Below are 566922 nucleotides of genomic sequence, written 5' to 3'. Positions count from 1 at the left end.
TATCTCTCATTCTCTCTCTCTCAAATAAATAAATAAAATCTTAAAAAAAAAAGAAAAGGAAGAGCAGATGATAGCAGAATCAGATAGGCATTCATGAGTTGATTTGTTCTTTGTTTATCAGAAGTTTAAGATCCAGGAAGGATTTCTGCAGAGTACAACTCTAGATGTACAACAAGTTCTACTTTTTGGAAAGGAGGATTTCAGATAGTGACTTCAAAGACAAAAACAGTAAAACACCTAAAAGACAGCTTCCCTAATGTATAATTTTTCTTTAGATTGTTCCCATATTTATGCATTTATTTCTAACTCTCTAACTCATATGTCAAGTGTCTTTGAAGACTCAGGTTAGAGGAAATTTTTAAAAAATTCTCTACCTTCCTCATTTGCAAAGTAAAACTCAAGTGAACACATTTCTTTTTCTCCCTTTAATTTGAATTGGAATAAATGAATTTTTAAACTTCCAACTCACAACTCCATTTTATTGTATTATGTGGCTTTCCTGAATTTGTAGGCAGGTGGCATGAGGTTAGCAATTCCATTTATGCAAGGCAGTGATGGTCCTCTGTTCTAGAAGCTATTCCTAACTAGTTGCAAAGAACATCTGTTTCTGGGGCCATAAGTGGTATTTGAGGAAGAGGTGCTGACTCTAGAGACTGGTCCAAAAAACCTGGAAAGTGATAGATCATAGGTCACTTCTTCCTTCCAGAATCAAGAAGAAAGAAATGATGCAAAAAAGAAGATAAGACATTAATGCATTTAGCATCCAAGTCTGGAGTTGATGATTCAAGCAACTCCAGAGACTGGGGACTTTCTAGACTCATGGGACACTGGCAAGCCCTTCAACCAGGGCTGATTATTCACTCTTGGATAAGAGAGTTCATCCACCCATACCTAAAATTTGTTTTTCTTGTCCGTGTATTCTAAAGCAGATTCACATTCTCTATAAATAATCTGTGGAGTATTTTCCATGGAAATTTAGGAGGGGAATTAAGAAAACCAAACTCTGTAAAGATTAAGAATTCAGATGTTATCCATTGAGGAATATGAATTCTGCTTTAGATTATTTATAGACATGTGTACAGCATTTTTTATACTTCTCCATATACATTTCATTTCAGTTGATCTCAAAAGAATTCATTGTGTAAATAAACGGTGGCAAGCCTGAGATCTTATACCACATTAAACACTAAGTGTTAATGGTTTAAAGTGTGTGAGCTCATTTATGATTGCTAATTGGGAACTTGTGCCTAATTAAATGTGGAGTACTATCAGATTGTGTCAATGTCCATATTTCATGTTGAACTTAGGAGATTTTTACACATCTGACAGGTTAGCAGGTATGTCAAGAGCCCTAGTGAAGACATCAAAAGAAAATCATGTAATTTAACTCCTAGAGAATAGGGAAATGACAATAAAAACTTGATGTGTCATTTGCCCTGTGGTCCTGAAAGCTGCATAAATCCCAACTGCAAGAGAATTAAAAAATAGTTTAGCCTTCCACACTCTGGCTAGATTTTCCTCTCAAGCCATATCATGGTCAAGATGGAAAGTACCTTTACTTTTACATTATATAAGCTTAAGGTGTACAACATAATGATTTTATATGTGTGTATTGTAAAATAATTGCCATAAGTTTAGTTAACATTCATCACCTCATCTAGTTACAATTTTTTCCCTTGTGATGAGCTTTTTAAAAAAAAGATTTTACTTATTTTTTTGAGAGAGAATGAAGGAGGTGGGGAGAGGGAGAGGGAGAAGCAGGCTCCCTGGGACCCTGGGACCCTGGGACCCTGGGATCATGACCTGAGCCTAAGGCAGACGTGTAACCAAATGAGCCACCCAGGCGCCCCCTTGTGATGAAAAATTTTAAGATCTACTCTCTTAGAAAATTTCAAATATACATTATTAATTATAGTCATCATATCACACATTTCCTCCCCAGAACTTAATTATCTTATAACTAGAAATTTGTGCCTTTTGCCACCTTACCAAATTCCTCCACCCTTATACCCCTCCACCCCTTTGTATCACTTAGCATAATTCCCTCAAGGTCCATCCACGTTGTCACAAATGACAAGATTTTGATTCAGGGGTCTCTTTGGCTCAGTGGTCAGGATAGAGACACTTCAAAGCCTCTGTGATTTCCCATAGACTTCTAATATTCTTTGGCATCTCAGAATGCCGAAATCAGGTTGCCATATACAATTCCCCACACAGAGTCTCTTGCAGAAATACCACTGAATTTCTTTCTTATAAGGTATTTTCCAGGTACTTAGGCAAGAAATGCAAATGATAGAGGAAAAATGTTTAAAATGAGCTTAAGAATCTTCAATATATGGAATGCAGTCACCAACGACTCTTAACATCCATGGAACACTACATAAGAGAAGAGCTTAATAATTAGGAAAGGATGTTTTAGTTAACGTTGTATCAGTTTACATATGCATCTTTCAAGAACTTTCAAATATAACATCTTATAAGATTCATCCCTACATCAGAGTAGGATGGAAGATCTTTATCATTCTGTATTTACAGCCAGTGAATATGGTGTTCAGGAAGACTGGATCTTGCATCACACAGCTTGTACACAGCAGATCCATGACAAGACCAAACTACTGATTCTTGTCCTGGGGCTCCCTATGTTCCACCAAAAACTGCCTTTCCACATTAGGAAATACATTTTTTTATTATGTTATGTTAATCACCATACATTACATCATTAGTTTTGGATGTAGCGTTCCATGACTCATTGTTTGCGTATAACACCCAGTGCTCCATGCAGAACGTGCCCTCCTTAATACCCATCACCAGGCTAACCCATCCCCCCTCCCCCTCCCCTCTAGAACCCTCAGTTTGTTTTTCCGAGTCCATAGTCTCTCATGGTTCATCTCCCTCTCCGATTTGGGAAATACATTTTTTAAAAATAAAGGCTATTATGAAGAAGATATACAAATGACAAATAAGCACATGAAAAGATGCTCCACACCATATGTCACCGAGGAAATGCAAATGAAAACAATAATGAGATACCACACAACTATCAGAATGGCCAAAATCCAGAACATTGATGATACCAAGTGCTAGCAAGGATGTAGAGCAATAGGAACTCTCCTTTACTGCTGGTGGGAATGCAAAATGGCACAGCTTTGCAGTTTCTTACAAAACTTAACATACCTTATGATCCAGCAATCACACTCCTTGGTATTTATCCAAAGGAATTAAAAGTTATATTCACAGAAAAACCTGCACAAGGATGTTTACACTAACTTCATTCATAATTGCCAAAACTTGGAAGCAATCAAGATGTCCTTCAGTAGTTGAGTGGATAAATAAACTGTGGTACATCTAGACAGCGTGTATTATTATGTATTATGTATTATTCAGCACTGACAAGAAATGAGCTATCAGGCCATTAAAAGGCATGGGGGAACCTTAATGCACATTATGAAGTGAAAGGAACCAAACTAAAAAGGCTACGTACTGTATGGTTCCATCTATATGACATTCCGAAAAACACAAAACCATGAAGAAAATAAAAAAGATCAGTGGTTGCCAATGAGGAGTGGGGGTGGTGGCATAAAGAGGCAAAGCACAGAGGATTTTTAGGGCACTGAAAATACTTTGTATGATATTATAATGATAGAGACACATCATTATACATTTGTCCAAACCCATATAATTTACAACACCAAGAGTGAACCTTATGGTAAACTATGGACTTTGGGTGATTATGATATGTCGATGTAGGTTCTTCCTTGGTTATAAAAAATGTGCCACTCTGATGAGTGATGTTGCTAATGGGAGAGGCTATGCATATGTGGGGACAGGTAGTATGTGGGGAATCTCTCTACCTTCCTCTCGATTTTTTTTTTTTGTAAACCTAATACTCTAAAAAGCTGAAGTCTTTTTTAATTTTTTTAATATTTTATTTTTTTAAAGATTTTATTTATTTATTTGACAGAGAGAGAGACAGCGAGAGCAGGAACACAAGCAGGGGGAGTGGGAGAGGGAGAAGCAGGCTTCCTGCTGAGCAGGGAGCCCGATGTGGGACTCGATCCCAGGACTCTGGGATCATGACCTGAGCCAAAGACAGACGCTTAACGACTGAGCCACCCAGGCGCCCTGAAGTCTTTTTTTTTAAATGAAGGCTACTAAAAACTGAAATCACTCCCAAAGATAACTATTAGAAATTCCTTTAGTTGAGTACTTTAAATGCAGCTGATTGCTGAAGGCAGAGAACTAAATTAGATACCACATAGTACTAATACCCTAGAATCCTAATGCTATTGCTACAAGAAAAATCTATGTTCTCTATGGAAAGTCATCCAGTTAATGGATTAGTTGGGTTAAAAGAAACTTAAAAGGGCCGCATGGCGCAATGGAAAGTGCTAACTAAACCAAAAGTTCTGGCATATATAGTCCTGGATTATTCACTAAATAGGTGTGTAAACCTAAACACATCATGTTATTTTTGTAGTCACAGTTTTCCTGAGCTACAAAATTCATAAGAAATGGTGGCATAATCTGTAGGATCCCTTCTGGCTCTAAGAAGCTATGATTCTTCCTCCTGTTTCTATTAATTCAACAAATATTGGCCTTCAATAGCCTCAACTAATCTGAACTCAGCATTCAAGGAAGGAAAAAGAAAGAAAAGAAGCAGACCTTATTTCTATGTGTTTTTTCTATTCGTATTTGTGCTTATACTTTCTACCTCATTCAATTGATCATTTAAAAAAATCATTTAATGACAATCAGACCCCAGTAACTCAAAATATGTATTCTTCACTGAACTCAGGTCTCAACAGAAATCAACCAGATTTTTTTCAGATGGTCAGGGAATTAAGATCCACGGTCATTTCATTCCCAAGAACCAATGTTTCAACTAACTTCGAATCCTTGTGGATGAGATCCAAATGCAAAGTCTCTTCCAATGTTAAAGAAGACTCTGTGCTTGGATCAGCTCCACTGAAAGCATGGGGATGATGAGAAACCAGCCCAATTTCAGAATACAACAGAATAAATCAAATTAAGGAACATTCTGTAATATTTAGCCCATTATAGAACACTTTTAATAGGTTCTTTTGGCCACAGAAGAAATTTTTTTTTCAAAGTCAGTGTTCCTTTTAAATTCTAAGTTTCCATTCTAATTGATCTCCATGGTCTTGCCATAGTAATTGCAATATGTCCAAATATATGAAAGACCTAATTTAAAGGATATAGTCTGGGAATGTTTGAAAAACATTTATTGCATATATCAGCACAATATTTGCTTTCAATCATTCAAAATATTCATATTGCAATATGCAACGAAAACCATTTTAATTAGCATATAACAAAAGTATCATTAAAACCTTTTCAGAGTAACCCAACAGATCAGTCTACAATGTAAATATGGAAAAGGAAATGCCATTATAAAGCAAGAAAATTAAACATTAGAAACTGGTGTTGACACTATTTAATAGAGTTCTATTTCTATCTTTCATTTTTAACAGAAAGCGATCCTTTCTAGCTTTTGAGTTAATGCTATGCTTGGCCTTATTCCATTTCCTCTTACTCTCCGACCTCCCATGCCACATTTCATTGTGGCCTTTGGTTATGTTGCTCCCCATCCTGAGTCACACCCACATCCACTCAATCTTCCAGAAAGCTGGAAATTGTGCCATGTATTTATTAATTTGTAAGCTCACAGGGTCCTCGTGGTTTAAGTTTCCCCATAATCATGTTGTCTCTTGCTTCCACAGGCTGTTTTCAGAATTCTACCCCTCTGATTATCTTCACTTCTTTCCATAAATGGAACTCTACCTTCCTTTTTATTCCTTGCTACCTCTGCATGACTCAGAGCCACAGCTTTTACACAGTCTCAGAGCACATATTCATAGCTTGCTGGACCTCTTGTTCTTCCATCGTATCTCAGAGAAAAAGCTGCACCTCCTCCTTCACAAGGCTCGTCCTTGTGGTAGTCATCCCTGTCCTGCCTGTAAGTCCTGGTATCCTCCTGAACTTTCTGCTGCTCTAATGCACATTATTTCCTGTTGCATCTTTAATCTTTTACTCCCTACTGATTTCTTACCTTGTCAATCTGCTCAAAGATCCTAATGGGCTCGCTGCACACACACACACACACACACACACACACACACACACACACACACACACACCCTTCTGGCTCCACCCCACAACGCATGAGATCAAGACCTGAGCCAAAACCAAGAGCCAGATGCTTAACTGACTGAGCCACCCAGGTGCCCCTGGATCTTTTTCCCAATGGTTACCAGTGACCTTTTAAATACCAGCTCCAAAGGTCTTTCTTTCAGTCATTATTTTCCTCGGTTACTTTTATCTTCTTCTAAAATTACTTTCCTCCCTTAGTTTCTGTGATTCCTCATGGACCTAGTTCTTATTTTACCTTTAAAGTTTTCTTTTAGGGGCACCTGGGTGGCTAGGTCATTAAGCGTCTGCCTTCGGCTCGGGTCATGATCCCAGGGTCCTGGGATCGAGCCCCGCATCGGGCTCCCTGCTCCGCGGGAAGCCTGCTTCTCCCTCTCCCACTCCCCCTGCTTGTGTTCCCTCTCTCACTGTGTCCCTCTCTGTCAAATAAATAAATAAAATCTTTAAAAAAAAAGTTTTCTTTTAAATGAAAGTCAGTGGCTTCTCTACTTCTCTTTATTCCCTCCTTGAACATGGCATTCATTTTGTACAACCTTTTCGCTTTTCTCTCAGGAATCTCATCCATTCTCATGACTTAATAGGACACCTCTGCCAAATCTTCGGTCTTAAATTCACTCTATATCTTTGTCTATCAATTAGATACTTCTTACTGAAAGTCTACAATTACTTTGAACTCTCAATATCTTAAACTAGATCTATATTTTTTTTGGCAAAACCAGTTTATTCTTTATATATGTGTTATTGGAAACATTATTTTCCTATCAACCGAAGGCCAAAGCTTTTGAAGATTTTTTAAAAAGATTTTATTGACTTATTTGAGACACAGAGAGAGAGCATGAGCAGGGGGAGGGGCAGAGGGAGAGGGAGAAGTAGACTACCCACTGAGCAGGGAGCCTGATGTGGGACTCGATCCCAGGACCTTGAGATCATGACCTGAGCCGAAGGCAGATGCTTAATTGACTGAGCGACCCAGGCACCCCAAAAGCTTTTGAATCTTGTTCAAAAAAATAATACAATATAGACTAAACTATAAGAGCTTTAAGAGAACTAGATGCAAAGTTCTAAGGATTATGACTGAGAAATTAAATCTGAGCAATTGGGGAAGATTTGGAAGTTTCAGAAGAAAATCTTAGATATTTTATAAGATTGAAGAGCCTAAATCCTATTTCTATGTTTTTTACATAAACAAAAATCCATATAATCTTCTTCCTTTTTAAACAAAAGCAAGTATTTGGGCGCCTGGGTGGCTCAGTTGGTTAAGCGACTGCCTTTGGCTCAGGTCATGATCCTGGAGTCCCGGGATCGAGTCCCACATCAGGCTCCCTGCTCGGCAGGGAGTCTGCTTCTCCCTCTGACCCTCTTCCCTCTCGTGCTCTCTCTCTCTCTCATTTTCTCTCTCTCAAATAAATAAATAAAATCTTTTAAAAAAATAAAAAAATAAAAATAAAAAAGCAAGTATTTATTGCTAAATCCTATTATCTTCCTTTACAATGATTTAGCATTCCCTTCTCTTTCTCTATCAGATAACATATTTGTGATTCTCACATCTGCTTACTCATTTATTCAATAACTTGTCAGTCAGCATTTACTGTGCTGGAGCCTGACTTCTTCTTGGTGCTTTTTTAATATAATAAGTAGATAATTATAATTTTCTCCCAAAGACTTCTGTTCCCAGAGTTTTCCTTTAAGTGCCATATTAATCCTCAGAAGACACCTCTTCATGCATTCACTACTTTGTTAAAGAGCTTTTTAGTTGGGGGCCTGGGTGGCTCAGTATTAAGCATCTGCCTTCAGCTCAGGTCATGGTCCCAGGGTCCTGGGATCGAGCCCCACATCGGGCTCTCTGCTCAGCGGGAAGCCTGCTTCTTCCTCTCCCACTCTCCCTGCTTGTGTTCCCTCTCTCACTGTGTCTCTCTCTGTCAAATAAATAAAATCTTTAAAAAAAAAAAAGCTTTTTAGTTATCAAGACCAGTCTGACTTCCTTTGTTTCACATCTGACATTCTTAATCTGAATGCTCCACTCTGTCTGCTCAGAGGCCCCTTCCTAACCTTTTCTTTTCCTTCTGAATTTTTATTTAAATTCTAATAGTTAACACATAGTATAATATTGGTTTTGGTGCTCATCATAACAAGTACTTACCTTAACACCTGTCATCCGTTTAGCCCATCCCCCATCCACCTCCGTCCATCAAGCCTTAGTTTATTCTCTATTGTTTAGAGTCTTATAGTTTGCTTCTCTTTTTGCCCCTTACCATCTGTTTTGTTTCCTAAATTCCACATATGAGTGAAATCATATGGTATTTGTCTTTGTCTGATTGACTTATTTCATTTAGCATAATACATTCTAGCTCCATCCATGTCATTGCAAATGGCAAGATTTCATTCTTTTTGATGGCTGAGTAGTATTCCAGTGTGTGTGTGTGTGTGTGTGTGTGTGTGTGTGTGTGTGTGTGTGTGTACACATACAACATCTTCTTTATCCATTCTCCAGTTGATGGACATTTGGGCTCTTTCCATAGTTTGGTTATTGTTGATAATGCTGCTAAAAACATCGAGGTGCCTATACCCCTTTGAATCTGTATTGTTGTATCCTTTGGGGTAAATACCTACTAGTGCAATTGCTGGATTGTGGGGGTAGTTCTGTATTTAACTTTTTGAGGTGGCTGTACCAGTTAGCATTCCCACCAACAGTGTAGGAGGATTCCCCTTTCTCCACATCCCCGCCAACATCTGTCGTTTCCTGTGTTGTTAATTTTAGCCATTCTGACCAGTGTGAGGTGGTATCTCATTGAGGTTTTGATTTGGATTTCCCTGATGATGAGTGATGTGGAGCATCTTTTTATGTGACTGCTAGCCCTCTGGATGTCTTCTTTGGAAAAATGTTTATTCATGTCTTCTGCCCATTTCTTAACTGGATTATTTATTTTGGGGGTGTTGAGTTTGATAAGTACGTTATAGATTTTGGATGCTAGTCCTTTATCAGATATGTCATTTGCAAATATCTTCTCCCATTCCGTAGGCTGCCTTTTAGTTTTGTTGTTGTTTCCTTCACTGCGCAGAAATGTTTTATCTTGATGAAGTCCCGATAGTTCGTTTTTGCTTTTGTTTCCCTTGTCTCCAGCAATGTGCCTAACCTTTCACATCAAAATACTCCTCTCCCATCTCTCTGTTGTAACCATGCCATATACATTCCAGCATCCAAGACATTTCTTCATACTTCTTGCCAAGAATACCCTTCATCATCGCCTCCCCTTTAAATCTTTCTCTTCTTTTTAAGGTCAGGCCAATTTCCACCTCCCCCATTAGGCCATCAACAGGCACCTCAGTCTTCAGTGTCTTCTTTCTCATCTGAACTCTGGTGGCACTATTTCCTTCCTTCCATCAGCAATTTCTACACGATATCCTATATCACTATGTATTTTTTTCACATGTATGAATGCAGTCTACCTTCCTAATTATATTATAAGGCCACAAAGGACAAGTTACTTTTTTGTGTTCCTGACATCTAAAATGGAACTTAAAAACGTCAAGCGAACAAAGCAAGGGATTAATACTTCTAAGTTAACAACCACTTTTTCAATGAAATAAAAATTTTATTTTCTCTCTCTCTCTTTTAAGATTTTACTTATTTATTTAATTGATAGAGAGAGACACCGTGAGAGAGGGAACACAAGCAGGGGGAGTGGGAGAGGGAGAAGCAGGCATCCTGCCGAACAGAAAGCCTGATGCGGGGCTCGATCCTAGGACCCTGGGATCATGACCTGAGCCAAAGGTGGTCTCTTAACCAACTGAGCCACCCAGGCATCCCTTTATTTTCTCTCTTATTCCCAAAAGATACCATGGACAGGGTCAACACATTGCAGTATATTTTACAAATCTCTGAAAAGGAAGCATACCTTTGAAGCACAAATGTTGTGCAAGGAGTATTATTTGTAAGCTTCTCGTAGTGCATACCTCCACTGAATTTAGTGAGTTATGTGCAAAACTCTGTGGTAGGTACTGTGGGAAGGCAAGATAAATGTGACAACCTTCCCCTTAAGGAGCTACAATCTTAGAAAGACATGTGCATATGTCCCTACCTTTTAGATCTGGCAGTGAGTGGTCTGGTGAGACATACACAGAGTGGCCAAATGATGAAAGTGAAAAAGTCTTCCTAGAGAAATTGGAGACACCTGTGAAGAAATTGGGTAGAAGTTGGGAGTTGTTAATTAATTAGTTTTGTTTTAAACATTATTTATTTGGGCTTAAATGATAACTAATTAATAAGTTACTTGGTTAATTAAATAACTACCAAAGGTTTTTTGTTTAGTTTTATGCAAAACATTCATGTTCTGGATGTTTTATATTTTAGTAACATATAATACTTAGTCTAATCTTTATGAAATGAATTGGTGTGGGTAATGTTAAGTTTTGAACTTTGAGAATTGTATAACTTTTCATGGGCTGGAGGAATGAGAAGATCCAGAAAGTTCTGATAGTTTAGTTCCTTACAACATGTACACAAACCACAGATAAAACAACACTGGCAGTTGAGATAGGAAAAGGGAATAGAGTATTGCATTCAGGATATCAAAAACACATATTTCAAACTATAAAAATCATAAAATGAAGTAAAAGGGATCTTTGAAGGGGTATAGATGAACTTGAAAGTGCTTTAAAAACTAGGAGTGGAATCACTTTTCTTATAATAATAGAAAACACAAAGGCATAATTGATATAATGAGTTCTTTGAGTCACAGTTGGAATATTTTGAATATATGAGCCACCTTAGTTCTACTCTTGTTTCCATAAGAAAGCATATAATATGCTTTTTAAATTATAATAGTCTCATATTATACATGGTATTTCTCTTAACGTATCAAATTTCAGAAATAGTGTTAGGCTTATGTATCAACCCCTTTTGAAATGTAATTACTTAGTTATTCCTATGAAAGATCAATGTCAAGGTAGGTTTAGTTTTATAGCAAGTTACCTTTGATGACATATTTTGTGTTTATATCAAATATTTTTTAAAGGTGTACTTTGTTTCTAAAATAGACATGAAATATTTGCGATAATTTCTGGACTCATTATCTGACACATTTTACAGAGCACTTTCTCTGCTTACTCTGCTGGGCTGTACAGTCATCCTAACATGAAGCAAGCTTGGCCCCAACCTTAGGTAATTCACAATCTGATGGGGGAGATAAAATTGCAGACAAATAACCAAAATATAGTGATCTAAAAAATTCAGCCTAGGGCATTTAGGGATGTTTCACAGAGGAATTAATATTTTAATGAGATCTTGAGAATATGTAAGAAGGAAAGTGGAAGGCTTCAAAAAGAAGGTGAATTTTGGGTGGGATTTCATAGAATTTGTGTAAGTGGAAGGAGTTTTTTTCCCTCAGAGATGGTGAATAATTTTGCAAGAACTTCGATTTACTAGGAAAAAAAAATCTAGATACAAATCTACTAAGCACAAAAAATTATGACATATTTGTCCCAAATCAGAAGCATAAGCAAAGTTTTATGTCAGATTTGCTCGGCTTTAATCTTATGCCACAGTTTCATAGGATTCCAGTTCTTTAAAACTGAGTGGAAAAATCCAAAGAGTTATCCAGCATTATAAGAAAAATGTATCAGCTCCTAAGAAAGTAAAATGCTGAATCAGTTTCCATAGAGTGAATAGAGATAGCTCTGAATTCCATCACATCTGTAGAGATGCGATAGAGCAGCAAATTGTCAATCTAATTCATTTCTCAGTCTTGATGCAATTGACATCAAGGACAAGATAATTCTTTCTTGTGGAAGATTGTCCTGAGCACTGCAGGATGTTTAGCATTATCCCTGGCCTCTACCCTCTAGATTCCAGTAACACTCCACTCCCCAGTAGTGACAACCAAAAATGACTCCAGACATTGACAGATATCCCTTGGGGAACAAAGTCATGCCTGGCTGAAAATCACTGATCTAATCAATGTATAATTATGTCTCCCAGAAATGGGGCTTGGAGTAATGACATGGATAAATGAGTGATGAAGATAGCAACAGCACTACTCACTTCCAAGTGTGTACCTGCCCAGTCCAGATTATTTACACCCATCCTGGGGCCAGTGACACAAGACACATTTTGGGACCTTCACAATCTTTGCCTCAATGGTTCCCTCGGATTTAGAAATAGAAACCCAATATTTAATCCAGGAAAATATCTTTATAATGCACAATTTATGAAGAGGCCAAAAAAAAAAAAAAAGTCCTGAATTTTTGGCCCACTGAGAATTAATTTAACCAAATTCAAAAGTCGATCAATCAAGGGGAACAATTGAAACACAAGATAGCAGTAAAATGAAACCCATCATTATATCCTAGGAAACCAATAAGTCTTTGAATATGGCAAATGGAAATAAATGTAATGTTCCCAACAGAAGAGAGGTGGGAAGTGAGTTCACCAGCAGGGGCTTGAGAATTTGGCTAAAGAGACTGTCCCACAGGAAAGGAGCTTCTAGGGCTCCCAGCCAGGACCAGTGTTCCCATGGCCTTGGCCTGCTGGCAACCAAAGGGACAGCTGCAGCCCAGGAGGGGCCAGCCTTGCCCTTTGGTCGTTCAATCCACCGTGACAATCTATGAGCACCTTTGGTGCTCCTCTCCCTAGCCTTAAAGCCATACAGTCTGTAAATATCAACATTTGTTGAAAAGCTAGAGGTGCTGGCTTTTAAGAACAGTGAAAATGCAGCCTGCTATTATGTGAGCTGATCCAACTGCTTTATCCAAGGAAAAAGTTTTCAAAATGGCTTATAGCTGAGATACTACCTTTCTCTTAGTGTTCACCACAAGCATGAGCCACAGAAGCCAGGTTATTCCAAACAAGCCCCCCCTTTTTTTTTCAATCAGAAAAGACAAACTAGGAAAATGTCATGAAAGCAGAAGAACAAAACGGAAGAGTTTTCATTACTGCTGGTGATGTACGGAATACACTGATGAGTGTTATTTCCCTGCTTAGTGAGGGTCTTCTCTTATGAAACACCTTTCTTCTTTGGGTTTATATATTGCTTAATGTGTTTTCTGCTGTTAAGGGTAGAGATTCTAGTCTTACTAGATCACAACCTCCCAGATCAATTTTAAGCCAGCATGTGCTCTAGGAAACAGCCCACTCAAGGGCTAATCTTGTTCTGTTTTATTTGTTTTCTTGGTTCTATTCATGTTTTTCTCTCCTCTTTACTTGGCAGGAATTGAAGGACTAACGATGTCCCTTTTACCCCCACCCCCACCCCTTTAGAAAAGGAGCTCTTCGATGCAATAAGTTAGTCTAGACAAAGAAAATTAAGGTAATTAGTAGAAAGCTTGCAAATGTGCTGTGTAGGAGGCCCTGTCATTACAGACCCTCACCCAGACTCCTGTGGTTTGGTGTGTGTACAGAGTAATAGTTCTGGGTTTCCTCTCTGTAGAGAGGAATAAAATAATTTTGGCTTTCAATTAGAGACATAACTGCAGTTTAGTCAGGGGCATGGAACAGGGTAGCTGACAGCTATGCCAAGCTAATGTCATAAGACATGAAATCCCAGCACATAGCAAGGGATCCTGAGGCATCTGAGTTACCACAGGCCTCATACACAATAAGACACCAAGACTAGCAATTAGGATGCAGACAGAACAAATATTTACATTTTGCGAAAACAAAAGAGGAGGTATCAACAACAGAATGAATCAAAAGCCACAAGATCTCTGATGTGGGCAAGCAAAGTGTCGCTGTCAGTGTGAAGCAGGAAGGCAGAACTGGTTTCCAGTATTTGCAATTCAGAAATCTAGATTACTGGAAAATTTACAATAACATTGCAGTTCAAGCTCTCCACTTCATCCGTGTTACACAGAGTTTAACATGACGAGTCAACTGCCCCTTTCCTCCTTCTACCCTCTAAAGCCTACTGTTAGCCCCAAGTCATTTCTTCACCATGTGTGTATGGATTATGTGTTCCAGGGAGTCTGAATACATTATTTCAAGAGGTCTTTCAAAGTCCTGGAAGTACTCAAGTATGTTTTAAAGCCACGTATCAATTCATAAATTTATTTTGTTAAAGAGACTGGTGTTCTAAGTGACCGGAGAATGTGGTAAGATCTAATAGAAGAAAATTAGGGCTTTGGGTGGGGGTCCAGGAAAGGAGAGAGATGTTTGGATCCTCCCTCCTCTAGAATTAGGAGACAATTTTTTTTTTCTAAGTACTTTTAGATGGTTCACTCATGCACGCTCATCTGGAGAGGGGGAAAAATTCTGGCTTGCCAGGCAAATACAGAGACTTGTCACCAACAGGAAGACCCTAAGTCAGCCTTTGTTGTAACTGGAGTGAGGCATTTAGTTTTGACTAATTCTGCATGCATCGGCTATTATAAGAAATCCAGAGGGGGTGGTAAATAAGGATGGAATGACTGGGGCCTGGCTAGTGAGGAAAAGCAGCTCAGTGCACATGGCTTGGCTTTGACATGGCAAATGATGCTAACTTTTCCCTTCCAAATGTCTCTAATTCTGAAATTCTATAAGCATGAGATGGTGTCTCAGCCCCTTTTGATCTACATCAACCCATAATGGATGTCTGCCATGTGCTTGGCATCAGTACTTGGGAAAATGACTTTGCTGCCAATTATCTGATACTGTTATTTCATTTCTAAAATGTAATATCTAAAAATTGTTCATTTGAGAGATGTTTCAAAGCATTTTTCTCCAGTGTGCCAAGTTTTTCAGATTCATTTTGGGAGAGACACACATACACATAGTATTTCACTGAATTTAATATTTTATAAATAGGTAATATTAATTGAGTATATGCTAGCTACGAAACTCTGTTCTAAAAAGTCTTTATGTGTCCTTAATACAGATGTAGATGGAAGAATAATTCAATGATTCCATACTCTTATAAACTTTCTCCCAGGTTACCAAAGCTAAGGAAGTTACTTTATGTTAGTTCTAATTTAATGGATTGACATTGTTAGGGGAATAATAAATCAAGAAAGAGCTAAGAAAAAGCATTCTCAAGAGGATAAAAAATCTCTTTTTATCAAGAGGGTCAGGACAGAGCCACAGACCTTGCCATTTGGGGACACATGAAGCCTGAACCCCCAAACATTTTATGTTAGTGTATAGGTAATAAGAATAACTAAATTTAAGGTCAGTGCAGCCAAGAAATTTTACTTTCTAGACAATCCTACTTCAACTTTTTCCTCTATTTATTGACTTTTATTAGTTTTAAGTTCTATTGTTTCAAATAAATGAAATCTATTGAGGTTTAATGTTTCTTTAGTTTTAATAAAAGAGATTTCAGTCTTTTTATTGGAGAAGGTACAGTCTGTCAATCATTTCCGGACTTAATGTCTGACACAAAGTTCTATAGAACATTATGGAAGTTATTGCATGAATCATGGGTGTTTTGCAGAACTTATATTGTTGATGCTTTTCCATTTTTATAATAGAGTAATACACCCTCACTTTTTGTAGAGGTTACTGAACTCTTTCTGTTGTTTCCTTGGACATTAGCTCCCTTCTTCCTGTCCTGCAGTACTGTTTCCTGAATTTAGCATGCTTCTTAAGCTTTCATCTCATGTCCACAGCCATGTTCACTTATTGACAGCTTCAGAGAATGGAGAGGGCACCAGACATGAATCTCCTCGTCTTTAGGACTTACCTCCCTCCACTACTCACCATTCTTTTCTCCTTACTTCCCATCTTAGAGAATGCATCTAATCTTGTCCAGTATTCTCTTTCTTTCCTCTATTTTCCCACTCCATTTTTTGTTCTCAATTTAAAATATATTCAAATAGCTTTCATTTAAAATTTAACTCTAAAAAAGAGCAAAGAAGGAAAAGAGGAAGGAAGGAGGGAGGAAGGCTATAATTTCTAAGGTCTGTTCTAGTTTCTAGAAAAAAGAATCTATATTTATTTTCTCTCCCACAGCATAACCAAAACTGCTTTAACTAAGATATCTACTTTGTTAGGAATTAACTGGTCATTTCCATCGTATTTTCTCTAATATGCTGTGGCAGTACACTGTGCTCAGCACTCAGCTGTTTGGGACTCTTGCCTTTCTTGGATTCTGAGCCCTCCTCCTTCCAAACTTCTCCATCGCCCCCTTGAAGGAATGGTACCCTCTGCTCATCCCAGATATTTTTCTCCAAGGTTCAACATTTATCTCTTTTAACCCTAACATTACTCCTGGAAGATCTTATCCTCATGCACATAACTACAGATGGCTTCCGGATCTACAACCCCAGCTGGACTTTTCGCTTCTACTTGAAACCCATCTTTTCAATTTCATACTAGGAAAAATTCCCGTAACCCCCTCCTGGATTGAGAAAATTAAATTGCTCAAGCACAAGCATCAACTTCTTACCCTTCTTCATACCAATGTACCAATTTACTCTTCCATCTAATATTTTCTCTGGTGTCAAAGGCAAATTACCCATTGATCAATTCAAGGCCAGCACATCTACTGTGCACTTGGCTGAATGCCCCTTTCTTCTCATCTCATTACAGACCTTGCTCCAGGATTCATTATAGTCTCTTACTATATGATTTGACTATGACTATTATGATTTAAACCTCATGCTTCCTGCTACTTTTTACCTTTCAGCTTTAAAAATACATGCACTTATAATCTAGCCAAATAAATAAATGGGTAAATAATAAATTACCTCTCTGGAGCTGCCTTTCTTTTCACCACTCTAATTGAGATTTGATCTTTTGCCTTCTCTTCTTTCTGTTTTTGTTTTAAAATCAATAAATTTTCATTCGAGGAATTTCACATATGATTCCTTCTAGCACCTTAGTTCTTTAAAAGTCTAAGTCATAATCTTCAAGATAGCCCTTTTAAAAAGAACTTTTACTCAATCCCCAGTTGCCATAGTAAGTCAGCCCACAGTTCTTTTGGTGGTTGGGCTTCTTTGATCTCTACTTGAATATGGATATACTTCAAAAATTCTCCATTTGTAATCTTTAAGATCCAGTTTCTTCAAGCAATTTACTTTAGCGCCCCAGAAGTCAAATTATAGGAAGTATATTGTTTGCTATTTTGGCAAATAATCTAAAATATATTATTCCTTAATCGTTTCTAATATTGAAAATCTTGTTACATCCACTCTTTACTCATGAGCCTAGCCAAAAAATGTTACAGGGCTCATTGTCACCACTGCAATAAACTTACTATGATGGAAGCATAACCTGTGTCTCAGTGTAGCCACTTTTGCCTTCCCCTTCTTGATCATTTTTCTTGAAGGACTAGCATGTACTGGCAGCCAGGCTAGGCAGCAGCCCCACCCACCCTTGTACCATGGATGTGACTCCAAGATAGCGAATGCATGTGTGCAGCCCACACAGGGATGACCCTTGAGAACTAGCTCTATTAGTCAGAGGGAATTGTGTTTTGGGCTCCACATGACATTTCCTACAAAAGGCCACTCCTTCAAACTGGGAGAGGTAGTTGATTTGCCTAATACAGAGAGTCAGGCAAAGTGAGGAGATGAGGAATACATTCCAAACAAAAGAGCAAAGCAAAACATCAGAATAAAAGACATTAATGAAATTGGAATAAGCAATCTATGATAAAGTTCAAAGCAATGGTCGTAAAGATACTCATCAAACTCAGGAGAGAGTTGGATGGATGCATAGATGAATACAATGAGACAGAAAATATAAGAAAGATCCAAACAGAAGTTACAGAGCTGAAGAATACATCAACTGAACTGAAAAATACAGTAAAGGGTTCAACAGCAGACTGGATAAAGCTGAAAATCAGATTAGTGACCTGGAAAACAAAGTAATAGAACTCACCCAACAGAACTCAGAGCAACGAAAGGAAAAAAAAATTAAAGAATGAAGATAAGTTAAAGGATTCTCTGGGACAACATCAAGTGGAATAGCATTTGCATTAGGGTCCCAGAAAGAGAACAGAAAGAGAAAAAGCTAGAAAACTTATTTGAAGAAATAATGACTGAAAAATTCCCTAATCTTGGGGAGGAAACAGACATAGTGATCCAGGAAGCACAGAGGGTCCAAAATAAAATGAACCCAAAGAGAGCCACACCGAGACACATTGTAATTAAAAAGGTAAAAGGTAAAGATAAAGAGAGAATCTTAAAAGCAGTAAGATAAAAACAACAAAATCATACAAGAAAAACCCCACCAGGCTATCAGCAGATTTCTCAGCAGAAATCTTTCTTTGCAAGCCAAAAAAGAGTGACACAATATATGTAAAGTGCTGAAAGAAAAAAAATTCCAACCAAGAATTTTCTACCCACTAAGATTATATTTCATAATTGAAGGTGAGATTAAGAGGTTTTTAGATAAGCAAAAGCTAAAGCAGTTCATGAACACTAAATCTCCTTATAAGAAATATTAAAGGGACCTCTCTAAACTGAAAAGAAATGACACTAATTAATAACAGAAAACATACAAAAGTAAAAATCTCACTGGAAAAGGTAAATAGATAATAAAGGTAGTGGATCAATCACTTTTTTTTAGATGTACATGTATTGATTCTCCCTATTCTTTTTTTTATTATGTTATGTTAATCACCATACATCACATCATTTGTTTTTGATGTAGTGTTCCATGATTCATTGTTTGTGTATAACACCCAGTGCTCCATTCAGTATGTGCCCTCTTTAATACCCATCACTGGACTAACCCATCCCCCCACCCCTCTCCCCTCTAGAAGCCTCAGTTTGTTTCTCAGAGTCCATAGTCTCTCATGGTTCGTCTCCCCCTCTGATAAACACTGGGGAGGGTATGTGCTATGGTGAGCACTGTGAATTGTGTAAGACTGTTGAATCACAGACCTGTATCTCTGAAACAAATAATACATTATATGTTAAAAAAAAAAGAAGAAGATAGCAGGAAGGGAAAAGTGGATCAATCACTTTTAAAGCAACTAGTTTAATCTTCATAGTAAAATAGTAAGAATAGTAAAATTAAAACTACAATAATAAATTGAAAGATGAATAAAATAAGAAAATGTGAAGTGTGACATCGAAAATGCAAAACATGCATTCATTTATCTGGACACTTGCTTCCACATCTTCGCTATTATAAATAATGCTGCAATAAACATAAGGGTGCATATATCTTTTTGAATTAGTGTTTTTATTTTCTTTGGGTAAATACCCACTAGTAGAATTACTGGATCAGATGGTAATTCTATTTTTAATTTTTTGAGAAAACTCCATATTTTTTTCCACAGTTGTTGCACAAATTTGCATTCCCACCAACAGTGCAGGAGGGTTCCTGGTGAAATTTAAGAAACAAAGAAAAAAAGAGACAAACAACAACACAAAAACCCAGACTGAGGTTTGGGTTTTTAATAGAGAGAACAAACATAGTTGCCAGAGCAGAGGTAGGTAGGGGGATGGGTGAAATAGATAAAGGGGGGGTAAGAGTACATTTACCTTAATGAGTACTGACAAGTGTACAGTATTGTTGAATCATTATATTGTACACTTGAAACTTATGAAACATTGTACATTAATTACACTTGAATTAAAAATTATAAAAAATTTTAAAAGGAAAAAATTCTGAGGGGGTGGAAAAAAATGTAAATTTTGGAATATGTTCAAATTTAAGTAACTATCAACTTAGTCATATATGTAGGAAGTTATATGCAGACCTCAGGGTAGTCACAAAGCAAAAACTTACACTAAATACACAAAAGAAAATGAGAAAGGAATCTAAACCTATCACTAAAGAAAGCCAGCAAACCACAAGGAAAGAGAAAAAGAGAAGAAAGGAACAGAGAGGAACTATGAAAACAGCCATAAAGGAATTAACAAAATGGCAGGAAGCACATACATATCAATAGTTACTTAAGGAAGGAAATAATGAAAATAAGAGTGGAAATGAAATAGAGATTAAAAAATAGAAAAGAACAATGAAACCAAGAGGTAATTCTTTGTAAAAATAAACAAAACGAGCCCGGTGATGGGTATTAAGGAGGGCATGTATAGCATGGAGCACTGGATGTTATACACAAACAATGAATCATGGAACATTACATCAAAAACTAATGATGTACTGTATAGTGACTAACATTACATAATAAAATAATAATAATAATAATAATAATAAAAAGAAAAACCTTAACTAGACTAACCAAGAAAAAAGAGGGCTCTAATGAAAAAAATCTTGGAAATAGAAATTACAACTGACACCACAGAAATACAAAGACCATAAGAGACTGCTATGAACAATTATACACCCAACAAATTGGACAAACTAGAAGAAATAGATAAATTCCTAGAAACATAAAACATTCCTAGATTGAATCATGAATACATAGACAATCTAAATAGACCAATTGCTAGTAAGGATATTAAATCAGTAATCTGAAACCTCTCAACAAACAAAAAGTCAGGGGCAGATGGCTTCACTGGTGAATTCCACAAAACATACAAAGATTTAATACCTATCCTCAAACTCTTCCCAAAAATTTAAGATGATGGGATACTTCCAAACTCATTTTATGAGACCAGCATTACCCTGATACCAAAACAGGACACAGAAAAGAAAATTTCAGCCAATATCACTGATAAACATTGATGCAAAATCCTCAGTAAAATATTAGCAAGCTGAATTCTACAATACATTAAAAGGATGTCTCTCAAAAAAAATAAAATAAAATAAAAATAAAAGGATCATATACCATGACCAAGTGGGATTTATTCTAGGGATGCAAGGATGGTTCAACATCCACGAATCATTCAACATGATACACATTAACAAAATCAAAGATAAAAATCACATTAGTGATCATCTCAATAGATGCAGAAAAAACATTTGAAAAAATTCAACATCCATTTATGATAAAAGCTCTGAACAAAGTGGCTATAGAGGGAAAGTACCTAAACATAATAAAAGCCATATGTAACAAACCCACAGGTAACATCATACTCAATGGTAAAAAGGTGAAAAGTTTCTCTCTAAGATAAGGACAAGATAAATATGTCCACTTTCACCACTTTTATTCAACACAATAATGGAAATCCTAGCCTCAGCATTTAGGCAAGAAAAAGAAATAAAGTGCATCTCCATCAGAAATGAAGAAAAGAAAAGAAACTGTCACTATTTGCAGATGACTTGATACCATATATAGGAAACCCAAAGACTCCACCAAAAACTGTTAGAACTAATTAATGAATTCAGCAAAGTAGCCGCATGCAAAATTAACATACAGAAATCTGTGGCATTTCTATACACTAATGAGTTATCAGAAAGACAAATTAAGGAAACAGTCTCATTTAAAATTGCATCAAAAGAATAAAATACCTAGGAATAAATTTAATCAAGGAAGGAAAGATCTGTACACTGAAAACTATGACATTGATGAAAGGAATTAAAGGAGATACAAATAAATGGAAAGATATTCCATGCTCAGGGATTGGAAGAATTAATATTATTAAAACGTCCATACTACCCAAAGAAATGTACAGATTTAATGAAATCCCTATTGAAATTCCAATGACATTTTTCACAGAACTAAAGCAAATAATTCTAAAATTTGTACGGAGCCACAAAATATCCTGAATCGCCAAAGCAATCTTGAGAAAGAATAACAGAGCTGGAAGTATCATGTGCCCTGATTTCAAACTATACTACAAAGCTGTAGTAATCAAAACAGTATGGCATTGGCATAACAATAAATAGATACATATCAATGGGATAAAAATGATAGCCCAGAGTTAAAAGCACACAAATATGGACAATTAATTTATAACAAAGGAACCAAGAACAGACAAAGGACAGTCTCTCAATAAAAGGTGATAGTGAAAGTGGACAGCCACATGCAAAGGAATGAAACTAGACCACTATCTTATACTATACACAAAAACTAACTCTAAGGGGATTAAAGACTTGAATGTAAAACCTGAAACTATAAAATTCTAGAAGAAAATGTAGGTAGTAAGCTCCTTGACATTGGTCTTGACAATACTTTTATGGATCTGACTCCAAAGGTAAGGGTAACAAAAGCAAAAATAAACGAGGATTACATCAAACTAAAAAGCTTCTGCACGGTGAAAGAAACCATCACTAAAACGAAAAGGAGACCTATTGAATGGGAAAAGTGTTTTGTGAATCATATACCTGACAAGGGATTAATATCCAAAACTTATGAACAATTCATACCACTCAACAACAAAAAAACCCAATTAAAAATGGGCAAAAGATCTGGATAGACAGTTTTCCAAAGACATACAGATGGCCAACAGGCAGATGAAAAGATGCTCAACACCACCAATTATGGAAATGCAAATCAAAACCACAATAAGATATCACCTCACACCTGTTAGAATGGCTATTATCAAAAGACAAGAAATAACCAGCGTCGGAGAGGATGTGGAGAAAAGGAAAACCTGCACACTGTTGGTGAGAATGTAAATTGGTTAAGGCAGTATGGAAAACAGGTACGAAAATTCCTCAAAAAAATTAAAAATAAAACTACCATATGACCTAGCTCTTTCACTTCTGGGTATATATCCAAAGAATACAAAAATGCTAATTCAAAAAGATATATGCATTCCTATGTTTATTGCAGTATTATTTACAGTATACATACAATGGAATACTACTCAGCCATAAAAAAGGATGAAATCTTGTCATTTGCAACATGGATGTACCCTGAAGGTATTATGCTAAGTGAAATAAGTCAGATTGAGAAAGACTAATACTGTGTAATTTTACTTATATGTGGAATCTAAAAACAAATAAACAAAACAAAACAAAAACAAACCCATGGATACAGAGAATAGATTGGTGGTTACCAGAGGGAAGGGGTAGGAAGTGGGCAAAATGGATGAAGGGGTCAATTTTATGGTGATGGATGTAACTAGATTTTAATGGTGATCACTTTGTAGTGCACACAAATATTGCATTATAATATTGTACACCTGAAACTTACATGATGTTATATAAGAATTTTAGCTAAAAGAGAGAGAGAGAGAGCGAGAGAGAGAGAGAGAGGTCTGTACTGTGGTGCCAATTTCTCATATCTTTGCCAATCTTCAGCCTTGTGCAATTTGGGCTCTGTGCCACCTGCCACAGTAAAATTGCTCTGACAACAGTCACTCACATCCTACCTATTCCCAACTCAAAGGACTCACTTGAGTCCTTATCTTTCTCCTCCTGGCCACAGTTAATAGGGTAGATCACTCCCTACTTCCTGACATCATCTTTCTCTTGGTTTACATGAAAGCCTTTGCTGAGATTTGCCCTCTATCTTTTCACCCAAAATCTCCTGTACAAGTGCATCTTTTCTTTAGAATTGTCACTCTTGGCCCTTTGTGCTTTTTACGCTCTCTCCTTTTTATAATCTTCCCTCTTTATGAACTCAAAGAAGTGTTGTGGCTAAGAAACAAATAAACAAACAGAACACTGGTTTTGAAGACCTAGACAAACCTGAATTTGAATGTCAGCTCTTACACTTACTTTCACTAACAGCACAATGCTGGGTAAATTATACAATCTCGTTATTATTTATCATCTCCATAAAAAGGATTCATAACCAGATGTTTATATCCAGATTGTTATCAGGGTAATGTATGCATTAATATAAAGTATACATTACTCAATTCCTGCACATAGTAATTTAAATTCTTTTATAGTTTTTTAATATTATTGCTATTATAATTATGTTTAAATAATACCTATGTCCAATACACATTTGACACTGTTATTTGTTTACAAATCTGTCCTTCTCTCAAATATGTATTATCCAAGGGTAGCACCATGTCTCTTTTGACTTGTGATAGGAACACTTATCTACCTGAATGAAACTTCACAGGCAACTCAAGATTGTCATTCTGTGGGCTGAACTTTTTTCTCTTCAAGTCTTTCCTCCTTCTATTGACTAGTTTCCCAAGAACAGAGCCAGCTACCACCCATTTTGTTATCCCAACCAGAAACTTTGGAGACACGGCCAATAGTATCTCTTCTACCTCCAATATCTGTTCCACCACCAAAATCCCTGCTCACCCACCTCCAAACATCACTCAAATTCACCTGCTTCTCTATATTTCAATAGTTGATTTCTTTGTTGGATTTTGGGAGGCGGCTGCAGATCCTGCAAGAGATTCCAATCTCTTCTTTGTGCCCCTAAATAGGGCCACCGACACACTCCATCCCACTCGTGCCCCTTCACTGCTTCCAAAGGGACTTCCCTATTACATAAATATATCATGTTTAAAATTCTAGAGGGACTCCCTAATGTCTTCAGGATAGAGTTCCATACCTTTAGCATGAGATACCAAGGTCTTCTCAGTCATAGTTTTTCAGATTCATCTCCCAGTATTTATCATGCACACTGTACCTCATTAATGGAGACCTACTCTCAGTTCTCAGAAAATGTGATACCCTCACAAACTTCTGAACTCATCTGCTCTCTTTGCTGGAATGCCTTTCAGCTAGCACATTTCTACTGGTTCTTGAAGTGCCTTCCACTTCTTATTCTCTGAGGAACTGATTTTTATTTTTCCGATCTCTACTCCCAGGTCCTCTTTCTCCATGTGCCATGCACACGTATCTCATACATCTCATAGTACCTATGACATTATATTGTACGTGCCACCTCTCTTGCCCAACTCCTTAATAAAACTGCGAGTTCTTCCTAGATAGGTTTAAGGTCATAGTCACCTCCGTATCATAATATCAATCATAGCACCTATGGTACTATGCTGCTGATTGAATGAATGAATGGACCGATACAAATAAAGTGCAGAAAAGTTAAACAACTTGAAAAGTATGAGGGACACAGTGTACACTTCAAAGCAGAAGGCTAGGGGCAGCAAACCACATTGGTTCTGAGTGAGCATGACTTTGGAGGATAAAGAAACTGGGTTTGAATTCCACCTTGGCTAACCACTAGCTATTCATATTTAGATAGGCACTTAACCTCTCAAAGAACTATTCCTTATCTGTAAAATGGTAATGATGAGGTTGTGGCAAGGATCAATTCATATAACTTCTATGATATGGTTATTATACTACCTGACATAGATTGGCCCTTAGTAAATGTCACTTACCATTTTTACTACCTTGTATCTGGCAGGTTGCTTTAAATTGCACAGTTTAATTTATTAGTCTTTTAATTAAAATTTGTTATAAGAATGAAAATAAACTGTATAACTATTGGTTAATTTTGGAAAACTGCCATTAAGTTCAAGATTTAAGTGTTTGGAATGGAAGGGATGATAAAGATCTTTTAGTTCAAAACTCTCACTTTCTATAACAGGAAATAGGGACTAAGAAGATTAAGATCTAATAGATCATAGAGCTTATTAGAGGCTAGTTAGTGAAGATCCAGGACTAGAACCAAAGCATATATCAATGACTATTATTCCCAGTTGCTTGAATTGATGAAATTCATGTGACTCTGAGATTTGAAGAACAATGAGAGCACCTTGAGGCTCTTGAGTCCATGTCAGGGAAGAGGAAGATGCCAAATGGGTGGAGAACTGACTGTCCTCGCCACATAACCACATACCAACTATACTATTCTGTTGCTTTATTTCCTTTGTTTGGGAGGTTTTTCTTTCCTGAAGAAAGGATAAAGAGCTCTGTGGAAAATTATGAAATACTATTACATACAAATCTGATTAAAAGTCCAGTGACTGTAAACCGTGAGTTGAGATGGACACATTCCCCAGGGCTGGCATGCAGATCTGATAGGTTTAATCTCACCACTTCTGTCTAGCTTTAACTATGTTGCCTTCCCCTATGAAGTTATCTCCCAGAAAAATCAAATTTTTATTCATATTGTCAATTTGTTTGAGGCACCCCAGAAGAGTAGGGTAAAGAAAGAGAATCTCTATAAATGGAGATAGAGAGAACATGCAAGAAAAATATCATTTTGTGCCAGAAAGAGAAAAAAAATGCTAAATAGCTGGGAATATTTCTTCCTCTTGCAGAAATCTAAATGGGGGCTTCTAAATGAGTTATCCTTGGTTAAGGGAGTTTCCTAATCCCACGAACTTTTTGATAATAAATTCAGTCATCCCAATTATTTGTCAACAAATCTGATTGAAAACTTAATAGAATTAAATAAAGCCCTTAATATTAAGCACAGGCTTCTAGATATCTGTCTGCATTTCAAAGTTTGTAGGGTAGTCTTTTTTTGCTCTGAAATTTCTTTAAAACGGCAGAAGTTAGCTCTAGAAAGCATTGTGTTTTTCCATTCAGTTTATTGGTTCACTTTGTACTACTGTTCACAAGCATTTGGTTGCTAGACAAAATGAATGATTCAAAGTGTGAGGCCCAATTTTTGTAATTTATATTCAAGGAAAAATATGACAGAAAGAACAGCATTCAACTTGAGTTTTTTTATACATGTCCACTGCAGAAAGACTATTTGGGCTTTTTGGTAGTAGCTGCTCTCCATAGAGTTTATCATTGCATTGCCTTGGATTGATGCAATTCATGTGACTCTGAGATTTGAAGAACAATGAGAGCACCTTGAGGCTCTTGAGTCCATGTCAGGGAAGAGGAAGATGCCAAATGGGTGGAGAACTGACTGCCCTCGCCACATAACCACATACCAACTATACTATTCTGTTGCTTTATTTTGATCTTTTCATTTTTTAAAAGTGTGATTTCATTTGGGATTGTTCCATGTCAGAATGGTTAGTGATAACATTATCTAAGACTGTGTGTAAAGTTCCCCCTGAATTGTATATTTTTTATGCACTACAATTTCAAAATACCTTTCTTTTCACGGAAGCCACATGTGATCCTTTTGATCCTTACAATCGTAAAGGAGTCATATATTTTAGAAAGGAATGTTGAGAGCTAGGTGTATAGGAAATATCTGGAGAATAGCTTGGCTTTTCGCGTGAACCAAAGATTATCAGAGAATTTAGAGCAGGAAAAACTCTTAGAAATCATCTTGTCTGGAACGTCCCAAAGTATATCCCTAGCTTGTAACACTAGTCCAGTGAGATACTTCTCCAGTTTCCATTGTCTGACAAGTCAGGAAATCCTGCACACTATAACTCTCTTTTAGAGACTCACATATCACATTAGTCACATTTAAGTCTTTCAGAAAACGACGCTCTATAGCCACGTTAACCCTAGTCATCATAATTTATTTGGTCACAGAACTCTCTTATTCCATGGAACTATCATTCTGAGATTTGTGTTTTGGGAAACATTGAGCTACTCCCTTTTCTTGAGAAATTTGGGGCCCAACAAGGTTGTCAAGTGGTCCGTTAGTATCTAAAACCAGAATCTTGGAATTGAAACATTAGCATTTAGGGACGACCTGTGTCCTAAGATTAACTTGTGAAAGTCCTTGGGTAGTAAATGTCAGGGCTGGCTCTTTGCTTATTAAATACATTGTTTTTATCTAAGCAGCAACAGTATTATGTCTTATAGGTTGTGCAAATGAACCTAGGGAAGCCCAACGCAAGAGAGATTAATAGTTCACTGACATCACTTGGGAGGTATATCCCAAAGCATCTACCCTCTAGGAGCTTGGGGAAATTTATACAACTAGTGTACTCCACTACCACTTTTCTAAGTTATGAAATATATTTGTAGGACTTTTTGATAATCCTGGAATTTAGTGAATAAAACAGAGTTGTGAGCAGATTTAAGTTGTTTCTGTTTTTTTTGTTATATTTTGTTTTCTATTCATCTGATACATTCATTACTAATCATTTTGTATAATAGAGGTGTCAGGTAGATATTTACACTAGCTTGCTGTAGGGTTGAAGCCCACATGAGTTAGTCTGCTGGGAAGTCATTTCAAGATGAGACAGTTCTTTAGCCCTGGGCCATGAGATCAGCAATATGGGAGGATCTGCTATTTTGCTAAATGAGCTGTCATTTTTCTATGTTCATTCTGGTCCTGACTTTCCATGTCTTGTTTGTCATTTCCTAAATTCTTTGATGTAAGTATGCAATCACTAGCTTAAACTTTGTAAGAAAAACCGTAGTCATGGACAATTTTTAAATAGAGCAGTCTATCCAATGGTTCACATGAGTCAATCAAAAAGGCACAATATAGATTACCATGCCATCTCTGTCTGGGACACAACTTGGTAAGAACCCATCCATTTGACTCCCCTTACCTCACCAGAAAGTCCTGTAGGAAAAAAACAAAACAAAACAAAACAAAAAACATTTTCCCCAACACCCTCACATACCTACTGAAATAAGGCTAAAAGTTTCACGTCATCATAAGTGGTCAGATACTAAAGGAAACTGAATTCAAACAGTTTGATCCTGTTTCACCTTAGGGCAAGTCTGGCTGCTGATATAGGGATTCATCAAAGGCTCCCTTTAAGAAAGCTCCCAGAGCCCATTCACTAGGATGCAGGAGTCAGAGATGGAAAACAATTCAAGTTAAATGATTCTCCTTGATGTGCCTTTGGCAAAACTTGATGCTAAATCTAAAGCTCTACTTGGATATAAAGGGCTGTTCTAAGACTAGAAAGTCATAAAACCCCAGCAGGCAGGCTGTTTATCATTTCCCTGGCAAGGCCCTGGGTAATGTTGGAACTGAGGAGCCAGAACACTTGGACATGCACAGAGTGGGGCCAGTGAGATGTGTTTTCAAGTCAGACTTATCTAAGGAAATTCACGGAACATACTGAGAATGGGCTTGGTACTAATTAATTAATTTATTTAATTATCTTGATGTAGTTGTTTTGTGGCTCTTAGGTTTATTCAGAGAAAACTATTCTTACCATTCCTAAAATATTCCTTTTTCAATCCAGGTACAACTTTCTCCTTATGGCCAGTGATGTTTCTGAAATTTTAAGGATTGGAGACAGGTGAATAAAGAGTGAGCGACCAATGAGAACCATGATCATTTGGGACTTAGAATTACTAATGCAACAAATATTATTGAGCATCTACTTCTCTAGATTCACATAGGAGGTCTAATCTCAGAAATTTCAAAATCCCATAGGAAATCTCATAATTTAAAAGGCAATTGTGTAAGACTAATGAATCACAGACCTGTAACCCTGAAAAAAATAATACATTATGTGTTAATAAAAAAAATTTTTTTAAATAAATAAAAATAAAGGCAATTGTATCCCTCTGGGCAAAATTTGATATTCAAATGAATATTTAAATACAGTTCAAACTTCTAGGCACCTCTGTTTCCTCAAATATAACAGAGGGGTAAGGAGTGACCTTACTGTACTTCTAAAGGTCCCTGTAAGGACTAAACGAGATGTGTGTTCAGTACCTAGCACATAGCATCAAGGATTAGCTATAATAAGTGCATTTTTGTATACCTAAATTTTGGGTATCTGTCTGAAAATTATTTGGGGGCATTTCCCCATTAACCCATTTTTCTTTCTATAATTTCATATTCCTCTGCTAAGAAAGGAGAACAAGTCCATGGGTGATTTCAGTAATTTTACATATTCCATGATGGGATAAGCAAAGACTTAGAATTCAGACACTCGGATTTGACGTTTGTCTCCACATCTTAGTGGCTGTGTGATCTTGGACAAGTAATCAAAGCCTTAGTTCGTGTATCTGTGAGGTTGGGAAAACAGTATCACACGTGGGTGTCTGTGGTAAGGATGAGAGATTACAAACATTTATTCCCATTTACAGTAAGCACCAAATAAATGACAGTTTAGAGACTCCTTCCTCTCTTTACTCCTCCCTTCTGAACGGCTCGTGCAAACCCACCAACACACATATTCAAAACACTTTCTGCTGTCAATAGCAGAAATGGCATTTTAAAATATTTTTGTTTTCTCTCTAGTTCTAGTGGGTTGTCCTAAACAAGTATTTTCTGCAAAATCTGAGTATACCCTAAGAAGTTGGCCCAAAAAGCAAAGACACTAAAATTAATTCTAATCTTCTTTAATGATATAAAATTGCTGTGATTACTTTTAGGTAGGATTTTTTTAAAGACTCTCAGTGAGAACTACAAATGGTTTCAAGTAACAAATAGTGAATGATACATGAAGATAAACAACTGTGCGTCTTATTAAACCTATCAAGATTAAATTTCACTTTTTTTTAATAAAAATTAATGTCATTTCATATCTGGGCTCCTGAACAAGTAGAAGAAAATGACAACAAATTTAGAACAAAATTAATCAACAGGCCATGGATACAAATGAGTGACATCAAAGAGGTACCCTCTCCCCGAAGCAGATTTAATTCATGTTTCCTGTCCACCAGCTCCCTGTCTTGTTTCCCTTCCTTGAATTCTCAAACCATCTCACCATCTCACTAGTCTGAGCTTTGAAGATCACTCTTCATAAGTACTGCTTAGCTAGTGGAACATCAGCTAACAGGGTTAAAAGGTAACAAGATAACTGACCCCATCCTCGGGGCTCAAGTTTCTCTCCAGCCAATGCACTTAGGCCATCTCTTCCTATGCCCAGAAAAGCAGTTTAGACATGCAGTTTTTAACCTGGCAACATTCACTTTTTCTGCTGTGTGTCAACATTGAGAGACTTACATTTGAGCCTGGATTTTTTTTGAAGCAGTGGAAGAACAGTGTGCATCTGTCCAGTAGATTCTCCTAAAGACACGTTCACATAAGCATGGAGATTTGGAATTGCCTCAGAGATGGACGGGGGTCAGAGAGTGCCTGGTAGATCAGTAATAGAATATTTAAATCAAAGTACTTCTTGGGAGAGAGCCAAGTTAGAGAAGAAGGCCAAAGTAACCTGATCCAGGCCATGGCACTGAGGATAGCTAGAGCAGCTGTACCCAGGGCCCTTTTGGACTGCTTGCCTGGATGGCCAAGCAAGCCAGGGAGAACACGGGTTTAAATGCTTGCTGGATTAGTGATAAAGGCAAAGAGGAGATTGAGTTGCTTTGATTTCTACAGAAACCAGCATGTTAAACTCACGTACTGGTTATACAAAGGGCCTTAATTCTGATAAAATTATCACCCCAAACCACCCAGCCAATGTACTTACCATGATGACACAATTATAAAATATGACCCCTAATGTCTCAGGGATGATTTGCCCTCTACCCAAACCCTGGAATCATTATAAAGGTGTAGTAAACCAAATACTGTCCTCCTAAGGCTGTCTAGATCCTAATTGCTGGAATCTGTGAATATGTTACCTCACATGGAAAAAGGGGCTTTGCAGTGGTAATTAAGTTAATGATCTTGAGTTGGGGAGATTACGCTGGATAATCTAGTTGGACCTAATATAAACACAAGAGGAGAATTTAGAGGAGAACCTTTCCGGGTTGTGGTCAGAGGGAGGAGTTGTGAGTACAAAACAATGGTCAAAGAGATGCAACCTTGTTGTCTTTCAAGATGGCGAAAGGGAACCATGAGCCAATGAATGTAGGCAGCCTCTGGAACCTGCAAAGAGCAAGAATCCAGAAAGGAACGCAGCCCTGTAGACACCTCTATTTCAGTCCCCTGAGGCCCATGTCAGACTTCTACCGAAGTGTAGGGTCATAAATCTGTGTTGATTTATGCCACTCAATGTTTGGTGAGTTGCTATGAGAACAATAGAAAATGAATACAGGAGGATTGCAGGTTTCAGAGGCAGGGTCCTTATCCTGGCCCTTCACTCTCAAAAAGTCCCTCTTAGCCCCAGGCTGAGAGCCAGGGGAGCCTTAAGTGACACACTTGGGGCTTGCTGCTCATCGATTAGGGATTTCAGAGAGAAGACAAGGAAACATAGTCCTCCCTGTAACATTGTCCCAAAATGGAGACTTGGCACCAGGATATAGCTAAGCAGTCTTGAGCTAAGAAATCATGACATTACCTGCCCAATAAGTGTGCAGTTGGAGACGATGTGGGGAACAGGAGGAAGCTTGTGTAGAATCCGATGTGACGGGGAGGAGGGAAAGGAGGGGATGGAGCCCCGGTCATTTAGCACCGACAACCTCTCAGTGCTTCACATGGCTTTATCACGTTTACTTCAGCTGAGGTTATGAGAAAGTGAAGAAAACTAAGACTCAGAGCAGCTGTGTGAACTGCCCAAGGCTATATAGAGTCTCAGTAGCTGAAACACAAGGTGAAAACCAGGTGTGCCGGGTCCGAAAGCCCACAGGCTCTCCGCAACTCTGAGCTGCTCCCGGTGTGGCTTCAACATCATTATCAGGAGGTCGTTTTTGGCTTGTGCTGAAGGGGCTGAGACCCAGCTGATATGTCTGTTTTGGTCTTGGAACTAGTTCAGAAAATTATGGTAGGAAAAAAGGGTACAGAAGAAAGGTCATCAAAAAGTAAACATATTTCACCTAGCATGGTTTTTTTTCTTTTTGTTTTGTGATATTTGGGAACACCTTCTCTGTATCCAGATTATTAAAAAATACTTCTATGGCTTCTTCTGATACTTCACCCTTTTAGTTAAATCTTTGATCCATGGGAATTTATACTGCTGAGTTGTGAGCTATTGACTCAACTATATATTTCACAGATGACTTTTCAGTTGTCCCAACACTATTTATTGTGTAACCTATAATTCCTCATTTATTCAAAATACCAGTATAATCACTTTCTAAATATTCATGTGTATCTGAGTCTCTTTTCAAAACCCATATTCTGTCCCATAGGCCAATCAAAGAACCATGAACTGGATAAAAAAATAAATGCAACACCCATCATAGATGAAGGGCATCATATTGAGGAACTTCTAAAAATCAATCAAAATGAGCAAAGGATATGAACAGATACTTCTTAAAAGGGGGTATATAAATAATAGATCTTACATAAATGAAAAGTGGCTTTACATCTCTCAATGTGGTAATGACAACTAAAAGAACAGTGAAACACCATTCTTAACTATGCGATTGGCAACAATCTAAATGTTAATAACAGACTATGTTGGCAGAAATATCTTGTTACCAAGAATATAAATTGATATGGCCTCTAAAAGGGGCTGTTTAGAAATACCAATCAAAATTACAAACACACATAACCTTTGACCCAGCAATTTACTTCTAAGAATTTATATCAAAGGTGAAAGTACATATATTGAAAAAAACCCATGTGTGAGATTTTTTTTTTATTGCCAGTGCATATAACTGCAAATAATACAGAAAAAAAATCTAAAATCTAAAGGATTATGATAAATTACTAATTAAATAAGGTCTCGTAATGTATTTAATGAATTTTGATGTGGCTTCCCCAAATAATGAGAACTCTCTTTATGGAGATTTACTGTTATGGAGATTTTTTTTCTAGATATATTGTTAAATGTCTCCCCAAAGAACATTTGGGACTATTTGGGGGACATTTTCGGTGTCATGTCTGAGAGGCAGAGAAGGGCTGCTACTGGTATCCAATGGGTAAGAGCCAGGGATGCTACTAAATATCTTACAATATATAGGATAGCCTCCCCCAGCATAGAATTATCCAGTATAAAATGTCAATAGCGCCAAGAAAGAGAAACCCTGCTCTAGGATAATGATCAGAAACTGATTATATTACATGACTATTAGGCTAAGGGACAGGGATGGATAGAAACTTTCCATTGTATTCCATTTTGTAATTGTTAAATCATGTACCTGCATGTACATGTACTATTGATTCAAAAATAAATAAATAGTACTCCTTTAAAAAAATTCATTGTTGAATCTTTAAAAAAATATCTGTAGGGATTCTGAAGAAAAATCTTTGATTTTACTCATTTGATGTTTTTCCCTGTGGCCTCTTGTCCTTTTGAAAAATTCAAGGACATATATATTGATCGTTTCGACACAGATGGAGTGTTCTCTCCTGGAAAGGTACTTCAAACAATAGAGTAAAATAGGAGAATGAAGTTACAGTGTATTGTATCTGACCAAACAGGCTTTGGTCTTAGCAAACACCAGAGAAAACTGTAACCTAAATTAGTAGAAGTTACAAATGTATAAGTCAATGTTTTCTCAGGGGCAGGACAAACACTCCTATACAAGGGAACTGATAGGGCAGAGGTGCCTTTTGATTAGAACTCCTGACAACATGCCTTTAGAGGTCAAAGGATCTCTAAAAATTTCTCTGGAATCATTTCATAAATCTACTGTAAATTTTCATTATTAGTCTTCCTGCTCCATGTCGCCACTAGATGTTGACAGAAGGGTGGTAAGATTGTATTTACCATTAAATTTCTACCCTCCCACTTAATTACCACTGTTCTGAAGCTGCTTTATCAAGGTAAAGCATTCAACAAAGGCCTTGAATGTGTCAGAAGCCAAATTCATTGTGATCAAGGTAGGACGCTGCCCAGAGTATATTCATGGCTTTCCTTGACAAAGATGTTCTCTAGATATATATATCTCCTTAAGGGTAGAAAGAGTTGGCCATCTTAAGCACAATATGAGAGAACTGAAGAAAGCTCTCCACTGTGAATAAATATTATCCTAACAGATGTCATTAATATCCTGCCGTTTGTGCTTCCTTTGGTATACTTACTGTCTTTTCCTGTTTCATATTTAAAATATATAAAAATAAGAAACCATAAGCAAGAGCATACTAATGACATTTATAAGCTGTTACATCACTCACAAGACAGAATCAGGAAAATATGAAGCCTTTGTAACTCAGAGCAGAGAAACCAGAAGAGAGTAAGGGACTCAATGATAGAATTTAATGGGATCAAAAAAACAAAGTTTACCCAAACTCTACTTATATTAGGAGTTTATTTTGGTACTTTAGTCTACTTTTTCTGCTTTCCAAAAAATATGAAAGACAGGATGCTGAACCAGATTGTTGGCTCAAATTGGCCAAAAAAAAAAAAAAAAGTTTTCTTTTTTTTGTCCACTAATACAAAATATTATACAAAAAAACTTTAACTATATAAATATATGTGAAAAAAATTCCTGCTGTCAATGAATTTATAATCTAGATGGAAAAAAAAGACACTCTATGAAACATCTCCTTCATAGAGGTCCCTTGAAGCAGCCTATCTGCAAGCAGAGCCTACATTCCACTCTGTCCCAGAGTCTCATCCAGCGTCACTGTTTTGTGAAAACAGAGTCAAGAGCATGGTGTGTATTCCACAACTTGGGTTCCTGTGTTTGAAGAATGAACAAGAAGACCACTAGGGCCCATTCCAATTTAAGACATGACACCTACACTCAAAGGCATTAAGAACAAATTAGAAAAATTGAACATCAGGAAAATGCAAAAATAGTGATAAGTTGCCCCCCTATTCCCCCTGCCAAGAAAAGGAGAGAGGAAGAACCATGAGCTTGGGATATACACAAAAAATGTTTTCTGAAGTAAGTGAGTTTCAGGTAGCTTTTTTACGTGAGAGAGCAACTTCTGACTACCTGTTGATGACCTTTCCATATAGCATTTTTAAATCTTTTTCATTTTGCTTTAAACTTATTTCCATATATTGATTATATTATTGAGAAAAAGAAGTGTGTCTTTCTGTTCCCAAAACATACTAGACAAACACTAAAGATTAATTTTAGGAGATCAAGAGAAATAAAAAGGTAAAGAAAGAAAGAACACTTCATCTCTATCGATACAAATATGGCTTCAGATATTTTAAAAAATAAGTCTTACATGAATACCATATATGCTAATATTCAGCTTTTCTTGACCTAGAGTCTAAAAATAAATATAGAAATTTAGTATGATTGGTTGGTTTACCAATGAGAATAAAGCAATTTTATTTTTGGAAATGGTCATAAAAGCTAGGTCCTGTTACCAGGAAAAATAAGAAAGTGAGAAAATTAAGATGATAACTAAGAAAGAAAAGAAAGGAAAAGAAAAAAATGAAGAAGCTAGAAGAGAGTCATGATAGAAATATCAGTCCAAACAGCAACACTAGCAAAAAGCTATTATTATGGGCAGGGAGAGAAAAAAATACCAATTACAATTATATCCCCATTCTAAGAGCATTGAGTGTATGAGCAAACGACCTCATACACATCATTAACCTCCGTTTTTTCATGTAAACTAATATGTGAAATGTACATTTGGAAAACTTAAGGAGTGATCCTTCAATTTCCAAAAATACCTGCTTTTTAAAAGAATACATTGCAAGAATCTTTCCTGTAGTTACAAGCTCTTAGCCTAATACGTTTAAAATGAATCAATTTCTAAAATTTGGTTTCCACCAAGAGTATTACCCCTTGAAGCTGACAGTCAGCTTTCTTCCTCCCCAAAACTCAGGAAACTTGAACAACAGCAATTTAATGCACTCTGAAAACCCTCAAGAACACTGACTGGTCTTTAGAATTAACTGACATTCTTTCAAGAAATAAATTAATCAAGAAATAAAAACGTGCTGTCCTTAACGTAAAGACAATATGTACTTTAAGAGGTTTTGTTTTCCAATTAGTGCCCAGTAATGCCAAGCCATCCATGCAGCTTTTTCATCCAAAGCCTCTTTTGACCAAAAACACAACTTTGTGGGCAGGATCAGAGTGAAACATGTTGCTACGCAGAAGGATGTTTCTTTTTGTGAGGTGGATGTTTCTGAATGAGATATACTTCTCTGATCAAAACAATCTTCAAATGGAGTTAGCTTTTCTTATGAATTCATCTAGCAGCAAATCCAGAAACTTTTAGGCTTCAATAGTCCACTTTGACTTTCAGACATGAAGAATTAACAGTTAAAAAGTAGAAAAAGGCGAGGACACATTCCTCTCCACATAATATAGACTAACAAGGGCGTAATTTCTGTTCAGAATTGTTGCCCATCGTTTAGAGAAAAAGCAAGTACATTTAGCAAGGAAATTATTGATTTTTTTTTTTTTACCATGAGTTAATTAGCCCTGCCCTTCTAACTGACAGCAGAATTGGATAGATAACATTTCAGAACTGCAATTTTCACTTCTGCACCAGAATCTCACTACTCTCTTGTCTTCCAAGAATATATATTCCTTGGAAAAACACAAGCAGGTCATTTAAAGCCTGAATTAATTGGGAAAAACTGACATCTTTTCTTTTTTAATTTTTTTGTTATGTTAATCACCGTATATTACATAATTTGTTTTGGTGTAGTGTTCCGTGATTCATTGTTTGTTCATAACACCCAGTGCTCCACGCAGAACGTGCCCTCCTCAATACCCATCACCAGGCTAACCCATCCCCCCACCCTCCTCCCCTCCAGAAAAAAAACTGACATCTTTAGATACATGATGACCAACTCTTTGGCTTACATGAAAGGAGTTTGACAGGCATGATTTGCAAGAACTATGATATTTTGTTCTTAAGACTGTGAAAGTTGGGGTGCCCAGTTGGCTCAGTCAGTTAAGCAGCTGCCTTCGGCTCAGGTCATGGTCCCAAGGTCCTGGGATAGAGCCCCACATCGGGCTCCCTGCTCAGCGGGAAGCCTGCTTCTCCCTCTGCCTCCGCGGTCGGTGTCTTTCTCTCTCTCAAATAAATAAATAAAATCTTTAAAAAATATTTGAAAAAAAAGCAAAAAGACTGTGAAAGTGAACAGAAATAACATTGGTAACAGTGAACAGAAACAACAAAATCTGCTGCTTCATAAGGTACCACCTTCACTATCTTGGCATCTCTAAAATGTCTTTGAGGGTTGCTACATAGGATTTGGGTTTTTGAAAGGTAAGGGTTTCCATAGTGGGTCTATGTCACAGAACTCCTATTTTCTGCTGACACGATGGATTTCCTTAGCTATAATGTGGTATTTCCAATTTTAAAAAATTTTTTCAACAAATTCATAATTAAAGAGAAATCAAAGTACTTATCTTGAAGAAGTGTTGTTATCCAGTGTTAACCAAGGGCACAAGAATGGGCACGACAGTGATATCATCAGCAGATGATAAATGTGCTGGAATAATCAATCCCCTCAGAAATACAGGATGGCCAGAAGAGGCCTGGAGTAGATGGTCCCTGAATTCTGTGCCTCTAAGTGTGAACACCTAGAGAAAATAAAAGATATGGGGCTCTTTGTACAAAATTTACTAAGAATTTCAAATTGGCATGATAGATTGTTTCCATTATTAAATATCACTTTATGGTTTCCTTTGGATATTCAAGTGATGTAATTAGAAAGGCTATTAAATTATAAAAAAGTAAGGAGGTTTTAATTTTTGAATAAAAGGAACTTTTTGTCAGATATAAACTTGAATCCTGGCTCTTAATAATGATGGAGTTTCAGTTTTCTTATCATGGTTACAGATGAGGAAACCACAGTACAAGGACAGTTCAAAACTTGCTCCCGTTTTTGCCAGTAGAAAGTGTTGGACATGGGGTTACAACCCAGGCAATTTGGTTCAAGGACCACTCCAATCACTGCTTAACCATCACCTTCCCATGTATGCATCACTGGATCATACTGGACACTAATCATTATTAAGAATAAAAATAAAACCCACAATTCAAGCACAGATTTGAGGCTCAGTCACTATATGATGACTCTTCCATTCCTATAGTTTTCTAGCTCTCTGACATTAAAACCTTGAAACTTTTGCATAATTGGAAAGTAATATAAACCAGGAGATAGGCAATTGTTTTTATTGTTATAAGTCAAAATAAATCTTTTGGAGACACAGTATATGGTACTATATTTAATGGAAATCCCTATGAAAAGTATTTCTTCCCAGATGACCCCAAATGTATTTTTTCAGTTTCTTCATAAATGCTCTTCTGATATTACCATTTAAAAAATATAAATAGGGCGCCTGGGTGGCTCAGTTGGTTAAGCGACTGCCTTCGGCTCGGGTCATGATCCTGGAGTCCCAGGATGGAGTCCCGCATCCGGCTCCCCGCTCAGCAGGGAGTCTGCTTCTCCCTCTGACCCTACCCCCTCTGATGTGCTCTCTCTCTCTCATTCCTCTCACAAATGAATAAATAAAATCTTTAAAAAATAAAAAATATAAATAAAAATAAAGTCTAATGAAATCCCTAAGAAAGATAAGTAAATTTAGGGAACAACAGAATAAAAGTAAAACCACCACTGTCCATTTAATGCCTCATTTTGACAAAGAGAAAACAGATTGGATTTTCATTATCAAACATATTGACTGATTATACAATTGCTGATAATTGTGAATTTGCAGATTTGACTTGGAAATACTTCGCAGTTTCCAAAGAATTGCTATTAAGAGTCAGGGTTGGAGAGAACTCAATGACCTTGATTCTAAACCAAACTTCTCAGAAGTCCATGGAGCACACTGGGGGCAGGAGTGGGGAGACTGCATGGGAGGTCTACCATAAAGGCTCAGATCTTTCTCATTAGAAGAAAGATCCATGATTTCAGTGACTGAGATCTAGAAACCTTTAGGAGCCAGAAGAGTCATCACCTAGTAATTTAGCATCAACTCTGTGGTTTAGTGGTGGTCTTTTTCATGTTTAAGAGGGGGAATTGTTCAAACAATATAGTTGGTTTGAAATACATCCAGGACCAATGCAAACACCAAGTGGGCTGCCCAGAAACCACACATTGTTTCCTTCAGACAAAAGATAATGATGCACTAATGAGTTTTACCCTTTACTGCCCTCTCTGGAACACAGCCTCAGGAAGAAAACCCACAAAACAAAATTGTTAGTCCCAAAATTTACAATATTATGCAATGACCCTTATCCCTTTTTCTTTAAGTGCTAGTACTTGTGTTGTTAAGTATTTGTGTTGTTTAACTCATAAATCCCAACCTCGTATAATCTCAAAAGTGCCCTCCCAGAGAGAGAAAGGAAATGAGTAAATGAGGAAAAATAATAAAAGCCTTACTGATATAGAGTACCTCCAAGAGGCTTAAAGCACTTCTGAGATATTATCTTATTCTAATGTCTTTTGACTTCATCAAAGGGGTGGGGAGTAACAAATTAATATTTTAAATTATGGAGAGGGAAAGTGAGGCAAAAAGACATTGGACTAATAGGTCCCCCTAAAAAAAGCTTTAATAAATAAAACTGTGAGTGGAGAAAAAGTTAAAATTCAATCAATTGGACTTGTAAGAGTATGATATATGTTGAGGATTTATAGGATTTGTTGTTGTTTCAGTGAAGAACAAGCTTAATGGCACCACTGCACATCACATACACTGAAATAATCCACAACCTTTCTGTAACCTTACAATCGGCCTCCTCCCCATTCCAGCCACCATCTCCTGCCTATGTGCTCATGCATAGCAAAATTCTGTTTCTACTTCCTTATCCCTCATTCTAACCTCATCCCTACTGAAGGTGGCTTCCTTTGAAAGCATCTGCATTGAAATTGCTCTCGTTCAGTGGACAGTGGCCTCCAAATTGCCAAATCCATGGGCCAGGCTTGTTTATTTGTTTATTTGTTTTTCTGAAATTTCACCTACTTGATCTCAGTAGCACTCCAAAGACTTAACCATTCCTTCGTGAAACATCTTCTCTTGGCTTGCGTAACATTTACTCCTCATTTACTTTATTCACCTCTGGCTGCTCCATTTCAATCTTCTTTGCTGGTTCCTCCTTCTTCTGTATAACGTTTTTAAGGCAGGAGGGCCCCAGAGCTGTTCTGGGCACTCACTCTTCTCTAGTGTCTGCCCAAATATGCTCATCTGTGTCCCTGGCTTTAAACACCATCTTTCCCCCACTGTCACCTCACACCTCTCACTGTCACCTTTAGACTCATATTAACAACTTAACTGATCCTTTCTGCTTGGATAGCTAATTAGACATCTCACTTCACATGGCCAAAATCAAATCCTTGATTTCTGTCCTAAAGCTGCTCTTCCCTGTCTTTCTGATTTCAAAAAATTTGCTTCACTCTCAAATCTAACCAAATATATGTTATGTTGTTTTTATCCTTGAAACAGGTCTTAAAGCCATTTCCTTCTCTTTTTCTCCACCACCATTATTTCTTATCTAGATTATCCCAATAGCCTCTATATGGTCTTCCACTTGCTTTCTCCCCACCAATGTATTCCCTTTTCTTCACAGAGCGGTAAGAGTGCTAAGGTTTTTAAGACGTGAAATTAGATCATATACCACTTTGCTACACTAAACCTTGTGCTGCCTTCTCATTGGACGTAGAATAAAGTCCAAACATTCTAGTCCACAAGACCATATATGATCTGGTCCCTGCCTGCCTCCCCCCCATGTCTTGAGACTGTGCCCAAGCTCACTAATCACTGGCCACCCTGGCCTTTTTCTTGCAAGAACATGACAACTTGTCCTCACCACCGGTCATTCGGGTGCTACGCTCTTGCCTCTTCCCAGAAAGAAGACCATCACCTCTTCTTGGTATTGAGGTCTTAGGTTGTATGTCCTCCTCAGAAAGGCCTTCCCTAACTAACTACTCAACCTAATGACACCCCAGCCAGATCATTTTTCCTCCCATCATCCTGGATCTTTGTTCTTCATAGTACCTCCTGCTATCGGAAAATATCTTAGTTTTATAACACTTACTGGTTTATTACCTGTGCACCCTCACTAAAATGTAACTTCCAGGAAAAGTGGGACTATGAAACAACAAATGAACTATGAATTTTAGATGAATATCTCAGTATTTTCACTAACTATTTTAGATGAAAACTTTATAAGGAATGACTAAGTACTTTTTATATACAGAGCTTATGTTGGTTTTTTTTTAATTTTTTATTGTTATGTTAATCACCATATATTACATCATTTGTTTTGGTGTAGTGTTCAATGATTCATTGTTTGTTCATAACACCCAGTGCTCCATGCAGAATGTGCCCTCTTTAATACCCATCACCAGGCTAACCCATCCCCCTCCCCTCCTCCCCTCTAGAACCCTCAGTTTGTTTTTCAGAGTCCATCATCTCTCCTGGTTCGTCTCCCCCTCTGACTTACTCCCCTTCATTCTTCCTCTCCTGCTATCTTCTTCTTTTTCTTTTTTCTTAAAATATGTTGCGTTATTTGTTTCAGAAGTACAGATCTGTGATTCAACAGTCTTGCACAATTCACAGCGCTCACCGTAGCACATACCCTCCCCAATGTCTATCACCCAGCCACCCCATGCCTCCCACCCCCAACCACTCCAGTAACACTCAGTTTGTTCCTGAGATTAAGAATTCCTCATATCAGTGCGGTCATATGATACATGTCTTTCTCTGATTGACTTATTTCACTCAGCATAACACCCTCCAGTTCCATCCACGTCATTGCAAATGGCAAGATCTCATTCCTTTTGATGGCTGCATAATATTCCATTGTGTATATATACCACCTCTTCTTTATCCATTCATCTGTCGATGGACATCTTGGCTCTTTCCACAGTTTGGCTATGGTGGACATTGCTGCTATAAACACTGGGGTGCACGTACCCCTTCGGGTCCCTACATTTGTATCTTTGGGGTAAATACCCAGTAGTGCAATTGCTGGATCGAATGGTAGCTCTAATTTCAACTGTTTGAGGAACCTCCATACTGTTTTCCAGAGTGGTTGCACCAGCTTGCATTCCCACCAACAGTGTAGGAGGGTTCCCCTTTCTCCACATCCCCGCCAACATCTGTCGTTCCCTGACTTGTTAATTTTAGCCATTCTGACTGGTGTGAGGTGGTATCTCATTGAGGTTATTTGGATTTCCCTGATGCCGAGCGATGTTGAACACTTTTTTATGTGCCTGTTGGCCACTTGGATGTCTTCTTTGGAAAAATGTCTGTTCATGTTTTCTGCCCATTTCTTGATTGGATTATTTGTTCTTTGGGTGTTGAGTTTGATAAGTTCTTTATAGATTTCGGATACTAGCCCTTTATCTGATATGTCATTTGCAAATATTTTCTCCCATTCTGTCGGTTGTCTTTTGGTTTTGTGGACTGTTTCTTTTGCTGTGCAAAAGCTTTTTATCTTGATGAAATCCCAATAGTTCATTTTTGCCCTGGCTTCCCGTGCCTTTGGCGATGTTTCTAGGAAGAAGTTGCTGCGGCTGAGGTCGAAGAGGTTGCTACCTGTGTTCTCCTTTAGGATTTTGATGGACTCCTGTCTCACGTTTAGGTCTTTCAACCATTTGGAGTCTATTTTTGTGTGTGGTGTAAGGAAATGGTCCAGTTTCATTCTTCTGCATGTGGCTTATGTTGTTTTTTAAATCAATATGTCAGGGAAGTAAGAAATGTACTGTAATTAGCATAGACCAAAGTAATTATATCAATTGTTAAAAATTCTTACCATTAAAGCCCTCTACCTGTAAGTTTTGTAACAGAAAGCCCATGTACAAAAAACAAGAATCATCAGGAAGCCTTGTTAAAATGCAGATTGTTGGAGCCCCAAAACATCCCACCTCCTCTTCAGAGTTTCCGATTCAGTAGATCTGGGGGGTGAGGGTGAGGGGCAATCTCTAAAACATTCCCAGGTGATATAGATGTTACTAATCAGGGAACCACACTTTAAGATCAAAATTCATCTGTAATTAATTGTGAAAAGAGGAAAAGGGCCCTAATAGGAAAAAAATAGGAGGAAATTTTATCCATAACTTCCAGAATTATTCTACCTACCTGTCATTGAGCTATCCAGAGAAATCATTTTTAAATACTTTATATTTATTTTAATATAGGATATTGTCTCATTTGATGTCAAGACTCCTTTTCTTACCTGATATTTATTAAACACACATATAGATGTTTCATACTGATGCTCTACTCACATGTTTCCTTTTTTTTTCACCAGCAAATTCTTCTCCTGTATTTATTTAAAGACAATCCACCCCAAATAATGTTTGTCTCTCACCATTCCCTTGTATTGGAACTTCAAAATTTTCTATTATATTTAAAATCACTTCACATGGTATACTGAGGAGAAAGACAACCAATCAAAAGTCATTCTTCTGCTTCTACTCAGCCCCTATCTCTTCTGGGTTCTTTGGCTTGTCAGGAGTTCTAAACTCTCAGTTTCCATGCTCATTCTTTTTTTTTTTAAATTAATGTATAATATATTATTTGTATCTGGGGTACAGGTCTGTGATTCATCAGTCTTACAAAATTCACAGTCCATGCTCATTCTTATTAGGGCCTGCAGCAGCTACCTCATCCATTTGTCCCTGGACCAGACACTTGATTTCCTAAACAAATATTCAAACCCTTAAATCTTAGAATCCAGAGGTCTCTTTGTGATAAAGTAATGGTATTTCTAGAGAGCTATGTTAATGTGATAGTCCAAAATTCACATACACAGGTATTTATTATTGTATTACTTGTAAAGTTGAAAATCGGGACACCAGCTAAATGGAAGAATAAGTACACTGAACACTCATATGTGTTAGAAGATTATATAGTCATTGAAACTTATTTATACATCTCTTTAATGTTTTCTGAATTCTCCAAATGTTCTACAAATAGCAAACAGAAGTTTTGCAACCAAATGAAATTATTATTTTAAAGACAAAAAGATTAAGCTTTTAAAAAGAAAAGCAAGTTAACTTGGATCATACATATTGCCACTGTTCACCCAACAATGTCCTTGAAGGATAATCACAGAACTTTCATTACATATGTTCTCAGAGGTAAAGCATTTAATGCGCTATGAATCGATCCGTGTACTTTTTTGTTTTTGTTTTTGAGAACAATGGTCAATTTTTACTAATTTAGATTTTAACCATAAACAGAATTTTGCTCAAAAAATAGTTTTATGTTAATTTCTCTGCTTTTTTTTAAATTAAGACAAAATTCACATACCATAAAATTAACCATTTTAAAGTGCACAATTCAATGACATTTTAGTACATTCACAAAGTTGTGCAAACACAAGTTCAATCTAGTTTCAAAACATTTTCATTACCCCAAAAGGAAATCTCGTGCCCATTCCCCACTCCACTCCAGCCTCTGGAAACCACCAATCTGTGCTCTGTCTCTATGGATTTATGTATTCTTGACACCAGTCACTTTTTTTTTAAGTAATTTTTATTTTTTTTAAGATTTTATTTATTCATTTGAGAGAGAAAGAGAGAGAGAGAGAGAGTGAGTACAAGCAGAGGGAGGGGCCGAGGGAGAGGGAGAAGCAGACTCCCAGCTGAGCAAAGAGCCCAATGTAGGACTCAATCCCAGGACTCTGGGATCATGACCTGAGCTTAAGGCTGACACTTAACTGACTAAGCCACCCTGGGACCCCGACACCAGTCACTTTTTAAAGAGCTATGGTTATCTTTTTAAAAATGTACACATTCAGTAAGAATACTTGGCCCTGGCCTGCTTGCTTGTTGGCCCTTGCCTGCTCTGGAGTAGCCGGGCGAGGCCTGGTGTCTTCCACATGACAGCCCCTCAAATACTGACTACAGCTCTGAGGGATCTCTTTCCCTCATCACCCAACACTACCATTGCCGGTGCCTCTACCAAATCCTTATGATTTTCTTCATATTAAACATACAGATTTCTTTATGTGGCTCCTTTCCCCATAATTGATACCTGCTATGGATTCTCTTTAGCTCTTCAAGCTCCCACTCCATGTGTGTTGCCTGAAAGAGCCCCAAACTCCACGGAAAAGTCGGAGGAGAGATGGGGACGCAGGTCATGAAAATCAGACAAATTGGTCCCTGTGCTGCAGGCCTCTGAGTGTTCTGCAGCTGCCAACCTCCACTACATCCGAGTTGCAGTGGCCAGGTCCCTGGTGCAGCCCCTCTCCCCCAGGCCCCGTGCAGGGATCTCTCCCAACCTTGAGATCCACGGAGCTGCAGAAGCCACAGCAGCTCACAGGCTTGAGAAGAAAGGCATCCTAAGTGGAAACATACATCACAATTACTTGCAAATCATCTCCCTCACATCTTCCTGTCACAAACCATGAAAGAAGTCCTCTACTCTAAACATGGGGAAATTGCTCACAGAAAGAAGAGATGTTAGATCTAAATTTCAATTAACTTTAACACTGATTGCTACATATCACTGGATTAGTCTCTGGTCCTTATTAATGAGGATATAATTAATGAAGTTTGCCCTGGGCAGTGGACCAGAGCCCAGATGATTTTATTTTAGACAAATAATTTAGGCTGTGTTTTTCAGAATATGGAATGCTTATTATAAATGCCATTTCTCAGGTTCCAGCCTAAATCTTGGGAATCAGAACTCCTGCAGTATGTGGTCCTGGGATCTACATTTTTAACAAGTTCCCATATGTGTCATAAGGAAGTTTGAGGACCACTTATTAAAGAAAAATGTGTCCTATATTGAATTTGTATTGAATGCAAACAGTAGATATTGTTAATAGTACTTGCTCTATAGAAAAATGTGCCAATCCGTGTGTTTGGAAACAATATGCTCGAAAATACTCGATAAGCTTCGCTTAAGGTATAACTGGCTCCATTTGATGTTAACGAGAAACATTCCTTAGAATTACTTCAAAAGTTCAGTAAGGGTCCTTTTTATTTACATTATTTATAATTAGGCTGATCCAAGGAAAGATCTAAACAGAGAGTTATAAAAAGCAGAATGGACACCAAACATATCATGAGCACATGTGCATTCAGTAAATATTTGCTGCATGAATGGTACACTTATAGTTACTTTATTTCCCAAATAAAAGGCAAAAGACTGATTCTTAATCTCTCAGGTTTTTCCTTTTTCTCAAATATCAGGTGTATTCTGGCTATTTGAATACTAGCAATTATGCCATCTGTAATTTCTCTAAAATATTAGATATCTGTTCATTTATTCAATAAATATTTATTGGTCATTTTCTATATGCTGGGACCTGGGCTAGGGACCAGGGATATGATTGTGATTAAAACAGACTTGATCTCTATTCTGATGGAGTTTTCCATTGAAGAGGACTAGTAGCTTAGGTGTTGGGGGGAGAAGATTAATTATTTGAAAATCAAGGTAAATCTCAGAAAGAGTATCAGGAACTTCAAACCCAGGCATCAGGTTGGCCCTTGCTTCATTTTGCTCAGCTTTTCAGGGTGATATTGCTTGGGTTACTGATGTTGTGGTTCAGAAAGTACTTTCTGTCCTTTCCACTTGGCCCTTTGACTTCACTCAGAGTAAATTGTTAAATATTTGGAAGGCTAGATAATTATGGCTTACCAACATTTTAAAGTATGAAAATCAGAATCCATTACATATTATCTTCACTTTCTCCCCTCTACAATCTTGCTCTCACCCCACTATGTCTCTAAAACTCCTCCGCCCAAGACTGGTGCACCATCAATCCAAGGAACACATGTCAGTCTTCCCTCATCTGACTTCTCAGAGCCTGACTATCTCTGCCCTCCTTCGGCCTCCTTTGTAGGTTTCCTTTTCCTCAGTTCCTGGAAGAACGTGTCCCCAGAGTTCCACCCACAGCCCACTTCTCCTCTCGCTCTACCCCTGACTGATCTTATTACCCCCACATAATGACATCCCTTCAGATCGACCCTGTGAGGCCCATCTTGCACCAGACAGCTTTCCCGTGCGTGGAGACTGCCCTGTCTCCTCCAGCCAGCTCTCCTGTTCTTGATCATGAGAAAGCTAGCCTGGTCCCCAGTTTCCCGTTGCCTGAGGCAGATACCAGGCTTCCCAGTAGGAGACTAGTCAGCTGTTGGGAGCAATCCATGAAAGAAACAATGCGGGATGTAACTAAGGGGCAATGGGAATAAAAGAGAAGAAAACATTTTAGGTACTTGAGCTTTGCCATGTTGAAGTGATTGAATGGAGTCAGACACATAAGGGCTGTGCCACCCAGGCACCCCATCCCTTCTTATACTCTCAATTAAAGTTTTGAAAATCTTGTTGATTTAAATTTTTTGAGATTCTCTCCCTCTCCTTATCCCTCCCCCTCTGCCCCTCTGCCCACATGTGCACTCGCAAGCGCTCACTCTCTCTCTCTCTCAAATAAATAAATAAATAAAATCTTTAAAAATAAAAATACTTTGAAACGCAAAACCTGTCAAGTTAAGATCAAGAGGAGAAGGGGCTCCTGGGTGGCTCAGTCAGCTGAATGCCGGACTCTTGGTTTCAGCTCAGGTCGTGATCTCAGGGTTGTGAGACTGAGCCCCACCTTGGGCTCCCAGCTCAGCCTGGAGTCTGTTTGAGATTCTTCCCCTCTCCTTCCCCTCCCCTCCTCCCCTCCCCCATTATCCCCAGCCCCCAAACACACACTAACACTCACGCATGCATGCTCACGCTCTCTCTGTCCCTAAAATAATAAATAAATAAATAAATAAATAAATAAATAAATAAATAAATAAATAAATCTTTAAAAAGAAAAAAGCCTTTCAAACCCAAAACCTGTCATAATAGGATAAATTCTGTGGGGGAGAACTAGAGAGAAACATGAAATCAAGGAAAAATATAACATACCATTTCCTTTCGGGAAGTGTTTCTACATGTATTTTTTTAAAATGTGTAATAGTGGGCATAAAATATAGCTATGGTATTTAGCTGATATGGTATTTAGATTCCTATGGAGACATTAACAAGAGTTGGATGCTTAACCGATTGAGCCACAGAGGTGCCCCTGAAAGCCTTTTTTTTTTAGCCTCGTCACCCTTTTCTGTGACCAAAAGTCTATATGCAAATTTTAATTCTGTTGCTATAAGCTTTAAATATTTAATGTTTCTTGCTGATTGATTACTCCTTAGAGTTTAGAATAGTATTTGATCAAAATAGCATTAATAGGTCACAAATTTAGTGAGGAATTATTAAATACAAAAAGGTAAATTTTAATTATTTACCTCTCTTAAAAAGATGCCCCATACATGGAGATTTACCGTTGTTTATATTTTCATGAATAAATGCTAGCTATTGCCAGGAGGAAACAAGACTCAGCAGAAAATTTCTACCATGTAGTATATGTGTGTATATGTGTATGATTATATTCTGTATATAATATACACTAAGTAAATGTGTTCCCCAAAATAGGTTGTAATAGAAATGTGTTTTCTAATAGCAATGTCTCAATTTCTTAAAACTTTTCAGACTTACTTGCATGTAAATAATCACATAATACTCATCACCAAAAAATTATTTTTGGTGATAGATCACCTGACCATTTAGATCGTCTTTCAGTGTTGATTAAAAGCAAATTACTGGAAACAATCTGACATGAAAAAGAATTTATTAAAATTTACTTTTTGGTGAGAGTTCCAATATTTAGAATTGTTCTTTCACTTGGTGCCCTGGAACCTTCCTTATACCCCAGGCAAGACAGCACAATAGAAGTAGGGTGTATGAGAACTGTCCCTTCCTTTTGTCAAGTGGGGGAAGGGATACCTATAGAGGCAGGAAGGGAGGACTTGCCTGGCCTATTGCAGAGCCCTTTAGTGTAAGGACAATTTCTTGGGCAGGTCTCTCAGAAAAGAAGGAACAAATGGAGGTTGAGGATTCAAATATTGCTTCATCTAAAACTACCCTTGAACAATACCCCTTGGAAAGCCTTTCAGTCACCCCCAGGACTGTACCTATGCCAGCTGGAAGATGAAAGATTGACCAAGAACTTCAGGTCAGTGGCAGAAAGAGCAGAGAGGTGGACAACAGTTTGAAATAAAAGGAGGATAAGGACCTGCAAAAATATTACTAGTGAATCATAGGCAAGTCTATTAGACTGTAAAAAAAGTTATTCCACTTTGAATAGTTATGTTGACTTCTGATTTTGATAGCTTGATATGTATTAAATCATTATGATGAAAGGCTAGCATCATTGCTACTGAAAAGTTAACCCAGTTTCAAGTTCTTCTTTATAGTTTTAACAAAAACATTCTCATCTATACTAGTGTAGCTAACACCTATGTAATCATTCAATCTTTCATTCATGCATGCATAAATAAGCATTTAGAACTATTCTGCAGACCAACCACAAGTCCGTATGGAAACAAAGATTAAATATCACGTCTTCCAACAACATACACTCCGGTGGGAGAATGCGCAGCCCATAGCCGCGTAGCGGCCTGTTGGTTGTGATGAGGCAGGTATGATAATGGCAGAAATGAAGAACACGGGAAGCACAGATTCTGTCACAAAGGAAGTGGAATTTGAGTGAAACTTAAATACCCACCAGTAGTCGAAGAAACAGTATTTCAGGCAAAAGAAATAACTGTGCAAATGATTGCAGGTGGAAAACAACCTTGCATGCGGTAGGACACATAGCTTTGTGTCTTACAAGTGTAACATGGTATTGTGAGGGGATAACATGATGAGACTAGAGGGGACAAAGATCACAGAAGGCTTGTACACTGTGCCAAAGACTTTGAACTTGTTCATGATGGGAAATCTGAAAAGGGAAAACAGAAAGGGATAACAGAGACAGGTCTGCATGTTAAGATGTTCACTGTGATAGGAGCCTGGAAGGTGGATGGGAGTGTGAGTCTCAAGGCAGGGAGGCCAAGGAGGAGACTGGTGTAATGTTCAGGTGATGAGGACCCAAACCAAAGTAGTAACAGTGGGGTTTAGAAGTCAGGCAAGAAAACTATGGAAAGAGCCAAGATGTCCATCAACAGATGAATGGATAAAGAAGATGTCATACACACACACACACACACACACACACACACACACACACACACACACACTGGAATATTATGCAGCCATCAAAAGGAATGAGATCTTGCCATTCACAACAACGTGGATGGAACTGGAGGGTGTTATGCTGAGCGAAATAAGTCAATCAGAGAAAGACATGTATCATATGACCGCACTGATATGAGGAATTCTTAATCTCAGGAAACAAACTGAGGGTTGCTGGAGTGGTGGGGGGTGGGAGGGATGGGGTGGCTGGGTCACAGACATTGGGGAGGGTATGTGCTATGGTGAGTGCTGTGAATTGCGCAAGACTGTTGAATCACAGATCTGTACTTCTGAAACAAATAACGCAACATATTTTAAGAAAAAAGAGAAAGAAGAAGATAGCAGGAGAGGAAGAATGAAGGGGGGGAAATCGGAGGGGGAGACGAACCATGAGAGACGATGGACTCTGAAAAACAAACTGAGGGTTCTAGAGGGGAGGAGGTGGGAGGATGGGTTAGCCTGGTGATGGGTATTAAAGAGGGCACATTCTGCATGGAGCACTGGGTGTTATGCACAAACAATGAATCATGGAACACTACATCACAAACTAATGATGTAATGTATGGTGATTAACATAACAATAAAAAATTTAAAAAAAAAGAAGTGAGGCAAGAAAGACAATAAGGTCTTGTTAACAGATTTAACATGTGGGAAGATAAGCTTGGATATTCTCCATACCCAAATAAAAACGATTTAAATACTGACGAGTTTTTTAACTGACAACATTGAAGCCCGAGATAAGCAGTTGTAGGGATGGTTAATTCAGTGGTTTGCCGATGTAATCAAGAATCCAGTGGCTTTCCATTTTGTGCTTTATATTGCAAAGGTTTGACTTTCATCCCATGCTGTACCCTCCTGGAGGCTGCTGTGGCCTCAGCAAGGACCAGATCCTTGCACAAACACAACCCAGACCAGAACAATAACTTCTTCTGGCATGTCTCTTTCTATCAGGGAGTAAAAATCTTTCCCAGGAGGCTATTTCTTACATCTTGTTAGTCACTGACTTGGACCTATCAACTCTGTACTCCATGGTATGCAGAAGTGCCCATGAAGAACCTGGGCTCCAGGATCTGAACAACATTGTGCTTCTATTAGCAAGAAGAATGAGGACATTGGCTCTCAGGTAGTAAATCAACTAAGGCCTGCCCGGACTCTCAGCTTTTTGGCCTGGGGGAAATGGATAAATGTTGTGCTCTTTTATGGAGATAGTAAGTTTCAGAAGAGGAGCTGAGTGAAAAACCAGGATGAGATTTGGAACATATAAAATTTGGGGTGCCTATAGGGCATCCAGGGAATGTTTGGTAAGCAGTTGGGCATAGAGTCTGGGAGTCATGAGGAGGTAGCAACTGGTGGCTAAAGTCTTGGCATGGATGAAATTCTTAGTAGGAATGTGAGGCGGGAGAAAACAGGGTTATGGAAAAATCCTTGGGGAACACTAACCTCTAAGAGGAAGCCAAGGAGAGAAAAATCCGTAAAAGACATCAAAAGACTAAAGAAAAAGAATAAAAATACTTTTGTCGTGAATTCCAGAGGAAGTGAAACCGGAGTACACGGTTTTGTCGGGCTTTCCTACATGCCTTGTCCCATTGCTATCCACTGTCACACAAGTGAAACAGAGTAGCCTGAAGTAGAGAGTGTTGATGGGGTGCATGGGCAGGATGCTTTTGATTTTGCTCACGCAATTCAGACAGACCCCTCTGATTTTTATGTGTACACAGACAGAAAAATCTATACCCTGCTGTCAGAGAAGTGGAAGCCTTTTGTTTTAGAAGCTTGCCGTGAACACACAAGGCTGTCCTAGGAAGACTTGAGGAAAGAGGTTGAGCGCAGAATCACTGAAGTATGAAGTAAGGGACTCTAGTCCCTTGAGCCACAGCCTAAAATCTTCATCTGAAAATCATCATCATCATCATCATCATCATAAGGTTCTGCCTAATGGCGGCAGAGAATAATGTCACTGCCTATAAAATCCTTAATGGATCACTCGTAATTCCTTCCTTCCTTTCAAATAAAACTCATGGTTCTTTTCGCTCAGAGAGTACTTGGATGATGACTGGATCTCAGTGTCACATTCCTCATAACAGCAACATGGAATGGGGATGGCAAGTACCATTAACACCATTTTACAGAGGGGAAACTAGGGAAGCTTAGGAGTGAGTCACACAGGATCACGAGATGGGCAACTCCAGGCCCAGAAACCATATTCTCACTCTCATTCCCAAGTGGCTCTGCTCTTGAGAAAAGCAACCATATGTGTATAAGCTTACAGCGTTCAAAGAGCTTTCCCATCCATTTTCTCATTTAACTTAATGCTTTGCTGCCATCTTGCCTCAGCATTATATTTCCCAGACTGAGTCTACCCCAACAATTGTTTCAAAGATTAAGAACTCTGATTACAAATTTCTAAATGATACACTTGCTATCCAGAAGTCAAAGTAAATAATGACAGTATCATTTCTTCTTTGGTAGAAAACCTTTTTTTAAAAACATAATATAATTTTTCCAGATGAAATTAAACTTCTCCTGGAACAAAGTGATAGTCAGTGTTCCACTCAGGCAATGTCACTTGGAAAAGTAAATGAATCCATTTGGATTTCAAACTTCTGAGTCATGTGGGATGTCCTGATCATTCTGCTTTTAAATTGCAAGCTACTTCCTATTCTTCTCATGACAGTTCAGAAGACTGATAGTTAGTACTTCTTATTTTTCCTTCCCTGATGTTTTAATTTCTCTCCTTTACTTATAATAAGTTGCAATCACTCCCTTTCAATGTACAACTACAGTATTTGAGCTTGGTGATCAACTCCCTTGTAATCAGAAGGATGCAAATTAAAATAATACTAATAATAATATGATGCCATTTCAAATTTTTCAGATAGGCAAAACATAATAAATCTTGGTAGATTTATTATCTATCTACCAAGTAACACCAAGGGCTAGCAAGTGTGTGCATCTGCAGGGACTCACATATTACTCTGGGGGGAGAATACTGGTACAAGCCCTTGGAAAGTAACTTAGCAAAACTTTGTCAAGCTCAAGTTGTACATATCTTGTGATGTAGCATTTCCACTTCTTGGTGTCTCCTCTAGTAAACCTATAACAGATAGGTATCAATAAACACACACACAAAACTGTTCAGTACTGTTGGTAACAGTGACAAAGTAGAAGCAACTTCACTGTCCCCCAGTAGGGCGAATGTATAAACTGTGCTTTAAGATTCAGCAGTGGAGATGAATAGACTCCTTCTAAAAACATCCACATGTATAAAATCTCAAACATCTATTGTTGATTTTAAAAGTTGCTCAAAAAATAAAACAAATAAAATAAAATAAAAGTTGCTCAACAAGGGTATAGTACTATATGCATGTGAAGGTCAAATGCGTGCACACAAACATGCCCTCATATGCAAAACACAGCAGTAAACATGGAAAAGCACCAGCAGGAATGATATAGTCAACTTCAGGATGCCGGTCATCTCAGTGACAGGAGAAGGATCGGAGAGCAAAAGTGTGGTTTTACCTATATTATTTTATTTCTTTCAAAATTGAAATAGATTGTAAAATATATAGGAACTATTAGTATCGTTTGAATCTTGGTGGTGGGCAGATAGGGTTTATTATGTGTTCTAGCTTGCTCTATGTTTGAAATGTCTCATAGGTAGAAATTCTAAAATTCAAAGCTTCCTTTCTAGCAAAAGAGCACAAAGGGAAAAGGAAAGCAATGACTGAATGGGAGAGGAAAAGTTAGGAATAAGATTTGGCCAACTTTTTCTGGGCAAGGCCAGATAGTAAATAATTTTGACGTCGTCGGCTGTGTCTCTGTCCCCACTACTCACTCGGTCTTTGTAACACAAAAGCAGCCATAAAAAAAAATGTAGCTGAACAGGCATGGCTGTGTTCAATATAACCTTACTTATAGAAACACAGAGTGCAGGTTGGGATCTGCCCATGGGCTATGGCGTGCTGCAGATTACAGTTGCTGAAAGTAAGTGGCTTCAGCAGACAAGTGATTTTAGGCTAAGAAGATGATCCCAGAGCCAAGGAATACCCACCTCAGTTGGAGGGCTCAGCCACAGCCTCCCGAACTAAGAATCTATGTCACGGATGAAGTACCTTTGGCTGCTGAGGTTCTAGTAGTAAAATTCATAAAAATAATCGTTGAATTCTAACACCGTTGGGGGTTTTGTTTGGAGTTTTCTGTTTGATTTGGATTCTGTTTTCACCTGGGCCGTGGGAGCAAGTTTATCCCAGATGTACCTGCCCATATTCAGCCCTGGGTGCTTCCCTTCAACCTCCCAAGGAGGTCTAGAATTCTTACTTCGGTCACAGAAAATGTTTGAGCCTCATTCCATTCACCACTCATGCACAACCCTGTACTGCTTTGACCTGACCTCTAAAACTCAACAAGGTCACTCTGGGAGTGAGTTAATCAGCTTAGCTGAACCCTTGGCCTTTGGTCACTTACACCTTTTGGCAGGGAGGATTCAGCACTGCAGCAGGCTTTCCTAGAAATCAGGAAGCATTACTGCTCAAGCTCCTATTGCAGAACCCCTTGAGACTTCTAGAAAAGGCTGATAGAAGGGGCCAGTTATTTCTTAGCTGCCTAGATACTATCCTGGCCTGTGCAGCCTTTGTTCTGATACCAAGAAAGGCCAGGCCCCAGGGCATTACTTAGGAAGAAAGTGCTTTTGCCGTCTCTCTCTGTACACAACCCACGTTGACGGACCCAGACTGCTTAGCATATCAGCATTGGCGGTCCTCACACCCCTTGCAAACTGACATTGTCAGGCCGCAAGGATGGTTAATAAAACCGAAAGGATTTATTTACGAGTTTCTTCTTGAGACAAGCCAAACACAAGATGTGAGGGTAAAATGAAGGATGTTTGTGCGGTGGTACCAGCGATTATGGCAACATTCCTGAGAGGTTAATTGTATGCGAACCATTTCTCTGAGTAGCAAAGTGATTCAAGGCCAAGCAGGACTCTGAGTGCTAACTTCAGGTCCTGCTGGGGCCACTGACATGTGTGTGCAAGTGTGTGTGTGTGTGTGTGTGTGTGTGTGTGTGATAGTGAACTGAAGAAAGAGGCATACATGTTCTCTCCTCTGAGGACCCCCACATACTAAAGGGCTCGTGGAGAATGTGCCCTGAGCAAAAACTGACTCAGTCACTTTAGTGTCCTTGATTGAAGTGAAAAGCCTAACAGTCACTGAAGCAAAATACCTCTTGCCTACTTACCTGTCCTGACATCGAGATTCCAGATCCTTGGCAATGTTCCTGTTGCTACATGTGAGGGAATAAAGAAACGAGATGGAAGGAAGGAAAGAGAAGAGCCTGGGTTGGCCCCAGTTCCCTAGCTGTATCATCAGCTTTTTTTTTTCCTGGTCTTGTAAAATGAGAGGTTTGCTTTCCTTCTCAGGTTCTTGTGAAGCGTAACTTCGAAGGGTGATTGCCAGATGTTGTGAAAAATATTTCAAAGAGTTCAAAGAATGCATGTTGTTAATCAGCACATCTAATACTGCGAATCTAAGAGTTTTTACCCCAAGTTGATCAGAATATGTTTTAGTTCTGTTCTCCCTGACAGCAGCTAGGACCTGTTGAGTGAAAGCATGCAACTTTGAGCCTATCAAAGATGCAAAGCTGTTCCTGGAACTAGGGGTTGAGGACCAGGCTGACTCTGTAAATCTTTCCATGGCTGGGACTTACAAACTTTTGGTTGTGTTTATTCAGAATGTTAATAGTTTGGGAAATTATTAAAATGGAACCAACATACTTTCTTTTTAAGAGACTATTGAGATCACAAATCATTCTGCAAATATAATAAGCTGTGTAAGTTGAATGAGTCCAATACTCAGTGCTTGCCATGAATCTGCTGGAAGCGTGGCCATTTTCATGTGACAATTCATGTGTGGAACTAAGGAGGCATGAGGAAAGTGCTTCAAAAATTCAGCCTCAAAATTTCAGTAATTGTATTGCACAAAAATGCTTTTATAAAAAAAAGAAAATCTTTCCCTTTTTCCCCTCTCTGTTCTCAACGTTTTTACTTTCCTTGTCTCTTATCATTACATTTACCTAACTCTGCACTCTTGGCAGTGTCCCTGCCTGCAAGAATCCTATTTGGAGTTTAAGACACTCATTAGCTGTTACTTCCTGGGCCTCCCCTGTTCCCTGTCCAGGACGAACTGATGCTTTTTCTTTGTGTCCCCCCTACCCCCTGGGGCACTGGCCCATGGAAATCACTGGAAGGAGTTCTTTAAAATACAGATCTCAAACTCCACCTCAACTCTACTGATTCAGATACAGATTCAGGGGTGGAGCTGAGGAATCTACATTTAAGAGCATCCCAGTGATTCAGATGTTCTTGGCTGTGCAAACCTATGCCATTCATTGTGCCTCCACAACTATAGCACCGTCATCTGGTCATCTGCATGCCAAAATGCATGGTATTCGTATTTCCTTCAACACATATTTATTGAGTACCTACTATGTACCAGGCACTGTTCTGAGTGCAGGATAAACAGGTGGTCCTTCTTTCTTGGACCTCACATTCCAGTTGGGGAAGTCAGACAATGCAAAATTTAATAAGATCCTTCAGTACTATCTTCTAAGATGCTAAGTGCCATGGACAAAAACAAAGCAAGGATGAAGGAGACAGTGAATGGCAGGGTTGTGATGAAGTTACCCATGAAGGCTTCACTAAGGTGGTGATAACTGAGCAGAGATCTGAAGACTGTAGTAGAAGGCCATGCCGATATCTGGGAGAAAGGCAAACGTAAGGCCCTAGAGCAGAAAAATGCCACATAAATTCTGGAAACAGAAAGGTGGTCAGTGTTGCTTGAGCAGAGCAAGTAGGAGAATGTAGATGAGGAGGTCCATGAGATGAGAACAGGGAGAGCAGATCTTGTCAGGGCTCATCTGACACTGGAAGAACTTTCTCCTTGTCTCTGAGGGAGGTACTGGAATTCACAAGGCTTATCACAGTTTGTTCCAGAATAAATACTCAACAAAACTTGATAAATGAAGGAATTCTCTGCTATGTGGTTTCCAAAAGCCTCTTGTGGTTTACACTTAGACTAATAATGACATATAGAAATATTTTAGCCTAGATATTTTAACACAGATTTTTTTAAAAAATTTTATCTATTTGTTTGAGAGACAGTGAGGGAGTGAGTGAGATCACAAGCAGGCGCAGAGGGTGAGGGAGAAGCAGACTCCCCAGTGAGCAAGGAGCCCAACGTAGGGCTCGATCCCAGGACCCTGGGATCATGACCTGAGCGGAAGGCAGGTGCTTAACTGAGCCACCCAGGCGCCCGTTAACACAAATAGTTTTAGCAACAAAATAGCTATACTCACCTGGAGCCAGGATGCATGGAGCCAGGATTCAAATATTTCACATACTGGCCATATGATCTTGGTAAGTTGTGAAGGCTCTCCGTGCCTCAGTTTCCTAATCCATAAAATGCGAGAAATAATATTACCTATTTCATAGAATTTTGATATGTTTACACATGACAGGAAACCATAAGAGGGATGGGTTTGGAACACCAATAAATGTAAACTATTATTATTAGCAGAAATATATGTAAGACATTGATAATATTTCAGGGAGTTAATATATTTAATATTAAATTTGTAGTATGCATTAAAGAACCATATAAGGTTATATATATATATATATATATATATATATATATATATATAATTTCTACCTGCCATTTTGGTGTGTACATGTTAAAGGAATGAGAGTCTCATGCAGTTCTAGAGGTGGTAAAATACCCAGGGAGGCAATGAATAAACATGAATATGATGGTGAAGATGCCAAGGATAATGAAGGAGCTACAGTCATCAGGAGATAAGGATCATCTCTACCGAGGGGTATTGCTGTCCCTCGAGGGTATTAATGGAAATATAACAATGGAAACTATGAATTAAACTTCAAAGAAGTCCATCTTTCAGTCAGACTTGGTTTGCTTCGTACAGGACATGATTCAAAGTAAGTTTCTCTCTAGCTCTAGCTCCCTGCACACTTGGGTCACGAGGCCCTATAACACAGAAGAACTATTCTATTCATGTGGGTTACCACTGCATTGTCTAAGGCAGTTTTAATACAACCTTGGCAATTCTTTGGCAATTCCTTCCACGACTGGACCGTGGTTTCCACTACAAGAATCTAATTCATGACTCACTTGAATTAACTTGAATATCTTTGCGCAGATGTTAAATGTAATTTTGGATTCCTAACAATTACCAGAGGTGTAAATATTACTTTCCCTGATCTGTGTCCATTCCTAAATTTAGTACTCATTTTGAAGAAACTTGTGAACCACGCCCACCTTTCCTTTACTTGTTGCTAATATTCCTGATCAGATCCACCTCTCGTAGTTATTTTTGGTGGCTCCGGAGGGAGATGGCTGGCTCCTGGACATTTCTCAGTTATTGTGCAACCTTGGGCAAATTACTAACGTCTGTGGGCCTCAGTTTCCTTCACTGTAATGTAGTTATAATAACGTCCAACTTAAAACTCTTTTGAGGATCAAATGAGGTATACACGTCCTGTGCATAGGACAGCACTGCTCAGGTACTGCATGAAAATGCAGTAAACTTTGTTAACTCTTACTGGCACTGCGGCAAACCGGCGTGGGCTAGTTTTGGCGACCTTTGCTTTGTAATTCTTCCGTAGCTGTTCAACATGTGTACGTGTTCTGTCTTCTTTTCTACTTACCCTTGCGTCCCTCGCCTTGCCCTCGGGAAGCATTTCGGAGAGCATCCTTGCTGTCCGCAGGTGGCCTCTAAGCCCTCTCACTTCCCAGCTGCCCCACCGGACTGCAGCTCCTCCTAATGAAACCAGCAAACCCAGCACCCGCCCCAGCCAAACGCTCTCGCTCTTCTTTCGTTGCAGGATGTTCTGGAAGCTCTCCCTGTCCTTGTGCCTGGTGGCCGTGCTGGTGAAGGTGGCGGAGGCCCGCAAGAACCGGCCTGCGGGCGCCATCCCCTCGCCCTACAAGGACGGCAGCAGCAACCACTCGGAGCGATGGCAGCACCAGATCAAGGAGGTGTTGGCCTCCAGCCAGGAGGCCTTGGTGGTCACCGAACGCAAGTACCTCAAGAGTGACTGGTGCAAGACGCAGCCGCTGCGGCAGACGGTGAGCGAGGAAGGCTGCCGCAGCCGCACCATCCTCAACCGCTTCTGCTACGGCCAGTGCAACTCCTTCTACATCCCGCGCCACGTCCGCAAGGAGGAGGAGTCCTTCCAGTCGTGCGCCTTCTGCAAGCCCCAGCGCGTCACCTCCGTCCTCGTGGAGCTCGAATGCCCTGGGATGGACCCTCCCTTCCGACTCAAGAAGATCCAGAAGGTGAAGCAGTGTCGGTGCATGTCGGTGAACCTGAGCGACTCGGATAAGCAGTGAAGCCCCCGCGGCGGGACGCAGCCCGCTCTGCGCGCCGCCGCCGCCGCCCCCGTCCTCTGAGCCCACGCACGCGCTGCCCGGTGGCCCCCTCCGCCGCAAGCACGTTTCCCGGGGCCGGCGGCGCCCTTGTCACACGCGCACGCCGCAAGGGGAGCTTCGCTGGTGTGTTCCCGGCCGACCGCGGGCCCCTCCTGGGCGTCCCCAACAGGCTGCGTTTCAGGCCTGCGGGCCGCGGCTGAAAACCCACTGCCCACCAGCCAGGGGTCGGAGAGGGGCCTTTCTGGGGCTGCGCTGCCGATGTGGCATTGATGTTTCCACCATGTGGAAAAGCGAGTCTTTCCCGGGCCTCACCCTACACTCCAGCTCCCCTTTTCCCAGGAAGTGAAGGATGCGGCCCTCACCCCTCTCCCGCCGGGCCCGGGGCCCTCCGGCTGCGAGGTTCCCCGGTGAAGGGAGGGCTGCCCTCGCGCTGCTGTGATGCGGATCTGGACGACGTCCGTACACAGGGAGGTTCTCCTAACAAACCCGATAGCCGAGAAGACGACTTGAGCCACTGGGATCATGAAATGGGCTTCCCTGGGGACCTTGCTCACAGCAGGCCATACTCTCCCCACTCCCAGCCACCACCACCTCTTCTTGCTCACGTCCCGCCCCCCCACATCCGTGGACTCAGATGAACTCTGGTGTGCATGCTATTATCGCTGCAATTAGAATATTATTACACACAAGGTCTTCATATTAACGCTGGTTTTGTAATTGACCTGTATTGTAAAGAGCTGTTCAAAAGCACTATAGACCTATCCATGTATTGTTTCACGAGTTTGGACTCTGGCTTTGCAGCACCATTCTGAGTAAGGCTCACAGGGGGGTTCACTCAGTAATAATGCTTGGTCAGCAGTTCACTGTCATGCACCTATTCTTAGATTGGGCAGGGAGAAGGCAGGTGATTTTACATTGTGATTTTACAATGAATAATATTTCACTGAAGGTACTGAAGCATTGCAGCACAAGGTAGGAAGTGGGTTGGGATGGATGGGTGTAGGGAGGGGACTCACTGGGAAGTCATCAACAGGGAACTCAAAAGCCCTGTGATGTTTAATATGCATATGTGGTGTGAGAAGGTCTACTATTTTACTACCATGACACTAAACGAAAAAGAATATTTCCTGGTAAAAGAGAAATATTTAAATATATAAGGAGTCAGGTCACTTTGTGGTGTAGGAAAAAGTAAAAGATAAAATATATAGAATAGAAATCTAGTTAAGCTATCCTACAGAAGCTTCCTTTTCAAAGAATGGACTTTTTTTTTAAAGGATGATCAAACATCAGCTTACCTTTTATTTTTATAAGGAATCAATAAGGTTTTTATGTTGTAGTCTCTTGGCATAACAAAGCTGACATAATTTATTTTCTTGCAAAATTATACTTAGTTTCGGTCCCTTTGCTAAATTGCCCCACAGAGGCTTCCCTGTGAGTAATGTTTATGGAATCTGATAAATGTGAATGAGATGTTGGTGGGAATCAGCATACTTTGAAAACCTTTCATTGGTAATTTCTGAGCACCGAGTCTCAAGTACTGCTGCCAAGGGCACTCAGAAAGGCCCATTTCCAGGTTTGTGGGACCCTCTACAAACTGCTTGAGGGACTGAGGCTTCCTGACATTAGACAGTGATGGGGGCGGGTCTAGGCGCATTCACCTGGAGATCAAGGTGTGTGTCCCTGACTCCATTTCCTGCCTCTACACTGCAGGTTTCATTTCTGTCTCTTCTGTACCTCCATGAGCCCTGAGCAGAATGTGCTGTTGTAAAAAGGGGTATTGGTGGTTTTAGAAATGGGTATATACAGCCCTAAATCAGGAGGCAGAACTCAACAGAAATCCTTGAAGGCTGGAACCTTGGGATGGAAAGAAAGAGTGGAGAGTGTGTCCAAGTTCAGAAATTAATTTTGCATTGAATAGAAAACCTCAAGTCAGATTCAGTGCAGAACACACAGCAGAAAAGCTGTAAAGGAAGGAGGTCCACATGACCCTAACAGAGGCCAATGGAGTAGAGTAGGGTGGGAGTGGATGGGAGTCTCTGGCTGACTGCAAAGCCAACCCTGTCATTTTATTAACACATAACCCGCACAGATAGAGGAAGGATTAAGCTATGAACTCACAGAATACAAACATGAGCACACTCTCTTTGAACCCAATTTTGGGTGTAGCAATAGAAGCAATATGATATGCTGCAGTGTGAAGCTCCTTCTGGGGGTTCTTATATGTACAAAGTTTACCTTATAATGGCTCAAATTGTATTTAATTGTTTTTTTGTTTATAAATGAAGAAAAGCTCTAAGTATAATGTAATTATTTTATAGGTGTACTATTAAATTATAGAACAAATAAAGATACTCTAGGATTATATGTGATCCTGGTGTGATGTGCCATAAAAATGGAATTCAGAATTTGTTTCAGTGGGCAATGAAGAAAGCACTGTGTGTTCAGAGTGCTTTTGTCCCGTCATGGTGAGTTCAACCCTTAGCCTACATCCTGCAACCTCCTTTGGGACCTGGCATCTTCAAAGAGAATCAGAATCAGGCATTCAAGGAGCAGAGGTGATGGGGATGGCTCTCAATCCTGGTCTTGGGGAGTTTCCAAGCCTCTTACAGATTGCTCAGCAGCTGAAGACAGAATTCTTAAGCTCTTCTCATTGTGCTCTTTGAATAAGAAATACTGAATGAGGAAGTGTTGAGAAACTGCTGCAAATAGAAGTTCATCTTACTTGTAATGCCCAGGGCACCACAGTTATCTCTTCAACAAGCCAGAACTTGTCCTGAGTTTTGTCCATTTTCACATTCACTTTTCACATGTTTCAACATTTCTTAATTTAAATACTTTTTAGTTTCACAGTGTCTCTATTTTTCAACTAATTGACTTATATCCCATTCAAGTAATTCAATTACCAATAAAACAATAAACACTATAATAAAATTGCATATGATTGATTTACTGTATGGACTTCAAAGGAATTAAATTTAACTTAATAATAATTTATCTTAGTTTATTAAATGGGACAGAATATTCCACTTAAATGAGGCTAAGGTATTTTCAGTTCACTTGTTTCTGAAGTCGGCCAATAGATTTTTAAGTTATAAAGTCAATGAAAATGAATTTGTGCTATTGAGTGAACAACTTAGAATGTATGTATTCCTAGAAAGCTCATGTGATGATTGACTTATCACCACTGATGATTAGCTCTACATACAAGATAACCAATATGACCAAATCATAAAATACAGTTAAAATTTGTTGATCATCAGGTTATCATTTGAATCCTTCTTAACCTCCACCCACCCTTGCTACCCTCTTCACCCAATTCCACTGCCACTACTTCTCAAACACAGCAGGCCATTTACCAAGAGGGAAAAATGGGAAACCAAGTAGTTTTTGTGGTGGGGGTGATGATTGTATCCTTTGGCATTTCTGAGTTGCTGATTTCTCTACCACTCAGTCTGGGATACATAAGGGGAGTTGGGGGTAGGGGAAGCCAGGGAAATCGCTTTAATGTCATTCCTTGGATCCCAAGGTTCCTACCTGATCTACCTCTTTTCCCCCAACTTTTAGAGCCTTATTATGTTTGATATATATATATATTCCAGAGTCTTTAGTGGGAGGCATAGGCAGAATGTGTCTACTCCATCTTGTCTGGAGTCAGAAATCTTATGAATCTTTGTAAGATTTACTGCCTATTCTCTAAGGTTTATAATGTATAAACCTTAGAGTTTGGTGTATATATTATGTATAAACCAAGACCTCCAATATACTGGCCCCATATCTCTTATCTGGTCCTATTACATGATGCCAATCATATGGTGAATCAATATGACATTTTACAGAATGTCCATAAAATCCAGGTTATTTCAGATTACATCTTGATAAAGGGTGTAAGAAACTTGCATAGACTTGAGGGCAAGACCATAAACCATCGTTTATCCCAAGGGAATGCCAATGGCATCCACTTCTTGTTCCTGATAAGTGTGGCTAGAAACACATTTGCTAGATCAAGTGCTGGAGGCTATTTTAACCTGTTCTAGCAAAACAAAACCAAAAACAAACAAACAAAAAATACATTGAGCACAGTAGCTGCAACTGGGGCTACTGTCTTATCACCTGCCTTGTTCTATTTGATTTTTGCAAGAGCTTGCCTGGGGTATGGTAGGAGTTATCATAATATTCAACTCTTTGAAAGTTTCATTAGTTTACTTCATCCCCTTTGGAATTCAGCATTGTTTTTCATTTACTCTTTTTTCTGGGGTAGGAAGTTTCAGAAACTTCTACTTGCCCCTCCCCACTACAATAGTTCTTATTCAAGAAATCAAGGAATCATTGTGAGGGTTCTTCAAACTACCAAGGGTGTCCCTTTCAATTGTGCATTTGGAGATTAGGAGAAGGACCACCAAATTGGTCAATAGAGTAGAGGCCCTCTGAGAATCAGACGGGCTAGGACTCTGATAGCCTTTATATACCCCTCATTTTAATATGCAGTGGTGTTGGTTTACTGGGTCTCCGGATATTTGTGAATTCAAAACCAGTGTTCAATAACCTTCAAAAGTTCTGAGTATTCCTCTTTTGTCCGCATAGCACATTTACCTGAGTAACTAGTCTTAACTCCCCTGGTTAAGTACCAGAGGAATAACAAATAAATATATCTGCCCTGGTATTAAAGGGTCCTGACTTCTAAAGAATCAGCCCCTCCTTCAGTCAATGGGTTCCAATCTGATCTGGAAACTGAGCAAGGAATTGTGATTTTTTTTACTGAGATACTGCCCTCTGTCTCTGATAATCCATCATTGATTTCTTTTGACTATATAAATTAAGCAATACCCTTGTTGACAGCCCATCTATCTCATATCCAGGAATACCATGTTCTGTTAATCAACTCCCAGTTGGGACTCTCTGGATGCCACTCCAATCCCATAACTCCTTGCAACAGTTGTGCCCACAATACTCCTGAAAGTTAAGCACTGGCACCTGGCTTATATTATCTTGAGATCTTGTTATTCTCAGGTACATCAGGGAGCCTAGTTTTTTAACAGCATCTCTTCCTACTGTTAGCCCTGGGCTACAGACAACTGAACTTCTCAGTACCGTGCTGCTCCTAAAACAAGTACATTGCTTTGCTGAACACAGACTTTCCTGGGACTGTCATTGGCTGGTGGGTTTTTTAGCTTTACATAACAGATGTACCTTAGCATGCCCACTTCTCTGAGCCTGAGGATCATTTCCTCCACCATCCATCATAGAAGCTCTTGCATTTTTATTTCATTGAATATGGATCAGTTTTTGTGATACTCTAAGAATCATGATAGTACCCTATCACGTCCCTGGGGTATTTGCCACAGTGGTAAATCTTGAATCATGGGAGACTGCTCCCATGGTGATACCTAGCTTAACCCTCTGCTCCCCCTCCTTGATCCAGCACCTTCAGAACACAATCCCATACTTACTTAACCTGGCTCCTGCAGTGACTTTGCTCTTATCCTTTAGCTAACCCAGCACATCACGAGTAGGGGTGGGTGTCTAACAACAGGCCTATCAAGTTCAGAGGAATAGAGGAGTTTGAGATTCTTGACAACATTTATCAAGGTATTCTCATCCCATTTTTAGGATTTCAATCCTTCCTTATTAGGATCTTAACCTTGGCACAGAAGTCTTGCTGGAACTAAGAATCCAAACTTTTCTGAAATAGCACTACTTCTACAATTGAGTCTGCCTGACTGTAGGAGACTAGGGCTTAATTAAACTCTGCCAGAGACCACATTGTTTTCATATTCTGAATGAACTGGTATTCAATCACCCTAAGTCTTTTTTTTAATCTCTTCAATAAATCTATGCCACTTGGAAGTTGTTACCCAATTCCAAAGTCTGTAATAGTCACACTATACCTTGTAATTCTTTTTTTTTTTATGTGGTGTACCTTATAATTCTTGAGCACCACAAGTACTGCACCAGACAGGAGTCCCCTCACAAACAACCCACCTCACTTTATTCCCGGGAAAAATATTAACAGTGCATGCTACAGTATGCCAGGGGATATCTCTGGCAATTTACTGGCAAGTGATCCATCTCCAAATCCTGTTTTAGAGTACACTTTCTGGACCACTCCTGGAACTGCCTATCTTAGACTGGTCTCTCAAACTCTGAGACAAACTGTTTAGGCAGAAGGTTTATTGGGGAGTAATTTCAGAACACAGACCTATAAGGGAATGAGGAAATAGGATTGTGTAGCAGAAAAATTAATCTGGTTGCAATTGAGGCTCCATCTGATCCTATGCAGAGTTCTGGTGCTGGGATGGTGATTAGAGTGGTCCCAAATTGCAGCAAGGAGGACAGGGATTTGGATCCCACATCAGCCAGTCACGGGCTTCAGGGAATCCCCTGGAGGAAGAATGCATTCTCTTGCACTAAGGACAACTCTTAGTAAGGGATAGAGTTTTGAGCCATCAGCAGGTGACTAATTCATTGGGGTCAGGAGGTGATGTGGGTTGGGATGGGTGCATCAGCCCTGAAGAGGGTATCTGAGTGGATCTCATAATATTCACCTTAGCATGTGTGTTGGCAGGGGCGGGGGTGGGGGTGGGAAGAGAGTTGATTTTGGGAGGAAGGGGAAACAGAGAGTAAAGAATGTGGATGACCTTGAAAGAGAAGCAAAGGAGGTTCCACTTGATTTTACGCGAAATAGAAAATTGTTGACAAATTTGACTGAGGATCATTCTAGTCACAATATGCAAGATGACTGGAGGGAGCAGAATCCATATCCAGACAGCCCAGCTCAGCTCTTACAAGAACTTAGATGGAAGATTAGGGCCAGACAGGGCCAGATTCAGAATTGAATCTGAAAGAAAGAGACAAATATATGAAATATTTGCAGAATTTGGTGACTAAAGAGGAGTATGGGGAACCCATACAAGTCAGGTGATGACATGGGTTTTTGGAGATGTTAGGTCTGCAGTGATAGTGAAATAATCTAAATAAAACTATCCCATTTGAAGAAATAAGACTCCAATCAAGTGACAAGCTAGAAGCAAAAAAACCATGACTAAATTCATGAACAGAGTTGAGACTTCCAAAAGAGAGAGAGAGAATAAGGGAATAAAAGACAAAGTTACCTTTGGAAATACAGATGACCTTTGAAAACAACACAGGTTTGAACTGTGCAGGCCCACTTATACATGGACTTCTTTTTCAATAAATACAGGACAGTACTGCAAAATACATTTTCTCTTTCTCATGATTTACTTAATAACATTTTCTTTTCTCTGGCTTACTTTATTGTAAGAAAACAGTATATAATACAGATAACATTAAAAATATGTGTTGACTCCCTTGGGTGGATGGCAGAGTAGGAGGACCCCAAGCTCACCTCATTCCACGTTTACAACTAGGTAACTCTCACTTCCAAGTAAATAAACTGGAGAGCTATCCAAAGACTGGCAGAACACACTCCACAAACAAATGTAGAGACAAAGCTGCATCTGAGAGGTTAGGAAGGGCAGAGAGGGTGGGCTGGAGCTGCCCGCAGGAGGAGGGCACTGTGGGTACAGGGAGGGGAAAGCACCAGGGAGACCACACAGGGAAAACAAATCCCTATAACTTCTGGCCTTGAAATCCAGAGGGGCTGGATTCCAGAGCTTGTATAACCAGCGGGACTTGGAGCCTGGAGCTTTGAAAGTCAGCTGACTCAGCAGCACTGGGTGAGCCTGGAGGGCTAGTGAGAGCCTGGTCCCTGCCCTTAAAGAGACCACACAGCCCATGGAGAGGAAACATAGAAGTGACAGTTTGCACAATGGGAGGGAGATATGTTTATACTGATTTTGGAGTGTGCTGGGGGACTTCTCCAGGAAAAAAGGAGCTGGCAGTTTCCATTTTCCTCCCCTGTCCCCCAGCAGAAACACAGAGCCGTCTGCAGGAGGTGATGCTGCACAGCATTTGCTACCTAATGGGCTAGCAGTGTACCCTGCCCACAAATTCTCCTGAGGACTTGCCCACTCCAAGCCTCTGGCCTCAGCCCTGGGCTCATCACAAATTTTGTTAATGCTGCGCATGCACCCTGCCCAGCCACTGCCTCAACACACCATGCACTGTGCTTTAAGGGATCCAGCCTAGGACTAACAGCTCAGTGCAAATTTGGTAATGCCACACACACGCTCTGCCCAGCTGCCCCGCACACAGACACAGCACGCGCCACCACCACTCACTCCCTAGGCTGTGTAGGATATGGCCTAGGACTAGCAGCTTAGTGCGAAGTTTCTAATACCTGATGGTCATGGGCGGTGGGGGGGGGGGGGCACTGGTGGGGCGCCGGGTAAGATAGGTGCTGGGGATGAAGGAGTGTACTAGTGATGAGCACCAGGTGTGGTATGGAAGTGTTGAATCACTATCTTGTATACCTGAAACTAATATTACACTGTATGTTAACTAACTGGAATTTAAATAAAAAACATTACAAATTTTTTCTAATACTGCTGCCTCACCCCCAGCCCTTCTGCAATCATGCCCCCATAGATGCCTGGGTCTCCCTAACATCACAGAGAGCAAGCACAGCCCACAATAGGCAGAGTCAGTGCAGACATCTGGACTGAAAGGAAAAGCTACCCAGACACAATAGTAGGATGCAAGCAAAACACATAGGAGACTCCTCTGAAGTGCCAGGTTCTGGTGAATAGGGAACACTACACTGCAGGACATTACAGAACCTCTTCTTCATAAAGCCACTACTTTTAAAAGCAGAAGACATAGCTGACTTTCCTAACACACAGAAACAGACACAGAGAGGTAGACAAAATGAGGAGACAGAGAAACATGTCCCAAATGAAAGAACAAGACAAAATCACAATATGAGATCTAAGCAAAACAGAAATAAGTAATATGCCTGATAGAGAATTTGAAGTAATGATTATAAAGATACACACTGGACTTCAGAAAAGGGTGGAGGACATCAGTGAGACCCTTGACAAAGAGATAAAAAAATAACATATCAGAGATGAAGAACTCAATCAGTGAAATTAAAAATATGATAGATGGAATAAATAGTAGGCTATAGGAATGTATCAGGGACCTGGAGGATAGAGTAATGGTCAAGCTGAACAGGTGAGAAACCAATACCACATAATGAGACTAGACTTAGAGAGCTCAGTGACTCCATCAAGCATAACAGCACTTGCATTATAGGGATCTGAGAATGAGAACAGAGAGAAAGGGGGACAGAAAAGGTATTTGAAGAAATAATAGCTGAAAAATTCCCAAACATGGGGAGGGGAACAGAATCCAGATTCAGGAGGCACAGAGAGCCCCCAACAAATTCAATCCAAGGAGGTCCACCCCAAGACACATAGTAATTAAAATTGAAAAAAAAAGTAACAAGGAAAGAATTTTAAAGATTGCAAGAGAAAAAAAGACACATATACAAAGGAAACTCTATAAGGCTATAAGCTGTGACAGAGTGGATAAAAAAAAAATAAGACCCATCTATATGCTACCTACAAGAAATTCTTTTTAGACCTAAAGACAACTGCAGATTGAAAGTGAGGGGATGGAGAAATATATCATGCCAATGGATGTCAAAAGAAAGCCAGAGTAGCAATACTTATATCAGTAAGCAATACTTATATTTAAACAGACTTTAAAACAAAGTCTGTAAAAAGAGACAAACAAGGACATTATATAATCATAAAGGGAACAAACCAACAAGAAGATATAACAATTGTAAATATATATGCACCCAACACAGAAGCATCCAAACAACATAAAACAGTTAAGGAACTAATCAATAGTAATACAATAACAGTAGGGGACTTTAACACCCCACTTACATTGATGGACACATCATCCAAACAGAAGATCAAGAAGGAAACAGTGGCTTTGAATGACACACTGGGTGGATGGATTTAACAGATATATTCAGAACATTCCATCCTAAAACAGCAGCATATGTATATATTCTTTTCAAGGACGCATAGAACATTCTCCAGAATAGATCACATATTAAGCCACAAAACAGGCCCCAACAAACTCAAAAATATCAAAGTTAGGGGCATCTGGGTGTCTCAGGTGGTTAATCATCTGCCTTGGGCTCAGGTCATGATCTCAGGGTCCTAGGATGGAACCCCATGTCAGGCTCTCCACTCAGCGGGCAGTCTGCTTCTCTCTCTCACTCTCTCTTTGTGTGTGCTCTCTCTTTCAAATAAATAAATAAAATCTTTAAAAAAATATTGAAGTCATACCATGCATCTTTTCTATACACAATGCTATGAAACTAGAAATCAACCACAAGACAAAACCTGGAAAGGCCACAAATACATGGACATTAAATAACATGCTACTGAACAATGAATGGATCAACCAAGAAATCAAAGAAAAAATAAAAAAGTACATGGAAACAAATGCAAATGAAAGAAAACACAATGGTCCAAAAACCTGTGAGATGCAGCAAAAGTAGTTTTAAGAGGGAAGTTTATAGCAATACAGGCCTACCTCAAAAACAAGAAAAATCTCAAACAGTCTAACCTTACACCTATAGGAGCTGGAAAAAGAAAAACATAAAACTCCAAATCAGAAGGAAGGAAATAATAACACTTAGAGCAGAAATAAATGACGTACAAACTAAAACAAAACAAAACAAACAAGAAACCAATAGAACAGATCAATGAAACTAGGAGCTGGTTCTTTGAAAAGATCAACAAAGTTGATAAACCTCTAGCCAGAATCACCATCAAAAGAGAAGAGAGAAAGAGAGAAAGGACTCAAATAAACAAAATCAGAAATGAAAGAGAAGAAATAATAACAAACACCACAGAAATACAAACAATTATAAGAGAATGTTATGAGAAACTACAGACCAACAAATTAGACAACTGACAAGAAACAGATAAATTCCTAGAAACATATAGCCTACCAAAACTGAAGCAAAAAAAAATAGAAAATTTGAACAGACCAATTGCCAGCAAGGAAATCGAATCCCCAACAAACACAAGTCCAGGACCAGACAGCTTCCCATGAAAATTCTATCAAACATTTAAAGAAGACTTAATACCTTTTCTACTTAAACTATTCCAAAAAATAGAAGAACAAAGAAATATCGAAATTCATTCTATGAGGACAGTATCACCTGGATAACAAAACCAAAGACACTATAAAAAAGAGAATTACAGGCCAATATCTCTGATGAACATAGATGCAAAAATCCTCAATAAAATACTAACAAACCAAATCCAACAATACATTAAAGAAATCATTCACCAAAATCAAGTGGGATTTATTTCCAGGATGCAAAGGTAGTTCAATATTCACAAAGCAATCAGCATGATACATCACATCAATAAGAGAAAGGCTAAAACCATATGATCATTTCAATAGACACAGAAAAAGCCTTTGACAAAGTACAACAACCCATTCATGATAAAAGCCCTCAACAAAGTAGGTTTCTACAGAACATGCCTCAACATAATAAAGGCAGCATATTGAAAATCCACAACAAGCATCAAACTCAATGGGGAAAAACTGAGAGCTTTCCCCCTAAGGTCAGAGATAAGACGAGGACATCCACTATCGCCACTTTTATTCAACATAGTACTGAAAGTCCTAGCTACAGCAATCAAACGAGAAGAAGAAATAAAAAGGCATCTAAATTGGTAAGGAAGAAGCAATACTTTCACTGTGTACAGATGGCATGATACTATATATTAAAAAATCCTAAAGACCCCATCAAAAAATTGCTAGAACTGATAAATGAATTCAGTACAGTCACAGGATACAAAATCAACACGCAGAAATCTGTTGCACTTCTATACACTAACAATGAAACAGCAGAAAGAGACATTGAGAAATCAATCCCATTTACAACTGCACCCCAAATAATAAGATACCTAGAAATAAACCTAAACAAAGATGTGAAAGACCTGTACTCTGAAAAATATGCAACACTGGTGAAAGAAACTGAAGACAAGGCAAAGAAATGGAAAGACATTCCATGCTCATGGATTGGAAGAACAAGTATCGTTAAAATGTTTGTACTACCCAAAGAAATCTACAGATTTAATGCAATCCCTATCAAAATACCATTAGCATTTTCACAGAACTAGAACAAACCATCCTAAAATTTATATAGACGCACAAGAAACCCAGACTAGCCAAAGCAATTTTGAAAAAGAAAAGCAAAGCTGGAGGTATCACAATTCCAGGCTTCAAGTTATTTTACAAGGCTGTAGTAATCAAAAGAGTATGGTACGGGCCCAAAAATAGACACACAGATCAACGGAACAGAATAGAGAACCCAGAAATAAATCCACCATTATATGGCCAGTTAATCTTTGACAAAAGAGAACAGAATATCCAATGGGAAAGAGAAAGTCTCTTCAACAAATGGTGTTGGGAAAACTGGATAGCTACATGCAAAAGAATGTAACTGGACCACTTCCTTATACCATACACAAAAATAAATTCAAAATGGACTAAAGACCTAAATGTGAATCCTGAAACCATAAAAATCCTCGAAGGGAGCCCAGGCAGTAATTTCTCTGACATTGGCCATAGCAACATTTGTCTAATATGTTTCCTGAGGCAAGGGAAATAAAAACAAAAATAAACTATTTGGACCACATCAAAATAAAAAGATTCTGCACAGCAGAGTAACAATTAACAAAACCAAAAATCAGCCTACTGAATGGGAGAAGATATTTGCAAATGACATATCTGATAAAGAGTTAGTATCCAAAATAGATAAAGAACTTACACAACTCAACACCCAAGAAACGAACAATCCAATTAAAATGGGCACAAGACATGAACAGACATTTCTCCAAAGAAGACATCTAGATGGCCAATAAACACATGAAAAAATGCTCAACATCACTGATCATCAGGGAAATACAAATCAAAACTACAACGAGACTATCACCTCACACCTGTCAGAATGGCTAAAATGAAAAACACAAGAAACAAAAAATGTTGGAGAGGATGTGGAGCAAAAGGAAACCCTCTTACACTGTTGGTGGGGATGCAAACTGATGCAGCCATTCTGGAAAACAGTATGAAGGTTTCTCAAAAAGTTAAAAATAGAATCCAACAATCAAACTACTAGGTATTTACCCAAAGAATACAAAAATATTAATTCAAAGGAATGTATGCACCCCAAAGTTTATAGCAGCATTATCTATTATAGTCAAAATATGGAAGCAGCCCAAGTGTCCATTGACAGATGAATGAATAGAGTGATACACACACACACACACACACACACACACACACACACACACACATTGAATATTATTCAGCCATAAAAAAAGAATGAAATCTTGCCAGTTGCAATGACAAGGGTGGAGCTAGAGTATAATGTTAAGCAAAATTAGTCAATCAGAGAAAGACAAATACCATACCATTTTCACTCATACGTGGAATTTAAGAAACAAAACAAATGAGCAAAGGAAAACAAAAAGGGAGAGAAAAACCAAGAAACAGAGTCTTAACTCTAGAGAACACACTGCTGGTGATCAGAGGGGAGGTGGTGGGGGGATGGGTGAACTAGGTGATGGGGATTAAGGAGCGCACCCGTTGTAATGAGCACTGGGTGATGCATGGAAGTGTTGAATTACAATATTGTATACCTGAAATTAATATAACACTGTATGTTAACTATACTAAAATTAAATTAAATTAAATTAAATCAAATAAAAAATAAGTGTTAATCAACTGTTTATGTTATCAGTCAGGCTTCCAGTACAGCAGGCTAACAAAAGTTAAGTTTTGGGGGAGTCAGAAGTTAAGTTATATGTGGACTTTTGACTGTGCAAGGTTGATACCCCTAACCCTTACGTTGCTCAAGGATCAACTGTACTTAGAAAGAATAGGAATAAAGGACACGAGTGACATTTCCTCGGGCAATGTCTGCTCACTACCTAATACAAAAAGTGGGGCCTCTATCATTTCACTGAGCCACTCTTGTCCTACACAATGCTTCTACCCTTCCCTTGTCCTGTGCATCTCTCTGCTATTTGAGCAGTGCCACTCCTTCCTGATGAAGCACTGTTGGCTTGAGTCCCAACTCCAACTCCAATCCTGAAGGAAAGAAGTGTGTTTAAAAACCTGGCACACATAAAGAGTGCCTAACCACTACCTCCATACATAAAATTCTGCTGCCAGGACATTCTTCATCTAGGCCATACGAGGGATGCAATTGCTAATGTCTGGGGAGTAGGTACTGGATCCCAAATTATGAATTGGGTGTCTAATCAAGGCTGGAAACTTTAAATTTTATGTTTGAAAGTTCAGCAAAAAGGTTTAAGAGTTATTCAAATATTTACATCTTGTAGTTTTTTGCTTTCTGTTTTTGTTTTGTGGTGGTGTATATTTTTTCTAATTTTTGTTTTATTTGAGGAGCCAACCAATATACAACTTGTGTTCCCATAAGCACCACACGTCTGTTTTTCCATGTGCTAGAAGGCACTCTATTGATGGGGTCTATTTCTGGATTTATCCTGGAATTCTGTAAACTAAATATTAAAATTCTTGATTCTCACCCTTTGCTTGAAAAAATGAGCTCCCTAATTTAAGGATATACTGACAAGTTACAGATAGCATTTACCAAGTGAAATATATGGATATGAAATAACCAGTATTATGGAGCCCAATTTAGATTAATTGAATTCTATTGTGATATGGCTTACTATAACATGGCTTAAGCATATTGCCAGTTTCGGAACCCCAAAGCCCAAAACCAACAGAAAAATCTCACTGTTGATTAGCCTGTAAGGAGCGGGTTGGTCCTGGGATCCATTGCATGGATTAGAAAGTGATGTTAATTTCTGGAAAATTTACCATATATGATAGGATTTTAGCCATAAATTAGAACCATTTACATAAAGTCAATGAGGGCTGCATGAAGTAACTCCACAATTGAAGTGAATGGGGTTTTGCATAAGAATTACCAAAATGGGCCATTGTGAAATAAAAAGCCCAATGTTACTGTAACAATCAGACCACCATAGGAGAAAATGTGTCCAGTGGCCTACAGACCACCCTGACTTCTTTTTTTTTCTTTTTTCATTCCTGCAACAGACAAGCAAGGTTGGCTTCCCACCCTTACAAATCTCCATAGTGGTCTAGTGTGAGAATTTTCCTTATCTTCCCTGTGGACAGTATCTGAGAGAGTTGCTAAAGTGATGTGTAAACATCAGAAATTACCTAAAGCATATTGTCTGCTTGATTCCACAGAATTGACCATATAGGTGTGTCATCTGATAATTGAAATGAGACACATCCCCAAAATTATAAAATATTTCTATATTGACTTATTTTTCAAAATTATACAAAATCCAAAACAACCAAAGGAAATAACAGTGGAGAGATCCCATGGCCCACCAGTTTCCCTTCTCCAGAAGCAGCTCATATTAGCAGTTCCTCATGAATGCCTCCTGAGATCATCTATGTATGCTAGTTTCTGGATTCAGTAATCACATTGCCCCCATTTTGACATAAAGGGGAGTGCACTGTACAGTGTTGCTTCTTAGTTTTTTTCCACACAAAAATGACAAAGATATTAGCTTTTTCATGATTTTTTTTCTCTTAACAAAATGTTGTACGTCTTTTATAACAGTACAGAAAGTGCCCCACATTCATTCTTTTTTAAAGCCTGCACGTTACCTCTTTATTTAGAAATTTCCACTATTTTGCTGTTACAAATACTTATTGTCACTTTCTAATATGTTTAATATATATAGCTGGGCCAGTTCCTCCTTCTACTGCTCTTCCCCCCCCCAAAACCTTCATGACTGTTCCTGTTTATTTATTTTTATATATAAATTTTAAAATCAGCTTCTTCAGTTCTTGCCATCCCACACCCCAAAATATTCTGTTGATATTTTTATTTGGATTTCATTAAATTTAAAGATTCATTTAGGGAGTACAGACATTACCAATCATATGCTTTTCTATTTTTTGTGTGTTTCTCAGTTATTTTCATGTAGATCTCACACATTATTTATTAAATTTATTCCATGCTATTCACCTTTTTTGGCTGCTATTTTAAGTGGGGAATTTTCCCAATTATAACTTCCAACTGGACATTGAATACATGAAAGTTCTTGATTTCTGTATGTTAATTTTTTGCCTAGTCAATTTACCACATTCTGTTATGGTTTCCAATAAATTTTTGGCTGATTATTTTGTTTTCTGAGTATATAATCTGATAAAGAGCAAATAAAAATTATTTTAACTCCACCTTTTCAATTTTATCCTTTTAATTTTTTTCTCTCATCAGAAGAGTGATAAATAGAAATGGTGAAAGTAGACATCTGGTCTTGTTGCGAACTCTTAATGGGAACATTCCTAATGCTCCCATTATGGTCAAAGCTGACTTTGCCTTCAGATATTTGATCTTTTAAGGAGGTATTTACATCATCCAGGCTTTTTTCATCAAAAATTATGTTGAATGCAAAAATGATTTTTTAGCAGTTGGAGGAACTCACATAATTTTTCACCACATATAAATATTTTAAAATACATAATAACATGCAAAGTCATATACATATGATCATTCTGGTATTCCAGAAATAAACCCCACTTCTTTGTGGTTTTTCTTTGTGTCTGCTAGTATTTTGCTTGGTATTTTTGTAGTACTCTTCATAAATGTGTTTGTCTGTAGTATTTTCGAATAATCTTTAGCAGGGTTAAACTCACCAGCTCTTGGTGAGAGATGTGTGTTGGGGAGAGGATTGGGCTTTGTTTCAAGCTAGCAAATATTTCATTATGAAGTAATGTGGAGAGCATGACTTATTCTTGCACTTATTACTCCAATTCAGAGTAACTTTCTCCGCCTTATTGTATTGGTAGACATCTTCCTGCAAATCTTACTTGTCTGTCTCATTGCACATTTAGGCCTCCTCCCTGCTTTAAGGAAAAGTAAACCATATACCGGGAAGCTTCTAAAGCCAAAGTACCAACATCCATTATAGCAAAGACAGGATTCTGAGGTGGCACCTAAGGGTGTGACCTCATCTTGGAGAAGACTTTCCTGGCTTTTTCTGAGATCTGCCTCCATGAGCATCTCTTCTCTGCCTCTTTCCATACCCATACATTTGGAAGATCTTCCATGTAATTTGTGGTTTGGGTTTTCAATACCTCTAATTTTAATCAAAGATGAAGTTTGTGCTTTTGCTCCTTATTGCTTTGGGATGATTTCTGAGAAAAGACGGGGGTAAATATTCCCTTTATCACACCGTTTTAAAACTTAAACCTCTTCCTATTGTTTTTGATTACATAATGCATAAGATGCATTTCATGGAAAACAAAAATTAAAAAATACAGCCTCTCAAGGTCTGAGTTCACTGATTGGGAAGTGAAAAGGACCATGACTGACAGATTTAACACAAGGAAGGGTTGCACAGGATTCCAGAGCATGGTCCTGACAATTGCTTTTCTTCCCTAGTCCTCCTACCTGGCATCCAAATCACTCTCTTCTTACCATACTTTGTTTTGCTTTGTTTTTTCTTGCTTTTCTGGCCTTTAGTTGAATGGATAGTTTAATTCCCTCTGTGTTTTTAATTATTTCCATTATTTTAAGGAATACCCTAAAACTTTCACTTATATTTAATTTCATATTTTTGTAGCAGAGTGTAAACATATTCAGTGTTGCTATCTTCTGCCTTTTCTTCATCATAGCACTTAAAGCTTACATAGCACATTCACAGGGTGGCCAGAGTTGGTATGGGATGCTGTTAGTTTATGGAGGTTTTCTTGACATAAGAGTACATCCCTGTACCCTCAAGGGTATTCTGGTTTGAAGAAAAATTATTGGTCACCCTACTAAATTATCATAGCACCTGACATTATTTTTCATGATATTTTTTGTTTGCCCCCACCCCGCCCCTGCTCCCGCCCCAGATAGGACCTTTTACTGTTGCTCCATTACTCCCAAAGCCAACAATAGTTTCTGGCACATATCAGCCACTTTATAAACATTTTCTGAATGATATGAATGAAGAGACTAAGGTAAGATCCTTAGCATGCTTGAATTGTTTCCTCAATTTCTCCTATTCATTTTATCAATAAAATTCTAGTCCCCTTTATAAACATACTCGTTATAGTTACTGTTTACAATCTAGAGTTGATTTATTTCACCAATTTCTCTGCTCTCTGTGATTTCTTATATCCCAACTTTTCACTGTCTTTAACTTTTGTCTTTGCTGAAGTGTGCCCTTTAGCAGCTCTTCCAGTGAGGTTTTTGGGTAGTAAACCCTTAGTTTTCATATGTCTGAAAATATCTATGTCCTCTTCCATGTGAATGATACTTAAACTGGATATAATGGTCTTGATTCATTGTTTTCATTACATAATTTGAAGGTACTATTACCCTTTGTTAATATTTATTGTTGCTGAAGACAAACCTGCTTTCAGTACAATTATTATTCCATTGTAGGTGATGTATATTTTGGGGGGGGGGATCTTGAAATTTTGTCTTTATGTGGCTGGAGACTTTGACTTTGACTTTTCTAGGTGCAAATTTATCAGTATTTATCCTGCCTGGAATTTGTTACACATTTTCAAGCAGAGAATTCATGTCTCTCTTTAATTCAAATTCTCAGCCATCCCTCAAGCCATTATCTGGCTTCTCTACCATTTCCTTTAATTTCTCCTTATAGGATGCCTCTCTGATTGGTTTCTCAGTCTATCTTGTATCTAACTTCTCTTACACATTTAAAAATGTTTTATCTCTCTGTGATATGATTTCAGTGAATTCCTTGGTACTATCTTCCAAATCACTAATGATCTCTTGAGTCCATCTAGAATTATTTGTTTACATATGTACTTTTATTTCAATGATTATATATTTCAAATTCTTTGCAGGTGCTAAACATAGTTATTATTAACTCACATAAATTTTGCCCTATTTGCATTTTTGAAAGCGAATTCGTCTTCATTTATTGAATTGATTTGTTTTTTATTATTGACAATTTTCTTTAAGTGTTTTGGGAAGTGTGTTTTGCAGACTCGTCTTGAGGGGATATTCATGCTCCTTCTCCCCTTAGCTCTTTATATCAAGTCATTTTCTATCATTTCCATCCATTCCCAGTTCAGAACAAAATTTGGGGCGGGGGGGCTCTTGGCTTCCGTGTACCAGTGACATTGGAGATATTGCAGGTGTAGATATGGGCCAACAAGTTAACTGGCCCAGTTTGCTCTTTGGGGCTTTCTCTGCTTTCTCCTGCTATGACATACCTCCTGCTTTGTTTGCCATATTGTGTGGCATCCACTGTAATTATTTTTGATTGACTCTCACTGGTGGGTAAGTCCCACTCTAGTCCCATATCCCTGGTGGGAAGCTTCATTTGGTTTCCCTCCATAAATGGGGCTTGATTAGCTCCCATTACCCTATAGAGATTCCTTGCTCACTCACTTGCACTCTTTCCTTCCCTGTTTATAGCCCCTTCTCCCCTTCCCTTACTGATCGGTTGTCTAGTTCTACTAGTTGGTGGGAAAGGAGTAGTAAAACCCCCAACTATGATTATGGAATGGTTTGTTTCTTAATTCTGTCAATTTGTACTTCATTTTATTCTAAGGCTGTTATCAGCGCATACATATTTATGACTATATCTATTTGTATCTTTCTAATTTGTGTTTTTGGAGGCAGCATAATGCTGCCTTTCAAAAAAAAAAGTACATTGTGATAATCTCTGCCTTCTACAGTGTTTACACATAAATTTACACACAAAATAACTGTCGATAAGCTGGTGTTTAAGGCTGTCATCTTGTTGTTTGTCCTTTGTTCTAATTCTGTTGTTCCTAGTCCTTTTTTGTCCCCAAGTATTCAAATATATTTTGAATTCCATTTTAATGTAGGTATTGGCTCTTTACCTATAATTCTTCCCCTTGTGTTTTAGCGGCTGCACTAAGGGTTATACTATACATTTTGAGAGTATATATCCTTAAGTTTTCAGTTTATTTGGAATTAATATTTTACTACATCATGTAAAATGTAGAAATCTTGCAACTTATTCCCTCATCCTGTGCCATCTTTGGAAATTGCCTTATGCATTACATTTACATACATTATGAACTCTCCAACGAAATGTTATGTATTTTTTGCTTTAAACTGTCAGTGCTTAAAATAAATTAAAAGCAAAACTTGTCTTTTATATTTTCCTAGATATTTACCATTTCCAATGTTTGCTGTTCCTTCTTGAAGATGCACATTCTCTTTTGGTACCATTTCTCTTCAACTTGAACTTTCTTTAGCATTCTTATAGTACAGGTGTCCTTGTAACAAATATGAGTAGTTTTCTTATAAATGCAAGCATATTTTCATGGGATATGGAATTCTGGTTGACAGGGGCTCTCCTCCCCCACCCTCCCACCCCCAGGACTTTAAAGATGATGTCATCTGGCCAAAAAGACTGCTGGTTTGGGACTCTGGCTGCTGAGTGCTGTACCATTACTAAAGCCTGTCCTCAGGCCATTATCTTTTCTTTTTTATTGTGTTATGTTCATCACCATACATTACATCATTAGTTTTTGATGTAGTGTTCCATGATTCGTTGTTTGTGTATAACACCCAGTGCTCCACGCAGAACGTGCCCTCTTTAATACCCATCACCAGGCTAACCCATCCTCCCACCCCCCTCCCCTCTAGAACCCTCAGTTTGTTTCTCAGAGCCCATCATCTCTCATGGTTCGTCTCCCCCTCCAATTTCCCCCCCTTCATTCTTCCCCTCCTGCTATCTTCTTTTTTTTTTTTTAACATATAATGTATTATTTGTTTCAGAGATACAGATCTGTGATTCAACAGTCTTGCACAATTCACAGCGCTCACCATAGGACGTACCCTCCCCAATGTCTATCACGCAGCCACCCCATCCCTCCCACCCCCACCACTCCAGCAACCCTCAGTTTGTTTCCTGAGATTAAGAATTCCTCATATCAGTGAGATCATATGATACATGTCTTTCTCTGATTGACTTATTTCGCTCAGCATAACACCCTCCAGTCCCATCCATGTCGTTGCAAATGGCAAGATTTCATTCGTTTTGATGGCTGCATAATATTCCATTGTGTGTATATACCACTTCTTCTTTATCCATTCGCCTGTCAATGGACATCTTGGCTCTTTCCACAGTTTGGCTATTGTGGACATTGCTGCTATAAACATTGGGGTACGTGTACCCCTTCAGATCCTTACATTTGTATCTTTGGGGTAAATACCCAGTAGTGCAATTGCTGGGTCATAGGGTGGCTCTATTTTCAACTTTTTGAGGAATCCCCATACTGTTTTCCAAAGTGGTTGCACCAGCTTGCATTCCCACCAACAGTGTAGGAGGGTTCCCCTTTCCCCGCATCCCCGCCAACATCTGTCGTTTCCTGACTTGTTAATTTTAGCCATTCTGACTGGTGTGAGGTGATATCTCACTGAGGTTTTGATTTGGATTTCCCTGATCCTGAGCGACGTTGAGCACTTTTTCATGTGTCTGTTGGCCATTTGGATGTCTTCTTTGGAAAAATGTCTGTTCCTGTCTTCTGCCCATTTCTTGATTGGATCATTTGTTCTTTGGGTGTTGACTTTAAGAAGTTCTTTATAGATTTTGGATACTAGCCCTTTATCTAATATGTCATTTGTAAATATCTTCTCCCAATCTGTCGGTTGTCTTTTGGTTCCATCCTCCCTGAGGCCCCATAACCTGCCTCCTTTGTTCACTAACCAGGGCCTCCAAGTGGTTTTTATATTTTGTTCAGAATTTATAGTTATTATCTGGGGAGGACTGGTCTCTTAGAAGCTTAGTCATATCAGGAGTAGACCTCGAGAACTCATGTGTCTTGTTTTTTTAAAATCTCTTTTCTACACTGCTTCTCTAAAAGTTTTAAACAGAATATTGAATAAGTCAATCCATTATATATATTTTTTATTACATTTGTTATTTACAATAGTAGTATGTTTGAAGGGCAAAAGGATGGTGACAGTGGAGTGTTTCTTTTTGAAGTGCTGTTTACTCTGACCTCGTCAATACTACTTCTTCATGGTTCTCTGCTTTTAATTCCCTGGTTAATCTTCCTGAGGTTCCTTTTGTGACCTCTTTATTTCTGTTTGTCTTTTCAACACTAGTTTCAACACCTTCTCAGTGATTTTTTAAAAAATAATCTGTTCCCAATTTCCCAGGCAGTTTCAACAATCTACCTGATTTCAACTATCACCCCGAATATAGATGGCTCTTACCTCAAAATCAGAATTAAACCTATCTCATGAGTTCCTCATCAGTATTTTCCAGCTACTAGAAATACCAACTGCATGTCCAGCACACATTATGGATTCTTCATTCCCTTTCAACCCTGAACGTTTCCCTTCTCTTCCTCTAATTTATTTATTCATTAAATCAGTACATCTTTATTGAGTGCTGCAATACTGCTTTTAATGTTACAGATTTAGTCCTGAAGGAAAAAGTCTGTCTTTCTGGATTTAAACTTGAGTGGGTGACAGATTATATACTAATAACTATATAATATCAGGTATTCTGAAGAAAATGAAGCAGATTTGGGAAGATAAAGACTTGGGAGCTGCTTTTCTTGATAGACTTACCAGGTTTCTCTAAGACAGACATTTTTGAAGAAACTTGACTGAAGCATTCCTCTTATCACCTTTGTTGATGCACAGAGACACACTTTGTCAGATAACCCAGACAAGAAACCAGATTGTCATCTTAAATTCAACATGCTTTCTTGTTTTTCACATGTAAAGATTTCAGAAGTTCTCATATATATTTTACCTCCTTCACATATCTTTTCTTCAGCGCCAAGTTTCCATCTCTACTATTATCAAGTCCTATTTCTTTGAATTGAAATAGTTTATTTTTATTTTTTTTATTATGTTATGTTAGTCACCATACAGTACATCATTAGTTTTTGAGGTAGTGTTCCATAATTCATTGTTGCAATAGTTTCTTTAAAGGTGTTCTGGCCTCCAGGCTTATACTTCTCAACACTGGTACCAGAATGGGCTTTATTAAACCCAAACCAGTTCACGTTACTACCTTAAAATAACTTACTGGCTCCACAGTGTACTACATACTGTTTCCTCTTATTAAAGACTTCCATGATCTAGCCCCTGATCCTACCCCTAGCCCCTTACCACTTACCCTGCCTTACACCCTATCTCTTCTTCTTGATGTAGAACTAATTCTTCCGCAGGTGTGCCAGACTATTTTGCATCTGTTTTCCATGCCTTTTTCCCCTCAGTTTGTTACCTCTCTCAGAAGTGCATCATCATCCCCTCCTCACCAATCATTTGGAAAACTTTTAAGACTGCCTTTCAAACAAGCTCTCAGGTGCTGTCTGGGCTGCTGATGTACTGCCCTACTATGAGTAGGAAGGGCCTAGATGATTCTCAGATCCTCTTGACCCCAAACTGTCATAAAATTACACTGTTTCTACCATAAAATTCTTTTCTATGTCTCTAGCAACATCTTTCACCATTTTCTCTTGAACTTTATGCTCTGCTCCCTCCATCTAACCTGAACTAGATAAAACTCCTAAAAGAAATGATGTTTTTGATGTGTCTTTGAGCACTGTCTTTGCATCTGCAGATTTCTCTTCTCCCCCTTCACTTGCCTAATACCCACTCATCCCTCTAGAGTTAGCTTTCTGTGCTCTCTGTTCGTAATTTTTTTCAGGTACACTCCACTACCAACGGTGGGGCTTGAACTCATGACCTTGAGATCAAGGGTCACATGCTCTACCAACTGAGCCAGCCAGGTTCCCCAGCTTTCTGTGCTCTCTGAATTGGACATTACAATGATCCGTAATTGTTGCTTTATATTCTATCCCCCCCCAACTTGATGAAGATCTTTGAGACATGCAGTTAGCACCATGCCTTGACACCAAGTAGATGATAAGTCAATGTACAGGGGATAAAAGAGTTAATATTGAAAAATTATCAGACCCAAATGCAAAGCTTACTTATGGAGTAAGAAAACTCTTGTCACGCTTCTCCAGTAGTGGAGTGCTTAGTTTTCATTCCTTATTTCCTTTTCTACATACATCCCATCTCCACCATTATTTTCCCTTTGGCCTTATCATCTTCCAATAGCCCTTAAATAACCACTTAATCTGTATCCAACGAATTTTTGCATCTAACTTTTAACTTTTGGAAAAAGGATTTCTCAAATATTGATATATCTCTGTTCATATATGGGAATTACCTCTTCCTTAAGATTGCATAAGAAGCATTTCAATTTTTTTTCAAATACTCAACTACTAACAATTGTTAAACTTGAAATAAGAACTTTTTAAAAATCTTCAAACACAGAGTCTAACTTATTTTCCCCCTGTGTTAAATATGATGACTGCATTTTGCAAGTTTCCTTAGGCAATATATACACAATAGGTACAGAACTCTTTTATTATTCATTTTATTTTCATATAAATTAACATCCTAGAAAAATTGAAATAGAAACACTAAATACAGTATTGCACATAGCGATCTTTGTTAAATGCCCTATTATTTCAGTGAAGAATGGTAATATACACACTGGAGGGACTGAAGGAGACAGGAAGACTACAAAACAACAACCAAAATCCACTACTGTTTCTTTGCACTTAAATTACAAACTAAAAGGTAAGAGACCATACTTTACATAAACGCAAACATAGTTATGATTCGGAACATTTTCTTTTTTAAGTTGCTTTCCAAGATTGGTTTCCAATAGCAAGAAATATCAACAACCATAACCCCAACAAATATCATCAAAAGAATTTTAAAAACCCTACCTATTAGTGTTAGACAAAACCATCACAATGCATCATGAGATGACTTTAATATACTCTCACAAAGAATGGGAGATTTACTTTTTTTACTCCTCAAAGTGAAATAAAAGAAAATCCTTTCCTAAGCTCCTTCAGATAACCAATCATTATATATTCATTTGACAGCTTTTAATCACCTGCTATAACACATAAAGACAATCCCAATCATGTAAAAATACTCAGGCTGGTACGTTTAATTAACAGATGCCAATTCATCCAAAAACCTACTACCCACCCCCCTTTTTTGGCCAACAATTAGTCACGGTTGGCAATTTTATGAGCATCATTTATTTAAATTCATTCAAAATATTAAGTCATGTTTTCTTTGTGAAGGCCAATGGTAAAGTTATAGAGAGGCACACCTTTAGTTTAGTTTATTTTAGCTGAAGATTAGCTTTATGTAGGGTCTCAAAGAACACAGGCTGATAAAAGCCCTCATTAAACTTAAAACTCTGATTCCTGCCTATATTAGATGATTTATAGGAAAGGGTTTACCTTTTGCTATATTTCTTCTATTCATTATCTGACTTGTGTAAAAAATGATAATCTTCTTTCACAAATATATAGTTAGGGAGAGCAACCCACGAATTGGGAAAGCCTTGATCATGATATATAAATGGTACTTAAATTTTAAAATAGAAAATTTATATGTAGACATGTAACTGATACAAACAATTCACTAGAAATAACATTTTAACCATAAATCTAAATGCAGTGACATGGAGTACTGGTTGTCAGTAGAAAGGAAAGTGTTTTGCTGGGATAAGGAATATTCTCACGAAAGTAAATTTTAGGTTAACATTTAGCATGTTCAGCATTAATGCAAATATTGCCTCTTATACATGCTGTTTTGGTCTATCAATATAATACCATAAACTTTACAAAAAGAAAAGGTGTCAAATTCTCCACTGGTCTACTGCTTTTGCATTTTTATGAATGTACAGTAAAATTCAACAATCAGTGAACTGTCTAGAAAACACAAAGATTATGCAAGAGGTCAAGAGGAAAAATGAACAAAATGATGTAGTTTTCTTCCCACCCTCAGGTCAGCTGAATTTTGTGGAAGTGGTTACAGTGACTCATGTTCATTCTGCTTTTCATTGTTCAGGTTTTCATGCTTATTTTTGCTTTCTGAAAATAAATGCACCAGATAAGAGTTATAGTTAGAAAGAAGAACTTTAAAAAATGTACGGAGTTTAGAATAGCTCAAACAAGATCTTTTCATTTGGATCAAGTTCTCTGGGAAAAGGTTAAAGATCCACCAGCCCATAAAGGAAAAAGATATAAGTAAACTCTGTTTTATCTTTAAGAATTTTCAACAGCCAAGGGGCACCTGGGTGGCTCAGTCGGTTAAGTAGCTGCCTTCAGCTCAGGTCATGATCCCAGGGTCCTGGGATCGAGCCCCGCTTTAGGCTCCTGCTCAGTGGGGCCTGCTTCTCCCTCTCCCCTCTGCTCATGCTCTCTCTCTCGCTATCTCTCCCTCTCTCAAGTAAATAAATAAAATCTTTAAAAAAAAAAAAGAATTTTCACCAGCCAAATCACCAAATATTTTTGAGAAAAAAAAAAAAGCTTTAAAATTTTAGCGTCTAACCAACATGAAAAAGTGCCAACTCACCTTTCTCATTTTCAATTCTATGCACAAATACATAAATATGAAGATTGCATTGGCTGCTTCGTTTCATGGTTAATATGATTTAATTCTCTTCTATCCTTATAATGGCATGATTGAGGTTAATTAATAATTATTCCTCCTCATTCAATGCAACTTTAAGGTTGTACTTTAATCAAAAAAGAAAATAAACTAAACCATAATATAATACCTGTCATTAGAGAAGATTAATTTTGATGTAGAGAAACTAAAGGGAAAATATCTTTTAAATGAAGATATACTTCCTAACTTTTTCTAAATAGGGTTTAATCAGTTTAATCATATCCCAACTTGGGTTATTTTGATCTTTTCCACTTAGACCACATTAGATTAATCCAATTCAAAATGTTCCTATTTTAAGGCCTAACCCAACTTTTCATTTAAAACAGCATCATTTACTTGTCCCTGTGGTACCAAGTGATACAACCTCAAAATATTCAAAACAATACTGACAGCATCACAAGGGTAAACTCGTCATTTGTACCAAGTCCTGCCTTCCAGGATGCACAGCATGGCATTTTAAAGAAAGAAGTGGGCAAGGAGGAAGCTTAAATTAGCTTGTTAAACTCAGACTACTGGCTGACAACTGTTAAATAGCCACATACGGGTACAAACCAGGTCTGAGCCCCCCAATCTGAGCAAAGGACAATACTACACTTGGCATTTCCCATCATGTTTTAGATCCCAATGGTGCTAATCCAATGACAACAGCCACTCGGGCTTCAAATGCAGCCTTGTACTGGTGATGTTTGTGTAATGGAGAAAGTGAGAAACTGCCCCCCAACTCCTGCCAACACACACATATTTAGGTATATGCATTCCCTTAGTAGATTTGTCTTAATTCTTAAGCTTCGGATGCTAGATCCTGAGATTCTCTTAGCTTTTTGGGCCTGATTAAAGGCATAAAGAAAAGGAGAGAGAGAATCTCTCTCACAGTGAAGAGGAAAATAATTAAAATGTTGTTATGTGAGTTGGTATATATTGTGAAAACAGTGTTTAAAAGCCAAAGCAAATCACAAGTTAAAAAGAGAAGAGTTAAATACTTACAATTCCAGAGTCATGTCTTGGTTTTATTTTATAAAGTGATTTTCCCTTTTTCTGCCTGCACACCTCTTCGGCTTCTTTTACTCTGGGTGGAGAGAAGACACGTGTATTTCAACAAAGACCTATACAGATCACTGCAATCCACCTTATGATAGGTGAGCAAATATCAACTCATTGAGGAGTTGAGTTATCGGAGAAAATAATACCACACGCACAGGAACATTATCTGACATTTGATTCAAAAACACTGAACGTTAGAGCGAGAGGTTAATTCATCCAGGGGTTCTCATCTTGGAATCAAAGGATGTCGAATGGAATGATCTACAAACACATTAAAAATGTCATATCTACATTTTATCCTATGTTAAGGGAGTCTTATGTAGAAGAAATTAAGGAAATATCCCTCATTTTCAGGTGAGGGTACTGAGAGTGGTTCCATTAAAAAAATAAATCTGAAGCGTTAAAATAGTTAAATAAACAGTATCATACAAAAACTCATATGCTTATTTTAAAATCATAAAATCTCAGATTCACTTTCCATGTCACACTCACCAAAAAAAGTGAATACTTGGGCAGGTTTTAAAAAACAGCTTCATTAAGCAAGAGAACCAACCATTTATTTGAAAACAGAAACTAGAACATGTGCGATAATAATGTTCTGATACTTCTGGGAGTTCTTTTTCAAAACACATCCCAAGGAAAACAGCATTGAATTTACCAGAGGTACAGTTAGGAGAGGGTGTTATTTGGAGGTAAGATCTTCACTGAGTTCTGGATCTGCTAGTTGATACTGGGTAATGTCCTGATACCACTGACTCTTGCATTCCCTCAAATAGTAAAAGGGCTTAATAATATATAATAGCATTATTATTACTACTAGACAGAATTGTTGCAAAGATCAAAAAAATTTTATTGAAAAAGTTCTTTATAGGGGCGCCTGGGTGGCTCAGTCGGTTGAGCAACTGCCTTCGGCTCAGGTCGTGATCCCAGGGTCCTAGGATCGAGCCCCGCATCGGGCTCCCTGCTCCTTGGGGCGCCTGCTTCTCCCTCTCCCTCTGCCTGCCGCTCCCCCTGCTTGTGCTCTCTCTTTCTCTGTCAAACAAATAAAATCTTTAAAATTAAAAAATTAAAAAATAAAGTTCTTTATAAATTGTAAAATGCTATAAAAAGTATATGCGATTGTTTTAATTAAACAACTGGTAAGAAATCTGTGAAGTAGGACTATACTAATAAAAAGGCGTCCCATAAAAAGGAAAATAACCTATTAGGTTAATTTATTCATTATTATGATTTCCCTTGGGAATTAAAAATGGAGTATTCCTGGAGAAACTAAAAAAGCTGTGACTTATCTTAATAAAAGACTTTTTATGCAGATCTTGAAGTTTATTTCCTGAAAGAAATGAATTATAAATATATTTCTTGAGCCCTGTGGTAAAAGATCTGATGGCAGGATTCCTCTGCCGTACAACTGAATGAATACTGTTTTTAAACAGTGGAATGAAGGAAATGATCCAGCACAGCAGCTACAAGACTGATATTAGAGTTTACATTAAAGCATGACAAATGAAAGTAATTCCTTTTGGACGTAAAATGCCTGCTGAGTTGATATTGTTATTAATTCCAGAAAATGATGACAATTTAGAAGACACTCCATTGTTACTACTTTTATTACTTTCTAACCAAGTCATAAATTGCCTTTAATCCTTCCTCCAAACATTTGAAGACAAAAGCATTTCCTTTATAACAAACAAAGGATTGCAGAGTTCCCATCTTTCCTCTGAAAGAGCTACCAGTAAATTTAAGTTGAAATATTTGGACAGGGAATTAAAAACTTTTTTTTCTTTTTGTTTAGCACTTAGCCAAAATCCAGTAGATCCCCTCTTAACTTTACTTGGAACTCTTTAAAGTATTTTGTAACATTTAATAAAAAAAAAAAGTGTACTTCACAAGTATTTAGATCACCAAAGCATCTTAATTTTCTCACTATCATATTTTATTTTTAAAACACATTTTTCTAAGGATCACAGGAAGACAAATCTAATTCAAACATATTTAATTTTACACAAAAACAAATTCAGCCATTCCTTGCAGCAGAGATAACAAAAACTAAAGAGAACGTGCGTCAAGGAACCCTCACAAGATCTAGCTCACCCCTTCATTTGACAATCATTTATGGGGCAGTAACTCCAGGTCAGGCACTGGGCTCAGCTCAATTTTATAAGGACAATTAACTTCAATGTCTAATAGAAGAGCTACACACATAAGCAAGTCCAAAGGTGCCTTAAGCACCACCACCTAGGTTTGTAGAGGTCCAGCCATGTCCCAGGAGGGTAGGGGTTGTGGAAATCTTTCTGGCGCAGGTTGACAGTGGAGCCTTGCTTCAAAGAGAAATCCTAACTGCTCATACTTTTCTTGGAAGGGGAAATGGGATGGAGGATAAAAGAAGAATACATACAGAAGAATATGTACAAAGGCCAAATGAGCCAAGGATACCACAGTGAGCTTCGAGAACATACACCCTGCTCCCCCGTGCTGCTATAGGATCTCCACAACCCCACAGGCCGGTGTTGGGGCTGGCTGTCTATGATCCGGTTTCTGATGCACATGGCTGGAGTGAGTCAGTCACTGCATCCTAGGCACCTCAAGACCAGGCACAAATAAATGAGGTGGGGAGCTGAGAAACTAAGCACCAGGACCTCAAGTAGTTGTTCTTCGGATTTAGAAGCACAAGCATGGAGCATATGTTAAAATGCAGTTTTCCGGACCTATTTTACTCTGGGGCAGTGCCCAGTGGGGGGTAGGGTAGGGAAAGGGGGGTGTGCTTCTGAGCAGCACCAGAGAACAGGATGAAGACGGTCTCTGGGCCACACTATTCGCCCTGGCACGGAGGTACTCCCCTGAAGCGTGGACTGGGCAGCCGCAGAGCCCCCAACCACCGTGCTTTCACCCCCTCTCTTCCCAGGGCACACCGGGTCCCAGTCCACACCCCGAGAACTTGCTCACTTCAGCGCTTTGTGAGTAGTGCCCCTCCTAAGCTTCCCAGCAAATGTGGCGTCTTCCAAATGCCAATTTTATTTCAACAAAACTCTGACAACAAGAAATTTTTTCCACACTTTAGGCAGGAAAAAAGAATGTGTCCCCAGAGGTGAGATACAATGCCAGAGTTGGCAGAAATAAGGAGCATAAGGAGGGAGAAAGCCGGGAAGGAGAGGGCTGAGGCAGCAGTCCATATGAGCGGTTCCTGCTCGCTCTCCATCTGGGCGAGTGTGGCGGGCCCGTCAGCTGCTCAGCCAAGTTCAGCCTATTGAGTAACTCCTTGTACATGGTCCATGCTCTTTCCCTCCTGCCTCACCCCTCATTCAGTCATGCCGAAAATTTCTTAGGCTGAGTAGGAAAAAGATCTATATCTCGCAACAAGACAGGCTTTAAGTGAAAAAGCATGGTGGTGATAACATTTCAAACAATAAATAAGAATGACCACTACGTCCTGTTTGGAAAGGAGGTGGGGAGTCAAAAGAGGGATGATATATCCTTTATAGAGAAGGGGAGAGAGGAAGCCAAGGCTAGGTGGAAGAAGACAGTCATTGGCTTCCAAATATTGCCTGCACTTGAGTTTGAACTCCGAGTAGGGTGAGGGCTGTGGATGGTGTGGAGACAAAACTCTAATGCTTGATTCACGAAGACATGTTCTTTTGAATCTGGCTCTCTTCGCAACAAATGGGACTGCCAGGGCATCTGTTAATCAAGATTTCACCCTACCAGAGAACTAAAAAGGCAAGTAAAAACTAAAAAATTTCAGATGACATCTTTGATAGGCTTATTTAACAGCTGCACCTTCCAATCAGCAATCTAGATTACAGAAAGAAAATATGAGCAAAACCAAATCATACGATAATGAAAACTCTTCACTCATCACCTTCAGTGATCTTGGAAAAACAACACAGAAAAGCAGAGACTGGAAAACAGGAAATATAGCATTACTTTTTAGACAGAAGAGAAGGATACTGAGTGGTATATAATGGCTATAAAATTTGATGTTTATGTTAATATTTTGCTGTAATAGCTTTTATTGCCTATAGAAGTTCAGAAACAAAACTATGCCGAATAAATATCAAAAGTATGTACTTATTCCTTAAATGGAGGACCAAAAGTAATCAGAATATGAGGTATTCTTTATTTTTTTAAGGGAGAATTTAATTATAGGAAATAACCGGGAGACATATATGGAATCAGGTTCAGCAAACAGAGTAGGCGACCAATTTGAACAAAACAATTTTTGTCATAAGCAAAGTTTGGTTCGGACAATGATGGGGAAGAGTGATGTGAATCAGTGTGTGATTCCCAGGAAACAGAAACTTGGTTCTGTCAAGGACCAACTCTATATAACGAATTTAGAATAAAGTCTTTCTGAAAAAAATCAAACTTTTCTCTTAAATGGAACGATTTAACTTTTACCTGATGGCCCATCTTTGTCACCATTGTAATATGCTGATACAGGGCTACGCTCAAGGCCTCCTAAGAGATACCTATGTGGTGGCTCGCCCATGTATGGATCGAACATTCACACTTTGCTTTCCTTTGTCCACTTGTTCAGGTTTCTGTTTCTTGCTAAGATGGCAGGCTGTGATCACATCTTGCTGGTGCCAGCATGCCTGCCTTGAGTAGAGACTCTATCTTCTTCCAATAATTTCTATCTTCTCTAGAGGGGAAACCCAGATAACCAAGCTAATTTAAATAGGCTTCAAATTAGAGCTGTAAGACTGAGTTCAATTCTGGCTTAACGAATAGAGTTCCTGGACCTGGAGGTAGGTGCCACAGGGCTTCTCCCTCATGAGCCCCATGCCTCCCACATACTTCCGGGGTCCCAGCTGTGTCTGGAAGGCTGGGGAGGCCCAAAGTCTGACTTACAGATAGGCAGGGCTTTACTGCTCTAAATGTCTATGAGTATAAGGTTCTAAGACACTATACACCTCGTCATATTGCACCACCCCACCTGCTTACCCAGCAGCTTGTCCACAAAGATGGAAAGTAATGCTGGAATGAATGTAAAACCTGAAATTCAAGCTTATCAAGTTAAAGAAGCGTGACACCCTTAATTGGTAATGACAGATTTTGTGATGCTTCAGAGAACCATCTACAGGATAAGAAGGCAAGTATTTTGTGAAGAATAGGACTCTGAGATGATCGCTCAGTTGAAGCTGTTTTCTAGGTCCAGGGCAAAGTGACCAGAGAAAAACAAAACACCTTTAAGTATTAAAGCTTATATTTAAATTTACTTTAAAAAAATTTTTTTTGTATTAAATTTATTTTCTAAAAAATAAAGCTGTACATGTAACCTGAAAAAGAAAATACATGGATCTTAATATATCTATAGGATTTTTTATTCCTTATATGCAAATATCCCAAGTTGTAAAAAACTTCATTTGGTTTTAAGGAGTTATGAATTTAGAAGTTGTGAAGCATAGAAAATTTGAGCTCAGGAGAATGAAAATGTTTTTAAGGTCTATATTAGAGACAAGACAGAGGTAGGTGGTAGAATGAAAGAATACTTTTTATCACAGAATTTGCTAAAACTAATTCGCATTCCAGTTATTATTTTTATTTTGGTATTTTTCAAAAAAAATGAAAACTTTCTCAAATTTTGTCCTTAATATAACTGGGCACATTGAACCTAAGGGTTATTCTAAACAAAGAGAGTGGTTTCTTATTTCTCTCCTAATAAAGATGTATTTTTCTCTGCACTGTCCCCCCCATCCCCAGACCCATTTATTGTCAGGCAAACATATACAAAAAGTTCAGCATGATTAAGTTTAAAGACAGTTTGTGAGATGAATAAGGGAGATACACTCTGGCACAGAAACAGAGAAAAGAAACCAGACATCCCCGAGGCCTGCCGGCAGAATAATTTTTATCTACCTTCTAAAGCAAGAGCCAGGCTGGCCACAATCTTATCAAGAAAACAGATATGCTCTCATCATTCAATGGAAGGAGAAAGGGAGTCACTTTTCTGCCACTAAACATTAATAATTTGGTCTAAATAAGAAACTGTGGCAGACAGATTCATTTCCTGCTGGCTCCAACGAGGCTTGCTGGGAGTAGCCTGATTCCTCACTGGAGTCTACGGCCTTTGAGAGAAGTAAGTGCGGCCCGGCGCGGGCATGTCACAAGCTGGAGGTCCTGATACACAGAATAATAAGCTAAGAGTAGACATAATTATCATTATTACCCGTTCACAATGTACTGCACTGAAATACAACACCATCATGTCTGCCAACAAATTTACAACTTTTTTAAGAGAAAGGGAAAAAAAACCACACATATATACACACAGAGAAGGGGGACAGTGGGAGACTGTAGACAAAGGCTGGTTAGGCATGCCAGCTTTAAAGTTGTGGGTTTCTCTCTCCAGGTCAAGCTAGAAGTAGGTGTTAGATGCCTTCTGGAGTTAAAGGTGATCTGAGGGAGGTTACTCCTGGCTCTGTCTTTCTCGCCTTTATAACCTCCATGATTTAAAATACATACACAAGAAATACCACAAAACCCCTGACAATATAATGGGAACAATCAACCAAAATGTCACTTATCATTACCCTCAAGTAAAAAGAATTTCAGTTTTGTCAGGCCCATGTGAATTTCTGAATTTCATCACTGACAATCTCTGACTTTTCAGAGAGAACATTGCATTTGTTACCTCGAATGGTTATGGAGAACAATTAGAATGAACACAAAAGTGCCCTTGACTCAAGGAAACCAAGCTTTAAGAATACCTTTCAGTTTCTTTGATGCAACAACAGGAGCATGGCTCAGTGTGAGCTGAAGAAGGACTTGCACAGTGCAGAGGGGTTGGCATGGAGGCCTCACACAGCATACTGCACTCACGTCATGGTAACACGTGGTGTGTGCTGGCCTCTTCTATCAACGACAGTAGCTGAATTTTGAGAAATATTCATAGTCTAAAATCTAGGATTCCATGACAGATACATATGTTCTATGTTTGTGTTCTAAAAACTGCAAATATATATTAAACATAAAGCCAATAAGCAGATATAACGTACATTAGTGTTTCCTAGAGGGTATAGGTGGGTGAAGCGATGAATCATTTATTCAGAAGAAAACACATTCAACCAATCAAACTGATCCCTACAGTCTGAATCTCTTTGGTGGCTGCCTGAGATTCTATAAATGCAGAACATTACAATTCATGGATGAGCTACCTCAGGAAAAAACTTTTCCTATAGTGTTGGAATAATTATAGATCACAAAAGATGGGTATGGATATATGCCACGATGCTCTCATTTCAAAGCAAACACCCCCTCCCCGCAACACACACAAATCATCATTCACATCAGCCCCTCTGTGGAATAAAAGTTGTCAATCCTTTCCTAACTGGTAAACCCACCAGCACTTTCTAGTTCTTACCCTCCTCCACCACAGTAATCACTCTGAACTGGTTAACTAGTCCCTAATTTTTAAATTCTCTTATCTGTTGGTCCTCGGAGAATTTCTGAGTTTTCCAACTATTTTTCAGAACAAGCTTCCTCGATCTCTTTTGCTGCTAAACTTCTCCCCCATACCCAGGGTCTAATCTTGACTCTGTAGTATCTACAGGCAATCTCTACTTTATCATTCCAACTACAATGGAGACTTTCAGATCCACACCTCTAGTTCTGATCTTTGCCCTGAGCTTCAGATCCCAGTGGACATTTTTCTTTCCTCCCCCACCTGGGCCTTGGTTACGAATATAACTACCCGTAACCATTCAGTCTCTAAATCCTTTCCCTCCCTCCTCACCAGCCCTCCATATATATGCAAATGGTTAACAAGTTCTGTTATCAATGATTCCTCAGTAATGATTTTTAATCTGTCCCAACCTAAATTCCACTGTCCCTGATTGTTTTTCAAAGCTTCTCCTTATGTCATTTAGACCACTGCCACACCCCGCAGAATGGCCTCCACACTGGGCTAATCCAACTTTCACAAGTATCCAAAACATGGGAATCATCGGAGCCTCTTATTCATGGGATTCAAGGCCATTTACAACTAACCTAATTAATTTCTCCTTAGTTTCTACAGTGTTCCTTGGGCTTTAACCATGCAGAACCACTCCCTACCCCTTGGGAGGTCTTTGCTAAATCTGTTCCTCTGGGTTCTACCCATTCTCTTCTTCTCTTCCTTCCATGGCTCCTTCAAATTAAGCTCAAAAATAGCTTCCCATATAGAAAGTATATCTGACCCTCTAGGAAGGTTTATTTTAAAGACTTAAGGCTATTCGGGCGCCTGGGTGGCTCAGTCGTTAAGTGTCTGCCTTCGGCTCAGGTCATGATGCCACGCATCGGACTCCCTGCTCAGCGGGAAGCCTGCTTCTCCCTCTCCCACTCCCCCTGCTTGTGTTCCTGCTTTCCCTGTCTCTCTCTGTCGGATAAATAAATAAAACCTTAAAAAAAAAAAAAAGACTTAAGGCTATTCATGTATCTTTTGCCTTGTTGAACTGCAAGTTCCTTGAGATTAGGGGACCATGTACATTCATTTTTACATTCCCAGGGATAATAATAAAGCTGACACAGGTAAGTATTTACTAGATATTTGAAAAATAACTAAATGAAAAAAAAACAACTAAATGAATGAGTGATGAACAGGGAAATTAAAGACAAGCTAAAAAATTCACAGGGATAAATTTTGAGAAATAACTAGGACTTTGATTTAAATCTCTTGTTTTTGTCTCCTTCCAGTAAACTCTTCAGCAATGAGTCTGGATGTTCAATTTACATTTTGAGTAAACTGTGCAGGGTTCTATCTGACCTGACCTTTGAGTTTACTGATTTACTATTGTAATTCCATCCATAAATAACAATGTAGTCGAATGAATATACATAAAATTTATGAAATAGTTTAGTGTATCATATTCACTTTCTCCCATCTTAAAGAAAAACTAAATTTTCATATGAATTGAATTATTATATGAATACATTATATGAATCATTAGGAGCCTGTAAGGATTCCACATGAAATCATGTCACTAACTCTTATTAGCTCCTAGGTTAGTAGAAAAGATAAATGACATAGATGTGATAAATCTTCTTTTCAACAAAGCATTTAAAGAATCTCTAATGGGATGTCTGCAGACTAGAAAGAGAAATGATAGTTGGGGGAGAGGATACTTAGATGAATTTAAAATGGTCAAATATACTACAAAAAGATAACAGGGTGTCATTACATATGGTTACACTCCTGTTTTAAAAAGCATCCCACTGAAGAGGATCAAGCACAATTAAGTGGTAAAATTTATATAGAGACTGTTTTAATCTGAGAATGGAGAAAACTGTCCTAGCAATCACAGATGTCCAAAAAAATGACAGAGAATCTTTTTTAATTGAAGAAAGTGAACATTTACAGTAAGCCAGTGGTGTATCAGACACAGTGAGTGAGCGCTTCATGTTCACCACCTCATCCAACCATCTGGCAACCAAGCATGAGAGATGCCATCATGCTCTTCTGAAAAGGAGCAGCCTGGACTCTGAGAGGTTCTTGAGGTCATACAACAATGGAATGAATAATCTGGTCAACTTCAGAGTCTGCACTCTTTCCCTATCAATCCCACTAGAAAGTAGGTACAAAATCATGGGCTTAATGTCTACCTATTAGTACTGTAAAAATGGTATTCCTATAATGGGAAGTAAATTGGGATAGATGATCTTCATTTACGTCCCAAGTTCAGTATCTCTTTCTTTTTAGAGAGCTTCCACAGAATGAGCGTCTTAAAAGACACTATGAAGTAAGCTCCTTAAAGGCAGAGAATGGAATGTCCTTCTTCTCCACATCCCATGCCCAGCACAGCACCTGGCTCATCACAGTAGCTCTAACAGACTTACTAAGGACTTGTTATGTGCCAGGCACTGGGCTAAAAGGGTTTCACGGATGTTATCTCCTTTAAATCTTGTAAAGTAACCCCATGGAGTAGCTACTATTGTTACCCAACTTCTACAATGAGGAAACTGAAACCTAAAATGGTCAAATTACTTGCTCGGGGTCATACACCAATTCATGGCAGATCTGTGGTTCAAATCCAGTCAAACAGAAAAATCAACTTCCACAGTTCTGGTTTTAACCACTGAACTACATTGCCTTTCACTACAGAAATATACGGGAAAGATGAAATACACAACCATTGATATCTTCTACTTATTTCCATGTATATATTTATCATATATTTATATATTTCCATGCACTATATTAATTTATATTTATTATTTATTTATTTAGAAGCATTTGATTCTTAAAGACTGAATCTTTTATTTTTTTCTATTTTTTAAGTTTTTATTTATTTATTTGACAGAGAGAGACACGACGAGAGAGGGAACACAAGCAGGGGGAGTGGGAGAGGGAGAAGCAGGCTCCCCACTGAGCAGGAAGCCTGATGCAGGGCTCGATCCCAGGACCCTGGGATCATGACCTGAGCCGAAGGCAGACACTTCGCTTAACGACTGAGCAACCTAGGCTCCCAAGACTGAATCTTTTAAAACCCTGAACATATAAAGTGTGGCAGTTTAAAATGATTTTTGAGAAGAGAAACCACTTAGAAAAAATGGGTACATGTGTTTTATTAGATACTAGGGAGAAGTAGTATAATTGCACAAATTTTGAACTTTATTCAAGGAAAAGCAGGAATGGAAACACAACAGGCTATAGTGTTCATCTTTGAAAAAGGAAAGCATGTAAGACCGTCTGGAGAAAACAAAGCTACCACCACATTTTCTTAAATCTAATTTCTAGGAGAAATTTTTGATGTGGTTTTCTGAATAAGGCATGTGAATTGCAATCAGTACAAATCTAAAAATACAGAAGAAAGAGAAACTTTTCCAATGGCTTCTTTTTTTACACAAATCCTCAATATAAATTTTAAACTATAATTCAGTGAAGGCATTTCTGAAGACAGGGAAGTCAACACACTCAAGTATGCCCTGGTGCTTGTTGGTGATCTAATCTGATACAGACATAAAAGTCTGAAAAATCCAGGACAGTCAGCATATTTCCTTAATTGTAGCACATTGCAATGCTCTGAACTGAATAGGAGTAGGTGGCAAGTGCTGGATATGCTGACACTCTATGCTGCTGAAGAAGGAAAATACAGTTGCTTCATGGAATCAACAACAAGGTTCACATTCCAACTGTGTAAATAAAGAACCTGAACTAAACCCTGTCAAACCAAGAGTATCCTCTTTTCATGTTCTTCTACAAGGAATTTAACATGGCATGAGAAAAAGCTGAGAAATCTGGAAGGTACTATTTAGAACTTTTTAAAATGTTTAGACAATAAGATTTTAATAGTCATTGAAAATAGGAATATTTGCGTTCATATACATGCTAGGATTTTTAAACTCCTGATCACATATTTTTCACCACTAGTTTAAAATCTCTGATTTATAAAAGAAAAAGACGTTTGTTTTTCTCATGTATCTTGTAGTAGAGACTATTTTAATTCTATATTAGATGTGGATTTACATGGAATTTACAAAAGTAGCTCAGCTGATACACCCTTTATCTAAGTCCCATAAGAGTGACCATGTTCTTTCTGTACAAATTGAAGGTTTTTAGATTTCCTTAATAAAATGGTCATGTGACAATCCCTGGTTCTACAAATTTATGGTAACAAATAAAACAAATTTCTGTCATACATGATGGCCAAAACTATTACAAAATCACATGTGACAGCAAAATTAATCTTTTATTACAGGAGAATAATGTTCACTACATTTGACATTTTTCATGCAAACATCGTTTTACTACTTCCACATGCTAAGATATTTTCTTAACGTCAGTGATTTTTTTTTGCATATGGTTCAGAAACATGTTTTACTATAGCTAGTGAGATATAAACTTAAGCTGTTGGTATATATACCATGGCTTTTGTTTTGACACTTCTCTAGCAAAAGATGACATGTACGAATATCTTGGATCCTATTTTTTAAAGACTTTTTTTTTTTTGGCTGCAGGGAGGAATTCAAGGGCTATTAGACATGGAAATTAGTTTATAGAAAGTTTATCACATTTCCTCCCTGTAAAACTCATAAAAGAGTACAAGAAAGCTATTTATATCATGATGCTTTAGGATTATGCAAGAGGAAGTAAGGCTTAATTGAGGGGAAGATGTGGGAGATACAAGGCAGGAATGGGATCAAGGAAACACACATATTAAGGGAGAACAAGAACAAGGGTCATGATATTTACTCTCCTGGATTATTCCTATCTGGCTAAAAATATGCTGTTTATCCCATCATCATCAAAAAACAAAAAAAACCCTAATTCACCTTCCTCTCCAGCTGGACCTTCTTTTCTCTTTGACCCTTTCTATGCACAAACTCCTGTGGTCACTCTCCACTTTTCTGCTCCCATCAGACATCTGTACCCACGCACTGGACAGAGACAGCTCTCGTGGATGTCATCAGTTCTTTCCCCTTCCAATTCCAAGGTCAATTCTTGGTTCTCACCTCCCTCATGTGAACACCAGCAGCATTTCACATGGTTCTTCTTCCTTTAAGCTCTCCTTCTTGAAGCCCCTCCTGCACCCTGCCTGCCAGGCATACCCCCTTTCCACACCCACTTTCCACTTTTCTCTCCTTGCTCACTCTGTTCCAGCAACTTCAGCCTCCTCCCTACACATGCTCCTTCCTCACGCTTTGTACTTGCCTTTCCCCACTGCCTGAAATGTTCTGTCTCCAGGTATCCACTGGTTTACTCCCTCACTTTCCTCAAATCTCTATAGTCAGACCATCACCTCCTACAACTCACTTTTCCCTTCACCTTACTTTACTTTTTGTCAGAGCCTCTATCAGTCCTGGTGTTTATTAATTTAGATTCAGAAGGTCAGGATTTGGTTTGGTTTACAACTCCAGTGTCTGGCATATAGTAGCCACTTAATAAATACTTGTTGAATGACCTCAGTAACACACGCGGACAAGTCAGAAGTTCACAGTGAAGAACGCAGAAATGGTGTTCAGAGTTGGAAGAAAGTAGAAGAAGGCACCGCAGGGGACAATTATAAAGGACAGTTAAAAGTTGCAATAAAAGCATTCTTGACTTCTCATCCCCCTCATATTTCCCAGGATTTATCTCAGGATCTCCATTCCTTAGAGAATCTACCTTAGGTTGGAGAACACAGATTTTTAAATAGTCCAGCTAGGAAATTTCTCCTAGAGCAAGAAAGGTGAAGGGTATGGCCTTGCTGATACTGGGAGTGTTAAGAAGTGTAATTGGTTGTGTGAATCATGGTGCCAGTAAGGGCACAGCTGTAATAAGAGACGATGGGGCCTAGGCTGGGCAAGAAGCTCTATGAATGAATGGATGAATGAATCGGAAAAATCCAAAGAGATTCTAGAACAATTAAAAGAACCAGGAATGTTATATCAGGGCAATGGAGAACTTGATAGCATCTTCATAGCTAACCTTAAATATGTGAAGACCCACTACATGGACAAGGGATTGGATTTATTTGTGTGGTTCTAGAAGGAGTAGAATCAGGACCGGTGAGTACAGTGTTCAGTCAGCCAGATATCTGTTCATTCTGTGATCCTTTACAACAAACCCCTGGGGCCAGATGGATTACAGAATTCAGAACCCTTCTAATTTCAGACAGAAAGATGGTACATAACACTACCAAATGGGTCTGACATAGCATGGAGTAATCAAACATGTTAACATTTCTGCAGTAAACATATGAACATTCATACTAAGTGGAATGAATAAAGACTACATAAACAGTCTCATGTAAGTTGAGTTTGCCACAAACTTATAAAAAAATGTTTGGTTTCAGAGGTGTTTTGGACCTCCAAACTGTAGATAAGGGATTATGGTTCTGGACTATTAAACTACAAATAAAACTGTATCTGTTATAATACTTGTTCCCAGCATTTGTGAACTCTATTATCCTTGTTAGGGAATTTGTTAAACCCTCAGGTGAAAAAAAAATAGGGAATGGCCACTGATAATTAAGAATTTGGATGTGAACACTTAATTCTTAATTTTTCTTTAATCAGCATTACTAGGAAATTTGTTTTTAGTTAACTAGTCGTGAATGGTAAAAATATATATTTTATGGGAGTCAGCACAACTTTTCTCTTTTTTACTATGATCCACCAGCTTTCTGATGGTCATGTTCTTGCCTCTCTTAAGCTAAGAGGTTGTGCATGGTCTTTGAGTCTCACGTGAATCTTCAAGACACAGTAACAGACCATAACTAGTGGTAAAGTATGCTGTGAGTTCTTTTTCTTTATTAACGATAGATGAAGTAGAGAAATTTAAAAAATAGGCGCCAATTTAAGCTTTCTTCATAAAAACATCATTTTCACTTACTTGGATTTGTATTTTTTTCCTGAGTGCTTTTATGTGTGACTTCCAATAACTCCCCATCCATCCATCTGCCTGTCTGCCCATCCATCTGTTCAGCCATCCAGCCATTTATCCATGATATTAAAGCAAAACAATTGCCTTTCTACCTTTTTCTCTAATTAGTCCATCAACATTACCTAGCTTCAAGTTCATGCTCTAGTACTCTGTGCAATGAGTCTTTCATTTTACCTTTGTAAAATGAAAACATTAAAAAAATAATCAGAGCTATAAGAAATAAACCCATGTATAAACTCAATACAGAATTGAGTGCTTCTGCCCTAAAAACAGCACATGAATTTAAGAATACATCAATATCTACATCTAGACTTTTAAAATGAAAGCTTTTAAGTTGTCTGTGAGCATCCGAAATTCTCTCAACTGCTGAAATATACTTTTATCAACTATTCTTCATCTTATTTACCTCCCCCATATGTTTGGAAAACTTTAATGTGGCCAAACGGAATTTTATCAAAACTTCCAAAAATGTTCACCCATAGGCCAAAGGAATTTGAACCAAAGAGCTTAATTTTTAAAAATAATTGTATCTCATAAAGTTAAGAAAGACTATGAATATGCTTTTATTCTGATGTTTTATCCTTGCAAAATATATATTACCTAAATGTATAATGATAATTAGAATAGACTGCTACTCCTTCCCTTTTCCTCACCCAACAAATTTTTGAGGCTGATCTTCACACATTGTATAACAAATTAAAGTTTAGAGGACTAAGGATTCTCACAGGCAAACTTCTACTTCTGGCTACTTTAAATTCTAAATGAAGGTCTCTGATGTGGATACCGATTCTGATCCATGGGTTTTTCCCATACCACCAAAATATTTATTCAATTCTGACCTAGAATAACATCAGATCCCACAGATTAAGGGCTCAGCCCCACAAGACTGCCCCCCCCTTCAGATGCCAATGGCAAGTCCAGGTTGTCACTGTGCTAGAGATGAAAGGTTAGAACAACCCCCTCCTTGGGTTCAACTAGTTGGCTAGAACAGCTCATAAAACTCAGAGAAACATTTTACTTACTAGATCACCAGTTTATTATAAAAGGTTTTAACTCAGGAAAGCCCAGTGGAAGAGAAGCATAGAGTAAGAAGTGTGGGTCCTTTTGGGATTTTACAGAGGCTTTATTACATAGGCACGATTAATTAAATCATTGGCCATTGGTGATTGATTCAGTCCCTCTTCCCTCTCCAGTAGTTAGGGGATAGAACAGAGAGTTCCAACCCTCTAATTACAGGCTTGGTTCCCTGGTCATCCTTAGAGACCTAAGGGCTTTCTAAAAGTCACCCCATAACATAACAGAAGACATCTTTATAACTCTCATCACTTAGGAAATCCCAAAGATTTTAGGAGCTCTGTGTCAGAAACTTAGCTGAAGATCAAATAAATATTTCTTATTATAAACCACATATTAAAATGCCTAAAAGACATGAATATTCAATATATTCTTTTAAAACAGAGTGAATGTCTATATAATCTGGTATAATTTTGAGTGTTATCATTTTTCAAAGTGATGGTAAATGCAGCCCACCTGAGATGCCCATATTATAAAACAATAGAGAAATATTAATAAGGCTTAAATATATGGTTAAGAGTACTAATTCATTAATATGACTATAGATTATTCTGTTTATTAAAAAAATAAAATAGCTGGGGGTGCCTGGGTGGCTCAGTCAGTTAGGCATCCAACTCTTGGTTTTCAGCCCGGGTCATGAGATAGAGCCCGGGGTCAGGCTCTGCACTCAGCAGGGAGTCTGCTTCTCTCCCTCTGCCCCTCCCCGACATGTTCGCCCTCTTTCTCTCTCTCTCTCTCTCTAGACAGATAGATAGATAGATAGATAGATATCTAAGATAAGTGAATCTTTAAAAAAATTTTAAAGATATTTTTAAAAATATAAAAAATAAAAAAGCCACACTTATGTCTTATTATTGGGTTCTGCTACACATGACTATGACACAAGATCACCCTGATGGAATACTAAGTCAAGAACACTTCCACTGCCCCAGTTCTCCTAATTTGGTGGAGATGAGGGTCAGTCATCTTTGGGTTAATGGAACTTGGGGGATCAAGCCCTCTCTAATGTGACTGCCACCTTTCCCTCCAGGGCATTCTCCCATCACCTCATCTCCCATCTCCTCTCCAGAAGCACCCCAAGGCAGAACAACTTGGGAAGCCCAGGAAGAGATGGTAGTGACCTCCTGACTCTGTCCACTCTGCTTGTAATGAAACAGCTACAGCCTCCACCAACACACTCTGAATTCTGTCCTCATTGAGACTGCTACTTTCTGAAAATTACGATTTCCTTATAAAAAGCCAGCAAGCTTGAATCTGCCTAAGTCTCCAAAGGACAGGGTAGGCCTACTTCCTGACTGTGCACGGGATATTCTGATTCTCCTCTGAGCCTGAGTTTTCACTTTGCCAAGTGCAACCATCAGCTAATTCTGCACAATGCAATGAGGGGTGCAGCTCATGGTAGGAGAGGACTGTGTGCCCTTTCTGTAAATGCAGAAGTGGCATGACCCTCATTCTGTAAGGCACAGCTATCCAAACAGGACTTTATATAGCTCAGCATCAAGTTTTAAATCATTCAGAGAAGGAATCTGTAAGGACACATACCAGCCTTTCTCCAGAGAGAGATCAATGAGCTGTGGAGACATGTTGGGCAGGAACACTTTCTTTCATCTAGATATAGAGTGTGACACATGGGTGCCAGTCTAACTGTTATTCCTAAAGGAAAGGGCAACCTTGATAATCAACTGGAGGTGGAACATGGCCAGGGCTGCGTGGGAGAGGATGGAGACAAAGCCGATGGATTATTCAGAGAATGTTTAACATTATTCCACAAGATAAAATGACAGATGAAGTTGATTAAATAAAGTTTTCAAACTTAGAAAGACATCCAAGGCATCAAGGATCCTAAGTATTTTATTATAGTTCTTACTCGGGAGACAAAAGCAAAATAAATCCAAATGGAATGAAGTAAAATAATAAAATAAAATAAAATAAATGCTCATAGGTGTCACGTAACACAACATTCAAAAGGAGTGAGCAGACAAACCTCCGTGTAGCTATATATTGATAATATTATAATTAGAAAACCTGAATTGCAAAAATTTTACCATTTTAGGAATTATATGATGCAATTTTCTTTTTTTTGGTTCTGCAACATTATTAGTCTTAAAAATTGCAAAATCATAGCTCCTAAAACTCTAAGAGCATTAGAATTTGAATTGGACATGAAATTATAATATGCATAAAATATTATGTATATATAATAACTTGATGATGATGATGATGACACTGATTTGAAGGTTCTTTTGAGAAGGAACAAATTGTAAACAATAACTTTCTACATAAACCAAAGAACCCAGGCTTATGTGATATCAATTTGCCATGATGGTTGTTCAACTGATAGACACTTGAATTGATTGGAAATGCCAATCTCCAAGACCACATTGTTAGTTCTTCAGCATCAACATGGTTAGTCTTCACTGAGTGCCCACTGGCTAGGATGCACCACATAAAGGGTCTGTTCCTATTATTGTCTGTCTCAAAAAAGTGTCTTCTTTCCACTGGCTCAAAATTCCACTCATGACCTAGCAGCTGCCCATTGGCTGAAACTGCTAAGCCCAACTGTTTATGACAAGCAGAAGCAAAAACCCTGAGCAGCACGTTGGCCAGAAGGCCTGTGGAGTGGGGTCCTGAATGAGCACCCAAAAGGCCAGGGAAGGGCTGGAGACATTACAGTGAGAAGATGAAGTGTTGACTAGACAGAAGGGAAAGGCTTTACCCCATAGCAAATGCAGACAAATTTCTTTCCCTTTTATTTTAACAATTTATTTTATCCACTATTATCACGTCTTCATTCAGAAATATAGGTTAAGAAAACTGACAATCTCCTCCTATGGAGATAAGATTTGAAAAAAAAAATGTTTATTTGCAATAGATGAATAATTTCAAAATACATACACACATATCTATTATGTTGTGTGTATTTTTAACATGACTTGTGATTTCCTGAAATGGGTTTACACAGAGAAAGCACTGGCTAATTTCATCACTATAGAGTCAAGCTATTATAAATTACTAATCATCTAAATTGATGGGGACTTTTTTTTTAATTTTATTATGTTATATTAATCACCATTCATTATATCATTAGTTTTTGATGTAGTGTTCCATGATTCATTGTTTGCGTATAACACCCAGCGCTCCATTCAATACATACCCTCTTTAATACCCATCACCAGGCTAACCCATCCCCCTCCCCCCCTCCCCTCTAGAACCCTGTTTGTTTCTCAGAGTCCACAGTCTCTCATGGTTCGTCTCCCCCTCCGACTCCCCCCTTCATATCTTTTTTTTTTTAACATATAATGTATTATTTGTTTCAGAGGTATAGGTCTGTGATTCAACAGTCTTACACAATTCACGGCACTCACCATAGCACATATCCCTCCCCAATGTCTATCACCCAGCCACCCCATCCCTCCCACCCCCCACCACTCCAGCAACCCTCAGTTTGTGTCCTGAGATTAAGAATTCCTCATATCAGTGAGATCATATGATACATGTCTTTCTCTGATTGACTTATTTCACTCAGCATTAACACCCTCCAGTTCCATCCATGTCATTGCAAATGGCAAGATTTCATTCCTTTTGATGGCTGCATAATATTCCAATACACACACACACACACACACACACACACACACACACACACACACCCCACATCTTCTTTATCCATTCATCTGTCGAAGGACATCTTGAATCTTTCCACAGTTTGGCTATTGTGGACATTGCTGCTATAAAGATCGGGGTGCAAGTACCCTTTCGGATCACTACATTTGTATCTTTGGGGTAAATACCCAGTAGTGCAATTGCTGGGTCATAGGGTAGCTCTCTTTTCAACTTTTTGAGGAACTCCACACTGTTTTCCAGAGTGGCTGCACCAGCTTGCATTCCCACCAACAGTGTAGGAGGGTTCCCCTTTCTCCACATCCCTGCCAACATCTGTCGTTTCCTGATTTGTTAATTTTAGCCATTCTGACTGGCATGAGGTGGTATCTCATTGAGGTTTTGGTTTGGATTTCCCTGATGCCGAGCAATGTTGAGCACTTTTTCATGTTTGATGCGGACTTTTTGATTTTGGAATGAGCTATGCAATTTCTTTTTTTATAGTTTTTGCCAGCAGATTTATTTATTTTTTTTAAGAGGGGGACATTTCTTTTTTTTTTTTTAAGATTTTATTTATTTACTGACAGAGAGAAAGAGAGCACAAGCAGGGGGAGCAGCAGGAAGTGGGAGAGAAGCAGGCTCCCCGCTGAGCAGGGATCCTAATGTGAGGCTCGATCCCAGGACCCTGAGATCATGACCTGAGCCGAAGGCAGATGCTTAACTGACTGAGCCACCCAGGCGCCCTGCCAGCAGATTTATTTCTCAACTTTTGATCTAGCTAATATTCATGTGAGTACTTAATAGATTTGCCCTTCATGAGTACATACGAAACTCTAAGGGCACAGGGGAAAGCCTGAGAGTGTGCCAAGAAGGAAGACACAAGAACCAATATAGGACTTCAAAACCATCAGCCATCTAAACAGATCATCACAGGCGGTCAGCATGTCCAACTGTGGTCTGCGTTTATGCTTAGAACTCTGATGTGAGAAATCTCCTTACTTAAAAAAAAAAAAAAAGCTTTATTGAGATATCATTAACGTACTATAAAATTTGCCCATTTAAAGTGGACAATTCAATGTTTCTTTTAGTATATTCACAGGGTTGTGTAGAACATTTCATAACCCCCAAAAGAAACTTCACTAGCCATCCTTCCCCATACCTCTCCCCTCAACCCCAGACACAGCTAATCTACTTTCAGATCCTATATATTTGCCAATTCTAGACATTTCCTATAAATCAAATCATACAATATATAGCCTTTTGTGACTGTCTTCTTTCACTTAGCATAATATTTTCAAGGTTCATCCATGGTACAGCATATATCAGCGCTTCATTTCTTTTAACTGTCAAATAATATCCCGTTGTAATATTCACCTTTTACTTATCCACTCAGCTGATGGATATTTGAGTTGTTTCCATCTTTTGGATATTATTAATAGTGCTGCCATGACCACATGTGTACAAGTGTTTGTGTGGGTCCACACTTTTACTTCTCTTCGGTATAAAGCTAGGAAGGAGTTCCTGGGTCCCATGGTAACTCTAGGTTTAACCTTGGGAGGAGATACCTGTTTTCCAAAGTGGTTGCACTATTCCACATTCCCACCAGCAGTGTGACAGTTTCACAAGTTCTCCTCATCTCCTCCAACACTTGTTATATTATCTGGTTTTTCTTCTAAAGCCATCCTAGTGTGCATGTCTCTTTGTGGTTTTGATTTACATTTCCATGATCGTTCATCATGCAGAGCATCTTTTCAGATGTTTATTGGCCATTCTGCTTACTTTCTTAAGACCATTCTCCATTTCCTCCCCACAAAGACACAGCAATATTACCTAATTTCTTCTGTATGTCCTATATTAAAATACATATTTTTAAATTTCTTCAGTACTGATCTCCATTCTTGGTTCCCTCCACACATACCCCGTCCCCCTCCAGTACACATACATACACACTCAGCACATGCTTTCACAAATGATTCCTTTTAAAATTGAGTTTGATGCCTTACCACAATTGCTTCTAAATCTTAACCAGACTTCAGCAGCAAAACCAAGTAAGTTAATTGTTATTTGTCAAATATAATAATTCCCGACATGTCTTGGTCTAAACTTTGCCATCAGCTTCAAATCTGTTGTAGAGACGATCTCTTCCATCTTTACTTCTCATGACTAGGTTCTGATTATCCATTATTTACTTTAGAATTCCAAACTTTTAAGAAGCATTTCTCATTTCTCTAAAGCTTCACTCCCACTAATGGGAATAGGGGTGGTGTCTGAGAGTGGAATCCTGAGGCTGAGCAGGTGGAATTCCTTTGCTCGAAGAGGTCAGAGTTAGCATGGAGACTATCACAGTGGGAATGAACTCTGGGGAGCCTCTGACTTCTTAAATTTTTCACTATCTTAAAAATCCAGGTTCTAGCAGAAGCCTACACAAACCTAAGAATTGGTTAATTTGACATTATTCAAATCTAACAGATCTAGACCTCCTCCTCTAGCAGATTATAATCATCACGTTGTTTGAGAATATCCTAACGAAACTTAAAGTGACCCGTTCAAAATACTATCTTTCTTGTAAAGGAACAGCTTGTATTTCAGCCCATATAAGCTTTGTGATGTTTTTTAATAGGTAATTTAAAATATCTATTCCATGAAGTTTATTTTGATCCAAAATAGTTTTATACAAACTTTGCTAAGACATCAAAAAACATTTTTAGCAAATGCTTAAGAGAACCTAGTAACTGCTCAGATAACTTTACAAGCCTCTACAAATCTACTGGAAGGTACCACAATGTCTAAATCCTTTTCAAAGCAAAAAATATCTTTGGACAAGCTACTTTCTTGGCTCTTGGTCCTGATTCTCTGATGGGGAGTTGGAACCAGAAACCCTGAGGGTGAGTTTCTTCCATTTTTGAACATGAGGCTTTTGAGAAAGGATTTTCCAAGATTTAAAAAACATGTCTTGGAACATGGCAAGATCAAGAAAAATGCAAAGATCTTTTCCATCTAATGTTCACCTTATGATTTTACATCATTCTTGGAGAACTAAGTTCTGGAAAGTGAATTTCCTGATAGCCAAGGATTCACAGCTTTCCCCAACCTTGGCTTTGTACATCATTTTAGGAGAGAAAGGGAAAGTTTGCATTCTTGATCTCTAACATCCTGGCTAACAGGAGCTTGTCAGTATCTGAGGTGACAGGAGCTTGTCAGTATCTGAGGTGAGATGTAGCATTTTCTGATCCTCTACAACTGGTACAGGCTGCAACATGCAAATAGCAAGTTTGTATAGGTATACCTCCAAAGTATATATTCAACACCTCCACTTCCTGTCATCTCTGTTGCCTTCCCCCTGGTCCACAGCATCAAATCTTTCACCTGGGCCACTATGCTAACTTCCTAAATTGTTTCTCAATACCATTTCCAATCTACTACCCATTTGAGTCAACAATCTTTTCATTACATAAATCACATCAAGTTATTCCCTTTTTAAAAATCCCTTTGATGATTTTTCAATTGCATGTGCAAAGAAGTCAATCTCTTACTATGATCTACAAGAGCCTGAATGATCAGGCCCCTGTCTATTTCATCATATTCATCTCAACACCTTCATCTTTCTTGGAGTGCACCCCATCTTTTCTGCCACATTGTCTTGAACTTCCTACATCTCTGCCTGGCAGACTCACATATATGTTGCCCCTTAACATAGCTGCTCCTTCAAATTCTTTAAGTGTCAGCATAAATGTTGCTTCTTCAGAAAGGCCTCCTCTGACCATGCTTTCTAAGTGAAACTCTTCTGTTTTTTGCTTTGCAAAAATCGTTCACTATTTTCCTCACAGTACTAATTTCAACCTATAATTTAAAATTGTGTTTATTTTTTTATTGTCTACTTCTCTCACTAAAGGGTAATAACCGTATGGCCCGAAAATATGGCCAGCACAACAGTAGGACATAAGTAATTTTGAATAAATTAATAAATAAATGAATTATCTATTATGTCTTAATGCATATTAATTACTCCTTTGGTGAATGCAGATCACATTCCCTACACATTCTCAGGTTCCATTCGCCACAGTCATTTGTTGTGCCAAAGCTTCTGCTATAGAAAATCAGAAGTAGGAAGAGAATTTCTTTATGTGTTGTTTCTCTAGACATTGATGCCTCAATTAAAGGGGTAAATGGTTGGCTAAATTCATTTAATGCTGCAATGCAACAATGCAGTCCAAGAGGCAATTTCATCTAGGTATCCAACAAATACATTATTACAGAACAATAAAGCTTCCTTCTTTATCTCCATTTTTTAGATTTATTTTCAATCCCTTTGAAAATGGTCACTTCCTTCTACCCTAATAACATCCTACTTAAATCTGAACATACAGCTCACTCAAATATAAATTATGGAAACAGGAATGTTAACATGGCATGATGTGCTTTCCAATTTAATGCATAATCTTCTAAAGCCAAGCATTCAAATCCTTTTCCCCTAATTGCAGATTTCAGCTGGGCAGAAACTAGACTTGATTGCCACATGCTTGCGCAATTAGAGGAGTAGTTATCCTTTCTCCTGGGTCATCAAAGACTACCTGTCTCAAAATAAAATAAACCAGTAAATTAAGTTAGACAACACTTTAAACATAACTCTTACTAATGTCACAACTGATTTATTAAATTAAAATGTCTTAAGTCAACTAAAAATAAAATTCTGATAGGCCACACTGTGCACTATGAGGTTGCCAGAGCCACATCATCTTGCCTAGAATGCCCTTACCTCCCTGGACCGCCTGCGAAAATCCTACTCCCAACTCCAATCTCCTCGTCAAAGGTCCTCCGGACAGAATTAATCTTTCACTCCTGCCCCAGGGCTCTCCCATTGCATATAACACCATACTTGGGCTAGGCTGTTAGCTCAACGAAGACAGGACCTTCACCAAGTAGGCTTGAATGTCTCCTGTGCATAGTAAAAATTCCATATGGAAGGTGAGAATAGTTACAAATAACCTCACATAATCATACAGCTGAAGACTGCTGAAAAACTGAAGTCTGCTTACAACAGAGCAAAAGTAAGAAGTGGAGTTGTTTTGGGCCCCCCTGTCTTCTCCCAGGACCACAGGCCCACCAGGGTCAAAAAGCACATGCATTCCCAATCAATCCATACTTCTTTCCCCTAATTAATATAGCTCTTATTGTCCAAGCTCCACAGTGTTCATTGGTGGCTAGGTGATACTGATGCTCCTACTGTCTTCCTGAAAATAAAAGAGCTGAGGACTGCCCACTTCCCAACGTATTAACACTGGTGCTCTGCGAGCCCTTTGGGGAGATGTTTGGCAGACTAAATGTTGGTTTATGCCCCCATCTTCTGGATATAGCCAAGCTCATTTTTTTAAACGATTTTTCATATGTTTTGTGTTGCTCAGTGATAACAAGTCTAGATTTCTTTTTTGAGAAAGGTTTCTTATTAACAATTGTGTATGCCTAGTTGCAAGTACATGAAAAAACACTTTTTCTGACTCATGACAAAACCAATGGGTCAGTTGTTTAAAGCATCAAAACGGGAATTCCTTTGTATGTCATTATGTAAATAATAGAGGGATGGACCGTGTGAAACTTCTCAAACAAAAGTTTGCCCTTGGCTTCATAATCAAGACATCTTACCTACCCACAAAGTAATTGAGTCGCAGAAATGCCTTGTATCCACTGAATATGTTAAGATGTTTAACATGCCTTATCGATATGTTACATTTGTAGGTAGCATGAACAGGATATCATTTATATTAAATGAGGGATGAAGAGCCATTGAGCATTTGGCATGTAGACACTGTTATATACTCTAAATATATTATCTCATTTAGTCTACACAGTAACGCTGCAAGAGAGGTATTACTATCTCCATTTTGCAGTTTAGAATGCCTTATCGATATGTTACATTTGTAGGTAACATGATCAGGATATCATTTATATTAAATGAGGGATGAAGAGCCATTGAGCATGTGGCATGTAGACACTGTTATATACTCTAAATATATTATCTCATTTAGTCTACACAATAACGCTGCAAGAGAGGTATTACTATCTCCATTTTGCAGTTTAGAAAACTATGACTTTCTATGACTAGGCTGGTAAATGGAAGAGCTAACTCAAAAATCCTCATGTTTTCCAAACCACATCAATGAGAAAGAGAGCAGACCTTTTTAATTCCTTTCACGGATGTGTAGGAATTCACCAATTCAAGAAATATATGTACTCAATCATAGGAGTCATCAGGACAAAGCCAGAAAACACAAAGTTACCGTGACTTTATAATCAGAACCAAATAGAAATGATGGGATAAGAAATACTTTTACAGGATTTGCAACCTTAAAGATAGTCAATCTGTGAATTCCAAATTAGACCAGGGAACATCATGAAACCATCGTTCAGGTTTTTACTACCATGCTAAGACATTCTGCTAATTACGCAGGTTATTTTTAAAGGCTTAATAAATTTGGGGTAGTAATATTATTATTTACTTTTGTTGGAAATTTTTTCCCTATCTCCAGTGACTGCTACGAAGGGGACTGCCAATTATGGCTGCCCTCCTTTCTGGCTGCACAACTGGGTTTGTGAACTGCTGAACTAACTGTGGTACCCCACACCTCTGGCCCCAGTGCCTGATCCAGAACTGGGCACAACTCATCCAGAGTTCTTCCTCGGAATGTTTCTAGATGGTGGAGAGTGCTCTCTCCTACTGGGTTGTGAGAATGGGAGCCATGGCTGTGACCAATGGCCATGGGTCCACCCTTAAAGGAACAGCCTGACTTGGAAACGAGACAAAACCACAGAGGAGAGTGGTGGTAGGGAGATGAGAGGGGGAGAGAGTGAGAGAATGAGAATAGAGTGAGAGAAAGAGAGAGGGGGAGAAGAAGAGGAAGGAGGAGGAAGTGGAGGAGAAAGGAGGACATTTAGAAAGACAGACAGTGAGAGACAGCATGGAAGCACCTGACTAACCCCCGCAGACTGCAGTTAGAATTTCTGTATTCAGGCAATCCACATGCAAGTTCCATCCCTGCCCTTCTGTGCTTTTACTGTCTAAATAATGCCTTTCTTTTTGCTTAAGGTATTTGTAATTTTTTTATTATTATTATTCCTTACAATGATAAGCTTAAGCTATGTAGGAAAGCATGTTCATTACTTCATAAGCGAAGTTCTTATTCCCATGTCTGTGTCAAATGCAGTGATGTAACAAGTCAAATCAGCAAATATTTATGGAGACCAGAAGGATGAAAAGGCACTGTGGCTTAGTGACAGTGAGAGCTACATCAGAAATGAAGACGCAAAACATCTCACTGGGAAATAAAGACTAAAATGCAAATATCAAAAGAGTTATGGTATAAAATAAAAACAGACACATTATGAGGCATCATCATAGTATAAAACTGACTAAACAAAATATGCAGATAATAAATACAGGGTACAGAGGAAGGAACAATCAGGTTGGGGATGCAGATACCCATTTTAGGTATCTGTGGTGCTATGTGAAGTTCTCCTCAGATCATCACAGATTGTACCAGAAGTTTAACACATTTAACTGACCACATTCCGCTTCCTATCAATGTCTGAGTGTACGAAGCATTCCTAAAATACCCTTCCATTTACCTACAGAAAATATGATACAAAGCTTACACTAGGGCAAGGCTGGCTTGTGGGTGTTGTTTGTGCACTTTTGGAAGGGCTCTGTACTTGCTGCCTTGAAATTGTTTAATAATTTTTTAACAAGGGGCCCCATATTTTCATTTTGCACTGCTTCCTGGAAATGGTGTCACTGGTCCTACACTAAGGAAAGGGACAAAGTTTTTCTACAAATGAGCCAGACCGATGGTCTTGCTTATCAAAGCAGCCTATCTGCCAGGAGGTGTAACAAATTTCAGACGTTAAAGGGCAGAGAAGCACTGGCTCACCTGCCACACAGTCCTCCTTAGCCCTTTGTTAAAAGCAAATGATTCTGAGCGATGAGAAGTCTGCAGTGAAGAGCACTTGTAATCTGCGAATTCACACCACCACCACCAACGGGTGAGCAAAGTCACCAAAGGTTGTGTCAAAAAGCGGAATCACCAAGGGTTGAGTCAAAAAAGCCACAGTATAGTCCTAAAACATGACAAACACAGGATGAAGTATAAAAGAAGCATCTAGTTGATTTTATGAGATACCCAGGGAAGAAAAGCTAGTTTTGGTCATGTTAAATGCATAAAATATCACGGAATAGTGGCTTGGTATCAAAGTGTTATCTAGGGACACAACTCTACTCATGGAGCACAGGCTGGATGAGACTGAGTATCATTGGGGAGCTGTGCAACTGAATTAGTCAGTCTCAACAGCTCCCCTGTGATGACATCTCACCAGCACATGTACAGATGTACAGAGTAAAGGCAAACTACAAGAAAAGTGTCCACCCACCTTCTTGTCCCAGGACCTCCCAAGAAACCGCCACAGGAACATGCCAGCCTTCTGCTGTGATTTACGTACTTCCCTGATGTGCTATCAGAACAGTTACTCCAAAACTACAGCACCAGCAGTTCTGTCTTGTTCACGCCTGTCTCTCCTCACTTCCGCTCTCATTTAGGACTCTAGCCCCTGCAACCAAGCAAATGGCTGTACGTGGTGAAATACTCATCTGTCAGCGGAACCTGGATGGCTCGAGTCGGTTGAGCATCTGACTCTTGATTTCGGCTCAGGTCATGATCTCAGGGTGGTGAGATCGAGCCCCGTGTCAGGCTCTGGGCTCAGGGTGGAGTCTGCTTATCCTTCTCCCTCTGCTCTTCCCCCTGCTCTCTCTCTCAATTAAATGAATGAATGAATGAATGAATGAATGAACGAATATCTTAGAAGAAAAAGAAATACTCATCTGTCAGATTTGTACATTTGTGTGACTGAGTTGTCGGCCCTTTTCAAGGGGAATAAGTTGAGATTAGAGATGAAAAAGGCCTGTGGGGACCAGTGAGGGACATAAAGGGACGTTGTAGGTAATGTGCTGAAGTCGAAAAAAGGTTCCTCTTCACGATTTTCCAAACTGACAGCCCTTGCTCGGTAAAAAAAAATTTTTTTAAAGGGAATATACAGTTAAGTTTGAAGGACATGAATGACAATGTAAGTGTGCTTCTATTTCAGTAATTATCTCTCCTATCTCACCTGCATAGACTTTTGACGAAAATTGCATCTTTTAGGTTAACCCATAATGAGGCACTTTGGAGTAGAATACTCTCATTATCTTTAGAGTGGATATTTAAAGTATTTTCCCTTCTGTTCAGACCACTCTCTTTTTCCATATACTATTCATTGAGGTATACAGAAGAAACTTTGAAAACACCATGGAATCTAACTAATTAATTATATGAGTTAGCACTCATAGCACAGTCTATGTGCTCCAAAAGTGCCAGCAATTAATTTCAACTGAATTAAGGATGTATCCTATCAGAATCTAGTTACAAATGAAAACTAGGTGGATAATCATGGTTTTGTACGTAAGGAAGACAATAAGCAGAAACTGTGGAAATCTGTGGTATGACAAACAAAGTCCCTTTGGAGGCAAGTGTTCTAAAGAGCTAAAGCAAAGTCACTGTTAGTGCAAGGATGTTGGAAAGTAAACTAATTGGTTCAGTTTTAGCATGTGGTTTATAGTGCTGATAGTGTTTCTTTTTCATTCTCCCAGTAGACCCAGCTATTTGGGGCTGCTGTCCTGGGAGGGCTAGCTTTCCTCCTGAATTAATATTTAATACGCCTCTATGGAATTTCATAATCAGTGACAAATTTCATATACTTAAGAGAAAAAATTTCCCTTCATTCCTGAAAAAGATTTACTTTAGGAAATGTGGTGTAATTCTACAAGAGTCCTGAAAGATCTTTTAAAAAATATCGATCATCTGTTTCTTGGTGACATCTGCCAGAAACTTTAATACAAATGGTGAAATTTGGACAATATCTCATGAATTGAGCAAAAACAAGACAAAACACAAGTGATTTATCTTACCTTTATATAGTCTTTGCTATTGGCCTTTGGAGGTGTGTAGGTTTATCATCTCAGCCGGGTTGTTCCACTCGACTTACATACTCTGCTTTTTTGCAGTTTCCTCATCACAGAAGTTGTTTTACCAGACGGTGGTCCTGGCAAACCATTTTCCCAGCTATTCTCTGTGGCATCATAGCCTCTGTGCCAACCCTTCTTATTCAAACTCCAAATTTTGTCAGTTCTCAGCACCCTGTTAGACTTGATATCCCAGGTTGAGGGCCATCTAATTTTTCATTCAGGCTATAAAAGTTGGCAACCCCAGTGGTGTCACACCTAATAAAATACCAGTTTTAAAATGCCATTGTGCAAATGAAAAAAACCTACCTTTCTTGTAGAATGAGTTTGTTCTCTTTCTTCCAAAAGTCTTTAAAGTCAGAGCTGAATTCATGCCAGATACTGAAGAAAACATTTGGGGACACCTCCTTCTCTCCAATTTTTGGTTTCATGAAGAAATAGGCTGTGGTCTCCAAAAAGCTGTCAAAGCACACACACACATGAGCATAAAAGCTATGATGACTTTCCAGTATGGGATATTCTTTCTCCATCCAAACGGTGATTTCATTTATACACAGTTATTATTGCTAAGAAGACTCAAACCTTCAAGCATCAACAGTAGTCGCTTATGGTCTCATGTTAGAGTTTTGGATACAGACAGTAGCAGCTGATAAGAATCCTCCATATACTGATAACTATCCTTGGTCCAATTCCATTTTCAAAGTTAATCCCTAAGTGACTGACATATTTCGGAAATAAACCTGAGTTAAGTTGGAACATATTGTAAGTAGCAGGTCTATAACTTTTTTCTATACTCTAAAGAAATGAAATATTAGCCATTTGTCCCCAAACTTCTACGTATTCTCTATGTATTTCATATTGCTTACATACAGTTTGGTTTCCTACATTGCTGAGGAAAAAAGAAAAAAGCGAGTCCCAGGACATGGTGACAAAGTCGCTCATCAGATCATGGCAACATCACTGAGTAGATACCAATATGGCAGCCAGCCCTGTGACAGTAGACTGATCGTGTCAGTCTTTAGAAGGTGCTGCTTCATACTACAACTACATGAAGCTCAGGAGAGTTTCAGAAGGCCTAGTTGACAAAGAACATACAACTGGTAAATGGTAGCTTTATGACTCAACAAAAGTCTTCCATTCCCATAAAAAATGCCCTGAAAAGGACCTAGGCCAATAAAACTGGTAATGTCATAGTGAGGACACCTGGGCTGCTAGTCAGCGTATGGCCAGAGTTGCTGCAAAAAGGAGTGACATTCCAATAAACTTTGCCCCCCCTTCCCTTTTTTTCCCACCCTGGCAGGGGGCCAGCACTTTTGCTGCTACACAAAGCTCAAGTTTGATTGACTCTGAAGTAAAAATTTCTAAGGCAACTTGATTTTGCCATATTGCATTGTTTGATTAAAAATATGTGTCACACATACGTACATTAACACACATCTGTGTATGTATTCAGTTTGTCATATAGCTGATTTCAAATCCTTATCCTGAAAAATATATGAACAATATCTCATTGAAATGAGCATTAATAAAATGAGATATGTAGGGTGAACATGCTCAGAAGGTAAAGGAGACTGAGCATCACACACAAAATAAAGAATTCACAGCCACCCTGACTATGACCAATGGGCTAGTCTGTTCTGGTTTTTAAACTCGCCTCATGGTAGTCTCTAAGCAGTAAGATTCCCAGGACGACCATCTTTTAGATTCTGGGGAGAGATGACAGCACGTATTTGACCAAATGTGTAGCTCCCGAGAATTATGTATTTCTCCCTAGTTAGCCTAGTAGGAAAAATGACACAGTAAAGTCAGTCAATCCTGAGAGAGAGTCAGGCTGTTAAGTGGATATGGTATGTGAGAATCTGGCTGCCCTGAGCTATCGTAAGGACATCAGAATGCATCCGCAGAAAGTGTTGATGGGGTGAGGACTGCCAGGAGAGTAGATGTCAGGGAGCATGAATTGTCTAAGACATATCTAGGTCATATTTTATTAAAACTGATAAAGCATACACATACTTACCTCCTGAGAAAACCGGTCATTCTCCTTATAAGCCTAAAGACAATTTATGACCTGTATGGCAGAAATCAGGTCTCAAATCCTTGACTACCCATTCATTCTTTTCCATCATTTCCTGGTATTTATGCTTCATAAATGATCATTACAGACCAAGCCAGTTTGTTTGGGCAGACATATCTAAGTTGTAATAATTGGTTCATCTCTTTAGCCACTTACAACATTTTGAAAGTTCTATCATGAGACAGCATGGTTGAAAGGAGAGAATATAGGATTTAAAATCATAAACAATTGAATTCCAAAAAACTAACTTCCAAAGTGTTTGTTAAATGCTTCAACACAAAACAAATTTATTTTGTATTGCATATTATTTTCCATTACATATACTGTGTATTCTATATTATGAAATATGAATATATACTTACTAAAAATTTTCTCTAAACTGTAACTAATTCAATTGAGGCTGATTTATTAAAAATCATTCATGTGACCTTGTTCCCTGCAGATATTTTTGAATTATTGGCATACATAGAGGTTTCTGATACTGGTGGTAATTATTCTAATTATTGAATAATTTCCCCTTGGCTCTGTCATAAATTGCCTACAGAGCTTTAAGAAGGCAGTGACTTTTGAGTTCCAGTTTTGAGCTTTTCAGTTTCTTCATCTATAAAGTGGAGGATATGTCTGCTTTTCAAGGTTATCATAAAGATTCAATGAAAAGTACTTGCATGTGATAAACTAAAACAGCAATATATGTATTAACTTTATAAGAAGCAAGCATTTTTCACTAAAAAATGCTCTCTGTGCAAAACTTAGTGAATTTGTGAGACATACAAGTATTCTACAAGTGAAGTGAAGACAATGTGTGAAACTGCTGAACAGCACAATTTTCAATGATGACGAGCTGTGCATATAGCCATTTCTTTGGAAGTGGCCATGGGGAAAGAATGTGTCTCCTAAGTATGACACAGAGAGTGAAGAATTATCTGAGGATCACAAATGCTGTCCCAACTGTATTCAACCACCCCACTCCCTAGAATAAAGCATAAGCACTTTTCAAAGATAACCAAATAAATGACAGGTAATAATTTCTACAAGTTATCACGGCACCTTGTATGCCAGAGGCATTTTTGGTTATACAATCCCGTCTGGTATTCGGTGGCATTCAGCTAATGAAAGATACCCATTTGCATGGGGGGGTGGAAGGGATAGGTTCCATTCTTTCTGAATTATCCTTTTTTTTTTTTTCCCCTAAGTCGGAATCCAGGAGGGCCCCATCCACCAAACAGCAACACAGGAACACAAAAGAGGGCAGGCATTTTATCGGGGACCTTCCTCACTGTTGGCTGTTCTGTGAGACTCTTGAAATGACCTTGACACACTAGGAGCCAGTAGTGAAAAGAACTGCAGTTCTAACACAAAGAAAATGCAGCCATCATAGTAAGAGGCAAATCCAGAGGTCACCAAATAATCAAGACCCTGTAATCAGGATTCCTAAGTAGACCTCTCTGGAAAAGATCAGCCGTACACTTCTTTTACTACAAACATGAAATAGTACACATATACTGCTCGGCAACACAATCAAGGTGGCCCCAGAGTTCTGAAAAGGTAGCTCCAGCAGAATTGTTTTGAAATCTCTCTGAATCCCCACATAAAAACAGAGAGAACAACTGAGATATTAAAAATCAAAGCTAATAGAAAAATAGCTGCAGAAACACCATGTCCAGTATCACCACACACCTCAAAACGCAAACAGGGGAGACAAATCAATGACAACACAAAACCCAAGTAGTAATATTGTATGCACAGGAGGAGGCAGAGGAAAGCAACAGGGGGGGCTTCCCTAAAAACAGAGAGCCCCTGAATCACAAAAGGCACTCCTGAAAATTGTGTAAGGGATATCTGAGAAGCGCAGCTGAAACTGGACGGGGTTTTATACACTCTAACGCATGGAAGAGGAGAAAAGATCTGCGGTAAGTTCTGAAAAGGCTGGGAGCAGTCTAAATATATGAAGTGTTAGTAGTAACCAAATGTGCAGGCGGTATGAGGTCATTTTTGTTTTTTTCTTTTTTATCATTGTGCACAAGCAACAAAAGAGAAAGCTCTAGAGCAGTAAAGCTTCAAACAGACTAAAAGCGAAAACATAAGATATCAATGTATGTGGGAGGAGATAAAGCAGTGCTTAGACATTTAGAACTTTAAAATACCTATAATTAAAAAAATAAAGGTGTAAAATGAATAATGTAGGCATCTAACTCAAGAAACTAAAGAGGAGCAAACTGAACTTGACTAAACAGAAGAATGGAAATAATACAAAGAACACAAAACAAAGAAATGGAAAACAAACCTTACAGAAAATTAGCAAGATCATAAACTGGCTTACTGAAAAGTTTAAAAAAGTTGATAACCACCTACCATAGCTGATAAAGAAAAAAAGAGAAAATACAAATTACCCAATACCGTAGATGAAAGTAGGGTTATCATGATAGATCATACAGGCCTTAAAAGTATAATATGAGACATTATCAATGTTTTTTACTCCAAGATATATTAAAAAAATTGAAAGTACTTTCTTTCAGTTATTTCAATAACTGAAACTAATTTCAATAAATAAGAAATTAATTTTTTATAAACTTGTAATCAAAAATACCCCTTTGCAAATACTTGTAGTCCAAATTGTTTCCCAGGTGCATTTACAAACATTTAATGGAGACATAATGCCAATTTAACACTAACTCTTTCAGAAAACACAGAGTGAGAGCACATTCTCAACTCATTTTATGAGGCCGGCATTACTCTAATGTTGATACCAAAAAATAAAAACATATGAAAGAAAAATAGAAAGGTTTATAGACCAATATCCCTTGTGAACATAAGTAGAAAAACCTTCATAAAATATTAACAAATTGAATGCAGCAATTTCAAAAATGGATATTACATCATATACACCTGGAGTTTATGCCAATACAAAGTTGTTTTATCATCTGAAAAGCAATCAGTGTAACCTGTCACATGACTGGAGTAAAGAAGAAAAGCCATATTATTATTTCAATAAATGAAGAAAAAAATTTGAAAAAATTCAACACGAATTCATTATTATAAAAAAAGGAAAAATTCTTTGTAAGATAGGAACAGAAGTAAACTTACACAATTAGATAAATGACATCTGTGAAAAGCCTATAGCTAACATCATACTCAAAATTATGCATGCCATACAATTCCATTTACATGAACTCCAAGTATATACAAAATTAATCTATGTTGATAGAAATCAAAATAATGATCGTCTCTTCAGAGAGGTGTGGGGTAAACAGATTGAGACAACAGAGCTGTTTTGAATCATGTTTGAGTGGTAGTTACTCATTAAACTTGTTTTATTGTATAAATTATGCCTCGATTAACAAAGAAAGAATGATAGTAAGAAAAACAAACAAAAAAGAGATGGAAGGAGAGTGAGAAAGAAGGAACTGAAAGGAGATTGTGATTAAGTCCTATGTTTAGTAGTTATTAAAAGAAAAAAGAAAGCAGGGATAAAATAATGGCTCTACAGACCAATGAGAACATGCCAGAAACAGGCCTATAAACAGAAGAAAACTGTTGGCTAATATTTTAAGACAAGCTAGAAGAAATTAATAAAATGACAGAGGCTATAATAAACACAATTCAGAGTAGAAAAACTCAGAAATGAGGTGGTAGAATTTAGTAAAGAACCATGAAATTTAAAATATTTCACACATGAAGTCTGAACTGGAAACTCACAAGAGTTACCAAGAACAATGTATCATTTATTAATAGAAATAGAAGATAAAATGAAAGAAAAAACTTAAAGAGAAGTGAAGAAAGTAAAGTTACAAATATAGAAGATAAGACATTACCCCAGGTGTGTTATAAAAGCCCCAAAAGATAACCAAAGCAATGGAAGAGAACACATATTTTTAAAAATGTGATTCAGGAACATTTTTTTGAAATAAATAAAAATATTTGAAGCTGCATGTTAAAATGGCATGCCAATAATCAACCCTGAGACATATTCTAGTAAAACTACTATAGTTAAAAGATAAGGAAAAAAGATCCTTTGGTCATCATGCAAAAAAACCCATTCCTTACAAAGGAAAAAAACCCTTACTATCATCATATATTTAGATAATATGCTATGTCAGAAGACAGTGGAATAACATATTTAAGATACTAAAGACAGAAAGAGTGAACCAAATATTTTATATCTAAGCAAACTGACTTTCGAATATAAAAGGCACAGGAGAACTGCTTTCATTATGAACAAATTGAAGAAATATTGTCCTAATGTCCAATTATTGAAGAATCTACTAGAAAATGAGATTCAGAAAGTCAAGATGACAGAAGAGACTCTGATGTAAGGATTGGCAGCTCAGGTTTCTCAACATGGGAAAGGATACAGGATGGTGGGCCCTACAGTTAAGAATTCTGCCTTGAATTTGAACTCGAAGTATGAACTAACAATGTGCTTTAATTCTAGCTCTGTCTACTAACAAGTCTAGTCACAGTACTAATTCAATAGCAATAAAAGTAGAACCCAGGTTTGTGATCTCCAAAGACCATTCTAAATATTGATCCCAGTGCTGCTTGAAGAAATAGCTCAATCCAGGACAGGGGGGAAAAAATGTAGAAAATGAACCTGGAACATCCTATCAAAGAAGATAGTAAGGAAGGTCCTATCAAAAATAACTCAGAAGTGAACTTAAAGATGGAACATTTTGTATTAGTAAGAATAATAACTGCAAAGGACTGAAATACCTAAAAATATGTTTGCTTCAATGAGCTCATCATAATGCTTAAAACTTTAAAAAAATATATTTACTTAATGTTGGAAGATGCTAGATAACCACCTCATTATTTTGAAAACTGGAAAACTAAGGAAAAAAGACCATTCATTTCCTATATGAACCATTCCACTGAATAGCTCTATGCCAAGCGAGGAAATGTTTTTCTTTTATAACTGAGAAAAATGACAAAACTGTCACCATTTTACAATTCCTTATAAATTAATGCATCTAGACACTGATTGTCAAAGACTGGTAATATCACCAAAAAAGACAACCAAATATGATATACTTCCACTTGGTAGAACATACCACAACTTACAAAATAATTCTGCCAAAATACTCACACCTGAAACTAAGCCTCTAGAGCTATTTACTACCCTGCAAGAAATATAGGACAGAGGATCATGTTTACCTGCATTAATAGGATAAAATCAGGAAAATCCAGACTTTGGAGAAACAGCAAAGGACTGCTATGGACTGAATGTTTGTGTCCAAAAATTTCATATGCTGAAGACCTAATCCTCAATGTAATGGTATTTGGAGATGGGACCTTTTGGGGATAATTAGGTTTAGATGAGGTTTAGATTGAGAGTATAACTGCAATGATGAGATTAGTGCTCTTAAGAGAAGAAGAAGAACCAGCGCTTCTCCTACCCGTCCCTGACATATGAGAACACAACAAGGTGACTGCTGTCTGCAAGCCAGGAGGAGGACCCTCACCAGATACCAAATCTGCTGGCACCCTGATCTGGGACATTCCAGGCTCCAGAACTGTGAGAAATAAATGTGTATTGTTTAAGCCCCCCAATATAGGGTATTTTGTTATAAAAGTGAGAACTAAGACAAGAAAAAATGATCTAGTTTCCTCAATAAATAAACTTAAAGGGGAAAAGAAGTGTTGGAAGAGAAACTCTTAAACAGACTTAAAAGATATTACCTAATTATAAGGGCTGGGATTGCTTTATATCCCGTTTCAAACATACTGTAACAAATTAAAACCATTTATACTATACATGAGCTGATTAGACTTTTGAAAAGAGACTGGGTATTTTGTAACATTAGGGATTCTTCTTAGTTTTAGGGGTAAAAGTGGTTGTGTTCTTTAAAGGGGATCTTTCAGAGATACATACCAAAATGTACATGGATGAAATTACATCCGTTGGGGATTTGCTTCAGAAATACTATGGGAGGGGTAAGTTGGTAGGGGTTTAGAGGGAACCAGATTGGTGATTGTTGCAGTTGGGGGATGGCTACATGGTAGACCACTGTACGTTCTTTACCTTTGCACATGTCTTAACTTTTCCATAATGACGAATTTTCTTTCAAAGATCTTTTCTATTTTTTTTTTATTTTTTTTTTAAGATTTTATTTATTTATTTGAGAGAGAGAATGAGCGACAGAGAGCACGAGAGGGAAGAGGGTCAGAGGGAGAAGCAGACTCCCTGCTGAGCAGGGAGCCCGACGCGGGACTCGATCCCGGGACTCCAGGATCATGACCTGAGCCGAAGGCAGTCGCTCAACCGACTGAGCCACCCAGGCGCCCTCAAAGATCTTTTTTAAATTTATTTGACAGAAAGAGAGCTCAAGCAAGGGGAGCGGCCGGCAGAGGGAGCGGGAGAAGCAGCCTCCCCGCTGAGCAAGGAGCCTGATGCAGGACTCGATTCCAGGACCCTGGGATCATGACCTGAGCCAAAGGCAGATGCTCAACTGACTGAGCCACCCAGGCGCCCCTGAAGAATTTTTAATTACAAATGCACACACACAAGGCTAATACAAAGAAGTAATAGCTATAAGCATCTTTTAAAATGGCATTCTAGAAATATTTTTAAAAGGCTAGAACATTGCTTGAAAGACCTCTACTGGATATTGTTTTTGACTGTGAGTTATGTTCCACAGATAATCAAAACAGACAGCTTTGATTTCCTTATTTGAAGAGGGGCCATACCACAAAATGAGAATTATATTCTTTTAAACTCCTCATCTGTTTTTAAGGCAGTTCTCTTTCTGGGAACTGTGTGCCTAAAGAATGACTCAAAACTTGGTTCTTATTACAACTAAAAGGTGCTAGTAACTATCCTAAAAGAGTATTTTCTTGCCACAGGTTATGATCTATATGGAGAAGCAAATGAAATCTTTAAAACTAATATATTGTCTGTCCTTGCTATCAGTTATTTCCCATCTAAGAACAGGATTTACCCCTAGCCAAGCACTAGATAAAACCCTGCCTTTAAGCCCAACAGTTTTGGCAGCACCTACTCTGTAGAAGTCTGAGAAAAGGGCACTATTGCTTTCATTTAATTCATCAGTGAGTTAGGTAGTAACTATGTGCCAGATATCACAAATGGCAAGGCAAAGATATTAAAGAAGAATACAATCTCGATTCAATTACTTCCTTGAAGAATATTTCTATCAGGTTAACAAATAAACAAGTCAAGCTATTGGACAAAGCAATTAGCCGTGCTATGCCTCAGGTTTGGTGGCTCCCAGACATTTACTGGTGCTCTCAGACTTAGATCACCCTCTGAACAGCTGCTCTGTTATCAAATATATGCTTTGAAGGGTAAACTCTTCTGAGATAATGTTTAGAAAATGTTCAAATAATTATTCTTCAACAACCTGAAAGCATGTCTAAAACAACACAAGAGAGGACTTTTTGGTATGTGGCTGGGTGCTCCCGGAAATAATTCCGGTTATAGAAAAAAGGCTGGGTGCTCCCAGAAATAATCCCGGTTATAGAAAAAAGGATGCATCCACAAGAGCAATCCGGGATGAGTAATCTAAAGATGGGTTGATTTTCAGGGCGCCTGGGTGGCTCAGTCAGTTAAGCGTCCACCTCTTGATTTTGACTCAGGTCGTGATCTCAGGGTCGTGAGATTGAGCCCTGTAGAGGGCTCCCTGCTGGCCGTGGAGCCTGCTTAAGATTCTCTCTCTATATGTATTGCTCTGCTCCTCCCCAGACTCCATGACGCATGCATGCAAGTGCTCTTGATCTCTCTCTCTCTAAAAATTAAAAAAAAAAGGGGGGGGGGTTGATTTTCAGAGTCATCAGTATCTTTACTTCCGATGTCAAAGAGACTTTCCACCCCAGTTAACATACTAGTACCACTGCATCTTTACCCACTGGCTTCTTGCTCCCAGCAATCTGGACTCACAGGCCCTGGCATTCATTTCTGCATTTTCTCATCTGCCTATAATGCTCTTCACCCAAAATCCACATGGCTGCCTCTCACCTCTTTGAGATCTTTGCTCAATCCTTACCTCCTCAAGTGAGATCGTACATGAAAAGCCACAGAAAGATTGCAAAGCTGGACTCCTCTAATATTCCTGCTTTAGTTTTCCCTAAGGTACTCACTGTCATCAGAGATAGGAGATAATTTGTCTACTTGTTTACTGTTGGTCTTCCCTCTCTAGAATTTATCCTCTATGAGGGATTTTTGTCTTTTATGTTCACTGCTTTATCCCTAGCATCTGAACAATGTCTAGCACATAGGAGTTGTTTAGTAAATACTTGATTTACTAAAGATTCTCTGCTCAACAACTGGTGTAGATAGTTCTGGGGGAATAACCCCTGATTTTTAGAAACTCAGTAGTAGAAAAAAATCTGTTAGGCCTGACATTAAAAAACAAGGGTTTTGAATTGGAAGGACCAAGATTTAGTTCTGACTCCACCCAAAGTGGACCTTTGCTGACTTAATTAACTTCTCTAAGCTCTGTCACCTCATTTGTAATAGGAGAATGGGGGTGCCTCCTGCCTAATCAGATCCTTATGAGGATTAATGAGATCAAGTAGGCAATATGCTTCATGGAATTGCCAGGAACACAGTAAGATCTGTAAGTGATAGTTCTATTATCACTGCCCACCGCTGCTTCTTCAGCCTTCCTGGTATGTTGACAGAGTTTGAAAAGACCTGGTACCTGTTCCTTGTACAGAGAAGTGAAGGAGAATGATTCCTTTCTTTCCTATACCCTTGCATAATTATGAGACAACACAGGACCCATTTATAAACTAAAACTAATATCATTATGTCAGTCTCCCAGGACAGTAGACCAGTGCCCAATGGGGTGACCACGTTACCCATTCTTTCTTACTCATCTGTGCAGTTGATCTCACTTGGCTTAGGAGGAAGTTTGCAGTAACCCCCGCCAAGAGAAGTCCTCTTGCTTCATTTATGTAGAGAGAAAAACATCCTTTTACCCTGGCACCATGTAAGAGATGAACAGTAAAGGATTTCATCCTTCATTCTTGAGTCTATTTCATGTGACTACTTCATATTCCACGACATGTATTTCATGTATATGTATACACACACATACACACACACACACACAGAGGCATGCATGCAGGCACACATCTTCCTGGCATCTAGTTAACAGACATATCACAGTCCCCAGCTAAGCAAAGAGGTCTGCTGAAAATAATAAATCCATTTAATTCAACTTCCCCTTCTTCCAACTACAAATAAAGCTGGAGTTATCAGTAAAGCTAATACCACAATTCACGTCTGAGTTGTTGTTCTAATGTTCTGTTGCATCTCCAAGGTCTGTGCAGACAGGAACAGGTCATTTATTAATTTCCTCTCTCTCTAATGCTAATGCCAACAAGCTTTGGGACCAAAGTCCTCCCTCCCTGGCTCAATTGCCAACGTGGCAGTTCAGGTTATTTTGAGACACCGCTAGGTTTGGACTTGTGGGGGGAAGTGAAGGGTCTGATGAGGTCATTCCTTATGCACATTCTATGATCAGAACGGCCTTTCAGTGAGTCAGCAATTGAGACCTGGCCCCATCTGAGGTGGGCCTGGGGGGCCTTTCTCTCAGTTGCCTCTATGACCATTGCTTCTTTCTTCTCTTAATACCATTGTCCTTTTGGAGTATAGCAAAAAGGTCACATGCTAAATGACAGTCTATACACAGAATAAGAATTGCACATTTATGACTTAATTTAGTTCATATAGGCAGAGTCAAGAACATAAAGCATCTCAGTATTAAATACGAGGCCAAGAGAGCATACCAGCTTAAATGAACTGCCAAGGATCATCATCATAAATCTTCTCTTGCTTTTGCCTTTTTATTGTGCAATGTTGGATTTTGTAACATTAGTCTCCAGAACAAACTAAAATCTCAAGAGAAAGATCTATTTTCAGTTAAAACCTTCCACAAGTAATTGCAGTTTTTGGAATCCAAATCATCCTCTTCACTTCTACCTCCTTCCTCCACCCCCACTGGAACTTATGTGAAGTGTAACAAATTTTATTACCCCAATAAGGAAGAATAAATCCCCTTCGTTCATCATTAAAAGGCCTTTGAGGGGTCTTCCATCCCTTCTAAAAAGCACAAAGAATACTCCCATGCCAATGACTTTGCTCCAGGCAATGGAAAGTCAGAGGAATTCAGAATGGTAAGAGGACAAACTGGTATTTTTTTTCTCTTAAAACTAAGAACTGTGGTATTTCCACCTTCAGGGTAATTGTGTTGTCAAAGCAGCCAACTGCTCTTAGAAAAAGGTAATTCAACACAAGAACAAGTATCAGCTCATACAAAACATGGAAGAGAAGCTTAGAAATACAAATGACACATTTTCAGGCACTGATGGGCTCTGAGAAGACAATGTAAGTCCCAAATTCATGCTGATCCCTAAGATCAAGCTACTAGGAAGTCCCTAAAACTAGGGACCAGACAGTAACTATGGTCAAAAATGTGAAGACAGTTCTTTTTCTCTCATCTCCTGTAGCTTATATATACACTCCAGATTTGTTTTTAAATTGATCTCTATTCTTACTATGTCCTGAATTCTCTCTCATGACAACCTCACTTTACTAATTTACATAATTTTTCACCACTCTAATTTTTTTCTCTATATATCATTGCACTTTCATTTCTAAAGGCAGGGGGATTTTCGGCACCTCTCAATCAAGACTAAGTTCTTTACCTGCATGGTTTTTATCCTATTTACAACTATTTCCTTTAGGAAGATATCAACTCCATTGTTTCCTATTTCCAGCATTTAATATCTCTCTTATTATTATAATCAGCTTTTACTCCTAAAAGCACATACAGATTTTTCCATTAAAAAATACTCCTCTCAGTCATGTAGACTCATTGAGAGACACCGTAATTTATGTATAATTGCTTTATAATTTCATGTTTCTGTGTCCTCTTTCATTTTGAAATCTGGCTTCATAGGCTACCCTTCCATCTTTTTTCTCTCAGGGGTCCCCAGTAAAAACCTATGACTTTTAACAATTTTCATCCTTATGTCCTTAAATAATGGGGACCATTACTATCTTGCCTATTTGAATTCAAAAATAAGAAGTCATTAACAGAGCTTTTCTTTTACTCCTTACAGTGACCTATACAAATGGAATAAAATACATTATTTCCATTTTCCCCTTCATGAATCTGAATTATAGAAGCTTTGGATCACCTATTTCATCACCTTACCTTGAATTAATTTTAGATTTATGAAAAGTTGGAAAGAAAATATAGAGTCCACAAAAGCCTTCAACCAGCCTCTTCTAATATTAACTTCCTATACAATCACAATATATTTGTCAAAGCTAAGAAATTAACATAAGTAACATGAAAGTGAGAGGAATTCTCTTGGTAGGAGCTCCTGCAAAGTTTCTTCTGAGTGAAGGGAGATAAACTGCATAGATGAATAGGGAGGAATGGGTAAGGGTAGTCACCCCACTCCGGTATTGGCCCCTGTCCTTACAATACTGACATACTGACATCACTTTTAACTTATATAAAGGTCCTATATGTTGTCTCATAATTATTTGTGGTAAAAAAAAAGAGGGACGGGAATTGAAATCATACAAAGTCCTCTGACCATACTGGAACTAAATTAAAAGTCAATAACAGAGTAATAGGGAAATCTTCAGATCATTTCTAAATAATTAATAAAGAGAATGTTTCAAGGGAAATTAGAAAATGTTTTGAACTTAAATTACACATATCAAAATTTGTGGAATGCAGTTAAAGTAGAACTTAGATGAAAATTTATAGCATCACATGTTCATATTAGAAAAGATCAACAATCTAAGATCAATGACATAAGATTCCACCTTAAAAAACTAGAGTAGAAAGTGTAATTTAAGCCTAAAGCAAGCAAAATAAAATAATAAAAATTAGAGCACAGACCAATGAAATTGAAAATAAGAAAACAATACAGAAAATAAACATATCCAAAAGTTGTTCTTTTTTCCCCCTTTCTTCTTTTTTAAAGATCAATGAAATTGATTAACCTCTAGTCAGATTAAGGAAAAAAAGAGAAAAGACACAAATCAGTAATATAAAAACAATGAAAGAAGAGTTATCACTACCATTCCTATGGACACTTAAAGGAATATTATGAACAATTCTATGCCGACAAATTTGATAACTTAGATAAAATGGATCAATTGTTTGAAAGACACAAACTACCAAAACTCTTATAAGGAGAAACATATAATCTAAGGGCACATATATCTACTAAAGAAATTAAATTAATATTCAATAGCTTTCTAAAAAAGGAACCACCAGGCCTGGGTGGTTCCCCTGGTAAATTCTATCAAACCTTTAAAGAAAAAAAATGATAGCAATTCTCTGCAATCTCTTCCCAAAAGTAGAACCAATTCCTAACTCATTCTATGAAGCCAGCATTACTCTAATACCAAAACAAGATGCAGACACTAAAGAAACAAATACTATAAGCCAATAACTCTCTTGAACACAAATGCAAAAATCCTTAATACGATATTATCAAATAGAGTTCAACATGAATAAAAAGAATTATACACCATGACCAGGTGAGATTTATTCCAGTTATGCAAGGTGAGTTCAAGACTCAAACTGAATCATGTAGTCTATCACATCAACAAGCTAAAAAAAAAAAAATCATATGATATCAATTGGTGTAGAGAAAACATTTGACAAATATCTAACACCATTCATAATAAAAACCTCAGCAAACCAGAAATAGAGAACTTCCTCAAATTTATAAGGAACATCTACAGAAAATTTTACAACTAACATCATACCTAAAGTGAAAAGACTGAATGCCTTCCTAAGATTAGGAATAAAGCAAGGGTATCCTCTTTATCACTCCTATTTAAAATTGTAATGGAAGTCCTAACTAACGCAATAAGATAAGAAAAGGAAATAAAATGTATACACATAGGGAAGGAAGACATAAAACTATCTTTATTTGGGGCACCTGGGTGGTTCAGTCAGTTAAGTATCTGCTTTTGGCTCAGGTCATGATTCCAGCGATCTGGTATCCAGCCCCACATCGGGCTCAGCATGGAGTCTGCTTCTCCCTCTCCCTCTGCCTGCTGCTTCCCCTGCTTGTGCACCCCACCCCCATCAAATAAATAAATAAAATCTTTAAAAAAAAAAAAAACCTATCTTTATTTGCAGATGAATATGTCCATGCAGAAAATGCCAATGAATTTACAAAATAACTTCATGAAATTAATAAACAAGTATAGCAAGATTGAAGGATGTAAGTCAATATGTAAAACTCAATTGTTTTCCTATTGTTTTCATTGCTACGAGCACTGAACAGTTAAACTTTGAAAGGAAAAATAAATAAATAAAATATATACAAAAATATATACATATATATATATACATACATATATACATACATATGTATATATAATTTACTATATCACCTAAAATGGAATACAAAGGTATAACATTAAATACACAAACATACACACATGATCTGTACAAGAAAAACTATAAAACCATGATGAAAGAAATCAAAGAAGATCCAAATAAATGGAAAGATATTCTATGCACATGGATAGGAAGAGTCAATATTGTAAAGATGCCAGTTCTTCCTAATTTGATCTGATCCATGCAATTCCAATCAAAATCCTAATAAGTTTTTTTTTTTTTTTTTGCAAATTTTGACTGATTCTAAAGTTTATATGGATAGGTAAAAGACCTGGAATCACCATTACAAACACTGAAGACAAAAAAATGTTGAAGACCTCATACTACCTAATTTTAGGACTTACTGTAAGGTTACTATAACCAAGACAGCCTGGTATCAGCCAAAGAGTAGGCACATACATCAGGGAAATAGAATAGAGCACCCAGAAATAGACTCACACAAATATAATTGACTGATTTTTGACGAAGAAACAAAGTCAACTCAGTAGAGGAAATCTAGTCCTTTCAACAAATGGCACTGGAACAACTGGACATCTATATACCAAAAAACTCAAAAAACAAAGAATTTTAGCACAGATGTGACATCTCATACATACACACAAACACACGAAAGATCTAAAATAATTGATCAACAACTTGTGGAATGATGGTAAGAAAAGTTAAATAATTTGAAGATTGTATGTTATTTTGGAAAGAGGTAACAATATTAAATAAATTGTTAATTTAAAGGTAATCATTAAAAGTAAGAGAAATAAGATGTATTGCTTATATGGCTGCCATGAGTATACATTTTTCAGATCTCCCAGATTTCTAATTGTGGAAAATGAAAATGACCAAGGGCCCTCAGATGCATACTCTGAAGGCAATCACTTTACTTGCTCAGAGGTCCAACCGTGGCTCCCAGCTAGTGAGTGGACATGGCAGAGATACTGATCAGGTGCAATCCCAGGGGAAACAAGACTTTTCTAAAGGGCAACTTTGGCTCAAGAACTTCCTATTGGCTTTGCCAAAACTTTCTTGTAACTGCACTGCAGCTTAAGACTTTTCTGATCCATGTTTCCTTCCTTCCCTCTCCTCCATGGGGGCTAGATCTGAATCCAGGTCTAACAGCTGTCCCAGCTTTCTCTCACTCCCTTTCTAGTTTTTCCAATAAATCCAGTCTTAGTACCTGTTTCTTGGAGAACCAGAAATAACATAAGTAGGGCTACAAGTGGCCCAAGAAAACAAGCAGTGAGGTGGGGTTCTAGAATAGGCTCACTCACCATGCCACTGTCCTGAGTGGTATGTGGGGCACAGAGAGATCCCAATACAGTGAAGGCCATGAACTGCAAAGATATCACCACAGTTAGTGTAAGAAAATGTCTTGGTCTGGGAATGTCCTCACAGGTGTGATGATTCAGGCTACTGGTTATATGGTGAGAACAATGCCACACAGACAGTAGAGTTGGCTGACTACTGCTAAGTTGGATAGACACCCTGCAGAGCCAGGACATTAGTACGCAGTTAAAGACGCCTAGAGGACCTCCTGGGTAGCTTGGAAAGAGGCAGCTATCTCCTGCAATGAAATGATAGGCACAGCTGAGCAACAAGTAGAAAATCCAAGAATTAGAGTTGCAGAGCTCCAGAGACATTTCAATGCCCAGAGAAAATAGGTCTGCTAAACTAGAGCCCTGATTGGGAAAACCTGCATCCTGAAACAAGGGATGGAGACATCTGATGGTCACCCCTACAGATTCCTGAAGCTCTTCAAAGTTTGAACAGGTAGCCCACTCTTCCCTAGTACTTCCCCTGTGCTAGAAGACACTACAAGAAGCAAAAACTGGTGCCCTCAGGAGCTGCCCTCGCTCTTCTCTTGGCTGCAAGATCAATAATTAAGGTGACATCCCAGCATTACCCAGCTAGGGAAGTGCTAGACTTGAGAAGAGAAAACAGAGAATAAACACCCAAGGAGCTGTAAGAAATTAGCATTCATGTTGTGGCAGGAGTCAGGGAGGGGCTCTTATAGGCCTAGAGTAAGTGATGGTCAATGCAGAGAAAAGCAGACATGGTGAGTGGCCCTGGCAAAAGGCAGAGGAAGAAAGAAAGAGGCTGAGAGCAGTAACCATGCCCACCTATATTACATGAGTCTAGAAAACTAAGCAAAGGATTTTTCCATGGGAGGACAAGGCCCTAGTAACAGAAGCACTGGCATCACTGAACAGTGCAGATGGGGCCCTTCTCTTGTAGGTCCGGAAAGACAGAAGGAGAGAGGGTCAGAGCTTGAACTCATTAAAATCCACAAAGATAACAGACCCCTTTTAAGTAACAGGGGCCAAATGGTGAGGCTCAACGGCCAGAAGCCTGGGGACTGTAATTATCATAGTAACAGGCAAGGCAAGGGGCAGATAGGAAGCTTGACCTGCATGGAGGGTGGAGATGGTTAATAGATCATGGCATCCTTAGAAGAAAAACAAGGGCACTGCTTAACATCTACAGCAAAGACAAAGGGCAAGGATAGAGAAACAGGAGAATAAAGGTAGTTGCTGCCGTAAAAAGTCAAGATCCCTCATGCAGTTCCTGGAATTGAACCAATTTGGGGGCCAGAACCCAAAGAGGTGATTGGGCCCTGTCAGGAAGAACCCTGAAACACTTTGGCAAGTATATACTATAATGATTCCCTCAGTCCTTCCCCAAAGGAACCTGCATCTATCACTCAGCTGACTGTACACTAGGTAAAGGGAAATATGCAGACATTATGAGGACTATAAAACACAGCGCCTAAGCAGACACCCAAGCTTCTTCATGGCCACCTCCACTAAGGCAGGGGCTCACAGGGCCAGGTCATAATAGAATCCTGCTAAATTATAAAGTTCAATCACACACTGTCCCTGAGCACACAATTGGGATGATTATATTAGAGCAGTAGGAATAATCTGTAAATTGGGTTTTTTGTCCATAAGGATATGGACAAGATTTAAATTTGTATGTACATAACAAAAACATACGCAAAATAATACATAGAGCAAATATGGCAGTACTATAAGAAGAAACTGATATATCTACCATGTCTTTACTATCCAGTCTCAGGAATTGACAGATTGAAGCAGGAAAAAAACAGTAAAGGTACTGCATATTTGAAAAAAATTTTTTTAAAGATTTTATTTATTTATTTGAGAGAGAGAGAGACAGAGCACAAGCAGGGGGAGGAGCAGAGGGAGAGGGAGAAGCAGACTCCCTGCTGAGCAGGGAGCCCAATGTGGGGCTTGCTTCTGGGACTCTGGGATCATGACCTGAGCCAAAGGCAGATGCTTAACTGACTGAACCCCCTAGGCGCCCCCAGTTTGAACAATTTTTGAGTCAGTTTAAAACAATAAATGAATCTAAGACACCGTGTTTAACCCTGAAACACTGTGTTCAAACTCAGCTGATATATTTGTACATGTTGGTCTCCTTTGGACCATAAAGCATGTCTCAAAAAATTCAAAGAATTAACCTCATGCAAATAAATCTAACCAAAGAGGCAAAGGATCTGTACTCAGAAAACTATGGAACACTCATGAAAGAACTTGAGGAAGACATGAAGAAATGGAAAAATGTTCCATGCTCATGGACTGGAAAAACAAATATTGTAAAAATGTCAATGCTACCTAGAGCAATCTACACATTTAAAGCAATCCCTATCAAAATACCACCAATTTTTTTTCAAAGAAATGGAACAGATAATCCTAAAATTTGTCTAGAACCAGAAAAGACCCTGAATAGCCAGACGAATGTTGAAAAAGAAAAGCAAAGCCGGTGGCATCACAATTCCGGACTTCAAGCTCTATTACAAAGCTGTCATCATCAAGACAGTATGGTACTGGCACAAAAACAGACACATAGATCAATGGAACACAATAGAGAGCCCAGAAATGGACCCTCAACTCTTTGGTCAACTAATCTTCGACAAAGCAGGAAAGAATGCCCAACGGAAAAAAGACAGTCTCTTCAACAGATGGTATTGGGAAAATTGGACAGCCACGTGCAGAAGAATGACACTGGACCATTTCCTTACACCACACACAAAAATAGACTCAAAATGGATGAAAGACCTAAATGTGAGACAGGAATCCACCAAAATCCTTGAGGAGAACACAGGCAGCAACCTCCTCGACCTCAGCTGCAGCAACTTCTTCCTAGACACATCGCCAAAGGCAAGGGAAACAAGGGCAAAAATGAACTATTGGGATTTCATCAAAATAAAAAGCTTTTGCACAGGAAAGGAAAGAGTCAACAAAAGACAAGACCAAAAGACAACTGACAGAATGCGAGAAGATATTTGCAAATGACATCTCAGATAAAGGGCTAGTATCCAAAATCTATAAAGAACTTCTTAAAGTCAACACCCAAAGAACAAATAATCCAATCATGAAATGGGCAGAAGACAGGAACAGACATTTTTCCAAAGAAGACATCCAAATGGCCAACAGACACATGAAAAAGTGCTCCACATCGCTCGGCATCAGGGAAATCCAAATCAAAACTTCAATGAGATACCACCTCACACCAGTCAGAATGGCTAAAATTAACAAGTCAGGGAATGACAGATGTTGGCGAGGATGCAGAGAAAGGGGAACTCTCCTACACTGCTGGTGGGAATGCAAGCTGGTGCAACCACTCTGGAAAACAGTATGAAGGTTCCTCAGAAAGTTGAAAATAGAAGTACCCTAGGACCCAGCAATTGCACTACTGTGTATTTACCCCAGAGACACAAATGTAGTGATCCGAAGGGGTACGTGCACCCCAATGTTTATAGCAGCAATGTCCACAATAGCCAAACTGTGGAAAGAGCCAAGATGTCCATCGACAGATGAATGGATAAAGATGTGGTATATATATACAATGGAATATTATGCAGCCATCAAAAGGAATGAGATCTTGCCATTTGCAATGACGTGGATGGAACTGGAGGGTGTTATGCTGAGCGAAATAAGTCAATCAGAGAAAGACATGTATCATATGACCTCACTGATATGAGGAATTCTTAATGGCAGGAAACAAACTGAGGGTTGCTGGAGTGGTGGGGGGTGAGAGGGAAGGGGTGGCTGAGTGATAAACATTGGGAAGGGTATGTGCCATGGTGAGCGCTGTGAATTGTGTAAGACTGATGAATCACAGACCTGTACCTCTGAAACAAATAATACACTATATGTCTAAAAAAAAAGAAAAGAAGAAGAGAGTAGGAAGGGAAAATGAAGTGGGGGGGATCGGAGAGGGAGATGAACTATGAGAGACTATGGACTCTGAGAAACAAACTGAGGGTTTTAGAGGGGAGAGGGGTTGGGGGATGGGTTATCCTGGTGATGGGTATTAAGGAAGGCACATATTGAATGGAGCACTGGGTGTTATACACAAACAATGAATCATGGAACACTACATCAAAAACTAATGATGTACTGTATGGTGACTAACATAACATAATAAAATAAAATTTAAAAAAAAAGAATTAATCCCATACAGATAGTCTTCCTTTATGTAATCTTTATGTAATTAAGGCAGAAAAAAAGACAAACTTTGAAAATCCCTTGCGTTTGGAAATTTAAAATACACTCCTGGGACTAGGAAGTCCTAAAAAGACCTTCACTGGAAGAACCAGTAAGGAAAGTTCTTCAGAAAGAAGAAAAGCTAGGGGTGCCTGGGTGGCTCAGTGATTAAGCGTCTGCCTTCAGCTCAGGTCATGATCCCAGGGTCCTGGGATTGAGCCCCACCTCGGACTCCTTGCTTAGTGGGGAATCTGCTTCTCCCTCTCCCACCCCCGCTGCCCGTGTTCCCTCTCTCGCCATGTCTCTCTCTGTAAAATAAATAAAATCTTTAAAAAAAAAAAAGAAAAGTTAATCCAGAAGAGGGAAACAGATTAAGAAGAGTCATTAAATATAGTTATTTGCTCAATAAAGTAGTAATTCTTAAATGATATTTTGTGTGTTTGTGTGCCTAAAAATTGTTGACTAAAACTTGAAACAACAAGAAGAAAATGAGAACAAACTATTTGTTGAATTGTTTGGGAGTCTCAACTCCCAATATCCCAAATAAAAGACCCCACTATTTGCTAGAAAACTTATATTTTAAAGGTAACCATCAAAATACTAGAAATAAAATCCACAAATTCTAATCCAGCAAAGGATCAAAAGGCAGAATAGGAAAAAACAGGAAAAAAGAAAAAAAAGGAAAAAGTCCCAAAACACTTAACCATATACTAAGTTGGTAGCAATAAATCAAAATATATCAACAATATAACACACATAAAATAATTTAAATTACCCATTGAAGAAAGTCTTTCAGAATGGATATTAAAATAAAATTTCAGATAAATGTTTACAAAAGACATGTCTAAACCAAAATACCCCAGAAAAATAAAAATAAAGATGAAAAAATTGATACCAAGGAAATATTAAAAGAAAACTGGTGAAGAAATGTTAATATTAAGCAATATAAAATGTAAGGCAAATAACATTAGTAGCAATAAAGATGGACGACATTGTGTGACGATTAAAAAAAAAATCCAAACATTCCACCAAGATAATAAAAACAATATAGTTTCAAAATATATAGTTTAAAAACATTATAGAATTAAAAGATGAAACTGAAAAAGGCACAATTATAATGGGAGGTTATAAGGCAGCCTTCTAAAAATTAGTAATGATGTAGATTTAATAAATATAATCAATTTTTATTTTAAAATGCTATATTTCACTAATTTAATATGCCATGGATTTGAAAACACTAACATTATTTTATGTACCACTAATAAAGAAAAATAGACCTATACGAGAGTCTTTATAGAAGAGTCCCTCTCTACCGCCCTGACGCATCACGAATCAAGATAGCAAAGGGTTCCTGTAAAAGAGAATGAGAAAGAAGCCCCAATGCAGAAAGGCACAGTAAGGAAACTTATTGTCTCTACTCAAGCACTAGGTAAACAGATAAAACAAAAACAAAACAAAACAAAAACAACCCCTTTGAAAAATCTGAATCATAAGCCAGACAAAATTAATGCAAGTTTTCTGTGTGAATTCACACTACCAGGTCTCATCAAACAAACAACCTCAAACAAAAGCCAAGAATTTATTTTAAAGTGGTTTGGGGTTGACAATGCCCTCAGTTGGCTGGTGAAAACAAATTCAAACCTCCTCTGGAAGAAGCTGACAGGCCCACACCAATCACAAAATGCAGTCAACTGTAAGATGTATCCCCACTTTCTGAGATTTAAAGTGTGAAAAAGATGTGCATCTGAGAATGGATAAATTACCGATTCACACACATAACACACTGATTTTGTACAGGAAATATGAGTATTTACTAAAAAGGACTGCACACTAGATCAAAAAGGAAGTCTTAATGGAGTTTTAAAGAGCATCATACAGACTAGATTTTGACTGCAATGCAATTAACTGGAAATCAATAGGAAAATGACTGCAAACAAAGCAAGTGAAACCCATATATTTGAAACAAACACAATGAGTATACACATAAAAAACTCATTACCTGAAAAAGAAATGACAAACAACTTCTAACCTAACAGCAATAAAATATATTTTATTTCAAAACGAATGGGATTTAGTTAAAGTAGAACTTAAAGGCAAAGTTATAGCTCTAAGTATATGGTTTAATAACAAGGAAAATTTAAAATAAATGAATGGTTCATTCAAATGACAAATCCAGGAAAAACAAACAAACAAACAAACACAGGCTTGTAGAAAGAAGGGATAATTAAGGAGTAGAAATGTGTGAAATAGGAAGAAAACCACCCACCCAATAAAAGGGGGAGCAGGAAAGGAGAAACTCAATAAACCAAAATATCTGGTTCTTTTTGACAGAATGGTAAACAGACAACCTTTCTAAAGGACTGGCCATGAAATTCTAAAAGAAGACAGGAAGAAACAATATTAGTTACAAAACGGAACATAAATACAGTGAGGTGGAGAATGGTAATAGAGAGATGCAGAGACAAGAGACCACTTTTTGTTTCATTGTTTCTAAACAGCTATTTCATGATAATGATGAAATATGGGCATGGATGTCTATATGGGAGAAGGTGAAATCAGGTGGGAAAAGGATCCAGAGGAGCTGTCTGATGGGAAAAGACACTTCCTCTACGTAGAAGAAAAGGAGAAGACAGTGGAAGAGCCGAAAGAGGGAGGGGTTCTGGCCTGGAAGATTTACTCTATGAAATTGAGAGTGGGTAGAAAAACTGGGGCAGAGCCGCAAAGAGGAGAAGTTTAAGGAGGCTGGATAAACTGTGAAACAAGAGTGTTTTGTTTTGAAAGACTGATGGGTGTATAGAGATATACATACAGAGAGAGGGACAGAGAGCCAGGGCAGAGGGAGAAGGAGAGAGAATCCTAAGCCGACTTCACGCTGAGTGAGGCCACTGCAGGGCGTGATCTCACGACACTGAGATCATGACCTAGTCAAAATCAAGAGTCCACGCTTAACCGTCTGAGCCGCCCAGGTACCCCTGAAACAAGAGTGTTTTGAGGAAACTTTTCTTGCATGGCGGTGTTTTGAGGACAGGCATGTATGTACCTTAATAAACTTCATAGTTCTTACAGCAGTTATTACAGTCCTCACCTGTTGTAATCACTCCATATGTATTGACTGCATTGCACTGCAAACTTCAAGCCTACTTCTCATGAAATGTTTATCATCCCTGTCTTCTAGGTGTATCACACCTAACTCTCCACTTAGAAGCTCAGGTATCTAATACATTCACAGTTTCGACTTCACACATACAGTGCAGATACTGGATAGCATGAATACTATAGAAGCATTATACACCTAAGACAGATTTCCCCAGTCAGGTGGAGATCTTCAGTATTAATTTTTTTTCCAGCTATTTCTTCAGAACAGGGTGTTTTGTGGTCAAGAGTACAAAAATCTTACTATGCTGCATCACTGTTAATGCTGTCTCTCAGAATGAGGACGACAGTTCTAATTGCAGACATTTGCTTTTATTTTTTTATTTTATTTATTTATTTTTATTTATTTTTTTTAAAGATTTTATTTATTCATTTGCGAAAGAGACAGAGAGAACAAGCAGGGGGAGAGGCCGAGGGAGAGGGAGAAGCAGACTCCCTGCTGAGCAAGGAGCCCGTTGCGGGACTCGATCCCAGGACCCCGGGATCATGACCTGAGCCGAAGGCAGACGCTTAACCATCTGAGCCACCCAGGCGCCTGCAGACATTTGTTTTTAGATGAAATTTTCAGAAGAGACATATAGAATACACATATAGACAACAGAGTTCTTCTGAAATAGAACAGATCTCCCAACAGTCTTAAAAGTCTACTACTATCTGTGGGTTCCACTTTTAGATGCAAGGCCTTCCTAACACAAAGTAATAGACTTACATGAGCATTACAAATGCTGTTTATTTTGTCTGTTTGAATTCTCACTGACATAATTAAAGACAAGAGCCCATACACTCGTAAATAAAGGAATATCACCATAAATATCTCATAGTTATATTTCATCATACAATTCACAAGGTGGTCTTTTTAAGAGCTTTTATTTATTTATTTTAGGGGGCAAGAGGCAGAGGGAGAGGGAGAAAGAGTCTTAAGCAGACTCTGCCCTGAGTCCGTAGCCTGATGCAAGGTTCAATCTCTCAGGACCCTGAGGTCACAACCTGAGACCAAACATCAGACGCTTAACCAAAGGTGCCACCCAGCTGCCCTGTAATTCACAAAGTGTTGTAACATATATTACTAGTTTTATCTTTACATTTCTGTCAGCAAGGCAGGAACAAGACAAGAAATGAGTTACAGGCTATTATTTGGCAGAATTAAATAGCAGCAAAAATCCTCACAAACACCAGTTCACTTTGGCTTGAAAATGTCATAACTGAATGCTGCAATTGCATAACAGACTACTTGTAACATTTAACATTCAACTTTTAAAGTGGCCTGAATTCCATTCTTGGCTCTGTGCTACTTCCCTCCTTGATATGGGGAAAATAATTTAACAGAAATAAAATTCTCTCCGTTTCCTCATCTGCAAAATGGGCATTATTATTCCCCTGCCCTTTCTTTGTAAGAATAGTGTGAGAGGTGGTGGGTGAAGGTCCCCAAGCCCTCCCATCCTTGGTCTCAGGTAGAGAAAATATCACCTCCGTTTCTGTGACAATAGTAATTAGACATGTCGCAAAGCTCCCTTCACCGGCAGTAGTGACTAATCACAACCAGGTCCACGGAAACCTAGATTTCATGGAGGTAAATCAGAAATCGGAGGCTGGGGAAAGAAAATAATAATAATCAAACAATATCTGGCACTTAAAAAATGTACTTTCAGTGCTCAGATAAATCTCTGCTTCACTAGCCCAACAATATTTGTAAGATATTCATGGCATGTGGAAAACTGCATAGCATTGTCACACTGAGTGGAATACCTTTTTTTATAAGAGTGAGCAAGGAGCCTCATGGCAATTGTCAAGGTGAAAAACAAGCACTATGACAGAAGTATTTGCAAGCTAATTAGATTCTTTGGCCTCCTGACATTTTTGAAGACACTAATGCAGCTTGAAACATATATATTATCCCATCTCTAGTTCATTTCTATAGGGCCTATCTCCTATGATTTCTGAACATACCAGAAAAAAAGAAGTGCCATCAAGGAGACAGCATTGTAAGGTAATATAAGCCATTAAGTAACTTTGACAGCCTTCCTCTATTGTGTTGTCCAGCTTGAAGATACCCCCCCATGTCTTTAACTCTTTGTTCTCCCATTCTTATTCATCTATAGGAAACATGCCCTTCTTCTCCCAATAATGCCAGTCAGGACCTACTTCTATTGGCCATTCCTAGGTCCATCTTAAGCCCAACAAATCCAGAGGTCAAGTTGCCGTGAATATGCTACCATATTCCATGATGAATCAGTGAACCATCGTCAACCTATTAGCGCTCACCACTAAAATAATTTGGCCAAAGAAGCTCTCAGTTCTTGTGCTACTATTATGAACCTCCAGTCTACCCTTCCTCACTGACAGACAAGGTGGTCTTCCTAAGTATAAGCCCCTCCAACCTCACCTCCCTTTCTTCTTCTTGGACGAATGTCCCCATGGATTAGAGTTCTGTAACACCCACCACTGACTGGTTCTACCAGCTCTATTCTCAAGCCCTCTGGATTCCTGCTTGTTTGGGGGGTGGGAGATGTATTTATAGCTGCACAATTTTTTTTTCCCCAATATGTTTAGTTGCCATTTTTTTCTTAATAAAAGTACAGCTTTCAGGGAGTCAAGAAGGGGAGTCTCCTTATTTCTTGTCCTCCAGTGCCCTTCCCAACCACTGTTTCACCATACTGAGCCACACCTTTTTTGAAGTTCATGACATCACTCGTAGTTACTCAACTCCTTTCATGATTCTAAGTCTCTCACACCCACCAGCAATTAGATCACAGCTTTCTTCTGTTTTGTGGCTTTTGTAATAGTTGTCTATCCAAAAATACAGATTATAGAGATACATCTGTATCTTTAGGTGCAGCAATCGAAAGTTATTTGAAAAAATATATTCCATCCAGTCTCTTTCTGTTCTTTTGCAAACTTGATAAAAGCAATCCACTCTCAATTTCCAGTGCCTTATTCTCTTTAGCCCACTGCAATACAGCTTCTGACCCAATTACTTAACCTGGGTCAGGATTCAAATACAACTATTTTTGATAAGGGTACAAATTGCTTTCCCATCACTAAAACAAACAGATATTTTGTTGTTCGCTGTACATTGTAATTGTTGTTGGGCTTTCTTGCCACCTTTGGTTTACCAAGACCTCTAACACAACGCTCTCCTATCTTTCTTCTCACTGTTTTGAATTGACTTCTCTCTCCATTATGTGCTCCCTTTCCTCTAGTAGCACCTCAGATATAGTATTTGTGGGGGGGATTTTGGTCATATTTTTTGTGGCTCTGATCATTTGGGGACACCATCTCCTTGGGTGGTTTCTGCTTCTGTTGGATTATACTGATGACATACAAAGTGCAATCACCAGCCATCCTACATTGCTGAGCTGCAGACTCAAATACTGAACCAAATACTTAATAATTTCTACCGGTTGACTTATGCACACCTCAAGTTTTATCCTATCCCCATCTCAGTTTAAAAACACCATCTCTAGTGCCCCACATCAGAAATGTAAGGATCATTCCAGAGCAACCCCAGAACATCGCGAGACAACAAACAGAAAAAACTCAACAACTTTCCAGCAGAGTAAAAAAGGCACACACCAGGTCCTAAGATGTATACTTTCACACCACAACAGAGAGAAACCTAAGTGTTCCTGTGAGAAAAACTACAGGACAAACACAAAGGGACTGCCTGTCAATAAGAATATTGTTTAGACTCCTGAAAAGTAGAAGACAAAGAAATGATGTCTTTGGGTTTCCAAGAAAAAATGATTTTCAAATTAGGATTCTATGTCTAGACAAACTATCAATAAGAGTGAGGGAAGAATACATTTCTTGAGAAATTGCATGTCTGAAAACATCATCTTGCAGACAACTTTCCCAAGAAGTACATACTCTAGAATGTACTCCCTCTTCCAAAAAAAAGGCGGGGGTGGGATGCCCAAGAGAAAGAAAAACACAAAATTTCAGAAAGAGATGCCTAACAAAGGAGAGTAGCTGACAGCAGTCTCAGGATGAATCTGAGCAGAAGGTTCAAAGAGGGAAATAAAAATAAATGTCATAGATTACCAAACACGTTTGACCATGTGGAAAATAATACTATTGGGAAGGCCTTTTGCACATATGGTTGACTATTTGAGAATTAAGGATGGGCTCAGAGAAAACTAAGCAAATGAAAAAAAAAAGCTAATTCTAAACCTCAAGAAAAAAAAATAAATCATATAAGAGAGAAACAACTATACCACACAATCTGATAGGCCAGTGCATAATACTGAAATAGTTGATATTAAGCACACACTAAAACATTTAACTAAAAATTGCAATATGAAGGTTAGAAGAATAAAGAAATGCGGTGGAGATAAGAGTGAACCAAAATCTCACTAACATTATTGTAAATTAATAGATAAAGGCTAAATTAATAAATAATGACATAGCAGTATAGGATATGATTGAGAAATACGGCAGAAAATATCAGAGGAGACAGCTAAGAGAAATGCAAGAGGCAGGAGAGGGCAAGGCAGGAGGCTGTTGTTTTTTGTTATAAGCCTTGTGTTACTGAGTTTTTTCAACTGTGTCCACCCTGAAAACTGAGAGAAATAAAAATTAACAAAAAGTGAAATGAACTAGAGAGGAAGTATATACTTGGAAAAAAATATGAGGATAACAATAGCTGGAAACACTTTCCTTAACTAACTTGACTACTGTGTATCCTCTACACTTTGTTACTTGGTAGAACACCAACAAACAATGATTCACTTAGAAATAAGTACAAAAATAGAAATAAACATTGATATTCTGAGGGTAGGATGCTTACAAACTTCTCTCCATTCTAAACCCTATAAATATTTCCCAATATTTTCTTCTCGTTAAAGTTTCAATTTTAATGTTTATTTCCTTAATCCTTTTGCAATTTATTTGGGTCTTCATTTTGCTGCTCTGTCATTGACTGTCAATTTTTCAGGTTGCTAGATTTATCCATTGAAAAACTGCAAACAAAACTTTAATGGTAGTGTTTGGTTTCTAAGCTGGAACCTAAATATGTCTTTTTTAGAATGGAATTAAATAATTATTTTTAAAATGCTGGTATCTTTCTAAACCTTTATCTATATTTTTTATATCAGCTAGCTGCAAACTTTCTCTTTTTTTCCCCCTAAATTATAAACTACTATTGGGGAGGGGAGGCAGGATATCTCATCCTTGACTCACTGTCTTTTAAATCTTATAATTAACATCACTCAATTTATTCTGCGTCAAATGCTAAACATTATACTTGAAATAAACTATCAAAGTTATGGATTTCAACGTGTAGTTTTCTTTAAAATAGTTTTTTAAATTTTTTGTCAAAATAGTACTAGAGTAGGTAGTTACTGCTTTAAAAAAATTACATAAAAATTACATAGGTATGCATTTCCTCATACTGTTAGTACATTTTGAGCTTGAATTACATGTCAGATTTGAGGGGGGGGGATGCCACTGTCTTAAATCAATATAATATTTAACAACTGCCGATTTAGCAAACCAATAGAGACATTCATCACTATTTAACCTCCTATATGTCTTCCTTATTATCTGGGCATTTCCATTAAAATACTGCAATGTAAGATAATTTAATTTATGGAGTTTACACAATTATTACAATGCTGAATAACTGTGTGTACACGTTATCGGGGAGGACAGGGAAGGGACGCTCCCCTACCTCCAACTATTTATATTAGGAACTTAAATCTCATAATCCATTAAAATAGAACCTCACATTTCCTATAGGCACTGTGTATGAAAAGCCTTTAACCAGTATGAAAATGTAAAATGCCCTATGCAAATACATACCCAAACTATAGAGTTGTTTTTAAAATGGGGTTGAAATACTGTAAGACTATATCTGAGAACATGGGTTAGCCACTTAAAATAGCAGAGCTGATAAACCACATATTTCAAATAAAGTTGAGAGGTTTGGAATATTATCTTAATTTATTCCTATCTAACCAGGAACATATGGGATGTAACTAAATGGAAGAAAAGAAAGATAAGTTGCATGAGTTTTGAAAAAAAAAATGAAACCTACATTTTATATTTGTAAGTAAGACTGGAAATTAAAAGGTCTTTAACACAGATTTTAAAAATACGTATGTCAACCTACAAGGTCCTGTTTCTCCAGAGACATGACTGAAGGATCTGAGAGCCTTCAGAAGCAAAAGCAGCTCAGTTTTGGAGGGCAGGCTTGGAGGTACAAAGGAGTTTTGATCTTTTTTTCTTTTGGTTATACCAGATAGGTGATTCACAGTTTTCTGGTTCTTATTTTTAATGGGCCAATATTTTAAGTTCTCTAAATAACTGACTACAAAATACCTCTATTACCATTATGCAGCCTGGCTTTCAACTGTCATTGAATACTTGAAATGAAAATCAACCTTAAAAAAGTCAAGTCTACATTTCAGGTCTTTAAAAAATAACATGGCTATGACACTCGACTAGATACGACACCTCAGTATAAAAAAAGAAAAAAATACAATAGTTGTCGCAATGTCTTTATCATCTCCATCTTCTGGTTTTCTCCTTTTTTCTGTTTATTAAACTTATTTTCTGATTTTTTATTGCCTTTTTCATCCTATGCTCTCTTCCTGGTGGATTCTTGACTGTGAGTAACTCCAAGTCAAGAATCTTCTGGCCTAGTTTCTCATATAGTTTTTTAGATCAATCTTGAAAACCATGCCACATATTCTCATTTTCTTTAACTTGATTTCAATATCCTCAAATCAAAGAATTCATGAATTTTTTCCCCAAAATACTCATGATTTTATTGCTAAGCAATGTAAAGACTACAAACAAAAATAAAAAGGACTTGATGAATTACTTTGTAAGGATGTATTTTCGTAACACCTAAATATAATCCCCAGTCACTTTGGGAACTGTTTTAGTGGGTTAAATAATATACAATAAGGTTTGGCAACTTTCTGGAAGTAGAATGCAGAATCTACATCTATTCACACTAATCTAGGGTTTTATTATGAGCCAATAATAGTCTTACTCTTTCAAAAATTGGTATAGATGGAAATTTCCACACCACAGTATTACCAGAGGGATTAAATATATTTTCATTGCAAATATGCAAATGTTTCTGTTTAGGAGACTGTGTGACCAGGAGTAGGAGTGTGACCTTGTGGTCTCAACCCAGATGGGCTGATGTTATTTGGGGGAGGAAGTAGAGAAGCTGTGGAAAACCGTGCACCATTAAAAGCAATTGCTGTTTGAAAAGCAGAAAAATGCAGACTCTTGGAAAAAGCAGTGTTTATTGTACACATACTGCATGTTTAGCTACTGTGTTAAATACAATATTTATATGATCACACTACTTCTCACAACAAATGGAGACCAAGATCAGAAAGACTAATTAGCATGCCATGGGCCTGAAAGGTTAACTTCCTCCTTTTTTTTTTTTTTTTAAGATTTTATTTATTTGACAGAGAGAGACACAGAGAGAAAGGGAACACAAGCAGGGGGAGTGGGAGAGGGAGAAGCAGGCTTCCCGCCAAGCAGGGAGCCTGATGCAGGGCTCGATCCCAGGACCCTGGGACCATGACCTGAGCCAAAGGCAGACGCCTAACGACTGAGCCACCCAGGCGTTATCTTCCTCCTTGACACTTTCTGCAGATACACAACTTCAGTGGGGCCAGAATATATACTTATGTCCCTCCTCCACCTCTGATTAAAAATCCTCCAGGTAAATGGAGCTGTAATTCCTACTGGCTTCAGTCTATAATTATGTCGCCTTTCAGAGCAAGTGGTGTGCAAACCAGTCAAAAAAGTTCTTAATGCTATTGTTCATATAAGTTTATCCACATCTGATGCAAGCAAAAATAGGCAACAAAAAGTGAGAGGATATGTGTTTTATGATGTAGTTCTCACACACACACAAAATCAGTTTAGAAAAGCTCATTCACCATTCATGAAATTATCTCTTTCAACCTTTATTTTCTTTTTCGTTTTTTTTAAGATTTATTTATTTATTTTGAGAGAGTGAGAATGAGAGAGAGAGAGTACATGAGAGCGGGGAGGGTTAGAGGGAGAAGCAGGCCCCTCGCCGAGCAGGGAGCCTGATGCAGGACTCGATCCCGAGACTCCAGGATCATGACCTGAGCTGAAGGCAGTCGTTTAACCAACTGAGCCACCCAGGCGCCCCCCAACCTTTATTTTCTTATATTGCTGGTTGTTAACTTTAGAAAACTTGCCTCATCCAGAGCCCATGCTGGGGCAGCCCATATCACCTGTCTAGGAGTCAATCAGATTCACCCTTTTGAGAATTTGCAATAATCACAACAGTGAAAATTTAAACTTGAGCCATTATTGGCAAGTCAGCATGATAAACATCATAAACTAAAAATAATATCAAGTAATTATATCACGCTTATTCTGTGTTAGGCACTGTTCTATTATTCTCTTCATTTTAGAAATATTTCCTTAGAAATAAGGAAATTCTAGAAATAAGGAAATGGAGGTAGAGAGAGTTTCAGTAACTTTCCCCAAATTAAACAACTTTGTAAAAAAAAAAAAGGGCGGTAAATCTGGATTTGTTAACCATTCCACTATACACCTGGCCAGGGATGGGACCCTCTGCTTTTACCTGCTTCATTCCCACCCCTCCTGAGGCTGCTTACTTTACCCTGGACTCCAGAGGGCTCTGAGAAGCTCTTTGGAGGTATGACTTAATTTAAGGCAGTTCTCTGTAATGTGTAACCAAATGAGCCCTCTAATATCTATTTTTAAAGCAGATTTGTAATTGGCCTAATGAAATGTGTGTATAAAGTCACCTAGAACAATTTTGTTTTCTTAGATTCATTCCCCCAGAAAAAATCTTGTCCTCCCTCTGAAAGTGATTTTAGACTACTTTTGTTCAACTGTTTTTCTAGAATCTACCGTCCTAGAAGCATAGTTTCTCAAACCACACAGCCCTAATGGATTTGAGTCATGATACTACAGTCAAACACACCTGCTAACTTGAATTAACGCCTACCATTTCTACTTTCTATTTTCTAAAATATAAAAATCAGTGGTCAAAATAGCATAATCTGTCTTTCTTGCATTATCTTCACCCTCCCCACCCCCTGTAAGAACATAGCTGCCAGTATCCCCAATGAGAATATGGTGATTTCATCACTCTTCTTGGTTAGGATAAGACTTTAGGAGTTTTAACTTCTATCAAGTTGGAGAACATAGCTTCTGGACAGACTTTAGTCTATACAAGGCCCAAATAGATTTTTGAACACTGGAATGGAGAAGATCTCAACTCTACACAACAAGGTAAGTTTCTATTTTGAAAACAACTTTTCAAAAGGGCAGTAATTCTGTGATATACTTTTTCCCCTTTATAATTAGCAATGAAAATTGAAAGGAAACATGCCAAACTCTGAGGGAGACGGTCCTGAAGTTCTTCTATTCGGAATACACAAAAGCTAACAAAAACTTTCAAGAGAGACCAACACAAATACTTTTTATAAGTGACAAAGGCCAGCAAATCGGCACCAGGTGTCATAGGCTCCTGCATTATTAATAATCAATGGATTTTATAAAATTTAAATAACACAGCCACAGAAGAAAATCCCTTTGTACAAAGAAAAGTGCCATCGCTAAACTCTACCACCTGGACTGAAAGTAAAAAGTATGGAACACAGCGTCTACCACTGATCCTAGGAAGACGTCCTCTTATGGGCCTCCAAATGGTAAACCTCCTGGTGGGATTTGAAGTAGTTAACCAGAAATCCAAATTGGAAAATAACAAACTCCAACTTTGTTTTACTTTATCAATATTGTTAAGAGAATGATGTAATTGTTTGGGGGTTTTGCAAAGACGTTCCATGTCACTTCAGTTTTAATACCAGGCTGGAGCCTGCCTGGTCTGCCAGCAGAAGCCAGATAAACACAGACCTGTAGTCTTTCTATTCATCTCCGGGTAGTTACTCAGAAAGATTCTGGAAAATATGCCTATTATGAACTAAACATTTCACTTTTCATTTTATCCATGCGCCAGAAGTCCATTCCTTGGATAAACACTTTACAAACTGACACTCTAAAAGTCACTAAACATGATAAAGTATGTGTGCATCATTTCAGGACTGATTAAATATTTTCTCTCCCATGACAAATGAACAGTTACATACTATATGAAATGATTGGAACCAACATTCCTTTTCTTTCTTTCCTTTACTTTGTCTCTATTTTGCACGAAAGATTAATTTTCCATTTCAACTCATTCGTTATGCAATCTTGGCTTTGGTAAAATACCACTCAAGCAATGTTACACGCAGAAATAGTATTTATTTTTTTAAACATGTGATTGAAAATTCTTTCACAAATGTGTTTTCTTCCCCTACTATTTCTCGCCTTTTATTACTGGTTGTTTCCAATTGCCTGTGTTATTATTTGTATTAAATGGGGGAGGGTGGAGAACTAGTGTATTCTATTTAAAAATTAAAAAAAAAAAAGACTGGTAGCATGAGGTACATTAAGCGTATGTTAAAACTATACAGTTATTCTTCATTACATCCCCATGCCAAAATAAAGCACATTGATTTGTTAGTTCTATAAGTACGATTATAATAATTGCTAATCTACTTAACAAATCTGTTGTCTCACTTATGATTAGATTAATTACATTTTACTCTTTCTCTTGTCTTTAGCTCCTGGGTGGGGGTGGGGACTTCCATTCTGAAACACATTTTAAAAACAGAACTTTACATAAAAATTTCAGTAGGATATATGTCCTGTTGAAAAATAGAAACATCTTTGAAACGAATGTTTTAATCTATAAGAAAAATCACAAGCTTCCTAGAAAAATGAAATAGTCCTTTTAAAATGAAGAAGTGGTACAAACAAATTATTTTGTTTTCCATTACCACATAAGGTACCCCAAGTTAATTATACCTTTCTCACCCTTTTTTCCTTTATCTGGAACATCATGTAAATTAACTGACAAAGGTAAGTTATCTAATGTAATAGTTATAATTCAAATCTTACTTTTAGTCATTTCCACCTGCTTTATTGATGCCAGAATAATAAATTTAGTGTAACTAAAGGAACTGATAGCTGAAACAAACTGTTTCTAAAATCTGCTTTTTTTCTATTCCAAAAGCCAGTTTCACCATAAAATATGTATTTTAGCAGTGGAATTTAATAAAAAAAAAAATCCTAAGAAAAATTTTAAGTTAGCCACAACTTACAAATAAGGATCTCTGAGTATCAGAAGCCAATTTTATAACTCCCACTCTCATTATTCTTTAAATAGAGATATAAAGGAATGGCCATTTATTAGACAAATCCAGAATCCCTACGTTCCCTCCTTGTGAGCTGAGACAGACACTGAGTAATTCTGTGGGAAAATAAAAACAACATATTTGGTCTGGTGATATTTTTCCACAATTGAAGAGAGCCGCTTATGTTAATTAAAAATAAAATAAAAGCAGAAGCTGAAATAAACACATACAGTGTGTATGCAGCCAACCTTAACAAGATTCTGCTGAAATCCATCTTGTAATACAATGATAGTTTGGCTTGCCCAGTGAAATCATCTGAAGATGAGAGTATGTTCATCCGATTTATATTTGGGTTTTGGGTAAGGTACAAGAATCATCTGCTCAGTTGTCTTACTTTCTGGGAGAATTGAAGAGTTCAGTCAAACTATTTTTTCAAAAGCTATATATTTTTGTTGATGTGAAATAGGAACACAGTCCCACTTCTCAGGTTAATAGCAAAAATGTATGAGTAAACAGACAAACTTGGCATATAAAACTATCATGCTAACAAACGGAACATGAAAAAAAGTTTGATTTGCTTTAAAAAAATATACTAACCTAAATATTCTTTTGAATATTTTTATTTTGTAAGGAAATCATAAGATGACCTAAAAAACCCATAATATTCCATTATAGAAAAAAAATTCTAATTAGTACCTAGATAAAAGTTCACTTATCCATTTTATTTATTTATTTTTATTTTTTTATCATGTTCAGTTAGCCAACATATAGTACATCATTAGTTTTTGATGTAGTGTTCAATGATTCATTAGTTGCATATAACACCAATAACTAGTATATAATTCCTTTCAAAGCATGCTGATTGAGTTTGTGTAGTTTACAAAACATTTTTATGAACACACTTTCCTAGTAAAGGTCTCTTACTAGCCTCACTTGAGGGAACTTGAGGAAACTTTGTATCTTGCAAAGAACAAGCAAGGTATTCTGTTCCTAGAAGATGGAAAGAAGGAGAGGTTATATGCCTTTTACACACAAGGAAGCTGAGGCCCAGGCACTTTCTGTGGTTTTTCCAACTGCAATTCTGAGGTAGAGCTCTCAGGGCCCTGTCTGCCACACTGGCTTGCTTTCTTTCGTAACAACCGTAGTGAGTGTGTGGAATGCTAAATTGCCTCAAAAACTTTGACAAACAGGAAAGTTCCATCACAATATGATCCTCAAGACACTTAGAGCCCAATTCAGCTATCACAATGACCTGTAAATGACTCTCAACTAGTCCTAAAAATGAAAGAACATAATTTGTCACTGATTGTCACTGGGCCTCTTGTGACAGGGTACAAAGTAAAACTAAAATGTCTTGTGTTGGGACGCCTGGGTGGCTCAGTCAGTTAAGCGTATGCTTTCGGCTCAGGTCATGATCTCGGGGTCCTGGGATTGAGTCCCGCATCGGGCTCCCTGCTCAGTGGGGAGTCTACTTCTCCCTCTGCCTGCTGCTCCCCCGGCTTGTGCTCTCTCTCTCTCTCTGACAAATAAATCTTAAAAAATAAATAAATAAAAATAAAGCATCTTGTGCTGTAACAGCATCGTTGAGATAAAAACAGAACCTTACAAAGAAATTCCTTTGATTAAGATGCTTTCAATATATTCATACAACCAAAACTTCCCTGTGTATTTGCTGCCTCAAAGTCAGGAAAGTGAAAAAGTTCAGCTTTGCTGGTACTTAAACATGCAGACCAAGTAGAATCAGTGTGTTTATATACCATCTTACCTTCAAAATGGATTGCAGCTGGCTTAATAATATGACACATAGAACATAATAATAACCCATAATAAACAGAAAATAAAGGAGGGACTAGAGACTGAGAAGCTATCTGCCCAAATACACATTCCTGGCTCAGCTCTCCTCTCCTTCAGGGTCTTGCCTAGGCAACTCCCAGAGATCAAACAGAGAGTAGAGAGTTGGCATTTTGTTTTAAATTTGGGGGGGTTTTGGAGGGGGTGATGGGAAGGTTAGGTAAAGGGGTTTCTGCACAAAGAAACACAAGCCCCAGAAACTGTAAAAGCCTGAGGCCTTGGGTTCCCAAGAAGTTTACACTGGTAGAGAGAACACTTGGTGATCTACTGCTAGGGGTGAGAATGGGATGGTTTACAAAAATGGCCAAGGAGGGAGAACCAAGACTCCAGAATCTGGGTTAAATCCACCAATCCCTCAGCTGCAGGGGAGGAACCAGCCGGCCTGGCTGAGTGAAACCCCTTCAGCACGTCAGGAAGAAACACTTCTGCCTGCTTGTATACACAGCTCTAGCTAAAGCAGTGAATTCAGCTGAGGCTGATGTACTTCCAGACTGCCAGGTGTGTGTGTGATTTTATTTTAAACCTACCTTCCTAAAAGCTGCCCTGGGTCAGAATAAATATTGTTCAGCAAATGATTGGTCAGAGGTTACACTGAAGCCCCTAGGGCCAGGGAGGCCTCTATCATTGGCTGATGGATCTGTACGCATCCTGGGGACTGTCGGCAAGTCTGCTCCACATCCTGGTCTCATGGCTCCTGAGTAGGTGCAGCCTTGTAAACTTACGCACAGCCCTCCCCACCCCTAGGGTGGGCTCTGATCCCAGGAGGATCCCTTCTTGGCTATCTCCTTCCCTGGTTCTTTCTGTTAAACTTCTGACTGCTTAACCATTTTGCTTGTTGCCCCTTACATCCTGGAGCTGTGCATGCCCTCTTAATTGCTTTACACTAAGACCACCATTGTTTCAACATTTAGGCATGGAATTCTCCTCTGTTCCAAATAAAGTCAGTCCTCTCAGACAGAGCTGCAGACCTCTGGGCAGGATCTCTGTGTCTCTGCACAAGAGCTAAAGTTAGAGGTGAGACAGTGGCCCACTTGTCCCAAAGTGAGACTTCTGCTCAACAAGCAGGAGCTGAGGTGGGTAGCCCCTAGTTTTCTTGGCTTGCACTTCTTGGTATATAAAGATCCCTCATTCTAATAGTCAGCTGGGGTGGAAAATTTGGGGCCCAATATTCTTGGTCTGCCACCCCAGGGGGAGAGCTTACATCTTGCAAATGGAGGCTGGGTTAAGGAAAGGAGCCCCTCCTCTCTACATATTTCGTTTAGGATAGAACTTCTGCAGTAAGCTGCAGCTGATGGGATGCAGTCTGCTGACCCAGGGTGAATGACAGACCGGGAGCCAGGGAGAGGGCACCTGCAGTTTCCATAAGATCGAACTAGAAAGAATGGGTTGTGGCTCCAATGCCACAGACTCCCACTGTTCTTGCCAAGATTAAGTAGATTGTCTTGAATGAATGATTCTCCATTTGCTGGATACCCTTAGAATATTCTCTAGAGATGTTAAATGATTGTTTTACATAATTTTCTCCAGTTAGATGTTCGTTTTTGGGGATGAGAGTCATTCTGGAAGTCAGTCTCCTAAGTTCTATGTATATAAATATAGGTAGATGATAGATAGATAGATAGAGAGAGAGAGAGATAGATAGATACAACTCATCTAATTATTTTGAATTGATCTCCACCCAACTTACAATCTAGGTATTGCTTCTCTTATTTCACAGATAAGGACAAAGATTCAAAAGTTATGGTAAATCCTTGAAGCCACAGTGTCAGCCCTTTGGAGCAAGTGCAGATATACAGATGTGATACCAAAATCTATGTTCCATGACCATGCAAGGCTGTCCAGTGTGTGACCCAATGGAGACAGTGAAGAACATGAATCAAACAAATAAATACATGGCCTGAATCTGAAATCTGTCTGTGGTTTCTATTATTACTACCAAATGTTTTCTAATCTCTAGTTAAGATAATAATGTGAATATAATATAGCAATTAACATCCACAAACTAAGCATCTGGCAAATATTCACTAACTTAATTCTTACTTCCAGAGTCGGTACTATTATCCTGGAGTTACAGTATTGGCCCAAAATCACAGAGCTAACACATGAAGAGCAGGATTTGAACTCCACGGCCATCAGACCAGGGTTACACTGCCTTCCTGAATAGAATTACTATTGATCGCTGATCTGGTCATGTATGATTGCTACAAACATGGAACAAAGATTTATTTCTTTGAGAAATGTTTCTTATGATTCATTATTCTTATTTTTATTTTTATTTTTTTTGAAGATTTACTTATCAATTTGAGAGAGATAGGGAGCAAGCAAGCAGGGGGAGGGGCAGAGGGAGAGAATCCTCAAGCAGACTCCCTGCTGAGCTTGGAGCCCAACACTGGGCTCAATCCCATGACCCATGAGATCGTGACCTGAGCTGAAACCAAGCACTGGACACTTAATGGACTGAGCCACCCAGGCACCCCTTTATTTTTATTTTTGAATTTCAGGATTGTTTAATTATAAAAGAAGGCTCTTTCACTAACAGTTTGGTCATTAGGCAGATTTTCTTTCATGTAACTAACTGAAATTTCTGTTTGTCATAATTTAAGGACTTTCTTTTTTTATTCCAGTATAGTTGATGTACAATGCTGTATTGGTTTCAGGTGTACAATATAGTGATTCAGCAATTCCTTACTCAGGGCTCATTGTGGTAAGTGTACTGTTAATCCCCTTCACATATTTCATCCATCTACTGACCCACGTCCTTCTGGAAACCATCTGTTTGTTTTCTATAGTTAAGGGTCTGTTTTTTGGTTAGTCTCTTTTTTCTTTGTTTCGTTTCATCATTCTACATATGAGTAAAATCTTATAGTATTTGTCTTTGACTGATATATTTCACTATGCGTTATACTCTCTAGATACATCCATGTTGTTGCAAATGGCAAGATTTCATTCTTTCTTATGGTTGAGTAATATTCTATTGTATATATACCATATCTTCTTTATTCATCTATCAATGGACATGTTGGCTGTTTCCATAATGTGGCTATTATAAATAATGCTGCAATAGACATAAGGGTGCATATATCTTTTCAAATTAGTATTTTCATATTCTTTGGGTAATTACCCAGAAGTGGAATTATTGGATCATATAGTAATTAAATTTTTATTTGTTTGATGAACCTCCCTAGTAGTTGCACCAGTTAGCATTCCCACCAACAGTGCATGAGGGTTCCTTTTTTCTCAGTATCCTTACCAACATTTGTTTGTTGTGTTTTTTATTTTGGCCACTGTGACAATTGTAAAGTGATATCTCACTGTAGTTTGGATTTGCATTTCTTTGATGATAAGTGATGTTGAGCATCTTTTCACATGTCTGTTGGCCATCTGGATGTCTTCTTTGGAGAAATGTATGTTGAGGTCTTCTGTTCATTTTTAATTGGATTATTTTATGATTGTGTGGGTTGAGTTGTAGGACTTTTTTTAAGATTTTATATATTTACTTGAGATAGAGAGAGCATGAGTGGGGGGGCAGTAGGGATGGAGGGAGAGTGAGAAGCAGACCCCCCCACTGGGCAGGGAGCCAGATGTGGGGCTCAATTCCAGAACCCTGAGATCATGACCTGAACTGAAGGCTTAACCAACTGAGCCACCTAGGCACTGCATATGAGTTCTTTATATGTTTTGATACTAACCCTTTATTGGATAGGTCATTTGCAAATATTTTCTCCCATTCATTAGGTTGTCTTTTAGTTTTGTTGAATCTTTCCTTTGCTGGGCAGGTTTTTATTTTGATGTAGTCTCAATAATTTTTATTTGCTTTTAACTCCTTTGCCTCAGGGGACATATCTAGAAAAATGTTGCTGTGGCTAATGTCAGAAAATTACTGCCTGTGTTCTCTTCTAGGATTTTTATGGTTTCAGGTCTCACACTGAGGTTCATAATCCATTTTGAGCTTATTTTTGTATATGGGGTAAGAAAGTGCTCCAGTTCCATTCTTTTCCACGTAGCTTTCCAGTTCTCCAAACACCCATTTGCTGAAGAGATTGCGTTTTTCCCATTACATAATCTTGACTCCTTTGTCAAAGATTAATTGACCATATAGTCATGGGCTTATTTCTGGGCTCTCTTTTCTGTTCCATTCATCTATGTGTCTATTTTTGTGCCAGTACCATACTGCTTTGATTTCTACAGCTTTGTGATATATCTCGAAATCTAGGATTGTGATACCTCCAGTTTGTTCTTTTTCAAGACTGCTTTGGCTATTCATGGTCTTTTGGCATTCCACAAAAATTTTAGGATTATTTGTTCTCATTCTATGAAAAATTCTGTTAGTATTTTGATAGACATCGCATTAAATCTGTACATTGCTCTGGGTGGTATAGATATTTTAGCAATATTTGTTCTTCCAATCCATGAGCATGGGATATCCTTATATTTGTTTCTGTTGTCTTTAATTTCTCTCATCAATGTTTCATAGTTTTCAGAGTACAGGATTTCACCTCCTTGATTAAGTTTATTCCTAGGTATTTTATTATTTTGGGTGCAATTGCAAATGGGATTGTTTTCTTAATTTCTCTTTCTGCTGCTTTGTTATTAGTGTATAGAAATGAAACAGATTTCTGTACATTGATTTTGTGTCCTGCAACGTTACTGAATTCATTTATCAATTTTAGTATTAGACTCCAGTGGTGGAGCCTTTCAGGTTTTCTACATACAGTACCATGTCACTGCAAATAGTGAAAGCTTTATTTCTTCCTTACTGATTCAGATCACTTTTATTAATTTTTCTTGACTTATCTCTGTGGCTAGAACCTCCAGTATTATGTTGAATAAAAGTGGTAAGGGTGAACATCCTTGTTTTGTTCCTGATCTTAGGGGAAAAGCTCTTAGTTTTTCACCATTGAGTATGATGTTTGCTGTGGGTTTTTCATTAATGGCCTTTATTATTCTGAGGAATGTTCCTTCTAAACCTACTTTGTGGAGGGTCTTATCATGATTTGGATGTTGTACTTTGTCAAATGTTCTTTCTGAGTCTATTGAAAAGATCATATGCTTTTTATACTTTCTCTTGTTGATATGATGTATCATGTTGATTGATTTGTGAATATTGAACCACTCTTGTACCCCAGCAATAAATCCCACTTGATTGTGAATGATTTTTAAACATATTATGAGATTCAATTTGCTGAAACTTTGTTCCGGATTTTTGCATCTATGTTCATCAGAGATACTGGCCTGTCTCTTTTTTCTGTAATGTCTTTATGTGGTTTTGGTATCAGGGTAATGCTGGCCTCATAGAGTGAATTTGAAAGCTTTTCTTCCTCTTCAATTTTTGGAATAGTTTGAGAACAGGTATTAACTCTTCTTTAAATGTTCAGTAGAATTTGCCTGTGATGCCATCTGGTCCTGGACTTTTGTTTGTTGGGAGTTATTTGATTACTGATTCAATTTCATGCCTAGTAATCAGTCTGTTCAGATTTTCTGTTTTTTCCTGGTTCAGTTTGGTTATATATGTTTCTAGCAATTTATCCATTTCTTCTAGGTTGTCCAATTTGTTGGCATATCATTTTTCATAATATTCTCTTAAAATCCTTTGTATTTCTGTGGTGCCGGTTGTTATTTCTCCTCTTTCATTTCTGATTTTGTTGTTTTGAATCTTCTCCCTCTCTCTCTCTCTCGTTGATGAGTCTAACTAAAGGTTTATAAATTTTGTTTATCTTTTCAAAGAGAGCTCCTGGTTTCATTGAACTGTTCTATTATTTTGTTTTTACTTTCTAGGTAATATATTTCTAATCTTTATTATTTCCTTCCTTCTACTGGTTTGGAGTTTTGTTTGTTCTTTTTTCTATCTTCTTTAGGTGTAAGGTTAGGTTTTTTATTTGAGATTTTTCTTGCTTTTTGAGTTAGGCCTGTCTTGCTCTAAACTTCCCTCTTAGAATAGCTTTTGCTACATCCTAAAGATTTTGTACTGTTGTGTTTTCTTTTCTTTTTTTTAAAGATTTTATTTATTTATTTGTCAGAGAGAGAGCACACAAGCAGAGGGAGCAGCAGGGAGAGGGGGAAGCAGACTCCCTGCTGAGCAAGGAGCCCGATGCAGGACTCGATCCCAGGACTCTGGGATCATGATCTGATCCAAAGGCAGATGCTTAACCGAATGGAGCCACCCAGGCGTCCCTGTACTGTTGTGTTTTCATGTATTTTTTATTTCTTCTTTTATTTCCTGGTTGACCCATTCATTGTTTAGTAGCACATTATTTAACCTCCATGTATTTGTGGTTTTTCCAGAATTTTTCTTGTGGTTGATTTCTACTTTCATAGCATTGTAGTCAGAAAATATGCCTGGTATGACTTTGATGTTTTTGAATTTGTTGAGACTTGTTTTGTGGCCTAATATGTGATCTGTTCTGGAGAATGTTCCATGTGCACTTGAAAACAATATGTATTCTGCTGTTTTAGGATGGAATATTCTGAATATACCTGTTAGACCCTTCTGGTCCAATATGTCATTCAAAGCTATTACTGTTTCCTCGTTGATTTTCTATTTGAATGATCTGTCCATTGCTGTGAGTGGATGTTATGTCCCCTACTACTATTGTTATTACTATCAATTATTTCCTTTATGTTTGTTATTGGCTGCTTTACATATTTGGGTGCTCCCGTGTTGGGTGCATACTTACAATTGTTACATTTTCTTGTTGGAGTTTCCATTTATTATTACATAGTGTCCTTTTTTCTCTCCTGTTAACAGTCTTTGTTTTAAAGTTTATTTTGTCCAGTAGAAGTATTGCTACCCTGGCTGTCTTTTCACTTCCATTTGCATGATACAGGCTTTTCTATCCCTTCACTTTCTTTCTTTTTTTTTTTAGTGTTCCATGATTCATTGTTTGCATATAACACCCAATGCTCCATGCAGAACATGCCCTCCTTAATACCCATCACCAGGCTAACCCATCCCCCACCCCCTCCCCTCTAGAATGCTCAGTTTGTTTTTCAGAGTCCATAGTCTCTCATGGTTCGTCTCCCCCTCCGATTTCCCCCCCTTCCTTCTTCCCCTCCTGCTATCTTCTTCTTCTTCTTCTTCTTCTTTTTTTTTAACATATAATGTATTATTTCTTTCAGAGGTACAGGTCTGTGATTCAACAGTCTTACACAATTCACAGCGCTCACCATAGCACATACCCTTCCCAATGTCTATTGGGACCCCATCCCTCCCAACCCCCACTACTCTAGCAACCCTCAGTTTCTTTCCTGAGATTAAGAATTCCTCATATAGGGCGCCTGGGTGGCTCAGTTGGTTAAGCGACTGCCTTCGGCTCAGGTCATGATCCTGGAGTCCCTGGATCGAGTCCCGCATCGGGTTCCCTGCTCAGGAGGGAGTCTGCTTCTCTCTCTGACCCTCCCCCCATCTCATGTGCTTTCTCTCTCTCTCTCATTCTCTCTCTCTCAAATAAATAAATAAAATCTTAAAAAAAAAAAGAATTCCTCATATACCCCTTCACTTTCAATCTGTATGTGTCTTTAGGTCTGAAATGAGTCTCTTGCAGGCAGCATAGAGATGGGTCTTGCTTTGCCATCCATTCTGTCATCCTCTGCCTTTTGATTGGAGCATCAGTCCATTTACATTCAGAGTAATTGTTGATAGATATGTACTTATTGCCATTTTGTTACTTGTTTTTATGTTTTTTGTAGTTCTTCTCTGCTCCTTTCTTCTCTTGCTTTCTTCTCTCATGGTTTGCTGGTTTTCTTTAGTGAAATCCTTGGATTCCTTTCTACTTTTTTTGCATATTTATTACTGGTTTTTCATTTGCGGTCACCATTAGGTTTGTATATAACACCTTTTGCATATAGCAGTCTATATTAACTTGTTGGTCCCTTAAGTTTGGGTCCATTCTTTACTCTTAACCCCCTCACATTTTAGGTATATGGTGTCATACTTTACATCCTCTTATTTTGTTAATACCTTGATTGACATTTACAGATATACTTATTTTTACTGCTTTTTTGTTTCCTGCATTTGTTACTCCTCTCTATGGTCTTTCCTTTTTACTCAAAGAGTCCTCTTTAACATTTCTTGTAGGGCTGGTTTAGTGGTCATGAATTTTTTTTTTTTTTTTGACATTAAGAGGATGTGTATTTATTTACAAACATATAGTAGGAAAAAAGATCTAAGTCACTAGATGTAAGGACGCAGGTTCTCTTTTTTTTATTGCTGCTTTTTTTTTTACTCTGAAATATAGTTGACATAATATTATGTTAGTTTCAGGTGTACAACATAGGGATTCAACAGTTATATACATTACAAAATGCTCACCACAATCAATGTAGTCACCATCTGTCACCATACATTATTACAATATTATTGACTATATTCCCTTATGCTCTGCCTATCATCACCATGATTTATTTACTTTATAACTGGAAGTTTGTGCCTCTTAATTCCCTTTAGTGGTCATGAATTTAACTTTTTTTTTTTTTTTTTTTTTGGTCAGGGAAGCTCTTTATCTTTCTTTCTATTCTTAATGATAGCCTTGCTGCATAGAGTATTCTTGGCTGCACATTTCTTTCTTTGAATATATCATGCCACTCCTTTCTTGCCTGCAAAATTTCTACTAAAAAACAACAAAAAAAAAAACAAACAATGCTGAATGCCTTATGTGGTTTCCCTTGTATGTAGCTGTTTTCTTTTGCTGCTTTAAAAATTCTCTATCACTACTTTTTGCCATTTTATTTGCTGTGTCTTGGTGTGGACCTCTTTGGGTTGACTTTGTTGGGGGATCTCTGTGCATCCTGGATCTGGATTTCTGTTTCCTTTCCCAGATTCAGGAAGTTTTCAGCTATTATTTCTTCAAACAAATTTTCTGCCCCTTTTTCTCTCTCTTCTCCTTCTGGGATCCCTATAATGAGAATGTTATTATATTTGATGGTATCACTGAGGTCCCTTAGTCTATTTTCATTTTTTATTATTTCTTTTCTCTCTCCTCTTCAGCTTGATTATTTTCCATTACTCTGTCATCCATGTCATTGATCGGTTCTGCTTCCTCTAGCCTACTATTTATTCCTTCTAGTGTATTTTTAATTTCACTTACTGAGTTCTTCATCTCTGATTTGTTCTTTTTTATGTTTTCTATCTCTTTGTTAAGAGTGTTAAGAGTCTCACTGAGGTCCTCCACTCTTTCTTCAAGTCCAGTGACTATCTTTATGACCATTACTTTAAATTCTCTATCAGGCATATTACTTATCTCTGTTCTGTATAGCTCTTTTGCTGTGATTTTGTCCTGTTCTTTCACTCAGGACTTACTCCTCTGTCTCCTCATTTTGTCTAACTCTGTGCCTGTTTCTACATGCTAGAAAGGTCAGTTACATCTTCTGCTCTTGACAGGTCTTATAAAGAAGAGGTCCTGTAGCGTCCTGAAGTGAAATATCCTCTGTGTACCAGAACCTGATCCTTCAGGGGTATCTCCTATGTGTGCTGCATGCACACTTCTGTTGTGGCTGAGCCATTTTTGTCTTTAGTCCAGTTCTCTGCAATGGTTCTCTTTGCTTGTTGTGGGCAAGGTTTGGTCCCTGTGGTGTTAGTGGGTCAGTCTAGGGCCATGTTGGGCTTAAGTTGAGTCTTATCAAGTGTCTGTCAGATTTGCAGTAGCACTGAACTTCAGGACACAGTGAAAATGGGGAGAGAGGTGTCAGCAAGGTCCACTTAGGCAGGAGGGGACCTGCAGCTCCTGGGGAATGAAGCAGGCAAGGTTGGAGGGGGTGTACACGCAGAAGCATGCATGGGCAGGATGCTCAGTGTTAGCCAGGTTTGCATGGATCTACTGTGGAGGGGAACCTGGAGCTGAGGCCTGGCTGGATGGAGTGTGTCCACAGAATGCTAGGGCTGGGCATGCTCTTATCAGGTTAGGTAGCAGGTATCGTGTAATGCAGGCTCCCAAAGTTGTCATGGGTCTAGGCTATGGGTTGGGGGAGTGAAATGGTGCTCACCAGTTCCTTTGTTCCTGAAGAAATCTCCCAAGGATCCCTGCTCCCTCCAGCATATACTCTGACATTAGTAAACAAATCTCCCTCCCATATACTGCAGGAGTTTTTCAAACTGCTGCTTCTCTGCTGTATCTCAATAGGGCTTTTGGTTTTGCTGTCTCTTTAAGGGCGGGGATTCAATTTCCTCTCTGTTTGCCCTACTGGCTCTTGCAGGACCCTGATGATTTTTGATGTTCCAAGGTTTAAGCCCTGCTGATTTTAAGACCTCTTGAAATTCGGCCCCTCTGGTTTTCAAAGCCAGATCTTATGGGGATTCGTCTTTCCCATGTAGGATCTTTGGTGTGAGAATCTGTTTCTCTCCCCTTTCCATGCCTATGCCAGCAGGGTCTCGCCCTCCTGTGGATGGTCCCATGGGTCTCCCTAGCTCCCAACTGTGTTTCCACACTTCCTACTCTCTTCAGTGTGGCCTCTTCTCTTCTCTACATTTAGTTATCAAGAGTCTGTCCTGCCAATCTTTGGGTCATTTTCTGATTTATTTACACTGATGTGGCTGTTATCTAGTTGTTTCCATGGGACCAGATGAGCTTAGGGTCCTCCTACTCTGCCATCTTCCCCGGAAGCTGTTGGTCTTCACCCGTTTTTGCTTTTCATTGAAACTGAATAATTCTCTTTACCAATTTGTCTAGCACAATATGTCATAGTAAATAAACAACTAAAAACATGGTATCTGTTCACAGAATATACAGGATCTTGCCTAATAAAGTAATGGTAAAGAACTTCTTTAATCAGAATTCTCCTTCAAGAGTAATCAGATTTCTTTAGAGAGTGTGGTGGTTAATTTGATATGTCAGCTTGGCTAGGTATGGCAACCAGTTTTGTGTCAAACATCAATGTAGATGTTGTGAAAATATTTTTAAGATGTGTTTCATATTTAAATCAGTAGACTTTGAAGAAAGCACATTACCCTCCATAATGTAGATGGGCCTCATCCAAGCAGTTGAGGGTCTTAAAAAAAAAAGACTGTGGTTACCCTAATAGGAAGAAATTCTGGAATTCTGTCTTTAGAATGCTTTCAGACTCAAGATTGTTCACATTAACTCCTTTTAGGACTTTCCAGCCCGCTATATGCCAATTCCCTAATCTCTCTCAGTCTCTCTGTAAACACACACACACACACACACACACACACACGTACATCCTATTGGTTCTGTTTTCTGGAGAACACTGACTAATACAGAGAGAAAGGAGAAAACTTGAGGCAGAGAAACCAAGAGATTTGTGAGATACTCTTCTATGCTCACTCACTCATGACTGCAAATCTCCATTCTGAAAGCAAAAGTTTATGCAACAGAAGCTCCTGGCTTCCTACTTAAACTCAATAGTTCCCTATAACCAAACTCTTCACCCTTCTTTCTTGAAATAGGTTCCTGCTATCTTCCCTTCTCTTGTACTTCCACAGTCCTAAATCTCATCCAAAAAAGAAGGTACTAAGGTATTCACAATAATTTGGTACATCATCCAGAGTCATAAAAATAAAATTCAGAAATTCAATATATTAAAGTAAACTATTATTTTCTTTTTCTTTTATGCTTGAAAATAAAAACTGAGCTAATATTTGGGTCCTTGAGATATACTAATAAGTACTTTATAAACCTATTCTGAGAATAAATTTTTATATTAAAGGAAAGTAATTTCTCACCATTTATGAGTCTCTGACAGTGAGTTTTCCTCTGCCTCTTGATCAATTTTAGCTGAAAATACAAAAAAAGAAAAAGAAATGAGATACATGATAGTTATACTATCTTAAGCAAAATATGATCCAAATAATGATATATATTTTTATTCATTATTAATTCTAATGCATTCCAGAGTTTATTTTAAATCTATAAATAAATATGATTAAACAGATTATAGTTCATTTTCATTAAGTTAATAATAGGTACCAACACACATAAGATATATAATGAATTACAAATTTAAAATTCTAAGTAATTTTTTTCTGAGTAATTTCTTTAAGTCATTAACCTGAGAAAACAAAACAGTAGTTAATTTAATATTCACAGCAAATGTGTTTGTCAAGGATTTAAATGCTAATAACTAGTTAAAAATAATTCTCTCAAGCAAAGGTACAGAAACTAAGTCAAGAAACTCAATAGAAATGGTATGTGACCTTGACCAGTGCTCTCTGCACCAGACCACAAATGAACAGATCCAAAGGTTATTTCTACAGAGGTACAAGACACTAACATTTTCTACTAATTAAAAGTAGGGAGGAAATAGTATACTCATTTATTTGCTATCATTTTATTTATTTATTTATTTATTTATTCTATTATGTTATGTTAATCACCATACATCATTAGTTTTTGATGTAGTGATCCATGATTCATTGTTTGTGTATAACACCCAGTGCTCCATGCAGAACATGCCCTCCTTAATACCCATCACCAGGCTAACCCGTCCCTCCACCCCCTCCCCTCTAGAGCCCTCAGTTTGTTTCTCAGAGTCCATAGTCTCTCATGGTTCGTCTCCCCCTCCGATTTCCCCCCTTCGTTTTTCCCTTCCTGCTATCTTCTTCTTCTTTTTTTTTTTTTTTTAATATATAATGTATTATTTGTTTCAGAGGTACAGGTCTGTGATTCAAAAGTCTTACACAATTCACAGTGCTCACCATGGCACATACCCTCTCCAACGTCCATCACCCAGCCACCCCATCCCTTCCACCCCCCACCACTCCAGCAACCCTCAGTTTGTTTCCTGAGATTAAGAATTCCTCATATCAGTGAGGTCATACGATACTTGTCTTTCTCTGATTGACTTATTTCGCTCAGCATAATACCCTCCAGTTCTAGCCACGTCATTTTTGTTTAAAAATAAATGGTAGCCTGACACAAACTCAAAGATTAAATTTGAGAAAGCCATTATATCACTATTTGAAATGATTTAAAATAACATAAGAACTCCATCACATAAAATAGGTGTGGCAGTGACTTTTACATTTTTTGACCAGCAAGCATTCTAGGAATTTATGTATTACTCGACACACACAAACACACACACACACACACGTAACTGACACAAAAGTTTCAAAAATACTCTTACTTCATGCAATGCTCTCTCATATTTTTAGTCAATTCTATTAGATTTCAAAGTGTATTTGTGACCTACTAAATTGATTTCATGTTTCACCATTGCTTTGTCACACACACTTTGAAAATCACTGAGCAACAGGACAAAAAGTTAAAAAAAACTCAAAGAAAACCTAGAACTCGTAAAAGAAGAAGTTGCCTTTTTATAATCACTCTCTTTTAGGTCACACTTGTGACCATTTGGAGAAATGAAGAGACAAAGTGGAGTAGGGCAAGTTGATTATAAAAAATTGGAACTGTGCATGAAATCAAACCCATGGTCATTTGAGAATTGTCAAAGTGTCTCTATCACTACTTAAAACACAATAGTCCAGCTTGGGCTGGTTAATGTTTTACAACCTCAAGATAGTGTTTGTTCAAAGTCTGTATAGTATCTGCAAAGCCATAATCGAGGGTCACACTGCCACTCTTGGCCAGGACTGTCGAATTTAGCAGGGATCCTTTGAGCTGGGAGCAGAGAGTGCTGTTTTACCCTTTCCATTTTTGTACTTTAGATTGTTCACAAGAACTTACAGGTCAATTGTTAGCCATATTAAAAAACAGAATAAATGCTCCATGATTTTACTTTGGAAAGGCTCCAACATGAACATATTGTCTTATAAATCTGCTCTGGGTTGCCTGGCTTGATAATGGTTTGCTTCAAGAAGCAATTCTAGAACTATACAAAGTGTGTTTAAGGGAAAACAATGAAGCACCACAATGCATGCCATTTTCAAGAAGGACATTCTTCCAACTGGCCTCACGTGTATATTTTTTTCCTTTTTTAAAATACAGAGATTAAGACTGAGATCGGAAGAAAATTTCTGGATTACATTAGAAGAATCAAGTAAATGATTTACGAAATTTAAAACGCACTAGAATGAGATGCTAGAGATCTGTGTTCTGTTCCTGATTCTGCCACTAAAATTAGCTATGTAATTTTAGGCAAATAATCTGTTAACGTGTATAAACTATTTAGCATAGTGCCTCCAATAATTAGCAGAGACTAAATAAATGTTCTTTGAAAATGTTAAACTTTAAGCTCTTGAAATTTATAAAGTGATATAATATATAATTATCTTTAATTGAATACATCACCTGCTATTTTATTATGTTTCAATTTATATGCAGATAAAGAAAGCACATACTTACAGGCTTCTCAAAAAGTGGAAGCCCCTAAATTGTGGTGAGTGGAATGAAGTGAGTTTCATATGTTCATAATGATTCCTTTTGATGTGTACTAAAACAGCTTTTGCTTCACTGCATGAGCAAGTTTGGCTGAAAAAAACATTCTAATCCAATGTGGCAAAAGACTGGATCTTACCAAGGGAACTAAACATAAAAACAGACCCTCTTCCCCAACCTAATAGCCATATTACAATCATAAAACCAAACTGGGATAGCAGAGAATACTTAAAAATGCTCTATTATCCATTATTTTTACATGATTTTGAAGCTAAGAGGATTTGTGTATTCAGAGTGTAATCAGCTTTGATAAACAGTCAAATGAGAGATCAAAGCAAGTGCATTAGAGTACACATTTCAACTCTTGATGTAGAGTCAACAATTCAATGAACTAGACAGATTTTCCTTTGTATGGCAATCTTAGAAACAAAAACTTTCTGAAAAGTTGGGGTGCAATTCAGTTTTCTGGGAACACTGAAATACCATTTTCCAACATGCTGCTTGTATAAACACTCCATCAACATTTTGCTGTCATGATTCTTTTAAACACACTTATTATGTTAACTTAGTGACAAATGCAGGATTTGGTTTCTTTAGTTAATGAGGATGAACTCTACCAAAGTAAAATAAAATGTAATTAAGTTAGTGAAAAGTAAGATATCTTTTAGAAACAAAATAAGAATAACACTGCCACTCCTTTAGGGAGTATTCAAGCTAGCCACATGTAGAGACCAAAATCTTAGACTGTATTTTTTAGTCTGAGTAAAGGCTTCTGAAAGGCTGTGGCCATCTGTGTTATACACACAGCTTTTCAAGTAAAAGCTGAAGGTGACATGGCAATAAGATTATTTTCTATAAACCATGTCAACATCTTACTGCTAATTCTTTTATTCCCTGACCTACTTTTTCAAAAATATAAATATTGTTCTCAGGTCATTTCTAATGGCACAGAGGACTTTGCAACTAGTTCTGAATGCTGGTGTTACTTTTAGCAGCAGTTTCCTAACTGTCAATAAACTATTATAATAAAGTACGCAAAATTTGCTAGGTAAGACATATAAAAGGTTCCACTTTTCTATTTAAAGTAAGATGAATTTTCCCATTCTTTATAGTACATAGCTCATTTCTTTTTTGACCCATCAAATGAGGATGGTGGACTTCTAGTCGTTCATGATAACGGTAACTAGAGAAAAGTTTTAAAAAGCATTTGAAATAGACAAATAGGTCCGAGGTTTGGTGTGGAGTGATCTTCATGTTGTCATCCGATCATCCAAGGCTCCCTACCCCCAGCTGCCCAGGGAGTCTGGACTACCTCTGACAGAGAAATTGTTGTGAATCCTAATGGACACCACTGTCCAAGGGCCTCCCTGGCCTCAGATCTCTGGGAACTGATTCTACCGCATCACATATGAAAAAGCTACACTTCCTCGTCAAGGTTCTTACCGCTCAAACTCTTGTTTTCAGATCCCATCAGGGTCAGTGTTTGGGATTAGAACGTGAAACTCAGTTAGGCAGACCTATGTATAAATTCTAGATCAGCCACGAAGTTGTGTTAGATTTTTATAACCTTACTAATCACGTTGATTTAATAACTTTTCTTTATCATTAAAACAGGGTAATAATTTCTTTTTCAATGAGTTTCCTAATTAAATAAGGTATAGCATAGGTAGTAATTGTTCTGTCTTTCTTTTCCTCTCCACATCACCATGACTATAAAAAGGGACTGGGATATGTTACTTTCAAAAATGCAAAAATTTCTCCATTGTAGGATCACCAAACACTTCTTCTTAATGCTTCTACAGATAGAACCCAGATTCAGAATGAGACTTATATATTGTTAAAATAAGAGTACCTCCTTATAACAACATAAAGAAGTTATGGGCCAAGAAATATCATAGGAGACTCAAAAACCTTCACAAAAATCAAGGGATAACTCTGTATTTAATATCTTTTGTTTTTTATTTCTACTTAATCTGTATATGTGTTGTGGTTTTCATAGCCCTATAATGGAGAACTCCCAAGCAGAGGCTAACAGTTTTTTGGGTTTTTTTAAAGATTTATTTATTTATTTATTTGAAAGAGAGAGAGAGAGAAGGAGGGAGCATGAGAGGGGGGAGGGTCAGAGGGAGAAGCAGACTCCCTGCTGAGCGGGGAGCCCGATACGGGACTCGATCCCGGGACTCCAGGATCATGACCTGAGCCAAAGGCAGTCGCTTAACCAACTGAGCCACCCAGGCGCCCCAGAGGCTAACAGTTTTTCAGTCCTATCTTTGGAGGCACAGCAGTAAAAAATGAAATTGCTGTATGGAAGAGGACAATACCTTTTGTAGATTTAGGAAGAAACTACAGAAATCCAATTTTCAAAGGCTGCAATGTTCCTCTAGGGCATACATTTCTTACTCCATATCTACTATGGTTAACCATTCCTATCTTGATATCTGAGTTCCACTGTCAAGAAAATGTTCTGAGACTGGATATACTGAAAACAGAGTTTGAAGTGCGAAGAGAATCGAAATGGTGAAATAAAGCAATCAATCCTGTCCCAATATTAGAGGGAAGAAAAGTGCAATGTAGTGAAAATAACGAGTGGTTTGTACTGACAAACAATCTCCAGAGAATATTAGGAACTCACACCAACAGACCTAAAATCTAAATGTGTGGAAATAAATGGACCTTACAGAATTAACTGCTGCACTTCAGGGGCAAACTGGGTCTTAGATATTAATAAAAATATTGCAATTGTCATAGTGATGGTTTCCCTCTGCTCCCCAAATCTCAAAAGCTAGCGATCTGCAATTTGAGGCAGAGGAAGCTTGTGGTTAAAACTATATAATAAAAGAAACACTGAACTTTCTAGGAGGCAACCTTTATTTATTTGGCTAGTTCCCCCCCCCCCACCTTCTATTTATTTATTTTAGGGCTAGGGCATAAGATTACCTTTCAGATCCAATTCTAGCAAAGAGACCGTTGGCATGGACATTCCTACGTCCCTAAACATGCAACTGGTTAAAAAGTGTTTTAATGATTCTGTTTCAGCACTTTGGCATTCAGAGATAGCTTCTCCAACAGCACTAAGACTTCCTCCCCAAAATCTCTGCTTCCACAAATATTTTCTGGCAGTTGTTGTCCTACTAAGTTACTATTTCGACCCAGTGATTAGCGTCTGTAGTCGCTTGTCTGGCTCCAGACTCTTTTGCAATGTTAAATATTTCTGCTGAACTTGTTCCAAAATGACTGTGAGTAAGCAGAGGCACGGAACGGACGCACTTTCTGATCTGGAGCTTTCATGAGGGAATACCACATATTCCCAGGTAATTGGAGACAGAGTTGCATTTGAGTAATATCAGATGGAAGGCAACTTAGAACCCTTTCATCTGCTTGTCTAGGCTCTAAATCTTTTTTTGCTATTTTTCCTTTTATTTAAAGTGTTAACTAGTTTTTGTTCATAATTAGCTATGAATGTGCATTTCAGTTGCTTTTAAGTGCAGCCAGGATGGGTTATTTTTCAGACAGATGCAGTGCTTTTCTTCTGAGTCATTTAAAGTTGTCATTTAATTGCAGATATATTGTTTTGGTTGTGAGATTTTTGAGACACTGCTCCCTTTGACAATGAACTGAAAGTCAAGTAAATTTAGGCGGTTTATATGTTGGACAGTGAATGACTATCAGAATTTCTTTCCTTAGATAGCAAAAGAAATAACTAACTCTCAGTGCGTTCCTTCCTTGATGCTGCAAACGTTCTTAGGACAATAAAACAAATGCTGTGGGATATTTGTGGGAAGAAGAAAAACAGTATCTACAGAGTATAAAATTGCAACTTGGCCTTTGCAATAATTCACAGCCAACTTTGAGTTAATATTGAGGGTTATTCCTACTTTGTGCATAAAAATACATACCATTTGTGTCCCTAGAAATATAGGTGTGCATAAACATAATGAATAGGGGCTCACTATAAACACTCAAGAAACATACACACTATAGTAAATGATGCATACTTCAAAAATTTCATATATGTGGCTTCTGGCCAACCCTAAAATACAAGAAAGCCATGTGCTATTATCACCCAGCCAGATATAGCTATTGAAGTGGTCCTCAGTGAAATTCCTTTCTAAACCTTCATTTTAAACCCAAAGTGAAAACGACATGGGAAAACATAATGTGCCTGCATGAGTTTCACATTCTGTGAACAATACAGTATAAAAGAGCTATTGATTTCCAACTGAAACATTGTTTATACCACCTAATTTTTCAAATAAAATCATAGACAAAGACAAAGCCTACATACTATTCTACCCATATTCTACATAAATCTCTAAATCTGCCATAAACTTTCACTAATCAGCATTAAAGAAAAGACACATCTGCGGCAAATTTCTTTCTTTTTTCTTTATCAAGTAAAAACTACCTTATTGAAGAAGATGAACTAAGCACATCCTCTTACTAATTCCAAGCTGAACTTAAATTAGGATCCTCAGACAACACAAAAATTTCTAGGAACCTTTAACTAAAAATATGCAAATGAATGTTTTAAGACTGAACTTTCCATATTAAATGCAATACCAATTAATTCTATCAAAATATCAAAATGCAAAATTGCTTAAACGAAAACTTGGAAAACCAGAAAATCGTTCCTGATGTATTTTCTCTTCCTCCCAACTTTACTGGCCAACACAATGCATGAGTTACAATAGGAAGGCTAGGGCATTCCAATCCTAGAAACAAAAGCCACATGATTCAATGTTACAATATTTCAACCAAACTTTGAGCATGGTATGATTTGGATACTTTGTTAGGAGCAATACATGGATAACTATTTTGGAGTCTTTCAAGAAAATGGTAGATGAGGAGAGAGACAAATCATCATGCAAATAAGTATTACAGAGATAGCTCAATGAGAATGTTAATATAGATATTGCCATTACTATTCTAATTTTTTACATATAATGACCCACAATAATGAAAGGCACTGGGCGCCTGGGTGGCTCAGTTGGTTGAGCAACTGCCTTCAGCTCGGGTCATGATCCTGGAGTCCTGGGATCGAGTCCCACATTGGGTTCCCTGCTCAGCGGGGAGTCTGCTTCTCCCTCTGACCCTCCTCCCTCTCATGCTCTCTGTCTCTCATTCTCTCTCTCGCAAATAAATAAAATCTTAAAAAAAAAATAATGAAAGGCACTATAATCATTCCCATTTACAAGAAAGAAATTAGTAGTTAAATAACTTGCCCAACATACCAGAAATCCAGAAATATTAAGAGAAAGAGACAGGATTCAAACTCATACAGTCTGACCCCTGAGCCATACGGTCAAGTCAGTCACGAGCACAAGTAAAACATTTATGTATTGAGAGGAAAAGAGAAAGGCAAATGCTGAGCTGGGACTAAAATGATGAACAAGCATCAGTCAAATGAAAAAGGAAGAGACTAGAGAAGACATTTAACAACAAACAGCAAGAAAAAATGTGCAAAGTCGTAAGTGCCACATGGTACAGGATATCGAGATGGAAGGATATAATGTAGACAAGATGGGAAATAGTTGGCCCAAATAGTTGGCCCAAAAGCTGTGGACAGAGGCAGGTTCAGCCTCTTATGGTGTGATATAACAAACGAGGCAAAGGAGACTGAACTTCATTCACTTTAAACCAATGGAAAGAGATTTCCCTTCTGGACGTGATTAACAAGAACCAAACTTACCTCCTGCTGTAATCAACAAGAAAACTGGATAAAATATATGAAACAACAGTCTTCATATACTGGACAACTGGTAGCACAAGGCTCTCCTTTTTGAAAGAAGGTAAACAAACTAGTTGAACCCTAAAATCTTCCTGGATTTCTGTCTAAAGGCAATTTCCAGACTGTGGGCCCAGGAAGGGGAACCCAAATAAGCCAGTCAGTCTTGCTGAGTTGAGGAAATACAGATAAGAGTTTGGGGAGTCTGAAATAGCTGAAAGTTGAGGGGCTGAGAGCCAGAGAGGAAAGAGCCTTGCAGAAAAGAAGGCCAGAAATCTGCATTGAGGTCTCTGAATTTTTACTGAATATTAGGTGGCACATATATAGAGTGAAGAAAAGTCTTTGTTAGTCAAAGCAAAGAATCAAGAAGCTATAAACTGAATAATTCCCAGAGCTCATACAGGGCCAAGAGGTGTTTGAAATCTGGGGTGGAGAGCTGTTTGTGACCACCGGGAACAGGATAGCTACTGGAGACCCCAGTGCGTGTGCTTGGGAGGTCGTGTGGGGGGATAGCACCTTATTAGGACTGAATTATTACTGATGTGAAGGATACTCTAGACTAGCCCCAGCAAAGTTTACAAACATGCCTTAAAGGATCAAAACTCACAAACAAGTAATTAAAATTGTCTACACAAACAAAGCCAAATATTCTTTAGAGTAAGACACAAAATCCACACAGTCAACCACAGTAACAGTGCCCAGGATTTAATAAAAAATTACTAGACCAACCAACTGTTGGGAAATGTAATCAATTACCAAAGATAAATAAATCAATAGAAACAGAACCAGGAATAACAAGAGATGAACTAGCAAATAAAACAAAAGCATTAAAATTAAAACAGTTATTATAACTATGCTCAAATATTAAAGAAAAACATGAACATAGGAGAAAAATGGATGTCTCAGTCTCTTCAGACTGCTGTACCAAAATACCAGAGACTTGCTAGCTTAAATAAAATTCATTTGTCACAGTTCTGGAGGCTGGAAGTCCGAGATCAGAGGGCGAGTACAACAGGGTTCCAGCGAGAGTCTTCTTAGTGGTTTGCAGACAGGCAACTTCTTGTTGCCTTCTCACCACCACAGAATAGAGAGGCATGCTCTCTCATGTCATTTCCTATCAGGGCATTAGTCCCATCTATAAAGACTCTACCCTCATAACCTAATCACGTCTCAAAACCCCACCTCCTAATACCAACACATTGAGGGTTTCAATATGTGAATCTTGGGGGACACAAATGTGCAGTATACAAAAGAAAGAACTAAGTGGAACTTGTAGAGATGAAAAAATACAGTATTGGAAATGAAAAACTGACTTTAATTAAAAATGAAATTCACTTAAAAATGAAAATAACATGTGGTTAGATATTTCAGAAGCAAAGAACGATTAACTTCAAGACATAACAATAGGATCTATCCCAACTGAAGCATTCCGAAGAAAAGAATGAAAAAACTAACCAAGATTTGATGACCTTGGGACAATAGTAGACAGTCCAGCATATGGGAAAATGGAGTACTGAAAGAAAAGGAGAGCGCCAGAGCAGAAAAGTAACTAAAGGAATACTGGCCAAAGGTTTTCCAAATCTGATAAAAACTATTAACTCCCAGATCGAAAAGGTCAATTAACTCCAAACAATAAAAATAAAACATATACATATACAAAAATGCACATTATAATCCAAATCCTAGAAATCACCAATAAAGCCAAAATTTTATTTCAAGGAACAAAAATGATAATTAACCAAAGACTTTGTGGGAGGCAGAATAATGGCCTTCCAAAGATGTTTATGTCTTAATCCTCGGAATCTGTGAATATGTTAGGTTACATGTCAAGGGGAGTTGAGGTTGCAGATGGAATTAACGTTGCTAATCAGCTGATATTGAGATGAAAAGGCATCTTGTATTATCTAGATTGGCCCAAAGTAATCACAAAGTCCTTATAAGTGACAGAGGCAAGAAAGTCAGTGTCAAAGTGATATAACATAAGAAAAACTTTATCAGCCATTGCTGACTTGGAAGATGAAAGAAAACTCAGAGTTAAGGAATGGGGGAAACCTCCAGAATTTGAAAAATTCAAGGAAACAAATTCTGCCTTAGAGTCTCCAGAAGAAAGAAAGCCCTGCTGACACCATAATTTTAGCTCAACAATGTCCATTTGGATTTCTGATCTCCAGAGCTGTAAGATAATAAATTTGTGTTGTTTTAAGTCAACAAAGCTGTGGTAATTTTTTAAATAGCAACTATAGGAAACTAATACATATTTCTCATCAGAAGTTATGCAAACAGAAGACAAGAGAAAAATATCCTGATGTGTGACAAGAAAAATCAAACCAAAACCAAAACAAAAACTGCCAATTGACAATTCTATATCCAGTGAGAATATCTATCACAAATGGAGAAAAAAACAAATAAAACATTTCAAACAATCAAATGCTAAAAGGTTTGGCACTGGCAGACCTACATAAGAAAAGAACTAGAAATGCTAAACATGTGGAAGGACATAAAAGACATTTTCTTCTTATACCTTTCTTTAAAAGATAATTGCTAAAAGTAAAAGTACAAACAATATATTATTTTAGTTATGATTTATATGGAAGTAAAAATATGGCAACAACAACACAAAGAACAGGAGGGAAATGGAAATATACTGTTTTAAAGCACTTAGATTATATTTGAAGCAGAAAAAAATTATTTGAAGATGGGGCACCTGGGTGGCTCAGTCATTAAGCGTCTGCCTTCAGCTTAGGTCATGATCCCAGGGTCCTGGGATCGAGCCCCACATCCAGCTCCCTGCTCTACGGGAAGCCTGCTTGTCCCTCTCCCTCTCCCCCTGCTTGTGTTCCCTCTCTCACTGTGTCTCTCTCTGTCAGATAAATAAAATCTTAAAAAAATTATTTGAAGACAGAATGTGATAAATTAGAGTTACAATATAAACCCTAGAAAAACCACTAAAAAGACAAAACAAAAAGACAAAGCTCATAAGCCAATGGTACAAATAAAATGAAATACTCAACTAATCCATAAGAAGGCAGGAAAAAAGGAAAACAATGTGACAGACAAAATACAAATATAAAGATAGCAAATGAAATGCAACCATATTGATTGGTATATTAAATATACGTGGTCTAAATACACTTAAATTGGCTAGAAGAGTTTTAATTACATGTAATCTCAATGAATATCACTTAAAATATTAATATACACTTAGGTTAAAAGTAAAAAAAACTAGAAAAAGGGGCAGCATCACACAAGCACTAATCACAATAAAACTAATTCATTAAAATTCAAGAATCCAGTTAAAAAGCTAAGAAGTATGCCCCAAACAAGACTCCAAGAAGCCATTGTGAACCTATTAGATTTGGCACATGAGAGGAGACAATTTCCCAGATGGGTTACATGACTTCTCTCATAGGTTAATATGCTTTATGAGTATCTCACTAAGATCTTATTCCTCTACGATGGAGAAAGGGGTAATCATGCCTGTATGCTCCTATGTACCATGGATTGATGCTTCACAAGTGTTACTAGTCTTCAGAGTAGAGACAGATCGAGACATCCTATATAGACATACTCCCTTAATTCTAATTTCCCTAATAGTCCTAATGCCCAAATAACATCCACAAAAAAATATGTCAAGCAGAAAATTAGTAGACTAACAGATTTTAAACATTAACCAGAATCTTTGTAATTCGAAATGGTTAAATTTATTAACTTATGAGTATTTCCCTTTGCATCAAAATGTTGCTATTTTCTAAGTAATTATAGAAAAGAATCCTTTGGTTTCATTACACTAGAATTGCTTTAACAAAAAATGTTTACAATTTTAAAAGTAGTAGTCATTATTCAATTTCTAGGGACTTTTCTTCAAAAAAAATTAGAGTGTCGTATCATCCATTAAAGAATGTATTTGGGTTTCTGCTACAAGAACATAATAATTTGGTTAGGATTCTCACAGTGGATCCTTTCCAAGCACCCAGGACCTAAGGAAGGAAAGCTGAGGTCAAATCATAAAAAGTAGGGGCGCCTGGGTGGCTTAGTTGGTTAAGCGTCTGCCTTCGGCTCAGGTCATGGTCCCGGGGTCCTGGGATCGAGCCCTGCATCAGGCTCCCTGCTCGGCAGGAAGCCTGCTTCTCCCTCTCCCCTGCCTCGCTTGTGTTCCCTCTCTCGCTGTCTCTCTCTCTGTCAAATAAATAAATAAAATCTTAAAAAATAAATAAATAAATCATAAAAATATGCAGTTAATAGCTTTTCCAATTCCCTCCTCGCTAAGGGAGTGTCTCTTTGGACACCTTGGAGAATTCTAGTCCTATTCAAAATGTAACGTGGAGGGCAAATAGAGAATATTTTAAAACTTATGGGTCAGATATCTGACATATTTTAAAATATATTAGATATAATTTAAATATATATAAATTATAATGGCATTCATATACCTTAATAATCATGATACTGAGCATAATTCAATCTTTCCAGAACACTATAGGTTATTATGAAGTTCACTGGTAAATGTACCACAATAGAATGAAAGAAACAAAGAAAAATGAGACCTCTTAAAGAAGGGGTTAGCATAACAGAAGGAAGACATTATTTTGAGCTAAGACAGAGTGAATGCAATTGGGTTTGAGGGAAGCTGATGTGTTTGAGAAAATACACAGGATTTAGTCATGCACAGACCAGAGAAACAAGGTTGGGAGGAACAATGGGAAAAGGAGGCATTGAGAACAAGGCCAATATTGCTTTTGACCCAGCAGTTCAGTATTAGGAATATACTGTACACATACGCAGTATGAAAAATGTACACATTTATCCTTTATAATTTTTCTCTTTTCAAAGCAATGTTGTAGGAAAGAAGGTTTATAAGTAAAGAAATGAGCAAGTGACGGGTGCATTTTTACAATGGAATACCATAAAGTCATTAAGAAGAATGTACTGATACAAAATCCTCCTCAAAGATATTTTAATTGAAAAAATCCAACATAGACCTCTATTTTCAACCATACTAGGGACGAGATAGCAGAAGGTTCACAACAAAGCACACAAAGATATTGGATGAGAGTAAACTTGAACGCATGGCTGAGTTGGCTAGAAAATAAGGAAAATTCTCTGAGGCCATAAAAACAAATAGGAGCAAGGCTCCAAAGAGGTGGGCACTGACTTAGGGTTTAGTGAAACCCAGCAACTTAGAGCTGTATTTTGAAAAGCCATATAAGGGACATTTTGAATAGGACTAGAATTCTCCAAGGTGTCCAAAGAGACACTCCCTTAGCGAGGAGGAAATTGGAAAGCATTACACCTTACTAAAGTAGACATTGAGAAAATGTGTCCCTCTCCCTGTCGCTCTGGATGGGAGGAGAAACTCTCTCACATGAGAAGCCATAATCCCAAATGGGCAATCACTCTGCATTGGGCCTCAATCCACAATATGTGATCCTAAAATGCAAGGCAAGAATTTATCTTAAAATAGTTCTTCATTGGTAGTGGCCCCTGATGATTAGCCAAAACAAACATAAAGAGAAACAGAGAACATAAAAGAGCCTGAGAGAAAATTTAGATTAGAAACAAAGAGACAAAAATTGGACCAAAGCAGAGTTGTTAACCCAATGAAGGAAGAGTCTGAGGCAACCAGACTCCTGAAAGGAATTTATTTTCAGCCCAGAATTTTATAATTAGCAGATCTATCTCTCAAAAATAAGTGTGATGTGGGGGGGGCGGAGCAAGATGGCGGAGGAGTAGGAGACCCGGATTTCGTCTGGTCTCAGGAATTCAGCTGAATAGGGATCAAACCATTCTGAACACCTGCGAACTCAACAGGAGATGGAAGAGGAGAGTAGCAACAACACTCTGAACAGAGAAGCAACCACTTACTGGAAGGTAGGACGTGCGGAGAAGTGAATCCGAGGTGATATTCGGGAGGACAGACGGCGGAGGAGGGGGCCTCCGTCGGCCACTCCTGGCAAGTGCTAGAGCCGCGGAGCACAAAATCGGACCTTTTAGAAGCTGGCTCCGCTGAGGGACGTCGCTCCAGTGGCTAAGCGGGGGTGGAACCCTCGCGGGACAGTGTGGTCTCAGGACCCTTGGGCTAACAGAATGACCAGGGCAGAGCTCCCAGGTATCGGAGCGGGGAAGCCGGCTGCAGAGACGGAGCCAAGACGTGGGCTCTCAGCTTGGGGTTGCCATTAACTGTGATCCGCGGCCCAGTCGGGCCACTGCTCCTCCAGCAAGGACCCAACAAGCGGCAAAGCTGGGGACACTCCCCTTCCTCCCCCGGGAGGAGCGGCACAGGAGTGCACTGCAGGGATCTGCTGGGTTTGGAGATTCCACTCGGGGTCGGGTGCCAGAGATAGAAACGCTCGGTCACAGGCCGGGTGAGCACGGAGTGCGGCCGGAGACCGGGGAGACGGGAGTGACTGTTTTTCTCTGGGGGCGCACTGAGGAGCGGTGCCCTGAGTTCTCGGCTCCTCCGAGCGGAGATTGGGAGGCCACCATTTTCACCCCGGTCCTCCAAAGCTGTGCCAAGAGCTTGCAGGGAACAAAAGCTCCTGAGAGCAAACCCGAGCAGCTTGCTTAGCCCAGACCGACAAGGGTGGGGCAAAGACATTTGGGAACCACGGCAACAGGCTCCTCCCCCAGAAGATCAGCACGAACAGCCAGCAAGCCAAGACCAAGTTTACCGATCAAGGAGAACGGGAGAACTCCAGCGCTAGGGGAATACTGCATATAGAATTCATGGCTTTTTTACCATGATTCATTAGTTTTTCAAAGTTAATTTTTTAACTATTTTTTTTAATTTTTCTTTTTTCCTTTTTCAACAACATTTTATCAATCCCTTTTTTATAAAAACATTTTTTTTATTTTTCATTTTTAGAGTCATATTTTATCCCTTCATAGTAGTTACCCTTCTTTTTGTCACGTATATATAAGTTGTTCTCTCTTTAAAATTTTGAGATACAGTTTCTTCTAACCGATCAAAATATACCCTAAATCACTAGTGTATGGCTTTGTTCTAGTCTCCTGCCTGATCGCAGTCTCTCCCTTTTTTTCCTTTTCTTTCTTTTTTTTTAAATCTTCTTTTTTCAAACAACTTCTTATCTTATCAATTCCTTTTATAACAACGTTTATACTTTTCATCTTTACAGTCATCTTCCATCCCTTCATTGTATCAACTCTTATTTTGTACATATATAAGTCTTTCTTCCTTTAAAATTTTAGCAGGCACTTTCTTCTAACAGACCAAAATACGCCCAAAACCTAGTGTGTGGCACTGATCTATGCACTAGCCTGATCATATCTGATCATACTCTGTTTTTTTGTTTTCTTTTGTTCTGTTTTTGTTTTTATTTTTTCTTGTTCTTTTTCCTTTTTTTTTCTTTCTTCTTTCTTTCTTTCCCTTTCTTTTCCCCTGGTTTTAGGTCTTTTCTGATTTGTATAGAGTATATTTGCTGGGGACGTTGTTAATCTGTTAGCATTCTGTTCTCTCATTCATCTATTCTCCTCTGGACAAAATGACAAGACGAAAAAAGTCACCTCAGCAAAAAGAACAAGAGGTAGTACCATCTGCGAGGGACCTACTCAATATGAACATTAGTATGATGTCGGACCTAGAGTTCAGAATCATGACTTTAAAGATACTAGGTGGGCTTGAAAAAAGCGTGGAAGTTATTAGAAAAACATGTTCTGGAGAAATAAAAGAACTAAAATCTAACCAAGTCGAAATCAAAAAGGCTATTGATGAGGTGCAATCAAAAATGGGGCACTAACTGCTAGGATAAATGAGGCAGAAGAGAGAATCAGCGATATAGAAGACCAAATGATGGAAAATAAAGAGGCTGAGAAAAAGAGAGAGAAACAACTACAGGATCACGAGGGCAGAATTCGAGAGATAAGCGATATGGTAAGACGAAACAACATTAGAATAACTGGGATCTCAGAAGAAGAAGAAAGAGAGAGAGGGGCAGAAGGTATATTGGAGCAAATAATTGCAGAGAACTTCCCTAATGTGGGGAAGGAAACAGGCATCAAAATCCAGGAGGCACAGAGAACCCCTCTCAAAATCAATAAAAATAGGTCAACACCCCGACATCTAATAGTAAAACTTACGAGTCTCAGACACAAAGAGAAAATCCTGAAAGCAGCTCGGGAGAAGAGATATGTAACCTACAATGGTAGAAACATTACATTGGCAACATACCTATCCACAGAGACCTGGCAGGCCAGAAAGGACTGGCATGATATCTTCAGAGCACTAAAGGAGAAAAATATGCAGCCAAGAACACTATATCCAGCTAGGCTGTCATTGAAAATAGAAGGAGAGATAAAAAGCTTCCAGGACAAACAAAAACTAAAGGAATTTGCAAACACGAAACCAGCCCTACAAGAAATTTGAAAGAGCTCCTCTAAGCAAAGAGGAGCCTAAAAGCAGCATAGATCAGAAAGGAACACAGACAATATACAGTCACAGTCAACTTACAGGCAATACAATGGCACTAAATTCATACCTTTCAATAGTTACCCTGAATGTAAATGGGCTCAATGCCCCAATCAAAAGACACAGGCTATCGGATTGGATTAAAAAACAAGACCCATTGATATGCTGTCTGCAAGAGACTCATTTTAGACCCAAAGACACCCCCACATTGAAAGTGAGGGGGTGGAAAACCATTTGCCATGCTAATGGACACCAAAAGAAAGCTGGGGTGGCAATCCTTATATCAGACAAATTAGATTTTAATACAAAGACTGGAATAAGAGACGAAGAAGGACACTATATCCTACTTAAAGGGTCTATCCAACAAGAAGATCTAACAATTGTAAATATCTATGCCCCTAACATGGGAGCAGCCAGTTATATAAGGAAATTAATAACAAAAGCGAAGAAACACATTGACAACAATACAATAATAGTGGGGGACTTTAACAACCCCCAGACTAAAATGGACAGATCATCTAAGCAAAACATCAACAAGGAAATAAAGACTTCAAATGACACACTGGACCAAACGAACTTCACATACATATTCAGAACTTTCCATCCCAAAGCAACAGAATGCACATTCTTCTCTAGCGCCCATGGAACATTCTCCAGAATTGATCATATCCTAGGTCACAAATCAGGTCTCAACCGGTACCAAAAGATTGGGATTATTCCCTGCATATTTTCAGACCACAGTGCTTTGAAACTAGAACTCAATCACAAGAGGAAAGTCAGAAAGAACTCAAAGACATGGAGGCTAAAGAGCATCCTACTAAAGAATGAATGGGTCAACCAGGACATTAAAGAAGAATTTAAAAAATTCATGGAAACCAATGAAAATGGAAACACAACTGTTCAAAATCTTTGGGATACAGCAAAGGCAGTCCTGAGAGGAAAGTATATAGCAATACAAGCCTTTCTCAACAAACAAGAAAGGTCTCAAATACACAATCTAACCCTACACCTAAAGGAGCTAGAGAAAAAAACAGCAAATAAAGCCTAAACCCAGCAGGAGAAGAGAAATAATAAAGATCAGAGCAGAAATCAATGAACTAGAAACCAGAAGAACACTAGAACAGATCAACGAAACTAGGAGCTGGTTCTTTGAAAGAATTAACAAGATTGATAAACCCCTGGCCAGACTGATCAAAAAGAAAAGAGAAATGACCCAAATCAACAAAATCATGAATGAAAGAGGAGAGATCACAACCAACACCAAAGAAATACAAACAATTATAAGAACGTATTATGAGCAACTCTATGCCAGCAAATTAGATAACCTGGAAGAAATGGGTGCATTCCTAGAGATGTATCAACTACCAAAATTGAACCAGGAAGAAATAGAAAACCTGAACAGACCTATGACCACTAAGGAAATTGAAGCAGTCATCAAAAATCTCCCAACAAACAAAAGGCCAGGGTCAGACGGCTTCCCAGGGGAATTCTACCAAACATTCAAAGAAGAATTAACACCTATTCTCCTGAAACTGTTCCAAAAAATAGAAATGGAAGGAAAACTTCCAAACTCATTTTATGAGGCCCCCATTACCTTGATCTCCAAACCAGACAAAGACCCCATCAAAAAGGAGAATTACAGACCAATATCCTTGATGAACATGGATGCAAAAATTCTCACCAAAATACTAGCCAATAGGATTCAACAGTACATTAAAAGGATTATTCACCATGACCAAGTGGGATTTATCCCTAGGCTGCAAGGATGGTTCAACCTCTGCAAATCAATCAACGTGATACAATACATTAACAAAAGAAAGAACAAGAATCATATGATCCTCTCAATAGATGCAGTAAAAGCATTTGACAAAGTACAGCATCCTTTCTTGATCAAAACTCTTCAGAGTATAGGGATAGAGGGTACATACCTCAAGATCATAAAAGCCATCTATGAAAAACCTACAGCGAATATCATTCTCAATGGGGAAAAGCTGAGAGCTTTTCCCCTAAGGTCAGGAACGTGGCAGGGATGTCCACTATCACCACTGCTATTCAACATAGTATTAGAAGTCCTAGCCACAGCAATCAGACAACAAAAAGAAATCAAAGGCATCCAAATCGGCAAAGAGGAAGTCAAACTCTCACTCTTTGCAGATGATATGATACTTGATGTGGAAAACCCAAAAGACTCCACCCCAAAACTGCTAGAACTCATACAGGAATTCAGTCAAGTAGCAGGATATAAAATCAATGCACAGAAATCAGTGGCATTCCTATACACCAACAACAAGACAGGAGAGAGACAAATCAAGGAGTCGATCCCATTTACAATTGCACCCAAAACCATTAGATACCTAGGAATAAATTTAACCAAAGAGGCAAAGGATCTGTACTCAGAAAACTATGAAATACTCATGAAAGAAATTGAAGAAGACACAAAGAAATGGAAAAACGTTCCATGCTCATGGACTGGAAGAACAAACATTGTGAAGATGTCAGTGCTACCTAGAGCAATCTACACATTCAATGCAATCCCCATCAAAATACCATCCACTTTTTTCAAAGAAATGGAACAAATAATCCTAAAATTTGTATGGAACCAGAAGAGACCCCGAATAGCCAGAGGAATCTTGAAAAAGAAAAGCAAAGCTGGTGGCATCACAATTCCAGACTTCTGGCTGTATTCCAAAGCTGTCATCATCAAGACAGTATGGTACTGGTACAAAAACAGACACATAGATCAATGGAACAGAATAGAGAGCCCAGAAATGGACCCTCAACTCTATGGTCAACTCATCTTTGACAAAGCAAGAAAGAATGTCCAGTGGAAAAAAGACAGTCTCTTCAACAAATGGTGTTGGGAAAATTGGACAGCCACATGCAGAAGAAGGAAACTGGACCATTTCCTTACACCACACACAAAAATAGACTCCAAATGGTTGAAAGACCTAAACGTGAGACAGGAGTCCATCAACATCCTAAAGGAGAACACAGGTAGCAACCTCTTCGACCTCAGCCGCAGCAACTTCTTCCTAGAAACATCCCCAAAGGCAGGGAAGTAAGGGCAACAATGAACTATTGGGATTTCATCAAGATAAAAAGCTTTTGCACAGCAAAAGAAACAGTCAACAAAACCAAAAGACAACTGACAGGATGGGAGAAAATATTTGCAAATGACATATCAGATAAAGGGCTAGTATCCAAAATCTATAAAGAACTTATCAAACTCAACACCCAAAGAACAAATAATTCAATCAAGAAATGGGCAGAAGACATGAATAGACATTTTTCCACGCTCGGCATCAGGGAAATCCAAATCAAAACCTCAATGAGATACCACCTCACACCCGTCAGAGTAGCTAAAATTAACAAGTCAGGAAACTACAGATGTTGGCGGGGATGCTCCTACACTGTTGGTGTGAATGCAAGCTGGTGCAACCACTCTGGAAAACAGTATGGAGGTTCCTCAAACAGTTGAAAATAGAGCTACCATATGATCCAGCAATTGCACTACTGGGTATTTACCCCAAAGATACAAATGTAGGGATCCGAAGGGCTACGTGCACCCCAGTGTTTATAGCAGCAATGTCCACAGTAGCCAAACTGTGGAAAGAGCCAAGATGGCCATCGACAGATGAATGGATAAAAAAGAGGTGGTATATACACACAGTGGAATATTATGCAGCCACCAAAAGGAATGAGATCTTGCCATTTGCAACGACATGGATGGAACTGGAGGGTGTTATGCTGAGTGAAATAAGTCAATCAGAGAAAGACATGTATCATACGACCTCACTGATATGAGGAATTCTTAATGTCAGCAAACAAACTGAGGGTTGCTGGAGTGGTGGGGGGTGGGAGGGATGGGGTGGCTGGGTGATAGACATTGGGGAGGTTATGTGCTATGGAGAGCGCTGTGAATTGTGCAAGGCTGTTGAATCACAGATCTGTACTTCTGAAACAAATAATGCAATATATGTTAAGGGGGAAAAAAAAGAAGAAGAAGATGCCAGGAAGGGAAGAATGAAGGGGAGTAAGTTAGAGGGGGAGACGAACCATGAGAGACGATGGACTCTAAAAAACAAACTGAGGGTTTTAGAGGGGAGGGGGTGGGGGGATGGGTTAGCCTGGTGAATAGTATTAAGGAGGGCACATTCTGCGTGGAGCTCTGGGTGTTATGCACGAACAATGAATCATGGAACACTACATCAAAAACTAATGATGTCATGTATGGTGATTAACATAAGAATAAAAAAATTATTAAAAAAAAGTGTGATGTGTATTTTCAGACAAAAAAAAAGTCTACAGTCCCAAGGCCCATACCAAACTAACTTTTGAAGAATGTATTTCAGAGAGAAGAAAAATCATTTTAGAAGGAAGTCACAGTATGAGGGTATGGTAAGCAAAGAATATAATATTGTTTATAAAAATAGGTGAGCTGGGTGTTATGCACAATGAATCATGGAACACTACATCAAAAACTAATGATGTAATGTATGGTGATTAACATAACAATAAAAAATTTTTAAAGAAAACAGAAGGTGATACTAAAACATCGGAAAAGAATGGCATATAAGAATAAATGGGTGAGGTTAGAGTTGAAGCATTCTAGGGACTTGTATTATTTTAAACCTTGGATTTTGTTAAAGAATCCTGTTGAAACATCAAAGGTATGCATTAAAAGAATAAAGGTACAGAATATAATTTGTAACATAGTAAAGGGGAAATGTTGAGTGAGAAGAAAACCATCAGTCAGTTGGTGGTAATGTATTTATAAAATTCCATTCCTCTAACCACACCTCTTTGCAACAGGACATTTCCATGCTTCCTGTCCATATTACACAGAAGGTACCAGCCCATGCAACACATGAAACAGGTTGTGGTTATGAAAATCAATACTGGAAATGGGTCAATGTAATAGTACAGAGAAAACTCAGGAAAGCAACAGATTCCTGTACAGAAAATTTGTACGTGATACAATGGCACTGCATTTTAGAAGAGAAGTGATGGCATATTCATTACATGATACTAAATAACTACAACATTATCTATATAAAAAATTTTTGACGTTTACAGACCATACATAAAAATTAATTATATATATAAATAAAAATCAGATTGATTAAGGATTAAATTTTAAAGTAAAACTACAATACTTTTACAGGATAATATAGGACAATAGCTTTATAAACCTGTAACATGGAAAGATTTCTTAAATAAGGCAAAAATTATATCTCATCAAAGAGGTTGGTAAATATCACTACATAGAAATAAAGAATTTCTGTTCATCAATTGTCAGCATAAAAAAGTGTAAAGAGAAGCTCCAAAGTGGGAGACATGTTTGTAACACTTTAATATCCTAAATATATAAAGAATTCTTAATAATTCAATAAAAAAAGAGAGATAATTTACAGAAAAACAGTCAAAAGATTCAAAAAGGCAGTTCATAGAAGAGGAAGCCACTATAAAGACATGAAAATATGCTAACTTCTCATAAAAAAATCAAATGCAAATTAAAACCTCAATGGAATATCATTATTTTTTTATTTTTAAATTATGTTCAATTAGCCAGCATATAGTACATCATTAGTTTTTGATGTAGTGTTCAACAATTCATTAGCTGTGTAGAACACCCACATGTGCCCTCCTTAATACCCATCACCAGGTTAACTCCTCCCCCTAGCCGCCCCCCGCCACTGGCTTCTGTAACCCTCAGTTTGGTTCCCAGAGTCCAGAGTCTCTCATGGTTTGTCTCCCTCTCTGATTTCTTCCCATTCAGTTTTCCCTCCCTTCCCCTGTGGTCCTCTGTGCTACTCCTCATGTCCCACATACGACCAGGTGGGATGTATTCCTGAGATGCAAGGGTGGTTCAACATTTACAAATCAATCAATGTGATAGAGCACATTAATAAAAGACAAGAACCGTATGATCCTCTCAATTGATGCAGAAAAAAGCATTTGACAAAATAGAGCATCCTTTCCTGATTAAAACTCTTCAGAGTGTAGGGATAGAGGGAACATAACTCAGTATCATAAAAGCCACCTATGAAAAGCCCACAACGAGTATCATTCCCAATAGAGAAAAAAATAAGAGCTTTTCTCTTAAGGTCAGGAACATGACAGGGATGCCCACTCTCATCACATTTGTTCAACATAGTACTAGAAGTCCTACCCTCAGCAATCAGACAACAAAAAGAAATAAAAGGCATTCAAACTGGCAAAGAAGTCAAACTCTCTCTTTGCAGATGACGATACTTTAGGTGGAAAACCCAAAAGACTCCACCCCCAAATTACTAGAACTCATACAGCAATTCAGCAACAGGGCAGGATACCCAGAAATCAGTTGCATGTCTATACCCTAACAATGTGACTGAAGAAAGAGAAATTAAGGAATTGATTCCATTTACAATAGCACCAAAAACTGTAAGATACCTAGGAATAAACCTAACCAAAGAGGTGAAGGATCTATACTCTAGAAACTACAGAACACTTACGAAAGAAATTGAGGAAGACACAAAGAGATGGAAAAACATCCCATGCTCATGGATTGGAAGAATAAATATTGTGAAAATGTCTACACTGCCTGGAATATCATTTTAAATAATAGATTTGTCCTAAGGACCACATGCTCACAGGGATTTGATGCAACTAGAACTCTGCTGACAGAAGTGTAGGTTGGAACAAATCACTTTTTAAAACAACTTAGCTTTGTCTGGGAGACTGAAGATTCATATGCCCTGTGACCCAGTGAATCTTTGCTCCCCTGGGTCTGCACCATAAAAGAGAGTATGAATGTACATCATGAGTTATGAAAACAAATGTGCATATAAGCATTTTTTTGTACTGGCTAAAAAAGGGAAAGAAGAGGAGAGGTAAATGGTGGTACAGTATATTTCTACAACGGAGTCAATATTAATGAAAGAAAGCCATATGCATAAACATGGACGATCTCAAGAACAGTGTTTATTGGAGAATAAAACAAGTCACAGAAGAAAATGCTTATAATTCTACTTATACAGTTTGTAAATTTACATAACCTAATAATAAATTGGTTACAATTTATATTTTTGGCAAAACAATAAATAGAAAGTGTGCAAATGATACATAGAAAATTCAAGATAGTGGTAATGGCTGAAGAGGACAGAGGCATAAGATTGAGGGAGGATAAACAGAAGAGCTGAATATATATTAATCAGATTCTATTCCTTGAGATACAGGAATAGCTGTTCAGTCCACTATAATTCTTTAGATCTCATTTAGAGATGTATAATATATATATATGTATATGTGTACATATATATAAAATCATACCCTTATTTATGTCACATGTACACAACATATAAATGCCTTCCACATATACAGTTAATCTTTGCTATTCATGAATTCTGTATTTGCGAATCTGCCTACTCACTAAAATTGATTTTAATTCCAAAATGAATACCTGTAGTGCCTCAGGAGTTCTCCAGGGACATATGCAGAACAGTGGACAGCTTGAATCCCCTGACACATGCATTCCCAGTGAAGGTGGAGCAAGGCCAGGCTCTGGCTTATTTCAGCTCTCATATTATAAATAAGTATCCTTTTCTTAGTCTATTGTGACTTTTTTTTTGCATTTTTGTGTCTTTTTTTGTGTGTGGTAATTTATCTTTTTTAAAATGGCCATCAAGTATCGTGCTACAGTGCTGTCTAGTGCTCACTCCTAAGCACCAAAAAGGCTGATGTGCCTTACAGAGAAAGTGCGTATGTTAGGTACGCTTGGTTCAGGTAGTTTATGGTGCCACTGGTTGGGTTCAGTACTCATGAATCAACAATGGATATTAAATAAGGTGTCTTCAAACATGAACACACATGAAACAATGGTGTATATTGATTGATGAAAACAAGACCAACATAACCAGAGCCGTGAAGAAACTGAACCTTGTATTTGCTCCTAGGAACAATGGTTCAGTGTCAATTAATTCAGTATTGTGGCAACTTTATAAAACATCCTTAATAGCAAATAATAATAAAATATATTTATTTTTGGGTTATATATAAATGAATATAAAGTACAAAAATTATAATTTACATTCATGTATTTATATGCTATGTCTATTGCATATAAAATAAATATAAAATACACATAAATATAAAATATTTTGTAATAAAAATGAAAAAGTAAGGGACAAAAACAACATGTAGAAGATGTAACCACTAGGAAAATATATATAAATGCAAATGTATATGTATATATGCACATATATATGCTTATATATGCACAAATTACCTCTGGAAGGATAGAACTGAAACATGACATTGGCTAAAATAGAGGAAAGTTAATAGTAAGAAGACTTACATTTCATTATATACCTGAATTTTATAATATGCTCATGCATTATTAAAAATTGTTTCTTGTACTCAGTCACTAAAAAATGAACGAGGCCAAAGTTCCTGTTTTGGACAACCACACGGGGAATATCACAATGACAGGAAATACAGGAAGGGCAGAGGACCTGAGGACCTTGGCTGAATGGATAAAGCCATCCCTTCATTCATTCATCTATGAAATAAACGTTTATTTGGAGTCTGTTAGGTACTGAGTGTGGAGGATAGAGCATGGAACACATTATGGACATGTTTAGTATGAGGCATCGGTGGGAGCATCCAAGTAGAAATATGCAGGAGGCCGTTGTTAGCAAATCTCATATGGAACCAATTCCCACCACTCCTCAGAGGCTCTTTGATCAGTTCTCATCCACAGTACAGAATGAATGACTGCGGCTGGTGGAAATCTAACCTTCAGAGAGAAATGGTGATCTAGACTAGTTTCCTTTTCAGAAGAATCATTTCAAATGTATGCTTCTTCCATATAAAGAGTGACAGGAGGGGCACAATGGAATCATCATTTATCAATATATCAGGGGAAAGAGCTTATCTGGTGCAAAGTGTTGGCATGCATATTGCATGAATACAGAAGTGTTTGCACTTTCCAATTCTGACTTTTTTGAGTTTAAAAATTGCATATCTTACATGTGATTTCTTCTCCATTATCGTTTCTACCACCTGATACTACAGAACTGACTTAACCACTATCCCCTGGAGTCCTTAATGATATTTTAACAATTTTTAAATTAAAATAAAAGATAGTTAAGTTTCTTATGTGAGGTCTTGGTTTCAACATGACTTTGCCATCTCTTGTGTGATTTTAGTCAAGTATTGAGCCCTCTGAGCTTTTGTTTCCTTATTGGAAAATGGGGATAACAGCGACTGCTTAAGCCTATCCTGAAGAATTATGAAACTAAAATCACGTGGAGTATAAAATGGCTTCAGTTAATTCTTCTGCACAACAGAATTGGTGTTAAGGTTTAATATTATTATTATTGTCATCACATGAATAATAAGTAAAAAGCTATGTGCTTAAAAGATAATTGTTTCTCTTTTGACTTCAAAGGGTCAATGAAAGACTTCAAGAAATCAGATGTGTCTCTTCTTTTTTATCATTATTAAAAATATGTTCTCATTATATTTTCAGGAAAAGAAATAAAAACACCACCAAATATGCTCACCCTGAATATGGGCATCATGGGCACCATGGGCACCATTTCCAGTAGAAGATACTTCTGGCAGATTTCTCAGCCTTTGGTACAGTGAATGCTACTGCTTTCCCCATCTCTCCATTCTCAATCATAGAGTTGCCAATACTAAAGATTGTATATTGAGAGTTGAGGTTTCAACACCTTCGTCATGATAAGCATGTGATTACAGATTCTTTTAAGGAAGAAAGGTTTGGGAAGAGAGGGGTTGGAAGTATGGAGAGTTAGGCTAATAAAAATATCATTAGCCATTTCTGATTTATAAAATCACAATAAGGACTTTACTTCATTTAATAGCATGGAGGGGAACCAGTTTTTTTTTTTTATTTTGCCATTCACCCAAAAAAACAGTCGAGCTGAGTTTTAAAATATACACTTATCAAAATATGTCACATGAGTAAAAGGCTGTGGAGACCAACAACATAGAACTAGGCTCCTACTTCTTTCCCAGCAATCTTACCATGCACAGACACCTATAAAAGGCAATCCACTAGATCTAAGGTACTTTCAGCTCAGAAACATGATTTTCATATGCACACTTTGTCCATAATACAACTTGTATTCAAACAAAGAGGAAAAATGAAAAGGAAGGAGTGTGCTGAGTTCTGAGAGAAATATTAGCTTAGCATGATGTTCCCTAGCTGTCTCATTTACTCCTTTTTCTTCTACCTTCTTGTTTTCTGCTACTTAAAAAAGAAGAGGCACAAAGGAAAATTTAACAAAAATGGCAGATAAATGTCGGATAAGCGTCTGGTGATTACTAATTAATTTTCTTCATAAAACGTCCCCAAAATAAAATCATCACATATGTTGGCATAAATTAGAGATAAGCTAAATTATAGTAACTTTGATTAAACAGTTGTCTAACATTTATGCACATTACAGTATCCTGCAATAACTTTTAAAATTGTTGCAGAGTTGTGCCCTTCTATTTCCTCACTTATCTTGAATGTTAAAGGCTCAGAAAACTGGTTTCTGTCTGTGCCAATCCAAGAAAAATGTTCATCCAGTAACTACTCTGATCGCTCCCTCCTTTCCGAAACTCTAATGCTGGCTTCCATCACAACAGCCTCTCTTGGTTTTCTTTCAACCTAACTCACCACTAACATCTGTTGTGGCTTCCTCTGCTCATCCTATAAGTGCATCCTCCTCAAGAACTCTATCCTGAGTCTATTTTTCTTATTATTCTAGGTGACCACATCCACTCAATAATCACCTTGCTTACGATGCCTAATCCTCGATGGTCATGCTATCCACTCATCCACTTACCCATTCAAATCTTTTCCCATATTTATATTCTCTATCCTAGTGATTAACACCACCTCTCCCCAGCCACACAAACCTGAAATCTGGACACCTATGCATCACCTCTATGTTTATTTGGTCACCAAGTAATTTCTCTTCTATGTTATTGTTACCCCTTAAATATGTCGTCTCTTCAGCACTACCCCTCTGTCCTTAGAACAAGACCTCCTCATTTCTCTAACAATCTGCCATAACAATTTTACAAGTAGCCTCCTGCCTCCAAGTCTGATCTGTTTCCATTGAGTCCTCCCCACCTGCTGCCAGTGTAAACTTTCTTGTCTTTAAACATCTGCTCCGCAAGGATTCCGGTTGAAGCCCAAGTTCCTCAGCCATGATGCGGAGGTGTGGGAGCTTCTGTATAAGAGCATCTGCTTTCTCACCCCAGGATAAAGTGGGGTTATCATCAGAGTAAGGAGGAAGCACAAGAGAAAGACTGTGGAGGTTTGAGAGGAGAACAGAGGAACAAAAATCTCAGAAACTGAGAAAATGGAATTTGCAAGGACAATCTCATAGAAGTGCTGGGTAGAAATGAGTTCTAACAGCAGGTCTGTGGTCAGGACTTCAAAGGGATACCAGTTAAGGCATTAAGGACCCTCCCACCTTCAAAAAACAGTTGAGCTACTCTGGTATAAATATGGAGGAAGCAAAGAGATGGGCTTAATGAGGGTTGTTGGGTTTTGTCAGGTGAGCAAGACAGTGTGTACAACATGCTAAGCACTGTTCTAGGTATAGGGATAGCCAGGAACCAAACAAGGCTGCTTTCTTAATGGAGCTTACATTGTTGAGGGGCAAATAAATAATACAACTGCAGAAAGCAATAAGTGTTATAAAGAATATAATGCTGGGTGGAGTTCATAACATTATTCAAGAACATTATTTATTAGTGTTAATATTATTAATTGAGCACTTCAATTCTCCCAAAGATGGTACATAGCTGGCACCATTACCATAAGTGAATGGCTTGCAGAGGCGGGACTCAATTCTCTAAATCTGCCTCTTTTAGAGCAGGGGTGAGGACATTCCCACGGAAGAGATGTTTAAGCAGAGACCACAAAATCCTGGCTTGAGAAAAATTGGGAAGACAGGGAATAACAAAATGGGTGAATCAGTGGATCGTAGGGCTAGATAAAATCCAAAGACTTTTAGTGTGTATTCCATAGGCCACACAATAGCTGAATTATGAGGATAAGAGATGTTTCTATTATGTTGTGAGAGCTAATGCAATAAAAATGTTTGGCCAGTATTGGACATAGTCTCTTGAATTGCTGGAGAGAGATTTTAGATTTTGAAATGTGGCACATTTCAAAAAAAAACTTTGATGGGATTAAGAGAAGACTTTGATGGGATATATAAAAACATTAATATACCTATGTAAGGTAATCTGAGCACAGAGGCTAATGTAAGAATACCATTTTATTATTGAGGAAAGCCTAATTATAAGCAAAGATTTGGCATATATTATTTGTGCTAAGGTGTAATGCATTTTTCAGAGTATAAATTTAATTGCAGAATTTAGTCCTGATAACTAGAAGGATGGTGGGACAAAAAAAAAATTGGCTACATTCATAAATCTTTATCTTAAGAAAAACATTTTGAAATCCACTGTTTTCACTATGTCATTGAATATAGGCTCATAAGCACTCATGTTTAAAGCTGGACCCTTTTCCACATTTTGACATATTTGATCTATGTAAGATGTTCCAAAGAATTTGCTATTGTCATTTTCTGTCTCCTGGATAATGTACATTTTCTTATTCACTGCTATAACTCAGTACCCAAAAGAATGTCTGAGCAGATAGGAGGTATTCAAATTTTTTTTGCAGTGAACATGTATGTAATCACAGAACAGACTGAATCGGACCAGAGATGAAATAAAAAGGTAACCAAAAGTGCTAGAAGAAAAGCCATGAAGAAAGACTCATTCTTTCTTTACTGAGTTAATGAATTAAGGACTCCTTTATCCCATAAGCAAAAAGAATATCTCATCCTTTACCTATATAGTTCTCTAAAATTGCATTTTCTTGATCCTAAAACCCCACTGAATGAAGAAAGGAAGACTCATTTTTATTCATCATTAAGAATGTAATGAGCTTATAGCGTCCTCTAATATGTAACCAACTACAAAACTCCAATTTTATCCCAAGGACTATTTAGGAATTACTAAGTAGATTTTCCACTCGAAGTCATGTGGAGCTGAGAATTTAGAAATGACAATCACTTTGATTTACGAATCTGACCAAAGTTCTCTTTCAATCTTCATGATTCTCTTAAGTGATTAAATAGTATTTTCCCATCTGAAAAAAAAAGCTATGTTTAACATTTAATCAAATTCCACTATGACTCATTCATTGTAAATCATCATTAATGACACTTGAACCACCTATAAAAACTGTAGCCTAATAAACAGAGGATGGAGCCAGTCTCAGAGTGCTACCTTGGCCTCAGTCTCAAGCCATGTCAGCCTCTAGGAGAATTCCTGACAGCAAGAACTTTCTCAGAGCATGGCATGACACAAATCTGATCTTCAGAGGAGATGTAATATTCCAAAACAAAAATGTTTTGAGTAGCGAATGCTTTGATATAATTGTAAGTTTCAATGATTTAAAATAGCAAGACGTTTTTAATAGACATTACTCCTTCAAATTTTTTTTGTTTAATATTTTCTGAAATTTTTCATCCCTGCTTATGTCACGGGAGGAGTCAACAAGATAATATTTATTAAGTTTTTAAGTTTTCTGAAAAAAAGGTATTAAATATCTAGAGGTATTTATACATTCTACAAAAAATAGAACGTAATGTTTTGAAGATCTGGAAAACATCAATATACGTTGTTTTTTGGCCCAGTGTTTTGACAAACTAAATACCCAGTTGAACTGAAGTCATAAGCATAGTTAAAACTTAGAAGAATATCTAATTTTCACTCACAAAAAGCATAAAATTTTAATATTTTTATAAACAGGTGTTATTTTAACCTAGTGCATTTAGTCATTAAAAAACAGTAATAACAAGAATTATCAATAGAATATTTACCAAATTGCTAGTCTCTCACAGCTGTGTGACTCATGATGAAACACTGTTTGTTTTTCTGTAATACCAAAATAATCCCCTTTAAACCAATGCATATTTTAAAAAATGCCTTCTACCTTACCTTTCTGCTGCAAAAGAAGGGAAATGCAACAAGTCTCTTTAGAATTTACCTTGAATAATAAATTGTTCCATGTTTTCTTTGAAAGGCTGGATGTGCTCTTTTGAGGACACCTGGTATACTTTCCCCGCCTCAACTTCACAGGCTGAAATCAGAGAAAGACTCTGTTTAGAGTGTCACCGTGTTAATGGAGCATTAAAACAATTTTTAAAACATATTAGCTAATGTTAAAAATCCATTAGCCATGCTAATTCACATACATTCTATACATATTTTGGAGACATCCAAATACTGACATAAGAAGCCTATGATCAAGGCTTCACTTTGGAGGGATTGTAGAAAGTTCTTAAGAATCTACAATCCAAGTTTGGTCACCGCCAAACTGCAAATTTAGGAAGGTCCCGTAAGCGCTGAGCCTCAGTCTCATCTGTAGAATGGGCACAACCCTGGTGTCTACCTCTCAGGGCTGCCATGAGGATCAAATCAGTTAATAGATACAAAGTGTTCAAATAGGTCCTGGCAGACAGTAAAACAATATGTCAGTATTTCCTATCATCATCATCCTTGTTATTATCAACTGACTTCTTTTTTTTTTTTAAGATTTTATTTATTTATTTGACAGAGAGAGACACAGTGAGAGAGGGAACACAAGCAGGGGAAGTGGGAGAGGGAAAAGCAGGCTTCCCGTGGAGCAGGGAATCTGACGCAGGGCTCGATCCCAGGACCCTGGGATCATGACCTGAGCCAAAGGCAGAAGCTTAACGACTGAGCCACCCAGGCTCCCCTATCAACTGACAAATATGAGTTTGTCCCTAATTGAAGTCCACATTTATGAAAAATGACAAGTGACAACTGTGGTGCTAATATTCGCATAGAAAACAATAACTACAGAGCATCTATTACATGGCAGATACTTTTAACCTCTTAGTTAACTTAATCTTTAGAATAAGTTAGTTAAAGTGGACATTACCCCATTCTATAGGTGAGGAAATCAAGGCTCAGAGGGTCCACAGATAATAAGTAGCAGACCCATAAATGAAATCCTGATCTGACTCGACAGCTTATTTTCTATGTCCATGCCATCATCAATGCCTTAGCAGGCTACAGAGCCCACAAGAATTAATTGAGAAGTACTTCTAAGAAAATTTCTGAAGAAATTCCTGCCATTTTGGTGATACTGGCAAAAAAATTCAAAATTATAAAAAGCACATATTTGAAAGACAAAACTTAGGACAGATAAATGAATCAGGAAAACACACTTCTCATTACAATTCTTAAGGCAAGGTTGCCAATTAATTCCTCAAGGAGACTTTGAAATTGCACTCTTTAAAATATTTTCTTGGAGTGCCTGCATGGCTCAGTCATTAAGCATCTGCCTTCAGCTCAGGTCATGACCCCAGGGTCCTGGGATCGAGCCCCGCATCGGGCTCCCTGCTCAGCGGGGAGTCTGCTTCTCTCTCTCCCACTCCCCCTGTTTGTGTTCCCTCTCTCGCTGTGTCTCTGTCAAATAAATAAATAAAATCTTTAAAAAAAAATAAAATATTTTCTTTCTCTTATTAAAACATGGTTTTCTTTTCCCTCCAGGTTATTAGCTTGTCTAAGCAGGAGAGTAACAGGAGGGCTGTACTGTTAGCACCTATTCTTCCCATCAAATGTAAAGGACAATTAGGCCTAGTAAGATTTAAGACCAGTTAGACACATGCGGGGTTCTCTCTGCCCATGTTCCCCAGCACCCTCACTCTTCCAGAGCAGGCTCTCGCAAGCTCATGACTGGCCAATCCACAACCCTCGTCCAGTACCTTGCATCTTCAGACTCGTATCTTAAACTTCCATACAGATCAATATTTTCAAATAGAACTCATCACAGCCTTCTCTAGACGTGCTACCTCCCTTATTTCTTCTCCTGTTGGTGGTACCATGATCTGATACCAAAGCAGGAGAGTTATCGACTTCCTCTCCTTAGCCCAACATCCTGTTTGTTTACCTCTTAAATGCTTCTGAAATCTGCCTGTCCTCCATTCTTGCTTTATGCTGGTACAAATGCCTTCATTGTTCTTCACAGGGCTACCATAAAAGCCTCTTAACTTAACCCCATCACCAGTCTTACACAGATCCATGCTCCTTCTCATAACTTCAGAAGAATGGATAAAAAAGTTGGTGTGTGCATGTGTGCGTGTGTGTGTGCGTGTGCATGTACACACACAGTGGAATATTACTCGGCCATAAAAGGAATGAAATCTTACTATTTGTGACATGTTGGACCTAGATGGTATTATGTCAAGTGAAATACTACAGAGAAAGACAAATACCATATGATTTTACTTATATGTGGAATTAAAAATCCAAATGAACAAATGAACAAAAACAAACAGACTCTTAAACTCAGAAAACAAACTGATGATGGTGGCCAGGGGAAAGGTGGGTGGGGCGACAGGTGAAATAGGTGAAGGGCATTAAAAGGTACAATCTTCCAGTTATAAAATAAATAAGACATGGGGATATAAGGTACAGCATAGGGAATACAGTCAATAATATAACATCGTGTGGTGACAGTAACTACAGTTATCATGATGAACCCTGAGTAATGTATAGAATTGTTGAATCACTATATCATACACCTGAAACTAATATAACACTGTATGTCACCTATACTTCAGCAATAAACAAAAAAATTAAAATAAAAGTCATCCAGAAGAAATCTGACCAATTCCCTAAAACTGTTCAATGACCTCTACCCACACAACCACATCCCAAGTAAAGGAATGATTTAAAACCCTACAATATATGGGGCGCCTGGGTGGCTCAGTCAGTTAAGTGTCTGCTTTTGGCTCAGGTCATGATCCCGGGATGAAGCCCCCGCATAGGGCTCCCCGCTCAGTGGGGAGTCTGCTTCTCCCTCTCTCCCTCCTCCCACCTCGTGCTTGCACGCACGTGTGCTCTCTCAAATAACTAAAATCTTTTAAAAAGTAAAATCCTACAGTAAAGTAGAACACTTTTCACAATCTAGGCCTTGCCCAACTTTCTATTTAACCACCTCTACTCCTGATATTTTTTGCAGATTCAGTGCAAATTCTCATCTCCCTACCCTTGCTCATTTTGGTTCCTCTGCCTAGAATGCTTCTCCTCTTTACCCCCTTCATCTCCCTCATCTTATCCATTCCCAATATTACTTCATGACTTAACCTTGATGTAGCTGCCCCTAAAAAAGTATTTCCTAGGTTTCCTATATCCCCTGCTTTCCTCCATTTCCTGTCCCGTCTCCAGCTAGGACTAGGTGTCTCTCCTCTCTGACCCCACAGCATCTTGTGCATACAGGATTAAAGCTATTATTTATTGAGTACATTTTATGTGCCAAGGACTGCTCTACAGAATTTGCATGTGCTCTCCCACTCTCAAAAATTTGGACAGTTCATAAGTTGAGAAGGTGGGACTCAGTATCAGCTACCATAGCGTTTTAATATTATTTGTAATGGTGTCTCTTCTGTTCCACCAGACTGAGCTACTTAGAGGAAATCCAATTCTCATTTGTATTCCTAGTGCCTGATACAAGCAGCAAATTGTTGTTGGATGGGTTAGTGGCTGGATAAATAGCTCCTGTTGCAGAAAGAACATACTCGATTGGAATCTAGCAGATGGGGAGACAGGGTTTAAATTCTAGTTCATTATTCACCGAATGAGCCTCAGCTCGGAGAAGTCTAAGAAGAAATATCATAGCTGCTTTTAAAGTGTGGTCTCAGGGTCAAAAGGGTGTAAACTTCTTTGTTGATTCCAAGGAAGGAGGAAGCTAAATGACCAGAAATTAGAGATGGAGAGAGAGATTTTGGTTCTAGGTAAAGGGGGTTATAGGAGATGGGTAATGTTTAGGGCAATCCCACAGTGACGTAAACAGCCATGCCAGGAGATGAACACTTCATCACTGGTACTCTTCAGAAAATAGTGGGCTACTTGTCAAAGATGTGGTGAAGGGAATGAGTGTGAGGAGAAGACACAGGCATTCAGCTTCCTCTGGAATGTTCACTTATGACAGCCCCATGTAGCAGAAATTCCATGTTCTTTAATGTCTCTACATGCATAAGAAAGACATACTAAGTGTCATACTTTCAGGTATTTTCTAAAAAGTAACAGATTGAATGATTTAAAAGGAATGAGATAGAAATGTATCTGCCCTCCCCATCATGCAGTGAGTTATTTCTGGCAAAATCACATGAAGAGCTGTTCCGAATGGTCTTCAGCAGTTTGTAATTGCTAACCAACCTACTCCTGCATGACACAGACAGACTGACAGGGCAAAGCTGCTGTGACAAAAACCCTGTCCTCAGAAGGCTTGCCTTCTATGAAACTATACAGTCTTTAATTATTTTCCAATTCCAACAAGAGAAGTAAAATACTAACAGTCTAGTGTCTAATAGCTGAGGCCAACATAAAAAAAAAAAAAGGATCTAGTTTTCCACTTGGTCTGAGTTTCAAAACGTAAAAGCCTGAGGCAAGAAAGATTAATATTTTGACTATTAGTCACAACTGTTTCATCTGCCATTTTTTACTAGAAAATGAAAGTAATAACTGTCTTTGTCTTCACGACACTACACTATGTCTAGAGGTCTAGGGAGCTATAAAAAGACCCTAACGCTAGGCACTTGCAGAAGTTAATCCGACGGATCTGGTGACCTAAGGAGAATTTTGCTAGTTAGGAAAGCAGAGTTAGATCAAAGAGTCCATAGCAAAGTCTTCTAAAATGTGCCAAAATTTCTCTAGGTCTTCATATGTACTCAGTAACTTTGAAACAACAGAATCTGTAACAGATAAGAAATAAATAAAATACTTAAAATGTTAAAAAACTGAAGAAAATTGTATTTTAATTTTCACTTAATTTTATAAATGTCTTTGGCCCATTCATATGAACTAAATATTTTTAATATAAATGTAAACAAAAACTATTTTTTGTTTCTTCTCTTTTCACCTTCACTCATAGATTTTCCTGTACACAGTAAGAACTAAGTAGAATTCTAGATCTAGAAGCTCTCTAGGGTCATTTCCTGACAACCTCATCTCATTTTCAGTCTTCCTTCCAGAAGGCCACAAAAAATGCTTGTAATATATCTCAGTGTTTCCAGTGATGTCTATTCATTTCCCTACAAGGCCACTTCTTCCTTACTGAGTTGTTCTAATTACTGGAATTTTCAACTACATATTGTGCAGAAATCTCTCTCTATGGTTATCTGCTGTGGAAGACATATCTGGAGTTTGCTTTAAAATACTCCAGATATGGGGCACCTGGGTAGCTCTGACAGATAAATGTCCAACTCTTGATTTCAACTCAGGTCATGATCTCAGTGTTGTGAGACTGAGCCCCACATTCTCTCCCTCTATACCCCCTCAAAAAAATAAATAAATAAAAAATAATAAAATACTCCAGATATATTCCCATAATTACTTGTGTAATTTAAAATATCAGTAAAAAAAAAAAAAAGTCCACCACAGATAGTTCATGTCTTTAGTGAGTTACAGAGAAATTCCACTGAGTACAGATGAAAACCCTGATCTCTCACCATTCTCCATTTACTCATTAACATTCCCTATTAGGCAATAGGCATCCAAGAATTATCTGTGGAATGGAATACATAAACGAATTAGACCATCCTGACACAATTAACTTTTTCTTAATTTTCAAAATGTCATATCTATTCAAATTTCTCCACACCTTACATATATTATTCACCCATCTGATATACTCTTACCCCTCAGAACCAATTGTTGAACTTCTACTTATCCATCCCAAGTTTTAACTATCACCCCAAGCCAAGAGGGTCAATCTCCCCCTGAACTTTGTATTTCCCTGCTCTGTACAACATGTGTGAATGATATAAGATAAAAGCAAATCTTTGGATAAGAGATCTGGATTCAGGCCTAGTTCTACTAGTAGCTATGTGATCTTGGGCTGGCTCTTTGAATCATCCGAGCCTCAACTAGAAATTGGGATGATGAAGATGTTGCCCTTGAGTGTTAAGCATTGAGCCCCTGAAGAACTCTCAAAAAAACCATAGCTATTAATGGTATTATTTCATTGCATTTATTTGTTTATGCATCTTTGTCTCTGATTTACTTTTATTTTGTATCCCCTGAAGTCAAGGATTATCCTATTCACCTCTGCGTGCCTCGTGTCTGCAATACTGAGGAAACACTAAAATCCTGTGTGAGAAAAGCACTTTCAACTAGGTCAATAATTATGACTTTCCTTAAGCTGGATACTAAGCCTCCAGTTGTGGCTCATTTGTAACATCACGTAAGTCTTACGCAAAATGTACAAAAACCCAATCCAAATTTTCAAAGCTCTTCATTGTGATTCACAGCCTGTATTGGCAGGTGACTGTTGTTTTACTTATTCACCATATTAAGAAGGAAGAAACTGTTGGATAACTATAAAAATAAAATGTCAAGTTGTAGAGTTTATATATACTTATATAGAGATATAATTCTTACAATTCAATAATAAATATGAATATGTTCAATGTGATAAGAAATAAGGAAATTTATTTTTTTAAGATTTATTTATTTACTTGAAAGAGAGAGAGAGAAAGAGAGTGTTGGGGGGGGCAGAGGGAGAGAGATAATCTCAAGCAGACTCCACACTGAGCATGGAGCCCAACACAGGGCTCAATTCCACAACCCCGAGATCATGACCTGAGCCAAAATCAAGAATCGGCTGCTTAAACAACTGAGCCACCCAGGGGCCCCAGGAATAAGGAAATTTCTTTGTAAAACTGGACTTCATTCTTCTCTTAACTGTAGTGCATGATGGTATATAACATAACCTGGCTATTACTTATCATCTTCAAAATTGGTATGTGACTATGTAAACTTAAAAAAAAAAAAAAAACACCAAGTGCTATAATCTTACAACCTTGAAGGGTCATTTAGAAACACTATTAAAAACATAACAATGACAGAGTTGCTGGAAAATCTGCATTACAGTCAAATCCAAATTAAAAAAAAATTTGTTAAAGAATGTTGAAATAACTGAGTAATTCCAATCAGGTCAGCTTTCTGTCTGATTTAAAGACCTTCCTAATCCCAAATGATTTTGGATTAGGTTAAAGAGTTAATGCTAGAAAGCATGAATTAGGCCTTCAAATAAAAAGAAAAATCCAGCCAGAGGACTGGAAGAACAAAAATCTCTTAGATATTTTCACTAGAAAATGGGTTCCAAAACATCAATGCCATCCACAGATTGGCATGTTTGGGGCAGAGCAAATACCATCTTATCACTGTCAGTTTAAAGCAAGAACATTGTACACCACTCTCTAAAATGAACCATGATCATGAGCAGTCTGGTTATTTTTTTAGGGAACTGGAATATTCCATCTGTAACTTCTACAAGTCTCCAAGTTCAATCAATGTTAATCAGTTTAGAGTCACTGCTTTTCTGTGAGTTTCCAGAAGGTCAATGGCATTTATAAACCTGCTTCAGCAAGTTTGCATGAAGCTGCATAACAGACACAAAGGAAAAGAAACAGGTTGATTAATCAGAAATTTTTTCTTCTAACCGCAAACTGTCTCCCGTGTAAGCCTGGTTTGTACATTACATTGAATTCAATTTCTGGAAACAGAAGTCATTCTAGCTACCTAGAGCAGATCAATGCAGCCAATAAGATATTTATAAAATATTTGTAAAAGCAGAGAAATTGGGCTCTGCATTTGGTTTTCAGGAACAACTCCCAGAACAAAATAGCAGAACTGGCCCTTCGGGTGAGCTATTATCAATGCCAGTCAGGATCTAAGCTGAATGGTGTGTACCACAGTCTCAACTGTGGTTTTAGACTCAAACCTCACCTGCTAAATATACACCCTCAAAAAAATTGTCACCCTATGCTGTGCCTTTCAACGTTCATGGTGCTGGTGACTGAGGACAGTCATACTGCTTCAGTAAAACCCAACCCCTCCTTATCACTGTTTGAAAGCAAAACAAACAAAGCAAAACCAAAACAAACAAACAAAAATCCAAACCACAAAATAAAAACAGAAGCAGCAAAAAGATGATATCTGGCTTCACCACATCTCATGAGTACATGCACTGACAAAAGCAAAATCATATGCAGACATAGAAGAAAGCACAGGCTCAAGAAATATTTTAGGGAAAAACAGCAAAGCTTGGTGACTGACTAGTTTGTAAGTAAGCCATCCCTTCATAAAGAGACAAACTTTAAAACCAACTGGAGGGCCTTTTCAGAATCTCCCTGCCAATGCTCCCATCAGCTTGGAGAAAAGTAATCTCCAAGGATAAGACTCACAGAAAAAGTCCACACAGTGATTCTAATGTGCACTGAGGTGTGAGGTAAGGGGGGGGGGGATGAAGGATGCCATCTGGGTTTGCAGCTTGGGTGCTCTGTGGAGAGAGGATGCGGGAGGAAGAGTAGCTTTCAGAGGAAAAGAAAATGAATTTGGTTTCAAACTTACTTCATTTTAAAATGCCAGTGGAACATCCATGAGTAGTTTACACCAAGTGCTTGAGTGTATGAGCCTGCAGATCAGAGTGACAATGGAAACGCTGAATAAGATCACTTGATAAAGGTATAGGTGAGAAGACTGGGCCAAGGCGGCATACCTGAGGTATACCAACTTTTATGAAGAAGCAGGGAAAGAGAAGGCCATGAAGAGAGACAATGTAGAGGAATTATCAGACATCAGAAGAATCAGCAGTGAGCGGAGCTAAAGAAGCTAACAGGCTAGTGAGTTACAGACAACGAGTCAAATGCAGTGGAGACAGCATATATGATAAAGGTTGAAATAAATGTCAATTCAATTTGGCAAATAGTGAGAACAGTTTCAGTGGTGCTAGAGACAAAAGACACAGTGTAACAGTGAGGAAAGAATGGGAAGCAATGAATCAAAGAACCCAGAAATAGACCTGGAATGTTAACATCTAAACCTATTAGCACAAAAAAAATAAAAAATAAAAAAATAAACCTATTAGCACAAATGTCCAAGAAAACCTGCACAGCAAAGCTATGCTGTGAGCCATGGGAAGAGTGATGAATAAATAAACACAAACCCTTTATAGCTTCTGAATAATATTCAAAATACCCTAGTCTTGCCAACAGTGGATCCGTAGATTCAGCTGTTATTGTAAGAGAAGTATAAAATTTGTGTATCTATCCTAAAGATGGATTTCAGAAAAATCTGATCCCTAACAATTAAATGTCTGCAGATTAATGTCAAAGTAGTCCTTTATCATGTAAATATAATAAAAGAGGACAGAGATACCACACACACACGGATCCCATAGTACCTTAGTTTGGACATGGTAGCCAGTGGAATAAATTAAGGTCACTCTGAGCTCATCAGTTTATATCTCAAAACAAAGCTCAACAGAACTGAATGATTTTTTAAGTATGCTCTTTAACAGGTGTCTTGCGGGTGCACTCTTCAACTGAGGGGTTTTGAAAGTGAACATTGTTTCAAACTGAAATGAATGAAAGCACAATACATATAGTTTTGCTCCTTAAATAATCATTCCTATAAAAGGAATTACCAATTTTTTGTCAGTTCACATACACAAGTCATTGTTTGTTTTTGTTTTGTTTTGTTTTTAAGATTTTATTTATTTATTTGAGAGAGAGAGAATGAGAGATAGAGAGCACGAGAGGGAAGAGGGTCAGAGGGAGAAGCAGACTCCCTGCTGAGTAGGGAGCCTGATGTGGGACTCGATCCCGGGACTCCAGGATCATGACCTCAGCCGAAGGCAGTTGCTTAACCAACTGAGCCACCCAGGTGCCCACAAGTCACTGTTTCCAAAACAGGATGCACTTCCATGGACAAATACAGTCTACAGGTTACAAAAAGATACGACATAATAGCTGTGACTTTCAGAAAGGTAGTCTTTCTGTGCCTCAGGTTCTTCACCTGTAATACGAGGGATAATAATAGCGCCTAGGTTCTAGAGGGGAGGGGGGTGGGGGGATGGGTTAGCCTGGTGATGGGTCTTAAAGAGGGCACATTCTGCGTGGAGCACTGGGTGTTATGCACAAACAATGAATCATGGAACACTACATCAAAAACTAATGATGTAATGTATGGTGATTAACATAACAATAAAAAATTATTAAAAAAAATAATAGCACCTACTTCACTGTAAAGATCAAAGGATTTTATGTAGGTAAAATACAAGGAAGACTGCCTCATGTGTTGTAAGAGTAATATGTTTGCTATAATTACGGTGACACTCTTACCACCACCATACACCACAATGACACAACAAGGAAACCGAAACAGTTATCTCTAAATCTCAAGCACTGAAGGCCATGCTTCAGACTTTGAGTATGACATTTCTATAGGGACAACCTAGAGTGAGTTTTATATATATCATATTTACCGGTAGTTACTAATCACTGGCCGATCTCATGCTTGATTGAGACACACCTAAAAGCCACTAATGACATACTCTGTGTTGATACTATGGATGACATTGGCTAGAATCAATGACCCCCCATGGTCCCTTTGACACCACTTGTTATGCTCTTCAATTTATCTATGTGTTCAGAAATTCGAGGGACCATAACTTTGTCAGTTAGTCACTTTCTCTGTAAGTCTCCGCCTGCTATGAGCAAGTTCTCCAAGTTGGTTGCTGGTGGGTCTAAGCATAAACACATGACAAATTGTTGAGTGTACATTATTGGCAATACACTTTCTTTTCAGATTTGGCCTTGGGAAACACAAAAACTTAATGTTTTCTTATTATCATAAGCAATAACCAGAGTGGTCATTTAGATCATTTAATGGATTCACTCTATTAGTAAGGGGATTCAAAGTCAAATTAAAACAATTCTAAATTACTTATTTGACATATGTGGTATCTATGTAAAACAGCATCATTTTATATAACAAAACTCCACACTTTTGTACTCTGTAGGCCTTGGGAGGAGACACTGGTGTTGACTCAACCTTGAATGTACTGACTGAATGCTACGGAAATGTTATAACACTTGCAAGAGATGAAGTCATAAAAATTATATACCGTACAGTTATTCTGAGTCTCCACGCCTGCATGTGAACATTTCTAGTGACAAGGAGCTCTCCACTTTTGAGGTTAGCTCTTCCACTGTTTCAGTTCTCATCTGGAGACAGTCTCTCATACAGAATTGAATTTTCTGCCTCTAGCTTCGCATACAGACCTTAGGTCTTGTCCACTGGTACAACACAGAGGGAGTCTAATCTAAGGGTAGCAAGTTTCATTTCAAATACCAATTCTGGTTCTGTCGTAGTGGGCACCTGAAGCATATTCTTCAAAAGGATTTTGAAGAGTCGATCTCTAACTCAACAGAAAAGACACCTTTCAATAGATATTTGTTACAGACTCAAAGGAGGTAATTAGGATAGCCTTTCAATACTTTCATTTCAACTTTAAAAATATCAGTCCCTCTACTTGACTCTCCATAGGCTGAAAAACAAAACAAAACAAAACAAGATTGATCTAGAATTCTAAAACAACTGGTCTCCACTCAGACATTCAGAGTCTCTGTTTGGGTAGGGAGCAAGAACACATGTACCCAATACTGCAAACACCAATGAAACAAATCTCAAGACTATGGAAAAGTGATATATCTTTTCGCAGTCTCTCGTCTACCCAACACTAATGCACACATGTGCACAAATAATTTAAAAAAGAATGGCATAACAACATCCCAAATAAAACACAGACAGACCCAGTTCAGTCTCTTAAGACTAAAACAAATGATGCAATATTTCTGTTTTGATTTTGCCAAAATGATTAGAGTGCTTTTTTATTTGGTGTTTTAAAAATATATTCTCCCATTGCCTGAATATTTATTTTTTTTACCATGGTCAACAATGCAAAAAGACATCGACCTTATGAATCACAACACTTCCTAGAGGTGGAGATTTGCTCTTATTTTAACTTTAGAAGGCAACAACCACCCTTTTAAAACAATACACTTTGCCACAGTTTTTCCTTTACAGGTTAAATACACAAGATATTCATACACTTCTTCCATTAAAAGAGATGCTGCATCACTTATGGTATGAAAAAAAAAAGTGAAAAGAAGGCATCTATGGAGTAAAGAATGATCTGTTTATTACCAGATCCCTGTGTCTCTTCTAAATTTCTGAACCACCAGCGAACCGGCCAAAGGAAAGGTCTTAGGGAATTTTGACATTCAATGATAAACCTCCATAAATAAATCCATGCATAAATCAAACTTAATCGTTTAAAATCAAACTTCTTTTGGGATACATTAATATAATAAATGATGACATAATGACATTACTGAGGACTATTTTCTACTAAAAAAATAAACTTGACTATTTCTAGCTGTTCTGCTTTTCCAAATCGTATCATATTTCACAGGGACAATTTTTGATTTCTGAGACTGAACATTACTACTAGCTCAGAATGTTTCAGAGAAAAATGAAGCAAATTGTAGAAATTTGCAGGAATTCTGAAGATAACACTGAGACTCTATAGGAACAGGAATACCAAGTTTTCCTTTAACCTCTCCTCAGTTCAAAGTGATTAATCTCTCATAAAATGTTAAAGACCAAATTAATTTAAAATGAAATTAAAGTTATACCAAAATTTGTTTAAGAGAACTGTATACAAAAGAATGGCAAGCTTCAATTCATAAATAAAGATAGACCAATGGGGCCAGATACCCTAATAGACACTAGAATTCCTGGGTAAAAGTCTGCTGAAAAATAAGATATTTACATATTCTCAAAGAGTCACCTCACAAATTACTTACTAGTTATTAAAAAACAAAACAAAACAAAAACCAAAAACAAACAAACAAAAAACCCATATAACTTCAGAGTGGAGGCACTGGCAGACACCACCTAAGCAAAGTGATCAAAATGATGCATTAGCATTAGCTGTAATGAGATAAACTGACATCGCAGGCCTGCAGAAGGGACACATATCACTTCTGCAGATAAATCCAATGGAGGGAGATGTCTATAAAATAAGCAGTCTTTAAATATGGTAGGGTCAAGAAAGACAAAGACTGAGGAACTGCACTATATTAAATAAGCCCAAGGAGACATGAAAATTAAATGCAATGTGTGATCTAGGGATTGGAAAAACAGCTCTAAAGAACACTTCTGAATATGGACTGTGGGCTATTATCATAATAGTATTTTTCAATGTTAAATTTCCTGTTTTGATGCTTATACTGTGTATACATAAAAGGATGCCCAAGTACTTAGCATATATACACTAAAGTATTTAGGGATAAAGGAGCATGATATCTCTCACTTGCTGGTGTCTGGTTCAGAAAAATAAAATGACACACACCTACATATGCATATACAAGCATGCATACACACATGTCTATATATGGGCGACAGGAGGGAGAGGGTGACAGAGCAAATGGGACAAAAAATAAACAACTGATAGTCTAAGGAAAGAATATACAGGAATTCCATGTACTAGCTTTGCAACTATTCTGTAAGTTTGATTTATATCAAATAAAAAGTTATAAACAAACAACAACAAAGAATAACAACATGTCCCAGTTTGTCTAACTTGGACTTTTAAGACTCCTAACCAGAGACCTGGTGCTAGGGGGCTTCCATATGATTTCTTCTTTGGAATGTTAAGAACAGTCAGGTATGCCTCACAGATAGTGTAAAGCTTGGATTTCTTTTGCATATGGCTTCAGTTTAAGAGTGTGAAGCCTCTACAGCCTCAGGTACAGTGTCTCTTTAGCTGATGGTTTGACTCTGCAGGGTGACAGCAAACACACTGGTAATGGTTCCCAGGCAGATTTTTAAAGATGACTTACAAGCTCTACTCTTCCAAATAAGTAAAAATATTCAACTTTCCTAAGATGGTTGTAAAAGGTTATTACTTCATAGTTTTAAACTTTTGATTGAAGATGACAGATGCAGCATCTTACAATAAAATAATAAAAGCACCCTTACCACAAACTAACCTGCTTATAATATTTGACATATGGTTCTAGAATTCTTCAAATGAACACATCTTTAACCATAATATTTTCAAGAATTAGCAAGTTGCTCAAATATTTAGGACTTGTGCAAATGAATATTTTTTCTAAATTTTGTTTTTTTTAAAAGAAGATTTCATTTATTTGAGAGAGAGAGAGAGAGAGCACACACACACACAGGTGCAAGCTGGGGGGAGGGGCACAGGAAGAGGGAGAAGCAGGCTCCCAGCTGAGCATGAAGCCTGACCTGGAACTTGATCCCAGGACCCTGAAATCATGACCTGAGCTGAAGGCAGATGCCCAACCAACTGAGCCACCCAGGTGCTCCACAAATGAATTCTTTAACCTAAAGACTACAAATGTTACAATGTCTTGAGTATAAAAGTAATTTACATAAAACTGAAAGTGTTATATAATCTACCCTAATATACTCCGTATATGAACTTAAACAAAGCAAAGTCTCTGACATTTTCTAAGGATACAGTAAAATCATAGGACTAGGAGATAATGTTTATTGAAGTCATAAGTGATGGTCACAGAAGCTTATACACAATCTTGATAATACTGGCCAGATGCCTGGTTTCATATTGGCTGCCCCACCTCACCTATTATTAGATGATGACTTGAGGTATAATCGTAGGCATCTATGACTGGCCTAGAAATCTCAGTCCCCTTGAGAGTCTCTGGAGTAGAACTGTCACTATGGTTGCCAATATTTTCCAATTCTGATGTGCATTGATGTAGGAACCGGAGTGTAACTGACATGGCAGGTGTTCAATGATGTAAAGGAGCTTAGTAAATGTCCCATGCAGTCAGGCTGCAGTGAGTCACATCCATCAACTGAAACAGATGCCAAACTGAAACTGTTATTTGCTCCTGGAATGGTGTCTTGCTAGTAGACTCCACTGTGGTATTAAAGTAATTTACAATTTTAAAAGTAATTAAAGATAAAGCATAATGTCCCCAAGGAGTAAAATTCTTTTTTTTTATTATGTTATGTTAAGCACCATACATTATGAGTTTTTGATGTAGTGTTCCATGATTGTTTGCATATAACTGGTGTGTCTGCTTTCAAGATCTAAAGCAACATTCTGTCCAGTGCTTAAGAAATCAAAATTCAAGACAGACCACCTCCAAATGGAAATATTTTCTAGTTTGGGCTTACAAACATAAAATTAGCAAAAGATATTTAAAGCAAAGAAAACTGTTGGGGCTCAGAGAAAACTGTGTCTTGTCAGTTTGAGTTTCCTAAATTCACAGAACAAAAGGAGGACGAGGTACATAAAGAACCATAAAAAAGAAACATATATGCAGGAGGAGAGAACAGAAGAAACACTGAGAAAATTATTAAATATTTGAAATGTAGAGTGAGTTATTAAAATGCTTAACAATGTACCAGCTAGTCTCTCATTCTTTCTAAGTGTTAGAAGGAAATGGAATGAAGTTAAAAGATTTATTAGGGGATTGATAGGTTTTAAGTTTGGGGAAGTAGTAAAGTCTACTAAACATATCCCAAAAGCAAAAACAAAACAAGAGAGAGAATAGTAACTCCGACTTAAGAATTTTAAACTATTCAAAGAATTCAAATTCAATTACAATTACAGTTATAATCGCCTCTAACATTCCCTGTTGGTTAAGAAGGAAATTTTATGGAAAATTACACTTAGGACTCTTGCCAATCTTACGGATTGATAACTAGTATCTCCAGGTATCCTTTAATATTCTATTAATGAACATGAAGAAATGTAAAGTATTTTTATAAAATAGAGAAGCAACACATTAGAACATGAGCCCAAGCTTTGGAAGAGGGAGAACTAGATTTGAACTGTTCTTTTTTTGTTTTTTAACATTTTTTATTTAAATTCAATTAATTAACATATAATGCATTATTGGTTTCAGAGGTACAGTCCTGTGATTCATCACTTATATAACACCCAGTGCTCATTACATCACATGCCTTCCTTAATGCCCATCACCCAGTTACCCCATCCCCCAACCCCACCCTCTCCAGCAATCCTCAGTTTGTTTCCTATGATTAAGAGTCTCTTATGGTTTGTCTCCCTCTCTGGTTTCATCTTGTTTTATTTTTCCCTCCTTTCCCCTAAGATCCTCTGTTTTGTTTCTCAAATTCCACATATCAGTGACAGAAAGACAATGATAATTGTCTTTCTCTGATGGCCTTATTTCAACTGTTCTTTCACTACCCATTACCTGAGAGACCTCAGACAGGTACCCGAGTCTTGCTGACCTCGGTTATTTCATCTGCAACATGGAGATGGCAATGGCCACATCCAGCAGTTTAGTGCAAGGGTTAATGCACATGAGAAACACAGCGCCTCTGGTAGTGCCTCCATATATGTTAACTTCCAGTGTTTTTACTTTTATTCATTAGAAAATTAATTAGAAACTTGTGTGAAGTTTTAAGTCTTCGAACACAGCACCAGAATTTTAGATGTTCCTGACCAATCATCGGGTTTACCAGAAGCCATGAGTTTCAAAAGACACACATATAAAGTTGTACAGTTTGTGACACAGAAGTGCACACGCAGCACGGAAATGTGGTAGAGGTCTGTGAAGAATGAACCACAGATCATGGGGATAACTGGGTTAACAAGTCAACTACTATCAGAACCAAACAAGACGTGGGGTATTATTAACCGTAATGTGCTACTCAAATAGGCGCACCACCTTTCTATTGTACTAGACATTGGTCAGAATCGTCTATCCATCTTCTGTTCTGATTTTTTCTTCTCTTGAGTTTTGGAAATGGATATAATCACCTGTGAGAGTGTCTACAAAGCAGCAAAGAAAGAACTAAATAAAGTGGGAAGATGGCCTGAAGAAATGTTAGCTGGAGAAGAGAACAGTATGTCTCTTAAGGATCTCCAAGAACTCTGAATCTCTTCTACTTATTTCTAGCTTTGAGAGCCATGAGAGAGACTTGTAGGACCACCTTAGAATAATTCAAATAGATAAATTAAAATTAAATAATAAAATAAGTAAACAGTATGTCTAGTTATTAAGATACTGTCTCTTAGCTCCCAAACTACATGTCTACACTGAGGTCTGGGACACTGGGGGTTCAGCAAACTACCTTTCTCCTTTGCCAGCAGGCTTCCTGACAGATTTCCCCAAGAGCAGTGGATAGGGATTTGCTGCTCCCTTGAGCACCATCCCCAGACTCTTTTCTTCCCCCACATCAGCAGGTGGCTCCAGGTCCTGGCTTGTTTTCCTGGGCCCAATCCAGCATCATTGCACCCCTTGAAAGTACCAGTGCAGCCAGGCAGAACCCCTCCTCTAAGGTCCCCAATCCTAGCTATGTGGAGTTTCATCTCTCATCTTCCCAGTCCCAGCTGTGTGGAGCTCCTTCTCTCCAAACTCCTTAGTCCCAGTTCTGTCAGAACCACTGATCTCCCTGAGGGGTCCTTCTCCCTGTCCTCTTCAGGGCAGCTCTGTGGGACTCCTGCTCTGAGTGCTCAGTCACAGTTCTGCAGGGTCCCCCATCCAAACTACTCAGGTACTCTGTCCAGGCCATACCCTCTCAGAGATCAGAGATCTAGGGCCCAGCCCCTCAGAGCGCTCTCCTGGAATTTCTAGGTTCTTTGATAATCTCAGCTTCTTCACTTGGTTCCCCAAGGAATGATAGCTGCTTCCAATATTTACCTGACCATTCCTTTTTTGCTTTTTCTGTCCTCTAACATGTGCTAACCTAATTCTCCATATTAAATTAGTTCTATTAAATAATAAATGTGGTTTCCGCTTTTCTGACTTCACTCAGAACGAGTAGAAGCAGTAAACCAAAATGAATGGATTATCTTCTTCTGTGTACTCAGCAGCTTTCTGGGACTAGTTCTTAATTTTGTTTTTATTAATTGCTTGTACATAATGTCTGTTTGAACTGTTCACCAGAAGATATGCCAGTTTTTCAGATTAATATTTCCCCCCAAAATGTTATATATTAGTACAATTCATCTGCAAACATATATTTAAAGTCATTTAAAACATAGTCTTGTTCTTTTAATTAAATTTCATATGTTCTTTAATTGTGTTTACCTTTGAATTTGCTAAGCTATATAATTTCTTCATAAAGAATAAAAAAGGCTGAGTAATCACACATTTTAAATTAGTGGGGCCCAAGATGATTGAATTTCAACTCTAATTCAAACATATTCTTGGGTGGCTGCCTATTTTTATTTCCTCTTAAATAAAATTAGGAAGCATGTCATACTATAGAGGAGCATATATAGCATATACTTAACATTTACTCAATTTCCAACTTAAGAAACAGAACTTGCAACTAATTAATCGCTAAATGCTACCCCCGAAACTAATAATACACTCTATGTTAACTAAATTGAATTTAAATTAAAAAATTAAAAAAAAAAGAAACAGAACTTAATCAATACTTTGGAAGAGTCCCATGTGCTCCCTACATTCTGTCCTTGGCCCCAGAGACAACCACTACCTTCAAGTTTTCAAAATAAAGCACATCAATTTATATTGCCATCATCAGTGTAAAGGAATTCTCATTAATCCACATCTTTGCCAATATTTCACATTCTCTGACTTTCTTTATATTTGAAAAGGACACCAATCTGTATCCTGAGATTAGATTCTAGGTGTAATTTAAGAAGTTCCTGACACTTACACTCTCACATTTAACATGCTGTCATGCATCTCTGCAAATTTCCATTTATGTAGCTATTAGTGTACCTTTACCAATGTTCTCCTATAGGACAAGTTCATCCAGACAGCTTCCTGAAGACAGATCATTTTAGCTGAGTACAGAAGAAGGAGTAGGAGTTTGCTAATTTTAAATGAAAAAAAAAAAAAAAACCCAAAAGAACAACAACTGCAGAACCTCAGTCACAGAGAATGAAACATTACATGGAGACTATTGTAAATGACTTTACTCCCACAGTGAGCACATACTACATTTGGAAGGCTACGCTTTCATGTGATAATTGGCTTACATTGGGTCCCCGTTCGAAAGGGCATCTTATTTCTTTGAATTAATCTGAGTGGGCTGTTGCACAAAAACATTTTTGTAAAATACACTTTGTAACACAAGCACGGGTAATTTATAAAATTAAATGTATCTTAACTCAAAATGTCAGAGAACTAATCACCTTTAATTAGCTGTGGTTTTCTCAAGGCAGTTGGCTCAGAAAAGCAAGTGATTAGTGAAAATGGGGAAGTACAACCTTACTAGCTTTTTCTAATATGAATAAATGGCATCAAATCTTAGAATTGAATGACTGATGACTTTATTTTCTTCTCATTAACTCTCCCTTCCACTAGCAAAATTACCACTGAAAATAATGGAGGCTCAAGAGATTTACAGCATGAAAAGTCTAAGAATCTTGAAAACTGTTTATTTGAATCGAGTGTATCTGCATATTAATATGGGGGAAGGCGGGGGGAATGAGAAGAGGAAGATATGTGAAGCTTACTAACTTTGGAAAAAATATCAAAAATGAATACATTTCTTTCAAAGCCTTTGTCAAGAAATGTAAACATCTCAAACAGCAAAACATTGTGTTGACTGAAAGGAGATTAGGCAGTGATACCACTACTTTACATCACCCTCACTGCCCCTAACCGTTAGAAAGATCTGTTAGTTTCTCTCCATGTTCTCTGTACCATCTTTGGTTAAAACCACCATCCTCTTTTATTTGAGCCCCTTCCTAACTGGTCTCCCCAGTTCTGTGCCTGCCAGAGCAATATTTTCACAACATAAATCATATCACTCTAATTCCATAAGTAGGATCTTTAAGGGGCTGGATATTGCATTTGGAATAAATGTAAATTTATAAAGCATATGAACTTGTTACACTATACATGATTAGAAGACTTTCTCTCTCATGTCATGCTCACTGTGTTCTGAGCATACAGGGGCTTTTAGACTTTTCCTCTTCCTGAAATTCTTCTCTGCCCCTTCTCATTCTCTTTCCCATCTATTCCAGGTACACACATACTCCTCATCCATTTCCAGTGTTTCTGCCCAGCATGCCTATGTTGGCTTTTGTGATCTAGTTGCTACATATCTCTACGGTTTTATCACTTTCTACTTCCCCTGCACTAAGCCTGTATTTAAGTCACATAGGATTATTTACAGTTCCAAGAACGTACTCATCTCATGCCATGGAACTGGGCGATTTGCCTCTTCAAATTTCCCTCCAGAAATTTTTCACCTGCAAAGTATTCCTAAGTCATGACTCATTCTAACAGCAATTCCTCTTGACTACAGATACATTCTTGAAGTATAACCACCAATTTATTATTCATCTTTTCCCTCTAGGAATTGAGCAAAGTATCTTCAATAAAAGGTGCTTCAATAAATGTCAGTTCTGAGTTCAGCTGCATTTGAGGAGAACACTTATTTGGATAAACTTTGTTGACTTAAGCAGACCAGGCTCAGTATTTTATAGACATGCTTGATACATATAAAATTCCAACAAGGAAAATTACACACAGTAAAAACACAGCTCTGCTGTTTCAGATGAGAATATTAGGATAATGAAAATTTGATAGATTACTTGCAAAAAAAATTACATTACATGAGACGGATACACTTAATACAACAGAAGAAGACAAGGTCATATAGAAATGCCATATAAAAAGAGAAAGAGAGCTCAACAACTACTGTGGGATTCTACTGGTATCCCTTCCACTCTTTCATCTGCTATGCTAAAGCACACTATAATTTGAAAGATTCCGGTTCTCACCTATTTCTAATTAAAATGTACCTTAGTAGAGTAATTTTAAAATCATATTATTCTCATACTAAGGGTGCTCTTGACTTTTAGTAGGAATAACAATTCTAGATGTAACAGGAAAATCTGGGTGGGTGGTGGAAAGCGTGCTGAAATGAATGTGTGAAATTGGGTATCTGCTGCTGACTCAACTTGGAGCTCTGATCTTACCCAAGTCACAACAGGATTGTGGGCTTTTCATGCTCCTTGCATATTTTTTTACTTCATTTTTGATGTAATCTCTTCAAGTTCTGAAGGATTTTTAACAAGTCCAAAATAAGTCACAGGCTACTTTCCACCTCTATTCACTCCTCCCATGTTCCCTTCTGTAATAGGTTTGCACCCATCCATGTATATAAGCTAGAAATTAAAGTCATCTTGTATCTCTTTTTTTCTTTACCTTGTATATATCAGTGCAATTACAGAATCTTGTTCCAGTGTATCTCGGAAAACTCCCATAACCTTTTCTCCTCTTCATTCCAACCACAAGGAACTTAGCTTATGCCCTCAACATCTATGACTAGCTAGCTAGGTCTCCTGCTTCTGGTCTCCCCTGTAAACCATCATTCACAAAATCTTCATGGTGGGCTTTCAAAGATGAATGTCCAAGTGTGCTGCATCCCCATGTCTAAGCAACAATCACAGAATCAAGTCCAAACTCCTCCGTCAGTCCTTAAGACCCTTCTCAAGGGTGCCTAGACATCCTCCAATTACACACCCCTGAGCGCCCTATACTCTAGTTTTATCAGATTTTGCCATCCATTTCTTTACTTTATTGGTTCACTCACTCACTGAGTCCGGATCATGTCAGGCATGTACTAAGAGCTAAGGGCAGTCAATGTCAAATCTTCCCTGAAGGAAGGTTCCATTCAGAAAAACCTTAAGAGGGGCAACATTAGTGTTGAGGTTAAGAGGATGAGCTCTGGATTGGGTTCCCCAGGTTCAAATCCAGCCCCCTTTGCAGGGTATTTAATATCTCTAACTTGTAGTTACCAATTCACTAAAGAGAGGATTAATGATAATATTATCATCATAGGGATTAAATTATGTTAATACATGTAAAACCCTGACACAGAGTAGGCACAGCAAGCTACCTTGAAAGGCATATAAAAATTACTGGTTGGGGGGCCTTATCAAACCATATATATGCACAATTCTGACCGTACTTACGAATTCTGTTGCAGTAAGCCAACTCAAGTATGAATATTTTTTGTCCCTCAAATGTAAACCTGATATAAATTAAGAAATCCCTGGCCCCATGGGTCAATAGATAATCAAAGCCAAAAAAGTGGCAAGACTGGTGACTTTGCTCATGCTCTTTCCCACTGTTGAAATTTTATTTTTCTTTCTCCTGGAGAAAATTTTACTGATATTTCAAAGTCTGATTTAAATATAATTCTCCAATTATATATATATTTAATTCTATGTTTCTATTGTATCTTCTTTATATAACAAAATATTTGTTATACCACATAGTGGTTATTCATATAATCATTGGCCCTCTCATTAATCTATGAACTATGAGGGGTCTATTTTTTATTTGTACTTTCTATTAATTTAATAAACATTTATTGAATGATAATTAAGGTATTAGACTATAATAGCTCCAAGATGCCTTACAATCTAAATCTAATAAATTATCAAGAATCTGAAAAAAAAAAGTTCATTATTTCTGATCCAGTAATTATAATTCTAGGAATCTGTGTTAAGGAAATAATCAGAGATATAGTAAAAGCACTATGAATAAAGATGGTCAACATATTTCTTAAGAGTAGAGAAAATTGGGAAAAGTCTAATTTCTTTCTTACAAGAATCAAATTACTCACTAAATTATGGCACAATCATAAGGAGGATTATTATGAAATCATCTGAAATGGTTTTTGAATTGTATTAAATGGCATGGGAAAATGCTCATGTTATAATTTTCAGTGGGAAAAAACATGTAAGTTATAAAAGTGAATACAGATGTCCAGTCAAATGGAATGATGAATTTATAGGCTGAGCCTTCCTTCTGCTGAAAACACATAGCAATAAATGAAAACATAAAAAGAGAAAAGCAAACAACACAGTATGCCTTAAAAATGTTAATATCTCCTTGGACCAGAAATATTAGAGTAGCCCAAGTTAATAAGCAGTGCTGAAGCAAGAGGTCACTGGAGTGTGCATGTAGAGAAGAAGGTAAAGAGCTTGGCGTATGTAGAGACTGGTGAAGGGAGAGTTCACACAGCTGGAAATGGAACCAGTCTCACTACTAGAAACCCAGAGCTGTGACTGAGCTCCCCAGGTCGTGAAAGGAGGATGAAAACAGCTACACTCCACATGTAGCTATGCGAATGGGGCAGCAAGCCTAGGCAGACACAGCTTTCCAGGCAGCCCTGAGCTAAGTCAGTCACTAGTTTGATACTGAATCTGAATAAGCCTCATATGTACATGTATGTACATTTATGTAGGCACAGGGCAGGAGTCCCAGGCTGCCAACAGAAGCCTTGGTTCTGGCCTGGGGGGCCAAAACAGGCCTTGTCAAAGCAATTGAAAAAATCAAGAGAATGAAGGATCTGGAGGGTCAGGAGAAGGGAGAGAGCAAGGGACTGACAGACTGACAGGCAGTTTCTGTCAAAGCCTCAGCTTGCAACACGGAAGCAATCATAGACAATACATACATAATTGCATGTGTATGGCTATGTCCCAGATGAACTTGACTTACAAAAAGAGGGCTCACTTAACACACAGGCTGTAATTTTCTGACACTTGTTTTAAATCAACATTCCAATACCAAAATGAAACTAATGAATAGAAAGATAGCTTATAACTATTAACAAATGAAAGATGGATTCATTTTGGATGAAACAAAAACTATAGAAAATCCAAAAAGGTCTTCAATATATTTTTATAAACCTCAAAGAGATAAAGGAAAGATAATATCTAAAATAAGAACAAGAAATTACTTTAAAGGTAAAAATACATGTGATAAAAATCATATTAGAAAACTTGGAAACAAAGATATTATCATGACTAGTTGTACTGATAATACAAACATCAGATTGGACAGAGTCAAAAAGAGACTTAACGAACTAGAAGACAATGTTGAGGAGTGCCCGAAGATTATAGCAAAAAAGGTGGTGGTGGATTTTCAAAATACGAAAGAGAAGTTAGGAGACCTAGAGAGTGAGACTAAAGTGGCTCCAATGTACATCTGAAAAGAATTTCAGGTAAAGGAAAGAAAAGTGATAAACACTGAACAGATAATTTTGAGAATTCTGAAGACATTAAGGAAAACATCAGTCTTTAGGTTGAAAGTTTTCACTAAGTACAGAGCAAGACAACGAATGAATGAATGAATGAATTCATAATGGGCATATTAAAGCAAAGCCAAAGCAGAATAAGGATAATGAGAGAATATAAATGTGAATTAATCAAATGACCCAACTATAGGGGCACCTGGGTGACTCAGTCATTAAGCATCTGCCTTCGGCTCAGGTCATGATCCCAGGGTCCTGGGATCAAGCCCAGCGTTGGGCTCCCTGCTCAGCAGAAGCCTGCTTCTCCCTCTCCCACTCCCCCTGCTTGTGTTCCCTCTCTTGCTGTGTCTCTGTCAAAGAAATAAATAAAATCTTTAAAAAATAATAATAAATAAATAACGCAACTATAAAGCAGAAAATATAACAATTACATGTGTCATGGCTGCAATGGTATAATTTGTGCATACACATGCAATACACACCCACACCAGATAAAAATATACCAAATATAAATGTTATTTATCATTGGACTGTAGAACCACAAATAAACACAATTTTTTCTCCACATTTCTCAGTGTTGTTTGATGTTCCTATGCTGAACTAATACTCATTTTAAAAGTCATAATAAAATATTACTTTTTAAAAAGCTACTGGTTGCATTTGAATTGTTCATAATAGCATTTTCCCTCAAACAAAAAAAAAATCAGAAATTTACAATTGTAAATAAAATTGCCATGCACAAATGTAAGTCAATACAAACAATTTTAAAGACTGGGTTCTCCTGTAGATCTCTGAACACAGACATGACTTCAATTTGAAGATATAGTTCATGAATTTTAAACATTTTCAAGTCTCTTATTGAAGGTGGGGGGAGGGGTGGAGGATACAGAAATAATTTGCATGAGAACATTCTTGTCCAGTTCCGGTAACTTAATTACTCAATGCCCCGTACATGTTGAGTTGATTTAAGTCATGTGGCAATTGCTACAATTTCTAACTAAGAAAGGCACTGGAACAGAAGTCGTCATTTGGCATGACTGCATCAAGAAACACTGCTGACAGCCAGAAGAGATCAAAAGCAGATCAGGTTGCTTAACAAACTACATGTCACTGAGCTAAGAAAGCCAGGGGAGCACCCAGAGGAGCTGTGGAAATCTTGGGAACAACTGTAGAAACCAAACCTAGTGGATGTTCTTATAAAATGCTAAAATGAGATTCAGTTGTTTTATTACAATGCCTGAGCCATAACACATTATTTCCCAGTCTTTCCTTAGAAATAAATCAAGTCTGTAAGCAGAAAAGAAGAAGTGATAGAGGCAGAAGGTGAGTAACTTAATGGTTATAGTTTATTTTTTATCAAACTAATCACACCATTTATTCTATTTTTTCCTTATTATGAATAGCCAATACTTATTGGATATTTACTATATGGAAAGTATTGAGATAAACTCTTTATACACATCATCTCTCATTTTCTGAACTTTCTTAAAACAACTTGCTTCTGGAAAAAAAAAAGAAAAAGGAGAACAGGCTATTTGAGTCTTCCTAAATGAATTACCTAATTTGGTCACTTAGAAGGAATCATTTTTCATAAGTTATTTATCAAAGTAGACATTATTTTAAACTATATCAAAAGTAACATAATTCAATAGTCTCCAATTTGATTCCCATTCAGTCAAATCAATGTACATATCTAATTATACCTATCTCATTCCAAAAAGGGACACAAGACAATTTTACTTTAGGCCTTGTTGATATGAAATGCTACAGTCATGCTAAAACTTTCCCAGAAAATGAATTTAAATTTCAGCGCATAAGATTTCCTTCCTTGTGTTACAAAATATCTTGTTTTCAATGGAAAAACTCAAATGTTGGAAAGGCAAAATGTAACACATATGATTAAATTGATTTTTTTGTCAGTGTTTAAAGGATACCTCAGAGTTTGACAGTCTTGTAAATAGCTCTTCAAGCTAATCTTGTTTTATAAGAACAGAAATATATAATTATATTAGTTCATAAACTATAGTTTCATTTCCCTACTTAGAGGGAAATGCCATGCTTCTGTTTCTCCTTAGAGGAGAAAGCTCTAAGCTCCTTAGAGGCAAATGCCATGCTTCTGTTTCTAACATGGTACCAGGCTTGCATTTCTTAAACTATGTTCCACTAACTAGAGAAACTATCAGATACTCTGTGAAAAAGTACTCTGTGATCAAATAAATTAGGGAAATACTAACACTTCTTTCAGAGAATACTGTGAATTCCCTTTAAATTTATCTTATCTCAGCAGTTCTTATGTTCATTTGGTCATGAAACTTTCCATTTCTAGAGCAGCAAATTGTAACAATCCATAGACAAATGAGAAAATACTGGGCGAGCAAATGCCATTGGTACTAGTTGAGGGAAGAGGCTTTTTAGAGAAATTTGTCTTATCCCAATGGGAAGTATAAATTGTGAGGCTTAAAATCATCACCTTCTCACCCCTCTGAGGTACTAAAAATTGCCAAGATGCCCCCTCAATGTTTAATGTGTGTAGTTAACCACACTGCTTAAGAAGACAGATGTGCATGAGGAAACAGTACCCAGTGGCACTGGTCAATTGTCCTTTTCAAAACCACGATCTGGTGTGTGCTCCTTCCCTTGTTTCAGCTCTAAGACTTGTGAGAACTTGGCATTTTCATGACTACATTTATATTTAATAACTGTAATAAGAAACTATGTAGATATGAAAAATAAATGAAGTAACATTCCAAGTGATGCACCAACCAAAGCAAACAGAAATCCCCTGATGATAGGATTACCATTCCACTCATTTATTAAATTACCTACAAACTGCAAAATCCTCTGTAAGACCAAATTGTTGAAGTGTGAAGTATTTTCCAGATATTCCAGAAATGCCCCCAGCACCACATCAAAGAGACAGAGACAAAGAATGCAGAATTTCATAAGCAAACCAAGATACCTGGGGAATTTTGAAGTATAATACGTACTACACATGAATGGTTAGGTTTCCTATTATTTTAAGAAATCATATTAAATACATAGTATCATAGTATTATATAAATGTAAGATAGTTCTATGTATTTTTTTTTTGCAACAAGGCAGTCATTCTTGGGCTCAATCAATGGGCACCCTTATTTGAGGCTCTGAGGGAGAACATTTAAGTGACAGAATTTCACCCCTCCTTGGCAGCGATGATTATATCTATGGTACAGCACCTCGCAAATGCCTGACATGCACCAGGACTATAAATAAATGTGGAGCATTTAGAAAATCAAACTATAGAAAATAGATAGAAAATCAAACTATATAATGTTGCTCTGTTGATTTAAATCCATATAAAAGCATCTGTGATGAGACTATAACAGCTCCATAAGTTTGATTACAGGTCAAAATCTTTGGATAAATATTTCAAAACTGGGATACAATCTCTTAAAAAGTGATATCATATTTGATTTATAGAAAGAGGTAACCAACCCTCTTCTCATCTTGTAATACAACATCAAATGAAAATCTCACATAAATTTATTTATTCCCTATCTGTACTTATCAGACTTAGCAAGAGACTGAAAGAGACAGCTGAGGTGTTCTCAGCTCTGCAACAAGAAGAACCCTCGTGATCATAAAGGGAATAAAGAGATTTTACATTCAAAACTAAAAAAAAAATTGTAAATTTTCTGTGTAAATATGACCTTTTTTCACTTAAAATCTCTTTATCTTAAAAATTATCATTGAAGTGTAGTTGACATATAAGATTATTTTAGTTTTAGGGCGCCTGGGTGGCTCAGATGGTTAAGCGTCTGCCTTCGGCTCAGGTCATGATCCCAGGGTCCTGGGATCAAGTCCTGCATCGGGCTCCCTGCTCAGTGGGGAGCCTGCTTCTCCCTCTGCCTCTCTCTCTCTCTCCCTCTCTCTCTCTCTCTCTCTCTCTGTCTCTCATGAATAAATAAAATCTTAAAAAAAAAAGATTATTTTAGTTTTAGGTGTATAATATAATGATTCAACATTTGTATACATTGTGAAATGATCACCACAATGAGTCTAGTTAACATCTGTCACCACACAATTAATTTTCTTTCCTTGTGATGGGAACTCTTTTTTTTTTATGATCTATTTATTTATTTTTGAGAGAGAGAGAGAGTGTGGTGGGGAAGGGCAGAGGGAGAGGGACAGAGAGTCCTAAGCAGACTTTGTGCTGAGTGCAGAGCTTGACACAGGGCTCGATCTCATGACCATGAGATCACCCAGGCACTCCAATTGTGATAGGAAGTCTTAAGATTTCCTTTCTTAGCATCTTTCAAACTTGTAATATTACTGACTCAAGTCACCATGTTATACATTACATTATATCCTCATGACACATTTATTTCATAATTGGAAGTTTGTATCTCTTGATCCCCTTCACCCATTTTGCCCACCAATTTGTTCTTTGTATCTATGAGCTTTGTTTTGTTTTCTGATTTTTTTTTTTTAGGTTTTCTTTTCTTTTTCTGTCAGACTTATTTCACTGAACAAAATACACTCAAAGTCCATCCATGTTGTTGCAAATAAGATTTCATCCTTCTTTATGGCTGAGTCATATTCCTGTGTGTGTGTGTGTGTGTGTGTGTATGTGTACTTATATATACGCATACACACCACATCTTTATCCATTCATCTATTGATGGACACTTCTGTTACTTCCGTATCTTGGCTATTGTAAATAATGCTGCAATGAACAGAGGGGTACAGATAGCTTTTCAAATTAGTGTTTTCATTCTCTTCAGATAAATACCCAGAAGTAGAACAGCTGGACTCGATGATGGTTATATTTTTAATTTTTTGAGGAAACTCCATACTCTTTTTCACAGTCGCTGTACCAGTTTGCATTCCCACCAACAGTGCAAGCGATTCCTTTTTCTCCACATCCTCACCAACACTTGTTGCTTCTTGTCCTTTTGATACTAGCCATTCCGACAGGTGTGAAGTGATATCCCATTGTAGTTTTAATTGGCATTTCCCTGATAGTTAGTGATGTTGAGTATCTTTTCACGTGCCTGGTGGCCATCTGTACATCTTCTTCGGGAAAATGTCTATTCAGACCCTCTGCCCATTTTTTAATTAGGTTGTTTGTGTTTTTGTTATTAAGTTGTATGAGTGCTTTATATATTTTCAATATTAACCCCTTATTGGATTTATCATTTGCAAATATCTTCTCCCATTCAGTAAGGTGACTTGTCCTATTGTTGACAGCTTCCTTTGCTGGGCAGAAGCTTTTTAGTTTGATGTAGTTCCATTTGTTTATTTTGCTTCTGTTGCCACTGCCTTTGGAGTCAGATCCAAAAAAAACATCACCAAGACTGGTATCAAGGAGCTTACTGCCGCCTGTCTTCTTCTATGAGTTTTATGGTTTCTGGTCTTACAGTCAGGTCCTTAACCTAATTTGAGTTAATTTGGGTGTATGGGGTAAGATACTGTCCGGTTTTGTTTTTTATGCATTTGGATGTCCAGTTTTCCCAAACCCCATTTATTGAAAGAGACTGTCCTTTCCCCATTGTATATTCTGGCCTCTTTTGTCGTAAATTGACTGTATATGTATGGGCTTATTTCTGGGCTTTCTATTCTTTTCAATTGATCCATGTGTCTGTTTTTATGCCAATGCTATACTGTTCTGATTATTATTGCTTTGTAATATAGCTTGAAAACAGGGAATGTGATGCCTCCAGCTTTATTCTTCTTTCTCAAAATTACTTTGGCTATTTGGGATCTTTTGTGGTTCCCATACAAGTTTTAGGATCATTTGTTCTAATTCTGTGAAAGATGACATTGGAATTTTCATAGGAATTGCACTGAATGTTTAGATTGCTTTGGGTACAAAAGACATTTTTAACAATATTAAATCTTCCAAACAATGAGCATGGAATAGCTCTCATTTATTTGTATATTCTTCAATTTCTTTCACCAATGTCTTATAGGTTTTAGTGTATACATCTTGCACGTCCTTGCTTAAACTTATTCCTAGGTATTTTATTCATTTTGATGCAATTGTAAAAAATGAGTTTGCTTCCTTAATTTCTCCTTTGGATAGTCTGTTGTTGGTGCATAAAAATGCAATAGATTTTTGTATATTGATTTTGTACCTGAAACTTAATTTATTAGTTCTAATAGTTTTTGGTGGAGTCTTTAGGGTTTTCTATATACAAAATGTTATCCTCCGCAAATACTGACAGTTTTACTCCTTCTTTTAGAATTTGGATGGCTTTTATTTTAAATTTTTTTTTTTAAAGAGGGAGAAAGGGAGAGAGGAAGGGGAAGGGGAGAGGGAGAGAGAGAATCTTAAGCAGGCTCCCTGCTGAGCGCAGAGCCTGACCGTAGGCTCCATCTCACAACCCTGAGATCATGAGCTGAGGTGAAATCAAGAGACGCTTAACTGACTGAGCCACCCAAGTGCCCTTTAAATGTTACTTTTAATTTAGAAATCTGAAGAATTTCAGACTCATTTCAAAATGATTTGATACAAGGCTTCTCAGCTAACAATAACACGTTATACATGCATGTGTTTTTTGACCAACTATGTGAAAGAAGATTTTTGTTCCCAGGAAAGTTCATAAGCCACAACATCTTGCGCAAGTATACCAAGGGGGGATAGGAAGGAACTACTTCTCTCTTAACAATAACATGAAAAATGTACAAATGTCCTTGGCTATCAAGTGAAAACAAGATGATCAAATTTGCTCCTGGTGAAAGGGATTGCTATTCGAATAACCAATATACTACTCAATAGCTAAATGTCTAATATACATAACTTTTTAAACAACAAAAGAATAAGATTATTGGTAAAAATTTTTCTTTTGCCACACTAAAAAAATGTAGTTTTACAAAGCCATTAAGATTTACTTTCTTACAAAAACATTGAAAAGTCTGTGTTTTTCTCATTAAAAAAGCATTTGGTAATACAAACATGATCCTTTAAGATTATAAGTTACCTTTCAAGTCTTTCTTTAGTTTTCTGAGATCTTTTTGAAAATCTTCAAACTTCATCTGTGAGGCCTGAAAAAGGTCCTGGGGTTCTGGCAGTGGAAAAACACACTGTTCTTTTCCAGCATCCTAATTAGCAAGAAACACATAATTTTAAAACAAACCAGCATAAATATAAATAAGGACACAACAAAATGGCAATGGCAAAACAACAAATAACGAAATCGAACTATATGTAAAAACTGTCTTACCTCATCAAAATTTCGAAGATAATAGGAAACAATATATGACAACAGGCTTCTGCTATTGTCCTAGGCAGAAAGACCAAAGTAAAAATATATTTTTTTAAATATCAAATATGCAGTGTCAAGTAAAATAAATTCCAGTAAATCAATATATAAATGAGAACATTTAGAATAAAATATGAGATCCTACATTTCAAAGTACTTCGGCCACTGCATCAAAGGAGTTTGCTATGTCAGCAACTGAGATTGAGGAATAAATGTCCTCACACCTATAAATAATGCAATGTGTGTATTTCTATAGGAAAAAAATGTAGGATTTTTCCTATTCTAATGGTTTTCAAAGAATAGCTTTTCACCCCCTTTCTGGCACACTTAGGGGCATTTTTAATGATTTCTCTTTTTTTTTTTGCATCACTTGAAATTTGTACTAGATCATTTGAATGTGGGAGGACAAATATATATATTTTTAAAAAACCTTACAACACAAACTACACCCCCTGAAATGTTCTATCTAACCATTATTTCCTTCTATTTATAAAAAGCAATCTCCCTTTATAATTTAATTTGACATGATATGATAATATACCTTTTGGAGACTTCCCTCATAGTAATTTATAGTAATAACATAATAATAATATGTGATGCAGTTATACATTGCAATAATAAAAGTAATATATTTATTAGAAAGAGCATTCGCTTGTAAATAATTAAAGCAACTTTCCTTTGTCCTTCCTAACTTATAAATCAATGAAATGGTTAACCATACTTGAATCAATTAACAAAACGTTTATTAAATGCCTGCTGATAGGCATGCTGAGTGAAAATTCTGAGTGATCTAAATAACAGCTCTGTCCATGCAGGTCTACAAATAGTTAAGAAGTAGACACAGTTATATTTGTTTTATACAGAGAGAACCAAATCAGGAAGACTTCACATAACTCTTGTGAGAATGCAAGTGAAATTATAAAATAAAATTTTGCTTCTTGATTTTATTATGCAATTTTTATCTAGATTGTTCCTTGTAGTTATTTAAATTAATAAAACTTAACTTATTGGGAGACTGAATAAGATATATCAACCAATAAAAAACAAATAATCCCTTATTCATATATAATTATAATTATTAGAATCTATTTCAGATCCATTTTTATAAGCTAAATATTATGCTGATGCTATTTATATTCCAGTGTTATTTGCAAATGTTACTTGTTTCAATCCAACAATCAGTTGTTAAGAACTATTCAAGTGCTTAGAAGAGAGTTTTTGCTTTTGAACAAATGTGCTTTATCAGGTTGACATATTGGAGGTTCCTGTGAAAACTTGTGCCATACAAATATAATAGCATCTGAACAAACATAACCATAAAAATCACAAAAATTATATGTGCTGCTGATGTTCCAAGACAGCATGATGGCTTTATTTAATTTTGGGAAAGCAGTGTGTGGGATTTCATAGAACTCAGTGAAAGAACGGTAAATGGATGTATGAGTGTATGATATGAATGAATGAGCAAATTAGTTGTTGGCCAACAGAAAAAACAATAAAAAGTATCTCTTTCTTAGGTGGGAAATTACAGTTGACACTGGACAATATGGGTTTGAATTGCATGGGTCCACTGACACTTAGATTTTTTTTCAACAAATATAGTACAGTACTGGAAATGTATTTTCTCTTCCTAATGATTTTCTTAATAACATTTTCTTTTCTCTAACTTACTTTATTGTAAGAATACCATATATGTTACATATAACATAGGAAATAGGTGTTAATTGGCTAATGTTATTGGTGAGACTTCTCATCAACAGTAGGCTATTAGTAGTTAAGCTTTAGGAGAGTCAAAAGTTATATGTGGATCTTCAACTGAGCAGGAGGTCAGTGCCCTGCATCATTCAAGGGTCACCTATATACATTATCTAGGAAGAATAATTCTAGTATTTCCATTTCTATGAGCCGGTCATTTACTTATATTTATAATTTTAAAAACATGACCATAATTTTCTTTATCATATAGTTCTGTGTGGAGATTCTTTTTTTATTTTATTTTATTATGTTATGTTAATCACCCTACATTACATCATTAGTTTTTGATGTAGTGTTCCATGATTCATTGTTTGTGCATAACACCCAGTGCTCCACGCAGAACGTGCCCTCTTTAACACCGATCACCAGGCTAACCCATCCCCCCACCCCCTCCCCTCTAGAACCCTCGGTTTGTTTCTCAGAGTCCATAGTCTCTCATGGTTCGTCTCCCCCTCCGATTTCCTCCCCTTCATTTTTCCCTTCCTACTATCTTCTTTTTTGTGTGTGGAGATTCTTTTATTAAAGAAACAGAATTCTATTATTTTCTAAGTTTACAATCTCACACATTAACTCTAACCATCATAGTTGTTTCCTTAATATATATTTTTACTGACACTCTCATAATCTCTTAGATGTTAATTTTAAACAAATACAAGTATAGAAGTAGGATCAAAAATTAATTAGGCCTGCAAAAAGGCTTGGACATCCCCACGCATACCAGTATTAGGGGAGGATGATATGTAGAAAAGCAGGATCATCTTTTACATTTTATTTACAACCTACTTTCACCCATCTTTGTTTTGTTTTTAAAACACAAGCCTGCTGGCCTCCATGACTTAACACAGAAGAGGAATACCATCTAATTCATGAAAATTAATTAATCCTCAGACTCCAAAAGGATACTTATTAGCAGACATGATAATGACAGAGTGAAAAATAATTATTTTTATTTTAAAAATCCTCTAGTTGTTCTGCATGGAGCACTGGGTGTTATACGCAAACAACGAATCATGGAACACTACATCAAAAACTAATGATGTACTGTATGGTGATTAACATAACATAATAATAATAAAAAAAGAAACATAAAAAAAATCCTCTACTCAATTATGCGTTAGACATAGGATTCACAATTACTCACTTTAGGAAACATTATTCACAAAATCATAAACATATGATGGCCATATACTTTTATCTAGTTGAGAACATCAAGACCTTGGAACATGAACATTTATTACAACAGGCTTACAGTCAAACTTATTACTAAATAAAACATCGAATCCTCAATTTGCCTACATTCATTCGTACAAAATACTTACACTGCTTTTGACATCTTTCAGCTTTGGAAGAATGTCTAATCCGAAGCCATCGGCCTGTCCTCGAGTCTTATTCCCTCCATTCATGTAGTTGCCAAAAGCAAGAACCAAACCCAGGATCTGCATAACCCCTGGGCCATTTTTTAATGTCTGTGAAACCAAATAAAGAACACTTTCTTTCTTAGACAAAGTTTTTTTTAATTATCTTAAGTTAGTGGCAGATATTCATATTATACTAATAATTTTGGGTCACATCCAAACTCTATCGTTGCTTATTATTAGGGTATTTTATTTTATTTTATTTTATTATGTTATGTTAATCAATTACATTACATCATTAATTTTTGAGTGGTGTTTCCAAAGTTAACTTTAAGAAGCAGTACCATCTACCCAACAGACACATGAAAAAGTACTCAACATCGCTTGGCATCAGGGAAATCCAAATCAAAACCTCAATGAGATACCACCTCACACCAGTCAGAGTGGCTAAAATTAACAAGTCAGGAAACAGCAGATGTTGGCGGGGATGCGGAGAAAGGGGAACCCTCCTACACTGTTGGTGGGAAGCAAGCTGGTGCAACCCCTCTGGAAAACAGTACAGAGGTTTCTCAAAAAGTTGAAAAGAGAGGTACCCTATGACCCAGCAATTGCACTACTGGGTAGTTACCCCAAAGATACAAATGTAAGGATCCGAAGGGGTATGTGCACCCCGATATTTATAGCAGCAATGTCCACAATGGCCAAACTATGGAAAGAGCCAAGATGTCCATCGATAGATGAACAGATAAAGAAGATGTGGTATATTTATACAATGGAATATTATGCAGCCATCAAAAGGAATGAAATCTTGCCATTTGCAACGACGTGGATGGAACTGGAGGGTGTTATGCTGAGCGAAATAAGTCCATCAGAGAAAGACATGTATCATATGATCTCACTGATATGAGGAATTCTTAATCTCAGGAAACAAACTGAAGGGTTGCTGGAGTGGTGGGGGGTGGGAGGGATGGGGTGGCTGGGTGATAGACATTGGGGAGGGATATGTGCTATGGTGAGCGCTGTGAACTGTGTAAAACTGTTGAATCACAGACCTGTACCTCTGAAACAAATAATACAATATATGTTAAAAAAAAAAAAAGAAGAAGAAGAAGAAGATAGTAGGAAGGGAAAAATGAAGGGGAGGAAATCAGAGGGGGAGACGAACCATGAGAGACTATGGACTCTGAGAAACAAACCGAGGGTTCTAGAGGGGAGGGGGGTGGGGGGATGGGTTAGCCTGGTGATGGGTATTAAAGAGGGCACATATTGAATGGAGCACTGGGTGTTATATGCAAACAATGAATCATGGAACACTACATCAAAAACTAATGATGTAATGTATGGTGATTAACATAACATAGTAAAAAAAAAAAAAGAAGCTGTACCCTCTACAAGCATTCAGGTACACATTTGTAAACTGAGAGACACCACTCTAGGTGATTTCTATGATATAATTGCGCTGAAAACAAATAAGGCTGTAATATGAGAACTACTACAAAATAATGTTGTTGCCATCATCCTAATTGTACCTACCTCTGGAGCAATAGAAATTTTTGGCAAAACACAGTTATAAAGATTAATTTCCAAATTTAGATTTATCCCTATAAAGTTCACACTCACTTCTTCCAAAACACAAAACTTAGCTGGAATTTGCATGTCTTCTTTCCTCTGAAAATGTGTCTTTAATAACATCTTACTAGTTTTCAAAATGATTTACCAGAACCAGAACGAATGGTACTATTGATTTTTGACAAATTGCTTTAAATGGTAATATTGGTAATTTCTGCCAAGCATTTATTCTTTGTTTTCAGAAGAATATTTATCTGCTATTGAGTCATACAGCTGTTCCTAGATTATTTGGATAGAATCATTAACAATTTGTTGGAAGCCCCTTCCAAAACTGAAGAAGAATAAATAAAATGCCTTCACATCACATCCAATCCGAAGTCTGATGTAGGAGAGGACTATGGAAAGTGAAGAGTTTGTGAAGGGACAGAAATCCATGGAGGTAGGAGCTAACAAGTGCACTCTAACAGGGCCCCACGGCAGTGGGCGCCTCTGAGTTTTCGCTTTGATCTTGAAACCAATCGTGGTGTGTTCTCTTCTGTGGAACTGCTATCCTGCAAATTTATGCACACTTACAGTATATTAAAGAAAATGTTTTTGAAATATGAACATGACTGGACACAATTAAACATAAGAACTCAATCATCAGCATTCTATGGATCAGAACCCACCTCACACAATTTCTGTAGCAATTCCAGTTTGCGACGAATTGAGCAAATGCTTTCTGAAAACGTGGACTGGAACAGAATACAAAAGACTCGCTCTGAGAAGTTGGGGATTAGTGACAGTTCATAAAGGAACCTAAGGAAATAAAGCCAAGTTAAGAGGAAAATATAATTCATATAAACAGATGTTTATCCTCCTATCATTCAGAACCATTATGCCCGGAAAACACTACATTTTCCAAATGGAAAGAGGCTGCCCGTAGCCTGGCTGCCTTCTATGAGGTCCTGAGGTGTGCTTACTGTTCAGGTTTGTCCAGAGACTTGGCATTTTCCTTGTCTTTGGAGGACCGGCCGTGCTTTTCAATTTTTTCCAGTTCATCTGACTGTGCTCTCTGGAAAAAATAATGCCAAGTGGTTATTCAAAACCTGGTGAAATGAATCCCTTAGATTATAATAATCTTAATACAGCAAAACTCTATATATTTTCATATTTCTTAGCATGTTTGCCGTAAAGCTTGACTTAATTCACGAAGGCATTTTAAAGTGTAAATATGTTTAATGCAAACCAGATCACCTCTAAACCTTCCAAATAATGTTACTGGCTATTAGTGATCTGCAAAACATTTATTTATTCAAGCATACTTTAAAACAATACAGTTTTCCTCTCTTGCTTTTTGGCGGCTTGTAATACTCTCTAGAATACAAGAATTTCATTTTAAAGTGGCATGTGTTATTCAGAAATCAATCAAGTTAAATTTGGAAGTAATTTGATCCTAATGTTGTAAGATTTTTAAAGGAAAAAAGTACTTATTTAACTAATACAATCATTGTTTATGGCCTTTTTTTTTTTTTAGGGGAAAAATACAATTGAATTATTAAGTCCTGGGACAAAATAAAAGGTTTTGATTTTTCTTTTTGACACAAAAATGGCTTCAGGCTTCTTTTCTTCCAAATTATCTTCTTTTACCTTTCATCCTAAATTTGTTTCTTTGTAGGAGAGTTTCTTCTGCATTTTCAATATATAGTAGAAGATTTTATAGACATTGAGAAACACAAATCTATTCTTTATGAAAAATTTGGATGCTTTTTATTTGTAGTCTTGTCTTTATTTTATGATTTGTGAAGATGTTTCAAAATAGCCAAATACAATATTTCTATGCATTAAAAAGTGTGAGTAGACTACCATACCTTGAATTTAAGTCTAATTCTGAGAACTTAAATTCCCTTCACATTACTTTTTGCTTAAATATTAAAGCAGTTTAGCCAAGAACTACTGTATAAGATAAAATGTGATAGCCTTATAGAAACTAAAGATTTCATCTGAAAAATAGCTATGTTCTGTTTTTTATTCACTGACTGTTCAGGTGATAGGATTAACTAGCAAAGACTAGTTCCTTCAAATAAAGCTTCTTTTTTAAAAAAAAAAAAGATTTTATTTATTTATTTATTTGAGAGAGAGAGCACGGGATGGGGGAGGGAGGGTAGGGGTGGAGGGAGAGGGAGAAGACTCCCCTCTGGGCAGGGAGCTAATACAGGGCTTTATACCAGGACCCCAGGATCATGACCTGAGCCAAAGGCAGACACTTAACCGACTGAGGCCCCCAGGCGCCCCTAAGGCTGCTCATTTTAAATTTTTATTTATTTATTTATTTATTCATTTAAGTATGCTCTGTGCCCAACATGGGGCTCAAACTCATGACCCCGAGATCAATAGTCACTGAGCCAGCCAAGTGCCCCCATATACACTCTTAATAAAGGTGGCTTTTTTTCCCCCTGCAACTGAAGAATTAGAATGACCAGTAAGTGTGGGTGGAGGTGCCAGCATGTTTATCTTTCACTGCTTTTGAACCATCAGTACAAACATTTACACTGTCAAAAAAGCAAATAACAGCTTAATGCTATTATGAAAATCATTTTTATCTTGCAGACCCCCTTGCAAAAAAGTACAGAACCCCTGGGCACCCATGGAGCAGACTTGAGAACTGACATTTGGTAAAACCTTCTTATCCAACTGATGATTAAATTATCTTCAGCAATTCACCATACTCAAATACCTCCAGTAACAAAAAACTCATTGTCATTCTAAATTGATCATTACATCTTTAAAAAACACCATCCAAAAACAAAACAAAACAGCTTCTTTATATTAAACAAAAATACTTCCTGTACTTTCAGACATTGGCCCTCGGTCTACTCTCTGCGGTCAATTGCAAATTCCTTTCAAATATTTGGGAAAGTTAATTTTTCTTCTTTTGTCTTCTGTGTTAAATACTTTGGTACTTTACATTTTATAGGGTATGAACATGAGTCTATCACAATCATAGTTGCTCTTTGAGTAGGTTTCTGATGGCTTAACAAATGAGGCACACCTCACAGTGTCCTCTCACTCTCCCATCGTACAGTCGGCTGCTCAACTCCATCATTCCAGAAAGACTGTTGCTGTTAGTGTAGCCTGAAATTAAGGACAATATTTGGAGGAACCCTACATCCTCTTAAGTTATCAGTAGTCTAAAACCTTTGAATTATTTTTCATGTTTACAGGCTCTATTCTGTTTCTCCTATTCTGTATTTATGAAATTGATTATTTTGGACTCAAGCATAACAACACATTTGTTATTTTTTTCTATATACAATCAATTATTCTAAGATTTTATAGCTTGAGATCATAATTCTGTCATGCTATGGAGCAAAAAATACTTTGGGTTAGGGTAGCTTGACAGAGCTTCAGAAAAAAGAGGAGGTAAGACCTGTGTTTTGAAGAATATGCTGGCTCTAGATAGATGGAGAGCTCATCTCAAGGATTCGTCTCTAAATTTGCTCTCCTTTTTTATATTCCCCATCACTGTTGAAGACACGGGCATCTACCTGATAACTCACATGGTCACACCAGATCTTCTACCTGGAATATGCATTATTCACTTTGGCTTGCTGCTCTTGGTTTGACTTATGAATGAACTCCTCTGGAAAGCCTGCCTCAACTGCCTTGCTCTCCATTATAATTATTCTCGTTCCAAAATGATAACACAGAACCTTATATATTTGCTTTGTTTTATGCTATGCTTATCACAGCATCTTATTGGCCATATAAATATATGCCTGCACCTTCTATTGATTGGAGCTTCTTGAGAAGGGCCATGTCTCAGGTATCTCTATGGTCCTAGTAACCAGTATGGCTTATGGTATACAGTTAGTAGTCAATAATATTTTTTTAAACACTGAAAAATTGTATCAGTAATTGAATATGACAAAAGAAGGCTCCCGAGTCATGAAGAAGAGACAGGGAAAAGAGGAGGGATAATGACCCAACAATATAAGAAGTATTGAGGACATAATGATATGCAGATAATTTCAACTATTTATCATCATCCTAAGAGTATAATGAAGGTACCTCTGAGGTCATTTGAACTCCAAAATAGATACTATGCATGCGTGAGACAGAATTAGTCATTTCAAATGCTAGTACAAAATAGGCAAATAAAAATAATAAGAGAGCTATGCCTGGCAAAAGTATATATGGATTCACTCATCTATACATTCATTCAACACTACTCTCTTGTGCCCCTATCACTCACCTCACGCAGAGATACTATGTGTGTAAAGGTACAAGAAGCAGGACTAAAACACAGTAGGTTTTTAAGCAATGATAATCAACTCGGCAAGATTCGGCTATTCATTAATATACCATGACCAATTGTTTCTTGCCCATCAGCTTGGCTTGCTCCTTGCAAAGCATGCGAGATCAAGCAAAAGTCAGTTATCTTCTATCTGCTAAGGACCCACATTATTGTTCTTAATAGCAACCACACAATTTATGTCAAACTAGTGGTTATAAATTTGTACTAGAACCCGGTGGTCATCTGGATACTTTTGGTTTTGTTCGGCTTCAAAGTAAATTTAGTGTCAAGTGTTCTTCTCTGCTCTACTAATATGAGGTAATAATCAAGGTCAGACTTTAAAACAAATGTATTTTAGGGATTCATTAATCCACTCATTTAAAGGCTGTATTTACCAGCAGTACACCAGGCACTGGGGATAAAAATATATATAAGTTAGGCTTCAGACTCAAGCAAAATCCTAAAACATAATGTACCAAATAGCTCATAACACCACTCTTATTTGCTTAACCCTTCTGTAGCAATCTTCTTCGACTGCCTTTTATTTTTTATTTATTTTTTTATTAACATAATGTATTATTTGTTTCAGGGTGCTTTTTAAATCTATATATGACTCCCCATATTTGAAGAGGATGTTAATGATCTCACTACCATACCAGTGGCGATTTGTTGAAATAAATTCATTCTTCTTTTACAGCCAAAGATATGGGCAACACAGGCACACACTTACATATCAATTAATAACATGAAGGAATTTCCAAGCTCCAAATATTCAAATCACAAACTTTCCCTCTCCCAGTCTCACTCACTTCCAAAATTAAATCATCCAGTCTCTTTCTTCACTGTATACCCCTTCCTGCACCCACCCCAATTACCTACAGATTTGTACCAGAATATCCTTTACTCAAGATTTACTGTATTTGCCTATAAATGAAATGGACCTCCTCTAGTTACCTCCAGCTGCTGCCAAGCTGGATGTTTTTCACCAGTTACGAAAGGTTCGTCGCATTTAAAACCCAGGAAAACTCCTCACATAACCACTGGTCAAAATGAACCCCAAATCCAGGCTATCATCACTGATTTCACCATATATTTTGACCTCCACTACCCTTCACCCAGAAACCCCCTTAAACTGAATCCTGCTACTCCAACTCCTAGGAAGAAGTGTTACTTCTACAGAGAGGAAGAGATTGGGGAGCACAGGGTGGAGAGGGAGAGAAGAACATTGAGATCAACTGGCATGCATTTCCACTGTATACATTTCCACTGCCTGAGTCTATTAATGGTGTTAAGCAAATGTTTCTCAAACAGAGTTCAAAAGAACACAAACTTAGATTCCTGAGATTCATTAGGAATTGCTGTATACTATATCCATTTTTAAGACTCATATGCTAATTACTCTTAGAAGTTTTATTACTGAAAAAAACTATTTCAACACCAATCCTCACACTTAATTGATAACAAAAAGTGTGTGTGTGCAAGAGACAGACAGACAGACAGAGAAAATGATAGTAACACTCCCAAAGAACCAGTGTTCTAAGTGGAAACACTGTCTATGGCTAAAGTTCAGCAGTTCCTTTATCCAGTTTCTTTCATTTATTTTTTCCTGATTAAAACTCTTCAGAGTGTAGGAATAGAGGGAACATACCTCAGTATCATAAAAGCCATCTAGGAAAAACCCACAGCAAATATCATTCTCAATGGGAAAAAACTGAGAACTTTCCGCCTAAGGTCAGGAACATGGCAGGGATGTCCACTATCACCACTTTTGTTCAACGCAGTACTAGAAGTCCTACCCTCAGCAATTAGACAACAAAAAGAAATAAAAGGCCTTCAAATTCGCAAAGAAGGAGTCAAACTCTCTCTTTGCAGATGACACGATACTTGATGTGGAAAATCCAAAAGACTCCACCCCCAAAATTGCTAGAACTCAAACAGGAATTCAGCAAAGTGGCAGGATATAAAATCAATGCCTAGAAATCAGTTGCTTTTCTATACACTAACAGTGTAACTATAGAAAGAGAAATTAAGGAATCAATTCCATTTGCAATAGCACCAAAAACCATAAGATACCTAGGAATAAACCTAACCGAAGAGGTAAAGGATCTATACTCTAGAAACTACAGAACACTTATGAAAGAAATTGAAGAAGACACAAAGAGATGGAAAAACATTCCATGCTCATGGATTGGAAGAATAAACATTGTTAAAATATCTATGCTGCCCAGAGCAATCTACATGTTCAATGCCATCCCTATTAAAATACCATTGGCATTTTTCAAAGAGCTGGAACAAACAATCCTAAAATTTGTATGGAACAAGAAAAGATCCCAAATTGCCAAGGGAATGTTGAAAAAGAAAAAACCTGGGGGCATCACATTGCCTGACTTCAAGCTCTATTATAGAGCTGTGATCACCAAGACAGCATGGTACTGGCACAAAAACAGACACATAGATCAATGGAACAGAATAGAGACTCCAGAAATGGACCTGCAAATCTATGGTCAACTAATCTTCGACAAAACAGGAAAAAATATCCAATGGAAAAAAAAGACAGTCTCTTCAATAAATGGTGCTGGGAAAATTGGACAGCCACATGCAGAAGAATGAAGCTGGACCACTCCCTTACACCATACACAAAGATAAACTCAAAATGGATGAAAGACCTCAATGTGAGACAGGAATCCACCAAAATCCTAGAAAACACAGGCAGTAACCTCTTTGACATCGGCCACAGCAACTTCTTTCAAGACATGTCTCTTTTTTTTTTTTTTTTTTACAAATTTATTTGACAGAGAGAGAGAGAGTACAAGCAGGGGGAGGGGCAGGCAGAGGGAAAGAGAGAGGCAGGCTCCCTGCTGGGCAAGGAGCCCAATGCAGGGCTTAATCCCAGGACCCTGGGATCATGACCTGAGCCAAAGGCAGATGCTCAACTGACTGAGCCACCCAGGGGGCCCTCAAGACACATCTCCAAAGGCAAGGGAAACAAAAGCAAAAATGAACTTTTGGGACTTCATCAAGATAAAAAGCTTCTGCACAGCAAAGGAAACAGTCAACAAAACTAAGAGGCAACCCACGGAATGGGAGAAGATATTTGCAAATGACATTACACATAAAAGGTTGGTATCAAAGATATATAAAGAACTTCTCAAGCTCAACACCCAAAAAACAATCAAGTCAAAAAATGGGCAGAAGACATGAACAGACACTTCTCCAAAGAAGACATACAAATGGCTAACAGACACATGAAAAAATGTTTAACATCACTAGCCATCAGGGAAATTTAAATCAAAACCACAATGAGATACCACCTTACACCAGTTAGAATGGCAAAAATTAACAAGGCAGGAAACAAGAAGTGTTGGCAAGGATGTGGAGAAAAGGGAACTCACTTACACTCTTGGTGGGAATGCAAGCTGGTACAGCCACATTAAAAATAGTGTGGAGGTTCCTCAAGACGTTAAAAAAAGAGCCACCCTATGACCCCGCAATTGTACTACTAGGTATTTACCCCAAAGATACAGATGTACTGAAAAGAAGGGCCATATGCACCCCAATGTTCATAGCAGCAATGTCCACATTAGCCTAACTGTGGATAAGAGCCGAGATGCCCTTCCACAGATGAATGGATAAAGAAGATGCGGTCCATATATACAATGGAACATTACTCAGCCATCAGACAGGATGAATGCCCAGTTCTTTCAATATTCATAATAAAGCTAAAGTTAACCTTTAAATTTTTATCTTTTTCCTCAACATCATCACCCCTACCACTTTTATGTTTACTAGGTAATTTTGCCTCCTAAATATTGTTCCCTTTGATTACATCACATCTTCTTTTCCTAGACATCCTCCTACCCCTCTGCTGGACTCTCCAACCACTGGGACTGCATCCACTATCCAAACACTCTATGGCAACTATCTTTAGCCCATGTTTTCCCTTTATATCCAGACAGGCAATTACTTTCTCAGCATCTTAACCTGGACACCTCAGAAGCATCTCAGACAAAAAAGCCTAAAAATAAACTCATGTACACTGCCCCCAAACATTCAGTTAATCCTGGTTCCAGTAAACTGGAAAACTAGTCACCAGTCAGAAAGCTGGGCGTCATGCTGGATGTCTGTCTGTAATTCACTTCAACATCCTGTGAATCACCAAGGCCTGTCTCCATTTCCAGTGCTATCATCTTTGTCTAGACTGCTGGCACCTCTCAGCTCAGCTACTTTGATATCCTGCCTGGTCTCTCCATAATCATCCTTCGCTCTAACATATGTCCCACACAGCACCCAATTTTTGTAAAGATGCTAAGCAGAATAAGTATACTCTACTTAATACTCTTTAAAGGCTGTTATTCTTAGAATAATACCACAGACCTTAAGGTTTCTACAAAGCCCACATGGTTCACCACCCCTTCACCCCACCTTGCTCTGCATCCCATCTCATGCCATACTCCCACATGCCGCATACATTCTGTTCTCTATGGTTTCCTTCAGTTCCTCAAATAGATAACAATTCCTTTTCATACATGCTTCTCCCTGTCCCTAAAACATACCCCACACTTCTCGTCTTCCACAATACCCACCTCCCTCCTTGTTTCACCTCCAAACTCTCTACTTTGGGGAGGCCTTTCTTAACCTCCTCATCTACAATGAATCTTCCTGCTAACTCATCCTCATTGTAGAAATGCACTTTCCTTCACAGCACATATCACAATTATAAATGAATATTTAAAGCCTAACTCCATATTAGAAAGAAAGCTCCAGGCAAGATGGCGGAGGAGTAGGAGACCTGGATTTCATCTGGTCTCAGGAATTCAGCTGAATAGGGATCAAACCATTCTGAACACCTACAAACTCAACAGGAGATCGAAGAAAAGAATAGCAGCAACTCTCTGAACAAAAAAGCGACCACTCTCTGGAAGGTAGGACATGCGGAGAAGTGAATCCGAGGCAATATCCGGGAGGATAGACGGTGGGGGAGGGGGCCTCCGTCGGCCGCTTCTGGCAAGTGCTAGAGCCGCGGAGCACAAAATCGGAACTTTTAGAAGTCGGCTCCGCTGAGGGACGTCACTCCAGTGGCTAAGCGGGGGGTGGAACCCTTGCAGGACAGTGTGGTCTCAGGACCCTCAGGGCCACAGAAAGACCAGGGGTGCCTGAGTGCGGCAGAGCTTCCAGGTATCGGGGCTGGGAAGCCGGCTGCAGAGACGGAGCCGAGGTGTGGACTCTCAGCTTGGGGTTGCCATAAACCGTGATCTGCGGCCCAGTCAGGCCACTGCTCCTCCAGCAGGGACCCAACAAGTGGCAGATCTGGGGAGACTCCCCATCCTCCCCCGGGAGGAGCGGCACAGGAGTGCACTGCAGGGATCTGCTGGGTTTGGAGACTCCACACCAAGTCGGGAGCCAGAGATAAAAACGCTCGGTCACAGGCCGGGTGAGCACGGAGTGCGGCCGGAGACCGGGGACACAGGAGTGACTGACTGCTTTTCTCTGGGGGCGCACTGAGGAGCGGGGCCCCGAGTTCTCAGCTCCTCTGGGCGGAGATTGGGCAGCCGCCATTTTCACTCTTGTCCTCCAAAGCTGTACTGAGAGCTTGCAGGGAACAAAAGATCCCGAGAGCAAACCTGAGCAGGTTACTTAGCCCGGAACAGCAAGGGCGGGTCAATTCCGCCTCAGGCAAAGACATCTGGAAACCACGGCAACAGGCCCCTCCCCCAGGAGATCAGCATGAACAGCCAGCCAAGACCAAGTTTACCGATCAATGAGAACGGCAGAACTCCAGCGCTAGAGAAATACTGCACATAGAATTCATGGCTTTTTTTTACCATGATTCTTTAGTCTTTCAAAGTTAATTTTTTTAACTGTCTTTTATTTTTTTGAATTTTTCTTTTTCACTTTTTCAACCAACATTTTATCAATCCCTTTTTTAAAAAACATTTTCATTTTTCATTTCTGGAGTCATATTCTATCCCTTCATAGTAGTTACCCTTATTATTGGCATATAGATAAGTTGTTCTCTCTTTAAAATTTTGAGATACAGTTTCTTCTAACAGATCAAAATATACCCTAAATCTCTAGTGTATGGCTTTGTTCTAGTCTCCTGCCTGATCACATTCTCTCCCTTTTTTTTTAATCCTCTTCTTTCTTTTTTCAAACAACTTATCAATTCCTTCTAAAACTTTTTATAATTTTCATCTTTACATTCATATTCCATCCCTTCATCATATTAACCCTTATTTTTGTACATATATAAGTTTTTCTTTCTTTAAAATTTTGGGAGGCACTTTCTTCTAACAGACCAAAATACACCCAAAATCTAGTGCGTGGCACTGATCTATGCACCAGCCTGATCATATGTGATCATATACTGTTTTCTTTGTTTTTTTCTGTTTTCCTTTGTTTTTATCTTTTTCTTTTTCTTTTTTTCTTTTTCTTATTTCTTTCTTTCCCTTTCTTTTCCCCTGGTTTCAGGTCTTTTCTGATTTCTTTAGAGTATATTTTCTGGGGACGTTGTTACTCTGTTAGCATTTTGTTCTCTCATTCATCTATTCTCCTCTGGACAAAATGACAAGATTGAAAAAATCACCTCAACAAAAAGAACAAGAGGCAGTACCGACTGCCAGGGACCTACTCAATATAGACGTTAGTACAATGTCAGAACTAGAGTTCAGAATGAAGATTTTAAAGATAGTAGCTGGGCTTGAAAAAAGCATGGAAGTTATTAGAGAAACCCTTTCTGGAGAAATAAAAGAACTAAAATCTAACCAAGTCGAAATCAAAAAGGCTATTAATGAGGTGCAATCAAAAACGGGGGCACTAACTGCTAGGATAAAGGAGGCAGAAGAGAGAATTAGTGATATAGAAGACCAAATGATGGAAAATAAAGAAGCTGAGAAAAAGAGAGATAAACAACTACTGGATCACGAGGGCAGAATTCGAGAGATAAGCGATACCATAAGACAAAACAACATTAGAATAATTGGGATCCCAGAAGAAGAAGAAAGAAAGAGAGGGGCAGAAGGTACATTGGAGCAAATTATAGCAGAGAACTTCCCTAATGTGGGGAAGGAAACAGGCATCAAAATCCAGGAGGCACAGAGAACCCCTCTCAAAATCGATAAAAATAGGTCAACACCACGACACCTAATAGTAAAACTTATGAGTCTCAGAGACAACGAGAAAATCCTGAAAGCAGCTCGGGAGAAGAGATCTGTAACCTACAATGGTACAAATATTAGATTGGCAACAGACCCATCCACAGAGACCTGGCAGGCCAGAAAGGACTGGCATGATATCTTCAGAGCACTAAATGAGAAAAATATGCAGCCAAGAATACTATATCCAACTAGGCTGTCACTGAAAATAGAAGGAGAGATAAAAAGCTTCCAGGACAAACAAAAACTAAAGGAATTTGCAAACACAAAAGCAGCCCTCTAAGAAATATTGAAACGGGTTCTCTAAGCAAAGAGAGAGCCTAAAAGCAACATAGACCAGAAAGGAACACAGACAATATACAGTAATAGTCACATTACAGGCAATGCAATGGCACTAAATTCGTATCTTTCAATAGGCACCCTGAATGTAAATGGGCTAAATGCCCCAATCAAAAGACACAGGCTATCAGATTGGATTAAAAAACAAGACCCATCGATATGCTGTCTGCAAGAGACTCATTTTGGACCCCAAGACGCCCCCAGATTGAAAGTGAGGGGTTGGAAAACGATTTACCGTGCTAATAGACACCAAAAGAAAGCTGGGGTGGCAATCCTTCTATCAGACAAATTAGATTTTAAACCAAAGACTGTAATAAGAGATGAGGAAGGACACTATGTCCTACTTAAAGGGTCTATCCAACAAGAAGATCTAACAATTGTAAATATCTATGCCCCGAACATGGGAGCAGCCAATTATATAAGGCAATTAATAACAAAAGCAAAGAAACACATTGACAACAATCCAATAATAGTGGGGGACTTTAACACCCCCCCCCACTGAAATGGACAGATCATCTAAGCAAAACATCAATAAGGAAATAAAGACTTTAAATGAAACACTGGACCAAATGGACTTCACAGATATATTCAGAACATTCCAGCCCAAAGCAACAGAATAGACAGTCTTCTCTAGTGCCCATGGAACATTCTCCAAATAGATCACATCCTAGGTCACAAATCAGGTCTCAACCGGTACCAAAAGATTGAGATCATTCCCTGCATATTTTCAGACCACGATGCTTTGATACTAGAACTCAATCACAAGAGGAAAGTCAGAAAGAACTCAAATACATGGAGGCTAAAGAGCATCCTACTAAAGAATGAATGGGTCAACCAGGAAATTAAAGAAGATTTTTAAAAATTCATAGAAACCAATGAAAATGAAAACACAACTGTTCAAACTCTTTGGGATGCAGCAAAGGCAGTCCTAAGAGGAAAGTATATAGCAATCCAAGCCTTTCTCAAGAAACAAGAAAGGTCTCAAATACACAACCTAACCCTACACCTAAAGAAGCTAGAGAAAAAACAGCAAATAAAGCCTAAACCCCGCAGGAGAAGAGAAATAATAAAGATCAGAGCAGAAATCAATGAAATAGAAACCAAAGAACAGTAGAACAGATCAATGAAACTGCCAGAACTTATACAGGAATTCAGTAAAGTGGCAGGATATAAAATCAATGCACAGAAATCAGTGGCATTCCTATACACCAACAAGAAGACAGAAGAAAGAGAAATTAAGGAGCCAATCCCATTTACAATTGCATCCAAAACCATAAGATACCTAGGAATAAATCTAACCAAAGAGGCAAAGGATCTGTACTCAGAAAAGCATAAAATACTCATGAAAGAAACTGAGGAAGACAAAAAGAAATGGAAAAACATTCCATGCTCATGGATTGGAAGAACAAATATTGTGAAGATGTCAGTGCTACCTAAAGCAATCTACACATTCAATGCAATCCCCATCAAAATACCATCCACTTTTTTCAAAGAAATGGAACAAATAATCCTAAAATTTGTATGGAACCAGAAAAGATCCCGAATAGCCAGAAGAATGTTGTTTAAAAAGAAAAGCAAAGCTGGCGGCATCACAGCTCCAGACTTCCAGCTCTATTACAAAGCTGTCATCACCAAGACAGCATGGTACTGGCACAAACACAGACACATAGATCAATGGAACAGAATAGAGAGCCCAGAAATGGACCCTCAATCTATGGTCAACATATCTTTGACAAAGCAGGAAAGAATGTCCAATGGAAAAAAGACAGTCTCTTCAACAAATGGTGTTGGGAAAACTGGACAGCCACATGCAGAAGAATGACACTGGACCATTTCCTTACACCACACACAAAAATAGACTCAAAATGGTTGAAAGACCTAAATGTGAGACAGGAGTCCATCAACATCCTCAAGGAGAACACAGGCAGCAACCTCTTCGACCTCAGCCACAGCAACTTCTTCCTGGAAACATCGCCAAAGGCAAGGGAAGCAAGGGCAAAAATGAACTATTGGGACTTCATCAAGATAAAAAGCTGTTGCACAGAAAAAGAAACAGTCAACAAAACCAAAAGACAACAGACAGAATGGGAGAAGATATTTGCAAATGACATATCAGATAAAGAGCTAGTATCCAAAATCTATAAAGAACTTCTTAAACTCAACAGCCAGGGTGCCTGGGTGGCTCAGTCATTATGCGTCTGCCTTCTGCCCAGGTCATGATCCTGGGGTCTGGGGATCAAGTCCCGCATTGGGCTCCCTGCTTGGCAGGAAGCCTCTCTCTCCCTCTCCTCCTCCCCCTGCTTGTGTTCCTGTTCTTGCTGTCTCTCACTCTGTGAAATAAATAAATAAAAATCTTTAAAAAAAAAAAAAACTCAACACCCAAAGAACAAATGATCCAGTCAAGAAATGGGTAGAAGACCTGAATAGACATTTTTCCAAAGAAGGCATCCAAATGGCCAATAGACACATGAAAAAGTGCTCAACATCGCTCGGCATCAGGGAAATCCAAATCAAAACCTCAATGAGATACCACCTCACACCAGTCAGAATGGCTAAAATTAACAAGTCAGGAAACGACAGATGATGGCGGGGATGCGGAGAAAGGGGACCCTCCTACACTGTTGGTGGGAATGCAAGCTGGTGCAGCCACTCTGGAAAACAGTACGGAGGTTCCTCAAAAAGTTGAAAATAGAGCTACCATATGATCCAGCAATTGCACTACTGGGTATTTACCCCCAAAGATACAAATGTAGGGATCCGAAGGGCTACGTGCACCCCCAATGTTTCTAGCAGCAATGTCCACAATAGCCAAACTGTGGAACGAGCCAAGATGTCCATCGACAGATGAATGGATAAAGAAGAGGTGGTATATATATACAATGGAATATTATGCAGCCATCAAAAGGAATGAGATCTTGCCATTTGCAATGACGTGGATGGAACTGGAGGGTGTTATGCTGAGCAAAATAAGTCAATTAGAGAAAGACATGTATCATATGACCTCACTGATATGAGGAATTCTTAATCTCAGGTAACAAACTGAGGGTTGCTGGAGTGGTGGGGGGTGGAAGGGATGGGGTGGCTGGGTGATAGACATTGGGGAGGGTATATGCTATGTTGAGCGCTGTGAACTGTGCAAGACTGTTGAATCACAGATCTGTACCTCTGAAACAAATAATACAATATATGTTAAACAAAAAAAAAAGATAGCAGGAAGGGAAGAATGAAGGGGGGGATATCGGAGGGGGAGACGAACCGTGAGAGACGATGGACTCTGAAAAACAAAGTGAGGGTTCTAGAGGGGAGGGGGGTGGGGGGATGGATTAGCCTGGTGATGGGTATTGAGGAGGGTACGTTATGCATGGAGCACTGGGTGTTATACACAAACAATGAATCATGGACACTACATCAAAAACTAATGATGTAATGCATGGTGATTAACATAACAATAAAAAATTAAAAAAAGAAAGCACAAGGATAATGTCTATTTTTATTCATCACTGTAAGACAGCACATGCCTGCAATAAAGCAGACATTTAATAATTATCTGATGAAATAATAATAAATGAATCAATGGAGTTTTTAAATATATAAATTCCTCCAAATTCCCTCATTTCTTCCTATCATCCTATCTCCTCATTCAGTCTCAGTTTTTTCTTCAGCGTCTCTCCTTTCTGCAATAGAAACAACAGCTAACAGGAACTAAAATAGTGGGTTATACTTCCAGTGACAGCTTTTGGAGAAGTAGAGGTCAGGATATTTGGTAACATCAGTGATAACAGCCAGGTATCTGGTCTATACTGGATGGTGGTAGAAGGAAGAGTGTGCCCAGTCTCCAAGGAATAAAGTTGTCTTTCCTTTATGTGTGCTGTTAGTCCAGCACCATCAGCATCCTTACCCTTTCTATATAATTACCTATCCATTTTTCCCTCTGTTTTAATCCCCTTCCCCTCAGTCCAGGTCCATGTTCAAATTTATGTGGAAAAAAAAAAAAAAGTCCTCTTTTTTTCTATCTAAATCTCAAACTTACTCCTCTCTTGACCAACCACATCCCTGAATCCCTCCACAACCCTCTATCTCCTCCCCTACTTTTCCAACACAGTATCTTAAGGCATACTGACTTCTTTCCTCATCTTTTGTTTGCTTTTTGAGTCCCCACAAACTAGCTTTAATTCTTATTTAAATCACTCTCACTAGACCAACGAGGACCTTTTCAGAGCCAGAAGTTTTGTCTGCAGATAAAACAAGAGCTGATATTTATTGAGTACTTAATATTTGTCAGGCAAATCTTCCAAGTATTTTACATGCATAATCTAATATAATCCTTACAGGGCCCTAGAGATAGGCATCATCATCATCAACAGCATCATCCCCATTTTTATGATGAGAAAGTGGAGTCTTTATTTTAAAGTCTCAACTAGTAAGTACAGGCGCCAAGATCCAAAGAAAGAGTGGCTCATCCATCACCTCCTGATGTCAGTGGCCCTCTATTTCTTCAGAAAGCTCTACTGAGCCCCAGGCTACCTACTGAGGGGTCCCAGATCTTTAAAAAATCAACATGAGGGTCAAAATGAAGTCATTACACTGATAACAGTCCTTTTGCAACTAAAAATCCCAATTCCACGAACAAACAGAGGAAGGGTTTCAAAAATGGAAGGCAGGCCAGGTGGGCAGCCTCCTCACCACTCAAAGAATGGTGTGAGCTCCCTAGGTTTTCTCTCCCATCCATTCAGCCCAGATGGGGTATTAGAGAAGCCAGGAACCTGGAACCACCAGCAGACACAGGTTAAAAAATAGGTTTTAGAAAAACCTATTCCTAGGAAACATGATCTAGCAAAATAGAATACTTTTCTCTTAACAGTCCTACCATAGCCAAACACCAAAGGAAAAACTGACCCTTCATGGAATCAGTGTTGCAAGTGGAGAACTGATCTTCCACCCAATGTGTCAGCAATAAGGTGAAGGTACTTAGTGGGAGGCAATACTATTCAGCAGTCTGCTTCCACCCAACATCCTCCTATCCTGGTGTCTGGGGGGCCCAGATGACAGCTGAACTTCCATCCCCCACCCAGCAGGAATGAGGTAGAATGAAGTGGTTAAAGGTGGTGTTAGTGAGCATCACAGTCTAACTAGAAAATGGGCAAAAGACATAAACAAATATTTCACCAAAGAGAATACACAGAAGAAAAATAAACACATGAAAAGATGTTCCACATCATTGTCCATTAGGAAAATGCAAATTAAAATCACAATGAAATATCACTACACATCTACTAGAACAGCTAGAATGAATAGTGACTTGTACCAAGCAAGGATGCAGCAAAACTGGCTCTTTTATATATTGCTGCTGAGAATATAAAACAGAACAGCCATTCTGTAAAATAGTTTAGCAGTTTCATAAAAAAACTAAACACATTTAACATACAAAACCGTATTGCACTCCTGAGCATTTATTACAAAGAAAAGAAACTTAAGTCTACACACAAAAGAATTTAATGTACATGAATGTTCATAACAATTTTATTTGTAATTGACAAAAACTCAAAACAATCTAAATATCCTTCAAAGAAGGAAACACATTGGTACATTCATGCCATGGAATACTACTCAGCAATGGAAAAAAATGAGCTTTTGATACACTCAACACTTGGAGGGATCTTAAGGGAATTATGAGTGAAAAAACTTAATGTGAAAAGGTTATATACCACATGTTTCCATTTATATAGCATTCACAAAATGATGAAATTACAGAGATGGAAAACGGATTAGGAATGGGAAAAGGGAAGTTGGATGGTATGGATAGTATGGATAGTGAAAGGATGGCGTCAGGGATCTTTGTAGAGGTAGAACAATTCTACATCCTGATTATAGTGATGGCTATATGAACGAACATGTGATAAGACTGCATGGACTATGTCCATATACATATGCACACACACACAAGCACGTGCACACACACGCACATATAGGAGTGCATATGAAACCAGTGAAATCCAAAAAATGTCTACGGATCATATTAATGTCAGTTTCCAGGTTTTAACACTGTACTATGATTTTAAGTTGTTACATTGGGAAAAACTAGGTGAAGGCTATATAGGACGTCTATGTATTTTTTTGCTATGTCCTTTGAAACTATAATTATTTCAAAATGAAATCTTAAAAACTCAACATGACCCACTGATGAACTGTTCCTTTACATTCCCAAGTCTGTACAGCCTTTGGGTACCCTAATGTTGGCTTATGACCATCCTCTCAAATACCCAAGAAGGAAACCTAGTTCCAATCCTTCCCCTCCCACATCCAGTTAGGCAACACTTCCTATTTAGTTCATCTCTGAAGACTCAGAAACAAATGTTTCCCTCTTCAATCTCACTGCCTCCCCAGAGCATCTGACCACATCTACGCCTGTCAGTTTTAACACCTGCCCCAACTCTAGCTCTAATTCCCCTATTGTACTATTTTCCAGCAACACAGAATTCCTTACCCCAAATACATTACAGTTTTCCACATCTAAGCTTTTGATCAAACTGCTCCATCTGCTGGGAACAACCTCTCATCTCTTCTCTCAAGCACAATGCCATCCAACATTTAAGAACAACCCCAAACACTATCGCCCCACTATGACAATTATCCCAGGTCCCTCAACAGTAAATAATTGTTGCCTCTTTAGCAACTATCCTGCTCTTTCCACAGAACTGTAGCCTCTAATTATTCTGGTTCATACTTAGCATCAACCACCTGATCTAACAACCATCCATCTGATGGTTAGGTTTTCTCATTTTACTTCAATTATGGAATGGACTAAGGACTTCTCGGGAATTGTAAGGGGAAATGCTTCTGCATTATTAAATGACCACTTAAAATATACTTTTGCATAATACACACTCAACAGTTTATGCGTGATCTATATACTATTTGTTGACTCATATTTTCTCTAATCTTGAACATTAGCTTTTTAAGAGATACACTTTCTATAGTCAACAGACACATATTACAGCCTCAGAGATCTTTCTTCCTCAGGTATAATAAACAACTGGGATATCTTTAAATACCAAGGGCTGAGGGCAATTTGCAAAATGGTTGCCATATACACATAGCAATCTAAAGTTGTATGTCTAAGGGCTGAACGGCTCTTCAGAGACCTGAAAACCTTGAACACTTAACCATATATTGGCAAATATGTGAGTAAACAAGAAATTCTGAGCCAAATACACAAGAAATGCCATCTGGAATCATTCAACTTCCTAAATAAGTTTAGTGAAGGGAAATATGATAAGAGTTTTATTAAAAGAGTTGATTATTTATTCTCTTAATAAATTTATTGCCCAGTTAAATTTTAGTTGTTGCAATCATGGGCAACAAGGAGGGAAAGCTGATGACCCTCTGAAGCTAATACGTCAAAACCATCAAATGTTATTCCTGTCATGCATAATTTCAAGTCATGACCCAGCTTTAGTATTAACCAAGGCTCTTTGCAGGCACTTAAAACAATCAATGTGTGCTACCACTGAAAGCTTTCTACTTTATATGACCAAACACAGGCCAAACCTGAAAGTCTTCTACATAAACTATAATATTCCTACTCATAAGTATATTCCTGTAACATCAGTAGAATAAAGGGATTTAAAGCAGGTATAGTGAACATTTATGGCATTAGGATGGAAAAGTGTATCATGTTGCTAGCCAACTGCACCATTTTTCTAATGCCTGCCTACCATCATGGAAAAATACTGGGAAATATTTAGTATATGTGTATCAGAAGAGACTGTCCCCTTGGGAGAGCTAAATAGTTATTAAAGAGCTAATGTGCAAAAAAATACTTTCTCTACCCTACCAAGCTAAGAGGTGTGTTAATGTTCTCAGAGAAACAAGAGGCAGATCATGGAATAGGATTTATATAAAAAACAATGGCTGGTGGATAGACAGGGTTCTTGTAATAGATAGGGTCCTTGTAAACAATTTGACACCACACACAAGGCTATGCAATTCATGTTCTGAGGGGAGACCTCCAGAGGGACAAAAGAAGTTGTAATAAAAGGAGAATCTGCAAACAAGTGTGTCCATTATCAAACAAGGTTTACACTTAGAACTAAAACACAAGAAAAACTAGCAGGGAATCAATGCTAGTGTTAAGCCAACAAACAAGTCATTCCTCTAACGCTTAAGGATTTATTCTCCATCTACTTTTATAAGGAATTTGAGGACAGCAATAATAGCATAACCTTTTTCTTCTCTCCTCCTCTCTTTGCAAGTAGTAGAAAACTTGGATAATTCATAGTTTCAGGTCAGTGCCTATTGAAGACAGGCTTGTGATTTATAATAGGTCAGTAGCTGAATCAAAACTCCTCAGGGAAGTCTGAAATCTGGCATATATAATACAACAATCCTTCCCCTATTTTTTCCATATAAGCTTTGTTTATGCTCCCAACTACACGTGGATACCACATCTCCCCTCCCCCAAATATCACAACCTTTATGATCTGCTCCCCTTTTTAAGGGGAGGGACTTAAAGTGCACTATATTTTATGTTAAACTATTATTTCATCACATATGAATTCTTATATGATAGTTAAATTTTTATGCATATTTTATCTGCCCCACAAAAGAATATTCTTCTTGCGGGGGCCAGGGTACTAGGTACCCAATGCATTTCCTATAAATGTACCATGTACAAAAACGTAAGTTGGAAAACAAAACATGTAAGCATAAAGTATTTTTCAGGGTATTAATAAACACTATTATTTTATATAAATTATTTAAATATTTAAATATTCAAGACTATACTTTAATATACACATTATTATACATGGAATTTTTCAGAAATGGAGCCACAAGGCATATCTAAGAAAAAAATATACTTCAACTTTACCGAGTGTTTACCATTTTATAAAATGCTATAAGTTGTGATAAAGCCATTTTTAGCTGCTATATTTAAGGTATTATAAATAAAAGGACAAATTTCTGTCTACTTCATAATATCTTCTAGTTCAATCATTTTCGAGCATTAACCTAATTAAATGGATCAATACTATTGTGGATCACTTTGTTACTTCTATTCTATATTCCAGTGCATACATTAGATGATTTAAGTTCTATATGTAGATAGATTGTATTATCCATCAATTTCTTTCCATATTGGTAAAAGAAACATTATAAATACTTGTTAAAATAAAGAAGCATTAGATGGGTAGGATGGAAAATTAATGGTGGAGTCTAACAGGTACCCAGTCAGGATAGGCAACTAGCTTAGGAAAGAGACTCAAAAAGGAAAGGGTAAGTGTTAACACTGTTAACCTGGAAAGCAAATACTGCTCTCTGAAGTGACCTGGTAAGTTTCAAGGGACTAGTTTCTGCAGTGGGCCTAGTCATTTAAAACAAGATGAATGGGTGGGTGGGGGAAAAAAGGTCAGAAACAGGAAGGAGGTCCAGAGTTCTCTCTTTCTGTCTCCTTCATTGATGTACAAGGAAGACGATGATCTTGATGTGAAAACAGGTGAGCACTGGGGAAATGTGCGAGACAGCAATCCAAGCAGCTCAGCAACTACATTTTACTTGTGGTAGCAGATTCCGTAATGCACCATTAGGTATTTGGCTTTCTATCACAATTGACAAGAAAGCAAGAGTGCTACCATTGTAAAAGTAAAAGCTGAACCTCAAATTAACATTATGGAATATCTGATCACAGTTACTGTTTCTTCCTTGATATACATGCCATCATTAAAATAATGATCAAAATCTTAACATTTTTAAAGATACAGTTGACCCTTGAACAACAAGGGTTTGGGGGGCCAACTTCCCATGCAGTCAAAACTTCACCTTTAAATCCCCCAAAACCTAATTACTTATTTGACAGGAAGACTCACCCCCAACATAAAGTCAATTAATTCATATTTTATATGTTATATGTATTGTATATAGAGTATTCTTTTTATCTCAATTTTTCTTTTTTTTTCAGTATTTCTAGGCCACACAGTTCATCTGCAAGTTTTTTTCAAATTGTTGCAAGTCTTCAAAACGTTTTTCAATGGATTTATTGAAAAAAGTTCTACACAGAAGTGGACCCATGCAGTTCAAACCCATGTTGTTCAATTGTAATCTATTTAAGAAAAATTGTCAAGGCTAGTGTTATAATTCACATTTGCAGTTATTTACAAAAAAAATAAATTTTTTGTAGCGCTTACTGTGTGTGAAGACAATGCAATACTAAGGGGGAGAAAAAGACACAGAATTTTCATTATATCAGAGAGTATGAGAGTAAAGATAATCAGTGTATGGGTGTGGAATAGGCCAAGTGCTCCACAGAGGACATATGTGTTGCTCTAAGTCTATAATAGGGGAGACTGCCTAAGGAAGGAAGGAATAAGAATTGAAGATTCGGAAATGTTCACTAGGAGGAGATGGCAGTAGGAAGCTGCTGTCCGAAAGAAGAGTTTTATCCATTCTGTTCTAGTGGAAGGACCAGGAGGCTCTGAAAAATGGACAGGCCAGGTGACTGGAGGGCAAGCAGCTGGGCGCTTGCTGCAAGAAGGTGAAGTGGAAGAGAAGTACTCAGAGAACTTACCTGCAAATAGTGAATAGCCATAAACTCTACAAGCCAATAGTGAACATGAAAATATTAAGTGTTCTCCAATAAGTCAACATTTTAATATCACCAATTAAATTAAAATCTCATATTAAAATAAAGTGAAAATGTATATGAACAATCCCATTATCATTTCTTTCCAATGCAGTAGTGTTAATCATTTTAACTCTCATTTTCCAAAGGAATTCACTGGAGTAAAGTTACTTCATCAAAAGAAACACAGCTATCAAGAAGTTAGTCAATAATGTTATGATTTGGCAGGCATTATCACATCTTAGATGAACAAGAAAGAAATGCAATTTCTGGTTTTTATTAAGTCTACAGAGTCAATCTGTAAGTGATTCAAGATCTAAAGCTTTCCCTTTTTAATTCTGAAATTCACCTTAAGCACATTTTTACTTGAAAATGAGCATACTTGCAGGAATTCCATGAACCAACTCAATAAAACAATGAAATATGAGAGTATGGTTTTAAAATAGCTATGTGAAGAAAGCCAATACTCCTCTCACATTTGTTTGAAGAAACTAATGATTAAATGTTGCTTAAAACATGAATCAGTTAAATACCTCTAGGAAGTTATGGGAACACAGATGGTTAATCCAATTCATTTTCATTAATGTAATACGGTATATATACACTTTTGAGGATGCTATATCCTGTGACATGTGCTATATCCTTCTTCCAGATTAAAGTTTATGGTATGTCAATACTACCCTAAGTAAAGATTACTAAAACTATAAAGCATGCCTGTGAAATCCAATCCTGAGAAGTGTAAAGTTAAACCTCTAATTCTTTCTACCCTACTTGCTTTTTTTTCTTCTCCTTCTAATTGGATTAGAGCTGTTTAATTACAAAGTGGTGTGGGATTTTTTTGCTTTTCCTATATTTTTTATATTTTTTCTTCACCTGAACTTCTAATAGGATTCACTTCAGGGTTTGGCTTGACTTTAATATTTAACAGTAACATTTCTTGAATATGAAATAAAGGAAAAATTGAACCATTATCTGGAAAAAAACAATTCAATTGATAGTTACACAGGGACATTCTTACAGACACATTTTTGGCTTGATGCTAATCATTCAAAACGCTAAAGAAAAAATAAGGACTCCACCTTAACTACTCCTCCACCCGCTTTCCACAGTCCATCACTTTCCACCTAACTTGCAAACTCACCTAGCCACATAAGGAGGATATGTTAAGAACTGGGAGCAACAGATATTTTTAACCAACTGTAAATATTATATACTGCTTATGAAGGGCCTTTACTCTCTGAACTCAATGACAGTCACTAACCCCAAATAAACTATAAAGACTTTTGTTTTAAAAAACTCAGTAGGATGTACTGTATTTAGTAACTGTGTGGTTTCACTAGGTTTTAATTCCTCAGTAAACAGGAATTGGGCCCTCAGGATTGAGGTTTTTGAAATTAGGGTGTGTTTAGATTTGGAGACTGCCCAAAATTCATTCACATCTAGAAAAGAAAGCTGACTGCCAAACATATGCAATGAGGGGAGAAAAAAAGATTACATTCTAAATAAGGTTTGTATAACAAATACTTCCATCTGTTTCACAGAGATCAAATAGAACTACTTTAAAACAGTCTGATGACATTTAAGCATCTGGCAAAAAGAAAGCATGTATTTATGGGAGAGGATTCAGGTTCACTATGTTTTTTGTCCTCTAGGATAAGTAGTGGAATGGTAAATAAGATTATTCCTCATATTTAATAACAAAACATGAGTTTAAACATTATTTTTTATACATAAAATTTAAATGTCCCCTCAAACATCACTATGAAACTAGTAAGGAAAAATTAAAACTCTATCCAAACACCTTTTCAAACACTGTTTCGGATCTGAGATTAATAATTAGGTTATTAACACAATAAAGTCTGAAAGATTTCCAAGGAGAACTCAAGCCAAGTACAAGCATGAACATATCACTTTTTCCTTCTGGAGATACCTTCATATGAGCAAGGCTCAGGTCACATGCAGTGAGCACAATGTTAACCTTTGCGGGTAGGAAGCACTGGAGGGATACTGCAGGAGGAAGGGGGCTCCTCTTCCTGATTCTAGTATACAGGCCTTTGCCTTTTCTTCCTCCTGCTGCACAGGTAATCAGCAGTATAGGTGTGTGAGGACACCTGGGGATCCTCCACCCAAATTGCAGCCTCACACCAGAGTGCAGAACCTCATGCCACCTAGGCCTGTTGACCTCTTCATGCCTGATGTGGATACCATGCCCTATATGCACATGCACTAGCCATGGCTCACCTGTGACCTGAGATTTGTTTCCTGGGCTCTCTCAACACGGACACTGTACACGCTGGACTTCATGCCCTCGGCAGCATCCTGACTTCTGCACATCTGCTGACCAGCTATGGCTCACCTGCCACACAGAAATTTGTTTCCTGCTCACCCAGAGACTGGGGACCAGCTATGACCCAGGCAAACCAGTGGGCTGCAGCCATACCTTCTCCAGGGAGATTGCACCCCAGCCTTAGTGAGAGAGCTCCCCTTTCAAGTTTTTCCTTCCTTGGGTACTCTCCCTCGATTCTAGGGTACCACTTAGAGTTCTCCTTACATCCTTGTGTTCTCCTATCACAGGTTAATCATTCATTATAATAAACTTCCATATACATTACTCCATGGTTTCTATTCATTGAGTGGACCCAGACTGATAGACCATTCCACACCTGCTTTCTGGCTTGAGACTGCTGGACAGGATATCCACATATCCCTTTGTATGAATGACTAGACAACTCAAACCTAACAGGACCACGATAGAATTCTTATTTCCCTATCCTTAGCCAAAGCACTTCCACATATCAGTTAATGGCAACCCTACTGTTTCTATTGCCCGGGCCAAATTTCTTGAGATCCCCCTTGATTCCTCTTTCTCATAGTCTGTATCCAAATCATCAGCAAATTCTGTTGACTTATTCTTCAAAATATTTCCAGAATCTGACCACTCCTCATCAGCTCCACTATTTCTACTATGGTCCAAGTCATTATAGTCTCTTACCTCCTAACAGTCTCTGACATTTCATCTTGGCTCCCCGTAATCTATTCTTCAGTAGTCAAAAGTTTCCTTCTAAAATGTGAATCCTCTGATTAAAACTCTGTGTGTATTAAATTCCCATTTTGCTCAGAGTAAAAGTCAAAATCTTACAAAGGCCTATAGCGCCCTAGAGGACCTGGTCCCCTCAATACATCCTTGATTATCTCTGACTATACTCCCCTCCCATTTCATTTGAGCCATCCGCTGTTCCTTGAATACATCAGACCTCTTCACACCTTAGGCTGACACCATCGCCAGGACATCCACATGGCTTTTCTTCCTCAACTGCAATTCCTACTTAAAATGTCATCTTTAGATAACAATATTTTAAATTGTACCCACCAGCCTGAGCAATCGCCATTCTCCTCAAATTGATTTTTTTTTCTCCATAGCACAAAATAGTTTAAACATTATACATGCATCTATTCTAGAAAACCCTACATTTGAGGTCTTTAAAATAATTATACTGACTTCTTATAATAACTATTTATATCCAATTATTATAAGTATCCTAAAATTCTAAAATGACATTTTCATGGAATAATTCCTATAGTAAGAACTGTAAGTGGAAAAAAACACATAAAATGGCTACATATTCAATTATTTTTTAATAAGTAAGACAGTAACAATATTAAGTTATAACTACATAATAGATACTTCCTTGGAATTACATAATAGACATATTTCTGAAGGTCTGGGTTTACTGTTCAACTGCATTATGGTAACATTTCCCAAACTACAAAATACTAAATTGTTCTATGTTAATAATTTGATTGAAGGTCTTGAAAGAAAAACAAAACAAAACAAATTTGATTGAAGGAAGGGTTCAATTAAAAATGCCTCCCCATCTGAAGATTACCATTTAATTAGGCATATGACTATACAGTTTTATTTTTAACTTTAAGTTAATGATTCCCTCAACTTATTTGATTATGCAACACTTTTTTCATCACGACCTAAAAGAACAATAGTATTTCCCTTAATCTAGTTTAGAAAACACAATACTGGGGAACACATGCTTCCAAAAATGAATAAATTTCTTTTTGAACAAAAACCAAATTGTACAGTAGAGTACTAAATTCATTTAAATATTAAGTTTTGTTCAGAAAAGAAAATAATTAAGTACAATTACACATATAAAAACTACATTATGTTGTCCAAGATACAATACAAAATTTTCTATATATAAAAAAATCAGGAAAATATGACCACCTAAAAAAGGAAAATAAAACCTGCAGATGCCAACACCAGTGATTCATATGTTCAAGTTATCAGACAAGATTTTAAATCAACTGTTATAACTATGTTCCATTACATAAAAAAAATATTAAAAATGAGTAAAAAGATAAGGAATGTCAAAAATAATCACATAAAATAGAACTTTACTTATTAAAAAAATAACCAAATGAAAATTCTAAAAAAGAAAATTGCACTATTGAAAATAAAACTTTTTTATTGAATGGGTTGAAATAAAATTGACAGGGGCACCTGGGTGGCTCAGTCGGTTAAGCATCTGCCTTCAGCTCAGGTCGTGATCCCAGGGTCCTGGGATTGAGCCCCGCATTGGGCTCCCCGCTCGGCAGGAAGCCTGCTTCTCCCTCTCCCACTCCCCCTGCTTGTGTTCCCTCTTTTGCTGTGTCTCTTTCTGTCAAATAAATAAATAAAATTTTTAAAAAAAGAAATAAAGATGACAGAGGAAAAGTCAGTGAAAGCATCCAATATAATGAACAGAGAGAAGAGAATATTGGAAAACAAATGAACAGAGTTGCAGGGACCATTGTGAAAATATCCAAAGGTTTAAAATATGTGTAATTGGAAATTCAAAGGAGAGGATTGAGAATAGGATAGAAAGAATATTTGAGAGTTGAATGATGGAAGGTAGAAAATTTTCCAAATGTGATGAAACACAAATGTACAGAATCAAGATGTTCATCAAACTCAATCACAATAAATAGAAAGAAAACAATACCTAGACATGTCTTAATGTTACCATGAGAAAGAGTAGAGGCCAGGGGTAAACAGAATATGTTTAATAGGCACAAAGAAAGAAATTGTCAACTCAGATTTCTATATCCAATGAAAATGTCATTCGGAAATGAAAGTCAATAAAGACATTCTAAGATAAAAGAAAATAAGAACTCACTATGGAAAGATCTTCACCCAAAGAATATTAAACACAATTCCTCAGGCTGAAGGGAAATTATACTAGAGGGAAACCTGATCTTTAAGAACAAAGGACGAGGGAGTGATGTTAGCAAGATGCTCAAATAAGAGGCTGTGGACTCTTCTTCCCCACATGGACACAGATTCAACAAAAACCACAACAATAATGACACATTTATTAATTCACTTTGTGAGAAATCCAGAAACTAGATAAGAGACTCCTGCACCCTGGGCAAGTATTAAGCAAGCCATATTGAAACTGATAGGAAAAGTTGAGACACACTCTTGTCATAATCTCCACCACTAGCACAGTGCCGTACAAATGGGAGACAACCCCCATCATCCATCTTCTCCCTGAGGAGTAAGGATTTTGGACTGCACAGAGAGTAATCGTTTTTTTTTTTTTTCTGGTTACTACCCAAGGGTCTAGCTTCTAACTCACTTGTCTCTGAGAAGTGACAGAATCTAACATTCACTGGTACCTATGGGGGCTACAGAGAACATAGCAACAGTTTGAATGAGAGTACAGGCACTTGCCGTAAGTCCTCCTCTGGCCCAGGGTGCAAAGAATGAGCAGCAAACTCCAGCTCCCAGCTCTCACTAAGAAGTAAAGGACTAGACTTTACTTCTAGGACTAGATATCTAGCATCACAACTTTTCTGGCTATTACCAAAGAGATTGACTTCTAACTCACCTGTCTCAGGCAGCAGCATTCACTAGTCCCATGGGGGGTTCATGGAACAAGTAGTAGTTTGAAAAGCATGCAGGTCCTTGCCACAGCTACTTCCCCTGGCTCACCAAAGAACAAGCAGGCAATAAATTCTACCTCCCAGCACCTCTCTGAGGAGTGAAGGAGTTAGACCATACATACAGCATCCCAACTTTTCCAGCAGCTTCTCAAAACACCAGCTTCCATCTTGTGATGAGCACTGGGTGTTATACGCAACTAATGAATTGCTGAATACTACATCATAATAATAATAATAAAAAGAATGCCCCAAAGAGAAAAAAAAATTTTCAGACACTAAAAAAAAAGAAGAAATAAGCAACCTAACTTTACACCTCAAGGAACAAACTACAAAAGAACAAACTACATCCAAAGTTAGAAGAAAAAGAGAAATAATAAAAATTAGAGCAGAAATAGAGAATACAGAAACAATAGAAAAGAAAATCAGTGAAACTAAGAGATTTTTTAAAAAAATAACCAAATTAACAAACCTTTAGCCAGAATAACCAAGAAAAAAAGAGAAGACTCAAATAAATACAACCAGAAATTAAAAAGAAGACACCACAACAGATGCCACAAAAATAAAAAGGATCATGAGACTACTAAGAAAAATTGTAAGCCAACAAAATGGATAACCTAGGAAAAAACAAATAAGTTCCTAGGAATATACAACCTACTAAGGCTGAATCAAAAAGAAAAAGAAAGTCTGAGCAGACCTATAATAACTAAGGAGAACGAATCGGTAATCAAAAATCTCCCAACAAATAAAAGCCCAGGACCAGATGGTTTCACTGGCAAATTCCACCAAACATTTATTTATTTATTTTTAAAGATTTATATATTTATTTTTAGAGAGAGAGAAACTCAAGCAGACTCCCTGCTGAGCATAGAGCTCAACGCAGGGTTTGATCTCACAACCCTGAGATCATGACCTAAGTTGAAATCAAGAGTTGGATGCTTAACTGACTGAGCCACCCAGGCGCCCCATCTACCAAACATCCAAAGGACACGAAATCAACATGCAAAAACATCAGTCGTGTTTCTCTACACTAATGATGAACTATCTGAAAAGGAAATTAAGAAAATAATCCTATCTATAATAACATCAAAAAGAATAAAATATTTAGGCATAAATTTAATTAAGGAAATGAAAGACTTAAACACTGAAAACTACAAAGCATTGATGAAAGAAAGTAAGGATGACATATTCTATGTTCATGGATTAGAAGACTAAATATTGTTGAGATGTTAATTTTGCCCAAAGCCATCTACAGATTCAATGAAAAATCTCAACTGCTTTTTTTTTTAACAAAAATAAATCTAAACAAATCTAAAATTCATTTGGAACAATAAAAGGCCCCAATCAGATAAAACAATTTTGAAAAAGAAGAACCAATCTAGAGGCATCACACTTCCTAATTTCAAATTATATTACAAAGTTGCTGTAATTAAAACAATATGATACTGGCATAAAGACATATATAGAGCAATGGAACAGAGAGCACAGAAATAAATCTATAAATATACAGTCAATTAATCTTCAACCGGGGTGCCAAGAATACACAATAGAGAAAAACAACTCTTCAGCAAATGGTGTCAGAACATGCAAAAGAATGAAATTGGACTCTTATACCATATACAAAAATCAACTCAAAATGAGCCAGAGACTTAAATGTAAGACTGGAAACTATAAAACTCCTAGAACCCATAGGGAAAAGATTCATGACATTGGTCTTGGCAAGGATACTGAGGATATGACACCAAAAGCACAGCCAACAAAAGCAAAAACAAACAAGTGGGACTACAATATTGGCAAACCATGTATCTGATATAGGATTAATTTTCAAAATATATAAGGAACTCCAATAACTCAATAGCAAAAAAACCTAATAACACGATTAAAAAATAGGTTGGGGCACCTGGGTGGCTCAGTCGGTTAAGCGTCTGACTCTTGATTTTGGCTCATGATCTCTGCTTAAGATTCTCTCTCTCTCTCTCCCCCTGCTTGCACTCACTCTCTCACTCTCTCATGCTCAAGCTATGAAAAAGGCTAAAGACTTGAATAGACATTTTTCCCAATGAGACATACAAATAGCCAAGGGGTATATGAAAAGATGCACAATATCACCAGTCATCAGGAAAATGCAAATCAAAACCACAATGAGGTATTATCTCACACCTGTTAGGATGGCTATTACCAAAACAAACAAACAAAAAACAAAACAAAACACAAGGACAGTAAGTGTTAATGAGGATGTGGAGAAACTGAAACTACTGTATACTGTCAGTTGGGATGCAAAATTGTATGGCTGCTATGGAAAGCAGTATGGTAGGCCCTCAAAAACTTAAAAATAGAACTACCATATAATCCAGGAATCTAAAAGAATTGAAATTAGGTTCTCAAAAGAGATGGTGCACTCCTATGTTCATTGTAGTACTATTCACAATAGCCAAGATATAAAAACAAATGTCCACTGATGGAAGAATAGATTTAAAGAAATATGATATATACATATATACAGTGGAAAATATTCAGCCTTTAACAATGCAGGAAATCCTACAATATGTGACAACATGGATGGACCTTGATGGTATGACGTTAAGTTAAATAAGGCTGACATCGAACAACAAATACTATAGGACACCAATTACATGAGGTATCAAAGAAGAAAATAACAGAATGGTGGTTGCCAGGGGCTGAGGGCGGTGGAAAACAGGGAGTTCCTAATCAACATACATAAAATTTCATTTATGCAAGATGAAAAAAATTCTAGAAATGTGCTGTACAACATTGTTTCTATAGATAACAATAATACGTTGTACACCTAAAAATCTGTTAAAAGGTGAGGACTCATGTTAAATGTTCTTACCACCAAAAAAAAACCAAAAAAACAAAGGGAGAGTCTCAGAAATGTCGAAAATGTGAGTAAATATGAAAGACTATATTTAAGTTCCTTAAATACATATTACCATTTAAAACAAAAATTACGCCAGTGTCTCATGGAGTTGTACATATCCCGTAAGCATTACTCATATGACAACTAAAGCACTAAATATGTAGGAGGGACAATAAAAAGCCCTATATGGTGTCATCGAGGTTTCTACATTTTATAATGTTAACTCCGGGTAAATAGAGTGTCAAAGGTTAGGAATGTATATTGTAATTCCTAGAGCAACAAGTTAAATATATATATGCATACATACATATAGGACAGAGGACAACAGCCGAGGAACAAACAAAAAATTACAGACCTAAATCCAACCATAACAATAATTACATTAAATGTTAACAATGTAAATGTTCCAAGAAGGAAAAGACTATCAGAGTAGATAAAAAAGCAAGACCAAAATATATACTACCTACAAGACATTCTAACATAAGCGATTCTAACATAAAGACAAAGGTAAGTTGTAAGTACATGGATAGAACAAGAAAACCCATGCAAACAGTAAGTATCAGAATGGTAGAATAGCCATTTAAGTATCAGTTAAAATAAACTTCAAGACCAAGTATTACCAGAGGAAAGAATTTCATAATGATAAATGCAACCTTCAATAGAAAGATACATCTAAGTGCATATGGGTCTAATAAGAAAGCCTCCAAATACAGGATGCAAAATTGACAGAATTAAAGGGAAAAATTTTTAATTCCACAATTCTCTTAAAATGTCCTAAAATCCCTAGCTAAACCTAGCCACTGCCTGCTCCCACATCTCTCCTCCTGCCCACTCCTTCCCGAGCTATTTACTCACACATACTTTCTTCTCCCCAGTGGGCTAACTCCTCTTTCATGTTCCCAAATCTTGGCACACACTGTTCTCTCTGCTTAGAACACTTTCATTTCCTTTTTTGGTGACTCCTACTTTCACTCCAAATGTCCCTTCCTCAGAGATGCTTTCCCTGCTGATTACATGTTTTCAGAGCCCATCTGTGGGTACACTGCTCTCTTTCCTTCTCTCTATTTCTGAGTGTGTGTGTACGTGAACCAGAGGAAGGCATCATCATGAAAACTGGAGGAATCAAAGCACGGAAGCCATTACTACTGAGCACTGGTCGTAGCACCAGTGCTTGACATTTAGTTAGCATTCTGTAAATATTTTTAATGAAATAAATAATGAATATTTAATGAGTAAATAGAGTAAATTATTTATTTATCTTTCTTTTAAATCTGAGGAACATCTGAGCATGCTTTGACAAAGGAGAGCTGGGGGAGGAAACAAGTGCAGAATGAGAACGGCTCACCGGTTGGAACATAAGAGGACACAAAGGTATTCCTAGAATTGGTTTAGATAAAGAGAAGATGGGAGTGAGAAATGAAGAAAAACTCGTGCATATTAATCAGATGGCTTAATCTCCACGTATAGGTGAATTAGGAAGCTGGGAGTGTGCAAGGGAAGGGAGCTGGAGTGATAAATAAACTGAGTATTTTACTGTGCTGAGCTTCTGTTTCAAACAGTTCATTCATTCATTCATTCATTCCTTCATTTAACACCATTAAATAGCATCTAGAAGATATAAAACTTCTATTTGAGTTACATGGGGTGCTGGGCTGCCCCTAATGAATATACTGTAGATGAAAACAGGTAGAATCCCAGTCCCCTATGGAATAGCAAACTCATTGGTTTCATGCAGTTAGAACTACAACTTCTTCTGGGTATGCCCTTGTGTGATTGGAGTAGGGGAGGAGGGACAGAGTATTAAAAGCATGTTTATATTATGTCATGCTGAATGAAACTATGGCATATTTTAATCTAGCTATGATACTGTTGTAAAATTTGAGGAGAGTCTGTAGGAAGTAGGAAGGACCCCCACCAAGGTACACCAGAGATGTGCATTCATAAAGCATGCTGCCTTATTTTTATCAGTCATATGTAAACATACAGGCTATTAGCAACTGAAAAACATAGAAAAAATTATCTGCACTGTGCACTAAAAAATAAACTATAACTGGTTCTACGGTGTTGGGTTCATCTTGGGTTCACCGAAGTACATATTATTTAGTATCAACTAAGAAAAGAAAGCCCAAGCTTCTTGTCAGTCCACTGGAGGGACACTCAAAATATTCAAGGTAATCTAAGAAAAGGCAAGATTTCTCTAGCCACCAGGGGCTCTTGAGGCAATAATCTCCAAAATTACATCAACATGAAGGAAACAAACATGCTCAGTTTGCCCTACAACAGAATGTTCCTATTTTAATTCAAACTATTATTTGAAAAATCACACATAATTAATGAAATATTTCTGGAATAGTAATGGTTAAATATTTACATAGTAATTCTGAATCTTTGAAGAAATATTTCTGAAATCATCACATTTACACTGATCTTTGAAAAAAGTACAACATTTGAAATACAGTGATATAAAAATTTTCACCTCCCTCAATTATAAAACCATACCAAGAACAAAAACAGGTCACTCTTTAATTAGTAATTATTATGATTGTTATATACAAACCATTATGTTAAACATGGAATATAAAAATCCTACTAATAAGGAATTTATAGTTCAGTTGAACGATAAGAGATATGCCCACATAATGATAATATAAAACACAAAAGGGGCATGTGCCCAAGGAAAGGATGACAGAAAGCATGACAAGATTTCAAAGATGTCTTAAATATAAAGGACATTATTGGAACAACTGGCAAAACTTGACTGGGATCTGAGGATTAGATGATAGTAATATATCAATGCCAATTTCCTAATGTTGATGGTTGCATTATGGTTAAAAGTATGCTTATTTGTAGGTAATATGCACCAAAGTATTCAGGGATAATAGGGCCTAAGGTTGGCAATTTATTTGCAAATGACAAAAAAAAACAGTTCTTTTTTCCACACCTGCAACTTTATCATATCTTTGAGATTGTTTCAAAAGCTAAAACAAATTTTAAAATGATGATTGTGAGTAAAGTAGTATCATTCTGAGTTTTACAACTTTTAAAAAGTATTCTCTATTAATTCATGTTGCTTGTAAACATAGAGGTATTTATTCTGCTTCACTTGGCAAAACCTTGAGATCCTTGAAGAAAAGGTCCAGTTTTACTTTAATTTACATGGCACACAACCTTCGTTACCCTTAATCTTAAACCAATCTTAGATGTAATCATCTGTAATTTGAAATCATAGTTCTATGCCCACACTTATTTTTCTTTACAAAAAAAATAAAGCATAATAGTATTGAGTAGTCTAGAAAACTCTTTCTACATCCATTTAATGGTGACAAAAAGTTGATGTTACTATGAATTATTAGAAACCCCATTTATAAATGAGAATATGGAAACTGAAGAATGAAGACATATATCTGTTTAACTGTGGTGCTGGAACCTGAACAGAGTTCTTATGACTTTTTAATCCCATGTTCTTTTCCACCAAACACTGCTATCTCAGGTCCTTTTGAAGGCTCTGTTCAGTTATCACCATGAGTCAGGAAATTTTTTTGCTTAGAGCACAGTCCTGAAGGGAGGTGACCAGGACAACTCTAAGTTGTAAGAAACTCTCTGTCTCATTTTTCTAAAATGGGTTAGATAGCAATAGTATTTCTTCTTCATAAATCATAGGCTAAGGCACTTAGAGGATTAAATCAATCAATACACATAAGGGACTTGGAATAATGCTTGGTGTATAATAGACATTAAACTATTACTATTTCTAAAAATTCAGGAAATTTTAGGACGCATTTGAATAAAAATAAAGAAGGCATTTGAATAAAAGCATCTTGCATGAATAGGGAATTATTTCAATTGTTTCTTAATTAAGAGGGAGTTCCTTGCTTTGCTATTTGGCATATTCATTCGCTAAATGAGGAAGTCTTTATCTACTGCTGTTGTGTATTACTCAGAAAAAGCACAAATTTTTGCCTCAGCATTTATCCTTAGAAAACTGAAAACCCTTGTATAAAAATAGGTCCGTCTCCAGTATTTTCTACTTCATGACCCAAAAATTCTTGAAATATGAACATTTTAAACCCTCATTTACCCTTTTCAAAGTGTCAACCATACTCTTTACATATAGCAGGTTACAGTAAATTATGACTGGGCTACCAGACCCTGCTGGAAATAATCATTAATTATTATTAGTTATTAATTATTAATTATTATTATATTATATTTATATAAATATAAAATTACAATAATATAATTTTATATATTTTAATAATTATATTGATTATTAATTATTAATTATTATTAATTATTTTGCACAAGAAATCCTCTTGCTACTAAAAAAATTAAAACAGCACAAATAGATATTCAATACAGATCATTATTTCCAGTGGGTATCAATCAGTTTGAACAGGCAAACTGTATCTGAAAACCACATCATGGCCCAAAAGAGGTTTTGGAATAAACCCTGTCTGGAGATTCCATTCATTAATTCATACAGACACTTATTTAACATTTACTAAATACTTCCTACGTGTCCAATAATCCTTAACCTTAGATGCTGGGGATATTGCCACGGATAAAACAAATATTTCTCCCTCTTTCGACTTGTATTTTAATGGAAGTTAACCAGGAATTATCATGAATTCTATTTGTATATGTTATACACGCTTACCTATTATTCATAATGGATTCTTTAAGTTCCTCTACTGTACGTGGCTATTAAAAAATCTAGCCTGTTACTATTTGAACTAATATGACTGTGAACTGTGATTTCTGAACAAGTCATCTGACCTTGCTATGCCTAAACTTCCTCAAATGTAAAATGGGGATAATAATTGAACCTATCTAGAGTTTTCATGTGGAAATTAACTGAGTTAGTACACAGAACAATGCTCAATTCAAATTAACCTCTACGTAAGTATTGACTATTATATTTCAAAAGAGGGATTGTGAATGACCTCACATAGAGCAAGCGTTGAACCACATCCTTTGAAATTATGAAACCACACACTTGTCCAGTAGGTTTCCTAGAAAGTATTTTAACAAACTTATACTTAAGTAACTTCAGTGCACCCAGATCAATTTTTCTTAAAGGACATTAAGACAATGAGTCTAGATGTACATATTGGCAAGTATTGTGTATTATATACTCACACATAAAATTCCTTCTATTACTCACATTCTCATAGAGAGCTTGAAGGGTCTCCAGATCAACCACAGAATTGTCCAAGTTCACAACAGCTGTGGAAAAAAAAAAAAACATATGAAAGAAAGAATATAAATTCCCATTTAAGTCAGTTGTGAAAAGATGTCCGACCATCTTGAACAACAGTGACCTTCTCCAGAACAGTGTTCTAACTTCACCGCACCCACTTACTCCACTATCAAGACTGTGTCCAAGGAATTTCGACAGGGGTAAAGTGTAAAGCTTTCACTTGTCCCTCAAACACAAAATCCCATGAATATGACCCAGTCAAAGGTCAAAGATAAACTGTGAGTCTTTCAAGGTCCAACTGCATGAATTTGAAAAATTTGCTCAAACGGGCAAATCACTCCTGTTACTGTCACATCCCATTTTGTGAGGGACTGAAGGACTTAATATAAAAATAAAAGATGAATTTTCTGTTATAATTTTTTACATTGTTATAATCGAAGGACAATTCATTGACTATGGTATTGAGATTAACACAGATGCACCCTTAAAAATCCATTCTTTTTTTAAGTAGGTTTCATGCTCAGCGCGGAACTCAACATGGGGCTCAAACTCACAACAGTGAGATTAAGACCTGAGCCAAGATCATGAGTCAGATGCTCAACTGACTGAGCCACCCAGGAGCCCCAAAATCCATTCTTAATGTACAAACTACCCATGCTTATATAAGGAAGAAGTGGAATGGATAATCAAAAACTGGGAATATGTTCTTAAACGCATTTCTTTTGGCCTGAGAAGCATGTTGGATTTTGGAGTCAGTATGTTTCATAACTCAGTTTGGGCACAGATTAATCAAAAACATTCTGCATTACCTACATATATATTAGCTGGAAATGATGTGAATTTGCCCTGATCAGATTTGTGCCAAGTAGCCAATGAAGCTGCTATGTATGGGATTAAAGATTTCTGGGAGAAAAATCACAAAGTAGATAATCACAAATTGATTAGATTTATTTTGAATAATTGAGGCATTTCACACTGTCTTTTCTCTCAAAGCCTAAAGTACATGAGACATTTTCTAGTTGACTCTGGCAAAATACCAAGAATGAATTAAAAAAGACAAGTGGGAAATTGAAGCATATGATGGATGAGAAATCTAACCAAGATAATTTAGCATTTCTATCTGGAGCTGGGAACAGAGCCCAGATTCACCAAGATCATAGTAAGTAGAATATGATACTTCCACCCTAATAATATTCTATTATCTCCATTTCCAACAAATTATGTCTCAAATATCAATCTAAGAATTTGATTAAGATTTTCAGACAAATCTTTTCACTCCTTAGACCACATAAGGCAAACATATCACAATCTGTTTAGCAACTCGAAGTGGTAAAACTAGCCCAACTAACTTTGACTATATTTCAAAAATTAATTAAAAGGGATTAATAAATGATTTTTACTAGCGGTAATATGCCTATAATGTAACAAAATGCATAAAACCCAAATAAGGATAGCAAAATCATGTGTGAAATTATCCCCTTGGATTTGTACATTGTCTAGCCCTTAAATAAAATTTACACTGAACCCAAAGATCTCCGACTTTGAAATTCATTAGATAATAGTCCAGTATTTCTACATTCCTCTGGTGACACAGCAAAAGATTGATGGGAAAACAATGAAAGAAATGCCAACAGTCAACTTAGTATAAGATTTCATTCTTCGTAAAGAACAAAGTAAAGACACAATAAAATCATTCGTACTTAAGTCAAAACTCTTTATAAAAGATACAGTTGTCCTCTGACGTTATCCATAGTTTTAAAACATGTTATTCCTACAAGTGTTCCCCACATGAAACTTTGTGTGTATAAGTGTGGTTTCTCATCGGTTTATCTCACACAATGTCAGGTACTCAAGAATTATCTTAATAAATGCCATGTGGTCCTAATCATTGGTATATGGTCCTAAGCAAGTCCTCAAAAGTTCCTAAGCCATGAAACCTCACTATTTAGTCATCCACAAGGAAATCTCCATGGAAAGAAATACTGTTACTATTTTTCCACACAATTTTCTCTTAGTTGGCTTTACACTTGAGAGATGCTAACACAATTTGATGGGAATCACAGTTTTGAGAGAACAATAAAGTCATGCTTGAGTAGCTGAAAATTAGAGAAAATTAGATACTGGCAGATGAATGGATGGAATGAGAGGAGTTCTAGATGGGAAATAAAGGCAAAAGAATTAATTTGGGAAAAATTAAGGTTACTGAGGTGCTATATTTACTCAATTTAAAAAGCACATTTTAACATTTCAGAAATCAAGACTCAGACTAAAATTCCTATCTTTCTAAATATTTAGTGGTGTCTTCTAGTGCTCCCTCCCTTAAAATCTGTATATTTTCAACTGATAAATTCTAAAATCAAGGAAATAAAACAATGCATTCACTCATGAACTCAATAATATGTAAAGTGTTCTTAGCATCCAGGGACTATACTAGCTTGGTACACTGGTTAACTGTTATTTGAGAAACAATGACTTGAGGGGCGCCTGGGTGGCTCACTTTGTTAAGCGACTGCCTTCGGCTCAGGCCATGATCCTGGAGTCCCGGGATCGAGTCCCGCATCGGGCTCCCTGCTCAGGGGGGAGTCTGCTTCTCCCTCTGACCCTCTTCCCTCTTGTGCTCTCTGTCTCTCATTCTCTCATTCTCAAATAAATAAATAAAATCTTTAAAAAAAAAAAGAAACAATGACTTGAAATTAGAGCTATTTGATGTGGATGTTCTCAATTACTCAGCCTTGAAAGGCTGCAAACAACTGGATGTGCAGAGACCACTCCAATCAGATTTCTAGCTATGGCCATGCTAAGGACTTTAGAAATAGAAATAGAAATACACATACTGTGTTTTTTTAAGGTGGCAAAAGTTTCAAGGAAAAAGCACCTCACAAATTCCCTGATTCCATGTGCAAAATTTCAGCCTTCTTTGAGAGGAAAAGATCTTTTTTTTGAGATTATTTCAAGGTGATAGCTTCTATTTTCCCCCAAAAGGGAATACTGTTTTTATGGGATGCTTTATTGATGTAGAAGGAACAAGAACATGGAATCAAACTTAACTGGGTTTAAATTTTTCTTTGCTGCTGCATTACTTCAAGTAAGTTACTTAACTCGACAAGTTCCAGTTTCTTTATAGGGGGCTGGGGTGAGGGGAAAAGGAAATCAAAGAAAATATTAGCAAGATTTTGGGTTTCGTGGGGACCAAAGGCAGGAACAAGTAAAAGGATCTAGCATGAGGCTGGTTAATGATAGTTCCCACTTTTCATAAAAGTTCAACTCTTCTGGCTCTAATATACTTTATTATCTAACTCAAAGTTGAATGAGTTTCTTTTTTTTTTCCTACTTGTGTTTTGTGCCCTCATAAACCAAAAAGAAAAATTCCACCTGCATCTATTAAGGCATGTGTTCTCACCGGAACAATGAACTATCACAACTAAATGACAGCCTGGCTTACAGTTACCACTGTAACTTTTTTTTCAGAACACCTAGAACTTTAATGGATACTTAGCAACCACTTCTTAGCCGAAGACCATTTTCCGAGAGGGTTCAAGCTGGCAGCGATGGCCACCCCCTCCAGATACTGAGGGACGAGGGTGGCCGGGGGGAGGAGGAGTGTATTGGTCTCTGGACAGGCAGGGCATCGGGATGCTGTGGAATGGTGATTAAGGGGCCATTCACGCTGGGGCGGGGCTAGGCCTGGGGCTCGGGCACCATCCTCCACCATTTGAAGGCAAAGGGTACCCTGCAGATGTTGGCACAGGCACAGAAGTCCCCGATTTCAGTCAGGTAGCAGTCAAAGTCATCGATGAAGGTGCACTTGAAGCCCAGGGGCTCTAGAAACTGGCAGATCTTTTCTTCCAGGCAGGAGATGCCCTTGATCTGGGGCCCAAAAGGCTTGGGGATGCCCAAATTCTTGTCCATCACGATCATCTGCAGCAGGTTAGGGAAGTAGGGCCTCGCAAACAATTTTGCCATCTGCTTGGAGGGGACGTTAATCAGCTGCTCCAAGCAGAAGAGCTGTGGGATGTCAATGATGTCCCTTTCCACCAGACCCAGCTCCTTCTTCAGGATGTCACGGTTCAGGTTAATGCACTTCTCTACGTAGTTGTTCTGCTTCCTCATGTTTTCATCAGCCAGAAGTTGATTGATGGTGTTGGCCTCCCTCCCGTTGGAAAGGAGCTGGTCCTCCCAGACCTCTGCAAACAGGGCTACAGGACCTCAGGTCTCTGTAGCCCTCCTTCTGTTTCTCCTCGAACAGTCTGTAGCAGGAGCTGGGGCTGGCCAGGAGCAGCTGGAAGCCCTTGTCACCCTCACTCTTATCCTGCGTGGGGATGAAGCACATGAACTCATCCATGTGGCTGACCATCAGCCAGTCCAAGAACAGCTCCACCAGGGCCTGGACTCGCTGGGCATAGAGGAAGTCCCAGAGGGCCTTACCCATGTCTCGGCCCTCCTTGCTGGGGTAAAAGCAGCTGCCAATGAGGATCCTGCCTAGGGGGTACTCTTTCCCTTCCACTTTGACTGGTGGGGACACCATCAGGTTCCCAATAGAGTCCATGCTGGCCACCCTGTGGTCCTTGGTGCCTTGGATCATGTAGCCAACCCCTGGGCTCAGGGAGTATTTCATGGGGAAGTCGTCCAGCGTGAGAACCCAAGGGGTGTCGAGGACCAAGGAAAGAGTCTTGTGGGGAGCCTGGGTGTAACAGAAGGCCATCTCATCCTGGAGCCACCTGCCCAGGCGGTTGGGGTCCTCGTAGACAGATACCACCTGGCCGTTACTCTTCTCGCTCAGTTCCATCACTGTGTTCACAAAACCCTGGACCTGCATCACTCTGCACAGGTGACCTCTAGAGGCATCTGGGTGCTGGGAGTAAAGATGCAAGGGGCCACCAGAACACTACCGTGTCTTAGTACACCAGGGTCTCTGGAATTGACAGGTCTTGCGATTCTTCCACCAGGGAGACAGAGTAGGAGATGAGGCCCGAGTTCCCGGCAGTCGGGAACTCCATGGCTTCACCGTAGAAGATTTCCTTCTGGTGGTTCTGTATCTGTATCTGGGTATCGTCCATCATCCTCTGTCTGTTTTACTTGGCATTTAAAGTGTTAGGCATAAGACTTGGATTTCAGAACACAAATAAACCCCAAATTTGGAAGGATATTCAGTGATAAATCTTTCAGATTACTTTATTCTCTAACATTCAACTAGGTGTTAATGTGATTATACTTCAGATTAGAAGAGGCCAAATATTTCATACTCATTTCCTCCTCTTTGCTCTAAGACTTTTGGGAGCAGCCATCATTGTCTGGGACCCACACACTGCCTACCCAGAAATACCCCTGCAGGTCTACCAAGCAGCTTTAATTGCTTTCCCATAAAATATATATAAATTCATTACTTTGAATTTAGCCAAGAAGCACCTGTTCTGCTTTTATGTAGAAGAGTTCAAGGACTAAGAAGGTGTTGAGAGGAAATCCTAGCCTTTTTTGCATATTAAAAGATTATTAATTTATTTGTAAAGTACACAGACTTTCCAGGATTAGAACATATGGAGGCTTTCACCACTCTCTTTAAACAACCTATAAATGACCATGTGTTAATAATCACTCCAGACCAAAAGGGATAGCATTTTTATTTTTAAGCTAAAACTTTTGTAAAATGCCAAGGATGTGATAATTAAGTAGAACAACAATGGTACTCTTTCAGGCTTTCCTACCAACAGGCTGTTTGTTGTTGATCAAGACACTAAGCTTCTCTGAGACTTTATCGAGTGGGATAATAACTTTTGTCTGTAGCATATGTTTATCATGTGGAGAAAATAAGGAATTTTATAGTAAGAACGATAATTCAAGAAGCCTTGGAATCATTTATGTAATTAATTTGAAAATGTGTATTATCTGTGAACACATTGGTTAGAAACTAGAGACAGGGCTGGGAATGTGCTGGATTAAAATTAGGTTCAGGATTAAACATTTGCTTACAATAATCAGAAGTTAAGACCACAAATAGTTCTTGAATTCATGAACTCCACTGGTACACACTTGCTGATATCCAACGCACTTCTCGTTAAACCATGATGTTACAAAATGAAGAGCAAAATAGGCTATTTTAGAACTCAAGTAGTCAATTTAACCTAAGATATTAAAAATGCATCAAAGTGAACTATGCTAACAAAAAAAATCTATTTCCTTTTGATTTTAAGATACTGCATGACATAAAAAGAATTCTAGATCCAACATGGGACATGGTTGTATGCTGGACACATGACATTGTGCACACAAGTACACAAACAGGTGATCATCATGGGCCTGTATCACATTCCCTGGACACTTGGTCTTTGCTATTAACACTGCCTTCTTTGACACCAGAAATGTGGGACAGGTTGCTTATTCTAACTCACTACGATGCTAAGTCACTCAGAGACTAGAGTGTAACACATCTGTCTGAATTTCTGCATAACAAGAATCCAGTCTCTGTGCTTCTGGTCAAAAAAGTGCATAAAAGGGAAAGGACCATATTTTAAGAGGTCGTGTTAAAGGAAACTCAGCAAAACAAAAGTTCACAAAACATTAGCCAAATTCATAAGTGTTCCATATATTTTGAGTAGCCAGATGAAGCAGTTCCTTTTATTGGTATAATTCAATATGAAATAATTACTCTTACTGAACGCGATACTTTAAGTCATGGAACACCGTTAGTGCTTGACTTACTCCACTCTTGTTTTGTTTTGGGTCTTTTTTTTTTTTTTTTTTTAAGCTCGGGTCTCCCCAGGGGGATAGGACAGCCCTGAGGCTGCTTTTGATGGCCCCTTCCCTCCATCAGCCCTGACACTCCAGTCCCAGTGGTTTCTTGCCTTAATCCCTCCCACCCACATGACCTGCTAAACTGGCGGTAGAGACCTCCAAAAGTAGAAAACCTTATGGCGTTTATTACCAAGAATATTAGTTATCCATTTCTGCACAGCAAATTACACTAAAGCTTAGGGCTTAAAATATATCATCATATCATCAGCAAACATATTATCCATGGGTCAGCAATCCAGGTGCAGCTTAGCTGGGTGCCTTTGCCTCAAGGTTTCTCATAAGACTTTAATCATGGAGTTGGCTGAGGCTAAGATCATTTATGAAGGCTCTGCAGGGGGATCCATTCCCAACCTCACATGGTTGTTGGCAAGATTCAGTCGCTCAGACTGAAGGCTTCAGCTCCTCACTGGCTATTGGCTGAAACTGAGCCTCAGTTTCTTGCCAGATATGTCTCTCCACAGGGAAGCTCACAATAAGACAGTAGGCTTCCTTTAGAGGAGCAAGAGGGGTTATGCAAGATAAGGCCACCTTCTCTTTGTAACCTAGTCTTAGAAGTGGCATCCCATTATATTTTATTCATTATGAGTCTCTAGGTCCAGCCCACGCACAAGAGCGTTAATACCAGGTCTTTGGAGGCCCTCTGAGAGGCTGCCCACCATACCAGGTTGCTAACTCTGGCTCTTTGTTGCTTGGATTTCAAATCTCAACTTGTGGTTCTCTATTATTCTCTACCATGTATTAATTTTATCAAAGTTTTTGTTTTTCTATCAGGCTCTAAGGGCACAGAAAAAATGGGGAGGTATCATGATTTACCAGAAAGAAGAAATGCACTAGTCAGGGAAGCTGACTTCAGACATAGCCTATCAAATCAGCTAAGGCTCCGAGTCTAAGTGAGACTGAGTTTATCTGAGGCATGACAGACAGACATATGGAGACATGAGATAATACTGACAGACGCTTCCCTATACAACTACATGACCATGCCTAATCTATTGTTGTGTCCTTCACCATATATAGAAGAACCTAGTACACAGAGGCTTGGAAAAAAAATCTTTGTTGAACGTCAGACAGGTTGAAATAGGCTGTTAGTAATTCCTGAAAATTAACTGTTCCTTTAACTTGACGGAACAAGCTGAATATTCCTTGAGCTGAGCCTGATTGCCCTTTCACAAACAAATAACTTTGTTCTAGATGACTTTAAGTGCAAAAACATAAAACACAAAGATAATAATATGTCCTGTGCTATCATCATCTGACAAAGAGCACTGGGAAACAGTGGAACACAGTGGGCTCTGGGTCAAACTGGCTCCAGCATGTATTATTATCTGTGTAACACACGGTGTCTCAATTTGCTTGGAATCTGCAAAATGGACCTAATAAAAACATCCACCCTCTAGGATTCTTGCAGAAGATTATTCAAGGAAAACACCTAGAAGCTGCACCATTTCTATGGGCAAACACTCAGAAAATGTTGGTTGTGTTTCTTGTTATTATAGCCCCTTTAACATTATTCCTATATGAAAAATATTTTACCAATGGCTCTCCAAATCGGTATTTTGAGAGATTTTAGACCAACTAGGTTGAAAACATTCTCAGCAAAAAGGAGAAAATGACAGTTTCACTTGTGCCTATACTAACATGGGAGACTAAACACGTCTCACCCACAGGGAAACCATCAACACTGATTTTGAATAAGGTATATGGGAAGGAAGCAGAGTCAGCAAAAGCTTAAACACAAAAGAAGTGCAAATCAGTCTGTATTTACAGTTCATGCCCTCTTCTCAGTAACACAGTAAGAAAGAGTGTGAGGGCTTAGAGAAACCGTCTTTACCCCCTTTGGAATTCAGAAGCCACAGGAAAAGCTAAGATGAAGTTAGCTTGGCAAACTGCTGAGAAGCAAAGACCCTTGTTCACGTAGAAACTCATCTTAAGTAGCAGAGATCAGAAGCATCTCTCATTTAAAATGGTTCCCAGCTTGTCATCATCTCCTAGCCACTGGGGACCAAACTTTTCTAAGAGATCTCTTTAAGGAATTGCAAGTGACTTGCCATTACACTTTAAAATGAGGAAAAAAGGATGTGTGTGAAGATAATTTCTATCTCACTATACATTTCAATGAAATTAAAGATTTCACCTTTTGTGGGGGGAGGTAGTTGCTATTCACTTTATCTGACAATATTTATTATCTCTTTTGTAAATGCACTGTAAACCATTTGGGGGATCTGGAGATATGAGCTCCTCTATCACAGGTTGGTGAAGCAGAAAGATACGAACATATAATTATACGTCAATGTAAGCACACGGCAGAACTGGTGCAAAGGGGAAACAAATAATGCAATTGTCACGCGGAAAAGATCCTCAAAGTAACAGTTTGAAAGCAAATGAATAATAGTATAAATCCTAATAGCACTCAAATTCATTTTATTTGAACTGTGATGTGATGTAGATGTATCAATGGAAGCATCTTTGCCTCGGATGGCAGAGGAAATAATGTGCATCCAGTTCTACTCTCACCTAAAGTTCCACTGCAACCATTGTAAAGAGGTTTTCTAAAACACAAATTCATCAGGACTGAAAGGAGAGGCAGTGACAGCAACAAAACATGGAAACTAGTTGTAGAGTTTAGCAGACCTGTAAATGAAGAATCCACAGCTGTCCACGGGAACACTGAACACCAACTCCGAAGGGGGAGTCCCAGAAACAAGAAGGGTGAATGGTATCTGTCCATCAGTTATATCTCCATTCCAAAAATGCCCTCCCCAAGTGTGTCAGGTTAATTTTCTTGAGAAATTAAAACAAAGTCTCTGGGCAGAGGGACAACAAGCACAGTTGCAGGCCAGAGCACCACACGGAAAACACAGGGACCACGTGCAGTACTGCAATGTTGAAGACAAAACTTCCCTCCCCCGCCCCCCACCTGCACCTCCAGCCAGCTCTCATCCTCAATGTGGGGCCCAGAAAACTGCCAGACAGACCTTTACTCTCCCAGGCCAGAAACTAAAAGTCTCTGGGGAATCTCACCACCCCAAGAGGAAAGAACAAAAAGACGCTGGTGGTTCCCCCAACAAATAATGTACCCAGATAATAACACACTGAACTCAAAATCAAAAGACTGCCCAAGAGGGCTCACAGCTTCTCACCAGCTTTTACCTCCCCCACTTTTAAGCCAGGACAGCCAAAGACCAAATCCTCTACAGGACGGCTCTAACACAGATACTAGAGACCAGAAAACAGGGGAGAAACACACACACACACAAACACACAAACACACACGAGAAACTCCTCCGTATCTTCCTAAGGTACGCCAATACCCATCGTCCCCACATTCTTCTCTGCCCTTATCTTTTTAATCCCACCCCGTTAAGCTTTTGCTCTGATTACTGAGTCACCAGTAATTTCAATTCTGTGAAATCCAAATGCACATTTCTCCATCCTCAGCAGCATTTGATACAGTGAATAATTCCTTTCTCCAGATACACATGCTTAATTTGGCTTCCGGGATGCCACTCTCTTCCTGCTGCTCGTAATGCTCCCCATTCTTCATTCACCTTATCTGGCTCCTTCTCTCCCCAACCTCTTATTGTTGAAGGATCCTAGGGCTTGATCCTTTTACCTCTTCTCACCCACATCTCCTCTCCAACCTTGGTGAGCTCCTCCAGTCTTATGGTGGATTTGGAACATTTTCCTCTCTAGCCTCCAACCTCCTTCCTGAACCCCCGGCTTATCGAACCAACAGTCTTCTCAGCTAGCCCACCTGGAACTCTAGCGGTAGACCCACTCTGCCCACACTCTCCACTGTCTCACATGATGGAGACTCCATCTGCCAGATGGACTATCCTTAACTCGTTCTTTTGCTCACATTCCACATCCAACACATCGTGAATCCTCCTGGTTCTACATTTCAAATACATGCAGAATATGACTTCCTCTCATCGCTGTCATTGCTACCACCCTGTTCCCACACACTCCCAGCTATTGCCTGGATTACTACAACACCCTCCAAATTGGAACAAGAAAATGATTCTTCTCACATAAAAACATGGTATCATAAATAGAAAAATTCAATAGAAGGTATGGCAAATAAATGTGAGAATATTGCCCAAAAGTACGTCAAAAAGAAGAGGAAACACTGGGAACAATAAACCAATTCAAGAAGGCCAATATCCCAATAATAGAGGAGTTTTAGGAGGAAAATATTAATTTTGACCAGTTCCTGAGAAGAGATGTCACACACTCCCTTCTGACCATATTCTGCCAGATATACAGCACCTGGCTCATACTCTAGCACAGCCAGAAGCCCCACCACCGGTGATCTCTGTATTCACAAAATTCATTCATGTTTTTGCCTAGTCCCCCCAAAGTGCCCTTAAAACTTTAGGGACTCTGAAGCTAGAAGAGAAACCATAGGTTAGAAACTTTTTTCAGCTTATTTTCTCTTATAAACTGGTGCCTAATAATATAAATATTTCCCTCTTCTTACCCAATTAAATTTGTGGTTGTCTCTAGGTTTTGCAAAGGTAACAATATGTTGAGGAATACATATATAGGTGAATGAAAAAAGTGCAAGAGTGATTAATACAAACTGAGGACAGTTGAGGAAGGGAAGGAGGTCCCGCATCGGGCTCCCTGCTCCTTGGGAGCCTGCTTCTCCCTCTGCCTCTCTCTCTTTCTCTCTCTCTCTCTCTCTGTCTCTCATGAATAAATAAATAAAATCTTTAAAAAAAAAAGAGTATCTAGATCCTGGTGGAATTAAAGAGAAATAAGAGCTGAATTCCAAAACCTCTGATGTATTAAGAAGTAAAATGAAGGACACAGGGACTAGGTGAGAGAAAAAAATGTCATTCATCATGTTTGTTTATAACTTGGTCCCCTGACCCCAAGCTTAAACATCTGGCTCATTTTAGACTATTGTAGGGAGTGATGGCAGCCATTTAGTTACAGTGTAGTAACAAAGACATCTGAAATATGAATAAATTCTTGACAATTAGCCACTTGATAAAATGGCAAAAGTGCAAATATATTTGCACTGTTTAAAAATTGTCTTCAGCTGTAAAAAGAACATCTGAGTAAATAATGACTTAAATAAAATTGAGATAGGCTGACATTGATTCAGAAAATTAAAAAAAAAGGTTAGGGACAAAAAAGTTTTATGGTCTTTAAATTCCTATTCCTCATGTGGAAAAATAGTTGCCATAGCTCCATCCATCACTTTCACATTCCAGGCAAAACCGAGGGAAAACGAAAGCAACAAGAAAGTATATGCAATGCCTATTAAATATGAATTCTTAGCAAATTTCTACTTATGTCTCACTGGCCAGAAGAGTTTCCAATGTTTACCTAAAATGGAGGGGAAGCTGATAAGTGTGAACAATGTAGACAAACCATTATCTCTAACAAAATAGCAATTTCAAACTCCAACTTAAGTTATCTCTGAAATATTCCCTAAGTACCATGGCTCATAATGACATCCCTGACCTCTTGTTTGAACCCTTTAACATAAATACAAATCACCTGATACGTTTCAGGTATTCCTTCTTTTGTATAGAATTATGTGCTCTCTGCCTCCAAGGAGATTTTAAATAGCCTGATAGCAGGGATATTGCCTTAGATATCATCAGCGCACACCGGAGTGTTCTACATATAGTAGAAAACTCAAAAAGCTTATAGTGTGAAAAACAAAGTCATTACTGAACCTTCAGAGAAAAGCCATAATAGCTGACCTTAAGAAAGAGACACTACCAACCACATATTTGTGTTATTGGTCCCATCAATCCACGAAGGCAACAACACCTGAGAAAGCAAAAGTCAAATATTGGCATGCGCAGTGATATCTGCTGCCAACAGTACTATAAGCATAACCATCCACATGATAATGAGGGAAGAAAATGAGACATAAAGAATGAAAGATATTTCCAGAGGAAGAAGCCTCCTCTTCCTCCTTCACATCTACAGTCTGTGGTGGATGCAAATGGTCAGTTTTTATGCATTCAGGAATTCCTAGTACTGCTTTATTTGTCCTGCCAGGAAGATATAAAAAGGAAAACAAGGCGGGGGGAATACGGTTTAGGTAGAAATGCCTAGGACCATTATCCTTAAATTTTTACTTGAAATTCAATAAAGCATAGAAACCTTTGGTAAGTGCTTGTCACTGTGCAATCTGACGACAATGGAATCAAGAATCCTTTATAAGGAAATAGTGATGTGCTAATCCCCAACTGAAAATCCGCACACCTGGAGAATTCCTTAAAAAAAAAAAAAACTGTCAAAATGTATTATTTAACAAAAATTTCCTAATGATGCAGTCAAGCAATTCTAAAGATTTTGTTTGGTTTTGCTTGGCTTAGTGAACCAAACATATCTAACAAGCTAAAGAAAAGAACATTTCTCAGAGAGGAAAATACTTGGTACCATATTCACCTGAATTTCACACTTGATAATAAGATAAAAGGAAACACTACATTTGCAGTGTTTACACATCCTACCACCAAACTTGGTTGAGCTCATGGGCTTGTCAAACATGTACACCCAGGCATGTCCATACTGTGGGAAACTTGCCAGAAGACATGTGGCTACACATTTTTAACATACATGGGAAACACACAAGTTCCTGAATCACATTTCAAGTAATTCTGGATTATCTAAAGACCATAATAAATTTAATGGCAAATACAGCAATAGCATTCATTTTTAAGGAGTCCAAATTAAAATAGTGGCACTCTATTCCTTTTATTTATAAGACTTCTAAATATTCTTATTGCTCCTTCCATTCAAGTCCCTGGTTTATACATTAATGTATTTATTGAGCGGCTTTAATTTACTCAAATAATAACTCAAAAGTCTTGATTTTTTTTTTCCCAAATGACTTGAAACCTTAAACCTCGGTGCTTTGGATTCACACAGACTGGAATTAAAAACATGAATCTGTGACTAGCTAGTGTGTGTCCCTTGGGAGAGACTTGGTAAGCAATCTGGGTCTCAGTTCATTCACATGTGAAATAGGTATATAATGGTGTTAATACCTCCCTCAAATGGTTATTGTCAGGATTAGAGGTAATTCCTCTACCATGTGACATACAGTCCTTGCTGTAGCAGGCACTCAAAAAGAGAAGGTTCTTCATTCGTTCTCTCTAAATGTCTCAATATCACATATACATTCGTAGAAATAATTGCTCTTACAAAACAACATAAATTAGAAATGAAAATATATTTTATACTGTTTGGGCCTTAAAAATAAACGAAAAGCAGCACATCAGCATCCCAATTCTATATCCAGTTGGGCCAATTCTCAGATGTGCTAGAGGCTGAATTCAAGTATGCAGAGATGTGCTTAAAGACCAGTGGGGAAATGGGTTCTCTTCAAATCAGCAAGCAGTGTATAAATTCCCCTATGGAATGAAGGTGGGGAGATCGGAGGAGGAGACGAACCATGAGAGACTGTGGACTCTGAGAAACAAACTGAGGATTCTGGAGGGGAGGGGGGTGGGGGGATGGATTAGCCTGGCAATGGGTATTAAGGAGGGCACGTATTGAATGGAGCACTGGGTGTTATACTCAAACAATGAATCATGGAACACTACATCAAAAACTATTGATGTGGGGCGCCTGGGTGGCTCAGTTGGTTAAGCGACTGCCTTCGGCTCAGGTCATGATCCCGAGGTCCCGGGATCGAGCCCCGCATCGGGCTCCCTGCTAGGCAGGAAGCCTGCTTCTCCCTCTCCCACTCCCCCTGCTTGTGTTCCCTCTCTCTCTGTCTCTCTCTCTGTCAATTAAATAAATAAAATCTTTTTTAAAAAACTATTGATGTAATGTATGGTAATTAACATAATAAAATTTTTAAAAATGCAAAAAATAAAAAATAAAAAAATAAATTCCCCTATGGTCAGGAAATACACAGAAGTCAATACTACCTGACACTGAGTGACACAGTAACAACTGTTTACTACTTGTTACACGTAAATAAACTGCCAATTAAACAGTATAACATTAAAAGGCAACCATTTAACTTTAAGTCAAAATGTATTCACTTCAGAAACATGCTTTTAGGGGCACCTGGGTGGCTCAGTTGGTTAAGCGACTGCCTTCGGCTCAGGTCATGATCCTGGAGTCCGGGGATCGAGTCCTGCATCGGGCTCCCTGCTCAGCAAGGAGCCTGCTTCTCCCTCTGGCCCTCCCCCCTCTCATGTGCTCTCTCTCACTCTCTCAAAATAAATAAATAAATCTTTAAAAAAAAAAAAAGAAACATGCTTTTAAATATCAACAACTAATTAAATTATTACAAAATGTTTGTATTTATCTGCAAAGTAAACAGTATCTTCTTGAAAACAGCATTTATTCCTTCACTGAATAAATATTCATAGAGTTCTAACCCCAAACCAGGTAGTCTTCTCTGCCCTGGGGATATGGTGGTAAACCTGACAGACACACTTCCTGCCCTTGTAGAGTGTACATTTTATTAGCAACTAAAATGATGTATGCCCTAGAAGGGAAGAACCTTGCATTTTTATAATAGCCTACTTATTTAGAAATCATATCCATTTATACTATCTTCTCTTTTCAGGCAGTTTAACCTGGCGGGGATTTGCTGTAAGGTACAGACAATAAAATGCCAGAATTCTATAGATTTTATACTTAGGCTACATAAAGAAAGGCTTTCCTGCTGGAAAAAAAACAACTCTGATACTCAATCCACCACTGGTACCTCTCAAGCATACTTGCTTATACAAGGATAATGACATAGCTAGTGATTAAGTCAGTAGGCTTCATACACCTATAGGCCTTGTTTATAAGACCTGTACAAGTTAAATTGTTAGAGAACAAATGCATTTTGTTTGACTCAGTATGTCGCCTTCTTGTCTAGGCAGGGGAAAAAAAAATGGATACCAAGACCGTAATCCTTTTGGAATAAAATCTTTAAATGCAAACATGATTGCCATTGTAGACTGTTTAATCTGGCGATATTGTATTTCATTTCTGTTTTTGAAGAGGTTTGTTGATTTGACCATACTGGGTACAACTCAAGGCTTATCTCAACTGTTCAGATAAGATTTATTTGACTTTGGCAGGTGACAAAATCTAGGGTGTGGAATAAAAAAGGTAGGGAAAAAAAAAAAGGCTGGCATATTCCCAGATAGCGTTTATTTTAAGCATAGTGTATAGATGAGCAAATAGTTTCAAACAACGCACTGTACTTTGTGTAAAAGATCCACTGTCTGTTGAATGTTTTCTATAAACCAGCACTGCAAAATGTCCTTTATTGGGCATAACATACTTCACCTTCTTGCTGAGGTAAACATTTATGCTCTTGTAAAATAGAGCTTAGTGAGTCTCCCTGGAAATAGGACCCTAACTCTGATCACATTTTGCCACTGTTTTCTAACACATGTTGTAAAAGGGGGACACTGTTAAATTTTATCTGGAGTGCATGCATATACATTGCTCTAAAAGTACACAATCTATCAGGAATTTAAAATGCCTTATGCTAAAATAACTTCTACACAGATAATACTCATACTTTTTTCAGTGTAATTCCTCACAAACATGTCTGACTTCAAAAGAAACCCTGAAGAGAAAGCTTGAATTTGCAAACACAAAGATTATAATTGTGGTTTAAAAAAATCATTTTGAAGATATTTTACTTAAATGTGCACTTACATAGCTTCCTCAGTATATGATATATCACCATTTGTATACTGGCAGACATGTTGAGGTAGGGAAAGGAACCAAGAAGTTTAGTCACTGAAAATTAAAAATTTATCAAAAACTAAAGAAAATTTAGTTGTGAACTTACAATATATGACTGAGAACATGAGCGCTTCATACCAAGACGTGACATGTTATAGTAATTCCTTTCATTGTACCATAGACATGACTTTGACTAACAACCTCTGTCTCATGACTATTTTGCCAAAAACTTAAAAGTATGAAAAATCTAAAGAATATACACAATACTTATGTTCCCCTGAGAATAATTTTGTGGTTTACTTAGCTCAACATGTAGTTAACATGTACAAAAATGTGATGCACTAGTTTATGTGTGTGTTAAGTCATAATTTGTCATTTGTTCAGTTAATGAAGGTTTTTCTTTCTTTTCTTTTGATGTATATATTTGTGTGAGAGGATTAGTGTAATGTTTCATTGCCAGGAATAAGAGAGATCAGTTAAATATGGGGAGGAGTTCCAAATGCTCCAATTTCTCTGATGAGCTTTTAATGAACAAAAGTTGCTTCTAAGTAAAATAGAGATTTTTCAAATATAAGATGGAACTGCCTCTGTTCTTTTTTTAAATTTTTTATTGTTATGTTAATCACCATACATTACATCATTAGTTTTTGATGTAGTGTTCCATGATTCATTGTTTGTGCATAACACCCAGTGCTCCACGCAGAACGTGCCCTCTTTAATACCCATCACCAGGCTAACCCCTCCCCTTCCCCCCCCTCCCCTCTAGAACCCTCAGTTTGTTTTTCAGAGTCCATCTCTCACGGTTCGTCTCCCCCTCCAATTTCCCCCCCTTCATTCTTCCCCTCCTGCTATCTTCTTCTTTTTTTTTTTCTTAACATATATTGCATTATTTGTTTCAGAGGTACAGATCTGTGATTCAACAGTCTTGCACAATTCACAGCGCTCCCCATAGCACACACCCTCCCCAATGTCTGTCACCCAGCCACCCCCTACCTCCCACCCCATCCCCAGGCCAGCAACCCACGGTTTGTTTCCTGAGGTTAAGAACTCCTCATATCAGTGAGGTCATATGATACATGTCTTTCCCTGATTGACTTATTTCACTCAGCATAACACCCTCCAGTTCCATCCATGGCGTTGCAAATGAAGATGGAACTGCCTCTGTTCTAATTCACCACTCTGACTTCTGAGCCTTAATTAAACGTCGGTAGCTGTCTGGTGAATGGTGAGGCCACTGTTGGAGGAATTTTCCTCCTTCTATCTGCTTTTCTGTCACCACACTGCCCATTCTCTAGAGTTCAGCAATGACCACCCACTGCTCAGGGTCATGCCTGGACAAAGGAAACTTTTAGTTTTGCTTCTACGAGTCCCACCTTCCCCCCTCATTACTTTAAATATCCAGTGACTTCAGCATTTCTGCAGCTATACTGCCTCACAAATTTTGATTTAATTGAGCAAAATGTATCTACTCTTTTCGTGGCTTATAAAATATTTTTTAATTAAAGAAAGCTATTTTCATATTTTCAGACCTTCCTGACATCCTTTGACGACTGGGATGGAAAGCTTTGGGGGCAAAGAGTAAAACAAAGGGTGGGCATCGCCATTTAGCAAAGATTTAGATGGAAGCCATTGGTGGGAGAAGAGGTTTAATGTACCCTGGGCACCATGAATTTTCACTACAGTTCTCCTCCATCATATAATACAAGTTGCAAGTCTCTTTCCCACAAATGAATAAAAATTACAGTTCAAACTGAGAGTGCTCTATGAATAATAGATGTTTCTTCAAGATTCCACCCAAAGAACTGAACTAATATTTGGAAACTCTCTCCACACTCCCAATACCTATTGGTTCGACTGACCAGGAGAACCTTTTTCCACCATCACAATAATTCACTAATGTCTTTTCCTTAGCTGTTCCTGTACATAAATAATCCCATGAAAAATGCAACCATTAAAACAAACAAACAACAACAACAACAAAAAATGCAGACTTCAAATTTCACAATTTCCATACATAAGGATTCTTTTGTATTTTTGTTTGTGCCCTACTTTCAAAGTGTACAGAGTCCATCTGATTCTATCTGTGTAGGGGAACTGGTTGCCAGTGGCTAAAATACTTTTCCAAAGCACTTAAAAATACTCTCAGCTGAAATCATGAACTTCATTGTTCAAGAAGAAGCAATTTCCTATTCCTAGATTTCCCAGAGAATATCACATCTCCTTCACATTCTCCTCTCTTCTGAGGAAAGAGGAGAGTAGGTGTATTCATCCTCACTAGCCAGGCTACAACAAAGGAAAACGCATCCTGTCCTGCAAAATTCCTTTCTGGCACAGAATAAAAGAGTTAGAGATTGAGACTAAAAGTCAACTCCCCAGACTACATCATATTTCAACAATGTAAGCCTTTTGCTAAGTATCCTGAAATTACTACTTGAGGGTATCACAGATGCTAGAAAACTGATGTCATTTCCTTGTGACACCCAGACCTTTCGCTACGTGCAGCAGATGATGGGAATCTTTCATTCCAGAGATTAGGGCTGAGATAAGGACGAGTGAGGCTCTGCTTGCCAGTTTACACGGTTCTGTTGCAGTGACCAGGACACCCAAATGTCTGTTTGCATAATTCCAAGTTAAACTTCACACAGGGCACTGAGCAACCAACACTGTAACATCCACATGTTGTCATTGGAATTAGGGTTCAGAAAACTGCCAGAGTGAATTTGAGTTAGAAATAAAAACACAATTTATCTCAAAAAGGCAAAGTGTGCCGTTTGAGAACTATTCTAAACATCTCCAACACTTCAAAACATAGCAGAGCCTGTTCAGATTTAAATGAATATTTGGGTTTCATTTAAATGAATTCAATATTCTTAAAGTTATGTTTTTTTGCCAAACATCTATGTAATTCAGATGATTTAACTCAGTTAAATAATGTTAGCAGATCCAGGTATTTAATATTGAGTGAGATGTAATCTTTTTTTTTTTTTTTTTAATGTATGAAAAGCTTACTGATGTGGCTTTCAAATTCAACATTGCAACTAACCATTAGGAAACTATTGTTGAGTTTTGGTGCAGTATTAACAATAATATCTGCCATTATCTGAAAGACTAATAAAGACTTCTCTCTTTTCAGCTACATATATCCGTGTGAAGACAGATTTTCCTCAAACATTTCAACCAAAACAACATATAACAACAGAATAAGTGATATGAGACTCAGGCTGTCTGTTAAACTGGACCGTAAAGAGATTTTCAAAACGGAAAACAATTTTGGTTGAGGCATACATAATCTTTATGGAACACATTTCCATTCTCCATTAATTAAAACTTTTTAAAGGATGAAAGACACAACAGAACTGCCTTGAAATACAGCAGTCCAAGAGCATGGGAGCTATCAGGTCTAAAACAGATTGATAATAAAATTTTGAGTTTTAAAATAAAAAATGCCAAGAATTAAAAGAAATTTATTTCCAAAGGAAATATCAACATGGATACCACAAATTTCTCAATTTGTATTCTCTTCCAAATCGCTCTTATGGCAAATTCTCAATGTTACCCAACAGTCCACTAAATAGTAATCAAATTTTCTGTTTGTATTTAGTTACTGATATTTTGTCTAGAGACATAAATATTTCAAATTTATCTTCACATGAGCGTTAGCAAGTCCAGAAAGCTGCTCCTGTTAATGTTCCTCTTCACGGAAGAAATAATTAATAGAGCCAACTGCTTAGTGGAAATAATGTAAAAACACAATCTGATTTTAAACAACTTCCAATTACCCATTTTCTTAGTGAACAAAGTTTGTTGCACAAATGAGGAAAAAGAAAGAAAGCTTGCATTCTGCCCTCTTTCTAGACAGGACCACTAAAAATATATAATATGTTCAATATAAATATATTTCTCTTTGCTCTTCATTTTCCACTTGATCTAATTCCTAACACATCTAGAGTACTCTAAGCAACATCATAGTAGATTCAAGTAGGATATAATCCTGAAGGTACTGTGAAAACTCCCGTGATTTCGGAAATGTGAGGACCATAACAGGCTCGATACTTGATTTCTGTTCTCCTCCATCTACCCTTACTCCCATCATCAAGATGCTGATGAATCCTATGCTTATCACCAGTCTGTACTTCTCTAACTCCGAACTTATGATTCTTAATGCCCAACCCCTCTACTCACATGTCTAACATAACACGTCCCAAGTGGAACTCCTGATCTTCCCTTCTCAAACTGCCCTTTCTGCAATTTTCCTCTTCTCAGAAAAGAGCAAATACATCTGTATATTAACTAAGGCCCAAAATCCTGAGTCCTCGCTCTTTCCCAGAGTCTTCTTCTAATCCATAAGCAAATCCTGTTGCCTCTACCTTCAGAAAATATTCCGAATCTGACTACATCTCACCATCCCTACTGCTCTCACTTTGGTGCAAGCCACCATCATCTTGCATCTGAATTAACTGTGCAAGTTTTCTTCTGGTCCTCCTGCCCAGCCCCCTTGACTCCTTCCTCCCCTCCACTCCTTATTATTTATCCAAACACATCCCAAACTTCTCTTCCCCTTGATCACTCTCTCCGGAAATACTCAGCAACTTGCTGGCCCTTTAGCGTGCCAGGACACTAGCACCACAGGATCTTTGCACTTGACTGCTTCTTCTCCCAACCATGCTCTTCCCTCTCATAGTATGGGGTTCCTTTTCTTGTACCCTTCAGATTTTACTTTCTCATTGAGGCTGTTCCTGACTGCTCCCTCACCTCTCACTCTGTGCTGTTTCCATTTCCTGCTTTTGTGTATTTCGTCCATGGCACTGATGGACATTTGACATACCATACATTTTGCCTTTTTTTTTTAATTGTTTTCTTCCCTACTGGAATGTAAATTCCACATAGCCACGTGTTGTTGTTGTTGTTGTTGTTGTTGTTGTCCTGTCTTTTTTGTTCTCATTTTTATACCCCAGTACCAGGAATGGAGCTGGGCACAAAGAAAGTACTCAGTAAATACCCGAGTAAGTGAGTAATTAAATATGAGAAGAAATAAAGAAAGGAAGGAAATAAGACAGTAGGAATAAATGAATCAAGAGCCCCCTGATATAAATTAAATGTCAATCCTGACATCTTCATGGTACGAACAGGGGCTAATGGTCGTAACAGTATAATGAGTCACTCTAATACACTCTGACACTTATATGAAAATATGTTGCTAAAGTGATCATAGTCTTTGAATGCATTCTCCTTCTTATCCCTTTAATTGGTACAGAAGTTGGGCATAGAGAGACATCCTCCACTCTGTAGCTTTCTCTAGCAAAGCATATGTGAGCATCACCTAAATCATAGAACTGACAGAAGACAGGACAGGAAGTGATAATAGAAGGAATTTTAAAGCCAATCCTCCAGTATCCATCAAGTAACCCCTTTGCAGCTTTCGTGACAGTCTTTTTCTCTCTCTGTTCCTTGATTCGACCCCCACCCCCACACACAAACCCACACAGTACGGCTGTGTGCTCTAGCTGAACAGCACTAGTAGAAGAGAGGACGGTGCTGTGAATAGCAATGATCGTCGCTAGCCAGTAGACTGGTGGTGTAGTTATGAACCATGGAGGACAAAAATCATGCACCATTTTCTCCCGCTTAAGTCACTGATACAATGACTACCATTTGAGAGTTCTTAGGAAGTACAGCACAGCGCTTCAGAGCACAGACTCTGCAACCAGTGACTAAATCTGTGACTAAACCACTGCCCCACCACCTGCTGCTTAACTTTCTTTTGCCTCCTTATCCCTAAGTTGGGGATAATAACATTACCTACCTCAAAGAGTTATTGCAAACAAACCCTACAGCAAGGACTTTATGCGCTGGCTATTATTATTATTATCAGCAATTGTACAACCTTAAACTTGGAATCATAAATCTTAGAATCAAAAGAAAAAACTTGCAGATAATACATTTGAACATCGTGTTCAACTTAGAACTCTCTTCACAACAATATAATTCATAAGGGCTTCATACTGTCAGTGCCGATAAAGACTCCTGCTCCTAAATTCCACCATTTCCTTGAAGGACGCTGCGAATATTCCACAGTGGCTCAAACAAGGGGAAAACCATGCCTTTACAATCCATCGTGGAAGTGACGAAGCCCATATGGGGAACTGGGAACTGCGGGTTTTCATTGCAAGGCCTCGTGTACTATTTGATTTCTTAATCACATGTGAATAAAAATTGATTGAAACTGTTTAATAAATTTTACAACAAATTCAGAGGTATTTGGCTGAAAACTGCTACTGGGGAAGTAGAGATCTTATTGTACTCATGTTTGACCGTGAGGAAAGAGGCAAGACAGTCATCAGCATGAAAGATCCTTACTGCAGTCATGCTCCAAGATAACATGCCATTACGTAACTTTTTAAGCCATTTTATCTGATCTCTCAGCACACAGGGCTGATTATATTTCTGATCCTATTTCTAGAATGTGCCCTCGTAGGAATAGGACACAGGTGGCTCCTAAGGGAAATGTGGAAAGTGCCATTCACCCCTTCCTCTCCTCAGCTCTAGTACTCTCAGATCCTCACTTCATCTGAAAGGATAAAGAAGACCGGAAAGCATCTTGAGGGTGGCCACTTTGGGGTGCTGAAAATGCACCTGTCAAAACACACAGAATTTTAAAGATGTCAATTTTAAAATACACACGGGATTCTAGTTATCAAAAGGGCTTCACCCTCCCCGCTCCCCCACCCAAATAATAGTCCAAATCCCCACCCCTCTCAAGGATTATGCAAAAGGAATGTTGCTGCAAAAACGGCACCTTTAACACACAGTGGACAAAGGGGCAAAGTTGGCGTGATAAATTATGCGCTCACACTAAGTCTCTGTGCTCAAATTTGGGCTCCCCCTTCACTCATGCCCCATTTGGTCCTGGGCAATTCCTTTAACAATCACCAGATAACAGCATTATTAAGGGCAAATATCCTGAGCTGAGTTGCAGTGGGCCTCACAGAGCTTACAGGGGAGAGAGGGTAGGGGTGGGGATGGGGTAGGGGGACAATAAAAATACACAGCAAACACTTGATACATAATCAGATACTAAGTGCAAGGAAGGAAGGAATATCCACATCCAAAACTCACAGTTTCAGAACAGCCTCAAGTATTGCGTTTCTCCTTCCCATAAAAGCATAATCAAAAAGCCCAACTGTGGAACAATGTCATAAAAAAAATATAAGCTAAGTTCAACCCAGGTTTTTTCTGAGCCTGTAATGAAAGACTTATAATAATTCCTCTTCCCTTGATTTAATAATCTATGTGTGACTTAAAATGATTGGGGAGGTTTGTCTTTGTATAAGAAACTCTCAGGAATGAATTTATATTTTAAATTAAAACATATTCTGATATTAAATTTCTAAAAGTAGGTTTTAATGAAAGTGGACCTATCTCACATTTACTCTCTCCACGACAAGGCTACAATTGATGAAAAGGTTACACAGCTCACTGGACGGAGCCCACTTTCTTCTCAAATTTCTAATTCTAAGTGACTTCACATTTCAATGAAAACCATTCACTAAACCTCCCAACAGCATTTACTAGATTTTTTAATGTCTCAATAAATATAATAAACAGGTCTTAAAACTCCATATCCCATGTGAAGAAAACACTTAAAATAAAGGTAAAAAAAAAAGGGGGGGGAGGCATAAAGCAATTTCTAAGGGAGCCTTGTAAACTTGAGTTTCATAAAGAAACCAGACACTGGAAAACCTGCTGGGAAAAAAATAACATTGCCCACACTAAATCCAATTTTTGAGAATATTACAAAAATAAACAAATGATTATGGATAAACTTTCTTATGGTATTAATAGGCCAGTGAAAAAGCTTGTGTCTCCACAAATGAAACCAGAAATGCTACGAAAAAGACCAGGAGTTTGTAATCTACAACTTGTTTGGTAGAAAATTTCATAAGAAAAACACTATCCAGTGGCAGCCCCACAGGGCTGAAGAACTGCTATGTGTGTAGGCTATCAAAATACATGGGAAGAATTCCCATAGTTCAAAAGGGTATTTCCAGATTTTTTTTAAAAGAAGTGTTTTTAATACTTATACTCAGAGCTAGAAACTAGTTTAACTGTCAGTTTAATAATATGTCAAAGCAAGAAGCAGAAGCATCTGTCCCTGAGTCCACTTCTACTCTTGCTCCTTACAAGATTCACTGTAGCAACAAAGCCAAACTCCCTCCCCCTGCTACCCTCCCAAGCCACCCAGAGCCAACAGCGGTGCATGTGGAATATGGCAAGCTCAGAGTGCCCAGAGCCAATGATTAAGAAACAACACAGTTAGGGGAGGACACCCCCCCCACGCCCCACCAACCTTTCAAATTTCCAAACCAAATTGCTCTCCTTGCAGATAAAGTACAGTCCAAAGATGTGTCCATGCTCAACTTCTAAGGGCTGCTCACATAAATAATCCTCATATTTATCTCTACCCAGAAAACAGAGATGGACACAGCCCAGTAATAACTCATTATTTCAGTAATAATGACAGAAAACCCAAGCTCCAGAACAATCGAATCTGCCTCAGTTATGTGCCCCTTGAACAAGTCTCCCACTTTTCCCCTCTCCTCTGGCTCTCAAATGCCATCAGGAGCAGCTTCTGCATTCTACCCTCTGTGTTTTCTCGGGGCGGGGGGAAGGCTTGTAGCAGAACCTGTTCACAACAACGGAAGGAGGAATAAGTAACCTTTACGGTCTCTCTCCTCACTGGTTGGCCAGCCTCTGAGTTTCAGGAACCTCCAAAGCCTAGTAACACAAGTCATTTCCGAAGAAACGCAGAAAGGCAAGGACAGAATGAATATTGACTATTTACTCTGTGTGTGTGTGTGTGTGTGTGTGTGTGTGTGTGCGTGTGTGTGTGTGTGTTTACAGGAAATAACTCATTTAAACAGCGCTTTCTACTAATGAGGAAACAGAGCCATAGAGATACGAAGAAAACTGCCCAGGTTATTATTCAGCTACCCCACAGCAGAACGGGGATTCCAGTCTGTCTTAGTCAGCTGGTGCCGCTGACAAAGCTCACAGACTGGGGGGTTTAAACAGGAATTTAGTGCTCACAGTTCTGGAGGCTGGAACTTGTAAGGACCCTCTTCCTAGTGTGCACAGCCTGTGGCCTCAGTTCCTTTTCTTAAAGGATGCTAATCTTATCATGGGGGCCACCCTCATGAGCTCATCTAAGCCCGATTATCTCCCAAAGGCTCCCCGTGGTCAGCACAATCACACTGGGGATTAGGGCTTTCAACATATGAATTTGGGGTTTGCGGGGGAGACAAACGTTCTGTCCAAAACAAAATCTGAGCAGCATGGCTCTGGAATCAGGCTCTTAATCAGCTAGTCTGCACTTAAAAATAAAGGGAAAAGCCAAGAAGTCTAGACAAAAGGAATAAAGAAATAGGCTTAGAGCATGAGTACAAAATGAAGGCGAGCATCCCCAAGGACTTAAGTAGGGTGTATATCCCTAAAAACTCTCTGAGCATCAGTAACCTAGAAAAAAGGCACAGAAAGTCCCATGCCCTATGCGTCACAAGCTTTTTACAAGTAATCACAACCTGCTTTTGTTCATTGATAAGCTGAGCCCGACATGCTTTTTCTCTAACACATTCGTGTATCTTTGCTTGGTTCAATCAAGAACAAGCAACTCCATTAATTAATAATTCCCTTTAAAATCTTTTTCCTCCTTTAATTCATAGCTGTGAAAAAAAATCCGCCTCATTCGCTAAGGAACAGAGTCAATAAGCAAACTGGGGCATTTGTATGAAATGACGAAGGAAGAAATGAAATTTGCCAAATATATTTTCCAGTGCTTTAGGAACTCAAAAAACCAAAACAACTGGTGGCCAGACGTATTGCGCCTTTCGCCAGTTCTCTTTTTGCCCATGTTGCATATTCTCATTTTATTAGGAAACACAGGTCCTCATTGCGAAATAAGCTAATACACTGTAGATGGCAGTGAAGGAACTGGACGCCCATTCTGGTCGTAGTAAGGTGAAGCCCCGGGCAGGCTTAATCTATAAACCTCCATTCCCTGCACTGTATAATGAAAATTAACTCCCTTCTTCTGGACCACTTTACACAGCTACAGGCTTACCTCATTTTATTGCACTTTGCTTTATTGACTTGATAGATACTGTGTTTTTGTTTTGGGGTTTTTGTTTTTTTTTTTTTAACAAATTGAAGGTTTGTGGCAACTTGCTTCGGGCAAGTCTATGGGCACCACTTTTCCAACAGCACTTGCTCACTTCATGTCACTGTGTCACATTTTGGTGATTCTCGCAATACTTCAAACTTTTTCATTATCATTATACTTATTACGGTGATCTGTGCTCAGTGATTACGATCCACTGAAACTCAGATTGATGGTTAGTATTTTTTAGCCATAAAGTATTTTCTAATTAAGGTATACGATGAGGGAGCAGAAGGCTAGCTGAAGACAAAGCATAAGCTGACACCCTGCAACCTCCCCCTACCCCCCACTCTTGGGTGGGACTTGTGTGACATTCTTCCAGGAATCTCCCTACTAAATGTTAATACCTTGCTAGAGGGGAAAACAACCTTAACTTGACAATGGCAAGACCTCTGGTATCCTGTACGTCCTCGGTCCTCTTTAGCCAATGAAAGTTCCTTTGAAACGTCCCTTTTCCTTACCTCCCCCAACTCTGGAGTATAGAATCAGCCACTCCTCAAGACCCAAGTGCAGCAGCTGTTTCTGCCCTCGGGTCCTGTCCCCATGCTTTAATAAACCACCATTCTGCACCAAAGACGTCTCAAGGATTCTTTCTTGGTCGTTGGCTCCGGACCTCACCCCACCGAACCTCACCTATATCCTAAAACCACATCAGTATATACACGATTTTTTAAAATCCAATGCTACTGTGTACTTAATAGACTACAGGATAGTGTAAACATAAATTGTATTTGCACTGGAAACCAAAACATTCATTTAACTCAGCTTATTTCGATATTCGCTTTACTGCAGTGGTCTGGAACCAAATCCACAATGTATCTGAGATATGCCTGTATTGGCAAATAATAGAAGGAAGGGGGTTGGGTGAGAGGTAAAAATTCAAGCCAATATTTAATTCTATCTCTTCAGATACTAATAAAAAGATCTGATTATGAAAGAGTATGTGTCCTGTTTGTCAAAAGCAATTCTCTTTTTAAATACCTGCCAACCTACGTGATTTCTTCCTACACAGTTATCAGGCTAAGGCTTCTACCAACTCTGAGCTCTTGTGAAGGAGGGCAGTGACAGAAGATCAAAAGAACGGCAACATGACGCAGGATCAATAAGGAATCAGAAATTAGCAGACAGATTTCACTGGAATTTCTGATTTTTTTTTTGTTTAAAGATTTATTTATGTAAGAGAGGGAAAGAGAGAATGAGCAGGAAGGGCAGAGGGAGAGAGAATCTCAGGCTGACTCTGTGATGGGTGCAGAGCGCAACACAGGGCTTGATCTAGGACCCTGAGATCATGATCTGAGCAGAAACCAAGAGGGGGATGCTTAACAGACTGCACGAGGCACCCCTGGAATTTCTGATTTAAACCTAAAAGCAGGTCATTGCCCTCGTAAGGTATCCTTACCTGCATTTTTTAAAGAACATTCGAAAAAGAAGCCATTAGGCTTAGACACCAAAGAATAAAAATAACCATGGTTTTATTGACCAGGTAGTTTACATAATTATCTTATTTGATGTGAAGACACATGATTTTGACAAATCACGATTAAAAACAATAGAACTGGGGCGCCTAGGTCGCTCCGTTGGTTAAACTGCTGCCTTCAGCTCAGGTCATGATTCCAGAGTCCTGGGATGGAGCCCCACATCAGGCTCCCTGCTCAGCAGGAAGCCTGCTTCTCCCTCTGCCTGCTGCTCCCCCTGCTTGTGCTCTTCTCTCTCTCTCTCTCTCTCTCTCTCTCTCTCTCTCTCTCTCTCGCTATCTCTGTATGTCAAATAAATAAATAAAATCTTTAAAAAAAAAACAATAGAACTGTCAACAAAGACATAATTTAGTACTTGTTGCCCATGGGCTCACAATACTAGTTGGCTTTAGATAGGACAGACATTAAAAGGAAGAAAGGAAGAAAGGAACAAGGGCTGGGATGCCTGGGTGGTTCAGTTTGTTAAGCATCTGCCTTGGGCTGGGGTCATGATCCCAGAGTCCTGGGATTGAGTCCTGCGTTGGGTCCCTGCTCAGCAGGGAGCCTGCTTCTCCACTTGCCTGAAACTTCCCCTGTTTGTGCTCTCGCGCGCTCTCGCTCTCTCTCTCTCTTTCTCTGTCTGACAAAGAAATAAATAAAACCTTTAAAAAAAAAAAAAAGGAAAGAAAGAAAGAAACAAGGGTCAATACTTTGGGCTGGACAATGCTGGAAGGTTAGCAAAACTTATTTCTATGTGTGAGATCATTAAATATATCTTAGGTATCTCTTGTTATAGTATCTTTAATCTATTTTAAAACATGTATACTGAGGGAATGTAATAGTGTATATGAGCCAGTTAACCCTTCAACTTTAGGGGCAGTCAACTGTCCTAATACCTATACCTCAGGGATGGTAAGCCAGCACTATGTAAGAAAGGCCACACTTCCTCAATTTCTTTCATAAGTATTCTGTAGTTTTTAGAGTATAGATCCTTTACCTCTTTGGTTAGGTTTATTTCTAGGTATCTTATGGTTTGGGGTGCAATTGTAAATAGGATTTATTCCTTAATTTCTCTTTCTCCTGTTTCATTGTTTGTGTATAGAAATGCAACTGATTTCTGTGCATTGCTTTTATATCCTGCCATGTTGCAGAATTCCTGATCATAGAGGAAGGGAGGGAAAACTGAATGGGAAGTAATCAGAGGGGGAAAAAACCAAGAGAGGCTCTTGACTATAGGAAACAAACTGAGGGTTGCTGGAGGGGAGGTGGGCAGGGGTATGGGGTAATTGTGTGATGGGCATTAAGGAGGGCACCTGATATAATGAGCCCTAGGTGTTAAATGCCAATGATGAATTATTGAACTCTACATCTGAAACTAATGATGTACTATATGTTGGCTAATTGAATTTAAATTATAGAAAAACAAAGGCCATACTTCAGGGGCAGTTATTACAAGTTACTAGATCAGTAACTGAGGCTTTGCTAATTAGCATTCTAATATGTGAAGTGGGCATTTACTGGTGAAACTAAAAGGATACAAGACACGTGGAGTAGCTAAAATCTCTTAGAGATGCTCCATTCCACCCCTGTGCACAGACAGCATGCAAACTTATGGGAGTCTATAGCTTGGATCTTTAAGGTCGCTGCCAGAGGCTTAGTCCCTAACTGGTCCTCGGGCCAGCTACCGGCTGAGTTCGATTTCTAGTTGCCAGCTACAGATTATAAGGGTAACAGATTCCTACCTCTGTGATGTGTTTGCATCAAATTGGAACAAATCTTTCAGACAAGATATTGAGGAGAGTCCCAAAAGGACAGAGAGCTAGACAACCTCAGGTTTACAAAGCAGGCTTTTCAAACTGTTTAATTCCCTGGCCAATAAATAGTTGTATTATAAATATACATATATGAAGGAGAATGATATCAGAAACTTTTTTCCATTTGATCCGATAGTAGAGTTACTCTACTCCTGGTGTGCCAAGCAATATTACTCACAGCACCCCCTTCCACTCTCAAAGGTATCATGGTTTGGATGATAAATTATATGGATATTCTACCTAGTGGTGAGACTGTAGGGGATAAAACCGAGCCCTATGAAATTTCAAACTGCTCTGCAGGTACTATTTTCTACCAAAACGATCCTGGAGCTGTGACGACCACACTGACTCCCGAAGTACGGATGGAAGGCTGTATACAAACTTCAATCTCTTTTCACAAAACTCAACTACCGAGCTGTAGGATACTCTCATCATGAAAATAACAGGCTAGATGATTTGAATCAATCCTCCCATTGAGAGTAATTTAAAATGCAGGATAAAATATATTTATCAAATATCTGAAAAGCATCAAAAAGCATCCAAGAGGGGAATTACCATGCTAAACAAGAGAGAATGCAGAAAAATTAGCCAGTTCAGAAACTGCTTTAGCCCTATCCCAAGGAACCTGAACTTTCTATTGACAGCCTGATGGAGCCAAAGGCCAAACATTAAGGCTCAGGGCCCACACAAAGTAGAGATTCTAGACTTACGTGACAATAAACTGGAACTCAAAGGGCTATGCACCCAGGGAAATCAACTCAGCAATGGATGAGCAGTTAGCATTGCCTCAGGGGATCCCTAGAGCTTGATTTAATGAGATCCTAAAGCCATAATGACCCTAAGCTCTAGCACACTAGGTAAATCATTTCTGAAAAGCACCTTCATCCTAGACTTTAAATTATTCTAAACCATTGGAGTGTTTTTGTTTTGTTTTGTTTTGTTTTTTTCCAGAGGTGGCACACCACAGTTTCACCCTCCCCATTGGAAAACTGTGATAATTTACAGGATAGTTTAGAAGATACCAGAACACATTGACAACTGCATTAGAGCTGCTCACGTCCTCACTGTAACCTTTGTGTGCATGTGCGCGCGCGCATGCGCATGCACCTGCACACACGCAGTTAATTATTTGGGACTGCCTCACTTGTATTGCCACATTAGTAAACTTAGTCAAGAAACTGATCCTTTCTTCCCTCTCTGCCCTTTGACTCAATGTGACACTGAGAACTCTACATGTGCTATTGCAGAAAATAATCTTTGAGTCTGAGCAGGGTGTGGTGTTCAGCGGACATGGTGGCAAGACCACGATTAGACGTTTGGCACCTCTAACCCAAGCCTTCCATGCTAATTACTCTAACATGGTGCTTTAAAAATAGAAACATTACAAAGTAAACTCATCCCTAACCTTTTTTGGAGTTTTGGTGAGAGAAAAGAGAGAAAGAGAAAAAAAATTCCTGCTGTGTTACATATACTCTGTTTTCAAGATACCAATGCTGGTTGTAGAAAAAGCACAATCTTGAAAAAGCAGCTCACATGAATGAAAAGAACAGGACCAGAGAGTGAAGAGGGCTGGGCCCAAGTTTAGTCTGTTCCACTAACGTGCTTTGCGACCTTGAAAAAGAAACCTAACCACCAAAAGGTCTTCGTTTGCTCTTCTACAAGACGATACTAGAGGTCTGGATAAATTCTGTGGCTGCTTCTACAACCAAAATCAATGATGTTTATGCTTCTGTGGATTTCTCAGTGGAGGCATATCCTGATAGAAGTCAAGTTTATTCTAGAGGCCACGAGTGACTCTCACATGTAAATCATGGTTCCAGACAACATACTGAGACAGAACAGGACTTTATTCACTGCAAGGCATACCACTTGCTTCTTCAGACTTAATTTTTAAAGCGGCTGCTTTTTAGAAAACCATGTACAGGGTTTCAAAGTGACTCAAGCAATCACTTCACATCCTAATAGGATAAAGTTTATGCATAATTCTGTGTGACCCTTCAACTACTGACGTTCATGCCATGTTATTGTTAGCATTGCATGTTAAACTAGCAAGTTTTCAATGAACTCTCACTGGCTTTACCACAGACACAGATGTTAGGCGGACTCCTTTGTTCATAAGGTTCTCATTATTAACTCAACCCGGGTTGAATATTTGACTGAAGGAAAGGACCATATCATTATTTTCAGATTTCATTCTATGACTTAACTGGGCTACATCTGCCAGCTTTAGAAACGCCAAGTACTTCTTGGCGCCAGCCTTGGCGTCCTGTTCTGTGACTACTACCCCCAACGCTTCAGTTTGAGGAAGTCTCCTCACCATCAAAACAGTTTAATAAAAACTTAAATTATGATTAAGAGTTACTCATCAATTGACAGAGCATACCAGGCTTGCGCTATTTATGAATTATTCCACACAGTATTTTAAGGCTAACAAATAGAATCCACATTCATAAAGGGGTAAGCTAGAAAGCCAGTTAAATGTTTTCATGATTTATAAAGTCTGGGTTATACTTGAAACCATATTTCTTTAATAGGTAAACTGGCATTCCCTTGGATAAATCAATCTGCTTTAAATCTATTCTAAGGTTCTGGACAGCTTATGGGACGTTCTGAATATAAATATATTTCCTCTATTCACCTTTGGGCAATATCTCTCAGCATAAATGTGATAGGAAGATATGGCCCAGGAATGCCTGTCAATTATAGGGTGGATTTCAAGTATTTAAAGTATTGACACTAAAGCCACTGACAAAACGTTGAAATCAGCCTAACTCTAAACAGGGAGAATATTTTATAAGCCTGGTTAAAGATATAAATTAAAACAACAACATAAAAGAAATAACAACAGGCCCTGATATGACTGCTTCCATGTGTCTGGATCACCAACAGTAATATAAGTGGGCAAGAATCATTTGAAACTATCTTTGATGGTTATTAGAAAAAAATAATTCAATCCCTCTATGCATAGAAAAGCCCAGGGGTTTACATATAGTCATACCAAATGACTGAAAGAAGAGGGACCGTTTTCCACCCTAAAAAGTTATACATAATAAATTCGCTTTTGTGATTCTTTCAGCATCTCATCGTATCTGGGGAAGGGAGGACAGGTGGACTAAGCGAACATGCCCCCTCACCTGTCCAGTGCTTTATAGACATCCGCAACAAACAATCATTCAGTCTCTTGAACACTTGAGTTTTCTTTTAATTACTATACATGGCAATCCAGTCTACTATTCGACATCTCTAATCATAAAAACATTCTTGAAATAATAACAATAAAACAAGCATCCATGTAACTCCTACATGGTTGAAGCCAAACTGTTAGAAAATTTATGTTAGCTCATCAAACACTTGAGATTCAAGTCTCAACATATTTATCCTCCAGTACACTATTTTCAGGTATTTTCAATAGCTAAGACATACCACTATCACTCCTGTTTATCAGTCACTCTTTGAGCATGGCATCCCAAAGTAAATACCTCAGATATAGTCTAATTTGCTACAGAGCACAGTGGGACCAGTATTTCTGATGAATTAAAAATGAAATCTTTATTAATGCAGATGAAATACATCACATGAGAATCAGACTTTTAGCAAAATATAGAAACAACATAAAAGTCAAGTTACTAGTAACCCCTCCAGAAACGATCATGGTAGAAAGTTTGGTAGCACTTACAGGAAACATACTAATCTCAAAAACTCTAAAATAACTTTACCACCAAACAGCACATCTGTCAGCCCAAATGTGGGTATTCAAAAGCTGAATTTTTATGTTTATACTCACCATGTTGTATATCTTTCATATCTAAATGAAGGCTAGACATTAATATTCCAACTGCTTGTGATCTTTTGTTGCTTAATAACTTGACCACCTGCTCAAAGAAAGGAAAAGGGGAAAATGTTAATTTGAATTCCAATGATATACTTGATAACATGTTCTTTTTAATCCTAAATGAAGAACATATAGCTTAACGTCATTACTTTAAGTATTCCAACTGATCTGGAAAGAACTTTCATGTTTTATGTCTTCCATCTTCAAAATCCACCATCCTCAGCCATCAGCCTCAACGGCAGGCTCTTTACCAGCTTTTTAAGAGACTGATCTGGGGGCGCCTGGGTAGCTCAGTTGTTAAGCGTCTGCCTTTGGCTCAGGTCGTGATCCCAGGGTCCTGGGATCGAGCCCGCGTCGGGCTCCCCGCTCGGCAGGAAGCCTGCTTCTCCCTCTCCCACTCCCCCTGCTTGTGTTCCCTCTCTCGCTGTGTGTCTCTCTCTCTGTGTCAAATAAATAAATAAAATCTTATAAATAAATAAATAAATAAATAAAAGACTGATCTGTCAGCAAGTCAAATATCTAATAGCTTGGTCTCCATGAAATAACATTTACACATTTGATAATTTGCAGCCTGAGATTTTAAGTGTTCCTTTCATAATGTTGGGCCATAAAACACTGGTCAACAAGCAAAGGGTAAAGTCTACACACAGAGAATCTGTTAGATCAGACCTGTTTGAGCACAAAAGAGAAAACGTCCTTTGATTCTGATCCTTCATAAAGCTCACTGTCTTACTGGCATTCCCTCTCATTCTTCATTTGGCCCACGTTTTGTGGGGAACTTTCCAACTAATTAATAGAGGAATACAAGCAGCAAATCCAAAGAGCTATGTCTGCTCAATCTCAAATCTGTCTTTCCAGAGAGTCCTAACGAGTCAGTCAATCCACACACCCCACAAGAAGTTTTCCTAAAATAGAGGTGGGCATGCTGCTTTGGACATACAAATTTAAACTATGTTTTCCAGATACTGACACACCACTGATAAATCCTGCTTATGAAACCATTATCCCAGGTCCTGAAGGGCAGCAATTTCTATTTACTGTCATGGTTTTGTTATAAGTCTGCTTAGAAAAAACACTGGAGGAAAAGGGGGAAAAAAGGTTATGGTCCGATTATCAGAAGTGATAGCTGCCCTAATATCTATCACATTTGTTGACCTTGTCTTTCTTTTTTAAGTTGTGCCAGTCAGTAAACTAATAAAATAATCATGTCCAGCTGTCACACAAAGTTTCAGAGTAAAACAATATTCTTAACAGCAATAATAGCATTCTTGGTTCCCCAGCAGGGATGGGGGTAGAGAATAAAACAAACGGACCAACCACAAAAACCTCCACACTCATTTCTGCAAGCTTCTTGTAGAAAGGAATAATACCCCACAAGAGACCGTGCTTCCTCAAAAGAATATATATGTATACACACACACATACACATATGTATATAAATTGTGATTCTTACTTTGCTCTTGAAACATTTTATTAAAGTTCAGCTACAATATTAGCTTAGAACTTGAATACAAATCCATTCATACCCCAAGTATTCCTATCAATAATGTTATCTTCTTCAGAAGTGAATAGAAACTTAATATCAGAAAAACAAAAGGCATGTATTCTGTCCTCAGAAACATTTTCTAATGTCAGGTAAATACAATCTGGGTCTGATCCGTGGTACTCTGACAAAACTAAATGCATTGGCATCCATATGTCAATTGACCTTTCTGCAGTGCTGACAGGCGGATCACACCCTTATAGAAACTCTTTATTCCACAGCTCCTGGCAGCCCTTCTTGGGCCTTTTCAAGGTGAATTATTCTGATTTCACCTTAAATACTGGCATATTTCAGAGTTCTGTTCTCAGTACTTTATTCTGTTGACTTTATGACCTATAATTTCTCCTCTATAGACATACATGCCAACACTTATAAATTCATTCTTATAACTGTAACTTCAACTCTACAGTATCCTACTTTCCTAACAGATATCTGCACATAAATCTCCATTTGACATGTCTAAGACCAAACTCGTCATCAGGTCCACCCCAAAACCTATCAATCTTCTCCTCTTTTATTCCATATGTTAAGATAATGGCACCACAATATTCCACCCACCTACTAAAGTTAGAAATCTCGAAATCAATCTAGACTCTTCTAGACTAGACTCTACCTCTACTTCATTTGTATACTCTGGTCTGTTAACAAGTCCTGTCAATTGTAACTACTCTATATTTTTGGAACCCACCCTCCCTCTTCAACTCTATTGTCAGCATTTATTTCTATGTTTTATCTTAATAGATCAATGCAAAAAAATTCTAACTAGCCTCCCAAATCTAGTGCAGTAGCTCTCAACGTGTGCTCCCTGGACCAGCAGGCATGATCATCACCTGGAAACTTTTTAAAAATGCAAAATCATGGGCCCTACCACAAACCTACTAACCAGAAAGTATGGGCAAAACCAGATTTTCCTCAGTCTGCACTTCAAAAAAACCTTTTAAGTGACTCTAGAATCACTGATAACTCTCACTGCTTCCTGTCCATTCTCCAAACTGATTTCCAAGTACCATCTCTAAGAGTGCTGATATTTGCATGTCCTTCCTATCTCTTTAAACCTGAGTGGCTCATATTTACACATTAGTCTTTTAAAAGGTCGTACAGACTTCCAGTCCATGAGCATGGAATATCTTTGCATTTGTTTATGTCATCTTCAATTTCTTTCATCAATTTTTTATAGGTCTCAGAGTACAGATTGAAAGAATTAATATTGCTAAAATGTCCATACTACCCAAAGGAATCTACAGATTCAATGCAATCCCTATCAAAATACCAATACAATTTTTCATAGAACTAGAACAAATAATCCTAAAAGTAGTATGGAACCACAAAAGACCCTAAGTAGCCAAAGCAATCTTAAAAAAGAAGAACAAAACTAGAGGTTATCACAATCCCAGATTTCAAGGCACACCACAAAACTATAATAATCAAAACAGTATGGTACAAAAACAGACATATAGATCAATGTAACAGAATAGAAAACCCAGAAATAAACCCACAGTTATATGGCCAATTAACCTACAACAAAGGAGATAAAAATATATAGTGGGGTAAGACCGTCTCTTCCATAAATGGTGCTGGGAAAACTGGACAGCTACGTGCAGAAGAATGAAGGTAGACAACTTTCTTACACCATACACAAAAACAAACTCAAAGTGGATTAAAGACCTACATTTGAGACATGAAACCATAAAACTCCTAGAAAAGCAACATAGGCAGTAATCTCTTTGACATGGGCCTTAGCAACATTTTTCTAGATATGTCTCCTCAGGCAAGGGAAACAAAAGCAAAAATAAATTATTGGAACTACACTAAAATAAAGAGCTTCTGCATATGAAGGAAACCATCAACAAAATGAAAAGGCAACCTACTGAGTGGGAGAAGATTTTGGCAAATGATATATCCAGTAATATATAAAGAACTTATATAATTCAGTACCAGTAATAATAATAATAACCCAATTAAGAAATGCGCAGAGAACCTGAATAGACATTTTTCCAAAGAAGACATACAGATGACCAAGAGGCACACGAAAAGATGCTCAACATCACTAATCGTCAAAGAAATGCAAATCAAAACCAGAATGAGGTATAACCTCCATCAGTCAGAATGGCTAGTATAAAAAAGACAAGAAATAATAAGTACTGGGGAGGATATGAAGAGAAAGGAACACTCATGCACTGCTGGTGGGAATGTAAATTGGTGTGGTCACTGTGGAAAACAGTGTTGAGGTTCCTCAAAAAATTAAAAATAGAAATACCATATGATCTAGGAATTCCACTATTGGGTATTTATCCAAAGGAAATGAAAACACCAATTTGAAAAGACATATGCACCCCAATGTTTACTGCAGCATTATTTACAACAGCCAAGATATGGAAGCAAGCTAAGTGTCCATTGACTGATGAATGGATAAAGAAGATATAGTATATACATACACTGGAATATTACTCAGCCATAAAAAGGAATGTAATCTTGCCATTTGTGACAACATGGTTGACCTATAGGTTACTGGGCTATGTGAAATAAGTCAGAGAAAGACAAATGCCATATAATCTCACTTACACATGGAATCTAAAAAAAAGAAAAACACATGAACAGACAAACAAACAAACAAAAATAGACCCACAAACAGAACAAATTATTGGTTGTCAGAGGGGAAGAAGGTGGGAGGATGGGCAAAATGGGTGAAGAGGAGTGGGAGAGACAGGCTCCCCATTAAGGGATGAATAAATCATAGGAATAAAAATATAGCATAGAGAATATAGCCAATGATACTATCATAGTGATGTATGGGGACAGATGGCAGCTACACTTGTGGTGAGCATAGCATAACATATAAAGATGTTGAATCATTATGCTGTACACCTGAAATTAATGTAACACTGTGTGTCAACTATACATCAATTTAAAAAATAAAATAAAATGTCACTTAGACTGTTCACTTGCTTTTTCTGTATAATTCAAATGAACTTATTATAAACTATTATTTTACATTTAAATCCCTAAGATTATAGGTAGGAATAAGAACTATCCGTCACTTTCTAGAAGGCATATACACAAGAAAGGACAGATGTTTAAAAGGATCGACTCTATAGTTCCCTAGAGTAACTCAACTTTTATGTTACAAACCATAGTCATTATTTATCTTTCTTTTAAAAAACACCCTGGATGGGGCACCTGGGTGGCTCAGTCAGTTAAGCAGCTGCCTTCAGCTCAGGTCATGATCTCAGGGTCTTAGGATGGAGTCCTGCATCAGGCTCCTTGCTCAGCGGGGAGCCTGCTTCTCCCTCTGCTGCTCCTCCTGCTTGTTCTCTCTCTCCCTCTCTCTTTCTCTCTGACAAATAAATAAATAAAATCTTTAAAAAACAAACACCCTGGATAACAAGAACCTGAAACTATCAAACTAGAACATTCTTAGAATCCAGGTACTATAGGTGCAATGGAGAGGAGAGTTGACTCTTAGAAATTGATCTCAGAAAACATAGTTGAAAAATGGAAAATGCAGAATCAACAAATTTGAAATCTATAAAAATTAGAACATATAACCAGAAAAAAAGGATTATTTGAATTTATCTAACTTCACATATTAGATTCAGCTAATATTTTTAATAAAGTTTTATCTTAGATTACCCAAGGAGGCAGGACTCTGTAGGGATTATGAACATGGACTCTGGAAAATAAACCATTACTTTTCAAACTTTAATATGCACATGAGTCATCTAGGATCTTTTTTAAAATGCAGATTCTGATTCCTAGGTCTGGGGAGAGCTTTCTGGAAAAGTTACTCCAACATCCTAAAGACTCAGTTTCCTTATTTAAAAAAAAAAAAAAAAAAAACAGCACCATCAACTTCAAAAAGCTGTAGTGGATATTCAGCATAATGCACCTGACACTCTTGGGAATATACCTAGCAAAAAGTGTATTCACTTTGATAGTAATAGCTATACAAAGTAATAGCTATACTTAGGGAAGCATTTCAAATGATTTCTCAAAAATAAAATATCTGTCAACTTTTCATTGCTCAGTTTAAGTCTACTAAAGAATTAATAATCTCACCAACCTCTCATGTAATTTCCTAAGAAATCCGGACCTTTATTAGTTCAGAGTAGTTTTCCAGTGGTTGCAAATGACTTCTCCCTTAATTCTCTTCCTAGCATCCGACATGACCAATGGCATGTCTGCTTTAACCAGGTGCAATTTTAGGCCATAGAAAGAAAACAAAACTGTACATATGGCCCCAGTCAAACTTTTACAATCCTAACATAGTTAATATAATTAGGCTGCATAACTAGAAATGTGTTTCAAATTAACATTAACTAATTTGTGGCTGGAATGATTACTGTATCAAGGAGATATACTTGGTCTATTTCTACTGTCCATGCTTTTTTTTTTAATTTCTTCATTTAATTATAAACTAAGCCAGTACTTGAAACTTATAGTAGAATTATGGGGGATGGTAGAAGCAGCAAAGATGACAAAGATGTAGTCAGGGTGCCTGGGTGGCTCAGTCAGTTAAGCGTCTGCCTTCAGCTCAGGTCAAGATCCCAGGGTCCTGGGATTGAGTCCTGCATTGGGCTCCCTGCTTGGCAGGGAGCCTGCTTCTCCCTCTGCCTGCCACTCCCCTTGCTTGTGCTCTCTCTCTCTCTCTCTCTCTGTCAAATAAATAAATAAAGTCTCAAAAAAAAAAAAAAAACAAGGATGTATTCACACATATTTTTGTAGATTGTAAAATATTAATGTTTCTGTGTTATTTTGAAAACCCACTACCTGGCTGACTGTATGGAAATTTATAATAATGGGAGTCCCGGGATAGTACACACTAATTAAATAGGTACATCAAAAGCTTAAGATGGAGCACAACTTGCAACTAGAAATTCTGAAAACTACCCATTTTCACTAACTTGAGTTTTGTTTTCTTTCTCAACTTCAAGCACCATTCTATGAAAATGTACACTAAAATGACAGAGACAAAACTTAGTCTCCACTTTACCTCTTCTTTCCACTGCCCACTCCCTTATCCTTCTATCCTGGCAAAGGGAGATAGGGAGAGCATGCGTGAGTCTGATAGGACCATATCCTACGTAGTTCAGGCTATGCTCCACAAAGCACGCAGAGTGAGGGGGGAGCCAGCCCACCCAGGGAAAGGGCTACCTTTCCCTAATTCTAACAAAGACTCCTTGTGGGTTAGCTGCAACTCTGGGTCAAAATTCCAGCTCCATTACTGGCACATCCTCTGGGCATCTTACTAAATCACTTTGATCCTCCTGTCCTGATCTGAAAAGTAGAGGACATGCTTTATACAGAGGTTTATATGAGGATTACTGCAGATGTAAAAAAGTGTTACCTACACAAAATGTAGACCATAGGTTGCTGCGAAGTCCTGTGTGTTACCTGTCCAGTTAGAAATAAATATGTACAGAAATTGAGAGCAAGTACTAGAAATTTTACAGCAATATGATGGAGTGACGTTTTATCTGTTGAATTTAGATTTGTATGTCTTTCTTTGGGTTCTTCTAATTTCATTTGTGTAGTATATTCATTTATATTGTAGTTTACAAAAGTATTAGAACATAATGGATTGGGGATTTAAAAACTGGTCCTTCTCTAGGACAGATTGAGATGGGAGCACCTGGACAAAGGCCAGGACTTAGGTGCCACAGACTGAATATTTGTGTCTCCCAAAATCTATGTTGAAGCCTCATGCTCAATGTGATGGTATCAGGATGTGGAGCCTCAGGGTGGTGATTAGTCATAAGAGTGGAACCCTCAAAAATGGGATTAGTTCATGCTACTCTAGAAACTAGAGAACACTTATGAAAGAAATTGAAGAAGACAAAAATAGACGGAAAACCTTCCATGCTATGAATTGGAAGAATAAACATTGTTAAAATGTCTATGCTGCCCAGAGCAATCTATACTTTCAATGCCATTCAGATCAAAATACCAATGGCATTTTTCAAAGAGCTGGAACAAACAATCCTAAAATTTGTATAGAACCAGAAAAGACCCCAAATCCCCAAGGGAATGTTGAAAAAGAAAAACAAAGCTGGGGCATCACATTGCCTGATTTCAAGCTCTATTACAAAGCTGTGATCATGAAGACAGCATGGTACTGGCACAAAAAAAGACACACAGATCAATGGAACAGAATAGAGAACCCAGAAATGGACCCTCAACTCTGTGGTCAACTAATCTTAGACAAATCAGGAAAGAATATTCAATGGAAAAAAAGTCTCTTCAATAAATGGTGCTGGGAAAATTGGACAGCCACATGCAGAAGAATGAAACTGGACCATTCTCTTACAGCATACACAAAGATAAACTCAAAATGGATGGAAGACCTCAATGTGAGGCAGGAATCCATCAAAACCCTAGAGGAGAACATAGGCAGTAACTTCTTCAACATCAGCCACAGCAACTTCTTTCAAGACATGTCACCAAAGGCAAGGGAAACAAAAGCAAAAATGAACTTTTGGGACTTCATCAAGGTAAAAAGCTTCTGCACAGCAAAGGAAACAGTCAACAAAACTAAGAGGCAACCCATGGAATGGGAGAAGATAGTTGGAAATGACATCACAGATAAAAGGCTGGTATCCAAGACCCATAAAAAACTTCTCAAACTCAATGCCCAAAAAACAAATAATCAAGTCAAAAAATGGGCAGAAGACATGAACAGGCACTTCTCCAAAGAAGACATATGAATAGGTAACAGACACATGAAAAGATGTTCAACATCATTAGCCATCAGGGAAATTCAAATCAAAACCACACTGAGACACCACCTTACACCAGTTAGAATGGCAAAAATTAACAAGACAGGAAAACAAATGTTGGAGAGGATGTGCAGAAAGTGGAACTTTCTTACACTTGGTGGGAATGCAAATTGGTACAGCCACTTTGGAAAACAGTATGGAGGTTCCTCAAAAAGTTAAAAATAGAGCTACCCTATGACCCAGCAATTGCACTACTAGGTATTTACAACAAAGATACAGATGTAGTGAGAAGGGCCACCTGCACCCCAATGTTCATAGCAGCAAAGTCCACAATAGCCAAACTGTGGAAGGAGCTGAGATGCTCTTCAACAGACGAATGGATAAAGAAGATGTGGTCCATCTATACGATGGAATATTACTCAGCCATCAAAAAGGATCAATACCCACCATTTGTATCAACGTGGATAAAACTGGAGGGGATTATTCTAAGTGAAATTAGTCAAGCAGAGAAAGTCAATTATCATGCGGTTTCACTTATTTGTGGAACATAAGGAATAGCATGGAGGACATTAGGAGAAGGAAGGGAAAAATGAAGGGGGTGAATCGGAGGGGGAGACGAACCATGAGAGACTCTGGACTCTGGGAAACAAACTGAGGGTTTCAGAGGGGAGGCGGGTGGGGGGATGGCGTAGCCTGGTGATGGGTATTAAGGAGGGCACATATTGCAATGAGCACTGGGTGTTATATGCAAACAGTGAATCATGGAACACTACATCAAAAACTAATGAAGTACTGTATGGTGACTAACATAATAAAAAAATAAAATAAATAAATACATAAATACATAAATACATACATCAATCAATCAATAATGGGATTAGTGCCCTTATAAAAGAGGCCCCAAAGAGACCCTTCGTCCCTTCTGCCATTTAAGGACACAGCAAAAAGATGGCTATCAGGGAGAAGGCTCCAACCCAGACAGTGAATCTGCCAGTGCCTTGATCTTGGACTTCCCACCCTCCACAACTGTGAGAAATAGATCTCTGTTGTTCATTAGCCACCAAGTCTATGACTTTCTTTTATAGCAGCCTTAACGGACTCAGGCACTGGGGAAGGAAGGCGAGAATGATAAGGAAGACATTAACTCAAAATCTACCCATAACTCCCCGTACCTTTCCTTACAACCTCAGGGTAAAGACAGCAGCAGAACTCTCAGTCAGACTGCAGGACCCCAGTGGTCCCCAGATGAAGACCATTTTATTTTGCTGCCTCTGCCCACATCATCCTAGGCAAACCCAAATAAATCCATGTGGCTGGTAAAATAACTAGCTGTTTTACTTTTAAGATGTCCAAGTTGAAAAGTAAAAGCAACAGAATACTAATTCACTAAACATTATTATTAGCATTAGTGCCCAGTATAACTCCCACACTTAAAACTAAGGACAAATCCTTAATGAACTCTGTCATGGTAGACCTCCAATCAACAGACCTATGTCAACATTAGAATAAAAAAGAACAAAAGATTATTGATTAATTCTCTAGAACCGTGCTGTCCAATACTGAGCAACTAGCTCATATGGCTAGTCAGGCATTTGAAATAAGCAGACTTAAAAGATTTGTTTTTTTTAAAAAGAATTTGATTTTGCCTGTCTCTTTATACTTTTTTTAAATGTGGCTACTAGAAAATGAAAAATTGTGTATGTGGCTTGCATTATATTTCTACTGGGCAGTAATGATCAATAAGATCTAACAAATTCAAACAAATTACTAAACCATTTAGCTTGTACCTAGATTTCCTTTTTATTAAGTTCAGAAATAAAGGAAGCTAAAGATGGCATCTGTGTCAGTTTCCTTGGCTGTTGAACAGGCCTCACTTCCGGGTCAGTTAAAACAAAGACATAAAAAAAAAAACACACATATCAGATTTGTTCCCAATTAGATAGTGTAAGCAAAACAAGTCAGAAGTATACTTCGAGGGAATGACGTGACACAGATACCAGAATATGAGGCCCCTGAGTGAATTTAGGAGATTCTTCTTTCCACCACAATACTCCAGAGAACTGAAACACCACAAATGCAAAATCCTTTCTTTAAGACTGATCTGAACTTTCCAATTAATCAAATGTGGTTCACACTACTTATTGATTATAAAAAAAACTAACCTAAATGAAGCTATTTGTAGAAATTAAAATAATGTGTTTTTTTTTACTGTTTACAAAAATCATACCTGATCTTTAAGTGTCAGTTTCAGCATCAAAACAGTAGTAAAGAATAAACCAGCATAGTATCATCCCTCACACACAATCACACCAACAGCTTCATGGACATATTTCCATACTTTCAAAAGAATCTTTACTATATGTCTTCTAAACAACGTCCTTCTGTGACAGACCAGGATTCCCTCTGTGGACTGGCCCATCTTATCTGAGGCTCTGAATGGAGCCTAATGTTGGCAAGCTACAAATCTTAGCTGAAATTTCTGTTCTGTTCAAAGGTCAGCTCTCTCCCCTCATACACTTGCCTTGTCCCCTACATCTTTTATTTTAGTCCTCCTTAATTTTTTATCCTTTCCGCAATATCATATGTTTCTCTTCCTGCCTCAGGAAACAGTGTTTTGCAGTATCTTTAGATGGTTATTTCTCCAATTATTTCCCTGGATTCTCTCTCCACTTCCTACCACCTAACCTACAAGCACTGCAAGGCCCTTTTGCTGCCTTTTTTTTAAGTGCTTTTCTCTCTAGTCTAAAAAGTTCATCCATAGTCTTTAGAAGGGCCTCACAAATTTATGTTGTATAGATTGCTCACAGTTCTGACTACAAGTGTACGTCTTCAATTATCTTCTGGGCACTTCCACTTGGAGGCCTTCCCTCCTTCTCCAACTCAGCATTGACCAAATACTAAGCACATTCATTCAACAAAAATAAGGGCCTTTGCAGCAGGTCCCATGTTTAAGAACTTATGCCACAAAATCCTCTTGATTATTCATCAATAGAACTTCTGAGTTTTAGTGGTTATATGGCTGGCCAGCTAACACAGCATTTTTCACAGCCTACTTTCTACCTAGATATAGCCATGTGACCAAGGTACAGACAACAGAATGTAGAGAACAGTACAGTACAGCCCCAGAAAGGAATCTCTCTGCTCTCTACTTCCTCTTTCCTTCTTGAATTCTGCTTAAAGACAGAATTATGGAAATAAGCCATCTTCAGCCATAATATACCCTAGGGGCAGTGAAGCAACAAAAGAGCTTGGAAATCAATTTCTGGACAACCTGGTGGAATCGAGCCATCCTATCTCCCTGGACACTTACCTGCCCAGACCCATTTCCATAAAGAGGGAAATTAACTTTCCATCGTTTATAGGTCACAGTGGATACAGCCAAACCAATATTTTAACTAAGGCATCCATTAAGTATAGGCATTCTATTAGACATAGGGGCAAACGCACAGAAGACCAAGAAGATGGAGGAATTCATCATTCTCTGTTCGCCTACCTCTAGTCCACAGCCCCTATATCTCAGCCAGGGGTACCACCAGCCTGACAGCGGTATGGAGACCTTTGACCCATGTCTCCTCTTCATTTCCATATCCAGTCACACATCAAAGTCCACCGATGTTTCCTTATCTTACCTTCCTCTCTTCGACTACCACCACCCTGGTGCAAGTTCTTTTCACCTACTCACACAGTGTGGGAGTTTTCTGCCTCTAGGGCCCCAGTCCTGCTCTCAGACCACCATCCTTTAAAGGCTGCTTTCACCATGGCATTCCTCTTAACAGACATTTAATGGCCCCGTATTTTTCTGCTCTAATTTCTATTGCCGAAAGGACAAACTCAGACAACTCCCCGGACAGGATGTTAAAGTATCATTCCCCTAGGATGCTTTTGCTGGACCTCCTCCCACGTCTCATACCAGTCTTATCAGGGCTGATTTAGGACCCTCTTCTCTACTGTCATAAGACTGTACACTCTCCTACTATAATATACACACCATAAAGAACTTGTTGGGATAATTCTCACTACGATACCAGCACCTTCAGGCTGAAGCTATCCTGTTGTGTGCTTCAGTCCCTCCCACAACGATGGATACACCACGCGCAGGCATTCAGTACATGTCTGCTGAATAAGTGAGCCTTGTCTACACCACTTCGTTTACCTCAGAAGCACTCCCACCCCCTATAACCTTCAAAAAATAGTTTTTACCCTTAGCTATACATCAGAATGACCTAGGTGGCTTCTTAAACAAAGGTTCCTACTCTCCACTTTGAAATGTCATTTTTCTCTAGGATAAAGCCCTGGAATATGCATTTTCTTAAAAACTCGACAGCTAATGGTGATGGAATTTAGGAAAGTATTCAAAGATTTGCTGACTTAGTTGTGATTCTACAACTAAACTCAAGTCAAAACTGAGAGATAAGAACTTATATAATTTGACAGAGTCATGTCAAGACACAGTAGAAAGCCAATGTGCTCTATATTTATTATGTAACCAAAACCATGTTTAAATGATAATTTAATCAGTCCACAATGGTGTTTATAGCTAATTCAGAACTTTTAGAAAAGTATGTATGTTACCTAGTATTCCATGTGACATAAATAGTTAAGCAGATGCATCAAATGCTAGACATTAAATATCCAACAAACATAACTTGAAGTTGCAGTTTCTTAAAATCTATTGAAATCGCACACGAAAGAAACTAAATAACTTGCTCACAGTCTAAATGCAGAGTCATGGCAAGGGTTTTGTTTCCTAATTCCTAGTCAGGGAGAGTGCATTGCTTTCTCCTGTAATGATTTGGCAGGGCCTTGCTGGAAACTGATATTAGATTAGAGGGATAAATGGCCAGATCCAATAAGGCAAATCCTTCTCTGAGTAGGGTAAGATAAGAAGAGTCAACTACAGAGATTAGGTAGAGGTAAATTCCAAAGCAGAATTATAGAATGTAAAAATATCTGTTTCTCACACAGATATTCAGAGCACAAGGCAGTATATCAAGTGGTTTGCAACGCACTCAAGGAGCAACAGATCCAAAAAGCATCCAAGAACATTCTAATGAGAAAGTAACAAGCGAAAATGAGAAATATGAAACAGTAAAAACTAAACAAAAAGCTTAAGAATAGAAGGAGATGCTGGGAGAGGATAATTCCCAGACTCAGAATTTCTAACAATTTGAATTGTGTGGAGGTAAGAAATCTGTATTTCAGCCCACGTCTTTGCTTAAATTAGCAGCTATGTAACTGAACAAGTTCTTTATCCAGATGATCTCAACTTCCCTACCTATAGAATATAGTTAATAATCCATAAGCAATATTCTACTAATATAAGACAATCAAATACGCAACATGAGATATTTTTAAAGTATAAAACATCTAGCAAATGCAAAGTGTTGGTGTTAATTTAATAATCCAGTAAGTAGCAGTTATATTCTATAATGTTGTAAAAGCACTTGAGCTTATTCCAACAAGAGAAAAAACAAGCAATAATAGAAAGTCATAAGGAATAAACCAAATAAAGCTTGGTAAACTCTAGAATGGAGAGAACAACCCACACATTGGCTAATCCCCACCCCCTAGCAAATTTACAAAGAGCTGTTTCTCTAAGAACTCTTTAGATACACCGTTAGTCATCTCATAACTTTGATATGGACTCAATTTTCTTACTTTGGAAAGATATGGTCGTCTCTAGATTTTTGAGGCAATGAGTATCAGGAACCAAGAGCCTTCTCTGTACTGTCTGATACTATTTCAAGAAAACAGCAAACATCTTAAATCTTAACTAGTCTGCACTCCAAAGTAAAGAATGTTCGTATGGGATTTTACAGAGCAAGAGGTTATCAGGGATTTTTTTCATCCACGTACACAAGCAAGGAGGACTGCAGTCTTATTTACACTACCACCTTCTCCTATTCCGATTACTGTTAAGCCTCAGGGCAGGGTGGCCGGCCTCACAGGCATCCAACAACATTCCAAGGCACTGCAGACCAGAGGAGGCATTGACACTGAACATGCCCAGGAGTGATATCTCCAGACTATCTGGTTGGCACCAGACAACCCTGTCTACCTGGGCAGCTTCAGCACAATCTGGGAAACAAAACAGGTACAGTTTGCTAATTGGTGAGATATCTGAATCCCTCACTAATTAAGAATCTAGAAGTCAACCTTGAAAATTAAGCATAGTATATTCTGACACAGTTTACCTGCTTCTTAGTCCTGGGTGAGTCTCTTGGCATAGATGTCAAGCTTCTGCCTAGGTGGGAGCTACCTGCTTTGTTACAGCTGCCCGTGAGTCTGAGTAAACCTCAGAAGGAGACATTGATGGCTGTGGAATTGGGTAAGGTTACTAGTAAGAGGCTAGGGGTGCTCTCCTTGTCTGTCAACATCTCTCACTAGGTTGTCCTAATATAAATTTAAGACTTCAGTTTAAAAAGCTGTGTTTCCTGGTTCTAATATAATCTGAGTGTTGTTCCTCGACTAAATGGGTTAACCTCTTCTGGCACCATCTTCTTGGTTCCTGCTTTTATTCTCATTTAGTCCAAGATCCTGACACCAGTCTCCTGGTTCCATATCCCAGACTGTCCCAAGCATGAACTTCCAGTAAGTGCAAAAAGTCTATGGGACATCTTCTTACCAAATAAAAACCACCACACTATCCACCTGGATCTCCATTGTTTCTCAATAATGATATCTCCCCCTGCTATCTTTTGCCATTCATACACCATTATAAATCATTATATCACAAATCAAGTCAGACACAAAACACATTCAAAACAGCAAATGTGTGTTACATAAAGGTCATCTGATAAACTCTAAGAAATATGTGTCATTCCTTGTTTTGAGAAAGGTGCTCTCAAATAGAGTGACATCTACCTGGCCTGTAAGATCAGTCACATTTACCCACTCAGCGGTTTGACTATTCTCTCCTGCGCCCTAGAACGCAGGCAGGCAAGGAAAAGGAACAGAGCCACAGGCAAAAGACCCACAACAACATGGAATTTCCACTTGGCTCTGCCTAAGCTCACTTGTTCCTCCTGCTCTCAACCCCTTCAGCCACGCACACGCATGTGCGCACACACACACACACCCCTTAACACCACCTTTGACACAGCAGCGCACCAAACACAGCACAAGAATCCACCAACAATAAAACAAGGGAAACTCCTGGGCTTTTTGATATATTTTGTTAAAGGGAGAAATCGAAAAGAATTAGAAATTCAATTCCTGGGACGCTTGAGTGGCTCAGTCAGTTAAGTGTCTGACTCTTGATTTTAGCTCAGGTCATGATCTCAGTGCCCGACTCCATGCTGGGCATGGAATCTGCTTAAGATTCTCTCTCTCTCTCTCCCTTTCCTTCTGCCCCTCCCCCCACACCCTTCATCCACACTCGAAAGAAAGAAAGAGAAAGAAAGAAAGAAAAAGAAAAAGAAAGAAAGAAAGAAAAGAAAAGAAAAGAGAAATTCCTTATTTATTATCTCAACTTCTCCTTTCTTAGATTATAGTGAAGGCTTTAGGATGCTCTTCACTAACAAAACAAAATCAGTAATAATAATTTTAAAAAACCCCAATCTAAAGTGATCCTAATCAAAAACTAATGATATAATGTATGGTGATTAATATAACAATAAAAAAATTTAAAAAAATAAATAAAAAAATAAAGTGATCCTAAACAAGTTAATGAAAAAATGGGATTAAGTTAGATTTTAATAAAATGTTTGTTCTAATAAGTTACATTTCCAAATTTCATATCTCAATTATTAATATTACAGTAACATGGAATAAAACACTGAAATAAATAATACTATGCTCTTAAAATGAAGTACTTTTCTAATTAAAACCAACTGCCATAAATCCCCATCTCTCTCTACTTCTTAAACACAGAGAAATCATACAGAGATGTTTAAATTCCTTGAATTAAAAAAAAAAAAACACACTCCCACACAAAATCTTCTCTTGCATATTCTTTGACCATAGCCTTTTGCCAGTGTAGCCAGTTTTGTCATCTAGAATATATGCAAGATACAAGATATGACTTGGTCCTTCACCATTTCAAATATCTTGGTGATCAGAAAACAATGTTTCATCTATCTGATAACATGCAAATCTGTGGAATTGTATTTTTCTCTTCAAAATTCTTTCTAAAAATCTGGTTTTAGATCTTCAAATGTTAACAACTTTAACATTATGTTTTTAGCATTTAAAATTCACTGGGAACTCTTAGAGGCTAAGCTTAGAATTAAAGCATCAAAAAAAAACCCATTAAATTGTGCATACATCTACATGCTTCATAATATTACTAAAGTGTTCGTATATCAAATGGGTCTACAGAATATGGACATCAACATCTCGCTTCATATTTTAATATTATCAGTGAGTGATGTTAATTATCACAAGTAAAAGATGTGATACAGATATGACACAGGTAAAATAATGCTAATGACAAAACCAAATGAATATAAGACTTATTGAAACCATTCTCCCAATTCATTATTATCTTATGGCAACTACATTCAGAGAACACTACTTGGCATATAATAAGAAAGCACTTTACGTTGTTGATTCTTGGAATTGCTGCAAAAACCCAATAAAGTGGCGATTATTACTGTCCACGTTTTACAGCTGGTCACACACCCATGTAGTGGTACAGCAGGATATGCCCCCAGGCCGTCTGGCTCAGGTCCACCCTCTGAGTCACTCCACTGTACTACCTGGAACCTTCAATATGGAGAGCACACTTTCTGACAAGGTATTTCGCACACTGTGCTGCTTTTTTCCCACAACTCCCTCAGTATTCTGTGTTATCATATACAATTAAGGACAGATAAAACATAATGGAAATAAATTTACTTTTCAGACTGTTAGCTAAAGAGCAAACCTTTGACCAAAACCCCTGTCTGAATAGTCTGTGTTATGTATTACTCAATTTCAGGCAAGATATGAAAACCAAACACAAGCCAAAATAGTTCCCTTCCTTTGTAGTATAACAACAACAGGCCAGAGGTAAATTTAGATTAAAAGCGTTATAGTGAAGAAGTTAAATATTCAGGAAATGAATGACCACCTAGCATAAACTTATTGAGTGGAATCACACAATAAACGTTTAATTTTTCAGTGACTGCTTTTCTGTTTGTGGCCTATTCAGGCATTCTGCTTTGCTTCCTGCTCTTTTTAGCCATCGGCCATGACTACTTTCTGGCCCTTGCAAAGAGACAAAACTTGAATTCTGGCATTATCCACTGAGAGAGATGGTGCTTTAAGCAGTGTGAAGACATGTAAGAGTGAAAATTGCATTTGATCCTACCCCATGGAAGAACACATTTCCAGCTTTCTTGCCATTGTACCATCTTTATTTTTGAAAATGACATACTAACTAAGCAACTGGCTGATTCTCCAAAAACCGCCTAGAGTTTGGAAGTAAAAGAGTGATAAACATTGACTTGTCCGTGAGCTAATTTACGATGTTCATATTTAGAGAAGAGAAGTTTCAATATGTGATTTTGAGCCTTTACAGACCCATAGGCGTCTTTCTGATTGCAGCATTTCGAGGGACTGTGCATTAGCATTTTCCCTTTCTTCAACAGTGCCATGCATTCGTTCATTAATTTATTTAAAATGTTTATTTATTTATTTATTTATTTATTTATTTATTTTATTTTAGAAAGGAAGGAGAAAGCGGAGAGGGGAGGGGCGGAGGAGGAGGGAAACTTAAGCAGACTCTGTGCGGAGCCTGATGCAGGCCTCAATCTCGCCACCCTGAGATCACGACGTGAGCAGAAACCAAGAGTCAGAGTCTTAACTGACTGAGCCATGAAGGCACCCTTCAACAATTCCATTCAAAGAAACTTCTACTGTACTAAATAATTGTCACACTCTCATAGAACAACAGTCAAATCATTCATTATTCATATCCCTGAAGACATCTTCAGCTCTCTTGTCCCAAAGTCTCAAGTTAGTGCTTTGCTATTCAATAAATAGTTCTTCTAAAGAGGCTACCATTTAAAATTTTCTTAATATTGTTATTGAATTGTAATGATAGTAAAGTGAACAAAAATAAAGGTAATGCTTATATGCTGGCTAAATGAACATAATAAAAATATTAAAAAATAAATAATAAAAAATAAAAATAAATAAAGGTAATACTTCAGTTAATTTTTACTTATGAATATACTCTTGTAATCATCACTCAGATCACTATATAGAACATTGTCAATATCCCTGAAGGCTCCCTTCACACCTCTTTCCTACCAATACTTCTCCCAAAATCCCATTCTGACTTCTATAGCCACAGATTATTGTTCTCTGTTCTTGAACATCATAGAAATGGAAACATACTGTTCAAACTAGCTTTGTCTATGAGATCTATCATTGCTGAGTATCATGAAAGATTTTTACTTTTCTTTGTTGAATACTATTCCCTTGTGTAGTTACATCACAATTTATTCTTCCGTTCTGATATTGATGAATATTTGAAAGGTTTTCAGTTTAGAGCTATTATAAAGAGTGCTGCTATAAGCATTCTTGTACATGTATTTTCATGGACATATGGACTCATTTCTCTTGGACATACACACATAGGAGCAAAACTACTGGGTCATGGAATATGTGTACTGGATTTTAGTATTTACTACAAAAATTTTCCAAAGTAGTTGTACTTGTTTGGAACTTCAGTAGACTAACTAATAAAATGAAAAAAATAAAACTTTGTACTTTTCAATAATTTTCTTAAAGATTTACAAACATAGTTGTGATAAAATTATTAAATATCTCAGAACAAAAGCACAAGATTAAATAAGTCACTCAGGAGCCCATATATCAGTTATGTTTTGGAAAGCCATTACACATGTCAGTGGTGTCCAATACCACATCTACAGAAATGCACACATTAGGAACATATACACTAAGTCAGATATTCACCAAATAAGTTTTAATTCCTTTACCTATGACCTTTGGCTAAACACTTAGAAGCAGTAGCTATACAAATACACAGTGTTAGATATATTTCAAATGCCCATAAATATAACCATAAAATAAATTTCTAATGAATAGCTAAGTCATGTCAACACTATAGTCAGCTACATAAAGATGTTCGATTAAAAGTAATTTTGAATGATCTGTAAGTACATAAGCATTCTTGCTAAGTACTACTGGCAAATGTTTATTTCTGGATTGGATTTTCCCAACCAGTTCATGGTGCTTCCCTCTTACAATCTGTGCATAATATGTTCAGAGAAGACAAGTCAAATCAAATTAATCAAAACTAAGAAACTAAATCAAATCAAAATAATAAGGAAGCAAATCATCTTTTTTAAAAAAATTCATTCAAAAGTCAAATAAAAGCAATATCAGAATCAGATGTTATTTTGGATTATGAGTTCATTTTTCCCAACTCAGCATTATTCTCTTGAGTTTAGGACAGCAAGAAGGCAGAGAGACTCAAGATGTACATACAGAATTCTATATACATTCTATATAGATATAGTATTCTATATGTACGCATTCTATATGTATACATATATCCTATATACTTTCTATATGTATACATACATTCTATATGTCTACATACATGCTATATATTGAGTATGACTCAACTCTGGCTTTCTCTCAAAGCTTAGTCTTATTCTGCAACCTCCTTGTCCTACCTTGCAAAACTGAGGTGCTAAGCTCAGTGCTTACAACAGTTAGCACTGACTAAATAAGCATGGAGTGAATTAATGTTACATGGAATCTCTGGTTATCCAACTGCTCCTATGAAATTCTCTTTTGTCACTACACAATGATTCAATCTGTATCCCAATCTGGAAGTGATTCCATCCCAAGATAAAAAGGCCAGCTGGAATGGCCTTTAGTCTATTTCTAAAAATCCAAAGAGGGGAAAGATACTGAAAATGCAGAAAAATAAACAAATGCATAATAACAATGCCCCAGGGCAGAAAATTGATAATGGGAAAGATCCAGATCCATCAAATCACATGGTCTCTACAAAGGGATGAGCTAGAGCCACCAGCAGCTAATGTGCATAGCTGAGCCAAGACTGACCTAAACAACAGTGAGCAGGGCTCTTATAAAAATCCCTGAACATTTTCTAAGTTGGTGACAACTCATTTGACTGTACCTGTTAATTACCTGTTCAAGAATCATCAACAGACACTGTCAGGAGTCAAATAAACGGATTAACTCTTATGAAAACAAAATTGTTACCCCAGCCTTCAAATCATTGTTTTGTTTTGTGTTTTGTTTTGTTTTGTTTTTTGTTTTGTTTTGTTTTATGAGGCAAGAGGTAGAAATATAACCCAAGAACCCAAGATTCAAATCCTAGCCCCTTCCGTGATTGGTCTAATTTTTCTAAAAGATCACCTGCCTCCTATACATAGCTACTCTTGGTGAAGGCAATACTGAATTTGCTAAAGACATGGTAAGGACTTTCTTTCATGTCTTTGAACTTTCTTTCAGGCACTTCCATAAAAAGCTAAGCCCAAGGTGGCAAACAATAAAACCCCTGAAAAAAATGAAACCCCTAAAAGAAACCCTGAGAACCATTTAATTTATATATGGCCTTTTGTCAAAAAGTCTAATAATTAGGAAACACATCATCTCTCAGATGGACTATCTTACTGTGTTAGGGGCCTGAAGTATGCGATTAAAGGCCAGGCTAGGTTCCCCAAAACTAAAACCTTCCATTGTAAAGAGAATGGAAGTTGCCAGGGGGGGGTTGAAAAATCCATTTGTAGGTAATGACCTAAAAGGAAACTGTTCTTCTACCAATGGAACTAAGTGAATGAAAGAACAGAAGCCATGCAAAAAAGGCTATAACTCTCAACAGCATCTCATGCCTAACTTTCACAGTAGATCGCTCGTGGACTAAATTTGCTTGAGCCTAAATCATGAACCCAAAATGTTTATGTCCATCCCACTATAACCACAAGCTAATTCTATACCAAAAACAGTCTCTTAAGGGGGGAACAGAGAGCCCTCATACATAACATAATAGATATGAATGTCCTACAATATTAAAAAATCATGATACATTTTTTAAAAAGGATATATGAGTAATCAGGACTAACTAATGAGTAAGTTGCCAAACTTTCTGAGTGGAATTCTTTCAGCCATTCCAAATTAAATATTGGAAGAGGTGGATGAGAATAGAGATGGACCCTTATTCTAGAGGAATCAGGTGACTTCTACCACCTGAAGACAAGAGAAAATTTTCAGGTTCACTGATGCAAGATTACATTTTTAACAAATCAGTAACTAATCTAAATAAAAAAGATCTTTTAAACGAAAAGCAATTAAAGGGGCACCCGGGTGGCTCAGTCAGTTAAGCTTCTGCCTTTGGCTCAGGTCATGATCCCAAGGTCCTGGGATCAAGCTCTGGTCCTGGGATCAAGCCCCGCCTGTGGCTCCCTATTTAGCAGGGAGCCTGCTTCTTCCTCTACCTCTTCCCCCACCCCCTGCCCTGCTTGTGCTTTCTATCTCTCTCTCTATCAAATAAATAAATAAAATCTTTTTTAAAAAGAAAGAAAGGAAAGCAAATAAGTATCACAACAATTTTACAAAACTCTTTAACTTCATCTCATTGATATCTTGGCCTAGAAATCCTATTCTATTTAATCATGCAAGGATGACATATAGGCTTTTTCTCAACTGCTATATGGAGATACCTTAGGACATTAAAGAATCATTCTCAGGCTTCTTCTTTTTCTCCCCTTCCAATTTTTGAACTGCAAGTCAGAAACCTAGTAACTAAAGTAAAGGCAGGAAAGAGAAGAATTCAAGTTTGTACAATTGGTCTGATAAACCATGCCTGATTTGATAAAACATAAGGTCAGAAAACAGCCAGTAAAGAGCAGAGTAACCTCTTGTTTCCTCAGGATCACAGAGTACACAGGAATTATTCTCCTCTGATTCAACAGGATTTTCTAATTATACCTAATCTGTGGAGAGACTGATACACACATATCTTTTTGGTAACGAGAGAAAGTTCTTATATATCTCCTAAGGCAGAAGTTATATGATTATTCTCCAACATACAATTATGACAAGTGTGACATATGTCTCTGTGGTAGAAAAGCAACAGACATGCAAACCCAGACTGGATTTGGGCTTAAAGAGACACAAATTGGCATCTTCACATATAATGCTCGAGTGCACTCACCCTTCCAAGGCCTCTTTCCCTTTCTTCTACAATGGGTTTTCCCTTTTCTGGAAGTTCTCTATACCCTTGATATCTTCTCCGACAGAAGTTCTGCCCAGTGTGTAAAATTTCTTTGGCCCTCCTCACCTTTTTCTCCTCTTTTCAGGGTAAGAATCATGGCGAGGGTAGGGGGGATGAGTGTCACCTGAGGAGGTTGTTAATGCAAAAAAAATTCAATAATTTGTTCGAATTTTTTCTGCCTTTCTTTTTATTTATTTATTTATTTATTTATTTATTTATTTATTTATTTTGCTTTGTCCCCATAGAAAACCAGCTGACACTATGGGCTAAAGGACAAGCTAACTGGAATGGATGAAAAGGAATGAACTGATTATCACAGCTATCAAGCAGCTAAAAAAATATTTTCAATAAGAGGATCTAGGGAAAAAATGAATTCATGCACTGTAGCAATTCTATTCCTACCCACATATCTTTTAACCGTCTTAAAGGTTGACTCACATACACCCCATGCTTTAAAGAAACTATGAAATATACATATTGTCACCAGTAGGTACTGCAATAGTTCTCAGGAACTCATTTCCAAAGTTCCCAAATCATTGGAATAGCCCACTTAGCTTGTCAAGATAGGGAGAAGATCAATGTGCAATGCTTGAGATCTTTCCCTTGCTTCTGACTCTTTGTTTAAAAATACAGAAAGAGGAGGAATTTAATAGTTCCATTTTACCCCCAATTAGTAAGAGAAACTAGGTCCTATTCCCTCCAAGATAACTGTATTGAGTTTTTCAGAATAAGTAACATCTTTTCAAACGTCAACTACTCTATGGACCTTAGCATGAGACTTTATAAAGATATTATGTTAATCCCTACAATTGACTTGTGTAGTTACAAAAATCAGTAAAATAATCTTAGCAAAAGATGGTTTCACATGCTTTGAGAAGGAAACTTAAAGAGAACATAGTCCCACTCCTGTCACTATTTTCCAGCATAGTATTTGAAGTCCAAGCCACAGCAAACTGAGAAGAGAGAAATAAAAAATATCCAAATTGAAAAAGTAAACTGTCACTACTTGCAGATGACATGATACTATATATAGAAAACTCTAAAGTCTCCAGAACTATCAGAACTAAAAAATGAATCAGTAAAGTTACAAAGTTAATATATATAAATCTGTTGCACCATTATATACTAAAAGAAACTATCATAAAGAGAAATTAAGAAAACAATCCCATTTTAATTGCATCAAAAAGAATACCTAGGAATAAATTTAATCAAAGGAGAGAAAGACCTATACTCTGAAAATTATAATACACTGATGAAAGTAATTAAAGACAACACAAATAAATGGAATGATATACTGTACTCATAGACAGGAAAAAATAATATTGTAAAAATGACCATACTACCCAAAGCAATCTACAGACTAAATGCAATCCCTGTCAAAATACCAATGGCATTTTTCAAAGAACTAGAACAAATAATCCTAAAATTTATATGGAAACACAAAAGATCCCAAATAGCTAAAACAATCTTGAGAAAGAAAAAGAAAACTGGAGGTATAACACTCCCTGGTTTTAAACTACACTACCAATCTATAGTAGTTAAAAATAGTATGGTACTGGCACAAAAACAAACACGTAGATCAACAAAATAGAAAGAAGGCTACAGAAATAAACCCACATTTATATGATCAATTAATCTACGGTACAAGAGGTAAGAATATACAATGGGGAAAAACAGTCTCTTCAGTAAATGGTTTTGGGAACACTGGACAACTGCACACAAAATAATGAAACTGAATTACTTTCTTACACCATATACAAAAATAAACTCTTTAGATTTTAAAGACCTAAATGTTAGACTTGAAACCATGAAACTCCTAGAAGAAACTATAGGCAGTAAACTCTTGGACATCGGTCTGAGCAATATTTTCTTGGATCTGTCTCCTCAGGTAAGTGAAACAAAAGCAAAAATAAACACATAGGACTACATCAAACTGAAAAGCTTTTGCACAGCAAAGGAAAACAAAAACAAAACAAAAAGGCAACCTACTGAATGGGAGAAGATATATATATAAGCGATACTTATAAAAGGTTAACATCCAAAATATATAAAGAACACACACAATTCAATATCAAAAAAACAAAAAGTGCAATTTAAAATGGGCAGAGGACCTGACCAGACAGTTCTCTGAAAAAGACATCCAGATGGCCAAAAGACACATGAAAAGATGCTCAATATCACTCATCATCAGGGAAATACAAATCAAAACCACAATGAGATATCACCTCACACTTGACAGAATGGCTATTATCAAAAAGACAGGATAAAGAAGACATGGTGTGTGTGTGTGTGTGTGTGTGTGTGTGTGTGTGTGTGTGTGTGTGTGTGTGTGTGTGTGATATGGAATACTACTCAGCCATGAAAAAATAATGAAGTCTTGTCATTTGAAACAACATAGATGAACATAGAGGGTGTTATGCTAAGTGAAATAAGTCAATCAGAGAAGGCCAAATGCCATATAATTTCACTTATATGTGAAATCTAAAAACCAAAACAAACAAAACAAAACAGAAACCGACTCACAGATACAGAGAAATACTCTGGGGGTTGCCAGAGGGGAGGGAGGTAGGGGATGGGCAAAATAGGGGAAGGGAATTAAAAACCACAAACTTCCAGTTATAAAATAAATAAATAAACACATTTCCTATGCAATGTATAGCATAGGGAACAGAGTTAATAATACTGTAATAACTTTGTATGGATAACAGATGGTAGTTGTCTTTTATCATGGTGATCACTTTCTAATTTATACAAACGTTGAATCACTATGTTGTATTCCTGAACCCAATGCAATAATGTATGTCAATTACAATTCAACTGAAAAGAAGATAGACCTACCCTCAGTAGTTTTCTAATAACTTGAGTTTATTAAGTGCCTGAGAAAGTTGAATCAATCAAAAAAAAAAGCATAGGCAACACATAAGCTACTGAAAATTTACACCAGATTACATTTTAAAAATATAATATAGGTGTAAATGAACACACAGAAAAGATAAACTAAATATGTGAGCAAATGGCAAGATTACAGTAAGATGAGTGATAAAGACAGTGATGAAAATGACAGACTCAATGTATTCCTGGGTGGCTCAGTGGGAAAAAAGCATATAGTAGACTATTATGAAGGAGGAATGGCATGGTTATCAACACAGAGCAAAGAAATCCATGAAACCATATTAGTAACCTCAAGAATGGCAAGCATAACTTATTAAGTGAGGTTTTTAAAAAAAGAGGGCAAACTAAAGACAACAACAAATTACTGTTTGTGTGAGTCACGTGTCAAATATCCTTTCTAAAATTTTGCATGCAATATGTGAAATAGTAATGGTATCACAACATGAAATATACAAGAGGACAGATTCTTGAACCATGTAAAATTTTAAGTATAGTTAAGCTAGCCATATTCATTCTTCTTAGAAACATTAGAAGCTGACATGGCTGGCTAAAAATAAATTTATAAATATATAAAGAAAATTTTTAAAGTAGGTTGTTAAATCCATAGTGCGGCATGAATTCAAATTAGGTAAAAGAATGAACAAATGGAAAAGATTCAGTAACATAAATGTTAGGACACTCATGGTAAATATAGAATATAGGTAATAATACTTCCTGGAAAAGTGGAGAAAACATATGGAACATGTTACCCAGAAGAAAACCAAGCAATGAAGATAAATGAGTTCAAGAAGTACCTAGAAATGCTTTGGAGAACAGGGAAACATTTTAAAAGGGAGAAAGTCAGAAGGATAATAAAGATCTGATAAATTTGACAAGAAGACTTATTCCTAACCATTATTTCTGGTTCCTGAAGCTATCTATTGAAAAATATGACACCAAAGAGGATCACCTCACATGGGACTTTATATTGTTTAGGTAGAAAAATCTCTCAATTAGCTATTTCTTAAGTTTAAAAATGCAAACCATCAAATCAGTTCAAAACCTGCTTATTATTTCAAGTCCTATCTGTTACCACTCCAAGCCCCTCAGATACCACTCTGGATTAAACAGTTCAGGGTCTCAAACCTTCACATCTCTATTCAGAAGCTGTGTTTTTCCTCCTAGTTATATCTACTATTCTAATTTAGCCAGTAGCATAATTTACATTTTTTAAAAATTGAAGTAGAGTCGACAATGTTACATTAGCCTCACGTGTACAACATAGTGATTTGACACTTTTATATGTTATGCTATGCTTACTGGTGTAGCTACTATCTATATATTTTACACTAACTCAGTTCCTTTCCTGTTTAATTTTTTTGTATCATCAAAACATACAGAATAAACTGAATCCACTTCGCCATTTGATTATTTTCTTCATGTGCACTGTGTAATAATCAGATTTTGAAATAACAGCAAGCTTTATCCATACTCAGTATAAAAAGGAGGAAATATTTTAATCCTTATAGAATGGGAAATTGTTTTGGTCTTATATTTAGATGCTTTGCATTGCTTGGTTTTTGGGAGAGTTAATATAGAATGCAAAAAGACAGTCTAATGAGAGTTTTAATTTTGTTATTGGAATATGAGTCCTAACTACCTGCTTCTTGTGTGGCAATATTCAAGAGGAAAGTAGCATTACTGTAATATGAAAGTTTCTGCTTATAAAAAAAACAGCAATCTGATATTGGCAGGGAAACATTGCAACCTAACTTTCAAAAACCAAAAAAAAAGTTTTTTGTTGCTAAAAGAGAAAGATCTACATACAAGAATACCAGAAAGGTTATCATATAGAATAGAAGAAGAAATAAAAGAGCTTCTCAGACAAATAAAAATCAAAGGAGTTCCTGACCACTAAACTAGCCCTGCAAGGAATATTAAAGGGGACTCTGAGTGGAAAGGAAAGATCATATATGAGAGTAGGAAAAGTAAGAAACACAAAAGCAATAAAAATAACTATTTCTATAAAAAGTCAGTCAAGGGATTCACAAAATAAAAGGATGTTTAATATGACACCATATACCTAAGACCTAAGGGGAAGAAGAGTAAAGAATGGGTTCAATATTAAGCACCATTACCTTCATATAGACTGCTAAATGCAGAAGAGGTTACATAGAAACCTAATGGTAACCACAAATCAAAAACCACTAACAGATATGCAAAGAATAAAGAGTAAGAACCCAAGTGCTTACAAAAGAAAATCAGCAAACCATTAAAGACAGCAGGAGAAGAAAGGATCAGAGAAAACTACATAAACAACCAAAAAACAAATAACAAAACAGCAATAAATATATATCTATCAATAACCACTTTGAATTGAAATGGACTAAACGCACCAATCAAAAGACATGGGGGGTATCAGAGTGGATAAAAAAATAAGACCCATCCATATGCTGCCTACCAGAGACTCATTTCAGACCTAAATCCACCAGCAGACTGAAAGTGAGGGGATGGCAAAACGTTTATCATGTAACTGGTTGTCAAAAGAAAGCTGGAGTAGCAATACTTATATTGGATAAAATAGACTTTAAAACAAAGACTGTAAAAAGAGACAAAGAAGAACACTATAAAATAATAAAGGGGACAATCAATCAAGATGTAACAATTGTAAATACTGATGCACCCAACACAGGAGCACCCAAATATATAAAACACAGTTAATAAAAAACATGAAGGGACTAATCAATAGTAATACGATTGTAGTAGAGGACTTTAATATCCTACATACATCAATGGATAGATGATCCAAACAGAAAATCAGTAAGGAAAGAGTGGCTTTGAATGACACACTGAGCAGATGGATTTAACAGATTAGAACATTATATCCTAAAACAGAATACACATTCCTTTCAAGTGCACATGGAACATTCTCCAGAATAGATCACATATTATGCCACAAGTCTCAACAAATTCAAAAAGATCAGAGTCATACCATGCATATTTTCTGACCACAACACTATGAAACTAAAATTCAACTACAACACAAAATCTAGAAAAAACACAAATACATGGGGGTTATATAACATGCTACAATGAAAACAATGAATGGGTCAACCAAGAAATCAAAGAAAAAAATTAAAAAGTACATGAAACAAAGATAAAAACACAACAGTCCAAAATATAGCAATACAAGCTTACCTCAAGAAGCAAGAAAAATTTCAAATAAACAACCTAATCCTACACTTAAAGGAGCTAGAAAAAGAACAAATAAAACCCAAAACCAGAAGAAGGAAGAAGATAATAAAGATTAGAGCAGAAATAAATTATATACAAACTAAAAAAATGATAGAACTGGTCAACGAAACCAGGACCTGGTTCTTTGAAAAAAATAAAATGAAATTGATAATACCCTAGCCAGACTTATCAAAGTGAAAAGAGAAAGGACAAAAGAAACAAAATCACAAATGAGAGAGGAGAAATAACAACCAACACCACAGAAACACAATTATAAGAGAATATTATGAAAAACTGTAAGCCAACAAACTGGACAATCTGGAAGAAATGGATAAATTCCTAGAAACATATAAAAGTAAAACAGGAAGAAACAGAAAATTTGAACAGACTGATGACCAGCAAGGAGATTAAATAAGTAATCAAAAAACTCCCAACAAACCAAGGTCTAGGACTAGACAGCTTCAAAGGCAATTGTACCAAATATCTAAAGAAGAATTAATACCTATTCTTCTCAAATTATTCCAAAAATTAGAAGAGGAAAGAAAACTTCCAAATTCATTCTATGATGCCAATATCACTCTGATCACCCTGATAACAAAACCAAATAAAGACACCACAAAAACAGAGAACTACAGGCCAATATCTCTAATGAACATAGATGAAAAAATCCTCAACAAAACACAAGCAAACCAAACCCAACAGTACATTAAACAAATCAATCATCACAATCAAGTGGGATTTATTCCCCAGATACAAGAATGTTTGATATTTGCAAATCAATGTGATACATCACATCAGTAAGAGAAAGGATTAAAAACCATATGACCATTTTTTAAAGATTTGTTTGTTTATTTATTTATTTATTTGACAGAGAGAGAGAAAGAGAGAGAGAGAGCACAGGCAGGGGAAGTGACAGGCAGAGGAAGAAGCAGGCTCCCCGCTGAGCAGGGAGCCTGATGTGGGGCTCAACCCCAGGACCCAGGGATCATGACTTGAGTCGAGGGCAGGCGCCTAACTAACGCCCAAAAACCATATGATCATTTCAATACACACAGGAAAAACATTTGGCAAAGTACAACATCCATTCATGATAAAATCCCTCAACAAAATAGGATTAGAGGGCACATACCTCAGTATAATAAAGGCCATCCATGAAAAGCCCACAGCAAACATCATATTCAATGGGGAGAAACTGAGAGCTTTTCCCCTAAGGACAGGAACAAGACAAAGATGTCCACTCATCACTTTTATTCAACATAGTACTGGAAGTCCTAGCCACAGCAAACAGACAACAAGAAGAAATAAAAGGCATCCCAATTAATAAGGAAGAAGTTAAATTTTCACTCTTTGGAGATGACATGATACCAAATACAGAAAACCCGAAAGACTCCACCAAAAAACTACCAGAACTGATATATGAATTCAGTTAAGTCGCAGGATACAAAATCAATGTGTAGAAATCTACTGCATTCCTATACACTAATAATGAAGACGCAGAAAGAGAAATCAAGAAAACAATTCCATTTACAATTGCACCCAAAATAATAAGGCACATAGGAATAAACTTAACCAAAGAGGTGAAAGCCCTCTACTCTGGAAACTATAACACACTGACGAAAGAATTGAAGAGGATGCAAAGAAATGGAAAGACTTTCCATGTTCATGGATTGGAAGAAAAAATATTGCTAAAATGTCTATACTACCCAAAGCAATCTACAGATTTATTGAAACACCATCAAAATACCAATAGCATTTTTCACAGAACTAGAACAAACCATCCTGAAATTTGTACGGAACCATAAATGACCCAAAATAGCCAAAGAAATCTTGAAAAAGAAAAACAAAACCGGAGGGGTGCCTGGGTAGCTCAGTAGGTTAAATGTCTGTCTTCAGCTCAGGTCATGATCCCAGGGTCCTGGGATGGAGTCTTGCATGGGGCTCCCTGCTCAGCAGTGGACTCTGCCTCTCCCTCTCTATCTGCCTCTCCCCCAGCTCATGCTCGCTCTCTCTCTCTCTCTCTCAAATAAATAAAATCTTTTAAAAAAAAAGAACAAAAACAAAACTGGAGGTATCACAATTCCAGACTTTAAGCTATATTACAAAGCCATAGTCATCAAGACAGTATGGTACTGGCAAAAAAACAGACACAGAGATCAATGGAACAGAATAGAGAATGTAGAAATGGACCCGCAACTCTATGGTCAACTAATATTTTACAAAGCAGGAAAGAATATCCAATAGGACAGTCTCTTCAACAATGGTGTTGGGAAAATTGGACAGCCATAAGGAGAAGAATAAAACTGGATCACTTTCTTACACCATACACAAAAATAAATTCAAAATGGATGAAAGACCTACACATGAGACCTGAAACTATAAAAATCCTAGAAGAGAGCACAAGCAGTAGTTTTTCTGACATTTGCTATAGCAACGTTTTCTCCTGAGGCAAAGGAAACAAAAGCAAAACTAAACTCTTGTGACTATATCAAAATAAAATCTTCTGCAGAGTGAAGGAAACAATCAACAAAACAAAAAGGCAACCTACTGAATGGGAAAAGATATTTGCAAATGACATATTTGATAAAGGGCTAGTATACAAAATAAATAAAGAACTTAGGTCAACACCCAAAAAACAACCCAATTTAAAAATGGGCAGAAGAGGGGCGCCTGGGTGGCTCAGTTGGTTAAGTGTCTGCCTTCGGCTCAAGTCACGATTCTGGGGTCCTAGGATCTAGCCCTGCATGGAGCTCCCTGCTCAGCAGGAGTCTTCTTGTCCCTCTCCCTCTGCCCCTCCCCCCTGCTTGTTCTCTGTCTCTCAAATAAATGGATAAAATCTTTAAAAAAATAAAAGGGCAGAATATATGAATAGACATTTCTCAGAAGAAGATATCCAGATGGCCAACAGACACATGAAAAGATGCTCAATATCACTTACCACCAGGGAATTGCATATCAAAACTATAGGAGATATCACTCACACCTGTCAGAATGGTTAAAATCAAAAACACAAGAAACAACAGGTGTTGCTGAGGATGTAGATGATAAGAACCTTTTTGCACTATTGGTGGGAATGCAAACTGGTACAGCCATTGTGGAAAACAGTATAGAAGTTCCTAAAAAAAATTAAAAAGAGAGAACTACCCTAGGATGCAGTAACTGTACTATTGAGTATTTACCCAAAATATACAAGAACACTAACTCAAAGAGATACACACACCTCTATGTTCACTGTAGCTTTATTTACAATAGCCAAACTATGGAAGCAGCCCCAAGTGCTCATCGATGGATGAATGGATAAAGAAGATACAATGGAATATTAGTTGGCCACAAAAAAGAATGAAATCTTGCCATTTGCAACGTGGAACTAGACAATATAATGCTGAGTGAAATAAGTCAGTCAGAGAAAGACAAATACCATATCATTTCACTCATATGTAGGATCTAAGAAGAAAACAATGAGCAAAGGACAAAAAGAGAGAGAGAGACAAACCAAGAAAGACTCTTACCTATGGAGAATAAACTGATAGTTACGGGGGGGGGGGTGCCTGAGGGGGGAATGTGTGAAATAAATGAAGAGGTTAAGGAATGCACTTGTGATGAGCACAGGGTGATGTATGGAATTGTTCAGTCACTATATTGTACACCTGAAACTAATATAACACTGTATATTAACTACTCTGAAATTAAAATAAAAATTTAATATTAAAAAAATGTCACTTTTTCTTTCCTTGCCAGTTCAAAGGCTGGGGACAAGCTCAAAGACAACTTTTATGGGGCCCTATGCCAATGTAGGCCATAAAAGAAAGGCTGATAATTTAAAAAGCACGCAGTTTCAAGTGGATCTCAATTTAAATTCTAACCTCTAGTGATGCTTGAGGAACATGCTAGATTTATTTCTTTGGCACTAGAAAAAAGTGGGAGAAATTCCATCCTAATTATGAAAAGCTTTACTTGTAACAGTAATTGATTAAAGTAATTAAACCTTAGTAAAGGAGCTAAAGTAAAAACATCAATATTACATAGAAAAGTACTAAAATTTTTTAAAAAGTTATTTTGTACTAAATAGTACAAAACAGTAAAGAGCTAAGAACTATAAAGAATGACCTGTTTATGTTTTGTGAAGTTTTAATGATATTAGAATCCATGTGGAGAAATACACAAAACCATACTTAAAGATTGCCATATGGATCAATTAAAGAAAAACCTTGCCTACATTCCTGCTTAACATTCATCTCAAAACAATTATTTTTATGGCTATAACAAAAAAAAATGAGGAAAAAAAATACCTAAATGCTCTGCAAAGCCCTAGCTGATTTCAGGTCTTTCTTGCTCTTCTTTCTCTCTTTCGTTTTCTTTCTTGCTTGCTTGCTTGCTTGCTTGCTTTCTCTTTCTTTCTTTCTTTCTCTCTTTCTTCTTTTCTTGCTCTCATTTCAAGTTTCTTTATGCTACTCTCACTTTATCTTCCAATTAGTTTTAGGTACCAAGGTTTAGTCTAGAGTTTGTTTTCTAAAACTTGATATTTTTAAGTCACTTTCCCCAGCCTAGTTAAAATTTGTCAATTTTGAAAGGAAGGGCATTTCATTCACTTTTAATTCTGACACAACTTCCTGTTACAATACTTGTCATTTTTTGCTTTGTGGCTAAACATAAATAAACATTACAACGGTACCATAATGAGCAGCAAATTAAGTCCTACCTGTTCTGGGGAGGCATCATTATGTCATCAGGAAATTAACAGTTTTTGGTTTTTCACTCTCTACAACTGTGTAAAGTGTAAGAGATGCCAAATCATAGGATAGTATCAAACATCACATATTACCACATATGAGAGAGAGAGACGGTAAAGAGAATGAGAGAGAGAGAGAACGAGCTGAAGAGTGCCAGTATGGGCCAATTTTAATTTACCCACATAAATTCAGCTTTAATAATGGAAATCTCCTCTACAGCATATGGTCTGTTCAACATGTAAGTTAAAAAACACAGAGGTCCTCAAATTTTTTTAAATCCTCTTTCATACATGAGGACTTGAGGGAAAAAAATTATTCGAAGCTTTCATGAAAACAAGCAATAAACCAGTTTATAGTCCAAGTTAAACTAACAGTGGACATCACCTTCATAAACACAGCAAATTTATCCCCTGAGGGAGTCTGGTTACTCTGTCCAAGAGCATTCACTGAAGGCCGGTGGGTTTCTATAGCAGCTTAATTATATTCCCAGGATTTATACTCCTGAAGAGGAAATCACAGTCTATATATCTCTAACCTCTTTATCAAAAGCAAAGAGAAAATGTATAAATTTCTCCTTCAGACGTTAATGGACTTTTTGCCTAATAAAACTATTATGTCCTTTAAGTTAAAAATAGCTTATACTTTTGACAATATATTTTAGGGGGAAAAGTTTTAGCTTAAAAGTTTTCTGAGCTTGAAAAATTATTTATCCCCAAAATTATAATCTGATGTTATAATTATTTGTTGGGTAATCAGAGCCACCAGAAAAAAAATATTTACTCTTTCTCTTATGAAAAATAGAATTTTACTGGTAAATATATGAATTTGTAGATTAAGGCTTGAATTCTTACTGAAATCCAAATGGCTGCACTGTTTTTACATTTCTGCCAGCAGTGTATAAGAGCTCCAATTTCTCCACATCCTCATCATACTTGTTACTGTCTTTCTTTTTTATTATAGCCATCCTAATACATGTGAAGTGGCGTTACACTGTGATTTTTTCATTTCTCTAATGCCACTGACATTGAGCAGCCTTTCATACATGTACTGGCCAGTGGTATACCTTTGCAGAAATGTCTACTCACATCCTTTGACCATTTTTTAATCGGGCTGTTTTCTTATTGAGTTAGAAGAGTTCATTATACATCCAGAATATTAACTCCTTCTCAGGTATATATGATTTGCAAATATTTTCTCCTTATTTGTGAGACATCTTTTTTATTTACTTGATAGTATTGTTTGCAGCACAAATATTGTTCATCTTCCTACTATATTATTTTTCTTTTCTCATATGTACTTTTGGAGTCATATCTAAAAAACCATTATCTAACCCAATGTCATGAGACTTACTCCTTTGTTTTCTTCTGATTTTTCTTTGTTTGTTTTAGCTCTTACATTTAGTCTATGACCCATTTGAGTTAATTTTTGTTCATGGTATGAGGGAGAGGTTCAACTTCCTTTTTTCATATGAATATCCAGTTGTCTCAGCACCATTTGTTGAAAAGACTTCCTTTGCCCTTGAAATGTTTTGGCACCAATGTCAAAAATCAAACCCTAAATGCAAAGGATTTATTTCTGGACTCCTGATTCTATTCCATTGACCAATGTCTATCCATATGACAGTACCACACCACCTTAATTACTATCTTTGTAATAGCTTTGAAGTCAAGAAGTGTGAGTCCTCCAACTTTATTTTTCTAGATTATTTTGATTATCCTGGGCCCCTTGTCTTTGCAAATAAATTTTCAAGATCAGCTTGTCAATTTCTGCAAAAACAACAACAACAAAAACAAAAAACTTGGGATATTGCCAGATCCTCTGTTGAATCTATAGGTCAGTATTGAGTTTTCCAATCTATGAACGTGGCATGCTGTACATTTATTAAGATCTTCCTTTATTCAACGTTTTCTAGTTTTCAATGTATGAGCCTTACACTTCTTTTGTTAAATTTATACTAAGTATTTTACTTTTCCGATGCTATTGTAAAGGGAATTGTTTTCCTAATTATATTTCACAATGTTAATTGCTAGTGTCTAGAAATACAATTGGTTTTTATATATTGATTTTGTATCTTGTGCAATCTCACTGAATTCCTGTTCTAATCACTGTTTTAAGTGGATTCCTTTGGATATTTTATATTAGAGATGTCATCTGTAAAGAGTTTCATTTCTTTCATTGCAATCTGAATGCCATTTGTTTCTTTTTCTTATCTAATTACCCAAACTAGAACCTCCATGATATTGTTAAACAGAAGTGGTGAGAAAGGGACATTCACGTCTTCTTTTTTGGTCAGTCTAGCTGAAGGTTTTTCAGTTCTCTTAATCTCACAGAACCAATTTCTGAGTTTGTTGATTTTCTCTGTTGTTTTTATATTCTCTATTTCATTATTTTCACTCTAACATTTTATTACTTCCTTCTTTCTATTTGCTGGGTTTGGTTTATTTTTCCTTTTTAGTTTCATAAAGTGAAAGTTCAGATTATTAATTTCAGATTTTTTTAAGATAGGTATTTTCAGCTCTAAATTTCTCTGAGCACTGCTTTAGTTACAAACCATGAATTTTAATATGTTATGATTTCATTTATATTCATTTCAAAGTATTCTCTAACTTTTCTCGTGACTTCTTCTTTGAAACATCATGTGGGAGCATATTGTTAAGCCCACACATATCTGCAAATTCCCTCAAATTTTTCTGTTATTGATTTCTAACCTAATTCCACTGTGATCAGAAAAATACTTTTTCAGTAGTTTAAAATTTATTAAGTCTTTAATCTCCTCAAATTAATTAAGGCTTGTTTTGTGGACATTGCATATGGTCTGTTCCAGAGAATGTTCTATGTGTGCTTGAGAAATAGGCATTTTCTTTTGCTTTGAGTAGTATGTTCCAGAGATGTCAGGTCTAGTTTGTGTATGCTATTGTTTAGGTCTTGTCCTTCCATACTGATCTTCTGCTTACCTTCTATCCATCATTAAAAGTGGGCTACTGAAGTCTCCAAATGTTAACTGATTTCTCCCACTGATTGTCAGTTTGTTCTTCAAGTATTTTGAGACACTACTTTTAGGTGCTATCTGTTTATAACTGCTGCATCTTCCTGATAGATTTAGCTTTTATTACAATGGAATGCCCCTCTTTATCTCTAGTAATTTTTTAAAAGTCTATTTTGTCTAATATCAGTATAGCTACTCTAGCTTTTTTTATGGTCATTTAAAGTTGTTCTATCTTTACTTTCAACTTATTTATATCTTTGAATCTAAAGTGTGCCTCTAGTAATACAATATATACTTGATTGTTTTATGCAGTCTGATATCTGCCTTTTGAATGGATTACACAATCCATTCACATTTAATGTTATTATCAATATGGTTGAATTTACATCTCTAGATTTTTAATTTTTAATATATCTCATGTCTTTTTTGTTCCTCCATTCTTTCTTTATTACCTTCTTTTGTATTAAAAGGATTAAGGGGATATTTAATTTCTTTTGTCATTTTATTTTATATTTCAGTTTTCTTAGTGATTGCTCTAGTGCTCACAATATACCCTTAATTTATCAGAATCTACCTCATACTTATACTGACCTAATTCCAAAAACATAGAAACTTTACTCCTCTATAGCTCCATTCACTTCCCACCCTTTTACACTATTACTGTTATATATATTGTGTGTGCATGTGTTTCATATATGATACAAATTGTTATAATCACTAGTTTATACAATCTTACATTTTTTAAAGAAGTTGAGAGGACAGGAATATATATCCATACGTTGTATTAACCATTTTATTTACCCTTCGTTGTTCATTTATTTTTTAACGCCTTTCAATTAACCTCTTCTCTTTTTTTAATTTAAAATCAATTAGCCAACATATAGTACATCATTACTTTATGTGTCAGATATAGTGTTCAATAATTCATCAGTTGCATATAATACCTAGTGCTCATCACATCATGCACCCTCCTTAATGCCTATCACCCAGGTGCCCCATCCCCCCACCCTTCTCCCCTCCAGCAACCCTCAGCTTGTTTCCCAGAGTAAAGAGTCTCTCATGGTCTGTCTCCCTCTCTGATTTCTTCTCAGTTTTTCCTTACTTCCCTTATGATCCTCTGCACTATTTCTTATATTCCACATGAGTGAAACCATATGATAATTGTCTTTCTCTGACTGACTTACTTTTCTCAGCATAATACCCTCCAGTTCCATCCACGTCAATGTAAATGGTAGGTATTCATCCTTTCTTATGGCTGAGTAATATTCCTTTATCCATTCATCTGTTGGAGGACATCTCTGCTCCTTTTACAGTTTGGCTATTGTGGACATTGCTGCTATGAACATTGGGGTGCAGGTGCCCTTTCATTTCACCATTCATTGTTCATTTCCTTCTGTAGCTTTGACTTCGCCTGGTATCATCTCTGTACACCAGAGCAGCTTTTTTTCCCCTGGTCTCCTTTGTCCTGTTATTCTGTTACATTACATTTCTGTATGGCACAGGTTCAATAATATACATACTGTTTATGAAGCTGTTTTTAAAGTCAGTCAAGTGAATAAAGGAGAAGAAATAATTATATTATCACTTGTGTAGATAAAAATTATGTTTACCAGTGTTTTGTGTGTGTGTACATGATTGCAAATTACTGTCTGGTGTCATTTACTTTCAGCCTGAAGAACTTTTAGCGTTTCTTGAAAGTCAAATCTGTTGGCAACAAATTCTCTGCATTTGTTTATCTGAGAATGTCTTTATTTCACCTTCATTTCACCCGTCTTGCGAGATACGAGATTTGGGGTTGATCACTTTCACTTTCAGCACTGTAAGTCACCCTCCTGCCTTCTAGACACCATTCATTCTGATATGTCTGCTATTATTGAGGTTTCCTTGTATGTAAGGAGTTGTTTTTCTCTTACTGCTTTCAGGAATTTTTTCTATGTCTTTAGCTTTCAATAGTTTGACTAAGAGGTGTCAGGCTGTGGATCTCTTGGGGTTTACTACTTGATGTTCACTGAACTTGGGTGTGTTTATTAATGTTTTTCATCAAATTTCTGGACACATCTTCAAATATTTTTTCTGCACCTTTCTCTCTCTCCTCTCCTGATACTCACATTTCATTGGTATTGTTCACTTAATGGTGTTTCACATTTTTCTGAGGTTCTGCCTTTTTTTTTTTACTTGTTTTTCTCTTTTCTTCAGCGTGCATAGCCTCTATTGATTTACCTTTAACGTAGCTGACTTTTTTTCCTGCTACCCCAAATCACTTGTTAAACCACATAGTATTTTTTTTTTCATTTTGGTTGTCATAATTTACAACTCTAACTTTTTTTAATAATGTCTCTCTCTTTATTGATATTCTCAATTTCATGAAACATTGTCATCATACCTTCCTTTACTTCTTAGAAATAGTTTCCTTTAGTTCTTTGGAGATGTTTAGCATGAGTGCTTTGAAGTCTATGTCTGTTAAACACACTATCTGGCCCTCTTTGTAAAATGTTTCTACTGCTTGTTTGCCAGTTTGTTTTCCTGTATATAGATGACACTCTTATTTCTTTGTAGTTCTCATATTGTTGTTGAAAACTGGACATTTCAGATAATATACTGCAGTAACTCTGGATATTGATTTCCCCTTCCTTGCTCCAGGGCTTGTTTTTGTTGTTTGCTTGCTTATTTTTTAGTTGTTTATTTTGGCCTGACTAGTTCTGTGAAATGTATCTGCTACAGTGCATTATCAGATGTTCCTGCACACATTCTTCCCCTATCATCTTATCTTTTAGCCTGACTACCTAGGCACCATGTATTGAGCCAAATATTATATTTAAGTCCCCCTAACCACTTAGCATTTTACCCTTAACAATTATTTGTGGGGGGTGGGGTGCGTGCCTTGGAGGCTACTATTACAGTTGAGAGTTTATGGAATTTTTCCCCACATTCAGCCACGAAGGAGATAGTAACTTGGATTTTCTCTAATTGCATCTGAGAGGGTGTAGCATGAACATGCACACAGCTTCCAGACTTTTAGGAATGACTGATATTATTTTTAAGCCTGGCTTAGCAGTTGCCCCTGGGTCAAAGTAGCTTATAGTTCAGTCGATGTTTCAATAAAGGTGTGATTAAGACTCCTGTGCCAGTGAAGCTTCTTGCACTCAATTTTGATGAGTCTGTATGAGGTCTGGGGAATGCTTTCATGGTGTCCCATATCTTGCTCTGACTACAGCCTAGCACAGGTGCACAGCCTTCCTGATTCCAGAGTTGACTTTGATCCCCGGAGGGCCCTCTCGGCTTCCTTTCCTTAGTTCTCCCTGGTCGCCTGGGAATAGAGCTTCTGCAACAGTCAACTAGGGAAATTAGGAATGCCAGAATCCTTCCTCTCCTAAGGTAAAACTATAGCCTGAGACAGAGCTGCAAGGGACAGAGATCTCTGTTTTCTCAGCTGTACGTGCCAGGGATAGAGATTCCATAACAGAGTTAGGGTAGCTGCTAATGGAGTAGGCCATGGCTCAAATATCTCAGACTCTCACTATTCTTACTGAGTCTTGGTAGATTTTCTTAAATGATTGTTTCTCCATTTCCTTTATACCCTTAGGCTAACTGCTGGAGACTTTAAATGAATATTTTTATAATTTTTGTTATATTTTTCGCAGTTAATTGCTGTTTTGCTGGCAAGAGGACCCACCAAACCCCTTGTTCTGTTGATCTAGAAGGCCCACGTCCTTTGTAAAGTAATACTTCAGATATAGTTATAATTAATTTTAAAAATTCTTATGTTAACATTTAACAAAATATATACATTTAACAAAATAATAACATTTAACAAAATAAAAGCGGAAATGTTGGAAATCATGGTTTTGGAAAAGGAAAATAAATTTATATTTCAGTTGAAACAACAAAAAAGTTTTAAATGAAAGTATAAAGAATAAGAACTTTATTTTTTTCTTCTAAGTCTGAAAGTTGTATCCTCAAATAATCAGAAACAATTTTCAGTTTAGGTCACACTAAATATAGTGCATCACTTCCCACAGGGAAAAGGTAGGGGCTATCATAATTGTAACTATGTGATTCAAATCAGATACAATTCTCTATGCTCTGGGATAATTTAACACAGAGTTGCTGTCCATGGTAAAGAAACATAGATTCCGCTATGTAGTACCAAGACATCAGAAATCAACTTCAGGTCTAATTTATGAAATTCCATTCTCACTCCTATGTCTAATAAAAGCCTAAAGACTTTTGACAGGAGGATGAGAAGGAAACATACTCAGCTAAGGGAAACAAATATATCAACAGTCTGCATCCACATTCCTGAAACTGTCAGACAGGAGCTTCCCACACAGGAGAAGAGTGCTTAAAAACAAACAAACAAACAAACAAGCAAACAAAAAAACCTGACAGATTTACTATGGGTTTTTCTTAAGATTTTATTTATTTATTTGACAGAGAGAACGTGCGCACAAGCAGGGGAAGCAGGCTCCCCACTGAGCAAGGAGCCCAATGTGGGACTTGATACCAGGACCCTGAGATCATGACCTGAGCTGGGAGCAGACGCTTAACCGACTGAGCCACCCAGGCTCCCCCAGATTTACTATGGTTTTAAATGATTTTCAAGGAAATCTTTGCTCATGGTGCTATTTTCAAAATGCATCCTTTAATCCTCTCTACATAGCTAAACCAAATAAATTCAAGGCCTACTTCAAGCCTCATCTCTTCTGCACAACCTCATGCTAAGTCCAGCCTCTGTGCCCTGTTCAACTCCTCCTGACCACCAGCAGCACTTACTATTTCAGGATATAGTGTGAAAGTTGAAGAATAATTCAAGTGACTAAACTTGAATTGCTTCATACTATCTCTCATGGAGACAGTAATAAATTAGCCCTCCAGAAAACCTCCCCGACCTAGTAGCCTCTCTTCTTTACTGTATTCCCTGCTGAAATGGATAAACTCTGTTCTCCTTGGGTCAAGAAAGGGGTGCTCCCTCTCTTTAGTTTTCCAGGGCTGTCTGCAGTAGTTGCTACTCTCTATATTAGCAGTACTGAGAAAATGCTCTCCCATCACCTGCTCTAAATTATAGAAATTAGACTCTGTAAATGATGAAAAAACTCTCCTTACTTTTTTGCAAGGATGACTTTCAGTTTTCATAGATAATCATAACACGGTAATGAATTGTAAATTAATTTTCCAACAACTATTTCTTCAATGCCTATAGATCATGGCAAACAGAACATCTCAGCCATTAAGTATCAATACCCCTTTCTTATACATCTAATGCAAAAGAATCTTAGTATCATTATAGTATATGAATATAAAGTCAGAAAGAATTAACTTTCAGCATCATGATAGGTTTTGTGTAATTTCAATGTGTAATTAATCAAACATAATTTTCCTAATATATAATCTAGCAAGGTCAAGGACCATTAGCCTAATTATATTTCCTTTTTTTTATGCCCATGGTTGTTGGTTTGTTTTTTTGTTTTTTTGTTTTCTGGGGTTTTTTGCCATTTACTCAGAAGTATAAAAACAATTTTTTGGCTGAAAGAAAATTTAAAAATAGAGGTTATTATTTTTGCATTCTTTGAATTGACTGGGTATGCTCTACAAATAGTTATGGGAATAGCATCTTCAAAAAATAATAAATCTTTCAACATCTAAAACAAATCCAGATTCCACAAAACCTATGTTTGTCTAATTATAGCTTTGTATTTTGATGTGGTTTTCTATGTAAATACATTTTAAGGCTTGCAATAGGAATGTATTCTATTAAAAACAGATGTTATGCTGAAAGTTACAAAGTACCAAATGCTTATTATGCATCCCCAAAACAAATCTAAATTGTCTTATTATAAGATATTTCATGTTTCAGACACTAGTTTAGGTCTTCAGTCTAGATGACCAATATAACTGTCCAAATCAACCAAAACACACCCTTGCCAGCTACAATAGGAAAAATTAACAGCAATAAAAAAAACGAGATTTCTGCTCCTCAGATTATCATCCAGCCTACACTGAAATATCCAGTGATAATAGTAAAACATTTGCAATAAATAGAGATTCATGAGTAAAATACATACCCCTTTTTCCTTTTCCTGAGGGCCAGTATTACAGCAGTAGACATTATCTGATGTATAGCACACACAATTGCCCAATGCCTTACAACGGCAATTACTATTTCATGTAAGAATGCTCAGAAGCATTACATTATTCCATGTCGTGTTCCATGATTCCTTGTTTGCGTGAACACTACATCAAAAACTAATGATGTAATGTATGGTGATTAACATAACACAATAAAAAAAAGAAGCATTACATTATACACTTCCATAGAGGAACATCTGAATAATGAATGCTTCCTTTCCCATTATTATTATGGGCTTTTACAATACACACAAAAACAGCGTTTTTAGAGGTTAGGTCAGCAAACACAACAGAAAGATTGAACAGGATACCAAATGTCTAATTCCCTAACATTTATATCTGTATTAAATGGGAATTCTAACAAATCCTGTTACTACTTCCCCTTATAATAAGCAGACTTAACTATCTATTTTTCTAATCATACTTCCAGAGGCTAAAAGCCCAACAAATATTTAACTATCATGACTTGTTTTTCTCTCCCATTCTCTGGGCAGAGCATTTTAATCTGATAAATAGAAGAAACCCAGAAAGAGATTCATTTGTGTTGTATTAAATGGCTATACAAATATCAGTTTATTTAAAAAATAACACAGATTCTTCTTATTCACTCTTGCTAACTTCTGTGTGTAAATTTGCATTGTGGGGAGCATGTTTTTTTACAGACTTTTTAAGTATGATTAGACTTTATTTACTTAAGGCATATTTTATAGAAATGGCTCCTTTTTGTGTCATGGAATGAATCAGAAGTATCATCACTCGATATTTGGTGAGGTTTAACCACTGTGGCTATAACCTCCAACCAGAACTTCCATGCCATGCAAGCAAATGACCCTCATCCTTACTGTTTACGGAAGCTTATGTGCCTCAAGTTCACATCTCTCAGATAAGCTTTTATTTAACTGGGCAAATGTCAGGTTTGGCGGCATCATAGTTTATGTACTTGTCAAAATCTATTAGAATATGGAAAACACTTTAACACTTTAAAACTGTCTTCACATACAATTTCATAAATGTAACTAGTCATTTAAAGATCGAGCATATATATGAAAATCAATACAAATTCAAATTATTTTCTAAAAGTATCTATTCTGGTCTCCAGATAAATAAAATAGCATACTCACACTTATATAAAATACTTCACATCCATACTTTTTACTTAATGATCAAGAGCTCGGGCTCTAGAGCCAGATGGCTGGAGTGTGAACCTGAGCTTGGCCACTTAATAGCCTGAAACATTATTTAACCCCTCTACAACTCAGTTTTCTGTACTGTATACTGGTGATAATGAAGTCTACCTCATAGGATGAGGAGGATTAGATGAGTTAGTATAAGTAGCATGCTAAAAACAATGTCAATAAAGGACAGTATGCCTTGTGGTTTCCAGGGTTCTTTTTGTCATAATTAGCACTATTATTACTATTATTACACTATTATTACAACTGTTACCAAAATATATTTGTTTATGACCTCGTTTGACACAGGGTCAACTAGAAACTTCTTTGTGAGGCACCTCTATCAATTCTCACTTTTCTGCTCATAAACTCAGGTTAAACTTAACCTTTAGTGGAACACAGAAGATCCTGAGGTGACTTAAGATCGTTATCAACATCAATATGCCTGGATTACCCCAGCAACAGAGAAGAGATTGGGCTAAATGTTTACTAGTTCTAGAGCATTCCTTAATAATGGGCAAGAGTGTATGCATATCAGCACTTAAACACAGGTCTCATAAAAAAACGGTTTTTCTCTTTTCCTCCTGATTCCTTATAAAACAGGGCTATTGTTAAGTTAGCAGGTTGATGTTTAAATTATGATGTAGAAGTGTCACACTCATTTGCTTAAGTATGACATCAAATCACACATTTACCATCTCAGCTAATCTCTTTATGTTTTAAATACTTTAAAATAAAGTATAAACTAAGAAGTCATCACAGAAACATATATATTCCATGAAAAAAATAAGAAATGCTTCATTTTAGTTTCCTTGAGGAAAGGGGGTTTAGAAATACATGATATCCATCATTACTACTAGACTAAGTGTCCAGAGAGTAACCCTCTTTCTCCTCAAGCCAAACGGCAATGTGCCCAGCAAAAGAATCTTCTATTATCATGCTGAAAATGTCTCTTCTGAAAGAGTAAAAACAGCACAGGCACCTCATTAAATACCAGTGCATTTGACCACAGTCGTACTTTCAAGAAGAAGACAGATCACAGAAAAATTATTTGGCTATTTTTAAATATTTAAAGAAAAACAGAACTTCTAGCTTCCATTGTATATAAGAAGAATTGCTTGAAATACCTCCATAAACATATGCCAGAGCATTAAAGGCTATTCATTTCACTGGACATGAATCATGAGGTACCAAAATGTCTGCACATACAATCAGTATACATTTCCCATAAAAAGGGGAAATATTTGCATGCATCCTGAAAATATATTTTCCTTAAACAAAATTCTAAATGTCTCAAGTAGATGGAATAAATAGATTTTTCTTCCAAATACAACAAAGTTAAATAAAACTAAGTCTCTTCAGCAATATATCACTTTGCAGATTTTTCTCTCTCCAACATACAGAAAAAAGAAAAAAAGGAAGAAAGAAAAGAAACAAAAATCTCATCCCTCCAAAACCAGACCTGAAGTGCAGAGCTCAGTACCAAGAGCCAGGCCAAGGAGATGCAGAACAAGCTTGTCAGGAGTCATGATGGAGACTCTTCCATTAACCTTGTTTGAAGTTGAAAGTCAACAGTAGCATCACCATCCATAAGTGCTAACTATGACATTGGCAAAGTCTCTTACCCATAGTTTGAAAAATGTCTTACTGCCAGAGTCAGGTGAGCATGCTGAGATGATGTTCAGTAGAGATGAACTGTTCATGCGCAAAGAGGCCATCTGATGGCCAACTAGTTGAATTTCAACTTTTGATGATTTAAACATAAATCTTATTTCAGTAAGCTAAAAACTGAATATTATGTCAAATAAATCATGAAATCCTGGTAACTGGTAACATAAGAAGCATCTTCCTTATCTGTGTTCACTCAACAGAAAAAAAGTGGTGATGGAAGATGAGGAAGGCATCATTTGCCTCTCTGATCATTTCATCCCTAGACAAGAGACATTCTATGTCACATCTGCCCATTTGTCAAGTGACTAATCCTGGCTGCTGGACAGCCTTGATATGTGTACTCTCTGCCCATATTCCTTGCCTAGTTTTCCCATCTCTGACACAGTCCATGAGAAGAGGTATGATTCAGACTAAGTGTGCTAGATGCAAAGGTACCGTGCAAAAGATTTTTTTTTAATATTTATATCTGCCAGAAAATGTGGCTTTCCATTTACCTTTATTCCCTGTAGCACTGCCACCTTGGCCATACTGATTTATTATGAGATGAAGGATTTTCTGGCCTTTAATCATTACTAGGCATAGTCACTGACATTACTAGGCATAGTCCTCCTTCCTCAGTCAGCTGGTTTACTTTTAAACAAAATTTTATTCAGTGCCTACAATATGCCAAGTACTGTCCAATTTACCATAGTCCCTGACCTAAGGTCACCAGGGGCCAGCTTTACTACCATAAATGATTCTGAATAATTCAACTGCCTAATGTTTAGGTTTGCATCATTTTCAGAACAATAGAAATGCCTGGGGTGAGCTGCATATCCACTCAACTAGAGGTTCAAGGGGTCTAGCTGTGCCATTCAAATCCATCCTTCCCTGGCTGGATTTGTCAGTATCCATAGGATGGGAGGTGTCTGCTCTGAAATAAATATCAATGGGAACAACTCTGGTTCATACTTCTAGCTACAACTTCCAGGTCAGAGGCAAAATTTCCATTGGTTACCACTCATCTGGGAAGAACAGTCCAGGAGAATACTGGGAACTTGGGGTCTCATTTATCTCTCTCACTGCCCCCCAAGACTGAGCTGCCCACCATTCTCCTACTTCCATGTACTTTTTCACCCACCCAGCAAAATTAAGAAATGTAGCTACTCCCCATTTCAGGGTGAAGGACGGATACCAACAGTAATACCTTCTATCCGGAGCTCATTATTGTGGAGTGCTACTATACTTTCCTGAATGACACCCTTGAGAAATTTACCATATCATTTCATGATCAAGTCCACTGGGTGGAACAGTTGGGAAATGTTGCTTGCAAATGTTTTTCTCCAAATGCACTACTGTTTTTCTCCAAATGCACTATTCTTTTTCTAATTCAGGTGTCCAAAGATAGATCCTTTGATCTAACACAGAATAGAGATGTTGGTACTAGATGTAAGACTCTTCCATATATCAAATACAGTGTGATCGTTTAGCTGGATTCTAAAGGTGTCCAATTCCACAAAATACCAAACACATTATAGATTACTAATGACTGGACTTCTTACTTATTTTTCTTTGCCCACTTTTACCTTTCTTTCCATCCATACTAGTTCTCAGATGAATTTCAATCAATTGACAGGTTATTTCTAGACAACCAATTCTGGAAACAAGCAATAGCTAAAATTCTGGAAATATGTATCATGAGGCTACAGATAAAATCATCAGGACATTATCACTTAGTAGAGACAATGATTTGTTGTTCTATTTGGGATAGTCTTACTTAGCCACATGTCCTAACATTCTAACCTCTACTATCTGATTAAGGACTATGCAGGTTACACAGCCCAGAAAACAATTTTTCTTTTTTTTTTTAAGATTTTATTTATTTGTCAGAGAGAGAGAACAAGCAAGAGGAGTGGCAGGCAGAGGGGAAGGGAGAAACAGGCTCGCTGCAGAGCAAGGAGCCCAATGCTGGACTTGATCCCAGGAGTCTGGGATCATGACCCAAGCCAAAGGCAGATGCTTGACTGACTGAGCCACCCAGCCATCCCCACTCTTTTTTCTAATGAAAGTTCATACTTATGCCCAAAATACTGTCCAATTTCAAGCAACACACAAGTACTCACTTGTTTAGCCTTGGTCTTTGTGATGGTGTCAGAAATAGGTTTTTTCCTCTCCTTCACAGCAGTTTTAGAAAATAATTCCTCAAATTCATGACAATCTATGGATGGCTCTTCAATTTTTTCCCAAATAAGTGAAGCACTGGAGTCTCTAAAGTTAAGCAAAAGACCAATGAAACAGCCATCAAACCAAACTATAAGACATCAATGTGAGCATAAATGAAAATGAAGAACAGAGGGAAAGAAGGGCAAGAGAGAAAAAAACGATGAGAGGAAGTCAGGAAGGAAGGAGGTATGGAAGGCAGGGAAGACAAGCCAAAAGGGGGGAAGGAGGGCAACAGGAAGGCAACAGGAGGAAAGAATACTCTTTTTTTTTTTTAAGGACGGCCACTTGTTTCATCAACTTGATGAGAAAGTTAAAATAGCATCAATACAGAATGAAACCTTTGTCTAGAAAAAATAATTTCCAGGAATTCCTAGTTATCAAAGTCACTGTATAGAAACATAGAAGAAAAACCCCTCTCGGTATAAGCTAGAAAGGCAGGAAATGTCTGATACCTCACAGTTCCAACTTGACTCATCAGCTTTGTGGATTATGGATGGTTTAAAAAAGGAATGATTTTATGATCCAAGGTGGCATCCTCCATCTCTCTACCACTTCCCTTCACCCCACTGTTATCTGACTCCAGACTGCAGATTCATGTCATACCACCTAAAAAAAAGTATATCTATTTTTTTTAAAGCAAAGGAACAACAAAATAAAATAAGTTCATATAATGTATCTGGATAAAATGAATTTGGTGCATGGTTTGAAAGGATGCCTCAGTATATATAAGTGACATGGCAATTATACAAAGAATGAGCTGCAAAGTTAGAAGTAATCAAACTGTGGGGCGCCTGGGTGGCTCAGTTGGTTAAGCGACTGCCTTCGGCTCAGGTCATGATCCTGGAGTCCCGAGATCGAGTCCCACATCGGGCTCCCTGCTCAGCAGGGAGTCTGCTTCTCCCTCTGACCCTCTTCCCTCTCATGCTGTCTCTCATTCTCTCTCTCTCAAATAAATAAATAAAATCTTTAAAAAAAAAAGAAGTAATCGAACTGTATTGATTTTTCTCCCCTTATGTGATTCAGTGAAGAGAAAATTAGTGTAACAGATGAGAAGGAGGCCTGGTAAATATCCTATTCTAAATGCATGCCACATGCTATAAAAAAATATTCAAATATTCAACACGGAAGTCCAGTGAAGTTTAAAGAGCATATTTTGTCCCCTGCTCGGACATTCCTCAGCCATGTGTCATAGCACTGTCCCAAGGATCAGGGGACATCAGCTATGGACTATGCATGGATAAGTAATATGCCACCAGCATACCTGGTGGGAAGTATTCTTTTATAATATTATTCCCAAGTATGATTTTATGACTTCACATTGTGTCACCAATTATCTACAGAAATGCCAGGAAATTCTTAAATCTAATTATTTCACACAGGGTATGTGGAGCACATCTTGGAAGAGAAAGACTATTGTAAACAAAATGTAATAGTAAAAGAAGACTGTGCCTTCAAAAGGATGCAGGAAAATATCCTCAATTTGATGTATATTTATAAGCTATTTGTCAGAGTGAGGTTCTGGAACAAGACAACAGAGCATGTATGCTAAGAAAATTGTATCTCTCCATTTTTCCAAGATTGATCAGGAACTATACAGATACTTACATCTTATGCATTGATACACATATGTCACTGGCTTTATACCTCTGATCCTCCTGGAGAAAAGTCTAAACTTTTTAAATAACAGATGCTTCACTAAATATTCATGTAAAAAAATCTACGGACAAGTTTCAGAACAGTACTTAAAAATACATTAAATTGTAACTTCCCCAAGAGTTTTAAAGGCAAATGCTCCCTCATATTGACAAACTGTGCAAAGATGAGCACCAATTCATGTTACCTTTTACTATGCAGTTGAATTCTCGTCCAATACAGAGGCTTCATGGGCCGACAAGGCTCTACTGGTTGCTTCCTACTCCCTCTGTCTTGGTTCAGCCCTAATCCAAACAAGCCAGCTGGCAACGGAGGAGGAAGAAAGCCACACACTTGCGGTGCTGATAAAGTGCTACTTCCAACCTGAGGGGGGAGTGGAGGGCCTAATCCAGGAAGTAGAGGGGGTGGGGGGATGCCTGATCCAGAAGTGGGAGGGGGAGTGGGAACAGACGGAATCCCCATACCTGGCAGGGGAGGAGGAGGAGGTATTCCCACTCCAGGAAGAGGGGGGGGAGGAGGTATTCCCACTCCAGGAAGAGGGGGGGGAGGAGGTATTCCCACTCCAGGAAGAGGGGGGGGAGGAGGTATTCCCACTCCAGGAAGAGGGGGGGGAGGGGGTATTCCCACTCCAGGAAGAGGGGGGGGAGGAGGTATTCCCACTCCAGGAAGAGGGGGAGGAGGGGGTATTCCCACTCCAGGAAGAGGAGGGGGAGGGGGTATTCCCACTCCAGGAAGAGGAGGGGGAGGGGGTATTCCCACTCCAGGAAGAGGAGGGGGAGGGGGTATTCCCACTCCAGGAAGAGGAGGGGGAGGGGGTATTCCCACTCCAGGAAGAGGAGGGGGAGGGGGTATTCCCACTCCAGGAAGAGGAGGGGGAGAGGGTATTCCCACTCCAGGAAGAGGTGGGGGAGGGGGTATTCCCACTCCAGGAAGAGGGGGAGGAGGGGGTATTCCCACTCCAGGAAGAGGAGGGGGAGGGGGTATTCCCACTCCAGGAAGAGGTGGGGCAGGAGGTATTCCTTCACCTGGCAGGGGAGGGGGAGGAGGTATTCCCACTCCAGGAAGAGGGGGTGGAGGAGGTATTCCCACTCCAGGAAGAGGTGGGGGAGGAGGTATTCCTTCACCTGGCAGGGGAGGGGGAGGAGGTATTCCCACTCCAGGAAGAGGTGGGGGAGGAGGTATTCCCTCACCTGGCAAGGGAGGGGGAGGAGGTATTCCCTCACCAGGCAAAGGCGGAGGAGTGGGGGGTAGCATTTCTGTACCAGGCAGAGGAGGAGGTGGGGGGATGGCTGTACTGGGCAGAGCAGGCCCTGTTGTGCCAGGGAGAGGGGGAGGTGGGGGGACCACCATGCCCACTCCAGGCATGGAGCTGGAAGACTCTGTGCAAGGCAGAGGTGGGGAGGGTTGGATGCTATGGCTATTGTCAAAGGAAGAGAAAACAGAGTATTGATGGCTGGTTTCAGACTCAGTATGAAGAGAAGGATGGGAAGGTTGTGACCCGGCCTGTCTTTGACTGTCAGACCTCGGAAGGGATGGAAGTGCTGGAGGCAAAGTGGGCTGATGTGTGTCGAGCTGTACTGATATTCGCCTTGGAGACACAATCAAAGAAATCTCTGAGCAGAATTTTGTCTGAGGTCCAGAAGGTGAGGAGGGCATAGCTGAGTCTCCACTTTCGGGCCCAGGTGGGCAGGGAGGACACTCTGGTAGTGCATTAACAGAAGGCAGTGTCGGTATCCCACCCTCTTCCGTCGGGGACGTCTGGATTGACTTTGCCTGTAAAATCCTTTGATGATGTACATCCTTTTCTCCTAACCTGAGAGCTTCAAGACAGACACCTTCTAATGATGCCACTCCATTGTGAGCCCCATGACGGCCACTGGCCACATCCACATCCAGGGCAGGATACTGCTTCTCCAGCTCAGCTATTTTGGTCCTCAGATCCTCAATGGTCTGTTCCAGCTGCTGAATTACAGTTGCCTGTCCTTCAGACTTCATGTCAAAAACTTCCTGAGGGGCAACAAAGTTAAATATAGTTAAATAGAAAATAAGGATCAAAAAATATTAAAATAACAAAATAATTTTAAAACTTGCAAAATACATTTGTTTGTTGTAATACTTCCAGAAAGATCCCTCGATAGAAAGACACTATTAGTATTTCTATGTATCCCCCCTTTTCCACCCTTGGACTTCAAAGTGGTTCACACACATTACCATAAAGGCCAAAGGCCCTTGTTTGTCTGTTCTTTAAATGATATCACTAAAGACAAGGAGGCCACTGAGAATAGGGGAAAAAATCCTGAGTGACAAACCAATTTATTTCCAAGACAGCCTCCTCTCATACCTGCCCAATACCACTTGCTCTTAAGATAGTCCCTAAAGACATTTTAAATCCTCAGTTTTAAAAGTTATCACTACATTTTAAAGGTAGTCACTGAAAGAGTCTCCAATAAGATTATTTGAAATAGCTTTGACATCTGTATGCACATGTATCATTTCACTTCCATCATGTTTTACTGTAATTTTAATCTCTTACCAAAGGCATTTCAGAAAGTGATACCTATGACTCTGCACAATTTATAAAGACGTCTGATAACAACTGGGCCAATGTAGGGGTCACCCTCACCTCTAAATGGTGTCTTCCATTCCCAACGCATAGAATCAACCAGAAATCCTTAAAGAAAAAGAAAATGCTTTGGGGTGAAAAAAGGGGAAAGTCCTATGGGTAAATTAAATATGAATAACAGATGACAAAATGAAAAGAGAAGAACAAGCCATGGGTAAAGATAAAAGTAGGAAAAAAGGAATAGGAGAAGGTAAAAGAGATGGGAGGACAAACCCCAGCTGTGTGAAGCTACAACGTCAGGCAGACACGCATTTGCTCATTCGAGGCTGGAATACAAGGCAAAGAGTTCTCCTACTGACAGCTGTTCCTCCAGAGTGTCCTAGGGCTTTCCATAGATGATTCCAATAGAGGCCTCCATAATGAGCCATAGTCCACAGACACACACATCTATTACCTTCCCCACATGAGAGCCTGAAGCTGCCACTCCAGGCCTGCTCTTTACAAATAATGAAAGAATAATTAAGAGAGAATACCAAGATTATGTTCAGTGTAAAACCAAACTCATATCCTGCTTGCCCAGGGGTAAACTCTGGATCCAAGAAAACTCTCCACAGAATAAAAAATAAATGTTTTATTTCCCCTTTATTAAATTCAAAACAAATACCTAACCCATCTGCAATGGAAAAACTGCAGATGAACAAGACAGAAATGTTCCTTCTGTAAATGTATTTACAATATTTACTATAAATGAAGCATTTTTGGTGCTATGTGTATAGTTGTTAAAAATCTTCAGAGCTAGGTACCCATCCCTCCCATGGGGAGTAAAGAATGTATAAACTTAATAGTCTTAATACTAACCCCTGTACTTCTTCCCTGGAAACCCTAACTCTTACTACAACATTCAACTTGCTTTACACCAATTATGATGCTTGTTGAGAACTAAGGAGAACCTGTAACTTCAGAGTCATGGTCCTTACACAAGGTGCTTTATTTCCCTATTGTCATATAATGCCACATGGCCCTTACTATGGAAGAAAACTGAAAGGGAAATTAATTTGCTTTTCAACTAATAAAAGAATGTAATTCACTTTAAACAGGCAAAAATTTGAGAGGCACCTTTTATTTATTTGTAAATATAGATATTCCTATATATATTTAGATACTTTGTTGCTATTTTTCATCAATGTCTACACAAAAGACTAAAGTATTACAATGCATAGTTTGAGAAATCATGCCATATATTTTCTAAATGGTCCATGGTTAAAAAAAATAACTATAATAATATCTTTTTTGACTACTGTACTTCTTTTTTTTTTAAGATTTATTTATTTATTTTGAGAGAGTGAGAATGAGAGAGAGAGAGAGTACATGAGAGGGGGGAGGGTTAGAGGGAGAAGCAGGCCCCTTGCTGAGCAGGGAGCCCAATGCGGGACTCGATCCCGGGACTCCAGGATCATGACCTGAGCCGAAGGCAGCTGCTTAACTGACTGAGCCACCCAGGTGCCCTTGACTACTGTACTTCATTCCACTCTCCAATTATGATGCTAGTAATTATAAGAACAAACCAAAAGCCAAAAGACTAGCTCCCAAATTAATCCCAATACAACACATAATTATTGAGTACCTCTTTCTTACCCTGGGTTAGTGGTTAGTAAAATGTAAGATTACTTTCATTTCTCCAGCACAACCTTAAAAGTAAAAAGATTAGGTGATGAAAGGCACACAAGAAGTAAACTCTGGAAGAGTTTTCTAAACTCATTTCTTAAATGTTATTACCGAGGTCAGCTCTTTTTCATTGTAGATTTGAATATAATGAAAGCACTATATGACCTCTTCTTCATAAGGCCATTATTCCCAGGAGTAGGAAACATAATAGGACTTTCTAACACAAAGAAGAAGACAGAGACTTAGACAAAATGCCAAGATGGAGGAATTCATCCCAAATGAAACAACAAAATAAGATCATGGCCAGAGATCTAACTGAAACAGATACAAGTAATATGGCTCATGGAGGTTTTAAACAACAATCATAAGGATGCTCACTGGGCTTGAGAAAAGCGTGGAAGACTTCAGGGAAACCCTTACCACAGAGATAAAGGAGTTAAAAAACAATCAGTCAGAAATGAAAAATGAAATAACTGAGATTCCAAAGAGACTGAATGCAATGAACACAAGGATGGAAGAGGCAGAGGAAAGAATAAGTGATATAGAAGACAAAATAATGGAAAATAATGGAGCTGAATAAAAGAGAGAAAGAGGAATTATGGAATACAAGAATAGACGTAGGGAACTCAGTGACCCCATCAAATGTAGTAACATTCATATTATAGAAGTCCCAGAATGAAGAGAGAAAAAAAAGGGCAGGAAATTTATTTGAGGAAATCATATCTGAAAAATTCCTTAATCTGGGGAAGGAATATAATGAAAGCAATATAAAAGTAAAGGACATGAAGGAGAAGGAAGAGAAATAAGAGGAGGAATTAATCCTAAATCATAACAGCCTAGCACAATAGCAACGATTATACTTCTTTCTACATGGATTTATGCTCCCACATTTACAAGCCAACTAGTCCAACACAGCACTCAAAGGCAACGATCATAGAAAGTCATAGTACCAGTGACTGGAAAGATTCCTGAGATTTTCAGCCTTTCTAATTACTTACACCAGCCAGCAGGAAAAAGATAAAAGAGTATCCCATTACACATGATATAACAGAAAAAGACTTCTTAAATGGAATCAAGACAATTTGGCAGTTAATGCAGATTGACTCCCAACCTCTAGCTCCCTCTCCTTCTATGTGCAGAAGTGGAAAGAAAAACTACATTTACAGACCCCCTTGCAGTTATGTTCATCCAATTAGATGTACTTGCACAGAGATTTAGAAAGTGGAATGAGATAGGAGCCATACTCCAGTGTCCTTAACTGTTCTGTTAGCAATCAAGATCTGCTAGCTGGAAGCTGCTCTGGAACAACATTCCACTGTCCACTCTCCAGTTTCCAATGGTAGCCTCAAAGGTTTTAGCTTCCCTGGTATACCAGTTGTATATGATCCCTTTGAAAAGTTTCAGCCTAGAAGTAGATCTTTCAAACTTCCTAACCCTTTTATGAAAAAGTTAACTTTATATAGTAAACCCTTCCGTTTAACATATCTACTATGGTTTCTGGCTCCTCAGTAAAGCCTGACTGATATAACCATGTGCCAATATTTCAGAATAAAATATGGAGGGGAAAAAAGGCTCCTCCTGTAAGCATCCTGAGGTAATCCCTAAAAATGGTTCACTATTCACTTGACCCAGAAAAATCTAACAACATCATGCAAATCAAGACATTCAAATTTTCATGTTCACTTTAAGAACACTAGTGAAACCACTCAGGGCATGCATATGGGAAAAGCCACTAAGTATCTGAAAGATGTCACTTTATAGAAGCAATGGATGCCATTCCATAGTTACAATGGTGTGGTTGGTAAGTATACCCAGGCCAAAGAATAGAGCTGGACACAGAGTCAATGTCCCAAAAAGAATGCTGAATTTTTGCAGACAGTAATGCTGAACTAAAGGATTTAGATGTAGATTATCTGGTCATAGAGCACATCCATGTAAACAAAAGCCCCCAGACATATACCGCCAGATTTATAGAGCTCACAGTCAGATTAACCCATACATGAGCTCCCATTGCCACACTGAGATGATCCTTACTGAAAAAGAAAAAGTTGTTTCTAAAAGAAGAGGAGATTGCACAGGATTAAAAAAAAAAAAAAAAAAAAAAAAGATATCCCAGAAGAAAATGAGGAAACAAAAACTTATAGCTTAGGAATAAATTCAGCATAAAATAAATGCAAATAAAAGTTTTTTTTTTAATCGTGGAAAAAAGATCCTCTCTTCCTAAGAAAGAAAGAAAGAAAGAAAATAAAGCAACTAAGCGAAATAAGTCAATCAGAGAAAGACGTATCATATGATCTCACTGGTATGAGGAATTCTTAATCTCAGGAAACAAACTGAGGGTTGCTGGAGTGGTGGGGGGTGGGAGGGATGGGGTGGCTGGGTGATAGACATTGGGGAGGTTATGTGCTATGGTGAGCACTGTGAATTGTGTAAGACTGATGAATCACAGACCTGTACCTCTGAAACAAGTAATGCATTATATGTTAAAAAAAAAAAGAAGAAGAAGAAGAAGATAGGAGGAAGGGAAAAATGAAAGGGGGATATCAGAGGGGGACACGAACCATGAGAGACTATGAACTCTGAGAAACAGGGTTCTAGAGGGGAGGCAGTGGGGGGATGGGTTAACCCGGTGATGGGTATTAAGGAGGGCACGTTCTGCATGGAGCACTGGGTGTTATACACAAACAATGAATCATGGAACACTACATCAAAAACTAATGATGTAATGTATGGTGACTAACATAACATAATAAAATAAAATTTAAAAAAAAAGAAAGCAACTATATCCTTATTTCTAAAACAATTTTTTCTTCTAATGGTAAGCATGAACAAATTGTCAGAATTAAAATGATTCAAGTGTTAATTTTCTACAGCACAAACTTTCCGTCATATATATATAATACCATGATATATGACATCTTTTATGAAAAGATGGTTTTTTTTTTTATAGCATTGGAGAAATTCATCCTTTTCCCCAGTGACCTCTGACAATCTTCTGATAAGCAAATTAATCTTTTCAAACATATATGTCAATTATCATCCTTACCAAATTATCTAGCTCCGTCAGGTACTCATGAATCAATCACTTCATGTGATTCAGGTTCTCCATCACCTTCCCTGACTTCAGGGAATTCTACACCTTCTGCAAGTTTAGCAATTTCACCCTACACTGAAATATATTTGTATCATGTGGCTTAAAACATCCACAAACACTGATAAACTGACACTGCCAAAACTAAAGCTTGGTAGATAATAACAGATGGTCCAAGTTAAGGGGGGATAGATTTGGGTTTAGACCTAATATTACAAGTGGTCAATTTTATTAGACTATATTGTTCTGTTATGTATTTTACTTATTTTTTAAACAAAGTGACCATTGAGGACACTCAGATAAGAAAAAGATGAGAAAATAAGGGAGTGACACACTTCATAAGCTTCACAGGTTTTCAAACGTAAGATGCAGTAAGAACTAGAACAAGGAAGTGGCAGAGGAAACAGACAAGGGAACAAAATGCCAAAACTGACTTTGCAGTAAATATGGCGATGCTAGGCTTTTGGTGCCAGGAAGGGGATGAAGTCAATGAGTTTACAGAGAATAAACAGACTGCAAAGACAAAAGGCTGACATTTGTGCAGAGAATTGTTGTGTAGAGATAATTATTACAGATAGAGGACATGGAAAAAAGTTGGAGTGAGAGACTATGTGCTTCTTACATTAATCCCAATGTAGAGAGAACAGAAAAACAATTTGCTGAAATCCTGATTCCCCTCTATGACCCGATCTTTACCTTCAAAATCCCAGCCCAAATCAATGTTACAATCTTCCTTCTCCATTCCAGGAAACAGCAAGTAAGCTCATCTCAAACATTAACTGATTAACCCATAAAATAAGGTCAGCCATCTATTCTTACAGAGTAGCCAAATGTATGTAAGATTTTTGGTTCTGAATTGAGCTGAGAGTCTTCAAAGAATCTTATCTGACCTTCCTTATCCAGGGCTATCAGTAGAGGGCTGGCTGGCTCTCAGAGAGTACCAATTCCATCAGCTGAGGCGTTCTATAGAGCTATTTAGCCAAGGCTGTGGTGCCTATCAGCAGTTAAGAGCTGGTTTCTATTTGGGTATATTTTTTATTTTTTTCAAAGATTATTAAAGAAATTTATATGGTAAATAATAGTTATTATCAAGAAAAAAAAATACTGTCTATTCTCTGGCCATTTGAACAAAAGTCCTCTCAGGGCCCACCCACAAAGCTCAGATTTAATCTCTAAGAGCCTGCCAGGCACTCTGTGGTCCATGGAAGGCCCTCAAGTTGAGAGCCTGTTCCTTGTGTCCTGTGCCTGGTACTTAATCTTCCATCTCTTTAGGGGTATAACTAGATAGAGGCCTATCAGATCCTCAAAGGATTTGACAGTAGTAAAACGTACTTTCTATTATCTTTAGACTTCTACACTTTTCAAAAAGACAGCATTTCCAGTAATCGTGTGACAGTTTATCCAACGCTAATGGTTCTCACTATTAAAAGTTAAAATAAACAAATTTTTTAAAAGGAGAGTAGAAAAAAAGTAATCTTTATAATTTTTCACAGAATCCAAATAATGGGTACGTCCCTATAAATGGAAGAAAGATAACAAATTTATTTTAGTTATTCAAAACAGTATCTAATATACCTTATATATTACCAATGTTGAGATTGTTTGTATTTTAAAATATTACTTCAATCCCCTAAATCATTATAAGCAGTAAAGTCTGCCATCCACTTTGGCTGAACAATTATATACAATACACCAGCCAAAATTCTTCCATTCCTGTATAATCTTATATGTGGGTGGTGATGGTTAGTTCTTATAAATTGTTTGAACACTTGCATATCACAAAATACAAGTTTCCATTAAAAAATAAAATGTTCACCAAAATTTTTTTCCAATTACAAGATTATCTGATTCCCAGAAAAAGAAACATTAATGTAACATTAAGGCTAAAACTGTCAAAAAGGAAGCCAAGATACACTCAAGTAAAGCTTTTGCTGAAAAGTTAATTTGCTTTGTCTTTGAAACTTTATGATGTTTATAATGTAAGCAAGATACTTTCAGAGCCTGGAATATAAAAACAGCTATTGGTAAGTTAATACTGTGATAATTTATTTTGTAAGTGTTAATATGAGATATGTAGTTTATTTTCTATCATATTCAGATTTTCAAGTTCTGCTAAATTCTAAGGCCATGTTACTGCCAAGTTAGGATACCTCTGGACATCTGTAAAATATAAATCCTACTCTTCACAGAAGCATATAAATTCTCTATTTGTCATGATCTAAATTCTAAACAACATTCTAAGGTTTTTGAACAAACCAATGGCATTCCAGATTTACAATAAGCCAACACATGCTATACATGATTCTACAGGAAAGCAAATCCAGGTTTTAAATAGATAAGATTATAGATAAAAATAAAGTACCATCAATTTCAAGTTTGAAAAGGAATTTCAAGAAAGGAGGGAATATCAGAACATATGGTAAGTAGAAAATAACTTACCTAGGTCTTCTTAAAGAAGAACATATTATGGAAAAGAAGAGCTTCACACATAGAGAGCTAAAATGGCACCTCTGGAATCCTTACAATGAAAAGAACTAGTGAAATTATGATACTGTCAAACCGGAATGGATGACAATCTCTTCCAATCCCTTCATTGCATACATGAGAAACATGAGGGAGAGGGATTAGTTAGAACTCATAATTGGCTGTATTCCTTTTAACATCTCTTTATTGCAATAGTGGATAACAATTTGATCGATGGAACGTCAACATCATTAGTGAATAACCAAAGTAGAAGTAATAAACATGTTTGGGAAAGGGGGTCAGGAAAAAGAGAAAGACACAGCAAAGAGAACCTGCCTTTTTGGTTCCCCTACATCTCTGAATTTTCTCTCTAGTTATCTGAGCTAGAGTTGTGGCAACATTCTGGATCACACTCTAAAGCAATATAGTCCCAAACAGCACAAGGAAGAAAAACACTATTTTATGATAGTTTCATTTTCATTAATGCTCTGTGGTTATAAAGTGCAACTCAGCGTTCCACCTCCTCACCACCTTCCTTCCTTAACACACAACTAATCTCCAACATGAAAGACTTCATAAAAAGCAAAGCTTGGAAGAAATCGAATGGGATGGGTTAGAAACGTTAGCCAGAGTGGTCGGGCTGCCTTTCAACCCTGATGTTCTCCTGCAATTGCTGTCCCAGTAATCCCTCCTACTCTTCTTCTTGTCTATAATTTTATACTCTCTCCTTCCCATTTCTTTTTCTCCGTTCCCTCCTTTGGATTTTTTTTGGGGTGTAGTGTACCAAACCTACAGTAACTCCGAAGACTTTGTCCTTAGCCCACTAACCTCTCTATATACGCTGGGAGAGAACATCGATTTTTATGTCTTTAGTCTTGATCTCTATATGATTATTTCCAAGTTTTCCTCTCCCATCAATACTTCACTTCCATATTGTGACTGCTTAGCTATCATTGCTTTTTGATTACACTATATTTTCCTTAAATTTAAAATGCACTGATTTGCAAAGAAATATTAACTCCCTGTCTTGCAGTTCGTCTAGGCATAGTAATATACTTCGATCACTTTTTCTAATCCATTGAGCTCATAACGTGTACCAGAATCACACGGAGGACTTGTTAAAATACAAATTGCTAGTTCCCACCCTCAGAGTTTCCAATTCAGTAGGTCTGGAGCAGGGCCTGGGAATTTTCATTTCTGACCAGTTGCCAAGTAATGCTAATGCTGCTGGACCACACTTTGAGAACTACAGTCAATGCATACGCTAAATATGGTTACCTTTGGCTAACTATTGTTTCAACTTTTGGCCGCTACCTTCCCTTTTATCAGAACAGCACCTTAGTCTAGATCCTCCTTACCTGACAGTGGGGATACATCGAGAGTTTAATAACTGGTCCTCCTTCCTGCTTCTACTTACCCTCCTCCTATTAATTCTACATTCTCTTGCCAGGAAATTGTATGTCAACTCATGTGCTTTTTTGCTCAAAAACTTACGGCTCTTATGTTCATATGCTACTCATAAGACATTTTAAATTCTCTACTTGGTTTATAAGGTCTTTCATAGCCTGTAAAAAGTGGATATCCTACTACATACCCTGCCCTACTCCAAAGGGATACTGTGAGAATTACATAGATTCAGTCAATTATCATTATTCACAGTTGTTATACTCTATAAAGTGAATAATGAATTAGTGAACATTCAACCATGGATCCTAAGGAAAACACAGAGTTAGGTTTCTACAAGCCTTTGGCCACATTTTCATCAACTGATCGATACGCAACGTTGTTTTCTCTACATTTCTGTTTAAAGTCATCTCATGTAATATATATTGTGGATTTACTGCCATTGTACTCACACAATATCATTATAACTCTTCTCTGAATGAAGCATATCTAATACATGCATCGCCTCCGTGAGGCATGTCACACTTTCCTGCACGTGGGAACACTAGACATCCCTGCAGTACTATGCCCAGGGGGCCATTTTAAGCAGCGAGACCAACAAAAAGCACAAAGAGGCAAAAAATATATATATATATGGCACTAAATGGATTGCAAAAAGGATATTTTTTATAGTATGAGCTGAAACAAAAAGGCAGAGTGTCACCTTGTTCCACCTCAGCTGGGAAAGTGCATGTAGGGCAACTCAAATTGCTCCCCACTTTGTGCATGTCTACAGATGAACATGAAAGCCCTGTGAGTATTGATTTTAGGGCTACAAACATTGTGGATATGTATTCTGCAAATACAGAATCTATGAATAAAGAGGATCAACTCAATTATGAAAGCAACTTTCAAAACCGGATATAACAACAATGATAGTAACAGCTAACATTCTGAGGGCCTATTATGTTCCAGGAGCACATAAATTAATGCTTTTAAATGAACGCACTTAAATTAATGCATTTAAATCTCACGAAACCCCTTATGATAAAACTTTATAGATGAGGAAACTAAGGCACAGAGAGCAAAATACTGTGCTCAGATTTGCCAGTTAAAAAAGTGGTATTTATGCCCAGGGAAACTGGTCCAAAGTCCATATCCTCAATCACCATGTATGAATAGAGGCAAATTTTCTATCACTCCCCAATAAGCACCCCCTGCTCTAGTCAGTGTGGTCTCCTACTAATTAGCCATTCATCAAATATTTTTCCGAGCTCCTAAAAAATGTCAGGTGCTATGTTAGATACAGGAGGGACAAAGAAAATAAGGACAGTCTTGGTTTTAAGGAGCTCAACTGTCTATGAGACATGCATAATTCAACCATTACAGAAAAGCAAGATAAGTATAGGGGGTCCCAGAGTAGGGATGCCAAAAGGACTCTCCAGATTGAAGTCTCAGGGAAAGTGTCTAAGTGGAAGTAAAGTTTAACATGAGTTTAGATTAAGAAACAGGAATTAACTAGATTTTAAAGGGGGGGGGGGTAGGAGTACCAAAGAAACATATAAAAAGACAGATATGAAGGATCCTAATATTGGGTTATTTTTCAGAAAACTAGGGCATGTTTTTCAGAGTGGAACAAACCAAACGTAGGAAATAGTTGGTGGTAAGGCTAAGGATGGAGGATGGCAAGGAAAAGCCTGTATGTCAAACTCAGGAGTCTGATTTTTTTCTCAAATGCTAGGAACAGTCATTAAATGAGTCTTAGCAGATATCAGACATAAGTAAATTTGGATTTTAGAAAAATCACTCAAGGCATTGTGGAGGAAAGATTAGAGGGGATTAAGAGAGGAAGTACAGAGCCCTGTTGGGGACTATCCCAGCAATCCAGATAAGACTGGGCCATGGGCAGAGGCCCAGGAGGTGGAAAGGAAAGCTGGGTTGCTAGAGGAGTGAACTGAGCCAACTCTTAACATCAGCTGGTCACCTGGACTACCGTGCCTATCATGTCCTCTCCCAAGCCCCCTGCCAAAATGCCATATTCACTTTCACTCCTGTGCCGTTATTCTCTTTTCTCATCTGAAATTCTCACTCTCCTTCCCTCCACCTGTCCAAAAATGATCACTAGTTGCACCCTTCCTAAGAAGTTGTCCTTAATAACAATTTCTCAACAATATTCCTTTTTTTTAAGTTCTGCAATACATTATATTAAACACCTCAACAGAATCACATTATATCCTACAAATCATTTCCTGTATACAGAAGAGCCTGGGACCTTATAGCCATTTGTATTTCCTTCAATACCTACCACAAATACCTTGTACATAGTACTTCAACAGATGTCCAATAAAGGATAAGCAACTATTGTAAGTTAAGAACTTTTATCGGCTCAGCTACTCTTTCAGATCAGCTGCTTGAACAATTTGTCATTCTCTATAGGACATCAACAGTGTTGTATGGCACAAATGAGGTATATACCATCTAACCACTCAACAGAACAAAGATGTAACTTCATTTCACCTCCCAGCCCTACTGCCCTAGAGAAAAGTGAAAACAAAGTGTAATATCTAATTCTTTCCTCATATTCTCATCTCAAATTTTAACTGTTTTCCAGATGCTAACTGCTTTTCATTCTTAAAATTAACAGAACAGTTTCTTTTCTCTTTATTTCTGAAGTTAAAATGTCTACATTTTTCTGTGAGCTAGTTGGGGGTTTCCACAAAATGAAAATATATTTTCCAGAAAAATCCTTTCTTCCCCTTAACATATTCTGGTAAATACCTTGCCCAAATGCTACCCATTTTCAATGTCAGTGCCTCCACCAGGGTGTCCTGCATCTCTACCCTTCCCAACCACCTCTCACCCTGCCCCTCCCCAGACTCACTGGGTCGAAGTGTTTGTGAAACACCTAAGAATGATCAGTCTGAGGTAAATTTCAAGGATGACTAGACTGACTCATGTTTTCTTCCCTCAGCCATCTCTCTCCCTCTCTCCTTTAACCCCTATTTTTCTTACCCTGGTTTATATTTTAGTTGTTTACTTGTCTTGTAAATCATCATTTTGTAGGTTTTTAATAACCATGGAAATTCATATTGCTTTTTGCCATAGAGTTTAGAAGGAACTTACATTAAACAATGTTTTTCCAACCCTTTGATATGTGTGATATGTTCCAACAAAATTCAAGTGGCTTCTTGTTTTTGTAAGTCTTCATCATTATCCTTTTAGAATTATATTCACCCCACTGAGTGAATATTCAGTGATCTGACCAATACTTTCTTTTGATCTGACCAATACTTCTTTTATTCTCTAAACTTTTCGATGCCAAGACACATGTGAGTAATCCCTCAAGCACCATCAACTAGGCTACCTCACAATTACTCACATCTGTTTCCTTGATTTGTCCCCAAAAAAAGATGTTTCTGAAACTAATAATAAATTGTACTGAGTGGTTATTGTATGAAGAGCACTATAACAGACACTTTAAGGAGAACCAATGGGAAAGAATATTTAATTCCTCAAATAAGTTTGCAATCAAATTAGGCATCAAGGGGACCCAGGAGCTGATCAGAGCAGGATCCTAAGAGAAGAGTTTGTAAGCCAATTTCAAAGGAGGTTAAAATTGGACTGAGATAAGATTTTGCCAGTGATCTCAAGTCATAAGCATGTTGCTGACCTTTGAGAATTTATTTACATATAAATAATCCAACATATGGGCTAAGAGTGCTGATACTGTTTAATTTCTTTTTATTATCCAGGACTTAGTAATAGATGTGGCTATTCACAATTAATAAAAACCATAATGTGTAGAGAGACTACTTTCATTTGCCTGATATTATCAGTTCTTACCCAAAGCTTGAATTTTTAAAAGATCAAGTTTTATTCTATGCACCTTTCATCTAGTCCATTTGCATTAGAAAGGTGTGAGGAGTTTTAGGAAAATGCTTCAAAACACAATTTTATACGTACAGTTGACTCTTGACCAGCATGAGAGTTAGAGGCACCAACCACCCACACAGTCAAAAATGCATGTATTATTTTTGACTCCCCCTAAACTTAACTACCTATAGACTGGAAGCCTTAGCCATAACATAAACAGATGATTAACACATATTTTGTATGTCATATGCGTTATATACTGCATTCTTACCATAAACTAAGTTAGAAAAAAGAAAATATTATTAAGAAAATCATAAGGAAGAGAAAATACATTTATAGTACTATATTTTGGGGAACAAAATCTACATATAAATGAACCTGCACAGTTCAAACTACACTAGTTCAAGGGTCGCTATATACACTATATATGTATATATATATATACACACACACACACACACACACACTAGTTCAAGGGTCAATTATAATTTCAAAAGCAAAAAATAACTTAAAAATTTGGCAGTAACCCATTTTGCTATTGTATATTAATCTTTAACATAGGAACAAACATTTTTAGAGATAATTATATATTGCAGAATATGAAAGGGTTTATAGCTCAGTATTTCAAATACCAAAAAATATAAAATAGAATTGAAAAGAGAGTCCTATTACAGTTCTTTGAAATAATCCTTTCGACATAGCAGATTTTCAGAGTGTATCACTTGAAAATAAATAATCAATAAATGAGGTCCTAAATAATGTACTTTTATCTGAAAACCTTCTAATTCCATAGGGCCGTCAATAAAAGCCCTCAGGGAGAAAGCCATAGATAGCTCTTTCTTTTTGCTTGAATGTCAGCTATATTTGCTTTAAGCATCAGATTCTCTGGCAACACCACAGCCTTTACCTCCTTTTAGTTGAGAAAAGGCCTTATGAGTCATGTGTTTTTTTCTAGGGATATGGAGCTCTCGGAATTATTAACTACAGGGAGAGAGTAAAAGTCAAAACTCATTCAATAAATTCCAGTGTGCTCAGATTGAGAGAACAGGTGCCTGAACTCACATCTGAAGAAAAACTTAGAGGGCGCTTTCCAACCCTGCTCCATGCCTCTGACTAAGCAGTCCTAGAGATCTCGCATTACCACCACAGAATAACGCAGGCAGCCTGGGATGGACAAGAAACCCTCTTCTGTTCATCACTCATACAGAACAAACTGGCTTAAAACCTCGCATTTCCTTCAGTAGTGGTAATTTATAGAGATACAGAACTGCCATCTAGTGACTAAGAAGAAAAAAGCAAGGTGCTTTACACGAAAATTGTTAAGGGTTTTTTTTTTCTTTTTAAAGAGCAGTGAAACACTGAAGTTAGCAAAATTGGCACAATTTAGCATACCAAAGTTATACTAAAACTTAAAAACGTACAGGTAAGCTAATGAGTCTCTCTACGTGCCTCTGAAACATATCTTGACATCTGACCCTTACAAATGATAAGAGTTTAAATACAATAGAATAACTTTGAAAATAAACTTCTCGTCTACCAATCTAAATGATTTTGGCAATAGCCATAGGGCAATTCCTCACGTAAAAGTATAATTTTTTATCAGAGTGTAGCAAATATGAGGTATAAAATCAAAGAGACCTATATTCAAATCCTGGCTCTTAACCCTTTCTTAATTTTGTGAAAGTGAGGGAAAGGAAGTGAACTACTATAAACATCTTTTTCTGTATGAGTTAAATATGAATTATACTAGTTACTTTAAAGGACTATTGTAAGAATTGCATAACATAATACAGTAAAAGAGTATGTGCACAGTAGATTGGTAATTAATTCTAGTTTCCTGTATCCCTTTGATGGCCAGTTACTTTAAGCACTTATGAAACATATGCATATCTAAGAAAAGAACCAATCCATAAGTAAACTTATGACAAAGAAAGTAAGCGATGTCATTGTTGAGGACTTAACCTCAGCTGCTTCCAAATATTGTTACCTCTCAATTAATTGTATTTTCTGTCTTCTAAGAGTTCACTGGCAACAAGGAAAGAAGATGTGAAATTTAAACCAATCTAATTCACCCTTGAGTTTCCAAAGCTGTAACGTCAAGCATTTGTAAATCACCCAGTGCATCAGGTTTTCTGCTTATTATAATATATTTTACCATGGTTCACAGTTCAAGAGAAATAGAAAAATCACTGTAATTTTACCCACATGGATATCTTGAGTCTTAATATATAGAGCAATGTTGCACATGTTTATCATTTTTGATAGTATAGATTATGTTTTGTTGAGGCTTTCTTTGGCATTATCATATATAACAAAAATTCAGTAACATATGCCCTGGAAATAAGAATTTAGAAAAATCTAATATATTATCACAGATCACAACTTAGTCATGCCTCAAAAAAAAAAAAAAAAAAAAAAAAAGCCTGTAAAAAAATGAGAGGATATTTTGAGGGCACTGTTTTTCTTAATTATTTCTGAATTTATTTCACTTTACCTCTTTTTAGCTTTCTTCATCTCAATACTGGTGGCTAATCATTACACAGTTAATTAAATAACCGTCAGCTGAGAACACCAACCATCTCCCCATCTCCAAGTGCCCTGGCCTCATGTAGGTCTCTGCTCTGACAAAAAACTAGAAGAACTGGGTGCCTGGGTGGCTCAGTTGGTTAAGCGACTGCCTTCGGCTCAGGTCATGATCCTGGAGTCCCGGGATCGAGTCCCGCATCGGGCTCCCTGCTCAGCACGGAGTCGGCTTCTCCCTCTGACCCTCTTGGATCTCGTGCGCGCGCGCTCTCTCTCTCTTTCTCTCTCTCTCTCTCAAATAAATAAATAAAATCTTTTTTAAAAAAACTAGAAGAACATGTTTTATGACACTACTCTTAAGAGTGTCCTTAATGTTAAAATAATGGCCAATGTATCTACATTTTTGAATTATTATTATTTTAATTGAGAGAGAGAGCGCGCGCACGCAGCGTGGGACGGCACAGAGGGGGAGAGAGAGAGTCTTAAGCAGGCTCCAAGCCCCACCTTAATTTCAGGACTCTGAGATCATGACCTGAGCTGAAATCAAGAGACAGATGCTTAACCAACTGAGCCACCCAGACGCCCCAATTATTTTTTTAATTGAAGTAGAGTTGACATATTAGTTTCAGATACGTAAAACAGGTGAAGGGGATTAAGAGGTACAAACTTCCAGTAATAAAATAAATAAGTCATAGGGGTGAAAAGTATAGTGCATGTGTCAGTAGTATTGTAATAACTTTATAGCTGTATTTTTTTAAATATGAGTAAGTTTTAAAATAAAGTTCTTGACCAATGTTATACCCTCACTTCTCCTCCAGGGGGAGCACAACTTTCCATGTACAATGCAGGACTGCCGCTTTTTAAAAGGGAAGCCATCTTTTAACTTGGGAAAGTTCTCAAAAAACCATGAAATTCTTTAATTTTACAGAGAAAAATACTATGTCCCAGATAGCTTGGTATGTTGTTACATACTAACCAGAAACCGAGCTGGGCCTAGAACCTGATGAGAGTCTTCTCTTCTACTAGACCACGCTGGAGGACAGGCTCTTCTTACTGACAGTTTCTAATACTAAGTGATTTTCGAAAGATTTGTTGGGAGAAAGTATAAATACATTTAAAAAAAAAATGGTTTTGTATCCAAAAGAACAACTGCTATCCACAATTACTATTACATATAAGTTTTTCCTTTCTTGCAGTCTTTTTTTACTAGTATTTTGACATAAGAAAAAAAACACATAAAATTTGGCTTTTTTAGTAACCATATAAAGGTTTCTGTGGAAATTAAACAGACCCTAATGTTTCATCCACCAAAGCAACTTAAGAATATGATCTGATTTTAGAAAAGCTGTGGCATTTTTTTTAAAACTCGTATCCATGTGACTGTTAGTTCAGCCAGGCACATCTCCATGTGACATCTGGAATGGCCGCCATTTCCTGCTGGAACCAGCTGCTGTCAGGCCCAAGTCTTTGGCCAGATATAGAATGATGCAGCCTCTAAAAAGCCTGTACTCAGTTCCACTTCAAGGTTGATTTTCCTTGCAAAGCCTAAATGGAAGAAAACATCCCCTTCCACATGACTGGATTCCCCTAAAGGCTTAGAGAAATAAGGGTGACCTAAGCTAGCTGGCAGATGAAAAAATAAATCAGAGTCTGTCACAATTTTAAGACAATTAAGAGAGAAAGTAAGAAAGAAAGAGAGTAGGATTCGACATCCTAATAAGCTCTTCTTACCCGCTGAACAGCATCTGAACATTTTTTTGGAGTTTCCAAAACAGCGGACTGAGATTCTGGTTTGGAAAAGAAGAAGACAGTCAGTTATCTTAAATAAGAAAATTTCCCCCATTTCCTCACCCAGAAAACAAAACTAACTAAAACATATCTTTAACCAGAAGTACCAAAAACATCCCATTTATCTTCCAATTATACTTCCGTATTAGGAGGATATGACTATTTTTCAGTATATATAACACATATAATGACTAACACGTCATTATTTTTAAAATTAGAATAGCCTCATGTCCTTCTTGACACATCAATCATTATTGTTCCCAATTGCCAGCTTCTTTTTTGGGCCAGGAAGTACCTATTGAAACATTCACTTATTATATTTTTCACTTAGCTAAAGTCTGCACAATGAAAGAAGCCAGCTCACCAACCTTGAAAGATAGAATTCAATTGTCTTATCGGACTATTGACAAATTACCTTCTAATTCCACCACCCACCAAGAGGCATTAGTAATAAGGGGTTCTAAAGGGATTTCGTTCCTCCCTTTGTCACTTAAGAGTCTATGAGACTGCAAATTCCTGCTGGAAAACCTAAGGGATAACCAATTCCAGGATTATTTTTTAAGCTAAGGGACAGATTTCTTCTAAAGGAAGCTTGCATGAAAGTTTAAAAACAAAAGGGCCTTCAGAAATCCCCAGTGCTCCACGGAGTAGAGTCTGAGAACAACTCCTCGTGTCTACTGTTCACATTTTACAGCTGAGAAATCAGAGGCGCATAATATAAGCAATTGGTGGGAAGCAGAAGACTAGAGCTTGTCTCCTATCACACTGCTCCCCACCCCCAACTGGCATGAAGACCAGACACTTGACAAGAAATAGCAGTCACTCTTGAGGATAATTTAATTCCTATTTTAGCAGCATTTTAGTTGATACATGTAACAATGCTATAGAAAAATAAAAGGTGCCTATCATTTAAATTTTATAACATACTGGGGCGCCTGGGTGGCTCAGTCGTGAAGCATCTGCCTTCGGCTCAGGTCAGGATCCCAGGGGCCTGGGATGGAGCCCCGCATCAGGCTCCCTGCTCCGCGGGAAGCCTGCTTCTCCCTCTCCCACTACCCCTGCTTGTGTTCCCTCTCTCACTATATCTCTGTCAATAAATAAATAAAATCTTAAAAAATAATAATAATAAATAAATTTTATAACATATTGTTAAACTACATGGAAAGTTTCCATTTCACTGAGACTAAAGCACAGTCTCGGCACAGGCCCAGTGACCTTCTTTCATCTGTCCACAGTCCCTGACCTGTCTGACCACCTCTGCCTTTCCCCACCTGCGCACTGGGCTGTGGCCACACTGGCCTTCTCGCTACCCTTTAACATGCTGCCATGTTCCCTCCACAGGGTCTCTGCATATCCCCCTCTGCCTTGCCCCTTCTCTAGGGCTTTGTTCCAGACTTCAGCACTCGTTTTAACAACGCGGCAGTCCCATCCACTGCTAGCACCCCTCATTCTCTCTTACTTTCTTTGTAACATGGAACATCACGTAACACACTACCTAATCCACTTGTTTGCCTCCTAATTTTAATTCTCTTACTCCACTAGAACATAAGGCAGGGATTTTTGCACTTTTTTCCCCTTATATCCGCAGCATCTAGAATAGTGTCTGGCACACAGTAGGTGCTTAAAATATTTGCTGAGTCATTGTAGGAGTGACTGGAAGGAGTGACCAAAAGAACAATCAAACCATGAAAGGGGGTATCCTGGGAAAGGGAAAAGAGGAGTAAGGATTTTACAAGGGGCAAATACATCACTTTGCCTTTAGCTGCTTACTGCAGCTCGGCTTAAGGTGTATCTTTCAAAACAAAAATCCTTGAGAACAGCATGAAGTAGTCACTTACCAACAGATGTCACTGTGGCAATAGAATATTAACAAGAGGACTTAAAACACAAAGCATTTTCCCAGAGAAGTAATTCGACTTCACTGAGGTAATCGAAAAGGGATTCTTCCTTCTTATACCGACAAATCTGTACTCTGACCTTAACAGCAGAGTTAGCCAATTTTGAATAAGGATCCTAACGTCAAAACCAACCAGCAGTTAATATTAGCAAATCCAAACCCTGGAACACTTTTGGTTTTAGTTACCTCCAAATCCCCAAACACAGTAGACTCTAGATAAGGTCCTGGGGCTTTGTATTGACGGAGAACACTTTTCTTCCTCTTCTATTTGGATAGCGCAGGGAGAATCCAAAGGATCTCCCGTTGGAACACCAACAGTTCTTCGCATTAGAAATACACACAGTGTTTCCTAGCATTTCCCCGATAGCCCTAGGCCTGGTGACCTACCCTAAAAAGCAAGCCTCTGGGCTCTGATGGCAAAGAAGAATGCATACAGTTTACCAGAACAATGAACTAGAAAGACAGTCACTTTTTGGAATCCCCCTCCTCCCAAACTTTTAGTTTCCCTCTGTCGAATTATAAATGGTGCCTGAAATGAATTAATTCCCCCACCCCCCCCTTCCACTATACTTATTTCTTTGAATCAGTGTAAGAGAAACCATCTAAGAGAAATTTATGGCAAAATGCTCTCTTCAAAATCATAAACTGAAGCATAGGAGTTCTAGAGTGTCAAGATGTTAAGATGAAAAAGATGCACAAAATAACTGTACTGCAAAAACAAAAGGTAAAATGAAGAGAACTAAGAGAAAAGAAAAATAAAAATTAAGGAGAAGGCAAATAAGAAAAAAACCAAAGAAGGCATAGGAAGGGGAGAATAAAGAGAAGCATGAGATATGGCACCGAGTGGTGTGAGTAGAGAGAAAATGGCATGTTTGCAGCGAATGGTAAGTAAGCTGGTTTCTGAGTATCTGCTCAAGGCTAGGGTCACTGGGCAAGTGAATCTGAGAAATCCACTTAGTTCTAACATTCTTAGAATGGTCACCTCAGGTACAAACTCCCATGAAACTTGTTACCAACACTCTCGTCTTCCAGCATCCAGGGGCTTTCTGGACTTGCCTTTCTAAATCCACTCAGCTCTAGAACTGACAGTTCCCACTACATATTCATCAACCAGGATGGTTGTTTTTAAAGAGTAACCCAGTGAGAGCTCTCTCAAAGGTACATTTAAAACTGCCAACTCCTTCTCTCTCCCTTTTTAAGAATTCAGAAACTAGACTGTTTTTAAAACCAAAACAAAACAAACATCACTGTGAAGCAAAGTAGGAGAAAGAACATTCCTGACAAAACTTTAAGTGTCCTAAATAATTCATAATCTAAAATTCTGGGCTCCCCACAGTTCCAAACATGTTTCAGAGATGAACTCTTCTTTATCATCACAAAATAAGCCTATGGCTTGTAAAACAAAACATACTTGGATGAGTTTTACATTTATAGGGAGAAAGAAAATAAGTAGGATATGCCTCCCTGCTATGAATGGAAAATAAATTAAATCACCCTTTTAAAGCATATAAAGTATGCCTTTTATAGAAAAATGAATTGAGCAGTCTCCAAACAGTTTTACACTGTAAGTAAAAAGGCACTTACATAAAATTATTAAAATGCAGTTTCTCTAATGGTATATACATCAATTTGATTCAAGTCTAGTCAATTTAATTGAGAGAGAACTTATTAAACTTTATTTAAATAGTATGACTTATGGGAGATGTTTTTAATTCTGGTATACCATGTCCTTCCATAAATGAAGATAGAGTTAAACATGTCATTTTCCTAAAAGGGCCCAACCCTATGTTCTGCTTATTTGATTATCTCACAGTATGGATATGCCCCTCATTGCCAACATAGGATATGGACACACAAGCTTTAGCTTGCATATATAAGAGAGAAATGCAAGCCAAAATGACAAAAAAAGAAGAGTTTATCATCATCATCATCATCATCATCTATAGGAGACATGGTCAATCTTTCAGTCTTTTCTAGCACATTTTATCCCTTGATCAAGTGGGAAGCTGAGAAATAGAACACTATCAAACTCTTCCTGGGTTCCTTATAGAATTTCTTCATTACCCCTATTGAATATTTGTTAAAGCATTCAACTACATCTGGAAATGAGTTGATGATACTGTTTGCATTGCATCACACAGAATCTTATTAGGAACCATCAGAAGCACTTATTTTTTATATATAGAAGGCCAGAAAAGGGCTTAAAAGGGCTTCTCTGAAATACTTTTGCTTTTAACCTCATGGACACAGGGGATGATTATAGAATTGTCCCCATTTCCCTCTTTGCTTTAAACCTGAGGAAAAATTTCCAACTACCTTTGAAAATTCCAAGTGCTTCTGCAATACATTTGTGTGCTACCTTACCCCTGGCTTCATTTTATTCTTCCATCCTAAATTCCTTTCAGTTTGATTTATTTTCCTTTGTAATCCTTTTGTATACCTTAGATATTTATATGCTGCTCAAATCTTTTCTGGAGCAAAGGCGGGTTACACTGCTTTCAGCCAGCATGTAACCATGACTTTTAGGATTTCTATTTAAAAAGTCTCTGCCCTGTTTCTACCACCTCTCCTTCCACATAGTTTCCTCCAGGGTTTTCCGTCCCCAAATTGCCTTCCTAAATATCACTCCTCTTGGCCATTTACATTTTCAGAGAAAGATAAGGGGCTTGATGTTTCAAAGACACAATAAGAATAATCAATTCCTTATACACATCTAGACATCCTGCCCCCATTCGCCACAAATTTGAAAACTAAAGTTAACTATCTCTTTGATTTCTGTGCATCAGTGAATAACTTTTGAAATTTGGTATTGAGCCTGGAAAAATGGTCCATGGGCTATTTCAGCACACACACAAAACTCTCTCTCAAATGCCTGCATGAATGTGCTAAGGAGATATTTATTTAGATCTCTTTCAACAAAAGATCTTAATTTACTGGCTTAAACATTTAAACATATACTATGTGCCCAAAGGTCTTGAAATGTTGGGAGTCTCCAAGGAAGACAGATATGTATAAACAGAAAAATTATAATGCATAAGTAATATGAATGATACAGATATGAATAAAATGCCATGGGACTCCAGAAAAAAGAACCACCACAGAGGGTGGGGAGAGGCACCAAGGCTTCATTCACCTTGACCTCTGCACTTCCAATCCCTACAGAGGAGGGTTGGTTCTTTCACCATTATATGAAAGGTGGAGAAGAGCCTCTCTTACAGAAGGGATTACAAAAATATGTAAGTCAGATGCATGAGAAATCTGAATTAGCTGGACATGTGAATTAGTAATCAACAATGAAAATGAGCCGCAAGACAAAAAAACAAAAACAAAAACAAAACCAAGTTTTCAGTTTTCTAAGATGTAACTAAAAATCCTTCTTCTTCAAAAGAAAAAAGTCATTGAACTCTTTTAACTTTAAACTAAAATTGAAAGGGGCCACATGTTGCACATACTGGTTTTAACCATGATGTCACTACACAACAATGTAGAGCAACCAATCATTAAGTGTACTGCAAAGAGTTTATTACTATTAATAATTATGTTATCAAAGTTTGCACCAAATCTATATATTTGAAAGCTGTAGATTCTGTGCAAGGTTTTTGCTATATTATTGACATTCTCACTCTTAAAACTGACTGACTGACTAGAAGGGAGAGGGTGGTATGGCTCTCAGAATGAGAATGGCCCATAGAGTCACAGCAGGATAAGTTTAGAAAATGCCATTAGATCATTTGGACAAAAGAACGCTATATGGCTGTTGAGGTTTATAACAGATCAACTGGAGAAAAACAAGTCACTACACAAAATTATTTTCTACTTACCTCCATCATCCTCTTTAAGAATGCATACTTTAAAAGGATACAAGTTACTATATTAAAAATTACTTGATCTGGCATTTGGCAGGCTACACCAAATAACAAAGAGAAAACTACATTACAAAGTTCCTGGTATCCATTCCAACGATCATCTTTTACCAAACTAAAATTTAGATTATCACTAGCTTTCTGTCTAGTTCTCCTCTGGTATACAAAATCAATAATATAAAATATTTTGAAACTTTTTTAAGGTGCCTTAAAATTTTAAAGGAAAATATAAATATTTCAAAAAAGTGGGGAAAAACATACTAGGGAAGAAAAAAATGAAAACACCACACTAATCATGATGTAAAACACAAGACATGGACAACTGTTAAGAGGGCACTCAATGAAACTGATCAATTCTGTTATATCTACACCGGGCTATTTCCTACCAAGAAGTTAAAGTGATTTTTAACATGAATAACATAGTGTACTTAACAGGAGCAATACTTTTAGTTGTGTGTTTTCCCTTTTAAAACTAAATATGCTTTTATGTGATTGCTTTCTTTTCAGGTATTATCATGTTAGAACCCCTTCATTCCTGAAGATACATGCATTAAGGAACTCTACACCTTGGCCCTTGATCAACTGTACTATGTTACAAGAAACTCAGAGCCCTACATGGTACAATGTTTCTTACTCCTCTCTCTCATGGGTTGTTCATTTCAGGGAGTATAGTCCACCTAGTGAACACTAAGCAGTGTTTCAAAAGCATCAGACATTTAAAACGGGACAGGCACGGTTGGGTGTGGCCCCCGTTCCGGGCTTCTATAGAAAGAAGAAAGGTAAATGCATCCCTTCAGAGACTGGGATAAAAACAGGATTATAAACACTACATTCACTTTGGAAAGGGGCCTAGAATAAAATCTTTAACACTGTGGGTCATTGTTGGTTTCAAAGGGAACTCATGAGGAAGTAATAAGTAAAGATATCAGATAATGGTAATAATGATAACAATAGCAAACACTTATACTAAGCCTGACATTGTATCCTGAATTCTAACTCTACGCTTTAACATGCATTATCTCATATAATTCTCAAAACAGCCCTATGCAGGAGATGCTATTCTTATCGACATTTTACATGTTAGGAAACTGAGTACAGGGATTAAGAAATTTGCCCAAGGTTACAAAGCTCCATGTTCTTATGTTGTACTCTTTTATTACAAATCCAGATTAATGACTTTCTCTCTATAAACCAATGAGAAAAAGAATCAAAATTCTTTTTTTTTTTTTTAGATTTATTTATTTGAGAGAGAGAGAGTGGGGGCAGGATCTGAGGGAGAGGGAGAGAAAGAATCTCAAGCAGACTCCCTGCTGAGCATGGAGCACAATGCGGGGCTCAATCTCATGACCCTGAGATCATGACCTGAGCCAAAATCAAGAGTCGGATGCTTAACCAACTGAGCCACCCAGTTGCCCCCAAAAATCAAAATTCTTAATTCTAACACTCATGCTACTATTTAGGAAAATTTGGTGAGGGGTAGATTTCTGAATAGTAATAATGCTCTTCAATGTACTCTCCACTTATGAATCAGTCCACAGAGAAGAAGTCAGGAATTTATTATACCAGATTGGAAATTTTTTTTAAACGGAATTAAACAACAAATTTCATAAAACATTATTACTCAAATACGATTCTTAATTCCTAAGACAAACACAAAGTGTTCTCCCACTTTCAGGCTCCATAGAAAGCTGACATTAATCTCATGCTATCTTCCCAGCCAATAACACAAAATAAGACAACAAAAGATGCAAAGAGAAAAACAACCAAAAAGAAAAATTTTAAAGAAGACTAAATACATCTGAACACTGTACAGTTTTTAAAAGATTACTTAAAACTTAGATTTAATGAACCTTTTATCTCTATGTCCCCATTATCTCTGAAGGTAAAGAAAAGGATCAAGAAAAGCACAAGGAAAGCAGTAAGGGAAGAGAGCCAGAGTGGAGAAGTGAGATCGACACCACCTCTGAAGGCAATAGACAGAAATTTCCCTTTGGAGTTCTCAGTCCACACAGGATATGTGGCTCATATCATCTCAGGTGGTGGCTACAGTCAGCCCCCTGAGGCGGCACTTCGCAAACTTTTGTATACACAATAATAACTGGATAATTCCAGTGTCCCCTTCCCTAAAATTCTGAAGGTGGAGCATAAGAATTTACAATTTAACAAGACTCCCAGTGATTTTACTTGAGATAGCTGCAGATCGTAATCGAAGAAATCCTTAGAAGAGAAAAGCAGACTCACTACCCCGTGAGCACTGTATAAGTACTTCATGTTACGCACTTTCAGAACACGCACTGGTCCTGGGGTCCCACCTGTTTCAGCATCCTTCAGCCTGTGTTCTTCATCAGGAGGTTTCGATGGGGGCCAAACAGACGGGACTCGCCTGGGAAACTGCCCTTCTGTGTAATCCAGTGAGTGAGTGGGTTGGCTGACCGCAGCCCAAGTATAAAGTTGATCTTGCTATATTTAAAAATGAAAAAAAATAAATAAATAAATGTAAAGCTATTTTAATTCAATTAGAAAAAAAAGGTTTTTTGATTATTACATCTTTTCTATCACATATACATATATATATATATATCCACGTGTGTGTGTGTATATAAAAAACATTAAAAAGCATTGCATACTATCTAATGTAGACTCATAACATAAACATTCTTTCTTTTTTTTTTAAGATTTTATTTATTTGTTTGAGAGGGAGAGAATGAGAGATAGAAAGCACAAGAGGGAAGAGGGTCAGAGGGAGAAGCAGACTCCCCGCTGAGCAGGGAGCCCGATGCGGGACTCAATCCCGGGACTCCAGGATCATGACCTGAGCTGAAGGCAGTCACTTAAACAACTGAGCCACCCAGGCGCCCCCATAAACATTCTTTCACATAGTCATTTCATCTTCATGGCCATACTTGTCTCAACTTCTTTTCTAAAGCAAAATCTAAGTCTTTCTTGGTGGTAGAGATGCCATGTGGGTCTGCAAGGAATTATAAGATCAGAAAATCCAGACGTTCAATCGGAGAACTCCCTGAACAAGCATCTTTAAGACATTTGAATATGATGTCCCTTTAACATCGGTTTAAACGCTTATAGCAAAGTCAAAGGACAGGCTGTACTTGGGCACCACAGGGCAGTATGAGCGTCCTTGCCTTCAACAACAAAAAGCCTAGGAAACCAACTTATCTTGGGTCCAGGCTGGGAACTGTTTAGGACTGAAACCATGAAAAAGTAAATGAACCTGCCAAGAATAAGAGAATTGGACAGGGATCTTCTGGCAAAGAAAGTGCTTCCCAGCTGCAGACCAACAGAATCTGGACAGAATGAGAAGAAGGCTCAAAACTACACTTAGTGCCAGGGAGCAAAGTGAAACTCTTACAAAGGAGGCCGCTTTGAGGCTTATAAACACCTTGGAAAACTGCTCATTAGGATTTCAGAATAACATGTTTAACCATTTTAGGATGCATGCACTTAATATATGCAGGCCCTAGGTCTCTTTGTGACACTTTCCTTACTTATAGGTATATTTCCCTATAGCTTTTGATCAATATAAAGAAAGCAAAGAGAATAACAGTATGGTAGAGGTTAAGAGCAAATTAAAAACAAAACAAAATCTATATATATATATATATATCATAATCACCATGTTGAGACTGTAAAGTAAACAGGGTTAACCAAGGACAGGCATTGCTATTTCCATAATGTGTTTAATAAATTAATCTAAGAAATTCACAAACTATCATTCAGCATAGACAGTAAGATGCAATGTATCTGTAGATTTAAGCTTTACCTTTAGGGACGTTAGCCCTAATTGAGAATTCAGATTCCTGGGATTGGCTAGTAATCACATAAGAAACGGCCACATTTCAGACCTGGCCAAGCAGTTCATATCTCCAAGCTATCCATATCTCTTCCAACTATTCATATCTTGATCAACACCAAAGGCTTTGCTATTTAGCATACTGAATGTCAAAAATAGCTCTTCATTGGTGAAATTAGTAGTTTGTTTAATTAAAATGGTGTTAGAAATAAACTCTCATTAGTGAAACTAAAGTAATTCAATTTATGAGGATTGGCAAAAATGTCAGAGGATATCCTCATCCCTCCAAGAACAGAGTAAGACTTGGGCGAGGGATGATGTCAAGTCTTGATGCCCTGACAGTGCACCATCTAGCCACTGCTTGAGAATGTCTCCTTGCCTGTGGCCAACCATTAGGCAGAGAATCCTGCCTCTTTCGTGTCTGCAGCATATGAACCTTCCGTGGAAAGTGTAATCAAGCACCTACCCAGTTGGCAAGCTGTACCTTCCCTGACAAAGGAACTCTTGCCTAGAGAGCTCCATCAACCTAATAACAGACCCACTCAGCCTCAAATTTGGCGCCATATAAAAAAAGGCAGCAATAGTCAAGGGGATAAGCAGTTTCACTTAGGATTTCACAATTCACCAGAATACAAAGTATGCTAAAAGCACTTTATAAACCTCATATAAAAAACAACAACAATAAATTTTGGTCAATCCTCTAGTTTTTCAGCCACACCCCAGGATTGTAATACATCACAATGCTGCGATGATAATCTCAAAATTGCTCCTTCGTAGCATGGAGAAATTAAGCAAAACACAAATTTCTTTCACGGCTTTTTAACACCTACAGATGCCAACTCTTCAACCTATCATTTAAATTTTTCTATATGACTTCCTCCCCCCCCCAAATTCATTTCTCCATGTTCCCTAAATCAAGTTTCACTCCACTCAATGCCTCCCTAGTTCTCCCCACTCATGGAATCTAATCTCTCAGTAAAAGTCTTGCTGAAGTCCCACCTCACCTGGACCACTCCTGCATCAGAACACTGATACAGAACCCTACCACCCCTCATTCTGAGAAGTAATGGTATGCCTTCCAGGTTGGTGGCTTAACATTTTCCTGAGTGCATCTGATCTTTCCCCAGATTGATGAAAACTCCTTTAGCACGTAAAGTTATGTCCACAGGTCCTATAAATCTCCCCTAGCACTTGACAATGTGATGATGACTACATAAAGCTACTTAACTGTCTACTGAATTAACAGAATAGCCAGATACAAAAGAAATAAAAGAGACAGCTTGTCAATATAAGCAGTGGCCATAGCTGGTAATCTCATTTTCCTTCATGTACTCAACAAGGTACTGAAAAGGTACTTTGTAGATATCACACGGAAAACAAAGCTATTAAGTCATCAGTTCTACCTAACCCTATCGGCAATTCTACAATATAAAGAAAAATACAGTTGATAAAATTCCTAGGATATTATCAGTGCTGCACCAGAGATAAATCTCTTAACTTTATGAGGTCTTGATGTTCTCATCAGTAAATCAGGAAAAACGCCTGCCCCAGTCTTTTTTATAGGGCTCGCATGAAGCAGGAGCAAATATTATGTGGAAAGAGCTATGAAAATGACATGCTGTGATTCAAAAATAACACACCATGAGTGCTACTTGTTTTGATTTTTTAAAATCTATGTTTGATTAGAACATTTCTTGTATTTAAAAAATCCTTTTCAGAGGAATTCAGAATCATCATCATATGTACACATCAAGATACAGAACCAACGCTAAATCTTTATTGATGGGAAGGTAGTTCAGCAAATTTTGGTCTCCAGAGTTTTCTTGGCATTTGCACTGATTGTTCCTAAATTTTGAATTTAATTGATGATTGCCCTGTGGTCGTTCCTCAACTATCCATGAATGTCTTTTTTTCTGTTGTATTTCTTTCTAACATTTCAGAAATATATTTGTTATTTTCCCAAATAGGGTTATAAGCCCCTTGTTCCAGCTACCATATCCTATATTCCCCATTTTCCCCAGAATATTGTTCTGTACACATAGCAGACACACCATGAGTATTAAGGAACTACAAGGGTCAAGAGCAATAAAAATGGTTTTTTGACAAATCAAATCATAATTTTATTATCTGGGTTAAAACAGGGTTATGTTCCCATGACACTACTCCACTCTTTTAAATTCTTGAAATCTGTTTTGACTTTTGCTGAACTGGATCATTTCTTCCTGTTAAAGAAAACAAATAGAAGCTTTCTACCACAGGCACATCAGAAGATTTAAAATCACATGCTAAAAGTGACATAAATAGACCATAAACCCACTATCTCAAAAAAAAAAACAATAGTTACTTATAGCAGATATTTAATAATGACCCCAAAATAAATCAGAGCTATAACCCATAAATAGTTTATTTTAGAGAACCCACTGGAAAATATAATGCTCAGAGGTAGGCATTCTAAGAGTACTTCATTGAGATTTTTCAAGCCAAAGTGAGGGTATGGTTACCACCTTAAAATGTCTCATGTTCACATTTTTCTGATGGTGCTTTATGGAAGAAAATTTCATTGTCCATTAATCTGTATGCTAAAGCAGAATCTAAACTACCCTCTGAGAGGAAGTATTGTTCTTCCCATTGGTGTTCCTATAACTCATCAGATGGGATGTCCATACATGTGAGAATAAATCTTAGTTTGGGGTTCCTCAGGTCCTCAGAAACTCTCAGCACTGCCCCTGCTCCAGCATCTACCAAGGCTAATAGATCCATATTGGAGTGGTGAAATATAGAACTTATCTCAGATAGTCCAGGAAGTACAATCCCCCATCGAATATCAGAAGTTTGACCAAGGATGAATATATCTTTTCAAATTAGTGTTTGAGGTGTTTTTGTTTGTTTGTTTTTTTAGTAAATACCCATGGTGGAATTTCTGGATCATATGGTAATACTACTTTTTTTTTATTTTTTGAGGAAACTCCACCCCCTTTTCAGCAGTGGTTGCACCAATTTACATTCCCACCACAGTGTACAAGGCTAACCTTTTCTCCACATCCTCACCAACACTTGTTATTTCTTGTCTTTTTAATATTAGCCATTCGGACCTGTGTGAGGTATTATTTCACTGTGGTTTTGATTTGCATTTACCGGATGATTAATGATCTTGAGAACCATTTCTTTCTGTTGGTCAACAATATGTCTCCTTGGGAAAATGTCTATTCGTGTCCTCTGTCCCTATGTTCATTGCAGCATAATTTACAATAGCGAAGATATGGAAGAAGCTGAAGTGTCCATCAATAGATGAATGGATAAAGAAGGTATGGGGTACACACATACACACACACACACACACACACACACACACAATGGATTATTACTCGGCCATGAAAAAGAATGGGATCTTATCATTTTTGATATAGATGGCCAGAAAGGGTATTATACTAAGTGAAATAAATTAGACAGAGAAAAACAAATACTGTATTATTTCACTTCTATGTGGAATCTAAAAAGAAAAACAAATGAAAAAACAAATAAGGGGGGTGCCTGGGTGGCTCAGTCAGTTAAGCTTCAGCTCAGGTCATGATCTCAGGGTCCTGGGATCAAGCCCTGCGTCGGGCTCCCTGACCCGCGGCAAGTCTGTGTCTCTCTCTCCCTCTGTGATCTCTCTCACTTTTGCTCTCTCAAATAAATAAAATCTTAAAAAAAGAAAAAAGAAAAAACAAACAAGAGATACAGACTCATAAATACAGAGAACTGGTATTTGCCAGAAAGGATAGGAGAAATAGGTGAAGGGGATTCAAGAGGTACTAACTTCCAGTTATAAAACAGGTAAGTCAGGAAGATGAAAAGTACAGGATAGGAAATTATAGTCAATAATATTATAATAACGTTTTACAGTGACAGAGGATAACTATATTTATTGTGGTGAAAAATGCATTCAATTTTTTTAAAGATTTATTTATTTATTTTAGAGAGGGAGAGAGATCAACAGTGGCAGTAGGGACAGAGGAAGAGGGGGAGAGAGAGAGAGAATCCTCAAGCAGACTCTCCACTGAGCATGGAGCCAGATGCGGGGCTTGATTCCAGGACCCTGAAATCATGACCTGAGTCGAAATCAAGTGGCCAATCAAGAGTTGGCCACTTAATCAACTGAGACCAGGTGTCCCAATGTATAAAATTATTGAATCACTATGCTGTGCATTTGAAACTTTATAACATTGTATGTCAACTATCCATAAATAATATTTTTAAGTTTGACTGAAGGAGATAACTAAAAAAAAAAAGTCCAAAAAGCATGCAGCTCATCCATTTCCTTACATATATTCTCCTCACCCGGAGTGCATAGATAAAATCTTCCTCAGGTCAGCCAAGGGCTCTTTTACCTGTACCTGGGCATACTGGTCTCAAGAATAACTTCACCTGAACTGTGCTTGGGTGTGACCGCTAAGAAAAAGAGACCACTATGTCTACTAAAAGAACACAGCTGAAAATATCCATCCCATCACATAATATTGTCTATGGGAGAGGTCTGAAGGTAACTTCATTTCTAACCTTAGAATTTTATAGCTTAATCTAAAAAATTAAACAGATGGCATTTTGAGTTTATTTATACTTTTTTCATCTTATGGACCACTGTGTTAACCAAATTTGTTTATTGTTTTGGCTATTAAAAAACTTAAGTATATGTTTTGGAATTGCCACATGTTTTGGAATTCCAGAATACATGTTTTTTATCAGCCTCATTCCTGGCTCTATTTTATTCTTTGTCTTCTTTTTTTCTTTCCACTGGTAGCTAATTTTTTTTTATTTTATAATATCTTACTTTTCTTATTAATCATTGTAAGTATTTTTTGTAATAAGCCAGCAATAAATACATAATTAGTATTAGAGGAATGATGAAAGATCCATTTATATGCCTATGTTAGCTCATTTGAGCTTTTTATTGGATGACTGTCTAGATAAAAGGTAGATCCATGATAGCAGACCAAATTGTGGTCTGCAAATTTTGGTTTGCATTGACAATTTAATTGTAAACAAAACAAAACAAAAAAACAACCCAATAGCACAACTCTATAGAATTGTTCTTGGGTAGGGGAGATAAGAAAAATAATACCTAATCAGTACCACACATGACAGCATGCACTGGGTGTATTATTGTCTATACTGAATGTTTTATGTAGCTATAATCATAGTGCACATGCTTTACTATAGATATTTTTAAACCACTGCATCATTATCACACTTATAAATTATATTTCTGCCACAGTCTTGACACAATTAACATTATATTATACTCACTTAATCAACTCTAAACAGAACATGTGAATGTAACTGCTCAAAGCATCCCTGGTTGGCATTTAAATAAGAAGTTATAAACCTAGAAGGGTATATAAAAATGACAAATACAAAAGAATAATAATGGTAACATCAAAAAAGACTAAATCTGTAAAAGAGCTGAAGTCTTTGAAAATGTTTCAGGATAATATAAAAGGGTATTTTCTTAGCTATAGAAAAACATTCCATGTTGATCGACTGGAAGAACAAATATTGTTAAAATGTGTACACTACCCAAAGCAATCTACACATTTAATGCGATCCTTACCAAAATACTGCCAGCATTTTTCACAGGGCTAGAACAGCCCTAAAATTTCTATGGAACCACAGAAGACCCTGAATAACCAAAGCAGTCTTGAAAAAGAAAAGCAAAACTGGAGGCATCACAAGTCCAGACATCAAGATATATTACAAAGCAGTAGTGATCAAAACATTATGGTACTGACAAAAAATAGATACCTAGAACGATGGAAAAGAACAGAAAACCCAGAAGTGAGCCCACAATTATATGTTCAATTAATCTTTGACAAAACAGAAAAGAATATCCCATAGGAAAAAGACAGTCTCTTGAACAAATTGTGTTGGGAAAACTGGACAGCAACATGCAAAAGAATGAAACTGGACCACTTTCTTAAACCAAACACAAAAACAAATTCAAAGTGGATTAAGACCTACATGTGAGACCAGAAAACATAAAAATCCTAGAAAAGAACACAGGCAATAACTTCTTTGACATCAGCTGTAGCAATTTCCTTTTAGAGATGTGTCCTGAGGTAAGGGAAACAAAATCAAAAATAAACTATTGGGACTTCATCAAAATAAAAAGTTTCTGCACAGTGAAGAAAACAATCAATCCAACAAGAAGTCAACCTACAGAAAGGGAGAAGATATTTGCAAATGATATATCTAACAAAATATAGAAAGAACTTAAAGAAGTCAATACCCAAATTCAAAATATAGAAAGAACTTATAGAAGTCAACACCAAGAAAACGAACAATCCAATGAAAAAAATGGCAGAAGACATAAACAGACATTTTTCCAAAAAAGACATACAGATGACCAATAGACACATGAAAAATGTTCAACATCACTGATCCTCAGGGAAAATACGAATCTAAAACACAATGAGATATCACCTTACTCCTGGCAGAGTGGCTAAAAACAATGACACAAGAAACAACAGGTGTTGACAAGGATGTGGAGAAAAAGGACCCCTTCCCATTGTTGGTGGAAACACCAACTGTGAAAAACAGTATGGAGGTTCCTCAAAAAGTAAAAATAGAACTACCTTACAATCCAGCAATGGCACTATAGATATTTAGCCAAAGAATGCAAAACTACTAATTCAAAGAGATACATGTACCCTAATGTTTATAGCAGCATTATCTACAATAGCCAAACTATAGAAAGAGCCCAAATGTATGTCCATCAACTGATGAATGGATAAAGAAGTTTTGGCTTACACACACACACACACACACACACACACACACACACTAGAATGATACTCAGGCATCAAAAAGAAAGAAATCTTGCCATTTGCGATGACATGTTTGGAGCTAAAGTATATTATGCTAATTGAAATCAGTCAGTCAGAGAAAGACAATACCATATGATCTCACTCATGCGGAACTTAAGAAAGAAAACAGATGAACATATAGGAAGGGGGTAAAGAAAAAAAGGATGAGGGAAATAAGCCATAAGAGACTCTTGAGGATGGAGAACAAATTGAGGGCTGATGGAAGGATGTGGGTGGGGGGCTGGGCTAGATGGGTGATGGGTACTAAAGAGGGCACTTGTGATGAGCACTAGGTGTTGTATGTAAGTGATGAATCACTGAATTCTACTCCAGAAAACAATATTGCACCGTGTGTTAACTAAAATTTAAATTAAAAAAAAAATACAACTGCCATATGATCCAGCAATTCCACTTCGAGATGCATGTCCAAAGGAAATGAAAATAAGGTATTGAAGAGATTATCTGCACCCCCATGTTTACTGCAGCATTATTCACAATAGCCAAGATACGGAAACAACCTAAGTGTTCATCAACAGATAAATGGACAAAGATGTGGTATAAATATACAATGAAATACTATTCAGCAATGAGAAAAAAGGTAAATCTCCATTTGCAATAACATGGATGGATCTGGAGGACATTATGCTGAGATAAGTTAGAGAAACGGTACCTCTTATATATGGAAATTAATTATCTAATTGTAAAAGCAGAGAGTAAATTGGAGGTTACCAGGGATTGGGGGGAGGGAGGGAATGAGAAAGATGTTTAGGGGCACATACTTGCAAACAGAAAAATAAGTCCTGGAGACCTAATACAGTACAGTGATTATAGACAACAAAACCATATTGTAAACATTGCTAAGAGGACAGATTTTCATTATTCCCAATATTAGAAGAAATGATAATTATGTGACAAGATAGAGGTGCTAACTAATGCTACCATGGCAACCTTATTGCAATATAAATGTATCAAATTAACATGTACACATTAAATTTACACAGTGTTATACATCAAATACAACTTAACTAACAAAGTACTTCTAAGTAGCATTTAAAAAATCAAATCCCTAAGGAGCCACTGAATAAAAACATGCCTGGCCTCTAGGAAGAAACCTATCAAATTGCAATGAGAGAAAATAGAAACGACTTAAATATATATGAATGGATTTATTACATTTGTGGATTTAAGTCTCAGTTATTTCACTTTTCTCCAAACTGATAGTTAAATTAAATGCAATTCTTTTTTTAAAAAGATTTTATTTATTTATTTGACAAAGAGAAACACGGTGAGAGAGGGAACACAAGCAGAGGGGAGTGGGAGAGAGAGAAGCAGGCTTCCCGCTGAGCAGGGAGCCCGATTCGGGACTCGAGCCCAGGACCCTGGGACCACGACCTGAGCTGAAGGCAGATGCTTAACCAACTGAGCCACCCAGGCGTCCCTTAAATGAAATTCTAATCAACATCCCAAGTATGCATGTGTATTTCAGTGGATATGACAAACTGTTTCTAAAATTTATAAGAGGACTTAAAACAGTCTTTTAAAAAACTCAAAGTGGAAAGACTTGCAATTCTAGACATCAAGACTTACTACAGTACAGCAGTAGTGAAGCAGGATAGTAGTGGGACAAGAATGCACAAACACACAATGGAATAGAATAGAGATCCACATACAAGTCTCTCACCCATACAGACAGGTAATAAAATAGGACCTCTCTACCTTACACACCTAAAATGTCTAAGGTGATTGTAGATCAATATACAAAAGACAAAACAAAGTTTTGCAAAGATAATATTAGGACGATATCTTGTTGCTTGTACAGTAGGCAAAGACTTTCAAACAGGACATTTGATATACTAGCTGTCAAGGAAAGAGCTAATAATTTGGACTACGTTTAAAGTAATCACCAAAAGATACAATAAAGTAAAACAAAGGATTTGAATCCATAATTGCTACAGTCACCAAGAAATTATAATCAACCTATTGAAAAAATGAATAAGAAGTTTCAAAGAAGACTATATAAATAAATGTATGAAAATATCACCTACATTAATGATCAGAGAAAGGTAAATTAAAATCAGAGTGGCATAACATTACACATGCATCAAAGTGGTTAGTCATCAATATAGTAGCAATAACAATAATAAAAGAGTGACAATACCAAAATTGCCAAGAATGTAAAGCAATGGGAATTCTCATATGCTGCTGATGAAACTGTAAATTGGTAAAACCACTTTCAAAAAATATTAAAAGCCACATCTCATAAAACTGAATACATGCATATCATATAACCCAGTGATTCTACTCCTTGGGATATACCCAACAGAAATGTGTACATGTTCATCCACAGAAATATATAAGAATATCCATAACAGCATTATTTGTAATCACTCAAAACAGAAAACAGATATGTTCATAAACAGCAGAACAGCTAGATAAAATATGAAATCTTCATACAATGGAGAAACTATACAAAAAAAGAAAATAAACTACAACTCTGCACAAACTACAAACTTAATGTAAGCAAAATAGACAGAAACATGCATACTTTTGGCTATTCATTCAAAGTTCTAGAAGCAGATAAAATTAAACTACGGTATTTTAGAACTGAAACTAGTGTAGTAAAATCATAAGGAAAAGTAATTTGTGATTACCATACAAGTCAGGACATTAATTACCTTTGGCAGCAAGGAATGGGAATGAGAGGAATTTTCTGAGATGCTGTCAGTGTTTTATTTCTTGACCCAGGCAACAGTAACACAGGTGATGTATCTGTGATAAATCACTGAGCTACACTTCTGTACTTTTCTATATATAAGCTGTATTTCCCAGCATAAAAGCTCCTTAAAAAACTGAATTGCCTGGATGGCTCAGTCAGTTAAGCGTCCAACTCTTGATTTTGGCTCAGGTCATGATCTCAGGGTTGTAAGATCGAGCCCCATGTGCAGCTATGCAATGGGTGTGGAGCCTGCTAAATATTCTCTCTCCCTCTGCCCCTCCCTCACTGCCTGCTCTCTCCCTCTTTCTCTTTCTTTTCAAAAAGTTTGAATTGCCATGACATATATGTTGAAAAATAAACTGACCACATATATGTGGGTCTAATTTCTAGGTACTCTATTCTGTTCTGTTGATCTCTAGGTCTACAAATGTATTCTCATGCCCATAGCTCACTGTCCTAATAGATGTAGCTTTACCATCAGTCTTGAAATCAGGTAGTATTTGTTAGTCTGCCAACTTTGTTTATCTTTCTGAAACTATTTTCATCTTTCTAGTTCTCTTGTACCTCAACATATATTTTAGAATCAATTGTCAATGTCTACAAAATGCCTGCTGGAATGCTTATTGGGATTATGTTGAATCTCTGGATCAATCTGGGAGTAAAGTGACATCTTAATATTGAATCTTCCAGTTCTTGGTGAGAAATCTATTTACTTAGTTCTTTAAGTAACCTTAGCAATGTTAGGTAGTTTTCAGTATATAGACTGGCCTAAGTTTTGTTAAATTTATCTCTACATATTTCATGTTTTTCATGCTATTTTTTCTTTCTCCAAATTTTTATTTAAATTCCAGTTATCATGCTATTTTAAATGGTATTGTTTCTTCAACTTTATATTCCAATTGTTCTCTGCTAGGACATGGAAATATGATTGATTTTCATGTTTGCCTTTGCTTCATAAACTTCTTAAATTCATATATTAGTTCTAATGGTTGTTTAGTATTGTCATCAGAACTAATGAAGGGATAAAAAAGATGTGGTATATATATACAATGGAATATACTCAGCCATAAAAACAAAGACATCTTGCCATTTGCAATGACATGGATGGAGCTAGAGTGTATGATGCTAAATGAAATAAGTCAAAGACAGACAAATACCATATGATTTCACTCATATGTGGAATTTAAAAAATGAAACAGGTGAATATAGGGAAAAAAGAGAGAGAGAGAGAAACCATAAAACAGACTCTTAACTACAGAGAACAAACTGAGGGTTGCTGGAAGGAAGGTGGGCAGGTGGATGGGTTAAATGGGTGATGGGTAATTAGGAGGGCACTTGTAACGGGCACTGAGTGTTATATGTAAGTGATGAATCACTAAATTCTACTCCTGAAACTAATATTACATGATATGTTAACTAAATAAAATTTAAATAAAAACTTGAAACAAAAAAAAGTACTGTTAGCAAAATTTTCTACATAAACAATCATGCCATCTGCACACTGAGAAAGTTTTATTCCTTTCTAATCATTATGTCTTATATTTATTTTTCTTGCCTTAGTTCAATGGCTAGAATCCCCAGCATAATGTTGAGTAGAAATGGTAAAAATGGGCATCCTTAACTTGTTCCCATTGTTTGGGAGAAAATATTGTCTTTCACCATTAAACTCGATGTCAGCTCTAGGCTTTTCACAGGGTTCTACTTACCAGGGTGAGGCCCTTCCCTTCTCTTCCTAATTTGCCAAGATTTTTTATTATGAATGGGCATTGAATTTTGCTAAATGCTTCCTCTGCATTATTGAGATTATGTAATTTTTTCCTTTATGCTTTGTTGAGTTTCAAATGTTAAACCAACCTCACAATCCTTTTTATGTATTATGGGATTAAATATGCAAATATTTTGTTAGGGAATGTCCTAGTTATGTTTTGATCAGGGATACTTCTCTGTATTTTTCCAATGACTTGTCTAGTTCTGGTATCAGGGAAAGTTTAGCCTCATAAATAAGTAGGACAGTGTCCCCTTCTCTATTTTTGGATGGAGCTTATGCAGGACTGGTATTATTTCTTCTTTTAAGGTTTGGTGGTACTCACCAATGAAGCCACCTCAGCCCCGGGTTTTCTTTGTTCTGTTAACAAGCTTGTTTTATTAATGACAAAAACATTCTAAAAGGTAGGGGTATGTGCAAACTTCATACTAAAAGTGAACTATGCATATGTATTGGTACATATAGTACAAATAATTCTTGTTCAGTTGAGTTTGAAAACTTATAAAAGCCCAAGGTCATAGAAGTATGGATGTTTTTACTTTCTCTTGAGCTTTCATAAAGTTTTCAAATCCTCTCAGTGAACATGCGTTATTTGTAACTAGAACCAAGAACAATAAATGGCGTCAGAGTTGTCCATAAATGGACTGGGATCTCCTCCCACCATCTCTTCTGACCATGTAATGATGTTGCAGAGGTGCTTTCTGAATTGCTATCAGTTTGGAATAAAGTGTATTTCACCTTGAAGATACTATTAGTTTATATCACTAGCCTTTCACTTCCCATAATCAGAACAAACCTGCCTCAGAAGAGTGAGGTGTACTATTTTAAAATCCATACCAGAAACAGAGATTGATGGTGGAGGTTTGAAAGGAGTGAGGCTGTTACTGTCCAATAAAGAAGCCAAAGGAGTTAGAAATAAGAACAGAGAAAAATAATATTGAGCCTGGAATAAAGGAGACTATCTTCCAAAAGACTAGAGGCTGCTTAGAAGACACTAATGTAATACATTCCATTTCTAATGAAGCTACAGCAACTTACTTTAAGCTCCAGTGTATCAGATGGAAGACAAATATTAAAAAAATTTTTTGTAAGTTATATTTCGAAAACCACATGAAGAGGTAATCTTTATAATTTTGTATTGGTTGAACAAACAGGCCAACTTCTCAATTTCTTATGAGTATCTTTATTGTAACAAGATTTTTCTACCATCAGCAACATAATGCAAATAACATAGAAGCACAGAATTAAAGGAAACAGAACAAAGCTGTCAAGTTAGAGGGGAAACAGTTTTTATAATGACTTTTCTCAAAACTTTTTGTTGGCTCCAGCTAAAAGAGTGTTTTTAAATACATGCAGCACTTAAATAAGTCAATCAGAGAAAGACATGTATCATATGACCTGATTGATATGAGGAATTCTTAATCTCAGCAAACAAACTGAGGGTTGCTGGAGTGGTGGGGGATGGGAGGGATGGGGTGGCTGGGTGATAGACACTGGGGAGGGTATGTGCTATGGGGAGCGCTGTGAATTGTGCAAGACTGTTGAATCACAGATCTGTACCTCTGAAACAAATAATGCAATATATGTTAAGAAAAAAAAAAAGATAGCAGGAGGGGAAGAATGAAGGGGGAAATCGGAGGGGGAGATGAACCATGAGAGATGAGGGACTCTGAGAAACAAACTGAGGGTTCTAGAGGGGAGGGGGGTAGGGGGATGAGTTAACCTGGTGATGGGTATTAAGGAGGGCATGTTCTGCGTGGAGCACTGGGTGTTATGCACAAACAATGAATCATGGAACCCTACATCACAAACTAATGATGTAATGTATGGTGATTAACATAACAATAAAAAAATTAAAGAAAAAATAAAAAAATAAAGTTTTTCTTACAGTCAGCAAAAAAAAAAAAAAAAAAAAAAATACACGCAGCACTTGAGCTACTCCCCCAGCAACTAAAGATAGGAACTGGAAATAGTGTAACTTCTGTTTCTGATTATCTTTATAGAGGATGTGATTGGTCATACTATGACTACTGTTAATCAAATACTTAAGATACCAGTTGAAAGGAAATATCACATGAATTTTCTTTACCAGGCACCACTAACACAATGGGAAAGAAGGGCTATTCACGTGCGGACAAGAGTAAGAATTAAGATTCCAATGAATGAATAATATAAAACATATAAACATGTTATTAATTACCTCAATTCTTAAGAGATATTACATCTGAATTAAAAATTTTAAGTTAGCAATATTGAGCCTATCATTGTCTCCACTAGAAACTTTAAGAGAATGTGGTCAAAACAGAGGATGCATTAGGCACTCAGAAGGAAATTCATTCATAATTAATCAGGCACAGATATGGGACAGGTGCTCTGGTCATTTATGTACTGACAAGAGGAACTGGGCAGGACCTGCAGAGATCCTCTTAGTAGGTGGATCAAATTTGGGCATGGGGGAGGAGACATAGTTATGTGATTTTATTTTATTTTTTATTTTTTTTTAGTTATGTGATTTTAAAAAAGTATTTGACCTATATTTAGAAGTCCATTTCTATTCAACTTGACATCTGAATTGTTGATTGACCATGAGGGGAAAAAAAACAAAAAACAAAAACCATCACTTAAGTCTAAATGTCTCTTTCCTTATCAAACATTAAGAAGGAAATATGTTTAACCAATGTTGCTTATAGCATTGATAAGAATGCATTACATTACATTAATAATGCTTTGAATACCACCCAAGAAGGTCAGTCGACTTACCCAAGATCACAGCAAATCCAAAAAAAGAAAGCAAGATTTTCCTACATCCAACTAAGCATGTAAGCTCTCCTGTAATACACAGGGCTTATAATTCTGAGACCCTGAAAAATAATGTGTTTTTTTTTTTAAATCCAAGTTGAATATAACTTGGCATCTGGTTGGATTCAATATTTAACAAAGCTTCTAGCATTATCCAGCTGACAGAAATAAAAAACTAAAGGAAGAGGTAGGAACTTAGGGCAATTAAGAGGATACTTTCAGAGTTTAAAAAAATTAATTTAAACCTTGGTTTCTACTCTTAATTTTGAACGAGTTACTTAATTTCCCTGAACTTCAATATTCCCTCTGTAAAATGAGGAAATTATGATATAATTTTTGCAAATCACAGTGCTTCAAGCTCTAGTATTCAATAAATAGTACCAAATACAATTATTAATAATAGTTAATATTATAATCATTTACTACATTTACTGTCATATAATGTAGCCATGAAGGAGACTATTTTATTGTAATACTTCTCCCGGAAAAAGTAGGAATAAATCATACGGTATGAAGCAGTGCATAGCCGTAACAAAAGCTATTAACTCTCTCAGTAACTGACATTTCATGGAAAGCATTAAACTAACATAACGTTATATTAAACTAATATAACGATGACTAAGAAAGTACCAACTTAATGAAGCCACACACTCCCACACATTTCTCCCTGCCACACACATACTTCAGTTCTCCAGAGTAATTAATGGTGAGGAACTACTTTATTCCAGATACACTGGGAAATGCTATAAGGTTATCTACATTTCTACAGCTTCAGAAGATGGTTATCCTATAAAGTAATCACTAATAGCAAAGCATTGTAAGGTAAACAAAAATTTGTCACAGTAAACAATGTAAGCTGTTAGGTAAATTTACAGTTTATAAAACTGATAGTTACATGCCTGCTATCACCAAAAAAAAAAAAATTAACTTTCATTTTCTAGATTTCAGCAAGTATGATTAAGAGTAAATGAGCTTAAAATTGCATAATTCTATTGCTGTGCCACTCTTTCTAAAACTTTTAGAAGCCTTCTTAACGAACAAAGTAAATCTTTTGTATGTTTCTAGACTTCATTTTTCTTTCTTCTTGTGTTTTCCTAGTATTATGACTCAGATGATTAATAATTGTGTCTATTAATCTGACACATATATGACTTCCTCAGTGATTCATACTAACCTGCAGATGTTCAAATTCCATCATTTTGGTCAAAACAATTTGCTTTATCTTTTCTGGACATAGGTCCTGACACACCTTTTCTATTTTGCATGAGGCCTTCCCACAACAAAAGTGGATTATTTCTCTTACCATCCCCAGGGCCAACCAGGATCTCCAGCCTAACAGCTCTAGCATGCTCTACTCTAGCTGTTGGAAGTGTTTAAAAAAAGAAGAAAAAAAAAATCCCTCCTTTGAAGGAAGTTCAGGGTCTCTGTTTCAGACTTAACCTGCTCTTACCACCTCCCACACCATACTGGAACCAGTTTCCTGACTCAGCGTTCCCTCCCTAGCACTTCCGTTGAAAATGCAGCGTGAGCAACATGGATGAATTAAAAAGAAAGCCCTTCGCAGAGACTTACAGCTTTTGAGCAGGTAATCAATAAAATATAAGTATCCTAAAATAAAATTTCACAAGCAGTCACTGGTTTGGAATTTAAACAAACAGTTTGATCTGCCTCAAACCCAGCTGAATGTGGACCTCCACTTGGGACTTTTTTCAGTGATACACATTTATAAAAATCCCAAGTTTTAGCCACTCTAAAAAACAAAAACAAAAACAAAAGGCATCTAATTAGGTTTGATGTGCCAGTATCCAGATGGCCAGCTTTTTTTTTTTTTTTTAATTATGTAGCTAAGGAGTCCTCCTATGGACTGACAAACTGCATATTGTTCATCAAAAATTTTAATGGAGCACTGGGTGTTATACACAAACAATGAATCATGGAATATTACATCAAAAACTAATGATGTAATGTATGGTGATTACCATAACATAATAATAAAAAAATTTTAAGAGTATGAATTACTAAAAATCACTACACATCCCCATCCAGTCTACTAAACTAGAAACCTTTATCTTTGAGAAGCCTGCACCTCCTAAATCCGGTAAGTCAGCAAACCAATCATCTCCATCTCAGATGTGTCTCTAGAATTAGCCTCTCCTCATCCCAACCACTCAGACCCAGTTTAAAAGATTTCAGTAATGTCATATGCAGCCACCATACCCCTGTAGCTCACCTTCCACCATGCAGTACGTCTTTGTCAAAAGCAAAAATGAACATGTTCTTTTCTTGCTGCTAAATACCTTTCAGATCTCCAATGCTTCTGAGATAGAATTCTACTCTGGCCTGTGAAGCCATCCTTACAAATGGCCAATGGCCCATCCCTCTCTGCTCCCATCCTTCTCCATCACCCTTTGTTTCTACCACCTGGGAATGCTCACCATTTCCTGAATGTGCCAGGATCTTTCAGAGCCCCATGCCCCTGGGACATAATTTAGTTCTTCTCCCAAGAACAACTTGGCTTTTCCACCTAGCAAACTTCTACTTAACTTTCAAGTGACATTCAAATATCATCTCTCTAAAGTGAGGAACTTCTTCCTCTGTCCTTTCCAGGTAGAGTTAATTGTGTCATCTTCCATATTCCGACAACACTTTGTAGCTTCTGGAGCAGCATTTTCTCTGTTTAAGTTGACTTCTCTTTTTTTTTTTAAGATTTTATTTATTTATTTGAGAGGGAGAGAATGAGAGATAGAGAGCACGAGAGGAAAGAGGGTCAGAGGGAGAAGCAGACTCCCTGCTGAGCAGGGCGCCCAATGTGGGACTCGATCCCGGGACTCCAGGATCATGACCTGAGCTGAAGGCAGTCGCTTAACCAACTGAGCCACCCAGGCACCCTAAGTTGACTTCTCTTTCTCATGTTGTCTGTCTGCCCTCCACCCCCAACCAGACCACAAGCTTTCCTAAGACATGGACTATGTATTGTTCTTAAGTAAATACGGGTATTAGCATTTACTGAATTCTCTACTACATATGGGCTTATCATGATCTAACAAAAAGTACATGACATTTAAGCCAGGTACCTTCTGGGTTCAAATCATAGATCATAGTTCCATATTCTTCTAGAAACAACCATGGAAACTCAGCTTCCTTGCCTATAAACTAGTAATACAACCAGCTCACGGGGAGAGAGGGATCTTTTTGAGAACTAAGATAAAATGAGATGACATAGGAACATTGCCTGGGAAAGTCCTGGAATGAATATAACAATATATACAATGGTTCTGCACTACTGAGCACCCATTCTGTGCTGTGCATTACGTTATCCCCATCACAGCACATGTGGCCACTATCCTCCCCATCTACCATCTAGGAACGGAGGCCCACAGAAGGACAAGTGAGCCAACCAATGCCACATGGTAAGTATGAGGCAAAGCCAAGACTCAAACAGCTGGGGATTCAACCACAGGCCCTAGGAAGTTATTTCACTTTCCCCAAGTGCGCAATATTTGATCTGATGCTCTCCAAAATCCCTTCTACTTTCCTCATTTTACAGATGAAGAAACTGAGGCTCAAGTAAATAACTTGCCCCCAAGTCATATAGCTGCAGGGTAAACATGCTCGGATTCAAACCCAAGTGTGCCTAAACTCAAAGTGCTTCAGTGAAAATCCCATAGACTTTTCTAAAAGGTACAAATATACTACAAAACAGAGAATAATATGTACCGTAGGAAAAGTACCTGTGTTAGAGTAATCAAATTAGATCAGATTCCTTCTGGCTGAGGTTACCAGGAAAAACTTTTCAGAAGGTTTTTAAAAAAGCATTTTAAAAATAAAATAACTGGGGTGCCTGGGTGGCTCAGTGGGTTAAGCATCCACCTTTGGCTCAGCTCATGATCCCAGGACCCTGGAACCAAGCCCCACATCAGGCTCCCTGCTCAGCGGGGAGTTTGCTTCTCCCTCTCCCTCTGCCCCCTGCTCATGATCTCCCTCTCTCAAATAAATAAATAAAATCTTCTAAAAAAATAAAATAAAATAATTGAAAGTTAATATTGAAAACCGAAAATAATGGCTGGAGAGCATTCAAGAAAAGGGAGCTATCAGGAAATCAGGGACACAGAATCGTGGAGTGTGCCAGGGACAGTGAGTCCAACTCAACGAGGGGAGAAGAAAGGAAAGAATAACGGAAGGCACAAAGAGGGCCTTGAATGGAGTCAGGGCAGGTCTACATTAGGTAGGACTGGGGAGTTCACGGTGATGTTTGCAAATCAAAGTAAAATAAATCAGACTCAGTCACTGTAAAAATGAGTCAGAATGAGTAGGGGGCCTGGAATTAGGGGGACCGATCCAGGCAAAAGACCTGGAGCAGAGTGGTGGTGGGCACCCTGAGGCTCAAGAGGTAGACCCACCTCACAGCTCGACTAGACACAGGCGAGAGGCCACAGTGCCAGTGGTACAGACTGGTGGTCAAGGCTTTGCACCTGGGAGAAAAAGAAAGAATAATGCCACTCTAAGGAAGTAGGACCACTTGATGACACTTCGCGAAAGAGTCTGATTTCAGATATGTTGAATCTAAGATGCCAGTGGAGCCCCAAAGTGGAGGCTTCCGGCAGGCAAGTAGATGCACACAGAGCTCGCAGATGTGACTGGCATTGGGAATTTGCATGAAAGTCAGTATACATACACATACATATGAGTAAAGGGAGGGGACAAGGTGGGAAGAGAAATCTAAGGGCTTTATTTTGGGAAACTTCCACATTTTAGCAGCCGGAAGTAGGAAAAAAAAAATACTGTTTTGCAGCCGGCCCAGTGAAGAGGGGTTTTCGGGAAATATTGATAAATCGCCTGAAGTTCTCCTAGAAAGTAGTAAAGGAAGGTGAATTCTCAAAACTAAGGGAACAGACATGTTTTCAGAAATATCTTAAATACACTGATGGTCCTGGACATTGGATAATAAAGGACAGAATAGTGGTAAAAAAGTAGAAATAACTTTTCCACAAATCTTGCAAGAGTTACTTCATACAAGAGGAAGAGAAAGATCACATAAAAATGCAAACTTCCTGGTAAAATTAGAGGGTCCCCACTCACAGTCAGTGGACTACATCGTTGTTGAGAAGAAGAGAAAGCATGTTTGAAATGGAAATAAAATATCTGCCGAGCAGTACGGAGTCAGTAGGCAGCTCAAACTGAGCCTCTGGAAGGCAGAGTGGACTTTATGGCCACCATTTTGTCGTTTTCTCCAGTAATTGCTGACAGCTCTGTGCAAGAGAGCAGGTGGTGGATAGCAAGTTAGAAACTCCAGGTCAAAAGTCTATGGAATGCTCAGGAGTAAGTTTATCTCTGCACAGATCTGCTTAGTAGAGCAGGGATCCAGAAGCAGAATTTCCTAAATTGGTATCCAGCATGACTTAGTTTCTATGGGTCCCTCACCGTCCAGCTCACACCAGAAGTGGGCATGGGCAGTACGGTCCTTGTGCTGAGGTTCCCAACAACATGGGAACAGGCCCAGGAAGAGGAGAGTGTGGTAGGAAGCTATAGCTCGAACAAACAGGTGCGTCCTACCTCTTGGCACTATGAGATTAGAAGATGCAAAGGGAAGGCCAACAAAGAAGCAGATTTCAAAAACTATGGTTTGATAAAAGGAAACCAATGTTGAGTTAAAGAAAGAAGTAAAAGGAATTTTTTGAGGTGGGAAAAAATAGCTTGTTTTTTAACAAATGAGCTCCGAGGATCAAAAGGGCCCAGAAAAGGATACTGAGCCTCAGATTGGGCCTGGAGAAGAGAAAGCGTCCGAACTCAATTAGATGATGTGTACACGGTAAGTATCACAGCCCATGGTGGTAACCACCAATGAGGGAATGAGAAGACTGCTGAGGGCAGGGGCTCTCAGTCCCTCTGCTGGGACTTCAGAGTTCTGCTCAGTGAGAGGTAGATTCGCGCTCATTAGCAATCCAGTCTTATAAGTAAATACTGACAAATCTCAAACGGAGGAGGTGAATATCTAAATGCCTATACCGGAACTTTCTTTATCACAAGGAAGTATTGCAGGAAACTACATTCCTGATTTTTTTTTAGGACTCCCTTCCCTCAGAATGCAGGCTTCATACAGCAGAGCTAACATTTTCTCAAAGGTGTTAGCTGAAGGTGAGTTTTGACAATTTGCTCCAGGAAAACACAGACCAAGCAGAAGTAGCACATATATTAAAGCTGCCTATTGAGCCTCTATTCGCAGAAAGAGAAGCTAAAATAAAGGCTCAGCCTTAAAATTTGTCACCAGCCATGTGTAGCTGAGGAAGCAACCTGGAAGTGAGATAAAGATCTGTAATAAGCTCCACTGCTTACAGACAAGAGTCACTACAGGGTGCTTAGGAGGGAAAAATGATTCAGTAATTAGTAGAATGCATTGCCATTATGGCTAAAGCTATTATCATCGCCACTGAAAAACAAGGCCTACCTTCATACGCAGTGTCTTGATCAACAGAGCTCAAATATAACTAAACAAAATAGAAGACTTTGAAAGCCATTTCTAAAAAACAAGTACTTAAACTGATGTAACAGTTGGGACTTAGGAACCAACAAATTTATCAATATATCCATGTACAGTCCCATTGGGAAGGCAGTTTATTACCTTACTCTTGTTTTTTTTTTTTAAGATTGATTTTATTTATTTTTTTATTTATTTGAGAGAGAGTGACAGAGACAGCAAGAGAGATCACAAGCGGGAAGAGAGGGGGAGAAGCAGGCTCCCGCTGAGCAGGGAGCCCGATGCAGGACTCGATGCGGGACTCAATCCTAGGACCCTGGCATCATGACCTGAGCCAAAGGCAGATGCTTAACCCACTGAACCACCCAGGTGCCCCTATTACCTTACTCTTGTTTCTACTACCTATTACTTATTTTCTGAAGTTAATGATGAAGGAGAGGCTCCTGTTAGAAATTGCACCTTTGCTTCTGAACAGATTTGTGAAATGCTAACAGGTTTGTATTCACAGCCAATAATGATTATTCTAAAATAGACTCAAAGACCTGCATAATAGGCACAAGGGTTAAGAGCAGGCATTAAAGTTCAACAGACTCAGATGGGAACCATTCCTCTGCTAATTACTATGTCTAGTCTCCCTCTCTTTAAAATGGACATAATAAGAGCTCCCAGGGGTGTTATAAGGATCAAATGACATGTGGAAAATCCTTAGCAAAGTAAGATCACACAAAAATGGTAAGTATTATTATTAAAAGGACCATTAGAGATCACGGAGCTGTGCTTCATTTCACAGTAAGGTCACACAATGAGTACTAGCTTAAAAACAAAAGCAAGTCTCATCACCTAGCTCAGGACTCTTTAGCGGGATTTTGGTCTCAAATTATTAAATGTCAGTGTGACCTTAATTAAAGCCATGATCCGACAAGGTTCTGAGCAGGATATGCCTTAATTGTAGAGTGCTTAATCTTACCCCGTGGAAACCTTCTTCATGCTTACAGATACTGCTTCTCATAGCTAAGGGGAACACGGGATCAAATGAAGTCTTGTTTAATCAGTAGTCATTTTACGGGTCGGTACACAGAAGAGACTAACTGGTTTCCATCAGTTCTAGGTGTTGATAGGTGTTGACTATATCTGATGGATGGTTGACCTTAAATTTGCATTTGCAGCCCATCCTATCTGTAAACTTTCATTATCTTTAATTCTTGATATAAGCTCCTTTACAAAATTCTGTGCAAATCCTTAAAGGTGAAATAACATTTCAATAAGAGTTAATCCTTTAGCTAAAGGAGATAATCATTTAGCAAATTCAACTTGAAAAATCTGTTCTATCTAAAAAAGGTATATTGTTTTAACCTAAAACTCAACTTAAGGGAGTTATCAAGAGCTTGAACTAAGTAAGTGCTGTGTCAGTAGAGTACAAAAAAAAAAAATCCTTTAACTTTATCAACATCAGCATTTAAAATATTGGACATTTTTTCTCTATTGTTATTGTAACCTTAACTATATGCATATTTGTTTTCATCTGTACTTGAAGAAAACCACAAATACTATTTTCTTCAGCAATTAAAAAAAGTAGAAACTTCTACTTCTCCTCAGTTTTAAAAATTTACTAAATGAACAAATTTTTATATTTTAAAAATCAAAAACTATTACAATTAATTTCCTGGTGAACTGATTTTGCAGTGCTGACATTTTAAAATGTCTTCCGGCCACTCTGTAAACTTGGAAGGAAATTAACACTATTCTGAGAATTCCAATTCCCTCTCCATAATTTGAAATGACCAGCAGAGGGCAGAACTAAACATTTGCTACTTGCATCAGCATGAATGAGAAAAAATTTCCAAAAGGAGGCTGAGGAGTTCTATTTTTGACTGAAATTTAACACTTCTGTTGCTATATTTGCTGAACTTAGAGACATGCCAAGAAGAAATGTCAACCTAATAAAATTCCCTTTGGTACAAATGAGGAAATAAAAAGCAACATTGCAATAGAATAAATAACTGTAGTTAGAAGTGCTTGGACGAACCATGAGAGACTATGGACTCTGAGAAACAAACTGAGGGTTCTAGAGGGGAGGGGGGTGGGGGGATGGATTAGCCTGGCGATGGGTATTAAAGAGGGCATGTTCTACATGGAGCACTGAGTTTTATATGCAAACAATGAATCACGGAACACTACATCAAAAACTAATGATGTAATGTATGGTAATTAACATAAAAATATTAAAATAAATAAATATTTAAGTGCTTGGAATTAACAGAATAAACAAATGAAATATTGTAACATTAATAGTACTTTGTTCATCTTATGCATACGCATGTGGTACAATTAAATAGCTTACAAATCATATCAGAAATACTTGGTATATGTGCTAAGGTAGAGATAAAATATATATATAAAATTTAATCTATAAATATAATTTATATCTCTATATGCATTCCATAATAGTTCCTTAATCTGGAATATACACCCTATAGACAAAATTATTGAAGAGGGTTTTTTTTGTTTTGTTTTAAAGATTTTATTTATTTATTTGACACAGAGAGAGAGAGAGAGCACAAGCAGGAGGAACAGCAGAGGGAGAGGGAGAAGCAGGCTCCCGGCTGCGCAAGGAGCCCAATGCTGGGCTCGATGCCACGACCCTTCGATCATGAGATGAGCCGAAGGCAGACGCTTAACTGACTGAGCCACCCAGGCGCCCCTATTGAAGAGGTTTTAAAATTTTTCTCTAGGATTTGAAACTTTGTTTGAAACTTCGATAAACTTGTAAGCAACTATTTTATTCTTAATGTTCTGTAACTTCTAAGCAATTATTTTATTCTTAATGTTCTGTAACTTCAATGTTCCACAACCTCTAATACTTCAAAAGTAAAAACCAAAAGAACACACTTATAAATCTATAAAGGAAGAATCAAAAGGAAGAAAAATCCCAGGGTTAGGCCTGGGGCCACAGTAAATATGGAATAAGATTAAGAGTAATACATTTTTTGTTAAAGATAAGGATTTATTCAGAGTTACATTTCCAGGTCTGAATATCGGCATTTTACATCTCAAGGTTTTTTGTTTTGTTTTGTTTTTGTTTTGTTTTTGTTTTTTTAATAAGAGCAATGAAAGTTAAACTGAGGAAGTTCCTGTAATAAATTAAAGGTGGCATTAGTTCTGCTGAAGATTCAGTAAGCCATCTAGAAACCAACTTGATAACTTTCTCTCTCACCTAAGCAGCTTCTCAATTACAGAAAGGGAAGCAAAACCTTAATGAGCAGTTGGGGAAAATGTTCCTTCATTAAGCTTAGTTCTAGCACAGCAGGGTTTATCAGCTGAGCTAAAACTCTGCAGAATTCAGGGTAGGCCCTCCTTGGAGTTTACAAAAGACCAAGAGCAGCTTCCACATCTAAGCTATAACTAATATTGAAAGAACACATTTTCTAGAGCAAAGCTCTCCCAAACCAGGCTGATCAAAAACCCTTATATCCAGAGTCCATCTTCACACCTAATCCACTGGACTTTCCCAAAGTGGAACCCCAAAGTTAGCATTTTAGAAAGCTCCCTGGAAAGCACAGAACTGTGGGAGAGAGGAGAAGTAGATGAAGCGGCAGACCCAGCCGGGACGTAGGTAAGGGAGGGCCTTAGAGGCCACGAATAAGAGCTCTGGTGTTATCCTAAAGGTAAAGCATCTCTAGCAAGTGTACCATGATCACTCTTTTGGGGAGAAAGAACTGGAAGGGGCAAGAATGGAACCAGGCAGACTAATTAGGAGACTACTTTTGTGGTCCAGACACAAGACAAAGGTGGCTTGCACCAGAGTGATGGCAATGGAAAATCAAACAAGACCAAAGTTTCCAAATATACTTTGAATCAATGGGATTTAGCAATAGATTGGCTCTGGAAGATGACGAAATGGCACAAATTTGGAGTCAGCTTTCTTGGGTTTGAATTCCATCTCTCCCACTTTCAAAACTGTGTGACTGGGCAAATTACCCTAAGCCTCAGTTTCTACATTAGAAAGTGGAAATCGGATTAAATAAATTATTTATTTGAAATTAATCAACTGAAGTGACCCATGTTAAACACTTAGCATAGTGGTTGGCCCTTAGAAAGCACTAAATGTTGGCTGTTTTCCATCATTTTTGTTGTTAATGATGTTCCTATAAAAAGATAATCCAGGAGGCCTACTCTGAGCAAGGCAATGTGAAAATAAAGGTATATTTTTTTAAGGGAGGAAAAAACTTCCTCCCTGACAATGAGTATGGGAACCCAAGACCACTTTCACTTTTCCATAACTACTGCTGAGGACTTTTTTTCCAAAAACAGAAAGAGAAATGCTTAAGTATGGAAACAATTTAGTTCTTATGATCCTCAAAGCCACAGACTTTATACTGACCACCATGGCATAAAGAAGAAATAAGTTCCAAGTTTCTAACTCTCTTCTCCACTCCCACCATCTGGCCTGGAGAAACCAAATAGACACATGTGGATTCACTAATCTGCATTCACCATAGGATGTAATCACTCCCTCTCCCATTTTCCTGCTTACATGGAGGAAAAGACCACCCAACATTAGGTCTTCATTGCCTATGTCCAGAATGAGTCTGGAATTCCCACTTTGTCAAGATATCATTTTAAAGGACGCACCCTATAGCAGTTGTTAACAGAAATGGCACAATACTGATGATCAAGATTGGTGTCTGCTAATTCAGGAGCAAGCTCTTATATATCTAGTCAATATAACCTACATTAAGATTAACATAACAATAAAAAATTATTTAAAAAAAAAGTAAATGTTTTCTTATCGGATAGCAAACCAGACATTATATTCCTCAGTATATACTTTTTTCAAATTACTTTGAAAAACAATATACTTAGACCACTGTCTTTCAATTTCATAAATCATACCTAGGAAGGAGTGATTATAAGCACCAAAAGATGGCACTTCAAAGACCTTTGATACTTCTTGCATGATCTCATTCTCTCTCTACTGAGCACCCCCTTTTTGCAGAGTACTTGGTAAGAGCTATAGCATTCTACGGTAAATAACACAAGATTTGTCTCAGACCTTGCCTTGGGTTCTTCTGCCATCTATTTTAAATCTGAAAATCACCTCACATCATAGTAACTATTGGTTGCATTTTATTTTTTTAAAGACTTCATTTATTTATTTGAGAGAGAGAGAGACGGCTAGAGAGGGAACACAAGCAGGGGGAGTGGGAGAGGGGAGAAGCAGGCTTCCCACAGAGCAGGGAGCCCGAGGCAGGGCTGGATCCCAGGACCCTGGGATCGTGACCTGAGCCAAAGGCAGACGCTTCACGACTGAGCCACCCAGGCACCCCTATTGGTTGCATTTTAAATATAATATTAAAAATAAACACTTTTCTCCACTGTGTCCTGTGACCCTAGGGGCGTTGTTCTTCTCCGCTTGCTCAGAAGTCCTCTTCCCCATTCGCTTTTGGCAAATATAGATACAATATACAGTCAATATTTACAACATGAGGTCAATTTTCAGATTCAAATAGTTCTATTAAGGCTAGTTATCTAATTTCACTTATATTTTGGCTTTGCATCAGATGTTTTTTCTAAGGATATCCTATTTTCATGCTTCTGATGGGGTCCACAGAATCTTCCATAGAGCCTAAATGGTATCTTGAGATCTTAGCCCTAGAAAACAGTGAGGATGATGTAGCACCCTCCTCCTATCTATGGGCTTCAAAGAGAGCTCTCTCCCAACTTTAAAGATGTCAGGAAGCTCTAACACATTTCTGATCTGCACACAAGATCCATCCCTTCTGTCTTGATCACAACTGCCCTCCTCCCAGGCAGCCGCTCCCAAATGAACTAGTGACATCAGGGTTTTCACACAGAGGATCATGGGAAAACTTTCATTTTTAAAGTTCTCATTGCAATGCATTTAAAGCACATTCTCTGCTCATTTTTCATGCAGATTTTTTCAGACTACTAATACTAAGCTCTCTTCTTAGGTTCTCTTCGACCTTTGAATCCATAGTATTTTCTTGCAAAGATCCCTGACATCTTTTTCAAAGATCTCTAAAAGTATCCAAGAATCTTCATAACACATTCACCTAACCAAAGAAGTACACAATTGCTTTGTTAAAAGTAATTACCTAACTACATTTAATGAATGCACAGGGACTGTTAACCACCAAGAACATAGAGAAAGGTAGACTCTATTTCAGTGGAAGAAGTTTTTCCTTCTATAATGAAGGCAACATGGCATGGGGAAAGCGAACTGACCTGAATGTCAGAAGACTAAGATTCTGGCTCTGTCAAAACTATCTCAAGCACAGATAAGTCACTTCACCTTTGTGAGCTTGAGTGACCTCCTTTGTCAGTTTAAGAGAAATGGCCTACATTAAGTCATCATTAGATTCTCTCTATAAGTTTTGATATTTTACTGTTCCATTGCAAGACAGAATATCAATCAGGTATATACACTGCACAGACACATGGCTTGAAACAACTAAAAGGGGGAAATCCTTCCCGTAGCCTGTTTGATAATGTGAACCAGGAAATATCACAAATCGATTAACTTTCTACTGAGTGAGGGAGACTTTTTCCAAAGCATTTAGCCTGGAAGCTGGTGTACATCAGTTGTTCTACATATAAAATCCTGTAAACATCATAAAAGATAAGAACAAAGCACAAGAAGACAAGTCATTCCCATTAAAACCACAGGCTCCAGCCATCATTTTACAGAATATTCACTCAAAGGAGGAAAACCTGTGTGTGGATCTGTGCAGTGGCTAAAGAGAGCCAACACTGCACAAAAGCAATTGAAGGTTTTGTGGGTTTTTTGTTTTTGTTTTTGTTTTTGTTTTTTTTCAATTGAAGATTTTGTGCTGATAACTGAACTTTAAGCAAGAGAAAGAATGAACATAATATTCCAGTGCTTCAGTTTCTTCTAGAAAATGGAAATAAAACCTATCTCATCAGGGACATTATAAAGATTAAATGAATTAATATTTGTAAAGTGCTTAATAAGCATAAGTCATTTTTAGAGATTGAAAGTTTAAAAATAAATAAAGGCACCTAAATTGACAATGCCCTCCTACAGACTGGATGGTCAGACAGTGGAATACAACCACGATTAGCAAATAACTCCTGTCCAAAAAAGAGAAAAGAAAGAGTGGAGTAAATGAGAGCACAACACGAACAAGAATACTTCCATCTCCTAGCCACACCTCACCATGGCTTTTACCCCAATTTCCCACTAAGATTAAAACAGGATCACCTGTATTTTAATTGTCATTATTGCATATGTAATTCATTCTGTTTTTTGCTTTGTAAATGCATATAGTTCATGTCATATATGAATTATCATCCTAAACTAATACATTTGTTATCATCAATTAAAGGATCCCTTCTAGAATTGCTTCCAAAATAAAGTCTACTCTTCATCACAATGTTGGGTGACACCATTTGCCTTGTGAATGACCCACCCTACACCTTGATCTCACTTTCACCCTACCTCAAGCAACAGTCTACTCATCTGGCCATACCCTAACCACTTCATTACCAAAAACCACTGTACTTGTCAAAAAATACATGTAGACATCCTCTCTGAACTTCCTCATCCTGCGACCTTGAGACTCTTGACTCCCCAACTTCTATCATTGGTCCCCCTGGTCTGGTCTTCTAAGACTGTAACCCACTCTTTCCACCACTTCCATCCCCATCCATGGGGATGCATCCAAGGGTACAATGCCAACCTGAGATCAGTCCAGTGTTTTACCTTTGCCATACCCATTATCTTCTACCTCAACTGGCCCTCCACAGGCATCCCTCTATTCAGTTCTCAGTCCCATATTTTGATTTCCAGATCAATTATTTTCATACCATTTTTTAAACATCTGGCCTCACACATCCCTCTTCGCCCAGTGTGGAGGACTATGCCTCCTAATCGACAGAAAACACTAAAGCAAGAGACTCTCTCTCAACTTCCCATCATCAACCTACAAAGCAGCCCACCTGCTTCTACGCCCTTCCTTCTGCTTCTGTGCCCTTCTTTCTGCATCCGCTTTCACACAAAGAAGCTCCCATTCCTGTCCCAGGCCAATCCCCCCACTCGTGCCATGCATCCTATCCCTCTGGCTTTCTCCTGACCACGGGCAATCAATTCTTTCTCCCCCTAATCTTCAATGTGTCCTTCTCTATTGGGTCCTCCCATCAGCATCTACACATGCTTTAAACCCTTCTATGCCTTAAAAAAAAAAAAAAAAAAAAAAAAAGGCAGCTTTCCTTCCCAACTGGTAATCCACCTTATTTTTCTTTACCCTGGAGCTAACCACATGACTCCTTTAATCCTACCTCCCACCTCGTCACTCACCCTTACCCTTCCATGAAACCTCAGCTTCCTGAAATCTGAGCAGCATCCACAACACCCAACTCAAATTCTCTCTAGAAGGTCATTAAGAATAACTTTTGGTAAATTCAGTAACTACTTTTCAGTCTTAACCTTACTTGACCTCTTGGCAACATTTTATATCACTTAATATTCCAAAATCTTTTTTTCTGTCCTACCTCTATGACTGCTCCTTATCTGTCTCCCTGCAGCATCTTTTTTCACCCGGCTCTTTGCATAAATGTTCACCTATATATCAGGCCCCTCTCTCTTCTCACTCTACAAGCACTTTTCAATGAATAATGGCTTTGGGTGTCATCTACACACTAAAGATTCCTCAATCTCTCTCCCCCTCGGCTCACAGTGGAATACAACCACTATAAGTTTTGACCCCTAGATACAAATGACTGATTATTTTGCATATGTTTTGGTAGATATCCTCAAATTCAGTAAGACCTAAATTGTACACCCAACCCGCTCCTCCTGTTTTATACTTAGGAAATAGCATCCCTCTCTACCTTATCACACAAGCCAGAAACCTGGGCACATCTTCCTTGTTTCTGCCTCTCCCTCATCTTTATACAATCAACCAAATTCCCAAGGCTTATCATCTCAACCTTCTAAAGCATTTCAACCCTTGCTTCTCAAAGTGTGGTCCCCAGACGAGCAATATCAGCATCACCTGCGAACTTGTTAGAACTGCAGGTTCTCCAACCCCATCCTCAGACTCATGGAATCAGAAACTCTAGAGGTGGAGCCCAGCAATTTATCTTTTAACAAATCCTCCAGGTGACTCCAATGCCTGCTAGAGTTTGAGAACTAAGAACCATCAGAATTGACCTTTGTTGGGGTGCCTGGGTGGCTCGGTTGATCAAGCGTCTGACTTCAGCTCAGCCCCATGTCAGACTCCCTGCTCAGCAGAGTTTATGCTTGTACCTCTCCTTCTACTCCTCCCCCTCCCCACACACATGCGTATGCGTGCTCTCTCTCTCTCAGACAAATGAATAAAATTTTTAAAGGAAAAAAGAATTGCCCTTTGTTCATCCCCACTACTACTTACATAGTCAAAGGCAATTATCTCCCCTCTCCTGGATTATTGCAACACCTCTTCAGAATCTTCCAGCCTCCAACCATACACATCCAACACCTCTCAGTCCATACTCCACAAACACCCAGAATGCTCTTTCTAAAACCTGGATCTGATCACATCACATTCCTCTACCTAAAACCCTCAGTGCTCTCAGGATTGAATTCCAAGTCCTAAACATTCTTTCAGAAGCCTTCCTAAATGGCTCTGGGTACCATCCAGCACCTAATGTTGTCTCCTCTGTCCCTGTCTCCTCACGCTGTGACTCTATGCTCTAGTCATGCTGACGATCCAAACCTCAAAACTCTTCTACCAACACCCCTCCTATTAAAGAGTCTTTTCATCCTTTTGACAGTAAGCAAACAAACACAGGAGACTATCTGCATTTTTCATGGAAAAATTCAATAAATATTGTGTAACTGGCCAGTGACCACACATGGTTAGAGACAGAAAAATCAAACTCACACAACAGATTTACTTTTTAAATCTTACCTGAGCATAGACCAGGGGTCAGCAAACCACAGTCCACAAGCCAAATCTGGCCAGGTACCCATTTTTTAAAATAGTTTTGTTAGAAAACACAGCCATGGTTATTCATTATACATTGGCTATGGCTGCTTTCACACAACAGCAGAGCTGAGTAGGTGTGACAAAGACTGTAAATATTTATTAAAACCTAAAATATCTTCTATCTGGCCAACTTTGAAAAACTTTGCCAACCCCTGATCTAGACAATAAAGATAATAAAAATGGAATAAATCTTCTTTCAGGTATCCAAAGAGAAAATAATAATCCTCTAAATTTCCGGTTGGGTGATGTTTTCTCAATACAAGTTACCTTCACTTTGCCGTAGATTCATAATTCTATACTTCTCCTGGCTCTTGAGATAAGAAAGGCCACAGGAAAAGTGAGTCCACATGAACAGAACTTATTATTCAATGCATATCCAGGAGAAGGATAAGAAAAGAAAGTCATGATAGAAAAGTTGGGTTAAGTCACCCATTTTAATAAAAGTCCATCAGATAAATTGAAAATGAATTCTGAGTCACTCAGCACTGTTTGCCAAGTGGGTGATAAAAAGAACCAGTTATGAAAGCCAAAACAGATACCTCTAATAGCTTAATACTCAAATGAGAAAAAAACAAATCATGAACAAGAAAGTATGTCACTGCCTTAAAAAGTATGACTACCAATAATTTATTTTTAGAAATTGATTTTTCTAAATTTCAATTAGCTTTATGGTTGGGGATTACTCTAAAATCCACAAAAGTACTGGTAACACTTCCTCTACGCTCAGAAAACTGTGGTGAGGGAGTAACAATTAGTTACCCTTACCACTTTTGTAACAACACTCTTGAATTCAGCCTAATTTGTGGGGGATTCACCTGTTTTTCCTTCTTTTTTTTTCTTAAGTAATCTCTACACCCAATGTGGGGCTGGAACTCACAACCCTGAGATCAAGAGTCCCACACTCTACTGACTGAGCCAGACAGGAGCCCCAGCCTCTGCTGTTTAAGCCACTAAATCTGTGGTATTTTTCTTTATTTTTATTTATTTTTTAAGTAACAATTACCCCCAATGTGGGGCTTGAACTAACGACCCCTTTTTATTTTTAAGAAACCTTGTTTTACCTTCTTAAAATACACAAAAGCAGCATGTGTTAGAAATTTACTAAATCACATATCAGATCAAAAATATCAAATAATCTCAAAATATATATGCTTAAACTCCAAATATATAAAACTTGGACACTGATTACTATAGGATCTGGTCATACATCCATTCACTGAACAGTAACGAGGGACAAATCACTACAAATTGTCAGGATTGGGACGCCTGCATGGCTCCGTCAGTTAAGTGTCTGCCTTCGGCTCAGGTCATGATCCCAGAGTCCTGGGATGGAGGCACACATCGGGCTCCTTGCTCAGTGGGGAGGCTGCTTCTCCCTCTGCCCCTCCCCCTGCTCGTGCTTTCTCTCTCTCTCTCTCTCTCTCTCTCTGTCTCTCACTCTGACAAATAAATAAAATCTTTAAAAAAACTTTTTTAAATAAAAATAAATTGTGAGGATAAAAAGAATGTGACAGAACACTTTTTAAAATAATGGAGTCCAGAGAAATAACAATGTTTAAAATATATATTAAAAGCCTTCTACTTCACACTGAACTGTATGGACTACAAACATGGCAGACCTAATTTAACCCAACACACAATCAATCCTGTGGTAAAGAAAGGTTAGTACTGCAAAGCAATTTTTTTTTAAACCATACAAATGTGCAGCCTGCAAAGAAAGAAAGCAAATAGGAACTTCTTGATAATATCCACTTATTACATTCTTTGAAATAAATTTTATAACTAAAAATAAAATTAAAAGAAAATATACCTTTTGGAGAAAATGAAGAATAGTAAGCAGATTTTTTCCTGTTTATATTTATTGACTATTCCCTTCAATTATAGTATTGAATTATCCAGCCAAGAAAATCAAACTTATTCCATGTGGTAAGAGTTCTTTGAAAGAGAGGAGCAATGTCGTATAGCAAACCAATCTCTGTCTTTCTGGCTCCTCTGTTTTAGGAATGCTGAGTGAAACAGAGGTCCTCATTCTTTGGGGAGGTGTTACAGAAAGCCATTCATTCATGCCACATTATCTGTAAAGTATGCCAGACATTCACACACATAAACACTGAGAGCTAAAGCAGCAAATATGTAAGTTATCTGCCAAGATTTGAGTATAATACTTCTCAGAACCAGAGACAGCACACAGTCACTATGAAGTGGTCATGAACCCAGCACCAAGTGGGCATGATGGCTCCCCTTCACAGTTTGCAGTTACATCCCCCCATAGATTCTCCTACTTCCTCCATCTCCATTCCACTCCATCCAGAAAGATGTTGGGAGAGAGGTTTGGGGGGAAAATATGGTAATCACAGCAGTAAAATCATGAGTATCAAATGGATTAAGAAAGAATGGCAATAAGCCCAGAAGCAGAGATCCAACACAGTCAATTCTCAAGCCAACTAATTTCTGAGCAAATCCATATTCCATCCCATCCTCCATCTGCTCTCCCTCCAAGTATTTACCAGATTATTAAATATAGGTAATGCTTGATCATTCAAGACAATTCACTTAATGGATTCTCTAGTTCCTCTTCTCTGTCACTAAGGTTTTCCTTACAGACCTCTCCTTTATGAAATCAAGGCATATTTATTGAAGGGCTACACCAGGTTCTATGATAGGAACTTGAAATATAATAATTTAAAATAGTAATTGCTAATATTTACTGGGGACTTATTATGTGCCAGGAATTGTGTCATGTTTTATCAATCTCATTTAATATTCAAAATAACTCCAGAGGTTTCATGTGCACTATTATTGCACATGAAAAATTTTAATCTGTGATCTTGGGTAAATGCCCTAACCTCTTAAGTGGAGTAGATGAGATTGTAATCCAGTCTAGGACTAGGGTCTGCTTTTAACCTCTCTGGGGAGACCTGATTCCTATATTTACCATAGATCTGTGTTTCTATGGCAAACACAGGGACAAAGCATTGCACTGATCACAGGGACACCTTCACATAAAATTTAATTTGCATTGGGGCATTACAGGGTAAATAGCAAATTATGATACATGTCTATTAAGGGAGAAAATTCAGGCTTAGATGGTTAAAGAAGGTATCTCAGAGGGAACTCTGAATAGCAGTCTACAAAAAAAAAAAAAAAGTAGAGCTTAACACAGTAATAATAGCTTGGGAGCAGAAGCAGTAGTATTCACAGAGCTCCAGAGGTGAGAGAAAGTATAGACAGTTGTGAAACTGATAGCACTTCAGCATGGTAAAGGACAGAGTTTGGAGCAACAGAAAGGAAGTGCATTGTGAGTTGGAGAAATATGAAAGGGTTGAAGGCAGGAGGCAGATCATAGAGGTCCAAGGAACTGGTACTTTATTCTGAGAGAGAAACCACTAAAGGTTTTATGCAGGATGTACATTGCAGGGTTTCTCAACTATTGGCATTTTGTACTGGAAAATCCTTCACTGGGGAGGGAAGATGCCAGCTGCAGCCCTCTCCCACGTGGCAACCAAAAATGGCTTCAGACATTGACATATATATCTGGAAGGGAACCAATCCAAGAATCCCTAGGAAAGCATAAGGAGACTAGATTGGAGACCAGTAATGGGTAGACCCAAGAAGGTAATTAAAAAGGCTGACGTGGTGAATCAAGGAAATAAGGGCTGAACTAAAAGGGAATCTTCCTGATTCCTCTTATAAAACATGGCTTCATAATCTAGCCCTCCATAATCATCTAGAGAATATTCCATGCCCACCCTGTGCAAAATCCTCTGCACCTTTGAAGCCCATATCAAGCAGTAGTGTCATCATCCATCCCCTCTTAATGCAGAAACTGACTAACCTCCACACAACCTTATACTCTTCAAGGACCTCTTGGCACCATCCTGTGTCTGAATCTCAATACCTACTCCGCCACAATTCTGTGGGACACTTAAGTCCAAGCCAATACCCTCAATGCCTCAATTCCAATGACAATGAGCATTGCACTCCACAGACTGGACTTGGGAATCAGTAGAACAGCTTCACCTTTGAATTCTCAAATCCCAGTATCTTCTGGCAACAGCCTTCCATGAATCCATTCTCAGTACACCTATTCCTCACTGTCCTTAAGAATTTTGATCTTAGTTTATTACTCTCTATCTTGATTTTCTACATCTGCTTATCTTTTAGGCAACAATGGTGATGTTAGTAACATCAGTTCCTTCGCCCTCAAGGAATTGCCAACCATCATGTCCCAAACAACCACACATTCTAGATGTCCGAGAGAGAATTATCATCTCCCCTGAAACCTATTCCCTCGTTAGTATATTCCGCCTTTTTGTAGAGTATCATCATCCTCCCAGACACACAAATCAGAAACCAAAGAAATCATCTACTCCTTCACTTCCCCATATCTAATCAAATGACAAGTCCCATCAATTCTAAATTTTAAAATAATCCCCATAGCTGTCTCCTCTCATCTGCACTGCCTGTTTCAGTTTAGACATTTTTACTGATCACCCAGACACTAATTTTAAATGTCTTCATTTTCCACTCTGACACCAGAATGATTTTTTTATAAATGCCAATCTGTTTATAGCTTAACTACTAAAAAATTATTTACAAACATCCCCAAGGAGTGCTTGCTTTAGCAGCACATATGCTAAAAACATCTCCAAGGTGGCATAAATATCTTTCTTTTCATGTCTGGCTTCCTCTCTCCCATCATTCTCCCAATTTACACTCCAGAAATAATCATAAACAATGGTCACCTACATCTGCATGCCTCATGCATTGACTTCTCCTGATCTGGTTGATCCCTACAGCAAATTCCAAGTCCACCCTCAAGTCTCACCCCAAGGATTATCTACTGAGTTACCAGGGAGACTCAGTTAATTCCCTCCTTTGCTTCCCCCACTGTACATGTCTCCAGTGAACTCCAAATATGATTATGATCTGTGGTAACAGTTAGCATACATTGAACACTTAGTGTATGCCCCATAATGTGTAAAATGCTTTACTTGTATTCAAGCTTTCTTCTTACTCGGAAACTACTACATCACCGCTCGTTTTACAGAAGAAAGAAACTTTAAGAAACTAAGCCATTTACCTAAGTTTACACAGTAAGTGGGAAATCCAGGACTCAAATCCAGGACAGTCTGACTACAGAGCCCTCTTCAACCACTACAGTCTAATAATTTCTTTGCATATTTTATTTCTTTAAAGTGGCTGTAAATTAATTGAAAGTAGAGGTATTCTTTTAATTTGTGTGTCCCCAATAACTAGGGGCAGGGCAAGAGAAAAGGGAAGAGCTGAAAAAAAAAAAATAGAAGTCATAATTACATATCAAGAACATGACCTAAATTAGAAGAGGAAGCTAGTAGGTACCTTAGTCCATTCGGGTTGCTATAACAAAATATCACAGTTTGGGTGGCTTATAAACAACAGAATTTATTTCTCACAGTTCTAGAGATTGGAAGTCCAAAGGAACCAACATGGTCTCCTTATCTGGTCAGAGCCTTCTTCCTGGTTCATAGCTGGTGCCTTCTCACTGCATCCTGACATGGTGGGAAGAGAGACAGCTTACTGGGATGCCCCACTCATGAGGGCTCCATCCTCATGACCCAATCACTTCCCAAAGTCCCCACCTTCAAACACCAGCACATTGGGCATAAGGATTCCAACTTACGAATTTTGGACACAAATATCCAGACCACAGCAGTAGTCTTCAAGAAAAATTGAAAGAACTCCATTAAATGGTAAGAATGGGGTACAAACTTAAAGATATTGAGAATATAGAGAAAGAGAGAGAGAGAGAGAGAGAGAGAGAGAGAAAGAAAGAAAGAAAGAAAGAAAGAAAAGGAGGAAGATAGAAAAGGAGGAATAGAGATAGATAGATACAGGTTTCCTCTCCCAAAATAAAATATAATATAATAAATAATATAATATAATATAATAAATATAATATAATATATAAAATAAAATAAAATAAAAAACTTTGTTGTACTAGATGAGGGCTCCCACTGGGTGGCTCAGTCGTTAAGCGTCTGCCTTCAGCTCAGGTCATGATCCCAGGGTCCTGGGATCAAGCCCCACGTCGGGCTCCCTGCTCGGTGGGGAGTCTGCTTCTCCCTCTCCCTCTGCCCCTGCTTGTCCTCTCTCTCTCTCTCTCTCTCTCTGTGTCAAATAAATAAATAAAATCTTTTTTTAAAAAAAGGGATAAATCCAATGTAAACTGAACTAAATATGGGATACTTTTGAGCAAGTGATTGTTTATTAAAATAACAGAATCCATTGGAACTTAACCCTAGGAACACCCATGTTTGAGTGGCCTGGGGGCTATGATATTGGGATATTAAGAAAGAAATGAAATCAGAGCATGCTATTGCCTCTGCAGGGCAATAGTTACAGTGTCCAAATGTTTTCAACTCTTAAAATAAAATTAAAAATTAACCTTAAAAATATACCCTAAGGATAAATGTGCTCTTGGTAGAAGCTAGAACAGTTCAGGTTCAGACTAGGAGGAGGGAAAGGTAGACACTGGTCGCCTAATTGTATGAGGTGGTTGGGGCTGCAGCAGACATTATCTGAAGTTGGTGAGACAATAACAAAATAATCTGGAGCATATTATTTAAAGTTCAAGGAAGAATTATTAAAGGGAAGCTAGAAGAGCAGTATTAACTATACTGGAAGGAATGGGGGGAGGGAAGTGTCGGGAAATACCTAAATCCTAATCTGTGACAGCCTAAAGGCGATAGCAGTGTCGCTAACCAAACTGAATCAGCAAACTTAAAATACCGGAGTCAAAACCAGAACAGGAAGAACAAGGGGAACCAGGCTGGAGTAGGACTGGAGTGGGAGGGGCCAGGGTGAGGAGCAGAGCTGTTCTTTAACCCGGTGAATATAGTACCTTAGACACATTTTAAGTCCTTAAAATTAAACAAACAAACAAAAACTAAACTGAATAAAACTGAGGGAAAAGATTATAGTTTCAACCTACTACTGTCACCCTGCTTCTCATGAGTTTAGGCAATTATTTTCTGAGTATGGAATAGATGTAAAGTGTGGCTACAAAATGAATTTCAGTAAATGAAATCTATTTTACTCCTGACTCCTATGTTGAGATTAGAGAGAAGTCTGCAAAGAAAAGAAATGTTCAGCTAAAATAAATGTTTCAAAATAAAAGTAAATTAATAATATATGTGTGTTATATAAGTGTGTGTGTGTATGCGTGTGTACATTCTCCCAAAGCTGAAAGATGTGTTGGCTTTTATTGCTTCTCAGTAAAAGATGTGTGTGGGTTTCACTAAATAGCATCCAAGTATTCTTCCTACTCTGAAAAAAAACTGGATTCAAATACAAATGATCATTTCTATTCACTTAAGTCTTCAATTCTGGCTTCTGGTGACAGTGAGCAGACTACATTTCATTAGATTTCTGGTAAAGACCACTATTGGTTTTGATTAATGAATTATTTTTTCCAACAGGTTCAGGATTGTGTTTCCTTTATTCCCTTTTAGCCTAAATTTTTATGTCTTCCTTCCCTCTACTTCTAGCCTCACTAATACAGTCATCTAAACATACGTCCATTTACATACATAGCAAGAAACTTCCACCCATCTGGTAAACATGGGGATTACTAAATACTACACACTTGGCAAAATTAGCAAAATCTGCCAAACCCAAAAAAGCCCAGCATCCAAAAATATTCTACTAGAAAGACTATTAAAATCAGTTCTTGGGATGCTTGGGTGGCACAGTAGGTTGACTGGCTCACTCTTGGTTTCTGCTCAGGTTGTGATCTCAGGGTTGTGGATCGAGTCCCGCATGGGGTTCTGCACTTAGCACAGAGTCAGCTTGAGACTCTCTCTCCGAATGCCCCTCCCACCCCCCCATGCTCTCTCTTTCTCACTCTCTCAAAGAAATACATAAATCTTTAAAAATAAACAAATAAATAAATAAATAAAATCAATTCTAAAGGATTAAGTAGGCATAATCATCTACTCCAGCCAAAATCTTTGGGCTTTATTTTTTGTGTTGTAAAGAGATACTGTGATATCTGACACAGTAATGATTGAAAAAATCCTCCTAAAAGAGCTTGCTAATGGATAATCAACAATTATGTGAGATAACTGTAATTTGCTAGAAAACAGCCGCTGATGAATACGACTCAGAACAATCTAATATGAATAAAAGTATTCCCCCTCTAATAAAAGTACTCCCACTCCCCCTGCTTGTGTTCCCTCTCTCACTGTCTCTCTCGGTCTGTCAAATAAATAAATGAAATCTTTCAAAAAAATATTTTTATTTATTTATTTGGGAGAGAGAGCATGAGAGACAGCACGAGCAAGGAGGAGAGCAGAGGGAGAAGCAGGCTCCCCGCTGAGCAAGGAGCCCAATGCAGGGCTCGATCCCAGGACCCCGGGATCATGACCTGAGCCAAAGGCAGACGCTTAACTGACTGAGCCACCCAGGCGTCCTCAAATAAATAAAAAATCTTAAAAAAAAAAAAAAAGTAAAAGAAAAGGAATCTTTTTTTTTTAAGATTTTATTTTTTTATTTGACAGAGAGAGAGCACAAGTTGGCAGAGAGGCAGGCAGAGGGAGAGAGAGAAGCAGGCTCTCTGCTGAGCAAGGAGCCCAATGCAGGGCTCGATCCCAGGACCCCGGGATAATGACCTGAGCCAAAGGCAGCTGCTTAACCAACTGAGCCACCCAGGCGCCCCAAGAAAAGGAATCTTAAGGGACTCTATTACTGGACCTACTCTTGCAAAACGACCTCCATCTATACCTAACAGGCAATGAGCCTAGGCCTGTAGGGAGCCATAAGCTGAGGACGGGAATATCTCATCCACAGGTAGCAGGGCAGTGACCCAAAACTGCAAATTACAGTTGATTCTTGAACAACTAAGGTTTGAACTAGGTGGGTTCACTTATATGTGGATTTTTTATAGTACAGTAAATGTATTTTCCTTCCTTATGATTTTCTTAATAACATTTCCTTTTCTCTACCTTATTTTATCATAAGAATACAGTACGTAATACATTTAACAAAACGTGTTAATCAACTGTTATGTTATTGGTAGGGCTTCCAATCAACAGTAGGCCATTAGTAGTGAAATTTGGGAGAAGTCAAAAGTTATATGTGGATTTTTGACTGTGTAGGGGGTTGGCATCCCTAATCCCCATGTTGTTCAAGGGTCAACTGTGTGTGTCATAATAATGTGTGTCATAATCGTGAAGGTTTTGCTATTTCTAAGGATCTACAGTAAACATTTTCAGGAGAGATATTTTTTCTCACACTTGAGAAATCACTAGAACACTCCACAAAGAAAAAAGTCTTTCCTCACCACAAAAAAAAATGCCAAGACCTACAATTAAACAAGACAATCTATTAAGCAGTTGTATTATGCATGTGTTTTCTCTTGTTAGAAATTATCTAGCTTAGGGGTGCCTGGGTGGCTCAGTCGGTTAAGCATCTGCCTTCAGCTCAGGCCATGATCCCGGGGTCCCAGGATTGAGCTCCACATCGGGCTTCCTGCTCAGCAGGGAATCTGCTTCTCTCTCTCTCTCCTGCCCCTCTTCACGGTTTGTTCTATCTATCAAATAAATAAATAAAATCTTAAAAAAAAAGAAATGATCTAGCTTAGAATTCTGAGATACAAAATGAAAAGAAACCAAAAAAAGCAAAAGGCAAATGTGAGGATACTCTCAGAGAATAAGAAGTAAGGTGATAGCTTCTGGGTCTCCAGATTAGTAATGGAAATAGAAAAAGGTAATGGACAATGCCATTAGGCCCTTAAAGGAGCTCAGTCTTCCTTTCTGTTATGAAGACATGGCTATGCAAAGGGCTACCAGCCCTTCTGATGGCTGAAATATCTTTGAGTATCATGGCCCTAACTTTGATTGGCTGATAAAGTCAACATCATTCCACCAGCAAAAAGCAAAACATGTTTGTCTGCTTACATGCTCAGTATTAGCTTTCTAAATTAACAATTTTATTCAAGCAAAGTGTATAACAAGCACTAGTTCTGTCCTTACAACATTTTCCTCCTAAAACGGACCTGTCTTCTTCATCTCAATAAATGGCACAACCCTCCACCCAGCTCCTTACAATAAAAAATGAAGAAGTTATAGTTGACTTCCTTTTTCCATTGCCCCCATGTCTAACCCACCAGAAGTCCCATCAGCTCTGCCTCCAGAATCCATCCCATACCTAAGGACTCTTCTCTAACTCCCTCACCACCCTGCCCCAAGCTACTGCCACGATCCCTGACTCAAGTACTGCAATAGCCCAGGTGGTGTTCCTGCGTCTACTTCTGCCCCCTCTACTCCATTATCCAGAGACCAGGCTGAGTGATCCATGTAAAATACATTCTTCCCCTGCACAAAATCTTCCAAAAGCTCCTAATTAAAAAAAAAAAAAAGTTTTCCTTCCATGGCTTTCAAGACCCTGCACGTTCCAACCCCAAGTCCTTTCTGCCCTCAACTCATGAAATTTCAGCTTCACAGGCACTCAGACTGTGCTTTGCTTAGGTCCTGCCTATGCTCTCCCCGGACCCTTTGTACTTACCAGCTGAGCTTCCTGGAATGACCTTCCCTCAGACCTACCATCCTTCCCTTCCTTAGGGAAGGGAACAAAGTTGGGGGTGGGAAGAGTGCCAGTTTTGAGTTTATTCCCACATGGTGCTATGTCTCGAAGGCAACTGTCCTCAAGAGAATTGTTGGTTAGAAATCCTCCCAACAGCAATTTTCTGGAAATCAGCAGAGAGACTAATTATCAGAAAATTTTCTCCACACAGATAGGTGCATTTCTCCCCATTCCTCCATTAATATCTCAGTCTACATAACTCCTTGTATTGCCACCTCTCCTGAGTTTTGAAGAAAATCCTTGACTGTGCATATAGCAAATGCACAGTTCTGTGACTGATCCTCTGTTTAAGTATTTGGCATAACATTTCTTACTAGAGTGCCTTTAATTTCATATTTGTTTTGGGTTTAGTTTGGCAGGGGGAGTAGAGATGTATTACAGAGCCAACAAATAAAGTAAGGAGAAAGTGCAATCACATAAAGTTGGGGGAAACAAATTCCCCATTATAAGGAAATTACTCCCAACCATATTAAGGGATTGTATTTTTTGTTTGCTTTTCCCTCTGCATGCCACACTCAACTGTCCTCCAAATAGACAATGAATGGGAGGAATTACTACTCTTTAACACAAGAATGGAGAGGAGGTGGGAGATAAGAAGCAGCCAGTTCAGTGATTAAAAAAGAAGAAGAAGAAGAAGGTAAAGAATTACCCTATTCTTTTCAGTTTATTCCAATTTCACATTTTATGAATGATAAGATTGTTTACTTCTAAACTTTAAGAGAAGAAAATGCAGTCAGCTTGGGAATAGTTTCAATCAAAAGGCAAGTTTTAGACATGGCTAGGGTTTGCCTTTCTCTGTACCATGTTGATTTTAAATCCCACTCGTAAATTGATATATTTTCTAGAACACAGCTCTACAAGACTTTAAGCCCACCACAGTCCCCAGATTCTGTCTCTATAATAACACACACCTTTCACCAAAAAAAAAGGGGGAGGGAATTCAAATTATCCAATTCTTCCTATAGAAAAAAAGATCTACCTAGCAGTAATTAGCTATAATGTCATTTAAAAAATAACTGAATAAATAAAAAGATCTTAAGAAGGAATTTCGTAAGTCACAGCACATCCTGAGGAATCTTCTTTCACATGGGAAGTATCAAGAAGATCTCACAATATTTTATGTGATTAATTTTCTTAATACTGAAGGAAGAATCAAGGAAGAACATAGGTTATAATGCATGAAGAAGAGAAAGAAGAAATACAGGACATATAGACATTTTATTATTTACTCTCACGTCTTGATCTCAGTCAGGGTTCATTTTCATTGTCTTTCAAAACTCACCATTATCTCACTCATTGGTCAATAGCATATACACTGAAGGCACAGAAGGGTATATATAGTTGGAAGCAAAGAACAACTGTAACTAACCCATATGGATGAGAAGCCATTACTCTGCCTCACAAATATCTGGGCTCCACACAAGTGAGCAAATTAGACCTTCAATTTTCTTATGAGAAAATCATAGGAGAATTCTGATATATCTGGGTTTTAGATGCACACTCAACACAACTACCGTGTCACACATGTACCACATACCTGAGAAAGATTAGCAATGCCCTGGCTTGAAAACGATAATCCAGCTGTCCTGCTATTCATTAGGAATTATGAGTATGCCTTTTGGATTACTGTTCTGCAGTATTAATTCTCTTGGTGAATGGGAGCTGGGGAGAAAGCGGACAATGCTGCTTCATACCAATGGTTACTACACAGATGAGCTAAGAACGCACTGAAACAGTGTTCTAGGCATCCACGGAAACCTGCGGCCCACTGGGAACAAAGTTCTGGCCCTATGGTACTGCTTCTGAAGTAATGTCCTCAACCAGCAAAGTCAGTAGTCCTGACTCGAGCCACTTTAAAATCATCACTGATTAAAGCAGGCTAGAAAACTGTCAAAAGTGGCCATCTGTTAAGAAAAAGAGGTTTGGCCAATATACTTCAGATTGCTCTAGTCAAGAAGGAATGCATAGAAACAGACATGCTGAGTTCCTGAGTGGCTGAGGGGAGGATGGCAGCTTGCATCACATGTTGGTTTTTCAACTGTAGGGTGAGTGGGCAGACACCTATCACAGCTGCTATTTCGACTGCAATCTGCCTCACAGACTGAAGTCAATGTTCCTACTTACATCAAACGGAGCTGAACTTGATTGGGCATTTCGATCACACGGTTCCCTGAAGCAGTCACTGAAAGGAAGTAGAAGACCCATGGCAATGATCCGGGAGCAAAACTTCTCTGCTTCTTCCGGAGGCCCGTTCTCCTGCTGGCTGAATAGCTTCTCCAAAAGAGTTCGCCCTGCAGATGAAACAGTCATTAGGAAGGAGCATCGGCAAGTCACCTGGCTCAGAACCCTCCCGGAGGAGCAAGGCCTGGAAAACACAACCCGTGAGCATCACTGTTGCCAAGGCTACTGAGGTGCTTCTCAATTACAGAGAAAATCTGCAGTCTGAGGCCTGAGTTTCCACATGGGAAAAGGCAGCTCTGGTTTGCTCTCCCATCCCCCAAAACATTTCCTGCCCCAAAAGAGGATGATCACGGGATGGACTATACATTTTCCACCTGAAGAAGCACCCAACCTTTTGGATTTCATTGGTAGCCCTTCTTCCTCTCTTTGCTCACCCTGCTGATGGCTCTCTAAGGGAGCAGTTACCAACCACCAAGTGGGCTAAGAAATGTCAGTGACTGATATTCAGTCTGTGGCATGGCAACGGGGAGGGGCAGGGAATGAGGAGACAGGAGGCAGGCAAAGGCCCTAACCCCTGAGGAAAGAGTTGGCTAGCCAATTCATCACCCTGAAGAGGAACCTGACAGGCTCAAAATTTTCTCACATACTCCTCAGAACCATAGCTCTAGGGTAGGTGCAAACTTCAGTTTTTATTTCGCTAAAAGAGACAGGAAAAGAGATGCAGAAGAGGAGGCCACCAGCTGAGGACCCCAGAGGGCCTGGGTCCACCTAGTGTCATGGTTCTCAATCCTAGCTGTACCTTAGATTCATCTGGGACAACATAAGGACCAAAAATCCCTAATTCATTTCTGATACTATTTGCTCTCTAATTTATTATCCTTTAGAAATTGATTTAGCTGAGTTCTCCATTAGTCAACTCTGGTAGAAGAAATGGAAAATCGCTAGGGTTTCTTTCAGGGCCACAACTACTCCCTCAGTTCTGGACCTCCTCCTGCCCCTCCTTCATTCTTCAAATTTAGATTAAAATCACTTATCCAGAAAAGACTCCAGTGACCCCCTTCCATACCCTTTTGACACCCTTCTTAGTACTTTGTGTAATTAGTGATTTTAATTAATCATGTGTATACTTATATGTTTAATATCTACACCTCTTGGGGACCCTGGGTGGCTTAGTCAGTTAAGAGTCTGCCTTCGGCTCAGGTCATGATCCCAAGGTCCTGGGATTGAGCCCCATGTCCTACTGGGCTCCTTGCTCAGCGGGGAGCCTGCTTCTCCCTCTCCCTCTGCCCCTCCCCCATTCACGCTCTCTCTCTCTCTCTCTCTCTCTCTCTCTCTCTCTCTCTCAAAATAAAATCTTTAAAAAAAATATATCTACACCTCTTACTAAAATAAACTCTCTGACAGCCAGCATATATCCTGCAAATGTGGCCTCTCATACATAAGAGGTATCAATAAATATTTTTTAGGATTTCTGAATAAATGCAATGTTATGATTCTGTGACAAAGACTCATTCATATCATGGTCAGAACTAGAAAGGAGATACATCTATACCAGAGATCAGCAAGCTTCTTCTATAAAGGGCCAAACAGTAAATATTTTAGGCTTTGAGGGCCATGTAAGGTCTCTGTTGCATATTCTTCTTCATTTTTGTTTCGAATCGCTTTCACAATGTAAAAAGCATTCTTAGCTTGGGGTTCTGCAAAACCAGGCCCAGGTCTGTATCTCAGTTAGAACAACTAAATTCAAATGTATAAATGTCTGTAAGGATACTAGTCATGCAATTTTTGTGCCTCTTCCTATTTTTGTTTTTACAACAGAACTCATTTCAAAATCTACCTCTGATATGTGGGATAACAAAGCAGAACAAAAGAGGCCTTTTTATTTTCTTCATCCTTTTAGGTCACTAGACAACATTCTTTGGTCTCCCAGGATTTTTCTTCTATAGAACTTAAGTTTCCCTTCATCTAGCTGGAACCAAACACCAAAGAAACCACATCCCTCAATTGTCACATGATGAATTATTGTTACAGTATACCCATCTGACACATCTTATGACTGAAAACAGCCAGAAAACTAAGTACTACTTTCCTATAACTCGGAAATTGTGTAGGACAGAAAGGGAGACAGGATCTTCTATATGTGAGAGTATTGAGTGTGAGTAAGTAAATGTGTATGTGTACATCAGGCCAAAAATTGTCAGAAAGGGTTATGGAATAATGTGGAAGAGAGGAAAGTACAAGCCCCCTGGAACTTCAGCTCTATGACAAACAAATACCCCTCAATCCTTCATCCAGGGCTTCCTAACCACGACTCCAGTGATGCCTTGGGATGGATAATTCTGTGGGTCCTGTGCACTGTAGGATGTTAGCAGCATCACTGGCCATTACACACTAGATGCCTGCACTTCCAATTCTAAGAGCCTAGGTGTCTCCGGACATTGCCAAATGTCCCCCAGCTTGAGACTCCCTGCCTCAACCTCTCTGAAGAGAACCTCCCCTGTTCGCACGGACAGTAACTTGCTGCCCCTCAGTCTACATGGAGATATTGGGCATCAAATCCCACATATATTAGTGGTAAGAAGGGAGTGAGTGACTTCTCTGATCCCCTGAGCACTTTCAAATGACTTATTCTCCTTCAAAACCATCAGCATCTTTGTAAGTCCTGCCACTGGCTAGACCATATGTCATCCTTCCCCTTTCTGCCATCCACTAACTTCTTGTCGTTCCTGATCCCCCTGACCTTGCCTCCTGACTCAACCACTGTGTTTTCCAACCTTACTCCTCTCAGTGATTCTGACATCCACATGGAGATCAAACCAACACCCAGGGAAATAACTCCTCTGAGATCTTGAATCCTTGCCTCCAGTCAGTGTTTCTTCTACCCCATACAACCAACCCAATCGGAAGACCAATTTCAAACTCTACTCCAGCCTTCCATGGCTTTCCATCACCCTCAGAGCAAAACCCAACTCCTCACCACAACTCAAGAACCCCCCCAGCCCCTACCGCCACTCCTGTCACCTCTTCCTGCTCTCCCTGAAGGCAGTCTCACCTACTGGCTTCTTCCTCCTCAACACACAGAGGTCACTCTCACCTCAGAGCCTTTTGTACTAAAACACTCTTTCCAAGATACTTGAATGACTCATTCTTTCATCTTTCATGGTTAAAAAGAAGGATGGCTTTATATATACATGGCTATACACGTGGCCATTAATATCATGCTATTATAGCTGCAAACGTCCCTAATCTGGGGAAGGAAACAAGCATTCATGTCCAAGAGGCAGAGAGGATCCCTCCAAATGTCAATAAAAATGGACCAACATCCCAGCATATAATAGTGAAACTTGCAAATCGTAGAGATAAGGAAGCTATCCTAAGAGCATCTAGGGGGAAGAGATCTCTTACATATGGAGGGAGGAACATCAGAATAACATCAGACCTGTCCACAGAGACCAAGCAAGCCAGAAAAGGCTGGTAAGACATATTCAGGGTACTAAATGAGAAGAACACAGAGCCAAGAATACTTTATCCAGCAAGGCTGTCATTCAGAATGGACGGAGAGATAAAGATCTTCCAGGACGGGGAGAAACTTAAAGAATATGTGACCACCAAGCCAGCCCTGCAAGAAATATTAAGAGGGATTCTATAAAAGAAAGACCCCAAAAGTAATATAGACCAGAAATTTACAGAGACAATCTATACAAACAGAGAGTTTACAGGCAATATGATGATGGCACTAAATTCATATCCTTCAAAAGTTACTCTCAACATAAAAGACCTAAATGCTCCCATGAAATGGCACAGGGTTGCAGACTGGATAAAAAAGACAGGACCAATCCATATGCTGTCTACAAGAGACTCATTTTGAACCCAAACAACTTTCACTTTGAAAGTGAGGAAATGGAGAACCATTTATCATGCCAACGGATGTCAAAAGAAAGCTGGGTAGCAATCCTCATATCTGAGAAATTAGATTTTAAACCAAGACTGTAGTAAGAGATGTAGAGGGACACTATATCATACTTATAGGGTCTATCAAACGAGAACATCTAACAAATATAAATATATATGCCCCCCATGTGGGAGCAGCCAACTACATAAGCCAACTTTTAAACAAAATTAAAGAATCATATTGATAATAATACATTAATAGTAGAAGACCTTAACACTCAACTCACAGCAATAGATAAATCATCTAAGCAGATCAACAAAGAAACAAGAGCTTTGAAGGACATATTGGACCAGATGGACTTCATAGATATATACAGAACACTCCATCCTAAAACAACAGAATACTTATTCTTCTCCAGTGCACACAGAACTTTCTCCAGAATAGACCACATACTGGGTTACAAATCAGGTCTCAACAGATAACAAAAGACTGAGATGATTCCCTGCATATTTTCAGACCAAAATGCTTTGAAACTGCAACTCAACCACAAGGAAAAATGTGGAAGGAACGCAAACACTTGGAGGTTAAAAAGCATCCTGCTGAAGAATGAATGGGTCAACCAGGAAATTAAAGAGGAACTTAAACATTTCATGCAAACCAATGAAAATGAAATGACATCAGTTGAAAATCTATGGGATACTGCAAAGGCGGTTCTAAGAGGAAAGTACATAGCCATCCAAGCCTCTCTCAAAAAATTAGAAAAATTCCAAATGCAAAAGCTAACCTTACACCTAAAGCATCTGGAGAAAGAACAGACAATAAAGCCTAAACCAAGCAGGAGAGGAGAAATAATAAAGATTAGGGCAGAAATGAATGAAATAGAAACCAGAAAAACAGTAGAACAGATCAACGAAACTAGAAGCTGTTTCCTTGAAAGAATTAATAAGATCGATAAACCTCTGGCCAGACTTATCCAAAAGAAAAGAGAAAGGACTCAAATTAATAAAATCATGAATGAAAGGGGAAAAATCACGACCAATACCAAAGAAATAGAGGCAATTATTAGAACTTATTACCAACAGCTATATGACAACAAACTAGGCAATCTGGAAGAAATGGATGTATTCCTGGACACTTACAACCTGCCACTGAAACAGGAAGAAACAGACAATCTGAAAAGACCAAGAGCCAGTAACGAAATTGAAACTGTAATCAAAAACCTCCCAAAAAAACAAGAATCCAGGGCCAGATGGTTTCCCAGGGGAATTCTACCAAACATTTAAAGAAGAAATCATACTTATTCTTACTGAAGCTGCTCCAAAAATTAGAAATAGAAGGAAAACTTCCAAACTCAATCTATGAGGCCAGCACTACCCTGATCCCAAAACCAGATGAAGACCCCATCAAAAAGGAGAATTACAGACCAATATCCCTGATGAACGTGGATGCCAAAATACTCAACAAGATCCTAGCCAATGTACATTAAAAGGATTACTCACCACAACCAGGTGGGTTTATTCCTGGGATGCAAGGGTGGTTCAACATTAGCAAATCAATGAACCCAAAAGATCACATTGAAGTCAGGCATCGTGATGCACCCAGCTTTGGTTTTTTTTTTTTTTCCCAACAACCTCTTTGCAATTCGGGATCTTTTTGTTTCGATAGATCACATTAACAAAAGAAGAGACAAGAACCATATGATCCTCTCGATTGATGCAGAAAAAGCATGACAAAATACATCATCTTTTCCTGATTAAAACTCTTCAAAATATAGGGATAAAGGGAACATACCTCAATAACATAAAAGCCATCTAAGAAAAGCCTACAGCTAATATCATTCTCAATGGGAAAAACTGAGAGCTTTTCCCTTAATGTCAGGAACATGACAGGAATGCCCACTCTCATCACTATTGCTCAACATAGTACTAGAAGTCCTAGCCTCAGCAATCAGACAACAAAAAGAAATAAAAGGCATTCAAACTGGCAAAGAAGTCAGACTCTCTCCCTTTGCAGATGACATGCTTTATGTGGAAACCCAAACGACTCCACGCCAAATTACTAGAACTCATACAACAATTCAGCAATGTGGCAGGATACAAAATCAATGCACAAAACTCAGCTGCATTTCTATACACAAACAATTGACTGAAGAAAGAGAAATTAAGGAATTGATTCTATTTACAATAGCACAAAAAACCATAAGATACCTAGGAATAAACCTAACCAAAGAAGTAAAGGATCTAGAAACTACAGAACACTTATGAAAGAAATTGAGGAAGACACAAAGAGATAGAAAAACATTCCATGCTCATGGATTGGAATAATAGACATTGTGAAAAAGTCTATACTGCCCAGAGCAATCTACACATTCAATGCAATCCCTATCAAAATACCATCAACATTTTTCACAGAGCAGGAACAAACAAACCTAAAATTTGTATCAAAACAAAAAGATCCCGAATTGCAAAGAGGTTGTTGAAAAAAAAAAAACCAAAGCTGGGTGCATCACGATGCCTGACTTCAAGCTATATTACAAAGCTGTAATCATCAAGACAGCATGCTACTGGCACAAATATAGACACATAGATCAATGGAACGGAATAGAGAACCCAGAAATAGACCCTCAATGCTATGGTCAACTAACCTTCGACAAATCAGGAAAGAATACCCAATGGAAAAAAGACAGTCTCTTCAATAAATGGTGCTGGGAAAATTGGACAGCCACATGCAGAAAAATGAAGCTGGACCATTCTCTTATACCATACACAAAGATAAACTCCAAATGGATGAAAGACCTCAATATGAGACAGAATTCAATCAAATTCTAGAGGAGAACATAGGCAGTAACCTCTTCGACATTGGCCACTGTGACTTCTTTCCAGACCCATCTCCAAAGGCAAGGGAAACAAAAGCAAAAATGAACTTTTGGGACTTCATCAAGATAAAAACCTTTTGCACAGCAAAGGAAACAGTCAACAAAACAAAGAGGCAACCCACAGAATGGGAGAAGATATTTGCAAATGACATTGCAGACAAAGGACTAATATCCAAAATATATAAAGAACTTCTCGGGTGCCTGGGTGGCTCAGTCATTAAGCATCTGCCTTCGGCTCAGGTCATGGTCCCAGGGTCCTGGGATCAAGCCCCACATCAGGCTCCCTGCTCAGCAGGAAGCCTGCTTCTTCCTCTCCCACTCCCCCTGCTTGTGTTCCCTCTCTCGCTGTGTCTCTCTCTCTGTCAAATAAATAAATAAAATCTTTAAAAAAAAAAAAAAGAACTTCTCAAACCTAACACCCAAAAAAACAAATAATCCAGTCAAGAAATGGGCAGAAGACATGAACAGACACTTCTCCAAAGAAAACATACAAATGGCTAACAGACACATGAAAAAATGTTCAATATCAACTAGCCCATCAGGGAAATACAAATCAAAACCACAATGAGATACCACCTTACACCAGTTAGAATGGCAAAAATTAACAAGGCAGGAAACAAGTGTTGGTGAGGATGTGGAGAAAGGGGAACCCTCTTACACTGTTGGTGGGAATGCAAGCTGGTACAGCCACTCTGGAAAATAGTATGGAGGTTCCTCAAGATGTTAAAAATAGAGATACCCTACAACCCAGCAATTGCACTACTAGGTATTTACCCCAAAGATACAGATGTAGTGAAAAGAAGGGGCACCTGCACCCCAATGTTCATAGCAGCAAAGTCCACAACAGCCAAACCGTGGGAGGAGTCGAGATGCCCTTCAACAGACGAATGGATAAAGAAGATGTGGTCCATATACACAAGGGAATATTACTCAGCCATCAGAAAGGATGAATACCCACCATTTGCATCTGAAGGGGATTATGCTAAGTGAAATAAGTCAAGCAGAGAAAGACAATTATCATATGGTTTCACTCCTTATGTGGAAGATAAGGAATAGCATGGAGGACGACAGGGGAAGGGAAGGAAAACTGAATGGGAAGAAATCAGAGAGGGAGACAAACCATGAGAGACTCTGGACTCTGGGAAACAAACTGAGGGTTACAGAAGGGAGGGGGGTGGGGGATGGAGTAACAGGGTGATGGATATTAAGGAGGGCACATGTGGTGATGGGCACTGGGTATTATACGCAACTAATGAATTGTTTAACACTACATCAATAACTAATGATACAGTATATGTCAGCTAGTTGAACATAATAAAAAAAGAAAAAAACTCAATTAATTTAAACATATCAAATATATGAAAGGGAATCAAAAATAAAAACAGATACCACTGGAGAATGCTAGGGCACCAAACATCACTGATAACACAGAATTAATGGGCAATAACAGAAGTATTTCCAGTACAAATTGTATTTCAGTGTAATATAACACACCTAGTGAATAAAAAAAAGTTTTCAATACAGAAAGTTCTAGCCAAAAGGGGCAAACAAGTGACAAAAGTAGAAAATCACCCTTTTGCAATCCCTAATGAATTCCTTTTGCAGTCCCTAATGGTTCACTTAGGAATAGCTAATGGATGGGAAACCCATTAGAGAAAAAGTCAACTGAAAAATTTGCAAAGAAGGAATCAAGCAGCCATCCCCAAACCCACAAATCATTCACAGCTTCAATACAAATGAGACAGGCAGACACGGTGAGCCTCCTGATGTGGGTTTAGCAAGTATACAGCACTGACCATCTAGCGCATGTGCTATCCCGAACCCCTGGGGGAAAAAGAGAAGACGATTGAATCGTGTCAGATTGGACCTCACTTCTAATCTAAGATACAGAGAGTTCTGAAAATGGACTAGTTAAACCAGATAGTATTAAACAAATTTGATTTGCATTCAACATAATAATGGCATTGTAGCATGTTAAAAAGTCCTTTTTTGAGACGCATACTGAAGTACTTGATATTAACATGATGCCTGGTATTTGTTTCAAGTTATTCCACGAGAAGAAAGTGTGTATTTGGGAGAGGCAGATAAAACTATTATGGCATTGATAATTATTGAAGCTGGGTGATAGGTACATGGGGCTCATCATACCTCCACTTGTATGTACGGTCAAATCTTCACAACAAATATCTTAAATTATGCCATTAAAAAGATTAATGATTACAAGTCCAAATAAATAAATAGGGCGCACCTGACTGGCTCAGTCAGTGGAACACGCAATTCTTAAGATTGCAAACCTAACAAGGTGCCCTCCTTATTCTACAAAAACAAGAGACATGAATTCAGTTTATTAAAGGGTCAAACGATTGTGGTAGGAACATGAAAAGTTTTTACTTCTAGGACCTGCACTCTAGCTGGACTGTACTCAGCTCCCTTTCTGACCATGAATATAATTTGACCAGAGTGGAGGGAGCAGACAGAGACATGAACTTCTGTTTTTTTCTCACAGTTGATGACTGGAGATTTAACTGGGACACACTGGCCTACTACATGGAATTCTTTGAATCTAAACTGGGGAGACTGAGTTGACATAAAGCCTTATGAACTTAACCTTATTTCTTAACTGTACAAACTGGCTGGCTAGGACCTGGACACGGAGACCCCAGATTCCCTATGGCACCCGATTATGCACTCCACCACCACCCACACAGTTCAGGATGTCCCATGACTCCTGGTCCCCTTACACCACTCCTTGGTCAAAGCACCTATATTAGACTGAGACGTGTTGGTCACACCAAAAAAATGAAAATAACTGGTCCTAGAATATGAATAAGTATAACTTTCCTTAAGTGTTCAGCTATTCAAAGCTTCATCTTACTTCACATTTTCATTATTTAATCAACAATATTTCCCGAGCTCTTACTAGGTGCAAAGTAGCTCTAAGTCAACTTGCCAAAAACCTATTTGCTGAATGAACAAGTCATGAAAAACTGCAGGTGAGCTTGACAGGGGCTGGTGGGGTGGCTGCAGTAACGCTAAAACTTGAGAAAATTCTCAAAGGCCAATAAATTAATTCTCTACAACACAGACTGCTATAAACTCTATAGGTATATGAGAAGTAGTTTCTGGTGTATTTATGACCAAGTGCATGGGCAGGAGATGAGCAAATTTTCTCAGGTTCTCCCTCCCTCCCTGGGCCCAAATAAAAAAAATCCGGTGGGAGGAGCAGTCTTTCTTTCAAACCCAGCCTCTGTCATTTCATAAACTAGGAAATGCAGGACCAGGGATGTTAGGTGTTCTGTACAAGGTCCCACTATCTTCATCTAAGAAAGGCCCATCGCACTGATCACACAAATGACATATCTCACATATAGCCTAAAGAAATCTAGAAGTGTACACCCATGGACAATTCTTCCATTTTGTATAGAATGGAGAGTATTTCCTATTTTCTGCCCATTCTTTTCCACTGAAAGTACATGGACTCTATCTCTAGACTTCATAAAATGCATCCAGGGGAAGAAGCACTGTAGGGCAGCCATGACCTTCAGCTATGGAAACCAACCGCCTTGGTGCCCTTCCTGATGCTACCATTGTTCAAGCTATGGTCTCAGACGAGCTACTCAATATCTCTTAAGCCTCCTCAGTTTCCTCATCTATAACCAGAAATAATCATCTTCCTTACCTCCTAGGATTGTTGTAAGAATAAAGTTGAAATAATTTTTGTTAACAGGCTTAACACAGTGTCTGATAAATATGACCTATCATTATTTTTATCAAGAGTCAGTTCAAAGGTTCTGTACTCTTAAATAGGATAAATAAAAATTTGGTTTAACCTAAAGGAAGGGAATCATAAGTAATCACTGGTATCGTAAGAATATACCTCTAACCTAAAAGCATTAGGAAAAGTATAATAATAAGCAAGGGGACCACTGATTAAAATATCTTTTTTTACTAATTTAATTTAATATTAAGTTATTAAATTATTTTAACTTAATATTAAAATATTAAAATGAAACCAAGTTTTCATTTTTGTTTTTGTTTTACATTCAATAGATCTTAATGACATCAACTAGGTAATATTTAAGACTCTGCTTTCTAGAATTCCTAACTTATGTTTTTTTTAAACTTGCATTATTTGTTAATTATTTGTTAAATTCATGTTAAAAGTAATATTCATCCAATGGCAGGGAAGTTATTAATCACTAATGTTCGCCAATTATTTCTGCACTGACCCTCTCTCCCTCCTCCTGCATGTCCTTACACACCCTAGTTAGTAAAGATTATTCACTTTAGCATGTGGTAACAGCTTTGAAATCATCCACTATCCCCAAATACTCGTCTTGCATTGCTTAGCAAAACTCACAGGGCTGGACAAACATGGAAATAAGGCCAAATGCAGTGATCTTCCCGCACAAGGAAAAAGTAAAATCATGAGTCCCTGCCCAGGAGTTCGGTTGGGCAGTGAGTGCTGATGTTATAAAAAGTAGAAAACCTGTTTTTTGGACAGCATGATACAATATAAAGGGCACTTCCACTGTCTACTGTCAGCTTGTGAAGCAAAGCAAGGATTTACCATCATGATTTCAAAGCAACTAACTGAGGGATGAAAAGGTTCTAGAATCGGCCTACAGACTGGAGGGTGGCAGTGCCAAAACTGGATGCATACTCTGCTCTCCTAATTTTTATTCCAGGGATCTTCCACTTCTGAGTAAGCCAGCAACTCTGGGAAAAGCTTCTGACCAACATTCTCTATTAAGATATAAAAGAAATAGACCACATGGTCTGCACCCTGCTGGGGCTGCAATACAGTTACAATGACCAAAGCTCAGGAAGGAATACTTTAAATGCAGTCTATTTAGAATATACTACCTTAATTAAACAGCCTTGGTGGAAATAGTGAGAGAGAAAAAACAGCAAAGAAAAAATATAACCAAACACTTAGGAGTCTATCATTAGCCAAAGAACATCGTAGGGTCCACCAGAGGATATAATCTTGATGAAAACATGCTCCCTGCCCCTTACCAATAATAATACATTATGACAATATACTCAAATATTTGAGTAATATATCCCAGGTCACACATGGGGAACGGCTAAGTGTGAGTTTGGTGTTGTTTTATGCCCCACAACATCATTCATTTATAATTATATGTTTTAAATTTATACTTTAAGAGCCTACAAACACATCATTGGCTTTTTCCTTTTGTGTATTTTTTAATGATTGAAAGAGGAACAGAATATAACTGCTATATCTTGAAAAGGGTCAATATAAGTTTCTGTTTCTTCCACATTCCATATCTTATGCAAAATGAGAATTAAACAGCAGTCTCATTGTGTTAAGCTTTTTCCTAATCTTCTAGATCAGACTTATCTATCTAATAAACTTCCCCTGAAAGCCCATATTATCTATCAGTTGAAATGTTAAGAGGAATGTGTTGTTGACAAGCAAATCTAGAGTTAGACATTAATGATAATCGCTTAAGTTTAGGATGTTGGTGAACACAGAGATACCACATATTGTGTATCATCATGTACTGATGGTCTATGCTGGAGAAATAAGAAAAAAACAGGTATGAGAGGCCAATTATGATCAAATAGAAGCTAACATGTCTAGTTTCAGATACCAATGCTGCAAGTTTTACAATAAGAGGAAGACCCTCCTCAGTATAAATATCTAGGTTTGTCTCAAGGCAAGAAGACAAATGTGTGGTCAAACTGCTAGACACATCATAGGAAAAACAAGTCATAGGGCACATGAAGATAACTAACCTTCAGTCCCTACCTGCAGGGAAGATGACCTCAGCTCATGAAGGGATCTGAACAGATGAGGATGTAGCTCTCTGCTCCCCCTGGACAGAACTCCCTGCATCTGTGGACAGCATGGACTAGACACTCTTACAGGAAATTCCCTCCTCTGAGCACATCATCAGGCTCAAAATTTCAGGTAAGGAAGAAATACTTTGATATTTAAACTTTATAAAACACTTGCAGATTGACCTGCAGATGTGCTGGTTTTTCCAAGTCCTCAATACTATGTACCTTTATAATTTCTTTGAAGAAGCTGACTGCTCTGCATGGTGAACTGGAACTGCAACATCCATTCATGATAAAAACAAAACCCTCAACAAAAAGAGGAAGGAACATACCCCAACATAATAAAGGCCATTTATGAAAAACCCACAGCTAACATTATACTCAATGGTGAAAAACAGAGCTTTCCCTGTAAGGTAGGAACAAGACAAGGATGTCCCCACTCACTTTTATTCAACATAGTACTAGAAGTCCTAGACACAGCAATCAGACAAGAAAAAGAAATAAGAGGTAAAGAAGTCAAACCATCACTATTTGCAGATGATATGATACTATACTCATTTCTAAAGACTCCAATAAGGGGTACCTGGGTGGCTCAGTTGGCTAAGCATCCAACTCTTGATTTTGGCTCAAGTCATGATCTCAGAGTCATGAGATCAAGGCCTGTGTTGTGCTTGGTGCTCAGCATGGAATCTGAGATTCTCTCTCTCCCTCTCCCTTAGCCCCTCCCATCACTCTCTCTCTCTCTCTCTCAAATAAATCAAAATTTTTTTAAATTTTAAAAAATAACAACTCCATTAAAAAGCTACTAGAATAATTAATTCAGTAAAGTGGCAGGATACAAAATTAATACCCAGAAACTGGTACTATTTCTATACACTAATAACGAAGTAGCAGAAAGAGAAATTAAGGAAACCATCCCATTTATAATTGCACCAAAAAGAATAAAATAACTAAGAATAAACTTAACCAAAAAAGTGAACAACTTGTGCTCTGAAAACTATAAAACATTGACGAAAGAAATTGAAGATGACACAAACAAATGGAAAGATATTCCATAATCATGGATTGGAAAAATTAATATTGTTAAAATATTCATATTACCCAAAGCAATCTACAGATTTAATGCAATCCCTATCAAAATACTAGTAGCACTTTTCACAAAACTAGAATAAAAATCCTAAAATTTGTATGGAACTCCAAAGACCCCAAATAGCCAAAGCAATCCTATAAAGAAAAACAAAGCTGGAGGTATCACAGCCCCAGATTTCAATATATACCACAAAGCTGTAGTAATCAAAACAGTATGGAACTGACACAAAAACAAACACATAAATCAATGGAACAGAACAGAGACCCCAGAAACAAACCCATGATTATATGGCCAATTAATCTATGATAAAGGGGGCAAGAATATACAACAGAGAAGAGAAAGTCTTTTCAATAAATGGCGCTGGAAAAACTGGACAACTACACTTAAAAGAATGAAACCAGACTATTTTCTAACACCATACAGAAAAATAAACTCAAAATGGATTAAAGACCTAAATGTGAGACCATAAGACTCCTAGAAGAAAACATAGACAGTAATTTCTTTGACATCAGCCACAGCAACATTTTTCTAGATACATCTCTGAGGACAAGGGAAACAAAAGCAAAAATAAATTATTGGGACTACATCAAAATAAAAAACTTTTTTACAGCAAAAGAAACCATCTTGGGAATGGGAGAAGATATTTGCAAATCCAATTAAGGGGTTACTATCCAAAACATATAAAGAACTTATATAATTCAACACCAAAAAAAAACAATCTGATTAAAAAATGAGAAGAGGACCTGAATAGATATTTTTCTAAAGAAGATATACAGATGGCCAATAGCCACATGAAAGATGGTCAACATCATTCATCATCAGGGAAATGCAAATCAAAACCACAATGAGATATCACCTCACACCTGTCAGAATGGCTAAATTTATGACAAGAAATAACAAATGTTGGCAAGGATGTGGAGAGAAAGGAATCCTCCTACACTGTCGGTGGGAATGTAAATTGGTGCAGCCACTGTGGAGAACAGTATGGAGATGCCTCAAAAAATTAAAAATAGAAATACCATATCACCCAATAATTCCACTATTAGATATTTACTCAAAAGAAAATGAAAACACTAATGTGAAAAGATATATGCACTTCTATGTTTATTGCAGCATTATTTACAATAGCTAAGATATGGAAGCAACCTAAGTGTCCATTAATAAATGAATTGATAGGAAAATATGGCGCGCGCGCGCGCGCGCGCACACACACACACACACACACACACACACACACTATGGAATATGACGCAGCCATAAAAAGGATGTTATCATGCCATTTGTGACAACATGGATGGACATAAAGGGTATTATGCTAAGTAAAGTAAGTCAGACTGAGAAAGACAAATACCACATGATTCTACTCATAAGTTGAATCTAAAAAGAAAAAAAAATGAGTAAAGAGACAAAAAGCAGAATCAGACCTATAAATAGAGAGAAAAAACTGATGGTTGCCAGAGGGGAGGAATGGAGGGTGTTAGGCAACATGGGTGAAAGGAAAGGGAGACACAGGCTTCCAGTTATGGAATGAATAAGTCACAGGACTAAAAGGCACAGCATAAAATACAATCAATGATATTATAATAGCATTGTACATTGACAGATGTTAGCTACACTGTGGTAAACACAGCATAACACTTGTCAAATAGCTAAGGTGTACACCTGAAACTAATGTAACATTATATGTCAACCATACATACATACATAAATAAAAAACAAAGCAAAAAATGTGACTTTGGTATATAGACCTCTGACTAGAGTCACTACAGAGCCTACTAAAATGTGTATAAAGTTCATTTTTGGCTTCCATCATGGCTTTTCTCTGAGAAAGGAAAAAAAGGAAGAAGCTATGCAACTTTGATTAATCAAGAGCTGAAACTGGACAAAAACAGATCAAGAAATGTAATTTAATAAATCTAATAAAATTGGCCAAAGACTATCATAGAACAACATAAATAACAATGACTACCAACCATTTTTTTGGACCTATGTTAGAATATGGATTTATTCGGGACTTTTTTAAGAGCTCGTGTAGCAAATTAAAGTTCAAAGGAAAAAATTAGACATGTCAGAGGGAAATACTTTAAAAGAAAAAAAATTAATTTTAGTCAATTAAGTTAAATCCATAAAAGTGAATCTAATAAATGGCAGCTTCCAAAATACCTCTAGTTGAAGAGTTTTTTACATATTTAAAGCAGTCTCAAATCAAAAGAATGAGACAAACAGACCACAGCTGCTGCTCTTATTTTAGAAGTCAAACATCATTGTCTTTCCTAGTTGTAAGGAATGTTAGTGGTTACCCCGTTCAGCCTCTCCAGGGTTAGGAGTACCCCAGCAGATCTTCATCCAGTCTCTGTTTGAACATCTCCAGTGAACAGTGAATTTACTCCTTTCAAGATCATCCATTCCAAGGCTGGACATTCTATAAGGAACAGCCTCCTTTATGTTGAGTTAAATCATACAACTGCTAGCAAATCTAACTCCTCTATCCTGAACACATTCAATTTTCTGCTTGGATATAAACCCGAAGTTTTAAAATTTGTCTCTGAAGTCAGTGGAGAGCCACCAAATAATTGTGAGAAGAGCATTAAACATTCCCCTGGAAAGAAAAGGATGAGTATTTTAAGAAATATGTTCTGAGATGTATTTTAACAGAATTTAGTGACTGATTGGATTTAATAAAGAGGAAGTATGAGGAACTTGGCTAACTTGCACAACTCCCAGATTTCAACTTAAGAAGCCGGGGAAAGGGCTGTGCCAGAACTATTACCATCCAGCAGGGCAGGCAATAAATAAGGGAGCAATTTGAGTTTGGATCTACTCCCATATTCCTATGGACATATTTTTAAGGCAATGGGAGATTTGCACCTGGAATTCATGAGAGAACTGAACCAGAAATTTGAGACATGCATGGAAAAGATTCTGGAGGGCAGATGTTAAGGCGGACGAAGAGGACCAGGTGAAGGCGTGAAAAGTTAGCCTAAAATGTAGTGGGCAAACCAAGGAGAAATAGGTCACGGAAACCAAGGGATGGGTGTTTTTCTGATTGGATAAAATATTACATATTTGTTTAAATGATGGCTTTGAAGCACTTTAAATATCAGAGATTTTTATTAATGTCGAGTGGAAAACACAACTTACTAAATTAAAAAGTAATGTTTCTGGATTTTAGGATCATAATTCCCCAAAGAGAGCCATAGATACGCAAAAACTAACCACACACAATGACAAAAAGAAAGCCACAACTACCACAATAATTTCAGAAGAATCTACACAATGCATACCATGATCTAGGATTATATTTCAATTATTTTGCTGTAAAGAAAAGAAAGTATTGCCTTTAAAACCCCATATGACTATTGTGATATTATGATTTTTTGTTTTTTTTGAGTGAGAGAGCTGGTGCAAGTTGAGGGGCAGGGTGGTGGCAGAGGGGGAAGGAGACAGAATCCCAAACAGGCTTCACGCCCAGTGTGGAGCCTGATATGGGGCTTGATCTTATTACGACCCTGAGATCATGACCTGACCTGAAACCAAGAGTCAGGACCCCAGGAGGGCTCATGACCTGAGCCGAAGGCAGATGCGTAACCGACTGGGTAACCCAGGCTCCCCGTGATACTATGATTTATTAAGGAGAAATATATATTTGGTTTTCACCCAGCTCTGGCACAGAGGCCCTAAAACGCTTGGAATTTTCCTAAGTGATAGGAACAATAAAGGCATCTTGGTATTCACAACAAACCCCTTTCAACCACAGCGGAATTTATGTTAATGAGATGACTTTTGGAAAGCACCTAAGGATGAGGGCAGGTTGCCAGGGGAAAAAAACCTTGTAATTAGAGGGCTGGAACTTCCAGTCCGACTCTTGACCTCCAGGAGGGGCGAGGAGCTGGAGATGGAGTTCAATCACCAAAGGCAATGATTTAATCAATCAAACCTATATAATGAAGCCTCCTTAAAAACCAGGACGGGCTTAGGAGCACTTCCAGGTTGGTAAACACATGGAGATTTGGGGAGAATGGCAAGCTAAGAAAACATAAGAGTTCCACACCTTCCCCATACCTTTCTCTATGTAGCTCTTTCATCTGACTGTTCCTGAGTCATATCCTTTTATAATAAACTTTTATAATAAAGTCATATCCTTTTATGGTAATCTAGGAAGTAAAATATTTCTCTGAGCTCTGTAAGCTGCTCTAGCAAATTAATTGAACCCAAGGAGAGGGCTGTTGGAACCTATAGCTGGTCAGTCAGAAGCCCAGGTGGCAACCTAGACTTTTGGTTGGCATTTGAAGAGGGGGCAGTCTGGTAGGATTGAACCCTTACCCTGTGGGATCTGATGCTCTCTCCAGGTAGATAATGTCAAAATTAAGTTGAATTACAAAACACCTAGCTGATGTCATAAAGAATTGCTTAGTGCTGAGGGAAAAAAACACACATACACTAGATCAGAAACCCAAAAAAAACCCATATAGTTGGATCAGACTCCTAACTATAAGCTTTAGATATTACCAACTAACCTTCAGGTTTAAAAAATATTTATAAAGGAAATCATACCACACAACTGAAAGACACTAAAAAGATTTCTTTATCCCAACAATAACTAGAAATAATACAAAAGTAAGATACCACTACCCTTAGCAATAAAACATATGCAGCTTCAGCAAAGAAAACAAAAATCCTCTGTGGAAAAAAGTCTAGAACTCTAGTAAAAGAACATAAATGATCTAAATAAATGAAGAGGTCTTTCACAGTCATGGATGATATTACAGAAGTGACAATAATCCTTAATTTAATCTAAAATTTAATAAAATATCAATCAAACACCATCAGGACTTTTTTTAAGAAACCCTACACTTATAGAGAAGACAACAGGTCCAACAACTTTGAAAAAGGGGACACTTCCAGATAAATATAGACATGGCAAAGTAAGGACTGCATAATACTGACTGAAGACAGAAAATCAAACGTAAAAGGAATAGACCCTCAGAAAGAAACTTACCTATATATGGGAATCACATAAAGGTGGTATGAAAAATCGATGTGTAAAAACTATATAGGAGATGATGTTGAAAAACTGGCTTGCCATATTAAGAAGAATAAAACTGAATCCCTACGTTACATCATACACTCAAGAGGATGCTAGATAGTTCAAAGGCTTAAATGTAAAGGGTGAAATGATAAAGCTAATAGAAGACTATGGAGAAGAGAATGTAACCTAGGAATAAGACAAAATTCCTTAAATGAGAAGAAAATAGCACAAAACATAAGTGAAAACTAGAATCAGTCATATCAAAATTTAAGTATTTCCTGTTCAAGCAGGGACACAACAAATGTAAAGGAGGTATGAAATATTAGAGGAAGATATATATAATGCCTAAAACTGATTCTATATGTTAAGATTCCAATGATTCCATACAACTGAAACCACTCCATACAGTTTAAATAGTAAGAGACTTACTACAGGGCATTTCCTATTGTACAGAATCTTGGAAGTGTTGAAGAAAAAGATTCAAGCATCTTTTTAGAACTACTCACCAAGAACCAACTTAAAACCAGGCCACCAGGGAAGTGGCTGCCTCCTCTCTGATCTCAAGTCCTGGCCTCCAAGAGCACAGTCCCACCGCTAGAATTAGGAAGCCTCATGGCTGGATGTTACCTCTGCCGCCAGCCCCAGAACCGTGCTCCCCCAGCTACCAGCCACACGGGAGCAGGGACACACCATGCCCCACCCTTGATCTCAGGAAAAGAACATCTGAACACCAGACCTTTGCTGACACTGCCCCAGAAGAATCTATAGTTCCTCAGCTATACGTGTAAGTGCAAACAATAAAAGTCAGTCGTTGGCTTCATTTGGGTCTTCCAAACCTGGTGGCAATTCATCAAACCTAAACTACATTTGAAACAAAACCTGCAAGGGACTCTGAAAAGCATCACGTTTATGCTAGCCTCTAATACAAGGAAAGAAAACCAGGAGTTTAGTGACAATCCCTCATATCCTTAACATTGGTAATAAAATAATACCAAGAATATACAAAGATACAAAGAACCCTTATGAATAAGTAAGGAAAGTCAGGAAACACGATAGAAAAAGATAAGAGGATATGAACAGGCAATTCACAGATGGGTTTACCCAAATGGCTAAAAATAAGCTATCAGATAAATATAAAATAAAAATACTGCTTTCCCTCATTGGATTGGTAAAAATTCAAAAATTAGATAAGTGCTAAGTCACTGCTTTAATAGAATAAAAACTGGGGAAAACATTCCAGAAGATAATCTGACAGTACCTAGACAAATTAAGTAAATATTTTATGGCCCAGCAACCACATTCCTGAATAACTATCCCAGAGAAATTCTCACACAAGACCCCACACAGGAAGATTCAGTAGTGTTGTCTGTAGTTGTAGAGAAGAATGAGAGTCCAGATGTTCATCCCTGTGCAAACACTTAAAATATGAGGAACGTCCGGAGCAACCTCACTGCACAACCATAGGGTACATGAGTCACACACAATAAAAGGTGAGCAGTGTGTACAACCCAGCAGAACCCTCACTTTTTGGAATATTATAGAGCAATTAAGAAGCAATGAACTTGATAGTCACCCAGAAAAATTTGTAAATTTTTTTCCAAAGGCTGCTGAGTTTTGTTGTTGTTGTTGTTTTGTTTTTTAAGCAACACAAAGGAGCACCCGGGTGGCCCAGTGGGTAAAACGACTGACTCCTAGTTTCAAGATTCGGCTCAGGTCGTGATCTCAGGGTTATGAGATCAAGCCCCGCATGGATCTCTGGGCTTAGGGGGAAGTCTGCTTAAGACTCTCTCTCCCTCTGCTCCTCCTTGCTCTCTCTCAAATATATAAATAAATCTTTCAAAATAAAAAACAAAAAGCAATAGAAAGAAGTCCAACTCAGAATGTTTGTATAAACTAAAACATATACAGAAATATTTCATACTTTACAAAAATACATACAATTTCAAGGATGTCAATCAAACGTCAAAAGCAGTTCCCTTAAAAAAAACAAACAGAAACAAAAACAAAAAACACCAGTTCCCTATGCCCTTTGGGAGAGCAAAGTAGGAAATGAACATACAGCTATTCCCTGCTTTTCAAAAAGTCACATAATGCCAATTTGTTTTTGCAAAAGATCCATGTTAGTACTTATTTTCACTCACCAAAAGAAATCAAAGAGGACTTTTTAGCTTTTTTCGAAAAAAAGGTAAAAAGCGAAAATAGCATTCAACATTTGTTTTCTAGCAGGCCTTTACGGAGGCCGCGCACATCCCAAGCCTCGAGAGTGGCGCCGCCCAGCGCAGCCCCGAGGAACTGCACTCAGGATGTCAGCATCATGCCACCAGAGCTTTGAACAGTGTCTGTTTGAGCATCTGTACTGTATCTTGGTTTATTTTGTGCAGTCAACAGCAAGATGTGTCCTAAGGTATCAGAAAAAGCCTAAGAGGTTATTTTTTTTGAGTCTGGGAACCCTCAAAATTTTTCCCATATAAATTAATGTTAATTGTCTCTTTGCCTTACACCATTTCGGCTTACAAAAGTTTGCGTAGGAATGCTGTAGTTTTGGATAACGAAGGAAACCTACACAGGGAATACATATGGGCAAAATGAAGAGTCTTGCATGGACTGATGATGGGGTGTGTCATGTACTGAGGATATGAGTAAATGCTCTTTTTTTTCCTGAAGATCAGGAAGAGCATGTCAGTAATACTTAAAACTACTAGAGAGAACGTGAGATATCTGAAGAACTGAAACATTCAGGACAAGATTAGAGACAGACTGAGCAACACGGAGAGGATAAAACCACAGAGCATTAAACTATTAATACATATATATATAGTAGAGATTTTAAAACTTTAGCCTCAGGGTAGTAGGGAATCATTGAAATGTTTCTAAACTACCCTGGCCAGCTCATCTTTATATCGTTAATAATTTACCCTCTTGTCTTGTAGAGAATTATCAGAGAAGAGCCAGAGCCATGCTGTCGAAGTGGGATGTGCCTGATGCCCAGGAGAGAGATAGGAGCTAGAGATTGCTAACTTGAGTTGGTAACAAAACCAAAAGGAAATTGGTGGCTCAACCTTAGGGATTAGCCTAAACCTACCTAAATCTGCAGGCCCAGCTTTTACTACCCCAAGGCAGATGGTGGTGAAAATGATCTGTGAATTTAGAATCAAATAAGGCTCCTTACAGAAATAATCCAAATCAGAGATAAAAGTCTTCTAGGATGACTTTCTCACTTATATCACATGTTTGGCCCAGACAACGATCTCTCTACAGAAATCACTGCAGTTCTTGTTCAACCTTATATGCCCACCCGCAATATGCTAGATCCAACAGAGTCAACACACTTTTGGATTTTTCTAAAATTGGAAGAGACAGATCAAATCCTATATCCTGAAATAAACTACCAGGATACTATCCAAACATTTAACACCCTCAAAGCCATTTAACCAAAATAGCACTACAAGGACAGTAAGATATAATCGTCTTGCAGAACATCTTAGGTAGCTGCAAAATATAACACCTCCCATAAAGAATTTGCATACCTTATGCCTCCAAAGGGGAAGTATTAGTCTACAGATTTAAAAGGGGGTGGAGTGGAAGGAGGAGGAGCCAAAGATCTATAAGTACCTAGGTTAAAAAATGAGTTGCAAAAGATAATCTCTTTTGTTATCCCATTGTTTTCATTATTCTTTTAAAAGATGAGAGTTGTATGTTAATAATGAAGAGACTCATTGTTTACATAACTATCCACAGGGTATTCAAATGAGTTCATTTGTCATCCTGAAATAGTTCTATTCTAGTCTATTTGCTTCTTAATGGGCTTAAACAAGCTGCACTTCTTTAAGGACAATAAAACAAGAAGTAAAAATCTTAGGAGTTCTCAAAATCTTCTAGCCTCAGTCTCTAAGAAAGTTTTTAAGCCAATGAAAACTTCTACATGGAATACCACAGATTAATAAAAATTATGAGTAAGCATATAGCACAGAAGGGAAAATTGAAAACATACCAAAACCAATATAGTTGAACCTTGAGCAACGATGGTTTGAACTATATAGGTGTGCACCTACACAAGGAATTTTTTTTTTATAAATACAATACAATACTATAAATGTATTTTAACTTCCTTATTATTTTTTTAAAGATTTTATTTATTTGAGAGAGAGTGCATGAGCAGGGGGAGGGGCAGAGGGAGAGGGAGAAGCAGGCTCCCTGCTGATTGCGCCTGATGCGGGCTCAATCCCAGGACGCCGAGATCATGACCTGAGCCAAAGGCAGACACTTAACCAACTGAGCCACTCAGGTGTTCCAACTTCCTTATTATTTTTTAATAACATTTTCTTTTTCCTAGGTTACCATATTGTAAGAATAGAGTAAATAATACATATAACATACAAAATATGTTTTAATAGACTGTTTGTTATTGGTAAGTTTTACGGCCAATAGTAGGCTATTAGTATTTAGGTTTTGGGGGAGTCAAAAGTTATACATGGATTTTTGATGGGGTAGGGGGCTGGTGCCTCTAATCCCTGTGTTGTTCAAGGGTCAACTGTATGTTAAAGTACAATGAAATAAAAGAATTAATAGTACTACTTTTTTTGAGCAGTTTAAACCAAAAAAAAAAAAAAAATGCAAAGTCAACTATCCATCCAAAAATAGGAGATGACTTATATTGTAGATAATAAATCCAAAAAGAACTTGCTCAATTTTGATGTCAATATTAGAAAGACTCCATATACATATGCTCATTATACTTCTTGCATCATAAATTATACAACACAGCTTTCCTTTTCAGAAAACATGTCAACCATATACCATACATAGTCACTACCTTAGTGTTCAAAAACACAAGATCCTAGATTCACATCAGGTAATGGCAGTCCAACCAATCCAAATCTTCTGTAGTATCAATCAACAATTGGTCAAAACTGCTCTCACCATCACTTACTACCAATACCCAATCTTTACCCCACGGTATAAATGGATCCTCCCTCACAGGAATTTTCTTCATCTCTGACAATAAAGAAAAACTAAATATGAAGAGTATCACTATTAGGAGAAAAAGTAACTGCTGAAACTGTCACTTCTATAGAATTCCAGGTTGGATGAGACCTGGACGAAGCAGCTTTCGTTTTTGTACCTAGGAAACCAGGGTACCAAGAAGAGGTAAGAAATTGTTGCCTCGGGTCTTCCAGGAAATCGGTAAGATACTGTAAAAGGCAGGCAAATTGAAAGATTTCTCAGCCTGAACTACTGTCATAGCAGTGCTATGAACTTACTAATAAACATCATTCTTTCCCCTCCTGTGTATGCAAAGCAACAATTTAAATGACACAGAATTAATTTCCAATATATATCCACTATATTCCTGGGTACTACAACAAAGAACCCTTCTGCTTGAAGTATAAAAAGAGATGCAACTGAGTAGTGTTTAAGCATCATTTTAAAACACTGTACAGGCTTAATTTCCTCATTCCCCCTGAAAATAAAAAGACTATCTTCAGCCCATCGTGGCTCTGGTATAACAGAAAATACAGCTTCGAGTGGGTCCAAGATGTATGGAAACTGACTGGATCACAGAAGAGCGGTAGCTATTTTCCTATCCAATCAACACCTCCCAGGACATCCTTGGAAAGGGGGAAGACATAGATGTTTCCCTTTCTCTCATCCAGAGAGAAGCAAGTGTCAAAAGAGTAACAATTCTCCAGCGTAGTCAGAGTCCTCTTACAGCATCCAATAACTGTCATTATTCGTTCATGTAACATTGAGGTGATAATACCTTGCTTTACCAAATAGCATTTCAAATTGCTTGGAAGTCATATTTGTCATATATCTATATTTTTAATATAAAAAAGCCTGGGAAAGTTTTCAGCCACTAAAGTTATATCCAATAACTATCAAGTCACAAGCAGTACTTACTTGTTTCTTCCTAATGGTCCCTTAATGCTAAATTTCATTAACATCAGGTTATTACTTACAACGCAAGAGCAGGAATAAACAGAGTAATAAAATTTTCTCTATTTCCTTACTTCCTCTTTCATTACCAATACAATTTATAATTGGAAGCTCAATTACTGTATTATCGTTGCTATTTTAAAATCAACCAACAAATATAAGAATAGATGTTCTCTCAAAACAAGTTCTATCAAAGTATCATTCTACTTTCATCAGGTACAATCATACCTCAATGAAAATAATTAATTTTGACTAATCAAAAATGATAGTAATTTTCCAGCTTGAATTCAATAGGAAGTTACCAATAGATGTTCTCTCAAAACAAGTTCTATCAAAGTATCATTCTACTTTCATCAGGTGCAATCATACCTCAATGAAAATAATTAATTTTGACTAATCAAAAATGTTAGTAATTTTCCAGCTTGAATTCAATAGGAAGTTACCAATACTAAATACCCATCTTGCCTGTTCAAAAAAAATGGCAGGGGCGCTTGGGTGGCTCAGTCGGCTGAACGTTCGACTCCTGGTTTCTGCTCAGGTCATGATGTCAGGGTCATGAGATCGAGCCCTGCATAGGGCTCCATGCTCAGGAGGGAGTCTGTTTGAGATTCTCTCTCTCTCCCTCTCCCTCTGTTCCTCCCCCAACTCGTGCTCATTCTCTCTCTAAAGTAAATAAATCAAGGTGTTTAAAAAAATAAGTAAAAATTTTTAAAGTGGCAAACAATTATTCAAAAAGACCTCAGTATGCTAAGTGTCCATCACATTCACTGGCCCACAGCAGGCACAGAAAAGATACTGGTGGATGTGTTGATAGAAGATTAGATGATGGACAGAATCAGATGTGTATACAAGGAGGAAGGAAAAGCAGAAACAGGTGAGAAAAAAGACCAATGAATCTCTAAACCCAAGAAGTATACATAATATGATGCAGACGGTAAATGCAGAGATACTGAAATAAAGGATGCCAGTTAGGGGTAGATGATAAAGACACAAACAATGAAAATGGGAATTTAATCAGCCCTTTCAGATGCTCAATCAAGAGAGACAAATAGCATGGTCCAAGAGGATAAAAACTTCAAGACAAAGGCACAAGTCAGGAAAATGAAATGCACGTTCATAAAGCAGTAAGCAGGCTAACCTGTCTAGAGTTGAGAGCTTATGAAGGAAATTGCGGGAGGTTAAGGCTGCAAAGTCAAGCGTTGCCACCCAGATGCTGTGCAGAATATAAATACTAAGGGTGTCTGCCCGCTGTCTCTTCTTCCCCACCCCTCCTTTAAAAATTAGCAACTGCACCTAATCCAAACCTGGAAGGAAACCTACAATCATAGAGAATGATAAAAGGGGGGAAAAATGATGCATAAATGACTGGGAATAAAACAGTGATTAGGTATATTAATCAAGCTTCTGCATACAACTTCAGAGTTGTTTTGTTTTGTTTTAACCAATTTGGTTTTGGACCACTTTGAGCAATGAAGCAGAAGAGGAAAGGAAATAGCACCAATTATGTGCCTCCTACATACCAGGCAGAGTTGTAGTGGCTTTATATGTACTATTTCATTTAATCTTAACATCATTAATTTGAAATTACTCCTTTAGCTTCATGTATGTAAGGAAAAATTACTTGAGAGTCACTTAAAAAAGCTAGGATACCAATTTTTCTAGAATAACTGCTGTACCATCAGCTGAGTGTCTATGTTCAGCACCTTTTTAATAGAATCAGAAGGAAACAACACCTCTAAAAGCACCTGTTTAATTTCAAATACACATGGCTTACAGCCTCGTGCCTAAATGCGCTTAAAAGTAGGCCAGTCCTCAGCTCATAAAGCAGTCATTAAAACCCATCACTGGGGTACCAGACTTCAATCCAAAATAGTCTTAAAGAAATCGTGAGAAAGGATGTTTCAGACCAAACTAAAATGATTTAAGAACAGTGCTTCCAGTCCCAGCTTTTGTTACCAAAATCTATTCTGATATATGGAACCCAGTAAGTCAAAATACAGGAAAAAGAACAGCATTCATATAATCCCCTTTCCTGTTATAGAAAGACAGATGCATTATATATACAATCAGGGATGATTTCTGACTTTCCTTCATGTATTGGACATGTACTGGACATGAAGGACATCTATACTCTGTCAGATACTGACACTAGAAATAAGACAGCAACTGGCCTTCACAAATTCACAGTTAAATAATTTAACAAGCTATGTAAGAAAACCTCCACTCCTAGAGTGGAGTAGCTCTAGGGATATAAAACTCAAGATAACCTTTAGAAAAGCCAAAATGAGAGTCATACAATCCAAATGCTAATGCGCAAGCCATTTACTAATTAGCTAGTCATTTAAAAGTTCACTGATACACTTGATTTTATTTTATACACGTTAACAACAGATTTTCTTATCTAAGTACATACCCTAGATGAAGCTTTTACTAGCTTAATGCCCTTAGACAAGTTGCTTCACTTGTCTGGACCTTGCTTAGCTCGTTGGGAAAATGGAGATAAATAGCTATACTTCAAGACGGTTCTAAGGATTACAGATAATTACGGAATGCACCACACAGTGTCTGGCATCTAGTAAAAGTGTAATAAATATAACTTGACATCATAATTACAGAATTTGCCAACTGATAACAAATTGATCAGAAAAATCAAATCAGAAGTATGAGGGGTGGGGACGAGAAAAAGCTCTGTGAATGAATAGCTGATGGGAAGGAAGGAGTCAGGAAACAAAGATGCAAAAACTCAGAAAGGACAGATGGGAGCCAGCAGCCTGCACACTTGATGAGCTGTTGAGGGCATCCCCAATGTTTTCACAGCATGTAAAAATGACCTGCCTGAAGATGACATTAAGCCATTTAAAACAGATTAAACTTTGACTCCATGTGTTTTAAAAAGGACAGATCAGCACATAATTGATTTCGGAAAGATTCCTATCAAAAGTGAGTTGGCATCACAAATTTAACATTTTACATGTCCAAACTTTAACGAACTGCAAAAATCTATTAACAAGCTTCTGCTAGACTCAATGTACAAAGGAACCTCTCAAATTTCAGAAGCCATTTTTTTCTACTCAACACTGAAACAGATGTATGTCAAACAAATTAACTGTGGGAATATTTCAGTGCAATGCCCTAAAACATCATCAGTTTTTAACAACTAAAACAAAATAAAGTTTTGGTCTCCGTCATCACTAAATGTTTTTATATCTACCAAACAAATACAAACATGGGCCATGAAGATCTCTTTCCACTTGAATTTTCTCCCTACATTTGGAAGGCAGTAAAAAGCGAAAAACATCTGTTCCTTTCTGCAGAGCTGACAACCCTCATTCTACGGTTTAAAAATAAAAGATGTTTATGGAGGCTTATAGATATAATGATCACCTGCTTCAAAGGCAGCGGGCAATTAATGGATCCAAAGACATGCAAAATTAAGGCCAAAAAAAACCAATTTCCCTAAGGAGAATGCCACTGTTGCTCAGGCCTCTGGTAATACCCAAGACACCATAAAACTGTAGAGGATGGTAAAGAACCAAATGTGATAGCAGATGACAAGAAAATAGTCGGCAATGGAGAAACAGGGGCATGTGTCCTTCTGGATTCACTATACCACCACAAGAACAGTTTCCCTGAGAGCTGCCCAGAGAGAATCTGCTTCAGTCTGACCAACAATCACTCTTCTTCCAGCCCAAGGAAGGCCAGATGTTCAACAATTAAAGGGATTGACCTTATTAAAAACAGAACCTGAAAATTCTCCTAAGTGAAGATTTAAAATTCTGTATTTTTTATAAACAGTTTTTACTCTGTGTTGTCTTACATCACCAAACATTCAAAAATGAGTACTAAGCAAGAACATTCACACCTAAACCAGTAGACTAGGCTTCTATTTCTGGCTCTGCCTCTGAATGAGTCACACTGTGACCTTGAGAAAGTCATTTCATCTCTTTACCTACCTGCATTTCCCCCCTAGTTACAAGATTAGGTTAAACCTATCGATTTCTTTTAAAGAGAGTGAGTGGGTGAGATAAATATTTGGAAATGGCTACACAAATATCCACTGATCGCTGACCAGCTGTATCCAAACATCAAAGACAAAGTCGGTGATGTCCATATTAAAACAACTCGCACTGCACTCTTGCCCTGCAGAGTAAAACATTCTCCCTGGCGCAGCCAACAGAAAACAGGTGCTTACTGAACCGGACTCCTTGAAGAGTCTGAAATTTCAAATTTGGAAATACTTAGCAAATTAAAATACAATGCAAATAACAAGAATAAGCTTTTTTTTTCCTCCTCTTAAGGAAAACAAATCTTCAACCTGTTTAGGGCCTATGATCTTCAAGGACTCTGATCAATCTTCCTATGAAGTCTTTTTCCCTGACCCCTGCCAAGGAGATCAGTCCCTTTACCCTTGATGCTCCCAGAGGACAGCACTACACCCCTCCATTGCCCCTGAGTACTACCCTGGAGAAGCAGAACCATGATTTAATGACCTTTGTAGGTCCTGTCACTAACATATTGCCTGGTATAATGTGGGTGCCCAGAATATATACATATACATTTGTAAAATTTAAGCAATGAATGTATATCCAAAGTCTAATGCTATTAGAAAGAGCAACCATTAATATTAATAAGCGATAATGTGAATCATGGTGATATTTTCATTTAAAAATATATATTTATAGGGGCACCCGGGTGGCTCGGTGTGTTGAGTGTCTGGCTCTTGGTTTTGGTCAGGTCATGATCTCAGGGTCCTGGGATCTAGCCCCAAGTCTGGGCTTTGTGCTCAGTGGGGAATCTGCTTGAGGTTCTCTCCCCCACCCCTCCCCCTTCCCCTGCGCACGCACTCGCTCTCAAATAAATAAATCTTTTTTAAAATATATATATATATACACATATATATTTATAAATGAATGATTACCTAGGTAAAGAGGAAACACATGATTTCTTACCAACACTAAATTCACAAAATTAACTGAAGAACTTTCCTGTCTTCTTTCTTTAAAAATGGTCTTTCAGGGATTTTTTTTTTTTTTTTTACAATTTATCTGAAGGGTTTTAGACTATAAGCATTACTTTTAATTTAACCTACACAATAAAGGGAAGGGAAGAGAAGTTAAAAAAGAGAGAGGGAAAGGGAGCAAGCAATAAATAAATGAACAAAGTGAATAAAAAAGGCTACTCTTAAGAATCTAGAAATGTAAAATAAAAGGTAATCCATAAGTGAAAATAAAAATGTAGTAATACAAGGAACTACCACAACATTAATGGCATTTGGCCAAAGTCGCTATGCCCATTGAGAAATGTCACTTAAGAAATGTTTTATAGATAACCCATTTATTAAAGTAATAGAACAGAGGATGTTAAGCTTTTCAAATTACATTTGAAATTTTTAGTCATTCAATTATTTATCACAAACCTACCAGTAATTGCATAAATTTTCATTCTTTCCTACTCCTTAAATTCTTACAGCCAGTATTTCCTTTCATAATAAAGAGTAGAAGTAAGAGAACATGAAACAAACTGTCACTCTACCAGTGGGTACTTCAGGTAAGGCCTTGGGACCTAGAAGCCTCTAAGAAAGGATAAACTCATTATACTACTTGCTTTTTAATCACAGTAAGTGAACCCCTTAGCTGGGCTTTATGGTGTCCATCAGAATCTATTACAAAGGCTAAAGAGAGGTACCAGTTGGATTACATGTCCTTTTGGTTTCTCACCTTCACTATCTCCAAGCTATACCCTGTTTTGATTGGACATAAAGCCAAATGAAAATTATCTCTAATATTCTATTTCATTATTTATTAACTTTCTAATACCATGTATCAGATTTGGTTGCATCAGCAAATAGGAATGTTACCTTAACTTCTTTTTTTTTTAATGTTTTATTTATTTATTCATGAGAGTCAGAGGCAGAGGAAGAAGCAGGCTCCCCGCCGAGCAGGGAGCCGGATGCGGGGCTCGATCCCAGGACCCTGGGATCATGACCTGAGCCGGAGGCAGACGCTTAACCATCTGAGCCACCCAGGCGCCCAGGAACGTTCCCTTAACTTCTATGAGTAGTCTACCCAGATTGCTGCAAAATAGAAACTACATATTACATACATACATATACACACACATATTAGAGTAGTCAGAGGTCGCCTCTGGATAGTACTGGAATAAATTGTTTCTCCAACATTGACCCTTGTCAAAGAATCATTAATAATTTTGCTCTTTTTAATGCTGTGGGGATAAGGACAGACAGAGAATGATGGCTCAGCTAACTAGGCCAAAAAAAAAAGAGTTGATCTGCCTGGTGGGCCCCTGGACATAGAGAACAGCACATGTTTTGGAGAAATGGACAGAGGAGCCCTTTCTTGAGATGACTTAGGAGAGACACAACAAAGTTGTTCTCTCTGTATATAAAGAAAGAAAAAAGGAAAGGGGAGAAAAGAAAAGAAAAGAAAAAGAAAAAAGAAATTTTACTGAACTGGTGTGCAGGACCTGAAAAGGACTCCCCTAAGAAGGCAGGATATGCCCTAAGCAGGTCTAGGCGTCTCAGAGTGCGGAGAGCAGGTGAGGGCGGAAGGCCCTGATTGGCAGGCAACCCGGCGGCAGGGTGCACTCACCTGTGAACACATTCTGGAAACAATCAGCAGCCGCCTGTGCCCCAGACACCTTGGCCGCCTGCACTGGTGGCGCCCCACCGCTCCCCTCCGAGGCCACCCCGCGTTCCAGCAGGTGCGCAGAGCCCCCGGCCGGGGGCGCACGGCTGCCCAGCTCCTCAGTCCAGTCGGCTGAACGGCTGAGGCCGCAGGCGAGGCCGCTATCAGCCCGGTGCTTCTTGGCTGGAGCAGCGGCCGAGACTAGGGAAGCTCTGGGCCCCCGGCTCAGGGAGGACTCTAGCCGCCTCTTGATCCTGGGGCTCTGGCTGGGGGACTGAGAGGGGGAGTGATTGGGCGAGCTGAGCTGCCGGGTGGTGGTCTTGATGTAGCAGGGAGTGATGAGCGGGTAGGGCTTGAAGCAGCGCGGGCTCGGCGCAGGGCTGCTGGGCAGGGAGGCAGCTGCCAGGGCGCCGGGCCTGCTGGGCTCCCCCTCGGGCTCTGCCCCCAGCCTCGGGGGAACCTCTTCCACCCCCGGACCCCACGTCTCCCCTGGAGAGTCTCGGGGGGCATCCTCAAATGCATCTTCCTCGCCCTCCTCGTCAGTGTCCCCAGCCCCTGGGCCGGCAGCTCTGGCCGAGCCCTCTCCCGGCGGGGCCTCAGGGAACGGGAAGGCGGGGGAGGAGGGCGAGGCTGCGGCTGCGGGCTGGCCCTCAGGCAGGCCAGGCATCGCCAAGGCTCCAGGGCCGCTGGGGGGCGGTGGCTGCTCAGGCACCTGGGGCTCGGTGGCCAGGCTGCCAGGCAGGTCAGAAAGCGCAGACAGAGCCCGCTCCGGGTCAGGACTGCAAGGGGCCTCCCGGGCTGCGCTGCTGGAACCCAGCAAGTACTGGTCCAGGCCCAAGAAGGCCCCGGGCTGGGGGGAGGCGGCTGCGGAGGGCGCTGCAGGCTCCTCGGAGCCCCGCTGCTGCTGCCGCTGCTGCTGCTGGCGGATCGCCTGCTGAATGTCTGAAAGCAAATCCTCTTGCTCCGTGGCCGAGTGGAAGCTATAGATGTCCGTGTCCGAGCCTGAACTGGTCCTTTGTCCATCCTGCATCCCCACGGTTGTTTCCAAATCCTCCAAGACCACCCTGCCCCCAACCCCAGCATCAGTGGGTCCATGGCCACTCGGACGGGTTACCTCGAATGGGTCAGCACACTCGGTATCCGACAGGCCCGTCTCGTCTGCCGAGAGGCTGAGGTCTGGAGTCTTGGTGACCAGAGAATGCGCGCTGTCCAGCTCCCCGGTCTGCAGGGCCTGGGAGTCCAGCACATCCTCGCGGGAGCCACCGGTGCTTTTCCCCTTGGACAGGTTCTTCCTGATCCGCAGGTTGGAAAACACTGAGGCTCTAGATTCCGACTTGCTCTTCTTCTTGCCTGGCTCACCCCCGCCGCCACCCCCTCCCCCCTTGCCGTGCTTGCCCAACGCCTTCTTGCCCCCGCTCCCCTTCTTTGTGGCTTCCACATCTCTGGGCCCAACAGCATCCTCTGCGCTGCTTCCGCCTTCGTGCAAGGCATCACCTGCGCTCCTCTTCAGCTTCCCATCCTGGTTCCCCATGTTGCAATCCCGCCGCTGAGCCGAGGCGCCTCCAACACTCAGGCCATGCCGGCCCTCCTTGGCCCCCAGCCCGCACAGGGGTAGGCACGGGGGCCAGTCAAGCGGCCCGGCAAGCCTCTGGGCGAGGAGGCCAACGCGCGTGGGGCTGGCCCTGCTCGCATCTGCCGCCTCTTTGCACAATGCGTGCCTGCTCCTGCGGCTGCAGTGCCTGTGCCTGCAGCCCAGAGCAAGCGGGGCTCGAACATGCTCAGTGCAGCACCCAGAGCCAGCCAATGGCAGCGCAGAACGCAGTCCGGGCCTGGCCCCCCAATGGCCGCCGCCGACCCCTCCGCCCTCGCTTGGCTCCTCAGCGAAGCGGGGCGCGAAAAATGTTTGCTCTATCTCGGGGACTTTCATCTCCACCGTGTGAATCGAATGCATTGTCCCCGTGGAAGAAGTTCGCAGCTGGAAGATACACAAGGAACTTCAAAGCTCCGGGACCTGCGATGAAGAAAGTTAAACAAAAAAAGAGAATTTTAGATGGGGGGAAACTGAAGCCACGTTCCAATTTGGAGGTGCTACAATATCGAAGCCATATATACTACCCACCCCTCCCCACAACGTGCCTGCAGAAACATGGCTCTTCAATAAATATTTGTTGACTGAATGGATTGTTCTTTTAATAACTGATCATCTTGAACAGTGTTAATGTGCTTGAGCACATGCTTTAGGAAAGGTTACTACATATAGCGCTGCTTTTATGTTTGATGCAGACCTTGCATCTATTTACGTGAGAGAACGTTAGCTGCCATTTCAAAAATTCATTTTTCAAACTTGGCATTTTCAAAAAATGGCAAGGTGAGGAAATAAAAAAAAATCCTAGGAGATTAGAGTTGATTAAAATGCTAATCTCCAAAATTCTATGTATTTACCATATAAATCAAATAGCATTTGTATTCCAAAAGGGTACATATACTATAATTCCCAGGAGGTCAGACTCATCAATATTAAACATGCTCCTATTGTTGTTGCATATAAAAAGGAAAAAGACAAAAAGGAAACACTCTTGGCACAAACACATGAAATCAGATGTTACGGTATAAACCACTGCTTCCCAACCAAACCCTTCAAGGCAAACTTTGTCCTTGCCTCTATTATAAAAGTTTGTAACAGTTTACTGTAACAGAGTTTCTTAACATTGTGGCTCCTATATTAATATAAAAATTTCCTTCATTATAAATCTTGTCACTGTTACTTAGGAAATTAATTTACCCATATTTAAAAAGCATTTTTAAACATCATAGGTATCTAAAGAAGCTCCAAGAGATTAAAGCAACTTTAATCAATAATGTTATAAGTATTTGAGTTGCAAATTCATCATTAACCAGTTCGAAAATATGGAGTAGCTATCGGACAAGTTAGTATTTTAAAGTAAGCCCAAAGGAGGAAAAAGTACTACATGTTATATGATGCAATTTAAATGCAGCAAGCAAAAAATGTTCCCTTGCATATTGTGAACTACATTTTAAACCTCTTTCCTCAACCATTTTTATCTAAAAAACAACAACAACAACAAAAGAAAAACAGTCCTATAAATCTTCGATGTAAAACTGTTATGTAGCAATAACTACTAGCATTTTTCAAATTATGTTCTTAAAAAGAGATAATTTAAAATCAGGCAGCCAGTCATTTTAGGTGGTCTTTTTGAGTAAATGGCTTGGAGAAATCAACTTCAATAACTCTAGCAGGGTAGCAACCCTGTCTCTCAACAGTTCTGGAGCGCTTAAAACCCTTTGTTTCCCCCTCTTTCACAAGACTGCTCTCTTCTAGAATGTAGTCTCCCTCTATGAGGGCACAATTCGCCTAAGGCTTTCAGAATTTTCTGCCTCTTTGAACACTGAGGTACTATGGATTTTTATTTTTGCTCTTTCCTTGACAAGACGTCTTTGACTCTGAACTATTTGGGGTTTTTTGTTTGTTTGTTTGTTTGTTTATTATTTACTTCTGTAATATGTTTAAGTTCCAGAGATTAATAAAAAGGAGAGAAGAAGGCAAGGAGGGAGGACAGGAGAGAGGAAAAGGAGAGTGAAGACTGCTGATGCTTTCACATCCTTTGAATGTGAAATAACAGATGACAATTCAGGAACAGGTCACAAGAGACAATGTTCTACTACACGCAAAGGCTAGTTGGAAACTCACAGTGTGGGCATCAAATGTAGGTAGGTACCCTCAAATCCAATTTAATAAATGAATAAGTTCAGGCTAAGAGATTTGTCCAAGGCCACATAGCAGCAAAGACAATACTTGAACCTATAGATTTAGGTTCCAAATTCTTTATAACAAACAACACTGCATAGTTTATTCTTTCACGGACTGGTAAGGGCATCAGGAAGGCAAGCAGTATTTAGTAATCCCAAAGATGCCTGAGACATGGTCTAAGCTTAACTCCATTTGATCAAGACAGGGTATCCTATCCCGAGCTGCAGAAAACGCATTTAACAAATAGAGATCCTACCTTGTGCCTGGCCAAATACTAAGTACCAGGATACAGAAAAGAAATGGCCCCTATATTCAAGAATCTAATCTAGCATAACTGTTAGTAAAAGTCTTTAGTATTAGCATCCCAAACAGGCTCACAAAAAAAGTATATAAAGTTAGTTGCTACCCATTTTCCAATAGAGGCAATTGGATATGGATTTTAAAAATAATATAAGTAGATCAAAAAAATTTTAAACAAATGTTGAATTCCAGCTCATAATATGCATATGTGAATGTAGTTGGGATAAATGTACTGAGCTCTGCAACTTACTCAAAAAGGCATCAAAAAATTAAGATGCTTTAATGGATGGATGGATACATGGATAGATAACATAATAAAGCAAGTATATTTAAATTTTAATTGTATAATTTAGGTGATGGATACATGCTATTGCTGTAAAATTTTTTCCACTCTTCTATATGTTTGAAATTTTTCATATTAAAATGTGGTATAAGAAAGTGGGTTGCAAGAATCTGTGAATTTCCCAGTGTCTTTGAAATAAAAATCATATAATGGTTAATAGCACTCAATAAACAGTAAATGAATAAGCAACCTTCCTCTCTTCACTTTTACCTGAGTTACATGTCATTTCTTCTTCTCTCTTCTTTCAGCTCTCCTCCTCCTCCATCATTCTCTCAATTCAGTATCTCTCAATACTGAAATGTTTTGATACGTGGGTTTTTAGGTTTCTCTCTGCTTCATCTTAGTGGAATGTTTGAGAATCTCTAACAAAACGATCAGATTGGATGTTCATATCCAACTCACCCTTTTCTCTGGCAGGTGAATAACCTTCTCTTGAAAGACAATTCTGTCCTGATATCACCTACTAAGACTTGGCCTCCTCAATCTGCCTCTCAGTCCAGACTTTACTCCTATACTACAGACTCCTGGACCCACTTTCTAGACAACAGTTCCATTGTCATGTCCCCACTCAAACCCACCATATCTGAATGGGACTCCTCTTGTCTGGCATATTTCATCCTCCACTATTTTTTTTTTTTTTTTTTTGCTCAGTAATAGCACCACAATCTCTCCAGTTGGCCAAACCCAGCTTGTTGCTAACTCCTGCCTTTCTCTCAGTCCACACAATTTACCAATCACAGAGACTTCTCTATTCTTCCTCCTTATGTCTCTTAAATCCACTCATCTCTTCAATCCCAACTGCCATTTCCCTGGTCTTTCTCCCACTCCCACCTCCAACTCCCATCTGCTCTTTCTTGCTATCATCAATGCTTCTCAACTGAGGAGATGATTTTCCTTCCCAGGGAATATTTGACCCTGTCTGGAGACATTTTGGGTTGTCATAATGTATGCTGCTGGTACAAACGATGTTGCTAAACATTATACATAGGACAGTACCCTCTCTTCAACCAAGAATGATCCAGCCCAAAATGCCAATAATGTTGTGGTTGAGCACCTGCTTTATCATGAAGCCTCTCACCGGAGCTGAGGGTCAACAAATGTCTAGTGCATGAGTAAAAGAATGGAAATTATTATTATTTTGAAAATTATTTCCCAGTTCATCAAGCCAAATCAGAAACTTGAAAGCAGAATCTAACAAGACAAGTAAGATTTTAACCACTGTGTCTATAGTACCAATATCTTATATGGAGCATTAACTCTTCTCTGAGACGTTCATATTCTATGAAATGATGTATCTACATAAATACTCCAATTTTTCACATACTTGCTAACATTATAAAAAGCACTTAATCTTACAAGAAAATTTCAGGACAGAATCCCCAGAGCTCTTTTACAGAAATCATTATGTGGATCACAAATGAGAATTGTGTGGCTTTCAATTTTTGCCATATTCTTTCATGTTATCACCAATGCAGTGCTTGGAAATTAAGTGCTTACAAAACTGAGAGAAAGTCAAACATTACTTTCCCCAAGAAATACAGAATGTGCTACAAATTTGTTCCTATTTTAGAAGAGTGAAAGTAAAGGAAATGCATTTTAGATCACGTGCATTTCTCACTGCTACAAGTAGAACATAAACGTCCCTCCTAGATACCTGGGTACACTTTAGCTTTCAACATAGATTAGCCAAAAAGATTGGAAGGAAGGAAGAAAAGCATTTATTTTGTTCTTATGTCACAAGGAATCACCTGGTATCAAGTCTCTAGTTGTACCCTTTTTAAGTGAAGTTGGCCTTTCTACCTGAAAGGGGCCATCCAGGGACTCTTAAGTGAGTAATCAACAACTATTCAGAATTATCTATAGAAAACCCACTGTAAACCCATAATTTACCTTGTTCAGTAGCAAGAAGCAACAAAAAGCATTCTAAAGACAGAGCCAATAAGAAATTAAGATTGAAACAGCTAATCCTTGGCCTGGAGAGCCCTGTTCTCCAATCAAAATGTAACGCAAGCCTCATTGGTAACATAAATATTCTAGTAACAATATTTTAAAAGGCTAAAAGAAACAACATAATTTGAAGAGTACATTTTATTTAACCCAAAATATCCCAAATATTTCTATAAGAAATCAATAAAAGTTATTAGGGAGATACTTAACATTCCTCTTTTCCGTACTAAGTCTTTGAGATCGGTGTGAATTTTACTAACGGCAACACCTCAATTCAGACTAGTCCTGTTTCAATTGCTTAATAGCCATCTATGGCAAAAGGTCACTCTTTTTTGACAGTGCAGCCTTAGCCTTAGATTTTTCAGAGCTTTTTGAGCAACTCTTAGAATTTGCAAACACTAATCCAAACTGTGTTATTGAGTTTTAAAATAGTATTACACGTTTTGATAGACTCAAAATGACATGTAGGTAGTAGAACACTATATGTTTTCACATGTAAGCATAACATTTCTTATTTAATATATTATGGGAAAATATTGTAAACCTTTTATTAACCATTCAGTTTAATAGAGATGTAATTGGAGTAAGTCCTTGCTCTTGACAGAGCTTGCCACTACTACAATAAAAAATCCATGGAACAAACATGAGGAGATATTCTAGTGGGGCATCTGGCTGGCTCAGTTGGTAGAGCATGTGACTCTTGATCTCAGGGTTGTGAGTTCAAGCTCCATGTTGGGCCTAGAGATTACTTTAAAAAAATTAAAAAGAGAGATTCTAGTATAAATATGGACAGAAGAAAACTATATTCCACTGAGCACTCTGGTTTTGGTAATCTTTTCTCTGCCTTTACTACGAAAATAAGGGCTGTCCACAAAAATTAGGCCAAACATATGGATTTTTATTAAACCAAAACACCACAAAAAGTGTGCATACATATGTGTTTGTCCTAATAGGCATTAGTTTGTCTATGCATATTCCAGATGATGAACTTAATATTGGTTTAAATCACACTGCTCCTTAATATCTTCACAATTCATATCTATATTTTTTTAAAGATTTTATTTATTTATTTGAGAGAGAGAGAGCACATAAGAGGGGGGAGGGTTAGAGGGAGAAACAGACTCCCTGCTGAGCAGGGAGCCCGATGTGGGGCTCGATCCAGGGACTCCAGGATCATGACCTGAGCCGAAGGCAGTCGCTTAACCAACTGAGCCACCCAGGTGCCCCCATATCTACATTTTTTAAAAGATGCTTTTACATTGAGTTCTAAGTGTCAGCATTTTCTCTTCAAATTTAAGAGCCAATCTAATTATCACAATATGATATTAAATGAAATTCATTGAATTACATTTAAAGATTAAATTAGCTTTATTCAGCAATTCATGAACTGGGTAGTATTTCATCTAGGAAATTGGAAGGAACTCCGTCAAGCTGCAGAAAAGGAAAGGTTTTTAAAGGAAGAGAGGGAACAGGAAAAAAAAAGAAATTATTAGCAAAGAATGTGTTGTTTTGGTCAAAGTCACCCTCCTAAAGAAAAAGGAAGGGGTCTATCAATGAATTACCTCCCAGTGCTAACCAGGAAATTTCAGGTAAAAGACCATAAAAAAGGTGAAGAGGAGAAAATAAATGTTTCAGTTTAGGGGCAATGGCTTGCCTGCTCTTTATGAACCAGATACCTTAAACCTTTGCACTTTCTCACAGAAATTAAGAGGAATTTGTTCTCATCACAAATAATCCAAAAGAAGTTTAAAACTCACGTCTCTCACTGAAGATCTTTCCAGAGAATTACCCTCAAGTAATTTATACCTCACTAGAAAATAGCTGGCTGCTGGATTTTTTTTTTTTTTCCAACACAACACAACGCAATGGTTTCAGCATGGAGCTTTGCCTCAGCTTCGCTTTCCTCAGAAAATCAGGAAAAGGCTGGTGGGAGATTTTATTTCACTCACCTGTGTTGGAGCTTCAGTGCTTCAGCTGTACAAACGTGATTTCAGGTTGCTGGCTGGGGAATGGGAAAATGCTATTCTCAACATAACCAGGTTTTCGCTAACAGTATAGAAACAGCTGTCGTCAGAATTTCAGGGCAAAGTGATTGTAATACTTACTGGGAATTAATTTGCCAGTGTCTACTACTACAATTTTTTAAAGATTTATTTATTTATTTTAGAGAGAGAGTGTGTGTGCGAGTGGGGATGGGGGAGAGGGGCACAGGGAGAAAGAGGATCCTCAAGGAGACTCCCTACTGAGCACAGAGCCCAACACAGGGCTCATCCCAGGACCCTGAGATGGTGACCTGAGCCAAAGTCAAGAGTCGGACACTCAACTGACTGAACCACTCAGGTACCCTCTACTACTAGCCTTTAAGTACTTCCTCAGAGATTAGTGAGGCAAGAAAAGAAAATTGATTTGAAGTTTGACTTTCCTTGCTTGTGGTATTGTATTAAAGACAGCTAGAGCTTTTTGGCGCTTTAGCGCTCACCTCGTCTTCTAGATGCTTCCTAGCCAAGGAAACATTTTCTAGACATTTCTTCCTCTGCCCTACTAAAACTACTGGAACTTCATTTAAGGCAGATGTACATGCAAAATCTAAAAAAAAATGACAACAAAAATTAAAATAGCTGTTAAGCAGCTGAGTGGTTTCTTTTAAAATTTAGAAGGTCCCCTCTTTGGATTTTCCTGAGTTGTCAGATCTGCGGGGCCTAGAGAGAAAGGTGCAGAGCGTGCTAACTTGTCTCCATCGAGACAATAGTTTTATGGGCCTCAGGCAATGATGACAACTTAGAAAGCTTCCAAGTGTATCAATCTCAGCTGCTAGATTGAAGTGGGCTGAGTGCAACTGGAAATTTGTGTACCCAGCAGCCTGCTGGTCTACAAGATGTGTTAACTCCCACAAAGTGGCAACTTCCTTCAATATTTAAGGAGCTTGGGACGCCTGGGTGGCTCAGTCACTTGAGCAGTGGACTCTTGGTTTCAGCTCGGTTGTGGGATCGAGCCCTGCATTGGACTCTGCCCTTAACGCAGAGACTGCTTCAGATTCTCTCTCTCCCTCCTCTCCCCCTCCACTCTCCCTCTCTCTCTCAAATAAAAAATAAAATCTTTAAAAAAATATATTTAAGGAGCTTGAAAGTAGGCTTCAAAGGCATTGTTTGAAGCCTGACCTGTTTATTTTACTACTGATAGTGTTTTGTTTTACTTTTAATTAATATAAATTAATTTTTTATATTTTATTTTATATAAAATATAAATTTTACAATTTATACTATGCTATAAAATTATATTAAGAGATATTAACTGTGTTACATATGTAAATATATAAATATATTAATTATATAAAAATACATTAAGGATATTGTTAATTTATTTTTATTAATTTATAATAAATTAATCCCAGTTTTATTGAGATATAATTACATACAATGCCATATAAGTTTGTGTACAACATATATTGCAAAATGATTACCACAATACGTTTAGTTAACATCTATCCTTCATATAGTTACAAATTTTTTTCACTGAGATTCTTTAAGTGCTTAGCACTACACTAGCAGATGGTTCTATAAGGGTAATTAAAACAGTCTTGTTCTCTGCCCTCAGGGAATTTACAGCATAAAGGATGAGGTAAGGCAGACCTTGAACAAGTCAATAAACTATGTAATTACAAACCGTGATCATGTCAGGGAGATTAAAAGCAGGTGCTTTAAGAATGGGACTAACTTTAAAGTGGGTGATCAGGGAAGTCTTCTCCAAAGGCCTGATATTCTTGATGAGAAATAGAGGTTAAGAAGGTTTCAAACAAGCAAAATGTGTGAGAAAAATATTTGGGTGGAGGCAAAAGTGTGAATCAAAGTTAAAAAGCCAAGTATTTTAGTTCTATGTCTCATAATCCATGACCCTCCTTTCACCGCATCTAAGTTCCTGGGAAGTCTCTTAATATTTTATATTTCCACTTATCACCTATTTCATCATATCAGAATGAAGTATTAATATTTTATATTTCCACTTATCACTTATTTTCATCACAACAGAATGAAGTATTAATTATTTACTGTCTTTTAGGAACTATCTGATCCTTACAATTATTTATGCAACTAGAGTATGAACCAAGCAATGCTATGGACTAGGGGAACTGAGATTAATAGAATCACCTTGGGAGCACATGTAAACTGAACAGGTGAGCACCTCTTCCCCTGATCCCACCCTCACCCCATGATTCTGATAGTTATCAAGACTCTGTCCTTTTTCTGTCCCTAAAACCACTGAGAAAAACCCGTTCTAACTATCTTCTACGTCCTCCATCACTATTCTACCATGATAAATTAAATTCCGCCTTTTTTAAAGCTGCATGTTCAAAGCAGCTTATTAGTGTGTAGGGAGGATTGGCCTTAGATCAAGTGGGTTCAAATCTTGATTACCATTTGGCCTGGGTAAGTTGGAGCAAATAACTTAGTCTCTCTGGGGTTCAATTTTTCCATCTGTAAAATAAGTATAAGAGTAGCTACTTTATAAGATTATTGCAAGGATTTAATTGACCATGTATACAAATGGCCTAGCACATAATAGCCGCTCAATAAATGTTGAACAAAGGAAATAAGAGCCAGTTATGTAATCCACGTATTTCCAGACCTCTTACAGCTGAGAAATCCTAGAAACACAAAAAGGCAGAAATGTTAATTCAGCAAGACTGAGAAAGCCTGCGAGGCATGAGAAGCTGGATGTTCTCAAGTTCTGTTGTTAGGTGTTCTGAACTGTTGCCTTCCTGCCAACAAAGATCCTATACTTACACCACCCTCAGATGAGTGCCAAGGGGTGAATGTTTTTCTGTTGGTCTAGAGTTTTCCTGCCCCTAAATGCTAGATTTTATCTACCACATATATGGAGATGTGAGTTCGGAGAAAATGAGCCCGGAGTCAGTGTACCCAGGCCTCCCAACCAGAAGTTTCAGACTGAGCTGAACTTTGCATCTTCTTCAAGGGAAAGAATGTTAATCCAAGAATTCACAACTGTAATAAAACACCAACATAAATCTATCCTGGTGCCCTAGATCTGACTACATCTGGCAGGTTCCATCAATGTCCAGCTCATTTTCTGAGCTAGAATACATTTTCATGATCTAATAGTAAAAATTAATATTTTAGAAAACAGATAAACAAAATGTGCTATAGCCATACAATGGAATACTGTTCAGCAATAATAAGTTAGGAAGTACTGATACATGTTATCATATGCATGAACCTCAAAAACATTACACTAGGGGGAAAAAATACACTAAGTGAAAGTGCTAGATAGAAAATGGCCACATCTTTTATGATTTTATTTATAAGAAAGGTCCAGAAGAGGCAACTCTATAGAGACAGATAGTAGACAAGTGGTTTGCCTGGGGCTGAGGCAGGAATGGGGACTGAGTATAAATGGGCATGGGTTTCATTTGAGGGTAGAGGTAGAAATGTTCTAAAATGAGATCATGGTGCTGGTTATACAGTTCTGTAAATATACTAAGATATCATGGAATTAAAACCGGTGAATTTATCACATGTAAATTATACCTCCACAAAACCATTAATAAAAAATTAATTTAAAAAGTAAATGGTGTTCACTTTGAGCCTCAGCTTAGAGGCAGTGACTTCCCGACAAGAAATGACCTAAGTTCCATTGCTCTGCAGTGTTGACCTGGGTGCCCAAATTTGACTCACTTCTCAGGTCCAAAAGGAATTCCAAGTGAGTTCCAGAAATGAATGTTCCAAAGTCATGAGGGGTGGGGCTGCTGAGGAATGGCTGTCACTAGACAAGCTAAGTAAAGAAGGGAACTCTAACTGGGTTTGTTGTGTTTTATTGACAGTAACAGGCCATCTGGCATTCACATTATTAATTTGATATTGCCGGTCCCCAAATACTGTAATGTTTGTTTTTAATAATCAGTAAGTAAAAGAGATGAAAATGTATCTTAAAGTGTTAAGCTGCAAGATGGGCTGAAAATGTATTAATCACCAGTGGGAGTGACAGAGACCCATCAAACATCTCAGTCCGCAGCAAGGAAACTCTTCTGAATCAATGTTTTAACTCCCTTCTTTGTTGATTTGAGATGTTGATTATAAGAAGGGAAAGAATGGGCAGCATGGAAAACTAAATTCAAGCCCAAGTTTTGTATTCCAATCCTCAAATCAGTGTTCAATAATGATTAATTATTGTTGCTTCATATATGTATAAATAATTTCAGTTAGGGAACTTGTAGGTACAAGGAAACAGCATCCACTCACAGTCAGTAAAAAGATTTTCTTTCAAGGACATGATAGGCATTTGCCTGGACTTCAAAGGACTGGAAACAAAGAACACTGGGCCATATAGACAGGCTTGAAAGTCATCACACACCTACTTTATCTTTCTGTCTCCTCAGACTATTTCTTGCCTCTATTGCTCTCCACATATCTGCAATTTCCTGTCTTTTCTGCTTACTAAACGGCATGTATGTGGCCTAAAATGGCTAAGCAAGGCTAGGTTCCCTATAATCTGACAGTTCAAGTACTGAGCAATGTTTGACTCATCGCTAGAGACTATTCCACCAATGTCCAGCATCTAGCCTGATCCAACCAGCTGAGTCCAGGAGAGAAGAGTCACAAGGTCTGTCTTGGTTACATAGACCCACTATGGCAGGCAATATGATGGCCCCAAAGGTGTGCATGCTTTAATTACCAGAATGTGTAAATATGTCGTGTAGAGAGGGGAAATTATGGCTGTTGATGGAATTAAGCTGATAGAATCAGATGTCCTTGAGATGAGATTGATTATCCTGGATTATCCAGGAGGGCCCAATGCAATCACAAGGGTCGTTAGAAGTGAAAGAGGGCAACAGGAGAGACAGTGTCAGGGAAAGAGATGTGAAGACAGAAGCATCAGCCAAAATGATATGGGAAACGGGCCTGGGCCACAGAATGCAAGTAGCCTCTAGAAGCTGGCAAAGGCAAGGACACGAATTCCTTCCTAGAGCCTCTAGGAGGAACATTCCGGCTGACACACTGATTTTATGACTTCAGACCTCCAGAACTGTAAGTTAATACATTGCCATTATTTTAGGCCACTAAATTTGTGGTAATTTGTTATAGCAGCATTAGTTTTCTAATCAGAAAACTAATGCAGTGTTTAAAAAGTGTATCTCCATGTTTCATGGATTACCTTCAGGATAATTTAAAATTGAGCCTTCAGGCCTTACTCATTAACAAATTTTACTTCTATAAAAACAGGGACGAGCCTCATTAAGAGACTATTAGGAAAAGTTGCCGCTTATCTTGTCTTCCTGTGCTGGGCATCAGAATCTTGATTGCAACTATTAATTTGGAACACAGCCACTTCAGACATCTATATAAAATCACACAAAAAATTATTCTTCAATTTAGAACACTAAAATTATAACAAGGATTGATCAATACACTAAAGAATAAGAGCCATAACTAGTTTACTTAACAATTAACTTAAAGAATAAATAATACACAGGCTTTAAAGTTAGCTTCCAATTTTGTTCTTCTTTTCTATTTTTTTAAATTTAAATATGTTAGTTAACATATGGTGTAGTATTGGCTTCAGGAATAGAATTTGGTGATTCATCACTTACATATAACACCCAGTGCTCATCCCAACAAGTGCCCTCCTTAATGCCCATCACCCATTTAGCCCATCCCCCACCCACTTGCCTTCCAGCAAGCCTCAGTCTGTCCTGTATATTTAAGGTCTCTTATGGTTTGCTTCCTTCTCTTTTTATCTTATGTTATTTTTCCTTCCCTTCCCCGATGTTCATCTGTTTTGTTTCTTAAATTCTACATACGGCATTTGTCTTTGACTGACTTATTTTGTTTAGCATAATACACTCTAGCTCCACCCATGTTGTTGTAAATGGCAAGATTTCATTATTTTAGATGATTTTGTACTATTCCACTATATATACCATAACTTCTTTATCCATTCACTAGTCAATGGACATTTGGGCTTTTTCCAAAATTTGACTATTGCTGATAGTGCTGCTACAAACCCTGGGGTGCATGTGCTCCTTCAAATCAGCATTTTTGTATCCTTTGAATAAATACCTAGTAATGCAATTGCTGGGTCATAGGGTAGTTCTATTTTTAATTTTTTGAAGAACCTCTATACTGTTCTCCAGAGTTGCTGCACCAGCTTGCATTCCCACCAACAGTGTAAGAGGGTTCCCCTTTCTCCCCATCCTTGCCAACATCTCTCGTCTCCTGAGTTAATTTTAGGCATTCTGACAGGTGTGAGGTGGTATCTCATCATGGTTTTGATTTCTATTTCCCTGATGCCAAGTGATGGTGAGCATCTTTTCATGTGTCTGTTAGCCATCTATGTATTCTTTGGAAAAGTGTCTATTTATGTCTTCTGCCCATTTCTTTTTTTGTTCATTTATATTTAACTTAGTTAACATATAGTGTATTATTAGTTTCAGGGGTAGAATTTAGTGACTCATCAGTTGCATATGACACCCAGTGCTCATTACATCGAGTGGTCCTTAATGCCCATCACCCAATGATCCCATCCCCTCACCCATCTCCCCTCCAGCAACCCTCAGTTAATCTCAGGACACAAACTGAGGGTTGCTGGAGTGAGGTGGGGGGAGGGATGGGGGGGCTGGGTGATGGACATTGGGGAGGGTATGTGCTATGGTGAGCGCTGTGAATTGTGTAAGACTGTTGAATCACAGACCTGTACCCCTGAAACAAATAATATATGTTAATAAAAAATTTAGAAAAAGAATCTCTTATGGTTTGCCTCCCTCTCTGTTTTTGTCTTATTTTATTTTTCCTTCCCTTCCCCATGTTGTTCTGTTTCGTTTCTTAAGTTCCACATATAAGTGAAATCATATGGTATTTGTCTTTCTCTTGATTGACTTATTTCACTTCTGCCATTTCTTAACTGGATTATTTGTTTTTTGGGTGTTGAGTTTGATAAGTTCTTTTAAAAAAAAAGGATTTTATTTCTTTATTTGTCAGAGAGTGCACAAGCAGGAGGAGTGGCAGAGGGAGAGGGAGAAGCAGACAACCCGCTGAGCAGGGAGCCCAATGTGGGACTCGATCCCGGGACCCTGGGATCATGACCTGAGCCGAAGGCAGACACTTAACTGACTGAGCCACCCAAGAGTCCTGAGTTTGATAAGTTCTTTATAGATTTTATTGGATATATCATTTGCAAATATCTTCTCCCATTCTGTCAGTTGCTTTTTAGTTTCATTGATTGCTTCCTTCACTGTGCAGAAGCTTTTTATCTTGAGGAGGTCTCAATAGTTCATTTTTGCCTTTGCTTCCCTTGCCTGCTTCCAATTCTTTATTAAAAATTTAGTTTACTTGAATCTTGCTGTCTTTTGTTTTAATCTCTCCATATATGGTAATAACTACTCTGTCTCTGCCCCAGTCTAACTATAATACAACCCCAAATCCACTTCCCTACTTCATATTTCCTTTAGGTTGACTCAAAGACATTCCACACCCAATATTTCCCAAATAATTCACCAACTGTACCCCACCCTGCCCCAGCCATATGCTCTAATATTATTTATTCCCTGACCAATGAGGTTGTCAGTTAGAGAAACCAGAAAGTCATTCTAAGTGCTTTTTTGGAGTGTTCTTAAAATCCTAAACTTTCTTCAAATCTGTTCTCCTCCCTGCCACAGCCACAGTCAATCTCAGACCTTAGCTTCTCTATCCAGGACCACTGTCACAGCTTCCTCAGTAATCTACCTCAAGGCATGTAAACTTCAATTCATTCCAAGTGGACCACAGAAAAAAATTCTAACATACAAATCTAATCATTTAACATTCCTGTGTAAAATCCATCCATTACTTTACATTACCCTGAATAATCTGGTCACTACCTTTTCAATTTCATTCTATAGTTGCATATATGATTGCTTTCATAGCATCATAGAATAGTGCCCAGTTTCCATTTAGAAATCCATGGGCTTCCAGGGAAGCTGACTCCACCCTTGCCCCATATCTAGTATGTGGAGTGGAATATGTGACTTAATAAAGAAACACTATTTCAAGAATGTGCACATAACCTTTGGTAGTTCAAATCAAAATAGATCTAGGACCAGGGCTAGAATCTCTTGTACAAAGACTCTGGGTAGGGTAGTTGATGGATAAGAGGCCTGGAATGCTAGAGGTCAATTTAGCACCATGATGGGTCAATTTTGCCCCACTAAGGGCAAATCTAGCCTCTGCAGGGCAAACATGTCTCCTAGGATAATAACATGAACATTATGTGAAATTATTCCTAAAGACTATATATTACTTTGGAAATTTTCAGTTTTGGGGTAAATAAACTCCTTTCATTATTTAATGTATTTAAGTTGAGGTTTATATAAGTAGATACTCTGTTCATGGATTGAAAGACCCAATATTATTAAGATATCTATTCTTCCCAAATAGATCTATAGATTCAGCCACTCCTAATGAAAATCTCAGCAAGGTATTTTGTGGATATTGACAAACTAACTCTAAAGTTTGTATGAAAGGAAAAAAACCTACTATAAGTTATAGTAATTAAGACAGTGTGGTATTACTAAAAAGAATAGACATATAGACATATAGATTAATACAACAAAAAAGGGAGCCCAGAAATAGATCCACATAAATACAGGCAATTGATCTTTGACACAGAGCAAAGGCAATTCAATGGAGAAAAGAGAGTCTTTTCAACAACCTGTGCTGGAACAATTGGACTTCCATATGCAAAACAAAACAAAACAAAAAAACAGGAAAATGTAGACACAGACCGACCTTACACTTGTAAAGAGAGAATTCCAGGGAAGATGGTGGAGTAGAAGGATCATAGGTTCTCTTTGTCCCATGGATACACCTAGATAACACTGACACCAGTGAAACTAACCCAGAAAATGACCCAAAGACTGGCAGAACAGACTGTCCACAGTTAATCATACAGAGGAGGCCACATCAAAAATGGTAGGAAGAGCAGAGATGCAGTCAGGAAACAAACTAACCTGTGAGACTAAACACAAATGGGAGGAACACCAGGAGCATGGAGAAAGAAGAAGAATAGACCCCACACCAGGTACTCCAGACATGGGGGACCTGCACCAGAAAGATGAATTTCCATAACATTTGGCTTTGAAAACCGAAAGGGCTTAACTTCATGAGTGTTTACACTCAGTGGGGCTTAACACTGAGAACTTTAAAAATCAGCAGGTTCCATTCTGGGAGAGCTGGAGGGTAATGAGAAACAGTCCCCACCCTTAAAGAGACAGCATAATGAGCAACCCAATGGATATACAGCATAGAAACAGCATTTTGAAAGCACCTGAAGTATAAGGGAAGGAGATCTCAGAATGTACACCAGAGGGGCAGGGATTTTTAGGAGAATTCTCTGAGAACAAAAGTGCTGGCAAGTGCCATTTCTCTCCCAGATACTCTAGTGCAGATACCCAGACACCTGCAGGAACCAACAGAAACACTCATCACCTAGCTTACTAACACCTCATGCCCTGCCTCCATATTCTCTTGGGGATCTACCCCATCCAACCTGCTCAGCCAGAGTCCCACCAAGGTGGCTCCAGGTCACTTTCCACAAACATATGGGTGCAAACCTTACTAACCTTACTAACCTTACTAACAGTGCACACCCTGCACTCGAGTTCTTTTGCCAGTCTGTCCCATCCAACCCCCCTCCCTGGTAGGAATCCGTCCAAAGAGTACTATAAGCTTCTCATTGATATAGAGAGTTAGACAAAATGAGGAGACAGAAGAATATGTCCCAAATGAAAGAATAGGACAAAATCACAGCAAAAGAGCTATACAAAATGGGCATAAGCAATATGCCTATTCTCTGATAGGGAATTCAAAGTAATGGTCATAAAAATATGTACTGGACTTGAGAAAAGAGTGGAGGATCTCAACGAGACCATGAACAAAGAGATACAAAATATAAAAAAGAACTAATCAGAGATGAAGAACTCAATAACTGATAGAAAAATACACTGGAGGGAATAAATAGTAGACTAGGAGAAGCAGACAAACAGATCAGTGAGCAGGAAGACAGAGTAATGGAAACCAATCCCACAGAACAAGAAAAAGAAAAAAAAAAGAAATAAAAAAATGAAAATAGGTTAAGGAAATTCAGTTATATCATTAAGCATAATAACATTTGCAGTACAGGGATCCCAGAAAGAGAAGAGAGAGAAAAGGGAGCAGAACATTTATTTGAAGAAGTAATAGTTGAAAACTTTCCTAATCTGGGGGAGGACACAAAAATCCAGATCCAGGAGGCTCAGATGGCCCTCCAAAAAATCAGCCCATGTCACATCAAGGCATATAATAATAAAAATGGAAAAAAGTTGTGATAAAGAGAGGATTTTAAAGCAGCAAGAGAAAAGAAGCTATTTACATACAAGGAAAACTGAATAAAGCTATGAGCTGATTTTTCAGTAGGAACTTTGCAGGCCAGAAGGGAGTGGCATGATATATTCAAAGTGCTAAAAGGAAAAAATCTGCAACCAAGAATATTCTATCCAGCAAGGCTATCATTCAGAATAGAAGGAGGGATAAAGAGTGTCCCAGAAAAATCAAAAGTTAAAGGAATTCATCACATGAAACCAGCCTTACAAGAAATGTTAAAGGGAATTCTTTGAGTGGAAAGAAAATGCAATAACAAGGAGTAACAAAATTAGGAAAGGAAAAATTTCACAGGTATATACAAACATAAAAGTAATAGATTAATCACTTATAAATCATTATGGAGTTTAAAGCACAAAAGCAATAAAATTTATCATATCTATAAAAATCAGTCAAGGGACCCACAAAATACAAGGATGCAAAGTATGACACCATATACATAAAATGTGTGTTGTGGGGAGTAAGAATTTAGCATTTTTAGAATCATTTCAAACTTAAGCGACCATCAATTTAATATAGACTGCTGTATGTATAGCCTGTATGTATGTATGATATTATATATAAACCTGATAGTAATCACAAATCAAAAACTTGTAATAGACACATAAAAAATAAAGAGAAAGGGATCCAAGCATATCACTAGCAAGAGCCACCAAACCACAAGGGAAGAGGACATGAGAAGAAAGGAACAGAGAAAAACTACAAAAACAATCATAAAACAAGTAAGAAAATAGCAGTAAGTACATACCTATCAATAATTGCTTTGAATGTAAATTGATTAAACTCTCAATCAAAAGAAATAGAGTGACTGAATGAATAAGAAAAAGTCCCATCTATATACTGCCCACAAGAAACTCATTTCAGACCCAGTGACGCATGCAGATTGAAAGGGAAGAGATAGAAAAGCACTTATTGTAAAACAAAGGGAGTGAAAAGAAAGCCAGGGTACCAAAACTTACATTGGACAAAATAGACTTTAAAACAAAGACTATAACAAAAGACAAAGAATGACAATGATATTATGTATTGTTACATAACAATAAAGGGAACAATTCAACAAGAAGATATAACAATGTAAATATTTATGCAACTATTAATGAACATAAAGGAAATAATCAATAGTAATAAAAAATAGTAGAGAACTTTAACACCCCATGTATATCAGTGGATAGGTCATCCAGACAGAAAATCAAAAGTTAACAATGCTTTCAATGACACATTGGACCAGATGGATCTGAAAGATCTTTTCTGAGTATTCCATCCCATATCAGCAGAATACACATTCTTTTCAAGGGCACGTGGAACATTCTCCAGAATAGGTCACATGTTTGGTTACGAAACAAGTCTCAAGAAATTAAAAAAAGATTGAAATCCTATCATTCATCTTTTCTGAACACAGTGTTCAACTAGTTGACAGCCAAAAGAAAAAATCTGGAAAGAACGCAAATGCGTGGAGGTAAAATAGCATGCTACCAAACAATGAATGGGTCAACGAAGAAATCAAAGAGTAAACCAAAATATATGTGGAGACAAATAAAAATGAAAACACAAGATTCCAAAATCTTTGGAATGCAGTAAAAACTGTTCTATGATTGAAGATTATAGCAATTCAGACCTATAGCAAGAAGCAAAGAAAATAGCAAATAAACAACCTAACCTTACACCTAAAGAAGCTAGAGAAAGAAAAACAAAGCCCACAACCAGTAGAAGAAAGGAAAAAATAAAGATTAGAGAAGAAATAAATGAAATGGGGATTTAAAAAATAGAGCAGATCAATGAAACCAGGAACAGGTTCTTCAAAACATCAACAAAATTAATCAACCATTAGCTAGACTCATTAAAGAGAGAGAGAGAAGACTCAAATAAAATCAAAAATGAAAGAGGAGAGCTTGGGAAAATGGAAAAGTAAGAGGATCCTGAGTTTACCTATCCCATGTTTATAACTAGATATCATCCACACCCAAGTCACTAAGACTGAGAGCGATTCAAAGACTGGTACAACAAACTCCACAACTAAATGTAGAGATGAAGCTGCATCTGAAATGTTAGGGAAGTTCAGAAAGGTGGAGGGAGGCTGCCACGGGAGTGAGGGATGTGTGTGGGAATAAATAGAAGAGAAATAGACCCTTGCACCAAGGAGCTCGTACAGGAAGACTAATCTCCATAATGTTTGCTTTTAAAAACCAGAGGGGTTGAATTCCATGAGTTTTTAAAACCAGTGGGTCAGGAACTTTAAAAGTTAGCTAACTCAGCATGGCGTGAGCCAGGAGAATAAAAGATAGCCAGGTCTCTGCCCTTAAAAAGACAGCAGCGTGCACCGAGAGCCAACATAAAAATGGCAGTTTACACAATTCTGGGGGCAAACAGGAGGCAGATCTGTCATACTGATTTTGGAGTGCTTTGGGGGACTTCTTTGAAAACCAAGAGCTAGTAGGCATCATTTAGCTCCCCTGCCCCCCGGCATAAACACAGAGCCACCTGAGGGAGGCTCACAGACACCTGTAGCCTCTGCTTAAAGAAAATTTGTTAAAGCTACCTGCACACCCCACCCAGCCGTTGGGGATAGAGCTACCACCACACACAGCACCCAGCTGCTGTACCATGCCCAGCTGTGGGCCCTCATCCACCATAGTGTGCTGAGCCCAGCTGTGTCCAGGCATGATCATGCACTGTATCTGGCCATAAGCCCCTAGTTACTCACACATGCAGCCCCAGCCACTACAGCACTTCAGGGATCTGACCTAGGATTAGTGACCCAATGCAAATTTTGCTAATACCACTGCCCCACTTCCAAATTCTCTGGTGAGCAGGCCCCCTCAGAGCTGGGCTACCTGGGTCCCACTAACACCACAGAGAATAAGCACAGCCCACAGCAAGCAGAGCGAGTGCAGATGGCTGCAGCAAAAGGAAATGATGCAGACACCAGAGCAGAGCTTAAGAAACACAGACAGGATACTCTCCTGAAGAGCCGGGTTCTAGTGAGCAGGGGACACTGCACTGCAGGGCGGTTCCCAGGACCTCCTCTTCATAAAGTCACTACTTTCAAAAGCAGAAGACATAGCTGACTACTTAACACACAGAAACAGACACAGAGAGGCAGACAAAATGAAGAGACAGAGAGACTTATCCCAAATAAAAGAACATGGCAAGGCCAGAGAGCTCAGCAAACAGATAAAAGTAACATGCCTGAGAGAGAATTTGAAGCAATGATCATAGGGATACTCACTAGTCTTGAGAAAAGAGTGGAAGACATGAGTGAGACCCTCAACACAGAGATAAGGAATAATATTGCCAAGATAAAGGGCTCAACAAACAAAATGAGAAATATGTTTGATGGAATGAAAACAGAATGGAAGAAGCAGAGGAACAAATTAGTGACCTAGAAGACAGAGTAATGGAAAGTAATCAAGCTGAACAAAAGAGAGAAAAAGGAATTACACTGAATGAGAATAGACTTAGGGAACTCAGTGACTATATCAAACATAATAACATTCATAGTATAGACTTGCAGAAGAAGAAGAAGAGTGAAAAGTGGGCAGAAAATTTATTTGAAGAAATAATGACTAAAAAATTTTCTAATCTAGGGAAGGAAACAGATATCCAGATCCAGGAGACACAGAGAATTCCCAATCAAAATCAACAGGAGCAGATCCCCACCAAGACATATTGTAATTAAACTTGCAAAATAATAGTGATAAGCACAAAATCTTAAAATCACCAAGACAAAAGAAGCCCTTAACTTACAAGGGAAAATGCATAAGGCTAGCAGGAGATTTTTCAACAGAAACTTGGCAGACCAGAAGAGAGAGGCATGATATATTCAAAGTGCTGAATGGGAAAATTTTGCAGCCAAGAATACTCTATCCAGCAAGGCTATCATTCAGAATAGAAGGAGGGATTAAGAGTTTCCAAGACCGACAAAAACTAAACATGACCACTAAACAAGCCTTGCAAGAAATATTAAAGGGGACTCTTTCGAGTGGAAAAGAGAGACCAAAGGTGAAAGTATAAAGGTAGGAAACACAAAAACAGAAAAAAAATAATATTTCTATAAACATCAGTCAAGGAATATATACATATACCTAAACATGGAGAAAAGAAGAGAAAAGAATGGATTCAAACTTAAAAGACCATCAACTTAATATAGACTGCTATATGCAGAACAGGTTATATACAAACCTAATGGTAACTATATATCAAGAAGCACTAATTAACATGCAAAGAATAAACCTAAAGTAATCCAAATATATCACTAAAGAAAATCAGCAAAACATGAAAAAGAGAAGATAAGAAAGAATCAGAAAAACTTCAGAAACAACAAAACAAGCAATAAAATGGCAATAAATACATATACATAATTAATCAATAATTAATTTGAGTGTAAATGGACCAAACACACAACTCAAAAGACATACATAGGGTGACAAAATGTATTTGAAAAACAAGACCCATCTATATGCTGCCTACAAGGGACTCGTTTTAGATCTGAAGACACAGTGAGGTGATGGAGAAACATCTATCATGCATATAGATGTCAAAAGAAAGAGTAGCAATATTTATTTTGGACAAAATAGACTTTAAAACAAACACTGCAATACTTATTTTAGACAAAAGAGACTTTAAAACAAATGCTGTAACAAGAGACAGAAAAGGACCCTATATAATAATAAAGGGGACAATCCAACAGGAAGATAGAACAATTGTAAATATTTATGCCCACAACATGGAAGCACCCACATACATGACACAATCAATAACCAACATAAAGGAACTAATAGATAGTAATACAATAATAGTAGGGGACTTTAACACCCCACATACATTGATGGACAGATCATCCAAACAGAAACTCAACAAGAAAACAGTGGCTTTGAATGACACACAGGAACAGATTGATTTAACAGACATACTCAGAACATTCCATCCTAAAACATAAGAATACTCATTCTTTTCAAGTGTACACGGAGCACGAATAGATCACGTACTAGCCCACACAACCAGACTAGATCACGTACTAGCCCACACAACCAGCCTCAACAAATTCAAGAATGTTGAAGTCATACCATGCATCTTTTCTGACCATGATGAAATGAGACTAAAAGTCTCATTTGTCTTGTCAACCACAAGACAAAATCTGGAAAGACCACAAATACATGGAGGTTAAACAACATGCTACGAAACAATGAATGTATCAACCAGGAAATAAAAGAAGAAATTAAAAAAGTTACATGAAAACAAATAAAAATAAAAACACATAGTCTAAAACCTTTGGGATGTGGCAAAGTGATTCTAAGAGGGAAATTTATAGCAGTATAAGCCTACCACAAGAATAAAGAAAAGTCTCAAATGAACAACCTAATTATTCAGTTAAAGGAATTAGAAAAAGAGGAAAAACAAAACCTAAAACCAGCACAAGGAAGGAAGGAATAAACATTAGAGCAAAAATAAATGATATCGAAACTAAAAAAATAACAACAACAATACAAGAAATCAGTGAAACCAGAAGCTGTTTCTCTTCTAAAAATCAACAAAATTGAAAACCCCCTAGCCAAACCTATAAAGAAAAAAAGGGAAATGACTCAAAAAAATAAAATCACAAATGAGACAGGAGATAGAACAACCAACACCACATAAATACAAACAATTGTAAGAGAATGTTATGAAAAACTATATGCCAACAGATTGGATACCTAGAAGAAATGGATAAATTCCTAGAAGCTATAAACTACCAAAACTACAACAGGAAGAACTAGAAAACTTGAACAGACTGTAAAGAAATTGAATCAATAATAATAAAAATAAAAAAAATAATAATAATAATAAATCCCAGCAAGCAAAAGTCCAGGATGAGAGGGCTTCATAGGCGGATTCTACCAAACATTTAAAGAAGAGTGAATACCTATTCCTCTTAAACTATTCCCCCCCAAAAAATTATAAAAGGGAGGGAGTAAAACTTCCAAATTTCTTCTATAATGCCAGCATTATCTTGATACCAAAACCAGATAAAGACAACACTGAAAGAACTACAGGCCAATATCTCTAATGACCATAGATGCAAAAATCCTCAATAAAAATAGTAGGAAAGTGAATTCAATAATACAGTCAAAAAATCATTTACCATGATCAAGAGGGATTTATTCCTGGGTTGAAAGTGTGGTTCAATATTTGCAAATTAATCACATTCAGAAATGTGATACATCATATCAATAAAAGAAAGGATAAGAACTGTATGATCATTTCAATACATTCAGAAAAAACATTTGAAAAAGTACAACATCCATTCATGACAAAAACCCTCAACAAAGTATGTTTAGAGGGAACATACTTCAATATAATAAAGGCCATATATGAAAACCACACAGCTAATGTCATCCTCAGTAGTGAAAAACTGAGAGCTTTCCCCCCTAAGTTCAGGAACAAGACAAAGATGTCCACTCTCACCACTTTTACTCAATATAGTACTGGAAGTTCTAACTCCAGCAATCAGACAACAAAAAGAAATAAAAGGAGAAGAGAGGGAAAAAAGAAATAAAAGGAATCCTAATTGGTAAGGAAAAACTCAAATTTTACTATTTGCAGACCACATGAAAAAGACAAATACCATATGATTTCACTCATGTGGAATTTAAGAAACAAAACTAACAAAGAAAAAAGAAGCAAACAAAAATCCTAGACTCTTAAATATAGAGAACAAACTGGTAGTTGCCAGAGGGGAGGTGGGGGGGGGATGAATGAAATAGGTGGGGGGGATTAAAAGTACACTTACCATGATGAGCACTGAGTAATATATGCCCTTCTAACCTACTGGTTATAAATCAGCAGTTTCTACAATCCCCTCATCAGATCAATCATTTGCTAGAACAGCTCGGAGAACTTAGGGAAACATGTTCTTACATTACAGGTTCATTATATAATAAAGGATACAGATAAACAGCCAGATGAAGAGATACATATAACAGGGTCCAAAAGGGTCCTGGATGCAGGAGCTTCTGCCTCCACAGTGTCGAGGTGCACCATCCTCCTGCCATGTGGATGTATTCATCAACCTAGAAGCTCTCTGAACCCCATGCTTTTGGGATTCTTATGGAGACTCCATCACATAGGCATGATCCATTATTAACTCCAATTCCAGCCCCTTTCCTCTCTAGAGATGGGAGGGGGGACTGAAAGTTTCAAACTTCTAATTATGGCTTGGTCTTTCTGATGATAAGCTCCCATCCAGGAGCCCAACAATAGTTCTCTCATTAGAACAAAACACGTTTTTTCAAAAAAACAAAAAACAAAAACAAAACACGTTTTTATCACCCATGAAATTCCAAGGGATTTGGGAGCTCTGTGTCAGATGTTCCTATCACTTAGGAAATTACAACCATCTTAGGAGCTCGGTGCCAGGGCCTAGGGACAGAAATCAATATTTTTTCTATTACTTTATAATTATAGAACTAAATATTAAACACAAAACTGCAAAACGTCTATAAGAAAACAGGAGAAAATTTATATAGCCTTGGGTTTGGCTATGAGTTTTCAGGTATAATTCCAAAGGTACATTTCATGAAAGATAAAAATGATAAATTGGACTTTATTAAAATTAAAAAAGTTTTTGTGAAAGACTATTAAGATAATCAAAGGATGTGCCACAGGCAGTGAGAAAATATTTGCAAAAACACATGTCTGATAAAGAACTTTCATGGGGTGCCTGGCTGGCTCAGTTAGTAGAGCATGCAACTCTTAATCTCAGGGTTGTGAATTCAAGCCCCACCTTGGGGATGGAGCCTACTTTGGGGGGAAAAAAAGGAATTGACAAAGGACGTTCATTTAAAAAATACAAAGAACACTTAAAAGTCAACAGTAAGAAAACAGTCCAATTTAAAAATGGGCAAAAGAGGTGGATGGAGCAAGATGGCGGAGGAGTAGGAGACCTGGATTTCATCTAGTCCCAGGAATTCAGCTGGATAGGGATCAAACCATTCTGAACACCTACGAACTCAATAGGAGATTGAAGAAAAGATGAGCAACAACTATCTGAACAGAAAAGCGACCACTTTCTGGAAGGTAGGACGTGCGGAGAAGTGAATCCGAGGCGATATTCGGGAGGATAGATGGCGGGGGAGGGGGCCTCCGTCGGCCGCTTCTGGCGAGTGCTAGAGCCGTGGAGCACAATATCGGAATTTTTAGAAGTCGGCTCTGCTGAGGGACGTCGCTCCAGTGGCTAAGCAGGGGGTGGAACCCTCGTGGGACAGTGTGGTCTCAGGACCCTCGGGGTCACAGAAAGAACGGGGGTGCCTGAGTGCAGCAGAGCTCCCAGGTATCGGAGCGGGGAAGCCGGCTGCAGAGACGGAGCCGAGGCACAGGCTCTCAGCTCCTGGTGGCCATAAACTGTGATCCGCAGCCCAGTTGGGCCACTGCGTCTCCAGCAGGGACCCAAGAAGCAGCAGAGCCGGGGAGACTCCCCTTCCTCCCCCAGGAGGAGCGGAGCGGGAGTGCACCACAGGGATTGGCTGGGTTTGGAGACTCCACACGGGGTCGGGTGCCAGAGATAGAAACGCTCGGTCACAGGCCGGGTGAGCAAGCAGAGCGGCCGGAAACCGGAGACATGGGAGTGATTGACTGCTTTTCTCTGGGGGCGCACTGAGGAGCAGGGCCCCAAGTTCTCCGCTCCACTGGGCAGAGACTGGGAGGCCACAATTTTCACCCTGGTCCTCTAAAGCTGTACCGAGAGCTTGGAGGCAACAAAAGCTCCAGAGAGCAAACCAGAGAGCTTGCTTAGCCCGGACCGACAAGGGCGGGGCAATTCCACCTCCAGCAAAGACATTTGGGAACCACGGCAACAGGCCCCTCCCCCAGAAGATCGGCATGAACAGCCAGCAAGCCAAGACCAAGTTTACCGATCAAGGAAAACGGGAGAACTCCAGCGCTAGGGGAATACTGCACAAAGAATTCATGGCTTTTTACCATGATTCATCAGTTTTTCAAAGTTAATTTTTTTAACTGTTTTTTTTTTGAATTTTTCTTTTTCCCTTTTTCAACCAACATCTTATCAATCCCTTTCATAAAAAAACATTTTTTATTTTTCATTTTTAGAGTCATATTTTATCCCTTCATAGTAGTTACCCTTATTTTTGGCATATATATATAAGTTCTTCTCTCTTTCAAATTTTGAGATACAGTTTCTTCTAACAGATCAAAATATACCCTAAATAACTAGTGTATGGCTTTGTTCTGGTCTCCTGCCTCATCACAGTCGCTCCCTTTTTTTTCTTTTCTTTTTTTCTTTTTTTTTAAATCTTCTTCTTTCTTCTTTCAACAACTTCTTATCTTATCAATTCCGTTTATAAAACCTTTTATAATTTTCATCTTTACAGTCATCTTCCATCCCTTCATTGTATCAATCCTTATTTTGAACATATATAAGGCTTTCTTCCTTTAAAAATTTAGGAGGCACTTTCTTCTAACAGACAAAATTACGCCTAAAATCTAGTGTGTGGCACTGATCTATGCACTAGCCTGATTATATTTGAACATAGTCTGTTTTTTTTTGTTGTTTTGTTCTGTTTTGGTTTGTTTTTATCCTTTCCTTTTTCTTTTTTTTTTCCTCTTTCTTTTTTCTTTCGTTCCCTTTCTTTTCCCCTGCTTTAAGGTCTTTTCTGATTTGTATAGAGTATATTTCCTGGGGACGTTGTTAACCTGTTAACATTTTGCTCTCTCATTCATCTATTCTCCTCTGGACAAAATGACAAGACGAAAAAAACCACCTCAGCAAAAAGAACAAGAGGTAGTACCCTCTGCCAGGGACCTACTCAATATGGACATTAGTACGATGTCGGACCTAGAGTTCAGAATCATGACTTTAAAGATATTAGCTGGGCTTGAAAACAGCATGGAAGTTATTAGAGAAACCCTTTCTGGAGATATAAAAGAACTAAAATCTAACCAAGTCGAAATCAAAAAGGCTATTAATGAGGTGCAATCAAAGAGGGGGCACTAACTGCTAGGATAAATGAGGCAGAAGAGAGAATCAGCGATATAGAAGACCAAATGATGGAAAATAAAGAGGATGAGAAAAAGAGAGAGAAACAACTACAGGATTACGAGGGCAGAATTCGAGAGATAAGCGATACGATAAGACGAAACAACATTAGAATAATTGGGATCCCAGAAGAAGAAGAAAGAGAGAGAGGGGCAGAAGGTATATTGGAGCAAATTATAGCAGAGAACTTCCCTAATGTGGGGAAGGAAACAGGCATCAAAATCCAGGAGGCACAGAGAACCCCTCTCAAAATCAATAAAAATAGGTCAACAACCCAACATCTAATAGTAAAACTTACGAGTCTCAGAGACAAAGAGAAAATCCTGAAAGCAGCTCGGGAAAAGAGATATGTAACCTACAATGGTACAAATATTGGATTGGCAACAGACCTATCCACAGAGACCTGGCAGGCCAGAAAGGACTGGCATGATATCTTCAGAGCACTAAACGAGAAAAATATGCAGCCAAGAATACTATAGCCAGGTAGGCTGTCACTGAAAATAGAAGGAGAGATAAAAAGCTTCCAGGACTAACAAAAACTAAAGGAATTTGCAAACATGAAACCAGCCCTCCAGGAAATATTGAAGGGGTCCTCTAAGCAAAGAGAGAGCCTGAAAGCAGCATAGATCAGAAAGGAACACAGACAATATACAGTCACAGTCACCTTACAGGCAATACAATGGCACTAAATTCATACCTTTCAATAGTTACCCTGAATGTATATGGGCTCAATGCCCCAATCAAAAGACACAGGCTATCGGATTGGATTAAAAAACAAGACCCATCAATATGCTATCTGCAAGAGACTCATTTTAAACCCAAAGACACCCCCAGATTGAAAGTAAGGGGTTGGAAAACCATTTACCATGCTAATGGACACCACAAGAAATCTGGGGTGGCAATCCTTCTATCAGACAAATTAGATTTTAAAACAAAGACGGGAATAAGAGATGAGGAAGAACACTATATCCTACTTAAAGGGTCTATCCAACAAGACGATCTAACAATTGTAAATATCTATGCCCCAACATGGGAGCAGCCAATTATATAAGGCAATTAATAACAAGAGCAAAGAAACACATTGACAACAATACAATAATAGTGGGGGACTTTAACACCCCCCCGACTGAAATGGACAGATCATCTAAGCAAAAGATCAACAAGGAAATAAAGACTTTAAATGAAACACCGGACCAAATGGACTTCACAGACATATTGAAAACATTCCATCCCAAAGCAACAGAATACACATTCTTCTCTAGTGCCCATGGAACATTCTCCAGAATTGATCACATCCTAGGTCACAAATCAGGTCTCAACCAGTACCAAAAGATTGAGATCATTACCTGCATATTTTCAGACCACAATGCTTTGAAACTAGAACTCAATCACAAGACGAAAGTCGGAAAGAACTCAAAGACATGGAGGCTAAAGAGCATCCTACTAAAGAATGAATGGGTCAACCAGGAAATTAAAGAAGAATTTAAAAAATTCATGGAAACCAATGAAAATGAAAACACAACTGTTCAAAATCTTTGGGATACAACAAGGGCAGTCCTGAGAGGAAAGTATATAACAATACAAGCCTTTCTCAAGAAACAAGAAAGGTCTCAAATACACAACCTAACCCTACACCTAAAGGAGTTGGAGAAAGAACAGCAAATAAAGCCTAAACCCAGCAGGAGAAGAGAAATAATAAAGATCAGAGCAGAAATCAATGAACTAGAAACCAAAAGAACAGTAGAACAAATCAACAAAACTAGGAGCTGGTTCTTTGAAAGAATTAACAAGATTGATAAACCCCTGGCCAGGCTTATCAAAAAGAAAAGAGAAATGACCCAAATCAACAAAATCATGAATGAAAGAGGAGAGATCACAACCAACGCCAAAGAAATACAAACAATTATAAGAACATATTATGAGCGACTCTATGCCAGCAAATTAGATAACCTGGAAGAAATGGATGCATTCCTAGAGATGTATCAACTACCAAAATTGAACCAGGAAGAAATAGAAAACCTGAACAGACCTATAACCATGAAGGAAATTGAAGCAGTCATCAAAAATCTCCCAACAAACAAAAGCCCAGGGCCAGATGGCTTCCCAGGGGAATTCTATCAGACATTTAAAGAAGAATTAATACCTATTCTCCTGAAACTGTTCCAAAAAATAGAAATGGAAGGAAAACTTCCAAACTCATTTTATGAGGCCCCCATTACCTTGATCCCAAACCAGACAAAGACCCCATCAAAAAGGAGAAATACAGACCAATATCCTTGATGAACATGGATGCAAAAATTCTCACCAAAATACTAGCCAATAGGATCCAACAGTACATTAAAAGGATTATTCACCATGACCAAGTGGGATTTAACCCTGGGCTGCAAGGTTGGTTCAACATCTGCAAATCAATCAACGTGATAAAATACATTAAAAAAGAAAGAAGAAGAATCATATGATCCTCTCAACAGATGCAGAAAAAGCATTTGACAAAGTACAGCATCGTTTCTTGATCAAAACTCTTGAGTATAGGGATAGAGGGTACATACATCAATATCATAAAAGCCATCTATGAAAAACCTACAGAGAATATCATTCTCAATGGGGAAAAGCTGAGAGCTTTTCCCCTAAGGTCAGGACCATGGCAGGGATGTGCACTATCACCACTGCTATTCAACATAGTATTAGAAGTCCTAGCCACAGCAATCAGACAACAAAAAGAAATCAAAGGCATCCAAATCGGCAAAGAGGAAGTCAAACTCTCACTCTTTGCAGATGATATGATACTGTATGTGGAAAACCCAAAAGACTCCACCCCAAGACTGCTAGAACTCATACAGGAATTCAGTAAAGTAGCAGGATATAAAATCAATGCACAGAAATCACTGGGATTCCTATACACCAACAACAAGACAGAAGAAAGACAAATCAAGGAGTCGATCCCATCTACAATTGCACCCAAAACCATAAGATACCTAGGAATAAATTTAACCAAAGAGGCAAAGGATCTGTACTCAGAAAACTATAAAATACTCATGAAAGAAATTGAAGAAGACACAAAGCAATGGAAAAACGTTCCATGCTCATGGATTGGAAGAACAAATATTGTGAAGATGTCAATGCTACCTAGAGCAATCTACACATTCAATGCAATCCCCATCAAAATACCATCCACTTTTTTCAAAGAAATGGAACAAATAATCCTAATATTTGTATGGAACAGAAGAGACCCCGAATAGCCAGAGGAATCTTGAAAAAGAAAAGCAAAGCTGGCGGCATCACAATTCCGGACTTCCAGCTCTATTATAAATCTGTCATCATCAAGACAGTATGGTACTGGCACAAAAACAGACACATAGATCAATGGAACAGAATCGAGAGCCCAGAAATGGACCCTCAACTCTATGGTCAATAATCTTTGACAAAGCAGAAAAGAATGTCCAATGGAAAAAAGACAGTCTCTTCAACAAATGGTGTTGGGAAAATTGGACAGCCACATGCAGAAGAATGAAACTGGACCATTGCCTTACACCACACACAAAAATAGACTCCAAATGGTTGAAAGACCTAAACGTGAGACAAGAGTCCATCAAAATCCTAAAGGAGAACACAGGTAGCAACCTCTTCGACCTCAGCCGCAGCAACATCTTCCTAGAAACATCCCCAAAGGCAAGGGAAGCCAGGGCAAAAATGAACTAATGGGATTTCATCAAGATAAAAAGCTTTTGTGCAGCAAAACAAACAGTCCACAAAACCAAAAGACAACCGACAGAATGGGAGAAAATATTTGCAAATTACATATCAGATAAAGGGCTAGTATCCAAAATCTATAAAGAACTTCTCAAACTCAACACCCAAAGAACAAATAATCCAATCAAGAAATGGGCAGAAGACATGAAGAGACATTTTTCTAAAGAAGACCTCCAAATGGCCAACAGACACATGAAAAAGTGCTCCACATCGCTCGGCATCAGGGAAATCCAAATCAAAACCTTAATGAGATACCACTTCACACCAGTCAGAATGGCTAGAATTAACAAGTCAGGAAACCACAGATGTTGGCGGAGATGTGGAGAAAGGGGAACCCTCCTACACTGTTGGTAGGAATGCAAGCTGGTGCAACCTCTCTGGAAAACAGTATGGAGGTTCCTCAAAAAGTTGAAAATAGAGCTACCATACAATCCAGCAATTGCACTACTGGGTATTTACCCCAAAGATACAAATGTAGAGATCCGAAGGGGTACATGTACCCCAATGTTTATAGCAGCAATGTCCACAATAGCCAAACTGTGGAAAGAGACAAGATGTCCATTGACAGATGAATGGATAAAGAAGATGTGATTTATATACACAATGGAATATTATGCAGCCATCAAAAGGAATGAGATCTGGCCATTTGCAATGATGTGGATGGAACTGGCGGGTGTTATGCTGAGTGAAATAAGTCAATCAGAGAAAGACATGTATCATATGACCTCGCTGATATGCGGAATTTTTAACCGCAGGAAACAAACTGAGGGTTGCTGGAGTGGGGGTGGGGTGGGAGGGATGGGGTGGTCTGGTGATAGACATTGGGGAGGGTATGTACTATGGTGAGCGCTGTGAATTGTGCAAGACTGTTGAATCACAGATCTGTACCTCTGAAACAAATAATGCAATATATGTTAAGAAAAAAAAAGAAGAAGATAGCAGAAGGGGAAGAATGAAGGGGAGTAAGTTGGAGGGGGAGACGAACCATGAGAGATGATGGACTCTGAAAAACAAACTGAGGTTTCTAGAGGGGAGGGGTGTGGGGGGATGGGTTAGCCTGGTGACGCGTATTAAAGAGGGCACGTTCTGTGTGGAGCACTGGGTGTTATGCACAAACAATGAATCATGGAACACTACATCACAAACTAATGATGTAATGTATGGTGATTAACATAACAATAAAAATTTTAAAAATAAATAAATAAATAAAATTGTTTTAATGTAAAATGATAAATAAAAATAAAAAATGAAATAAATACATAAAAATACACTATAAAATTTCTAGCTTTTGAAAAAAGAACTTGTTCATTTTTTTCAATGTGTGATGGTGGGTACTAAATTGCTAGAGTATTTTGATTTCATTGAATGTATTTAAAATACATACATTTTTTAATAGGTGGGAATTATATCCTTTGCAACTATTTATACTTGTAAAGAAGACTTTCAGATGTCAAATTTAAAATGTTGAATGGTACAATTTTTTACAACATTTTTGGGGTATTGAGCAAAATAATTTGACACCCCAAGCTAGAACATTGGTTTTCCAACTTAAGCAGGCATCAGAATCACCCGCAAGTCTTGTTAAAACACATGTCACTGGTCTCCATCCCCAAAGTTTCTCATTCACTTGGTCTAGAGTGGGGCTCAAGAATTTCTATTTTTCATAAGTTCTCAGGTGATGTGAATTTGCTGGTCCACACCTTGAGAACTGCTGCTCTACTACCATACGATCCAGCAATCGCACTACTGGGTATTTACCACAAAGATACAAATGTAGGGATCCGAAGGGGACGTGTACCCCGATGTTTATAGCAGCAATGTCCACAATAGCCAAACTGTGGAAAGAGACAAGATGTCCATCGACAGATGAATGGATAAAGAAGATGTGGTGTATATATATACAATGGAATATTATGCAGCCATCTAAAGGAATGAGATCTTGCCATTTGCAATGACGTGGATGGAACTGGAGGGTGTTATGCTGAGTGAAATAAGTCAATCAGAGAAAGACATGTATCATATGACCTCACTGATATGAGGAATTCTTAATCTCAGGAAACACACTGAGGGTTGCTGGAGTGGTGGGGGATGGGAGGGATTGGGTGGCTGGGTGATAGACATTGGGGAGGGTATGTGCTATGGTGAGCGCTGTGAATTGTGCAAGACTGTTGAATCACAGATCTGTACCTCTGAAACAAATAATGCAATATATGTTAAGAAAAAACGAAAAAGAAGATAGCAGGAGGGGAAGAATGAAGGGGAGTTAGTCGGAGGGGGAGACGAACCATGAGAGATGATGGACTCTGAAAAACAAACTGAGGGTTCTAGAGGGGAGGGGGTGGGGGGATGGGTTAGCCTGGTGATGGGTATTAAAGAGGGCACGTTCTGCGTGGAGCACTGGGTGTTATGCACAAACAATGAATCATGGAACACTACATCACAAACTAATGATGTAATGTATGGTGACTAACATAACAATAAAAAATTTAAAGAAAAAAAAGAACTGCTGCTCTAGAATTGTTAGCCTACTTTCAGTTGAATGAACCGGAAACATGGTGCCCTCTTGAGTCTCCTCTCATATCCTTCACACATAATCATCCACCATGCCTTGTCCATTTACTCTATGTGCCAAATAAGAAGTGAGCTTAACCACTTCTCTCCATTTTTCACCATTACCCAGTGCAGGCCCTCCTTCCATCACCTGGATCACTGTCACAGTCGCTGAGACTTCCTCCAACCATCTCTCCATGGTGCTGTCAGAAAGACCTTCCAAAGCCCAGCTGTGATTATGTCACACACCTGCTCAGAACTTTACCCTCCATTACCCTCAAGATGCAAGACCAAACTTCTTGTGTCTCTTGGGCTCTGCTCATCTTTAAACCTTCTATCCCATTTCCCCCATCTCAATATCCGCCCTCTACTATAAATTTCAAATATATTGAAGTATTTATCATTCCTTTAATGTGCTCTCCCTTTCTCACCTCTGGTGATTCAGTTTAAACTGTCTGCTTCCCCCAACTCTTCTTTACTGTGCTAAGTCATACTCATCTCGAGATTGCAAGATAGAAATCACTTTATCTGAGAGCTTGTTTGGATTCTTTACAAGCAGTTCAAATCCCTCCAAATGTGGCCTCATAACCCCTAACCCTCATAACCCCTTCAGTGACATGACTTACCACCTTTTATGGTACTTACCTATTTTATTCCCACTAGATTTCAGTTTTCTGGGGGCAAGAATTTGTCTTGTTTATCACTGTATTCCTAGGACCCCTTGGAGGGCCTGGTGTATACTCAATATACAACAAATATTTACTGAATGAATTCATGTACCTCAGTTTGCATTGCACCAATGCTGAAGTGACAAGCACAGATAATATACTCTATAGTTTTTGCCTCTAGCAATCCCACCTAAGAATGCAGCAGTAAGACAAACACATGGAGAAAGAAAAATTGCATGTGTAACTGTCAGAATAAATGACATGGCAGAGGGGGGCTTGTGCTCCATGGAATGTTTGGAGGAGACCAAATGAAGACTTTGAATCTCCACTTTTTTTTTCACTACTTTTACAGTTCAGAACAAAGGGCATTTTTGAGCCTTTGGGCAAAGCGGTGAACTATTTATTTAGCATCAATCTTTTCCTAGACTGGGAGCTGTCATTCTGAACAGAGGTTTGGCAGCCTGCCCTATGGCCTTAGTTTGCAATGAGTCCAAAGCTTGTAATTTTTTGTTGTTTTTTTTTTTTTCTTTTTTATTAACATATAATGTATTATTTGTATCAGGGGTACAGGTCTGTGATTCATCAGTCTTACACAATTCACAGCGCTCACCATAGCACATACCCTCCCCAATGTCCATCACCCAGCCACCCCATCCCCCCCAACCCCCCTCCACTCTAGCAACCATCAGTTTGTTTCCCGAGATTAAGAGTCTCTTATGGTTTGTCTCTCTCTCTGGTTTCATCTTGTTTCATTTTTCCCTCCTTTCCCCCATGATCCTCTGCCTTGTTTCTCAAATTCCACATATCAGTGAGATCACATGGTAATTGTCTTTCTCTGATTGACTCATTTTGCTTAGCATAATACCCTCTAGTTCCATCCACGTCATTGTAAATGGCAAGATTTCATTTTTTTATGGAGAATAACATTCCATTGTGTATATACACCACATCTTCTTTAACCATTCATCTGTTGATGGACATCTAGGCTCTTTCCATAGTTTGGCTATTGTGGACATTGCTGCTATAAACATTGGGGTGCATATGCCCCTTCGGATCCCTACATTTGTATCTTTGGGGTAAATACCCAGTAGTGCAATTGCTGGGTTGTAGGGTAGTTCTATTTTCAACTTTTTGAAGAACCTCCATACTGTTTCCCAGAGTGGCTGCACCACAAAACTTGTAATTTTTATTATTATTTTTGTATTAGTTTATAAATGATCACAGGGGATTAACACATACAGAATTTCAGTGTTTTTAAAACTGCCTGAAGTTTTATTGAACCAAATAGATGACAAATGTTTCCTCCTAAAACTTGTTTGGTAATTGCTCTAGTTGAAAAGGATATAATAACAGCAGTTGCTTCCAAAGAGATTTAAATTACACACAAATTCATTCAGTTCAAGACTTATATACTATATAGAATAAAACTACTTGAAGGAGGGTGCCTGGGTGGCTCAGTCATTAAGTGTCTGACTTCAGCTTAAGTCATGATCCCAGAGTCCTGGGATCGAGCCCCATGTCGGGTTCCCTGCTCAGCGGGAAGCCTGCTTCTCCCTCTCCCTGTCACTCCCCCTGCTTGTGTTCTCTCTCTCTTTTAAATAAATAAATAAAATCTTAAAAAAAACACTTGAGGGGGAAAAACTACTTGAGGGTTCTAATAAGGTATACTTATGTCTATAATAAAGTCAGTTTTTTTTTAAGATTTTTATTTGTCAGAGAGAGAAAGAGCAGAGTGAGAGAGAGAGAGAGCATGCACAAGCAGGGGGAGTGGCAGGCAGAGGGAGAAGCAGACCCCACTGAGCAGGGAGCCTGATGCCAGACTCGATCCCAGGACCCTGGGATCATGACCTGGGCCAAAGTCAGATGTTTAATCAACTGAGCCACCCAGGTGTCCCTATAATAAAGTCAGTTTTAAAAAGCCTTTTAGAAGGTCAACCTGGCATTTTTATTAAAAAGTTCAAAATTCCTAATAGTAGTTGTTATTAAAATACTATGGCAGAGATATAAGTTTCTCAGGTGTGTGAGAAACTATTTTGAGGGACGCCTGGGTGGCTCAGTCAGTTAAGAACCTGCCTTCAGCTCAGGTCATGATCCCAGGGTCCTGGGATCGAATCCTGTATCAGTCTCCTTGCTCAGCAAGGAACCTGCTTCTCCCTCTGTCTCTGCCTGCTACTTTCCCTGCTTGTGCTCTTTCTCTCTCTCTCTCTCTGACAACTAAATAAATAAAGTCTTAAAAAAAGAAACTATTTTGATTCTGCCATCATTGTTCCATCTGATTATCAGGCAGTATTACTCCTGCCCATGTGTTTACATAATTTACTCAAAAATAAATGTTATGCAGTTTTATTTAACATACACTACTGCACTTTCCCTGATTATTTCTGTAAAGAAAATATCCAGTACAAATTAAGGCTCCATATAAAATCAGGGAAGAAAAATGAATTGCTATAAGTGAGCCAGGAACAGCTAAGAGTGTGACATGCAGACACAAAAGCAGGGATGCTTGCAGACTACGAAGCTCTTCTGGGGGAAATGATCTGAGGGAGCATAGTGAGGAGGTTTATGAATGTTCGTGGGAGGCAGCTCTGAGAATAAAGGTCAACAAAAAACAAGGGATGGAGTTTGGGAGTGGGTGATGGAGACAAAGCATGCAGTCAGAAGATGGGCTTGGACAGAGTAGCAAGCAAGCTGCATGTAGGAGGCTGTAGGGTCAAAAATGCACACAGATGCCAAATGAATCAGATCTGTATGAAGCAGGGGGATGCTGCGAAAGGGGCTCAGATAAGAAAAAAGTAGCAAAGAAGGGCAGAATTGTTGGAGCAGGTGATCTGTGACTAAAGAGGTAGGGGAGTGGTGAACAGTGGAGATGAGGTAGGGGAACATGTCAGGGTACTAAGGATGCACAAAAATGAAGTGTGCATGTGGATTTTGTAAGATCAGTGTTGTATATTCTTTAGAGAAAGAAGCTAGAGGTGTTTGAGAAGAGCAATCAACTAATTTATAATGCTGAAGAAAAATTACAAAAGTTTGCAAATGAGAAACATAAGGATTCATTTTTAATGCCATTGATAGGCTGGAGGTTGTTGAGGGAGTTACCAAAGATCAGTTATTAAAATGCCCATATCCAAAAGTAAAACTTTCTGTATTGATGAATACAGAAAATATGGTATTACATACCACATAATAATTTTAAAGTGTATATAATTTATTAATTGAGCTGGAACTTTTAAAGTTACAATTATTTTGTATACCAGTGCAGTACACATCTAGATTTATAAAATGCAGCATTGGAATATTTAATATACTTTAGCAACAAAGTAAAAGAGAGCCCATTATACTTAAGGGAATACATCTTCCTACTAAGGAATAGTGGTAAATGAGCACTCTTCATAGCCTCAACTCAAGACTCATGTACAGATATGAGAAGTAATATTTAACTTCTTTGCTTATGAGGCTTAAAATATTGAATGTGTATTCTTTGTGTGTGCTTTATAAGGTAGTTTCAGAGCTTAAGGAATTGTAAAGAAAATATTGACTTAAGTGGAAATATTCTCCCCTGGAAAATATATGTTATAATTTATAAAAGGAATATCTAGTTGATTTTTTTGTTTTATTTTGCTTTGTTTTGTTTTGTTTTACAATGCTGCAAAACTTGTTTTCAGCTGATAGTGTTTAACTGTCATTTTTAGGCTTCATAGTATGCTGATAATTTTGGCGAAATTCATAGGGATTGTCTGAATGTGACAAATTCTAAAATTACAGAGTATTATGAATTCTTAAGGCACTTTTTTTGGTGTGTGTGTCTTCTCACAGTTCTTTTTTTTATGTTCAATTAGCCAATACATAATACATCATTAGTTTTTGATGTAGTGTTCAACAATTCATTAATTGCATATAACACCCAGTGCCCATCACCACATGTGCCCCCCTTAATAGCCATCACCTAGTTACCCCATTGCCCCACCCACCTCCTTTCTGTAACCCTCAATTTGGTTCCCAGAGACCAGTCTCTCATGGTTTATCTCCCTCTCTGATTTCTTCCCATTCAGTTTTCACTCCCTTCCCCGTGAGCCTCTGCTCTATTCCTTATGTTACACATATGAGTGAAACTGCAAGATAATTATCTTTCTCTGCTTGACTTATTTCACCTAGCGTAATCCCCTTCAGTTCCATCGATGTTCATGCAAATGATGGATATTCATCCTTTCTGATGGCTGAGTAATATTCCATTGTATATATGGACCACATCTTCTTTATCCATACATCTGTCAAAGGGCATCTCAGCTCCTTCCACAGTTTGGTTATTATGGACTTTGCTGCCATGAACATTGGGGTGCATATGCCCCTTCTTTCACTACATCTGTATCTTTGGGGTAAATACACAGTAGTGCAATTGCTGGGTCATAGGGTAGCTCTATTTTTAACGTCTGGAGGAACCTCCATACTGTTTTCCAGACTGGCTGTACCAGCTTGCATTCCCACCAACAGTGTAAGATGGTTCCCCTTTCTCCACATCCTTTCCAAAATTTGTTGTTTCCTGCCATGTGAATTTTTGCCTTTCTAACTGGTGTAAGGTGGTATCTCATTGTGGTTTTGATTTGAATTTCCCTGATGGAAAATAATGTTGAATATTTTTTCATATATCTGTTAGCCATTCATATGTCCTCTTTGGAGAAGTGTCTGTTTATGTCTTCTGCCCGTTTTTTGACTTATTTGTTTTTTTGGTGTTGAGTTTGAGAAGTTCTTTATAGATCTTGGATACCAGCCCTTTATCTGTAGTGTCATTTGCAAATATCTTCTCCCATTCCATGGGTTGTCTCTTTGTTTTGTTGACTATTTCCTTTGCTGTGAAGAAGCTTTTTATCTTGATGAAGTCCCAAACGTTCATTTTTGCTTTTGTTTCCCTTGTCTTTATAGACATATCTTGAAAGAAGTTGCTGTGGCCGATGTTGAAGAGATTACTGTCTATGTTCTCCTCTACAATTTTGATGGATTCCTGTCTCACTTTGAGGTCTTACATCCATTTTGCATTTATCTTTGTCTATGGTGTAAGAGAGTGGTCCAGTTTCATTCTTCTGCATGTGGCTATCCAATTTTCCCAGCACCACTTATTGAAGAGACTGTCTGTTTTTCCACTGGATATTCTTTCCTGATTTGTCGAAGATTAGTTCACCATAGAGTTGAGGTCAATTTCTGGGTTCTCTATTCTGTTCCATTGATCTATGTGTCTGTTTTTGTGCCAGTACCATGCTGTCTTGGTGATCAGTTTTGTAATATAGCTTGAAATCAGGCAATGTGATGCCACCAGCTTCATTTTTCCTTTTCAACATTTCCTTGGTGAGTCGGGGTCTTTTCTGGTTCGATACAAATTTTAGGATTGTTTGTTTGTTCCAGCTCTGTGAAAAATGTCAACCGTATTTTGATCAGGCTGGTGTTGAAAGTATAGATTGCTCTGGGCAGCATAGACATTTTAACAATGTTTATTCTTTCAATCCATGAGCATGGAATGTTTTTCCATCTTTTTGTTTCTTCTTCAATTTCTCTCATATGTGTTCTGTAGTTTCTAGAGTATAGATCCTTCACCTCTTTGGTTAGGTTTATTCCTAGGTATCTTATGGTTTTTTGTGCTATTGTAAATGGATTTGAGTCCCTAATTTCTCTCTCTACAGTTATATTGTTAGTGTATAGAAATGCAGCTGATTTCTGTGCATTGATTTTGTATCCTGCCACATTACTGAATTGCTATATGAGTTCTAGCAATTTGGGGGCAGGGAGTCTTTAGGGTTTTCCACATAAAGTATCATGTCATCTGTGAAGAGAGAGAGTTTGACTTCTTCTTTGCCAATTTGAATAGCTTTTATTTCTTTTTGTTGTCTGATTGCTGAGGCTAGGACTTCCAGTACTATGTTGAACAATAGTGGTGAGAGTGGTCATCTTTGTCATGTTCCTGATCTTAAGGGAAAAGCTAAGAGCTTTTGAGAATTGAGCTGTTGAGAATGATATTTACTGTGGGCTTTTCATAGATGGTTTTTATGAAATTGAGGAATGTTCCCTCTATCCCTACACTCTGAAGAGTTTTAATCAGGAAAGGATGCTGTATTTTGTCAAATGCTTTTTCTGCATCAATTGAGAGGATCATATGGTTCTTGTCTTTTCTTTTATGAATGTGTTCTATCACATTGATTGATTTGCAGATGTTGAACCACCCTTACATCCCAGGAATAAATCCCACCTGGTCATGATGGATAATCCTTTTAATGTACTGTTGGATCCCATTGGCTAGGATCTTGGAGAATTTTGGCATCCATATTCATCAGGGATATCAGTCTGTAATTCTCCTTTTTGATGGGGTCTTTGCCTGGTTTTGGGATCAAGGTAATGCTGGCCTCATAAAACGAGTTTGGAAGTTTTCCTTCTTTTTCTATTTTTTGGAACAGCTTCAGTAGAATAGGTATTGTTTCTACTTTAAATGTTCGGTAGAAATCCCCTGGGAAGCCATCAGGCCCTGGACTCTTGTTTTTTGGGACGCTTTGATTACTGCTTCAATTTTGGTGCTGGTTATTGGTCTATTCAGATTGTCAATTTCTTCCTATTTCAGTCTTGGTAGTTTATAAGTTTCCAGGAAGGCATCCATTTCTTCCAGTTGCTTAATTTATTGGCATATAGTTGCTGATAATAATTTCTAATAATTGTTTCTATTTCCTTGGTGTTAGTCGTGATCTCTCCCCTTTCATTCATAATTTTGTTAATTTGGGTCCTTCCCCTTTTCTTTTGGATAAGTCTGGCCAGAGGTTTATCGATCTTATTAATTTTTTCAAAGAACCAGCTTCTAGTTTTGTTGCTCTGCTCTACTGTATTTCTGGTTTATTTTTTTTTAAGATTTTATTTATTTATTTGACAGAGAGAGACAGTGAGAGAGGGAACGCAAGCAGGGGGAGCAGGAGAGGGAAAAACAGACTCCTCAGTGAACAGGGAGCTTGATGCGGGGCTTGATCCCAGGACCTTGGGATCATGACATGAGCCAAAGGCAGACGGTTAATGACTGAGCCACCCAGGCTCCCCATGTATTTCTGGTTTCTAATTCATTGATCTCTGCTCTAATCTTAATTATTTCTCTTCTCCTCCTTGGTTTAGGTTTATTTGTTGTTCTTTCTCCAGTTCCTTTAGGTGTAATGTTAGCTTGTGTATTCAGGATTTTTCTACTTTTTTGAGTGAGGCTTGGATGGCTATGTGTTTCTTAATTAGGGCCGCCTTTGCAGTATCCCATAGGTTTGGACTGATGTGTTTTCATTCTCATTGGTTTCCATAAACTGTTTAACTCCCTCTTTAATTTCCCGGTCAACCCAAACATTCTTTAGTAGGATAGCCTTTAGCTTCCATGTGTTTGAATTCCTTCTAAATTTTTTCTTGTGATTGACTTCCAGTTTCAAAGCTTTGTGGTCTGATAACATGCAGGGAATAATCTCAATCTTTTAGTATGGTTGAGACCGGATTTGTGACACAGTACGTGGTCTATTCTGGAGAAAGTTCCATGTGCACTCGAGAAGAATGAGTATTCTGTTGTTTTAGGGTGGAATGTTCTGTATATATTTATGAAGTCCATCTGGTCCAGTGTGTCAGTCAAAGCTCTTGTTTCTTTGTTGATCTTCCTCTTAGATGATCTGCCTATTGCTGAGAGTGGGGTGTTGAGGTCTCCTACTATTAAAGTATTATTATCAATATGATTCTTTTTTTAATTATTTTATTGTTATGTTAATCACCATACATTACATCATTAGTTTTTGATGTAGTGTTCCATGATTCATTGTTTGTGCATAACACCCAGTGCTCCATGCAGAACGTGCCCTCCTTAATACCCATCACCAGGCTAACCAATCCCCGTACCCCCTCCGCTCTAGAACCCTCAGTTTGTGTTTCAGAGTCAATCATCTCTAATGTTTCCTCTCCCCCTCCGATTTACTCCCCTTCATTCTTCCCCTCCTGCTATCTTCTTCTTTTTTTTCTTAACATATATTGCATTATTTGTTTCAGAAGTACAGATCTGTGATTCAACAGTCTTGTACAATTCACAGCGCTCACCATAGCACATACCCGCCCCAATGTCTATCACCCAGCCACCCAATCCCTCCCACCTCCCACCACTCCAGCAACCCTCAGTGTGTTTCCTGAGATTAAGAATTCCTCATATCAGTGAGGTCATATGATACATGTCTTTCTCTGATTGACTTATTTCACTCAGCATAACACCCTCCAGTTCCATCCACATCATTGCAAATGGCCAGATCTCATTCCTTTTGATGGCTGCATAATATTCCATTGTGTATATATACCACACCTTCTTTATCCATTCATCTGTCGATGGACATCTTGGCTCTTTCCACAGTTTGGCTATTGTGGACATTGCTACTATAAACATTGGGGTGCACGTACCCCTTCGGATCCCTACATTTGTATCTTGGGGGTAAATACCCAGAAGTGCAATTGCTGGATCGTATCATAGCTCTATTTTCAACAGTTTGAGGAACCTCCACACCGTTTTCCAGAGTGGTTGCACCAGCTTGCATTACCACCAACAGTGTAGGAGCGTTCCCCTTTCTCCGCATCACCGCCAACATCTGTCGTTTCCTGACTTGTTAATTTTAGCCATTCTGACTGGTGTGAGGTGGTATCTCATTGAGATTTTGATTTGGATTTCCCTGATGCCAAGCGATGTGGAGCACTTTTTCATGTGTCTGTTGGCCATTTGGATGTCTTCTTTGGAAAAATGTCTGTTCATGTCTTCTGCCCATTTCTTGATTGGATTATTTGTTCTTTGGGTGTTGAGTTTGATAAGTTCTTTATAGATTTTAGATACTAGCCCTTTATCTGATATGTCATTTGCAAATATTTTCTCCCATTCTGTCAGTTGTCTTTTGGTTTTGTGAACTGTTTCTTTTGCTGTGCAAAAGCTTTTTATCTTGATGAAATCCCAATAGTTCCTTTTTGCCTTTGCTGCCCTTGCTGCTGGGGATGTTTCTAGGAAGAAGTTGCTGCGGCTGAGGTCGAAGAGGTTGCTACCTGTGTTCTCCTTTAGGATTTTGATGGACTCTTGTCTCACGTTTAGGTCTTTCAACCATTTGGAGTCTATTTTTGTGTGTGGTGTAAGGAAATGGTCCAGTTTCATTCTTCTGCATGTGGCTGTCCAATTTTCCCAACACCATTTGTTGAAGAGACTGTCTTTTTTCCATTGGACATTCTTTCCTGCTTTGTCAAAGATTATTGACCATAGAGTTGAGGGTCCATTTCTGGGCTCTCGATTCTGTTCCATTGATCTATGTGTCTGTTTTTGTGCCAGTACCACACTGTCTTAATGATGACAGATTTATAATAGAGCTGTAAGTCCGGAATTGTGATGCCGCCAGCTTTGCTTTTCTTTTTCAAGATTCCTCTGGCTATTCGGAGTCTCTTCTGGTTCCATACAAGTTTTAGGATTATTTGTTCCATTTCTTTGAAAAAAGTGGATGGTATTTTGATGGGGATTGCATTGAATGTGTAGATTGCTTTAGGTAGCATTGACATCTTCACAATGTTTTTTCTTCCAATCCATGAGCATGGAACGTTTTTCCATTGCTTTGTGTCTTCTTCAATTTCTTTCATGAGTATTTTATAGTTTTCTGAGTACAGATCCTTTGCCTCTTTGGTTAAATTTATTCCTAGGTATCTTATGGTTTGGGTGCAATTGTAAATGGGATCGACTCCTTGATTTGTCTTTCTTCTGTCTTGTTGTTGGTGTATAGGAATGCCACTGATTTCTGTGCATTGATTTTATATCCTGCTACTTTACTGAATTCCTGTATGAGTTCTAGCAGTCTTGGGGTGGAGTCTTTTGGGTTTTCCACATACAGTATCATATCATCTGCAAAGAGTGAGAGTTTGACTTCCTCTTTGCTGATTTGGATGCCTTTGATTTCTTTTTGTTGTCTGATTGCTGTGGCTAGGACTTCTAATACTATGTTGAATAGCAGTGGTGAGAGTGGACATCCCTGCCGTGTTCCTGACCTTAGGGGAAAAGCTCTCAGCTTTTCCCCATTGAGAATGATATTCGCTGTAGGTTTTTCATAGATGGCTTTTATGATCTTGAGGTATATACCCTCTATCCCTATACTATGAAGAGTTTTGATCAAGAAAGGATGCTGTATTTTGTCAAATGCTTTTTCTGCATCTATTGAGAGGATCATATGATTCTTGTTCTTTCTTTTGTTAATGTATTGTGTCACGTTGATTGATTTGCAGATGCTGAACCAACTTTGTAGCCCAGGGATAAATCCTACTTGGTCATGGTGAATAATCCTTTTAATGTACTGTTGGATCCTATTGGCGAGTATTTTGGCTAGAATTTTTGCATCTATGTTCATCAAGGATATTGCTCTGTAATTCTCCTTTTTAATGGGGTCTTTGCCTGGTTTTCAGATAAGGTAATGGTGGTCTCATATGACGAGTTTGGAAGTTTTCCTTCCATTTCTATATTTTGGAAGAGTTTCAGGAGAATAGGTATTGACTCTTTTTTAAATGTTTGATAGAATTCCCCTGGGAAGCCATCTGGCCCTGGGCTTTTGTTTGTTGGGAGATTTTTGATGACTGCTTCAATTTCCTTCGTGGTTATAGGTCTCTTCAGGTTTTCTATTTCTTCCTGGTTCAATTTTGGTAGTTGATACATCTCTAGGAATGCATCCATTTCTTCCAGGTTATCTAATTTGCTGGCATAGAGTCGCTCATAATATGTTCTTATAATTGTTTGTATGTCTTTGGTGTTGGTTGTGATCTCTCCTCTTTCATTCATGATTTTGTTGATTTGGGTCATTTCTCTTTTCTTTTTGATAAGTCTGGCCAGGGGTTTATCAATCTTGTTAATTCTTTCAAAGAACCAGCTCCTAGTTTCGTTGATCTGTTCTACTGTTCTTTTGGTTTCTATTTCATTGATTTCTGCTCTGATCTTTATTATTTCTCTTCTCCTGCTGGGTTTAGGCTCTATTTGCTGTTCTTTCTCCAGCTCCTTTAGGTGTAGGGTTAAGTTGTGTATTTGAGACCTTTCTTGATTTTTGAGAAAGGCTTGGATTGCTATATACTTTCCTCTCAGGACTGCCTTTGCTGTATTCCAAAGATTTTGAACAGTTGTGTTTTCATTTTCATTGGTTTCCATGAATTTTTTTTAATTCTTCTTTAATTTCCTGGTTGAGCCATTCATTCTTTAGTAGGGTGCTCTTTAGCCTCCATGTATTTGAGTTCTTTCTGACTTTTCTCTTGTGATTGAGTTCTAGTTTTAGAGCATTGTGGTGTGAAAATATGCAGGGAATAATCCCAATCTTTTGGTACTGGTTGAGACCTGATTTGTGACCTAGGATGTGATCAATTCTGGAGAATGTTCCATGGGCACTAGAGACGAATGTGTATTCCATTGTTTTGGGATGGAATGTTTTGAATATGTCTGTGAAGTCCATTTGGTCCAGTGTGTCATTTAAAGTCTTTATTTCCTTGTTGATCTTTTGCTTAGATGATCTGTCCATTTCAGTCAGGGGGGTGTTAAAATCCCCCACTATTATTGTATTTTTGTCGATGTGTTTCTTCACTTTTGTTATTAATTACCTTATATAATTGGCTGCTCCCATGTTAGGGGCATAGATATTTACAATTGTTAGATCTTCTTGTTGGATAGACCCTTTATTAGGATATAGTGTCATTCTTCATCTCTTATTCCAGTCTTTGTTTTAAAATCTAATTTGTCTGATAGAAGGATTGCCACCCCAGCTTTCTTTTGGTGTCCATTAGCATGGTAAATGGTTTTCCAACCCCTTACTTTCAATCTGGGGGTGTCTTTGGGTTTAAAATGAGTCTCTTGCAGACAGCATATTGATGGGTCTTGTTTTTTAATCCAATCCGATAGCCTGTGTCTTTTGATGGGGCATTGAGCCCATTTACATTCAGGGTAACTATTGAAAGGTATGAATTTAGTGCCATTGTATTGCCTGTAAGGTGACTGTGACTGTATATTGTCTGTGTTCCTTTCTGATCTATGCTGCTTTCAGGCTCTCTCTTTGCTTAGAGGACCCCTTCAATATTTCCTGGAGGGCTGGTTTCGTGTTTGCAAATTCCTTTAGTTTTTGTTAGTCCTGGAAGCTTTTGATCTCTCCTTCTATTTTCAATGACAGCCTTGCTGGATATAGTATTCTTGGCTGCATATTTTTCTCATTTAGTGCTCTGAAGATATCATGCCAGTCCTTTCTGGCCTGCCAGGTCTCTGTGGATAGGTCTGTTGCCAATCTAATCTTTCTACCATTGTAGGTTACATATCTCTTTTCCCGAGCTGCTTTCAGGATTTTCTCTTTGTCTCTGAGACTCGTAAGTTTTACTATTAGATGTTGGGTTGTTGACCTATTTTTATTGATTTTGAGAGGGGTTCTCTGTGCCTCCTGGATTTTGATGCCTGTTTCCTTCCCCACATTAGGGAAGTTCTCTGCTATTATTTGCTCCAATATACCTTCTGCCCCTCTCTCTCTTTCTTCTTCTTCTGGGATCCCAATTATTCTAATGTTGTTTTGTCTTATCGTATCGCTTATCTCTCGAATTCTGCCCTTGTGATCCTGTAGTTGTTTCTCTTTTTCTCAGCCTCTTTATTTTCCATCATTTGGTCTTCTAGATCGCTGATTCTCTTTTCTGCCTCATTTATCCTAGCAGTTAGTGCCCCCTCTTTGATTGCACCTCATTAATAGCCTTTTTGATTTCGACTTGGTTAGATTTTAGTTCTTTTATATCTCCAGAAAGGGTTTCTCTAATAACTTCCATGCTGTTTTCAAGCCCAGCTAATATCTTTAAAGTCATGATTCTGAACTCTAGGTCCGACATCGTACTAATGTCCGTATTGAGTAGGTCCCTGGCAGAGGGTATTACCTCTTGTTCTTTTTGCTGGGGTGATTTTTTTTGTCTTGTCATTTTGTCCAGAGGAGAATAGATGAATGAGAGAACAGAATGCTAACAGGTTAACAACGTCCCCGGCAAATATACTCTATACAAATCAGAAAAGACCTGAAACCAGGGAACAACAAAGGGAAAGAAGGAAAAAAGAAAGAGAAAAAAAAAAGGAAAAAGAAAAAGATAAAAACAAACAAAAACAGAACAAAACAAAAAAATACAGAATATGATCAAATATGATCAGGCTAGTGCATAGATCAGTGCCACACACTAGATTTTGGGCGTATTTTGGTCTGTTAGAAGAAAGTGCCTGCTAAAATTTTAAAGGAAGAAAGACTTATATATGTACAAGTAAGGGTTGATACAATGAAGGGATGGAAGATGACTGTAAAGGTGAAAATTATAAAAGATTTTATAAAAGGAATTGATAAGATAAGAAGTTGTTTGAAAAAAGAAAGATTTAAAAAAAAAGAAAAAGAAAAAGAAAAAAAAGGGAGAGAATGTGATCAGGCAGGAGACTAGAACAAAACCATATACTAGTGATTTAGGGTATATTTTAATCTGTTAGAAGAAACTGTATCTCAAAATTTTAATGAGAGAACAACTTATATATATATGCCAAAAATAAGGGTAACTACTATGAAGGGATAAAATATGACTCTAAAAATGAAAAATAAAAAATGTTTTTTTATGAAAGGGATTGATAAGATGTTGGTTGAAAAAGGGAAAAAGAAAAATTCAAAAAAAAAACAGTTAAAAAAACTAACTTTGAAAAACTGATGAATCATGGTAAAAAAGCCATGAATTCTATGTGCAGTATTCCCCTAGCGCTGGAGTTCTCCGGTTCTCCTTGATCGGTAAGCTTGGTCTTGGTTTGCTGGCTGTTCATGCCGATCTTCTGGGGGAGGGGCCTGTTGCCGTGGTTCCCAAATGACTTTGCCAGAGGCGGAATTGCCCCGCCCTTGTGAGTCTGGGTAAGCAAACTGCTCGGGTTTGCTCTCAGGAGCTTTTGTTCCCTGCAAGCTCTCAGCACAGCTTTGGAGGACCAGGGTGGAAATGGTGGCCTCCCAATCTCCGCCCGGAGGAGCTGAGAACTGGGGGCCCCGCTCCTCAGTCCACCCCCAGAGAAAAGCAGTCACTCTCGTCTCCCCGGTCTCTGGCCGCACTCCGTGCTCACCCGGCCTGTGACCGAGCATTTCTATCTCTGGCACCCGACCCTGTGTGGAGTCTCCAAACCCAGCAGATCCCCGTGGTGCGCTCCCGCGCCACTCCTCCTGTGGGAGCAAGGGAAGTCTCCCTGGCTCTGCTGCTTCTTGGGTCCCTGCTGGAGGAGCAGTGGCCCGACTGGGCCGCGGATCACAGTTTATGGCAACCCGAAGCTGAGAGCCCGCGCCTCGGCTCCATCTCTGCAGCCGGCTTCCCCGCTCTGATACCTGGGAGCTCTGCTGCACTCAGTCACCCCCCGGTCTTTCTGTGACCCCGAGGGTCCTGAGACCACACCGTCCCGCGAGGGTTCCACCCCCTGCTTAGCCACTGGAGCAATGTCCCTCCATGGAGCCGACTTCTTTAAAAGTTCCGATTTTGTGCTCCGCGGCTCTAGCACTTGCCAGAAGCGGCCGACGGAGGCCCCCTCCCCCGCGGTCTATCCTCCCGAATATCGCCTCGGATTCACTTCTTCACACGTCCTACCTTCCAGAAAGTGGTCACTTTTCTGTTCAGAGAGTTGTTGCTACCCTCTTCTTCGATCTCCTGGTGAGTTCGTAGGTGTTCAGAATGGTTTGATCCCTATTCAGCTGAATTCCTGAGACCAGATGAAATCCAGGTCTCCTACTCCTCCGCCATCTTGCTCCTTCTCCCTATCAATATGATTCTTTACTTTGGTTACCAGTTGCCTTATGTAGTTGGCTGCTCCCATATTGGGGGCATAGATATTTACAATTGTTAGATCTTGTTGGATAAACCTTTTAAGAATGATATCGTTTCCTTCTATATCTCTTATTACAGTCTTTAGCTTAAAATCTAATTTGTCTGATATGAGAATTGCTACCCCAGCTTTCTTTTGAGGTCCATTGGCATGATAAATTGTTTTCCATCCCCTCACTTTCAATATGGAGGTGTCTTTAGGTTCAAAATGAGTCTCTTGTAGACAGCATATGGACGGGTCCTGCTTTCTTATCCAATCTGAAACCCTGTGTCTTTTGATGGGACTATTCAGCCTATTCACATCAAGAGTAACTATTGAAAGCTATGAATTTAGTGCCACTGTATTGCCTATAAAGTCCCTGTTTCTACTGACTGTATTTGTTAATTTCTGGTATATGGGACTCTTGGGGTCACTCTTCACTTAGAGAATCCCCCTTAATATTTCTTGCAGGTCTGGCCTGGTGGTCACATATTCGTTCAGTTTCTGCCAGTCCTGGAAGCTCCTTATTTCTCTGTCCATTCTGAGTAACAGCCTTGCTGGATAAAGTATTCCTGGCTCCATGTTCTTCCCATTTAGTACCCTGAATATGTCTTGCCAGCCCTTGCTGGCTTGCCAGGTATCTGTGGACAGGTCTGACGTTATTCTGATGTTCCTTCCCCTGTATGTAAAAATCTCTTCCCCCTAGCTGCTCTCAGGATAGCTTCCTTGGCTCTAAGATTTGCAAGTTTCACTATCCATATTCCCAGGGTGTTTATCTATTTTTATTAATTTAGGGAGGGGTCCTCTCTGACTCTTAGACACAAATGCTTGTTTCTTTCCCCAGGTTAGGGAATTTCTCAGCTATGATTTGCTCAAATATACCTTCTAGTCCTCTCTCTCCACCTCCTCAGGGATCCCAATAATTCTGACATTGGAACATTTCATGGTGTCATTGATCTCTCTGAGTCTGTTCTCATGTGCTTCTGGCTGCCTATCCCTACCTTCCTCAGCTTCCTTCCACTCCATCAGCTTATCTTCTAGATCACTAATTTGTTATTCTGCCTCATTTACCCTGGCTGTTAGAGTATACAGTTTAGATGGCATCTCATTCATAGCATTTTTAAGTTTGGCCTGATTAGATCTCATTTCTTCCCTTAGAGATTCTATATTGTCACTAATGCTTTGCTCAAGCCTAGCTATTGACTTCATAATTGCTACCCTGAAGTCTGTCTCTGACATCTTGCTTATTTCCATATCCATTGGATCTGTGGCAGAGGCCATTGTTTCTGGTCCTTTTCTTTTTTTTTTTTTAAGATTTTATTTATTTATTTGACAGAGAGAGAGTTAGCGAGAGCAGGAACACAAGCAGGGGGAGTGGGAGAGGGAGAAGCAGGCTTCATGTCAGGCAGGGAGCCCGACACAGGGCTCAATCCTAGGATCCTGGGATCATGACCTGAGCCAAAGGCAGAAGCTTAATGGCTGAGCCACCCAGGCGCCCCTCTGGTCCTTTTCTTTGTTGGGAGTTCCTTCTCCTAGTCATTCTGTTGAGGGATGGTGAGGGAATATACAAAGTCCAAAATATCAACCACGACCCAAACCAAATCGAAAAAGTCCAAAGTGGTCAAAAGCTACCACAGTTATGCCATCAAAGCCAAGATGATCCAAAACAAGAAAAAAGAAAGAGAGAAGAAAAGAGGAAAAAAAAGAGGGATGGGAAGAGAGATTATTATCTCTCAGGGTGAACACAGCAGGGTGATCTGCCTGTTCCTGCTTGATTTTTGTTCTGTATGTTGGAAGATACTATATCCCAAAATTGCAAAGAAATCAGAACTTACATATATATCAAGGTAAAATTGAATAGAGTGGAAAACGGACTAGTATAGGGCATGAATCTATTGACCATATATGTGAAAAATAAAAGTTAAGACGTGACTTAAAAACATAGGCTAGGAAATATGAATCTATTTGAAATGGGAACAGGGTTAAAAAAAAAAGAAGAAGAAAGGAAACTAAAAAAGAAAGGAAAAAAATTAACTTGAAGTATAAAGGAGTCGTGATGGAACACCTGGAGCTCCCTATATTATTTTCCCCTGTCTCTGGAGTTTTACAGTCCTGTGGGAAATAAGCTCATCTTTCACCTGTTCTTCCAGTCTGTCTTCTGCAGGAGGGGGCTGCTTCTTCACTTCTCAGGCGTCTTTGCCTGAGTGGAGTTGCCCCACCTCTTGTCAGAGGGATGGGCTTAACGTGAGCTGGTTGGCTGTGTGGTTGTTGCCTGAGGTCTTTCTGCTTCTCTTTAGAGGGTCAGAGCGAATATGGCCCTAAGGGAATCTCCGGCCCAGAGCAGCAACATTGTGGTTCTCCCCCTTCCCCCCCACCCTCAGCAAATCCTCCAGGTCAATACGTCTCCACCTCTTTGTGTACCAAACTCTACAGACTCATGCAATTCATGCCCGCCACACCTCTCCCAGGGGAGTCACGGGCACCTATGAGCATCTCTGTGCTTTGTGAGTCTGCAACTGCCGGCGGCCGTGGGCTCACACGTGCAGCCTCCTCTGCAGCCCCTAGGTCATGCTGGTTGCTAGCCCAGCATCTCCTTGTGGGCCACACCACCCTGAGAGCTGTGCCTGTCGTGAGCACAAGCAGTTCTTTAACTCCCCTTAGATGTTAAACAGCCCACACCTTCTAGTCCTTTTCAGGGTGGTCAGGCAGAGGGCGGTCTCCTTACCAGCCTAGCTCACAGTTTATGGTGTACCAAGCTGAGAGTCCCCTCTGGGCTCGCTGACCACAACCACTCTCCCTGCTCCACTGTTGGGCACTCTGCGGTTCAGGCTCCCCCGTTCTTTGTGAGTCTCCTGAAATCCTGAGACCACAATGATCCCCCCAAAATTCTGCCTTAGTCACCCCCTGTGCCCTTTTCAGAAGGGGGTGCCTCTCATTAGAGTAGATTTCCAAGGGTCTCGATTTTTTTTGACCTGGTGTTATATCACTTTCAGGTGGCTGGCTGATGGAGGCTCCCTCCCGGGTCCGCTTATCTTCAGATATTTCCTCTGGAGATTCAAGGTTCTGCACCTCCTACCTCAAAAAAAAGTAATCATTTTTCTTCTTGTGGAGATCCAGATAAATCTTCTTACATCTCAGGTTGAATTCGTGTGTGTTCAGAATGGTTTGACAGATATTCAGCTAAATTTGAGGGACCAGATGAAACGAGGTCCCCTACTGAGCCACCAATTTGCCCCTCTCTCTTTCAGGGGACTTTGCCCTGGTGCAGGTGTACTTGCATGTCGCAGGAGGCTGGGCTTGGCTTAAGTGGCTCCAGCCTCCACTAGGTGGTGCTGTTTTGCTCCCTGAAGCCTTTCTGCACTGATGGGCAGGGTGAAAATGGCATCACCCCCATTCTCTCCTCCTAGGACTGGGGAATTCATGGAAGGCACCCTTTAGGAAGCCCTCACCAAAGAGCATACAATCATCACCTACAGTCACCTCTACTGTGTCCCTGGCCTCCATCATATCCTTGCCTTCACCCTGCCTGTGTCTAACCTGCCCTCTTGCTAGGCGGCACAGAACTCCTGTGCTTTATCTTAGGCATAGGGCTGGATTCCAAAACTCTAAATTTTAGAGATCTGAGTGGGTGTGGACCTGTGCCAGTTCCCTGGGGAGGTCTTATTGTGCTGTGGCTACCCACCAGTTTGTTCCAGAAATTGGCCATGCAACTGGGCAGCAGCTTGGAGTTTAGGGCAAAGTGCAGCAAAAAAGCATACCAAGGCTCCCTAACCTCAGCCAGTGCCTGCATTCCTATGCTAGTGAATGGAGCAGCTCAATGGTGCAGGTTGTGTCCCTTGCCCCTGGAGAGGTCACAGCCCCCTCTCCCAAATTCACTCCAAGCAGGAGAATTGCTTCTCCCTGTCCAACCCAGGGGATCCTCAGACCACACAGCCCACTTCTGGGTCTCTGCCCTCTTTCCCTACCAGAGCACTGATAAGTCTGCCAGGTATGACCCTGGCAATGTCACAGACCTCCAAAACTTCAGACATTGTGCTCCACTGTTTCTAAAAACTCATCAGTCTGCTCTTCTCCTTTTCCTAGTCAATAGTTTTGGGGAAGTTTTTCTTGCACAGTTCCCTGCACTTCCACTTTTCTTTCCCTTTCTCTCTCTCTCACTCCTCTCTCCATAATCAGGGCTCCCTCCCCATCACAGTATGCACAGCTCTTCTACCCCCAAATTAACTCTCTGAAGTTCCTACCTTCCTCAATGTGGCAGGGCTGTTTGTTGTTGTTGTTGTTTTCAGCTCTAGTGCATTTTTACTCTCTCAGTTCCTTGAATCAATTTCTTGGGTATTCAAAATGATTTGATATTTATTTAGCTGTATTCAAGGGCTGAGACAAGCCTAGGATCTTCCTACTCTTTGCCACTTTAACTCCTCCCCCTCAAGTGCTATTTTAAAAAGTCTTATGAACACTTGATCTGTGATTGGAGGTACCATGGAAAGTTGAGAAAGGATGATCTTTTCATTAATAACTGGTGGCTCAATTATGTACTAATAAGAGGGGAAAATGAAACTTGATTACTACTGAAATACGCAATAACATAATTGTTGGTGAATAACAAATCTAAGTGTGAAAAGTAAAACAATAAAGGCTTTTAGAATATAATCTAGGAAAATATCTTCATGATTTGGGGCAGGGAATAATTCCTTAAAGGATACAAGAGGCACTAACCACTAAGGAAAACATTTACAAATTGCAATAAATTAAAATTTGGAAGAATTGAGCATCAAAAGATAACATTAAGAGAATTAAAATATGAGGTAAGAGAGAATGTATTTGAATTTGACAAAGACCTAATGAAAAAGATAAATAGAAAAATAGGCAAGATACATCACCTTCACAATAGAGATACTCAAATGGCCAAGAAATGTATGAAGAGATGCTTAATCTCAATTGTTACCAAAGAAAATGCAAATCAAATTGATAATGATTCTACTATCCAAAATGACAAAGCCAGTGTTGGCAAGAACATGGAAAAATTAAAATTCTCATACACTATAAATTGGTTGGACATACATTTTGGACAAATGATTTGGAAGAAGCTACAAAAGTAGAATGTGCAATTTCCCTAGTCCCTGGAACACAGTTTTAGATGTGCCCAAGAGAAACGCTTGTGCATGTGCACCAAGAGATATGCAAGAATACCAAGGGCAGGAGTAGTTGGAAGAGCCTAAACCTGGAACCTCCCCAATGTCCATCAACTGATAATTCCATTATCAATGGAGTGGATAGTTAATTGGGGTGTATTCTAACAGTAATACAAGTGAACTAATTTATAACTGCAAAAACATGAATGAATCTTATCAATACAATGTTGAGATAAAGTAGTCAAAACAGAGTATGTGCTTTGAGGTTCCATTTATACCAAGTTCAAGAACAGACAAAACTAATCTATGGTTTGAGAAGTCAGAGTCATGCTTTCCTGTAGGAGAAGGAGTAGGGAGTGATCCAGAGGTGGCTTCTGGTGTACTAATAATGATCTATTTCTTGATCTGAGTGGTGAGTACAGGGTGTGGTTTTGTGCCAATGTGTCATGTTCTACATTTGGAATTTTTAGTCTGTGTATTTAAATAATGACATTTCTTTTAATCTAGTAAAAATAAAATTGAAAACTGAGACTGCCTTAGCCACTTGGGGATCTTTGTGCCACTAAACAAAAAGCAGAGGGAGGAGCCAAGATGGCAGTATAATAGGAGGACCCTAGGCTTGTCTCATCCCTTGAACACAACTAGATAACTATCAAATCATTCTGAATACCCAAAAAAAATCAACCTGAGGACTCACAGAACAAACTCCACAACTACAGGAAGAAAAGAGGACACACTGAGGAAGGTAGGAAGTGTGGAGATGTGGTTTGGGGGAGAAAGTTGGGTACTGTGGGTACTATGGAGATTGTGGGTACTGTGGAGGGAGAACCCCTGGTTGCAGAGAAAGGTGAGAGAGACAAACACACTGGGGAACACACAAGAAGAATACTTCCCCAAAACCACTGGGTGGTAAAATGAAAGGGTCTGATTTTTCATGAGTTTTTGCAACCACTGGGTCTTGAAGACTGGAGTTTTAAAGGTTGGCAGGTTTGGCTGGGATAGAGTCCTGAGGGCAGTGCCCTACTCCTGGAGAGAAGGTGGGCAAACAACCCAGGGGCAGACAGCCCGATCTGAGGAATGCCTGGAGCACACAGGGGGAGATAATTCACTTTCCTTGAAGCATCCAGAAGTAGCTTTCACAGAGAGGCCTCTCTGAGAACAAAGGAGCTCGCAGGCCCCATTTACCTCCCCCACCCCTCAGCATAAATGGATAGCCACCTGCTGAGGGCAGCTCCACTAACACTGGTTGCCTAGCCTACTTGCTTCAAATCCCACACCTCTGAACTCAAGCATGACTCCCATTCCTGATCAAACCTCCCTCAGTCCTAGTGCAATGAGACCCTCCTCCAGAAGACCAAAGCAGGGCCCTGCCCACACCACTTCCCTAAGGCCTGGAGTTTTAAAAGTCAGAAGAAGGCTTGGCTGGGATAGAGCCTGGAGGGTACTGCACTGCTCCTGGAGCAAAGGCAGGCAAAGAACCCAGAGGCAGACAGCATGCAAACAGCAATATGAAAAAAACCTGCAACACTCGGTGGGGAGATTATTCACTTTTCTCGGAGTGCTTCCCTCAGAGTGCAGAAAGCATGGAGACCCTTCTCCAGGGACAAAGGAGCTGGCTGGCACAATCTCCCTCCCCTGACCCTCAGCATAAACCTTTGGAAAAGAGCACAATGCAGACACCGGATGCCTAACCTGCTTACACCAGGTCCCATACCTGTGCTCTGCCAGTACTGCCTTTCTCCATCAAATTCACCCAGTCCCAGTGTGGCAGGCCCTTTCCCCAGAAGACCAATAGAAATCCCTGCCCACACTATGTCTCCTGACCAGAGAGTTAGGAGACATAGTGTGGGCAGGGATTTCTATTGGTAGAAATAGAATTTGCAGTTATCTGCAAAAACTACAAATCTCCAGTTCTAGTGGAGTAGCATCAGGTCTCATTTAACAAGCAGATCAGAACACACCTAGTTAAAACTCACCACACTCTGGCCAAGTTCCAAACATTGCCCACTGAAGAGCCTCTGCACACAACTGGCTTAAAGGATACAGCAGCCAAAACACAACAGCAGACTGTATGTAGGACACACCAGAGACATTCACTGAAGCAACACATCCTGGATACTATATGACCTTTTCTTTATATAGCCATTACTCTCAGGAGCAGGAAATATTAACAAGCTTTTCTAACACAGAGAAAAAGACAGAGACTTAGAAAAAAATGCCAAGATGGAGGAATTCATCGAAATTCAACAATAAGATAAGGTCACAGCCAGAGATCTAAGTGAAATAGATATAAGTTATATGCCTGCTGGAGAATTGAAAGCAATAATCACAGGGATACTCACTGCCCTTGAGAAAATAATGGGAGATTTCAAGGAGACCCTTACTGCAGAAATAAAAGAATTAAAAAATAATCAGTCAGAAGTGAAAAATGCAGTAACTGAGATTTGAAACAGACCAGAGGCAATGAACACAGAATGGAAGAAGCAAAGGAATGAATAAGTGATATAGAAGAATAAATAGTAGAAAGTAGTGAAGCTGAAAAAGAGAGAAAGAAGAATTATGGAACACAAGAATAGACTTAGGGAACTTAGTGATTCCATCAAATGTAATAACATTCGTATTGTAGAAGTCCCAGAAGAGAGGAAAAGAAGGGAGCAGAAAATTTATTTGAGGAAATAATACCTGAAAACATTCTTAATCTGGGAAAGGAAACATAGCCAGATCCAGGAGGCACAAGAAAATCCCATCAAAATCAACAAAAGCAGGGCAACACCAAAACACATTGTAATTAAATTTGCAAAATACAACAATAAAGAAAAAAGTTTTAAGTAAGACAAAACAAGTCCCTAACTTACAAGGGAAGACCCATAAGACTAGCTGTAGATCACTCCACAGAAACTTAGCAAGCCAGAAGAAAGTGGCATGATATATTCAACATGTTAAATGGGAAAAGTCTGCAGCAAAGAATACTCTATCCATCAAGGTTATCATTCAGAATAGAAGGAGAAATAAAGAGTTTCCCTGGCAAGCAAAAACTAAAGGAATCTGTGACCACTAAACCAGTCCTGCAAGAAATATTAAAGGGGACTCTTCGAGTGGAAATTAAAGACCAAAAGTGACAAAGTCAAGAAATGAAAAGAGAAAATCTCAAGGAACAATGATCAAACAAGTAATAAAATGGCACTAATTCATATCTATCAATAATTACTCTGAATGTAAGTGGACTAAACACTCTAATCAAAAGATATAGGGTGTCCGAATGGATAAAAACACAAGACCCATCTATATGCTGCCTACAAGAGACTCCATTTAGACCTAAAGACACTGCAGATTGAAAGTGAGGGAATGGGGGTGAGAAACATTTATCATGCAAATGAATATCAAAAGGAAGCTGTAGTAGCAACATTTACACTGAACAAACCAAATTTTAAAACAAATACTATAGCAAGAGATGAAGAGGGGCATTATATCATAATTAGGGTGTCTATCCAACATGAAGATCTAACAATTGTAAATATTTATGTCCCCAACATGGGAGAACCCAAATATATTAATCAATTAATAATAAATAAAGGAACTAATTGATGATAATATAAAAATAATAGGGGACTTTAACACCCCACTTACATCAATGGACAGATCATCTAAGCAGAAAATCAACAAGGAAACAATGGCTTTGAATGACACACTGGACCAGATGGAACAGATATTTTCAGAGCAGTTCATTCTAAAGCACAATACACATTCTTTTCAAGTGCACATGGAACAATCTCCAGAGATCATGTACTAAGTGACAAACCAGGTCTCAACAAGTACATAAAGATTGAGATCATATGATGCATCTTTTCTGACCACAACACTATGAAACTTGAAGTCAACCACAGGAAAAAATTTGGAAAGACCACAAATACATGGAGGTTAAACAACATGCTACTAAACAACCAGGAAATCAAAGAAGATAATAAAAAAGTATATGAAACAAATGAAACAAAAATACAACAGTCCAAAACCTTTGGGATGTAGCAAAAATGCTCCAAAGAAAGAAGTATATAGCAATACAGGCCTACCTCAAGAAGCAAGAAAAATCACAAATAAACAATCTAACCTACACTTAAAGGAGATATAAAAAGAACAACAAACAAAACCTAAATCCAGGGGTACCTGGGTGTCTCAGTCAGTTAAGCATCTGCCTTTAGCTCAGGTCATGATCCCAGGGTCCTGGGATCAAGCCCCACATAAGGCTTCCCTGCTCAGCGGGGAGTCTGCTTCTCCTTCTCTCTCTACCTTTCCCCCTGCTCATGCTCTCTCTCTCTCTCTCTCTCTCTTTCAAATAAAGAAGTAAAATCTTTTTAAAAAGCCTAAATCCAGGAGAAGAAGGGAAATAATAAAGATTAGAGCAGAAATAAATAATATACAAACTAAAAACAAGCAAACAAACAATAGAACTTGTCAACAAAACCAGGACCTGGTTCTTTGAAAAAAATAAAATAAAATTGATAAAGCCCTAACTAGACTTAGCAAAAAGAAAAGAGAAAAAACCCAAATAAATAAAATCACAAATGAGAGAAGAGAAATAACAATCAACACCACAGAAACACAATTATAAGAGGATATTATGAAAAACTATATGCCAACAAACTGGACGAAGAAATGGATAAATTCCTAGAAACATATAAATTACCAAAACTGAAACAGGAAGAAATAGAAACCTCAAACAGACAAATAACCAGCAAAAAAATTGAATCAGTAATCAAAAATCTCCCAACAAACAAAAGTTCAGGGCCAGATGGCTTCACAGGAGAATTCTACCAAACATTTAAAGAAGAGTTAATACCTATTCTTCTCAAACTACTCCAAAAAATAGAAAAGTAAGGAAAACTTCCAAATTCATTTTATGAGGCCAATATTACCCTGATACCAAAATCAGATAAAGACTCCAGAAAAGAAGGGAATACAGGTCAATATCCCTGATGAACTTGGATGCAAAAATTCTCAATTAAATCCTAGCAAACTGAACTCAATAATACAATTAAAAAAATCATTGACCATGATTAACTGGGATTTATTCCTGGATTGCAAGTCTGGTTCAATATTCACAAACCAATCAATGTAACACACCACATTAATAAAAGAAAGGATAAGAATGATATGATCATTTAAATGCATACAGAAAAAGCATTCAACAAATAAAAACCCTCACCAAAGTAGGTTTAGAGGGAACATACATCAACATAATAAGGGCCATATATGAAAAACCCACAGCTAATTTCATCCTCAGTGGGAATAAACTGAGAGTTTTTCCTCTATGGTCAAGAACAAGACAGGTCACTGTTATTTAACAGAGTACTGGAAGTTCTAGTCACAACAGAAAACAACAACAAATAAAAGGCATCCAAATCATCAAGAAAGAAGTCAAACTTCCACAATTTGCAGATGACATTTCATATACAGAAAATCTGAAAGACTCCACCAAAATATTCCTAGAACTGATGATACATGAATTCACTAGTCACAGGATATAAAATCAATGTACAGAAATCTGTTGCATTTCTATACACCAATAATGAAACAGCAGAAAAATAAATTAAGGAATCAAAGCCCCTTTAAAATTTCACCAAAAAACATAAGATACCTAGGAATAAACCTAACAAAAGTGGCAAAAGATCTGTACTCTGAAAACTATAAAACATTGATGAAAGAAATTGAAGATGACACAAAGAAATGGAAAACATTCCATGTTTATGGATTGGAAGAACAAACCTTGTTACAATGTCTATACCACCAAAAGCAAATTACACATTAATGCAATCCCTATCAAAACACCATCAGCATTTTTCTCAGAGCTAGAACAAACAATCCTAAAATTTATATGGAACCACAGAAGACCCTGAATAGCCAAAGCAATCTTTCAAAAACTTATGATGTACTATATGCTGGCTAACTGAACATAATTAAAAAAAAAAGAAAAGAAAGAAAAAGAAAAGAAAAGCTGGAGGCATCACAATTCCAGGTTTCAAACTATATTACAAAGCTATAGTGATCAAGACAGTATGGTATGGGCACAAAAACAGACACAGATCAATGGAACAGAATAGAAAACCCCAAAATGGACCCAAAACTCCATGGTCAACTAATCTTTGACAAAACAGGAAAGAATATCCAATGGAAAAAAGACAGTCTCTTCAACAAACGGTGTTGGGAAAATTGGACAGCCACATGTAGAAGAATGAAACTGGACCACTTTCTTACACCATACCCAAAGATAAACTCAAAATGGATGAAAGAGCTAAATGTGAGACAGGAATCCATCAAAATCCTAGGGGAGAGCACAGGCAGAACCTCTTTGACCTCAACAGCAACTTCTTACTAGACACATTTCCAGAGGCAAGGAAAACAAAAGCAAAAATGAACTATTGGGACTTCATCAAGATAAAAACTTATACACAGTGAAGGAAACAATCAACCAAACTAAAAGGCAGTCTATGGAATGGGAGAAGATATTTGCAAATGACATATCTGACAAAGGGTTAGTATCCAAAATCTATAAAGAACTGATCACATTCAAAACCCATAAAACAAAAAATCCAGTTACGAAATGGGCTGAAGCCATGCATAGACGCTTTTCCAAAGAAAACAACCAGATGGCTAACAGACAATACAAAGATGCTCAACATCTCTCATCATCAGGGAAATACAAATCAAAAGTATGATGAGACGCCATCTCACACCTGTCAGAATGGCTAAAATTAACAACTGAGGAAACAAGAGATGTTGGTGAGGATGGGGAGAAAGGGGAACCCTCTCGCACTGCTGGTAGGAATGCAAACTGGTTTAACCATTCTGGAGAACAGTTTGGAGGTTCCTCAAAAAGTTAAAAATAAAACTACCCTATGATTCAGCAATTGCACTACTAGGTATTTTCCCAAAAGATACAAAAATACTCCAATCATGTTTTGTTCCTCTTATTTATTAGCGCTCTGGACAACTTCCCAGCTGGTGGGGAGACCACCTCTTAGTCCAGGTTTTTTTAAGGATAAGAAAGTTTTCTGAGGATTGGGATGGTGGTAATGGTTGATAGCTGGGCCGGTTTTTGACAACATGTTTGTTCAGGTTTTAACTTAAACATCACTTTTTTTTTTAAGATTTTATTTACTTATTTGAGAGAGAGAGAGCACACAAGTGGTGGGGGGAGGGGCAGAGGGAGAGGGAGAAGCAGACTCCCTCACTGAGCGGAGTTCCCTGAGCTCATGACCTGAACCGAAGGCAGGAGGGATTCATGCTTGACTAGTTGACTGCTGTGTGCTAGTGGAGGGTTTTCAAAAGCAAGTAGTCACGTGAATTTCATGTTTCCATTCTGGTGTATTGCTTAATACCCATCTCAGTGCGCTTTCGATTTTCAGCACTGGGACACAAAAGAACAAATCATATCCTTTAGACACCACCATCACTTTGGGAGAATTCTGGATAGCAATGCATTCCACAATTAAGTGGCTAAAATGTCTTTAACTTTTAGGAAATTACAATCTTTCCTGCTGAGCAGTCATGCCATTATTAGCTTCAGAAGAAGCATCTGTAAGGCAGACATGACCAATGATGAGTCTAAGAATAGGAAGATTAAATCTAAGTTAAAATTTTACATGAGCAAGGTAAGCCTTTTAGTTCTACCCTAATATTAACTTTGCACAAGTTCCAAAGTTCTGAATTAGAGATGTGGCCTTATGAAAGCTAACAGACAACCTCCCATCTCTCAGTTAACAGCCAGGATGGTTGTGCTGGCTCTCAGGGGAAAAAAAAACAATTTTAGGAGATGACCCCTTTCATTTATCAAGTTAAACATTTTGTCTAAAAAAAGAAAAAAAGCACATAAGATTTATGCAAGAAACACAGACCACTAAGATTTCCTCAGTTGACATGCTGCCCCCGGCCTTGTTCCAAGTCACCCAGGGCAACACCTGGAAAGCCCAAGACAAGTGGAGGAAGGAAGCTGCTTGTCCCACTCCAGCTGTAAACCATCAGGAAGAACCACTTTTGCAGCTTTTTTAAGCTACTTAAGCAGTAGGACCCAGCTAGGTGGAAACAGCAAGAGTTGGGGGTCTGGGGTTGCTGTGGTTATGCTATCAGAGACTCAAGTCCATTGTATTACCTGACTCTTATTTCTCTCCAAGGGCTCGTTAAACCTACAGAAAATACCTGTTGCCTCTCTAATCCCTGCTGCCTATTTCCACACAGAAATGTCACTTCCCTGCTTAATGCCCTCCAGGAATGCCCACTTCCTACATGAGGGTCTCCAAACCACCAAGGTGCAGGCTCCTTATCAATCTGTCCTGATCAGCACCACGACCTGACCACCCTCCCTGATGCCCAGACTGGCCTGGTTTCCAGGTTCCCTGACTTTGTCCTGTTTGGGACAGGACAGAAAGGCAGCAGAGAAGATGACCTTGTACTGGTGGCTTCCACGCTTAAGAGTAGGCTGAAATGGAAAGTAGGGAGGTCAAGGTTAGTGATATTGGAAATGAGCAGCCCAGAGGCTGGGCAAGGCTGCTGAGAAAGGGTGCATTTCATCAATTCTAAGACAAATCCGTTTTTATTATCATACTCCATTATATTTCTGAAATCAGGATGTGTCTCACAATAAACAACGTTGTTGCATTCTGTTATTGTTTAACTGGTAATATATTTAAGTGATGCAACAAAGTTATGGTGAGTAAAGTAAATTAAGACTCAGCTTTCCCAGCACCCAGGAGGGTGGATTTAGGAGAAGTTATAGAGGGTGGATTTCCAAGAAAGTTCCTCCAGCTTGGCACCACAGCACCAGAATTCTGCACAGCTGGTGAGCCATGGTTGTGCTCTCCCTTCCAAGGTCTGGGGTGGGATGGTCTAAGTTCACAATCTACTCAGGAGCTTTCCTGGTGTAATCGGAAACAGCCCCCATAGGCAGAAGGCAGGGAGAGACTGAAGACAGAGGCAGGCCACTCCATGATGGCAGGTGGCAATTTTAATAACAGCGAAGGGAACTTACATAGGAGGCTTGTCTTGGGTGGTAGTGAGACAAATGGATCCCCATACCTGTCGTCCAAATCTTAAAAGTTTATAAAGAGGCTCTAAGTGGGCTCAGTTATGTGCACCATGCAGGTGTTTTCAACATCACATCATCATCTCTAGGAACAGAAAAGGCAAGTCGAACCCACATTCTAAGACTAGGGGAGAGGCTGAGGAGGCTCTGGGTGTTCAGGTCCAGCTCACCTATTTTTGATCACATTCCCAACAGGAAGGGAGGCCTTCCTTAGGCACCTTCTCTCAGCCCTAGCAGTGGAAACTGTCTCTCATATCTGCTATTTCTATATTCTTCAGAGTTCCCTTTCCTTCTTATTAGTCGATCCCTTATGACTCCAGCCACTGTAACTGTTATTACAGTAGTTCCATCATTGTCCACCATTAACCACAGGATACATTCCAGGATCCCAAGTGGATGCTGGAAACAATGGATGGTACCAGACCCTCCTAGTCATTGGAATAAAGTTTAACTATAAATTAGGCACAGTAGGAGATGCATAATAATAACTAATAATACAATAGAACAACTATAACACTATACTCTAAGAAAAGTTACGTGAATGTGATCTCTTTCTCAATATTTTATTGTACTGTACTCACCCTTCTGATGATGATGATGATGATAATGTGAAATGACAAAATGCCCATGTGATGAGATGAAGTGAGGCAGATGACTTAGGCATTGTGACATAGTGTTAGACTACTCTTGACCTTCTGACAGTATTTCAGGAGGATCATCCACATTTGGACCTCAGTTGACTTCAGGTAACTGAAACTGTGGAATGCGAAATTTTGGCGGGGGCGGAGGGGGGAGGGGCAACTGTAATTCTTTATATGAAACCCTCCTTGGTCCAATTAGTATGTGGCTCCTCTCCCCTGACTGGATCTCTACTGATACAGTACAAATAGCTTCTGTTTTGTGAAAAAAGAAAAGGAGAGGGAAAAGAAAAAGAAGGTAGAACAACAAAATAAGAGACAGTAAACAACCAGAAGAAAATAAAGGAAGCACTGTAAATGAAACAAGGGTGGTTGGGGGACGAAAATACAGGCTCCTGTTTCATGTTTGTTCAGGTTTGCTTCCTGCAGCCCCCACTTCCCACTGCCCTGGTGTTCCACGTCCTATCCCCTCACCCAAAGTAGCCAAGTCATTCAGAAGCCTGGCTAGGAATTCACTGAGGGAGTGTCTCCCCCTACCCCAGCAACTGTCTTACATTTTACCCGGCCAAGCCGGAGTAGTGGGAGCCTCACCTGCCTCACCTGATTCTGGCCACACAGAACAGCACCATTCCCTAGCTTTTCTGTAGAAGTCTAGCCAGTGTCTCTCTCTCTCTCTCTCTCTCTTTTTTTTTTGACAGTGCTAGATCAGAGTAAGTCACAGAGTGCCCCAGAGAGGACTACAAGGTCTTACACATGCTTGAAAACCATCATTTCTGTGTATGATATAATAAATGATAAGGAGAAAGGAAAAAAATTTTATAATGAGAAGAGCTACACAGACATGAGGCAGGACCAAGAAAGGTTATTGTTGTTGTAATAATTTGTACATAGATAGCCAAAGGCCCCAGCCCAGAAAACTTGCTCCTGCTAATTAAAAGGAAGCCAAGAGCTGGATCCAATGCAAACACATTTGCCTCAACCCATAACATGTGTGTCTGTATGGTCTTATGGTCTTACTCATGTATATCCTGACAAGTGTGTGTTACATATTTATTCGTTTGTGTTGAGGGTGCTGGAGTGGGGAGGACCACAGTAAGAATCAATAAGTCTGGTGTCTAACTTTAGCACACTCCTCAAGGGCTTGTAAAACTCAGATTGCTGAGTGCTACCCACAGAGTTTCAGATTCAGGAGGTCTGAGGTGTGGCCTCAAAATTGCATTCTAGAAAGTTCCCAGGTAACACTAACCTCCACTTTGAGAAGCCGAGGCCTACCGTAATGATGAGCTCATCAGCAGAAGGCAGGGGTCAGGGCTGTGAAGGGCTTCAGGAACTTGAGCAATTTCTTTAGTATATGTGCTGCCAAAGTGAGCACGACGAGCCAGACAATTTGAGTGCAGATCCCAGTTCTGCCACTTATTAGCGGAATTGCCTTAGGAAAATTGCTAACGTTTCTGTACATTAGTTTCCCCATATGTAAAATGGGAATGCTGATAATAGTACCTAAATCCTGGGATTGGTATAAGTATTAAAGAAGTTAAGATATGTAAAGTGCTTAGATCATGCTTGGCATGTAGCAAGCATTTTATAATTATTTACTTAAACAAAAATACAGGTAACTGTATGACCTTGTAAAAGTCATTTAACTGTTCTGCATTTCAGCTTTCTTATTTGTAAAATAAGGATAAAACCAACACCTATCTTGTAGGGGCTTCATGAAGATTAAATCAGCTAATATGTTGGTTATTAAATCTTGGCAAATGAGCACATCCATGTTTTAGACCCTCTAAATCCTTTTCCTGCCGGTGAAGGTTTTGGCTCTGTGGAGTAAGGCTGCCCTCTGCTGGACAATTATGCATTTGTAGAAATTAACTACTGATGTTGCTCCCAATGTCCTCACTTTATCAAGCAAAAAAGCTGATAGTCTTTAACAAGTTTATGTTCTCTGAACACATTTCTTTAGCTGGTGCGAGCAAACATGATTGAACTAACTCGCCCTCAGTAAATGGCTTCCCTCATTTGGCAAACAAAGGAGCCACTTGTCAACTTACTTTGGTTGCAGACATTTTCCCTTTTATTTTTATGAAGAAAATTGGCTCTGTTGAGATTCTCCTGCTTAAATCTTCTGGTTTTCCTGATCATTGCTTCCTTGTGAATTGAGAATGTTGGGATAACTGCCTCGTCTGGTAATGGACATGTAACTATTCTTTCAGCACCACTGTAGTGGTGAGCAGCACTTGAAACACTGTGGCAAGATAACCAGGTCACCGTGATTTGTAATGTGCCAAAGCAGCTGACGATACATAAACGAGCAAGTGCCCCCCTGTGTGCTGATGAAGCTTTATTCATAAATGTTGGAATTTGAATTTCACAAAATTTTCACATGTTACAAAATATTACTATTCTTTGATTTTTCTCACATATACCAAAACAGGTGCTGGCCTGTTTGGGCCTTGAATCTATAATTTGCAGATGCCTCATCTATCCATCCAGCAGGGTCCATCTGTGTCTTGAGGGGACCGGACTGGTGAGTTAAAGAGACATGATGGGGATGCTATCCCTGCGTTCTTTAGACCCCTGAGGATGGCACTAATCTCTGCCATTTCCCTTGAAGCAATATTCACTCTCTGGGCCAGGGGTATACTTTTGAGCCTCCCTTTGGCTTTCCTTTCTATGGTGAATTTCACCCCATAGGACAAGGATCCAATATATATTGAGGATTTTTGCATCAATGTTTATAAGGGATATTGGTCTGTAATTTCTTTTCTCGTAGTATCTCTGTCTGGCTTTGGTATCGGGACTGATGCTGGACTCCGAATGAGTTAGGAAGTGTTTCCTTCTCTTTGATTTTTTGCAAGAATTTGAAAATGAATGGGGTCGGTTCCTCTCTAAATATTTGGTAGAATTCACATTGTGAAGCCATCAGATTCAGAGCTTTTCTTTGTTGGGAGGTTTTTGATTACTTATTCAATCTCCTTACTAGTTATAGGTCTGATTTCTACAACTAGGATTTGTCTATTTTACCTAGGTTATACAATTTGTTGACATACGATTGTTCATAGTAATGTCTTATAACCCCTTTTATTTCTAAATGATTAATTGTAATGTCTCTTTTATTTCTGATTTTAATAATCTGGATCTTCTTTTTTTCTCCATCAACCCAGCTAAAAGTTTGTCAACTTTACTAATTTTTTTTAAAGAACCAACTTTGGGTTTGTAGATTTTCTCTCATGTTTATCCATTCTTTATTTTATTTATCTTGGCTCTAATCTTCATTATTTCCTTCTTTTTGCTAGCGTTGGGTTTAAGGTGTTCTTTTTCTAGTTTCATAAGTTGTAAGTTTAGGCTGTTGATCTGAGATCTTATTTAATGTAAGTATTTAAGGCTCTAAATTTCCCTCTTCACACGCTTTCACTGCATCGCATCAGCATGGCATGTTGTGTTTTCATTTTCATTCATCTCTGAGTATTTTCTGACTTCTCTTGCCATTTGTTTCTTTGGCCCAAAGGTTGTTTAAGAGTGTGTTATTTAATTCCCACAACTTTGGGAATTTTCATTTTCTTTGTTATTGACTTCTAACTTCATCCTATTGTAGTCAGAGTTTTTTTAATCTGTTGAGACTATTTTTGACCTAAACTTTGGTGTGTCCTGGATCATGTCCTATGTTCACTTGAGAAGAATGTGTATTATCTTGTTTTTGGGTAGAGTATTCTGTATATGTTTGTTAGGTCTAGTTGTTTTATTGTATTGTTCAAGCCTTCTATTCTAGTCTTTATTTATTTATTTAATTTATTTTTTAATGTTTCAACTTTTTATTTAAATTCTAGTTAGTTAACATCTAGTGTAATATTAGTTTCAGGAGTAGAATTTAGCGATTCATCACTTACATGTAATACCCAGGACTCATCATAAGTGTTCTCCTAAATACCCATCCTCATTTAGTCCTTCAGCCCACCCACCTCCTCTCCAGCAACCCTCAGTTAGTTCTCTATAGTTAAGAGCCTCTGTTGTTTTGCTTCCTTCTTTTTCTTTCTTCTCCAATGTTCACCTGTTTTCTTTCTTAAATTCCACATATGAGTGAAATCATATGGTATTTTTCTTTCTCTGACTGTCCTATTTTGCTTAACATAATACTCTTTAGTTCCATCCATGTTGTTGCAAATGGCAAGATTTCATTCTTTTTGATGGCTGAGTAATATTACATTGTATATATACATATGCCAAACTTCTTCATCCATTCATCAGTTGTTGGACATGTCACCTCTTTCCATAGTCTGACTACTGTTGATAATGCTGCTATAAACGTTGGAGTGCATGTATCCCTTCAAACCTGTATTTTTGTATCCTTTGGGTAAATACTTAGTAGTGCAATTGCCAGTTCATAGGGTAGGTCTATTTTTTAACTTTTTGATGAACTTCCAAACTGTTCAGAGTGGCTGCATCAGTTTGCATTCCACCAATAGTACAAGAGGATTCCCCTTTCTCTACATCCTCGCCAACATCTGTTGTTTCTTGTGTTGTTAAGTTTAGCCATTCTGACAGGTGTGAGGTGGTATCTCTTTGTAGTTTTGATTTGTATTTCCCTGATGATGAGTGATGCTGAGCATCTTTACATGTGTCTGTTTCTATTTCTTTACGTATCTTCTGTCTACTTGTTCTTCTGTCCATTATTGAGAGTGGGGTATTGAAGCCTCCAACTATCATTGTAGAATTCCCTGTCCTTTCAGTTCTATCAGTTTTTGTTTCATTTATTTTGATGGTCTGTTATTAGGTGCACAAATGTTTATAATTGTTATATCTTCCTGCTTTGTTGAAAGTTGTATTAATATATAATGTCCTATTTGTCTAATGTAAACTTAAAATTTAATGTCTATTTTGACTGAGATTAGTACAGCCACTTCAGTTCTCTCCCTTCACTATTTGCGTTTAATATCTTTTTTCCATTCTTTCACTTTCAACCTATTTGTGTCTTGGATCTAAAGTGAATCTCTTATAGACAGCATATAGTTGATAAGCTGGTACCTGGAAAGTGATATAACACTGGAGCGCAAAAGCATCCTGGGCCGGGGACCGGGCAAAAACTCTCAGAGGGGTAGTGGCCAGGAAAGGGCTTTAGAGCAGTGCTAAGAGAGGATCCAGAGCTGCCAGTTCGCGCACAGGTGCGTCTGCAAGCCCGGGGCCACTCGCGGTTTTAGAAGCACAAAGGGCAGAGACGTGCCAGGTCCTGGGGTCGATCTCTGGAAGAGTCCCCGTGGGCAAGCACCACCGCGGGAGGCTGTGGATTACAACAGTGCAGACAGAAATGGAGACTGTGTGTCCTGGAGGGCTCAGTGAAGAGCAGACTGAGATTTCTCTGCTCTGGGACAGAGGTTTGGGTAAGGCCAATTTTGCTCTAACCCTCAGAAGAGGTGTGGAAAGCCACCAGAGAACAAAAGCTCAAAAACCCAGTTTCCACTGAGCTGAGCCTCCCGACATGGTGCAGAGCAACCCTGCCCAAGCAGGGTTGCCTGTGAAAGAGCATAGCAGGCCCCTCCCCAAAAGACAGGCTGGAAGAACAAGAAGTTGACAAACCTAGGGTCCCCATAAAAGGGGTGCATATTGCTTGGGTCATGGTTGATACTTTGGACTCTGTACATTCCCTCACCACCCCTCAACAGAATGACTAGGAGAAGGAACTCCCAACAAAGAAAAGAACCAGAGACAATGGCCTCTGCCACAGACCTAATGGATATGGATATAAGCAAGATGTCAGAGATAGACTTTAGGATAGCAATTATGAAGTCAATAGGTAGGCTTGAGAAAACCACCATATAATCTCTAAGGACAGAAATGAGATCTAATCAGGCCAAACTTAAAAATGCTATGAATGAGATGCAGTCTAAACTGGATACTCTAACAGCCAGGGTAAATGAGGCAGAAGGATGAATTCATGATCTAGAAGATAAGCTGATAGGAAGGAAGGAAGCCAAGGAGGTCTGGGATAAACAGCTTGAAGCACATGAGAACAGACTTAGAGAGATCAATGACACCAAGAAACGTTCCAGTGTCAGAATTATTGGAATCCCTGAGTGGGTGGAGAGAGAGAGGACTAGAAGGTATATTTGAGCAAATCATAACTTGAGAAATTCCCTAATCTGGGGAAGGAAACCAGCATTCAAGTCCAAGAGGCAGAGAAGACCCCTCCCAAAATCAATAAAAACAGACCAACACCCCAGCATATAATAATAAAACTTGCAAATCTTAGAGCCAAGGAAGCAATCCTAAGAGCAAGAGATTTCTTACATATGGAGAGAGGAACAGAATAACATCAGACCTGTCCACAAAGACCTGGTAAGCAAGCAAGGCTGTCATTCAGAATGGATGGAGAGACAAGGAGCTTCCAGGACCAGCAGAAACTAAAAGAATATGTGACCACCAAGCCAGCCCTGCAAGAAATATTAAGGGGGATTCTGTAAGTGAAGAGTGACCCCAAGAGTCCCATAGACCAGAATGAAATAGAGACAATCGATAGAAATAGGGACTTCCCAGGTAATACAATGGCACTAAATTCGTATCTTTCAATAGTCACTCTCAGTTTGAATGGCTTAAAGGCTCCCATGAAACAGCACAGGGTTGCAGATTGGTACAAAGATAGGACCTATCTATATTCTGTCTACAAGAGACTCATTTTGAACCTGAAGAGGGGATGGAGACCAATTTATCATGCCAATGGACCTCAAAAGAAAGCTGGGGTAGCAATTCTCATATCAGACAAATTAGATTTTAAACTGAAGACTATAGGAAGACATGTAGAGGGACACTATATCATACTCAAAGGATCTATCCAACAAGAAGATCTAACAATTGTAAATATCTATGCCCCCAACATGGGAGCAGCCAACTACATAAGCCAACTGGTAACCAAAATAAAGAATCATATTGATAATAGTACATTAATAGTAGGAGACCTCAACACTCCACTCTCAGCAATAGACAGATCATCTAAGAGGAAGATCAACAAAGAAATAAGAGCTTTGACTGACACACTGGACCAGATGGACTTCATAAATATATACAGAACATTCCACCCTAAAACAACAGAATACTCATTCTTCTCGAGTGCACATGGAACTTTCTCCAGAAAAGACCACATACTGGGTCACAAATCAGGTCTCAACCATAACAAAAGATTGAGATTATTCCCTGCTTGTTATCAGACCACAATGCTTTGAAACTGCAACTGTCACAAGAAAAAAATTGGAAGGAATTCAAACATGTGGAAGCTAAAGAGCATCCTGCTAAAGAATGATTGGGTCAACTGGGAAATGACAGAAGAACTTAAACAATTCATGGAAACTAATGAGAATAAAAACACATTGGTCCAAAACCTATGGGATACTGCAAAGGCAGTCCTAAGGGGGAAATACATAGCCATCCAAGCCTCACTCAAAAAAAGTAGAAAAATCCCAAATGCACCTAAAGGAGCTGGAGAAAGAACAGCCAATAAAGTCTAAACCAAGCAGGAGAAGAAAAATGATAAAGATTAGAGCAGAGATCAATGAATTAGAAACCAGAAAAACAGTAGAACAGACCCACGAAGCTAGAAGCTTGTTCTTTGAAAGAATTAACAAGATCAATAAACTTCTGGCCAGTCTTATCCAAAAGAAAAGAGGAAGGACCCAAATTAATAAAATCATGAATGAAACGGGAGAGATCACGACTAACACCAAGGAAATAGAAACAATTATTAGAAATTATTATCAGCAACTATATGCCAATAAATTAAGCAACCTGGAAGAAATGGATGCCTTCCTGGAGACTTATAAACTACCAAGACTGAAACAGGAAGAAGAGACAATCTGAATAGACCAATAACCAGTAACTAAATTGAAGCAGTAATCAAAAACCTCCCAAAAAAACAAGAGTCCAGGGCCAGATGGCTTCCCAGGGGAATTCTACCAAACATTTAAAGAAGAAATCATACCTATTCTTCTGAAGCTGTTTCAAAAAATAGAAATAGAAGAAAAACTTCCAAAGTTTTTGTTCTATGAGCCCAGAATTACCCTTACTCCAAAACCAGACAAAGACCCCATCAAAAAGGAGAATTACAGACCAATATCCCTGATAAACATGAATGCCAAAATACTCAACAAGATCCTAGCCAATAGGATCCAACAGTACACTAAAAGGATTATCCATCATGACCAGGTGGGGTTTATTCCTGGGATGCAAGGGGGGTTCAACATTCAAAAAACAATCAATGTGATAGACCACCCAATAAAAGAAAAGACAAGAACCATACGATCCTCTCATTTGATGCAGAAAAAGCCTTTGACAAAATAGAGCATCTGTTACTGATTAAAACTTGCCAGAGTGTAGGAATAGAGGGAACATACTTCAATATCATAAAAGTCATCTACAAAAGTCCACAGCAAATATCATTCTCAATGGGGAAAAACTGAGAGCTTTTCCCTTAAGACTGTGTCCCTTAAGGAACACGACAGGGATGCCCACTCTCATCACGATTGCTCAACATAGTACTAGAAGTCCTAGCCTCAATAATCAGAAAACAAAAAGAAATAAAAGGCATTCAAATTGGCAAAGAAGAAGTCAATATCCCTCTCTTCACAGATGACATGATACTTTATGTGGGAAAACCCAAAAGACTCCACCCCAAAATCACTAGAATTCATACAGCAATTTAGCAACCGGGCAGGATACAAAATCAATGCACAGAAATCAGTTGCATTTCTATACACTAACAATGAGACAGAAGAAAGAGAAATTAAGGAATCGATCCCATTTACAATTGCACCAAAAACCATAAGATACCCAGGAATAAACCTCACTCAATAAAGTATAGAATCTATACTCTAGAAACTACAGAACACTTAGGAAAGAACTTGAGGAAGATACAAAGAGATGGAAAAACATTCCTTGCTCCTGGATGGGAAGAATAAACATTGTGAAAATGTCTATGCTGCCCAGAGCAATCTACACTTTCAATGCAATCCCTCTCAAAATACCGTCAGCATTTTTCACAGAGCTGAGGGAACAAACAATACTAAAATTTGTATGGAACCAGAAAAGACCCTGAATAAAAAAAGAAAAGAAAAGATCCCGAATAGCCAGAGGAATGTTGAAAGACAAAAGCAAAGCTGGTGGCATCACAATTCCGGACTTCAAGCTCTATTACAAAGCTGTAATCATCAAGACAGTATGTTACTGGCACAAAAACAGACACATAGATCAATGGAACAGAATAGAGAGCCCAGAAATGGACCTTCAATTCTATGATCAACTAATCTTTGACAAATCAGGAAAGCGTATCCAATGGAAAAAAGACAGTCTCTTCAATAAATGGTGCTGGGAAAATTGGACAGACACATGCAGAAGAATGAAACAAAGATAAATTCAAAATGGATGAAAGACCTCAATGTGAGGCAAGAATCCATCAAAATCTTAGAGGAGAACATACTCAGTAACCTCTTCAACAATAGCCACAACAACTTCTTTCAAGACACACCTACAGGTAAAGGAAACCAAAGCAAAAATGAACTGTTGGAACTTCATCAAGACAAAAAACTTTTGCACAACAAAGGAAACAGCAAAACAAAGAGGCAACCAGGAAATGGGAAGAGTTATTTGCAAATGACATTGCAGACAAAGGGCTGATATCCAAAATCTATAAAGAACTTCAAACTCAACACCAAAAAAACCAAAGAATCCAGTCAAGAAAGGGGCAGTATTCTTTGAAGGGCTCTTTCTGTATTGACCAGGTCTCAGAGCATACGTCACATTCTGCTTTTCAGAATGAAGGCATCTAGGTCAGTTAGGGGTGGTTGGCAAGCTGGCTGTCTCTCACCACCTTTGCCACAGTTGGTTAAGCAGCAAGCATTCAGGGACAACACGGTGAGTTGTTTTTTGTTTGTTTTTGTTTGTTTGTTTGTTTGTTTTGGCATGGGGGGGAAATATCACTGATTCACTTGCATAGCACAGGACCAGAGTGGAGGCTCACCAGCAACCCCTGAGGCCTGGCTGTGTGAGTCAGAGTCCCATTGCTATGGAATATAAACCAAGAACTAGTTAGAAATATAGCAAGGTGTTGGGAATGGCCACAGGAGGACCGAAGTTCTACATTTCAAACAGGAATGGGATAAATCTGGGAATGAGATGTCTAAATTTGTTTTTATTGCCCCAGAAATGAGGCCAGCCCCTCCTAAAACCTCTTGCCTAGCCTACACATAAATATGCTGTGCTGGACACCTTCAAGTACCCTAGACCCCGCAACATCCATATGGTTCTAGGACCAAACTTTGAGGGGCCCAGTGACCATACCTTTCCCAATTTTCCAAGGATTCTTCCAGACACCCTAGTTGAAAGCAGACGAAATTGCTCTGAGATACTGGCTCATACTTGCTCCAAACTTGAATCTAGTTGTAAAAAAGAACAAAGGGGTGGAAATGGATGCACGAAATGCCAAAGTTCTTCATGACAGGTGAAAATGGGATACAGTTGAGAATGGAGCTACTAGCACAATCTCTCAACAAGTTGGCTTTCTCAGGAATAAGAAACACCCTTGGGCATGGGCAAAGGGAAACCTCCACTGGCTACATGAGAGAATAAGTCAGCAAGAGCCTTCCATTCTTTCAGAAATACAGGGAAAGCTTCTGGCCTTGGAATTTTTTCCTTCCCTTCAAGTCAGTGAGTAGAGACAGCAGTAGTTCAGGGGAAGCAGGTGAGTGCTCTCTGCTGACACTCATGTGTTTTGGAACTGGGCCTTCAGTCAGTATTCATTGGATGGGCTCTTTCTGCACTGCCCAGGACCTAGAGAAAACCCCACATGCCCAAACCATCTGGTCTTCAGAATAAAGGCATCTCCATGAGCCAAAGGATATCAGCAAGCTGACTACCCATTACAGCACTTACTGCATCCAGTGAAGCAGCTAGCCATGAGAGCAAGTTTCCGTTGGATATCAGTTCTGGAGATCAGACACTGATTGTTCTCACTTGGCACAGGACCAGAATGGAAGCTTGTCACCAACCACTGGGTGGTGAATGTGTGAGTGACAGCTACATATCCATGAATATGAACCAAGATCTAGTTGGAAATACAGCAAAGTTACGAGAATGGCTACCAGGAGGGCCAAAGTTCTACATTCCAATGGGAATGAAATCAATCTGCAAAGATGTTTAGCTTTGTTTCCCTTTGCTACAGAAATGTGACCTGTGGCCTCTCAAAACCTCTAGCCCAGCCTACACACAAACATCCTATGCTGCATATGAAAATGCCCTATGGCTCCCAATGTCCATATATTTTTTAAAGATTTTATTTATTTATTTGTCAGAGAAAGAGAATGCAAGGAGGGGGAGCGGCAGGCAGAGGGAGAAGTAGACTCCCCACTGAGCAAGAAATGTGACACGGGACTCGATCCCAGCACCCTGGGATCATGACCCGAGCAGAAGGCAGATGCTTAACTGACTGAGCCACCCAGGCATCCCTCCCAATGTCCATATATTTCTGAAACCAGATTGCAAGTGATCCTGTGACCCAACCCACTGCACAGGACCAAGAACTCAGCCAGACTTGCAGTTTAAAGGAGAGAATATTGCTCTGTCCCTCAGTATCTGAATGGCCTCAAGGCTGAACCTAGCATAGAGAAAGAACCAATGGATGGAAATGGATATAGAGGGCCAGAGTTCTTCAATAGTGATGAGAATGTGATAATGTTGAAAAGTAAGTGACCAGCACAATTTCCTAGTGAGCTAACCATATCAGGAACAAGAAACACCTGTGGGCTTGGGCAAAGGGACCCTCCACTGGCTACACCTGGGAACCCTGTCAGCAAGAGCCCTGAATTCTTCCTACAGAAAGAGAGAGAAATCTTCGGGCTTTGGCTGTTTTTCCAAACCTTCCCATCAGTGAATACAGGTAGCAGTGGCTCAGGGATAGCAGGGGTGCAGGGGGGATGAATCTCAAGTGTTTTTAACTGGGCAGTATTCCATGAAAGGGCTCTTTCTGTGCAGGCCATGCCGTGAAGTGATCTGTGCGTGGCTGAACTATCTTCTCTTCATAACGAAGGTTTGTCAATCAGCCACAGGAGGGAGACAAGCTGTCTACCCATCAGCATGCTTAGACTAGCCAACAAAGAACTAAGCAGGTGTGTGTGTGTGTGTGTGTGTGTGTTCCTTATATGTGTAGCGTGTGGTGTGCTGAACGTGTGTGTAGTTGGTGTTGAGTGTGCTCTAAGTCTGATAGGTGTCTCTTGCTTGTGTGGTATATGTGTGGTATGTGTAGGTGTGTTGAATATGTGGATGTAGGTGTGGTGTGTGTGCAGTTATTGAGTGGTGTGTATGTGGTATATGCTTTGTGTGTTGTGTATGTGTGGTCTGTGTGTTATGGAGATGTATTTTGTGTGGTGTATGTTTGGTGTTTGTGTATGTATATGTAGGGGTATGTGTTGTGTGTATGTATGATATACATGCAGTGTGTTTGTGTTGGAGGTGTGTGTGTGCAATTTGTGTGCTATGTGCATGGCACATGTGCGGTGTGTTTCTGTGTGGTATATGTGTGCTGAGTGTGATGCATCTGTGGTGTGTGCATGGTGCATGTGTAGTGCCTTTTTATGTGGTATATGTGTGGTATATGTGGTATATTGTGGTGTGTGTATGGGGTGTGTGTGTTGTGTGTGTTTGGTGTGTTTTTCTATGACATAAGCATTGTGAGTTTCTCGTATATATGTGGAGTGTGTTGTATGTGACCTGTGCATATGTAGTATATGCATGCCATCTATGTTGCACACATGGTGTGCGTGTATATTTTGTATCATATTTTTGTGTGGTGTATATGTGTGTGTTTCGCATTTGTCTGATTTGTGTGTGATAAATATGTTGTATTTCTGTGGTAAGTGTGTGGTGTGTGTGAGGCATGTGTGAGTGGTATAGATGTGGTGTGTGGTTGGTGTATGCGGGGTGTGTGGCTGTTTTTTTGTTGCATGTGTGGTGTGTGTGAGGGGAATACGTGGCATGTTTTTGTATAGGAGTGTGTAGTGTATTTGTGGTGTGTTTGTGTTTTGTATATGTGTGGTGTATGTTTGCAATATGTGTTATGTGTGGTATATGTGATTTATGTGATGTGTGTCGGTGTGTGTGGTCTATGTGTTGTGTGTGTCACGTATGTTGTTTGTGATGTGCATGTGGTAAATGGGTCGACTATGTGTGGTATGAACTTGGGGTGTGTGTGTGTGTGTTACAGAAATGGTTTAAATGTGGGATGTGTGTGGTGTTTTTGTTGTGTATTGTGTGTATAGTGTGAGGTGTGTGTTGGCATTATATGCGTGGTGTGCATTGAATGTGTGGTGTGGCTGTGATGGAGGTGTTGTGTATGTTTGGTGTCTTTTTGGTGTGTTTGTACTATGTGTGTTGTGTGCAGCGTTCATGTGTTTGCATGCTGCATGTGTGAGTGTGGTATACGTGTGGTACCTGTCTGCGTGGTGTGACTATGATGTGGAATGTGTGTTCAATTTCTGGGGTTTATTTGTGGTATGTGTGTTAGTTCTTTGTGTGGTGTCTGTGTGGCTTATGCATGTGTGTGTGTAGCATCTGTATAATTGTGTGGTGCATGTGTGACATCTTTGTGTGTGGTATTTGTGATGTGTATTTGGTATTTGTGGTGTGCATGCCTGTAGGTGTTGGGTGTGTATTTGGCAGTGTTGTGTGTGTGAGGTGTATGTGTGGTATATGAGTGGTGTATGTGTCGTCTATGAGGTATGAGTGTGGTGTTGGTGGCGTGTGTGAGTTTTTGTGGGATATGTGCTGTGTGTGCCTTCTGTGTGTGCATGTAATGTCTATGCTCTGTGTATGTGTTGTATGTGTGGTAAAGATATTGGGCATTTTGGGTGTGACTGTATGGTATATGAGGTAAATAAAATGTGTGTGTGATATATGTTTGCTGTTTTTGGTGGGTGTGTGTATAATGGGTGTGTGGCATGCATTGTGAATTTGGTGTGTGTTCTGTATGTCTTATATTTGTGTGGCACACGTGTTGTGTGAGAGGCTTGAGTGTGGCATATGCATGCTATATGTTGTGTATGTGCATTGTGTGTATGGTGATTGTGTGGTATATGTGTTTATGAGTGTGCGGTGTAGGTGTGGTGTGTGTGGTGTAGGTGTATTCCATGTGTTTTGTGTGTGGAGTGTGAGTGTGGTGTAAATGTATGTGTTCTGTGTATGAGTTGTGTGGGGATGGTGTATGCCTGGTACGGGTGTGCTACATGAGTGGTGTATAGTTGTTTGCTATATGTGTGCCGTGTGTGCAATGTCTTTGTGTTGTGTCTGCAGTATGTGTGTTGTGTGCGGTGTGTAGGTGTAGTTTGTGCTGTTTGTGTGTGATAGAAGTGTGTCAGTGTCTCCTGTATTTGTGGTGTCTGTGGGGTGTGCATCTGTATGTGGTATATGCAGGTGTGAGAGTGGCATGGGTGTGGCGATTGTATGGCTAGTCATCCTTGCACTGACCGCAGTACCTTGAGCAGCAAGTGTTCAGGGACAGGAGGGCCATCGCTTGGGGGGGCTAGCAGACACCAATCATGCTCGCTCAGCACAGAAACAAAGTGAGAACTCATCCAAACCTTCGCATGCTGGCAGTGTGCGAGCCCCATTACCCCTGACTGTGAGCAAAGACCTCGTTAGAACTACTGAAGATCATGGGAAAGCCTACTAAGAGGATCAACATTCTACATTTCAAATAGGAGTGGGGGAAAAAAAAAAAAAAAACCTGGGAAGGAGAGAACTTGGTTGTCCCTTGCCCCAGGAATGAGGCCATCTCCCTATAGGGTTCTATAGCTTAGCCTACACACAAGCATTTTTTGCTGAGCCCCTTCAAACACCAGAAGTTTCCTCACGTCCCAATTGTTCGGAAACCAAATTTGGAGGGGCCCTGTGGCACAACATATTCCACAGTCCTAAGAACTCTGCCCCAGGCCCCACTTGAAAGCAGAGGATATTACTCTGAGACACTGGCTCGGAACGGTCCTTGGGTTAATCTAGCTTCAGATAAAAAGAAAAGGGTAGGAGTACCTGCCTGGCTCAGTGGGTTAAGCGTCTGACTCTTGGTTGCAGCTGAGGTCACGACCTCATGGGTTGTGGGATGGAGCCCCAAGTCAAGCTCTGTGCTCAGCAGAGAGTCTACCGGAAGTGTCGCTCAGTCTGCCCCTCCCCCAACTTGTGTGCTCTCTCTTTCTTTCTCTCTCTCTCAAATAAATACATAACCCTTAAAAAAAGAGTAAAAGGATAAAAAAGGAGGTTAAAATTCTTTATGAGAGATGAGAATGGCATAGCGGTGAGAACGGAGTTGCCCAAGCTCCTAGCAAGTGGGCCACCTCCAGAATAGCTAACACTGTGAACCTGGGCAAAGAGAAATCCCCATGGTTTACACACGGGAACCCTGTCAGCGAGAGATGTACATTCTTCCCTCAGAAAGAGAGGGAAAGCTTCTGGACTTGGCTGTTTTTCCTGCCCATCCCCCTGGTGCATAGAGACAGTAGGGGTTCAACAATAGCACGTGAGTGCTTGCCACTGATGCTTAAGTGTTTGGAATGAGGCCTTGGTGCAGGGAGCCTTGAAAGGGCATTTTCTGCCCTGACCAGGTCCTGAGCGTACTCCACAGGCACGGACCATCTGCTTTTCAGAATGAGGGCATCTGATTCAGCCAGGGGAGTGAGGCAACCTGGTTAGTGACCACCGTGCTTACATCAGCCAGCCAAGAAAGTGCTCAGGAAGAGGAAAGCCATTGTTCTTTTGGGGTATGAGACACTGATTGCTCTCCCTTACCACCGGATCAGAGTGGGAACTTGACCCCAATCCTTGGCTGCTGGCTGTATGGGAGCCCCATCACCCCTGGATGTGAGGGAGACCTCGTTAGAAATTATGCAACAATATGGGAATGACAACAAAAAGAGCTAAAGTTGTACATTTCGAAGAGGAATGGGAAATAACGAGGGGAGGTCTTATTTCATTTCCATTTGCCCCAGAAAGGAAGCCGGTCATCTTCCCCAAAGGGACGGCCCAGGCTATGCACAAACATTCTCTGCTGGGCAACCACAAATGCCCTAGGCCTCACGATGTCAAGGTAGTCCTGAAGCCAGATTACGAGTGGTCCTGTGACCTATCCTGTCCCATGCTCACACAAACGTGACCAGACTCTGGAGTTTCTTTTTTTGCTTTTTGAAATTTTTATTTAAATTCCTAGGCAGGTAACATCTAATGTAATATTGGTTTCAGGAGTAGAATTTAGTGATTCTTCACTTACATGTAACACCCAGTGCTCATCATAACAAGTGCCTACCCATCACCCACTTAGACCATCCCCCACCCAACTCCCTCCATCAACCCTGTTTATTCCCTTCTGTTGAGAGTCTCATGGTTTACTTCCCTCTCTCTTTTGTTCCCACATGTTCATTGGTTTTGTTTCTTAAATTCACCTGAATGAAATCATGTTATTTGTCTTTCTCTGACTGACTTATTGCATTAGCATAACACTCTAGCTGCATCCATGTCTTCACAAATGGCAAGATTTCATTCTTTGTGATGGCCGAGTAAGATCTATATATGTCACAAGGAGTTGTGACATTATATAACTCCTTTATCCATTCCTCAACTGATGGACTATTGAGCTCTTTCTATAGTTTGGCTATTGTTGATAATCCTGCTATAAACACCGGGGTGCATGTGCCCCTTTGAATCTGTATTTTTCTATCCTTTGGGTAAATACCTTAGAAGTGCAATTGCTGGTCATAGAGTAGTTCCATGTTTAACTTTCTGAGAAATTTCCACACACTGTTTTCCAGAGTGGCTGCACCAGTCTTCATTCCCACCAAAAGTGTAAGAGGGTTCCCCTTTCTCTGCATCCTTGCCAATCCTCATTGTTTCCTGTGTTGTTCATTTTAGCCATAGTGACTTGCGAGAGCTGACATCTGATTAGAGTTTGGTTTGTATTTCCCTGATGATGAGTGATGTTGAGCATCTTTTCCTGTGTCTGTTGGCCATCTGGATGTCTTCTTTAGAAAAATGTCTATCCATGTTTTTTGCCCATTTTTTACCTGAATTTTTGTTTCTTGAGTGTTCATTTTTATATGTTCTTTATATATTTTGGATCTTAACCCTTTACTAGATATGTCACTTGCAAATATCTTCTCCCATCCCAAAGGTTGCTTTTTAGTTTTGTTGATTGTTTCTTTCTTTTTTTCCTTTTTTAAAATTTAATTTAATTTAAATTCAACTAATTAACATATAGTGTGTTATTAGTTTCAGAGGTAGAGGTCAGTGATTCATCAGTTTTACATAACACCCAGTGCTCATCACATCACGTGCCCTCCCTAATGCCCATCACTCAAATACTGCATCCTCCCACCCACCTCCCCTCCAGCAACTCTCAGTTTGTTTCCTAGGGTTAAGAGTCTCTCATGGTTTTTCTCCCTCTCTGATTTTGTCTTATTTTATTTTTCCCTCCCTTCCCCTATGATCCTCTGTTTTGTTTCTTAAACTCCACATATGAGTAAGATCTTATGATAATTGTCTTTCTCTGATTGACTTATTTTGCTTAGCTTAATACCCTCTAGTTCCATCCACATCATTGCAAATGGCAAGATTTCATTTTTTTTTTTTTATGGCTGAGTAATTTTCCATTGTATGGGGGCGCCTGGGTGGCTCAGTTGGTTAAGCGACTGCCTTCGGCTCAGGTCATGGTCCTGGAGTTCCGGGATCGGGTCCCGTGTCGGGCTCCCTGCTCAGTGGGGAGTCTGCTTCTCCCTCTGACCCTCCCTCCTCTCATGTGCTCTCTCTCTCTCTCTCTCATTGTCTCTCTCAAATAAATAAATAAAATATTTTTTAAAAAAATTTTCCATTGTATGTATATACCACATCTTCTCTATCCACTCATCTATCAACGGACATCTGGGCTCTTTCCATAGATGGGTATTGCGGACATTGCTGCTATAAACACTGGGGTGCATGTACCCTTTCAGAGGGTTTTTGTCTGATGAAACTCCAATAGTTTATTTTTGTTCTGTTTCCTTTACCTCCAGAGACATACCTAGTAAGTATTTCCTACAGCCAATGTCAAAGAGGTTACTGCCTATGTTCTCCTCTAGGATTTTATTTTATTTTATTTTATTAGTTTCAGGGTAGAATTTAGTGATTCCTCAGTTGCATATAACACCCAGAGCTCATTACATCAAGTACCCTCCCTAACGCCCATCACACAATTACCCCATCTTCCCACCCACCTCCCTTCCAGCAACCTTTGGTTTGTTTTCTAGAGTTTCCTAGAGGTAAGCCTTCCTTACTGCCCATCACCCAATTATCCCATCCCCCTCACCCACCTCCCTTCCAGCAAACCCTCACTTTGTTTCCTAGAGTTCTCTTAGGTTTGCATCCCTCTCTGTTTTCATCTTATTTTTTTTCATTCCCTTCCCCTATGTTCATCAGTTTTGTTTCTTAAATTATACATATGAGTGAAATCAAATAGTATTTGTCTTCCTCTGACTTATTTCGCTTAGCATAATACCCTCTAGTTCCATCCACATCACTGTAAATGGCAAGATATCATTCTTTATGATGGCTGAGTAGTATTCCTCTGTGTGTGTGTGTGTGTGTGTGTGTGTGAGTGTGTGTGTGTACTTCTTTATCCATTCATCTGGTGATGGACATCTGGGATTTTTCCATAGTTTGGCTATTGTGGACATGGCTGCTATAAGCACTAGGGTTCATGTGCCCCTTCGAATCAGCATTTTTATATCTTTCAGGGAAACACCTAGTAGTGCAATCTCTGGGTCGTAGGGTGGTTCTTTTTGTAAGTTTTTGAAGAAACTCCATACTGTTTTCCAGAGTGGCTGCACCAGTGTGCATTCCCACCAAGAGTGTAGGAGGTTACCCCTTTCTCCGCATCCTCGCCAACAGCTGTTGTTTCCTGAATTGTGCATTTTAGCCATTCTGACTGGTGTGTGGTGATATTTCATTGTGGTTTTATTTTGTATCTCCCTGATGCCAAGTGATGTAGAGCATTTTTTCATGTATCTGTTAGCCATTTTTATGTCTTCTTTGGAGAAATGTCTGTTCACGTCTTCTGCCCATTTCTTGACTGGTGTTTTGTTTTTAGGGTGTTGAGTTTGATAAGTTCTTTATAGATTTGGGATATCAGCCCTTGATCTGGTAACTCATTGCAAATATCTTCTCCCACTCTGTAGTTTGCCTCTTAGTTTTGTTGACTGTTTCCTTTGCTGTGCCAAAGCTTTTTATCCTGATGAATTCCCAATAGTTCACTTTTGCTTTTCATTCCCTTGCCTTGGAGATGTGTCTAGCAAGAAATTGTTGCAGCCTAGGTCAAAGAAGTTGCTGCCTCTGTTGTCCTCTAGGATTTTGATGAATTACTGTCTCACATTTAGGTCTTTCATCCATTTGGAGCTTATTTTTGTGTATGGTGTAAGAAAGAGTCCAGTTTCATTCTTTTTTTTAATAATTTTTTATTGTTATGTTAATCACCATACATCATTAGTTTTTGATGTAGTGTTCCATGATTCATTGTTTGTGCATAACACCCAGTGCTCCACGCAGAATATGCGCTCTTTAATACCCATCACCAGGCTAACCCATCCCCCCACCGCCCTCCCCTCTAGAACCCTCAGCTTGTTTTTCAGAGTCCATCGTCTCTAATGGTTCCTCTCCCCCTCCGACTTACTCCCCTTCATTCTTCCCCTCCTGCTATCTTCTTCTTCTTTTTTTTTCTTAACATATATTGCATTATTTGTTTCAGAAGTACAGATCTGTGATTCAACAGTCTTGTACAATTCACAGCGCTCACCATAGCACATCCCCTCCCCAATGTCTATCACCCAGCCACCCCATCCCTCCCACCCCCCCACCACTCCAGCAACCCTCAGTTTGTTTCCTGAGATTAAGAATTCCTCATATCAGTGAGGTCATATGATACATGTCTTTCTCTGATTGACTTATTTCACTCAGCATAACACCCTCCAGTTCCATCCACGTCGTTGCAAATGGCAAGATCTCATTCCTTTTGATGGCTGCATAATATTCCATTGTGTATATATACCACCTCTTCTTCATCCATTCATCTGTCGATGGACATCTTGGCTCTTTCCACAGTTCGGCTATTGTGGACATTGCTGCTATAAACATTGGGGTGCACGTACCCCTTCGGATCCCTACATTTGTATCTTTGGGGTAAATACCCAGTAGTGCAATTGCTGGATTGTATGGTAGCTCTATTTTCAACTGTTTAAGGAACCTCCATACTGTTTTCCAGAGGGGTTGCACCAGCTTGCATTCCCACCAACAGGGTAGAGGGTTCCCCTTTCTCCACATCCCCACCAACATCTGTCATTTCCTGACTTGTTAATTTTAGCCATTCTGACGGGTGTGAGGTGGTATCTCATTGAGATTTTGATTTGGATTTCCCTTATGCTGAGCAACGTGGAGCACTTTTTCATGTGTCTGTTGGCCATTTGGATGTCTTCTTTGGAAAAATGTCTGTTCATGTCTTCTGCCCATTTCTTGATTGGATTATTTGTTCTTTGAGTGTTGAGTTTGATAAGTTCTTTATAGAGACCCCGAATAGCCAGAGGAATATTGAAAAAGAAAAGAAAAGCTGGCGGCATCACAATTCCGGACTTCCAGCTCTATTACAAAGCTGTCATCATCAAGACAGTATGGTACTGGCACAAAAACAGACACATCGATCAATGGAACAGAATCGAGAGCCCAGAAATGGACCCTCAACTCTATGGTCAACTCATCTTTGACAAAGGAGGAAAGAATGTCCAATGGAAAAAAGACAGTCTCTTCAACAAATGGTGTTGGGAAAATTGGACAGCCACATGCAGAAGAATGAAGCTGGACCATTTCCTTACACCACACACAAAAATAGACTCCAAATGGTTGAAAGACCTAAACGTGAGACAGGAGTCCATCAAAATCCTAAAGGAGAACACAGGCGGCAACCTCTTCGACCTCAGCCGCAGCAACTTCTTCCTAGAACATCGCCAAAGGCAAGGGAAGCCAGGGCAAAAATGAACTATTGGGATTTCATCAAGATAAAAAGCTTTTGCACAGCAAAAGAAACAGTCAACAAAACCAAAAGACAACCGACAGAATGGGAGAAAATATATGCAAATGACATATCAGATAAAGGGCTAGTATCCAGTTTCATTCTTTTGAGTGTTATTTAACCTAGTGCTGGAAGTCCTAGCCTTAGCATCTAGTTGAAACTGCACTGTGCTTAAAACCATGTGTCAAGAAACATATTCCCTTCAATAAAATATGAGTGTTGTGATGCAATATAATGTGTAGAACTAGGAAAATTCCATGAGTTTACCTCCTTGAAATGACACTCTGCTTAATGTGTGCTTCAATTAACGTCTTTTTTTTCATTTGAACCTTATGTGAAAACACATGAGCAAAGAAAATGTGCTTAAGATCTTGAAACTATGCTGTACTAAAAGCGTCGTTTAAGTAACAATTTTCTTTTTCACATATATGTTCATAAACCTATGTGTAGAAGCCCTAAAATTTGTCCTTGTACTTAATTCCTTGAAACTACAATATACTTAAAACATCTTCAGGTAACATCAGAGTTTCTTAAAGTTAAGCAGTGTTTTCACACCTGTAGTTTTAACACAAGGAAATGGCTTTGCACTTATTTTCTTAAACCACACTGTTTTTTAACCATATGCCAAGCAACATCTTCCTTTCCTTAGAATATAAGTGGGTTTTTTTTACCTTATGTGAAGAAGACTACTAAAAGCCATTTGTTGAATTCCTTGTAACAACACTGTGTTTAAACCACTTGTCAAGAAACATCTTCCTTTAATGAAGATATATATGTTCTTTTTTTTAAATTTTGAGTTATGGGTATAAGCATTAGGAAAAGGCATGTGCTTATCTACTTGCAACTACACTGCTTAAATCATCCTTCAAGAAACACGTCAACACGTCTTTTTCACCGAGATATAAGAGTTTTTAAACTTATGTGTATAAATACTAGGGAAAAGGCATATGCTTAACTCCTTGAAACTACATTGTGTTGAAAGTGTCCCTAAAGTAACATCTTCCTTTCATTAAGCCATAAGTATTTGCTTTTTGGTGCTGGGTTTCCAAGATGGCAGAGTAGTCAGGGGATCCAGAACTTGCTTTGTCCTTTGAATACAACGAGATCAGCATTCAACATTTTTGAACAACTAGGAAGAGGATCAGAAGCGTAAGGAAACAATCTTCACAGTTGGAGGGGGAGCATTTGGCAGAGGTGAGGTTCAGAGCTCTGAATTGGAGGAGTGGGAAACCATGTGGCCAGGAATGGGTGGAAGCCCAGTTCACCAAAAAAAGTCAGGAAGAGGGAGAAAGTTGGAAAAAGCACAGTGGGTTGTGACTGCTCAATCTGTTGCAGGAAGGAGATCATTGGGTCGCTCAGGGAGAGTTTTGCCCCCCTTCCTGGAGGGCATTCAGAAGAGGGTATTTAACCTCACCAAAGGCAAAAGGCCAGCCTAGGAGTCATTGAGCAGAACTCAGTAACAGGGTCAGCGGGGTGCTCAGAGGGCAGAAAACCTCTTAACTTTTCAGTGTGAGCCACAGTAGGCTCAAAAGGCTGTGTGCTCACCTACTGGCCACTTTTCTGGGTTGAACTGAGCAGAGCGCAGAAACTTGAGCAAATTATGGATAACCTGGCTGCCCCTTTGTGCTGTGAGCCACAGCAGGCTTAAACCTTTCTTCATGAAGATGTTATTTGAAAGATGCTCTCTACACAGTGTTTCAATGAGTTAGGTATATGGCACTTTCCCCATGCTACTACACATACATTTGATGAGGCTACTCTCTTCATGACTGACATTAGTAATAAGATACTTTTCTACACAGTGTTATTTGGATGAGTTAAAGAATGGCACATTTCCTATATTTCCACAGATATACTAGAAAGCGTTTCTATCTTCATGAAGGATGCTAGTTGAAAGATGCTTTCTACATGGTGCTGTTTCACTGAGTTATGTATATGGCACTTTCCTTATGTGTCCACATATACATATGAAAGCACTACTATCTTCATGAACGGAGATGTTAGTTGAAAGATGCTTTCTCCATAGATCTACTGAGATCCCATGAGAATTGGATGAGATCTCACGAGACTGGACTGAGATCTCCAAAGATTTGGAAGAGATGTCAGAAATTTAGACTGAGTTTTGGTGAGATTTGGATTTGATATCATGAGATGTGCATGAGACCTCACAAGATTTGCCTGAGATCCCTCGAAAATTGGATGAGATTTCCCAATATTTGGACTGAGATCTCCGAATATTTGGATGAATCTCATGATATTTGGAATGAGATTTGGTGAGATTTGAATGAGATCTTTTGAGATGTGCATGAGCTATTATGAGATTTGGACTGAGATCCTGCAAGAATTGGATGAGATCTCCCGAGATTTCGACCTAGGTCTCCCAGGATATATATGAGATCTCTGGAGATTTGGACTGATGTCTCAGGAGGTATTCCCCAAGATAATGAAGTTCTGCTATGAAAGAGGTAATATTCCTTTGGCGGCCGGTGGGGGGGGGTGCTGTTGAGGCTAATAGAATAGCCTTACTATGTGGAAAGCATGGGAAATCCCCTAGGGAGCCTGCCTGTGTGCGCATGTCTCTGCTAGAAGGCACATGGCTTCTTTTTTCTCCCTCCTACCCTTCTGGTTCTATCACCGCTGTTTGAGTATGAGTAAGAGTCCACACGGCCCATGCATCATGAATTCAATGCTCCCTTTTTACCTGCTCTTCTTCCAGGATGTTGAAACACCAGAGATTTGGGTGTAAGACAACTTGTGACCTCCTGGAGGTCATATCTGAGAGCAAATATGAAATCTGAAATTTTGGAATTTCTGTCAAATCCTGCCATGCATGCTCCCTACCCAAATATGCGTTGTAAAGCAGAATCTCCCATGGCTTGCCAGATCCTACCAAGGGCCTGGCAGTTTGGCCACAAACCAATGGGTGTTGGCTCTGGATCTCATGGCCAGAGCCAACACAAGAGATTGGGTTAGTTCTGGTGAGATTTGGAATGAGATCTCACGAGATTTTGACCGAGATCACTCAAGAGTTGGAAGAGATCTCATGAGATTTGGACTGAGATTTGGTGAGATTTAGATGAGATCTCATGAGATGTGGATGAGATCTCATGAGATTCGTACCTAGAACTCCCAAGCATAGGATGAGATATCACAAGATTTGGACTGCGATCTCACAAGGTATATCCCAAGATAATGAGGTCCCTCTAAGAAAGAGATAACATTTCTTTTTGTGTGGGGTTTTCTGAGGATAATAGAAAGAGCATTAACGTGTGGAAAGCCTGGGAAATCCCCCAGGGAGCCTACCTTTGGGCCAATTGTCCTGCTAGGGGGCACATGACTTCTTCCTTCTCTCCTAGCCCTTCTGTTTCTACTACCTTTGGTGGAGTGTGGATAAGAGTCCACAGGGCCCATTCATCCTGAATTCAATTCTTTTTTTCCCTGTCTTCACCTAGGATTTTGAAATACCAGGTATATAGGTCTGAGACAACTTGTGAACTACTGGAGGACATGTCTGAGAGCAATTATGAAATCGGTAATTTTAGAAATTCTGCCCAATCCTGCCATGTGCACCCCTCACCCAAATAAGCATCTCAAATAGCTCTGCTAGGGCTTCCCAGATCCTACCAAGGTCCTGGAAGCTCAGCCGCAACCAATGAGTTTTGGCCCAAGATTTCTCTGTGTAGACCCAAGATCTCAGGAGATTGAATGAGATCTCAGATTTGGAATGAGGCCTGATGAGATTTTTTTACCTAGATTTCTCAAGTTATGTCCGTCTACATTTCTGACTACGGCCTTTGGTTTAAAATCTAATTTGCCTGATATTAGGATTGTTACCCCAGCTTTCTTTTGAGGTTCAGTATCATGGTAAATGGTTCTCCAACCCCTCATTTTCAATGTGGTGGTGTGTTTAGTATCAAAATGAGTCTCTTGTAGACAGCATATGAATGGATCCTGCTTTTTTATTAAATCTGAAACCCTGTGTCTTTTCATGGGAGCATTCAGCCCATTTACATTCAGAGTAACTATTGAAGGATATTAATTTAGTGCCATTGTATTGCCTGTAAAGTCCCTTTTCTATTGATTGTCTCTATTTCTTCCTGATCTATGTGACTCTTGGGGTCTCTCTTTGCTTACAGAATCCCCCTTAATATTTATTGCAGGGCTGGCTTGGTGGTCACATATTCTTTCAGTTTCTGCCTGTCCTGAAAGCTCTTTATCTCTTCACCCATTCTGAATGACAGTCTTGCTGGATAAAATATTCTTGGCTCCATGTTCTTCTCATTTAGTACCCTGCATATGTCTTGCCAGCCCTTTCTGACTTGTCAGGTTTCTGTGGACAGGTCTGATGTTATTTTGATGTTCCTTCCTCCATATGGAAGGAACCTCCTCTCCCTGGCTATTTTCAGGATAGATATTTTGGCTGTGAAATCTGCAAGCTTCACTATTATATGTCGGGGTGTTGATCTATTTTTTTTATTTTGGGAGGGGTCCTCTTTGCCTCTTGGACTCGAATGTTTGTTTCCTTTCCCACAGGGAAAGGGAAGTTCTCAGCTATGATTTGCTCAAATATACCTTCTAGTCCTCTCTCTCTCTCCACCCACTCAGGGATTCCAATAATTCTAACACTGGAACATTTCATGGTGTTACTGATCTCTCTAAGTCTGTTCTCATGTGCTTCAAGCTGTTTATCCCAGACCTCCTCGGCTTCCTTCCTTTCCATCAGCTCATCTTCCAAATCACTAATTCTCTCTTCTGCCTCATTTACCCTGGCTATTAGAGCATCCAGTTTAGACTGGATACCCTCATTCATAGCATTTTTTAGTTCAGCCTGATTAGATCTCATTTCTGCTCCTAGAGATTCTATATTGTCACTAATGCTTTTTACAAGCATAAGCTATTGATTTTATGATTTCTATTCTGACTTCTATCTCTGACATCTTGCTTATATCAGAGGCAAAGGACAGAGGACATTGGCAGAGGACATTGTCTCTGGTTCTTTCCTTTGTTGAGAGTTCCTCCTCCTAGTCATTCTGTCAAGGGATAGTTGAGTAAATGAGCAGAGTCCAAAATATAAACCATGACCCAAGCAAGATGCACCCTAGCAAATTCCAGAGTGGTCCGAAGCCACCACCAAAAAATCAAAGCCAAAATGAAACACAAGAATAAAATTTTAAAAAGTTAAAAATTTTTAAAAAGGAGGGAGGGGAAGGGGGCTATAATCTCTCAGTGTGGACAAACCAGGGTGTTTCAGTTGTTCCTGGGTATATTTTGGCCTGTGTTAGAGGACACTACATCCCAAAATTATAAGTAAAACTTGTGTGTATATATAAAGGTAAAATTGAACAGTGAAAAAAGGACTGCAATAAAGCATATATCTATAAAAAATATAGGTGTGAAAAAAATACAAGTGAAAAAGCTATGATGAAATATCAGTTGATATAATAAACATCTAGTTGAAATGAGAAGGTAAAAAGAAAAAAAATAAGAAGAGAAGAGAAAAAGAATAAGAAGAAGGAAAACAGAAAAAAAAAAAGAAAAGGAAAATTTTATCTGAAAAATAAACAAGTCGTGAGGCCACACCTGGAGCTCAATATATAATTTTCCTCTGGCATTGGGATTTTACAGTCTTATGGGATCCACAGGTTTGTCATCCAGCTATGTTTCCAGCCTGTCTTCTGGGGGAGGGCTGGTGCGCTGTTTCTCAGGTAACTCTGCCTGTGCAGAATTGGCCCGCACCCTGTCAGGGGGATGGGCTCAGTGGAAACAGGTCTTCTGTGTGGCTTTTGTTCCCTGGGGGCTTTCCATACCTATTCCGAGAATCAGAGCAAGAATGGCCATAGCTAAACCTCTGGCCCAGAGCAGAAAATTCGCAGTCTGCCCTTTAATAAGCCCTCCAGGACAAACAGTCTTCACTTCTGAATGCGCCAACGAAAACCATAGCCTCCCCCAGTGCGTGCCCACAGCAACTCTCTCAGAGGCAGTCTCGGGCCCGGGAGTGCCACTGTCCTTTGTGACTCTAAAGCCTGGAGAGGCCGCGGGCTTGCACGTGCACCTGAAGCTCCTGGCTCATGTCTGTTTGCCACTCTAAAGCCCTTTCCAGGCCATGCACCTGAAGCTCCTGGCTCATGTCCGTTTGCCACTCTAAAGCCCTTTCCAGGCCGTTCCTCCCTGCGAGTTTTTGCCTGGTCGCAGGCACAAGTTCCAGATTTTTTCAGGCTGCCTACTAGAAGAGTGACTATTGACCAGCCCAGCTCACAGTTTATGGCCATCTGAGCTGAGCATCCCTTCCTGGGCTTGCTGACCATAACCTGCTTCCTGGCTCCACTGCTCGGGCTCACTACTGGTTCAGGAAACCCCTTTTGCCCTGTTTTTCCTCATATCCTGAGACCACAGTGCCCTACCTAGAATCCTGCCTTTTCATTTCCAGAGCCCCAGATGGATGTTTCTCACTAGAGCAGATTTCTAAGGGTTCTGATTTTGCACTCTGGTTTTATATCACTTTCCAGGAGCCAGCTTATGGAGGCTCCCTCCCCCTTCTGTTTATATTCCGATATCTCCCCACAGATTCACGACTCTACATGTACTACCTTGCAAAAAGCAGTTGCTTTTCTGCTTATAGAGATCCAGGTATATATTCTTACATCTCAGGCTGATTTCATGGGTGTTCAAAATGGTTTGGTAGATATCCAGCTAAATACAGGAGACCAGTTGAAACAGGGTCCCCTACTCCTCGGCCATCTTCCTCTCTCCCCATGTTAGCTTCTTCTTAGTGGGACCTCACATTATCTTGGGGAATATCAGGCGATTTTTCAATCCAGATCTCCTGAGATCTCATTCTAATCTCATGATCTCTCATCCAATGTCTGAGATCATGGGCCCAGCACCCAGAGATCTAGGGCCAAATCCCAATCAGTTGTGGACAAACTCTCCAGCCACTGGGAAGATCTAGCAAGCTCTAGGAGAGCCTGTTGTGTGATGCTTATTTAGGTAGGGAGGGCACAGGGAAAGAATGGACAGAATTTCCTAAATTCCCAATTTCAAATTGTTCTCAGAAATTAACCTGCAGGAGGTCACAAGGTATCTCACATCTAAATCTGGTGTTTCAACATTCTGGGTGAAGAACAGGTTAAAAGGGAGCATTAAATTCTGGATGCATGGGCCCTGTGGACTCTTATTCACACTCAACCAGAGGTGATAGAAACAGAAGGGCAGGAGCGGAAAGAAGAAGCCATGTGACCCCTAGCAGGACAATTGGGCACACAGGCAGACTCCCTGGGTGATTTCCCAGGCTTTCCACACATTAAGGCTATTTCTATTAGCCTCCTAACACCCTAAAATAAAAGTAAAGGTACCTTTTTTTAGCAGGACCTCACATTATCTTGGGGAATATCTGGTGAGATCTCAGTTCAAATCTCATGAGATAACATCCAATTCTCATGGTATCTCATTCCAAAACTCGTGAGATCTCATGCACATCACATAAGATCTTATCCAAATCTCACCAAATCTCAATCCAAATATCATGAGATCTCATTGCAAATCTCATGAAATTTCATCCAATCTCCTGAGATCTTGGGTCTAGCCAGCGAGATCTAGGGCCAAAGCCCGTTGGTTTATGTCCAAACTGCTGGGCCACTAATAGGATCTGGCAAGCCCTGGCCAAGTCTGCTTTGCAATGCTTACTTGGGTAGGGAATGCACATGACAGGATTTGGCAGAAATTCCAAATTTTCTGGTTTCATAATTCCTCTCAGACATAACAAGGAGGCGGTCACAAGGTATCTCACACCTAAATCCCTGGTGTTTCAACTTTCTGGGTGAAGAGCAGGTAAAAAGGGAGCATTGAATTCAGGATGCATGGGCCGTTGGACTCTTATTCACACTCAACCAGAGGTAATAGAAATGGATGGGTGAGAGGGGAAGGACAAAGCCATGTGCCCCCAGAGAAACAAGTGGGCACACAGGCTGGAACCTGGTGAATTTCCCAGGCTTTCCACACCTTATGGCTATTTCTACTAGCCTTTCAAAACCCCAAGATAAAAAGGAATATTACCTCTTTCTTAGCAGGGCTTCATTGTCTTGGGGAATATCTGGTGAGATCTCAACCAAATCTTCAGAGATCTCAGTCCAAATCTCATGAGATCTCATCCAATTCTCGAGGGATCTCAGTCCAAATCTCACAAGATCTCATGCACATATCATGAGATCTCATCCAAATCTCACCAAACCTCAGACCAAATCTCCTGAGATCTCATCCAAATCTCATGAGATATCATCCAACTTTTGAGAAATCTCAGTCAAAATCTCGTGAGATCTCATCCATATCCTGGGATCTCAGTCTAAATTTGGTGAGATCTCATCCAATTCTCGTGGGAACTCAGTCCAAATCTTGTAAGATCTCACGCACATCTCACGAGATCTCCTCCAAATCTCAGGAGATCTCATCTAATTCTCATGGGATCTCAGTAGAAATCTCATGTAAATCTTATGAGATCTCATCCAAATATCACCAAATCTCATTCCAAATCTTGTGAGATCTCATCCACATCTTTGGAGATCCTAGTCCAAATCTTGTAAGATCACATGTAATTCTCGCAGGATCTCAGTCCAATTCTTGTGAGTTCTCATGCACATCTCATGATATCTCATCCAAATCTCACTGAATCTCAGTCCAAATCTCATGAAATCTCATCCAATTCTCATGGGAACTCAGTAGAAATCTCATGAGATCGGGGTGCCTGGGTGGCTCAGTTGGTTAAGCAACTGCCTTCAGCTCAGGTCATGATCCTGGAGTCCCAGGATCGAATCCCACATTGGGCTCCCTGCTCAGCAGGGAGTCTGCTTCTCCCTCTGACCTTCTTCCCTCTCAGGCTCTCTCTCTACCATATTCTCTCTCTCAATAAATAAAAATCTTTAAAAAAAAGAAATCTCATGAGATCTCATGCACATTTCATGAGATATCGTCCAAATCTCACCAAATCTCAGAAGATCTCATCCAAATTTCATGAGATTTCATGTGAATCTCATGATATCTCATCCAAATATTGTCAAATCTCATTCCAAATCTTGTGAGATCTCCTCCACATCTTCGGAAATCTCAGTCCAAATCTCGTAAGATCACATCTAATTCTTACAGGATCTCAGTCCAAATCTCATGAGATCTCATGCACATCTCACCAAATCTCAATCCAGATCTCATGAAATCTTATCCAATTCTCATAGGAACTCAGTAGAAATCCCATGAGATCTCATGAACATCTCATAAGATCTCATCTACATCTCAGTCCAAATCTCATGAGATCTCATCCAAATCATCAGAGATCTCAGTCCAAATCTTGGGAGATCTCATCCAATTCTCATGGGATCTCAGTCTAAATCTCGTGAGATCTCATGCACATCTCATAAGATCTTATCCAAATCGCTACAAATCTCATTTAGTTTAAAATAGAGGACATTACCCTGAGACACTGGATCTGGGTGGCTCCCAGGGTGAACCTAGTTTTAAAAAAGTGCAAAAGGGTGGAAATTGATACATGAAGGGCCAAAGTTTTTCATTAGAGATGAGAATGGGATAATTTTTAAGAAAAGAGTGACTAGCACAATCTCCTAGCAAACAGTCTGCCTCAGGAAAAACAAACACCTGTGAGCTTGGGCAAAAGTAAACCTCCATGCCCTACACTTGGGAGCCCTGTCATCAAGAGGTCTGAATTCTCCCTTCAGAAAGAGGGAAATTGCTTGGTGTTGGCTTTTTTTTGTTGCCCTTCCCATGGATGGATAGACACAGAAGTGATTGAGGGTAACAGTTTGGTTCTCCTGGCAAGTTCAAGTATTTAGAATCAGGTGTTTGTTGTAGTATTCCTCGAAAGGACTCTTTCTCTCCTAAACTGTCTGATCTTCAGAATGAAGTCATCTAAATCAGCTAGGGAGAAAACAGAACCTGGCTACCTATCACCATGCTTATGTCACCTGACCTCACAAGAAGCTCAGGGGCAATAGTGCCATCATCCTTTAGGACATCAGACACTGATTTTCTCACATTGCACAGGAAGAATATGTGAACTTTCCAACAATCCCTGGGTGCTGGCTATATGAGTAAAAGCCCCTTTCCCCTTGAATGTAAAACAAAACCTAGATAGAAAATCAGCACGGGGTTGAGAATGTCTACAAGTAGGGCCAAAATGACCCAGCAATTGCACTACTGGGTATTACCCCAAAGACACAGATGTAGTGAAAAGAAGGGGCACATGCACCCCAATGTTCAGAGCAGCAATGTCCACAATATCTAAACTGTGGAAGGAGCTGAGATGCCTTTCAACAGATGAATGGATAAAGAAGATGTGGTCCATATATACAATGGATTACTCAGCCATCAGAAAGGATGAATACTCACCATTTGCATCGACATGGTTGGAACTGGAGGGGATTATGCTAAGTGAAATAAGTCCAGCAGAGAAAGACAATTATCATATGGTTTCACCTACATGCGGAACATAAGGAATAGCATGGAGGACATTAGGAGAAGGAAGGGGGAAATGAAGGGGGGAAAATCGGAGGGAGAGATGAACCATGAGAGACTATGGACTCCAGGAAACAAACTGAGGGTTTCGGGAGGGGGGGGAGGATGGGTTAGCCCAGTGATGGGTATTAAGGAGGGCACATATTACAATGAGCACTGGGTGTTACACGTAATTAATGAATCGAACACTACATCAAAAACTAATGATGTACTATACAATGGCTAACTGAATATAAATAAAAGTGAAAAATAAAATGAAAATGGGATAGATCTGTGAATGAGATGTGTAACTTCATTTTCTTCACCTGGGTGGCTCAGTTCTTTAAGCGTCTTTGCTCAGGTCATGATCTCAGGGTCCTGGGATCGAGCCCCACATCGTGTTCCCTGTTCAGCAAGGAGTCTGTTTCTCCCTCTCCCTCTGCCACTCTCCCTGCTCATTCTCTCTCTCAAATAAATAAAAATCTAAAACAAAAACAAAAATTCATTTTCTCTTACCCAGGAAATAGGGACAGCTCCTTCTAAATACCTGTGGCAGAGCCTACACATAAACACTCTTGGCTGGGCACCTTCAAATGCTTTAGGACTCCTAATGTTAACATACTTATTTTTAAAAAAACATTTATTTATTTAAATTTAATTTTGTTTACATATACTGTATTATTAGTTTCAGGGGTAGATTTTAGTGATTCATCAGTTGCATATAACACCCAGTGCTCATTATTTCAGTGCCCTCCTTAAAGTCCATCCCCCATTTACCCATAACCTCACCTACCTCCCCTCTAGCAACCCTCAGTTTGTTTCCTAGAGTTAAGAGTCTTTTATGGTTTGCCTCCTTCTTTGTTTTCATTTTATTTTATTTTTCCTTCCCTTATCCTATGTTCATCTGTTTTGTTTCTTAAATTCCACATGTGAGTGAAATCCTATGGTGTTTGTCTTTCCCTGATTGACCAATTTCGCTTAGCATAATGCTTTCTAGTTCCATTCACATCATTGCAAAAGGCAAGATTTCATTCTTTTTGATGGCTGAGTAATATTCCATTATATATGTAGATAATGGCTGATAGATAGATAATTATATATGTAGATAATGGATATATATATATATTTACATATCACATTTCCTGAATCCATTCATCTGGTGATGGACATCTGAACTCTTTCCACAGATGGGCTATTGTGGACATTGCCTCTATAAATGTTGGTGTGCATGTGCCCTTTCAGATCACAATGTGTGTATCCTTTGAATAAATACCTAATAGTGCAGTTGCTAGGTCATAAGGTAGCTCTATTTTTAATTCTTGGAGGAACCTCCACACTGTTTTCCAGGGTGGCTGCAAGAGTTACACCAACAGTGTAGGAGGGTTCTCCTTTCTCAACATCCTTGCCAACATCTGTTTTTCCTGTGTTATTCATTTTAGCCATTCTGACCAGTGTGAGGTGGTATCTTACTGTGGTTTTGATTCCATTTCTGTGATGTTGATCATTTTTCATAATCCTAGAGAACACAGGCAGCAACCTCTCCAACCTCTTTCACAGCAACTTCTACTTAGACACATCTCCAAAGGCAAGAGAAACAAAAGCAAAAATAAACTATTGAGACTTCAACAAGATAAAAAGCTTTTGCACAGCAAAGAAGTCAACAAACTCAAAAGACAATCTACACAATGGAAAAAGATATTTGCAAATCTCTTATCAGATAAAGGGCTAATATCCAAGATCTATAAAGAACCTATCAAACTCAACACGCAGAAAATAAATAATCCAGTCAAGAAATGGGCAAAAGACATGAACAGACATTTCTGCAAAGAAGACAAAAATGGCCAATAGAAAGCATCTATCAAATAACCCCTTCTCCCATGAAGATAGAAGCTTTTCAACTGTACGTGTGTTAGCCTAAGGAAAGTGCCATATACTAAACTTATTGAAACAACACAGTGTGGGCAGTATCTTTGTACTAACTACTTCTTTCATGTAGATAGAAATGTTTCCAAATGTGTGTGTGGAAACATAAGGACTGCGTTTTCAAATATATGTGTGGAAGTGTAAGGAAAGTGCCATATACTTAACTCATTGAAACAACACTCTTTAGAAAGCATCTTTCAACAAACATCTTTCATGTATAACCATTTTGAAATGTATGTGTGGAAGCATAAGGAAAGTTTCATATGCTTATCTCCATGATACACCACTGTGTGGAATGTGTCTTTCAACTAACAAATTCTTTCATGAGGTAAAAGTGTTTTCAAATGTATATGTAGAAGCATAAAGAAAGAGCCATGTACTCAATGAAAGTAATGTGTGTAGAAACCATCTTTAATGTCTTCTGTGATGAAAATAGATGGTTTTCAATATATGTGTGGAAGGATAAGGAGTGGCATATAATTAACTGAATGAAACAATTCTGTGTATTAACCATTTTCCAACTAACATCTTTTTTTCATGAACCTGAAAGTTTTTTCAAGAGTATGTGTGGAAGCATAAGGAAAGTACCATAATGTAAACCTATGAAACAAATTTTTGTAGAAAACGTCTTTCAATAACATCTTTTTTCCATGATACCAGAAGTGTTTATAAGTATTTGAGGAAGCTAAAGAAAGTGCCAAATACTTAACTCAATGAAACCATCTTTCTTTTTATTCCACTTTATTTTTTTGTTATTTAAATTCAATTAGCCAACTTATAGTACGTCATTAATTTCAGATGTAGTGTCCAATAATTCATCAGTGGCGTATAACACCCAGTGCTCATCACATCACTTGCCCCTGTTAATGCCCATCACACAATTACCCCATCTCCTCACCCACCTCCCCTCCAGTAACCCTCAATTTGTTTCCTATAGTTAAGGGACTCTCAGGACTTTTCTCCCTCTCTGATTACTTCACATTGAGTTTTCCCTCCCTTTCCCTATGGTCCTCTGCACTGTTCCTTATATGCCACATATGAGAGAAACCATATGATAATTGTCTTTCTCTGATTGACTTATTTAGCTCAGCACAATACCCTCCAGTTCCACCCACGTCAATGCAATGGTAAGTATTGATACTTTCTGATGGCTGAAGATTATTCCATTGTGTGTGTGTGTGTGTGTGTGTGTGTGTGTGTGTGTGTGTGTGTGTGTATACCATTCATTTGTTGATGGATATCTTGGCTCTTTCCACAGGTTGGCTACAGTGGACATTGTTGCTATAAACATTGGGGTGCAGGTGCCCATTCAGATCACTAGATCTGTATCCTTGGGGTAAATACCTAGTAGTGCAATTGCTGGGTCATAGGGTAGCTCTATTTTCAACTTCTTAAGGAACCTCCATACTGTTTTCCAGAGTGGCTGCACCAGCTTGCATTCCCACCAACAATGTAGGAGGGTTCCCCTTTCTCCGCATCCCCACCAACATCTGTTGCTTCCTGACTTGTTAATTTTAGCCATTCTGACTGGTGTGAGGTGGTATCTCATTGAGATTTTTATTTGGATTTCCCTGATGCTGAGTGATATTGAGCATTTTTTCATGTGTCTGTTGGCCATTTGTATGTCTTCTTTGGAGAAATAACTGTTCACATCTTCTGCCCATTTCTTGACTGGATTTTTTGTTTTTTGAGTGTTGAGTTTGAGAAGTTCTTTATAGATCTTGGATATCAGTCCTTTATCTGTAATGTCATTTGCAAATATCTTCTCCCATTCAGTAGGTTGCCTTTTAGTTTTGTTGATTGTTTCCTTTGCTGTGCAGTTTTTTAACTTGATTAAATCCCAAGAGTTCACTTTTGCTTTTGTTTCCTTTGCCTTTGGAGATATGTCTCGCAAGAAGTTGCTACAGCCAATGCCTGTGTTCTCCTCTAGGATTTAATGGATTCCTGTCTCACATTTAGGTCTTTCATCCATTTTGAGTCTATTTTTGTTTATGGTGTAAGAGAATGATCCAGTTTCATTCTTCTGCATGTGGCTGTCCAATTTTCCCAGCACCATTTATTGAAGAGACTGTCTTTTTTTCCATTGGATATCCTTTCCTGCTTTGTCAAAGATTAGTTGACCATAGAGTTGAGGGTCCATTTCTGGGTTCTCTATTCTGTTCCATTGATCTATATGTTTTCATGCCAGTATTATGCTGTCTTGGTGATCACAGCTTTGTAATAGAGCTTAAAATCAGGCAACGTGATGCCCCCAGCTTTGTCTTTCTTTTTCAACATTCCCTTGGCGATTCGGGGCCTTTTCTGGTTCCATACAAATTTTAGGATTATTTGTTCCACCTCTTTGAAAAATGTCAATGGTATATTTATAGGGATGGCATTGAAAGTATAGATTGCTCTGGGCAGTACAGACATTTTAACAATGTTTATTCTTCCAATCCATGGGCATGGAATGTTTTTCCATCTCTTTGTGTCTTCCTCAATTTCTTTCATAAGTGTTCTGTAATTTCTAGAGTATAGATTCCTTACCTCTTGGTGAGGTTTATTCCTGGTATCTTAAGATTTTTGCTGCAATTATAAATGGGATGGATTCCTTAATTCCTCTTTCTTCTGTCTCATTGTTAGTGTATAGAAATGCAACTGATTTCTGTACATTGGTTTTATATCCTGCCACACTGCTGAATTCCTGTATGAGTTCTAGCAATTTTGGGGTGGAGTCTTTTGGATTTTCCACATAAAGTATCATGTCGTCTTGGAAGAGCAAAAGTATGACTTCTTTACCAATTTGAATGTCTTTTATTTCTTTTTGTTGTCTGGTTGCTGAGACTAGGACTTCTAGTACTATGTTGAACAAAAGTGGTGATTCCTGACCTTGAGGCAAAATCTCTCAGTTTTTCCCTGTTGAGAATGATATTCACTGTGGGATTTTCATAGATGGCTTTTATGATATTGAGGTATTTTCCCTCTATCCTTATACTATGGAGAGATTTAATCAAGAAAGGATGCTGTATTTTGTCAAATGCATTTTCTGCATCATTTGAGAGGATCATAAGGTTCTTGTCTTTTATTAATGTGCTCTATCACATTGATTAATTTGTGAATGTTGAACCACCCTTGTAGCCCAGAAATAAATCCCACTTGGTCATGGTGAATAATCTTTTAATGGACTGTTGGAGCCTATTGGCTAGGATCTTGGTGAATATTTTGGCATCCATGTTCACCAGGGATATTGGTCTGTAATTCTTTTTGGTGGGGTCTTTGTCTGGCTTTGGGATCAAGGTAATGCTGGCCTCATAGAATGAGTTTGGAAGTTTTCCTTCCCTTTCTATTTTTTGAAACAGCTTCAGTAGAATAGGTATTAGTTCTTCTTTAAATGTTTGGTAGAATTCCCCCTGGGAAGCCATCTGGCCCTGTAGTCTTGTTTTGGGGAGTTTTGATTAATGTTTCAATTTCCTTAGTGGTTATAGGTCTATTCAGGTTTTCTATTTCTTCCTGATTCAGTTTTGGTAGTTTGTAAGTTTCAAGGAATGCATTCATTTCTTCCAGATTGCCTAATTGGTTGGCATATAGTTGCTCATAATATGTTCTTAAAATTATCTGTATTTCTTTGGTGTTGGTCGTGATCTCTCTTCTTTCATTCATGATTTTATTAATTTGGGTCCTTTCTCTTTTCTTTTGGATAAGTCTGGCTGGGGTTTATCAATCTTATTAATTCTTTCAAAGAACCAGCTTCCAGGGGCGCCTGGGTGGCTCAGTCATTGAGCATCTGCCTTCAGCTCAGGTCATGATCCCGGGGTCCTGGGATTGAACCCAGCATCGGGCTCCCTGCTCCGTGGGAAGCCTGCTTCTCCTTCTCCCACTCCCCCTGCTTGTGTTCCCTCTCTCACTGTGTCCCCCTCTGTCAAATAAATAGACAAAATCTTAAAAAAATAAAAAAGAACCAGCTTCCAGATTCATTGATCTGTTCTACTTTTCTTCAGGTTTCTATTTCATTGAGTTCTGTACTAATCTTTATTATATCCCTTCTGCTGCTTGGTTTAGGCTTTCCATAGTTACTCTGAATGTTAATGCGATAATGCTCCAAACAAAAGACACAGGTATCAGATTGGATAAAAAAGCAAGACCCACCCATATGCTGTCTACAACGGACTCATTTTAGACTCAAAGACACTTTCAGATTGAATGTGAGGGGGTGGAGAACAATTTATCATGATAATGGACCTCAAAAGAAAGCTGGGGTAGCAATCCTCATATCAGACAAATTAGATTTTAATCTAAAGATGGTAGTAAGGGATGAAGAGGGACACTATATCATACTTAAAGGGTCTATCCAAGAAGAATATCTACAATTATAAATATTTATGCTCCTAACTTGGGAGCAGCCAATTATATAAGCCAATTGGTTACCAAATTAAAGAAACACATTGATAATAATACAATAATAGTAGGGGATAGTAGGGGATCTCAATACCCCAGTGGACAGATCTTCTAAGCAGAAGATCAACAAGGAAACAATGGCTTTGACTGGCACACTAGACCAGATGGACTTCACAGATATATACAGAGCATTCCATCCTAAAGCAACAGAATACTGGTTCACAAATCACATCTCAACTGAGAGCAAAAGATTGGTATTATTCCCTGCATATTTTCAGACCACAAAGCTTTGAAACCTGAACTCAATCACAAGAGGAAATTTGGAAGGAACTCAAACAATTAGAGGCTAAAGAGCATCCTACTAAAGAAAGAAAGAGCCAACCAGGAAATTAAAAAAGAATTAAAGAAATTCATTAGAACAAACAAAAATGAAAACACAACTGTTCAAAACCTTTGGGATACAACAAAGGTGGTGGTCCTAAGAGGGAAGTACATAACAATACAAGTCTTTCTCAAAAAATTAGGAAAGTCTCAAATACACAAGCTGTTCTTACACCTAGAGGAGCTGGAGAAAGGACAGCAGATACAGGCGGTTTCAAATGTATGTGTGGATGCAATAGGGAAGTTCCATATACTTAAGTCAGTGAAACAAGTCTGTTTAGAAACCATCTTTCAACTCACATTGTTTCATGCAGACAGAAAAATTTTCAAATATATATGTGGAAGCATAAGAAAAGTGCCAGATACTTAACTCAGAGAAACAAGTCTGTAGCAAAAATCCTTCAACTAATAACACTTTCTTGGATATAGAAGCATTCTCTAATGTATATGTGGAAGTATAAGCAACGTACCATATACTTTACTCACTGAAACTAGTTTGTATAGAAACCATCTTTCAACTAACACTTTCTCTGATGGCGATAGAAGTGTTTGCAAATGCATGTGTGGAAGCACAAGGAGAGTGCCATATACTTAATGCAGTGAAACAAGACTGTGTAGAAAGCATCTTGCAACTAACATCTTCTTTCATGAAGATAGAAGTGTTGTCAAATGTTTAAGGAAGCATTAAGAAAGTGTCATATACTTATCTCAGAGAAAAAAGTCTGTGTAGAAAGCATATTTCAACTAGCTTCTTCTTTCATGAAGATAGAAGCATTTTCAAATGTATGTGTGAAAGCATTAGAAAAGTGCCATTCACTTAACTCAGAAAAATAAGTTTGTGTAGGAACCATCCATCAACCAACATCTTGTTTCATGGAGTTAGGGGTATATTCAATGTATGTGTAGAAGCACAATGAAAGTGCCCTATACTTAACTCAGTGCAACAAGAGTGTGTAGAAACTATCTTTCAACTAACATCTTTCACAGAGATACAAACTATTTCAAATGTATTTGTGGAAGCATAAAGAAAGTGTTATATACTAAATGCAGAGAAACAAGTCTGTGTAGAAGGCATCTTGCAAATAACTTCTTTCATGAAGATACAAGCATTTTCTAATGTATGTGTGGAAGCATAAAGAAAGTACCATACACTTCACTCCAAGAAAGACACTGTATAGAAAACATCATTCAACTAATATCTTTCATGAAGACAGAAGTGTTTTCAAATGTTTGTGTGGAAGTATAAGGAAAGTACCATATACTTAACTCAGTGAAACTAGACTATGTAGAAAGCATCTTTCAACTAAATTCTTCTTTCATGAAGTTAGAAGCATTTTCAGATGTATGTGTGGAAGCATAAGGGAAGTACCATATACGTAATTCCAAAAGGAACACTGTATAGAAAACAACATTCAACTAACATTTTTTAATGGAGATAGAAGCATTTTCAAATATATGTGTGGAAGATGTCCATCGACAGATGAATGGATAAAGAATATGTGGTATATATACACAATGGAATATTATGCAGCCATCAAAAGGAATGAGATCTTGCCATTTGCAACGACGTGGATGGAAATGGAGGGTGTTATGCTAAGTGAAATAAGTCAATCAGAGAAAGACATGTATCATATGACCTCACTGATATGAGGAATTCTTAATCTCAGGAAACACACTGAGGGTTGCTGGAGTGGTGGGGGTGGGAGGGATGGGGTGGCTGGGTGATAGACATTGGGGAGGGGATGTGCTATGGTGAGCACTGTGAATTGTACAAGACTGTTGAATCACAGATCTGTACTTCTGAAACAAATAATGCAATATATGTTAAGAAAGAAAAAGAAGAAGAAGATAGCAGGAGGGGAAGAATGAAGGGGAGTAAGTCGGAGGGGGAGATGAACCATGAGAGACGATGGACTCTGAAAAACAAACTGAGGGTTTAGAGGGGAGGGGCATGGGGGGATGGGTTAGCCTGGTGATGGGTATTAAAGAGGGCACGTTCTGCGTGGAGCACTGGGTGTCATGCACAAACAATGAATCATGGAACACTACATCAAAAACTAATGATGTAATGTATGGTGATGAACATAACAATAAAAAAAATAAGAGAAAGGAACACATAAAGGACAACTGACTAATTACTGGATACTGAGCCTAGTCTAGCTTGAGAGATAAACATGTGTAGGCCCCCGATCCCACCCCACCCCACCCACACACACTTTACTGGGTTTTATGTCCAGGAGCCCCACCAAGTTCTCAGGGTGAATGTGGAAGAAAAATTCCCTTGTACATTCTGCACGGGCGGGGGAAAGTAACAATTTAAAAATAAGCCCAGAGTGCTCTGTTCTCCTTGAAAAACGTCTGCCTTCAAGGGAAACTGTTCTACCAGAGCTCAAGCAAATTTGGTTTCCCAAAACCTAGTTGACCTGGAGAAAGGGAAATACCCAATTCTGGCCCCCTCTTCCTATCTCATTTAATGCGGAAGGAGGAGGAAGCTGAGAATCAGGGACACAGGTTCACTAAAACACTGAGACCTAATCATAGATTATAGGATGTTTCTCCTCCCCCAATAGTTTGCCAACCTATCGATGTGGCTCCTGTATAATAAGAGGGACTTAGAGCTAAAAGAACTGCAAGGCTCAGACCTTATTTGAGAAAGAGTCTCTAGGGAAATCCAAGGACATTGGAAAAAATTCTAGCCTCATCTATAGCAAAGAGTAAACACAGTCCAATTCCTAGCCCAAAAAACATTCCTTTTACCCAGTAGCTTATGTCTGGCTTCCAACAAAAATTATAAGGTATGCTAAAAGGCAAAAAGCCCAGTTTGACGAGAAAAAATAAGTATTAGAGTCAGACTCAAATATGGTAGAGATTTTAGAATTATCAAATTGGAAGTTAAAATAACTATGATTATTATGCTGAGGGCCTGAATGGAAAATGTGTATAATACACAAGAACAGATGGATAATGTCAACAAAGAGAGGGAAACGCTAAGAAACAATCAAAAGGAAATTCTACAAATCAAAAACACTACAATAGAAATGAAGATTGCTTCTGCTGGGCTCATCAGTAGATTGGACACAGCCAAGGAAAGAATCAATGAACTTGAAAATATGTCAGTAAAACTTCCCAGACTAAAATACAAAGACGAAAAAAAAAACCAGGGAAACAAACAAACACAGAACTATGAGAAAATTACAAAAGGTGTAATATAGCCATAATGGAAATACCAGAAGAGACAGAGAAAAGAACAGAAGAAATATTGAAGTAATAATAGCTGAGAATTTCGCAAAATTAATGACTAGATACCAAATCACAGAACCCTGAAGCTCAGAAAACACCAAAAAAATCTATGCCCAGGAATATCATATCAAGCTCCATAAGACCAAAAACAAACAGAAAATCTTAAAAGAAGCCAGAGGAATAAAAACACCTTTCCTATAGAGAAACAAGAATAAGAATTACGTTGGACTTCTTTCCAGAAACCTTGCCAACAAGAAGAAAGTGGAGTGAAATATTTAAAGTGTTGAAAGAAAAAGCATCCCTGTGGTAAAGACAAAAATCTAAGCTCTCCTTTTCCGTGTGTGGAGCTATGAGTGGAAAGTGACTGCTCAGACATGCTCTACATCTCCCTGCCCCTTCTCATATAAATGTCACCATATAACTGGCTCTAACAAATGGAATGTAAGCGAAAAACATGTGTGTCACTTTAAGGCCAAGAAAAGGGTGTGCCTTCTCCATTTTCTCTCTCCCCTTCACTCTGGTAGATGAAGAAAACCACAAGGTCCCAAGGGTGTGGCTGAGCCACAAGACAGAAGGATCCTGGGTCCCTAAATTGCAACATGAAAGAAAGTCACCTGTAAACCAAGAATACCCACAAAGAACTGTTACATAAAAAAAAAAATAAATTTCTATTGTTTGAGCCTTTATACGTTTGGGATCTGTTTGTTACAGCAGCTAGAACTACACTAGGTATTACAATTTTCTTTCTTCTTTTTCTAGAGAAACCTCTGAGTGTTCCTTAACCCTTTGAGGTGCTTTAACCACATGCTTCCTGTCCAGGAACTTTCTAAGCCCTTTTAGGATTGTCTAAATCAGGGTTTCCCTGACCATTTATCAAGATCTATCGGGAATATTTTTTTTTAAGATTTTATTTATTTATTTGACAGAGAGGAACACGAGCAGGGGGAGTGGGAGAGGGAGAAGCAGGCTTCCCGCTGAGCAGGGAGCCCGATGCGGGGCTCCATCCCAGCACTCTGGGATTATGACCTGAGCTGAAGGCAGACGCTTAACGACTGAGCCACCCAGGTGCCCCAAGATCTCTCAGGAATATTTTGAGGTTTTATTGGGAAATATCTAATGTTGAGGCCATATCTTGATCTTCTGAGGTTCTAGAATTCCAGGGAAGAGAAAGATACAGTTGGAAGTGACACACCATTCCCCCTCCCAATCTAGCATTTCCATGTCCAAATAGCCAAAGATTTCCACCATGAAATGGCAACTCTCCTTTCCTCTGCGTCAGAGAAGCCTATGAAAGCCAATGCTGGGAACTCTAAATCCAAGGTTGCCCGTTGACACTGTCTCAATTAGCCATCACCACAAACATCCTACATAACAAGCCACCCCAGGACTCAATAGCTTAAGACAAAACAATGATCTCTTCTCATTTTCACAGGATGGCTGTGTAGAAAAGGTCTCATTCTGGTGCCTAGGCTGGAGGGACAGTGACTACCCAGGCATGGTTTTATCATGGCAGAGGACAAAAGCTCCCAGAGGGGCAAATGGAAACATGTGAGACCTTTTAGTATCTACGCTCAGGACTTAACACATAAGTCACATTCAATTGGCCAAAGCATGTCATATGGCCAGGCCAAGTAAAGGGGCATCAAAGTCCATTCTGCACACATGAGGCCTCAGCAGTTCTGCTATGTAACAGCAGGGTGTACTACCACGGGGACGCATTAATTCAATCTACCACAGTCCCTGAAAAATATAGCCACGGGAGTTATAGCTATGCTTACCTAAGGTCCATGGGGCCTCTACTGAAGGAGGTCAGATATGTGTATTCACCAGGAGACACTACAGTTCAGTATATTTTGTGGGACTTGGGCTCTTTAGAATCCCTATGACTTATGTACTGCAATAATTCAATAGGAGGAAATACGAAGTCAGACCGAGAGCATAATTAAAGAACTACTATGTTGATTTCATAGGTGTTCTGCTCACATTTAAGTACCTACTGATAGAAACCCATTCTATCAATCATTAAAGCCATGCACTGTCTCAAAGACTAGCTTCAGTCACTCCTCATGCAGAGTAAGATGAAGTCTTAACAGGAATGGAATTGCTGAATGATGGAGCTGACGGGAAGCTCTGACAATATCTGGCTGGTCCAATTCCCTTTCTAAAGATGAGGAATCGCAGGCAGAGACAAGCAGCCTGACTTATAAGCCACTTAAATACAAATGTCTGCAGTGTACTGTGCCTTCCCCAGCACTTGATTCCTGTGAGAAAGTTTTGTTAGCAATTACGGACTTGTACTAAGGTGGGCCCCACGACAATAATTGTGATCATGGGGCTATGGGCTCAAAGTCAAGAATTCGGGTGAGTAGGGGAGCCTGGGTGGCTCAGTCGGTTCAGCATCTGCCTTTGGCTAAGGTCATGATCCCAGAGTTCGGGCTCCCTGCTCAGTGGGGAGTGTGTTCTCCTTCTCCATCGCCCTCTGCCCCTCCCCCGTTCGTGCTCTCCTTCTCTCATATAAAGAAAATCTTTCTTAAAAAAGATAACGGTGACCCATTTGGTTGGCCTCTTCCCAGGAAAAACCCAATCAAAGGAGCATAAGAACTTTGGGGTTCTCAGAGTCAAAAACCCTAACATAATATTCCTCTTCAGTTATCTCATAACCTGTGTTAATACTTTTTTTTTTTTTGTAAGCAGGGGAATTGCCAATGATGTTCCAGTATCCTTCTCCTTCCTGACACTCTCCTCACTTTTCCATTTAAAGTAGTCATTTCTCAGAAAAGTTAAGATGGAAATGTCAATCAACTTGAGCTAAGACATCACTCCTGCTCTAAAAATGCTAACTTTACACACAGAAACAACTGTTCATGAAAGGGAGGCAAACCATAAGAGACTCTTAAATCTAGGAAACAAACTGAGTTTTGCTGGAGGGGCGGTGGGTGGGGGGATGCCCTAACTGGGTGATGGGCAGTAGGAGAGGGCACTTGATGTAATGAGCGCTGGGTGTTATTATACACAACTGATGAATCACTAAGTTCTACCCTTGAAACTAATAACACACTATATGTTAACTAAATTGAAGTAAAAAATAAATAAAATTAATAAATAAAAAGAACTGTTCATTAAAACAAGAAATGCTAACATCCTCACCTCTCCTGATATTTGAATAGTGTTCTTCCATCAGTTAGACCTGCTTTGCTCTTGGGTTGTCCACCATAATTACACTTCAAAGATGTGTTTTTAATAATACTTACGTTATGCATTAAGACCTACGCAGCTCCACAGTAGCCTCTCCATGGCATAGGGAAGTAACATTCACATTATCAATAAATTGAAATGGCCACATAAATTTGGAGAGATCTTTCCCAGCAGCTACTTAGATCTCAGGGACAGTCTGAGAAGTCTGACAAAACTCTCTCCTTGACCAAATTTTAGTCAGTCTCCTCTGAACCCTCTTCTCTAACGAAGCCTCTATCTTGGGCACGCACACCCTCCCCCCCTCCAGTCCACAGCCTTAGCCCACTTCTAGCAAGAATCCTGCTGAGTCAGTTTAGGGAGAACTCGCCCCCACCCTGGATATCTGATCAGCCTGGCCTGCCATCAGCAAGAATCCTCTCCCCCTACTGTCACCTCGGAATAAATGTCTACCCACTGATTCCCTTACTCTGCCTGTGGGCTCTACTTCCCCAACCTGTCTTTGCTGTATTCAGAGCTGAGTCCATATCTCTCCCCTACGGTGATAGTCTCGACGCCTACTTCCATATCACTGAATAAAGTCTTCCTTTGCATTTTAACACAAATGCCAGAATAAAAAAAAATTTTTTTTTTCTTGAACGACTTCCCAACAAAAAACCCAAACCCAGAATCTTTTTCTGGAATGAGAAGGGCTTGGGGGCTTCTCTGCTCATTGTCCAAAGAGCTGTCCTTTGAACGTTTTGGAGAAGATCCCTCTATATAGTTACTTCCTCCACGAGTTTACATGCTCGGGCTTTAACAGGTAACAACTACGCGTATCGGGAAGTTCCTTCCCCTTGTATACCATGAACGAAGTTCTGGACCTATGCTTGCCAGCATCCGAGGATGCTTCCCCAAAGATCCTGGACCCCTCCTTAGGCCCCTCCACACTCCCTTGCTGGTCTACCCTTCATAACGCATTCCTTGAAGCTTCGACAGGGTGCCTCGGGTGCTCCTCCAAGCAAATGCAAACCACTGGTGAATGCAAACGAGCACAGGGATAAGTGCACCCAGGTCACACTCCGTTAAAGCGTAAATCCGGGCTCTTCCTGCCTCCGGCCCGCCGAGGGCGCACACAGCGCGTCGGAAGCTGACGGCTCCGGAGTTGGGGCGGGCGGGGGGGGGGGGGCGAGGGGAGGGGAACCGAGAGGGCGGAGGGCACGGCGGCGCAGCCCGGTCCGAAGGAGACGCGAGGAGGGTCGGAAGCTCCGCGGGGAGAAACGTGACGAGCCGACCTGCCGGAAACTGCGCCGGGAGGAGGATCCGGAGCTGGAGCGGGGCCGTCCCCCGGCGCCTCCGAGGCCCGCTGACATCAGCCGCGCTCCTCCCCCTCGCCTCCCAACACCCTCAGCTCACGGCCGGACCCTCCTCCTCCCACCACGTGTCCTCCCCGCTCCCTCCCGAGGGGCCGCGCGCACGGGAAGCCGGAGAGGCGGCGGGGATGGCGCTGTGACAGCCGGGCCGGAGCCCTCGGCGTCTCCCCCCGCGGCCCCGGCCCGCGCCCCGGCCGCTCGGTGAGTGCGCGCGGGCGGCGAGCCGGAGGCCCGAGGTGGCGTGGCCCTTCCCGCCGCTCCGGGGCGGCTCGGCGGCGGCGGGGGCGGGGGCGCGAGGCTGCAGCTGCAGCGGCCGCCACCGCCTTTGTTGCGGGCCCGCCCGGGTGGCAGGCGGTGCCGGCTCCCGCCGCCCGGCAGGTGCGCCGGGGCGGGGAGGGGGCCCCGGCGGGGAGGAGGGCTGGGCCGCTGGGGGCGGGGGGGAGGCGGGGGCGGCGGGAGCGCTCCCGGCGTGGGACCTGGGAGAAAGGGAAATGGGACAAGATGGCTGGAGAAACCCGAGCGCGCCCCGGGGCGCGGCGGCCGCGGGCGGGGCGCGGGGCCG

At 38.4% G+C, this 566922-nt stretch overlaps 3 protein-coding genes, 1 non-coding gene and 1 pseudogene across 5 annotated transcripts in view; 2 read left to right on the top strand and 3 right to left on the bottom strand.

The window, feature by feature from the left end:
• Positions 1-17292: 17292 nt before the first annotated feature.
• Positions 17293-17409, bottom strand: LOC114215780 (small nucleolar RNA SNORA1). The gene has a single exon (XR_003610627.1). It is a non-coding gene; the product is annotated as a small nucleolar RNA SNORA1 (small nucleolar RNA).
• A 41910-nt stretch (positions 17410-59319) lies between these two features.
• Positions 59320-59826, top strand: GREM2 (gremlin 2, DAN family BMP antagonist). Its single transcript, XM_028111934.2, has one exon. It carries the CDS (start codon positions 59320-59322, stop codon positions 59824-59826), a length of 507 nt encoding a protein of 168 aa, XP_027967735.1.
• A 25920-nt stretch (positions 59827-85746) lies between these two features.
• On the bottom strand, positions 85747-456389 carry FMN2 (formin 2). The gene is made up of 15 exons (XM_028111462.2): positions 454823-456389; positions 423524-423690; positions 378674-378821; positions 370545-370600; positions 302104-302191; positions 268333-268394; positions 232935-233026; positions 232641-232770; positions 230368-230514; positions 227255-227314; positions 227012-227132; positions 165318-165369; positions 116758-116907; positions 87338-87419; positions 85747-85773 (listed from the first exon to the last, which is right to left on the bottom strand). Exons 1-15 carry the CDS (start codon positions 456387-456389, stop codon positions 85747-85749), a joined length of 2949 nt encoding a protein of 982 aa, XP_027967263.1.
• On the bottom strand, positions 272047-273425 carry LOC114215516 (inactive protein-arginine deiminase type-6 pseudogene; annotated as a pseudogene).
• Positions 456390-566323: 109934 nt separating the features above from the next.
• Positions 566324-566922, top strand: part of POGK (pogo transposable element derived with KRAB domain) — a 15039-nt gene continuing 14440 nt past the window's right edge. Inside the window, exon 1 of one of the 2 annotated variants that reach the window (XM_028111918.1) lies at positions 566324-566561. The gene's annotated coding sequence lies outside the window, so the exon portion shown is untranslated. Of the gene's footprint in view, positions 566562-566661; positions 566739-566922 lie in introns of those variants that run through there. The other variant, XM_028111919.1, reaches the window with a different exon arrangement.

This window comes from Eumetopias jubatus, unplaced genomic scaffold, assembly GCF_037043125.1.
Source record: "Eumetopias jubatus isolate StellerSeaLion01/CBP00866 unplaced genomic scaffold, mEumJub1_p1.0 scaffold_12, whole genome shotgun sequence".
NCBI lineage: Eukaryota > Metazoa > Chordata > Mammalia > Carnivora > Otariidae > Eumetopias > Eumetopias jubatus.
This window is presented reverse-complemented; position numbering and strand designations above follow the sequence as displayed.

Excerpts from the sequence above, each read along its gene's own strand:
- FMN2 (XM_028111462.2), bottom strand. The coding sequence starts at position 456,389 with ATGGGGAACCAGGATGGGAAGCTGAAGAGGAGCGCAGGTGATGCCTTG. Across the intron at positions 227,133-227,254 it reads ATCTTCGAAATTTTGATGAG|GATGCTGGAAAAGAACAGTG; the intron begins GTAAGACAGTTT and ends CTTGCTAATTAG. Across the intron at positions 165,370-227,011 it reads ACTAAAGAAAGACTTGAAAG|CTAAAATTGATCAAGAGGCA; the intron begins GTAACTTATAAT and ends TTGTATTTTCAG.
- GREM2 (XM_028111934.2), top strand. The coding sequence starts at position 59,320 with ATGTTCTGGAAGCTCTCCCTGTCCTTGTGCCTGGTGGCCGTGCTGGTG.